General features: G+C 38.5%; 68 protein-coding genes, 2 long non-coding RNA genes, 2 other non-coding genes and 3 pseudogenes across 95 annotated transcripts; 38 read left to right on the top strand and 37 right to left on the bottom strand.

Moving 5' to 3' along the window:
* The first annotated feature begins 5,035 nt into the window (after positions 1–5,035).
* LOC145898026 (sodium/mannose cotransporter SLC5A10-like) lies at positions 5,036–8,539 on the top strand. The gene is made up of 12 exons (XM_082986474.1): positions 5,036–5,212; positions 5,329–5,493; positions 5,556–5,742; positions 6,205–6,410; positions 6,625–6,760; positions 6,820–6,936; positions 7,137–7,278; positions 7,336–7,504; positions 7,609–7,824; positions 7,885–7,959; positions 8,086–8,478; positions 8,528–8,539. Exons 1-12 carry the CDS (start codon positions 5,039–5,041, stop codon positions 8,537–8,539), a joined length of 1,992 nt encoding a protein of 663 aa, XP_082842600.1. The 5' UTR covers positions 5,036–5,038.
* Positions 8,540–9,089: 550 nt separating this feature from the next.
* On the top strand, positions 9,090–16,342 carry LOC145898025 (disheveled-associated activator of morphogenesis 2-like; annotated as a pseudogene). The gene is made up of 18 exons (XR_014402420.1): positions 9,090–9,307; positions 9,522–9,657; positions 9,717–9,833; positions 10,034–10,175; positions 10,233–10,401; positions 10,506–10,721; positions 10,782–10,856; positions 10,983–11,375; positions 11,617–11,679; positions 12,431–12,457; positions 12,810–12,959; positions 13,330–13,469; positions 13,775–13,863; positions 13,936–14,104; positions 14,474–14,581; positions 14,639–14,843; positions 15,272–15,442; positions 15,512–16,342. The product of XR_014402420.1 is annotated as a disheveled-associated activator of morphogenesis 2-like (transcript).
* A 1,720-nt stretch (positions 16,343–18,062) lies between these two features.
* Positions 18,063–34,744, top strand: LOC145899472 (RNA binding protein fox-1 homolog 3-like). Of its 5 annotated transcripts, none has more exons than XM_082988264.1 (13): positions 18,063–18,237; positions 18,573–18,638; positions 26,926–27,276; positions 27,374–27,571; positions 27,845–27,979; positions 28,043–28,096; positions 28,273–28,365; positions 30,126–30,183; positions 30,805–30,852; positions 31,332–31,497; positions 31,827–31,941; positions 32,297–32,515; positions 33,939–34,744. In XM_082988264.1, exons 3-13 carry the CDS (start codon positions 27,040–27,042, stop codon positions 33,981–33,983), a joined length of 1,368 nt encoding a protein of 455 aa, XP_082844390.1. In that variant the 5' UTR covers positions 18,063–18,237; positions 18,573–18,638; positions 26,926–27,039; the 3' UTR covers positions 33,984–34,744. The 5 variants fall into 5 exon arrangements, with proteins under 5 accessions (XP_082844390.1, XP_082844389.1, XP_082844386.1 ...); XM_082988260.1 differs by lacking the exons at positions 18,063–18,237; positions 18,573–18,638 and adding exons at positions 18,659–26,693; positions 32,920–32,981; XM_082988263.1 differs by lacking the exon at positions 18,573–18,638.
* A 10,982-nt stretch (positions 34,745–45,726) lies between these two features.
* Positions 45,727–50,866, bottom strand: LOC145898024 (uncharacterized). The gene is made up of 3 exons (XM_082986473.1): positions 49,114–50,866; positions 46,070–48,934; positions 45,727–46,004 (listed from the first exon to the last, which is right to left on the bottom strand). Exons 1-3 carry the CDS (start codon positions 50,864–50,866, stop codon positions 45,727–45,729), a joined length of 4,896 nt encoding a protein of 1,631 aa, XP_082842599.1.
* A 10,438-nt stretch (positions 50,867–61,304) lies between these two features.
* On the top strand, positions 61,305–62,020 carry LOC145898023 (uncharacterized; annotated as a pseudogene).
* A 263-nt stretch (positions 62,021–62,283) lies between these two features.
* On the bottom strand, positions 62,284–77,890 carry LOC145897701 (protogenin-like). The gene is made up of 26 exons (XM_082986099.1): positions 77,699–77,890; positions 75,259–75,663; positions 72,943–73,093; positions 72,255–72,385; positions 71,800–71,928; positions 71,577–71,729; positions 70,897–71,019; positions 70,573–70,749; positions 70,105–70,227; positions 69,447–69,635; positions 69,089–69,204; positions 68,498–68,747; positions 68,062–68,253; positions 67,907–67,996; positions 67,486–67,651; positions 66,990–67,129; positions 66,328–66,495; positions 65,998–66,141; positions 65,623–65,740; positions 65,273–65,365; positions 64,944–65,049; positions 64,546–64,604; positions 64,370–64,475; positions 64,129–64,198; positions 63,916–63,996; positions 62,284–63,839 (listed from the first exon to the last, which is right to left on the bottom strand). The coding sequence occupies exons 1-26, from the start codon at positions 77,763–77,765 to the stop codon at positions 63,766–63,768; spliced, it is 3,621 nt and encodes a 1,206-aa protein (XP_082842225.1). The 5' UTR covers positions 77,766–77,890; the 3' UTR covers positions 62,284–63,765.
* Positions 77,891–81,010: 3,120 nt separating this feature from the next.
* Positions 81,011–82,321, bottom strand: LOC145898022 (uncharacterized). The gene has a single exon (XM_082986472.1). The coding sequence runs from the start codon at positions 82,319–82,321 to the stop codon at positions 81,011–81,013; it is 1,311 nt and encodes a 436-aa protein (XP_082842598.1).
* A 73-nt stretch (positions 82,322–82,394) lies between these two features.
* LOC145898021 (uncharacterized) lies at positions 82,395–84,126 on the bottom strand. Its single transcript, XM_082986471.1, has 3 exons — positions 83,752–84,126; positions 82,601–83,431; positions 82,395–82,541 (listed from the first exon to the last, which is right to left on the bottom strand). Exons 1-3 carry the CDS (start codon positions 84,124–84,126, stop codon positions 82,395–82,397), a joined length of 1,353 nt encoding a protein of 450 aa, XP_082842597.1.
* Positions 84,127–84,647: 521 nt separating this feature from the next.
* On the bottom strand, positions 84,648–86,650 carry LOC145898020 (uncharacterized; annotated as a pseudogene).
* A 1,705-nt stretch (positions 86,651–88,355) lies between these two features.
* LOC145899765 (protein obstructor-E-like) lies at positions 88,356–89,927 on the top strand. Its single transcript, XM_082988669.1, has 8 exons — positions 88,356–88,415; positions 88,563–88,598; positions 88,671–88,768; positions 88,929–89,003; positions 89,348–89,396; positions 89,465–89,562; positions 89,772–89,846; positions 89,904–89,927. Exons 1-8 carry the CDS (start codon positions 88,364–88,366, stop codon positions 89,907–89,909), a joined length of 489 nt encoding a protein of 162 aa, XP_082844795.1. The 5' UTR covers positions 88,356–88,363; the 3' UTR covers positions 89,910–89,927.
* A 13-nt stretch (positions 89,928–89,940) lies between these two features.
* LOC145899764 (AP-3 complex subunit sigma-1-like) lies at positions 89,941–92,473 on the bottom strand. Its single transcript, XM_082988668.1, has 6 exons — positions 92,297–92,473; positions 92,069–92,160; positions 91,842–91,953; positions 91,664–91,735; positions 91,446–91,553; positions 89,941–91,194 (listed from the first exon to the last, which is right to left on the bottom strand). Exons 1-6 carry the CDS (start codon positions 92,363–92,365, stop codon positions 91,078–91,080), a joined length of 570 nt encoding a protein of 189 aa, XP_082844794.1. The 5' UTR covers positions 92,366–92,473; the 3' UTR covers positions 89,941–91,077.
* A 1,471-nt stretch (positions 92,474–93,944) lies between these two features.
* On the top strand, positions 93,945–98,615 carry LOC145899394 (dolichyl-diphosphooligosaccharide--protein glycosyltransferase subunit STT3A-like). The gene is made up of 17 exons (XM_082988151.1): positions 93,945–94,014; positions 94,224–94,345; positions 94,442–94,624; positions 94,850–95,068; positions 95,139–95,263; positions 95,371–95,535; positions 95,599–95,779; positions 95,936–96,091; positions 96,320–96,411; positions 96,469–96,627; positions 96,851–97,039; positions 97,276–97,392; positions 97,452–97,554; positions 97,659–97,780; positions 97,845–97,911; positions 98,059–98,174; positions 98,302–98,615. Exons 2-17 carry the CDS (start codon positions 94,258–94,260, stop codon positions 98,338–98,340), a joined length of 2,121 nt encoding a protein of 706 aa, XP_082844277.1. The 5' UTR covers positions 93,945–94,014; positions 94,224–94,257; the 3' UTR covers positions 98,341–98,615.
* Positions 98,616–98,783: 168 nt separating this feature from the next.
* Positions 98,784–100,885, bottom strand: LOC145899342 (uncharacterized). Its single transcript, XM_082988083.1, has 5 exons — positions 100,759–100,885; positions 100,534–100,701; positions 99,763–99,957; positions 99,233–99,391; positions 98,784–99,068 (listed from the first exon to the last, which is right to left on the bottom strand). The coding sequence occupies exons 1-5, from the start codon at positions 100,820–100,822 to the stop codon at positions 99,058–99,060; spliced, it is 597 nt and encodes a 198-aa protein (XP_082844209.1). The 5' UTR covers positions 100,823–100,885; the 3' UTR covers positions 98,784–99,057.
* Positions 100,886–101,801: 916 nt separating this feature from the next.
* On the top strand, positions 101,802–102,823 carry LOC145898447 (BLOC-1-related complex subunit 7-like). Its single transcript, XM_082986899.1, has 2 exons — positions 101,802–101,975; positions 102,462–102,823. Exons 1-2 carry the CDS (start codon positions 101,856–101,858, stop codon positions 102,669–102,671), a joined length of 330 nt encoding a protein of 109 aa, XP_082843025.1. The 5' UTR covers positions 101,802–101,855; the 3' UTR covers positions 102,672–102,823.
* On the top strand, positions 102,774–104,750 carry LOC145898446 (uncharacterized). Its single transcript, XM_082986898.1, has 6 exons — positions 102,774–102,916; positions 103,028–103,204; positions 103,351–103,686; positions 103,754–103,903; positions 104,074–104,262; positions 104,325–104,750. Exons 2-6 carry the CDS (start codon positions 103,028–103,030, stop codon positions 104,559–104,561), a joined length of 1,089 nt encoding a protein of 362 aa, XP_082843024.1. The 5' UTR covers positions 102,774–102,916; the 3' UTR covers positions 104,562–104,750.
* A 398-nt stretch (positions 104,751–105,148) lies between these two features.
* On the top strand, positions 105,149–123,932 carry LOC145898822 (AP-3 complex subunit beta-2-like). Its single transcript, XM_082987452.1, has 24 exons — positions 105,149–105,328; positions 105,406–105,481; positions 106,518–106,688; positions 106,896–107,056; positions 107,120–107,186; positions 107,737–107,919; positions 108,265–108,429; positions 108,833–108,985; positions 116,954–117,088; positions 117,516–117,648; positions 117,716–117,825; positions 118,810–118,986; positions 119,339–119,531; positions 120,127–120,245; positions 120,464–120,596; positions 120,840–120,995; positions 121,060–121,191; positions 121,534–121,732; positions 122,006–122,111; positions 122,703–122,745; positions 122,812–122,896; positions 123,079–123,176; positions 123,465–123,597; positions 123,658–123,932. Exons 1-24 carry the CDS (start codon positions 105,225–105,227, stop codon positions 123,806–123,808), a joined length of 3,183 nt encoding a protein of 1,060 aa, XP_082843578.1. The 5' UTR covers positions 105,149–105,224; the 3' UTR covers positions 123,809–123,932.
* Positions 109,351–111,704, bottom strand: LOC145898823 (uncharacterized). Its single transcript, XM_082987453.1, has 4 exons — positions 111,405–111,704; positions 110,914–111,026; positions 110,309–110,469; positions 109,351–109,693 (listed from the first exon to the last, which is right to left on the bottom strand). Exons 1-4 carry the CDS (start codon positions 111,633–111,635, stop codon positions 109,506–109,508), a joined length of 693 nt encoding a protein of 230 aa, XP_082843579.1. The 5' UTR covers positions 111,636–111,704; the 3' UTR covers positions 109,351–109,505.
* LOC145899766 (uncharacterized) lies at positions 112,857–113,684 on the bottom strand. Its single transcript, XM_082988670.1, has 4 exons — positions 113,670–113,684; positions 113,495–113,596; positions 113,104–113,353; positions 112,857–113,026 (listed from the first exon to the last, which is right to left on the bottom strand). Exons 1-4 carry the CDS (start codon positions 113,682–113,684, stop codon positions 112,857–112,859), a joined length of 537 nt encoding a protein of 178 aa, XP_082844796.1.
* Positions 114,262–115,554, bottom strand: LOC145899761 (uncharacterized). Its single transcript, XM_082988664.1, has 4 exons — positions 115,543–115,554; positions 115,337–115,477; positions 114,722–114,992; positions 114,262–114,431 (listed from the first exon to the last, which is right to left on the bottom strand). The coding sequence occupies exons 1-4, from the start codon at positions 115,552–115,554 to the stop codon at positions 114,262–114,264; spliced, it is 594 nt and encodes a 197-aa protein (XP_082844790.1).
* A 15,729-nt stretch (positions 123,933–139,661) lies between the features above and the next one.
* Positions 139,662–144,698, bottom strand: LOC145898017 (uncharacterized). The gene is made up of 13 exons (XM_082986469.1): positions 144,611–144,698; positions 143,686–143,852; positions 143,294–143,447; positions 142,204–142,391; positions 141,767–141,950; positions 141,672–141,708; positions 141,366–141,534; positions 141,102–141,262; positions 140,697–140,877; positions 140,559–140,629; positions 140,306–140,498; positions 140,012–140,153; positions 139,662–139,729 (listed from the first exon to the last, which is right to left on the bottom strand). Exons 1-13 carry the CDS (start codon positions 144,696–144,698, stop codon positions 139,662–139,664), a joined length of 1,803 nt encoding a protein of 600 aa, XP_082842595.1.
* A 1,339-nt stretch (positions 144,699–146,037) lies between these two features.
* Positions 146,038–146,572, top strand: LOC145898824 (uncharacterized). Its single transcript, XR_014402445.1, has 3 exons — positions 146,038–146,181; positions 146,249–146,333; positions 146,516–146,572. It is a non-coding gene; the product is annotated as an uncharacterized LOC145898824 (long non-coding RNA).
* A 13,889-nt stretch (positions 146,573–160,461) lies between these two features.
* On the top strand, positions 160,462–162,968 carry LOC145898016 (AP-3 complex subunit beta-1-like). The gene is made up of 6 exons (XM_082986468.1): positions 160,462–160,773; positions 161,809–161,851; positions 161,918–162,002; positions 162,177–162,274; positions 162,535–162,667; positions 162,728–162,968. The coding sequence occupies exons 1-6, from the start codon at positions 160,462–160,464 to the stop codon at positions 162,876–162,878; spliced, it is 822 nt and encodes a 273-aa protein (XP_082842594.1). The 3' UTR covers positions 162,879–162,968.
* A 592-nt stretch (positions 162,969–163,560) lies between these two features.
* Positions 163,561–168,051, bottom strand: LOC145898015 (CUB and zona pellucida-like domain-containing protein 1). The gene is made up of 12 exons (XM_082986467.1): positions 167,964–168,051; positions 167,037–167,203; positions 166,777–166,930; positions 165,853–166,040; positions 165,406–165,589; positions 165,311–165,347; positions 165,005–165,173; positions 164,741–164,901; positions 164,337–164,517; positions 164,197–164,267; positions 163,944–164,136; positions 163,561–163,791 (listed from the first exon to the last, which is right to left on the bottom strand). Exons 1-12 carry the CDS (start codon positions 168,049–168,051, stop codon positions 163,561–163,563), a joined length of 1,824 nt encoding a protein of 607 aa, XP_082842593.1.
* A 9,275-nt stretch (positions 168,052–177,326) lies between these two features.
* Positions 177,327–178,531, top strand: LOC145898013 (AP-3 complex subunit beta-1-like). Its single transcript, XM_082986466.1, has 5 exons — positions 177,327–177,414; positions 177,456–177,540; positions 177,715–177,812; positions 178,098–178,230; positions 178,291–178,531. The coding sequence occupies exons 1-5, from the start codon at positions 177,327–177,329 to the stop codon at positions 178,439–178,441; spliced, it is 555 nt and encodes a 184-aa protein (XP_082842592.1). The 3' UTR covers positions 178,442–178,531.
* Positions 178,532–184,065: 5,534 nt separating this feature from the next.
* On the top strand, positions 184,066–187,193 carry LOC145898012 (CUB and zona pellucida-like domain-containing protein 1). The gene is made up of 11 exons (XM_082986465.1): positions 184,066–184,206; positions 184,358–184,511; positions 184,870–185,057; positions 185,199–185,382; positions 185,455–185,491; positions 185,610–185,778; positions 185,882–186,042; positions 186,260–186,440; positions 186,510–186,580; positions 186,641–186,833; positions 186,966–187,193. The coding sequence occupies exons 1-11, from the start codon at positions 184,066–184,068 to the stop codon at positions 187,191–187,193; spliced, it is 1,707 nt and encodes a 568-aa protein (XP_082842591.1).
* Positions 187,194–187,987: 794 nt separating this feature from the next.
* LOC145898760 (fibulin-7-like) lies at positions 187,988–195,377 on the bottom strand. 2 transcript variants are annotated; one of them, XM_082987352.1, is made up of 10 exons: positions 195,206–195,377; positions 192,607–192,775; positions 191,226–191,417; positions 190,937–191,059; positions 189,973–190,089; positions 189,859–189,918; positions 189,651–189,794; positions 189,316–189,418; positions 189,059–189,190; positions 187,988–188,449 (listed from the first exon to the last, which is right to left on the bottom strand). In XM_082987352.1, exons 1-10 carry the CDS (start codon positions 195,293–195,295, stop codon positions 188,215–188,217), a joined length of 1,365 nt encoding a protein of 454 aa, XP_082843478.1. In that variant the 5' UTR covers positions 195,296–195,377; the 3' UTR covers positions 187,988–188,214. The 2 variants fall into 2 exon arrangements, with proteins under 2 accessions (XP_082843478.1, XP_082843479.1); XM_082987353.1 differs by having other exon boundaries at positions 190,937–191,056; positions 195,206–195,360.
* Positions 195,378–195,787: 410 nt separating this feature from the next.
* LOC145899068 (myo-inositol 2-dehydrogenase-like) lies at positions 195,788–198,874 on the bottom strand. The gene is made up of 9 exons (XM_082987780.1): positions 198,732–198,874; positions 198,531–198,654; positions 198,401–198,471; positions 198,080–198,191; positions 197,816–197,937; positions 197,380–197,466; positions 197,167–197,303; positions 196,364–196,529; positions 195,788–196,111 (listed from the first exon to the last, which is right to left on the bottom strand). The coding sequence occupies exons 1-9, from the start codon at positions 198,817–198,819 to the stop codon at positions 195,966–195,968; spliced, it is 1,053 nt and encodes a 350-aa protein (XP_082843906.1). The 5' UTR covers positions 198,820–198,874; the 3' UTR covers positions 195,788–195,965.
* Positions 198,875–200,423: 1,549 nt separating this feature from the next.
* Positions 200,424–206,675, top strand: LOC145899620 (cystathionine beta-synthase-like). The gene is made up of 17 exons (XM_082988483.1): positions 200,424–200,551; positions 200,792–200,892; positions 200,985–201,094; positions 201,154–201,288; positions 201,824–201,903; positions 202,352–202,486; positions 202,792–202,861; positions 203,147–203,238; positions 203,314–203,435; positions 203,560–203,648; positions 203,776–203,881; positions 203,941–204,012; positions 204,834–204,968; positions 205,026–205,134; positions 205,254–205,338; positions 205,741–205,794; positions 205,877–206,675. The coding sequence occupies exons 1-17, from the start codon at positions 200,531–200,533 to the stop codon at positions 205,951–205,953; spliced, it is 1,593 nt and encodes a 530-aa protein (XP_082844609.1). The 5' UTR covers positions 200,424–200,530; the 3' UTR covers positions 205,954–206,675.
* A 5,748-nt stretch (positions 206,676–212,423) lies between these two features.
* Positions 212,424–223,030, top strand: LOC145897439 (CD166 antigen-like). 3 transcript variants are annotated; one of them, XM_082985733.1, is made up of 19 exons: positions 212,424–212,520; positions 216,103–216,192; positions 216,451–216,602; positions 216,672–216,780; positions 216,965–217,093; positions 218,107–218,204; positions 218,490–218,558; positions 218,808–218,871; positions 219,182–219,290; positions 219,372–219,496; positions 219,705–219,842; positions 220,071–220,181; positions 220,360–220,479; positions 220,555–220,722; positions 221,128–221,154; positions 221,740–221,850; positions 221,927–222,013; positions 222,111–222,163; positions 222,226–223,030. In XM_082985733.1, the coding sequence occupies exons 1-19, from the start codon at positions 212,478–212,480 to the stop codon at positions 222,226–222,228; spliced, it is 1,806 nt and encodes a 601-aa protein (XP_082841859.1). In that variant the 5' UTR covers positions 212,424–212,477; the 3' UTR covers positions 222,229–223,030. The 3 variants fall into 3 exon arrangements, with proteins under 3 accessions (XP_082841859.1, XP_082841860.1, XP_082841861.1); XM_082985734.1 differs by lacking the exon at positions 221,128–221,154; XM_082985735.1 differs by lacking the exons at positions 221,740–221,850; positions 221,927–222,013; positions 222,111–222,163; positions 222,226–223,030 and adding an exon at positions 221,223–221,323.
* A 2,711-nt stretch (positions 223,031–225,741) lies between these two features.
* On the top strand, positions 225,742–236,441 carry LOC145897334 (protein ECT2-like). Of its 2 annotated transcripts, XM_082985579.1 has the most exons (11): positions 225,742–225,900; positions 225,975–226,109; positions 226,716–226,911; positions 228,947–229,049; positions 229,280–229,486; positions 229,973–230,162; positions 230,281–230,426; positions 230,839–231,024; positions 231,356–231,479; positions 231,684–231,841; positions 232,330–236,441. In XM_082985579.1, exons 1-11 carry the CDS (start codon positions 225,747–225,749, stop codon positions 232,390–232,392), a joined length of 1,662 nt encoding a protein of 553 aa, XP_082841705.1. In that variant the 5' UTR covers positions 225,742–225,746; the 3' UTR covers positions 232,393–236,441. The 2 variants fall into 2 exon arrangements, with proteins under 2 accessions (XP_082841705.1, XP_082841706.1); XM_082985580.1 differs by lacking the exons at positions 225,742–225,900; positions 225,975–226,109; positions 226,716–226,911 and adding exons at positions 227,430–228,272; positions 228,337–228,455.
* Positions 236,442–236,882: 441 nt separating this feature from the next.
* Positions 236,883–243,070, top strand: LOC145899737 (uncharacterized). The gene is made up of 17 exons (XM_082988641.1): positions 236,883–237,076; positions 237,208–237,333; positions 237,651–237,818; positions 238,018–238,131; positions 238,325–238,448; positions 238,705–238,852; positions 238,920–239,074; positions 239,137–239,249; positions 239,344–239,491; positions 239,728–239,892; positions 239,988–240,110; positions 240,395–240,568; positions 241,033–241,129; positions 241,897–241,952; positions 242,041–242,151; positions 242,214–242,312; positions 242,399–243,070. Exons 1-17 carry the CDS (start codon positions 236,927–236,929, stop codon positions 242,794–242,796), a joined length of 2,469 nt encoding a protein of 822 aa, XP_082844767.1. The 5' UTR covers positions 236,883–236,926; the 3' UTR covers positions 242,797–243,070.
* Positions 243,071–243,108: 38 nt separating this feature from the next.
* LOC145899740 (zinc finger matrin-type protein 5-like) lies at positions 243,109–245,061 on the bottom strand. Its single transcript, XM_082988643.1, has 3 exons — positions 244,916–245,061; positions 244,736–244,855; positions 243,109–243,445 (listed from the first exon to the last, which is right to left on the bottom strand). Exons 1-3 carry the CDS (start codon positions 245,040–245,042, stop codon positions 243,228–243,230), a joined length of 465 nt encoding a protein of 154 aa, XP_082844769.1. The 5' UTR covers positions 245,043–245,061; the 3' UTR covers positions 243,109–243,227.
* On the bottom strand, positions 243,305–244,707 carry LOC145899739 (tRNA-queuosine alpha-mannosyltransferase-like). Its single transcript, XM_082988642.1, has one exon. It carries the CDS (start codon positions 244,645–244,647, stop codon positions 243,553–243,555), a length of 1,095 nt encoding a protein of 364 aa, XP_082844768.1. The 5' UTR covers positions 244,648–244,707; the 3' UTR covers positions 243,305–243,552.
* A 529-nt stretch (positions 245,062–245,590) lies between the features above and the next one.
* Positions 245,591–249,191, top strand: LOC145898011 (toll-like receptor 7). The gene is made up of 3 exons (XM_082986464.1): positions 245,591–245,672; positions 245,838–248,757; positions 248,975–249,191. Exons 1-3 carry the CDS (start codon positions 245,591–245,593, stop codon positions 249,189–249,191), a joined length of 3,219 nt encoding a protein of 1,072 aa, XP_082842590.1.
* A 2,717-nt stretch (positions 249,192–251,908) lies between these two features.
* Positions 251,909–255,871, top strand: LOC145898010 (toll-like receptor 8). The gene is made up of 2 exons (XM_082986463.1): positions 251,909–254,865; positions 254,983–255,871. Exons 1-2 carry the CDS (start codon positions 251,909–251,911, stop codon positions 255,197–255,199), a joined length of 3,174 nt encoding a protein of 1,057 aa, XP_082842589.1. The 3' UTR covers positions 255,200–255,871.
* Positions 255,872–257,553: 1,682 nt separating this feature from the next.
* Positions 257,554–259,182, bottom strand: LOC145899076 (large ribosomal subunit protein mL54-like). Its single transcript, XM_082987786.1, has 3 exons — positions 259,125–259,182; positions 258,299–258,434; positions 257,554–257,927 (listed from the first exon to the last, which is right to left on the bottom strand). The coding sequence occupies exons 2-3, from the start codon at positions 258,415–258,417 to the stop codon at positions 257,717–257,719; spliced, it is 330 nt and encodes a 109-aa protein (XP_082843912.1). The 5' UTR covers positions 258,418–258,434; positions 259,125–259,182; the 3' UTR covers positions 257,554–257,716.
* Positions 259,183–259,542: 360 nt separating this feature from the next.
* Positions 259,543–263,101, top strand: LOC145898009 (toll-like receptor 8). The gene is made up of 2 exons (XM_082986462.1): positions 259,543–262,499; positions 262,618–263,101. The coding sequence occupies exons 1-2, from the start codon at positions 259,543–259,545 to the stop codon at positions 262,832–262,834; spliced, it is 3,174 nt and encodes a 1,057-aa protein (XP_082842588.1). The 3' UTR covers positions 262,835–263,101.
* A 2,218-nt stretch (positions 263,102–265,319) lies between these two features.
* On the bottom strand, positions 265,320–274,083 carry LOC145899136 (large ribosomal subunit protein mL54-like). Of its 2 annotated transcripts, none has more exons than XM_082987856.1 (3): positions 273,946–274,083; positions 265,951–266,086; positions 265,320–265,579 (listed from the first exon to the last, which is right to left on the bottom strand). In XM_082987856.1, exons 1-3 carry the CDS (start codon positions 274,019–274,021, stop codon positions 265,369–265,371), a joined length of 423 nt encoding a protein of 140 aa, XP_082843982.1. In that variant the 5' UTR covers positions 274,022–274,083; the 3' UTR covers positions 265,320–265,368. The 2 variants fall into 2 exon arrangements, with proteins under 2 accessions (XP_082843982.1, XP_082843981.1); XM_082987855.1 differs by lacking the exons at positions 265,320–265,579; positions 265,951–266,086 and adding exons at positions 272,348–272,754; positions 273,126–273,261.
* On the top strand, positions 267,194–270,485 carry LOC145899757 (toll-like receptor 8). Its single transcript, XM_082988662.1, has 2 exons — positions 267,194–270,150; positions 270,269–270,485. The coding sequence occupies exons 1-2, from the start codon at positions 267,194–267,196 to the stop codon at positions 270,483–270,485; spliced, it is 3,174 nt and encodes a 1,057-aa protein (XP_082844788.1).
* Positions 274,084–274,656: 573 nt separating the features above from the next.
* LOC145897833 (uncharacterized) lies at positions 274,657–292,181 on the bottom strand. Its single transcript, XM_082986282.1, has 42 exons — positions 292,074–292,181; positions 291,924–291,998; positions 291,768–291,857; positions 291,316–291,501; positions 291,070–291,195; positions 290,749–290,877; positions 290,462–290,599; positions 289,738–289,875; positions 289,506–289,643; positions 289,281–289,418; positions 289,022–289,159; positions 288,728–288,865; positions 288,282–288,419; positions 287,793–287,930; positions 287,215–287,352; positions 287,038–287,142; positions 286,644–286,853; positions 286,015–286,137; positions 285,445–285,588; positions 284,996–285,196; positions 284,774–284,902; positions 284,488–284,597; positions 283,940–284,108; positions 283,274–283,519; positions 282,335–282,454; positions 282,029–282,170; positions 281,393–281,558; positions 280,880–281,031; positions 280,567–280,674; positions 280,147–280,332; positions 279,804–279,970; positions 279,406–279,486; positions 278,874–279,062; positions 278,374–278,535; positions 278,168–278,276; positions 277,974–278,096; positions 277,757–277,837; positions 277,450–277,573; positions 276,327–276,449; positions 275,863–276,027; positions 275,713–275,800; positions 274,657–275,521 (listed from the first exon to the last, which is right to left on the bottom strand). Exons 1-42 carry the CDS (start codon positions 292,116–292,118, stop codon positions 275,351–275,353), a joined length of 5,787 nt encoding a protein of 1,928 aa, XP_082842408.1. The 5' UTR covers positions 292,119–292,181; the 3' UTR covers positions 274,657–275,350.
* Positions 276,611–276,684, top strand: Trnaa-ggc (transfer RNA alanine (anticodon GGC)). The gene has a single exon. It is a non-coding gene; the product is annotated as a tRNA-Ala (tRNA).
* An 819-nt stretch (positions 292,182–293,000) lies between the features above and the next one.
* On the top strand, positions 293,001–301,005 carry LOC145899724 (TBC1 domain family member 22B-like). The gene is made up of 11 exons (XM_082988626.1): positions 293,001–293,169; positions 293,256–293,427; positions 296,243–296,603; positions 296,742–296,873; positions 296,943–297,013; positions 297,308–297,436; positions 297,696–297,761; positions 297,824–297,938; positions 299,010–299,198; positions 299,561–299,784; positions 300,126–301,005. The coding sequence occupies exons 1-11, from the start codon at positions 293,099–293,101 to the stop codon at positions 300,258–300,260; spliced, it is 1,665 nt and encodes a 554-aa protein (XP_082844752.1). The 5' UTR covers positions 293,001–293,098; the 3' UTR covers positions 300,261–301,005.
* Positions 301,006–301,982: 977 nt separating this feature from the next.
* LOC145897322 (5'-AMP-activated protein kinase subunit beta-1-like) lies at positions 301,983–305,046 on the top strand. The gene is made up of 6 exons (XM_082985562.1): positions 301,983–302,254; positions 302,857–302,940; positions 303,194–303,343; positions 303,526–303,640; positions 303,750–303,883; positions 304,765–305,046. The coding sequence occupies exons 1-6, from the start codon at positions 302,117–302,119 to the stop codon at positions 304,909–304,911; spliced, it is 768 nt and encodes a 255-aa protein (XP_082841688.1). The 5' UTR covers positions 301,983–302,116; the 3' UTR covers positions 304,912–305,046.
* Positions 305,047–305,611: 565 nt separating this feature from the next.
* Positions 305,612–307,566, bottom strand: LOC145897323 (E3 ubiquitin ligase TRAF3IP2-like). Its single transcript, XM_082985563.1, has 5 exons — positions 307,413–307,566; positions 307,192–307,245; positions 306,897–307,057; positions 306,522–306,713; positions 305,612–306,440 (listed from the first exon to the last, which is right to left on the bottom strand). Exons 2-5 carry the CDS (start codon positions 307,202–307,204, stop codon positions 306,237–306,239), a joined length of 570 nt encoding a protein of 189 aa, XP_082841689.1. The 5' UTR covers positions 307,205–307,245; positions 307,413–307,566; the 3' UTR covers positions 305,612–306,236.
* A 1,351-nt stretch (positions 307,567–308,917) lies between these two features.
* Positions 308,918–320,231, bottom strand: LOC145897547 (uncharacterized). 2 transcript variants are annotated; one of them, XM_082985883.1, is made up of 11 exons: positions 320,194–320,231; positions 318,718–318,816; positions 318,458–318,570; positions 317,387–317,587; positions 316,963–317,157; positions 316,624–316,755; positions 315,783–315,903; positions 314,758–314,911; positions 313,551–313,717; positions 312,455–312,634; positions 308,918–310,737 (listed from the first exon to the last, which is right to left on the bottom strand). In XM_082985883.1, the coding sequence occupies exons 1-11, from the start codon at positions 320,194–320,196 to the stop codon at positions 310,537–310,539; spliced, it is 1,566 nt and encodes a 521-aa protein (XP_082842009.1). In that variant the 5' UTR covers positions 320,197–320,231; the 3' UTR covers positions 308,918–310,536. The 2 variants fall into 2 exon arrangements, with proteins under 2 accessions (XP_082842009.1, XP_082842007.1); XM_082985881.1 differs by lacking the exon at positions 320,194–320,231 and having other exon boundaries at positions 316,963–317,145; positions 317,384–317,585; positions 318,465–318,570; positions 318,718–318,983.
* Positions 320,232–321,042: 811 nt separating this feature from the next.
* LOC145899273 (PAX3- and PAX7-binding protein 1-like) lies at positions 321,043–323,768 on the top strand. The gene has a single exon (XM_082988007.1). The coding sequence runs from the start codon at positions 321,136–321,138 to the stop codon at positions 323,542–323,544; it is 2,409 nt and encodes an 802-aa protein (XP_082844133.1). The 5' UTR covers positions 321,043–321,135; the 3' UTR covers positions 323,545–323,768.
* LOC145899272 (DNA helicase MCM8-like) lies at positions 323,765–330,009 on the top strand. Of its 2 annotated transcripts, XM_082988006.1 has the most exons (17): positions 323,765–323,892; positions 323,957–324,116; positions 324,252–324,429; positions 324,547–324,640; positions 324,869–324,965; positions 325,220–325,420; positions 325,523–325,637; positions 325,938–326,054; positions 326,359–326,501; positions 326,661–326,878; positions 327,097–327,276; positions 327,499–327,648; positions 327,890–327,986; positions 328,124–328,261; positions 328,764–328,888; positions 329,241–329,409; positions 329,756–330,009. In XM_082988006.1, exons 1-17 carry the CDS (start codon positions 323,807–323,809, stop codon positions 329,924–329,926), a joined length of 2,439 nt encoding a protein of 812 aa, XP_082844132.1. In that variant the 5' UTR covers positions 323,765–323,806; the 3' UTR covers positions 329,927–330,009. The 2 variants fall into 2 exon arrangements, with proteins under 2 accessions (XP_082844132.1, XP_082844131.1); XM_082988005.1 differs by lacking the exon at positions 323,957–324,116 and having other exon boundaries at positions 323,768–323,892.
* Positions 330,010–331,755: 1,746 nt separating this feature from the next.
* On the bottom strand, positions 331,756–333,246 carry LOC145899112 (three-prime repair exonuclease 1-like). The gene has a single exon (XM_082987830.1). The coding sequence runs from the start codon at positions 333,202–333,204 to the stop codon at positions 332,089–332,091; it is 1,116 nt and encodes a 371-aa protein (XP_082843956.1). The 5' UTR covers positions 333,205–333,246; the 3' UTR covers positions 331,756–332,088.
* Positions 333,247–335,343: 2,097 nt separating this feature from the next.
* LOC145897336 (microfibril-associated glycoprotein 4-like) lies at positions 335,344–337,430 on the bottom strand. Of its 2 annotated transcripts, XR_014402378.1 has the most exons (8): positions 337,234–337,430; positions 336,746–336,868; positions 336,547–336,692; positions 336,228–336,324; positions 336,068–336,164; positions 335,927–335,991; positions 335,524–335,832; positions 335,344–335,469 (listed from the first exon to the last, which is right to left on the bottom strand). XR_014402378.1 is itself a non-coding variant. In XM_082985581.1 (7 exons), exons 1-7 carry the CDS (start codon positions 337,403–337,405, stop codon positions 335,588–335,590), a joined length of 945 nt encoding a protein of 314 aa, XP_082841707.1. In that variant the 5' UTR covers positions 337,406–337,430; the 3' UTR covers positions 335,344–335,587. The 2 variants fall into 2 exon arrangements, 1 of the variants encoding a protein (XP_082841707.1); XM_082985581.1 differs by having other exon boundaries at positions 335,344–335,832.
* Positions 337,431–342,698: 5,268 nt separating this feature from the next.
* Positions 342,699–345,907, top strand: LOC145898678 (queuosine 5'-phosphate N-glycosylase/hydrolase-like). 2 transcript variants are annotated; one of them, XM_082987225.1, is made up of 7 exons: positions 342,699–343,232; positions 343,559–343,648; positions 343,767–343,919; positions 343,985–344,082; positions 344,280–344,428; positions 344,576–344,729; positions 345,593–345,907. In XM_082987225.1, exons 1-7 carry the CDS (start codon positions 343,053–343,055, stop codon positions 345,810–345,812), a joined length of 1,044 nt encoding a protein of 347 aa, XP_082843351.1. In that variant the 5' UTR covers positions 342,699–343,052; the 3' UTR covers positions 345,813–345,907. The 2 variants fall into 2 exon arrangements, with proteins under 2 accessions (XP_082843351.1, XP_082843352.1); XM_082987226.1 differs by having other exon boundaries at positions 343,099–343,232; positions 343,559–343,652.
* An 828-nt stretch (positions 345,908–346,735) lies between these two features.
* On the top strand, positions 346,736–352,334 carry LOC145898861 (uncharacterized). Of its 6 annotated transcripts, XM_082987498.1 has the most exons (17): positions 346,736–346,905; positions 347,184–347,253; positions 347,534–347,634; positions 348,464–348,508; positions 348,795–348,839; positions 348,955–348,999; positions 349,126–349,170; positions 349,297–349,341; positions 349,439–349,489; positions 349,942–349,995; positions 350,052–350,093; positions 350,236–350,289; positions 350,347–350,388; positions 350,652–350,705; positions 350,969–351,010; positions 351,459–351,605; positions 352,002–352,334. In XM_082987498.1, exons 1-17 carry the CDS (start codon positions 346,810–346,812, stop codon positions 352,221–352,223), a joined length of 1,200 nt encoding a protein of 399 aa, XP_082843624.1. In that variant the 5' UTR covers positions 346,736–346,809; the 3' UTR covers positions 352,224–352,334. The 6 variants fall into 6 exon arrangements, with proteins under 6 accessions (XP_082843624.1, XP_082843625.1, XP_082843627.1 ...); XM_082987499.1 differs by lacking the exon at positions 348,464–348,508; XM_082987501.1 differs by lacking the exon at positions 348,955–348,999.
* Positions 352,335–352,699: 365 nt separating this feature from the next.
* LOC145898457 (brefeldin A-inhibited guanine nucleotide-exchange protein 3-like) lies at positions 352,700–374,194 on the bottom strand. Of its 3 annotated transcripts, none has more exons than XM_082986910.1 (45): positions 373,959–374,194; positions 373,756–373,837; positions 373,377–373,460; positions 372,945–373,076; positions 372,348–372,437; positions 371,711–371,834; positions 370,565–370,730; positions 370,162–370,280; positions 369,813–369,991; positions 369,358–369,452; positions 369,064–369,211; positions 368,618–368,815; positions 368,220–368,376; positions 367,980–368,059; positions 367,747–367,819; positions 367,028–367,177; positions 366,652–366,797; positions 366,211–366,370; positions 365,829–365,936; positions 365,204–365,428; positions 364,758–364,850; positions 363,555–363,687; positions 363,041–363,152; positions 362,722–362,859; positions 362,409–362,514; positions 362,139–362,272; positions 361,527–361,745; positions 361,151–361,264; positions 360,967–361,090; positions 360,763–360,829; positions 360,560–360,663; positions 360,224–360,358; positions 359,862–360,044; positions 359,221–359,389; positions 358,776–358,949; positions 358,284–358,488; positions 357,819–357,907; positions 357,375–357,535; positions 357,025–357,155; positions 356,787–356,912; positions 356,071–356,557; positions 355,786–355,829; positions 355,468–355,605; positions 354,569–354,676; positions 352,700–354,200 (listed from the first exon to the last, which is right to left on the bottom strand). In XM_082986910.1, the coding sequence occupies exons 1-45, from the start codon at positions 374,108–374,110 to the stop codon at positions 353,985–353,987; spliced, it is 6,378 nt and encodes a 2,125-aa protein (XP_082843036.1). In that variant the 5' UTR covers positions 374,111–374,194; the 3' UTR covers positions 352,700–353,984. The 3 variants fall into 3 exon arrangements, with proteins under 3 accessions (XP_082843036.1, XP_082843038.1, XP_082843039.1); XM_082986912.1 differs by having other exon boundaries at positions 354,569–354,673; XM_082986913.1 differs by lacking the exon at positions 372,348–372,437.
* Positions 374,195–375,470: 1,276 nt separating this feature from the next.
* LOC145897234 (geranylgeranyl transferase type-1 subunit beta-like) lies at positions 375,471–378,955 on the top strand. The gene is made up of 9 exons (XM_082985426.1): positions 375,471–375,616; positions 375,707–375,834; positions 376,149–376,219; positions 376,338–376,489; positions 376,759–376,891; positions 376,962–377,086; positions 377,384–377,486; positions 377,551–377,659; positions 378,267–378,955. Exons 1-9 carry the CDS (start codon positions 375,516–375,518, stop codon positions 378,563–378,565), a joined length of 1,221 nt encoding a protein of 406 aa, XP_082841552.1. The 5' UTR covers positions 375,471–375,515; the 3' UTR covers positions 378,566–378,955.
* A 95-nt stretch (positions 378,956–379,050) lies between these two features.
* On the bottom strand, positions 379,051–405,307 carry LOC145897232 (A disintegrin and metalloproteinase with thrombospondin motifs 12-like). Its single transcript, XM_082985425.1, has 27 exons — positions 404,733–405,307; positions 404,198–404,628; positions 400,211–400,367; positions 398,967–399,065; positions 398,327–398,550; positions 397,236–397,319; positions 395,921–396,045; positions 394,788–394,937; positions 392,146–392,289; positions 390,594–390,744; positions 390,309–390,401; positions 388,019–388,228; positions 387,458–387,569; positions 387,002–387,135; positions 386,788–386,908; positions 386,339–386,475; positions 385,958–386,068; positions 385,615–385,756; positions 385,111–385,237; positions 384,608–384,827; positions 383,904–384,253; positions 382,983–383,400; positions 382,382–382,531; positions 382,119–382,292; positions 381,748–381,894; positions 380,259–380,409; positions 379,051–380,074 (listed from the first exon to the last, which is right to left on the bottom strand). Exons 1-27 carry the CDS (start codon positions 404,905–404,907, stop codon positions 379,923–379,925), a joined length of 4,689 nt encoding a protein of 1,562 aa, XP_082841551.1. The 5' UTR covers positions 404,908–405,307; the 3' UTR covers positions 379,051–379,922.
* A 1,649-nt stretch (positions 405,308–406,956) lies between these two features.
* LOC145897539 (kinesin-like protein KIF1A) lies at positions 406,957–433,970 on the bottom strand. The gene is made up of 43 exons (XM_082985868.1): positions 433,750–433,970; positions 433,612–433,688; positions 432,991–433,173; positions 432,547–432,815; positions 432,239–432,350; positions 431,923–432,066; positions 431,629–431,649; positions 430,865–431,022; positions 430,407–430,600; positions 430,096–430,184; positions 429,948–430,027; positions 429,523–429,678; positions 428,912–429,018; positions 428,279–428,419; positions 427,912–428,041; positions 427,569–427,641; positions 422,188–422,278; positions 421,356–421,522; positions 420,993–421,162; positions 420,704–420,829; positions 419,575–419,805; positions 419,154–419,272; positions 418,845–418,951; positions 418,195–418,381; positions 417,093–417,231; positions 416,444–416,534; positions 416,036–416,154; positions 415,893–415,948; positions 415,411–415,528; positions 414,904–415,058; positions 414,405–414,513; positions 414,276–414,299; positions 413,989–414,103; positions 413,477–413,607; positions 412,740–412,950; positions 412,141–412,319; positions 411,794–411,938; positions 411,579–411,638; positions 411,190–411,317; positions 410,714–410,866; positions 409,900–410,086; positions 409,379–409,497; positions 406,957–408,921 (listed from the first exon to the last, which is right to left on the bottom strand). The coding sequence occupies exons 1-43, from the start codon at positions 433,847–433,849 to the stop codon at positions 408,879–408,881; spliced, it is 5,514 nt and encodes a 1,837-aa protein (XP_082841994.1). The 5' UTR covers positions 433,850–433,970; the 3' UTR covers positions 406,957–408,878.
* Positions 433,971–436,277: 2,307 nt separating this feature from the next.
* On the bottom strand, positions 436,278–438,575 carry LOC145898470 (SPRY domain-containing protein 7-like). The gene is made up of 5 exons (XM_082986932.1): positions 438,378–438,575; positions 438,080–438,165; positions 437,733–437,924; positions 437,338–437,440; positions 436,278–437,138 (listed from the first exon to the last, which is right to left on the bottom strand). The coding sequence occupies exons 1-5, from the start codon at positions 438,490–438,492 to the stop codon at positions 437,041–437,043; spliced, it is 594 nt and encodes a 197-aa protein (XP_082843058.1). The 5' UTR covers positions 438,493–438,575; the 3' UTR covers positions 436,278–437,040.
* A 1,957-nt stretch (positions 438,576–440,532) lies between these two features.
* Positions 440,533–442,441, bottom strand: LOC145898917 (uncharacterized). Its single transcript, XM_082987587.1, has 4 exons — positions 442,039–442,441; positions 441,541–441,685; positions 441,333–441,439; positions 440,533–440,998 (listed from the first exon to the last, which is right to left on the bottom strand). The coding sequence occupies exons 1-4, from the start codon at positions 442,288–442,290 to the stop codon at positions 440,750–440,752; spliced, it is 753 nt and encodes a 250-aa protein (XP_082843713.1). The 5' UTR covers positions 442,291–442,441; the 3' UTR covers positions 440,533–440,749.
* Positions 442,442–443,539: 1,098 nt separating this feature from the next.
* LOC145899234 (uncharacterized) lies at positions 443,540–445,034 on the top strand. Its single transcript, XR_014402474.1, has 5 exons — positions 443,540–443,612; positions 443,714–443,816; positions 443,884–444,531; positions 444,615–444,791; positions 444,916–445,034. It is a non-coding gene; the product is annotated as an uncharacterized LOC145899234 (long non-coding RNA).
* Positions 445,035–448,812: 3,778 nt separating this feature from the next.
* On the top strand, positions 448,813–452,328 carry LOC145897455 (uncharacterized). The gene is made up of 7 exons (XM_082985758.1): positions 448,813–448,874; positions 449,100–449,213; positions 449,441–450,291; positions 450,495–450,637; positions 451,025–451,154; positions 451,339–451,506; positions 451,773–452,328. Exons 2-7 carry the CDS (start codon positions 449,130–449,132, stop codon positions 451,873–451,875), a joined length of 1,479 nt encoding a protein of 492 aa, XP_082841884.1. The 5' UTR covers positions 448,813–448,874; positions 449,100–449,129; the 3' UTR covers positions 451,876–452,328.
* A 190-nt stretch (positions 452,329–452,518) lies between these two features.
* Positions 452,519–455,328, bottom strand: LOC145897454 (transforming growth factor-beta receptor-associated protein 1-like). Its single transcript, XM_082985756.1, has one exon. It carries the CDS (start codon positions 455,288–455,290, stop codon positions 452,567–452,569), a length of 2,724 nt encoding a protein of 907 aa, XP_082841882.1. The 5' UTR covers positions 455,291–455,328; the 3' UTR covers positions 452,519–452,566.
* A 743-nt stretch (positions 455,329–456,071) lies between these two features.
* On the top strand, positions 456,072–462,226 carry LOC145898579 (progesterone-induced-blocking factor 1-like). The gene is made up of 14 exons (XM_082987087.1): positions 456,072–456,284; positions 456,476–456,654; positions 456,833–456,933; positions 457,060–457,218; positions 457,607–457,733; positions 457,855–457,988; positions 458,155–458,290; positions 458,623–458,822; positions 459,085–459,199; positions 459,298–459,441; positions 459,843–460,034; positions 460,499–460,659; positions 460,942–461,182; positions 461,636–462,226. The coding sequence occupies exons 1-14, from the start codon at positions 456,110–456,112 to the stop codon at positions 461,957–461,959; spliced, it is 2,388 nt and encodes a 795-aa protein (XP_082843213.1). The 5' UTR covers positions 456,072–456,109; the 3' UTR covers positions 461,960–462,226.
* Positions 462,227–462,521: 295 nt separating this feature from the next.
* Positions 462,522–465,378, bottom strand: LOC145899805 (N-acetylglucosaminyl-phosphatidylinositol de-N-acetylase-like). 2 transcript variants are annotated; one of them, XM_082988718.1, is made up of 6 exons: positions 465,238–465,378; positions 465,014–465,131; positions 464,604–464,856; positions 464,373–464,457; positions 464,148–464,305; positions 463,808–463,979 (listed from the first exon to the last, which is right to left on the bottom strand). In XM_082988718.1, the coding sequence occupies exons 1-6, from the start codon at positions 465,346–465,348 to the stop codon at positions 463,943–463,945; spliced, it is 762 nt and encodes a 253-aa protein (XP_082844844.1). In that variant the 5' UTR covers positions 465,349–465,378; the 3' UTR covers positions 463,808–463,942. The 2 variants fall into 2 exon arrangements, with proteins under 2 accessions (XP_082844843.1, XP_082844844.1); XM_082988717.1 differs by lacking the exons at positions 464,373–464,457; positions 464,604–464,856; positions 465,014–465,131; positions 465,238–465,378 and having other exon boundaries at positions 462,522–463,979; positions 464,148–464,283.
* Positions 465,379–465,382: 4 nt separating this feature from the next.
* LOC145899806 (methylthioribulose-1-phosphate dehydratase-like) lies at positions 465,383–467,644 on the bottom strand. Its single transcript, XM_082988719.1, has 6 exons — positions 467,513–467,644; positions 467,304–467,440; positions 466,637–466,800; positions 466,369–466,498; positions 466,086–466,253; positions 465,383–465,866 (listed from the first exon to the last, which is right to left on the bottom strand). The coding sequence occupies exons 1-6, from the start codon at positions 467,588–467,590 to the stop codon at positions 465,758–465,760; spliced, it is 786 nt and encodes a 261-aa protein (XP_082844845.1). The 5' UTR covers positions 467,591–467,644; the 3' UTR covers positions 465,383–465,757.
* A 7,053-nt stretch (positions 467,645–474,697) lies between these two features.
* On the top strand, positions 474,698–476,252 carry LOC145899541 (mitochondrial ubiquitin ligase activator of nfkb 1-like). The gene has a single exon (XM_082988383.1). The coding sequence runs from the start codon at positions 474,954–474,956 to the stop codon at positions 476,049–476,051; it is 1,098 nt and encodes a 365-aa protein (XP_082844509.1). The 5' UTR covers positions 474,698–474,953; the 3' UTR covers positions 476,052–476,252.
* A 607-nt stretch (positions 476,253–476,859) lies between these two features.
* Positions 476,860–484,484, top strand: LOC145899540 (tripartite motif-containing protein 2-like). The gene is made up of 10 exons (XM_082988382.1): positions 476,860–476,999; positions 478,352–478,503; positions 478,796–479,156; positions 479,631–480,593; positions 481,253–481,482; positions 481,868–482,085; positions 482,385–482,543; positions 483,061–483,263; positions 483,583–483,723; positions 484,260–484,484. Exons 1-10 carry the CDS (start codon positions 476,907–476,909, stop codon positions 484,410–484,412), a joined length of 2,673 nt encoding a protein of 890 aa, XP_082844508.1. The 5' UTR covers positions 476,860–476,906; the 3' UTR covers positions 484,413–484,484.
* Positions 483,920–483,993, top strand: Trnat-ggu (transfer RNA threonine (anticodon GGU)). Its single transcript has one exon. It is a non-coding gene; the product is annotated as a tRNA-Thr (tRNA).
* A 769-nt stretch (positions 484,485–485,253) lies between the features above and the next one.
* LOC145898008 (uncharacterized) lies at positions 485,254–486,408 on the bottom strand. Its single transcript, XM_082986461.1, has 3 exons — positions 486,312–486,408; positions 485,825–485,963; positions 485,254–485,696 (listed from the first exon to the last, which is right to left on the bottom strand). Exons 1-3 carry the CDS (start codon positions 486,399–486,401, stop codon positions 485,254–485,256), a joined length of 672 nt encoding a protein of 223 aa, XP_082842587.1. The 5' UTR covers positions 486,402–486,408.
* A 990-nt stretch (positions 486,409–487,398) lies between these two features.
* Positions 487,399–488,941, bottom strand: LOC145899283 (uncharacterized). Its single transcript, XM_082988016.1, has 4 exons — positions 488,807–488,941; positions 488,573–488,728; positions 488,260–488,398; positions 487,399–487,955 (listed from the first exon to the last, which is right to left on the bottom strand). Exons 1-4 carry the CDS (start codon positions 488,894–488,896, stop codon positions 487,804–487,806), a joined length of 537 nt encoding a protein of 178 aa, XP_082844142.1. The 5' UTR covers positions 488,897–488,941; the 3' UTR covers positions 487,399–487,803.
* A 1,398-nt stretch (positions 488,942–490,339) lies between these two features.
* LOC145898007 (uncharacterized) lies at positions 490,340–491,836 on the bottom strand. The gene is made up of 5 exons (XM_082986460.1): positions 491,803–491,836; positions 491,277–491,359; positions 491,061–491,216; positions 490,545–490,683; positions 490,340–490,488 (listed from the first exon to the last, which is right to left on the bottom strand). The coding sequence occupies exons 1-5, from the start codon at positions 491,834–491,836 to the stop codon at positions 490,340–490,342; spliced, it is 561 nt and encodes a 186-aa protein (XP_082842586.1).
* A 969-nt stretch (positions 491,837–492,805) lies between these two features.
* Positions 492,806–494,806, bottom strand: LOC145899489 (uncharacterized). The gene is made up of 6 exons (XM_082988284.1): positions 494,751–494,806; positions 494,602–494,682; positions 494,131–494,195; positions 493,553–493,708; positions 493,297–493,435; positions 492,806–492,957 (listed from the first exon to the last, which is right to left on the bottom strand). Exons 1-6 carry the CDS (start codon positions 494,767–494,769, stop codon positions 492,806–492,808), a joined length of 612 nt encoding a protein of 203 aa, XP_082844410.1. The 5' UTR covers positions 494,770–494,806.
* Positions 494,807–499,262: 4,456 nt separating this feature from the next.
* On the bottom strand, positions 499,263–502,328 carry LOC145899410 (uncharacterized). Its single transcript, XM_082988173.1, has 8 exons — positions 502,272–502,328; positions 502,159–502,206; positions 501,705–501,752; positions 501,342–501,389; positions 500,998–501,062; positions 500,397–500,552; positions 500,145–500,283; positions 499,263–499,414 (listed from the first exon to the last, which is right to left on the bottom strand). The coding sequence occupies exons 1-8, from the start codon at positions 502,288–502,290 to the stop codon at positions 499,263–499,265; spliced, it is 675 nt and encodes a 224-aa protein (XP_082844299.1). The 5' UTR covers positions 502,291–502,328.
* Positions 502,329–504,986: 2,658 nt separating this feature from the next.
* On the bottom strand, positions 504,987–507,444 carry LOC145899378 (uncharacterized). Its single transcript, XM_082988130.1, has 6 exons — positions 507,399–507,444; positions 507,283–507,330; positions 507,014–507,078; positions 505,995–506,150; positions 505,651–505,789; positions 504,987–505,138 (listed from the first exon to the last, which is right to left on the bottom strand). The coding sequence occupies exons 1-6, from the start codon at positions 507,415–507,417 to the stop codon at positions 504,987–504,989; spliced, it is 579 nt and encodes a 192-aa protein (XP_082844256.1). The 5' UTR covers positions 507,418–507,444.
* A 1,330-nt stretch (positions 507,445–508,774) lies between these two features.
* LOC145899652 (centrosomal protein of 290 kDa-like) lies at positions 508,775–540,819 on the top strand. Its single transcript, XM_082988541.1, has 53 exons — positions 508,775–509,032; positions 509,133–509,237; positions 509,500–509,697; positions 509,816–509,971; positions 510,037–510,219; positions 510,570–510,782; positions 511,016–511,177; positions 511,581–511,749; positions 511,809–511,894; positions 512,074–512,253; positions 512,576–512,706; positions 512,968–513,100; positions 513,414–513,551; positions 513,916–514,071; positions 514,367–514,510; positions 514,866–514,980; positions 515,420–515,532; positions 515,942–516,059; positions 516,164–516,298; positions 516,782–516,933; positions 517,221–517,373; positions 526,597–526,731; positions 527,171–527,308; positions 527,596–527,749; positions 528,184–528,309; positions 528,624–528,771; positions 528,911–529,043; positions 529,413–529,496; positions 529,561–529,662; positions 529,921–530,027; positions 530,098–530,221; positions 530,331–530,471; positions 530,533–530,624; positions 530,754–530,892; positions 531,198–531,397; positions 531,567–531,651; positions 531,826–531,954; positions 532,283–532,420; positions 532,495–532,634; positions 532,896–533,117; positions 533,474–533,648; positions 534,782–534,895; positions 535,215–535,375; positions 535,876–536,021; positions 536,206–536,354; positions 536,646–536,750; positions 536,894–537,061; positions 537,391–537,561; positions 537,926–538,050; positions 538,785–538,926; positions 539,178–539,254; positions 539,688–539,790; positions 540,004–540,819. The coding sequence occupies exons 1-53, from the start codon at positions 508,853–508,855 to the stop codon at positions 540,277–540,279; spliced, it is 7,569 nt and encodes a 2,522-aa protein (XP_082844667.1). The 5' UTR covers positions 508,775–508,852; the 3' UTR covers positions 540,280–540,819.
* LOC145899255 (uncharacterized) lies at positions 517,951–520,316 on the top strand. 2 transcript variants are annotated; one of them, XM_082987988.1, is made up of 5 exons: positions 517,951–518,044; positions 518,104–518,234; positions 518,465–518,605; positions 519,035–519,173; positions 519,945–520,316. In XM_082987988.1, the coding sequence occupies exons 2-5, from the start codon at positions 518,190–518,192 to the stop codon at positions 520,058–520,060; spliced, it is 441 nt and encodes a 146-aa protein (XP_082844114.1). In that variant the 5' UTR covers positions 517,951–518,044; positions 518,104–518,189; the 3' UTR covers positions 520,061–520,316. The 2 variants fall into 2 exon arrangements, with proteins under 2 accessions (XP_082844114.1, XP_082844113.1); XM_082987987.1 differs by having other exon boundaries at positions 518,459–518,605.
* On the top strand, positions 521,367–524,485 carry LOC145899337 (uncharacterized). The gene is made up of 6 exons (XM_082988081.1): positions 521,367–521,435; positions 521,517–521,567; positions 522,115–522,254; positions 523,677–523,832; positions 524,033–524,171; positions 524,287–524,485. The coding sequence occupies exons 1-6, from the start codon at positions 521,417–521,419 to the stop codon at positions 524,436–524,438; spliced, it is 657 nt and encodes a 218-aa protein (XP_082844207.1). The 5' UTR covers positions 521,367–521,416; the 3' UTR covers positions 524,439–524,485.
* Positions 540,820–554,293: the final 13,474 nt, after the last annotated feature.

Genomic DNA, 554,293 nt, shown 5'->3' with positions numbered 1-554,293 from the left:
ACATACCGGACATTTACACACAAATAATACCGTACACATTTTAGGCACCTACGATCACATTACTTTTTAATGCTATATCTATTGTCGTTAGAAAGAATGTTAGGCCTACTAATAAAACATCCTCAATCCTGAAACTGCTATTCTGCGCGTTTACTTGTAACAGTAAAAGAATACTACATCAAATATTTCAGATCGCATTTGCCTATGGAATACAGTTTTGCCTTTAAAAATGCCCTTCTCACCCAACGTCACAATAATCATCATATAATGTTCAGGTAATTGTTGTGGAGCAAACTTACATCCAAATTAATTGATTTTTTAATTTTAACAAGAACCGCCAATGTCATCTCCAATGATTCGTACAAAATTCATGGCAGAAAAATTGTTAACACGGGGTTTCAATTCCTTTTTTTAACCAAGAAAAGTAAAATGGAGTACGCCACAGACAAATGTCTCGGCGGCAAAAAAATATGAAGATTGTCATCAATACCAAGACGGTATCGCCTCTGTGGGAGTGTGACGTGTTCTCGCTCCGTGCTACAATCAGTCGCTTGTTTGATGCACCGACATCTGCTTCAATATCTCATGTGCATTCCTTTTGAGTACGTATACACAATCAACAAACATCAGTCATTCAGATGTTCCCAGAAATATGTTGGTTAGCCCTAACCTCGCACTTCATTTTCCGTATGGTTGCGAGGAATTTCCTATTGATCCAATCTAAAACTTTTGTTATTTTTTTTTTATAAATTTATGAAGTTTTTGCTTTTTTAAAATGAAACTGATTTTTGTTATAATCTAATCTTTTCAATTTCCATCTTATCGTTTTTATGGAAAAATGTGGGGAAGCAATTAAACTTTCTCCTAAATTTACTGATGTGTTGTAAATTTAGAAACCTAAATCTCTGTGGATGAAATTTAGCCTGCAAGTGTCCGAGGAATGAAGAGGTAATTATTTCAAGAGAAACAAGATAACTTCTTGTAAAAGCTGTGCAGCTCATGCTGTGATCTTTTAATAACACTAGAAATGTTCGCGTGCGCCTGGAACGATGAACGGCCATCATTGGCCGCGTGGAATTAATTGTCACCGACAAAGTTGTTGCATTTCAAGAGTTATCTTTTAATTTTGAATCCATTTGCATTTTTGGATTTTTAGACAAATGTTACGTCAAGTCGCGCCTAAAATGTGAGTTGACATCTTATTTCCCCCCAAACAGAAGAAGTTGAAAATAAATTGTCTTCTATGTGTTGTAACAAACTGTTGTGCAACAAGTCATATCGCATTTGTCCATGTTGCCACAACCGCAAATGGAAGTTTCATTGAAGGAATACCACCAACGTTTCTATCGCCAATTCATGACATTGCAATGTAGGCGAACACGTGACAAATATTTTGCTTGAAATGGAATCTCTCGGCAGGAGGATGAAAATTGAGAAAAGATGTCAAACAACTCGCACGACGATCTGTTCCAAAAACAAATTGGGTAGTCAGAATAACGTCATCATGTTTTATGTCCAACTAAAAACGTCAAGGTCAATAATATTGCCATAAACAGTTTTTGAAAATGTAAAGTCATGTAGTGACGCTTTTTAGGAAAAATGAGGGGCATACCACGCGTCAAAACATCGGAAGCGTACTTGCGTCATACTCGCGACTGAAAGTCGTCCCATGTTATTATGTTATCACTTAGGGTTGACGGAAGTTTATGTAAGTGAATTTGGCAGATTAGTCATCAGAAATCACGTACGTAACAACAACCCGAAATGACCAACGCGAGGTTTCCTGGCACGTGAACTGATAGCAACTGTATGTAGTTGAAATGTTGTTCTTAGCACAAAAGTCACTACACGTTTTTTCCACTTCAATACAATAACAAGTATTGCCAACATGTTCAGCTGCGTAAAAACGACTACAAAATTAAACGTTTGGACATTTACGTAAAAAATTGGTCGCATTATGTAATTAGTTTCCAAGCAAAGATATTTTTTCCAAACTTCTGTGATGGCGTAGAAAGATATTTGGTTGCTCCCATTTCGTACCCTTGTGGAAACTGTTTAAAACGTCGGGGAATTCAACTTATGTTGCTCCGACGCGACACCCCTGGTTCGAAAAATAAAGTCACAGTTGACCACTGTATCTCCACCACATGTACTTCGAAGGATCTCAATCGACTTTGCTTACGCAGAAAAAAATGCGACTCGTCCGCCTTCTTTCAATTGCCGAACCTAAAGTCATATCTGCCAAAACTGAGTTAATTGATGAGCGGTTTTGGACAAAAAATGGTCGTGTGCACCTTCTTGCGAAATTTTAATACCTTACCCCTGTAAATTGTGCAAATATTTAAAGAGCGCACTGCAAGTAAGTGATTTGTTGGTACCCACGTCAACTTACGAAATTTGGACAAGTTTAGGCTGGTGCGTTGTGCCATGAAGTGTTTAAATAAATCTCAAAATATATTTATAGCTTTATAGCGAATAGCTTTGGTCTGTATGCAAGTTGTGTCCATAATATTTCATGGTTCATGATTTATTGGGGTGGTGGTCCACGTCCCGATACATTACTACAAAGAAAACACAACATAAGTTTTAATAAGCAATGTGGAGCCAATAATATGAATTTATGAAAAGCTGCCCTGTGCTATTCCAGACGCTGCGCCACTTCCAGCCAAGCCAACAAAGTGTCCACTTCCAATATTACTGCTGAAAAGCGATGCTCCAACGGGAAACCAAGTTATGTCGCGACCAGCAAGAAAAAATCCACTGACGTTTGATCGGTTCGTCTTGCACATTGCCTTAAAAATTTACGTACGTAATACATGGTCCAAAACTAGGGTCGTTTACCGTAATAAATGTAAAATTTACCCATATTCCAACTAGTAAGATGCAAACAAAGTAAGCTGCTATTACTCCATAATCCGCAGCATCCAACCCAGCATCTGGTAATGGTGGTTCTGTTCCCTCAATTCCAGGACAATCCATTATTACGTATATAGTGATATGACAATAAAACCAGCTCGCTGATGCGTAATAGTAAAAGAAATGAAATATTGTAGCAAAAGAAAACCATTACCAAACAACAAGAAAAATATCAAAGCTTTTAAAAGTCCAACTCCGTTTGTGTTGGTTGAATTTTTCCTGCACGTGCCTTGATTGCAACATATATTTTTATACATTTCCTCATATTTAACATTTTCTTGACTCATAAAAACCCCAAAAGCAACCTTATATGTCAAGGGCAGTTTCTATGAAAATAGCTCCGGCAAACAAATCAGCCTAAAACAAAAGCGTTATTTTACATTGTCTAACAGCCCAACTACACTCGGAAAAAATCTTACCGAAATTTAGGTAAAAAAGCAACCTTTTGTGCAGTCAATTGCACGAAAGACCTCGCTATACTTTATACCCCAACCACCGCTTCTTACCAACAATATTTTGAACCGCACGGAGTTATTTTAAATCCGACAATCTTTGCACCAGCTCTTGCTACCCGTAAAAACCCCGTCTTTACACCGCTAGCTTGACAGTGCAAATGTCGGATCCGCCCGGTCATACAATCAATTTTAGGAGCAATGCACCAAGGTCAATGATTGACTTGGTTATGGTGTTTGTTCTGCGTAGAATGTCTCAAGGTACGTGATGCACCACGGAGATGAAAGGTCGGTTGTCAGACCAGTTTTGGCCAAACATTAAAACTTATTTGTGTATAAGCTGCAGACAGATGGCCACTGTTTCGACCTAAAAGGTCTCATCAGTGCAGCTGGTGTGACTATCAGACGACTTTGCTGACCAAACGGCCAAGCAAAGACTTCCACTTTGTGGTGACTATACAGTCACCGTCATCCGTTGGGCACCAAACTAGGCGCAACCTTACGGAGCAAACAAGGTGGAAACACTACGGCCAAGCAAGCTCAACCAATAGTGCCGTCAGGCCCCGTGTCACAACATTGCTTATTATTGGCTCCACATTGCTTATCATATGATTATTGTGACACGGGGCCTGACGGCACTATTGGTTGAGCTTGCTTGGCCGTAGTGTTTCCACCTTGTTTGCTCCGTAAGGTTGCGCCTAGTTTGGTGCCCAACGGATGACGGTGACTGTATAGTCACCACAAAGTGGAAGTCTTTGCTTGGCCGTTTGGTCAGCAAAGTCGTCTGATAGTCACACCAGCTGCACTGATGAGACCTTTTAGGTCGAAACAGTGGCCATCTGTCTGCAGCTTATACACAAATAAGTTTTAATGTTTGGCCAAAACTGGTCTGACAACCGACCTTTCATCTCCGTGGTGCATCACGTACATTTGCACTGTCAAGCTAGCGGTGTAAAGACGGGGTTTTTACGGGTAGCAAGAGCTGGTGCAAAGATTGTCGGATTTAAAATAACTCCGTGCGGTTCAAAATATTGTTGGTAAGAAGCGGTGGTTGGGGTATAAAGTATAGCGAGGTCTTTCGTGCAATTGACTGCACAAAAGGTTGCTTTTTTACCTAAATTTCGGTAAGATTTTTTCCGAGTGTAGTTGGGCTGTTAGACAATGTAAAATAACGCTTTTGTTTTAGGCTGATTTGTTTGCCGGAGCTATTTTCATAGAAACTGCCCTTGACATATAAGGTTGCTTTTGGGGTTTTTATGAGTCAAGAAAATGTTAAATATGAGGAAATGTATAAAAATATATGTTGCAATCAAGGCACGTGCAGGAAAAATTCAACCAACACAAACGGAGTTGGACTTTTAAAAGTTTTGATATTTTTCTTGTTGTTTGGTAATGGTTTTCTTTTGCTACAATATTTCATTTCTTTTACTATTACGCATCAGCGAGCTGGTTTTATTGTCATATCACTATATACGTAATAATGGATTGTCCTGGAATTGAGGGAACAGAACCACCATTACCAGATGCTGGGTTGGATGCTGCGGATTATGGAGTAATAGCAGCTTACTTTGTTTGCATCTTACTAGTTGGAATATGGGTAAATTTTACATTTATTACGGTAAACGACCCTAGTTTTGGACCATGTATTACGTACGTAAATTTTTAAGGCAATGTGCAAGACGAACCGATCAAACGTCAGTGGATTTTTTCTTGCTGGTCGCGACATAACTTGGTTTCCCGTTGGAGCATCGCTTTTCAGCAGTAATATTGGAAGTGGACACTTTGTTGGCTTGGCTGGAAGTGGCGCAGCGTCTGGAATAGCACAGGGAACGTTTGAATGGAACGTAAGTGTCATAAAAGCAATAAATATTTTACCTTTTTTTAAAGCATTAATTTAACTTGGCATACTTTAAATATTTCTTGATGATAAAATTCTTGCGTGTTATACATTTCTTGACAGGCTGTCCTGACCCTTCTTCTGTTGGGTTGGATATTTGCTCCCATATATATTGCATCCGGAGTAGTTACAATGCCAGAATATCTAAGAGAACGATTTGGAGGACAAAGAATTCGAACTTTTCTTTCTGTTCTTTCTCTAATCCTCTACGTTTTTACCAAAATTCCGGTAAGATTTTCTCCGAGTGTAGTTGGGCTGTTAGACAATGTAAAATAACGCTTTTGTTTCAGGCTGATTTGTTTGCCGGAGCTATTTTCATAGAAACTGCCCTTGGCCTAAACATATATTTAGCTATTGTGATTTTGCTTTCAATCACGGCATTGTATACTGTGACGGGTGGATTGGCTGCAGTCATCTACACAGACACCGTTCAAACCGTTGTCATGCTCATTGGGGGACTGGTGATGATGGGACTCGGTAAAACCATATTTCATGTTATAGAGCAGTGATTCCCAACCTTTTTGCGGTTGCGTACCATTTGGAGGTAAAACAATATCGACGCGTACCACCTAGTTGAGCATTATGCCTAGGGTATGAAGTAACAAACATTTTGAGATCACTTACGATTTTTAAATTCGCACTATATCCGCAAATTACAGAAAGGTGCTCGCGTACCACATGGAATGCCGTCGCGTACCACCGGTTGGGAAACACTGTTATATAGTGATAAAATATCAACAACATAACAACAAAAACATTTATGTATAACAACTTTATATGTTACAAAAATTTTATGGCGACGAAATTATAAAACCAAATACCAGGTACTAATATCCTCTCAAAAGTTTTTGAAATTTGAAAATTATTATTTTTTAATAAAATTGTTAACAGATTGAACAGTTTATCTTTACAGTGGGAATAACAATAATGTTGTTTTAGCCTTTAACCAAATTGGAGGTTATGATCAACTGGAATGTAAGTACATGAACGCGATTCCCGATGAGCGACCTCCAAATACGACATGTGGTTTGCCAAGACCGGATTCTTTCCATGTGTTTCGAGATCCTATTGATAGCGACATGCCATGGCCAGGAATGCTCTTCGGTATCAGTATAATTGCCACCTGGTATTGGTGCACTGATCAGGTAGATAATGTATGAAAGCACTGAACTTACATGGACGTTGCTCCTATATAGGAAGTCAACACTATAACATATTATTTTAAAAGTCAAAACCAAATGTTTTGTGTGACTAAACAAAGTTACTTCGAGATCCTATTGTAAGTTTATTTGGTGTAGTTTGAAAATTCAGAAACAAGAATGTAGCGTAGATTTGGAGAACTTTTATTGACATCTTTAGGTAATCGTTCAAAGAACTCTGGCTGCAAAAAACCTTTCTCATGCCAAAGGTGGATGCGTTATGGCTGGATTGCTTAAAGTTTTGCCTATGTACATGATGGTTATGGTTGGAATGATCAGTCGCATTGTTTTTCCCAGTAAGCTTCCTCACAGTCGATTTAATTCAATGTTGTTAACACTCCATACGTTTCTGCAGACAGTATCGGTTGCGCAACTCCTGAAGTTTGCAAGGCAGCTTGCGGAGTTTCTGTGGGATGTACAAACTACGCGTACGCCAAACTTGTTTTGCAAATCATGCCAACTGGTCTTAAAGGTAAGAACAAGGCAAAATTTGTTTTTAAAAAACTTCCTAAATATGAATCATGCCATACTGTACTGCTTTGGAATTAGTGTTTTTGCTTTTCACCAATAGACGTATTGTAGACCTTTTTTCACCTCATATGTGTTGCAATGTTTACGTCGATCCTAACTGTACCAAACTTTATTGTTGCAAAAACGTATTATTGTTTTTAGGTCTTTTGCTGGCAGTAATGATCGCAGCCCTAATGTCCTCGCTCACATCAGTTTTCAACAGCGCAAGTACTTTGTTTACATGCGATATTTGGGCCAAACTGCGGCCTAAAGCCGGCAATAAAGAACTGATGATAGTTGGCCGGTAAATAAATTTGGATCCGTTTTATACAATATGCAAAATTATGATGTTTTACAACAGAGTTTTCATTCTTGTCATGGTTGGAGTAAGTGTGGCTTGGGTTCCAATTATTCAGGCATTTGCTGATGGAAAGTTGTTTGACTACATTCAGTCAATTACAAGTTTCTTGGCACCTCCAATTACTGCAGTGTTTGTAATGTCTGTATTTTGGGACAGACTAAATGAACCGGTGGGTAAAAATAGGCTACTTTAGTTTTAGACAAAAATACTTTCGCCTGTTTGATGCTGCTTTACCGCGTTAAAGGTGTATGACGTTACACTATTCTTAAACAGGGAACCTTCTGGGGACTTGTTCTTGGCTTAATTATCGGTCTGGTTCGAATGATTTTCGAGTTTGCAGCAGGGGCCCCAGCCTGTGGAAAACCAGAGTTCAGACCAACCATCCTTTTCAAAGTTCACTATCTTTACTTTGCCATGATCCTTTTTGCATTAACCATCGTTATATCAGTGTCGGTTTCACTGGTCACTCCACCAATTGACAAAAGATGTGTAAGATGTTAATGGTTCATAGGTTTATTGCGGATTAAATAACTTTTTTTATTTAACCAGCTTGTACGACTTACTTGGTGGACGCGTTACTGCAAACGAAAGAGGTTAAATGTGTATGATCTTATCCGAGAAAAGGTTTGACAATTGTCAAGAATATTTTTTTTAGCCATTCCAACCTGTGGAATGTGAATATCGCCGCTTTACTGATGTGCTGTGGTGGCGTTTTCCTGTTTGGTTTCTACGCTTAACTTTATCTTGCAGATTGCCAACGAGCAAGAAGAAAAAGCCAAGTTGCAGCAAATTATCCAGAGTGGAAACATTTCAGATGACGTGAAAAAGTCGATTGCTTCAGCACCTGTTCCCCCACCTCCACCCCCAAGCAACATCCCTCCACCCCCTCCACCAGGAGGAGCAATTCCACCCCCACCTCCTCCCATGGGTGGAATACCCCCACCACCTCCACCAGGTGGGGTGCCACCCCCTCCAAAGGGTGGGGTTCCAAGGCCTCCGGGTGGTGGTGCTGGTGGCCCATCACTAAACCTTCCCAAAAAACAAATACCTAAAGCGCCAAACCCCCTTAAATCATTCAACTGGTCGAAGTTGCCCGAAAGTAAGCTTCCGGGGACAATCTGGATGGATCTTGACGATTCGAAGGTATCGGTTTGTTTGTTGCCCACACCAAATGTACAAAATTACTTTTCAGGCTTGCGGATAAAATATTATCTCGATTTGGTTGGTTTTAAACAAATTATTGCCAAAAACGCACAAAATGCTTTGCATAATATTACTTTCTGGTTAAAACAAGCAAGTTCCTCAAGTAGTATCTAGCGCTTTTATTGCACATAGCATATTTTATGTATTTCCTGTAAGTCCATTCTTTTTGTAAAACAATATCGACGCGTACCACCTAGTTGAGCATTATGCCTAGGGTATGAAGTAACAAACATTTTGAGATCACTTACGATTTTTAAATTCGCACTATATCCGCAAATTACAGAAAGGTGCTCGCGTACCACATGGAATGCCGTCGCGTACCACCGGTTGGGAAACACTGTTATATAGTGATAAAATATCAACAACATAACAACAAAAACATTTATGTATAACAACTTTATATGTTACAAAAATTTTATGGCGACGAAATTATAAAACCAAATACCAGGTACTAATATCCTCTCAAAAGTTTTTGAAATTTGAAAATTATTATTTTTTAATAAAATTGTTAACAGATTGAACAGTTTATCTTTACAGTGGGAATAACAATAATGTTGTTTTAGCCTTTAACCAAATTGGAGGTTATGATCAACTGGAATGTAAGTACATGAACGCGATTCCCGATGAGCGACCTCCAAATACGACATGTGGTTTGCCAAGACCGGATTCTTTCCATGTGTTTCGAGATCCTATTGATAGCGACATGCCATGGCCAGGAATGCTCTTCGGTATCAGTATAATTGCCACCTGGTATTGGTGCACTGATCAGGTAGATAATGTATGAAAGCACTGAACTTACATGGACGTTGCTCCTATATAGGAAGTCAACACTATAACATATTATTTTAAAAGTCAAAACCAAATGTTTTGTGTGACTAAACAAAGTTACTTCGAGATCCTATTGTAAGTTTATTTGGTGTAGTTTGAAAATTCAGAAACAAGAATGTAGCGTAGATTTGGAGAACTTTTATTGACATCTTTAGGTAATCGTTCAAAGAACTCTGGCTGCAAAAAACCTTTCTCATGCCAAAGGTGGATGCGTTATGGCTGGATTGCTTAAAGTTTTGCCTATGTACATGATGGTTATGGTTGGAATGATCAGTCGCATTGTTTTTCCCAGTAAGCTTCCTCACAGTCGATTTAATTCAATGTTGTTAACACTCCATAAGTTTCTGCAGACAGTATCGGTTGCGCAACTCCTGAAGTTTGCAAGGCAGCTTGCGGAGTTTCTGTGGGATGTACAAACTACGCGTACGCCAAACTTGTTTTGCAAATCATGCCAACTGGTCTTAAAGGTAAGAACAAGGCAAAATTTGTTTTTAAAAAACTTCCTAAATATGAATCATGCCATACTGTACTGCTTTGGAATTAGTGTTTTTGCTTTTCACCAATAGACGTATTGTAGACCTTTTTTCACCTCATATGTGTTGCAATGTTTACGTCGATCCTAACTGTACCAAACTTTATTGTTGCAAAAACGTATTATTGTTTTTAGGTCTTTTGCTGGCAGTAATGATCGCAGCCCTAATGTCCTCGCTCACATCAGTTTTCAACAGCGCAAGTACTTTGTTTACATGCGATATTTGGGCCAAACTGCGGCCTAAAGCCGGCAATAAAGAACTGATGATAGTTGGCCGGTAAATAAATTTGGATCCGTTTTATACAATATGCAAAATTATGATGTTTTACAACAGAGTTTTCATTCTTGTCATGGTTGGAGTAAGTGTGGCTTGGGTTCCAATTATTCAGGCATTTGCTGATGGAAAGTTGTTTGACTACATTCAGTCAATTACAAGTTTCTTGGCACCTCCAATTACTGCAGTGTTTGTAATGTCTGTATTTTGGGACAGACTAAATGAACCGGTGGGTAAAAATAGGCTACTTTAGTTTTAGACAAAAATACTTTCGCCTGTTTGATGCTGCTTTACCGCGTTAAAGGTGTATGACGTTACACTATTCTTAAACAGGGAACCTTCTGGGGACTTGTTCTTGGCTTAATTATCGGTCTGGTTCGAATGATTTTCGAGTTTGCAGCAGGGGCCCCAGCCTGTGGAAAACCAGAGTTCAGACCAACCATCCTTTTCAAAGTTCACTATCTTTACTTTGCCATGATCCTTTTTGCATTAACCATCGTTATATCAGTGTCGGTTTCACTGGTCACTCCACCAATTGACAAAAGATGTGTAAGATGTTAATGGTTCATAGGTTTATTGCGGATTAAATAACTTTTTTTATTTAACCAGCTTGTACGACTTACTTGGTGGACGCGTTACTGCAAACGAAAGAGGTTAAATGTGTATGATCTTATCCGAGAAAAGGTTTGACAATTGTCAAGAATATTTTTTTTAGCCATTCCAACCTGTGGAATGTGAATATCGCCGCTTTACTGATGTGCTGTGGTGGCGTTTTCCTGTTTGGTTTCTACGCTTAACTTTATCTTGCAGATTGCCAACGAGCAAGAAGAAAAAGCCAAGTTGCAGCAAATTATCCAGAGTGGAAACATTTCAGATGACGTGAAAAAGTCGATTGCTTCAGCACCTGTTCCCCCACCTCCACCCCCAAGCAACATCCCTCCACCCCCTCCACCAGGAGGAGCAATTCCACCCCCACCTCCTCCCATGGGTGGAATACCCCCACCACCTCCACCAGGTGGGGTGCCACCCCCTCCAAAGGGTGGGGTTCCAAGGCCTCCGGGTGGTGGTGCTGGTGGCCCATCACTAAACCTTCCCAAAAAACAAATACCTAAAGCGCCAAACCCCCTTAAATCATTCAACTGGTCGAAGTTGCCCGAAAGTAAGCTTCCGGGGACAATCTGGATGGATCTTGACGATTCGAAGGTATCGGTTTGTTTGTTGCCCACACCAAATGTACAAAATTACTTTTCAGGCTTGCGGATAAAATATTATCTCGATTTGGTTGGTTTTAAACAAATTATTGCCAAAAACGCACAAAATGCTTTGCATAATATTACTTTCTGGTTAAAACAAGCAAGTTCCTCAAGTAGTATCTAGCGCTTTTATTGCACATAGCATATTTTATGTATTTCCTGTTATAATTACGCTGTCCCGTGTGGTTTAGGCATTGAAGTTGATCGATTTACCCAACTTAGACAACACATTTTCTGCCTACCAACGACAGCAGGTAAATAGCCACGCCAGAAACAATGTAATTGCGCATTTGGCTTGCATGAATATTGCATGGTTGCCGAGGGCCCGGCGTTACGAAATCAAATAAATATTGGGAATTGAAACTTAAACAGACAACGATGGATTTTGGTTGCATTTTAAAAGATAAGAAAAAATTAAAGCGTATTTAAAGAAATCAAATAGTACTGTTTGTTTGGCATGGCAATGAATAATTTTCACGAAGCTATTTAGAAAATTGGTGCCTTTTACAAATGTATCACATGTAATTGATATTCATTTTTAATTGTGAGAGTTTCAAAAGAAACAGCTTTCTTGCCCTTGTCATGCACACGCTACTATTTACTTGAGGGCTGTTTGTGTATGTCAACATATCTGGTTATTCCATACAAGGTATACTTTTCATATTGTCACAAGTTATTGTACTTGTAATTTTGTAGTTAAACAGCGGTTTTACTGTTTAAAATCACATGAAGTAAGGCCGTGTTTGCGACCAACATACAGATGCTGCTAACAATATATCCTGGGTGGCCTGTGGTGCTTCTTACATACTGCGCTATCCTCACGCATGTAACTCATAACACTGTATGTTGCCCCCATTCATGTCCAGTGTCATGTTGCAATCAGCAACAGTTGCAAAACGTTTCACATCCCCGTGCATTTGCGGTGCCTGCCCGATTTTGTTTAACCTGTTCATAACCACGTGTTTTTGCTGCACTAACTTAATTGCTCTTTGCATGTCTACGAAGGAGACGCCAATAAACATTCCATTAAAGGTGAGCACCTCATACTGCATGAAGCAATACTTCTATCTATGCTTTGCTCTGGGAATTGATAACACTTGAAATAATTCGAAACATATTGAATGGCTTTCAAAAAATGCCAAATTTGACCGTGATTGTGGTGTTAACCGTATTGAACCAATTAGTTTTGCAAAATACGTTAATTTTTGTGAGGAAAATGTCGATCATTATATATATATGTTTTATTGCAGAATATCTTCGCTTATGTGTTGCAAGCTATAAACAATATACGATGTTTAAAACGTTTGATAAAATACCTATGAGTGCCATACCCACAAGTGTTGTACCACTGTTTACTGAACGAATCCCATCTAAACCCGTGCAGAAGTACGGATCGCAGGAAGATCTTGCGGTAAAGAAAGTCAAGGAGTTGTCAGTGATCGACGGACGTCGTGCACAAAACTGCACCATCCTACTTTCCAAACTCAAATTGTCGGACGAAGACATTAAGAGGGCTGTACTTAGTTGTGATAAGGTAATATTCGATCACCTCATTGCCCTTTCTTTCTTGCGACAACGTAACGCTTCCATCGAAAATGTATTTTTGTTTCGAAATTGATTTCTTGTCAGTTTAATTGGCGGCGTATCTTGCTCCCTGGACACGTAGCGTCTGTTCGCGTTCCCACTAAAGCTGCTTCGACATTCGATAAACTTTCATTTCAACAGCAATTTTTTTGTATACGTGTGCTTACGATCATCATATAAAAAGTCATATTCACGAGAAAAACAAACATTTTCAGTAAAAGGCGAATCACGGAACCAACTCTAATTTCCTACCAATGCACAATTTATGGCTGTTGTAAATCGAATTAATCTCAACGTTATTGTGTAAAATTTTGTGACAGAGCGAGGACTTGCAAAAAGACATGTTGGAGCAGCTGATCAAGTTCATACCCTCTAAAGAGGAGATCGACATGTTAAACGAACACAAAAACGATATTTCGAAGATGGCCAAAGCTGACCGATTTCTTTTCGAAATGAGCCAGTGAGTACTAGGGATTCATTAATTTATTCCGGTTCAAATGTGGCAAAATATGTTGTGTTTCACGAAACGTGATGGAAAAAACTTTCGTTTGTGGAAGTCTTTGCTTGGCCGTTTGGTCAGCAAAGTCGTCTGATAGTCACACCAGCTGCACTGATGAGACCTTTTAGGTCGAAACAGTGGCCATCTGTCTGCAGCTTATACACAATTTCGTTTGTTTTAATTTTAATGTTTTTCAATAAGCCGTATGCCCATATCTGCGCAAAATTGTATATGACTTCGTAATAAAATATTCATGTCTTCCTCAGAATCCACCACTACGAGCAAAAACTAAAAGCCCTATTTTACAAGAAGAAATTCCACGAACGGATATCCGAACTTCAGCCGAAAGTCGAAGGTGTGATGACGTTCTTCTTAACATTTAATACTCGCGCATATTCCCTCACGTGATTTGTGACGTCATATTTAGCTATTCTAAAAGCGGTGAAGGAGGTTGAAGGTAGCAAGAAGCTGCGCAGGGTTCTGGAGATGGTTTTGGCGTTTGGCAACTACATGAACAAAGGGCAGAGGGGAAACGCGTACGGATTTAAACTACAAAGCTTGAACAAGATTGCTGATACAAAGTCTAGCGCCAACAGGTAGAGCAAAACTCAACGAGCTAATGTTAAACAAATTCATATTAAAATGTGCTAAGGCGTGAACTGAACGTAAAAAAAAATGCACGAAGGAAAAAAATTACGTTTTTTAACTTTCGTCAATTTGTGCACTGATAAGACCTTTTAGGTCGAAACAGTGGCCATCTGTCTTCAGCTTACACAATTCATATTATTGACTCCACTTTGCTTTTGTCTATTTGTCAGAAAAAGCTGAAAAAGTTCAGCGATTTTGAACATTCCTCTCCCCTATCATTTCAGAAGCTAAATAGCTTTTATGTATATGTTTCTTTTTATTGGTTCCATGTGATAAAAGTTTTTTATTCTAATCACCAACTCCTTACCACTATGTAGAAACGTCACCCTCATGCACTTCCTTGTCGGAATGCTGGAGAAAAACTCACCCGAACTTCTCGACCTGCCTGAAGATCTGAGCCACGTGGATGTAGCGGCCGGTGTCAGGTGACGTAACCGGGATGTCAAAGCCAAATTGTGACGTAACAGTCTGTGTTATTGCAGCCTTGGAGAGGTGGACAAAGAATTAGCGCAGCTCCGTGCAGGATTCAAAAGCTTGACAACGGAACTTGACTTGCAAAAAGCGCGGGTTTTGGCGGGTCAGAACGATCCACAGGACCAGTTTGTCCCGGTCATGACTGACTTCGTTACCGTGGCAACGTTCGGATTTACCGAACTTGAGGAGTTGCAAGTTGATGCAAAGAAAGGAGTAAGTAGAATGTTTAAAGATAATTTAATTTGTTTTACTGTAGCTTTGCAACCTTGCGTTTTATGGTTAATTTACCCTATGTGTGTGTGAGAGCTCTGGTCATCAGGGTGCGTATGATTGAGTCGCTGCACTTTTATGGACTTCGTCGGTTTAGGACGGTGTTTCCCCAAACTGGGGGTCACGACCTTGTGGGTAAATTTATATTTCTTGATATGTCGAAAAATTGATTACTGCCGAACAGAAAAGGTTACAAAAAGTTTGGTCAATTGGAAATGGTCCCGACCAATAAGTTTCGGAAGCCCTGGTGTTTGAAATCTGTTTCCTGTTGTTTACCAACAATGGGATAATTATTTAACTGAACATGGATCACATACAGAGTCCGTGCGCATCCTTCGCATGTACAACTTCTCACCTCTGATACTTTTTAGTATGGAAAAGTGTGCGGGCTTTTTGCCGAAGATCCGAACAAACTTCAGCCCGATCAATTCTTCGGTCTCTTCACCGCGTTTATGGATACGTTCAACAATGCGAAGAAGGACAACGCGGCGATGCGCAAGAAGAAAGAAGACGAGGAACGAAGGAAGAAAACCGAAATCGAGGTTTGCCCCCGTTTCCTCTTCAACTTCAAGCTTTCATAATTCATAATTTCACTCTTTAATCCGTTTCAGAGAGAAAAGGAAAAACAGAAACGTAAAACGGCGAAAGGTGGAGGGAAAAAGGATGAGAGAGGTGAATTCGACGACCTTGTTTCCGCTCTCAGGTCCGGGGAAGTCTTCGAAAAGGAAGTCAGTAAATTCCAGAAAAGAAACCGAAACCGGAGGGTTCCATCCGGAATGGACTCGGATCGCGAGAGAGTCGTCACGAAGATTACCACGCACATTTGACCAATCGCAGCGCAGCAAATGTGGGCGTGGTTCGTGACCCGCCCACAGGTGTGCGGCAAGGTGTCTGCAACAGCGCCCTCACGTGGAGGACTGGCGCTGGCGTCGTACTAACGTGGCGATTTTCAATTGGCTGTCACTGTACCCCGCGACAGCTTCGCCTTTTATGCTTTATCACGTCATAGGCAACGTGCCTTTCAACATCACAACTGCCCTTTTGTTAGGCAATAAATACATTTCATTATTACGTCATAATCGTCACTGAACTTCTTTTTTTTATTTTACCTATTTTTTGTTCAACTAACTCCCGGCGGTGAAATGAACGCGTGAATGTCCCGCGTCATATCACCATCTGACGTCACATTTCTTGAAATAACATTTGAAAATATTTCCCCTACGTAACGAAGCCGAATTATTAGCCGCTTTTTATTCGGTATGTCCCGAATCATATTATTATTGTTCCACGCGCATTGATTGGCTGTTCCAAGTCACCAATAACGAAAGAGGTACTTCCCCTCACTTAAGCTGGTACGTTGTAACTTCACGTAACGCATCACGCTACTTAATTTGCTGTTGCCATGACTACGTTCGCCGTTTCGAGAAATAAAGCGAGTTCGTTGTAGCGCAAAGAGGACAACTGATGATTGCTTTGTTGGGTTTCAAAAAGGCAACCGTGCAAGGACTACAATGGTCTAATATTTTTATCCCCCCTCTGGGAGTATAGAAAAACCTATCTTACAGAAAGTGGACAGAACGTGATATGGTGGCTGGAGAACAATCATCAACTCATGTTTTTGTTGAGAGTTTGTCAAAGAGGATTTATACCAGGTGGGAAAATCACCGTTATGAACTTGGTACTGGGATTGGATATTTTCTAAACCCAACCTTTGTAGTTTATTGCACAGTGTTACATATTTTCGTGACCCACAATTTTACACGGTTGGTTTTGAAGCAGGTACGCTTGGTTAGACTTATCGAGTTCAGTGTGACTAAGTAACCAATGGACAACGGTTGCATTAAGGCATGATGATGAAAGTCTTCAATGCATTATACGGCCGTCTGGAGTGATGTTAATAATTTTGTTTCTGATCATTTGGAAAAAAATACTATTGACTTCATACAATTTGCCCAAACATACCGGACATTTAAACACAAGTAATACCGTAGGTACACATTTTAGGCACCTACGATCACATTACTTTTTAATGCTATATCTATTGTCGTTGGAAAGAATGTTAGGGCTACTAATAAAACATCCTCAATCCTGAATCTGCTATTCTGTGCGTTTACTTGTAACAGTAAAAGAATACTACATCAAATATTTCAGATCGCATTTGCCTATGGAATACAGTTTTGCCTTTAAAAAATGCCCTTCTCACCCAACGTCACAATAATCATCATATAATGTTCAGGTAATTGTTGTGGAGCAAACTTGAGCAGCATAGTTCGGGCCATTGTAATCAGTGGTACCAAGTAAGCCGAAACGGTCCTGGACAGGAAAATAATTCTTGTCGGTAGTTCGTGAAGGTAAGAATCGAGCGGCTGGTTTGTTTTAAATAGTCAAAGTTACTCACCTTTTTGAGGAATCTCGAAAAACTAGTGGTTTTGTTTTTCGTGTCCACTTGATCGTTCCGAAAAAAATTCTACTTTCACCACTGGTTTTAATGTGACGTTCTAAGTCAGAAACACACTGGTGCTGAGTTAAAAATTTAATTAAAAAAAACAGCAAAAGCAACTTGGGCGGTTTTACAGTAAAATGAATCCTTAACCCCTTATTTTCCTCTACTGGCAGTTGAGTCTTTGTGTAAGAATAAATTTAGACCGGCTATTTCCCTATGTTATGTCCGTTATTGTTCATTGACTAGTTGCTGGATGGTTGTTTTTTGGCAAACGATCATATGCAGTCATCAAGTACATTGATATATTTTAAATTTGGGGTTAATAAATTTTTTTGGGGATTTCAAAGAAGATGTGGCTTAGCATAAACCTGGATTAAAATTATGGGTTTACCAATTAATAAGTAACAATAATAACGTTTGGTTCGACTATAGAATACTTTAGTGACAAAAAAACATTCGCAGACAAAACAAAGTCTATGTATCAAATAAAAGGGACACAGCTGAGTATTTTGTTTTATAAAGTTATGCTGGAGAAATTATAGCACTTATTAGGGAAGACTGTAAAAATAGCAATACGCAAATCATTGGTCAAGCTCCCCCAATAAATTGCTAGAAATATTCGCCAAAGCTTGAAACGTCCACTAGAGGCGTGTGTGAGTTTCCAAGAGCCATTTCCCGAAAGTTATATTTTATGCCTCGCTTTTAGTTTTTAACGTTTGTAAAGAATCGTAAACTTCTTGCAGTTGAAGTTTGTGTTGTGCTGACAGAAATTGTGTGCAAAACCTTTAGCGCGTCGTTGTTTTTTGTGTGTTATTTTGCAAGCGACTGAAGACCAATAAAGTTATTTCCTTGAATGATCACATTTAAGACTGTTGAATGACCAACATAAAAGAGGTAATAACGTTTGCTTTTAATAATTACTGCTTAATTGTCAAAATGTGTGAATTTTTTAATTTTAGGTAAAGAATTTCCATCTCTTTAATCCTTAATTGTTCTTTACTGTATAGATAAAATAGTTACCATTAACAAAACCAAAATCCTTTTTAAGAAACACAACAACTGATAGAAATGTAAAAGGTTTGATTGGAAAAATATTTTAGTAACTTCAGTTATTCCGTGTAATTTTAACAACTAGTTTTTAACATATAGATATACATGTACAATAAAAAAATTTGGCACTCAGTCTTCTGTTACTGAAATTGCCACTTAACATGTTGATATGTCAACAGCTACTTGCAGAGTTGTCTTAGTACTTTTGTCTTCTTGATGACAGCAGTTGCACACGACAAAATGAGGTAATGTTTTGACACAGACACACAAGCAAGCAAACTATGCCTGGAAATCCTTTTGTCTGTGTCACTACCATCTTTCTTATTGATCATACGCGGAATGCAATTTGACCTCATTTATTACATTTGCTTCATTTGTGGTAGTTTAAGAGCAATTTCTGTCAAAATATGCTGGCTTTCCTTTTGAATGGACTTCGCCAATATAACCTACCTTCATGTGTTTGTATTTTACTAACTTGTTTAATTTATTTTGTGGTTGGCTTTTGGTCTGTGTTTTTTCTGGTTTGGGCTGCATCCCTTGTGTGTGTCACGTTAGATCACCTACTTATCTGCCTTGCGTAATGATGCAACAGCGCAGGAATTGCACGCTGGGGAGATGTCCTTATTTTTTGCATCACTACGCTTGACCCTGAATGAATTGTGTTAATTCACTAATTAACCATTTGATTTGGAACGAACCACAGCTGACTGTTACAAGCTGCCACTACAGTGGTACAGGTGCTGGGGGAAACATGCTTCTGATTTTTCAATCACATAGTAGTAGAAGGCCATATGCTTCTGCAATACTGATAGCAATTTCATTTGATTCCATCCAGCATGTGCAAAACACACTTAAGATAAAGATATATTTGTTAGCTCAATATGAAATGTATTATTTTTTTCCCAAACCTAGAGGAAACTTAACATCCATGCAAGAAGAAAATGTTCTTCTTTTCATTTCAACCACACAAAAGTGAGATTAATTGTAGCCAACTTCTTGATTTATTGAAATCCTGGGGTCAGAGTTGTTATTTTACGACAGCCACTCTTACATTGCATGAACAACCGGAGTGAAAAGTGTGATGCAACTCTTTTGATGTTGTCATAGATACTTGCACCTTATATGCATGCACTTGGCCTGAGTATAACGCTAATTGTTGCATCAGTGTTGAGAGCATAGATCCTGATGCATGTTGTTTGTGGATTAGTCGATATCAATGCACCAAGTATTTTTCTACTGAAGTTAGCTTGTGTCGGCCAATGGTGCTTGTGTAAAGCCCGGTGCAAACATAACAACTGTGGTGAAGCACTTGTTTGAGAGTTGTTTATTTTCAAAACTAAGTAGAACGTGAATGGCTTTAACAATTTTGGTTGCAATTTTGTGCTAGATGTTTCCACAAAACTGTAGTCATCCAGTTTTGTGCACTCTTTGAATTGCAAAACAAGTTTTCATGACATGTACTTTTTCTGTTATATAATTATGTTTATTTGTGTGTAAATATGTGGGTAACTAAATGTTATTTACATTGTTGTATTTAATAATCATGTTTAAAAACTTGTTGTAAAATGTTTTAACTGTATGCCTATATATATATGTATGTATGTTAAAATTTGTAGAAAATTTACAAACACAACACACAATGAACCACAAAATGTCCAAATTACAAACAAATCATGCATCAAAACATTTCATTTTCACTTTAAAACCATTTAACTTCTTCTCCATTCCCATTCAAACTTAATAACCAATGTTAAAAAACTATCCACATGCATCTGTTACTTACACAATTAAATTTGTTTATATCACAGTTGAACACAACAGCATTTTGTCAGCCAAAATGTTAATAACAACAGTTTTATGTGGAAACTTCTACAAACCATATTATAAAGGAGCAGTTAGGTTTTAAACAATACAAAGGAAACCAGATTTAATGTTAACTGGTTCAGCCCCTCTCTTGTTATGATAAGCTTTGCTCACATTCTGTGTGGCTGTTTACTTTACAGATTGTTGAACAGTTGAAGGCACATGCCCATTATTTGCATAGCATATTGTAACAGCACCATATCCCATCACTTGAAAATGGTACACCTGCTATTCCTCGGTCCAGAAAATGACAAGAATGTTGCTGTGTGAATTTTAAACATGGCAATATTTTATTAATTGTCTTTGGGTAGCATTGCGATGGCGTTTGTGTTACGCAAAATTCAACATGCTGTGTTTAAACATAATTACATCACTCAAAGTTGTCCATCTGAAATGTGCCTTACTATTATTTTCATTTACTGCCTTTGTGTTGATTATGAGTTAAAGTTTGTTAAATCTTGAGTAAAAATATTTTAGGTTGGTTTATACTGCTCATTCCATCTCTGTGCATTATAGTTGAGTTCAGTTTGTCTATGAAATGCTGAACTGTAAGTTTGATTCAAAAGTTTATGCTTGTATGGAGGTTTACACATTAACCTGACGTCTCGGACACGATAAGTTTTATTTGCTTTGTGTCATGACTGCCTGGTTGACCAGGACCGCCTTTGGCAAACATGCCATAGATAAGATCATTGCTCCACAACTTCAGTATGTAAGTTTAAAAAAGTATGAAGTGGGCATTTATATGTTTTGTTCTTTGGCATTTTTCTGGTCCACCTATTTGTAAAACATAAAATGTTTAGTTTGTTGCCCATGCTAAAACAGATTATATATTGTTGTTGTTGTTTGCAAGTACTTACTCCACGGCTAATTTGTGCTGGATGGCAATTAAAAATAATTTTCCGTTATTGTATGGTTTTATAGGTATGTAAATAAGGAAAATGTAACAATATTTTGCGCACCTGTATATTTTTGAATTCTTAGATTCATAAAAGGGTTTTGGGGAAAATCGTTAACAAAGAACAAGGTTTTGTGATTTCTAGCAGATATTATGAATACTTGGTTGTTTGTCACAGTGACTATGGTCACCCTATGTTGTGTTTTGTCATGTCAGCTTCTTCCTGTCGTGGTTATTTATAATTTTTTGTGGTGAACACGGGCACGTTTGTTTCTCCCGCTATACTCACAATTGAAAACAAGCTTAATTTTCAGATCACGGTCTTGTTGAGTTGTTTTTTTTTCTCTAGTTAAACATGTACTGATGAGTTTGCTGGGTATAGTTTCAAAGAGTAGTACACCCTATATTTTTCAGACAAAAAGATCTTCTAAATACAAAACTAATATCATACCTTTGTAGAGCATAAATAAACATGTAATATCGAATCATTTTACAATTTTATTCAACAACATGCCCACAAATTTATTAAATCTAATTTATTCCTTGACACAATCGGAATGGTTTTGTCCCTTATTAGTTAGTAGGTAAAGGCTCAATTCAAGCTCTTACGGACATGAATAGGGTGGCATATTTGCCCAGCCTTACAGTGCCACTTGATAGCTTCCTTGCACCATTAGGTTGCCCTGCTTCCTGTCTTAAAACCCAGGCATTAAATTTCAATAGATGTCGTTGAACATTCAGATTTTTTTTGATCTTGCCAGCCCTTGCTGGGGAGTGTATGACCTCACAAACCGGCGATATTCAATACGTGATATATTAAACGCTGTGCCTCAGCAGACATTAATTGGCCATTGTGTGGCTATTTTTACACATGGCATGGTAAAACATGAAAAGTTTATATTATATCGGTATATGGTGGTTTTGTGTGACTAATATGTATGTAGTTTCCAATGCTAAGTGCAGGCTGTTGTTATTACCGAGACTCAAGGTTCAAAATTCTGCCATTTTAGGTCTGCTCGTGAAAAGATCGCCGCAGGCAAAGCTTTATGGCTTACAGGGTAGGCATGCCACGCTCTATCGCACAAGGTAAAGAGCAGGAATTTTGTGCTTCTTTTCTTCTCAATTGTGGATCAGTCAGTGGTTTTGCTGACGCCATCTGAGCCAAACCCCAAGGAAAATACGTCTTAATGCGATGTTGTTGTGGGCTTTTATGCTTTACAGTTATTCGCGGTTGTTTTCTGGCGCTCCAGTCTATCGTAACTGCTGTGCGATGTTTGTGTCACGCATATCTGCTCCATGAATCACACAGCAAGCTTTTGTTATGACATAATGATCAGCAACACTCGTCACGCCGTCCTTATAATTATTTTTGTCCACTTTAAAAAATAGAATAAACTTTTTGTGGTCGTTATTTTAGCACGCCTGAGTACATATTTAAAACGGATTACTTTTTGCGACTTGCCACGACCACTCGGTTTAGATTGCTACAGGAAATGTCAACCAACGTGCTTAAAAGGACCAACCTGGTGTGTTTGATGTGGCGACGCACTTTAAGCACGTATAACGCCGTTCAATACATGTAACAGCGTGGTTTTACATTTAGTTACTATAGTTAGCATTAGCCGAGACCGAAATTTTAAGTTTGCTTCAGGGCTAGTGCCTTCGTCGAAATTTTGAAAAGGTTATGGTTGCTCTTAGACTGCAGTAAACAACTTTTGCTTTCAGTATTCGGAGTCAGTTGGGGTTTTTGTCGTGTTTGTTCCACCTAGTGTCGTTACATTTCCAATGTTTTCCTCCGCATGAGGGCGGCAATCGTCGTTAGTTTTGAAACTAGCGTCTGGTGTTAAATATTGGTTAAGTGGAAAAACTTCGTGTATTCGTAGCAACGACGCTTAAAAGAAAGTATCAGAGTTCTCGTTATTGTATAAAACACACGTAATAAATGTGCTGAAGTGTTTTAAAAAAGGAAGAAAAAACATTTGGCCATTCAACAGTCCCATGAGACTGGAAGGGCAACTGTGATGCAACAAATCAACTTGCCGTCACAAGGCGTATCCCTACCCGGGGATAAAATGCTTTCCATTATTTATGTCATATGACGCAACACGATAATCTGTAACGGCTCTGTCGCGACGCTAATGCACACCCAGTCACGCGTTTTCCTAAGACGGGCAACGGCCTGCATTAATGCACGCAAGATTGTGACATCATGGAGACAGAAACCATTGAGGCGTGTCGGCATAAAATTTATTGCCGAGCAGTGGTCGAGCACCGGGATTATGTTGAACTCTCGTGGGGCCTTCGGCGTTTCTTCAATAAATGGATTTCCTCGGGCGCCATTTGCAAGTCCCCTGGGAAAGGCGAGAGATAGATTCGACGGCGTGTTGCGTTCAACCTGTTGTTCGTCGCACTGACAGCTCGAGTGGTGAATATTATCTGCGAGATAGCGTGGCGCTATTCAAAGCTTTTGCATGGTGTCACGTCGGAGAGTCGTGTCCTTTGCAAAACCCAATGAAAAGGTTTCACTTTGCCAGGTTTTCACAGCGAGTGAATATTTTGCAGAAGTAGATCTCGATTGTTATTTGAGCTGCGTCTTTGGTTGAAACCGCTTTTGACCGGTTTGCCACAAGTTATTTTTTTTGTAAATTAAGTCATTGAGGTAACCGCGGTATTTTTTAGGCCGCATAGCGAAGTTGCCATAAATAAGGTTTTAACGTTTTGCGATGTAAGAGCACTTGGTTTAACGAAGAAAAGCCACTTTTTCGGGCCCGAAGGTCCCAAGTGAGCTTATGCTAGCGTTTTATGGACAAGACACTCTCGTATTTGCGTTGTGTAAGGCCTCGTGAATAATTTAACAGCACTTCGAGTAAAAGCAAGTCGCCCGCTGCCGTAATTTATTTTTGTTAAGGCTTGACGGCATGGTTCGCTCTACCCGTCAGGTTTGCTTACTCACCTTACTTTGAAGTATTACAGGCAGGTAACCCGATTACTGGATCGATGGATTGTTGCGTTTTGATGTAATGTTACGAAAAATGTATTCGTCTAGACTGTCTTATTCATGAACGGATTCTTAAAAAAATACTCAAAACTCAACCCATTTTTTCCTCGGTAGGCCAGTTTCATGTTTTACATCTTAGGAAAGTTAGGAGTTTAGTTGTTTTGCGTTGCTCCCGGCATTTTGGCAAACGAGTAATTTTTTTAACTGACGTTGTAAAAGTATTCGTTTGTGTTTTCGTTTTACAGTCCCTTTTCGAGGAACCTGGTTGGCTAGCGCTGCTCGTCATTTTATGCGTTGTCGTGTCGTAAACTTACCGTGATGGTTTTCAGTTACCACAGGGGCTTGTAAATAACAGGTTGGGACAGTTTCATGTTTTACAGGCAATAAATTTCGGCCAAAATACTTCCAAACCGAAACTTTTTTCTGAGAGCAGTGTTGTTGTTGATATCCATTGTTGTCAATTCTAATCTATAACATCGCTGCGGTGTTACGTGATAAAGCTATGTTGTGACGCCTGTTAAATAAATAGCGCATCATTTCCGACGCCCTGCTGTTAATCACCGCCCGCATTGCAGCTCACTTAAGCGACAGTTTAAACTTTATTTACGTTTGTTGTATCGCGTACTCATAATCAGCCAGATTTGGTGGGATAACCTCAAAAAAGTCCTTGGGCTATTGTGGATCTTCGTGTTGCGATTAAACTGCCCGGTGACGTCATGATGTGATTTCTAAGTAGAGAAAAGCTCGGTTTGAGTTGTTTTGCGCAAAACAACAAGTGTCAGTTGTTTTTTGTTTTCGGTGCGTACAATTGCATAGCTACAGGTCATTTCAACATTGTTTGTTACATTACTATCAGCTATGTTGATAGCTTTGGAACATTGTTTGTAGTACCGTCGTTTGTAAGAATTATTTTTTCGGTGTTTAAAACAATAGATAATAAATGAGAACTGTTGAAGTGTTAGTGAGATGGCTGTCGAAAAGTAAAATGTTTTCGTTGCGTGTTTCGTGAATCGTCTGAGTAATCGCAGAAAATCTCTTTGTACCATTTTGGCTGCTAGGTTTTGGCTTGGATGCCAATTCACGTGTTTTTTAAATTTTTAATCAATTTGTCCAAGTTGGTCTGTTGGGCAATTACATAAACACATAAAGACTAAAGCAGTAAATATTTATCTACTTTCAAATTATGCAAGTATTAGATCCGCCAAAATTCGCGTTGGATATTTACACAGGGAACTTGACTGATGTCGCCCTCCTTGTTACATCCTTATAGGGCGAAACAAAGAAAAAGAACGGAGCGGCGAAAGTTTTCGCTTGCGTGTGAGATTTGCCTCCCCCAGTGGGATTAAAAGAGCCAACAGTTGTCAGGCGTGCAGCAGCTGTCTTCTACACCGATGCATAATTAAGTTAGCCGCGTTTCTTTGTCTGAAGGGACCACTCGAACACATCGTGGCCCCTACTGGCTTTCTGCGTACAAACACGTCTCCATTCAATCGATGTCTCTTTTTGTTTGTCATAATCATTACCAGGTCGTATAATTAAAATTGTGTCAAATATTGTTTTGCCTTAAAAACAAACATGCGACTGTTGTTTTACTACGGTTGTATAGCGCATTGTAAATTCCTAATCAAATAATTTGCCGATAGTGGTAGTGCTGTATTTACATTATTTAATAAACCTCATCCGCAAATAGCAAACCATTGGGTTGTATGCAAAATGACCTGAATAATCTCAACAGTTTTGAGTGTAGCAAAACCCGTATAATCATCGTCTAGCGTTATATTTCCAGCTAACGGGCCGGTCGTTGTTGTTTAGAACAGTTCATATCCTGTGTCATAGGTATATTGAAGTTACTCATCAACAAAGTTTTGCCTACGCCGTCCCAGCCCAGCGTGCGATAATTGGTGATATACACTTTTTTCTTATTGTCGCCCCTGCGCGCTGTGTGCTTTGGACAGGGCGCGGAAATTCACAGTTTGAGGATAGCTTTATATTGCAGTTGATCCGCAGACAACTCCAGAGCGTTTGTGTTGTCTGTCTGCAGCGTCACCATCTTTCTCTGGTCAGGACCGGGCAGACCTCATTTCAGCTTTAACAGCGTTGTGAAACGAGTCCTAAAAGTAATAAAACTTTTGAGAGGTTCGGAAGCCGGTTTGTGCAGTTAGTCAGGTTGTTGACTTTTTTTTCACAAATGCCTTCGAAAGGTCGCGAGTATCTGTACTTATCTGTAACCTCTCTCTTGCTACAGATTGTTATCTGATAGGACATCAAAAACTTCAACGCAAGTCGCTGTTTGTTGTCAATAAATCTTCGTCAAAGCAACGTTGCCGCAGGCGTCTTTGCTGCTTATTACGGTAGCACTGCCCAGCAAACCGCCTAAATCTTTACAAGAGGATAGTTTGTGTCATTATGATAGCGTCGCAAGGTTCTTATGAGTGGCAAGTTGCAACGAATTTGAGACTCGATCCCGGACAAGGTCATCTGCCTACTGTAGCCATGCCTTACCAACTTCAACCAGGCCAGGCAATGCCTACACCCAACATGGTAATCTTGGATGGCTATGTTCACTTTCTCGGCACATTTCAAAAATGTTTTGTGAAGATTATAAAAGTTTCTGAATGCAAAATGGGAAAGAAGACAAGACTTTGAGTTATCCACAAAAAACCTAAAATACCTTTATCACATAACAACACTTTGCTACACAACACCTTACAAATATTTTAACTTGTTCGGAATATGTATATTTCTTTAACTAAGTTGTACCTTTGTTTGTCAGGAACCAAGTAACAGCGCCTCGACTGGTGGCTCTGTTCCCCCATCGAGTGGCAGTACTACAACCACCTTCATAAACGACCAGAGCATCACCAGTAGTGGAACAGCAGCGGAATACATGCAGAACCAAGCAACTGTTTCGACTGAGGCTGGCCCCACATCCATGCCATATATTCAACAGGCTGCTGGTAAAAATGATGCAACACCTGTAGCAGCAGTGGCGGCCGCTGCTGCAGCTGCACCTATGCCATTTGTGTCTCCAATTAAAGATATGAGCATGTTGTCCCAACATGCTGGTATGTTTCCACAAGCGTATGTGCTCCCAAATGCGGATCTAGTTCAAGCACAAGCACAGGTAATTAACTAGTTTGTTTTTAAACTTTAACCAATCCAGTTTAGTGATGAACATCTTCAGTGAAAATATGCGTTCATAAACTCTTCTATAATTTTAGGCAAGCTCTGTTGGAGAGGCAAATATCGCAGCATCTGTCCCTTACACAGTTCCCACACAGCAAATCTTTATGGTTGACCCAAGCCAAGTTGCATCTAATGGCATGGTGGGAACAACCACTGTGCCAACCTTGCCCAATGGTGTGCAGACCATGGCACTGCAGTCGGCCATTTCCTCCACCAACCCTGGAGTAACTTCTGTAAGTTAGTGACAGGTGTTAATACTTCATGTAAAATGACCTTTTTTGAACATTTACAGCTGGTCATTATTTCAAAAGTCTTTTTGCGAAAGTCACAAATAATTTTTTCCCCCAATTGCTCTAAACCATTTTTAATTTTTGGTGTGTATATAAAGTCATTGCTGTAATCAATGATTCATAAATTATCCATGAGCAGTTGAACTTGCGAAATAATTTAATTAAAATGCCCGATATTATGCTGATCTATCGACTGAGGGCTGCTATTGTGTTTAGACCGATCCAACCTCGTCGGTTGCACATGCGGCTGAATCTGCAGCTGATGCCAACAAAGCAGCGACACAAAAACGTCTCCATGTTTCTAACATTCCCTTTCGTTTCCGAGACCCTGATCTAAGGCAGATGTTTGGGGTGAGTTATCAACAACTATATCTTTCTGTGTACTTTACTAATGTGTATGTGGCAATGTTTCAGAAATACGGAAACATAGCAGATGTTGAAATAATCTTCAACGAACGTGGTTCCAAGGTTAGTTAACTATGGCAAAATTGCAAGACTTAATAATTATTGTATATAATCTCATGAAAGAAAGCAAAATTTGTGTGTATATATGTGGCCATATTTTATTCTAAGATTTAGCCCCAAACTTGCATACAGTTTTTGATTCTATTTTGCTAAATAGATTTTGACTTTGTTATAAACAGGGATTTGGTTTTATCACATTTGACACAAAAGAAGAAGCAGAGAAGGCTAAAAAAGGGTTACATGGCACCATCGTTGAGGGTCGGAAAATCGAGGTAATGGCACATGTGGTGGTGGCTTATACGCGAGAGTAACAGAACACCTATAACTGCAACGAGTGTCTTTTCAATAGCAAAGTAAAACATGTTATGTGCTAGATGGGAGCAAGTTTGCTTTCTCGAGTGTAAAGCGGTAAGTGTCGTGAATGCACACCAAAAATAGGCATGGCGCTAATGGAGAACACACCTGCACCTGCCACCCCATCGTGTGGCGGCAGTGATGTGTCCGATTTGTCTTGTCAATCATTCACGTCATTTTCAAGTGACGTTTACTTGGCTGCTTTTCACTGGGTTCTGTGCCTGAGCAGGATAGCGTGATTCTACGTGCCTGGTTTTTGTTTGATAAAATTCTAATTACCTCTTCACCACTCTCCCAACTTTACACTAGTCTTTTACTCTGTCTATGTTTTTCTGCTTTATAAAATTACTTCCCTGTATTACCTCATAGAGTTTTATCATTCAAAAATGTAATACTAATCTAAAATTGCTGGTCAAACGTAGCCAAGCTTTTTGGATTTTTGTAGATTACTTAAGGCAGACCACATAATAAACTTATTGTATTCATTTTTTGCCTGTGAATTTTTGCATAAATTTCACTTTTTTGTAACTTGCTAATTAGTCCTACTCCCCTACATTTTGGTACAATTGACAAAAACAAAAACCCCATTCTACAAAGCAAGCCTTTTTCTACTTACTATCTTTTGTATTTTTCATGACTTTACTATGCTTTTCCACTCTGGTATACCATACGAAGCATGGGTTTTTATTAATGTAACTTGATTGGTTCATTTGCATACATGTTATACTCTTGGTGGTGGCCCTTGTCCTAATATATCAGCACAAACCACCTACTCTAGCTCTGGCATGTCGAGACAAAATTAAATAATGGATTTGTTAAATAAAACAAATCGCTGGAGCAGGTCGTAATTGTGGGGTGGTAATTTGCACGCAGACATGAATATATTTTCACTGGCAAGGTAATATTGTGTAGCAGCCGAGCATGAAATGCTGTGCGTGTGTGTGTTGGGGCAATGTTGTTTGTTGTGAGACACAAACCAACGATATGTTGCACTATGATTTTTTTAGAGCAACTTATTTTTCACTAATATAATATAACTTTATATATAGACAACTTTTTGACATAATGCTAAATGCATAGTTTTTGAAATTATACGAGCGTGTAACATAACATGCTTTTCCACAAAAACTGGGTTTGATGAATTAAGATAAATATATTGTATGTGGAATATTTAATTTTTTAGTTTTATTACTTTTAATTTACATAAATATTGACTTTCAGTTGTATCAATGCCTGTTGCTGTTTTGTTATACCTTGTAGTGTCATCCTTAGCAAAATTCAGAATACTTTCCAAAGTTTTACTTAAAAATAGTTTTGCGTTTTCCATCAAATTAGTGTTGGAATGTGTACACATAATTTTCCACTGGTAGTCAATGTGTCTCGACCCGTGTCAAACATAAAACTGCCTGCAACTTGCTGCGTTTGCCCTAGGTGCTTATTAATGCAACCGCATGTGACATCGCTTAATCAAAACCTCTCTGAACCGATGATTGGAAGTGTCATAATTTGATATTGAACCTAGCATAGGAAGCACAAAGTTATTAGAGCCGGAACATGTCTGGCATGAACTGCTCTAGCCCCACACTTTTTTCAGTTTTAACCTTTTGTTTTTGAAATCATCAGTGGCGCGTCAATTTTGCATGTTAGTAATTGTTTGCTTGTTGCTATGGTTACACAGGTAAATGATGCAACAGCAAGAGTGCAGACAAAGAAGCCGGCAGCACCAATTCTTAACGGTAGGTGTTGAGCTGTTCACTGCATGTATTTAATTGTGAATTCACATGTGGATGTTAATCATAAGTATTATTGCTCTTTGTTTTGTCCCAAACCGTTTTTTATTGCATGATTGTGGTTTTGTGTTTGCAATGAATTGACAACACGTAAATGCATTAATTGTGCAACAGTACGAGTGCAGTTTAAGGTGGATTTGTATGACTTTGGCATAGTAGCAATGGAAGTAGTTAAACAATTTTACACAACTTCAACAACTGTTTGCACTGATATACATAAGACTAAGAAACTGTCATAACATACTAAATCATGGACACCTTTTTTGTTTTAGTATTTTACCATGGTCCTTTAATTTACTGTAACTAACATTTCTGGTGCAAATCATACTATCTGGCATTCTTAACTGTTTCAACCAAGGATTATCATTGTAAATATAAAAAATGTCAATCCAATACTCTGAACTTTTGCTAATACTTTGCTACACCATACCACTAACTTACATGATATTTGTGTTTGCCATTTTGTGCTGATTTTCTTTTGCTGATGGTTTTGTAAGACAAGTACCTGTTTATCAAACCACTGCAGCGGGGGTGCAAAAACCAATGTGTGTTTTCTTGCATATTTAGGAGTGAAATTGCCCCATTTGGTGACAGCTAATCTGTATGATCCTGTTGGTATGTGAAAGCATGCCGTACACTTTTTGTGTGTCAAACTGGGTGGTTCTTAACCTGGGTTGATATAGAGTTCTGACTGATGTTGCTCACAAATCATGTTTCAATTTGTTTGTATGGGGAAAGTTTAAATTAAAAATCAAATATAATTCAATTATAAGGCCTTGCAAATGCCATATAAAAGGTTAAGAGCCACTTCTATGCATGGTGTGCTTTGATCTGTGCATGAAATGCCAATAAGGAATATATTAAGTCGATTATTTGATGATATGTTCAAACAGAAAACTTGCCGAAACTCTTGAGTAAACAGGTTTTGAATAATATGAAAAAAAAACAATTGCATGTAAACTCCCTACCTCCAAGGCACTTAACTATGCATGTCTTCTTTGCATGGAGTCCAAATCATCATCACCGTGGCAACCTGCTTTATTGCATTTTGGTAGTAGTTGTTGTCTAATCATTAACCTTCTAAACTTCTACAGCTGCAGCAGCAGGATTGCAACTGAACCCATTAGCAGCTGCCGCCAATAGACAGCTTGCTCTGGCGAGGGGTCGGGGTAGGAGCATTGTTCTCCGTCAACCCACTCTTGCGACAGCAGCAGCTGCGGCCCCACAGATGGCGATCCAGACCAACAATGGCCTTATACCGTAAGCTGAATCTCACAAACTTTTTCCCTTTTTTTTTAAACTTTGCTTAACAGGTGTGAAGTTTACACATTTTGTCAATCACCCCGAAGCCTGATCTTAAATAAGAACCCTAATCGAATAATAATCAAAAAGGAATTGTCATAATTTTTAACCGAACAACGAAAGTTGTATGGTTCTGAATGTAAATTGTTTTCCAAACACCCAGGTTTTTGGAAATATTTTACTTACTGGTGAGAAACAAAAAAAACACAACATTTTTTAGACTTTTTTTAAACAAATTGAAGCGACTTGTCACAAAAGCCTTCTCTAAAACAAAATTTATTTTCAAGGGTTTTGTATGATGCGAATGCGGGTATGTACCAGCAAACTGCATACACTGCTCAGCCTGTTGGGTACGACCTCAGTTCCCTCGCATCCTCCATGCAGGGGCAGCAAGTAGTTTGGGTAAGTTACACGCACGTCACCAGGGGCATGGCGTGGTCAGTGTTTTGTCAAAATTTTGCTGACCGGTGTTGTTAAAGCCTTAATGTTTAAACAACATTCGCAAAACATCAAAACTGACTTGGACGTATTAAACCTTGCATTATATTCCACTGTAAGTCACAACTCGTTCGATATTTTCGAGCATGAACGCGGGAAAGCATCTTATGTGCTTTCCTACCCCCATGAGGGCATCAAATTATTATAGATTCCTTACAGTTGGCCTCAACCAAGCAGGGCTACGTCATCCTCCGCACTCGCTCCCAATCTGCCGCGCGCTCTTATGCATTTTTCATAACGACTCATTGCTTATTTACAGCCGAGTGGCGCCATCGCAGCGCCAGGTGGTGCGACAGCCTACGCTATCCCCCGGGTCATCCAGTCCACACAGGCTGCCACCGCCGCCCAACTGCAAGGCGGGGGAATCACCTATACCGCGGCGGGGGCTGTCGCCGCCCCACAGCAGATTGCTTACGCGGCGGGGACGCCCCTGCTTGACCCATACCAGCAGGCTGCGCTTACACCCAGCGCTTACGGGGTAAGTCCGGCATGGCTCGTTCATTTCTATATATTATCACCAAAATGTGTAAGCATGAGTTCCGATGGAAAATTGTCTTACGCGAGCCGTATGGAATATTTTAATGTTCTGTAATTCTGAAAGGAGAATTACTTCTAAGTATAAGGCGCAGTAAAAGAACAAGACGGACACAAACAAGAGGACAATTTACTTCATCCGATCTTGTGGTAATTCGGTATTTCCCAACGGGCCTCTCTAAACACTAAACGTCGTAAACTTGATTTTGATGGAATATTTGATGTAGAGATGGACGTTTTGTTTAGTTAACCTCCATCTAACTACACATAGCACTGACAATGACATTCTTACCCAAAAAAAACTTCGTCTTTCGTGCGTTCCCTTATATACGATGTTTGTGTGTGTAGTCAGCAGTGCCTCTCGCCCCAGTTGTGTAAGGATGCGCATATTCCCCTACAGTCCCCAGTCGGTAAGTTCACATGGTCGCATGCTGGCATGCGGATATCGGTACTTTAAATCGTACCGCGCCTGGCTGCATATTTCAGTCGATTCAACAAACGCAAGTCTCTCGATGTTTCGCTTCACAACCAAAATTATTGCTATTATGATGCATGTGACGTGATGTAATGTGAATGGTCGGGGTAGCCTCCTTTTGCGGGGCAGCAAATAAAGTCATTTCGGTTAAACATCACCAAATGTCGGTGGTTGCATCATCACGATTTGGTAAAGCCGCAATTGACTGCCAAAAAGGGTATTTTGGTTTCGCGCCCAAGCAATTATATTCTAAAATCATTGAAATATGTCAAAGAATATTTTTTTGTAATCGCGATGCATGAATATGATGTCATGGCGCCTACCGTCGCCTTCAAAGTAACTGTTGTTGCTTGGACTAACAACCGAGAAAAAAAAACAACAAACAAACAAACAAACCACGTCATCAGCTGTTAGTGTGCAACGTGTGCGTGTGTGTGTGTGACGTCACTCTCCGATGACATCACGGCCTCTGATGATGTTGTGTTGAGAGGCATGCAGAGGTGTAGGTGCCAATATGGCCCCCGATTGGGGCCCTTCCCGTTGTTAGCCCCAAATCAGCCACGCGCCTGCATGCCAGCATGAAGGCCACTATTTGACGTCACAGGCAGTGTTATGACGTCAGAAGCAGTGTTGGTGTAGACAGCTTTAGGTATTTTGCTTCGGGACCCATTGGGGGTTGCGTGCATGCCGCGACATCTGTGTAATTGCACCCGATTTGTTTTCATCCGATCTGAATATCGCAACCCAGCGATATGTTGCTGTTTAAATTCCCGCCTGTATTTAAAAAAAACTCAAAAAATTTAATATACCAGTCAGGTATCCGCGCTGTTCCAAGGACACAAATCGGGTGACGTTTATTAATTTTTGATCTGACCCCTTTGTTCTGTTGCAGACCACCCTGGCCCACGCGAGGGGTTACCGCTTCACGCCTTACTGATCGAATGGCCGAGACATACTCCACTCGGGACCGATCTCAGCCGCTTTTTTCAGCTCTTGACAGACAGCAGTTGTAGGTTTTACTTCCGTCCACACACACTTACCCCTGTTTGAGGGGGAATTTCGTTCCAACCAGAATAACTCAGATAGAGATAGAATGAGCGTCGAGCGCCCACGTGCGGCAGTTAAATGCAGTACAATTTTACTTCGCTGACCGCAGCAGTCAAGCGCCGTGTATCTACGCCCCCCCGTGTTTTATTTACCATTTTTCTCTTGTGTCTTTTACATGTTTTGCAGTATACATATCTCTTACGCCCGCCGCATTTCTTGATGAAATACTTTTTTTTGTGCGACGCCGCAGCAATAATTATTACTACGTCGTTTTAACTGCGGCGCGTTATTGTGACGTGCCTTCGACGTCACTTCCGTCGTAAACGGACCTCAGGTCGCTGGCTGCTTAAGGTTTTTGTGTTCGTACAAAATCTCACTGCCAATGGTCGCTCACCGGTACGAGGACCTCAGACCTGCAGTTTTTTTATCTACATAGCCGTCCCCGACATAAAGCGCGCGTCATCGCCGATTGTGATGCAATAATTAAACGCGCGAACCCGCCTACCCCCTGACAAAGTGCCCCCTTTTCCTTGTGGTCGTCTTTGTCCACGTTCACACACAAAAGCGTCTTTACTTTTTCTCGTGTTTCATGATATTATGAATATTGCGCCCCTTTCTCCCCTTCTTAACAATACACGAACCACACGTTGACATCGTTTGTGTTCAGAATCAAACATTTTTTATGTCAGCTGCTCGGGTTAAAACGCAATGCAGGTCCTTGACTTAACATAAGTCGCACATGTTGGTAAAGGCCGTATCTCACAATTAAATCTTGCAAATTGAGCTTTAGAAGTCATTCGCCTTCATGCACCTGGTGACAGTTTCTCCTGTTTGCCAAAAACAATTTCCGGGTCTGATGACTCACGGGGGACTACTATCAATTAACAGAAAAAAATGATTGCAGCTGCATTAAGACAGCACATGGGGAGTTTTTGCAAAGACTTACCGCCAAACTGCCAGTCCTAGGGGAGTACAAACATAAACAGTCAGGAGACATCTAATTCTAAATGCATTGTGCAGAGGAGGGTTAGTGACTTAACTTTGTTGAAAATGGAGGGTACTTTCTGTGATTCATTTTTTTCGCAAAACAACCCTACACTTTTTTTTGCTTTTTTAGCTAAAATAATGTCCAACAGGGGGACAAAATGCCCCTGGGAGAGCGGTTAAAGTAGTTATTTCGAGTATAATTTTGACCAGAATTCCTAGACAAGGGTCGGGACTAACAGAAAATCACAAATTGAGCATACTTTCTGTGATTCATTTTTCCACAAAATCCACCTCAATATGTTGGTAGTTTTTTAGCTACATTTTCAACAGCACCCTCTACCAATTTACTGCCTGATAACCCGGGAAACCATAGTAACACTGCCCCAAACTCGTTGAAAATCGCTCTGGCAACAGCCTGTTCATTTGCGCCCATTCATCCAAAACACTGGCAACCATGCATGCCCCATTGCATTGTTACACACAATTAACTGTGTTACGCAGGACAGAGTTCGAGAAGGGCATTTCCCAACCAAGAAACTCTTTTCTATGGAAATACAGAGATACGGCCTAAAGAGTTTGTGTTCTGTGCAAGCTGAATGAAGCTTCCATAAACCTAAAATATCTACCTCCAAGAATACCGCCAGTTGTGATTGACAGTATGTATATTTTGGAAAAAAGTTATAATATATATATCATCAATGTCCACACACAGGCCCCAGCAAATTGTTTTGGCAAACAAGCGAAACTGCCGTGTATTAATGAGGATCACCTCCAAACCTCCATTTTTCGGATTTAATTGAGAGATACACCCTAAAGCCCTGCAACCAATTTCGACTTGAACGCATAGACGTGAGACAGACCTAATACACAATCACAAAGTAGTTTGTAGTGTTTTTAATGATCAAAATCTGTCTGAATTGTTAACTTCACTAAGCACCATTTGACACACTGACAAAAATGCTGTCAAACAAAAACAATCGCCAATTCGCACCACCAGCAACTGTCCATGCATTTGCTTATCAACCGTAAAACTAACGCTGATCGCTTTGTGACGTGTCCTGAAACTTCATGACATATAACAAAGTACGCGAAGGACATATGCCACCACTATGATAATAACCGATGAAAATGTTTTGGGAAGTTTTGTGTAAAATTTAAATTATGAGACAATACCACTGCAAATACCGGCCTTTTTCTCCATAACACTGATATAGGGTTTCCCAAACTGTGTGCAGTGCATTCGGTGTTCCGCAAAATTTTCACCAATTATCAATAATTTTTGAATAAGTTCCGTCATATGTTGTCTAAAATTGCAAAACATGAATTGCAAGCGCTTCTAAGTTATACCACTGCTGTAATAAAACAATAATCGGAAAAATAACTTTCGAAACTTAAAGCTGTGGGAGAAAAACTGGGAGTGTGTTGATCAGGCATCCAACCCCGAAACAAAACAATTTGTTCACTAAACCAAGACCTTACTTCAGCCTGATTCAAACTTAACAGACTGAAAGGTTGGTGTGTCCGCAAATGAATTTAAGAGGATACAAGTAGCCTACGCTTCGACCCTTAAAAGTTTGAAAACCCCCATGCACAAATTAAGAACAACAACGTTCAGAAATTGAAGCTGTGCATGCGAGGTGCTGAGGGCGTATGGATAAATATTTCTGCACTTTTAGATGTATTTTTAACACCACACAGCACCAATTACCTGCACCAAGCTATAAAAACATAAAAGGCACTAAAATGCCGAAATCCACACCACCAATGGTAAACGCAACTGCGTTCATTCAACCATCCATTTATCTGCCATGTATCACTATGGTGTGCCCTGGAAAACAAACGTTCGCTATAATGTTATTTTCACTTGGGTCAACATTTTAGCAGATTGGCCTAAAATACCTACTTGAAGACCTCACACGCAACAAACTTTATTCGTAGCCTTGGAAAATTTGTTACAAAACTGCAAAATATATTTTAAAAGTCTTGGTTTTGTTATGTGTAATATTCCCGTGGTGTTTTTACGGTGTCGTTACGTGCAAGTGATTTTGCTACTTGTGTGAGAAAAGATTACATTCCGGGAGTCACATGAGCAAAAGTCTTCATAAAAAAAGAAATTTGTATAAATAAATAGGAAGACGCGTGAACAGTTGACCCTTGCCGACAAATCCCAGTAGAGGAAAAAATTACCTCACAATAATCAAGTCACGGCCTATCCAGCATCAAGACTTTACCTGACTGCTGAACGAAATTTGAATATTTTATGATTTACAAAAAATTTTCACGTGAGATAATTAATTTCAAAACTAATTTTCCCACCATTGTCTTCACGCAGGAAAGTCCATACTTGACTACAGGCAACGTTCGCGACGATCACGACATTCGAAACCGGGACTGACTAACTCGCGTGTCGTGTTTACGCGCGTGCTTGTTGACGTTGTTAAGTCCGAAGGCGTTTTACCAAATCCGCCTCTGCAGGCTTAAGATTTTATCGCAATTTGAGGTAATATGTGCGTAGCATCTGTCGAGTTATAATTATACTGATTGCATTTTGTATCGAGTCTGTTTCTATATTAAAACTATATGCGATAATACACCGTTAGGTCGGGATAATCTCACGATAAATTCACACTCAAACTGCGATAAAATTTTGAACATGGGCTAACACAGCGATAATCAGTGTTTAGTTAATTAAAATTCCCACATAGATAAACAATGAGTTGAAATATGACCTTAACAAAAAATCACCTGCGGGTATAATTACATAAAATGCTGACTAATCCGCAATTAAAATTTTTTTGTGCTGGCATGCTATTTGCATATATCGCTACTGGCATAATTGGGATATTTACCGACTGAAAAGCGTGTTTGAATGTTCGGGCAATTCCACCACTACGCTTTTACATAAATGGCATCTTAATCATTGCAACTTGAAGTGGCCATCACAGAACAGGTCAAAATCTAGTTTGCAGGTTAGCGAAGAGGCTGAGACATTATCAGGAGAAGTATTTCTGCTGTAGACGATACACAGCAGATATAGCTTGACACAATTAAATGTATGTTAATTTCTTAACAAAGTGTTTTGTAATCTTAATTTTTATGGTCGCAATTCCCGGATTTCTATGTTGTATTGACATTGCTCAGAAACCAATGGTTGTTTTTAGTGAGAGACGATATGCTCAAAAGTGCGTTATTTCTATGTCTGTTTTTTTTGTCGGTGATTGGAAGGTCATGGAGTCAAGGTAAGTCGACAAACGTCCGTTTTGGCAACATTCAAACTTATCTCCACAAGAACACAAAAAAGTAATCTGTACATTTACGTCAGGTTGCGCCGACAAACTTCATAGTGTTTACTGTCAACTTTACAAATCCGAGCAAAGGTGCAAAGATCGGATATGGGTTCCGTACTTGACCGAAAACTGTAGAAGGACCTGTGACTTTTGCAAAGGTAAGCTCGTAAAAAGTAAAATTTTGAAATTCTTTGCGAAATTTCTAATTTTTTAATTTCTTTTACAGCGACAGTGATGTCTAAACGTTGTGTTAATTTTCAGCATTGTACAATACAACATTACAGTATGTTTGTAGCATAGATTTGAACACCTGAAATGATATTTTAAGTGTAAAATATTGCAATAGTGTTCGTTAAAACGTTTAAAAAATTTAAATTTGAAGGTTGGGCCGATTGGGGGCCTTGGTCATCTTGCAGGGCTACTTGTGGCCGCTCAACTTCTGTGAGAAGAAGATCTTGCTTTCCAGGATCAATTTGTGGACACGGTGAGTCGACGGAGGCACGTCCATGTGCCACCCTGGGGCCCTGTCCACCCAGACTGCCCCAATGGGCCCCTTGGGGCTCATGGTCGGTTTGTTCCAAATCGTGTGGAATTGGAATGAAAACAAGGGGAAGATTTTGTGTTTTCGGTCGATGCGTTGGATCCACTATCGGTTTCTCCATCTGTTACCAAGGTGTTTGCTCTTCCGCTCCTTCAACAAGTGAGTAAAATATGTTACTACAATCCTGGGCTGTGGTTTTTGGTCGTAAATGCTATAAAATTCCGCATGATCCTAAACGAATCCGAATATTCAGATTCGATCGAGTAGAATATTTCATATGCGACAGAATCCGAATGTTGACCGAAAGTCCAACATTCAATGTGTTTTTCTCAAATTGAAACAACGATGCTTAAAATCGCGCATGTTGGTTGGGAAAGTTACCAGTAGATTGCACAAAGCAAACATAAGTAAATTGAGCGCAGGAATATCGACATTAAAATTGGAGTATGTCGCTTCATGCAAAGATATCAAACGTAAGTGCGATTTTGCGACCATGTGTAAAGTTATGACGTCATAAATTTATAGATATTTGGATTCGTTTGGGATAGGGCCGAACTATAAATGTTTTTTTATTGCCATCATCCTCGAATATAAATCCAAATGACAGTTTTAACTGCTCAAATTGTGATTTAATCGAACAATTAATTGTTTTTCTTGCGTATTTCTTCTTTCCCATAGCAACTGTAGGTTGGTCGTCGTGGTCCAACTGGGCTTGCAGCGTTTCTTGTGGGTCTGGCTCACAAATTCGAACAAGAAGTTGCTCTGAGTCAAATTGCAATGGTCAAAGTACGCAAACTCTTCCTTGCTCACGATCACCGTGTGACAGTAAGTTTAAACTGAAGTTGCTTTTGTACAAATAATCGCACTTATTTATTGCCAGCCTTCGATAACCCATGCCCGAGGATGCCTGTTGGTCCACACGTATTTCACATCCTGCCAAAGGATGTCTACGAGCATGGTGAAATGGTGACATTCGCTTGTCCCCCCACATATACTATAACTGGGCCATTGACGAGTGTGTGTCAAAACGGATTATGGACATCTGGCCCAGCACAGTGCACTAAAGGTACACAAGCTTTCTGTGACGAATAATGCAACCGGTTAAAAATCACAAACAAAATGCGAAGGGGTTTGTCTAAGTGTTAGAATAAGGCACTCCACAATAAATTTTATGAAGTCATTTGGGCCTATACCACTCTTGTTTACAGAGATGACACTTTTTATTTAAAAATATATTAAACCTTGAGCAGAGATTAAATCTTTAAATTTATTTTATAATGAATTTGAAATATTATTTTACTTGCCAGACAACAAAAATGAAAACCTTTTTGTGTTGTTAGGATGTGGTATTCCATCACATGTCCATAATGTTTTGTTTCGTCCTTCATCCCAGTCCTTCGAAAATGGCGATGTGGTCACTTTTTATTGTACGAATGGGGGCACAATTACAAATGGTCCTTTGACATCAACGTGTGCAAACGGTGATTGGATTCCAGATGACGGACTTTTGATCGAATGTTCTAATGGTCCCGGACAAGGCAACTCGACCAACGGTAGTGAACATTTAATTATTGAAATGTTTCTTTTACTATGTGGGTGGATATCTTTTTTTCCCAACAGTAAGGCTTAGCAGAGATATGTCGAAATGCATAATATGCAATGATTCTGAGTATAAATAGACTGGCCCATATTGTTATTAACACTGTCATGTTAAAGACGTTTCGACAAAAACTTTTGTCATCATCAGTTTGACTGACGCGATTGGTAGAGCTCCATCAATATAAGGAGCTGACCTGACCGACGTCACAGATAAGGCTCGCGCGGGTGGTGACGTCATTTTGCTATCGGCCACACACCACTGAGAGGCGGAAAATGCGCAGAAAGCGACGCAAAACGCAAAATACACAATAAACGGCATAGCAAAATGACGTCACCACCCGCGCGAGCCTTATCTGTGACGTCGGTCAGGTCAGCTCCTTATATTGATGGAGCTCTACCAATCGCGTCAGTCAAACTGATGATGACAAAAGTTTTTGTCGAAACGTCTTTAACATGACAGTGTTAATAACAATATGGGCCAATCTATTTATACTCAGAATTATGAGAAAACCCGTGAGTTGTGTTCCTATGCAATGATTGTTTTTTGTAAACTCCTTGCAATTTTACCAAAAGCTTCATGGACAGCCTGGGGTCAGTGGTCTCAATGTTCGAAAACTTGTGATTACGGTCTAAAGATTCGGAACCGACAATGCCCCGGTCAGTGCGTTGGAAGTTCGATCGATACGATGAACTGCAAGATTGAAGATTGTGGCGGTTCGTCTCTGTGGTTATTTTTACGAATAGTTTGCCAGAAAGTCCACCCTGCTCAACAATTGTAATTATAAAGTTTATTGATTTGGTTTTGTGGAAAATATTCGTCATATTTGTTTTTTGAATGAATTGGAAAAGTTTAAAACCCTAAGAAACACACAGTGACATTTCGAATCGCTCGACAGGGAACAGAACATAGAGTGGTTTTAATGTTTTATACCATCTTACAACTATTGTTTACCTTTGCTGCGACGAACCATATTCACAGGCACTTGGTCGTCTTGGACAAGTTGGGTTTGTGGTGTTTCCTGTGGATCTGGCACACAGACTAGATCAAGAACTTGTTTGTCATCAAACTGTGATGGGGAGAGTACTCATACTTTGTCTTGTACACGTCCACCGTGTGAAGGTATTTTTACATTTGACCTTTAAGCTAAACGATATTACAAGTGTACAAAACATTTTTTTGCGTTAGGCAAGACAAGCGGTACTTTTTGGTAAAACAACCTTTTCCACGCCATTTTCTTGTGCTGAACTGTTTACCTTTACTAAAAGGTTGGTCGCAATGGGGTTCTTGGTCACCTTGCCAGGCAACATGTGGCTCGTCGGAATCAATTCGAACCCGACACTGCCTATCAAGTTGTAACGAAGGCGAATCGTATGAATCAAGGTCATGCCCTGACCAAGGAGTCTGCCCCACTCCATTACATCAGTGGTCTTCGTGGGGAAATTGGACCGAATGCTCGATGACGTGTGGGTTTGGTGCAAGGTCAAGATCAAGGTCATGCGTTGCCGGTTCATGTTCGGGATCTGGAACTGAATTTACCTCTTGTTATCTCGGTGAATGTTCCGTAACTCCTTCCACTGGTGAGTAAATTGTCTAAAGAAACTTTGCAAACTTGTATAGGGAATGTGTTAGAAATGAACGGAGTAGTTTTGCGAAGGAAACTCTGTTGTTTTCTTATTCACAGAGTTCGGGATCTGGTCGACGTGGACAAGTTGGGTGTGCGGAGTTTCGTGCGGGGCAGGGTCACAATCCCGAACTAGAAGTTGTTCGACATCAAATTGCTTCGGAGAGAGTGTTGAAAACCTACCTTGCACCTTACCACCTTGTGATGGTATTACCACCGTGTATTCACCAAATGATTGGTTCTTGTGCAGAAAATTTTTTTATACATTTTCATTTGTTAAAATATATTTTACCAACAGGAGGCGAACCTGGTAGCTGGTCACCTTGGAGCCATTGGTTCTGCGGGGTTTCCTGTGGCACCGGAACACAAATAAGAACTAGAAGTTGTTCGACGTCAAATTGCGTTGGTGAAAGCAGTGAAACCGGTCCATGCACCCAACCACCTTGTAGAGGTATCGCGTTATCAAGGATTTTTTTCCAAATTAAACGGTTTGAAATCTTGGATTGAATCAATATTTGCACTGCCCAAAAATATTCGATTGATAAAAACGGACATGTAGTCGCTTTGCATCTCCAAGCATTTAAAATTACAATAGAAACAATCACTTTCGAGTTGACCTAAACTTTTCGTGTGTGTGGGTATCGTGTCCAGAACAGGAGAAAATGAAGACAAACCTCGTATTATGTTGGAAATATTTAATTTTCTTTTGTGCTTGTTTTTTTGCAGCTCCCCTATAATACTTGTTCATTAGATTTTCCGAAAAAGGATTGATATTTAGTAACTCTGTCGTTTCATGGATGATTTTTAAACCTCAATATCTCATAGACTTACAAAAAAAACTTGTCTAACCCCATTTTTGTTTTCATTTATTTGGTTTAATTCGTACAGCGATACATAATTGTTACGAGGAGTTCTTTCTGTGTTTTGTTACATTCTGAACGTATTGTTAATGACGAAAATGTTAAGCACGGACTTCCAACGTTCCCTCTAATTATTTCTATCTACATTGTTAGAAAACAGTACGTTTCCTCTTTCAAAAACCATGCTATTAGTCACAGAATTCGGGATCTGGTCGACGTGGACAAGTTGGGTGTGCGGAGTTTCGTGCGGGGCAGGATCACAATCCCGAACTAGAAGTTGTTCGACTTCGAATTGCGTCGGAGAGAGTGTTGAAAACCTACCTTGCACCTTACCACCTTGTGACGGTATTACTACTGATTCCTCAATTTATTGGTTCTTGTGCAAAACCATGTTTCATTGTTTATTAAAATATATTTTATCAACAGGAGGTGAACCTGGTAGCTGGTCACCTTGGAGCCAATGGTTCTGCGGGGTTTCCTGTGGCACCGGAACACAAATACGAACTAGAAGTTGTTCGACGTCAAATTGCGTTGGTGAAAGCAGTGAAACCGGTCCATGCACCCAACCACCTTGTAGAGGTATCGCTTTATGATTTGTTTTCCAAATTAATTTTTCTATTGTGCTTGTGAATTGCAGCTCCTCCTAATACTTATTCCTTAGATTTTACAAAAAAGAGATAAGATTAAGGTTTAATATTTGTACTGGGTTAGTAATTGTACTTTCTGATGTACTGGGTTCCATCGTTCCTTAGTCATTTCTATCTATAATGTTGGACAACAGAACGTTTTTCCGTTGAAATCACTTTTTGTTTTTAGTCACAGAAATCGGGGTCTGGTCGACGTGGACAAGTTGGGTGTGCGGAGTTTCATGCGGGTCAGGGTCACAATCCCGAACTAGAAGTTGTTCGACATCATATTGCGTTGGTGAAAATAGTGAAACCGGTTCATGCACCCAACCACCTTGTAGAGGTATTGACTTTTGCAGAATGGTTTGGAAATGCCTAAATTTGCCCTGCATGATAAATATAAATAAAACATAAACAATCACTTTCCATTGACTTAAAATTGTCCCCTTAATTGTCCATCTTTATACCAAGCCGTTTATGAAGTGGGTTCAGCGAAGAGCTTGTTGCTCCTCTTAATAATTGGAACATCACAGAAACGTGACCATGATTTTTTGGTATTGAGATCTGTTGAATATTTAGTTTCGTAAAATAATTGCAAATTGCAGTCCCAGGAACATGGACAGAGTGGGTTACATGGTCAGATTGTTCGGAAACATGTGGAGCTGGAACGACGATTAGATTTCGGGAATGTCCGCAGCCACCCTGCAGAGGAGATGGGGCAGAAATTTCAAGCTGCAATGATAGAGATTGTCCAATTTGGTCAGATTGGACAAGTTGGATTTGTGGGGTTTCGTGTGGATCTGGATCACAAATTCGAACGAGGGAGTGTCTTGGCTTAAATTGTCTCGGCGAAAATATCGAAACTTTACCTTGCCTCTTGCCACCATGTGGAGGTATTTCATGTGATATTTTCAAAGAGCACTGTAAACAGGTTTTTGTATATAGTCAGGAAATGTTTATTTATTGGATTGTATATCTTCATTTGTTAAAAACATCCGTGCAAGTAATGTTGCCTACGGTTTACCATCCTGAACCTCACTACTATTTGCTATGGTACATGACTACTTGGGGTTAACACCCACAGACCATTAGAATGAAGTCTTCGAAAACAATTATACGTGATTAATTTAATTCGTCCTAAAATATAAAACATTAAAAAGTCAACATTTTTTCATTTACGGGTTTTATTTAACCCGAAAAATGCTAACTTCCAGATTGCACAGCGCCTCAGCTTTCCGTTGGAGTGACCACGCTTGGTCCAAACCAACTCAAATACCCTCCAGGCTACGAAGTCAAGTTTAGATGCAACGACACAATCGCAACACTTCAAGGTCCTGAAACAGCCGTGTGTGTTAACGGGGCTTGGAATATGTCGGTCGTCCCTGAGTGTGAAACACCTTCGGGTTGCTCCGAACTCCCTCTTGTTCCTGAAACCTGTTTCAATTTGACAATATATCCTCCCGGTCAATCGGCCCCGTACAGTTACGACTCAAGCTTAACCTACGTTTGCTCAGTGGATGGGCAGGAGGAGGAAAGAGTGTTTCTTTGTTCTGCATCCAACGAGTCCTTTGTACCAGCTAGAGGTAAAATAAATTGATCCATTCAATATAAATAATTTGAGTTTTAACCCCCCACTCCTTAGTCGTGCTTTAAGAAAGCAATTGTTTTGCTACAACACGAAAACAATAACATATAGTGTAGAATTCGAGCACTCTCTCAATTCCACCTTACAGTTCTCCAACTGGTAGTTGCTTATAAGGTTGGTCCAGTTTAATATGCACGTTTATTTCGACAGTTTCAAAACCAATTCCTAAATTGTGATTTTAAACGATTTTCTGACCATACCTATTCAAAAAGGATATTATAAGCACATACAGACTCATTACACCAGCTTCAACATTACACTGGCCGAAAAGTGAAGAATGTAAGATAGTACATGCTTATTACGTCACAAGACGTCGACAACAAAAATCACTTTGGTGGCGGGAAAGAATTATTTCGTGCTGGGGAGAGTATTGTCCGTAACATACCGGCCCCAAATAACGAACGTGGGAACGAAGTTATTTCACACAACAATGGACAATAACGAAACACAGGTATATACACAATCATCAAGCGGCCTCGAGTAGGCACAGCTTGCGCACATCACGCGTGTAAACAGCTCTTGCAGTGCGTACGCGAACACGTCTAACAGCCCCTTCTCCGTCAGGGTACACCTCCTCAATAAGGCCTTTCGGCCAAGCGCCCCGGGGGTTCATTTCGTCCACGACCAAAACCAGGTCGCCAACTCCAAAGTTTGCGGATTGTCGGACCCATTTGTGGCGCAGTTGCAACGTTGGAAGGTAGTCCCGTACCCATCTCTTCCAAAACATGTCGGCCAACAACTGGACTGTACGCCATGATTTCCGATAGCCGTCGCAAATTCGTCTGGGGGGAGCGAACAGTCCATCTTACCAAGTAACAACATGTTGGGAGTGAGAGCTCGTAGGTCCCGAACATCGTCCCCAACGGCGGCGATTGGTCGGTTATTCAGTATTCGTTCAACTTCTGCAAGAAATGTACACAAAGACTCGTCGGACAACGAAGCATTGCCCGCGACCGCTTGAAGAACGCGGCGTATGGAACGAATGACACGCTCCCATACTCCACCCTGGTGACTTGCAAGCGGGGGGTTGAAATGCCAGTTGGTTCTTTGCTGGCTCAGATGATTGTGTATGTGAGTTTGATTCCAATTGGTAATGCCATTACCAAGCTCACGTTCCGCCCCGACAAAGTTAGTGCCGTTGTCACTGAACACGTCAGAAGGCGAACCTCTTCGACATGAAAACCTTCGAAAAGCGTTGATGAACGAGGAAGTGTCAAGCGAGTGAGCGACCTCTATATGCACAGCCCTCGTGCACATACAAGTGAAAACACAACCATAACGTTTTACTTGGCTCCTTCCCACCTTTACCAGAAAAGGCCCCATGTAGTCAACCCCCACGCTGGTGAATGGCGGGTTTCCAGGGGTAATCCGTTCTTTTGGTAAGGCACCCATGATTTGCGACCCTGCCTTGGCGTGCCGCAGCTTGCAGCTTGTACACTGACGCACGACGCGCCGTACAGCTGAATGTCCCTTAACTACCCAATACTTCTCGCGCACTGACGCGAGCACATGTAGAGTTCCGCTATGTCCTTCGGAGCGGTGATAATAGTCTATGATTAAATCCGTCACATGGTGGCGATGGGGCAGAATTACCTGATGTTTCTGTTGTAAATCCAAGTCTGATTTTCGTAACCTTCCTCCAACATGAATTATTCCGTTGACGACACAAGGGTAGAGCTTGCACAGCGACGACGCATAGCTCGTTGCACGATGGTGTTTAATTCTTTCTTCAAAACTTGTACAGTTTACCAGATTCGCTAGATCAGCAGGAAAAGCTTCTCGTTGCACCAATTGCAGGATATTTCTCGTGGCCAGATCCAACTCTTGAACTGTTAGACCAACCGAACAAAATTTCGGGGTTTCAGTGAAAGCTGCAGCTCCTCTTCGTCCGTATTTCCACAGCAGACAATTTCTGAAACGGGTTAACCAGGCAACTGATTTTTGTAAGGTAACCCACGAGGAGAAATGTTGCAACAGTCTCTGCAAAGGCATTTGGTTAACGGTCACATTAACAGTACAAACAGTGTGTGCTTTTAATTCGAGATCTGCATCCAGCACGGGAAGGACATGCGGTTGATCTGGCCAAAATTTCCGACCTTTCCACAGGAATTCTGGGCCCCTAAACCACGTTCTGGCCTTTTCAAATTCGCTGGGCATCAACCCACGCGAAGCAATGTCGGCGGGATTATCCTTACTCCCCACATGTCGCCACTGCGACGGTATCGAGTGCTCGTGAATTACAGCGAGTCGATTCGCAACAAAGGTCTGAAAATGGCGTGAAGAATTGTGAATGTAGTGCAACACCGTGGTGGAATCAGACCAAAACCACACATTGTCTACGTCATAGTCCAATTCCTGAATAATCATTGTCCCCAATTTGACAGCAGTTACTGCGGCCACTAATTCCAGCCGAGGTATCGTGACCGGCTTCAGAGGGGTCACTCGTGATTTTCCTACCACCAATGAGCAGTGTATATTCCCGCTTGAGTCCTCAAAACGTAGATAACAAACGGCGCCATACCCGGCCTCGCAGGCGTCACCAAAGCAGTGAAGTTCAGTCAATACGATAACAGTGTCAGGCGGTTTGAAGCAACGCGGAATTGTCGCGTTTTTTAACAGAGGCACATGGTCCAACCAGACATTCCAATGCTCGACCACACTTTGGGGAAGTGGGTCGTCCCAACCAAATTGTTGGTTGCACAGATTCTGCATCAGTCTTTTCATGGGAAGGACAAATGGTTGAATAAACCCCAGCGGGTCGTAGACCTGACTGATCATTGACAACATACCGCGGCGAGTATGTGGTTTTTCGTTTATATTCACACGAATTCCAAAACAGTCGTTGGCCATGTCCCACTGAACACCCAACGCTCTTTCCATCGGCAAGTACGATAAATCCAAGTTCAACAGCGCTTCTGAGCGGTCGTCCTTATCTACAGATTCGAGCACAACAGATGAGTTGCTGAGAAATTTTGTCAGATGAAATCCTCCCTCACGCAAAATGGCACTTACATCCTTGATAAGCTCAGTGGCCAGGTCAACTGTTGGCACTGACTTAAGACAGTCGTCTACATAAAAATTCTTTAAAACAGTCTCAACAACAGGTGTCGAAAATAAGTCCTTCTTATCCAACGCTGCTTTCCTCAGCGCAAAACTTGCACAACTTGGCGAAGACGTGGCACCAAACAAATGCACAAGCATTTGGTAGTCCACAGGGGGACGTTTTAAATCGCTATCAGGCCACCATAGAAATCGTAGCGAATCACAGTCCTTTGGAACAACCTTCACCTCATGAAACATGCCCTTGATGTCGGCCGCAAAGGCAACAACCTCCTGGCGAAAACGTAGCAGCACTCCCACAAGACTATTGGTAAGGTCTGGCCCTTGCAACAGCTTGTCGTTCAAAGAGGATCCCTTGTGGGAAGCAGCGCAGTCGAAGACAATTCGAAATTTGCTACCCGTAGCATGGTATGGTATGTACCATGTTTGCTCTGTACATGGCAAACAGTCCGTGGGTATTCTCCGCGCAAACCCTTGTTTTAAGTAGTCCTCTATTTTTTCTTTGTATCTCTCAAAAAGCTTGGTATCTTTCTCAAAACGGCGCTTTAAATGTAGCAAGCGTCGCTCTGCCAAAATTCTATTGTATGGCAGCTTCGTTCGTTCTCCTTTAAACCCTGTACTGATAACGAAACTTTACTACTGCGCAATGTCTGCGTTCCATTTACGGTGGTTATCGTTAAGTTGTCCTCCACACCACGCAATCCCAGCCTTTTTGCCAAGACCTCAGAACATAGTGAAGTATCCGATCCGTCATCTAAAAATGCATGGGTAAAGCAAGGCTCCGAATTCGTACCAAAGACAGTCACTGGCACCACTTTCAGACGCACAGAGCTAGCTCGAAGCGTGGCAGCAGACGTTCCTGACACGCCGGTCCCGTGAACTTCCACGGGTAAACTTGTCCGTTGACCCGATGGACCAGTAGGATGTGTCCAATGTAGTAGTGTATGGTGCCTTTTACCACAATCCTCTACCCGACACACCTGATTCAATGTGCACTCGGACGCGAAATGGTCGGGACGAAAGCAATTGTAACACAACTTGTTACGACGTACCAATGCGTGGCGTTCTTCGAGCGACCGTTTCTTGAAGACCTCGCATTTCCACAAAAAATGAAAGGCTTCGCAATCGGGGCAGGTGACACCGTTGGTTACCGTTGAGTAGGTAGCTGCAACTCGCTCGGGCGGCTTTCCTTTCATGCTCGCTTGACCCTTTGACCTACGTTCATCTACGGAAACAAACCTCATCATAGGCGAAAGACTATCCTCTGCCAACAGTTCAAGAAGATCCAACAAGGTTTGAAAAGTCACTGGCCGATTTCGCAAACGGAGTTCGGATGACTTCGTGATAAATCGTCTGATCGCGTTTTGTGGCAAACGTTGTACAACGGCCTCAATGTTTTGTGGCAAATCAAGTGTGTACTGACAGTTCCACTGACTAAACAGTTTATAACTCTCAGAAGCCTGTGCTCGAAAAGAACGCAAACCTCTGAAGTCGTTGTCTTTAAGTGGCGGCCGACAGGTCAGTCTGTCCATGTGTGCTCTAACAACAAGGTATAATCTCCCATGTCTCCTGTGGAGTATATCCAATGCCTCCCTGTATCCTAATTCGGGAGGCATGCTTTTGCATTCTAAAATGTTAGTCAGGGCGTCTTCAACGCAAAATTCACAGAGGTATCCCAACTTCTCGGCGTCAGATAGATAAGCCTTGTTTATCTGTCGATCAAAATCGTTCATGAACTTGTGATAATTAAGAGAATCCCCGTCATATTTCTCTAACGTCAGTTTGGGTAAGTTAAAACCTTGCTTCACGGTTTCAGCAAATACGTACAAATCTGAGGTAGTCGCCTGTGGACGTATTTTATGAGGTCCCAACGCCCGGTTGAGAGGACTCGTCTCAAATGTGCCGGCCCCAGTGGCATCTGCGCTGGTGACAACAGCTGGACCAAATCCTTCTGTCTTCGCTGGGAGGACACTGGAAGGCTCGACTGGAACCTGTAACTTGCCTGTCGCAAGTGGCTTGTCTGTCGAGTTCACATTCATCATTTTATTACTGTCCACAAATGACGGCCTATCAGATGGTGTCAAATCATGTTCATGTACTCTGGAGTTTGGTTGACCCAAAAGGTCGCTTTCCTTCGTGGATGTTTCGCCCAGTTTGTGTAGTTCAGTAGTTTTGGCGTGCTCCAACAGAGGTATGGGCTTCCGCTTTGTAACTGGGGTGAGGTCCCATCCTTGCGTAGATTCGCATGAGTCAAATTCACTTACTGTGTCCGCAGCGAATTCAGCCAATTCCACATCGTCCTGGGCTTTAGAGAGCTCGAGCTCAAGATCCAACATTCTTGATTTTAAAGCACATCGTCGCTTAAGTTGTTGGAGTCTTAAAGCTGCGGCCTCAGCATTTCGGCGAGCACGTGCACTTGCTGTGCTTTTGAAAGTCCGTACCGAGCCATTAGAAGACGGTGCACCGGGCTGTACAGGTTTCACAGCATCAATTACATCAAACAGCTCTTGTGATGTAGGCGGGACTTCTCCTGTGTCTTTAGACATAGATCTTCAAATTTGTGATGGTGACTGAGATATCACCGAGGCAAATAAAATGCGTTTAAAATAATGTAGAATTCGAGCACTCTCTCAATTCCACCTTTCAGTTCTTCAACTGGTAGTTGCTTATAAGGTTGGTCCAGTTTAATATGCACGTTTATTTCGACAGTTTCAAAATCAATTCCTAAATTGTGATTTTAAACGATTTTCTGACCATACCTATTCAAAAAGGATATTATAAGCACATACAGACTCATTACACCAGCTTCAACATTACACTGGCCGAAAAGTGAAGAATGAAAGATAGTACATGCTTATTACGTCACAAGACGTCGACAACAAAAATCACTTTGGTGGCGGGAAAGAATTATTTCGTGCTGGGGAGAGTATTGTCCGTAACATATAGTGTATCAATATATTTTGTTATATTGGACCATGGTGGGTTTTAAGTGGTATTCTTTTAGAATGGCAAAATGTGTGTACATTAATCGTCGGCTGTTTTATCCTCATGCATAATTTGTCCGATTGCAATAACATCAGGAGAGTTTCTCCAACGGAATACATTTTTGTATATTTTCCGATCAAGTAAGCCACTTCATAGGATGCTGAAATTCTTCATTATTTTCGTTCTTGCTGACATCCTTTTTGTCGCCGAAAAAGGGTTATTGGTTATGGTGCCTAGCATTATAATGACGTTCCAATTTCCCTGTCTTTAGGCCTTTATTGGCAAGAACTTCGGAGTATACAACACAGTGGGGACGCGGCACGTCATTAATGAATATATTGATAAATTCTTTGCGAATGCAGCTAATTCATAAAAATATATCAACATAAATAAAAAAAAACTCTGGTATTACCAGAACACATGGTAATCGAAGTACGACAAGCTACTCTTTCGCGCCAATCAGCATTATCGTTGAAGCAAATGCAACAGTCATCCCCCGCATTTTAAAAAACGCAATAGTCAGCCCCCCATTTATCTTTGACGTAAAGACAAAAACCTTAGCAAAATCTTGTGTGATAACAAAACAACACAATACAAGGGACCAGATAGAAAACCAAGAAGATTCTTCTAACGTACATTGTGTCTTGTGCAGTTAAGTATACCACAAAACGTGACATAAATGCGTCGTTTATGTACATATTTTGTGTTTGCGCGACCCGAAGTAGGCGGTATCGCGACCCATTTCATACGGCCTTGGTTTTCTAAAAGACTTCCATTGCAATTAGGCGGTATCTTTTAGGCAAAACTCCAAGGCAAACACAATGGACTTGTAATAGTTTACATAATGTTGGAAGACAGACCCAACCTCTATAAATGTGTCATCTACTCATAAAATAATCGTAAGCTTCGTGGCAAAGCAGGCATCTTACCAGAAAAACATTTTAGAAAATCAACACGCCAGAACAAAGCAAAGTGATGACGCTGTCGTAATATTTCCCATTACCCAAACCCCTGCTATAACATTCTTATAACTTTCCACTTTTTGATTGTTTTCACCTTTGGATTTTTAGTTTAATTTAAACGTTCAAAATTTTTCCAAACTGTTTTCGATAAAATTAATTCCGAGTTATTTGAGCTGCTGCTGTTTCACTCCGTAAACATATAATAAAAATAAAAAAATAAACAAGCTTAGGTATTATATCGACCTCAACAAGATGCATGGTAACAGTGAACTTTTGTGGCTTTTAAAACAGCTTTACGTGGAACATGGGGAAAGTGGGGCCAATGGTCGGAATGTGAACGAAATGATGGTCAAAACTGCGGCTATGGGCGTAAGACAAGAACGCGAAATTGTTTACAAGAACCATGCGAAGGAGTTCGTGTTGAACGAACTACTTGCTTTCTCGGCGACTGCGAAGGTAAAAAAATATACATGTATGTTGCAAACACGTGAAACCGCGACAAACTCACAAAATTTATTAACTTTATTTGGAATTGCAGATTATTATCATTAAAAACTTGGTATAAATGCCATATAACCGAAGTGAAATCTGATCAGGCCCTCGCAAGTAATTCAAACATCTCTACCCCAATTATTTTATTAACCTTTCATATTCGACTTTCTGTGATAAATTTTCATACACCAATAATGCAATTTATTTTAGCAAAAGGAAGTCAGTGGACTCCATGTTCAAGGACTTGTGGTTGGGGTTGGAAGTATCGACGTGTCACGAGAGATGGCAAATTGGGACTGGAATGTAAAGAATGCCATGAAAAAGAATGTCCAAAACGTGGGTAGTAAATCAAGTATAGTAACTTACATGTTGGATAGGTGTTATAATGTGGATGATGCACCCAGCTTTTAATCCAGAACCACGCAAGAATGCCAATGGCCCCGTTTTTTTCTTGATTCAAAAATGATCTCCGTAAGCATGTTGTTAATAAATAAATATAAAAAAGATTTTTTTCCCCAACTTAGCAATGGTTTACAAGCTAATCGTAGTATAGCAGGACCGTGGATGTACAAACTTGTTAATTAGAAACCACGAAAAATTGCTTAACTATTTTAAACTTTTCTTTACAAAATACTTAGTGCATTAAAGTTAGGGGGATATACTGAGAGACGAATGCTTTTAATACTCATTTAATATGTACAATAATAAAACGATTAATCAGTTGGTACAAGCACTGGTGACGAACATAGGTCGTGTTTAAAACGTCTGTTCACAATATGTCCGTCTGCCTAGAATATTAGCCTTTATGGTACTTTACCAGAAACGTGCAAAGCTCCGTTTCGACCGAGAGAAGTGCCACTGGAGCATGAATGTTGTAACGATGACACAACGGAAGGAAATTGTGGACTTAAGGCCATAACGAAACTTGACGCAGCCGGAAAAAACCTCATCCTATTTCCTTGGGTGGTAAGTGATGTTTCTTACACATATTCATGCACGTTTAGCAACATGCCCCCGTTTAGCGAGCATGAAATTGTTTCACGACCCACCCATTATACATCTTTGCGATCCTCGTCACCTTCACGACGAATAAGAAGCGCTACTCTATGGTTTGTTTACAGGAAAATTCGTTTTAATGTCACATCCAATATCGAAGTGGATGTATTAGAAAGTATATACTGTAGTTGATTATCACGTTAATTAAATGTTTTGTTCTATGGCTGCTCGATATGGTAGTAGTCATATTACGCAATATTTCATTATTATTACTAGGTTAAAGTGACCGTTAATTTGGGAAATAAAGTGGAAATATGTACAGGAGTCATAGTAGCAAAGACACTCATTATAACAGCGACCAGTTGTATAAGGTAAGTGTCAATTTGTTTTAATTATTTTGCTGCACATCTAACAGTAAAAACACAAAATTAATTTTAAACGCTATCTGCTATTTATTGTGTGAAAAGGTCTGCAACACCAAATCAGATCACTGTAAGTATTGGTCGTTACCGATCTGCCAACGGAGGAAAGCTGACGTTCGATACACCAAAGGCTGGTATTCGTGACATTCGCAAAGATAAGGGGAAAGTGCCTGTTGATAACAAAGTTGCGTTTATTAAGGTAAGTGGCACGATTTTAAGTTGGACTAACAACAGAGAAAAAATGGTCTTGATAGGGTCCAGATTAATGTGGTTTCGGTACATCCTGTCCACATGTACCGTTTGTATCGGTAGATTTTCTTTTCATTAATAACACAAGTGGTTCTCATTTTTTGAAAAAAAAAATGAAAAATCAATTGTTGCGCCCAACGACGAAACAACGCGCGTTCACATAAAATGCTGCAGTCAAAATGAAGAACAAATACTTGTACCTTAGTTGTACTGTACGTCAGTGGCGGAGATATGTTTAAATTATTAGGGGAAACAACCATGAAATTAGAAAAAAAAATTTTTGTTGTGTTTGATTGTCAACACACAGACATTAACGAATTTTTTGGCATATAAGTCTGGAGTGCAAGCATTGTGGCGCAAAAAAGGGTTTAATCGCCCTCTTTGCTTCCAATTCATCATTTTCTTTTCTTTTACTGTACGTTTTTTTGAAAAAATAAAATAAAAGGGCATTCCATCAACACACAAAAATTAAAAACTTCAATAAAACCTCCCGTTTTCCGAAACCAAATCACCGTCGCTCACTGGTGATCATTGAACCCATAAAAATATATGTTAAAACATCCAAAAGAAAGCAAGGTGTGCTTTACATTTTTTTTCAAATGTTTCTTAGAAATATTTGGAAAAATAAAAAAGCAGCATCCTATTCAAACTTTAAAACTAAAACAATATGAAACGCACATTTATTGCAACAAACTATGCACAAATGCGCTTACATCGATAATATTAAAAAGTAAATGCAGGAAAAAAATAATTTTGATTCCTAATTCCTAATTTTGAGCCTGATTTTTTGTTTAGATTAACCCCATAGACTTGAAGCGTAGTCGACGTGCTGACAAATTGTGCCCACCCGAAGGGGAAAGTCCCCACGAAGGCATAGGCTGTGTCATTGCCGGATGGAAAGATGGTATTGCTTTTCTACTGTTTCTACGAAAAAAAATGATTTCCGTGTAGTCTCAATCTAACTTGCATCGCATACCTGTCTTAGGATCCATTATTAGGGTCTGTTACCGTTAGTTATTTTTATTTAGCTTTACAAAATCGTGTTTGCGGCAGTTGCATTTGGAGATTTACAAAACACAAAATAAATCGGGCGAAAAAAGTTGCGGTTGGTAGAAATATTATCGTATCATAAAAAGACAACGACATGAAATACGTAGTGAAAAACTAAGCGTCATTAAAAGCCAATATCTTGCCGAATAGTACGGAATAATTGTGATCTTGGATAAACGACATTGGTCCATTTGTTCACGCAAATATTCCGGTTGCTGATTGAACGGTTTGAAGGACGTGATTTCAGGCCATAAAAAAGATCACTTTTGTTTAAGGGCTGAAACCGAAATGTTTTATCAGAGCAAACTTTCCCAGTAAATAGGGTTCACAACTGTGCCAGTATAAACACACGTATTATTTGGAACAGTATTATTGCGTCTGGAGGTTCTAATCCAATTCAATTTGTTTACTTGAATATTTGTCACTTTTTTCTCAGGGCCAGGAGGGGGAGAGTTACACTACGCTCCGGTCTTCATCCTTCCACGAGTGCTTTGCGCAGATAAACATACGAAAAGAGATCCCAAATCCGATGAATCCAAAAAATATAACGAGCAGTATTTGTGTGCTTGGTTGAAAACCACAAATCTTGCTGCAAGCAAAGTAGGCTTTACTCGTTAAAATGCGAACTTTTATTTATATTTTAAGCCTAAACATAGTATAGTCACAACTACCAAGTTTAGTAAAACACACCCATTTTGGTTTCCGTTCAAAGAATCGCTACAAAGGAGGGAAACCTAATCATATTCGCATACTGCACATTTAAAGACAGAAACAATCTCTACAGCCAATTAGGGGTATTTACAACATATATGACCCTTGACTTGTGGTGTAAAGCTATTTATTTGCTGATCTACACGGTTATAAATGCGCACCAAATTGCTTGCTTCTTGAAACCCCCGAAACTGACTATAGTTGTTAATGCGCAGCGAACCCTCGGATCTCCTCTTATGTGCCAAAAGCGCCTCAATTGCAATTGGTATCTCGCTGGAATTTTGGTTTCAAACACTGCTGAAGGTCTCCTCATACGTCGTATCAGAACTGGGAAAAGAGCGAAGAACAATCCCAACCCCGGGGAGAACAATCCCAACCCCGGGGAGAACAATCCCAACCCCGGGGAGAACAATCGCTACCCCGGCGGGAACAGATTCAACACCAGCTCGGTTCAAATTTGCCCCGGAGATGCTGGCCAGCAAGTGGAAAACCCGTTCCTTTGTGGAGCATCGAATCAGAGCGGTAACGAAAGTATTCCCATTGATTATGTTGTATAATATAGGAATATGGTGGTCCTAAACCATTATCCATTGAATTTTTGTATAGCTTCTATCAAAAGCAATTTCAACTTTTATAGCCTTCAGTAAACTATATGTGTATGGACTCGGCAAGAAGACCTTTAGTAAACTGAATGGTGCTTGTATAACCTAAGTCAAAGGCACACGTCACTTGTCATATTTCTTGCAAATGACTAAAATAACCCGCGATATTTATGTGTTTGAATTGTTGGATTTTTTAGGCGGATCTACAACAACAGATATTGTATTATGGTTGTTATAACGTCATTTGCTGTTGAAATAGTTATACGTGGAAGTTGGGGACAGTGGGGCAAATGGTCGAAATGCAAGGGAAAGATTGGTCAAAAGTGCGGCTACGGACATAAGACAAGAACACGAGAGTGCCTGTCAAAACCCTGTCATGGAGCTCGCGTTGATCGAACTACTTGTTTCCTCGGAAAATGCGAAGGTAGACTTTATACATATATATATCGCAAATACCTAAAACCATGTCAAAACTAACCACATTTCATTTTCCAATTATTTGAAAAACTTCAGTATTTTCAATTTTAAGACACTTTAATTTTTTAAGTATGTTTTGGCGCAATTTTGCCAAAGCCAAAATGAGTGGACTTTGTACATATAAAATGATTTTGCAAATATACCTTGGACACTTTGGTAGCCTTTCATATTCGACCAGTTTTTATTCACCAAAAACGTAATTTGTTTTAGTTAAGAAATTTCAGTGGGGCCCATGTTCAAGGACTTGCGGTTTGGGTTGGAAGTGTCAACACGTCTTTAAAGATGGAACAACGGAGTTTGAATTGGAATGTGAACGATGCAACGAGAGACCGTGTCCAATACGTGCGTAGTAGTAACTTACATATGGGATAGATGTTCAACTTTATAAATTCAGAACCATGCGACACAATCAACCGCGGCGGGTTTTTGCTATTCCATGGCATTTTGTCAACTCCTCAATGATAAAAGTTAGCCAAGTTAAATGCATTACATCTTGCCAACAATAATAGTGCGAATTTAATCGCTTTATAAAATGTACTGATTTTTTGCAAGCATACACTCCTAATTTCTAGAAATAATGCTAGAAAAACTATAGCTATCTGCTTAATTATGATAATCTCTAACGTGTTATTTTGCATTACCAGAAACGTGCCTATCTCCCTTTCGACGTAGAGATCGGCCCATGGAGCACGAATGTTGCAACGATGACCCGTATGAAGATTGTGGGCTTAATGCCTATGGTATAAACCGAGCCGCTTTTCCGTGGGTGGTAAGTGGTGTACCAGTTTGATATACATGATGTCAAATGCCTTACGTCATTGTTTAGTCATTTTGATTCGCAGCAGAAGAGAAAAATGCTGTTTAAATGTTCGTTCAAAGTTGATAAAAAACACAACCATGTTAACTTAAAACAGTATATTAAAAGTCAACATTCTTTGCAGACAGAAAATGTTTTTTAATATTTTCAGGCAAAAGTAACTGTAAATTTTCCCAGTAGAGTAGAAGAATGTGCAGGTGTCATAATATCCAGACAACATATTTTAACTGCGACTAGCTGTGTGAAGTAAGTGTTTACGTTTACTTTCTCGTTGCAATAATTTCTAATTGCAAGTACAGTATCGTAGGCTAGTTAAAAAAATGCAATCTTATTAATTTACCCAATATTCATATTACTACCGATAATAGCGAAATATGTTCACTGTGTTTGTTAGTGGTTATAGTAGTTACCAAATATGCGATAGGGCAAACTCTCGTAACTTTTGAAGCCCAGATTTTTATTTCATTTTTATATTGCTGTTACATGACGCAATATCTAAAATCCCGGATTTTTTCGAGTTACTGAATAATTTTGCTGCAAAAATTAAAACAGGCGTTACAGTGAATAAGTTTACTAACATCGTGAACAACATTTGACTATTTGTTGTATGGAAAGTCTTGTACCAACAAGTCGGATTTCTGTAAAACTTGGCCCCTACAAGGAAGGGGGAAATTCAATGTTTGAAATACCAAGTACAGTTATTGTTGACCACACCGTTAGCGATCCACGCACCGGTCAGGAGTCCCACATAATTGATAGCACTTCGGTTATTGGGGTTAGTGACAAGTGTTTCCTTTTCAACACACTCAACCTTTTCTCACTTTTTTTTGCTTAGGTCGGTCAAATAGACTTATTGCGGCTGCGGAATGTTGAAAAAATCTGCTTGCCCAAGGGAGAAAGTCCCCCAGAAGATATGAGTTGTGTAATAGCCGGTTGGAAAAAAGGTAGTGTATTGAGTTGTTTAATTGTTTGTAAATACGATTTTAATCACGCTATAATCCGTTTTGACACCGTCACCTCTAATAGTATTCTTCACTAAAGTATTCTTTTTTTGGTTTCTGTTAGCAATACAAGTTTACTTACTGACGACGCCTAATTGCAGGCACAATAATAAAAAATAGAACGACGAATGACCGATTTTGTTACATAAATACTTAAACAAAAAGTTCCATTTTTTACAGTAGGCTATAGTTCGTTTTGGGGTTTTGTGATTTGTTTTCAAGCTCACACTTGCGAAAAAATATTTTATTTTATTTCCCAGATGAGTTATATTACTTCACAGTCAGGATTCTACCAAGGACGCTTTGCGGGGACGAAGCTCAAAAACCTAACGATGATCTTTTATGTGCAGGCTTTGCTCCAAATGAAGTTCAGGCAATTAAAGTATGCTTCCGATTACATAATACACTAACTTGCCAAAAGAATTTCAAACCCGAATCTTTATATATATTCATGTTAGTTTTGAACTGCGTTGTGTACGTTTTTATTGACACTGGTGATGCCCACAAATGTGTCACTAAGATTACAATAAAAACGACCTTCCAAGATCATCGAAAAAATCTGTTACTAACTATTTGTCGGCCGCAAAGTTAACAGGAGTGTCCGCTAACGCAAACTATCTCATTGTTGTAATTATAATTAAACGACACATCGAGTTGGTTGAGATCAATTTTTAAATTCACTGCTGCAAATATGTGCCGGGTGACAAAAGATGATAACTGGATTCGCGTGACCATGCTAACTTCCCCAAACTTATCACAATATATCTGGTGGTTTAATAGAAAAAAAGTAATTATAGGAAAAGTTCCAAACCAAGCATTTAATTTATGTTGGGTTGTAGATACTAATTCCTGCAAAACTGCTGCGACCAACTTGCTTCTTTCTGATAGAACGCCGAAAGTGATAAAGTTTGTTTTCTGCAGGGAAACATCGGTTCTCCGCTCATGTGCCAACGATGCTCCAACTGCCACTGGTATCTCGCAGGAATTGTCGTTTCGAAATCTCTACGTTATCCGTTCCTTATTCGTCGCGTGGGATCTGGCAAAGACGCGAAAAAGTATCCGTCCTGGGCTTAAATTGATCCAGTTGTGACGAGATATATGTGGAAATACAATGTACATAACCGCATTGTGTGTACATAACCGCAACAGTGTGTTGTATTTTTAATTCGCGAGGAGGCGAAACGGTGTTATGCACCGATGATAAGCAATGTAAGCTATGAATTTCAGTTGAAAACATGCGAACACCATCCAGTCAAACTCATATGAGACGATAGCCTTCAATGATTCAACATCAGTGAGTTTCAATCGTGACTCCCAACTATATCATTTATACCTCGCGTGTCTCATCAAATTACTGTGAAAATCATCAATGCTTTTAGAGACAGTACCATCAAGAAATGCCATCAAAGTTTCATTATGTTATAGACGTATAAATTTGGAAATTTAAAACACTGGCGAACATTTTGACTGTTATTAAAAAGTCTATTATTACAATTTGATCTGAAGTGCAGCATTTTCTGACGATATTCCATAATTTCATCACCGCTAAACAGTTAGCTGACGTTGGTCTTCATAAGTCATTGAGGTATCATTTCAAGAGCTGATGGAAGCAAACTTTTTACAAAGCAAGCAATTTATTGTGATATTACTTGTTAAGCACTTAAATTCAACTTGGCTTTTTGTGATTAATTTAGTCGCAGTTTGGGTCGCGTCACACTTTCTCTATGTGTAACGTTCGGCGCTTAAACTTTTCCCAGGGCGTTACTTAACGATTTACTTACGTATGATTCAATTGATTGTGAAACACACTGTAAAAATGCTGTGAAACAAATGTATTTAAAAAAAATTCTATACGGATGTTATATAAAAACCCCATATGGCAAAAACATCAATGCAAACACCCTTTAACCTCTTTTCAGGTGACTTGAACGTAAATAACTTGAAATGCAGCAGCACCAATCTACCACAAGGAAAGTTCTAAAATAACTGACGTGTGCGATTAACCTTGAAAACGTTATTCGTGTCATTTTACCGACTATTGGCTATATTTAGTATTGGTCAATGCACTTCAGGCAAGCATTTTTTTTATCCGGTGACAGTGTTTTCACTTGGTTCAAAGTATATTGTTGTATTTTTAAGTTTTTTCTGGGTGTTATGTTTATTTTGGTTCTGCCAATATTTTGTCTTGTTGGTTCAGTGTCGCTACTCATGACTACTTGAATGGTTCTAGCACTTTTCAGGTGTGGATTACAAAACAAAAAAGTTACGAAGAATGACCGAAACAGCAATGTGCTGTATGTCGTGTCTTGCTGATCCGCAAATTTAACATTCTTTTTTTGGTGTGCAACTCCGCTGCTTACAACGTTGGATATACTTCATTTACCAGCGAAGCTTGCAATATTCTGTCCAAGGGAGACGTTCTTGTTTGAGGGGAAGCTTCGTCATTGGTGTACGTTATCCTGGGGCTAAAGCAGTTTTTTCTGCGTCAGTCGAACTTGCTACAAAGACTGGATTTAAACGACAATCTATCTCAGTATTGTACTCGCAGTTGTAGGACTCAACCTCACCAGTATTAACTTTAATATGTTGCTTCTAACTTGAATGGATGTCGAATTGTTGGAATTTGCAACAGCTGGCCATCGATAGCCACGTCCAGTATACACTTTTTTGGCGACGATATGATGCTGTTTTTGTTTTTTTACCCGTTTCAGTGCGCGACACAACAAGTGGACTCGCGTGCCACCTTGCGGCTGCTAAAGCGAACGACAGCCGTCTGCGTCGCCACTGACGCATTAGCCAGTTTGTGGAATGGCTTTGCTGTCCCAACAAGCAACCACATACAGCTTGAAGTGTACGGCGTCACTGTCACAGTCAAATTGCTGGCCGTGGTTCTTACGTTCGAGACTTGGGACAAAACACTGACTTCCCCGTTTTAATAACAAACGTATTTGTGTGTTTATGTCCCAGTACAACAATGGAATAATGAGAATATAACGGAATCCGTATCATGCAAGATATTGACCGTTTCTATCGTACACAATAATGGAAGCCTGATAAATTCGTAGGCCTATAGTAGAACTAGTGTTTTGTTACTTCTCACGTGAAAACTGTGATACGACGTTCCTGACAGACAAAAAAGAGCAACGCACTAAGTTGTGCACAAAAAATAGTTCGTGTTTTATTTCATTTTAAAAGGTACAACACGATAAGCGAACAGGTTTAAAACAAGTTTATAAAAAAGGTTGAGGTATAAAAGTGGTGGAGCGAAAATGACACGACCAGTTGGCGTGCCTTCGGCGGGGAAAAAACCAATGACGTCACAATCGACGTGTGTGGGACGTGATTCTAGCACCTGGCGGTCGAGTCTCAAAACTGTGTCGTCTTTTATACGTATACTTAACCCTTTGTAGGGGATTTTTGGTGGTATTCGGTGGGGTGAGGTCGAGCACTTCGCGTCTAATGCAGCCGCCCGTTTGCACATGGCGGGCGCGCGGAAATATAGGAGGTAGAGTTTCAAAAAGTGTCCGAAGAGCCATGTAGAGCCACGCGAATATGAAGATAGTTCGCGGTGAGGTATCCACCAATGACACACACATCTCATACACACGCACATACAAACACACACAAACATTCATACATACACATACATACACATACAAACAAACGTACACACACGCACACACACACCAGACGAGGGCAGTGGCCAACCGCTTTATATTATGACGTCATACTATTACCGTTGCTGACGCGATGCCGGCGGCGTTGACGTCAGCAATGCGTTTTTTATGTAATTTGCTGGAATTCCCTACGAATCCCTGAGAAAGGCGACGGAAAAAAAACACGAACACAACAAGCGAGCACACATGGACATAGAGATCGTAGCAGTGCTGTACATAGAAATCAAAGTCCACCAATAAAAGTCCGGTTCGTTATATACAAGTCGATCCGATGCACCCGTTCTTGTGTATGACGTAACTTCCATAACGCAGACGCAACAATGGCGTACCGAAAATTTGAGGTAGAAACTTTCCCCGAACCGGAAATGTAAGGAACACACAACGATCACCGGGGCATGACGTAATTTGGTCACGTGTTTTCTGTTAACTGTGGATCGCTGTGAGGTTTCGAAAATTGGAGTTTTGTCAGTTGTTTGGCAACGGGAAGAGCCATCGCGCGTGTTCGTCATATTAATTTGTGAGGTCATAGACACGTACAATTTACGCGGGAGGTGATCGAGCAAATATTAAACAACAACAGCGAGAACACGAATAACTAGAAGGGAAACTGAAAGCACTGTCTGTCACGCCGCGAAGGTAGTAATGAACATGATGTCGATAAAGGCGCAAAAACACAAATGTACGCTTGTGCCGAACTTTTTCAAAAACAAAACAACAAGAAAGCACTCATAACGATGATGCGGAACGAAATTCGCGGCGAAGGATAGAACTTGAGGTCATGGGAGCGTCGTCTTTTGGGCGTGATTACACTGTTCAAGCGAACGAGACAATACTGCTCTCCTGCCCCCGCCGCACAAAAGTACATGTACAAACTTACATGCGTCACTGACAATAGTGACGTAATAAAAGAATCCCCTTCCGTCACCGCAGCGGGGGTAGTTAAAGGCCGGACTACACAACGAAGGAGGTTATCGACACAAAAGTTTTGATGCGAGTCCGTGACGTCAGGCGCTTGTGACGTCATAATCGGTGTGCAGATTACTTGGTGTCAGGGTTGTTTTTTTGAATAACAGGCAATCTGCGCGAGGATGGGAGAGGGTTAGAGATATGTTGGTTTGTGGTGTTGGTGCCGGAGGTTTCACGACAATACGTACCTATTTCTGACAATAGGGATTCTTCCGCGTTTGGCACCATGTCCACCATCTCTTCGACATCCGGAACCTCATTAGACGTATCTGTTAAAAATACAGCATAAGTTAGCCAGTGTAGATAAGCGGTCACTGATGGAAATTCAGTTGCAGGAATTCCACTCTTGTAAAACAGCGTATTTTGGGGAAAAGCTTTTAGCTCGAAAACTCGACACGAACCTGCTATGCTTCCTTGTCGTAACAGTTTGCTGTGAGCTGGGATGGGCACTGAGGTCAGAAGGTAGCATTGCTGTAGAGAAGTAAAATATGTGGTTAACGCAAGACAAGCAGGGGTTTGAATCATGGCAAGAAGTCTGAACCACAAACTATATTTAGCAAGTTGGATGAGTCATCTCCACAATATATACCGCACTTCCTATTCTTGCCGCCGTTTCTTGGAAAATGAGTTTTCGAAACTTACTTGGTTATTTCTTGGAACAACTGCGCCGTTCTTTCGTAAATTTTTGTTGAATAACAAGGGAACAACGCTTGTCGATGGCCTCTTGTGATTAGTCATTCCGTTTAGACTGCAAGTATACACGAGGGTGGTTAAAAGCGTGTGTTCTTGAATACTTTTGCAAATGACGAGTAACTTACTGCTTTGCCTTGATCAGCTCCTTGGACACTTCGTTGTTTTGTTTGTGAAAGCCATTTTTCTGCGTCATAAAATATCCGTTTGAAATCAAACTTAAGAACTACAAATATTAAACTAGGCAAGCTGACTTCTAGTGTGTTTCTACGTAAAAACCACTATCTTATTACGATTATGCGTTTGCCGAAAGGTGGATTACACTTACAGGTCAAAGCAGGCGGAATGTCGCAAATTTCTACGTAACAATATAATTAGCAATGATTAATTTGTCTTAACGATGCAAGATAATTTCAGAATCAACAAATACGTTATCCAACTAATAAACGGGTCATAGACGCTTTTGTTTTGTTCCAAAATCAACAACTTATCACCAACTTGTTCCAGAATGAGAAACACAATTTACCCCCGAATGGCCAGGTCCGTGGCCATTGGCAATATGCCCGTTGCCGACCACATTGTTTTGCGAAGTACTGCTGTCCACCACCGTTGAGCATCGGTTGTCATGAGGCCTGCAAAACGCAATTTTTGATCAATTGACATATGTGGATTCAAAATTGTTTGTTTTGCGAAAGCGTTTCCCAATTGAGATTTATGACGCAAAAAACACATTTGTTGTTGTCTAGACGCGCAAACAGACTGACTTCGTTAAGTTACAGTTGTAAGGTGGCGGTTTCGTGCTCATACCCATTTTGGCAAATTACTTGCATCACGTACACTTTGCGCTGGTCATACCTGGCTGGGGTTGAACGCTTGGTGCTGCAGTGACGCAGATCCGTGGCTGATTTCTTGCACCAAAGGCATTTCGCACTTTCCATCATTTCACGTCTATCGTGTATATGAACAGACGGTTCACTTGTTATTTTTGCATGCAATGGCTCAAGCCACACAAAAATGCACTGGAGGCATAGTAATTAAACATCTCAAAGCGTGTGCTGGTGCCACTTATTTAAAATGAACTTTCTGTTGGTAGATTATTTGAAAGCTTTTACAGAACATTTTTTAAACTGTGGAAATGTAAAAATACACACTTTTGCCATCAAAATATTAGCAAGGTTCGAAATTGTAAACACAAAACCACTGACCTGCAGCAACACCACAAGATTAGTACAATCACAAGAATGAAACTAAGTGATATTAAGCATCCAATCAGTGCTGCTGTCGTACTATTATCACGAGGTGGAGCAGCAGTAGTTGGTGGCACTGAAAATATTCAGTAATTTCAGCAAACAACTTAGTAACAAGGAAAATCACCTTTTTACTCTACAGCATTAAAAATAAAAATTTTAGGAAATTTTTGCATTGGGAAAATCATCAGCTTGCTATCCATTTCCAGGTTACCACTACTTTTATAAAAAAAACAAAAAACAATTTTAAGGTAAACACATTTATTTGTGACTGAAACACTAGTGTTTATTGTGCCATAAAGAGGAAGTAAAGTATGAGATATTTTCACTTACCAGAAGGACCACATTTTTCACTTCTTTCCACAATTTCAACAGACTTGCTTCTAAATTTTCCTTCTTTATCATCTCCGTTAATCCTAGCAGCATGCAAGTGGCATTTTGTACCAACTGGAGCACAATCTATCTGCAGTGTCGTACCTTAACAAATTTACAGACATTACACTGGGCACTGATATCAATTATTCCCAAATTTTTTTTTGTTTCTTTCAATGATCAAAAAAGGCTAGTGGTTTCCTAAAACTTCAATGAAACCTTTTAAAAGATCTTCAAGCATGTAAAAACAAACAAGAATAAAGTCAAAGCAAAGAAGATTTTGTGACATACTTTTCAGTAACCTGTCTTTGGACATGACAGTGACATTATCCTTCACACAATTGTACTTCAACAAGTAACGGGGATGATCCGTGTTCAAGATATTATAATCTTCAACCTTTATATCCATATTTTGTTCAGTAACCACGACCACAAGTCGTGTGGGTGCCTGGTGTAAAGCTGGAAGCATAAGATGTGACGTTAACTGTTGTGTTTTCACAAAAAAAAAAACTTCTCAATAACTTGATCAAAAAACTAATCAACACTATACCAGGAATTATTACTTGAACCAAGCTACCCGGCTAATGATCAAATTTTCTGGTATGAAACATATATGGAGTCATCTGTTTGATCAATCTTATCAGCTTTACACAGAAATTTTCAAACTTTTTGAAAACTTCCCAATCTGTGTTGTTGTTTTTTTGACAGAGTAACACATGGATTTTGTCACAAAAGGGATACTTTCTGATAATAAGTTTCTTTTTACATTATATGACTTTAAGCGCCCATAATCTGTATTGTCAAAGCATCTCTTCCACTGGTTTTTCAAACTTTTCAATAAAGCCATGATTAGTCAATACATAACCAATTTCGTTGAACCGAAATAGGCAAAACACACCTATATTTGCTACATTTATAATGTGATACCCATACCAATTGCAAACTTTACTTACGCCACTTAGTAAAATCTGCACGAACTGCTGAAAATGGTGTTGCACCGCGCTCTGCAATGCTTTTAAGAAACACAGCTCTGACTGATATCTCATACAATGTTCCAGGCTTCAAACCAGATAATTTTGCTTCAGTGGTTGTACTAAAAATATGGCGTAGATGGTTGGAAAAAATGTTCAATGACCATTTAAAATTATTGTTAGATAATAATAACAGAAGTACATCATGATCCATTCACATAACACATCTCTCTTTTCTGACACACAATCTCAACAAAAAAAGTTAGGAAAAAACAAAATGTCTTTGAAGCCACTGGCACACACACACTATATCCAGCCCTTTCAATTTTCTATTGATCATTACTGTCTGGTAAAATGTTGGGCTTAAAAATCGTATCAAACTGATGATGGCATAAGTTTTTGCCGAAATGTCTTCTTTTAAACATGACAGTGTTAATAGCAATATGGGCCAGTATCTTTATACTCTAAACATATTTACCTGTTTACAAAATGGTCGTCATCATACTTTGACAAGCACTGAATCTCAAAGTAGTGAATCGGTTGGTCAGGATACCACTTGGGATTGAACTCCCAACGAACAAAAATCTCCGTTGTCGAGGATCGATTTAACGAAACAATTGTAGGTGTCGAAAAAGCAGGTTTGGCTAAACACAATTAGTCATTTCAGGAATGTCAACATGTGGGCCAACCTCAACCCCAAAAAATTTGTAATTGAGACAAATTTTACCACCAATATGTGAACAACACAACCTGAACGATCATGCAACAAAAATAAATACATCTTGAAAGTCAGTGTTACTAAAATATGCCAGCATTCATTAGAATTAGAATGTGGAAAACTACACAATTATGGCAAATATTATAATAATCGATCAGAAACATTGAAAGAACTTCCATACCACCAGGAAATACAGCAGTTGAAACGTTGAGGCAGGTTTTATTGAAGGTAGAATAAACTTGCAGTGTCACTTTGTAAAATTCCAAGCGATCTGCAAAAACATCTCCATTAACTAAATTTCTTGATGCAGTTGTTTCATTTGGTTACTAAACTCACCTAAGTCAGGAATTACGAAAGACCTTTCTGTTTGCGGAAGAAAATTTTGGTCGAAGATAAGATTGCCCACATAATCAAGCAGCGACAGACGGGATCTGGCAACTTGAACCGCCTTGTGGTATTGCCAGGTAACCAGCAAATCGTTTGATGAGTTGTGGATAAATTTGGCCTTCACTTGCAAGTCATTGTCACCTGCAGATTAAAGCATATCTGTGAAATTCTGTGCTAAAAAAGCATGTGTAATGTATTACCTTAAGAATATTTGAAAGGAAACATCAATAAACTCTCAAATATATAATGGTAAAAGAAATTTACAAAAATTTATCACTATTTGTAATTAAAAACTGAAAAATATTGAAAACTATATTGATTCTATTAAGCTTTCACACAGTACAACCAGGTTAAATATCTTTAATAAAACCTAAGAAAATCTCACTAGGACGACAGTTTTCTTCACTCGAGATTTTTGATGTTAATTTTTCTTCCATCAATCCCTCATCTCCACCAGATGCACCTTCGTAAGCACCAAGTCTGGTTGCTGGCATAACACTTATGTGGTATTCCTTGTCAGGTTGTAGGTTTGTCAGATGGACATAAAGTAACTTGGATTTACGCATTTCTTCGGTCACTCGAACATTTGTCCTCAAACGAGGTGGGTTTTGAACGTTCAGGGGACTGTACTCAACCTGAAAGTGAATAAATAAATATAGAAAATGTAGAGTAGTAAACCTCACAGGTATCGCTGGGGGTTTTACTTGATTTCTTCTCCCGTTATTTACTGCAGACAGTAAGAAGTAAAAAACAGAAAATCATGGCAATTCAGATTATCAACAAACTTATTATTCATTACATTTTATTCAAAATACCAGAATTTTTGTGATTTCCTTTATATCAAAATGAACACCTGGCAAGCACATAACAATTTTACGTAAAATAGCTCTTACATTTATTAACCTATTTTCAATACAATGTTTCCTACATTTTTAGTGCTTTACAAGTAATCGCAGAAATTTACAGGAAAACTTACCGTGTAATAAATTATTCTCCCACAACTTTCAGGCCCAGTAAGTGGAGCCCAGGACACAATCAGTTCATGTGGACCAAGGATTACAATCTTGTCCTTGGTGGCATATTTAGTGGGCACTGAAAATACAGTTATGTTAACAATTACCATTTATAACAAATAAGCAACACATATCAACACAGTAAGATTTTTTGATAAAAAACAAAGATTGTGGACAAGCACTAGTAATATGATTGTGCAAAATAATTGTCTATTTTTCAAAAAGTTTTTTGGCAAATTTGTATAACTTGATTGTTTCTCTGCCATTATTTCTATAACAGACGAAGCAAAACAATAGGGAGATATAACAAAATAAGCTTACCACATTCAGATGTTTGAAAGTAGATAGATTCTGTTTCTTCTGATGAAGATTGTAAAAAATACAGGCCAAACACAGAATAATTGGTGTAGGCTTTGAGCCCTTCAACATGTACCATGCAAGTTCCATTCACACAGTCTAAAGGATCTGCTTGTCCAGTCTCAATACCCGAGAATCTCCATACGCCTGATTCTACAAAACACGAGTGTTTTATTCGCCCATGTCACTGCACTTAAATCAAATGTTCATAAACTTTGCTGGTGAAAATAGCTAATGTGATACGGGATCTGATAGCACTAGTGGTTGGTCATTTGCTTGGCTATAATGTTTCTCGGTATGGTTGCACCTAGTTTGGTGCCCAGTGGATCACGATGATTGTGTAGTCACCACAAAGTCGGAGTCTTTGCCTGACCACATGGTTGGCAAAGTTGTCTAGAAGAGTCACACCAAGCTGCACTGATGAGACCTTGTAAGTCGAAACAGTGGCCATCTGTCTGCAGCTTACAGAGTTCATAAACTCATTGAGACAACATCGACAAAGTGTTGGAATAAATTACAGAAATACTTCAATGCTTATCAATACAATCACTAGTTCTGCATTGAGCCAGAAAAGATATTAGTTTGGATTAGAAAGTTGAATGTTAATCCTGTACGAACTCACGTTTTGTCACAGGCACACATCTAACCAATGTCGCATCCCCAGGAGGACGAGAAAACATGACCTCCACTGAATCCTTGGTGATTTCACTGATTTTGAAGTTGTTCAGAGCAGGAAGTACTCTATCTGCAAAAACATTAAAGCATATAGTTGAGTTGTTTAACTTGATAATTATGCATATCTTGCGGGAAATGAAATTTCAGGACAAAGATGTTTTATTAAATGTTTTCAGTTTTTTAAAAATATTATTGAAAATGTCAATAAACCAGTTTAAGTATTTCAATTCCAACTTATAAATACAGTTTTCATAAAAAGTCAAACGCATTGACATATTGAACATGAAAGCCTTGTTGTCACAACAACATTTAACATCCTATATGCACACACTTTAGATAACAACCAAATTTTTCTTTTTTTAGTGAGTAAACACATTATTTGCTCTATTGCAAAAAAATTTGAGGCTGCTCTTACGTGGTGTCACGGTGACATTAACAGTGTAGATGCTGTATCCATATTTGTTTTGGGCCACACATTGGTAAAGGCCCTCAAAATCATGTTTAATGGAAGCAAGCATCAGAACAACTTCATTTTCCATCTTTTTGATTGCATACACCCGCTCATTAAGTCCTTCTTCACCCGGGAAAGAAACTAAAAATGGGTTTGTTGATAAAACTCACAGTTAAAATAGGTAAACAAGGGACAGTTTGGATAGAACACCTTTTTTTCTGCTAAATAATGCTAGACAAAATTAAAAATTTAAAAAACAACCCAGATAACCAGATAAAATCTTCTTACCTTTATTTCCATTTCTCATCCACCAAACTTGTGCTGGAGGGTTGGCGTCCACTTTACATCTTATCCCTTTGTTTGTGCCGATGCCGACTAACAGCTTCGAATTCTCTTCGATTTTAGGTTTGCCTGTGAAAAACGTTCAACAAATTGAAACATACAACATCAACTTGAATAGCAAAATAAAACAAAGACAATTTTACTGCAACAAATATTTTTGGTTTAAGTTGATACTCCCCAGATCAGACATAGGCAAACTCCAGTACGTGGGCAAAATCCAGCCCATTGGTTCTTCCAATTTGGCCCACCAGGAGTTGTAATGAATTAGTAAGCGCATAGGAAATGTATTCATACTATAGTTTCATGTAATTTTAGTGTAGGTTTGTTCATCTTTTCAAAGGCAACTTTTAAACATTAACTATACTGAATAGGTTAATCCATAAAAAATATAGTCCGAACATACACAATCTTTGTTCCTTTTATAATTGCCATGACCCCATGGCCTGTCTTTTTGAACTGTTTATAATTTCTAGACCAAGTGTAATGAACAGAACATATTAAAACAAAAGAATATTTCACAATGAAAAAAAGTAATATGCCCAAAGAAACACATTTAATATGTGAAGAATGTGTTTATGTTATACTCTCTAGAAACATTATACAAAAGCACATTGCTTTGTTCTTACTGTAGACAATGACATCAGTTTTATTGTGGTACAATGTGTTGTTGCAGCTTGCGACGCATTCAAAAATCCCAGAATATTCTAATGATGTATGAGGTATGCGAAGATTTCCATTTGTCATGTTGCAGGGCTTATCTGATGTGCAAAATTCTGTACCTGCACACAAAAATGAGGTATTCACGCACATGAATTTGCGAATGCACGAACCGTAGCGAATGAAACAAACCTTTATGCATCCAGGTGTATGTTATCTTGTGGCCAGGACAAGAAGCTAAACACTCTAAAAGTAATTCGTTTCCCCTCTCAACTGTGGAATTACGAGTTACATGAACCCATTCAAAACCTTTTGCAACACCTGCAAACATTTTTTTGTAAATATTTACATTTTTGCAAAATAAAAACAATTATTAAAAATTAAAAAGCAGCTTTAGAATTAATGCGGAATTGACAAATTTTTACCACATTTATGTTTGTATTTGACCCATTTTCTTTCTAATCCCCCTCCTCCTCACAAAAAAATACTGTATATATATATTTATATGCATAAACGAACAGAGCAAAGTATAAAATATCACAATCAACAAATTTAGATGTGGATATGTCACCAACAGTCAGCAACACTAAACACCTGATACAGTACACAACAAAAATATTGATTGTCTTTAATGGCAACTAACTTACCTAGTTTGTCAACAGACAGTGAGGCATGGGCAATAGCAGTTTCTGCAGTATTATTGACATGACATGAATATTGGCCAGTATCGGAACTTGTAGCATTGAGGATTTGTAGGACTCCAGGTAAAACCACATACCTGAAATTAACACATTGTTAGAAACTCTGTACAGCAAAATATGTAGTTTCACCAGGAATTAATGTGTATTAATTCTTTTTTTTTTGACTGGACCACAAATAACACTTTATTGAAAAAATATACGTTTAGATCATAAGTTCCCTACCGGGGGTAATTTCACCCCCCCTGGTATAGTATATTTTGTAAGCAAGAAATTTGCACTTTTTACTGTAGGCTGTGTAGTTTTGAATGGATATGTTTTGGCAAAATCATTAGGTATTTTTTATTTCATTTCTTTGCTTCGCTGCAAGTTTGACATAATTTCATTCAGATATGACTTTCAAAACATCTATTTGCTTTTGAAACAATTTTGCAAAATTAGTGTGTTAAAAAATAGGGGAAAATTTGGTCTTCAAAGTCTGTCATTGGAAAAAAAAAGGTTGGAAACCTATGGTTTAGTTTAGACGATTTCTTTTGTTAAGTTTCCCTACCCTCCAAAACCCTTCCTCTGGGATGAATATTAAACATCATTGAATAAAGGGGTGGAATAAACCTTTTGTTAAGTTTTGTGCACAAACCTTTTGCTTAGAGGTAGATGCACATTGTCCCGAAGCCATAGATAACTGAGCGGCGGCAGAGGCGACGATGCAGCAGAGCGACAGTAAAAACGCAAGCATTCTCCTTCACCCTTGCTTTGTGAGGTAGGCGAAACACTGAATGAAGGGGAATCTGCAAATAAAATAGAGCAAATTGGTAACAAAACTTACCAATCATTGTACGTCATACTGTAGCCACTTAATAATGTGTTTTTGGGCTAACAGTGAACAACTTGTGCAGTTCTTCCTTTGAAATAAATGGCTATGCGCCAAATACACGCAACTGCGTAACTACCTAACGTCCCGAAACGATGTCAATGCAATGTGACGTACAGCGAAATGGGATGATTGGCGAAAACTTCGCACTCAACTAAGGACTTCAGTAACAACCAATTTCCACGCTTAGCTCCCACAATCGCACAGATATTCATATTCTGATTTCAGGTGTGTGGCAGATTAAGCTGGTTGCAGTCAACTAGTTCGTTTCTTTGCTTAGATAACTAACGGACTCGCTCCAGTGGGAAACAAAAGCTTGGGGAAGCAAAAGCAAGCAGTGGTGGTCAGTGCGCGCGCATAACGTGGTGTGCTTGCTCAACCGTAACGAAGTGGGTCGCGCTTTGGACAAAAACTGAAGAGCGCACACATTATTAGAAAATTTAGTGCGTGTACGTCAGACGCTTATTCTACAATTTTACAGTTCATTACGTTTGTTGTTTAGTTGAGCAAGTTGATTTTGAATACATTTGCAAAAGATAACAACATACACTCTTTTTTTAAGTGGTTCAAATTGGCGGTTGACTTATACAATCCTCGCGTTGATCAAAAAATTGCGCACGGGATTTAGTCGAGTATTTGTGCTTCCGTGTTTACGCGAACATCAAGAAAATACATGGCCTGTAGCGACAATCGCGGCAAGCAAAACCGCGTTCAGCCTTGAGAGTGGACAACCCGTTGTTTGAGGAGAGACTACTATATCCTTTTTGTCAGGCGAGCGAAGCGCATTCGATCAAGCGAGAGGCCTCGGTAAATAACGATAAAAGATAGAGAAGTGCTTGGAGCAAGGGGTAGAATAGAATTCGCCGTTTGGTTGGTCATTCTCACGTAGCGCACACAAGGCAACGCGCACCAATTTCGCGTTAGTTTGCATGCTTTAGGGACGCCATAGGAATTTAACAAGGGGCGCGCGCAGGCACACACAAGAAGCGCCAGTGTCCAGCGACCGGGATGCCAGTCTTTTTTTCGGCTCTCGAAATAGTTTCCGTTTTGCAGCTCACGACAAATCCTGACCGAACGGAAAAGTTTTAAGATTGCGCCACTGGCCATACTACACAGCGAGGCACTTTTTTTGAATTGGCGTGGTCGAAACACAACAGGGACACTTTGCTTATTGTCATTGACCAATCTGAAAGATCACTGAAAAAATTCGAATGTGCAACACCTAATTCGGTGCAAAACGAATCAGTGAGAAACGGACGATGGACAAACCATCAACAACACAATAACAGGAACTCTGCTAAACACGTATTTTCCAACAAAAGCCAGCTGACATGTGCTTCTGGTCGTTAACCACCAGCCCGGTTACTGAATGACCAGTAACGATTGGATTTGACAGTGAATAATTAACTGACATTCAATGAAAGCAGTCAAACAAACCTACTTCGCGGATGATGTATTACTTCCTTAACAACACAATTTTAAACTATAACAAACCATGGAAATGAGCTTCAAATTTTTAAATGTTTAAAGCCATAAAATGGAGTATAGTATGCAAATTAGTCATGGAATATAATATATAGTATAATAATATATATTATGTTCTTGTATTTAATAGAAATTTTAATGTTGTGTAACAGTTACTCTAGTCCTTAAATGCAGATACACTTTAAAACTTTAAAACAGCTAGTTAAACACATTTTTTAACTTGTTAAACATTTAAACGCATGGTGATAAAACATGCATCAAAGTAGCTGAATACAACTGGTATTGATCACAAATATAAACAACTTTTTCTCTAACAAAGTTTTTATGAAGTTAACTCGTAAGTTATTTTTAACTTGTAAACATTTTAACTTGTAAACAGATATAACTTCCAAATTGCAAACTTTGTCAAGCAGTAATTCTCACACAACAGACAACACACATTATTATTACATTGGTACACAACATTTCAATACTTTATTTCATTTGAAATTTTAATTGCAACCTTTTTTTTCGTAGTAGGAGCAAACTGCTTACTCAGAAAATTATACTTTGTTACTGATTAGTGATGGCAAATCGGAAAAAACAAATACCACTCACCATATAAAATAACATGGCACCTGGAACTGGCCAACTTCTGCTTGCTGGCAGAGATAAAACACTGGAAACTTTCCTGCCTGGTCACATGGCCTATTAGCAGTGAACCGTTGGAGAGCAACGAATAATTCCCGGATAAAAATCGTCTTCTTTTGTGAGGTATTAGCGTGATGTTGTTGAGGTCATGTGAAATTATTTTGTCATCATTCTTTGAGGGTGGGAGGAGCCCTGCTATGGGCGTTTGGTCCCTGTACCATTGCACTGACACTGTGGCTCCGTCGCCGCTTAATCCAGAGCATGGCAATACCAGTTTTTCGCCCCGTCGCACCCACACGGTGGCCGGAGGCTCCTCCACGAACTTGAACTCGGGTGGGGGATTTACCAATAAAGCCTTGGCCGTTTCGTCGCCTGCAGAGCAGATAAACATGTGAATCATCAAATAATATAAGGACTGAAGTTTAATTTAATTAATTTATCATGTTAGATCAAGACATTTGGAGAAACCGCAAGACATTAGGTGCCCGCTTCGTCTGTTTGCATTGGGATTAGTAATTAGGTAACAGAAGGTCAAGACAAGATTTTAGGTGAATTGTATACAACCACTTTTATCTTGCATTTATTAGTGAAATTCGATACTGGTGTCACGTGTACAGTGACGTTGACATATCGCAAAAAGTTATTAACTCTGATTTGCTTCGAGAGTTAAGTTGGAGAGAAAGCGTTTGTGACTGACATGTCAAAACTCCCACATCGCGTCAAATAACGACGCAAAATGTTGATCTAAATTTCTAAACCGCAGCGGACGCGATGTAGCACGTTGCTCTACGCATGAGTGCGGATGAGAAGTGACCGACATCGGACGAGCAAGCACACATATACACACACGCCACGCACACACATGTTCGCCAGTTAGGTGCCCGGGGCGAGATGCTGGCGACATTCTCTCCGCGTCTGTCTCTCTTTTTCTCCGATATGGCCCCAAAGGTTGCCGCGCGCTTTCAGCGAGCCAACAGGGCATTAATAATGGATGGGGTTGTGGAAGGCCTGCTGCCGCCTGGACAGATCCCGCTCTTTTCCCACAAACAACAAGTTTTAGCGCAAACAGAACGGTCGCCGCCGCGAAGGCAGCAAAAAGGCAAAAATTGGATGCTTCACACGGGGCCGCCTTACAAAAAATATGGGTTTTGGTTTACCATCAACCATCACTGGCACAAAAAGACTGCTTTACAGAGGAAACGACACGCGAAAAATCGTGGTTAACCACAACCGCACAGTAGTAAAGCCAGCCTGAGCAAACACAGCAACCATGGGGATAAAAATATAGGTCACATTTGAACAGTCTGGGTAAAATATTGAAATTTTACTACAACAAATACTTTTTTACCAAAACTTTTGTTTGAAACCACTTTATTACACAAAATCATTTATGTTTTTGTTACATAAATGGTGCAACAACAAAATTACATAATACACCATTATGTGTAAACGTGCATTTTGTATAAATAGTGTGCACATTGCCATATTAAAAATTGCCCCAGAAAAAAGTTTCCATGGTAAACACAAATTTTTTAAAAGAAAATAAATCTTCAGTCACTAACCAAGTATTAGTTTAAAAAGTAGTGCACAACAAACACAACAACTATGTTGAAAACATAGAATATAGCACACCTTTCTGGGTTAGTAGTATATAAAATAATTCTTTTCAATTACAGCTTGGCTAAATATATTTTCAAACCTACGCAATCTTTAGACACATTGAATTTTAAACCTTAACAGGCTTGCTAAAATTGATTTTACAATCAAAAGGTTTGCTTTTGTTATTAGGCACCAGGATTACTGCTACATACCAGAAAAAAACATAACATATCAGATTGGTTAAAATAGTCAGTCAGTATTGCATGTCGTCAGTTTTTTTTCAAGATGGTAATTAAGGTCCAAAAACCTAACATTTGTACGAGCATATAAATACTAATTTGCATCGTATTTTAGATTCTCTTGTTGTTATACATTTGATACTCCCTCCCAGTACAAAGGCATCAAAAAATAAAACTTTAGGATAGTAACTGTAGGCAAGGTTAACTGAATGCTACATTATCCTGAAATTTTTAGAATCCTTTCATAACTTTATTGATCATGGATGGCAAAAATACTTTAAAGCACAAACTAAAAACTCTAACTTGGTTAATACCACGTAAAAGCAAGATTGTCGTTATATTGAAAGCTGAATATGGAAGTTTAGGAAATTCAAGCAACATTCAAAAGTAAAAAAAAACAACAGTATACAACTAAAACCCCAGCAAAATTTATTTGGGAAATACCAAACAAAATCTTTGAAAAATACCTATGCACAGCTAAAAAAGATGTTTAGAGAACATTTTCCAATATTTTAGCAGGGGCCATGAGTAACAAACCAGCACAACATACATTAAAAAGTAGTACTCACCATAGCATAACAAAAACTGGTGTAAAAAGATGAAATACAGCACTTTGAGTCGAACTTTTGAGGTCATGAGAAATGTGTCTTCATTTGCGAAACGCGCAAGACGATTGAATGCCAAGTTGGATGCCAGCCATCAACTGCGGTTTCTTGATAACTAAGAAAACACTAACAAAGCATTGATTAGGTTCGCATCACACCAAAACCACGACGCCCGCATATCTCTGGTATTGAACGCGTTTCGGGACGTAAAAACATTTTTGTCCTTTGTCTCCACCTTGCCGCCCAAATAAAAGAATTTATTTTTTGACTAGGAAGTGTTATTTCAAATATTTTTAATTTTCTATTCTGTACAGAAAAAGTACAACAGCGTACAATTGAAACTCACCCATATCCACGATTTTTTGGATGACAATCTACCACTCATAGCTGGACTACATCCACGTCCGATGCGATCGGTTGCAACCACTGATCTCTATCAAACACATATAGAGATCAGTGGTTCCAACCCAGCACAAATAGTTGCAATTATGAGGCAGAACGTTATTCTCCTGACGTATGCTGCATTATCTGAAACGCAACATTGAACTGTTGGTAACCGAGGCAGTATCAGTGGTAAAAGTGAGCCGGAACGCCGGTTCGGTAAAAAATATTGCAAATGCTTGTGTAATGCTGCAAACGAGATGAATTATGCAATGCTTATGCAATGCTGCAAACAAAACATTACACAATGAAAGTACTGGTTTCTCTGGGTATGTTACAAATACTTCCCCCCAGATGTTCAGGTGATGAATATAACATCAACTGTATTGAAAAGTTGTTGATAAGATTAAGCGAATAAAATGCACATTAAAAGTAATAACGAAATTATGATGCGTTTGATGGTAATCAATATTGTTCAGTTTGATACAAGCATTTTAAAATTAAAGGCGAAAAATGCAACTGCCAACTTGTGAGACCATGCGAGAAATTTGCCAGTTAGAAGTTACATGCTTCATCGAACCGAAACAACAGTGAACTGTATTGCAAATAGTGCGGGACAATATTACAGAATAGAGAGTTGCGTTGCGGCTGACCTTGTTTGGCAGCAAAAGTAATAGACAGTGGAGAGTAGGGTTGCAGCTGACCTTGTTGGCGGCAAAAGAAAAACAAGAACAATCGATTGATAAATCATTTGGGTTACATAATGGGATCATGTTTTCACTTGGGTCGGAACGCCTGATACGGGCTTGCAAATGCTTGTGTAATGCTGCAAACGAGATGAATTATGCAATGCTTATGCAATGCTGCAAACAAAACATTACACAATATATTTGCTGGTTTCTCTGGGATCGTTACACATGCGAAAACACAGTGGATATATGTTTTTTCTTTTATCACTGGACAATAGCCTACAAGTTTTATTTATAAACTGTAACTAAACTATTGGCAGGTCAAAAAAAAATTTATCGTTACCAGTAATTGGCGCAGATGCAAAAGGGCCAAAATAATTTAGATAGAAGTTCGTAAGCATTTTTCGTTGAGCACAATCAGCTGTTTGTTTCAGCTTTTGACCGCAATCGGTGTAACACTACAAACAATGTTATGAAGTCCTTATTTGTAGGATCAACGTCTAATATTATTGTACCTTTTTTTTAAAAAAAATTCCCATTTCTGACTGTGGACTTAGTTTGAAACTGTATGCCCTGGCGTTCTTATTTTTAAGGATGTTGTTTTTTTATCCAAGAATGGTAAACGTACGCCTTTTCATTTATTTCCCAACATGTTTTGTGTCATCAATCAAGAAAAGATTCCACATTATCAATGTCCAAATATATAGACTACTGCAGCAGCATCATGAAAGAAAAATCACTTTCCAAGTCGTCCTTATATTAGGTCCAGATCAGTGGCAATGGCAAACCATAGTATAGCCAAATTATCCAGTGTCTAAACCAACACAGGAAAGCACCGTATCGTGAAAATGTCAGTCGACACAAGTGGTTGCAAAAGTGAGATCTTGTGTGTTTGTCATTTAACTTGACGAATCCACGGACGCCACAGAAACTGCACTCAACTGACTGGTGAATTGGACGCCATATTGTCCAACACAATAATGCCAAAATGCTGTTCGGTGAGGAACAACCAGGTAGAACTAAAGGATAGTTTTAACGTTTTGAACAATTTCTTTTTAGCGTGGCGCGAACTAAAGAGTTTCACTGTAACCGTAGGCCTGCAGTCCCGCGAGTTATAGTATTATGCTTCATTTGGTCATGACTGCAGCAGAAAAGTTAAAGGCTTTTGTAACGTCCGTTGAACGCGCCCCGGTTCTTGGCGCGGAACGTCACACGAGGCGGAATTCCCGCAGTTAAAACGCGTTCTTTAATGGGCCTCAAACTCGCTCACTCAGTTGATGTTATTCTTGTTATCGAATGTGCAGTGCGCACTCGTACGCAAGATAGAATGTATTCGAAGTGTAGACGATACAGACGTCGGGAGGAGACGGAAGGACACGTAGGACACGTGGACCCTTAGAACACGGTTTCTACACAGAAGGCAATGTGTCAAACAAATACACTTCGCGTAGTTAATTACAGCATAAGGCTCACCAACTATTTGGGAACCGGGAAACTCTGGACCACAAAGACGGTCCAAGCAGTTACTGTCGCACACCTAAACGAAACAGGAAACATAAACTACAATGCGCCACTATGACGTAACACACACAATGCTTACCGAAAACTTTGGGCGACAGAAGATTGAATACACCACGCTTCACGTGTAAAAAAAAGGGCAGCTATATACTGTTCAGCGAACTGACTTCTAAGTCATCGCAGTTAAATTTGCCAAAGTTACAAATTTACACATTTCGGTTATCAGTCGTTACACACATATGTACAAATAGACTCACCAGAAAATGCTCGCTCGCAACAAAAAAAAAACCTTTTGCAGAATAAATGACGTAGCACTGTGCTGCACGCAGTTGTCGGACACAAAAAGGCCAGAACCACGTTGCGTTATTACTCAAAAATTGGTCTCTTATTATTACGTCACAAACCGCATGAGATTGCGACACACATTAGTGTAGAGAAAAATGTGCATTCATAGAAATCGGCAATTACTGGCAAACAAGATGTAACATACCCCCCCACAATGTACGAATCCAAGGAGTACATTTCAACACAACACACAAACATCGGACAGTAATTGCGAACACAGTTCACCCGCAACTAATCACGCATCGCGGCACAATAAGCACAATTTTGCGATTGGGCGTCTTAACGCACCAGTGTGAGTCTTAACGATCACCTGACGTACAACTCCTTTCCGGTCAGGAAGCACCTAAATCACTCGACCCAGGAGCCACTTGCTCCGGGGCTGTTTGTCATCCGCCACAAGAACCACGTCATTGACCATAAAATTCGAATGTCCACTTGCCCAGTTCGATCTAGGCATGAGCGTAGGCAGGTACACGCGAGACCATCGCCTCCAAAACTTATCGGCCAGGTATTGCACCTGACGCCACCGGTTTCGATGGTAACAGTCCTTCCCCGTGAACAGTCCTGGGGGCATATTTGGCGCAGCACGTTGCAGCAGTAAATGATTGGGAGTAAGGGGCTCCTCATCCTTCGGATCGAACGTCACTGGGACCAAGGGACGGGGGTTTAGGATTGCCTCGACCTCTACCATCAGAGTGCACAATCGCTCATCAGACAACGTCTGCTCCGAGAGCAGGGCGTCGAGAATTTTGCGCACAGAGCGTATCATGCGCTCCCATACCCCACCCATGTGGCTGGCAGTGGGGGGATTAAATCTCCATGCAATTTCGCGTTGTTGCAGATATTGGTGAATCTGCTGTTGGTTCCACTTCTTCAGTTCTTCGCGCAGGATACGCTCGGCTCCGACGAAATTCGTGCCGTTGTCGCTGAAAATCTGGTTTGGACGTCCACGACGACCGATGAACCGTCGAAGGGCTCCAATAAAGGAGTCGGTCGACAATGAATGGGCTATCTCGATGTGTGCGGCCCTGGTGGAGAAACAAGTAAAGATACAACCGTACCTCTTTACCTCACTTCGCCCTTGCTTCACAAGGAAGGGTCCGAAATAGTCGACACACACCACTGAAAATGGTGGCTTGTTGGCCTGCAGCCTCGCAGCAGGAAGGTCTGCCATCATCTGCTTCCCCAAGGAACCGTTTCGTCGTCGGCAAGATAGACACTTGCCCAGTACCCGTCGAACCGCCACACCTCCTTTGACAATCCAGTAGCGTTGTCTGAGGGACGACCAGGTGTGTCCCATTCCAGCATGACCAACGTCATCATGCTGCTGCATTATCACCAGGTCTGTAATTCGATGGTCGTACGGAAGGATGATCGGATGCTTCACGTCGAAGTCGATCAATGCACGCTCCAACCTTCCGCCAACCCTTAGAATTCCATCAACAAGAATTGGGTTGAGCTTTCCCAAAGCTCTCTTCTTCTTTGACAAACAAACAGTTCCGTCCTTTGCCTTTGAAACTGCAGCAATGACGTCCGGGAAACTGCGCCCCTGCACGTACTTCACGATCGCAAGCTCAGCAGCTTTGAGTTCGACGACAGTCACTTGACCAGTCGGCACCCTGTACTTCGACGGAAACCTATTGGCTAGCAACATCGACTTGTATCGGGGCATCCATACGACAGCCTTTTTTAGCCGATGCCAGGTCGAGTACTTGGCGATAAGTCGATCAGTGGGAGACTCGTTGGCGACGAGACAAACAGTTTGAGCTTCCTTCTTTAATTGAAGAAACTTGATCGGCACGTTGGACAGGTCGGGGGAAGAGGGCCACGTATCTTCTCTTTCCCAAAGAAACTGGGGTCCACTGAGCCATCGGCTAGATCTTAGAAATTTGTTCACACCAAGTCCACGTGACGCTTCGTCAGCAGGGTTTACCTTTGTGCTTACATGCCTCCACTGATTTGGATGAGATGCCTCTTCAATTTTGGGAAAGCGGTTTGCTACGAACACCGGAAAGCGCTTGTTGCAGTTGCGAATGCTTTGAAGAACGGCAGTCGAGTCTGTCCAGAACGCTGATTGGCATCCGACCAGATCCAATTCCTTCCTCGCAAGTTGATCCAACTTGACTGAAACAACGGCGGCCGTCAACTCCAGGCGGGGAATCGAACACGTCTTCAGTGGGGCAACACGTGCTTTGCCCATCAGAAACAAATAGTGAATGCGTCCTCGCTCATCCACCAGCCTCAGGTATGTCACCGCACCATAAGTCGTAGACGACGCATCTGCGAAATGGTGCAATTCCGTTTTTCGCACCTTACCGAAACTGCTTGGCTTCACGCATCTAGGTAGAACGACATCCTTTAACCGCGGTAGTTGCTGCAACCATTTCCTCCACGTTTCGGAATCCTCATCGGAAAGCACGTCGTCCCAACCAAGCTGTTTCCTGCAGAGGTCTCTTAGCATCGTCTTTGCCACCACGATCACGGGCGCTGCAAAACCAAGAGGATCATACAACGAACTCACCACTGACAGGATGGCTCTTCTGGTAAAGGACTTCGGCTGCTTTTCGTCAACGGATAACCCGAACTCGTCTGAGCAAATGTTCCACCGAACTCCGAGAACTCTCTCGCACGACGATCCATCCAGACTCAGCTCTTTGACCGATTTTGCTCGTTCCTCTTCGTCAATGGACGCGAGAACTCGCTCACTGTTGCTAACCCACTTGGTCAAACGAAATCCCTTTCTCTTAAGAAGTGTGCAAATACTCTGAACAAGATTTATAGCGTGCTTCAGTTGATACAGACTTCAGACAGTCGTCGACGTAGAAATTCTTCTTTATGGTCTCGACGACCTCACTTGGAAACTCGTTTCGTAAATCTTCAGCAGCCTGCTTCAGGCAAAAACTCGCACATGAGGGGGAGGAAGCTGCCCCGAACAGGTGAACCAGCATCCGGTGTGCCGTGGGCTTCTTCGACTTATCGAAGTGCATCGCAATCATTCGGTTGTACACGAATCTGATGGAACATGGCTTCCACGTCGGCCACGAGAGCCACCTGTCCCATCCGGAATCTTGAAAGGACACCTACCAACGAGTTGGTCAGGTCCGGGCCCTGAAGTAGAGCTTCATTCAGCGACTGTCCGCGATACTTGGCGGCGCAGTCGAAAACCACCCGCACCTTTCCTGGCTTGTGCGGATTTGTGACAGGATGATGTGGCAGATACCACACAACGTCTTTGGTCTGTTTCTCATTAGGAATCTCCTCTGCATAGCTTTTAGCTATGTAACCCTGGACCGTCTTGGTGTAAGCGTCCCGCAGAAAGTCATCACGCATCAGGCGGCGTTCCAAACATCTCAGACGGTTTAGTGCCATGTCCCTGTCGTTGCGCAGCGGCTGCGCATTCGGACGCCACGGCAACGGCAACTCATAATGTCCTTGCTGGAATTTCACACTGTTCTTCATTTTATCTAAAACATACCGGTCTTCACGGGACATAGGCATTTTTGTGCAGTTGATATCCTGAAAGTCGGTCTTCCACATTCGCTCTAGCTTATCCTTTAGCGAATCATCGGCAACTTGGGTAAAGTTTGCTGCAAACCAATCGTTTGATTTCTTGCAGACAGGTCCTGCTAAGGTCCATCCAAGTGGAACCCTTAATTCAATAGGCTGCTTCGGTTTTCCCTTCAATAGGCTGCTTCGGTTTTTCTTGCACGATAAAGGCCTCTAACACATCCAAACCAATCAGCAGCAAGGCTTCACTGCAGTCAACACGCGGGAATGACAGATCCTTGATATGAGGCAGTCCGTTCAATTCTATTTTTGTCGGAAACTTGTTGGCGGAAATGGGCAAACAATCAACGGCAAACACTTCCGGGAGTTCCACAGTTGCAGCACCATCAAGCGAAGCAACGGTCAAGCCCACCCTCTTGCCCTCGCGCCTGCGACTGTCTCCGTTGACCGTTTTCAGCGTCACGTTGCTCGGTTCACCTTACAGTTAACTTCCTGTCACACAAAGTGACACCAGCACCAGTATCCAAAAGAGCGTACGTGTTTACGCACCTTCCGTTGGCACTGACCTTGACGGCGACCATCATCAGATTGACATTCTGGCGACCTGAAGAAGCATGACAGTCCCTTTCACTTGCCGACACAACCGAACAGACAGTCCGTTCCGGGGCGGTTCCCATAACAGGGGAGGATTCGTCTTCTCTCTTCTCCGGTGGATGCAACATTGTATGATGAGTTTCTATGCAGTCCTTCACTGTGCACGCCCTGGGGCTGTTGCACTTTGTAGCAAAATGCCCAAATCGAAAACAGTTGTCACATAGTCTGCGGCGTCGAGTAACGCGCAAACGATCACGGTACGACCGGAATTTAAATTCCTCGCACTTTACAAGGCCGTGCCTTCCTGAACAGTACGGACACAGAGGGACTGCTGGAACGTGGGAAGGTCCAGCGCGAGCCTTGGGCTTAGGCTCTTCTTCCTTTACAACAACATGACTAGAGGCCTTTACGTGACTAGCTTTACCTTTAGCTTTCTTGGCTTCGTTGCGATGCTCGTCCAACATACGACTAAAGAGCGAATTCGCAATCTGATTCTCAGATTCCACGAAGTCAACGAGATGCTCGAACAGAGGTTCACGGCCAGTCGTTTCCAAGCTTCCTGCATCTTGAACGGAAGACGATTTGCAACAGCAATTAGCGTTGGATAGTTATTCATCTCAGAATGCTCGTCAATGTCTGAAAGAGTAAGTAGACAATCGCGCAGCGACTGCGCCATTTCGCTTAAACCAACAGCGTCATTTGGCCGTAATTCTGAGCCGTTGACGACACACCTTACGCATGCATGGGCAATTATGTGTGACTTGCCATATTGATCGTACAACAACTGCCTCGCTTGGCCTTTCCTTCGCAATGCTGAACCAAGTACGATAGTTTGGCTCCCTCGTCATCGACCTTGTCGTCGATACGAGAATCGAAATTGCGAACAAACCTCCAACAGTCCATTGGATTGCCATCAAAAATAATCACTTCAGGTTTGGGTCTATTTATGTGTTTCACAAGCGATGCAATTTCAGTTTCATGCACGTTTGTTGGCTTGGCAGGTTCATTTTTAGGGGTCACACTCGGATTTATTGGATTCCTGTAATCTCGCCCGTCAAACGAGGATTTCTTATCAGGAACATATGGCGACGGAGACAAAGTGGGAGTTACATAATCAACCACAGACCGCTGGTCCGGAAGTCTTTGCTGCGACGTGACAGGCAGTGACGTGAACTGAATGCGACGATGTTCCTCAAGCGGCTGCTCCGGGGGTGGTGTAGACACCATCCTTCACCGTCACGTACTCCGTGTTTCCTAACATCTCGTCCCAAACCCTCTCTTCCACCACGGCTGCCTGTAGTTTATGCTGCAGCTGTAACATCTCCATGTCGTCCCTTTGGCGCCTTTCTTCTACGGCTCGTCGCCTGTCTTCTTCGGCTCGTCGTCTTTCTTCCTCGGCGTGTTGTCGCGCCAGCTTCTGTCTTTGAGCGGTCTGTTGAACAGCAAGACGCGCGAGCTGTGTTGTCACTTTAACCCGGGCTCTACTACTTGTCGAAGAACTAGAGTGCATATTTCGTCCGCAGGACGAGTTGTTGTCTTTCAGACTACCGTCACAGCTTCCACCTGGGCTGGTTACATGCCCAGGTAAATCACGACAAGATTGCGAGTTTGCCTCACAAACCCAGTGGGTAACTCGGTCGTCAAATTCAGTTTTGTTTTTCTTTACGCTTGCAAGATCATCGGCAAGCTCGGGATGCGCCTTGTAGGCGTCAACCGCATCAATAAAAAGCTGTTCTAAAGTAACCAAGACAGTCTCAAGCACATGCAAGTTGCGGTGATCCTTTATCAGACACTCAGCGATGCTGTATTGTCCATTGAGTCGTCGAAGACGATCAACGACAGCATCAGGAAGTGTCGGTGGAGAAACGCTTGGTTCTGCCATATTGAAAGGCGAACTTGGCAAGATTGCCTTTACTAAATAGTCAAACTTGCTTTCAACAAACAGTTGAAACTTGCTTTCAACAAACAGTTGAAACTTGCTTTCAACAAACAGTTGAAACTTCCATGTAAAGAGACACTGTGAGTATAAAGACAGCGTCAACACCGTGTGTAAACTTAATCACATAAAAAAGGGCAGCTATATACTGTTCAGCGAACTGACTTCTAAGTCATCGCAGTTAAATTTGCCAAAGTTACAATTTACACATTTCGGTTATCAGTCGTTACACACATATGTACAAATACACTGACCAGAAAATGCTCGCTCGCAACACAAAAAAAAACCTTTTGCAGAATAAATGACGTAGCACGTTGCCAGTGTTGCCAGATTTTTTTTACCAAAAGCGCCTAATTTTTTGTTTCAACACACCCAAAAGCGCTAATTTCTGCAAAAACAACACGCCCAAATGCGCCCAATGTTAATGAAGTTTACACATATCAGTTACGTACACCAATGGTCATTTTATGCTTATGGTTGAACACTTAAACCGTAAACTAACCGTGAGCAGGACGCGCAACACCAGTAACACTCATTATTTTAATCACAGTCGTCTTTGCAATATGATTATGACGTCATATTTCGTTGTGTGGTCAGTTTGCAGTATCTTAAATACGGCTAAAACAGCGTTTTGTTACCTAATTAATGAGTTAATTATCAAATTTTTAAATTTCTTAAACACGCCCAAATGCGCCCAAAGCGCAAGGTGCAATAAAAAAGCGCAAACACCCAAGACAACATGCCCAATTGGGCGTAAAAAGCGCCCAACTGGCAACACTGCACGTTGCGTTATTACTTAAAACTTGGTCTCTTATTATTACGTCACAGACCGCATGAGATTGCAACACACATTAGTGTGGAGAAAAATGTGCATTCATAGAAATCGGCAATTACTGGCAAACAAGATGTAACAGCTTTCTTTGCTTGATGATTTTAATCACACGCCACTAATTGATAGATAATGGAATGCAAATATGCTTTCAAAATTTAGTGCCTGGGAATACCGCCTCATTGATGTCATTGAACTAATAACATATGCTGTAAGTCCACGTCACCGATGAATAGTTCGTACATCAAATACTTGTATGTCGTTTCAATAACGATTACCTGCTTGGTTAAGCAAACTGACGCATGGAACATCAGGATGTGTTCCCATGACCTACTCCTTTTAATTCCGTGACCTCTATTTGAACTCTGGCAGCACAAGTAAAGACGACCGAACGCAGAGACAACGAAGTGCCTAATTTGCTACTTAAGGAGCGCAAGTTAGCTTAGTTCTACAAACCTTTTGTCAACTTTCAGATGCATTGTATAATGACATGCCCTGAGCTATAGTATCAAATAAAGTGACCAACACGTAAAAAGTGTTATTCAGTTGAAAGTGGTGTGTGTTTCAATAAATACGAAAATATGTTTTGCGTGTGTTTATCCAAAAAGTGGAAGACCTGTAGGTGACGCAATCAAGAGAAAATGAATAGTTTCAACTTTCGAACAAACATACCAGTGGCCCCAAAGCAGCACGTACCAGTCAACAGAAGAAAAAACGTGTTTGCTGTTGGTGGGAATCGAAGCAGAGGGCAGAGTGGAAAAAGAAGGTCGAGGGTTATATAAGGAGGGTACAGCGACTGCACACTCAAGGATTAGAAGCAAACAGGCAAAATGATCAAAATTACCGCACTCTTGTTGATGGCATCTTTGTGCTCGGCTAGGCGTAAGTTTGAATGTTTTGTGAGTGTGTAAATATCACAAGTCTGTTGTTTTTTAAAAAACATTAGAAATGTTTGACCTCGTGTCGCTACACAAAACCGATCATGCAATGCTTGGTTTACGACCTATAACCCGGTATTTTTATTTTTAGTCGTGAGAGATGGGCCAGCATGCACAGATGACGAACGTGGGTAACTTTGGGTCCACCAAACATTTTTTGCAGTTTTGTGATACAAATTATTTATATTTTCTCTCGCAGGTTACGACTGCAATGGACGTATTGGCAGATTTGTCGACCAAAATGACTGCCACATTTTCTATAACTGCGACTCCAACATTCAACAACCATGTCCATCAGTAAGTCACTATTTTATCCAAGATTTAGCTCTTGATATGTCCACCGTACATAATCGTATAACTTAGAAAAGGGCGCAAAATAAAGCGTTGGACCTTCTTCATGTGACTTGCTACGCGGCGCCAACGTGAACAATATTATTCTAATTGTTATATGTTGTAGTCGTGCCCGGCAGGCCTTGGGTTCGACGAAGCTATCCAAGTCTGTAACTGGGAGTCGCTAGTCCCGGCTTGCAACGTAAGTAAACATGTCAGACTGGCTTGTTATAAACTTTAAAATGTCATAAACGAATTAAAAATATCTAAGTGTGCCGTGACCTTAAAAGGCTTGAGATCCCCGGAACCAGTAGGAGTATTTAACTAAAGATCTGTGTAATTGGGATGTAACAGGTCGCCTCATGCACTGTGAGTTGAGTTGCACTTTTTGTATAAGCTTTAGTTTTCAAACCTGTTTTAATCATCGCAACTACGAACAAGTTTATGTTGGAATGTACGGCTTTTAAGATTGTTATTCATTAAGTTTTGAAAACATAAATTTTGTTTGCTTAATTTTAATTTCGTTACAATTTGTCCATATTACAGACCAGATCTGTCAAGGATGCTGAAGGGCCAGCTTGCACTACCGATGAACGTAAATAAATTTATAGACAATGTGTGATTTCGTGATTTTAACACAATTTACACTAACCACTCTCGCAGGTTACGACTGCAATGGACATATTGGCAGAGTTGTCGACCCAAATGACTGCCACATTTTCTATAACTGCGACTCCAACATTCAACAACCATGTCCATCAGTAAGTCAATTTTTGAGGACAACACCCAAGAAATAGCCTAATAACAAAACCAACCACTACTTTATCCCAGATTTAGCTCTTGATATGTCCACCGTACATAATCGTATAACTAAAAAAAGGGGCGCAAAACAAAGCGTTGGAACTTCTTCATGTGACTTGCAACGTGGCGCCAACGTGAACAATATTATTCTAATTGTTATATGTTGTAGTCGTGCCCGGAAGGCCTTGGGTTCGACGAAGCTCTCCAAGTCTGTAACTGGGAGTCCCTAGTCGCGGCTTGCGACGTAAGTAAACATGTCAGACTGGCTTGTTATAAACTTTAACAATATTTTGTTTTACAGCCGTAACCCAAGATTATTGCCGTTCAACAAATGGTTTGGAAACTACAAACCGAATAATACAATAAAAAACAAATCCTATTAGTCGTGTGGTTGTGATTGAGAATTAATTAAGCGCTGTTCTCAATCGAAGCATTAGGGTTGTCTTGCAAGTAGAGGAAGTCGAACGGAGAAGTCAAAACTTCACATAGAACAAATTGATGAAGAAGTTAACCGGAGAATAAAAATAGGCAACAATAAACCAAATCGAATGAGCGAAAAGCAAATCACTGAAAGGTTTTTCACCAAAATCAAAACGAGGAACTGTTTGCCAAATAAGATTCTTTTTTATGCTAGGTGCGAAAAATTTTTATTCACTGAATATTCAAAAATTGTCTTCAACAGTTTACATTCTTTCAGTATTAGCGGAGTAGATCTCCTGACAATATGTTTCCCGTAAAACAAAATTACATCTTGAAGTTTTGATGAAGTTAAATATTCAACAAAGACTTTTAATAAGTCTCATTTGTAAGCAGTCTGACTAATTGTCAAGCTGTTTTAAACAGTATATTCATCATGATATTACATGGCCAACCCCTATATAAAAACTTCGAACAAGTTATTACTGCTATAGTATTCAAAAAATTTTACAATTTGAGAAGTTGTTAATGGACGAAACAGATCAAAAATATATATAAAATGCATTTTTGTACAAACATAGTTCGTAGTTTCCGCAAAGTGTTGAAGCTCTGTTGAAAAAATGTTTTAAACAATAAAGGACAGCATCAGGTTTTCTGAACAATATATTTTTTGAGACCTAATGACATATAACCGTGAACAATTTGATGCAGCCGTAAATAAGAAACTGAACATAAACATTGCACAATAGTATCACAAAGGAAAGGAAACTCACAACGCATAGGTTCAAGTCAATAAACATAGTTAAGTTTAAAATGGAAATAATTTGTGCACAAAGGATACACAAAACATATTCATGGAGGTTTCAGGAGAATTACTATTGTTTGTCAAATTCATTGCGTTCAACGCCTCATTTTCGTTTTGTTCACACGACAGCATACATGGAATATACGACAAACAAGACTACCCAGCCAACAAACCAAGATTCAAACAACACTTTACCCGTCTATGGTACTTTCTGATAGCACTGTCAAATAAAGACAGTCTTTTGTGGTGATTTTCATCTAAAGGTTGGCAACTTGGGCAAGTCGGGAAGTTTGAGATCTTTGGGTAAACTTGGAAGATCAATGCTCTTAATTGCAGCTGCCGCTTTTGCTGGGGCTGCTGAAAATCCAGCCTGATGAAATAATACTGTGTTTTACATCGTACATATATCACATGGTATATGGTAATACAGTTTGTAAATTTTGCTTCATATCTGTAATTCAGTAATTGGGTAATGGAAAACATTATTATTTAGCTTATCTGCATATGGAAATTTTTGGGTGCATAGTTAATTGGATTTAAAACATTTTTGCAACAGTTGTAATAACCATGTTTAAATTCAATAAAAATGCTTTGAATGTTTGGAGACTTTTATAATCTTACCTCTGATTTCTCCAACTTGTCTTGCTCTAAAAACTTTGTGACAATTTCGTTCATGTTTGTTTCCAATACCATTCCACCCATAACAATCTCTGACAAGATGTAGTGGACCTGCACATGTTTACATTATAATTATGCTAAAGTGATGATATTAAGAGCCACCATTGGGATTTACTGTATTGTCTTTCATCTACATTCTCATTTTGGAACTAAAACTATACCTTGTCCACATGAAAAATAAGATCAAGTTCGCACACATTTTCAAAACATCGATCCAAACTCTCCACAAATACCTGGACAAAAACAGAAACACATGTGTACAAAAATATAGTTTGGTATATATGTAGAAAAATATGTTGGGTCAGGGTAAAGTTTAAGTAGAATGGTTAACATATGCACCTGAATTAAATCTAAAATTCCAAGTTCACTTTCAGATGAATCCACGCAAAACACAAAGTATAGTGTTGCATAATGTCGGTAAATCAATTTGTAATCTGATCCCCCTATCAATCTTTAAATGAAATGAAACACCATTAGTTTACAAATTTCAGGCAAATTACATTAATAACCAAACATGTTTCAAGACCTAACTTGTTTCAGTCAAATACTTCATAAAGTTTACTTACGTCCCTCCTTCCAAAAAGCTACAAACATTATCATCTCTCCTTGACACAAGGTGAAAAGTTTCGCGAATAATTTGTTGTTGTACTTCTTCACTCTGTAAAACAAATATTTGTTGATAATAATTCATGTATGAAGCAGGAAAACAAGTCAAAATTTAGAAGTAATACAAGTTAAGGTAGCCTACGTTATTTCTGATAGACTTTATCAGTTAGCCAACACAAAAAACGTACATAATGTTGGTAGAACTTCTGCAGTCTCGATTTGCCGTGATTGTTAAAAACCAAGATAGCTTTAATCATTTTCACGTACAAATAAGACCCTACCACAGCTCAATTGTAAAAATCGATCAAATGAACTCCTTTCAAGAAAACCTAATAGCGTTGCACCAGCTCAGGCCTGCCTCTATCGTCAGCTCAGAACAAACACTGGTAGCAGTAGACACGGACAACACTCTTACGTATATTGTGTAACTTGGACGCATTGCAATGGAATCAGAATGAAAGAGTCGCATGCGGCAACAGAGCCGTGAGTTGTCGGCCTCTGACTGAAAAAAGCGGAAATATTTTAAAAACGGTTTAGTTCTATACTTAGATGTAATGTCCGGAGTGCAAATTGTTGATTTTGACTCCAATTATCTTGTCATGATACTCTTATACTCCCCTTGGTAATAAATATAACTCCCCTTGGTAATAAATTAAAATCTGCCTCCAGCTGTGTACCTTTCCCGATTTCTCGTACCTCTTTTGCGTGCTATTATACTGTTTACGGATGTACGGCGTTAAATCAAAAACAAAAAAAGTATCCAAACTCGCAACAAAAGCAGATTTTGGGCAGCGCTTGCGTGACTAATAGCATCCTTAATTCCCATTATTGTGAATGATGTAAGCTATTAGCTACCACACGCCAAAAGTAAAATGACCTAAATCTGGATTACCTCATTTACCAAGTTATTTGTTTCTTGGTGTTCAAAAGAGTTTCCTGAATAGACCCACACAGGGAATCTGTGTAGGCCCATATAATACTTTTGAGTTCCGTGTCTCAAAAAGGTTTAAGAATCCCTGCTTTATCGAAAATTGTTGCTTGATATATTTTTTATGTCAAAAAACTGACGACGAAGGTAAACTTCGGAGGTGTACAAAAACCGTTAAAAGAAAAGAGGAGTTTGGAGTAGAGTCGAAAAATTCCTCAACAGCTGCACAGAGCCTGATATTAAAATATTTTCCTGGAAAAGTTGGAGTTTTTACCAGGAGTTGGAGTAGGAGTTGGAGTTTTCAATCTGGACACATCTGGCAAACCTCTTTGCTTGAGTGAAGCCAAGTGTGATGGAGTTGCGAGAACGCTGTGTATTCTAGTAGATGGATGTTTAACATTATTAGAGTTGTATATCTCATATATAAATACGAACTAAATTCGCCTGATTTGGCACTCTTTTAAGAAGACTGACTTTTGTATTAAAAAATGTGCTCTAGCTTTCGCGAGTACGTCTCGCTTCATCAGGTGTAAATAAACACAATGCGATATACAACAAACAAGCGCAAGACGGTCACATATAAATGTCACAATACACTTTCTGATAAATACAACTTACGGTTGCTGCTAGCAGCAACTTGCTACATATAAACGTGTGGTGATGATACATAAGTCCAAACAAGCACGCAGATACATAACTGTAATACTATATTAATTTGATATTATCGATGGCAATAAATGTTTTTTAACTGTAACAAAGGTTTACAATGTATCAAAAACCGACAAAATAAAATGTGGGCATTTGTCCAGGGTTCATTTCCCCGAATTGTGCGAAATATCTTCCAAAAATAATCATACGTGGCAAGCGGCTTCCGCTAGTGTCGCGACAGAGTCTTTTGTTATTCTATTATGACGTCGCACTGACACGTAGTGACGCATGTGAAGCAAATGCTGGTGGACGTGGAAGCATTTACTAAAGGTGGAAGTTTGTGTAAACTGGGTATTCTACAACTTCATTTAAACCTTTTGCTTCTCATTTTATAATTTTGCAACTAGAAGTTGCTAGTATTTGCATTTAGCCGCAAAACGCATGAATTTTGGCAAGCAATAGGCTACCTGCTTTATCAACTGTCGACAAAAATTTTTGAAATGGTTTTGTGCATTTTATAAAGACTTTGTTCTGTTTAGATTTTTTGGATAACTGGACTAAGGAAAAGGTAAAATGGCCCGTCTTGGAGTTTTTCGGATGTCGCTGGAAAAGCAGGATAACTTACTGAAAATGCTTGTGCTTGCTATCTGTTGCATCCTAGGTAAATAATTTGGAAACCGGTTATCGTTTATTTGACATGCATAAAAACAATGTGTTGCATTGTGCAAATTTGCAATTAACAGAATCTTTTTTTCAGCATTTTCAGTTCGTTTGTTCTCTGTGCTGAGGTTTGAGAGTGTCATTCACGAATTTGATCCCTACTTCAACTACAGGACAACAAGATATTTGTCAGAAAAAGGCTTCTATGACTTCCATAACTGGTTTGATGATACAGCGTGGTACCCTCTTGGCAGGATTATTGGTGGCACTATTTATCCAGGTAATACTTTGACATTTCTTGTGGCCTAATTTCTTCATACAATCTATGTGACTCATGGCAAAAATACTTTAAATATGATTGGCCAAAGAAAATTATAATGAGATAATATGTTCCTTGCTCAATTACAGTCCTAAAATAGGGTTAGTTGTGTTCAGCAAAATATTTTTTTAATGTTTTTAGTTTTTTCAAGTGTTTTTCTTACAATCAAGTCTTACAATCTTCCAGGATTAATGGTGACAGCTGCTGCATTCTACAATGTTTTGCATTTCCTGAACATAACAATTGACATCCGCAACATGTGTGTCTTTCTTGCTCCTCTCTTCTCATCCTTCACCTCCATCGTCACTTACCACCTGACCAAGGAGCTGTCCAACAGTGGTGCTGGCCTTCTGGCAGCTGCATTTATGTCAGTAGTTCCTGGGTACATTTCAAGATCTGTGGCAGGTAAAACTATGTTTCAAATGAGTTTATGTCTTTAATTCCATTAGCTTAAAATGTGTTTGGTATTTTCCAGGATCTTATGATAATGAAGGCATTGCTATCTTCTGCATGTTATTCACTTACTTTTTGTGGATCAAGTCGGTGAAAACGGGAAGTGTGTTCTGGGCAATTCTCTGTTCACTTGCTTACTTTTATATGGTATGCCTTATCTATTTGTATTTTGTTGGTATGTTGGTAATTTATAATTAAATTATTAAGTCTGTTTTTGCAAAAAAATACCTAAAAATTGCATCTATTTACAATAGGTTTCCTCATGGGGAGGTTATGTGTTTCTGATTAATCTTATTCCAATCCATGTTTTGGCGTGCATTGTCACTGGTAGATATTCACATAGAATATACACAGCATACACCACAGTGTACTGTGTTGGTACCATTTTATCCATGCAAATATCCTTTGTTGGCTTTCAGGTAAATTGCTTGTTGCCCAAAACCTTTTTCATTTCTGTTTACCACTTGTCTTTTCCATAACAGCCTGTTCAAACTTCTGAACACATGGGAGCCCTTGGTGTGTTTGGTTTGTGTCAGATTGTTTCATTTATAAATTATCTGAGAAGCAAGCTTTCCGCTTCACAATTTAACATCTTGTGGCAAACTATGTTGTACATTGTTGGAGCTATTTTGATTGGTGCTGTTGGATTTCTGACATTTTCAGGTAATTTTTTAAATAGTGTCCTGGTTTGGTATTTAAGTCAGTTAGTGTTTGTATATACCTAGTTTAAAACCTCAAATACAATCCTGTAAGTCTAATAACTTGTTATACAAACAAAATTTTTGGACAAACAGTAAATTTTTTTGATTTTTACACAAGGCAAAATTGCACCATGGACTGGTCGATTCTACTCGCTGTTGGATCCCAGTTATGCGAAGAACAACATTCCAATCATTGCCTCCGTCTCAGAACATCAACCGACAACCTGGTCCTCCTTCTACTTTGATTTGCAGATGCTGGTTTTCATGTTCCCTGGTAATTAGCTGTAGCCAACTAGTGTTCAAGGTTTTGTTTTTATATTACTAGGCCATGCAAAGTAAACACTATTTATACGTGTTTGCATTTTGCCCCAAACTGTGCAAATCAAAACAAGAGGATCCACTCTATCAAGTGTTTTATCATTGATTATCAGTAAAATAAAACTAATTTTGCCTCATTTAGCAATTGTGCTGAATATATTTCAAATGACACTTTTTTATGCAGTTGGTCTTTATGTTTGCTTCAACAAGCTTAATGACTACAATTTGTTTATCATCTTATATGGAGTTACCAGCATGTATTTTGCTGCTGTCATGGTAAGATTCATGTGAAAAATTGTGCTGATAAGAAATTCAACAGTATTTTACACAAAGGTGCGGTTGATGTTGGTTCTTGCTCCAGTTATGTGCATCCTTGCCAGCATAGGAGTAAACCATGTTCTTACCACGTATATGAAAAATCTTGATACTGTGGTGGTAAAGGATAAGAAAGGTCGTATCAAGGGCGACAACAGTTACCCAGCCAGAAATGAGGTAACCTGTAAACCCTTTGTTTTATTTAAAAAACGGCCTACAGTGTTTATGAAACGTATACATGTAACATGTTATACAAGGAATAATATTGGAACTTTTTAACTTTTAGTGAACTACTACAAGTGGTTCAGCTTTGCAAAATACAAACCCCTTCATGTGTTATGTTACTGCAACATCTTCAAGATTGCTACCACCATCAAATTACCAAACTGTTTTTCAATAGATTGCCACTGGTGTCATTGTGATGATGACTGTTTTCTTATCTCTGTTTGCAACTCATTCTGTGTGGGTAACATCAGAGGCTTATTCCAGTCCGTCCATCGTCCTCAGTGCCCGTGGTGGTGACGGTGGACGTATTATTTTCGACGACTTCAGGGAAGCTTACTACTGGCTAAGACACAACACTCCGGAGGTACGTGGACTTTGTAAATGAAGCACCACAAATGCAAGGAATCTTTTCTGTTTACATGATATGCGATTACGGTTTTGCTACTTTAAGGCCAGTGATGTTACAAATTCAGCGGACTGCAGTTACGATGGAGACACATATTTGCTACTACTGAGGCCTTCCTTGTGTATATAATGCGCTTTTGTTACCAACACGTTCAACCATAATTTCCAACCCGAACTCTAAAATATTATTTTAAGAATTCCAAAGTGATGTCGTGGTGGGATTACGGATACCAGATAACTGCTATGGCAAACAGAACCATTCTCGTAGACAACAACACTTGGAACAATACACATATATCCAGAGTGGGACAGGTTTGTACATAACACAGGTTCTCGTGTCTGTATACAAGCGTCTAATATTTCGTATTTAGGCTATGGCCTCCACTGAGGACAAGGCTTATGAAATCATGAGAGAGCTTGATGTTGATTATGTTTTGGTGATTTTTGGCGGTCTCACTGGTTATTCATCAGATGGTAAGTCCTATTAATGTTGTAAAGATGTAGCTAGTTTGAATTGTTAACTTCTGAACAGCTTTCTGCTTCTGTCTCGTCGATTGACAAAAATTATATTTTTCCAGATATCAACAAATTCTTGTGGATGGTTCGAATCGGTGGATCCACTGACAGAGGAGCTCATATTAAAGAAGCAGATTACTACACACCAACTGGCGAATTCAGAGTGGACGCCGACGGGTCGCAGGTAATTTAACTGAATATCTAACAAAGGCTAATAGATTGATGTGTTAATGCCTTTTTGTTTACAGGTCTTGCAAAACTGCCTGATGTACAAGATGTGTTACTACAGGTTCGGGCAAGTCTACACAGAGCAAAGTAAGTATTTCCAAAACACAGTAATATTTAACTGCGGCTTGGATATGTTCAAAATTGCATTAAACTTAAACAACGGTAACCTGGGCAATGAATGTTAGTCAGCAAAAATGTGTGGTTTTGGGCAAATTGTTGATTTTTTGTGTGTAGACAAGCCTACTGGTTACGACCGTGTTCGTAATGCCGAGATAGGCAACAAAGACTTTGAGTTAGACGTACTCGAGGAAGCTTACACCACTGAACACTGGATTGTTCGCATTTACAAGGTAAGGTATTTTTGCATAGTGCTGTTTTCAGTAAAATTTAATTCACCAAAATTGTCGCTTTTTAGCAAGCTTTGTTGCGCAAGCCCTACCCCCCATATGCCCATTGTTCAATAAATCTTCTTTTCAGGTCAAGGACTTGGACAATCGTGGCAACCCACGGACGTAGGGAATCCTTAACAAGTTCATTGACTCGCATTTGGCGAATGCGGCCTATTTTTCTGGTGTTTTGGGCCAAAACAACTTTTTGCAAACTAATTGTGTGAAGCAACGTAGCGAATTCGACCCTCGAAGCTGATGTTTATTCTGCGACAATCGACTTGTTCTCTTTCTATTGTGTTTCCGAAGCCCAGTTCAAACATGCTCTTTTGCGCCACCTGCTGTTGAAAGTGTTGGTGTAAATTTTCTACAATATAGGTCGAAATAAAAATATTCGTGTGAAGAGTTGCCCTGATTTCTAAAGAATTTTAAATTGCCGCGAAAAAGGTTTTGCAACATTTCCGGAATAATCACAACAATTATGCGTGGTAAAACCGACTTTTATTTCGTGAATTAAGTTTTTAATTTCGCGGTTCACAAACAGATAATTGAACTCTAGAAGCGATAGAGTCCACATGCAACAATTCAGTGTTTTAGAAACTTGTCCACGCAGACTTTCATTGAACGGAATTCACACAACACAAGTATTCCATGAGCCTGGTGGATACATTGAAACAGTAAAGCCAAGAAAAGATATTTTTCACTTGGACAAATTGAAAAGAACCCTTGTATATATTTGAAAAGGAAACAAATGTACAGAAGACTCTTCTTCGGTGACGAATTTATTCACATACGGTGTTTCCATACTGCACCAATGTACGACATCTTCAAATTCAAACCAGTGTCTTTATGCAAACACTAAATTGAAAATAAAAATTTCACGGTTAGTGGCAATATCCGGTTTGGTTCGCATTTAAACTTGAGCCTAATTTCACCGGTGTTTTTTTACAAAGCACCAATTTAGCGATGGCTATGTAAAACTTACAAGACGCCTGTTGCAAAAATTAAAGCAAAACACAAACCTGCGTTTTTGTCCTTAAATATACAAAACCACTTGAGCAGTGCGATCGTCATAATCATCGCCACAAGCCCGAAAACGATTCCCACAATTGCTCCGGTCGTTAGGCCGTATTCCATCTTTGTTTTAATCTTTTTTTGTGAGTTTGTGTGTGAACTTCTGTCTGAATTTATAAAATTAGAAATGAAATAATTTGGGACAAACAAAGCCTTTCAAAGCAGAAAGAGGACTTGGGAATGCATATCGCCAAATTATTTGATTTAAACTTTGGCCAAATCGGGGCCCGCCCCCAAAGTCGCGTCCAAAAGGGGCCCCGAGAAAAACCCCAGTTTGAAGAATATTATGATGATTTTTAGGTAAAGTACAAGCATAATGGACCCTTCCTTATAACGCAGGCCGTTTCACCTGGCGACATTCCAGCTTTAAAGCAGCAATACTATTGCAATTTCATCGATTTTGAAAGATATAAAAAGTACTCCACAAACGATTTATCGTACAAATATAACATACAACGCGAATCCACAATTGTCATACCTTCTGCCTCGCAAGGGAGTTTTGCCCCAAACCATGTTCCATTCTCTAGGCACGTTTTGCGCGAAATGGTTCTATTTGGGTTTCCAGTGCAACATCTTGTCGGCATTGAGCTTCCGATGGCCGCGTTCAATACTTTGTGGTCGCTGCCATCGGCGCGCACAAAACACACGTTTTGGGGCAGTTCAGGACAAACAACTTTACAAAAAATATGAATGCGTGAATGTGTAGTCAGTGCCAGATCACCAACCTATACGTTTATTTAAGAATTTCAATATTCTTCTATTGGTAATACGTATCTCTGGCAAGTTTCCTTTACAAAAACGTGTGTATTTGCATTGGTATTGTATTAAATTCCCACGATCTCGCCCATAAGTCTTTTTACACTAATTTGGGATTTCGATGTGGGCTGTTCAAAAGCTAATTCATGCACCACAGTGACGCAGTTGTACCATTTTGAATGCAAATTATTGAATGTGATTTACTTTCTAAGAAAATGCCTGTTCGCTAACACGTGAAATTACCATCAGAATACTGGACAGTCCTTCATGTCAAGCTAACCGCACACAACACGTGCTTTAACTCAGCGGTGGATTATGAATAACATCCTGAAAATTAACGTAGGCTAATCTTTTGGCAAAAAGTTTTACTGTTTATATTATAGCCCAATGAGATAGCTTTCATAGCCGTTCATCATTTTTGAAATTGTCTTGTACGAAATTGTCAAAATTGTTGCTTTGAACTTGCTCTTTTTTAGAAGTACATTTATTTTACCTCTGCATGTAATGTTGTAATTCCAACCACGATTTGTGCAGTATGCAAACCCCGTTCCCAACCAGCCCCGGTTGCATATCAAAACGACTTTTTCACCAATTCCTGTTGCATTGGTTGCAGCATTGGTGTGAAATTTTGTTGAAGAAATATACTTGTTCAGACACGTACCTAAAGGCAAGCTCAAGCATGAAAATTTGATAACTGAAATTCGTTGAAAATGCTTACCGTCACAAAGCAGTAGCAACGTCGGCAGCAGCATCACGTGTCGGAATGCGAGGTAACTGTACATGCCTTGAATATATTACAAAAATAAGAGAAAAACTATTTTGTCTAAATGAACGCAAGACAACCTGAATTTCATTAACTGTATAAAATGGTTAATTATCCAAAAGTAACTCTTTCGCTAACTAACCCCAACATCTATTTCAACACAGTGCAGCGACTACCTACGTATGCTGGCGCTGTTGATCAACAGGTTATTCTATTTTGTTTTGCGCAACCTTTCTTGGACGAGAAGAATTAGAATAAAGAAACGACGCAATGTCTTTTAGGTATTACGTAATGTCACGAAAGCACGCATGAGATCACGTGTGAGTGCGTGAAACCGTGTTTTGAGTCAAACCACTAACATTTAAGTTGTCTGTAAGGTCAATGGCTGAGTCGGCTTTTTCAAACAATTGAAAAGTTGTTAAGCTTATAAATATGAAAATTTATAATCGACTGCATGGTCTTCTGGCAGAAAATTAACATACTGTTCTTCGGACGTTTCGTCTGCCATACGGCCAGACTTCATTAGGGTTTGGTACCGCATTTCAGACGTAAACCACACAAAAACATTCAAAAGCGCAAAAAGAAAAAGGGACACGTTAACACCACTTATAAAATCACATGACGAAGGCAAAACAAGCTCAATGCGGGAGGCTCAACAATTACAACAAATTTTTGAAAATTGCGGGAAAATACACACACTCTTCTTTGTCATTGAACCATGCGCTGTTTTTTGTGGACATGGTCCAAGAACTCGGGCTTTATCGAAGGCCGCTTCGTGACCATGTGCCACCGAATGCTTGACCAACGCCGTCTTGTTGGCATCTTTCGATTCGACGTCACGGCGATGTAATTTTTGGTGCATCATAAAGCAATAGTAGCACAATATTAAATATTTGCAATATCGCCAAAAATGATTTAAAACACCCGAAGAAAAAGGATAAAATATTTCGTAAAAATAACATCAGCGCATGCGACAAAAAAAATATCCATGAGCAATACATTTCTCTTTCGAAAAACTAATTGTGAATTTTCCTTCCCATGGATTGTTTGCAATGAGTTCAAGCGTGTACGTAAAACTACCGAGTGCACAGGCAGATATCCGGTTTCAAATTGTTAATTGCACTCAGACGAACATCTCGGACACATCCGCCCTCATCAAACAAATATTGAAGGTGAAACTGGTTGCAAAGTTGTGTTACTACTCGTGTGCGTTTTGCCTTTAAACTATAGTACCGTAATTTTCAAACCAAAGTGATACTGATATGGTTGGTTTGTTGCTAAATGTATAATAATAACGAATATATAAATAGTAGTGCCTGTATGTTGTGGCGTTTGTCCATAATTGTGGATCTGCCTTTGAACAACAGCCCATCCCCTTTTTTTTAATTACATTGTTTTGTTCAGCTTCAAATAACTTCTGTGTCAGAGGAATGTTAATGTATTGATTATTTTCTCTGTGCTGAATATTGATATGCTCTGTCTGGACTAATCTGGCTGTCCAAAAATTGCACAATAATATGTATTATTGTCTTGGTTGTAAGATTTGTCAGTCATTTTTGCTCTCTAGTGTCACAACATGTTTGATACATATTACTCATTGTTTTAGTATAATGTAATTCTATCGTTAACTGCAGATAAAATTATCTCTTTTTTTGTAGGGAAGTAAAAGTTCAGACACTCTTGGTCAGGTGCAACGCACATTTGCTTCGGTCGATTCAACAATTGCCAACAGTGCTGACGTTTTTCTCAAGTTATCTGCTTTAACTACCCACATTGGTTACCAAGAAGAAGCAATTGAAAACAGCATCAAGCTGTCAGAAACCGTCAAAGAACAACTAAACTCAATTAAACTTATACGACCAAGATAAATTATTCTTGGTTGCAATTAATCTGGTCATGGTCCAGTGGTCTCGTCAGGCAGTTTTGAATCTTTATAAGGCATTGTTACGACGTGGGTATCAAGATTTGAGGTATACGAACAAGGACTTTTATCTGGACTTAGTTAGGACTGAGTTCCGACAAGCCAAAAGTTTGACTGATCCGGTTCAAAAGCAGAAGCAGTTAGACAAAGGGCTGTACTTTCTTGAAAATCAGCGTGCTAAAGTGTTGTAAGGTAATTATGTTTGTCTTGTTTGCAACTTCACACTATTTTTAAATAGTAAACAGAAAAAATTTTGAACAAACCTGGACGTATATTTGCTTTATTAAAAAGACCCCTTTGCAGATGTCAGCATACAGGCAAGCGATGTTGGCAGTAGCACCAGAAAGACTTGAACAATTCTCACTGGAAATGCAGCAAAACATTGATGAAAATGACAGAAAGAAAAAGAAAAGCACGTCAACAAGTTCAAAACCTCACAAGCGCCATAAAACTAAAAAAGAAAGTGAAAAAACAAAACAGGTAGGTGTGGATATACTTTCAATTTGTACTTGGCTATTGCTTCTTGACTCTCTAAATATCAGCCGTTTGCCATAAACTCCCTGTCACCAACAAAGATGGATATAATTGCGTTTCTATTTTTAATTATTTTGTTTGTTAAAATGTAGAAACCACACAGAGGAAGTAAAAAAGTTACCTCCAAGAAGAAAGCGGAAAGCAAAAAAAGAAGCAAAAGCAAAAGTGGAAAGACAATAAAAGAAAAAAGGAAACGGAGAAATTCTGATGAGCAAGGACGACTAACTGGCGATTCTGATGTTGAAGAAAATGGCCTAAATTTAGAAAAGGAACTTTTTTCCTTAAGCTATTATGTGAAAGATCGCAGACATTTGTTGGAGCAAGTTTTCCAGATTGTCAAGGGACCGAAACTTGGTGCAATGCTTCCTGATGTCTTGAAAAATATTCCTCTTGAAGATCTGAAGCAGAAATGTTTTGAACAATTAGATGTAGGATTTTGAAAACTTAGATTTTAAATTTAGGGCGTTTATTGACTTCAGGTTGAATTTTTTTAAGGTTATGTCTTCGAAGAGAATTCATCATGTTTTGGCTGGTAAAACTATGGACTCTTCTTCTGGCACAGACTCAAGTGATAATGAAAATAGGGAAGCCATTCCTAAGTTAAGTCATACAAAGACAACTTTCAAAGAGCAACCATCTGTTCAGGTAAGTGCACATGATTTTAGTAGAAAATTAACAAACAGTAATATTTATTTAAAAAAATTTTATACAGCTCTTTTTCATACATGTGGTGAAACTGTAACAGTCTAAAACATTATTAAACGCAACTTAACATTATTCATTTTTGAACTTTAAAGCACCTAAAATTGTTTCAGGCAAATTTTGTTGATTCCACAACAACATCTGGGTGTGAAGTTGTGCCTCTTGTGACCGCAAGTTCTAACGTCCACCGGGAAGAGCGGGTGGAAGAGGAATCTGCCTTCGTATCAGATAAGAGCGAGGATGGATCGGAAGAGGGAGAAGTCACAAGCGAGGAAGAAGAAATTACTCTTGTGGAAGAGGAGGTGATCCCATTATGATAAAAAAAAATTATGTAAAAGAAACACGACAACTGTGCAAATTGCAGGAAGTCGATTCGAGTGAGGTTGAAGAAATTGAAACAGTGGAAGTTGTTGAGGATGAGTATCAGGAGATGGTGGATGAGATTTTAGAGGAAACAATGCCCGCCACATCCGGAGAACATGTAGACGATGAACAATCCCAGAGAACTCAGCTTGAACTTCTGGAGCTTCAGATGCGAGAACGTGCAATTAAGTCATTGATGCGTGCAGCAGGAAAACTTGAAGATGACGAAAAACAATGAATGAAACGTGGAACATTCAACGTGACTTATCTTTGTTTTGCAACAACAACCTTTGTTGAAGCTTTTCACTGTCAGTTTTAACTTTTAACAATAAACGTGGATCAGGATGCACTCAGTTGTTTGCAAATTGGAGTTTTTCTCGCAAAATGTGCAAACCAATCGTCACCAATACAACAAACAGAAAGCTTTTTATTTAAGATGTTGTCGTATTAATACAACAGCATTGGTATAGCTTACGCAAAGTTTTCTGTGCATATTCTGCACTCATTGTAAGGTATATTATGTCAGCTGTTATGTTAATTCTTTGGTCGCTTTAAACTTCGTATTGGTGAGGAATGGTCGAGAAAAGAGGCATTTTTAATCAGTTTTAGGATAAGCTACAAAAGCGTCAGAAACTACGCGACAAGCGACCGATAAAAGCGACATTGTCACGAGTAAGATACGCTTGGGCTTCACTTTCTCTTCAGAAATGAAGAAGATTGCAGGAAGTTTGGAATGCTCAATATTTTGATGATTTTTACTCTGTTGTGCGTTTAAAATGTATGTGATTTAACAGAGAAATAACGTGCTCACTTATGTTCAGGCTACAGGCCCAGGTTTTTGGTCAGGTAAAAGGTTTTGACTGATTTTAATCGAGAGGAAAGGCTGTAGTTGTTGTTGTGGATGATCATGACTTCTTACAACGATGAGCGTGGAACTGGAAACACCGGAGATGACCGTGGGCAAGATCCATCTAGCGGGGCTTTGTTTAACGTGAATTATAGGAAGTATGTCTATTATAAACTGGTCAATCAATGAAGTCTTTTGTTGAACTGCAATAATGCATTTAAACGTTTGTTTGTAGACATGACGACTTAAAGCAAATGCTGGATCAGAACAAAGATGGGTTGAAATTGGAAGCTATGAAAAGGATTATAGGGGTAAGTATATTTACATGATACATTGTTGGCCAAGTATTAGTCATTTTATACCATCCATCTTACAATCAGTCTTTACAAAACCAGAGGGATGTTAGTTGACAAAAAAAATCACCAGTTAACAAAACTTTGAACGCAGGTTAATGGGGTCCAACGCAAAAATAATGTTGCGAAAACAACTGATAATAACATTCAGAAAAGAACTATAAAAACAAATGTTGCTAACACATTTTTGTAATATGAACATTTCGTAATGTTAGTTTTCATAGTAATTGTTGAATTTAGCATAGCATCTCAGAGTAAATTGATTCAAATTTGATTTCATTCGATAGTGGGATGCTATAAGGTTGTTTTTGCAAAAGAAAAGCTCGGGACTCGGTTTGTAGCAACATTTATTGGCGAAAGTACATGTTGTGCATACATATGGCTTAAAAGAGCGGCGGGCGACGGTCGGGTTGAAGAAATCGTGTTTACAATGGGGGGGGGTATAGGGTTGAAATGTACGTACAGTGGCAGCTCAATGGGTTTTTAGACATGTTTAATATTTTTGGAAAGCTTGATTTTCGTGCTTTCGCTTGGTTGTTATTTGAAACTTGGGCCATAATGATAAAAAAGTTATCAATGAAAAATCGATATTTTTTCATGTTTCAAAAACATAAATTCATTTTTCTAACATCCCTCTGATTATACAAACAGCACCAAAAAGTTTTAAGTGTAGTCGATGTACTATCATATAGTTAGAGCTGCCAGTGCAGTGTTTTGGAAAATGCAAATGCACTTATTTCGAGCGTAGCAATAAATTGTTTTTACTACATGAAATCTACCTAACCAGCAGCACTTCTTTCATGTGACATTATAAGTTAACCTTCAGTAACAAATAATTTTTTTTATTTTGAACATAGTATTTTTATCTCAACATGTCTATTTTTCTACAAGTCAGCGTGGCAAACAACTTAATAAATTGCCTGATATGAGAAATTAATGTCCAATGCTGCTATCTGTGTAGTTTTTTTTTAATTCGACAGTGTTTTTTTTTCAGATGATTGCAAAAGGGCGAAATGCCTCAAGTCTTTTCCCAGCCGTTGTTAAAAATGTTGCAAGCAAGAACATTGAAGTAAAGAAGTTGGTTTATGTCTATTTGGAGCGTTATGCTGAGGAACAACAAGACTTGGCTCTTCTTTCTATTTCTACATTCCAAAGAGGATTAAAAGTAAGATATTGCCACAAACATGTATGTATATTTCATATATGTGTAAGTGTAAGCCATCTTTACACTTTCTTAACCTATTTTTCAGCTTGTTCATGTGTAGCTTGCAGCTCGACTTACCTAAAAACTAAACAATAGAAGACCCAGCAAATAATATTTGGTGTTTACAAAATTAAGGAAGTATTAAGTCTTGGATTTGGTTTCTTATAGGACCCTAATCAGCTCATTAGAGCCAGCGCTCTACGAGTTTTGTCTAGTATCCGTGTCCCTATTATTGTTCCCATCATGATGTTGTCCATCAAAGATTGCTCAAATGACATGTCTCCTTTCGTGAGAAAGACTGCAGCCCATGCCATTCCTAAACTTTACAGGTAAATATTTTGTCAAATACCAGTTCAATAATGTGAACCTAAATTCCATGATTTACCCAACAGCCTTGATCCAGATCAAAAGGAGAACTTAATTGAAATCATAGAAAAGCTGCTGAATGACCGAACCACTGTAAGTCTCACTTATATACTTTTTTTGTTATATAAACTGCAAAATTGTGTTTAATTTTTTATTTTTCAATATCAAAATACCTTTTTAATTAATCAATAAATTACAATTTACATGGTTTTAAAAGTTTGAAACTAAGTGTTTCTGATTACTGTCAGTCGGTTAATTTATGAAATACGAAAAATCGATTTCGCCTACAAAGGCATCATCAGTTTCTGCAAATACAATGCAACAAAGCACTCGAAGCTACCTTTACACAAGATAGGCAAGCAAATAAAATAAAATAAAACTAAAATGGTGAACACTGTGGCCCCTACCACTACCTAAGTGTTTCTGATTACTGTCAGTCGGTTAATGGTTTTAATTTTTATTTTAAGATCAATATATACAAAAGAAACTTTTGGAAAAAAAAGAAACTTTTTTTTTGTATAAACATGATATGTTTACAGTTTGCTCACACATTAGTTGAGTTAAACTTCAACTTTTAAAATATAATTTATTTGTATAAAACAAGTATACTGTATAGTATATATACATATTTCCTTGTTTGCAGTTGGTCGCAGGAAGTGTGGTGATGGCTTTCCAAGAAGTCTGTCCTGAGCGGATTGACTTGGTTCACAAACATTACCGTAAGCTTTGTTCACTCTTGGTAGATGTGGATGAGTGGGGCCAGATTGCAATCCTATCGATGCTCACAAGATATGCAAGAACACAGTTTGTTGACCCCAACAAATATGTAAGTTTACCTCTGCTGTGAAGGTCCCGATCCAATATGGTTTAGGAAAAAGGTTTTTGGAAAAAAGTATTCGGAAAAATAAAGTTTCCTTTTTTCTTTAGTTTATCTGTTTGCTTGATAATATGTATTAATAATACATACAGTATTACAATGTTATGTAATTATATGTTGTTTTTTTTCATTTATTTGTGATAATAGGATCATTTGTATTGATTCTATTTCTGTTATATATATTTATGTGTGGAATATTATATCATTTAAATTCGCATAAGTTAAAGTGTTTGTTTATTGATACTGTACTTTTGCTCTTCAAGCCCAATAAGCCCAAAGCGAAATTTTATACAGGATGATGGTACTGACGAAAGAGATCGTCCATTCTATGAAGAAGATGAAGATAGCGATGAAGAGGTAGAAAAAGAAAAGCCAAAAAAACCTGCTTATGTCATGGATCATGATCTCCGGTTGCTTCTTAAAAGCTCAAAACCTTTACTTCAGAGCAGAAATGCAGCGGTAAGTTCAGTGACAAACAATAGCATACTATTGATTTTTGTACTTGTTAACAGAAAATAGTCCTGTGAAATTTCAAGCATAAACATTTTATAATCTTTACGATTTAATATTGTCTTCACTTGTCTAAATTCTAGCAATGCAGACATTTAATCCCATGTTTAGGCTCGTCAAAATTGACCCTTACATGTTCACTCCTAGTGTAACGACATGAAGTTTGTTGTGATATTTTCTGGGAGTGGTTTAATCCCCCCAGTGCCCACACCTTACATGTTATTTGTTTGATTTGATATCAGTATATCTAGAAATATGACGTTGTGTTGCCTGTGCACTGTTAATTAAGGTACCAACATAAGATTATCACACTGTAGAGAAGGGGAAGGACAAGTATTTTGCATTCTTATAGGTTGTGATGGCAGTCTCTCAAATGTACTTCCACCTTGCACCAAGAAATGAGGTTTCTATTGTCGCAAAAGCTCTGGTTCGATTGCTGCGAGGTAGAAGAGAAGTTCAAGCCATCGTTCTACAGAACATTGCATCGATGACACTCAAGGGCAAGGTATGAATTGTGAAAGTCCAAACAGGTGGTTGTTGACAACAATGTGTGTACAATAAGATTATATGTGGGCAAATGTGGTAATGCTCTCAAAAGAGGAGTCCTGTTCACTTTCAGAACTTTTAATCACTCAAAGATAGACGTTTCCTCTAATCCTTACTATACCTAATTAGTTTTTGGAAAAAATTATGGCTTCTCACAGATTAGTTGCCCTTGGTTCCACCAGTTAATAAAGGTGTTTTTGCATTTACAAATTCGAAAACTTCGATGCCATGGCACAAATATTTTGCCTTTTGGGGTGTGCAGTTTGTGCACCCTGGTTCACGCGCCAGGCAGAACATTTTCACACCATTTCATGCATGCTGCGCATTTATTTCAAAGCAAAAAAATAACAACAGAATGGTAAATGTACACTATTAGGCAACACACACAAAGCGTACACAAATAGTTTTATTAACCTTTGCCGAAGTTTCGTCGAAATCAATATCTGTCCTTGAGTGAGCTCGAAACGGCTGCAACTTGATTATGGAATAGTCGGCGTGAGGGCGCAGTAGGCGTCGGTCCATACATTAACTACTTCGATGTCGTGGCGGTTGATTTCAGACCACACGGCCGCTTTTACTTTTATCTTGTGTTTATGACATTCCATGTCGGGTATTTCGCCAACGACGTTACAATCCTCGACGAACAATGTCTGGTACAGGTGATTGGCTGTGAAAAAAAATCCGATGATTTGTGTTTGTAGATGCACGAATGCTTTACAAAACGGTGAAGCTACAGCTAATGTACAGAAAGTTGATGATATGGTCAAATTGTTTGTGTCTATTTGAAGGAAGGTTTGATCCATTGCCTTTTCCACATCCTAGCCTTGGACAGTGTGTAATGTTTTCTGTTGAGCTGCAGACAAATGGCCACTGTTTCGACCTATAAGGTCTGAGTGTGTATTGTGTTTGGATATACACTATTACCAATAACAAACTAACAGCACCAAACCCATCGATAATATAATTTCATCTTTGTTGTCCTGTTGTTTAAACACGGTCACACCTTCCTACACGGTATGCACTTGTCGTAATACGGGAGAGAGTCAGATTATTAAAAAAGTTACGTCCCACCATAAGTTATGGTATTTAACTACGAATTTAACTTGCATACCTAATGTGGATTGTGGAGCATATATGACCAATTGAGCCAACAGGCACTAAAACTGTACTGATAGACCTATGTATTAGGTCGAAAAAGTGGCATTAAGTGGATCTCCCTCTAAAAATAATAAGCGATACAAACCAACGATCCCAAAATAATTTCGTCCGTTTTAATTCTCACCAGGGTTGTTGACGACCTCTCGATCCACCCCTGTTAAATCCTCCTCCGCCCATATTATCGTGTGCTCCGTCGAACCCCCGTTACATTCGTTTATATTCCGCTTCCTTCTGTAGTGGTCCTGGGGTCGTGGCTTCCATTGGTCTCGGGAGTTGCACAAGTACCTGCATAAGAAAAGTTTCTTTTTTCAATATTTTTCGAAACTGTTTCCACCAATCCGAAAGTTATTTGAAGGGTGTTGGCCAGCGCATTAACGAGAAAAAACATGGTGTAAAGAACATTAGTTTACCATTCTGAAATCCCCCGAAGCTCGCCTAAAACTTTCGAGGAAAATTCTGTGTCGCCGTGTTTCAAAATCGGTGCCTCACGCAAGGGCAAACCAAATTTCCCTAAGTTTCCAAATTGTTTATAAAATAACGAGAGTTTTTTATTGCGTTTCAAGAGAAGAAAAAAATCAAGAAAAGGAAAAATTGACGTTTTGGTCATCTAATAAATTTTCCCAGGAATTGATTATCTCAGACCATCTTACTCCTTGAAAAATTCACCAGTAGCCCTTTTTTCGCCTTTTTGAGAATTCTTATAGCACTAAACTAGCATGTCGTACCCACCTATTCGCCGCCAATTGAAGTCTGTACGATCGCACTGGATTGAGCAACATCTGACACGCTCTCAACTGGCGGAAGTTTCTTTGTGCGCACTGCCTGAGCGTCAACGGCTTTGGCTGTAAAAAGAAGTTCTTAAATGATAAGAAAATGTATGGTTTGTTTTAAGACGTTTTTGTTGTCGAAAGTTAAGTTCACGGTTGTGCGAAACATGTGTGTTCAAAGAAAGTTGCTGTAATTCTATTAAGTGGGTTGGAAACACCATTGTTCCATGCCATAACGGCAAACAACGTACATTTGCAACTACTTGAACAGCTAATCAATGCCCTTGTACATTCTGCTTATCACAAGAGACACGAAGTTTAGTTTAAACATCAAATATGGATTTCTTATAATTCGCACGACCGGCAAAATGTTTTAAAAGCATGCCCTGTTTCGTAACGACCACTTCTGGCAACATTTCTGCCCAGGTGTTATGCAATTATATTACAACTTACTGTTTGGCTCGGAGCCTGTCGCAGACTCCATTTGTTTGGTTCATGCGTTGGCACTGATGTAGTTCCCCACAACAAAGTCCAGCGAAAGATATTAAATGGTGTCGCCGGTTGCTTCGTTGTGATTTGAACGTATCCCCGCCCCGGAGTTGGTCTTGTCGGAACTACGGTTTGAGTATCACCTCCCTTGCCCAGACCGAGAAGCACCAAACAAAACACTATCGTCGCCCACATCTTGTTCAGTTCTTCAGTTAAAAATTTGTCAAGTTTGTTGTAACCACAAGCCTTTGTGAATACTACGTGCGCATGACCCCTAAAATGCATCCGCTTTTTTATGGATATGTTTTTTTTATCTTCAACTAAATACAACTCAGGTCGAATAGAAATCCTTTAGATTACGCGACATCGCAGCAATGGTGGTCGTTTTTCGTTTAAAATTGCATCTTAACTATACCAAAAACATCTTAACTATGCGGCATGCACGATTGAATACAATTGCAACGCATTTGCAAACTTCAACAGCTACTCTTTTTTCTGTTGCAGCAGTTTCGCGCACACGGTAAAGTTACCTGTGAAACTGACCTTCGAAGGATAAGCGCATCGCGACCGTCTCTATATAAGATTGGTTAGTGCCTCAGGACACACAGTTTCTACTTCACGCTCATACTTTTTCTCGTGCTTATCGGTTTCAAATCTTTGCTCGATCTGAAATGCCAGACGCTATTTCGATAAACAGTATACGCTTGCAAAATGTTGACACGCCCATTAATGCAAGGCGCGCTTGTTTGGTAAAAAAACACAGCTCCTCATACTTTGCTGCTTAAACAGCCCTAGGCCGTTATAAATTCCCTAAATCATCAGATATTTTCCAAGTGGCCTAATTTCATTTCTAACGAAGATTGTTTCTGACGGCATATTTTTGCTTTTGGTCACGTGACATCGAAGTCGGCGGTTTCAGCTACGTTTGAAATTAAACAGCTATCGAATCAAGGTTGACATACAATATGTAGTTCGGATGACCGAAGTTACTTGTGACAAACCAAGATCTCGAATGAGATGCTCGTTACTGACACGTGCTGATACATTTTGTCACGTAAATTTGAAGCCCGGGAATGTTTAAGGTTTGATAAATTTATTCGCATTTCTAACGAAGCTCATCAAGATAGGTTAAAATTGCAGGAACAAAAATATTTTTTTGTATTTTTTAAGTTCGGTAAAATGCAAGCAAAAATATATTTTTTTTTATTTTTTTACGTTAGGTAAAATTGCAGGCAATAAAATATTTTTTTCGAAAACACTAAATGAACCGAACTCAACAGAATTAGACGTTTTCTTCTTTTTCCTTTTCCGTTTTTCCTGTGTTTTATATTGTTGTGGAGATCCAACTGAGAAATCTTGCAGAATTGCGAGATTTACTCTTATAATACCCATGGGGTGGACTCCGATCCACTCTTACTAGTCCAGGCCACACTGGGAGTCTTCGACAATGACCTGTCTCAATTGAACGGCGGTGGGCGTTACAATGACCAATGCGAAGTAATGGCGGTCTTGCATGCCGCAGAAATGCCCGCCAACGTTGTGTCGAGTGCAATAGTAATACATGAAGTTTTGTAAATAAGTCGCATCTGTTGAAACAAAAAAAAACGTCGTTACGTGACTTGTTGCATCGAAAGGTGACAGCAAACAACCTAAATTCTCCCACCTTGATACAAGCTAACGTGTAGCTGGGTCGCCACATCCTTCGCAACAGTAACCGTCATTTCAACTGGCGCAGCTTCAGCGCAGAGCCTCACATACCGCTTTTTACGTTCCAACATCCGCCCAAGCAGCTTTGCCTCTGTCTTGTTTCTTTCGTCGGCAAGCTGTTTGACCAAATCAGGGTTGTGTCTGGCGAACTCGCATGCCGGCAGGTTGGGCTTCTTCTCGCAGAAATGTCGAGCTTTCGACGGGCTCTGAAAAACAACACCAACATCTGCATTTTTGCTTCCAAGCTAACACCCACTGCCATATCGTACGTTGCGTAGAGAAAGAACAAAAAGTTTGTAGGAAACTGTTACTGTGCATTGTACGCTTATCATAAAAAATCTGTTTACCATTATGTTTTCCCCATTGGCCACCATACGTTGATAATCCTCATTCGACACAGTCATGAGTCCCTCAGCGAGATAAACGACCGCTGACAGACAAAGTACAATCTACAAAACGGAACGTGTCCATGTTACTTTGTAATGGAATGAACATTGGCTTGTTTTCTTGTGAACATTTTACCTGTGAAAGTTTCATTTTTCCAGCCAAGCAGAACATGTGCACACCTTATGCCTATTCCTATTACCCTACAACATGGAAGAAAAAATAAGTGTCAATTTACACGTAAATAACAAAAGACGAAAAACAAACAAGCACCCAGCAAACTATAGCACTATACAAAAAAAGCACGACTTTGGTGCAAGAACAAAATTGCAATCTCGGTCAGCAAAATTTTTACTGCATTTTGTCACAAGCTCGCGCTGTGTATTTTGTCGCGTAGAAAAAAAGCGCAATACAAGAACGCACGTCAACTCACAAACCGCCTCCCAGTATATTTTATACCAACAAACAAATTCGCCAATAAACTCAAAAGATATTTACTTGACTGGTAAAATAGTACAGTGTAATACAAGTGGTCGGCATGAGGTAAGATGCGATTGTGGCGAACGCAGAAATCACAAAACTTTCCTTTTGTCCAACAAAGACGCGTCATCTCGTTCCAACTAATGATTCAACAAATGTTTTGAGTTTGGAACGAGAGTGTTTTTGTGACAAATGTTCACGCACTAAAACGATGTTGAAAATGAAAAATTCGTCGGGTTCGGTGAGCTCTTCATATGGTTGAGATGTCGCAGTAGTTCGGTATTCTCACTTTAATACGTACCATGGAATAACCTTCCCACACAACTGCATACACCTCAGTCTCGTGCAACCGACAGTTGTATTCTTCAAAAGTGGAAATAACGCAATCGTTTGACAGAAACATTTGATACTCCTCGCTTCCTGCAAGATGATCGATATGGTTTGTGAGCAAACTGCCAGTTGTTGTTTCCAAATTTTGTCAGTTTGCGATCTGCTATATGTATATGTGATATATCAGGAAAGTAGTCACGGGACAACATGCCACCTCGAAAAAATTACTACGGATGCTGCCATGTTTTATTGCTGTTTCATTGCTCGTAGCGAATTGGGTCGGTGATCTTTTGTTAAGAGACGAATTTACAAAAACCATGTTGACTAATGTGAAAAACGCGCATAACGTTAGTAGTTCGGATGATCAAACAAATGCATACCTGGTACTGGAAACTGAACAAGCTCCCTCAAAAACCCTTGGAGATCAAGAGCATAATTGTAGATCATGGTGACAGGCTGAGGGCTGGCACACGGACTTTGATTATTTGATCTCCGTGTTCTGTTGGCAGTTACAGCTGGCCTGAACTTGGCGAAGTGTCTGCGGAACTGACTTATTTGTTTTGCAAAGGAATCTTTGAAATAATAAGCTCGTAAACAGTTATTGCTGGTGAATGTCCGCAAAAGGCAATGATCTTCCCACAGATATTTTGTCTGAAAGAAAATGTGGAATGTTGTTTTCAAACTTCTTGAAATTTTTTCGGAACCTTGTAGGAGGCGGGAAACGAAAGTTGAAACACGGACGCCCGACTATTTGTAAACTTTCGCGTGTTTGTGGCGTAACATGACAAATTGAATTATGCTTCGGGCTAACAAAATCCCGGCCAGTACCCAATACCCAAAAAATCCCGCCGGTTAGTTTTTACTATAAAAGCGTATATGAATGAAAATGTAGTGTCTTGACCACATTATGAGGTTTCGAATACCTTTGTACAGCTCCAGCAAACTACTGTAAGGTGTATGGTTATGAAACGATGTTTGCGAAAATACATGCTTACTGTTCTGTCTTTGCCGTCATGAACCAAACTCTGGTATAGCAGATTGCCCAGGTTCTGGTACGTGTGCAAACTCGATTCTGTCGTCATGGCCGAGCTCTGGTACAGTTGCATATACAAAAAAAGCACAACGCAACAAACCACCTACAAACGATATCACGATTCAAATTTTACTGATTAGTTTCTTTTAACGAAATCCTCATTCTTACCTTCATCGTCATGTTTCAGGTATCAGTTGTTTGCAAGAAGTCGAAAACAGGTTACGTGAGTAACTTTTCGAAATAAAGATTCTATCTTCTGAAATAGAAACGCATATACAATGTTTTAAGACAAACTATTTCCGATCCTATGGGCAACTACGTCCATCATGTTTTCAAACACTGTCTGTGTGTGCGGAGTATGGCACAATAACTGCAGGCATCTTGTGATGACAAAAAAGTCCATCAACGTTAAAGCACTGTCTATAGTAGCATCTACCGCTAGAGATATTATAAATGTCACAACTTTTCGACTACTTGCTTTAGTATAACCTTGCTCGGAATAAAGGACGCTTGCTGTCTGTCTTGTCTTGATCTCTAAACCTCACACAAACATGAAGACTCGTCGACGCTTTTATACATGTCCATCCTACTGATGCTACTACAATTTCATGCAGAATACACCTTTTTTTGCCCTCTCACAAACCTTATGCCGTTGCTGACCAACCCTGAAACTGACGTGCCGTTTAGCAAGGTCTTCCAGTTAAACTCGACGCAAACGATTAACTTGTATCCTTCCCGCATAATTACGATCAATTGCCAAAAACCAAAGCAAATTCGCCAACATAGACGCCTAATCGCAGGATAGGGAATTATTTAATAACCGACCCCACGCTGCCAATTTGCGCCCTTCAGGTCTCACTTATGGCGATTCCCGGTCGACTGTGACGCCAGCAAAGCGGCAATGGTTGCTATTCGGACCTCAGGACAGTGTGACCGTCACTATATCTGGTGTTTACCTAGAGCTAATAGTCAAGTTTTGACCAATGTGATGGTCATTTTAGCGACTGTTTTCCTATGTTCCAGTGAGTCGACATGATTTCTAGCGACAAACTGTCCGTGAGGCTGTCATAATTGCCAACTATTATTCCCGGAAAAATCCGTCTCGGTTTGTTGGTATACCTGGGCAGACTAAATGTATGCGAATTTCGGTTAATAGGGTAACAAACTATTCGGTTAATGGGGCTATTTTGTTGAAACTTTGTGGATCACGATGCAGCCATGGAATGTTTATACGAATGATTTGCGTCACGTTAGCGCATATTTTATAATCGCGGTGGGATTAATTTGCTAACCAACAGTTAAATGGCAGCAATCACATAATTATTGTTTGTATTGCAGCATTGAGGTCTTCTGCTGATTATCCACCGTTACAATTTTCCGTATTTACCCACAGTTAAATTAATTTTACCGCCCATTGGTAATTTAGCAAATTGCCACTTCGCCCGAGCAGTAATGAAACAACCACAGACGGACGAACCCTTTTTAGGCGCAGCTTCTATGGAACTTAATGCCACTACCATTAGATGACGTGTCAGGTTTTTCAATTACGACGCAATAAACCCTTTTCCCACGTTTGCAGGGAATTTTCGAGCCGTTTCTCAAGAGTTTCTACGTTCGGTCAACCGACCCCACGCACGTCCGAGTATTGAAACTTGAGGTTTTGACCAACCTGGCGTCGGAGACCAACATTGCCGTTATACTGCGAGAATTTCAGGTACTATCGTAAACTTAAACCCTTGATTTTATATGTATATCGCCTTCAACCCTTGATTTTTGATTAGTACTGTGTGTTTTGCCTTATCTTAATCACTGGCATCATATCTGAAACTAATCTTGCAAAACCTCCAAAAAGCTGTTGTTTTGCATTGTTTTTGGAAAATTCATTTCCACCATAAAACACATGTTAGAAAAATCATGGCACTTATCTAAACGTCAATTCCTAACGATTGATGTGTTTTTTGTCGTAAATACCAGTTTGTCAAACCAGAACGTGATTAGTAACAAAACTGAAAAATTCGATTTGCCTTTGACAGACGATACTTTGTTAAACATACACCTAACAAGTTCTCCAGTGTCACTAATGGTGAAAGTTGGACTCCAGGATAATGCGGGTTAAAATTATTTAACCCATACTGTTTTAGACTTACGTACGGAGTGCCGACAAGCAGTTTGTCGCCCACACAATACAAGCAATCGCTCGATGTGCGACCAACATTAAGGAAGTTACTGACACCTGTCTGTCGGGTTTGGTCAGTCTCTTGTCAAATCGCGACGGTAAACAAGTTTGTATGAAAAGTGTGCTGGTGATTCCAGTTCTAAATTCAAACGCTTATGTCATCAGAGGCGGTTGTGGCTGAGAGTGTTGTGGTTATAAAGAAGCTGCTACAGATGGATCCATCCCAACACAGTGACATCATCAAGCACATGGCAAAACTTGTGGATCACATTCAGGTTCGGTTCCGTCGTAAACAATGCGATCATGGCAATGTTTTCAAAACTTGTAGGATTTATGAGAATTGGGTGTCTTGAGCACTTGGCGCACTGGCGATGTGGTTTTAGTTCTGTTTTGCATTTCACCGAATATTGCATTATCAATTTAATTGTTACGGTTCAAATTTTTGTATTGCTACTAAGTCTCATATGGTTACAGTTGGAATAAGTTTGCGCACCGCCCTCGTTGTACAATATCAATCCCACAAATTGCTATTGCTAAGTCATACCCCGGTCTCCAAATACCCACCGCCCACACATAATACCCATCATCCATAAGTTAGCGGTAAAAGATGCGGGTGTGGAGTATACCGGGAAGTTGATCACCCTCCCCTGAAATGGTCAGGTAATTGTTTAATTGTCGTCCGGTAAATGGCGCCAATCGACGCCGAACTTGTCATTAAGTTCGTCCCGCACGCGTCCGCACCGCAAATCGTTACCTGACAATTTCGTGTGAAGAAAAAGTACCGTTTCTTGGTCACAAACTCAGCCGTCGTTAATTAATGTGTTTTTGCGTGCGCTATTGGGTAAGATTTTGCCAAAGATCTGGATCACGAGTTCAGAATGTCTCGTGATCAAAGTGGTTGATTGACGTGAGTATTTTTACATTTCCAGTTGCTGCTGGAAACTTAAACCAAGGTGTTATTGCATAAGTACGCCGAGCCAAACATAGAAAACCGCTCCATAAAAACGTTAATCGAGATAACTACCGATGTAAGTGCGCAATGGACGTCGAAAACCTAATCGTTGCCAATTTGACGAATATTTCATTCTGCACGCAGTTTGCCTTCTAATGTTACAAGCGTTCGTCACATGTAAACGCGTTGATATTTAAAGTTTTGATTTAAACCGTTCCCAACCGGAAAAAATAAAATTAATAAAAAACAGCCTGTCCGCACCCCCATACCAAATAACGTGTCACGTTACCTGGTTGTGCTTGTGTAGGTTCCAATGGCCAGGGCCAGTATTCTGTGGTTGATCGGGGAATACAGCGAATTCGTTCCGCGGATCGCCCCAGACGTTCTGAGGAAAGCGGCGAAAACCTTTGTGTCGCAGGAGGATATCGTTAAACTTCAGATTCTTAGTCTCGCTGCCAAGTTGTTCGTCACCAACCACAAACAAGTAAGTGGTTGTGTTAAGTGGCAACTCTTATTACGTTTCTTCAACAGTCAAAATTAGCTGCAGTATTTATGAAGTTAAAAGTTTTGCAGTAGGCATTTTTCCTCCTTGCTCGGTCTGTTGCAGATGTTTCCAATATACGTTGATCCAGAAAATTGATTATCTCCCATTTGTTAAAAATAATTTAGGCTGCAGGGTATCGGATATTGCGTCATTTGGTTCAATTTTGTTGAAACCCAAACACTTCGGAAATTTAGATGCCGCTGACCAAATCCACGCCTACGGCGATTCTATTGTAGACAGTAATACACACGTATTTTTCCTTATTTGATAAATTACAGTGCCTTATTCCCAGACCAAACTCCTGACGCAATATATTCTACAACTGGCGAAGTACGATCAGAACTACGATATTCGGGACAGAGCGCGTTTCATTCGTCACCTGATTATGCCGTCATCGGATGGTGCGTCAGGAACTATTCATAAACACGCCAAGAAAATTTTACTGGCACCCAAACCCGCCCCTGTCTTGGAATCCCCATTTAAAGGTAAACCGATATTTTTGCAATACTTCAGTTTGACGAAGTTTTGTGTTACATTCATTTATTGTTTTATTTGATGCAACCGAAAAGTAAGAATCGGTTTTTGAGGATTTTCTTATCGTTCACACGATTAAAACTTGTCCACAAATGCACACATCACTTAGTGTTTGAAAGTACACAACTTTTCGCATTTCTTTTAAAATCCACAAAACGCAGTTGGAAAAAAAAGCATGAACGTTTGAATTGTTAACAACGTTTTTTAAAAAATGCACTTTAGGCTTTTAAGCAGACATGAAATATACATTTTGTGTTTAAAAAAGCTTAGCATAACTCTGGTTGTGGCCGGTTCAAACCGGATAAGATGGTTACGTCCTGGAAGCAAATTGTCTTCAGACATGTCTGATAAAGTTAGGCGAAAAGGGAATACAACGCGAACATTTTAACGTTTCCGTCTCACGCGCCAATTTATGCATTGTCATCTAATGCTGTTTGCTCGGCTTAATGCAATTATACGATTTCAATCTACATACCTACCTTTCAACAACCTTCAATATCCGTCTATCTGCGGCCAAGACCAATTTTTTCTGGCATTTCTCTAAAGGTCGGGACGTGTACCAACTCGGTTCACTCTCTCACGCCATCAACGCCGAAGCAAATGGATACAAAAAACTCCCGGATTTCCCCGAGGAGCAGCCGGACTCAAACTGCAGAAACGTGGAGGTAAAAATATAATAGCGTTTCATGTTTTTTCGTTCAGATTTGTTGTTTGTTGGCCATTGGCTTTTTTCGAAAATCTACGACGGTTCAACGAAAACGATGTTCCACAAAAATCTTCACATTGTGACTTAGTATATTTACGTATATTCGTTGATTTGGCTCAAGTTAATTATTGGAAAAATCTTTGCTCCGTCAGCCGGTTTATGATATCATATAATAAGGTCTCAACTCCTGCGACTAAAGAAGGGAAAAAGACAACTCGCAAACCCCCCAAAAAGAAGTCGTTTTATTCGGACGAGGAATCGAGCGAAGAGGAGGAGGATGACGAAGAATCGTCGGGATCTGAAGATTCCGGTATGATGCTAAACGGTGGAACCCAAAATCGATTTTTTTCATTCCAAATCATCATAGCTGGGTCGATATGCTTGTTGGTGTTTATCCCAGTTGGGTTGTTGCCACATGAAATTGCATAAACACGCTCTGTATTTTACTTTCTTTCCGACTGCTCTAAATATCATAAATTGTTCCCGTGATCTATTCATGCGCAAATTGACACTGAGTCCATCCAAAAAAATCAATTATCACTTTTGTCATTAGAGTCTGACTCTGAAGAGTCATCTTCCGAAGAAGAAGAGGGGGAGGATGAGAGCTCCTCCGACACGGAGGGACCCGATTCCCGGGCCAGTGAGTCTGAAGCTGTTCCTGTACCCAAGAAGAAACTACCCACACAATCTCCCCCGACCTTAGAGAGTGGTGAGTCCCGACACTCCCTGAGAGATAATGCCGATTCAATAATCTTCATTTATTATGCATGAAGAGTCCTCTAGCGAGGAGGAAAGTTCTTCTGAGGAAGAAAGTTCGACCGAATCCGAGCCCGAACCTCCGAAACCTGCCAAGAAAACGCGAAAAGCTCCCAAACGTGAAGTGAATTTGCTCGATTTAGATGACTGTAAGTAAAAACTATAATGTAAAAATTTATTGGAAGTTTAAATTTACATAAATTCTTACGTGGCAAGATTTCCACAGACTTGGGATTGTGTATCGTGTTCGGTTACTTTTATTTTTAAAAAGTAAAAATATGTATGAGCATTAGAACCAAGAATGTGAACTGGAGTCAGGGTGTATTCTTTATTACAGTTTCTGCAACTTTCCCTTCAAGTAGAAATGTTGCTTAATTCGTAACAGACGCAAAAGCTAACCACCACCATTTATTTTCATTTTTTACTACAACGTTCCTTAAGATGATCGATCCGCGATCAGTCAAATTGTAAACACAACATGTTTTTAACAGTCGACCCACCTTCCGTTACGTCATCGACTGTGGCCAATCAGAACGCGGGAATCATGATGCCAGTCCTGGCCGCCGACCTGCAAGGTTTGTCGCTGTCAGAAGGCACGGGTGATTTCATGAACGCGAGCGCAACCCCCACGAAAGAAACGTTTGAACTTTTGCATCGAGTAACTGGAGATGGTCTGTCGGCTGTTTACAGGTTGGCGATTGTCACTAATTTTGTTCTAAACATAGAAATATCCTAATTGTAGTCTGGATGTCTGTAAATGTGTGTACGTCTTCTGTATCTATCAGCAGTCTATATCTATTGAATGCGTTCCGACAATGTAATTATGGAAATTTGATTTTTCTTTTGTAATCAGATTCGTCAAATTAAGGTGACGTGACTGTAGTTAGCAAAAGCGACATACGCATAAAACATCATGTCATAGAAAAGCCTAGCAATGTGCCATAACTTCTGTGTCCTACCTAGATACCCGCGTTCCCCCTGTATCTACGACGACAAAATGGTGACCGTGGCCATCGAATTCACAAACAACGGGGATTCCCCAATCGAGCAACTTAGGATGGGCGAAAAGGTTGGTGTGCTTTTGCGACCGTTGCGTTCGTATTTATCGGTCGAACTTGTTATATCTGTTCTGCAAAATTGGCTAAAAGCCGACGCGAAAGTAAATGAGCTAATTAAAACTGCTTTCTTGCTCCTTGTTGCGCCCGCGGAAGTATTTTGACGTAAGTATTTTGTCGCTTTTGCATGGGCAAGCGCGAGCGCCTCGGGCTGGAAGGACGATTGTGACGTGACATACGCTTTGTGACGTCATAATCGCAGCTTGGGAACGCTAAATGTGGTTCGCACCGCTTTGCTTGCACTTAGCGCCATGTTCTTTTTATGTATTTTTCTGCGCTATTAGCGGAATGCAAACCATTGCTGCATTTATTTCAGTAAAATGGGACTTATTTCGGGAATGCAGCTTATATCGGGAATGCATGTGCACTGTCTGCGCTATTATTGTTATGGCTTTCATAATCTATGTGTATATTTGCACACAATTGCAAGTCTTTAAACAGTATTCCAACGCGCTATTTCATTGCTTGCCCACAGTGATACGTACATGTGTAAGATCGGTAATTCAGATTCCTTAAACATCTTGTGTGTTATCACTTTTTAACAGAAACTCCAATCTGGATTGAGAGTCCATGATTTTACGCCGATTGGTGAGAATACAATACACCTTTACATTGGGAAAACGATGTAAGTTAATTAACAAACTCTTAATTCAGAACAACTGGATTCTGGCTGCACACAAAATGTAACCTTTGGCGTTGACTTCTGCGACACAACACAACCTTTGCACTTCCAACTATGGTGAGTAAAAAATATTTCACACCGAAATTGACTTAATTGATGCTTTGTGAGGTAGCAGAATCATTTCATATGAAAAAAGCCCTCATGATATAAAAGTGTTAGATCAGCTTTTCTGGCGTTTCTCAGAAAAATCGTTTATGTTTGGAAATGCCCACACCCTTTGACGAATCCTGTATTTTCAGTACATCCAAACGAGCCTTTAATGTTTCTGTAAAAGTACCCGTGGGAGAATTGATCAAACCGATTGTGACGTCACAAGATAATTTCATTAAACAGCAAGGTAAGCATTCTGTGTGAAAAAAACACATGATTTTGTTACAGTTATTTTCTTCCACAAGGATCGTAGGACATGTTTCAAGTAGGAGTAATGTTTATGCGCCATTGCAAAAAAATGTGAAAGTGGTAAAAAGCAAACCGTTTTTTTCACACACGACCTTTAGCTATGCAACGCACACATTCTTCGTCAATCACACCTAAAACTACCATAAAAATCATAAACTTCGACACTAGAGACGTAAAGGAGCTAACGATAAAAAATGTAAAAAAAAATGTAACAACTTTTTCCCAGGTAAGTTGGCTGGTATGAACGAAAACCGTGGCAAAGTGTCGGTCGGTGAAGATGACTTAAAACTCATTTGCTCAAGGGTCACTCAAGTGGTGAACGTAGCAAGAGTTCCCTCCACACAGGATAACGTTGTCAGGTAAGTTTGGCCACACGATGACGTCACCAGTTAATGCAGAAAGACTTTTTTTATTCGTAGACTTGCCGGCAAAACTGCCCACGGGGGTTCCTTCCTTCTCGTCACGGTTGAACTAACTTCCGGAGGCGAGGGAAAGCTCTGTGTAAATTGCGACAAAATGGTGATTTGCTCGATCGTTTTCAAGGAAATCAAACAGAAACTCACCCCTTGAGCGCCACCCGGCGATAGTTTGTGTCTGTCGTGAATGTCAATGTATTTGACGTGGTGCAATTGTAGTTGCTGAATCGTATATTCGTTTGTGCGGCAGTAAATATAGCAATAAATCATGCGAGTCAGTTGTAATTGTTTTTTTCACTTTTACACCTGAGCAGTTTTATTTTTATTACTCAATAGAAAATCATTGGACGCCATTGTTTGAGACCAACTGCCACCATAAATTTTACTAAAAAGGCGTGAGCATTTAAATACCGTAAAATAGTTTTAGACTATGGGTCCAATCATGTGGTTAAGTAATTTTAAAAACACTGCTTACAAAGCACAAGCGCGAGACTGTGTAAAAGTTGTGCATATGGCATAATTCACGTTTGTCCGGACTGAAGAAGACCCTTGGATTTTTGTCATCAAACCGAATGGTTTCAGCAAGTACATATTCTTATATATTGCGAAATACAGTTTCGCGATCTTGACATGTGATTGTATGAATAATTTCTGCACTCTTTCCTGCGAAAATACGACATTTTATATTCTGATTATAATTGCATGCCGAAATCTTCGTAAAGTGACGCAGATGAAAAATTTAAACACGTACAGTATAGAGATAAGGATGCTTTTTTGGGGGAAAGAAAATGATGGGATGTCATTCGAGTCGTGGCCGGTATACAGCGGGTATAGATACATATGTCAATCACTTACGCGTTTATTTAGTTTGTAAGCGAAAAAGTAGGCAAGCCATGAGGATAATCAATCCAAGCAATACAAAAGCCGCAACATCCGCCTCATCACCATCAACTTGTTCATCGCGTACTTTTTCTTCCTCCACTTTTATATCCTCCTGTTGTTGCGATACAAGAATAATTGGGCCTGCTGAAAAGGTTTGCTTCATCTCACTTCCAACCTCGCGTCGCTTTTTCTTCGAAACTCCACACCCCTGCAAAGTTATATTTCAGACGTATTACAAGTCGAAATACAGCAATATATGTAATAGATTGAACACAAATCCATGAGAACATGGCGGTAATTTTTGCATGTTTGAATTTTGTATGACTGTTTACTGTATATGAGTGTGATAACATAGCTCACTGGAAGAGTACAGTTGCTCTCAGAAACGTCACTGTTGCATACTGTGACAACACAATGCACGTATGTCATCTGCTCTGAGTCGGAAGTGTTTGTCCACACGAATGATTTGAATTTAACTTGTCCGTATCCAGGTTGGTAGTTCCTTAATATCTCAATGTTGTCTTGGGTTTCAAAGTTATTGCTTGCCTCACAGCTACATAGAAATCACAACCAAATTTTCGAGATAAATCAAACGTAAAATAAAAACCATTACCTGGACGATATTATCGGGTAGCTAGGAAGCGATTCCGGATCCGAATCTTTTGTCGCCCAACACTGCATCATCTGCATTTAACGAAGAAATAGTAAGATTTGTGTGGAAAATGACACAGGTTATATTCATGTAATAATTACCTGCATAACAAAGTTGTTTACAGTGGGAGGCAGAGAGCTGAGAGCAACTTGAACGAATACGTCATCAGGCACAGTCACACGTGACCCAGCTGTAAGTTCCACGGAGAACTGGTCGTTGGTAAAGAGGTTTAGGTCGATTTGAAACTCTCCCATTACTGGATCTACCGCTTCACTGATGCGCCTAAAGTGTTTTTGAAAAGAAAACTCGGTTTATTTGTTGCTTTGGGACAGGATCAGTTTGTTTTGATTCATAAACTACATTGTCATAGACATGAGCCAATGTCCCCTACATACGCTGGATTATGCTTTATTGGCATCGTCAGTTCTTTGAGACAAAACAACAATGAATAAAAGGATACCTTTAATCAAAACCAACTTTCAGTACTGTGGAATTATCTTCTTACCTTATTTCCGGAAAAACGACATCAGACGTGAGAGTGGCATTTGCCGGATACACGCAGGTGAAGTTTTTGCTGAAGATGAAGTAGCGTTGAATGGGTTGCGCCTCGTCCAAATACTTTACATTCCACATTGTGTAAATAAACGTGATATCCCCAGAGTCCGACTAAACAAAGTTTTGAGTGTTGTATAAACCTGTAGGTATGTTTGCAACGTACAGAAAATGATTTATATCATATAACAAAGTCAATTCGTGCTCGCATATTAACCTTAGTAACGTATCCACACTGAGACATAGGAAAAGTGAAAGTGGCGTCCAGCACATTGCTGGTTCTGCAAGAAGCGTCAACTTCATTTGGTTTCACATCCCAACTTGGGGCGATGTACAGAACGTCGCCATCAGTGACATTCAGTTGATTCAAATCTTCTTCTTGCAAACTGTAAACATGATTTTTTTTATCTATACTGTGTGAAACTTGCACTGAGAAAACAACTGATGATTGACGTGTCTAAAAATAATAAAAAGCTCTGAACTCATCCATGTTACGAAACTTTATGTTTTTCTTTAATACTTACTTAATGTTTGTAGTTTCCCGGCAATCCATGGCGCACACTGCAAAACATATTCAAGTGCGTAGACATTGATTGCACTGACAACTAAATTAACAAACCTGCAGTAACTTTGAAACTGGCTCCATCAGTGCCGGTTCCTACGTTATCGGTCACAAAATCAATTTCCAAGTTGGTTCCTCGAAAATCCCAAAACTCCCCACTGTCGGTGACGCCACTGTCGGCCAATCCAAATCTGTCCGCAAGAGCTGCGTCGCCAGGTACGGTACTGTTGCCGAATTTAAGCTGAATACAAAAACATTATAGACTGTTCACACAGCAGGCATTTGGATAAATTTGCTTGTGCCGAAATGGTTGAACGTCGAAGTACGTTTCAAATTAAAGTAAAAAATTGTAAAATATTCATTTTAATTCGGTATTTAATCTATCTTGTTCCAAGTGTGAAATAGAAGAAACGTGTTTGGGTTGGATTTGAGTTATGTTGTTTACGTCGCCAATTTGCGATTTGTGTGAGGTACGCGTTAGCAAATAGGTTTTATATACTTACAAAGATAAAGTCTCCTCTAACAAGGAAGGTGTCAAGGAGCTCTACGCGATAATCACATACAACAGGAGAGGAGAATCTCCACCGACAGAGAGCGCAGTGTGGATACGCTGTGGTACCGGGAAGGGTGGGACTGTAAAAAGTTCGTTCAATCGACCCAGTGAATTCACCTCCGCACTCATCAAACAACACTACAGACACATAATAATTGGGGTAAGATGATTCGTGAAACAAAATTGCTCTTACGAGTTATAACACACATTCGTAGTAATAATAAAAGGAATGTGTTAAGTATACGTAATTCTGAATGTGTGCATTTTGAACCCAATCGTGGTGTTTGCTGTTGTTTTATTTATATTTGTTGTTTTTAGATAGGCATCGTATCGTTCCTAGCAAACACCTTTTGGTAATAATAATATACGGTGGCTTGTCAAAAGGAACCTATTCAGGATCGTATATGAGGTGTATTGTTCTCCCAGTTACGATCACGTTGTGATTAAACAAGGTCGGAAGTCGGTATATCCGTGATAATGATATCAACACCCTGGTTGAATCGGTTCGTTTGTGAATATTTCCGGCTTTACAGAACAACAGGTCGTTGCGTTTGAAAACAAAGCAACATAACACAAACTGTGTAAGCTGCAGACATATGGCCACTGTTTCGACCTAAAAGGTCTCATCAGTGCAGCTGGTGTGACTTTCAGACGTCTTTGCTGGCCAAACGGCCAAGCAAAGACTTCCACTTTGTGGTGATTATACTTTCACCGTCATCCGTTGGGCACCAAACTAGGTGCAACCTTACGGGGAAACAAAGTGGAAACACTATGGCCAAGCAAAGCTCAACCAACAGTGCCGTCAGGCCCCGTGTCACAATAATCATAAGATAAGCAAAGTGGAGCCAATAATATGAATAACTCAAACTGACCGACTTGGTGCGAAATCACCACCTCGCCGTGGAATTCTGGCATCGAACAGTTATATTCGATGGTGTTCGATATGCCTTTAATGGCTCCAGTCGCGTAACCTTTTCTTTCTAGTGTTCCAATATTAACAGAACCACCGCCGGCAGTGTCAAAGAACTGAAAGTACAATAAATAGTAACAACCATGCTAGAGTCAGCAATTTCTAAGTTTTGGGTTTTATCCTTAACCCTTGAAGGGTTAGCAGTTACAACTGTTTGTTGGCCAGTAAGACTGCCAAAGAAGTGTTCATGCTGTCGATACATTTTCCATTAAATTATTTTTATGTGACTCACTATTTCGTACACCGTCCGCGAAACAAAGGTATATACAAATTCACAAAATAAAGAAAAAAAAAATAAGGTTGTACGTACCTCACAAATATTGCCTGCTTCCAAATCCCCACTTTTAATGTAAAGGTATGGCAAATTTCCATCTGTATTGTTCGTTGTGATTTGGCCACCAGCATAGGTGCAATTGGCATCGAGCGTTATTACTCCCTGGTTCAAATGTGTGTTTCCTCCGCCGCAAATGCATTTGCCTTCGGAAATATTGGCCGTTATTACAGGATTCTTTACACCAGGTACGTTCAGGCACTAAGCGATACAATGTCCTGATGGTCAATTATCGATTATCACATATTTTGCCAAAATAAGTAATCACATAAAAATGTTCATCAAAGTAACCTTCCTTTGGTTTAAATGCACTTAAGTTTTATAATTTTGCAAAAATCAAACAAAACTAACAAAGAGATCGAAACTTACCGGGTTGAAACACAGCAAAACAGCAGAGAAAAACTGAAAGTACGAATTTCATGTCTCAAAAACCGCGTTCCAGTCGATAAATGAAACTTTGCCCAACAAATATTCAAAGTTTGTTACGAAGAACGTTGATGATGAAAATAATACCTCCGTTTTGCATTAATGCCTGCAGTCATATAGCTACCAGTTCGTCCTGTACGTCGAAGCCACTGCTGTACAGGGGAAAAAAATCTATTGTGCTGTGTTTGCGTGACGTACATCCCTGTTTCGGCCATTTTGTTTGCTTGGGGTGGCTGTTGCTACGGGATCATAGCATCCTGCATTTTTTTAAACTTAAACGAGAAACTTTATTTGATTCGTCTATTCAAGTTTTTAGATGAGACAACTACAGAATGTATTGCTGAATACCGCCCTTCTGGCAAACTTTATTTTATTTACGTTTCTCAACGTTTTGGCTGTTATGCAACAGCCTTCATCAGGAGGTAAGAATGTAAGTTTAACACAGTAGATGTGGTCTCCTTGTTTACCAACGTACCGGTAAAGTTAGCGGTGGACGAAGCAGCGGAGAGATTACGCATGGACGAGACATTGGAACAACGTTGCTCGTGGCCGCTGTCGGACATTGTGCATTGCCTTAGGTAGTGCCTCGATCCAACCTACCTTGCCTTTAGAGGTAAATTTTTCAAACAAATTTTTGGTACTGCCATGGCGTCGCCACTTTCGGTTGTGGTCGCGAACATTGCCATGGAATCAGTTGAGAACTGGGCGTTGACAACGTTTGTTAACCCTCCTAGTTTTTGGAGACGTTATGTGGACGGCACATTCGTGGTCGTGCGACGGGATGACGTCCAATCACTGCTCACGCATCTTAACTCCATTGAACCGAGCATCGGTTTCACCATGGAGCGCGAGCGTGGGGGTGATTTGTCATTTTTAGATATTCTGGTTCGTAAAGAAGATCAGGGGACTCTCTCGACAAGAGTGTACCGCAAGCCCAACCATTCCAACAGGCATCTGGTACGTTCGTTACGTACTCGTGCCGAATCGTTGATAACTGATGACGCTGAACGAGAGCAAGAGGTGGGTTATTGATCACTGATGGCGCTTCTTGCTAACGGTTATCCCCGTTCCTTCCTCCGGCATAATCGAAGCTTAACGCGGAGAAGTGATGAGGGGCAACCTGCGGGTGTAGTTGTACTACCGTATATTTCTGAACTTTCGGAAACGTTAAAAAGCCTGCTTGGCGACTTCAATATTCAGGTTTTTGAACGTCCGGCCGTCACCCTGCGTTCCTTAATATCGCACCCAAAAGACCGCATGCACGATAAGCTCGACACGAGGGGTGTGTCTGTAGCATTCCCTGCGGTGGTTGCAGCGGCGTATACATTGGGGAAACTGGCCGTGCGCTAAACACAAGGTTAAAAGAGCACCAAAGAGACGTGAAAAACCATGAGGATAAAACGGCTCTTTCTCAACATGCGGCCGAATCAGGACATACGGTGGACTTCACAAAAACGATCTTTTTGGAACGCGAGTCCGATAGGTATAAGAGAATGTTTTTAGTGTCATTGAACATTAATACGCATGCGTCATCACTCAATGACAAAAGGCAATCTCTGCTTCCACCGGTGTATACCGACACTTGCTGGAGAATTATGCCGATAGACACCGCGCACTCCAAAAACCTTGAGAATTGATAAAAAAAAACTTGAGAACGCTAAATGTGGTTCGCACCGCTTTGCTTGCACTTTGCGCCATGTTCTTTTTATGTATTTTTCTGCGCTATCAGCGGAATGCAAACCATTGCTGCATTTATTTCAGTAAAATGGGACTTATTTCGGGAATGCAGCTTATATCGGGAATGCATGTGCACTGTCTGTGCTATTATTGTTATGGCTTCCATAATCTACGTGTATATTTGCAGACAATTGCAGGTCTTTAAACACTATTCTAACGCGCTATTCCATTGCTTGCACACAGAGATACGTACATGTGTAAGATCGGTAATTCAGATTCTTGGTGTTGCTTTTAAACATCTTGTGTGTTATCACTTTTTAACAGAAACTCCAATCTGGATTGAGAGTCCATGATTTTACGCCGATTGGTGAGAATACAATACACCTTTACATTGGGAAAACGATATAATTTATTTAACAAACTCTTAATTCAGAACAATTGGATTCTGGCTGCACACAAAACGTAACCTTTGGCGTTGACTTTTGCGACACAACACAACCTTTACACTTCCAACTATGGTGAGTAAACCATATTTCACACCGAAATTGACATAATTGATGCTTCGTGAGGTAGCAGAATCATTTCATATGAAAAAAGCCCTCATGATATAAAAGTGTTAGATCAGCTTTTCTGGCGTTTCTCAGGCAAATCGTTTATGTTTGGAAATGCCCACACCCTTTCACGAATCCTGTATTTTCAGTACATCCAAACGAGCCTTTAATGTTTCTGTAAAAGTACCCGTGGGAGAATTGATCAAACCGATTGTGACGTCACAAGATAATTTCATTAAACAGCAAGGTAAGCATTCTGTGTAAAAAAACACATGACATTGTTACAGTTATTTTCTTCCACAAGGATCGTAGGACATGTTTCAAGTAGGAGTAATGTTTATGCGCCATTGCAAAAAAATGTGAAAGTGGTAAAAAGTAAGCCGTTTTTTCACACACGACCTTTAGCTCTGCAACGCACACATTCTTCGTCAATCACACCTAAAACTACCATAAAAATCATAAACATCGACACTAGAGACGTAAAGGAGCTAACGATAAAAAATGTTAAAAAAAATTACAACTTTTTCCCAGGTAAGTTGGCTGGTATGAACGAAAACCGTGGCAAAGTGTCGGTCGGTGAAGCTGACTTAAAACTCATTTGCTCGAGGGTCACTCAAGTGGTGAACGTAGCAAGAGTTCCCTCCACACAGGATAACATTGTCAGGTAAGTTTGGCCACACGATGACGTCACCAGTTGATGCAGAAAGACTTTTTATTCGTAGACTTGCCGGCAAAACTGCCCACGGGGGTTCCTTCCTTCTCGTCACGGTCGAACTAACTTCCGGAGGCGAGGGAAAGCTCTGTGTAAATTGCGACAAAATGGTGATTTGCTCGATCGTTTTCAAGGAAATCAAACAGAAACTCACCCCTTGAGCGCCACCCGGCGATAGTTTGTGTCTGTCGTGAATGTCAATGTATTTGACGTGGTGCAATTGTGGTTGCTGAATCGTATATTCGTTTGTGCTGCAGTAAATATAGCAATAAATCATGCGAGTCAGTTGTAATTGTTTTTTTTTCACTTTTACACCTGAGCAGTTTTATTTTTATTACTCAATAGAAAATCATTAGACGCCTTTGTTTGAGACCAACTGCCACCATGAATTTTACTAAAAAGGCGTGAGCATTTAAATACCGTGAAATAGTTTTAGACTATGGGTTCAATCATGTGGTTAAGTAATTTTAAAAACACTGCTTACAAGGCACAAGCGCGAGAATGTGTAAAAGTTGTGCATATGGCATAAAAGTTAGATTTTTGTCATCAAACCGAATGGTTTCAGCAAGTACACATTCTTATATATTGCGAAATACAGTTTCGCGATCTTGACATGTGATTGTATGAATAATTTCTGCACTCTTTCCTGCGAAAATACGACATTTTATATTCTGATTATAATTGCATGCCGAAATCTTCGTAAAGTGACGCAGATGAAAAATTTAAACACGTACAGTATAGAGATAAGGATGCTTACTAGGGAAGAAAATGATGGGATGCCATTCGAGTCGTGGCCGGTATACAGCGGGTATAGGTTCACATGTCAATCACATACGCGTTCATTTAGTTTGTAAGCGAAAAAGTAGGCAAGCCATGAGGATAATCAATCCAAGCAATACAAAAGCCGCAACATCCGCCTCATCACCATCAACTTGTTCATCGCTTCTTTTTTCTTCCTCCACTTTTATGTACTCATGTTGTTGCGATACAAGAATAATTGGGCCTGCTGAAAAGGTTTGCTTCATCTCACTTCCAACCTCGCGTCGCTTTTTCTTCGAAACTCCACACCCCTGCAAAGTTATATTTCAGACGTATTACAAGTCGAAATACAGCAATATATGTAATAGATTGAACACAAATCCATGAGAACATAGCGGTAATTTTTGCATGTTTGAATTTTGTATGACTGTTTACTGTATATGAGTGTGATAACATAGCTCACTGGAAGAGTACAGTTGCTCTCAGAAACGTCACTGTTGCATACTGTGACAACACAATGCACGTATGTCATCTGCTCTGAGTCGGAAGTGTTTGTCCACACGAATGATTTGAATTTAACTTGTCCGTATCCAGGTTGGTAGTTCCTTAATATCTCAATGTTGTCTTGGGTTTCAAAGTTGTTGCTTGCCTCACAGCTACATAGAAATCACAACCAAATTTCCGAGATAAATCAAACGTAAAATAAAAACCATTACCTGGACGATATTATCGGGTAGCTAGGAAGCGATTCCGGATCCGAATCTTTTGTCGCCCAACACTGCATCATCTGCATTTAACGAAGAAATAGTAAGATTTGTGTGGGAAATAACACAGGTTATATTCATGTAATAATTACCTGCATAACAAAGTTGTTTACAGTGGGAGGCAGAGAGCTGAGAGCAACTTGAACGAATACGTCATCAGGCACAGTCACACGTGACCCAGCTGTAAGTTCCACGGAGAACTGGTCGTTGGTAAAGAGGTTTAGGTCGATTTGAAACTCTCCCATTACTGGATCTACCGCTTCACTGATGCGCCTAAAGTGTTTTTGAAAAGAAAACTCGGTTTATTTGTTGCTTTGGGACAGGATCAGTTTGTTTTGATTCATAAACTACATTGTCATAGACATGCGCCAATGTCCCCTACATAAGCTGGATTATGCTTTATTGGCATCTTCAGTTCTTTGAGACAAAACAACAATGAATAAAAGGATACCTTTAATCAAAACCAACTTTCAGCACTGTGGAATTATCTTCTTACCTTATTTCCGGAAAAACGACATCAGACGTGAGAGTGGCATTTGCCGGATACACGCAGGTGAAGTTTTTGCTGAAGATGAAGTAGCGTTGAATGGGTTGCGTCTCGTCCAAATACTTTACATTCCACATTGTGTAAATAAACGTGATATCCCCAGAGTCCGACTAAACAAAGTTTTGAGTGTTGTATAAACCTGTAGATATGTTTGCAACGTACAGAAAATGATTTATATCATATAACAAAGTCAATTCGTGCTCGCATATTAACCTTAGTAACGTATCCACACTGAGACATAGGAAAAGTGAAAGTGGCGTCCAGCACATTGCTGGTTCTGCAAGAAGCGTCAACTTCATTTGGTTTCACATCCCAACTTGGGGCGATGTACAAAACGTCGCCATCAGTGACATTCAGTTGATTCAAATCTTCTTCTTGCAAACTGTAAACATGATTTTTTTTATCTATACTGTGTGAAACTTGCACTGAGAAAACAACTGATGATTGACGTGTCTAAAAATAATAGAAAGCTCTGAACTCATCCATGTTACGAAACTTTATGTTTTTCGTTAATACTTACTTAATGTTTGTAGTTTCCCGGCAATCCATGGCGCACACTGCAAAACATATTCAAGTGCGTAGACATTGATTGCACTGACAACTAAATAAACAAACCTGCAGTAACTTTGAAACTGGCTCCATCAGTGCCGGTTCCTACGTTATCGGTCACAAAATCAATTTCCAAGTTGGTTCCTCGAAAATCCCAAAACTCCCCACTGTCGGTGACGCCACTGTCGGCCAATCCAAACCTGTCCGCAAGAGCTGCATCGCCAGGTACGGTACTGTTGCCGAATTTAAGCTGAATACAAAAACATTATGGACTGTTCACACAGCAGGCATTTGGATAAATTTGCTTGTGCCGAAATGGTTGAACGTCGAAGTACGTTTCAAATTAAAGTAAAATATTCATTTTAATTCGGTATTTAATCTATCTTGTTCCAAGTGTGAAATAGAAGAAACGTGTTTGGGTTGGATTTGAGTTATGTTGTTTACGTCGCCAATTTGCGATTTGTGTGAGGTACGCGTTAGCAAATAAACTTTTATATACTTACAAAGATAAAGTCTCCTCCAACAAGGAAGGTGTCAAGGAGCTCTACGCGATAATCACATACAACAGGAGAGGAGAATCTCCACCGACAGAGAGCGCAGTGTGGATACGCTGCGGTACCGGGAAGGGTGGGACTGTTAAAAGTTCGTTCAATCGACCCAGTGAATTCACCTCCGCACTCATCAAACAACACTACAGACACATAATAATTGGGGTAAGATGATTCGTGAAACAAAATTGCTCTGACGAGTTATAACACACATTCGTAGTAATAATAAAAGGAATGTGTTAAGTATACGTAATTCTGAATGTGTGCATTTTGATCCCAATCGTGGTGTTTGCTGTTGTTTTATTTATATTTGTTGTTTTTAGATAGGCATCGTATCGGTCCTAGCAAACACCTTTTGGTAATAATAATATACGGTGGCTTGTCAAAAGGAACCTATTCAGGATCGTACATGAGGTGTATTGTTCTCCCGGTTACGATCACATTGTGATTATACAAGGTCGGAAGTCGGTATATCCGCGATAACATGATATCAACACCCTGGTTGAATCGGTTCGTTTGTGAATATTTCCGGCTTTACAGAACAACAGGTCGTTGCGTTTGAAAACAAAGCAACATAACACAAACTGTGTAAGCTGCTGACATGTGGCCACTGTTTCGACCTAAAAGGTCTTATCAGTGCAGCTGGTGTGACTTTCAGACGTCTTTGCTGACCAAACGGCCAAGCAAAGACTTCCACTTTGTGGTGATTATACAATCACCGTCATCCGTTGGGCACCAAACTAGGTGCAGCCTTACGGGGAAACAAAGTGGAAACACTATGGCCAAGCAAAGCTCAACCAATAGTGCCGTCAGGCCCCGTGTCACAATAATCATAAGATAAGCAAAGTGGAGCCAATAATATGAATAACACAAACTGACCGACTTGGTGCGAAATCACCACCTCGCCGTGGAATTCTGGCATCGAACAGTTATATTCGATGGTGTTCGATATGCCTTTAATGGCTCCAGTCGCGTAACCTTTTCTTTCTAGTGTTCCAATATTAACAGAACCACCGCCGGCAGTGTCAAAGAACTGAAAGTACAATAAATATGTGACTCACTATTTCGTACACCGTCCGCGAAGCAACGGTATATACAAATTCACAAAATAAAGAGAAAAAAATAAGGTTGTACGTACCTCACAAATATTGCCTGCTTCCAAATCCCCACTTTTAATGTAAAGGTATGGCAAATTTCCATCTGTATTGTTCGTTGTGATTTGGCCACCAGCATAGGTGCAATTGGCATCGAGCGTTATTACTCCCTGGTTCAAATGTGTGTTTCCTCCGCCGCAAATGCATTTGCCTTCGGAAATATTGGCCGTTATTACAGGATTCTTTACACCAGGTACGTTCAGGCACTAAGCGATACAATGTCCTGATGGTCAATTATCGATTATCACATATTTTGCCAAAATAAGTAATCACATAAAAATGTTCATCAAAGTAACCTTCCTTTGGTTTAAATGCACTTAAGCTTTATAATTTTGCAAAAATCAAACAAAACTAACAAAGAGATCGAAACTTACCGGGTTGAAACACAGCAAAACAGCAGAGAAAAACTGAAAGTACGAATCTCATGTCTCAAAAACCGCGTTCCAGTCGATAAATGAAACTTTGCCCAACAAATATTCAAAGTTTGTTACGAAGAACGTTGATGATGAAAATGCAACCTCCGTTTTGCATTAATGCCTGCAGTCATATAGCTCACAGTTCGTCCTGTACGTCGAAGCCACTGCTGTACAGGGGAAAAAAATCTATTGTGCTGTGTTTGCGTGACGTACATCCCTGTTTCGGCCATTTTGTTTGCTTGGGGTGGCTGTTGTTACGGGATCATAGCATCCTGCATTTTTTGAACCTTAAATGAGAAACTTTATTTGATTCGTGTATAAGCATGCAGCTTATACACAAATTCATATTATTGGCTCCACATTGTTTATTTGATTCGTCTATCCAAGTTTTTAGATGAGCCAACTACAGAATGTATTGCTGAATACTGCCCTTCTGGCAAACTTTATTTTATTTACGTTTCTCAACGTTTTGGCTGTTATGCAACAGCCTTCATCAGGAGGTAAGAATGTAAGTTTAACACAGTAGATGTGGTCTCCTTGTTTACCAACGTACCGGTAAAGTTAGCGGTGAACGAAGCAGCGGAGAGATTACGCATGGACGAGACATTGGAACAACGTTGCTCGTGGCCGCTGTCGGACATTGTGCATTGCCTTAGGTAGTGCCTCGATCCAACCTACCTTGCCTTTAGAGGTAAATTTTTCAAACAAATTTTTGGTACTGCCATGGCGTCGCCACTTTCGGTTGTGGTCGCGAACATTGCCATGGAATCAGTTGAGAACTGGGCGTTGACAACGTTTGTTAACCCTCCTAGTTTTTGGAGACGTTATGTGGACGGCACATTCGTGGTCGTGCGACGGGATGACGTCCAATCACTGCTCACGCATCTCAACTCCATTGAACCGAGCATCGGTTTCACCATGGAGCGCGAGCGTGGGGGTGATTTGTCATTTTTAGATATTCTAGTTCGTAAAGAAGATCAGGGGACTCTCTCGACAAGAGTGTACCGCAAGCCCAACCATTCCAACAGGCATCTGGTACGTTCGTTACGTTTTCGTGCCGAATCGTTGATAACTGATGACGCTGAACGAGAGCAAGAGGTGGGTTATTCACTGGGGTGGGTTATTGATAACTGATGGCGCTTCTTGCTAACGGTTAGCCCCGTTCCTTCCTCCGGCATAATCGAAGCTTAACGCGGAGAAGTGATGAGGGGCAACCTGCGGGTGTAGTTGTACTACCGTATATTTCTGAACTTTCGGAAACGTTAAAAAGCCTGCTTGGCGACTTCAATATTCAGGTTTTTGAACGTCCGGCCGTCACCCTGCGTTCCTTAATATCGCACCCAAAAGACCGCATGCACGATAAGCTCGACACGAGGGGTGTGTCTATAGCATTCCCTGCGGTGGTTGCAGCGGCGTATACATTGGGGAAACTGGCTGTGCGCTAAAAACAAGGTTAAAAGAGCACCAAAAAGACGTGAAAAACCATGAGGATAAACGGCTCTTTCTCAACATGCGGCCGAATCAGGACATACGGTGGACTTCACAAAAACGATCATTTTGGAACGCGAGTCCGATAGGTATAAGAGAATGTTTTTAGAGTCATTGAACATTAATACGCATGCGTCATCACTCAATGACAAAAGGCAAACTCTGCTTCCACCGGTGTACCGACACTTGCTGGAGAATTATGCCGATAGACACCGCGCACTCCAAAAACCTAGAGAATTGATAAAAAAAAAACTTGAGAACGCTAAATGTGGTTCGCACCGCTTTGCTTTCACTTTGCGCCATGTTCTTTTTATGTATTTTTCTGCGCTATTAGCGGAATGCAAACCATTGCTGCATTTATTTCAGTAAAATGGGACTTATTTCGGGAATGCAGCTTATATCGGGAATGCATGTGCACTGTCTGCGCTATTATTGTTATGGCTTTCATAATCTACGTATATATTTGCACACAATTGCAGGTCTTTAAACAGTTTTCTAACGCGCTATTCTATTGTTTGCTTACAGTGATACGTACATGTGTAAGATCGGTAATTCAGATTCCTTAAACATCTTGTGTGTTATCACTTTTTAACAGAAACTCCAGTCTGGATTGAGAGTCCATGATTTTACGCCGATTGGTGAGAATACAATACACCTATACATTGGGAAAACGATGTAAGTTATTTAACAAACTCTTAATTCAGAACAACTGGATTCTGGCTGCACACAAAACGTAACCTTTGGCGTTGACTTTTGCGACACAACACAACCTTTGCACTTCCAACTATGGTGAGTAAAACATATTTCACACCGAAATGGACGTTGTTGATGAGGTAGACAAGATAATTTCATTAAACAGCAAGGTAAGCATTCTGTGTGAAAAAAACACATGATTTTGTTACAGTTATTTTCTTCCACAAGGATCGTAGGACATGTTTCAAGTAGGAGTAATGTTTATACGCCTTTGCAAAAAAATGTGAAAGTGGTAAAAAGTAAGCCGTTTTTTTCACACACGACCTTTAGCTATGCAACGCACACATTCTTCGTCAATCACAACTAAAACAACCATAAAAATCATAAACTTCGACACTAGAGACGTAAAGGAGCTAACGATAAAAAATGTAAAAAAAAATTACAACTTTTTCCCAGGTAAGTTGGCTGGTATGAACGAAAACCGTGGCAAAGTGTCGGTCGGTGAAGCTGACTTAAAACTCATTTGCTCGAGGGTCACTCAAGTGGTGAACGTAGCAAGAGTTCCCTCCACACAGGATAACGTTGTCAGGTAAGATTTGGCCGTACGATGACGTCACCAGTTAATGCAGAAAGACTTTTTTTATTCGCAGGCTTGCCGGCAAAACTGCCCACGGGGGTTCCTTCCTTCTCGTCACGGTTGAACTAACTTCCGGAGGCGAGGGAAAGCTCTGTGTAAATTGCGACAAAATGGTGATTTGCTCGATCGTTTTCAAGGAAATCAAACAGAAACTCACCCCTTGAGCGCCACCCGGCGATAGTTTGTGTCTGTCGTGAATGTCAATGTATTTGACGTGGTGCAATTGTAGTTGCTGAATCGTATATTCGTTTGTGCGGCAATAAATATAGCAATAAATCATGCGAGTCTGTTGTAATTGTCGAGTTTTTTTCACTTTTACACCTGAGCAGTTGTATTTTTATCACTCATTAGAAAATTATTGCACGTCTTTATTTGAGATGAACTACCACCATGAATTTTACTAAACAGGAGTGAGCATTTAAATATCGTAAAATAGTTTTAGACTATGGGTTCAACCATGTGGTGAAGTAATTTTAAAAACACTGCTTACAAAGCACAAGCGCGAGACTGTGTAAAAGTTGTGCATATGGCATAAAAGTTAGATTTTTGTCATCAAACCGAATGGTTTCAGCAAGTACATATTCTTATATTTTGCGAAATACAGTTTCGCGATCTTGACATGTGATTGTTTGAATAATTTCTGCACTCTTTCCTGCGAAAATACGACATTTTATATTCTGATTATAATTGCATGCCGAAATCTTCGTAAAGTGACGCAGATGAAAAATTCAAACACGTACAGTATAGAGATAAGGATGCTTTTTTTGGGGAAAGAAAATGATGGGATGTCATTCGAGTCGTGGCCGGTATACAGCGGGTATAGGTTCACATGTCAATCACTTACGCGTTTATTTAGTTTGTAAGCGAAAAAGTAAGCAAGCCATGAGTATAATCAATCCAAGCAATACAAAAGCCGCAACATCCGCCTCATCACCATCAACTTGTACATCGCGTACTTTTTCCTCCACTTTTATATCCTCCTGTTGTTGCGATACAAGAATAATTGGACCTGCTGAAAAAGTTTGCTTCATTTCACTTCCAACCTCGCGTCGCTTTCTCTTCGGAACTCCACACCCCTGCAAAGTTATATTTCAGACGTGTTACAAGTCGAAATACAGCAATATATGTAATAGATTGAACACAAATCCATGAGAACATGACGGTAATTTTTGCATGTTTGAATTTTGTATGACTGTTTACTGTATATGAGTGTGATAACATAGCTCACTGGAAGGGTGCAGTTGCTCTCAGAAACGTCACTGTTGCATACTGTGACATCACAATGCACGTATGTCATCTGCTCTGAGTCGGAAGTGTTTGTCCACACGAATGATTTGAATTTAACTTGTCCGTATCCAGGTTGGTAGTTCCTTAATATCTCAATGTTGTCTTGGGTTTCAAAGTTGTTGCTTGCCTCACAGCTACATAGAAAGCATAGCCAAATTTCGGAGATAAACCAAATATAAAATAACAACCACTACCTGGACGATATTATCGGGTAGCTGGGAAGCGATTCCGGATCCGAATCTTTTGTGGCCCAACATTGCATCATCTGTTTAACGAAGAAATAGTAAGATTTGTGTGGGAAATAACACAGGTTATATTCATTTATTAATTACCTGCATAACAAAGTTGTTTACAGTGGGAGGCAGAGAGCTGAGAGCAACTTGAACGAATACGTCATCAGGCACAGTAACAGGTGACCCAGCTGTAAGTTCCACGGAGAACTGGTCGTTGGTAAAGAGGTTTAGGTCGATTTGAAACTCTCCCATTACTGGATCTACCGCTTCACTGATGCGCCTAAAGTTTTTTTTGAAAAGAAAACTCGGTTTATTTGTTGCTTTGGGACAGGATCAGTTTGTTTTGATTCATAAACTACATTGTCATAGACATGAGCCAATGTCCCCTACATACGCTGGATTGTGCTTTATTGGCATCGTCAGTTCTTTGAGACAAAACAACAATGAATAAAAGGATACCTTTAATCAAAACCAACTTTCAGTACTGTGGAATTATCTTCTTACCTTATTTCCGGAAAAACGACATCAGACGTGAGAGTGGCATTTGCCGGATACACGCAGGTGAAGTTTTTGCTGAAGATGAAGTAGCGTTGAATGGGTTGCGCCTCGTCCAAATACTTTACATTCCACATTGTGTAAAAAAACGTGATATCGCCAGAGTTCGACTAAACAAAGTTTTGAGTGTTGTATAAACCTGTAGGTATGTTTGCAACGTACATAAAATGATTTATATCATATAACAAAGTCAATACGTGCTCGCATATTAACCTTAGTAACGTATCCACACTGAGACATAGGAAAAGTGAATGAGGCGTTCAGCACATTGCTGGTTCTGCAAGAAGCGTCAACTTCATCTGGTTTCACATCCCAGCTTGGGGCGATGTACAAAACGTCGCCTTCAGTGACATTCAGTTGATTCAAATCTTCTTCTTGCAAACTGTAAACATGATTTTTTACTTGTATACTGCGTGAAACTTGCACTGAGAAAACAACTGATGATTGACGTGTCTAAAAATAAAAAAAGCTCTGAACTCATCCATGTTACGAAACTTTATGTTTTTCTTTAATACTTACTTAATGTTTGTAGTTTCCCGGCAATCCATGGCGCACACTGCAAAACATATTCAAGTGCGTAGACATTGGTTGCACTGACAACTAAATAAACAAACCTGCAGTAACTTTGAAACTGGCTCCCTGAGTGCCGGTTCCTACGTTATCGGTCACAAAATCAATTTCCAAGTTGGTTCCTCGAAAATCCCAAAACTCCCCACTGTCGGTGACGCCACTGTCGGCCAATCCAAACCTGTCCGCAAGAGCTGCATCGCCAGGTACGGTACTGTTGCCGAATTTCAGCTGAATACAAAAACATTATAGACTGTTCACACAGCAGGCATTTGGATAAATTTGCTTGTGCCGAAATGGTTGAACGTCGAAGTACGTTTCAAATTAAAGTAAAATATTCATTTTAATTCGGTATTTAATCTATCTTGTTCCAAGTGTGAAATAGAAGAAACGTGTTTGGGTTGGATTTGAGTTATGTTATTTACGTCGCCAATTTGCGATTTGTGTGAGGTACGCGTTAGCAAATAAACTTTTATATACTTACAAAGATAAAGTCTCCTCTTAAAAGGTAGCTGTCAAGGAGCTCTACGCGATAATCACATACAACAGGAGAGGAGAATCTCCACCGACAGAGAGCGCAGTGTGGATACGTTGTGGTACCGGGAAGGGTGGGACTGTTAAAAGTTTGTTCAATCGACCCAGTGAAGTCACCTCCGCACTCATCAAACAACACTACAGACACATAATAATGGGGTAAGATGATTCGTGAAACAAAATTGCTCTGACGAGTTATAACACACATTCGTAGTAATAATAAAAGGAATGTGGCCTGGGTGTGACGTTATGTAAAATATTAACTCTGACGCATAGGCGTCAATTTTTTAACGTCATGTAAAATATTAAGGGTGACTTTTCCAGGTTTTAGAAACACGTAAAAAACATTTCGTCAATCGTATCGCCCTAAACATAACGCAAACGACGCAAGTTTCGTTTTGTGTCATTTTGTTGCATAACAATCCACGAGATTCTTGTGTTTGTCCTGATTGTGACGGTGATAACACAGGTTTTTTGAAACTAGCTTAACCAATAGTATGATGCATGTGGTTTTTCTGACAATCATTTATAATTTAAACAAAATTCAGGGGTGACAATGCATGCGTTGTCACCCCTGCTTGTTTGTGAGGGGTGACATGTCACCCCAGTCACCCCTAAATCGACGCCTATGAGTATACGTAATTCTGAATGTGTACATTTTGATCCCAATCGTAGTGTTTGCTCTTGTTTTTATTAATATTTGTTGTTTTTAGATAGGCACCGGATAAGCAAAATTTTTATATTCTGTAAACCAATATCTGGGATGATTGTGTAGTAATCTATGTCAGTCCTAGCAATCACTTTTTGGTAATAATAATATACGGTGGCTTGTCAAAAGGAACCTATAGTCAGGATCGTATATGAGGTGTATCGTTCTCCCGGTTATGAGCCTGTTGTGATTAAACAGGGTCGGAAGTCATTATAGCCGCGTTAACATGATATAAACACCCTGGTTGAATCAGTCCGTATGTGAATATTTCCGGCTTTACAAAAGACCAGGTCGTTGGGTTTGAAAACAAAGCAACATAACACAAACTGACCGACTTGGTGCGAAATCACCACCTCGCCGTGGAATTCTGGCATCGAACAGTTATATTCGATGGTGTTCGATATGCCTTTAATGGCTCCAGTCGCGTAACCTTTCCTTTCTAGTGTTCCAATATTCACAGAACCACCGCCGGCAGTGTCAAAGAACTGAAAGTACAATGAATAGTAACAACCATGCTAGTCAGCAATTTCTGAATTTCGGGATTTATCCTTAAAGCAATTACAACTGTTTGTTGGCTAGTAAGACTGCCAAAGAAGTGTTCATGCTGTCGATACACTTTCCATTAAATTATTTTTATGTGACTCACTATATCGTGCACCGTCCGCGAAGCAACGGTATATACAAATTCACAAAATAAAGAAAAAAAAAAAAGGTTGTGCGTACCTCACAAATATTGCCTGCTTCCAAATCCCCACTTTTAATGTAAAGGTATGGCAAATTTCCATCTGTATTGTTCGTTGTGATTTGGCCACCAGCATAGGTGCAATTGGCATCGAGCGTTATTACTCCCTGGTTCAAATGTGTGTTTCCTCCGCCGCAAATGCTTTTGCCTTCGGAAATATTGGCCGTTATTACAGGATTCTTTACACCAGGTACATTCGGACACTAAGCCATACAATGTTCTGATCAATTATCGATAAACGTTATCACATATTTCGCAAAAATAAGAAATCACATAAAAATGTACATTAAAGTAACCTTCCTTTGGTTTAAATGCACTAAAGCTTTATAATTTTGCAAAAATCAAACAAAACTAACAAAGAGATCGAAACTTACCGGGTTGAAACACAGCAAAACAGCAGAGAAAAACTGAAAGTACGAATCTCATGTCTCAAAAACCGCGTTCCAGTCGATAAATGAAACTTTGCCCAACAAATATTCAAAGTTTGTTACGAAGAACGTTGATGATGAAAATAATACCTCCGTTTTGCATTAATGCCTGCAGTCATATAGCTCACAGTTCGTCCTGTACGTCGAAGCCACTGCTGTACAGGGGAAAAAAATCTATTGTGCTGTGTTTGCGTGACGTACATCCCTGTTTCGGCCATTTTGTTTGCTTGGGGTGGCTGTTGCTACGGGATCATAGCATCCTGCATTTTTTTAAACTTAAACGAGAAACTTTATTTGATTCGTCCATTCAAGTTTTTAGATGAGCCAACTACAGAATGTATTGCTGAATGCTGCCCTTCTGGCAAACTTTATTTTATTTACGTTTCTCAACGTTTTGGCTGTTATGCAACAGCCTTCATCAGGAGGTAAGAATGTAAGTTTAACACAGTAGATGTGGTCTCCTTGTTTACCAACGTACCGGTAAAGTTAGCGGTGGACGAAGCAGCGGAGAGATTACGCATGGACGAGACATTGGAACAACGTTGCTCGTGGCCGCTGTCGGACATTGTGCATTGCCATAGGTAGTGCCTCGATCCAACCTACCTTGCCTTTAGAGGTAAATTTTTCGAACAAATTTTTGGTACTGCCATGGCGTCGCCACTTTCGGTTGTGGTCGCGAACATTGCCATGGAATCAGTTAAGAACTGGGCGTTGACAACGTTTGTTAACCCTCCTAGGTTTTTGGAGACGTTATGTGGACGGCACATTCGTGGTCGTGCGACGGGATGACGTCCAATCACTGCTCACGCATCTTAACTCCATTAAACCGAGCATCGGTTTCACCATGGAGCGCGAGCGTGGGGGTGATTTGTCATTTTTAGATATTCTGGTTCGTAAAGAAGATCAGGGGACTCTCTCGACAAGAGTGTACCGCAAGCCCAACCATTCCAACAGGCATCTGGTACGTTCGTTACGTACTCGTGCCGAATCGTTGATAACTGATGACGCTGAACGAGAGCAAGAGGTGGGTTATTCACTGGGGTGGGTTATTGATAACTGATGGCGCTTCTTGCTAACGGTTAGCCCCGTTCCTTCCTCCGGCATAATCGAAGCTTAACGCGGAGAAGTGATGAGGGGCAACCTGCGGGTGTAGTTGTACTACCGTATATTTCTGAACTTTCGGAAACGTTAAAAAGCCTGCTTGGCGACTTCAATATTCAGGTTTTTGAACGTCCGGCCGTCACCCTGCGTTCCTTAATATCGCACCCAAAAGACCGCATGCACGATAAGCTCGACACGAGGGGTGTGTCTATAGCATTCCCTGCGGTGGTTGCAGCGGCGTATACATTGGGGAAACTGGCCGTGCGCTAAAAACAAGGTTAAAAGAGCACCAAAGAGACGTGAAAAACCATGAGGATAAAACGGCTCTTTCTCAACATGCGGCCGAATCAGGACATACGGTGGACTTCACAAAAACGATCATTTTGGAACGCGAGTCCGATAGGTATAAGAGAATGTTTTTAGAGTCTTGAACATTATTACGCATGCGTCATCACTCAATGACAAAAGGCAAACTCTGCTTCCACCGGTGTACCGACACTTGCTGGAGAATTATGCCGATAGACACCGCGCACTCCAAAAACCTTGAGAATTGATAAAAAAAAAACTTGAGAACGCTAAATGTGGTTCGCACCGCTTTGCTTTCACTTTGCATGTTCTTTTTATGTATTTTTCTGCGCTATTAGCGGAATGCAAACCATTGCTGCATTTATTTCAGTAAAATGGGACTTATTTCGGGAATGCAGCTTATATCGGGAATGCATGTGCACTGTCTGCGCTATTATTGTTATGGCTTTCATAATCTACGTGTATATTTGCACACAATTGCAGGTCTTTAAACAGTATTCTAACGCGCTATTCTATTGTTTGCTTACAGTGATACGTACATGTGTAAGATCGGTAATTCAGATTCCTTAAACATCTTGTGTGTTATCACTTTTTAACAGAAACTCCAATCTGGATTGAGAGTCCATGATTTTACGCCGATTGGTGAGAATACAATACACCTTTACATTGGGAAAACGATGTAATTTATGTTAACAAACTCTTAATTCAGAACAATTGGATTCTGGCTGCACACAAAACGTAACCTTTGGCGTTGACTTTTGCGACACAACACAACCTTTGCACTTCCAACTATGGTGAGTAAAACATATTTCACACCGAAATTGACTTAATTGATGCTTCGTGAGGTATCAGAATCATTTCATATGAAAAAAGCCCTTATGATATAAAAATGTTAGATCAGCTTTTCTGGCGTTTCTCAGAAAAATCGTTTATGTTTGGAAATGCCCACACCCTTTCACGAATCCTGTATTTTCAGTACATCCAAACGAGCCTTTAATGTTTCTGAAAAAGTACCCGTGGGAGAATTGATCAAACCGATTGTGACGTCACAAGATAATTTCATTAAACAGCAAGGTAAGCATTCTGTGTGAAAAAAACACATGATTTTGTTACAGTTATTTTCTTCCACAAGGATCGTAGGACATGTTTCAAGTAGGAGTAATGTTTATACGCCTTTGCAAAAAAATGTGAAATTGGTAAAAAGTAAGCCGTTTTTTTCACACGCGACCTTTAGCTATGCAACGCACACATTCTTCGTCAATCACACCTAAAACTACCATAAAAATCATAAACTTCGACACTAGAGACGTAAAGGAGCTAACGATAAAAAATGTTAAAAAAAATTACAACTTTTTCCCAGGTAAGTTGGCTGGTATGAACGAAAACCGTGGCAAAGTGTCGGTCGGTGAAGCCGACTTAAAACTCATTTGCTCGAGGGTCACTCAAGTGGTGAACGTAGCAAGAGTCCCCTCCACACAGGATAACGTTGTCAGGTAAGTTTGGCCACACGATGACGTCACCAGTTAATGCAGAAAGACTTTTTTTATTCGTAGACTTGCCGGCAAAACTGCCCACGGGGGCTCCTTCCTTCTCGTCACGGTCGAACTAACTTCCGGAGGCGAGGGAAAGCTCTGTGTAAATTGCGACAAAATGGTGATTTGCTCGATCGTTTTCAAGGAAATCAAACAGAAACTCACCCCTTGAGCGCCACCCGGCGATAGTTTGTGTCTGTCGTGAATGTCAATGTATTTGACGTGGTGCAATTGTAGTTGCTGAATCGTATATTCGTTTGTGCGGCAGTAAATATAGCAAATAAATCATGCGAGTCAGATGTAATTGTTTTTTTCACTTTTACACCTGAGCAGTTTTATTTTTATTACTCAATAGAAAATCATTGGACGCCATTGTTTGAGACCAACTGCCACCATGAATTTTACTAAAAAGGCGTGAGCATTTAAATACCGTAAAATAGTTTTGGACTATGGGTTCAACCATGTGGTTAAGTAATTTTAAAAACACTGCTTACAAAGCACAAGCGCAGGGCTACGTAAAAGTTGTGCATATGGCATAATTCACGTTTGTCCGGACTGAAGAAGACCCTTGGATTTTTGTCATCAAACCGAATGGTTTCAGCAAGTACATATTGTTATATATTGCGAAATACAGTTTCGCGATCTTGACATGTGATTGTATGAATAATTTCTGCACTCTTTCCTGCGAAAATACGACATTTTATATTCTGATTATAATTGCATGCCGAAATCTTCGTAAAGTGACGAAGATGAAAATTTAAACACGTACATTATAGAGATAAGGATGCTTACTAGGGAAGAAAATAATAGGATGCCATTCGAGTCGTGGCCGGTATACAGCGGGTATAGATACATATGTCAATCACATACGCGTTCATTTAGTTTGTAAGCGAAAAAGTAGGCAAGCCATGAGGATAATCAATCCAAGCAATACAAAAGCCGCAACATCCGCCTCATCACCATCAACTTGTTCATCGCTTCTTTTTTCTTCCTCCACTTTTATGTACTCATGTTGTTGCGATACAAGAATAATTGGGCCTGCTGAAAAGGTTTGCTTCATCTCACTTCCAACCTCGCGTCGCTTTTTCTTCGAAACTCCACACCCCTGCAAAGTTATATTTCAGACGTATTACAAGTCGAAATACAGCAATATATGTAATAGATTGAACACAAATCCATGAGAACATAGCGGTAATTTTTGCATGTTTGAATTTTGTATGACTGTTTACTGTATATGAGTGTGATAACATAGCTCACTGGAAGAGTACAGTTGCTCTCAGAAACGTCACTGTTGCATACTGTGACAACACAATGCACGTATGTCATCTGCTCTGAGTCGGAAGTGTTTGTCCACACGAATGATTTGAATTTAACTTGTCCGTATCCAGGTTGGTAGTTCCTTAATATCTCAATGTTGTCTTGGGTTTCAAAGTTGTTGCTTGCCTCACAGCTACATAGAAATCACAACCAAATTTCCGAGATAAATCAAACGTAAAATAAAAACCATTACCTGGACGATATTATCGGGTAGCTAGGAAGCGATTCCGGATCCGAATCTTTTGTCGCCCAACACTGCATCATCTGCATTTAACGAAGAAATAGTAAGATTTGTGTGGGAAATAACACAGGTTATATTCATGTAATAATTACCTGCATAACAAAGTTGTTTACAGTGGGAGGCAGAGAGCTGAGAGCAACTTGAACGAATACGTCATCAGGCACAGTCACACGTGACCCAGCTGTAAGTTCCACGGAGAACTGGTCGTTGGTAAAGAGGTTTAGGTCGATTTGAAACTCTCCCATTACTGGATCTACCGCTTCACTGATGCGCCTAAAGTGTTTTTGAAAAGAAAACTCGGTTTATTTGTTGCTTTGGGACAGGATCAGTTTGTTTTGATTCATAAACTACATTGTCATAGACATGCGCCAATGTCCCCTACATACGCTGGATTATGCTTTATTGGCATCTTCAGTTCTTTGAGACAAAACAACAATGAATAAAAGGATACCTTTAATCAAAACCAACTTTCAGCACTGTGGAATTATCTTCTTACCTTATTTCCGGAAAAACGACATCAGACGTGAGAGTGGCATTTGCCGGATACACGCAGGTGAAGTTTTTGCTGAAGATGAAGTAGCGTTGAATGGGTTGCGTCTCGTCCAAATACTTTACATTCCATATTGTGTAAATAAACGTGATATCCCCAGAGTCCGACTAAACAAAGTTTTGAGTGTTGTATAAACCTGTAGGTATGTTTGCAACGTACAGAAAATGATTTATATCATATAACAAAGTCAATTCGTGCTCGCATATTAACCTTAGTAACGTATCCACACTGAGACATAGGAAAAGTGAAAGTGGCGTCCAGCACATTGCTGGTTCTGCAAGAAGCGTCAACTTCATTTGGTTTCACATCCCAACTTGGGGCGATGTACAAAACGTCGCCATCAGTGACATTCAGTTGATTCAAATCTTCTTCTTGCAAACTGTAAACATGATTTTTTTTATCTATACTGTGTGAAACTTGCACTGAGAAAACAACTGATGATTGACGTGTCTAAAAATAATAGAAAGCTCTGAACTCATCCATGTTACGAAACTTTATGTTTTTCGTTAATACTTACTTAATGTTTGTAGTTTCCCGGCAATCCATGGCGCACACTGCAAAACATATTCAAGTGCGTAGACATTGATTGCACTGACAACTAAATAAACAAACCTGCAGTAACTTTGAAACTGGCTCCATCAGTGCCGGTTCCTACGTTATCGGTCACAAAATCAATTTCCAAGTTGGTTCCTCGAAAATCCCAAAACTCCCCACTGTCGGTGACGCCACTGTCGGCCAATCCAAACCTGTCCGCAAGAGCTGCATCGCCAGGTACGGTACTGTTGCCGAATTTCAACTGAATACAAAAACATTATAGACTATTCACACAGCAGGCATTTGGATAAATTTGCTTGTGCCGAAATGGTTGAACGTCGAAGTACGTTTCAAATTAAAGTAAAAAATTGTAAAATATTCATTTTAATTCGGTATTTAATCTATCTTGTTCCAAGTGTGAAATAGAAGAAACGTGTTTGGGTTGGATTTGCGTTATGTTGTTTACGTCGCCAATTTGCGATTTGTGTGAGGTACGCGTTAGCAAATAAACTTTTAGATACTTACAAAGATAAAGTCTCCTCTAACAAGGAAGGTGTCAAGGAGCTCTACGCGATAATCACATACAACAGAAGATACGAATCTCCACCGACAGAGAGCGCAGTGTGGATACGCTGCGGTACCGGGAAGGGTGGGACTGTAAAAAGTTCGTTCAATCGACCCAGTGAATTCACCTCCGCACTCATCAAACAACACTGCAGACACATAATAATTGGGGTAAGATGATTCGTGAAACAAAATTGCTCTGACGAGTTATAACACACATTCGTAGTAATAATAAAAGGAATGTGTTAAGTATACGTAATTCTGAATGTGTGCATTTTGATCCCAATCGTGGTGTTTGCTGTTGTTTTATTTATATTTGTTGTTTTTAGATAGGCATCGTATCGGTCCTAGCAAACACCTTTTGGTAATAATAATATACGGTGGCTTGTCAAAAGGAACCTATTCAGGATCGTACATGAGGTGTATTGTTCTCCCGGTTACGATCACGTTGTGATTAAACAAGGTCGGAAGTCGGTATATCCGCGATAACATGATATCAACACCCTGGTTGAATCGGTTCGTTTGTGAATATTTCCGGCTTTACAGAACAACAGGTCGTTGCGTTTGAAAACAAAGCAACATAACACAAACTGTGTAAGCTGCAGACATGTGGCCACTGTTTCGACCTAAAAGGTCTTATCAGTGCAGCTGGTGTGACTTTCAGACGTCTTTGCTGGCCAAACGGCCAAGCAAAGACTTCCACTTTGTGGTGATTATACAATCACCGTCATCCGTTGGGCACCAAACTAGGTGCAACCTTACGGGGAAACAAAGTGGAAACACTATGGCCAAGCAAAGCTCAACCAATAGTGCCGTCAGGCCCCGTGTCACAATAATCATAAGATAAGCAAAGTGGAGCCAATAATATGAATAACACAAACTGACCGACTTGGTGCGAAATCACCACCTCGCCGTGGAATTCTGGCATCGAACAGTTATATTCGATGGTGTTCGATATGCCTTTAATGGCTCCAGTCGCGTAACCTTTTCTTTCTAGTGTTCCAATATTAACAGAACCACCGCCGGCAGTGTCAAAGAACTGAAAGTACAATAAATATGTGACTCACTATTTCGTACACCGTCCGCGAAGCAACGGTAAATACAAATTCACAAAATAAAGAAAAAAAAATAAGGTTGTACGTACCTCACAAATATTGCCTGCTTCCAAATCCCCACTTTTAATGTAAAGGTATGGCAAATTTCCATCTGTATTGTTCGTTGTGATTTGGCCACCAGCATAGGTGCAATTGGCATCGAGCGTTATTACTCCCTGGTTCAAATGTGTGTTTCCTCCGCCGCAAATGCATTTGCCTTCGGAAATATTGGCCGTTATTACAGACTTCTTTACACCAGGTACGTTCGGGCACTAAGCGATACAATGTCCTGATCAATTATCGATAAACGTTATCACATATTTCGCCAAAATAAGAAATCACATGAAAATGTACATCAAAGTAACCTTCCTTTGGTTTAAATGCACTAAAGCTTTATAATTTTGCAAAAATCAAACAAAACTAACAAAGAGATCGAAACTTACCGGGTTGAAACACAGCAAAACAGCAGAGAAAAACTGAAAGTACGAATCTCATGTCTCAAAAACCGCGTTCCAGTCGATAAATGAAACTTTGCCCAACAAATATTCAAAGTTTGTTGTACGAAGAACGACGATGTTGAAAATGCAACCTCCGTTTTGAAGTCATATAGCTCACAGTTTGTCCTGTACGTCGAAGCCACTGCTGTACAGGGGAAAAAAGATATATATTGTGCTGTGTTTGCGTGACGTACATCCCTGTTTCGGCCATTTTGTTTGCTTGGGGTGGCTGTTGCTACGGGATCATAGCATCCTGCATTTTTTTAAACTTAAACGAGAAACTTTATTTGATTCGTCTATCCAAGTTTTTAGATGAGCCAACTACAGAATGTATTGCTGAATACTGCCCTTCTGGCAAACTTTATTTTATTTACGTTTCTCAACGTTTTGGCTGTTATGCAACAGCCTTCATCAGGAGGTAAGAATGTAAGTTTAACACAGTAGATGTGGTCTCCTTGTTTACCAACGTACCGGTAAAGTTAGCGGTGGACGAAGCAGCGGAGAGATTACGCATGGACGAGACATTGGAACAACGTTGCTCGTGGCCGCTGTCGGACATTGTGCATTGCCTTAGGTAGTGCCTCGATCCAACCTACCTTGCCTTTAGAGGTAAATTTTTCAAACAAATTTTTGGTACTGCCATGGCGTCGCCACTTTCGGTTGTGGTCGCGAACATTGCCATGGAATCAGTTGAGTACTGGGCGTTGACAACGTTTGTTAACCCTCCTAGTTTTTGGAGACGTTATGTGGACGGCACATTCGTGGTCGTGCGACGGGATGACGTCCAATCACTGCTCACGCATCTTAACTCCATTGAACCGAGCATCGGTTTCACCATGGGGCGCGAGCGTGGGGGTGATTTGTCATTTTTAGATATTCTGGTTCGTAAAGAAGATCAGGGGACTCTCTCGACAAGAGTGTACCGAAAGCCCAACCATTCCAACAGGCATCTGGTACGTTCGTTACGTACTCGTGCCGAATCGTTGATAACTGATGACGCTGAACGAGAGCAAGAGGTGGGTTATTCACTGGGGTGGGTTATTGATAACTGATGGCGCTTCTTGCTAACGGTTATCCCCGTTCCTTCCTCCGGCATAATCGAAACTTAACGCGGAGAAGTGATGAGGGGCAACCTGCGGGTGTAGTTGTACTACCGTATATTTCTGAACTTTCGGAAACGTTAAAAAGCCTGCTTGGCGACTTCAATATTCAGGTTTTTGAACGTCCGGCCGTCACCCTGCGTTCCTTAATATCGCACCCAAAAGACCGCATGCACGATAAGCTCGACCCGAGGGGTGTGTCTATAGCATTCCCTGCGGTGGTTGCAGCGGCGTATACATTGGGGAAACTGGCCGTGCGCTAAAAACAAGGTTAAAAGAGCACCAAAGAGACGTGAAAAACCTTTCTCAACATGCGGCCGAATTAGGACATACGGTGGACTTCACAAAAACGATCATTTTGGAACGCGAGTCCGATAGGTATAAGAGAATGTTTTTAGAGTCATTGAACATTAATACGCATGCGTCATCACTCAATGACAAAAGGCAAACTCTGCTTCCACCGGTGTACCGACACTTGCTGGAGAATTATGCCGATAGACACCGCGCACTCCAAAAACCTTGAGAATTGATAAAAAAAACTTGAGAACGCTAAATGTGGTTCGCACCGCTTTGCTTTCACTTTGCGCCATGTTCTTTTTATGTATTTTTCTGCGCTATTAGCGGAATGCAAACCATTGCTGCATTTATTTCAGTAAAATGGGACTTATTTCGGGAATGCATGTGCACTGTCTGCACTATCATTGTTATATGGCTTTCATAATCTACGTGTATATTTGCACACAATTGCAGGTCTTTAAACAGTATTCTAACGCGCTATTCTATTGTTTGCTTACAGTGATACGTACATGTGTAAGATCGGTAATTCAGATTCCTTAAACATCTTGTGTGTTATCACTTTTTAACAGAAACTCCAATCTGGATTGAGAGTCCATGATTTTACGCCGATTGGTGAGAATACAATACACCTTTACATTGGGAAAACGATATAATTTATTTAACAAACTCTTAATTCAGAACAATTGGATTCTGGCTGCACACAAAATGTAACCTTTGGCGTTGACTTCTGCGACACAACACAACCTTTGCACTTCCAACTATGGTGAGTAAAACATATTTCACACCGAAATGGACGTTGTTGATGAGGTATCAGAATCATTTCATATGAAAAAATCCTCATGATATAAAAATGTTAGATCAGCTTTTCTGGCGTTTCTCAGAAAAATCGTTTACGTTTGGAAATACCCACTTTGAAAAATCCCTATTATTTTTCAGTACTTCCAAACGAGCCTTTAATGTTTCTGTAAAAGTACCCGTGGGAGAATTGATCAAACCGATTGTGACGTCACAAGATAATTTCATTAAACAGCAAGGTAAGCATTCTGTGTGAAAAAAACATAATTTTGTTTCAGTTATTTTCTTCCACAAGGATCGTAGGACATGTTTCAAGTAGGAGTAATGTTTATACGCCTTTGCAAAAAAATGTGAAAGTGGTAAAAAGTAACCCGTTTTTTTCACACACGACCTTTAGCTATGCAACGCACACATTCTTCGTCAATCACACCTAAAACTATCATAAAAATCATAAACTTCGACACTAGAGACGTAAAGGAGCTAACGATAAAAAAATGTTAAAAAAAATTACAACTTTTTCCAGGTAAGTTGGCTGGTATGAACGAAAACCGTGGCAAAGTGTCGGTCGGTGAAGCTGACTTAAAACTCATTTGCTCAAGGGTCACTCAAGTGGTGAACGTAGCAAGAGTTCCCTCCACACAGGATAACGTTGTCAGGTAAGTTTGGCCACACGATGACGTCACCAGTTGATGCAGAAAGACTTTTTTTATTCGTAGACTTGCCGGCAAAACTGCCCACGGGGGTTCCTTCCTTCTCGTCACGGTCGAACTAACTTCCGGAGGCGAGGGAAAGCTCTGTGTAAATTGCGACAAAATGGTGATTTGCTCGATCGTTTTCAAGGAAATCAAACAGAAACTCACCCCTTGAGCGCCACCCGGCGATAGTTTGTGAATGTCAATGTATTTGACGTGGTGCAATTGTAGTTGCTGAATCGTATATTCGTTTGTGCGGCAGTAAATATAGCAATAAATCATGCGAGTCAGTTGTAATTGTTTTTTTCACTTTTACACCTGAGCAGTTTTATTTTTATTACTCAATAGAAAATCATTGGACGCCATTGTTTGAGACCAACTGCCACCATAAATTTTACTAAAAAGGCGTGAGCGTTTACATACCGTAAAATAGTTTTAGACTATGGGTTCAACCATGTGGTTAAGTAATTTTAAAAACACTGCTTACAAAGCACAAGCGCAGGGCTACGTAAAAGTTGTGCATATGGCATCATTCACGTCTGTCCGGACTGAAGAAGACCCTTGGATTTTTGTCATCAAACCGAATGGTTTCAGCAAGTACATATTCTTATATATTGCGAAATACAGTTTCGCGATCTTGACATGTGATTGTATGAATAATTTCTGCACTCTTTCCTGCGAAAATACGACATTTTATATTCTGATTATAATTGCATGCCGAAATCTTCGTAAGTGACGCAGATGAAAAATTTAAACACGTACAGTATAGAGATAAGGATGCTTTTTTTGGGGAAAGAAAATGATGGGATGTCATTCGAGTCGTGGCCGGTATACAGCGGGTGATACATATGTCAATCACTTACGCGTTTATTTAGTTTGTAAGCGAAAAAAAAGGCAAGCCATGAGTATAATCAATCCAAGCAACACAAAAGCCGCAACATCCGTCTCATCACCATCAACTTGTACATCGCGTACTTCTTCTTCCTCCACTTTTATATCCTCCTGTTGTTGCGATACAAGAATAATTGGGCCTGCTGAAAAAGTTTGCTTCATCTCACTTCCAACCTCGCGTCGCTTTCTCTTCGAAACTCCACACCCCTGCAAAGTTATATTTCAGACGTATTACAAGTCGAAATACAGCAATGTATGTAATAGATTAAACACAAATCCATAAGAACATGGCGGTAATTTTTGCATGTTTGAATTTTGTATGACTGTTTACTGTATATGAGTGTGATAACATAGCTCACTGGATGGGTGCAGTTGCTCTCAGAAATGTCATTGTTGCATACTGTGACATCACAATGCACGTATGTCATCTGCTCTGAGTCGGAAGTGTTTGTCCACACGAATGATTTGAATTTAACTTGTCCGTATCCAGGTTGGTAGTTCCTTAATATTTCAATGCTGTCTTGGGTTTCAAAGTTGTTGCTTGCCTCACAGCTACATAGAAATCATAACCAAATTTCCGAGATAAACCAAATATAAAATAACAACCACTACCTGGACGATATTATCGGGTAGCTGGGAAGCGATTCCGGATCTGAATCTTTTGTTGCCCAACATTGCATCATCTGTATTAGGAAGAAATAGTGAGATTTGTGTGGGAAATAACACAGGTTATATTCATTTATTAATTACCTGCATAACAAAGTTGTTTAAAGTGGGAGGCAGAGAGCTGAGGGCAACTTGAACAAATACGTCATCAGGCACAGTGACACGTGACCCAGCTGTAAGTTCCACGGAGAACTGGTCGTTGGTAAAGAGGTTAAGGTCGATTTGAAACTCTCCCATTACTGGATCTACCGCTTCACTGATGCGCCTAAAGTTTTTTTTGAAAAGAAAACTCGGTTTATTTGTTGCTTTGGGACAGGATCAGTTTGTTTTGATTCATAAACTACATTGTCATAGACATGAGCCAATGTCCCCTACATACGCTGGATTATGCTTTATTGGCATCGTCAGTTCTTTGAGACAAAACAACAATGAATAAAAGGATACCTTTAATCAAAACCAACTTTCAGCACTGTGGAATTATCTTCTTACCTTATTTCCGGAAAAACGACATCAGACGTGAGAGTGGCATTTGCCGGATACACGCAGGTGAAGTTTTTGCTGAAGATGAAGTAGCGTTGAATGGGTTGCGCCTCGTCCAAATACTTTACATTCCACATTGTGTAAATAAACGTGATATCCCCAGAGTCCGACTAAACAAAGTTTTGAGTGTTGTATAAACCTGTAGGTATGTTTGCAACGTACATAAAATGATTTATATCATATAACAAAGTCAATACGTGCTCGCATATTAACCTTAGTAACGTATCCACACTGAGACATAGGAAAAGTGAATGAGGCGTTCAGCACATTGCTGGTTCTGCAAGAAGCGTCAACTTCATCTGGTTTCACATCCCAGCTTGGGGCGATGTACAAAACGTCGCCATCAGTGACATTCAGTTGATTCAAATCTTCTTCTTGCAAACTGTAAACATGATTTTTTACTTGTATACTGCGTGAAACTTGCACTGAGAAAACAACTGATGATTGACGTGTCTAAAAATAAAAAAAGTTCTGAACTCATCCATGTTACGAAACTTTATGTTTTTCTTTAATACTTACTTAATGTTTGTAGTTTCCCGGCAATCCATGGCGCACACTGCAAAACATATTCAAGTGCGTAGACATTGGTTGCACTGACAACTAAATAAACAAACCTGCAGTAACTTTGAAACTGGCTCCCTGAGTGTCGGTTCCTACGTTATCGGTCACAAAATCAATTTCCAAGTTGGTTCCTCGAAAATCCCAAAACTCCCCACTGTCGGTGGCGCCACTGTCGGCCAATCCAAACCTGTCCGCAAGAGCTGCATCGCCAGGTATGGTACTGTTGCCAAATTTTAGCTGAATACAAAACATTGAAGACTGTACTCACAGCAGGCACTTGGGTAAATTTGCTTGTGCCGAAATGGTTGTACGTTGAAGTATGTTTCAAACTAAAGTAAATTGTAAAATAATGATTGCAATTCGGTATTTAATCCATCTTGTTTCAAGTGTGAAATAGAAGAAACGTGTTTGGGTTGGATTTGAGTTATGTTGTTTACGTCGCCAATTTGCGATTTGTGTGAGGTACACGTTAGCAGATAAACTTTTGTATACTTACAAAGATAAAGTCTCCTCTTAAAAGGTAGCTGTCAAGGAGCTCTACGCGATAATCACATACAACAGGAGAGGAGAATCTCCACCGACAGAGAGCGCAGTGTGGATACGTTGTGGTACCGGGAAGGGTGGGACTGTTAAAAGTTTGTTCAATCGACCCAGTGAAGTCACCTCCGCACTCATCAAACAACACTACAGACACATAATAATGGGGTAAGATGATTCGTGAAACAAAATTGCTCTGACGAGTTATAACACACATTCGTAGTAATAATAAAAGGAATGTGGCCTGGGTGTGACGTTATGTAAAATATTAACTCTGACGCATAGGCGTCGATTTTTTAACGTCATGTAAAATATTAAGGGTGACTTTTCCAGGTTTTAGAAACACGTAAAAAACATTTCGTCAATCGTATCGCCCTAAACATAACGCAAACGACGCAAGTTTCGTTTTGTGTCATTTTGTTGCATAACAATCCACGAGATTCTTGTGTTTGTCCTGATTGTGACGGTGATAACACAGGTCTTTTGAAACTAGCTTGTGGTTTTTCTGACAATCATTTATAATTTAAATAAAATTCAGGGGTGACAATGCACCCCTGCTTGTTTGTGAGGGGTGACATGTCACCCCAGTCACCCCTAAATTGACGCCTATGAGTATACGTAATTCTGAATGTGTACATTTTGATCCCAATCGTAGTGTTTGCTCTTGTTTTTATTAATATTTGTTGTTTTTAGATAGGCACCGGATAAGCAAAATTTTTATATTCTGTAAACCAATATCTTGGATGATTGTGTAGTAATCTATGTCAGTCCTGGCAATCACTTTTTGGTAATAATAATATACGGTGGCTTGTCAAAAGGAACCTATAGTCAGGATCGTATATGAGGTGTATCGTTCTCCCGGTTATGAGCCCGTTGTGATTAAACAGGGTCGGAAGTCATTATAGCCGCGTTAACATGATATAAACACCCTGGTTGAATCAGTCCGTATGTGAATATTTCCGGCTTTACAAAAGACCAGGTCGTTGGGTTTGAAAACAAAGCAACATAACACAAACTGACCGATTTGGTGCGAAATCACCACCTCGCCGTGGAATTCTGGCATCGAACAGTTATATTCGATGGTGTTCGATATGCCTTTAATGGCTCCAGTCGCGTAACCTTTCCTTTCTAGTGTTCCAATATTCACAGAACCACCGCCGGCAGTGTCAAAGAACTGAAAGTACAATGAATAGTAACAACCATGCTAGTCAGTAATTTCTGAGTTTCGGGATTTATCCTTAAAGCAGTTACAACTGTTTGTCGGCTAGTAAGACTGCCAAAAAAGTGTTCATGTTGTCGATACACTTTCCATTAAATTATGTTTATGTGACTCACTATATCGTGCACCATCCGCGAAACAACGGTATGTATTACAAATTCACAAAATAAAGAAAAAAAATAAGGTAGTACGTACCTCACAAATATTGCCTGCTTCCAAATCCCCACTTTTAATGTAAAGGTATGGCAAATTTCCATCTGTATTGTTCGTTGTGATTTGGCCACCAGCATAGGTGCAATTGGCATCGAGCGTTATTACTCCCTGGTTCAAATGTGTGTTTCCTCCGCCGCAAATGCATTTGCCTTCGGAAATATTGGCCGTTATTACAGACTTCTTTACACCAGGTACGTTCGGGCACTAAGCGATACAATGTCCTGATCAATTATCGATAAACGTTATCACATATTTCGCCAAAATAAGAAATCACATGAAAATGTACATCAAAGTAACCTTCCTTTGGTTTAAATACACTAAAGCTTTGTAATTTTGCAAAAATCAAACAAAACTAACAAAGAGATCGAAACTTACCGGGTTGAAACACAGCAAAACAGCAGAGAAAAACTGAAAGTACGAATCTCATGTCTTAAAAACCGCGTTCCAGTCGATAAATGAAACTTTGCCCAACAAATATTCAAAGTTTGTTATACGAAGAACGATGATGAGGAAAATGCAACCTCTGTTTTGCATCAATGCCTGCAGTCATATAGCTACCAGTTCTTCCTGTACGTCGAAGCCACTGCTGTACAGGGGAAAAAAGATATATATTGTGCTGTGTTTGCGTGACGTACATCCCTGTTTCGGCCATTTTGTTTGCTTGGGGTAGCTGTTGTTACGGGATCATAGCATCCTGCATTTTTTTAAACTTAAACGAGAAACTTTATTTGATTCGTCTATCCAAGTTTTTAGATGAGCCAACTACAGAATGTATTGCTGAATACTGCCCTTCTGACAAACTTTATTTTATTTACGTTTCTCAACGTTTTGGCTGTTATGCAACAGCCTTCATCAGGAGGTAAGAATGTAAGTTTAACACAGTAGATGTGGTCTCCTTGTTTACCAACGTACCGGTAAAGTTAGCGGTGGACGAAGCAGCGGAGAGATTACGCATGGACGAGACATTAGAACAACGTTGCTCGTGGCCGCTGTCGGACATTGTGCATTGCCTTAGGTAGTACCTCGATCCAACCTACCTTGCCTTTAGAGGTAAATTTTTCAAACAAATTTTTGGTACTGCCATGGCGTCGCCACTTTCGGTTGTGGTCGCGAACATTGCCATGGAATCAGTTGAGAACTGGGCGTTGACAACGTTTGTTAACCCTCCTAGTTTTTGGAGACGTTATGTGGACGGCACATTCGTGGTCGTGCGACGGGATGACGTCCACTCACTGCTCACGCGTCTTAACTCCATTGAACCGAGCATCGGTTTCACCATGGAGCGCGAGCGTGGGGGTGATTTGTCATTTTTAGATATTCTGGTTCGTAAAGAAGATCAGGGGACTCTCTCGACAAGAGTGTACCGCAAGCCCAACCATTCCAACAGGCATCTGGTACGTTCGTTACGTATACTCGTGCCGAATCGTTGATAACTGATGACGCTGAACGAGAGCAAGAGGTGGGTTATTCACTGGGGTGGGTTATTGATAACTGATGGCGCTTCTTGCTAACGGTTATCCCCGTTCCTTCCTCCGGCATAATCGAAGCTTAACGCGGAGAAGTGATGAGGGGCAACCTGCGGGTGTAGTTGTACTACCGTATATTTCTGAACTTTCGGAAACGTTAAAAAGCCTGCTTGGCGACTTCAATATTCAGGTTTTTGGACGTCCGGCCGTCACCCTGCGTTCCTTAATATCGCACCCAAAAGACCGCATGCACGATAAGCTCGACACGAGGGGTGTGTCTATAGCATTCCCTGCGGTGGTTGCAGCGGCGTATACATTGGGGAAACTGGCCGTGCGCTAAAAACAAGGTTAAAAGAGCACCAAAGAGACGTGAAAACCCATGAGGATAAAACGGCTCTTTCTCAACATGCGGCCGAATCAGGACATACGGTGGACTTCACAAAAACGATCATTTTGGAACGCGAGTCCGATAGGTATAAGAGAATGTTTTTAGAGTCATTGAACATTAATACGCATGCGTCATCACTCAATGACAAAAGGCAAACTCTGCTTCCACCGGTGTACCGACACTTGCTGGAGAATTATGCCGATGGACACCGCGCACTCCAAAAACCTTGAGAATTGATAAAAAAAAAAAACTTGAGAACGCTAAATGTGGTTCGCACCGCTTTACTTGCACTTTGCGCCATGTTCTTTTTATGTATTTTTCTGCGCTATTAGCGGAATGCAAACCATTGCTGCATTTATTTCAGTAAAATGGGACTTATTTCGGGAATACATGTGCACTGTCTGCGCTATTATTGTTATGGCTTTCATAATCTACGTGTATATTTGCACACAATTGCAGGTCTTTAAACAGTATTCTAACGCGCTATTTTATTGTTTGCTTACAGTGATACGTACATGTGTAAGATCGGTAATTCAGATTCCTTAAACATCTTGTGTGTTATCACTTTTTAACAGAAACTCCAATCTGGATTGAGAGTACATGATTTTACGCCGATTGGTGAGAATACAATACACCTTTACATTGGGAAAACGATATAATTTATTTAACAAACTCTTAATTCAGAACAACTGGATTCTGGCTGCACACAAAACGTAACCTTTGGCGTTCACTTTTGCGACACAACACAACCTTTGCACTTCCAACTATGGTGAGTAAACCATATTTCACACCGAAATGGACGTTGTTGATGAGGTATCAGAATCATTTCATATGAAAAAAGCCTCATGATATAAAAATGTTAGATCAGCTTTTCTGGCGTTTCTCAGAAAAATCGTTTATGTTTGGAAATGCCCACACCCTTTGACGAATCCTGTATTTTCAGTACATCCAAACGAGCCTTTAATGTTTCTGTAAAAGTACCCGTGGGAGAATTGATCAAACCGATTGTGACGTCACAAGATAATTTCATTAAACAGCAAGGTAAGCATTCTGTGTGAAAAAAAACACATGATTTTGTTACAGTTATTTTCTTCCACAAGGATCGTAGGACATGTTTCAAGTAGGAGTAATGTTTATACGCCATTGCAAAAAAATGTGAAAGTGGTAAAAAAGTAAGCCGTTTTTTCACACACATTCTTCGTCAATCACACCTAAGACTATCATAAAAATAAACATCGACACTAGAGACGTAAAGGAGCTAACGATAAAAAATGTAAAAAAAAATTACAACTTTTTCCCAGGTAAGTTGGCTGGTATGAACGAAAACCGTGGCAAAGTGTCGGTCGGTGAAGCTGACTTAAAACTCATTTGCTCGAGGGTCACTCAAGTGGTGAACGTAGCAAGAGTTCCCTCCACACAGGATAACGTTGTCAGGTAAGTTTGGCCACACGATGACGTCACCAGTTAATGCAGAAAGACTTTTTTTATTTGTAGACTTGCCGGCAAAACTGCCCACGGGGGTTCCTTCCTTCTCGTCACGGTCGAACTAACTTCCGGAGGCGAGGGAAAGCTCTGTGTAAATTGCGACAAAATGGTGATTTGCTCGATCGTTTTCAAGGAAATCAAACAGAAACTCACCCCTTGAGCGCCACCCGGCGATAGTTTGTGTCTGTCGTGAATGTCAATGTATTTGACGTGGTGCAATTGTAGTTGCTGAATCGTATATTCGTTTGTGCGGCAGTAAATATAGCAATAAATCATGCGAGTCTGTTGTAATTGTCGAGTTTTTTTCACTTTTACACCTGAGCAGTTGTATTTTTATTACTCATTAGAAAATCATTGGACGCCTTTGTTTGAGACCAACTGCCACCATAAATTTTACTAAACAGGCGTGAGCATTTAAATACCGTGAAATAGTTTTAGACTATGGGTCCAACCATGTGGTTAAGTAATTTTAAAAACACTGCTTACAAAGCACAAAGCGCGGGACTGTGTAAAAGTTGTGCATATGACATAAAAGTTAGATTTTTGTCATCAAACCGAATGGTTTCAGCAAGTACATATTCTTATATATTGCGAAATACAGATTCGCGATCTTGACATGTGATTGTATGAATAATTTCTGCACTCTTTCCTGCGAAAATACGACATTTTATATTCTGATTATAATTGCATGCCGAAATCTTCGTAAAGTGACGCAGATGAAAAATTTAAACACGTACAGTATAGAGATAAGGATGCTTACTAGGGAAGAAAATGATGGGATGCCATTCGAGTCGTGGCCGGTATACAGCGGGTATAGATACATATGTCAATCACATACGCGTTCATTTAGTTTGTAAGCGAAAAAGAAGGCAAGCCATGAGGATAATCAATCCAAGCAATACAAAAGCCGCAACATCCGTCTCATCACCATCAACTTGTACATCGCGTACTTCTTCTTCCTCCACTTTTATATCCTCCTGTTGTTGCGATACAAGAATAATTGGGCCTGCTGAAAAAGTTTGCTTCATCTCACTTCCAACCTCGCGTCGCTTTTTCTTCGAAACTCCACACCCCTGCAAAGTTATATTTCAGACGTATGACAAGTCGAAATACAGCAATATATGTAATAGATTGAACACAAATCCATGAGAACATGGCGGTAATTTTTGCATGTTTGAATTTTGTATGACTGTTTACTGTATATGAGTGTGATAACATAGCTCACTGGATGGGTGCAGTTGCTCTCAGAAACGTCACTGTTGCATACTGTGACAACACAATGCACGTATGTCATCTGCTCTGTGTCGGAAGTGTTTGTCCACACGAATGATTTGAATTTAACTTGTCCGTATCCAGGTTGGTAGTTCCTTAATATCTCAATGTTGTCTTGGGTTTCAAAGTTGTTGCTTGCCTCACAGCTACATAGAAATCACAACCAAATTTCCGAGATAAATCAAACGTAAAATAAAAACCATTACCTGGACGATATTATCGGGTAGCTAGGAAGCGATTCCGGATCCGAATCTTTTGTCGCCCAACATTGCATCATCTGCATTTAACGAAGAAATAGTAAGATTTGTGTGGGAAATAACACAGGTTATATTCATGTAATAATTACCTGCATAACAAAGTTGTTTACAGTGGGAGGCAAAGAGCTGAAAGCAACTTGAACGAATACGTCATCAGGCACAGTGACACGTGACCTAGCTGTAAGTTCCACGGAGAACTGGTCGTTGGTAAAGAGGTTTAGGTCGATTTGAAACTCTCCCATTACTGGATCTACCGCTTCACTGATGCGCCTAAATGTTTTTGTGAAAAGAAAACTCGGATTATTTGTTGCTTTGGGACAGGATCAGTTTGTTTTGATTCATAAACTACATTGTCATAGACATGCGCCAATGTCCCCTACATACGCTGGATTATGCTTTATTGGCATCGTCAGTTCTTTGAGACAAAACAACAATGAATAAAAGGATACCTTTAATCAAACCAACTTTCATCACTGTGGAGTTATCTTCTTACCTTATTTCCGGAAAAACGACATCAGACGTGAGAGTGGCATTTGCCGGATACACGCAGGTGAAGTTTTTGCTGAAGATGAAGTAGCGTTGAATGGGTTGCGTCTCGTCCAAATACTTTACATTCCATATTGTGTAAATAAACGTGATATCGCCAGAGTCCAACTAAACAAAGTTTTGAGTGTTGTATAAACCTGTAGGTATGTTTGCAACGTACAAAAAATGATTTGTATCATATAACAAAGTCAATTCGCGCTCGCATATTAACCTTAGTAACGTATCCACATTGAGACATAGGAAAAGTGAATGAGGCGTTCAGCACATTGCTGGTTCTGCAAGAAGCGTCAACTTCATTTGGTTTCACATCCCAACTTGGGGAGATGTACAAAACGTCGCCATCAGTGACATTCAGTTGATTCAAATCTTCTTCTTGCAAACTGTAAACATGATTTTTTTTATCTATACTGCGTGAAACTTGCACTGAGAAAACAACTGATGATTGACGTGTCTAAAAATAAAAAAAGCTCTGAATTCATCCATGTTACGAAACTTTATGTTTTTCTTTAATACTTACTTAATGTTTGTAGTTTCCCGGCAATCCATGGCGCACACTGCAAAACATATTCAAGTGCGTAGACATTGATTGCACTAACAACTAAATAAACAAACCTGCAGTAACTTTGAAACTGGCTCCATCAGTGCCGGTTCCTACGTTATCGGTCACAAAATCAATTTCCAAGTTGGTTCCTCGAAAATCCCAAAACTCCCCACTGTCGGTGACGCCACTGTCGGCCAATCCAAACCTGTCCGCAAGAGCTGCATCGCCAGGTACGGTACTGTTGCCGAATTTCAGCTGAATACAAAAACATTATAGACTGTTCACACAGCAGGCATTTGGATAAATTTGCTTGTGCCGAAATGGTTGAACGTCGAAGTACGTTTCAAATTAAAGTAAAAAATTGTAAAATATTCATTTTAATTCGGTATTTAATCTATCTTGTTCCAAGTGTGAAATAGAAGAAACGTGTTTGGGTTGGATTTGAGTGATGTTGTTTACGTCGCCAATTTGCGATTTGTGTGAGGTACGCGTTAGCAAATAAACTTTTATATACTTACAAAGATAAAGTCTCCTCTAACAAGGAAGGTGTCAAGGAGCTCTACGCGATAATCACATACAACAGAAGATACGAATCTCCACCGACAGAGAGCGCAGTGTGGATACGCTGCGGTACCGGGAAGGGTGGGACTGTAAAAAGTTCGTTCAATCGACCCAGTGAATTCACCTCCGCACTCATCAAACAACACTACAGACACATAATAATTGGGGTAAGATGATTCGTGAAACAAAATTGCTCTGACGAGTTATAACACACATTCGTAGTAATAATAAAAGGAATGTGTTAAGTATACGTAATTCTGAATGTGTGCATTTTGATCCCAATCGTGGTGTTTGCTGTTGTTTTATTTATATTTGTTGTTTTTAGATAGGCATCGTATCGGTCCTAGCAAACACCTTTTGGTAATAATAATATACGGTGGCTTGTCAAAAGGAACCTATTCAGGATCGTACATGAGGTGTATTGTTCTCCCGGTTACGATCACGTTGTGATTAAACAAGGTCGGAAGTCGGTATATCCGCGATAACATGATATCAACACCCTGGTTGAATCGGTTCGTTTGTGAATATTTCCGGCTTTACAGAACAACAGGTCGTTGCGTTTGAAAACAAAGCAACATAACACAAACTGTGTAAGCTGCAGACATGTGGCCACTGTTTCGACCTAAAAGGTCTTATCAGTGCAGCTGGTGTGACTTTCAGACGTCTTTGCTGGCCAAACGGCCAAGCAAAGACTTCCACTTTGTGGTGATTATACAATCACCGTCATCCGTTGGGCACCAAACTAGGTGCAACCTTACGGGGAAACAAAGTGGAAACACTATGGCCAAGCAAAGCTCAACCAATAGTGCCGTCAGGCCCCGTGTCACAATAATCATAAGATAAGCAAAGTGGAGCCAATAATATGAATAACACAAACTGACCGACTTGGTGCGAAATCACCACCTCGCCGTGGAATTCTGGCATCGAACAGTTATATTCGATGGTGTTCGATATGCCTTTAATGGCTCCAGTCGCGTAACCTTTTCTTTCTAGTGTTCCAATATTAACAGAACCACCGCCGGCAGTGTCAAAGAACTGAAAGTACAATAAATATGTGACTCACTATTTCGTACACCGTCCGCGAAGCAACGGTATATACAAATTCACAAAATAAAGAAAAAAAAAATAAGGTTGTACGTACCTCACAAATATTGCCTGCTTCCAAATCCCCACTTTTAATGTAAAGGTATGGCAAATTTCCATCTGTATTGTTTGTTGTGATTTGGCCACCAGCATAGGTGCAATTGGCATCGAGCGTTATTACTCCCTGGTTCAAATGTGTGTTTCCTCCGCCGCAAATGCATTTGCCTTCGGAAATATTGGCCGTTATTACAGGATTCTTTACACCAGATACGTTCAGGCACTAAGCGATACAATGTCCTGATGGTCAATTATCGATTATCACATATTTTGCCAAAATAAGTAATCACATAAAAATGTTCATCAAAGTAACCTTCCTTTGGTTTAAATGCACTTAAGCTTTATAATTTTGCAAAAATCAAACAAAGCTAACAAAGAGATCGAAACTTACCGGGTTGAAACACAGCAAAACAGCAGAGAAAAACTGAAAGTACGAATTTCATGTCTCAAAAACCGCGTTCCAGTCGATAAATGAAACTTTGCCCAACAAATATTCAAAGTTTGTTATACGAAGAACGATGATGATGAAAATAATACCTCTGTTTTGCATCAATGCCTGCAGTCATATAGCTCACAGTTCGTCCTGTACGTCGAAGCCACTGCTGTACAGGGGGAAAAAGATATATATTGTGCTGTGTTTGCGTGACGTACATCCCTGTTTCGGCCATTTTGTTTGCTTGGGGTGGCTGATGCTACGGGATCATAGCATCCTGCATTTTTTTAAACTTAAACGAGAAACTTTATTTGATTCGTCTATCCAAGTTTTTAGATGAGCCAACTACAGAATGTATTGCTGAATACTGCCCTTCTGACAAACTTTATTTTATTTACGTTTCTCAACGTTTTGGCTGTTATGCAACAGCCTTCATCAGGAGGTAAGAATGTAAGTTTAACACAGTAGATGTGGTCTCCTTGTTTACCAACGTACCGGTAAAGTTAGCGGTGGACGAAGCAGCGGAGAGATTACGCATGGACGAGACATTGGAACAACGTTGCTCGTGGCCGCTGTCGGACATTGTGCATTGCCTTAGGTAGTACCTCGATCCAACCTACCTTGCCTTTAGAGGTAAATTTTTCAAACAAATTTTTGGTACTGCCATGGCGTCGCCACTTTCGGTTGTGGTCGCGAACATTGCCATGGAATCAGTTGAGAACTGGGCGTTGACAACGTTTGTTAACCCTCCTAGTTTTTGGAGACGTTATGTGGACGGCACATTCGTGGTCGTGCGACGGGATGACGTCCACTCACTGCTCACGCATCTTAACTCCATTGAACCGAGCATCGGTTTCACCATGGAGCGCGAGCGTGGGGGTGATTTGTCATTTTTAGATATTCTGGTTCGTAAAGAAGATCAGGGGACTCTCTCGACAAGAGTGTACCGCAAGCCCAACCATTCCAACAGGGATCTGGTACGTTCGTTACGTACTCGTGCCGAATCGTTGATAACTGATGACGCTGAACGAGAGCAAGAGGTGGGTTATTCACTGGGGTGGGTTATTGATAACTGATGGCGCTTCTTGCTAACGGTTATCCCCGTTCCTTCCTCCGGCATAATCGAAGCTTAAGGCGGAGAAGTGATGAGGGGCAACCTGCGGGTGTAGTTGTACTACCGTATATTTCTGAACTTTCGGAAACGTTAAAAAGCCTGCTTGGCGACTTCAATATTCAGGTTTTTGGACGTCCGGCCGTCACCCTGCGTTCCTTAATATCGCACCCAAAAGACCGCATGCACGATAAGCTCGACACGAGGGGTGTGTCTATAGCATTCCCTGCGGTGGTTGCAGCGGCGTATACATTGGGGAAACTGGCCGTGCGCTAAAAACAAGGTTAAAAGAGCACCAAAGAGACGTGAAAAACCATGAGGATAAAACGGCTCTTTCTCAACATGCGGCCGAATCAGGACATACGGTGGACTTCACAAAAACGATCATTTTGGAACGCGAGTCCGATAGGTATAAGAGAATGTTTTTTGAGTCATTGAACATTAATACGCATGCGTCATCACTCAATGACAAAAGGCAAACTCTGCTTCCACCGGTGTACCGACACTTGCTGGAGAATTATGCCTATAGACACCGCGCACTCCAAAAACCTTGAGAATTGATAAAAAAAAAACTTGAGAACGCTAAATGTGGTTCGCACCGCTTTGCTTGCACTTTGCGCCATGTTCTTTTTATGTATTTTTCTGCGCTATTAGCGGAATGCAAACCATTGCTGCATTTATTTCAGTAAAATGGGACTTATTGCGGGAATGCAGCTTATATCGGGAATGCATGTGCACTGTCTGCGCTATTATTGTTATGGCTTTCATAATCTACGTGTATATTTGCACACAATTGCAGGTCTTTAAACAGTATTCTAACGCGCTATTCTATTGCTTGCCCACAGCGATACGTACATGTGTAAGATCGGTAATTCAGATTCCTTAAACATCTTGTGTGTTATCACTTTTTAACAGAAACTCCAATCTGGATTGAGAGTCCATGATTTTACGCCGATTGGTGAGAATACAATACACCTTTCCATTGGGAAAACGATGTAAGTTATTTAACAAACTCTTCATTCAGAACAACTGGATTCTGGCTGCACACAAAACGTAACCTTTGGCGTTGACTTTTGCGACACAACACAACCTTTACACTTCCAATTATGGTGAGTAAAACATATTTCACACCGAAATGGACGTTGTTGATGAGGTATCAGAATCATTTCACATGTAAGAAACCCCCATGATATAAAGGGGCAGCTTTTCTCGCATTTCTCAGAAAAATCGTTTATGTTTGGAAATACCCACTTTGACAAATCCATATTTTTTTTTCAGTAATTCCAAACGAGCCTTCAATGTTTCTGTAAAAGTACCCGTGGGAGAATTGATCAAACCGATTGTGACGTCACAAGATAATTTCATCAAACAGCAAGGTAAGCATTCTGGAGAGTTTCGCAAACCTTTAATTTGTGTGATAAAACTGCATAATATTGTCACAGTTATTTTCTGCCACAAGGCTCGCAGACATGTTTCAAGAAGTAGTAATGTTTATGCGCCTTTGCAAAAAAAGTGTAAGTGGTACAAAGTAAGCCGTTTTTTCACACTCGCCCTTTAGCTCTGCAACGCACACATTTTCCTTCAATCACACAAGTACCATAAAAATCATAAACACTAACACTAGGGGCGTAAAGGAGCTTACGATAAAAAATGTAACAACTTTTCCCCAGGTAAGTTGGCTGGTATGAACGAAAACCGTGGTAAAGTGTCGGTCGGTGAAGCCGAGAATTTGCTCGAGGGTCACTCAAGTGGTGAACGTAGCAAGTCCCCTCCACACAGGATAATATTGTCAGGTAAGATTTGGCCATACGATGACGTCACCAGTTAATGCAGAAAGACTTTTTTTATTCGTAGACTTGCCGGCAAAACTGCCCACGGGGGTTCCTTCCTTCTCGTCACGGTGGAACTAACTTCAGGCGGCGAGGGAAAGCTCTGTGTAAATTGCGACAAAATGGTGATTTGCTCGATCGTTTTCAAGGAAATCAAACAGAAACTCACCCCTTGAGCGCCACCCGGCGATAGTTTGTGAATGTCAATGTATTTGACGTGGTGCAATTGTAGTTGCTGAATCGTATATTCGTTTGTGCGGCAGTAAATATAGCAATAAATCATGCGAGTCTGTTGTAATTGTCGAGTTTTTTTCACTTTTACACCTGAGCAGTTGTATTTTTATCACTCATTAGAAAATTATTGGACGTCTTTATTTGAGACCAACTGCCACCATGAATTTTACTAAAAAGGCGTGAGCGTTTAAATACCGTAAAATAGTTTTAGACTATGGGTTCAACCATGTGGTTAAGTAATTTTAAAAACACTGCTTACAAAGCACAAGCGCAGGGCTACGTAAAAGTTGTGCATATGGCATCATTCACGTTTGTCCGGACTGAAGAAGACCCTTGGATTTTTGTCATCAAACCGAATGGTTTCAGCAAGTACATATTCTTATATATTGCGAAATACAGTTTCGCGATCTTGACATGTGATTGTATGAATAATTTCTGCACTCTTTCCTGCGAAAATACGACATTTTATATTCTGATTATAATTGCATGCCGAAATCTTCGTAAAGTGACGCAGATGAAAAATTTAAACACGTACAGTATAGAGATAAGGATGCTTTTTTTGGGGAAAGAAAATGATGGGATGTCATTCGAGTCGTGGCCGGTATACAGCGGGTATAGGTTCACATCACTTACGCGTTTATTTAGTTTGTAAGCGAAAAAGTAGGCAAGCCATGAGGATAATCAATCCAAGCAATACAAAAGCCGCAACATCCGCCTCATCACCATCAACTTGTTCATCGCTTCTTTTTTCTTCCTCCACTTTTATGTACTCATGTTGTTGCGATACAAGAATAATTGGGCCTGCTGAAAAGGTTTGCTTCATCTCACTTGCAACCTCGCGTCGCTTTTTCTTCGAAACTCCACACCCCTGCAAAGTTATATTTCAGACGTATTACAAGTCGAAATACAGCAATATATGTAATAGATTGAACACAAATCCATGAGAACATAGCGGTAATTTTTGCATGTTTGAATTTTGTATGACTGTTTACTGTATATGAGTGTGATAACATAGCTCACTGGAAGAGTACAGTTGCTCTCAGAAACGTCACTGTTGCATACTGTGACAACACAATGCACGTATGTCATCTGCTCTGAGTAGGAAGTGTTTGTCCACACGAATGATTTGAATTTAACTTGTCCGTATCCAGGTTGGTAGTTCCTTAATATCTCAATGTTGTCTTGGGTTTCAAAGTTGTTGCTTGCCTCACAGCTACATAGAAATCACAACCAAATTTCCGAGATAAATCAAACGTAAAATAAAAACCATTACCTGGACGATATTATCGGGTAGCTAGGAAGCGATTCCGGATCCGAATCTTTTGTCGCCCAACACTGCATCATCTGCATTTAACGAAGAAATAGTAAGATTTGTGTGGGAAATAACACAGGTTATATTCATGTAATAATTACCTGCATAACAAAGTTGTTTACAGTGGGAGGCAGAGAGCTGAGAGCAACTTGAACGAATACGTCATCAGGCACAGTCACACGTGACCCAGCTGTAAGTTCCACGGAGAACTGGTCGTTGGTAAAGAGGTTTAGGTCGATTTGAAACTCTCCCATTACTGGATCTACCGCTTCACTGATGCGCCTAAAGTGTTTGTGAAAAGAAAACTCGGTTTATTTGTTGCTTTGGGACAGGATCAGTTTGTTTTGATTCATAAACTACATTGTCATAGACATGCGCCAATGTCCCCTACATACGCTGGATTATGCTTTATTGGCATCTTCAGTTCTTTGAGACAAAACAACAATGAATAAAAGGATACCTTTAATCAAAACCAACTTTCAGCACTGTGGAATTATCTTCTTACCTTATTTCCGGAAAAACGACATCAGACGTGAGAGTGGCATTTGCCGGATACACGCAGGTGAAGTTTTTGCTGAAGATGAAGTAGCGTTGAATGGGTTGCGTCTCGTCCAAATACTTTACATTCCATATTGTGTAAATAAACGTGATATCCCCAGAGTCCGACTAAACAAAGTTTTGAGTGTTGTATAAACCTGTAGGTATGTTTGCAACGTACAGAAAATGATTTATATCATATAACAAAGTCAATTCGTGCTCGCATATTAACCTTAGTAACGTATCCACACTGAGACATAGGAAAAGTGAAAGTGGCGTTCAGCACATTGCTGGTTCTGCAAGAAGCGTCAACTTCATTTGGTTTCACATCCCAACTTGGGGCGATGTACAAAACGTCGCCATCAGTGACATTCAGTTGATTCAAATCTTCTTCTTGCAAACTGTAAACATGATTTTTTACTTGTATACTGCGTGAAACTTGCACTGAGAAAACAACTGATGATTGACGTGTCTAAAAATAAAAAAAGCTCTGAACTCATCCATGTTACGAAACTTTATGTTTTTCTTTAATACTTACTTAATGTTTGTAGTTTCCCGGCAATCCATGGCGCACACTGCAAAACATATTCAAGTGCGTAGACATTGGTTGAACTGACAACTAAATAAACAAACCTGCAGTAACTTTGAAACTGGCTCCATCAGTGCCGGTTCCTACGTTATCGGTCACAAAATCAATTTCCAAGTTGGTTCCTCGAAAATCCCAAAACTCCCCACTGTCGGTGACGCCACTGTCGGCCAATCCAAACCTGTCCGCAAGAGCTGCATCGCCAGGTACGGTACTGTTGCCGAATTTCAGCTGAATACAAAAACATTATAGACTGTTCACACAGCAGGCATTTGGATAAATTTGCTTGTGCCGAAATGGTTGAACGTCGAAGTTCGTTTCAAATTAAAGTAAAAAATTGTAAAATATTCATTTTAATTCGGTATTTAATCTATCTTGTTCCAAGTGTGAAATAGAAGAAACGTGTTTGGGTTGGATTTGAGTTATGTTATTTACGTCGCCAATTTGCGATTTGTGTGAGGTACGCGTTAGCAAATAAACTTTTAGATACTTACAAAGATAAAGTCTCCTCTAACAAGGAAGGTGTCAAGGAGCTCTACGCGATAATCACATACAACAGGAGAGGAGAATCTCCACCGACAGAGAGCGCAGTGTGGATACGCTGCGGTACCGGGAAGGGTGGGACTGTAAAAAGTTCGTTCAATCGACCCAGTGAATTCACCTCCGCACTCATCAAACAACACTACAGACACATAATAATTGGGGTAAGATGATTCGTGAAACAAAATTGCTCTGACGAGTTATAACACACATTCGTAGTAATAATAAAAGGAATGTGTTAAGTATACGTAATTCTGAATGTGTGCATTTTGATCCCAATCGTGGTGTTTGCTGTTGTTTTATTTATATTTGTTGTTTTTAGATAGGCATCGTATCGGTCCCAGCAAACACGTTTTGGTAATAATAATATACGGTGGCTTGTCAAAAGGAACCTATTCAGGATCGTACATGAGGTGTATTGTTCTCCCGGTTACGATCACGTTGTGATTAAACAAGGTCGGAAGTCGGTATATCCGCGATAACATGATATCAACACCCTGGTTGAATCGGTTCGTTTGTGAATATTTCCGGCTTTACAGAACAACAGGTCGTTGCATTTGAAAACAAAGCAACATAACACAAACTGTGTAAGCTGCAGACATATATGGCCACTGTTTCGACCTAAAAGGTCTCATCAGTGCAGCTGGTGTGACTATCAGACGTCTTTGCTGGCCAAACGGCCAAGCAAAGACTTCCACTTTGTGGTGATTATACTATCACCGTCATCCGTTGGGCACCAAACTAGGTGCAGCCTTACGGGGAAACAAAGTGGAAACATTATGGCCAAGCAAAGCTCAACCAATAGTGCCGTCAGGCCCCGTGTCACTATAATCATAAGATAAGCAAAGTGGAGCCAATAATATGAATAACTCAAACTGACCGACTTGGTGCGAAATCACCACCTCGCCGTGGAATTCTGGCATCGAACAGTTATATTCGATGGTGTTCGATATGCCTTTGATGGCTCCAGTCGCGTAACCTTTTCTTTCTAGTGTTCCAATATTAACAGAACCACCGCCGGCAGTGTCAAAGAACTGAAAGTACAATAAATAGTAACAACCATGCTAGAGTCAGCAATTTCTAAGTTTTGGGATTTATCCTTAACCCTTAAAGGGTTAGCAGTTACAACTGTTTGTTGGCTAGTAAGACTGCCAAAGAAGTGTTCATGCTGTCGATAAATTTTCCATTAAATTATTTTTATGTGACTCACTATTTCGTACACCGTCCGCGAAGCAACGGTATATACAAATTCACAAAATAAAGAGAAAAAAATAAGGTTGTACGTACCTCACAAATATTGCCTGCTTCCAAATCCCCACTTTTAATGTAAAGGTATGGCAAATTTCCATCTGTATTGTTCGTTGTGATTTGGCCACCAGCATAGGTGCAATTGGCATCGAGCGTTATTACTCCCTGGTTCAAATGTGTGTTTCCTCCGCCGCAAATGCATTTGCCTTCGGAAATATTGGCCGTTATTACAGGATTCTTTACACCAGGTATGTTCAGGCACTAAGCGATACAATGTCCTGATGGTCAATTATCGATTATCACATATTTTGCCAAAATAAGTAATCACATAAAAATGTTCATCAAAGCAACCTTCCTTTGGTTTAAATACACTAAAGCTTTATAATTTTGCAAAAATCAAACAAAACTAACAAAGAGATCGAAACTTACCGGGTTGAAACACAGCAAAACAGCAGAGAAAAACTGAAAGTACGAATCTCATGTCTCAAAAACCGCGTTCCAGTCGATAAATGAAACTTTGCCCAACAAATATTCAAAGTTTGTTATACGAAGAACGATGATGATGAAAATAATACCTCCGTTTTGCATTAATGCCTGCAGTCATATAGCTCACAGTTCGTCCTGTACGTCGAAGCCACTGCTGTACAGGGGAAAAAAATCTATTGTGCTGTGTTTGCGTGACGTACATCCCTGTTTCGGCCATTTTGTTTGCTTGGGATGGTTGTTGCTACGGGATCATAGCATCCTGCATTTTTTTAAACTTAAACGAGAAACTTTATTTGATTCGTCTATCCAAGTTTTTAGATGAGCCAACTACAGAATGTATTGCTGAATACTGCCCTTCTGGCAAACTTTATTTTATTTACGTTTCTCAACGTTTTGGCTGTTATGCAACAGCCTTCATCAGGAGGTAAGAATGTAAGTTTAACACAGTAGATGTGGTCTCCTTGTTTACCAATGTAAAGGTGAATTGTATTCTCACCAATCGGCGTAAAATCATGGACTCTCAATCCAGATTGGAGTTTCTGTTAAAAAGTGATAACACACAAGATGTTTAAGGAATCTGAATTACCGATCTTACACACGTACATATCGCTGTAAGCAAACAATAGAATAGCGCGTTAGAATACTGTTTAAAGACCTGCAATTGTGTGCAAATATACACGTAGATTATGAAAGCCATAACAATAATAGCGCAGACAGTGCACATGCATTCCCGATATAAGCTGCATTCCCGAAATAAGTCCCATTTTACTGAAATAAATGCAGCAATGGTTTGCATTCCGCTAATAGCGCAGAAAAATACATAAAAAGAACATGGCGCAAAGTGCAAGCAAAGCGGTGCGAACCACATTTAGCGTTCTCAAGTTTTTTTTTTATCAATTCTCAAGGTTTTTGGAGTGCGCGGTGTCTATAGGCATAATTCTCCAGCAAGTGTCGGTACACCGGTGGAAGCAGAGTTTGCCTTTTGTCATTGAGTGATGACGCATGCGTATTAATGTTCAATGACTCTAAAAACATTCTCTTATACCTATCGGACTCGCGTTCCAAAATGATCGTTTTTGTGAAGTCCACCGTATGTCCTGATTCGGCCGCATGTTGAGAAAGAGCCGTTTTATCCTCATGGGTTTTCACGTCTCTTTGGTGCTCTTTTAACCTTGTTTTTAGCGCACGGCCAGTTTCCCCAATGTATACGCCGCTGCAACCACCGCAGGGAATGCTATAGACACACCCCTCGTGTCGAGCTTATCGTGCATGCGGTCTTTTGGGTGCGATATTAAGGAACGCAGGGTGACGGCCGGACGTTCAAAAACCTGAATATTGAAGTCGCCAAGCAGGCTTTTTAACGTTTCCGAAAGTTCAGAAATATACGGTAGTACAACTACACCCGCAGGTTGCCCCTCATCACTTCTCCGCGTTAAGCTTCGATTATGCCGGAGGAAGGAACGGGTATAACCGTTAGCAAGAAGCGCCATCAGTTATCAATAACCCACCTCAGTGAATAACCCACCTCTTGCTCTCGTCATCAGTTATCAACGATTCGGCACGAGTACGTAACGAACGTACCAGATGCCTGTTGGAATGGTTGGGCTTGCGGTACACTCTTGTCGAGAGAGTCCCCTGATCTTCTTTACGAACCAGAATATCTAAAAATGACAAATCACCCCCACGCTCGCGCTCCATGGTGAAACCGATGCTAGGTTTAATGGAGTTAAGATGCGTGAGCAGTGATTGGACGTCATCCCGTCGCACGACCACGAATGTGCCGTCCACATAACGTCTCCAAAAACCAGGAGGGTTAACAAACGTTGTCAACGCCCAGTTCTCAACTGATTCCATGGCAATGTTCGCGACCACAACCGAAAGTGGCGACGCCATGGCAGTACCAAAAATTTGTTTGAACAATTTACCTCTAAAGGCAAGGTAGGTTGGATCGAGGCACTACCTAAGGCAATGCACAATGTCCGACAGCGGCCACGAGCAACGTTGTTCCAATGTCTCGTCCATGCGTAATCTCTCCGCTGCTTCGTCCACCGCTAACTTTACCGGTACGTTGGGAAAACGATGTAAGTTATTTCCCTTAATTCAGAACAATTGGATTCTGGTTGCACACAAAATGTAACCTTTGGCGTTGACTTCTGCGACACAACACAACCTTTGCACTTCCAACTATGGTGAGTAAAACATATTTCACACCGAAATGGACGTTGTTGATGAGGTATCAGAATCATTTCATATGAAAAAAGCCTCATGATATAAAAATGTTAGATCAGCTTTTCTGGCGTTTCTCAGAAAAATCGTTTATGTTTGGAAATGCCCACACCCTTTGACGAATCCTGTATTTTCAGTACATCCAAACGAGCCTTTAATGTGTCTGTAAAAGTACCCGTGGGAGAATTGATCAAACCGATTGTGACGTCGCAAGATAATTTCATTAAACAGCAAGGTAAGCATTCTGTGTGAAAAAAACACATGATTTTGTTACAGTTATTTTCTTCCACAAGGCTCGCAGACCTGTTTCAAGTAGTGGTCATGTTTATGCGCCATTGCAAAAAAATGTGAAAGTGGTAAAAAGTAAGCCGTTTTTTTCACACACGACCTTTAGCTATGCAACGCACACATTCTTCGTCAATCACACCTAAAACTACCATAAAAATCATAAACATCGACACTAGAGACGTAAAGGAGCTAACGATAAAAAATGTAAAAAAAAATTACAACTTTTTCCCAGGTAAGTTGGCTGGTATGAACGAAAACCGTGGCAAAGTGTCGGTCGGTGAAGCTGACTTAAAACTCATTTGCTCGAGGGTCACTCAAGTGGTGAACGTAGCAAGAGTTCCCTCCACACAGGATAACGTTGTCAGGTAAGTTTGGCCACACGATGACGTCACCAGTTAATGCAGAAAGACTTTTTTTATTCGTAGACTTGCCGGCAAAACTGCCCACGGGGGTTCCTTCCTTCTCGTCACGGTCGAACTAACTTCCGGAGGCGAGGGAAAGCTCTGTGTAAATTGCGACAAAATGGTGATTTGCTCGATCGTTTTCAAGGAAATCAAACAGAAACTCACCCCTTGAGCGCCACCCGGCGATAGTTTGTGTCTGTCGTGAATGTCAATGTATTTGACGTGGTGCAATTGTAGTTGCTGAATCGTATATTCGTTTGTGCGGCAGTAAATATAGCAATAAATCATGCGAGTCTGTTTTAATTGTCGAGTTTTTTTCACTTTTACACCTGAACAGTTTTATTTTTATTACTCAATAGAAAATCATTGGACGCCATTGTTTGAGACCAACTGCCACCATAAATTTTACTAAAAAGGCGTGAGCATTTACATACCGTGAAATAGTTTTAGACTATGGGTTCAACCATGTAGTTAAGTAATTTTAAAAACACTGCTTACAAAGCACAAGCGCAGGGCTACGTAAAAGTTGTGCATATGGTATAATTCACGTTTGTCCGGACTGCACAAGTTAGATTTTAGTCATCAAACCGAATGGTTTCAGCAAGTACATATTCTTATATGTTTTGCGAAATATAGTTTCGCGATCTTGACATGTGATTGTATGAATAATTTCTGCACTGTTTCCTGCGAAAATACGACATTTTATATTCTGATTATAATTGCATGCCGAAATCTTCGTGAAGTGACGCAGATGAAAAATTTAAACACGTACAGTATAGAGATAAGGATGCATTTTTGGGGGAAAGAAAATGATGGGATGTCATTCGAGTCGTGGCCGGTATACAGCGGGTATAGATACATATGTCAATCACTTACGCGTTTATTTAGTTTGTAAGCGAAAAAGTAGGCAAGCCATGAGGATAATCAATCCAAGTAATACAAAAGCCGCAACATCCGCCTCATCACCATCAACTTGTACATCGCGTACTTCTTCCTCCACTTTTATATCCTCCTGTTGTTGCGATACAAGAATAATTGGGCCTGCTGAAAAGGTTTGCTTCATCTCACTTTCAACCTCGCGTCGCTTTCTCTTCGAAACTCCACACCCCTGCAAAGTTATATTTCAGACATATTACAAGACGAAATACAGCAATATATGCAACAGGATGAACACAAATCCATGGGAACATGGTAGTAGTAATTTTTGCATGTTTGAATTTTTTTACTGTATATGAGTGTGATAACATAGCTCACTGGAAGGGTGCAGTTGCTCTCAGAAACGTCACTGTTGCATACTGTGACATCACAATGCACGTATGTCATCTGCTCTGAGTCGGAAATGTTTGTCCACACAAATGATTTGAATTTAACTTGTCCGTATCCAGGTTGGTAGTTCCTTAATATCTCAATGTTGTCTTGGGTTTCAAAGTTGTTGCTTGCCTCACAGCTACATAGAAATCACAACCAAATTTCCGAGATAAATCAAACGTAAAATAAAAACCATTACCTGGACGATATTATCGGGTAGCTAGGAAGCGATTCCGGATCCGAATCTTTTGTCGCCCAACACTGCATCATCTGCATTTAACGACGAAATAGTGAGATTTGTGTTGGAAATAATACAGGTCATATTCATGTATTAAATACCTGCATAACAAAGTTGTTTACAGTAGGAGGCAGAGAGCTGAGAGCAACTTGAACGAATACGTCATCAGGCACAGTGACACGTGACCCAGCTGTAAGTTCCACGGAGAACTGGTCGTTGGTAAAGAGGTTTAGGTCGATTTGAAACTCTCCCATTACTGGATCTACCGCTTCACTGATGCGCCTAAATGTTTTTGTGAAAAGAAAACTTGGATTATTTGTTGCTTTGGAACAGGATCAGTTTGTTTTGATTCATAAACTACATTGTTCTAGACATGAGCCAACGTCCCCTACATACGCTGGATTGTGCTTTATTGGCATCGTCAGTTCTTTGAGACAAAACAACAATGAATAAAAGGATACCTTTAATCAAAACCAACTTTCAGTAGTGTGGAATTATCTTCTTACCTTATTTCCGGAAAAACAACATCAGACGTGAGAGTGGCATTTGCCGGATACACGCAGGTGAAGTTTTTGCTGAAGATGAAGTAGCGTTGAATGGGTTGCGTCTCGTCCAAATACTTTACATTCCACATTGTGTAAATAAACGTGATATCCCCAGGGTCCGACTAAACAAAGTTTTGAGTGTTGTATAAACCTGTAGGTATGTTTGCAACGTACATAAAATGATTTATATCATATAACAAAGTCAATTCGCGCTCGCATATCAACCTTGGTAACGTATCCACACTGAGACATAGGAAAAGTGAATGAGGCGTTCAGCACATTGCTGGTTCTGCAAGAAGCGTCAACTTCATCTGGTTTTACATCCCAGCTTGGGGCGATGTACAAAACGTCGCCATCAGTGACATTCAGTTGATTCAAATCTTCTTCTTGCAAACTGTAAACATGATTTTTTTATATCTATACTGCGTGAAACTTGCACTGAGAAAACAACTGATGATTGACGTGTCTAAAAATAAAAAAAGCTCTGAACTCATCCATGTTACGAAACTTTATGTTTTTCTTTAATACTTACTTAATGTTTGTAGTTTCCCGGCAATCCATGGCGCACACTGCAAAACATATTCAAGTGCGTAGACATTGTTTGCACTAACAACTAAATAAACAAACCTGCAGTAACTTTGAAACTGGCTCCCTGAGTGCTGGTCCCTACGTTGTCGGTCACAAAATCAATTTCCAAGTTGGTTCCTCGAAAATCCCAAAACTCCCCACTGTCGGTGGCGCCACTGTCGGCCAATCCAAATCTGTCCGCAAGAGCTGCATCGCCAGGTACGGTACTGTTGCCAAATTTCAGCTGAATACAAAACATTGAAGACTTGTCACACATCAGGGAATTGAATAAATTTGCTTATGCCGAAATGGTTGAACGTCGAAGTACGTTTCAAACTAAAGTAAATTGTAAAATAATGATTGCAATTCGGTATTTAATCCATCTTGTTCCAAGTGTGAAATAGAAGAAACGTGTTTGGGTTGGATTTGAGTTATGTTGTTTACGTCGCCAATTTGCGATTTGTGTGAGGTACGCGTTAGCAGATAAGCTTTTATATACTTACAAAGATAAAGTCTCCTCTTAAAAGGTAAGCGTTAAGGAGCTCTACGCGATAATCACATACAACAGGAGAGGAGAATCTCCACCGACAGAGAGCGCAGTGTGGATACGTTGCGGTACCGGGAAGGGTGGGACTGTTAAAAGTTCGTTCAATCGACCCAGTGAATTCACCTCCGCACTCATCAAACAACACTACAGAAACATAATAATTGGGGTAAGATGATTCGTGAAACAAAATTGCTCTGACGAGTTATAACACACATTCGTAGTAATAATAATAAAAAGAATGTAATCTGGGTGTTAAGTATACGTAATTCTGAATGTGTGCATTTTGCATCCGGATAGGCGAAATACATATATATTCTGTAAACCAATATCGTGGATGATTGTGTAGTAATCTATGTCAGTCCTAGCAATCACTTTTTGGTAATAATAATATACGGTGGCTTGTCAAAAGGAACGTATAGTCAGGATCGTATATGAGGTGTATCGTTCTCCCGGTTATGAGCCTGTTGTGATTAAACAGGGTCGGAAGTCATTATAGCCGCGTTAACATGATATAAACACCCTGGTTGAATCAGTCCGTATGTGAATATTTCCGGCTTTACAAAAGACCAGGTCGTTGGGTTTGAAAACAAAGCAACATAACACAAACTGACCGACTTGGTGCGAAATCACCACCTCGCCGTGGAATTCTGGCATCGAACAGTTATATTCGATGGTGTTCGATATGCCTTTAATGGCTCCAGTCGCGTAACCTTTCCTTTCTAGTGTTCCAATATTCACAGAACCACCGCCGGCAGTGTCAAAGAACTGAAAGTACAATGAATAGTAACAACCATGCTAGTCAGCAATTTCTGAGTTTCGGGATTTATCCTTAAAGCAATTACAACTGTTTGTTGGCTAGTAAGACTGCCAAAGAAGTGTTCATGCTGTCGATACACTTTCCATTAAATTATTTTTATGTGACTCACTATATCGTACACCGTCCGCGAAGCAACGGTATATACAAATTCACAAAATAAAGAAAAAAAATAAGGTAGTACGTACCTCACAAATATTGCCTGCTTCCAAATCCCCACTTTTAATGTAAAGGTATGGCAAATTTCCATCTGTATTGTTCGTTGTGATTTGGCCACCAGCATAGGTGCAATTGGCATCGAGCGTTATTACTCCCTGGTTCAAATGTGTGTTTCCTCCGCCGCAAATGCATTTGCCTTCGGAAATATTGGCCGTTATTACAGGATTCTTTACACCAGGTACGTTCGGGCACTAAGCGATACAATGTCCTGATCAATTATCGATAAACGTTATCACATATTTCGCCAAAATAAGAAATCACAAGAAAATGTACATCAAAGTAACCTTCCTTTGGTTTAAATGCACTAAAGCTTTATAATTTTGCAAAAATCAAACAAAACTAACAAAGAGATCGAAACTTACCGGGTTGAAACACAGCAAAACAGCAGAGAAAAACTGAAAGTACGAATCTCATGTCTCAAAAACCGCGTTCCAGTCGATAAATGAAACTTTGCCCAACAAATATTCAAAGTTTGTTATACGAAGAACGATGATGAGGAAAATGCAACCTCTGTTTTGTATCAATGCCTGCAGTCATATAGCTACCAGTTCTTCCTGTACGTCGAAGCCACTGCTGTACAGGGGAAAAAAGATATATATTGTGCTGTGTTTGCGTGACGTATATCCCTGTTTCGGCAAAAGATATTTTGTTTGCTTGGGGTGGCTGTTGCTACGGGATCACAGCATCCTGCATTTTTTTAAACTTAAATGAGAAACTTTATTTGATTCGTCTATTCAAGTTTTTAGATGAGCCAACTACAGAATGCATACCAATGTAAAGACGTTCAACTATAGAGGTCATTTTGTCGGCAATCTCAATAGAATTCTCATTTAAATACATCGGATCGAGGGTATAAGGTTAAATATCAACGTTAACAAATGCCAGAAAGTCAGATTTCTTCTTTAAATAAGGTTTACTGTGCAATAATTACATCAGTGTATAGATTTTACAGTGTAACAGATGTATTGGTGCATGATACGTTACTCCGATGTATTCTGTACCACTTGGGCCAACAAATACAGGGAAAAAATTTGATGGTGCGAAACCTGAAAGAATTCGATTTGTCAAGACTGCAGATCCGTAATAACTAACTTGGCAAATTTCCCCTCCTGATATGATCTTGTCATTAAGTTATCAGTTAATGTGTTTACATTTTGTGTAATAAATGGGACATAGTTTAGACCCTAACAATTAACAGTAGCCGAACAATCGGCGGCAGCTGTGACCTAATCAGTGCGCATACAACAAGAACCACCATTTCCGCACTGAATAACATAGAGTGTTTGATACGAATAGCGCAGTATATAGTATGCTTTAGCTGGATATAGGTAAGATAAAAGAAGACTCGAAATATGGAAATAGGAATATTGTTCAGGCTCTTTTGTCTATTTTCTTGGATGCAATTTGGTGAGTTCAAAAAATAATATAGTGTTACTGTTCTGTCAATATGCGTAATACGTATTATGGTTTTCAAGCATTTAAAAACAAAATGTTTCTGTAATGTATAACAACCAACAACATCCTTAATGCAGGTGATTGCGTATGCGGGCCGGGAAACATGCATTTAAACCAAGGAAAGATAATTATTGAAGCCAACTGCACGCTTGTAATGGGTGTGGTTACTACCAACAATACAGATGGCTTTTTGCCTTATGTGTATATGGAGAGCGGGAATCTCTCGCCTGGCAACTATTGCACGGTAAATCTTACGTTTCAAATACGCTAATGTTTTAATATATGCTGAAAATGCTACGTAAAGCAAACATATTATTGCCTGGCGAGTGACGATAAATCTTTATTTAAACAAAACAAACGCTTGGCAGTCACTAAATTTATGTATTGCGATATAGTTTTATAATGGTTCCGGCGAAAGCGGAGAAGTGCTTGGAACATTTGAAGGAAATGGATACGCAACTGGGGCGATCAAGGGAGCCTCCCAAACCATGTACTACAGTTGCCAATTGCAAGAAATCCACGATGTGATTGTTATTTCACATCAAGTAGGTAAGCATCTCTTCAACATATGTTTTAAACAACAAACTGCTAAAATAGCCGGAAACACGGCAACCTCGACCGGAATCAATTAACCTGGAGATGTCATTCTATATATGGCGTGACGTAATGAGAGCACCTAAACAGCACACAGAAGCGCGATTTGTCCTTTGCATATACTATTACATCAATACGTTGTTTTATTGCTTAATTCTTTCATTAAGCAACAATTTATGGTGTAATGTTTATTTATGTGGCATATACATAATGCTGTAACAAACGCCCTCCTCGCTTGTTACAAAACAGAAAGCACCACCTTGTGTGGGATCAAAAATTTATTTTATGTTAGTTGATCATGATGAAATTTTAGTTCTCTTCGACAATTGTGGAGGAGAATTTACAGGTTCGATAAATCAGACATACAACCATCCCAGCGAGCCTGGGGCAGATTCGTACCCAAACTGTGCCCTCTGTCGGTGGAATTTTTTGTCTGATGTTGCTTGCAATTACCATATCCAACTTCTTGATACAAATCTCGGCTCCGGTGATTTTTTGTTTGTAAGTTTGTGTTGTATTCCATTTTTTACGGCATTTACGGTAATTAATTTTAATATAAGTGCTAAAACCTTAACGTAAATTATCTACCTCTTCAACGTATGTGGACAAATTGCATCATGTTTTTACACTACGTGTTTTTAGCTCAACTTCGGCGGCGATACCTCCCCAGAAAATATCGGATTGCCGGATAGATTCGGTTCTGTCGATAGCTCAGTCGGCGACGCCGGAGAAACGTGGGACTTTTGGGGCAAAAATCTTCAGATTGAATTCGTGTCCAACGTGATCGGAAGCGTTTCACTGGAATTTAGTTTCAAAGTGACGAAAAGTAGGTTTTGTTTACTTACTCCCTTCTGCCGAAGAATAAATACTGTATCAACCAAAATACTTGTTTTTGTAGCTTGCATTCTAGAATGCGGAGAAACAACGAGAGTGAAGTAAGTACACCAAAATAACTGCTACAAATGTTTTGATAGCCCTTTTTCATTTATTACAGAAATAAAGCATTTGCTGAATAATTGTTGTCTGAACTTCTTTTTTAAAACAATTTTACAGTTTGCAAGAAGAAGATTTGAATCAACTGAATGTCACTGATGGCGACGTTTTGTACATCGCCCCAAGTTGGGATGTGAAACCAGATGAAGTTGACGCTTCTTGCAGAACCAGCAATGTGCTGAACGCCTCATTCACTTTTCCTATGTCTCAGTGTGGATACGTTACCAAGGTTAATATGCGAGCACGAAATGACTTTGATACATGATATGAATCATTTTATGTACATTGCAAACATACCTACAGGTTTATACAACACTTAAAACTTTGTTTAGTTGGACTCTGGCGATATCACGTTTATTTACACAATATGGAATGTAAAGTATTTGGACGAGACGCAACCCATTCAACGCTACTTCATCTTCAGCAAAAACTTCACCTGCGTGTATCCGGCAAATGCCACTCTCACGTCTGAAGTCGTTTTTCCGGAAATAATGTATGAGAAAGCTACCCGTGTTTTGTGTTGTTTACTATCCAGCAAAAATAAGAATTATGTTTGTTACGAAATTTTCATCAATTGCAACATGTGTTAAACATCCACATATAACTAACTTGTAGTTAAGGACTTTGCCTTCGATATCTAGCTTGTGAAGTGATTTTTGTTTGTCCCGGTTGCAGATTAAACTGATTGTCCTTTTTAAAAAACACTTTAGGCGCATCAGTGAGGCGGTAGATCCAGTAATGGGAGAGTTTCAAATCGACCTAAACCTCTTTACCAATGACCAGTTCTCGGTGGAACTTACAGCTGGGTCACGTGTCACTGTGCCTGATGACGTATTTGTTCAAGTTGCTCTCAGCTCTCTGCCACCCACTGTAAACAACTTTGTTATGCAGGTAATTAATACATGAGTATGACCTGTATTATTTCCAACACAAATCTCACTATTTCGTCGTTAAATGCAGATGATGCAGTGTTGGGCCACAAAAGATTCGGATCCGGAATCGCTTCCCAGCTACCCGATAATATCGTCCAGGTAATGGTTTTTATTTTACGTTTGGTTTATCTCGGAAATTTTGTTATGATTTCTATGTAGCTGTGAGGCGAGCAACAACTTTGAAACCCAAGACAACATTGAGATATTAAGGAACTACCAACCTGGATACGGACAAGTTAAATTCAAATCATTCGTGTGGACAAACATTTCCGACTCAGAGCAGATGACATACGTGCATTGTGATGTCACAGTATGCAACAGTGACGTTTCTGAGAGCAACTGTACTCTTCCAGTGAGCTATGTTATCACACTCATTTACAGTAAAAAAATTCAAACATGCAAAAACTAGCATGGATTTGTGTTCATCCTGTTCCATATATTGCTGTATTTCGACTTGTAATACGTCTGAAATATAACTTTGCAGGGGTGTGGAGTTTCGAAGAGAAAGCGACGCGAGGTTGGAAGTGAGATGAAGCAAACCTTTTCAGCAGGCCCAATTATTCTTGTATCGCAACAACATGAGTACATAAAAGTGGAGGAAGAAGTACGCGACGTACAAGTTGATGGTGATGAGGCGGATGTTGCGGCTTTTGTATTGCTTGGATTGATTATCCTCATGGCTTGCTTACTTTTTCGCTTACAAACTAAATGAACACATAAGTGATTGACATGTGAACCTGTACCCGTTGTACCGACCACGACTCGAATGCCATCCCATCATTTTTTCCCCAACAAGCATCCTTATCTCTATACTGTACGTGTTTGAATTTTTCCTCTGCGTTACATCACAAAACATTGTAACGTTTCAACGAAACCTTACGATACGTGGTTTGTGATATAGACGATTTATTTGTGGTGAAAATACAATCGGAACAGTAATGTTTTACCCTTTATTCTTAGTAACTGGTGCAAAAATATAAACAAAAGATAGTGAAATATGGCAATAACTTGTCAGAAGTAATCAGAGAATCGTTTCATGGTTTTAATACGTCGAAAAAAAACGGACAAAATCCCTGTGGATCCGTAATAAGGATGACTCTGAAAAGTAATAGGATTTACCTCTTAATGTTAGATCCAACGATGTTGAGCTAAAACAGCCTTTAAATGCCTAAAATAAGGACCCCCTGTCACAAATACGGGTAAATCTTGGAAATAAGGACAGTGTGACCTATAAAGTTACGCTGCTCATGGAAGTTCTATTTAACCAAATCATTTTAAGGCTTCTTACAACCAAACACTTTCAGGAGGGACCGACAATTTCAAGAGCAAGATTCGGGCAAATTTGTCCAGGGTGTGTTTTGTTGCCCTTCTAGTTTTTCTAATTTTATTCTACCCCCCAAATTTCATTATTCAACACAATCACTTCACATACCAATGCGTATCTTTTTGCGTCACATATCCGAAATCCCTCGAGTCACCGTAGGCCTTTCAATTCTGACAAATGTGTGCTTTTGTCACGCAAGCTTTTTCGATACAGAAGATAATGGCGCAAATAAAAAAAATGGAAGCGAATGAAATTGCCTTCAGAAACTCAAAAAAATCTGATTTGTACAAAACAACATAGAAATAACATCGCACACACATGCAATACAACGCGCGAATCGGCGTGACTGTAAAATACTGCTATATTCCACAGTGTTGTTCTTCCTTATTGTCAGTCAATGACGATATCTTTAGAAATCATACGGCGACACAAAAACTGTTAAACGAGTTACGTATTTCGAAATCAAACGTCGCGGCTTGGTCTTGGTCATTTCGCGCACTTCGACATCAACCGTAGTGTTATGCACGCCACCCAGCGGGCGACGTAGAACAAGAATGCCGGTCGTGGAATCGAGTCTGCGTGTGCCAAATAAAGTCCCACGATAGGGCCGGGATAGTTGAAAACGGTTGTAAATTGGTCGATCTCTGAAACACAGAATGTAATGCTGTTGTTGTCTTTGATTTGAGGCCAATAAAAAAAGTATTTGATAAATAAAAAACAGCACGCAAAAATAACTGAACAACCTTGTATATTTTTGACTTCAAATACTGAAAAATTGAGATCTAAACCATAGGCTGTAGATGTTGGCCTAGCGATCACTGTATACCCTCCGTAAATAGCAATTTGTTTATTTTTATCACTAAATTTCATGCAATTTGCCGTATATTAGAAGAAATCATCGGGAGCCGTCGGATGTCATTTGTTTTTAATTTTTGTTCGCTATTCGTTCGGTTTGTATTCCATCGGGAAAGAATGATTGCAATAAACGCAACCGAAACTTTGGTTCATCTCTTGTTTTTTCCCAGCCAGATTCGAGCCCAGGTTATCAGAATCCCGATAAGGGGCTCTACTTGGGGTATGTTTCGATTACATTAACTGAGTTTTTTTCCCCACACCGGGATTTAAACACAGGATACACAGGACACCCTGGCCACGAATCCCTATCAGGTTTTCTTCTAGGTATAGGTCGGGCGCTTGACCGATATTGCTAATCGCCCAACCGAGTTTTCATTATGTGTACGACTGACAAATACCTCGTGCGCGCCCTCATGCGGTAGATGTCAATCGGAGTTGGAAGTGAAGAGGGAAGATCAATGAAGTTAAAATTAATTGTCAGAGGATCTTTACGGCAGGTATCGTCATCACAGCGGCTTCGTTGGCAAATGCTTTATAAAATCATGCAATTTTAGGCACACGGCGTCAACACTTCAAAGCCAATATTTACAATACAAACATTTCAACGAAAATTAAAAAACTCCCTTTGCTGCAGCAATCTTAAAAAATCACGTACAAAGTTGACGTTTGGTTGTAATTGCGCGGACACGTCACTCGAACACATTCAAAACTTCCTCCGGTGTTAAAGCAATGCTGGTCATGTTGGCAATTGTGAGATCCTTAATGGGAAAATGAACACGATGTGTTAATTCAGATAGGGACATGAAAGCAAAGACAATCGTAGAAAAAACATGAACCAAAATGGTTGTTAAGTCCATTTCCAAAATCACACCTATTGACAACGTATACGCCACATATTCAGATTGGATCCATAAAACTTTCATATTTCCAGAGTTATCAGTTTCATTTCTTTGTCATTTAAAAAAAATGTTTTGTCCAATAATATTTTACCAACGGTGCATTCATTGGTGTCTTCACATTCTCGTCCAATAGTTTCGTACCCTCTGGGACAAATACACTGATACGCTCCTGGGGTATTCACGCATTTGTGACGACACAATCCATGACGCATAGCCGCTCTTTTTGCCAGCATACCTTTAAAGAAAACTTAACTTGATGATCCTTTAATGCCGGGCGTAGAAAGTATGGATAACAGTACCTACGTCGTCGGGTATGATTTCTGTGGTCGGCTGCTTTTGGTTTTCGCATTCATCGATATCTTTAAAAAAATCAGTCAGTTCATTGTTGTTGTTTTTTTTCGACAAATGCTCACCGAAACACAACTTCTTATTTGCGCCCATCTTGAACCCAGGGTCACAGCGGCACTGTTTGTTTTCACCACGACCGGTGCACACAGAATGACGAACGTTACCATCAAGTTGTCTTCTTCCTACAATTGTGAAGTAGCTTTTCAATGCTTTATGTCAAATTATAAGTAACATCAAGAAACCCATGGATTTACATATTATACACATCGTCTGTACATTTTTTTTACAGAAATACAATATAAAATAACCTTGTGTCAAAAACGGAAAACAAAAATAATAACAATAAAATGCTGAAACATAAATGCTAAAATTTTTTTTGCCATTTGTTTTCACACCACAGAGTTCCTTGAACAACCCCCTATGGAGCATTTGGACATTTGTGAAAACAAATGGCAAAAAATTTTAAACGCACAAATCAATATGCAAAACATGGTACTACCTGCGATCACGTGATATGCCAAACGTTTTTATTTACATGCGGCGCTACACCACGCAAGTAGGTCACCAGACATTGTTACCCAGACTGTCTTGGAGGTTATCACCAGTAGCCCACTTGTTCGGCCAGTTTTTAGCATTTATGTTTCAGCATTTTATTATTATTATTTTTGTTTTCCGTTTTGTTGTAGAACTGAAGATGCTTATTTTGAGCGAAACATGTATTCTTAACAATAAATGCGTTTGACACAAGGTTATTTTATATTGTATTTCTGCAAACGTGAAGTTTCCACCTGTGTCACGCACAACAAGTGGCGTTAGAAAAGGTCGATTTCGTAATGAAAATATTGAATGTTTATACATTTTTTTTGGTTATTTTACAACCTGTTACAGACGATATATCTAAAGAAAAATAATGAACTATTTATGTGTTGAGCTCTACTAGGTTGAACAGGTCGCTTATTGCAATTGGAACCTTTCACTTTGTAACTGAAGTTTGTTCCAAGGAATACATACAAAAACCCAATGTCACACCTGATTCACAATTTCTTCCGTAAAATCCCAATCCACAAACACACTTCACCTGTCCACTGGACAAACTAACGCAGGTGCCTCCGTTCCTACACCTCCCCTCCCCACATCTTACTTCCATGTCTGCTGACAACATGCAACAAAGTGCTTTTAACTGAATAGTAAGAGTTGGTTTGAATAAGTACAGTGTTTATGTGAATCCGAAATGATGCAGAGTTTCATCAGAAATAAAGACAAACATTCCCACAAAACTTTGACTAAGATTTCATGCACAATGAATTCACTCACTTACCCACGCAGGTGACGTCATCGCCGGTCCAATTTCCGCTCGGCAAACATTTTCTTGACTCCGAACCCAACAGATGAAAACCCTCGGCACAAACAAAATAAATCTCTGCCTGCTTCAGATGCGCAATCCCGCTAGCGTCATACTTGAGACCCAAAATATGACCGTTCGATGGCGTTCCAGGAATAGTACAGTTCACTAAAAATGTCTTTGTATTATTTGTTTTATTTTGTTGTTAACTCTTACGGATAAACCAAAACAATACATGCAGTTTTTAAGGGTATGCAGTTATTTAAGCGGCAAAAAAATCTTCAAGTGTAAAATTGCCCGAGAAACCACATATACACGAGACTGATGCAGACGGGAAGTAAAATCGTGAATAGGTGATTGAATAAAAAAAACTCGCTAAACCAAGCTTGTTTGCCCACCTGGCAAAATCGCGTTAAGGAAGCAGGGAAAGGTTATCGGAAAATCAAAACCAAAACGGATCGTTGACAGTACACGCCTTTCGCATCCTCAGTCGTGCGCAACTGACACCAAGGAATTTTAAGTATTACAATATTTGATCGGCGTTCCTTATTAAGTTTAGGCTTTGATCGATGGTGCATACAAGATGGGGATGGGGTTAGTCCTTGCACATAAGTTGTTTTGAAAAGCAACTGTTTAGAAAAGGTTCGTTGGGCAACTTAATTCTTCTCCAATTATTTTGAATGTCTCCAATAGATCATATCGAAACGACCGAAGAAGTTTTCAATAAAGAGATAAAGATTGATGAATGGCCAATTGCGATTAAAATCGGTCGGTTTATTTCTTGCCACGTTTAAACATACAAACACGTCTTGTGCTTATCTTGTGCATTGGTAGGATACTCAATCGCTCTACCAGGCAGTGGGGACCTAATTGTCAGTTTGTAAAGTATTCTCGTTTGCATTCACTAAGAAATCCAATACATCAAACGTTTACACGCCGAGCAGTCCAAAAACTGACGATGTCTTCGCTAGCGAAAGATTTTTTTTTCCGAAACGAAATAGACAACTACAAAGCTGTCTGTTCCGACTTCTGCTTGAACTATTTATAGAAATATACATAAGAAGGAAAAATGATAAATGGAATCGTTTGTTTAACTCGATAACATGTTTGGCGCATTGTAACTGGAAATAGCCCCTGGCTTGGAGGTTATTTGACAAACTACTATTTCAAACAGTCGAGTATGTGGTTACTTTAACCTTTTGTGGCTCATCGGGTGTGCTTAATGTAGCAAAGCCATGACAAGAGACCCTGTGTTACACACACAGACACAAACAACCGATTCAAGTATCTGCGGGATTTCGGGTTAGGAAATGTAAAGTCTAAGTGCAGAAAAGCTAGAATTCAGATGCTCGCTTACGGGAATAGTGGTCTGCGGTCATCTGCTTTTCGACCTTGTTCGCCATCCTATCCAAGGACGTCACTCGGCGTTGTAATTGTTTGAAACCTTCCGCCAAGCGGCGCTCTTGCTTTCCGAGCAGATTTTTCATTGTGACGACATTTCTCCTTAGTAAGGCCATTGTATCGAACTGAAGATAGAAAATATGTCATAAATACTAATATATTATATCAAAAGGTTATGTCCTCGTGAAACATGAACACGAGCATTAAAAGTCGCGTGACATTTACTGTTTGTTTTTGTAAAATGACCTACTGTTTTCAAGACGTATGGATTACGCTGGACAAAACTAAAAGAATGTTTTAAAAATAATTTACAATAGATCAATTCGGTTGCAAGTCGGAATTATTACATGAATATAAGTCTCGTCCTAAAGTGGGTCGAAGCGTATCCCCACATAACTTCAACACAATTACAACTTAAAATCCATCGTTCAAACACTTAAAAAAAAACGCGCTTCGTTCGTCGTGATCGCGTTGTAAATAGTCAGGAATCCGAACACCAATGCTCCAAAGTTTAAGAAAATTTTCTCCCGCGGTTAGCGTTCACCGCACGGTTAAAAGGCGGCGCGTTGAAACGCCTCAGTGGATCAGAAAAGGTTAAGTTGACTGAAATCCAATCCCCTCGCGGGGGTAACTGCCAGCGGACCAACAAAGTGTTTGAGGTGCACAGAGCCGCTCATCCACACTTTCATGCATCTCAATCTAAATATTGCAGCAAAGTGCAAATGCTATTGGACGACACGGTCACGTGACATGCAAGTGAAGGTCGGCCATCTGGAGTAATCCCGAAGCGAAATCCAGTGAACTTACCCCTTTCAGGAGGTTGTGGTCGACGTTTATGTCTGCTGCCTATATATGGAAAAAATCCACTGACCTGATAAATCGGTAAAGGAATCCTAAATCCAAACAACTTTAAAACGTTATTGACTGGGTTTAGAACGCTGAACAAGGGCGCATTTTGGTGAATACGAGTACCCGGCGATATTTTGTAATGATACGTTTCAGGGTTTCAAAATAAATAAACCAAAAACGACGCATGAGTGAAACAGGAGGAAAAGGATCAAGAAAGATCTTTCCTCGTAACACAAGGTGTGTTTGTTTGTGTTGCAACAACAACTGTTTGTGACGACACAATGCGGTTAAGGCGTGTCGAACTTTGTGGTCAATTTGTGGCTGGAGTTTTCCATTAGTAGGAGATAGAAAGCATTTCTCAGCCTGATTTAATCGTATTCGGTTAATTTGGCGGCTCGTGGTGATCAAATGCAATTAGTATTTCGGTTTCTACGTAATTGGGCAATTTATGGTCGAGTATGGGTAGGGCCACAATTATGCTTTTCTGCAAAGCCGGTATTACTAGACTTGTGCATTGTTTTCTGCAAAACTGCATTATTTGCTATAAAAGTCGCATTTTAAATCTAGTATTTAGCACTTGGTTCACAATTCATTTTCACCGGAATAGTTTATTCCTTGGTTTTGTTACTCCGGTTGCTTTAATTACCGAGGCCCCAGCATATTTTTTAATCGTTATCTGAAAACACACTGGTGCAAAGAATTTTGACGATATGCGAGCATAATGTCCATGTAATTACTATCGCCTTTATCTAATGATAATATAAGGAGAAAGTAGAATGTATTGGCAGGCGACCAAATAAGGCTTGACTGAATCACAACGAAAAAGTAAGTTTTTAATCTAAAAACTCTTGCCACCCATGGTGTCGCCTACATTTGCACTTAAGTCGTGCGCGACCGTTCAGCCATGACAGCCCCATTGTTGACTTCACACACGACAGAAAACATCAAACAAATTCGAAGATGAGCTTTGCAGAAGGTAGATTGTCGATGGCAGTCGAAATTGTAACACTGCAACTGCTGGTCTTTTATCAAACCGTGGCAATCTGGGAAACGTCAGTCAAATTTACAATCTTCTACATCTGATAGTAACTTCTTCCTTTTCACACGGTACTGAAGTAACCGCAACGGATCGGCGGATTCATAACGCTTCAGACTAGCAACATTTGTAAATGCCGGTAAACATATTTTTATAGCTGCCGTCAAAAATCATCATCATGGTGTTACTCTGTTTACAACTAAGTCAAGCACAGAAATGCATTACATTTTCGAGTGAATTTTTCAATCCGAAACAAGCGAAACAAAAAAGCACTGTTTTGTTTTTGGTTCTATTGGCAGCTGCATACAATGCGTCTCAGCGAAACTGTATTAAATGTCTTAAAGATCAGTGAAAAAACACACAGTTTTGTACGTAGGGATATTACTGCTAAGTCACATTTGATTTTGAGACGTTTTATCACCGAACTAAAATGTTGCTGTCAATTCTTCGACACGGCCGATATGTGAGCACGATTTTATAAACTGCACAGATAATTATATTTAATAATTATTAACTATAAACTACAGTATAAATGCACCTTTAAAGTGACTGCATCTATTCAATCACAAAACAGTCGTAATTAACATCGAAAACGACTGACTTCCCAAGAAAACAATCGCAGTAAGCAAGCGGTTATTTATCCAACTAAACGTTTGAAGCCAAGTCTTACCTTCCCATGTTCATCCTTTCCTCCAGGATGGCCGTCCGCCACAACACAACCAACCAAAAGTAACAAAACACAATTCATCATCAGAACCATGCCCTTGCACCTGCGGCAATACGACGATCAACTAGATTACGACGTTTCAAGGTGAAAACTTAGGTTGATGCTGCGACTGCCTTTTTCCCTGCGCGGCAACTTTTTCGACAAACCCTATTTTGGCTTAACCTTTTCCTGCCTTGCTTCGCGGTTAAAACACTTAAGGTAAGCTGATGAAAGAATGCAAACGAAGACTGCGACAGTCTATTGCAAAAGGTTTTTTGCTTGGCTGCGCTGTGATTTGGTATCGGGCTCTCTGAAGCTGATTGTGCCCAATAATTTACCGGACGTTTGTTTGTTGACAAAGTGCTCTGTTTGTAAAATCTGGTAAAATCATTTCCCTGGTTGAAGGCGAGCGATTCGGCGTCGTTGGCGAGGGTCGTGCGGTTCACGTAATGTTTCATCACAAAGGCCACTGTCTCGTTCACGCTTGGCTGCTCAAGCATGTACAGCATGGTACTTGAGAGTAAAAGCTTGCTGTTCCAGATAAATCCAAACCTCTGCAGTTCTTGGGTGGGTTATTCATTTGGGCAAAAAAATATTGTTGCAAATTGATGGTGTTACAAGTAATTAAGTTTGCTTAAATTAAATTCTTTTGGAGCTTTTTTGCCACTTCACTCGCAACGATTCATTGTGGTAGAAATTGCATAAAAACACTTTCAAAATACTATTAAAGTTCGAGCAGTTTGGGAAACACTTTTGCTGCAAAATCGCCCATGCGTATCGGTTGCCCGGTTGCTAGAGACTCCCGGGAAGCATCGCAAATTAACGTGGCCCACAGGGTGTCACGTGACTTAATTTCGTTGTCTTTCCTTCCTGCAACGACAAAAATATTTGCAATACATTCTTCTGACTTCAAAAATTTAAATATTGGGATCTAACCAAAACTGCAGATGCAGGCCTAGCGATCACTGTAACTTTCGTAATAACACTAAAATAAGCAGTAGCTCTTTACTACAGGATTGCAGTACATTATTTTTCATTTTTAAAGATGTTTACATAACAAACAGCAAAGAAATATTTTATTTAGCATGGACTCTAAACTAAAAACGTCTACGTGACACTCACCGGCTATGACGTCAACAAAATGCTTCATCTCTTCTCTGTACGAATCGGTAAACCTTTCAATAACGTTCTGATTGATTTCGGGACCAAAGTTGCCCTTTTCCGTAAACCGCAGCATCGACGATTCTTTGGCAATATCGCAAACTATCATTCCTTTATCCCCAAATATCTATAAACCAACTACAAAGTTGTACTGCCATCTTTGCTCAGCCCTTGTTGCGTCCATTTTCTGATCGAGAGACCACGAGATAAGTGAAATACATTGTGTGTTTTTCCTTTTAAATGCTACCGTCATATAAACACAAACGTTTTTTTTGTTTTCGTTACAAGGACAAAAGCTCGTCATTATTATTACCGTAAAAAACTTCTATGTCTATTGATCAGGTGTCAGTAAAAACTAATGTCGCTGATGAACTGTTATTACTGCAGTTGAATGCTTAAGTGATTGTTTTTCGGTTACTGCTTTTTAATTATATTTGTTGCAAATAAAACTAGTTTATCAATCTGTTTTTACAACATATTTAACAGAAGACTGTACCCACGTGGCTAATTCGACCATTTGTCAATTTTTACGAATTCCTGGCCTCTGATTAAATACCCGGCCCTGGTTTACCAAGTAACCAAATTAAACGTTTTCTACCACTACGACCAACTTTAGCCAGTGCTTTACACGATGCAGTGAACACGAGTGACTATCGGGTGCATGCAGTTGCCACATTTAAAATAATACAAATTTAGTAAATTCCGAATTCCATATTCTCAAAAAATCCAAATTAGCAACAACTGTACACGTGATTTAAAAATACCTCCATTCTATTGTCGTAGCCGTAGATGGCCTCCCTGTTAGCATCCACGTGAGCCATGCTTCCGTCGGGAAACGTCACTATAATATACAGTTGGTCTACGTCACCAATATCTCGAATATCATCGAAGAAGGCATGACCTGACCAAAATGTTCAGCACATTATTATTGTCGCAATCGGAAAAAACTTTTTTCTGGTTTTCTCCTAAATTTTTACCGACAGCGTAAACAGTAACCGGGTCTTGTTGAGCGAACCACCTGATCAAATCCACGTCGTGGATGCATTGATCGATGCTCATTCCTCCTATAACAAAAAATGCATTCTACTACTTAATCATAGATAAGTCGTTAAAAGATATAGTGAAAATATAAGGTCCTACAAAAGTATAAGTGATCTAGAGTCCTTTGATCTCTGTATGACGGAAAACCCATGGTATAAGTTTATGGGACAACTACATTTTATGCCTGATATCTATACAATATACTCTTGGAGTAAATATGATTACCATTTTCCAAACAATGTCGAAAATTCTAACTTTGCTCTCTCCATTAAACCATGATTTATTCAATTATATGTTGTCGCGAAAGTTTGATTTTTCAGTACAACAAATGAAACTCGAAAGAAAAAATCTTCACAGCAGAAACGAACTTGCCTGAAATCCTTAAATATTCGATTGTATTCCTCGGTAAATCGCGAGCAGTAATTTTGATCGACTTCAACTTTCCAGCAATTTTATCTCTGTTCAGCCAAGCGGAACGAAATGTAGGGTCGAACCTGAAGTGTTCAACTGCATTCATTATCTTTATTTAATAAAATTTAAGTCAAGTTGATGACGATTGTATTGAACCGAGAAAATTAACTATATCTACTATATAAGGCCAATAATCAAACGTTTTATAGCGCGGTGTTCGCTTACCTTCTATTAAACGCACAGTACAAATGCAAGCCTTTCTCATGTGCCAGATCATAGCAACGTGCTATTGACTTGAGACTGAAAGCCAGCGGCTTTTCGCACATCACGTGTTTTCCTGCGCCAATGTATTGTGCCGTAGTGTGATGGAACAGTAAACAACACAAATTTACTAAACGTTAACCATTTGCAACACCCGAAAATTGAACAGAGCGTTTAACTGTTTGTTTCATAGTATTAGCTGCTACATACATGTACGTATGCAAAACAAATCAATTCTTACCGAAGAGCTTATCTTGTGTGCATACTTATACTAACAAATTTTACCTGCTGTTAGGGCGTTGATGGTGTGCTCTTCGTGAGAATTCGTTGGTGTGCAAATAAGAGCAGTGTTTACCCTACAAAATACAATCTTTTAAAGTGCATTACGTCATACATGTAACTTGTAACAAAGTACTCGTCGTCTCCGTAAGCTTTAGTGATTTCATCTAGATGCAGGGGAATAGCGTCTTTCAAGCCAGATTCCCTAATGTACTGCGTCACGCCGTCGAAAAATATGTCCACGATGTACTTGACCTTTACTGCAATAAGAAGTTTCTCGAAATTTGTGGTCGATCCGAATTTGGTGTAGTTTCGAAAGCTTTAATGACCGGCTTACCTTTAGACATTCGCCTGAGGTTTTCCACGTGAATTTTGCCGATTCTTCCGATGCCAATAACCATAAAGACTGCATCTTTGTGATCCATTTTCTACTTTAATAATTTTACCTTGTTAGCAGTGGTACTAATTTCCAAAGTGAGCCTACAACACATTTAAAGGTCAGCAAAAAGTAAATTTTTCGTTTCACATTCATGCTTTTAACTGTTGCTGATGTAAGTTTTGAAAAAAAACCTTTTTGCCAGTTTCTGCCAGTTGCAATGCATCCAATAACCGCTGTGTACACAAACGGCATCACTGTGTTTGGGCTGAACGTGGTGTGCCACACACGCAAATATTGCTCTTTACTATCTCTCTTTTGTTTACTGTTCTTTAAATAAGTCGTGTGAACGAGTTCCGCAGGCACCTTTTGTTATCGATCACAGGCTATGTTAAATATTTGGTATGTTTTAATGAACAATTTTTCTACCCAAACGTTTGGTAGACCCTTTAGCAAAACTGTATAACATTATCTTTCGTTGGACAGGTAATCTAAGATATTCCCATGAGTAATATACGTCATATATTGCTATTTTGCAACTAATGCCCAATACGTAACGTTTAACCAGCCGCTTGGAACTCCTTGTGCCTCCAACCTAATTACGCTGTCTTTTTTTTGCCAGCGCCCTGCTGTTCTTCAGTTGTTTTCTTTTCTTTTCAGTGTGCAGTTTTTTTGTCTTTCTTTACATGTGTTATATAGTTTGTTAGCTGCGGTTCAACTCTCTTAAAACCTGGATTCTATGATAAAATCCCTTTGAGGGTTTTGACACCTTTCAAATTTGACGCATGGATGGTCAAGACTTACACTGCGGTAATTTTTTATTTTATTACACCAAGGTCTTTATCCACAGGTGAAACTAACAATATACAGCAGCAAATCAACTGCAACGATCAGCGCAATCGCGTTAATAAACCTCAAAATCACTCACGCATATTGTATCCATCAGACCATAACCAAGCAACTCCAAGCATGCTGGGCACGTGGGAGGAACAAATGGCATGTTGTATCGTAAAATACCAAATGGTATATTTTATGGTTGTAATGTACATACCATTTGTCTCCTTTTTTTATAATATCTGCTGTAGATTGGAAGTAGCCTACATAAAACATACTACTTTTACAATATTTTTATGACAATATAACACGCTGATATATGCTTTGCGACATCCTTGCCAGACAGTCATTGTTCTTAAATTCCTAGTTAAAAAGTTAGTTTCCCTTTGCACAATACCTTTTGATTTAAAGCTAAATATGCGAACCTTTTTCGCAGGAGAACACCGGAACGATTTCTGCTAACCATGAATTTTCATCAGTGCGTAGCATGGCCACACCCTTTACACAGCAAGCGACAACAAAGAATACAGAAGCAAAAACATCAAATTTGTGATAACATTTTTGTAAATAGGCAGCAGCACAAATGATTATGATAACTTTACAACGATATTGTTTTGGATTTTGATTTTTTTGATACTCCACAGAATTTCGTGTTAAAAGTCAATGGAAAACACTTTTGTGCAAAATGAACCCTTTGCGCTAATAATACACCGCAAAACGTTTTTTTGTAATAATTTACAAACAAATCCGCCCACAAAACCGGCCAATCAAGTGATAGCTGCTGTTCTACAGAAGGAGATCTTTCTCTTGTGATTGGCGAAGAAGGCAACCCAGCCAAAGCGTGACGATAAGCAAACTGGGAGTGGGAAACGTGGCTTCATTGCATCTTGCTTTCTCCGGTTTTACTGCTGTTCGAAGTTGCAAGGATGAGTTGTCCAATGAAAAATGTAAGTTATTATCCTCTATATCCAAGTTAAAATGAGTAAGGCCTATGATACAATTATTAACAATAAATTTTTAATTATCAAAAAAAAAGTTTATGATATTTCACAAATTTCTGGCACTATTGTGTTAATTTTTGAAATAATACTACAGCTATTAGATCTTACATGACATTTTATGTTTAATAAGTACGTTAGATTAATTTCCAAATCTTTAAAATATTTGCAATATATATTTAACAACAGGGTGCTGGTGATGCAGAGTCGTGGATTCGTCCAGACCTGCCTCCAGAATGTACTTGGGAACCAAATTCTTCAACCAAATCTCCCCACAGCCATTACCGGCCGTAAGTCGCAACATTAAACATGATCTTCACGGGTCAAAGGTCATTGCACATTGTTCATCATGTTGACCTTGGTTGTTATTTTATGTTTACAGTGATGGAAACCGGATGCGAATTATGTCATCTGTATTGGAAGCAATAGGAAACACTCCGCTAGTCCGACTTGCCAGACTTGAGAAGGCCTATGGCCTGAAGTGTCAGCTATGTATGTTTTTATTATAGGTGCTGTGAAAATATTTTCTAAACAAGTATTCTAAATTCTAGTGGGAAAATGTGAGTTTTTTAATTCTGGTGGATCAGTGAAAGATCGAATTGGTCTAAGAATGATTGAAGAAGCTGAAAAGGCCGGACGAATTAAACCGGGATACACCATTATTGAACCTACATCTGGAAATACTGGTAATTCCCTCTGGTCATATAGTTTTGTCAAGGATACATACATTTTTGAGAGAAAAATGTTATTTAGACAGCAGCATAGCATTTTTTTTTGGACACATACATTTTTGTATATAATTCCATCATTCTATTGTTTTTTTTTTTATTTTGACTACATTCAAAGAATAGGGTTTTTAAATTTTTCAAGAATTTATTCACTCACTTTGTAGAATATTCAGTTTCACCCGATTGAAAAATAGCTTTATTCAGTGTGTTAATCAAACTATTGTTCTTTAATTTAATATCTTTTTGATTAGCCACTGCCCTGATTAACTGAAAAATCTACCACATTTCACTTATTTGGTGCATGTGCAAATCTATGTAAAATGTAGTTAATTATTTGTAGTACAGCATTTACTACCCTTTTTGTGATAAGTTGTATAGATCCTGTTCTTTGCCGCCTTTAGATTTATTGTATTGTGCATTTTGATACATGTGTGAATTTGTGAACTGTTTATTAATACCATTTTGGTAAAAAATAGTTGGTTTTTATTTGTAGGTATTGGTCTTGCTTTGGCCTCGGCTGTAAAGGGGTATCGGTGTATTATCGTCATGCCTGAAAAAATGAGTATGGAAAAGGTATGAGATTGGCATAACTCTGTAAAATTTTTAGGTGACTAACTTTGGTCTCCTAGTACATTGCTCTTTTGCCCTCTTTATGCCCCTCCTGTTATATTTTTTGTATAACATTCCTCTAAAAAAAAGGACTTCGTGAACATAAAAAAAAGCTAAAACATGCAATCAATAAACATATAATATTTTGTTTCCATGCCCATTTCATGCAGTCCTAAAAAATGTTTTATTCACAGTAAGTTAAAATGTTCACGAAGTCTTAACTGTGTTGATATATTATTGTAAATAAAGTAATATTTTTAGTGTTGCATGAAACAAAACAAAATGGATAAAAACATGTTCTGTATTCTCCCCCCTCCCCCCCCCAAAAAAAAAAGGGTGACATTGCACTTAAAACCTGCAGGTGATCATGACATCCATGTTAATGCAATTTTATAGCCGTGTTTTCAAACAGGTTAATATGCTTAAAGCCCTTGGAGCTGAGATTATTCGTACACCGACATCTGCAAGATTTGATGCACCAGAATCGCACATCAGAGTTGCACAGAGATTAGAAAAAGAGATTCCCAATGCAGTGATTCTTGATCAGGTGCTGACAAAACTATTCACAGTCTGTGCCAAGAGTTGCCCTGGGCAATAACTTTCAGGCCAACATTATAGCTATCAGTAATCTGCAATTGCACCTTTGGCCTGAACCGATTTGACATATTTCCAAACTCAGGTTAATTTGTACCTATTTCACTTAAACTCATAATAATGAGGTACATGGTAGGCCTGTCTCTTAATCTGGTTATAATTAAACAATTTAAAACTACTATTTTAATTTTAAGCAAGCCTATTACTTATTTATTGGGATTTGTATGGCAATTTTAATGAACAGCAAGTATTATTTAGTACCGAAATCCTGGAAACCCTGTGGCGCATTATGACACAACAGCTGAAGAAATCCTTGAACAATGTGGAGGTAAATTTGAAGAAATGTTCACCAGTTGCATTACAAAAACTTTTCCTACCCGGCAAAAATGATGTGGACTGCATTTGTAATGGTTGTCATAAATTGTTCCATTCTAACAAGCTCCTGTTTCGCGATTATTGATAATAATAATAGGAGAAGTTGCAGAAGTTTAGAATACAATAAACATTATCACGCTTGCAGCCATTTTTTCCAATGTAATGCCCAGATCCTGTTTTTTGATGTTGCTACTGTTGGTTGTGTTTTTACTTGTGATCTAAACACATGTATTTTTAGGCAAGGTAGACATGGTCGTCTCAGGAGCAGGAACTGGCGGCACAGTTTGTGGCATTGGAAGAAAATTCAAAGAAAAGTGCCCATCGTGTAAAGTAAGTACATAGGGAGCAGCTACAAGAAACGTGATATCCCACGTACCTTAAACAATGCTACATTGCTACACGTAGGTTATTGGAGTTGACCCGGCTGGTTCTGATCTTGCCTTGCCAGTTGAACTCAACAAAACTGGCGTTACATACTATGAAGTTGAGGGAATTGGATATGACTTTATTCCAAGTGTGTTTGACAGGTAAACTTTGCTCTGTTTAGGAAATAATGTGAAGATTTACCCGTGTTAAAGTTTTTAACATTTTTTGTCAAAAAAAATGCAAAAATAAATTTCAATGTATTTCTGAAACAAAATTTTGTTTTAGATCTGTGGTCGACAAATGGTACAAGTCTTATGATAAGGAATCATTGGTTATGGCTCGGGAATTAATAAGAAAGGAAGGATTGCTTTGTGGTAAAGTATTTTCATTTTTAGTGTTTTTATTTTTTGTATTTAGAAGAAAGTGTCATGAATATTTAAACATAACTAGATCACATCTTGTGATGTTACATGGAATTATTTTCCTTTATTTTTGTTCAAGGTGGAAGCAGTGGAACAGCAGTTTACATTGCAATTCAGGCTGCAAAAGAGCTTAAAGAAGGACAAAAGTGCGTTGCCATTCTTCCAGATTCCATCAGGAACTACATGTAAATGTTTTGAATTTCTATTTTGGTCTGTTTAAGTTACGTTAAAACATATACAACAGGACAAAGCATTTGATGGAAGAATGGATGGTGGAGAGAGATTTCATTCCAAACAAAAATGCTGACAAGTTGTGGTAAGTGGTAGAAATAATTAGAAACATGTATTAATGAGTGAAAAAACTTGACTTTGACATACAGATTTAGCAATATTTTTTAAGAAAATTACAGCATTAAAGTTACAAAGATTTTGACTTGAGGTTTCATATGGTCATTTCCCTGGTTAAAAGGCCACAATTGATCTTTTGTTCCCTCTTCATTATTTAACACCAGGAAGTGATTAATTTTCCGAGAAGTTGTTACAATATTGACACAGCATCTGCTGTTCTTGTCGGTCTGTCAAGCATTTCCTTTTCCGACTTCTACAATTATACAATGCTGAATAATTATGTTTGGCTGTAATATTATACCAATTTTGCCTTGTACATTTGTTTTGTTTTGATCAACTTTTACAACTATGTGAATAATAAAACCAAACCTGCAACTCAAACAGTGGGAAATCACAGAATGCCTTCAAAAAGTTTTATAAATGAAATATCTGACTGTAAGACTATTTGGAAACTTCATTTTTATGTGAATTGTTAAATTTGCTTACCAGTTGAAAAACTGTCAATTAAGAGCAGTAAAATCATTATTCGTATAAAATCTTGCTCTAAAAGCTATAGTAGTGTTTGACAGTTGTACAAACGGTTTGTATGATTTGTCAGAAAAGTCTATCTTTACTTACATTTTCCCTCTAAAGGCCTACAAGGTTACCTACTTAAAACTGTTTGTTCCCCAATCTTTAACCTTGGAGATTTACATGATGTCAGTCACGAACACAAACTTTTTTGCCATCTGTAGAATGTTGATTGATGCATTATGACTGGAACTTAACACATTTTATGTGTGTTTGTAGGTGGGCTGACCTTGAAGTATCAAAACTCAACTTACAAACACCACTCTCTGTGCGCCCAACGGCCACCTGTCAAGAAGCAATCAAAATCATGAATGAAAAAGGCTTCGATCAACTCCCTGTGGTAGACGATTCTGGGTATATGCAATGTAAAAAATGTATGTAACAACATAACATAACTAAATACTGTTGCAGGAAAATTCTAGGAATGGTCACAATTGGAAGTTTGATGGCTAAATTCACTTCTGGAGAAACCAAAGCAAATGATGCGGTTTCAACATGTTTATACAAGAAATTTAAAACTGTATGGAATTGTTTAAACTACTTTCTACTATGACAAACCCATTTGTTAAAAAAAATATTTGTATTGGCAAATTATTATAAACGGGGTTAACATTTTTAATCACATAATTTTTTTTATAGATTTCAACTACTGATAAGCTGTTGGCTCTATCAAGACATTTTGACACTGAACATTTTGTGATTGTTCTAGGATCTAAAATAAACTGTAAGTAGAAGAAAAAAATTTAATAATTCCCAAGATTGACTGTAGGGATTTTTCATTCACCAAGCCCTACAAAAATTTAACAGACTTTGGTATACCAGTAAACTTAGATATGTCTGTTTAGTAAGCTAGATGGCAGTAGAGATGTATATGAAACCCCCAGTGTTGTAGAATGAGTAAAGTTGGACTGGTGTATGTATTGAAACTCACAAAAATACCACAAAATATTTTAATCAGCTTGTTTTCTTTGCAAAACTAATTGTGTTTTTAGTACAGTAGAGTTTGCCATATACTTGCGTAAATATTTGTACAAACAATATGTTTTGTGTGCATTTTTGACAGCGCTTCCAAAATGTAGTCATGTAAGTGGTAGGTATTTAAACCTTTTTTTGTGGTGAATTGCAGATGATTTAGCAAAAATCAGCCTCGATGACGTCAGCAAAACTCCGGTCCGTTCAGGTAAATACATGTTTTGAGCTTTGCCTATTTTAACAAACACTGTATGTCACAAATCTTCAAGCAATGTGTTTATGTACTTCAGATGGGGAAGCCCCGGACAATGTCACGGGCATCGTGACTTCCGTGGATTTTCTGCAGTTTATTGCGTCAAAGCAGTAACTGGAATAGACTGTATCAGTTGTATAAACGCATAGATAGTCTGAGTAGTTTGATAATGTTTATCACAGAAAAGACGTGTGGTATTGGTGTTGACTTACTTTTGTGGTGTATAGGAAAAAAGTTAACTGCAGCCCCTCAATTTGAAATTTCTATCGTCGGATCAGGCCATCTTTCTAATGCACATTTCATTGAAATTACTCTTGTAATACTGTATGTACATTTCTATAGTATAGCTCGTGAGTGGCGGTGCAAGTTGTTTAGAAAGGCTCTGTTGTGAAACGGCTGAATATCTTCCAGACGTTCCATTTTTTGGTTGTTTGGCAACCAAAAAATACACTCTCGCAAGTTGCACAGTTTACTGCAAACTTCGTGTGTGACTTGGTAAAGTTCACAAATATGCATGAGTTTTACAATCGTTGCTGTGTCTGAAATGCCAATACACTTGCTTAGAAAAGCTTGCTTATCGCTACGAAAAGTTTCTTTGCAAATAGCAAAAAGTGAAAGATTTTTCATGAAAGTATAAAACGACCGAAAAAATTCCCTCTAACTAATTCAAATCAATTTTGTTTCGCACGAAAAAATATCGTGTTTATGATGATTTTCTCACGAAGAATCACACTGTCGTCGGATCGCAGCGTATTTCGCAACGACTTGCGGGCAAGATTTTCTGATGTTGTTTACGACAATTTGCTGATAAAAATATATTGCAGTACTGTGATACTAATGCACCGCTTTTTAATGCAATATATTACATATCCGACTTTTCCGTATCAAAAAGCAGAGTGCTTATTTTTTAGTCCACAAACCTGACTATAATTTATACAAGTTGAGCCTACTTTTTAAGCAAATGCTTAACCATAACAAAATATTTAGTAAATAATTTTTGTACGTTAATGACAAAGACATACATTTTAAGTTGTATGCGAAATTAGGTCAGACAGGGCAATATCCTTGGTTCGACAGCATGAAACATTTCGGTGTTTCCAGTTCAACGTAGGCCTTTATTTCCATTTTTTTAATTTTATAAATCCCTGCACTAAATTATCATTTCCCAATGAAAAAGTAAATATTTGGATGATTTCATCACTTCCTACAGCAGAGTAGAGATGTTACGTTTAGAAAAAAGTGATGTCTTTACAAATGTTGATACGTTATTTTTTACTTTATTGCCAAGACCACACAACTAGCAATTTTCTGGTATAAATGCATATGATATGCCTACAAGCTTTACCAACAGGGTTTACCGGAAGATAATTCAATTTAGGGGAATAGCTAGTTAATAAACAGTTTAACGCTGATAACCAGGGATAGTCTCAGATAACAATATTGTCCTTTTTCTGTCATGTTTAGCTATTTTAGCGCCGGCGTACTTATTTTTAGGATGTTTTATCTCCAACAATGTTGAACGAAGGCCGTCTGGTCTTTTCTCAAAACAATTTGTTTTATATCATGCGATTATTCTCACCATAGCAGGTCATATTAAAGTAAAATCAGTTTTTTGGGCCATTTTAGTTAAGGTTCCTGGTCGGTGGAAATTATATTGAAAGGAAACGAAACCATTCTAAACACATAAAAATCCTTCGTCCAAACTTCCAAGCTCTATTTATATCTTATTGGCCCATCAATTCGTGTAACGTAATTGTACTTAATTAGAATAGCGTGAAAAGTGGATGAACTTGTAGTTGTTTCCAAACAAAATGCTTCTCTATTTTGTTTCGGCAATACGTGGCTAAAGATTGTTAAGTGAAAAATATAGGACGGTTTATTTTTCAGTTATTTGTTTGAAATTCTTAGCATCCTGTAAAAGTGCTGAAATAAAAAATCAACCATGGAGAAAATAATCAACTTTTCGATTTCAACATGCATTTTACAAACGCGTGGGATCACTTTTCGTTATTTGCGCGACGTTTCTTCTCGGAAGAGCGATAATCTGGCTCGCATGTATTCACAAATTCGATCGAGAACGCTTAAGAAATTTGCCCGAGGCCATGCGACTGATAAGCTTCGAACCGCAACATGAAGGTTTGTGTTCAATGATATGTGGGTCGAGAAGACTTCCTGAACTTTCCGTTTCAAAACAGCAAACGTGTTGTCCCACAGCCTAAAATCTTTTCACGGCGTCCCTTGGTAGCAAAAATGTGCTTGCTGGACAACTTTTGTTACAAAACTGCTAAATATTTTACAAAATTTGTGTTACTAATAATCGCGTCGGGTAAAAACGCAAGTATTTTCGTATATCTTTAACAATTCATATTTCAATACAACAAATATTGGATTTTATTAGCTAATTGCAACTGGTGTCTGTAATGTATTCACATGTTTCGATTGTCAAACATAAGGCTGCTGCGTGTTTAAAAACGCATGTGCATTATGCTAGATGACTGGGCAATGTTGCGGGTTAAATGACTTGAATCGCTGAACATTCCACCGGTGTTTCATGCTTATGATGTCATCAATCGGAATTTGAAAAATGCGGAAAAGACTCGAGGTCTGCACGAATTTTGTGCGCTCAACCGGTCACGGGTATACATTGACCGATGCCTCGACTGCATTGTAAAAACCATACCCGCCGCGTGAACCATTGTGAGCGCCACGCCTCAGAAGAAAGTAAAGCTTCAGCGCACAAGAAACAAGTTGGCTTACTGATGATGGAATTGGTGCGATTATTTCGTAATTACTGGGAAAACAGAACGAATTTTAGAAAGTTCGTTGTAAACCTCGGTGTCCGACGTTTGTTTTGTGAGTTATTTACCCGACAATTACCGCGCATTACATGATACACGTCAGACAATAGACATTTGTGACATCACCCTCGGGACAACTGCACGGCGACTCAAGTCTGCTCATTTCTAAAGTAATTAACGCAAATGAGGTTAATGACACCAAAACGCGCATTCGTCATCATTAATTATGATGCATCTTCAGCGTTTCCGTGTGGTGCTGTAAAATGTTTTATGAGATTCGACTCTGGCAATATACTATTGGGAAATAAAGGTACGCCTTGTGCGCGTGTGCCAGCAAATACGCAACACCACTCACTGTGAGTTCACATAAACTCTTTATTATGCCACAATGGTGCTTGTGATCTCACATGGCGATGGCAAACTGCTTTTCATTCACTCTATCGACCCAATTCAGCACAAACAAATTTGCGCTTTGTTGCTACATCAGCTACGTCACAATGCTTTCCAACCGGGATGCAGTAAACGCGCGGGAAAGTTTTCAAATTGGAAGTCACGTTACAAAAGGTTTACTTAGGAGCGAAAAGGTGTCAGATTCTTGTATGGGACAGCTGAAAGTCCGACCCGATAACGTCACAATGAAATCAGGAAACCTACGCCATTGTGACGACATACTGACTGACGACGACAATTGCTGGTAGGACTAACTTGGTGTTTATTGCGCCAAAAAGTAGGTGACGCTTTTTAACACAAAACAAATGCAAAAACTGATACTGGACAAGTGGTCCCATTTGCAAAATGTACGATTCAAATATTACAGATGTGAAAACGCTGCTGGTTGTCCAATTGCTTTCAGTGAGAATTTCATGCTAGCGGTAAATTACCAGGTTAACGTAAGAGGTTACAGATATATCATCAGCGCCCTAAGGCATCGTTGTTCATGGCCTTTTGTCACGTGCAGCACAGTCGCAGACACAATGCATACAAATTATTTTACTTTGGCTCACGGCGTGGAGACGAGAAAAACACAGTCACATTTCTGAGTGGTGTAGAGTAAACAATGGGACATTCGTTCTCTTTCTACTTCTGGGCCCGAATGAAACGGCGCCGAAGCGCCTCTCTGAGCTTTCGGCGCGTCCATAACTTGTCTGTGGCGAAACAAAACAAGCGTGTAATCCTCTTGCTCGACGTTAACCCGTGTAAAATCCAGTTTGGCTCTCGGTTTAATACTTCAAACTGCGCGTTGGGTTGGTTGTTGCAATCAGAATGTCGCAACAATAATTTAAAAACCATCCGGTCTGACTCAAACATAAAACATCCGAATAACGGAAGAAAGTCTCCATTTATTCATTCACGTGTGGGCTGTGTTATAAGATTGTGACTAATACTATTAGCATAAAACCCAAATGCGGTGAGTCACTTGTCGTCACGTCTCAATGAACACACCTTTAAAGGCGCATGTTCATTTCAGCGGAACCGCTCGGTTCGGCCTTGAAAACAAATGCTTTGCTTTAAACTTTTTCAGGGCTGTAGGTGTGTACAGCAAGCAGCAAACTTGCATGCAAGGTTAAAATGTTCACCATCACCTGATCACGAAACAGTATGTGGTTGTTCACGATCCTGAAATAATGTATTTTCGAACAAGAGCGGTTCTTTTTATTCGCAAGCCGAGAAAAAAATCGAAACTTTAATTTTGCCGACAACTATGGTGTGCGTATTCACATATCAAAATAAATTCACTCTTGGTGGTAAGTTTTCAAATGGCAATGCTCAATTTTCTTCAGGAAGCAAGAAAGAAGTGATTTTACTTTTTCGCCGAGGCGATGGAAAACGTGTGCGAAATGGAAGGCCCGAGGGCAGGCGTGGGCAGACACGCAGTGAAGCGAAACGTTTTTTTTTTCGCTTTACTGCACACGAGAAAAAGGGATAGGAAAGATGAAGATAAGGTTGATAGATGGCAAAGCACGAAAGATTGAGAGGTAGGAGAGGTGCTCGGACGAGGAGTTACTGAGGGCAGAACCGCGCCCACTCAGGTGCCTGCTCGGCATGAAAAATCTGAAGAATATTTTAGTTTATTGTGAAGTTTATTTGGTCTTATGCCAGGTTTGGTGAAGCAGTTGTGTTTGTCGTTTCTAATTTCTATAATCCCGAAAACAAGAATTTATGGTAAATATTACATTGTTACAATGCCAGTTTGTGCAATAAATTTGCCAATTTTCCTGTTTTTCATGCAAGTGTATTTGTGATGCCAGAATTTGACAAAATATCGCACATAATATGTATTAGATAAAATATATGGAAAAAAGCAGCAATTCAAAAAACATTCCAGTTTAAGTTTTAGATGAAGTGACCCACTTTGGCGTGTGGTTAGCGCGCGAGTGCCACAACAGCGATTAACTGAGATAAGAATGTTGACTTAGATGGAAAACTAACATTCCAGTCCAGAAGCGAATCAATATTTGATGTTGCAATTGTAGATGGCCAACTTTCCTCATAAAAACGTGATGACGTAAGATTCTTCTTGTAGGTTACACGACTTTTTGACCTAATAAACTTGGAAACTACAACAGCGAATTACGTAAGAGTTGTTGTTGATTGACGAACAAGCACAGATCCAGTCAAGATTTATTATATTGTGTGGTTTTCGCCTCCTCTATCGGGGTTGATTGTCAGATACTCCGAAGGGAGTTAGCTTAGCAGCTGGGTCTAACCTGCATTACAACCCGCATTTTTCAGTCAAAACCGTGGATGCGTGGGTGTCAAATATTTTAAAAACCGCCGCCGTATTTCCATGTTAAATTGATTTTTTCTGACGTCATACTACTTGTTATTTACGGCTTTTCCAAGCAATAGGACTCACTCATACACATAAGGTATTGAAAACCGCGGTAGATCTATTTGGGGTTGCTTAATTCATTAGTCTAAATGGTGCACCAGTAGGACGATTACGTGTAATTTGAGAGCGTGGGCTTTTTGTATTTTGCTTGTACCTTTACGAGGTTGTTTTTGTGGAACGTTCGACGCGCTTGTAAAGAGTCTGAAAACGACAATGTTTTAGTTACTCGTCGGCCGTAACTTAAACTCCATCACGTTCTTCTTGCTCCATCACGTTCGCTTCGTGGTAGCCTGTATTTCCGTGTAAATTTGGCATACCCTTAAATATATTCATGTACGTTACTAAAAACAATTATTTACCGAAAAAAACTTGTGAAAGTGGAACGGGTTGACACGCTGGCGGCAAAGTTGCAACTTCTTTTGTCGACTCGGCGAAACGGCGAATTGCTGCCCCAAATACCACACCGATAAAGTAGGCTAAGCACTTTCCTCTCCCACCTTCGGAATTCATTAATGAGATAAACAGGCCATCTGGTCGAAAGGTCGCATTTTTAAGACACCCCGAGTTTTGATTTGAAGATAGCTTGGTATGTGGAAGAACGATTATACATCAAAAGGAACCAAAATGGAATTCCAATGTGAATGTAGAACAGAAAACGTTACGACAAGTTTGGACACACATGGCAATATTTGCTATGCGGTTTTCGGAATTCCGTTATTTTATGAGCTTCGAACGTTTTCAGCTGCCGCAGTTTCAAGCGACTAGTGTTAACTTTTGCCTTCTGGAAATCAATAAATAAAACCGCTTCATGTCAGGGTTGTTTTTCAACGTTCGCGCCACTTATTACATGGACAGAACGCGTTATGCCGTCATATGATAGGAATGTCACGGCTGGCTTAACACACTCGTTATGGTTGTTTGAAGAGGTGATCCTAACAAAACTACTTTTAACTGTTTCCACAGAAAGTTTGTAACTGCTAGACTTGTATCAATTTGGAACTGTCACAATGCTGAGAAGAGCTATTGCCGTGATGCTCGTTTCCTTAATTGGTAAGTTCTTTGTGGTTGTTGAATAATAATTGTGTTTTTACTGATTATTGTTGACGAAAATGTGATTTACAAATTCTCAAAGTATTATTTCGCTGTTTGTACAGACAAGCATGTTAATTTTGAACATTTAGTCTACTGTTTACGTAGTAGTTTTGAAGCTTTTTGTAAAAAAACGTTTGCCAACCAAACACATGTCAGTAAATAACAATAGTTTTCAAACTCAAATACAGTGAACCATTCGCTACATCAGTTTTTCATATAAAAAATTTGAGTGCAACAATACAGACTATGAATATTGTGTAATTCATTGATACAAACGTCTGAGGGGCAAAAAAGGTTGAGTTTGAGCTTCCGAATGATGAATCTTTAAAAGTGTACATAAGCAATATCGTGTGGTTTGTTTCTGCTATACGTCAACGAAGTATTTTCGCAATCGCAAATCCAAATACCATGATGTTAACCATCCGAACTGCCTGTAGTGAATTCACGCATGAAAAGCTTCTCTTATCAGCCCGAAGGAGGAATGCAGCGGCTTGGCGTGTTTAACACATGGTTTTACGCCAAGCCTACTTACGACTGGCTGACAAAACTACCTACACACTCAAATGGCCTATTCCAAATGGTTTTTAATAGTTCCTATATTTTTTTCTTTCTTTCAGTTTTAATGCGAAAAACTGTAAAGGAAAATGCATTTTGCTACTTTTAGAGTTTGGCTGAAATTTTGTTTCCACTGGGAGCTGGCGTTTAATTCAGTGATTTAATTGACCAACAAGGAAGAATGTGCCGCATATTCAGCGCTCTAGGCGATTTAAATTTGGCCCTGGGCTATTACAGTTGCCATGCATTCAACCGTTAAAATCAATAAGGTTTTAGCGCACATTTAATGTTACTCCTAATGTGGCCTTTTATGCAAATCGGGCGTCTAATAACCAATACGTAACGATTGTGCCGAGACATGGTTCTGCTTTTGGCCATTCCTTTCTCACACAGTTCGAGGGAGTTCCTCTTTTGGGTTTACCAAATTCGTCGCTTCCCGCTGTGAACGTTTATAGGACGTTTTATTTGTAGCTTTAGCTTCCAATGCCTTTTGTGTGGAGATTTAGAACTTGGCTTCGCACTGCTGCATTCCATCTTATTGTTGCCGGAGCTAGAGGAAATAGGTTGTGACGTCACAAGTGTTGTTTGTTCTTTATTCGACAACAGTTTGGTGTCAATTTCACAAAAGCAAACTCACAAACACTCCCGATTGTTCTGTAAGCGATAATTAGACCAACGGCGAGGTGCGAAATCATGCAGGCAACTGCTATCTTTATTTGTGACGTCACAATGTCTGTGTTTATCTAGGAGTCCTCGGACATATGACGTCAGGTGACGCGGTTTATTTGACCATCTCTGATTACAATTTAAGAAATTGTTTTATCGCACAAGCTAGTCCAATATTACGTCACCGCCAAACGTTATCTAATAGCTGGCGTTCATGTGACTTCGTTTCCCGTCTGTAGCTACTGTGTGTAGGCGGTTTGATTGTTCCCGAATAGACGATGTTTTACTTGTTAAAAAGGGTTTCCTGTTTCACGAGCAAGATGTCGTTTTTCTTCAAATAGAGTAATAGAGTATAAAGAAAAACCCTATAAGGTCATGTTTTAGTTGCTATAAACATGCTTTGAAGTGTCGGTTTGCGTGGTGTGTTGATGGCCTCTGTCCACAACCTACAGATGTTCCGAATTTCATATCAGAACGAACTTGGTCTGGTTAATTGCAACATTTCGACAGTGCAATGTTGTAAGTTTTTCATTCGAATCCGGGTATGGGAAAACTTGTGGCTTAATGTTTGCGGAAGCTTATATATTACCAATGTGCCGGGTTTTGCTGTATGCGGGTATGATGTGCTGCTTGGCTGGCTTGGAAAGGGCTGCCTCAGGTGTTATGCGATTGAGTTTGTTGATATTAGGCGTTGTGGCGTGACTGCGCCACGTTGATTTATTTTATTCATCAACCCCGCCAATGAAGTTGTTGCACTCGATCCCTCCGTTATGAAATCCACCCAAAAAATCTCTGGCCTTTTGTATTTCAAAGAGTTCCTCAAAACCTTATGTTGACCCGGTATCAGAAGAAGTAACCGGTAAAATGCTTGTAACTGTGACATACCGTTAACCCTGTTCAAGCAAAAACATATCGTTTAAACAATTTGAGAATCGTACAGCACCAGCAACTATATCGTCCACCAATTGTGCCTATTATGTATGCAATCGTAAATATGCCTATTCCACCCTTAACAATGATCTTTTTTACAAAGAAAGTGTCACGCTCAGTTCGTAACAGATTATCACGGTTTAATCGCATCAACAATTACCCGGGGCAAATTTCCATGAACACAATTTTGTAGCCCATTTTTAACGCTTCCAGCGCCATATGGTGTCGCTGATCCATTACCAGTGTAGACATATCGTCTCCAATCTACAAGACAAAAGACTTCCTTCACAATCGATTGTCTTGTTAAAGGGCACACGAGCGTTTGTGACGTCACACACAACTGTTTCTGTAGCGCCAGATCACTCAGATGTCCGATTAAACATCTGCTTCACAATTGGCTTGGGAATTTCACGCATGGTGCACAAACTGCTAATCCATCAGTAAGCTGTAGTCCCGCTCAAAGACACATTTGGCGATTTTACCATGTCACAAATCACATTGTTATTATATAGACATTCAAAATTGAAACTTGAAATCATTACGTCTCTTGCAACCACAAAATCAAACACCTAGTAGGATAGTTCGTGATAGAAGACGTTTCGACTCTCTTTGCGTTTAGGATATCAGCATTCCCGTAAGTATACGTGCCACGCAATTACCTTGCCGGTGTATAGGACAAACTAAATGAAAGAAAAGTAAAACCAATATTTGTGCAGTAACGTGGAGTCAAATCTACAGTTAAAACGTTGTCTAAACCAAAACAGCGAAAGTTAGTATCACGGATAAATGCTGTAAATATGGTGAAAATATGACCTCAAAACTTGCACATGACAACGTCATATGCCCCACGCTGTATCGTCACAGGTATGTTAAATTATTTATGTGTACTGAGTACGTGAATTCGTTGTCCAAAACTGACGTAATACCAACCCATTTGTACCTACATGGGTGGAGAGAAATACCTTTAGCTAAATTACAAAAACATTAATTCTACTGTGGCGTATTTCGTTTTTGAAAACATGCGGTCGCGGAGACATTTCAACACGGCATAAAAAAGGCCCCAAATGCTTTACTGCAATGTAAATAATTGATAAACTACTAGTCGATATTTCCCCTTTTTCCTGGAAATATAAACCGTTTGTGTAAATCTATATATCAGTAAATCGATTTGGGCCCCAAAAGGATTTGAGATGCCGTTGCTTCGACCAATTTTCGTCTCACTCTCATAACCAAAGATATTTGTTGGACAAAACTACACAATTTGTTTGTCAATGGGTTTTCGAAAGGTCAACTCGTCTAAAAATATTTATCAATATTAGCTCAGTTTTCTGTGCATCGGTGATTGTATTATTGTTTCACATTATATCTCCTGTTTCTTCTTGTTTTTAGGTTGCCAAGCCCAAGTTAACGTGATTGTTAATGATGTATCCGTTCGTGATGGCGAAACTGCCACCATACCTTGCACATACGAAACGGAGGGTAAGTTGCCACAACTTGGGGCAGAAATTTATACCATATAAACTCCCAAAAGTGTACGTAAAAAAACATATGGGAAGAGATATGCGATCATTCTAGAATGCCTGCTACTGTTATAATCTCGTATAAAACAATAGTGCCAGCAGATTGATCACATTAATTATCGAATTGAGGTTTACAAATAACACGGTACAGAAACTTGCATCATTATCAACTCAACTGACACATATCCAAGTTCACGTCCACGTTTTATCTTTGCAGCAGCGTCAGTAGTTCCAACTATCCGGTGGTACAGAGAAGAAAATGGCAACCGACTGAGGCTTTACATTTTTAAACTGGGAGATGAAAGTGCAACAAACAAAGACTCCGGCGAACCACGTGCTTTGGATATTGGATCTGAGGGCCAATTAATAGTGGGTTAACCTGTTTTTGTATTGCGACGGTTGTGCATGGTTGTAACATTTAACGATGTTGTGTCGTAGATTCCCAACGCAACACTCGAAGATAACGTAGGTTTCAGCACATTGTGGTGTGAAGTTGATTTCAACGCGGCAGGAAGAAGCGAAGCGAAGTTGAAGTTTGTTGTTGCAAGTACGTCCTATTTGATCAAAATTTGCTTATGTTGCGTCCAACTAGGGCTAGCGTTTTACCTTGGATTTAAATAACAATGTTCTTTATTTAAAAATAATTAGGTTGGATTATGTCATACCAAACCATCGTCCGGCTGTTTTAGCGTTTGCTAATACTGAGTAAATCATTCTTTGCTTTGCCACAGAGTCGGCAATTGCAGACCCAACACCAACACTGGACATGACCGAATTTACAGCAAACGGCGAGTACCAACTCCTTGGATCTTGTCAGTCAGATTTCGCCTATCCTGAGCCCATCGTTGAGTTTTACCGAGGTATGTGCGTGGCGACCGCGTTGTTTAATTTGGTAGAAATCAGTAGTTTAGATTATTTTCTCAACTAACCTTTCGCTGTTTCGGTGTTAACAATACTAGTTTCAGGCAAATGCAAGTAAGTCTTTCCGCTTGCAGCCGCCTCGAATGTTCTAAATCTATCTAAACTTTAGTCGAATCATGTAATCATGTCTACACCTACATTTTACAACAGTAAATGTCCCGCTTATGTTGTGCATGTTGTCCCCATTGCACAATACTTTTTCGCATTAAATCATTCCTATCGTACTGTGACTCTCGCTCTTTCGTTAAACTGTATTCTTGTTTTCCTGGAGTACCCCTCCATTTCTGCATAGTTACTGCATAGTGCCGTGGTTCCCAACCCATTATGAAACTTGGGAAACACTGGCGTAGGATATAAGCTTCAGTCGTAACCTTTGTTGTCTTTTTGCACCTTTAACCTGGTGATTGCTTGCTCAAACTAATCCTATGTTTTTGCCTTCTTTTCTTGCTTGCTGGACCTGTTGCCTGTTTCTAACATAAATAGGAGACGAGCCCATCGTTTCAACGAAAAGGAACGGTAAGTCCACTGTTTTTCTGTGAAGCAAACACACATTTACTCTTTCACCTAAATTCGTCATGCCTCACTGCACACAAAACTGTGATTGGTCAAGTTGTGCGCTTTTGATTTGTAGGATTTTCTCTTCTTTTTTTTCATTGTAGTTTGGTAGCATTACGTAGAATATAGTAGCGGTGTGTAGCGAAAACCGTTTGCTGTGTCGTGTTCTAATTGCATTGTTTACCACAGCCAACCGTGCACCAGGCATGGAGTTCAAAAATAAAATGCACTACTCTATATTGCTAGTTGACACAATTCTGCAATACTAACATTTTTATTGACAACCGTAAAAGTTACCAGCTGTTTTATTTGGTCACCTGAACAACAATTTATTTGTGTAAAGCTCAAATTCCATGTAATACCAACCTGTCATCTATAAAGTATTTGGTGTGTTTAGGAAGCACCAAGGTACCAGCTCCAGAAAAGAACAATGTTTTAGACCTCGGCGTATTTACCGAAGGAAAAACCACAACGTCCAGCACTGACAAACTAACTGTAAGATCAACAAGAAAAGTTGTAAACAATAAAAGTTCTGACTTGACTGTCAGAAAAACCTAGCATATTATTTATGCATTAGTTATAAGACTAATAAACGATATCCTGCATGAGAAGTGTTGCTAATTATATTACTGTCAAAAATACTTTAAACCAATGATTTATGTAAAAAGTAGGCTATGTGGTGCGAGATAATTAAAATAGACTTAACTCTACATCTATAAATTTATTTGTAACGTTGATGATTGTTTTTTAATAGACAATGTGCAATTACAAACTTTATAGGTCCGAGTCACTGATGTTTTGGAAGTAAATCTATCTGGGAATGACGACAACGCCCAGTACTACTGCCTGGTAAGAAATTTTCCCTCGTCCTTGGTGCTCGCTTTTTTAGTTTACACATACCTCCAAATAAGCAAGCGAAACTGCGAGGATAAATCAAAGTAACTTGTGGTACAAAGTAAGCGCAATTAAATGCAAATGCCTTTTGGTTTATTTTGTCAAGGAAGAAAGCAAACGTTCTTCTTGACAACAGGTAGCAAGTAAACCTAAAAACCTGTTGTTCCTCTGGTACCAACTTAAATGACTAACCTGTGTTAACAGGTGAGAAGCGGACTCAACAACGAAAAAGTTCAAAATGTCAGCTTTCCGTTATTCAGAGTTCTATGTAAGTTTAAGTCGATATTACGTTCTCAACTCCTACAAGCAAAATGAGGAGTTTGTGCCTCCTCATTCACTGGTCGCAAGGAGATCTGTCAGAATACTACTTTGTAAAGTTTTTGTATGTGTTTTTTTCACACATCATCATAAATGTTAAGCACACGTTTAGTATAAAGAAAGGCTTTTTTTCCCCACGTAAGACACATGTTTTCAAGTCAATAATGGAAATACTAAGACGAACTGTTTCGAAATTGCATTCAAGGCGTCATCTTCAACATTTTTAACAGTTTACATAACTTTACATTTTAATCTTACAGACCCAACTGACAAAGTTGCTATTACCGCAAACAAGGACGTACTGCTTGTGGGAGACACTCTCATTCTCACCTGCAGCGCCAATGGCAATCCAGCAGCCCAAATTACCGAGTACGAAATGCGTGTATGCCTTGGTTGTTCTCACTGATGTGTTTCGGGCCGTTGTAAATTCTAGCTTTTGCGTTCGTTTAGTTTTGGTGGCCAGTCTTCACCGGAATACACAAGAACTGTGACTGCGGCTGACAATGGAATGGAAGTAACATGTGATGCTGGCAATGGAAATTCAGTCACCTCAACCTACACCATCAATGTTGCCTGTAAGTATATGAGCGAAACTGATTTTCGACGATGGAATTTGCAATTATTTTCGGCCATAAATTGTGTATGTTTTTTCTTTGTATATGTTGATATTTTAACATAAACTGCTCAGTGGTATGACGTCAGTAATATGTTTTGCACCCAAAACAAAGCATTCTCTTTCCGTTTCATTTTAAGGGAATTAATAGAAACTTTTTTTGTTTGTAGTCATGGATGCACCTATCGTCACAGGAGACCTCACCGTGAATCGACGTTCTTCACTAAGTCTCAACTGCGAAGCAAGATCAAACCGAGCTGTTACGTACATGTGGCTTAAGGATGGTGCCGATACCGGCATGATGGGTGGTATGTGTGGCAAAGTGCCGTGATAACTACAATATGTATGTGAATACACTCCACAATTTTATACTTCGACTTCGTAAAAGATCCCAAAAAAGTGAAAATTCTCTAATCGAAACGAGCGAACTTTAGGATGCATAGTAAACTGAGTGAAGTGTATGTAATTTGTATTCGTTGTTACTGGTGCATTCGTTCATTCGGTCCTTTTACCGATACAACATTTTAACGTCTCAGAAACCTATGATGTCGTCAACGCCGATTTTGACACCAGTGGGACGTACTCTTGCAAAACATCCTCTGCAGTTGGAATAGAGAAAGAAACCAGCGTAGAAGTCACCGTGAACGGTAGATGGTTAAAAACTTAAATCCAAAAATTGTCCTAAATCAAAATACAAAAGAACATTTCGTTGCAAAAGCAATGTTTATCATAAAAATATTAATAATAATAGGTTTTTTCACAAGTATTTCTGACATTCGAAATAGTGACTAAAAATCTTAATATAACAATCACTCTTATGCACAGGAATTGGACCTGTAACTACAAATGTGAAAAAATCAGGAGATAAGGCTATTCTCAGCTGCACGGCAAAATCAAACCCCGCACCTCAGTTCGATTGGGTTAGAGTTGGATCTGACAGCCCAGGTAATGTTTCCTCAAATGAGTGTTCCTAACCTTGGTGTATAAAACTAAATCAGTCCTTTTGTATTTTAATTTTAGTCAGTGGCACTAACGAAACCAAGGACACCGCGATGCAACTCTATACTAGCAATTTGGTGGTCGGTCCCCTCGACAGTTCCTTCAAAGAAGCCCAGTTTGAATGTAAAGTTACCAATGCTGCTGTACCAAGCGAAACTGTCTCCAAGACCCTGGACTTCACCCAAGTTGGTAAGTGGAATCTTTTCTGTTAAAGTAAAAAAAATCTTCCCTCAACGATTGAATTTACAAGAACCATCATGTTTTCGTAAACTTCGTAAGATTTCATGAATAAATAAATAAATTTACTGCCGCACCGGCAAGAATTATTTCACCGGAACGCCGTTTCGGGCCGTTCAGCTTAGTCTACTTTCACCACTACTTTTCTGAAGAAGAAAATTGCATTTGCTTTTTTTGTCCAATGCACTCTATTATGCAACACTACACTTTATTATGCAACTGTCATTCTTTTCCTCCTAATTGCACATATAATTCTATATGAACGGTTATTATTACACATGGTAGTTTTGTTTAACGTTGTCTGTTGCCACATTACGTGCACAGTATTAAAAAACTTCACTTTCTTTCGCAACCAAGAAAACCCAGGGGGAACGACCGATCAAGGTGAAGGTTGTCGCATGTTAATTGTGTTGCTGTGTTTCCTTTTTTGAACATTTGTTAATATGTTGTAGCTGTCACTAGTAGTGCGTTCCCGTTAGTCGCAACCGATCAGACGATGGCAGGTATAAAGTCAACGCACGCTTGTTCCATCGATTGAAACCCATCATTTCATACAGTCGCTTACATTCAAAATTAAAACCCCACGCAGCTTCAACGTCCTTGAAATATATTTTTTGCTTTAAATTCCCGCACCACGTAACGCATGATGCATGTAAACACGGTTCGTTGTCCATAAATTGCTGTCAACTGTAATTTGAGACGATTGGCGAATCTTGTACAATTAAATGTCAATTCTATAATTGTTAGAACAGAGACGACGTTAATCACTTTTTCAACCAAAAATTTTAATTATTTTTTTGGTTCTTTTAAATCGTACATGATTATATTCAGAAACTGATGATGCCCTTTTCAGGGCGAAATATATTTTTCTGAAAAAAATAAAAAAACATCTTTAAAAGAGCTGTCTGACAGATTGACTTAAAAGTTTTGCTCAGCTACTAATAATATTCTTGTTTATTTGTTCCACAGAAATCATTGAAACTTCTTCTCCACCGATTGCTGGAATTATTATCGGAATTCTGGTTGCCCTACTGGTCGTTGCCATAATTCTCGCAGTTCTTTACAACAAGGGAATTATCTGTAAGTTTTTTTGATTGGATGCAAAAAACACTCGGTTATTATGTTTTGCCAAACTAATCTTGAGCTTTATCGACAGGCAAGAGTGATGAAAAGGGAGACGAAAACGCGGAAGATATCGCGGTTGATATCAACAAGGACGAAGCACCAGGCGATGTTGAATCAGGTACAATACAGTCACAAATATATACTCAAATCGACATAACCAACGGAATGTTTTAACTTTCTGGTTACCCGCCACTACTAATGAATGAATTGTTTAGGTCGCAAACCCGAAGGTGGCGAAGAGGAAAAGCTGATGAACGGTAACGACCAGGTAAATTGAACTGTGGCACAAACCGGGCTTGTACTAAAATAATACAAACAAAATGTTTTCAGTGAACTGATGTAAAGATGAAATCACCTTCTCCATTGTTGAACACAAACCTTAATCCCGCCACGTGTTCGTCATTACCGCCTAAACCTATGCATTCATGGAAATCATAGGTTGTTTTTACTTCTCTCGAGGAATAAACACCCTGACCCGCTCGTTTGGCGGGAAATATTTTCGTGATAATTTGCTTTTGGCGATTGTGTTGGTATTAACGTTTAAAAAATTGCCAGTGAATTCAGTTGCCATCCTGATGTACATATTTTTTTGCTGCACCTCTTTTTATTTTGTTACTTGTGCGCCGAAAAACCATACCACACAATCTTTACCTACAGCGCGAGCAAAAAGTTTCAACAAGATGTTTGCAAGTTGTTTTGGGGATTTTAAACGGAACCTGCGTATCAAGTCTGTTTTAATATTTTCTATTGTGAACCATCATGTACACATGTAACAGCGTATATATAAATATATGTGTGACGTCACCGCACGTCGTTGACGCCACCATATTCCATTCTTTCTGGCACGGTTTTGGTGACCCCGACGAATGTCGTTTTGTAGATACTTTTTACCGACGTCCCTTGCTTTCTTGCACTGAATTTAAAGACGTCTCTGGAACAACGAAAAACATTAATCAAATAGAATGTCGCTCGTTGTTGCTACACTATTGTTACATAACGAAATCTCTCCTAATAATTACTCATGTATCAATACGCTCCTAGGTCATATTCGTAACTGTGCCGTATATTACTAACGATCGCATTTTGGTACGTTTTAACATACGCAAATTTACACCAAATAAAACACTTGAACCAACGTTAAGTAGTTGTTTGTGGCGAATGTACACTACAGAGTTGAATTAAACACCAAAATTTATAACCAAATCTACCGGCAGGTTGCGTCAATAACCATGTTTGAGGACATCTTCAACCATTTACACGAAGTTTTCCGATACCTTTTGTTTGATAAAATATTCCGATGAAAATCAAGTTTCGAAGGTTAACAGCATTAATACACATACTGAGTGATTTGCTTTTTTTGCACTAAACAATTTCTGTGGCTTGTGACCCATGAAGATCTACTAGTACTATTTAAAGGACCTAAATGGGTATTAAATTGGAAAAACCCTGTTTTCAAGACCCCTCTGCTATAATGCATCTGGCGACTGTTCCGCTTGTTTCCCACTGACCGTTGATGGGTCTTGTGACTTACACAGGGACCTAATATTCCTAAAAGTAAAAATTTTGCTCCTGGGTGAGACTGTACATAGCAAGGACTTGTTGAGCATCCTGGAAGATCTTATGGCCAACAGGGGGGTACAAACAGTGCTGGGAGGTTGCTTAGGCACTTTTCAGCAACTAACTTTGATGACATTGCATAGAGAAGAGATAGGACTTACACAAAAACGCGAATGAGTGTCAGTTAAGGCCGCATATCAGTATTAAATCCCCAAAATCTAGTTTTGAAGGCTATCACCATTAATACCCATACTGAGTGATTTGCTTTCTTGCCAACAACATTTCCTGTGGTCAGTGACCCATGAAGATCTACTGGTACTATTCATAGAGAAAAAAAATTGATTGCAGCTGCATCCGCCAAAACACAGCAAGGATCTGAGGAGCCTCCAGGAGGATCTTTTGTCCTATAGGATAGCAAAAACAGTCCCAGGGGGCAACCAAAGCAACTTTCCTGTGACAATTTTTTTTGCCATTGCGTAGAAAAGGGTTAGGGCCAACATTAAATTGCAAATTGGTTGAGGTTTTTTGTGATTCATTTTTTCGCAAAACCATCTTGCATTTTTTTGCAGCCCATTTAGCTAAAATAATGACTGATCGGGGGCCTAAATGACCCCTAGGTGGTGCTTTAAGCAACTATCTTGCAACTAATTTTCAACTTACTGCGTAGCCAAGAGGCGGGCCTAACATAAAATCACAAATTAAGGTATACTTCTGTGATTCAATTTTGAGCTACATCCCCTTGAACATTTTGGTGGTTTTTCAACTAAACTTTTCACAGCACCCTGCACCAAACGTCTGACTGACTGAGAAGAGCAAAAAATGCACTAAAACTGCACTAAACACGCTGAAAATCGCCCTGGCTACACCACGTGACTTCTTGCTCGTTCAACCAGAAAATTGACCCCAACGCATCACCGGTTGCCTTGTGACGAAACTGAGACTATCTATGACGCAGGAGTACAAGACGGGCATTCCCCGCGGGCAAAACTATTTTAATAGAATTACTGATATGCGGTCTTAAACGATACATTTTGCTGCAAAATCCAGTTCCATTTTTTATCAAAATATTGATTAAGAGAGACAAATGCCTCCAGGGGGTGGTTAAACCATTTTTCCAGAGACTAAGTTTGATCAAAATTTGCCCCAAACCCCATTAAAACTGCTCTAAACATCCTAAAATTCGCCGTGACAACAGCACACGCATGTGCGCTCATTCAACCGCACAATTGACCAAAAATCAACTTACATTTTTGCAACCTTTGTAGCTAAAATATTGTCCGACCAGGGTGCAAAATGCTAGGTGGGCGCTTTAAGCAACTATTCTGCAACTAATTTTGGCCTGAATGCGTACACAAGAGGCGGAACTAACATAAAATGACAAATGAAGATGTACTTCTTTGATTCTACTTTTAGCTGCTTCCCCTTCAACTAAATTTTGACAACACTCAGCACCAAATGACTTGTTGACTAAAAAACTCAAAAATGCAGTAATACTGCACCAAACAGGTTGAAAATCGCCCTGGAAACAACACATACGTCTCTGCCCATTCAAAGCTAAATTTGATCTTAATGCATTACCGGTTGCTTTGTTACGTGTCGGCTTTCTTTGTGACGAGGAGAACATGGCGGGCATTCCCCGCTAGCAAAACTTTTTTTAATAAAAATGTTGATATGCTGTCTTTTTAGCCCACTATCTACAGTTTATCAAAATATGGTAATTGCTTGCATATTTAACACCATAGCAAGAAATGGCGAGAATACAACACTTTTTGCTGTTATTTTTAGTTATATATTTGAATTGAAATTGGAATCAATATAGTACTAACCTTAACTTACTAATAGTTCAGCTCGAAACTCTACCCACGTTTCAAGTAATTTGAAAATTATTTGCAACTTTTTTTTATCTCTTCGTATGCAAAAAGTGCCCTCCTGGAAGTCATGCGTGGCGGAGACAATCTTGCGGAGCCACTTGGAGGAGCCGTAGCACAGATTTCTATGTCCTATAGGCTTATATGTGTATCATATCAAATTGGGCGAAAACTTCGTGACTCGGTGTAATAGTATTTTCCGTAATGACGAGGCATTGGGTTGGGTTGCTGCATTTTTCTTTGCGATTGATATATTTAATGTGCTTTTTTATTTACTATGTGAAAATCTTTCTTAAAAGGTTATTGATAAGGCAAATTATCCAATTTAAATCCTTTAAACAATTAAAGTACATCCACTTAGGCCTACAGTTAAAATAAGCATGATAAAATAATAGACATAATGTTATTGTGATTTAGAAAATAGGCATGGGTCTTACCCAGGCGCAGATTGCATTAGCTGTTTTGTCTGGAGTTAGCCTGTTTTTTCACCTATGTTCAGCTGGCAATTTTATTCCTGGGGCAACAACTTGGTTTATTGGGACAATATTCAAGCATATTCATTCGCTATGTAACATTGCAGGTATATATTGATTTCCTAATTTGTAGAATATTGTAGGGGAAGTTTATAGCTTCAATTGTACTTTTATGTTGCAGCTCGTCTTGGATTGTTGTCCACTGTTGTACTTATTCTCTGTGAACACCATATCCCTGACACTGTTCGAGCTTATGTTTCAAGATATGAAAGCCAAAATATCCCAGTGTACTTAACTAAATTTCTTACTGTTTCTTGTAAGTATATGGACCCAAGGTTAATATTCAGTTGAAATGCATTGGTTGTTCTTTTACATAGGATCGTATGTTTAGCCATGTGTGAGAGTATATAGAATCAAGGATATAAAAAGGACAAACTGGTTAATTTAAAGATTTCATTGAACCATGGTGGTACATGCAAGAGTTGACATAAGTACCCATACCGGATTGGAAAGTTTGTTTTGTGCATGGAGGATTTTGTTTCGGCGATCGTTAATTGCGCGGCAGACCGCAATGTTTTTTCGTATGTTAATGCATTAGCTAATTAATATTGCGCGGATTATTGGTAAATTTTCGCACGACATTTTTTCCAATCTGGTACCCATGTAGCATGTGGAAAATAACATGTAGATGGTATTTAAAGATATTCACAAAACTCAAATAAATGAGATAATGAGATAATAAAAAAAAATGTGTTAGCATTGTCAATGGCCTACAACCTTCAGCTATCAACTAAGTTTGACTAAAAGATATTTTTTCATAAAAATTATATCAAAAATGCAAATATATAAAGTAAAAAAATTGATTTCTATGCATCATGTACCAAAAAAAATTTTTATTTTCATTTAAATACAATATTTGCAGTATTTGCCACTGGTGTGCGATTTATTTTGCCTGGACCCGTTGAAAGTTTTTCACGAATTTATAAACTTGGACTGCTTCTAAATTTTGCTGCTGCTGTTATTGCTGCTATCGATGCAAATTCTAATTACACTGGAAGTAGAAGCTTACTAAGAAGAAAAGCACAACGGAACCACAGTTCAGAATCTTCAAGATCAAGGTTGGCAAACATAAATTGTATACAGTTTTGTTTTATACTTTGTAGTTACCAAACTGTTTGCCTACATTACTGAAACACCACTGAGACTTAACAAAAACTAAATTAATGTAAATAAAAAAGTAACTAGAAACATGAAATAGAATTTAATCTTTTACTGTAACAATACTTAATATGGCAGTAGTTTAATACTTTTGTCAACACAATTTATGTCCTGTTGGTCCATTTATAGGCTTTCCTTCTTTTTTGATTTTATGTTAAACTGAATTTAAAATAACAATAGGTTCACAGGCTTTCAAATAATAAATACCACCTGGCAGCTTGCAGTTTATTTATCGACAGACAGGATTTGTTGTTTCGAAACTTCTGCTGGTTGACTTAAGTTACTACTCTGTACGCGGAATAGGTCAAAAAATCAAAACAGAGTGGATTTATTTTTGGGTGTGATTAATCATGCTCTGCCGTTTCCCCTATAGTTTCCTGTCTTGCTGCAATGTTGTCTTTCTATGCAGGAACTGTTTTAGATTGCACTATGTTTCTTAACAGCAGTTTGCAGAATACTTCCTTTTTATTCTATTGAAGTGGCCATTTCTTCTAATGCCAAACTTGAAAGAACGGCTTGCATGGAAATTGCATGTGATTAGCATACATCATGTGACTTGTGCCTGCAGGAATTAGTCTATCTGCCAGTGTTCTGAGAAGTAAAGGATGAGATGTTGCAGTACAATGATGTGACTAGATTTCATTGTTAAGTTATTTAAAACCAATTGCCACTTAGACAGATACCAGTTTATTTGCTTATTCTTATTTTGTTGCAAATCGTCTCGAGTATTATGTGCAAGTTTCTCAAATGAAGGGATAAAGAGCGTTGCTGGTATAGAACAATGGTTCCTTTGGAAAGTCACATGCTTCCTGTGATGTCATAAACTTTCCAGTATTTCAGACCAACCATGTTGCAATTAGTTGGTTGTTTGCCAAGGTTTCAATGTAGCCTCTTAAGGAGTTCACCAAAAGAAAGTTTCAGTTGTTGCAATTGACTTAACATGAGTGCGTCAACTCTTTGAAAACACATAACATAACTTCTTGAACTGTGCAAGGTTGATTATTGATATATTTTTAATAATCAGCTGTTTTTGTTTATTATATTCTATATTTGTCAACCGGATGTAGTATCAGCGCAATCAGGAAGTTATACTCAACTGTGTACAAACAATTTTGTGTCAGATAGTTGCAAGAAAATAGCATTGTAACACACTAAAGAGTGTATGCTAGGAAAGCAATGATACTTAAACTTGGTTGAAACCTTCAGATTAATGGGAAACTGTTGTCAAACATTGTGCCCATGTCTACAAGGCAAAGATGAGGTAAACGGAAGCTCTCTAAAAAAGTAGCTGCAACAGGCAAAACTGGGACCGTTTTTTTTTTTAGGAAGAAGAGCCGTTGCTTGGGGCCCATTCAGTAATCGATAAACCATGTGTAAGCCAACCATCCATGGTGCAGTCCTGTGATGATTTGTTTAGTAACTATGACACCATCACTATTACAAGGTGGTAAAGGCTTTTAATTTTTAATGAAAAAGAGGGAATTTTGTTTGTTTGCCAGCTTTCTTGGTAAAAATGTTTTCGTTTGTGGTTCCAACTCTCGAACAAATTCTTTCAAAGATCTTTTATTTAGGAAGTGACAGCAAACTTACAGTCTTGTTTAGAATAAAATTTTAAAGCAAAATAGGAAAAACCTTTTTACACTCCTATTCCTGTTCAATTGAGTTTTATAGAGATAAGGGTTTTCTTTACTTTACATATATACATCGTTTCCAAAATCAAATGACACAAGCTTTGCTATAGCACACACAGTACCAACACAACACACATTGGAAATTGTAGAATAACGTAGCCACATGTTTTATTAATCACTCTGTCAGGTCCTTTGGGATTTCTAACAAACATTTATTTGGAAAATTCGGTTTATTATTCAAAAGTCACTACCAGATGTGCCTTTTTTGTAAACCTGTTAGCTGTAATTGTGTGAAATTTTTCAGCACTACATCTGATGATGAAATTCCATCAAAGCGTAGAAGAACTGCAATGGAGTTGCTCCAGACTGAAACCAGTTACTTGCGAAATCTAAACACAATAATTAAGGTAAAGTCAAACATTTTGTGGTAAGCCTTTTAAACTGTCATACTTGTATTTGGTGAATTTTTGGTAAAAGATTACTTTAATATAAAAATGCCTAAATCAAATGAAGTTAAATTTTTACAAGAAAGAAATATAATATGCAATGGTGACCTTGTTTTTTTTGTTAAAAGCTTGCATTTTTGTTTTGAAATGCACCCAATTAAACTTGGTGCTTTTCTTGCATTTTGATCTAGGTTTATAAGGAGCCTTTAGAAAAAATGGCATCAGAGGGGCGACCCTTATTGGCTCAAGAAGACATTCGGACAGCTTTTGGTGGAATTTCAGACATTGCATCACTTCACTCTGCCATACATCAGGATCTAAGTGACCTAATTGATGACTGGAACGAAGACTGCTGCATTGCCAACATTATCATCAAATATGAAGAGAAGCTCATGAAGGCAAGGCATAATTGTCACACTTGTTATGTGCAGTATGTGTATATAGTTCAATCTCAGGGCCAAAGGGTCATAAAGACCTATAAATTTTATAGCCTGTCACTGCTAGTAATAAATGTACCTGTTTAACAGAAGTCTCAGTTAACCATAAAATTCATTTTCTAGAAGATGTGCAGTGTGCATTATTTGCTTGTAACTTGAATATGTGTTGATTGGACAACTTTTTCCATTCCCTAATACCCCTCAAAACATCAAATTTGTTAGTTGTTTTAATTACCAAACATTATTGAAAAAATATGTTTAGATCTGCAATGCAACAATTGGAAACATTGTAGATAGTCATGACTCATGCATATTTACATGTAATTATTTGAAAACTCATATTTTAACTATGAAGTCATATAAGCAATTTATGTCTTTAAAATTGTTTATTTTGATGCTGCCCTTGACATCGCATGGCAAACAACCCATGATGTATTTTATTACCAGGTTTACCCTCCCTACGTTAACTACTTTGATTTGGGAAAGGAAACTCTTCTGAAACGTCAGAAATCAAGCGCTGATTTGGACAAGTTCTTAAAAGACTGTTTTAATGAACCTCAAAGCTTGAAGCAACCACTTGATGCATTACTTATCCGGCCTGTGCAACGATTACCGAGCATGTCACTGATCATAAATGGTAAGATATGGCGATGTGGTGACTTTCTAAACATATTTGTAGAATTTAGGATTGTACCTGATAGTGACACTGTTGCATTCTTTGTAATGTTGTATTAAATTTTTGACCTGTTTTGCAGATTTAAGAAGGAGAACCCCGGACACACTGAAAGATCATAAAAAGTTAAATGAAGCAGGTGATGTTCTTAAGAAAGTCCTATCACATATCAATGAAGACAAGAGAAAAACAGAAGGCAAAATGAAAATGGTGGACATTGTGTATGAGGTAATAATAATTTGTGTATCATTGAAGTTTTCATAAAATCCATAATTTTTTTATGAAATTCAGTACCCGTATCAGTGTCAACTTGATTCAACTCTCAAGCTATTACTACAGCCAGTTTATTTGAACAAAAAATATCAAGTTTCTCATTTCTGGTTTTTAAAATTAGCTGGTATTCTTGTTAGAACATTTTTTGCATTTTGTTACAGACTTTGGTTTATTTGCTTAAATATAAATATATCTTTTACCTATTGTTTGCCTCTGTTAAAAATATATTTAATTAAAAATGGCTAATGAGCCCAAACAAGACCAGAAACCTTCAGGCGGGTATCAAGTCATGTGACCAATACACACTTCCTCAGTAATATCATATGCATAATTGAAAATATTTATAGTATGTAAATATGTATGACAGGTAGATGGTTGTCCGGTTGAGGTGGTGTCTTCCAACCGAATGTTTATCACACGTATTGATGTCACCACACTCACTGACGGCTTCTACAGGGTTGGGGAACGCCTTGCTCTTTATTTGCTCACAGATGTACTGGAAATCGCTAAATGGAGAAACAGATCCCACGGAAAATCTGCACCATTGCTGAAGGTTTGTTCAAAGCTATTCAAATGCTGTTTTCTGTTGTGGCTGGTTGATACTTGTAGTTGTAGGTTTGGCTCGCTTTTAACGACCTTTATTCAAGCTTCAACTTTTGTTCATAGAAATTTAAAAAAATGCAGTAACTCGTATTTACAAGCTGCATATTTTAGACCAAATTGACTATATTTTATACATTGTCCTGTCAAAATGTCAATTTTGTGTTCTTCATTGTCCACAGCTACAAAGGTGTATTTTATATTACAAATTCTCTTTTCCATTTTGAAGTGCTTGCTCAAAATACATTTTTGACTGGAAAAAATAAAATACGTTTATTTTTCAGCACATACAGATTCTTCCTTTATCTAACGTGGTAAAAGTTTTTGATGTGTCAGATTGTGAAGAGAGCCGGAACATGTTTGCCATCAAATATATCAACCCTGGAAACTCCATTTATGAAGTGTCAGGTTGTATGATTTACAAGTAGAACTTTTAGTAGTGTCATATCAGTTAAAGTCTTACCAGCAACAAAAAGTCATTTAAATTGGAGCCCCTGGTATATAAATTATGGATGACATTGCATTTCTAATATGTTTGTGTATTGTGCACTTTGTATCAGTGCACTTTGTTTCGCATTAAACCCCTTCTAAGTATTATTCTAATAATTTTAGCCAATTCTGGAGAGGAAAAGTTTTGTGTGCTTCATATTCTTGATGACAAAACTTTTAAATCCAAATGGATTAAATCCTTGTCTCAGCAAGTTCTTCAAATAAGGAAGTTAAACAATATTGATGATGTCCTGACAAAAATGGAACCTCCAGACCTTGCGGTAAACTATAAATATGCTTTCCTGGAAGTAACTACATAATGTTGGATCAAACATTTGTATATTAGCACACTATACAGTGTACATAGCATGCTGTGTTTACTAGAGCAAATACATTGTTGTAACATTGCCACTTACCACAACCTAATTGATTCTGGGAACCATTCCCCATTCTGTTGCAATTGACCCTGACGATTTCCACCTTCGTAGAAATGTTAATTTCAGGCTAAAATCTGTCAGTCTTGATATGAAAGACAAATATTCAGTTGTGTGAAGGGCGTGTTGTGAGGAAGTGGTGGGCGTTTTCAATTTAACCCACTTCTTGTATTGTTTTATTGAAATTGAGGGTGCTTTTAACAAAGCGAAATATATTTGTCTTACAAAGGCTGACATATTTTAGCCTGAATTAACGTTTCTGTGATTGTAACATTACAACAAACTACTATCAAATTAACAATTTTAAGCAACTAAAATACAATTCACTTTTTTAGAACTTGGTAAGAAAAGGATCCAAGTTGTACAAAAAGCTCAAGGGAAAACATAAGGCTGACTAAACAACTTTGAAAAACCATTTATGACCTTCGAAACTTCACAGATTGCTTTTTACAGTTTTAATTCAACTTTTAATTTTTGGTTTCAAGTGAATGTTACTTTCTATGTTGTATCATAATGTATTGTGATATCTTTTATTGACACTTCTATATCTTGTAGTGAATCACAGTGATGCTTGATGTCTAGGTATACTTAACATTTACACAAAGACCCATGGAACTTCTCATGACAGTTTTAACAAAAGAGATTACAATCTATACCTCATCTTCTTTATTGCAAAAAATGGCTGTATTTGTGTACCTTGCACAATCATTAAAGCTTGGCCTTTAGCTGTTTTTTTGACAATGCAAACTCAGTTAATATAACACATTCTCCGTTTCAATTGATGGTCGATAGCTGCCAATTTTATGTGCCTGATATTTTGTGTGCAAATTTAAGTAATTTAATTCTTCAATTTTTTGTTGCATTATTTCTGAAGTATCGGGTATATCGTTTTCCACCTACTGCATGAATAACTTGTTTAATTTGGTACTTGTATATTTTCAAAAAAATGCTTGTTAATTTTCAGATGTAGTTGCATGCTTGCGGAAATTTGTAAACTATTATTGGCAGTCACCCTTTTCAGGCTAGCATGTTGCAAATAGGCAAGCTTTTTAAGTATTTTCTGTTTAAAATGCATGGAAATATTTACTGTTGTGGTGCATTTTGGTGACATTGTTTTTGTATGGCTGAATCACACAAGCCCTGACGAAGACGTCAAAACGTCTGCACAAAATACTAACACTACCGTATATCTGACTCCTGATAAAAAGGCTACTCTCTAACCCAAAGTCAATCTGTCGGTTTAATGCATAAATAACAGTCGCACGAATATTACAATAAAACGTTACAAACCACGCGTACTAAAGTTTATGTCTGTTTGTCTTGAAAATTATCGACTTAATGTCTTGACTTAAATGACTCTATGCGACTCTCCGTGACTCTATATTTCTCTACATGACTCCCTATGACTCCCCCTTTTACCCAAAGATGTGTGGCTTATATAGAAAACGCATACAGGGTCGTTTGGGTTCGGACTGATACGTGACTCATTTAAAAAGACAGCTGTGTTGATGGAAGGGTCACGTAATTTGAATAGCCGGATAATTAGCTGTCTTCCGTGCATACAATAAACATCGCGTTATCCGCCGTATGTTGAAATGGGTTCGTGGCGTATTACTCGACGTTAATAAAAATACAGATGCCACGTAAACACAACACAACATACGAGAAATGTGACGTCAGATACATAAAAACTCCCGTCCTCGTAAATGTTTTCCGAACAAGTGTTTATGGTTCCTCAACATTAATCTTGTCCTTTGATAGATTGAATATTTGTTCTTGTTGCGAATTGTCCATATCTTTTGATGTGATTTCCTTGTTCAACTCCTGGTTGTACTCGTATATAGATTGCAGTTGTTACTCCCGCACGAGTATAGACGGTGGTGATCGTTGAAAGTTGAAAGATTGCGTACGCCGTCGAAATATGCGCCAATCGAACTCCGGAAATCGTAAGAGATCGTTGTGTTGTCAAAATCGTACATTTTGAGATGTCCGTGCTGAACACTCGAACGTAATCATCAACGTATCTTCTCGTATCTGTCAAAAAAACTCGAACATCCTGCCGTTATATCTAGGCCTAATGTTAACACAAAACATAGCAGATAAAAGTTATAACACACAAACAAGGATATAATAATGTACATCAAGAGTCGCTGTTGTTTACTTTGACGCGCAGGGGACATGAATGAGTGACACTGAATAGCTCATGTTTACGAGTCATATAAGGGACTTTATTGTTGCCATGTGAGGTCACTATAGCGCTAATATCGTCACAGCGAAAAATTAATCAACACGATTATCATAACTTGTGAGTAACTATACTGTCCGTTAAGGTCGTGCATACCAATACAGATAGGTTCGACATGAGGCGTGTGTTCAAAAATCCCAATTAGTTAAACGAACAAGCTTTTGTACTGAGCAGAGTTGGCAAAGTTTGACGGTCAGTGTGGGCTAAAAAGGATTTGCAAATGTGAAATGTAACTTGCGCCTTGGCCGTATGCACAAATCTCCCACATTGCATTGTATAGACACGCAGTATTTAGAGAGTGATGAATGCCTTCTGCGGTCTGTAAAATAAGTCGCTTTTTTATTTTACCAGTGCATTTGGAACTTCGTAGGTTAATCACTGCGAATTATTTTTTACCTACGGCTCCCAAGCCTGGCTTCAGTGCTCAGTAATCAAGTTTGTAACGTCTGATCACTTGCGAAAAATGTGGCGTGTTAAGGTGCCTTGCGACTAGCAGTTATATGCTCTTCGAGTCTTTGCTCGGTGAATAAAAAATGATTCAGTCTGTGTCGAGGGGACACGGTCGCGAGATGTCGCGCTTGCCCAAATGCTTTTGCATAAAAACACCAATTTCGCGTCATGTTGTGCATTTCTCCTGCTATTTTCCTTCAGCAAGTTCAAAAATTAAATAAACATTAACGTTTTGGAAACACGTAGCCATGTCGAATCTAGAATAACTGTTATACAATTTCCTTTAACGATTCTGACAGTTACTTACAAGGGACACAAAGTAAAGTCAGGCGGTTCGTTGCAAATCGATATATCGTTACAGCTACCTCACATGAATGAAATGTTTGTGTTTACAGACGTAAACGGTGGTGATTTAGATTTGCATTAAGCTCATGTCAATTAATAAATGGGCCGAAAAATCATACATGAAAGCTGTTAATTAGTAATCTCTTGCTTCGAATAGCCATAACAACCCCTAAACTAGCACGAGGGTTTCTCCTAATGAGGGACAAAATAAAATGAGTAAAAAATGCATGCAGGCTGGGCGACCTCGTTTGCGCAATGTAAGAAATAACGTGTCAGGCCCCTTAGCTGACGTCATGCCTCCGTGAGGACTCTAAGCAGACAATGTTATGACCATTTTTCCACAATCAACCCTAAGTTGCCAGCAGTGACGTATGTTAAAGAAAATAATCTAACGTTTCGGACATGATTTAATTAAATCTAAAAAACACTTCTCAAAGTGTATTCGCGTGTGACGTAAACTTATTGAGATGCAAGCGTTATTACAACATTATAATATCAACGAATATGAGATTGACATAACCACTACGGTCAGGCTTATGCTTATAACTATAAAAACGGTTTGACATTTGACAAAACATACTTAACAGCAGTTTGGCATTTTCTTACACAATCAGGCGCATAAAATCAAGAGAAAAACAAACGTCATACCTCATTATTGTTCGAAATGTTTGTTTCGAACTTTGTCCTTGATGGAGAACATCGAGAAATGTCTGAAAAACTTGTTTGACATGGTTAAAAATCTATGGTTAGTACAAATGTTAATTTTTAGACACAAGGAATTACCCATATTTGCAGTTAGTTCTATAGTTTGCGCAGATTATTAATTAGAAGGTTTAAATGCCCGTTCAAATATCACGTCGTTGGGTGGCACCAAATTTATGTATGGCTGAATCACACAAGCCCTGACGAAGACGTCAAAACGTCTGCACAAAATACTAACACTACCGTATATCTGACTCCTGATAAAAAGGCTACTCTCTAACCCAAAGTCAATCTGTCGGTTTAATGCATAAATAACAGTCGCACGAATATTACAATAAAACGTTACAAACCACGCGTACTAAAGTTTATGTCTGTTTGTCTTGAAAATTATCGACTTAATGTCTTGACTTAAATGACTCTATGCGACTCTCCGTGACTCTATATTTCTCTACATGACTCCCTATGACTCCCCCTTTTACCCAAAGATGTGTGGCTTATATAGAAAACGCATACAGGGTCGTTTGGGTTCGGACTGATACGTGACTCATTTAAAAAGACAGCTGTGTTGATGGAAGGGTCACGTAATTTGAATAGCCGGATAATTAGCTGTCTTCCGTGCATACAATAAACATCGCGTTATCCGCCGTATGTTGAAATGGGTTCGTGGCGTATTACTCGACGTTAATAAAAATACAGATGCCACGTAAACACAACACAACATACGAGAAATGTGACGTCAGATACATTTTCAAATTGGCAAATTTGTATTACATACGAATATACTGTTTCACGTGTCTTGGCCATGTTTACCTGTGAGTTGTGAATAAGGAAAGGGGTTAATACAAAATACAAGGCAAGAAATGACTATTGAGCTGGGAAGAAACATGGAAATGACACACGTATTTCTTTCGCCTAAATACAAAAAAAAATTACAACTTGACAACGCAAATAAACTCTTTTGCAATTTGGTGCAGCACACTAGTAAGCTTTATAGTTTCATTTTAACAACACGTGCCTTCAGATCACTGCTTATTCTAATAGCGAATTTAAATCATTGAAATTTATGTGTGTGTGCAGAACCGCTCATCCGGTGGCAGGCACCAGAGACAAGGTAACATAGCCACCCTTGGTGTCTTAATTTTGGAGCCTAGCATGGTGTCAGGATTGCTGCAATTATCTTAAATGACGAAATGAATTCGGTTTTGTCTGAATACGAGGCCTCATTGGCGGAATTGACATTTAACAGTAAACCTCTGATAAATATGCTGACTGTTTTGGCTGAAGAAAATGTAAACTATGCGTCGAATATTGTCAAGATCATTGAATCTCGTCTTGTAAAGGTACGATTGTCTGTAATAGTTTTGAGACGTGCATCACATTATTGTGAATTCATCAAGTAATGGTTGTATTGTAAAATCAGTAAATGGTTCTATAATACACATGCATCCAACTTAAAAATCTTTATTTTCAGGTCCAGTTTAAAAAAAAGATGCCGGTTATGTACCTGATAGACTCAATTGTCAAAAACTTTGGTGATGTTTACATGAGTCTGTTCAGTCGAAATCTGGTTTCCAATTTCCTCAACATATTTGAGACGGTAACCAATGCTATATGATAGCCTATACCAGCCAGATTGGAAAGTTTGTTTTTTGCGCAGAGGATTTTGTTTTGGCGATCGTTAATTGCGTGGGCGATCACAATGTTTTTTTGTATGTTAATGCATTAGCTCATTAATATTGCGCAGATTATCGGTAAATTTATGCAAAGGTGCACGGAGGATAAATTGACATTTTTTTCCGCCTATTATACCAGTGTGTTGTTTTTACTGTTTAGCTCAGTTTTTCAACAAAATTTAACAATTTTAGTGTGCCACTTGAGCTTCACAAATGTTAAACCTATTCTGTATTTATTCAGGCTGATGGTAAGACAAGGGGAGACCTGTATAAACTAAGATCTACTTGGGACAATACTTTCTCAAACAAACTACTTTACAAACTGGATCATTCCATTCGAACAATAGATCATAACTGGCCCATGAGAAGGAAAAGGAAACTGTCAAAATCAAGAAATCCCCTTTCCCTGGTGAATTATCAAAATAGTGTTGAAATTTTATTTCTGGTTCATTTCTAGAATGTAGGTTATGAATGTGCATAAAAGTTATGGTAAGCCTACATGTGGCAAAAAAAACAATCTACTCACTTTACATAAATAGAAAGAAAATTGAAAAACAGTTGCTGGATATATCTTGACATTTTTGTATTGCAAGATGTTTCTCGTACAGGGTGAATCCCCACCATTGCAAAATATCTCTACGGATGAGGAGGTTAATCACATGGTGCCTTTAGCGACCAATGAAGAGGTGGAAGAACTTGTTGAAGAGGAAGAAATTGAATTGGTTTGTTTAATTTTTTTTTCTGTTTTAAGTGTTTCATTGGTAACTGAGTTGGAAGTAAGAATTTGGCATAACTTTATAAATGTTTAGCTGCAGACAATAGTGCACACAGTTTGGCCAAAAAGCTCTTGAAACAGAGTACACTACTCTCTGTAAGCTCTTTTGCTTGTATATTAATAAATGTTTTTCTGTTTAGGATGAAGATGCTCTAGCTGCACTGGAAGAAAAGCTGAAGAAACGACAAGCGGAGTTGAGCAGATTAGAGTACTTGGAGTCTACACAAGTAGATGATCCTTACCAACCAAAAAACAGCATAGAAGGTATTGTAGGATAGGCTTATGCTCAGCATTTTTTATTGTAGCCTACCTGCGCTAAACAAATTTATAGGTTGCACAAACAAAGGAAACAAAAAGGTTTACACATTAGATTATTTTAATCCTAGCAGCCACAGTGTATTTGTGTAATTATCTCTCCATCTTTTTGTGTTGGGCATGTTGTGTGAAATGTTTGTTCTGAAAATAAGCACATGAAATAGCATGACCAAACAGTTTGTTAACCAATACCACAACTTTGCAGAACCAGACACCATTGAAAAGGTTGAAAGTGAAAGAACAATTGAACCAGAAGAAAATAATTCCTTAAAAATTGATCTTGAAGAATACCCAGTAATTCCAATGGAAACAATACGACATGACATAAACCAAGAAGAACATAAACCTGATCGGTTAGAGTTACCCACAATGTTACTGCTTATAGTATCGTTGCTGACAATTTTTTGTCTTGTGATGAAGGATTGAAGAGGTGGATTCAGACCACTGGGCATCCCACGGTAGCAGTTTTGAGCCTCAGATGAAGAGAAGAAATAAAATGATATTTGAAGATCTGGACAAGAACCGTGTCATCAGTCACTTTGATGAACCAATAGTAGAAGAGCAACAAAATCCTTGTAGGATTAATATTTGTTAGTTAGTTGTTGTCTGGCAACATTTGATTGAATTCCATGTACAGCTGAAGTTCCATTACCAGAGACAACGGCAACTTCCAAATTTACTGAAACAGCATCACAGACTTTTAAGGTTGAAACATGTGACAATTTTGTACAAAACTCTACTGAAGTGAAGGTAAAACTTGTGGTATTTCATCATAATTTAGTTGGGTTACACATGTAAATGGTCCATTTTATGGCCAAACTGATTGTTTTAACCTCTTTTGAAGGATGAAAGCACACAATATCGATACAGGAAGAAGACTAAGAACTTCATGTCACAATATAAAGTTCCAACCAAAACCATTGGCACTTACTTTAAACATAAGATGAAGGATGCAGAGACACAGTACGAGGCACAATCAGTTGGAAGCCAAGGTTAGTTTACTTGGTGATTGGTGTTATGGATAATACATTTGAATATTTTATATACCGTATAGATATTATATATAAATGAAATTTATTCTGTATTACATGTGGAATCAAAACTGTTTCTTTTTAATTTTAAACAACATATAAAAGGTCAAGCAGGAATTTTAGTTATAATTTGCGTCATGAAAATTATTGATCTTATAATTTGTACAGCCCATATTTATTAGTTTCCGTTGTTGCAGACATCGCTGCTGACAGCACATGTTTACTTATGGATGAAGACATGACTTCAAGCATTCCTTCAACCAATAAAGAATCCCAGCATAACCACTCCCTCCATATCTTGCAATCGATGCAAAAGCAGCGTGACCTCGGAATACTTTGTGACATCACACTAGCTACCCAAGGTAAGCAGATAGCTTGGAGTATTAACGTTGCTAAAAATCCTTGGTTTTGTTTATTGCAATACTATTATGTTAACTATTTCTTTACCTGTTTTAAGGTGAAATGTTTAAAGCCCATAAAGCACTGCTTGCCGCCTGCAGCGATTTCTTCCAGACACTTTTTGCCTCTGAAGAAATTAAGCAAACTCCGCTGAGTTTTATTGAACTTCAAGGAATAACAGGTGAATAAATTCATATTAGTTTGCGATGGTAATAACAGTTACATTTTAATAAATTTATATGTTTGAATCCTTGTAAAACACTTAATTTTGTACCAAGTATGTCCGAATAAAAGCTACATTTGATCTTAGATGGTTTTTGTCAATTTTCGAATATAGTAAAAATGCAATTAAATACCGGCAAATATTGTTCCTGTCATACCTATTTTTCCCAGTGATATTTTCCTTGTATTCACATTCTCAAAAACGCTCGATTGTATTTTATTTCACGATTGTATTTTATTAAGCCTCCGCGTTGAGTTTGGTCCTCGACTACATCTACACCTCGCAAGTGGTGGTTAGCGGCAATATTAAAAGCGTTCACGAAATCATTACCGCCGCCAAGCGACTGAAGATCCACAGTCTGTTTCCCGTGTGCGAAGTTTTGGAAGAAGCACTGGCCGATGACCAAGACATAACAGGTGTGTGTGTTGAAATGGCGCAATTTCTTTACACAAAAGGAAAATTCCGGCCGCCTTAGACGTGCTGGGAGTATACTTTCTCGTATGTTACTGATGCATTTCTCAAAGGTTTGAGTTAGCATGTATTGCTTCACAAGCAAACGCTTGCAATGTATTGTCTCATTGTTTTGTCAGCAGTCTAAAATTGAGTAGCTGCATGTTAGACATACGGATGATCCGTATGCAACTTGCACGTTACCAGTGTTACCAGTGTTGAAAGTAATCCAGAACGATCGCACACCGTATCCATATAATTATACAGATCGCTTTGTGGAATTTAATAAAATTCATTTATCAACTTATTTAAGAAATCTCACCTACAGCAGTGGAACACAATGCTTTATTTTTTCGTAAAAATTCAATCGTTTCGGTGATTTTTTTTTACTTTTACAACTGATTATTACCGATTATTTTTGTTTTTAAAGGCTGGGTAATATCTAACACAGAGCTGATTGCCCCCAGCGAAAGTCCTTCTGAAGTGAAACACGTTCCTTTTACTGATGAAAGTTATTACACCTCGAGGTATGGTTCCACTACTTTCTATTTATTTTCATTTTCGCTACCGGTCAAGGAGGAAAAACACAGAATAAATAATAAAATCAGTACAGAAACCAGTTCAAATCTAATGTTGCATTGTACTAAGACATCCTATTTCTTATTCAAATAGAACAATATCATAGCGCGCTCAAATTACGAAAAAAAATTAATGCTGCGGTAAGCACAGATGCGAACAACAGGATTTAGATACAGAACCTTGTGATGCGTCTTCGAGCAAACTAAGTTTTCTATTTAGCCGATAGTCGGGGCTAAATTTGTAAAAGAGTTTTTGAGCTTTCGATTTATAATGTTCTGCGCGGGAAGCTGCTACGTAAATTTTGAAATGAATGAAAAATCTGTTTGTTTTCACTGCGTATTATGCTAATTAACTAACACCAGCAATTGCGAACACAAGTGGTGGCAAATTCCGTTGTCTCTGTGAATGGTTCGAAGCCTGAATCAATTGTTAACAATGAAGTGACAAATAACAACATATAACTTGAGTAGGGAGCACATAGCCAAGGGTTACAAAGTACTACCTGTTTAAGCCAGTGGTTTCCGACTTTCATTGCGGTGAAGCACGAATTCCTCATAAAGTGTTAGGACTGTTTTAAGACGATAAATATGTATAAATATGTCTTTCTGGGTGACGACAATTTCAATGAATGATCTTGATATGTTCTTGTGCCATTCGCTAGAGCATTTGGTTTTACTCGCGAACCCGGCTTGTTGTTAATATTCTCACTTTTTAGTTCACAGATTAAGCGCCCTTCAGCGGATGACGTGGAAGTTAAAGAAGTCAAACCAGGTAAACATGAGTCAAGACAGGTTGTTTTGAATGAGCTATGAAACGAACGTGCATTAAACAATTCATTCCACGCTGTTTTTACCCACAGGAAAAAAGCTAAAACGTTCCGCGTCGGAATCGGTGGAAAATCACAAATCCATTAAAAGGGAAAAAAGAACCAGCTCGTTTAACGAGAGTTCTGGTAAAAAGAATAAACAAGGTGATTAGCGCTATTCTTGAGCATTGAATTTTAGTAAATAAATCGCTGTTAAATTCGGACAGAGCCGGAGAAGACACATCACTGTCGATATTGTACGAAAAAATTTTGGAAGGAAAAAAATCTTCGTTTTCACATGAAAAAGTCTCATGAACTGGAATATGGTACGTCATTGACGCATTTTTAAAACAAATTTTTTTTATTTATTTATTTGTTGCCGCCATTTCAAGTTAATTGTATTCCCACGCAGCTGCTCCAGACACGAAAGAAGAAGGCTTCGAAAAAAACGATGCGAATAACAACAGCGATAAACACTCCACCAACGTTTGCGAGATATGTTCCCGTCCCTTCAAATCAACAATCCAGTTAAATCATCATGTGAAAAAGGCCCACAAGGTGGCGCAAAACAAAAACGAGGCAGTTGACAGGACAAATGATAGTCACGTGGTTGGTATAAAACCAGTCAACGACAATTTTCCAAACAACGTCACGCTACAAAAGACGACCGAAGCGACAGACGATGATTCGGCAAAACTCAAACTTAAAATCTACCAATGCGAACTTTGCGAGGAAATATTCAGTGTTCAGTGTTTTTATAAAGCCCACATGGCGAGCCACAGACAAAACGCTGATGTTGGTATTGTGTAGTTTGCGCTCATGATTCCTTCCACGTTGCAACTCGGGTAGATACCATCTCGAGATGAATGTAATGTTACAAAACCTACTTCTTTTCTAATGATTTTCACCGTTTTTGAATGTTGACGTTTTTTGTGCTTCTTTAATTGTGCCCCACTGAAGAAGGAAATTTACACCTTTTTAAACTGGTTTCCGTTTTTTTCTCTTTAAACCCAGAAGACTATACTTTTGTTAAAAACTAGTGAGATCTAGGATAATTTTGCACTAAAATACCTATTGCAATAAAAATGAAAACAGACCTAGAGGTCTCCTGGATCTGGCTCCCAAAAACTCAACAAACATAATTTTACAACACATAGGAAAGTTCATGTTTACAACATTCAACGGAAAATACCAATGATTCAAATTTGACAATAGAAAATGAAAAAGTAATTTGGTGTGGGTCAACCCCACTCCTCCATATCAGTACACTCCACAGGCCACCCACCAGGTGGTGGTGGTTGTAAGGATGGTGGCAAAGAAGTATCGACATCCACCAGTTGTTTTGTTTCACATGCTGATAGTTCATCAACTTCTGTGGCAAGCGTACTTACTTTTAGTCCGTTGAACCAAACTTTTAGGATGTTTTCAGTTGGTGACAAACTGGAGTTTTTACTCCTTACTGCAATAATACAAAGGTATGAAAGACGTATGAAAATTATTTCCATTTGGAATAACCCTACTCCCTGCAAGATAACAACCACACCTAAAGCTTTCTAAAACACCACGCTACTGGTAAAGGACATTTTTATATGTCCCTTCCAAGCTTTCCCATGAAAACTTTTCAAAGTCCCAACTGGTATTGCTGTATTGCTTGGCACATATTTCAATATTTCTTGAATAATTACGCAACCTCTTGAACAACTGTCTGTCAGTATTATACAAGCAAAAACTTGGAAACAGTTCTGGATAAGAAAGCCTGTTGGGACACAGTGGAATGCATCCACACATAGCAGCTTCCAGCATAGATACACCAAAGAATTCATGTTTTGCGGTGGATACAGCAATATGGCATTTAGAGAGTAGTTTGTAATACTCTGACTTGCTGGGTACATATCCCCAATGATGAATGTAATCCGGACCCAAACTTGATTTGGCCTTGGCAAAAATGTTGGGAATATCTGTAAATTGCTGGCCCATGACAGTGACTTGAAATTTTAGCCCTTCCTGTTTAAGTTGCAACAATATCTCAAAAAATGTCTCCGGATCTTTGTCATGTTCCCATCTATGTGCCCATACTATCTGCAGAACATTTGCATCAATTTGCTGTGGTGTAACTGAAGGCTTTTTTAATGGAAAGTAAAGAACTTGGCACTTGTGCAATAGGCGCTCAGCTACTTTATTTGGCCGATGATCAGGAATCAGCTTAAGAAACTTGGTAATGTTTTCCAAAAATGATTCCATGTTGAATTTTGAGTTAAACAATAAAACATCTGCTACCAATGCTGTCAGAATTTGATTGTAACCATATTGAAAATCACCATCACTCCTGTTGCGAACTGGGTAAACGAGTTGGTTTTCATGAAAATAAACAACTTTTTTGCTAGCCGCCAAATTTGGACACATGCCTATTAATTCACAAAGATTCAAGACAGAACTACAAAACACAGTTCGATATTTCTTTTTTGTATCAATATACTGTTCAAAATAAAGGGCAGAAGTTCTAGCTTTCCAATGCCACTTCTTTGCTGGTAATGTCAGAACTTCGATTGTTTTGCAATCTGAAGGTACTGTCAGTATATCCAGTAACTGTTTGTGTGAGCCACCATAAAATGGTTCCACAAACAGAACATCACAAGTGCCAATCAGTGTGTCACTGGCCATATACTTACAATTATTTTTTTAAATTTTAATGACATAAAAAATACTGCTGTTTAATTAACATACACAGTTAAATGTCAGCTAATTTTACCTTTAGCATTGTGCACGTCTTGCTCAGTAAGATGTAAATATTTGCAATTGCTACCAAAACGGCAACTTCCTGTTGCTAAAAATTTATGACATGGCCTGATGCTGACCATCCCACGGTATTCTATTGTTTAAAAAAATGTGTGTTACCAAAGAGTACGCGGTTACAGTGTCATTACGTTACCTCCAAAGTTTTGAAACCATGACTGTCGGTTTTTTATATGTTGAACACTTGTTAAATGTTTTTTTCGAGCATTTGCATTGTCCTGGAACGCCCGATTGCAGTACTCACAGTGATATCGTTTTCCCATCCTAAACAGATCTCCACAATTAAACAGTTTAGCCAAACTGTAAATTAACTTTAGCTGTAAATCATGGCGCCCTCTGGCGTAACGATATCCAATGAAGATTCTCATTTTAAGAAAAGCATATTTTCGCTGAATCGACGAGTAGCCTACATGAATTATTTTGCTCATTTTAAAATTAATCAACAGCGACCATTGGGGGGATGTAGCCACTTTCTTCAGCAACTTATCAAATAAAATGTCCCGAGCTCTAAATTATGGCAGGCCATCGGTTTTATACTCCGACAAAATGTAAGCACACCTTATTTAACATGTCTGTACTTTATTAACGTAAGCGCACGCTAATTAAAGGAATAAAAATTCTGGAAAGAGCGACAACTCGTGGATATCCTATGTATATATATTGAAGGTATATGTTGTATATCTACACAAAAATGTGGCTTGAGGAATCGATCGAAACCGAAACCCGCGCACCACAAAGAAGTGTGTTCTTAGGCGCAACACGGCCTCCCTATACCTTGTTCAACTTAACGAAGCTTACGTTTAATAAAAGAATGGGATTTTCGCAACGCATGGATATGCATTTCATTGTAGAACGGAACAACATCAGACACAGGAGAAGTGATGATCTTATAGGTTAGTAATTCCGTGAGATTGCTTTTTCAGAGCAAGAAGGTGTAACATGTAGAAGTGTGTATGTAACCAATCGATTTTTTATGAATTCTATTTGTTACAAATAACGCGAATTTTCTTCAAACAGACGGTTATGTTAAAACTGTAATTAAACTTTTGCAATGATAGCAAACATGATGGCAAAAACATGGTTGTGGATTTTGTTTGTCCTTTTATCGGTGAATAACACCCACGGAAACATGCATTTGAGTCCTTGTGATGAAATCCGCGAAGTACAGGGAGATATCTTACAGCAGTTTAAAGGACTTACAACATCAAAGTGGATTCAACGGAATTATAGATATATTAACTGTAGTAATAGAGGTTTAATGGATGTTCCTACCAACCTTAATGCTGATGTGGAAATACTGGATTTAGCAGGAAACATGTTAAGAAACATAAGCAAACAAGACTTCTCTGAATTAAAGAGCTTAGTTGCTCTTATTTTGAAGGAAAACTGCGTGTCAAGTTCTATGATGTCCCATGTCCGTAACATCAGACCAGTATGTGATAGTAGTTTAACCGCTGATTTTGACGAATCACAAAATATTAAAATGTTGGACTTAAGTTTCAACTTAATGACGACGTTACAAAACCTACCATGGTCTTTAGAAGCACTCGACATCAGTCTCACTGGCCTGGGAAAATTATCGTACGACTTTGCAACAAAATTGCCAAATCTTGTCATGTTAAATGCACATGACAATTGCGCAAAGGGGGATTTTTGTCCAACTGAATCTTTCTCCATCAGAAACCTTTCACCAAGTGTTGAACACTTGAATCTGGGCGGAAATGATTGGAAAGAAATTCCAAGAGAATTCTTTACGTCCAATTTGAAATATCTAAATTTGGGACATAGCCAAACTTGCAAATTAAAAGATAACGATTTCACAGAAGCTCCAGGCCTTAAAATATTGCTTCTCAGTAAAATTTGTCAAAGTCCAAAATTTATCATAGAAAATAGTGCATTTGCACCACTTACGAACTTAACAGAATTAGATTTGAGCAGCAATGGCCTGAATTTTCTTCCAGGAGACGTTTTTCAACACAACGCCGAATTAACCTTTTTGGACTTGAGTTGGAATTGCTTGCTTAACTACATCGAAAAGCCTACGTTTTTAAAGTATCTGTCGAACTTGAAGATAATTGACTTTTCCTATAGCTGGTCTTGTAGGAATTTTTGGAATTCACGAACCATTAAAAATCTTCGCCTGGGCTATGTTTATGAGAATTTAACTTCCTTAGAAATATTTATTCTTGGTCCAAGTAATCAAAACTACAAAAAAAAGTTTTCTAGATTTTTGAGTTATTTTACAAAGTTGGATTATGATACGTTTCGGCCATTCCGAACGCTATTGCATCTGCAAAAGATAGTACTTGGTTACAGCCAAGTAAAATACGTTCACTCAAGAACATTTGAGGGTTTAGATAGCTTACACTCCATTGTTATGCCAAAAAATAAAATAGTCTCCGCCTTCCATCATGGCATTGCGGACAGTGAATATGCATTTGGACAAATAGGGACCAATTCATATTTGCAAACGCCAAAGCGAAATAGAAGAGAAATTGCTTGGAACTCTGCTTCAACGGTCTGGAACGACTATTCCGATAATCGAATTGAACAAATTTCACAAGTATCCGGTTTGATTCTACCATGGGTAACTGTGCTGGATCTGTCCAATAATCAGATATCGTACATGACAAACAAAGACTTCGTCAACCGGTTCAATTTGGTTCAATTACAACTTGCAGGAAATCCCCTACATTCCATTGGAAATTTTGCATTTCGAGGGCTGAAAAGTTTACAAATGGTTAATTTATTTTACGCTTTAGCGGGAGCTCAGTTTAATTTGTCGTTTGCTTGCCACATTCAAAAGCAATTACCAATAACACTCACAATGCAAGGAAGAAGTGGATCAAATGCAATTGCAGCAATTTTTAGGATGGACCAAAACACGATTGGGCAAAAGGCAAAAATCGATACACTTATCTTATCGAAAAATGACATAAATGTTGGAAGAAGGAAACAAACAAGAAACCTGCAAATATTTACGGGGTTAAGAAGATTGGTTTTAAGATCATGCAAGATTTTTCAGTTCCCACTCAATTTCTTTAAAGGTGCGGAAAAAGTCGTTCATCTGGATGTAAGTATGAACCATCTCGGAGAGATTCCCACTCAAGAAGTTAAACACCTAACAGCGTTGATTGAACTTAAATTGGATAATAATTATATTTCTCGTCTGGATGATGATTTGTTGAAGATGCTTCCACGACTGGAAATTTTCACAGTATCGAAAAACACAATCAGTTATATTCGACCTGGTTATTTCGATGCCTCTTCTAGATTAAAGTATTTGGACTTGAGTCACAACCTTGTCGTGTCATTGAACAGTGACATTTTGACCGTTCAAATCCTATCTTCATTGCAATACTTGAACATTCGTTGGAATGTATTAGATTGCTCCTGTGGAATGTGGAGCAATTTCTACAACTGGTACATCTCCAAACGAGGGAAAAATGTAACTGTGCCTGGCATGTTTTCGAAGTGCACAAAAGTTATTAATGATTATTACGGAGGATGCGTATCTTGCCACTCTCCTGTTGCTTATTTAGGACAGTCATTGTTGGCAAAAACCTTCTTTCAATCTTGTGACATGCATGTTGCGAAAAGATTTTGCATCACCTTTACGGGGGTAATTTTTACGTTTCTTGTTGCAAGTTTGGTTTTTGGCAGCAAACGTTTCAGTCAAGCAGTGTTTCGTAAAGCCCACAGTTGGCTGAGCACCAACTGGTTCTCCCCTGAAAGTTCGACCAGCTACCAAGCGGATGTCTTCCTATTCTTTGATACTTCAAACGAACGAGTTGCAGATTGGGTGGACAACAATCTTCTCCCTGGCATGCAACAAAAAACTCCACGCTTCGATTTTATGTTAGTAGGAAGGGACATTTCGTGTGGCGCGGGCCAGGCAACTCAAATCGCTGAAAATATCCACAAATGTCGCAAAACAGTCCTTTTGCTTACAGACGATTTTAAAGCTGGCATCGGAAAGTAAGTTTATTTTACTGTTGTCATCTTTTGTTATTGTATGAATACACCAACCTGCGGCGTGGAAGGTCGTATACGTAATGTGTTAAATATTACAAAACTATTTTAACTAACGTGGTTGGTGAGGCTGGGACTAAAGCAATTCAGCTTTATACCGACAATCACATGGAAAACTTTTTATATATCGATGTTAAACTCTAACCTGAGATTTTGTTGGTAGGTTTACATTAGCCGCAACAGAAGAGGCTGAATATGCACAAAGCTGTAAGAAATTGATTGTTCTAAGCTTTCAGCTTGACAAGGATTCGACGGTTGCGCTTCCATTGTGTTTACAGTACAGGAAAGTCGCCGATTCAAAGCACTTTCTCACATATAATGCAGAAGAGGACAACGAAGAAGTGGTGTTTGAAACTCTGCACGCGGCACTCTTGCCCTGAAAACAACAAAAGCGTTTTAAATTTAAATCAGAAAACCTATAGGAAACCCCGTTATGATTGATACAAATTGCAACAGACTTAGCGTCGCTTCGTACCTGGATAACTAGGCCATGTCCTGCTCGGTTGAAACCTTTACCGTATAAACAAGATGGATATTTGTACCTAATGACTTAAAAAATACTTCACTTGGATATTAAATTGTTCATGATTTCGCGGGAACTGCCAGACTGTCAAAAAAGTAGTTATCTTTCGCGAGTTGATTACTAGGCTGACGAACATATCCTGTTCAATGCGAACACTTGGAATGCAACAAGTTTCTTCCAATGTTGGCTATTTGTCGCGTTACTACCCAACATCTTTATATTTTTTGTGTAAAGATTTGATCACTTTTCCGCATAGAAGTCTACATAAAATTAAACGAGAGGCAAATGGAATTAAAATTTTGCACAATTGAATAAGTTATAGTTTTCGAAAGATCCTTGTATGAAGAAATGTTGTCTACTTTTGTTTGATGTATATTTGGCTTTTGTTTGATGTATATTTATGTGAGTATATAAAACTTAAGTGAATCGAAATTTAATTTGGATCATTGTATATAAATACGAAGTTGTATAGAATAAGTTGTGACAGAATATGGTCTATAAAACGAAACAGGTTATGTAGCAACAGAATTTTGCGCGCCTGTTGACCCTCTCTGCGATCCCCTCGTCGACCGTGGGAATCTTCTTAGATTTTGCCGTTACAAGCGCTTCTTCGGCCACAAGAGCCGTGACTGGTGTGAAAGACTTTTTAGTTCAAAACTTTTTGAATTAGGCTTGACTAGAATAGCGACGACAGATTAAAAGTTGTCCGCCATTGGTTTCTTCAGCTTCATTTTAAGACACAACTCTAAATCATGCTTTAATGTGATTCATGGGCCTTCTACCGACGCTGGAAAATGTAACTTGTCAGCTATCCGTTTATTGAAACCAAATCTGCCACCTTCTTATTATGAAAGTTGTATCGGATCCCTGGCCGAGGTACGCGTACGTTTTGACCTCCGTTGGTCTGTGTTTTCGCAGATTAAAAGCACAATGACCGGCAATTACTTATCGTATTGCACCTGAACGTAGAACTGCTAATTTGATCCATTATATAGGTTACTGACGTAGTAAGTTGTAGCAATATTTAAGTTTTTGAATATATTCGTGTAGCAACTTGTGGTGCGCATATAAGGGTGCAACTCAGACAGTGCATGAACTAGCCCGGATGCATAACCTGACGTGTGTCGATGACAAAAACATTTAAAGTAAATCTCCCTTCCTTGAACACTCCACTTTTTACAAAACGATTCGCATCTTTCCAATAGGTGCTTCCGTTGACAGCATGGATAACCTATAACCGGGGCAGGCGACGAACTTTGTTTTGATGTCACAGATGCGCATGTAACATTTCTTCCACCTTCACGTTTCTTTTTCATCCACCTTTCGAGACTCACATAACCGACCAGGTCAAGTGTTTACAACGGCCGATTCCTCTTTCGGCGAAATCCCCTGCCAGTTTTTCTTGAAATCTACGCAACTTGGCGCGGCCAACCCTTTGGGATTCCTGTGGGAGCATCGTCAGGTTTTAAGTTTCGAACCAGTCCTGATTGGCACATGTTAATGTAACCTCCACCAACCATTTCCTAAATTTGGTGGAGATACTGGAAAATGTACACAGTACACCGGATGATATTTACCCAAAAAATACTTGCTTTGTCTCGCATCTCCAAATTATCCCGTCTTCACCAAACCAAAGTTTGCCAAAGAATAATGGCTTTAAATAACGCAGTTCTAAACTATTATGGCGTCACAGAACAACTGGCATTGTGTTGCAAATTTAATAAAAAAATTCAGAACATTTTTAGTCTTTCATATGTAGGCTACCTTACAGTGTAACATTGTGCATAGAATTCGGTAAAAGTTTGACATGATTCTGATGTTTGACCACGTGGTGGTGGAAAGTGTTCTGCCTGCAGGCCATATACGCTTGCACAATTGTGCGGAGAAAAAAATTACAAGGTTCGGAGAAACTGGAAAACCAATGGAAGCAGATAATTTTACCAAAAACATGATTGCGATCTTTCAGTGAATTGTATTCATCATGACAAGCAAAGCACAAAAGCAATATTTACAAAATATATTTTTAAGCATATGGGCAAATAAGGAATTACAGGAAATCACCGATTATAGTTACGTAGTTAATGGTAGCAGGACCTAAAAGCTGGGCATGAAATTCGAAAAATAAAATTCGTTCGACAAACACATTGTGTATATTACATGCTATGTTTCGGTTGTTTGTCTATCACGCATTGTAGGCTGGTCAGTGAAAATAATGCCGACCCCAAATTGGCCTGTAGTGCAAAGCAGTTGGGAATCCCTGCACCTATGTGCAAGTGCACCAACCATATCCGAAAAAATGGCCTTTTTCGCATCCCTTGAAAAAGGCCTATTCAGGCCAACACAAGAAACCGATCGTATGCGCGGTACATGATATCAGCACAAATACATAGTTAGCGAGTCCATATGATTATCCTTCCAACGCAGGAAGGTGTTACACGTAGAAGATTGTTTCAACCGAAATTTTATGAATTCTATTTAGTGCAAACAACGTGAATTTTCACCAAACTGTCTGTTAGGTTGATGCTGCAGCAAGTGATTAAAGTTTTACGAATGTATTATTTAATGATAGCAAACATGATGGCAAGAACATGGTTGTGGATTTTGTTTATTCTTTTATCGGTGAATAACACCCACGGAAGCATGCATTTGAGTCCTTGTGATGAAATCCGCGAAGTACAGGGAAATATCTTACAGCAGTTTAAAGGACTTACAACACCAAAGTGGATTCAACGGAATTATAGATATATAAACTGTAGTAATAGAGGTTTAATGGATGTACCTAGCCTCAATGCTGATGTGGAAATACTGGATTTAGGAGGAAACATGTTAAGAAACATAAGTAAACAAGACTTCTCAGAATTAAAGAGCTTAGTTGCTCTTATTTTAAAGGAAAACTGCGTGTCAAGTTCTATGATGTCCCACGTCCGTAACATCAGACCAGTATGTGAAGGTAGTTTAATCGCCGATTTTGACGAATCACAAAATATCAAAATGCTGGACCTTAGTTTCAACTTAATGACGACATTACAAAACCTACCATGGTCTTTAGAAGCACTCGACATTAGTCTCACTGGCCTGGGAAAATTATCGTACGACTTTGCAACAAAATTGCCAAATCTTGTCATGTTGAATGCGCATGCCAACTGCGCTAAAAACGAATTTTGTCCAACTGAATCTTTCTCCATCAAAAACCTTCCACAAAGTGTTGAACACTTGAATCTGGGAGGAAATGATTGGAAAAAAATTCCAAGGGAATTCTTTTCCTTCAACTTGAAATATCTAAATTTAGGACACAACTGTATTTTGCAACTAAACGATGATGATTTCGTTAAGGCCAGAAACATTGAAGAATTATATTTGAGTGGAAACTCCCAACCAAAACCGTTAAGCATAGAAAACAACGTTTTTGCACCACTTACTAAGTTAAGGAAATTAGACTTGAGCGGAAATACTCTCCAATATGTTAAAGAAGACTCATTTCGGAATAACACAAATTTATCATACTTGAATTTGAGTAGAAATTGCCTTCATAGTTCTATTGAAAGGCCAAACTTTTTGAGGTATCTGTCAAATTTAAAGGTACTTGACTTCTCCTACAGCGCAGCTTGTCCAGGCGACCGTCAAATTTTTGTGATTGAACAACTCCGTTTGGGGGCTGTTTACGAGAATTTAAAATCGTTGGAAATGCTTTTTCTTGGTCCAGATAAGCAAACCTATAATGGGGAAATTTTAGACACCTTTCTACTTCGATACACAAATTTGGACGAAGAGGCATTTTGGCCGCTACGGACACTTTCGCAATTGCAGGTATTGTGCATTGGCTACGGTTACGTGACAAAAGTTAATTTTGAAATGGACGGTTTGAATAGTTTAAATCAGATACTATTGCCCCAAAATAAAATAGGCATCGGTAATCAGCAAATCATTACAGACACTGCCATTGAATGGGGATATAGTCGTGAAGTGCATACTTATGCAAAGATTAAGACGCATCTGCAGGAGGAAATTAAGCGTACATCAGTTCAAAGAAACACCGTATTTGCAACAAGGGTATTAAGCGATTATTCTCACAACCATATCAAGTTCATTCAAAATGTCTGTCACTTGTTTTTGACAAATTCAACTGTACTTGATTTGTCCCACAACAAAATAACAGTTCTTGTAAGACAAGACTTCAGCAGCACGCCACATTTGGTCGAAATACGACTGGCAGGAAATGAAATAAGTGTAATGGATGGTTTGCCATTTTGTTATTTAAGACGTTTGCAATTTGTGGATCTGACAAACGCCCTCATCCTTTCAAAAAATGGGTTTGCTTTTGTTTTTTTCCTGCAAAGAGACTTGCCTATAACACTGAACTTGCAAAACGATGGTCAGGTCAGCGCATTCCAGGCATTTTTTTACATGGGTGAGCACATGGCTAAGCGAAGAGCAAAAATTAACACACTAATCTTATCAGGAAATGATATTAACATATGTGACAAGAAAGCAACAAGAAACCTGCAAATATTTACGGGGTTGAGAAGATTGGTTTTAAGATCATGCAAGATTTTTCAGTTCCCACTCAATTTCTTTAAAGGTGCGGAAAAAGTCGTTCATCTGGATGTAAGTATGAACCATCTCGGAGAGATTCCCACTCAAGAAGTTAAACACCTAACAGCGTTGATTGAACTTAAATTGGATAATAATTATATTTCTCGTCTGGATGATGATTTGTTGAAGATGCTTCCACGACTGGAAATTTTCACAGTATCGAAAAACACAATCAGTTATATTCGACCTGGTTATTTCGATGCCTCTTTCAGATTAAAGTATTTGGACTTGAGTCACAACCTTGTCGTGTCATTGAACAGTGACATTTTGACCGTTCAAATCCTATCTTCATTGCAATACTTGGACATTCGTTGGAATGTATTAGATTGCTCCTGCGGAATGTGGAGCAATTTCTACAACTGGTACATCTCCAAACGAGGGAAAAATGTAACTGTGCCTGGCATGTTTTCGAAGTGCACAAAAGTTATTGATGATTATTACGGAGGATGCGTATCTTGCCACTCTCCTGTTGCTTTTTTAGGACAGTCATTACTGGAAAATCGCTTAATTACGTCTTGTGACGGGCAGGTTGCGGGAATATTCAGCGTCACGTTTACGGGTGTAATTTTTACGTTTCTTGTGGCAAGTTTAGTTTTTGGAAGCAATCATTTCAAAGAGGCAATGTTTCGTCAAGCACATGAAAAGTTACGCGCAAATATGATATCCCTTCAGTGTCAAACAACGCAAGAACACGAACAGGATTGCCAGTCGGACGTTTTTTTGTTTTTTGACACTCTGAACAAACGAGTTGGAGACTGGGTTGACAATAAACTTCTTCCCGGCATGCAAAAGAAATCTCCACGCTTCGACTTTACCTTAGTGGGAAGAGACATTTCTTGTGGCATAGTCCAGTCAAGCCAGTTTGCTGAAAACATAAAAAATTGTCGCAAAACGGTCGTGTTGCTTTCCAATAACTTCGAGGTTCCCGGTACTTTAAGGTAAGGTTTAGTCGTTTTTTGTATTAGATGCCGAATGAGTGGTTATACACGGCGAGCTGGTAGAATATTCGGCCGAGGAAGATTCGAAAGTCTTCATGAAGCCTGTTTGTTGTTTAGGTTTGTATTGCCGGTCATAGAAGAGGCTGAATATGCGCAAGGTCGCAGAAAGATGGTTATTCTAAGCTTTCGGCATGACGATGAGCCATCTGTTCCGCTTCCATTGTGTGTAAAAAGAAGAAAAATTTCAAATCCTCTGCACGTCCTGTCCTACAATGCTGACGAAGACAATGAGGAAATGCTGTTTGAAGCTCTGCGCACGGCACTTGTGTGCTAAGAACAAAGTGAAAAAGCGTTTTAAGTTTCGAATTAGGTAACGTGAAAGTTGAGAATTCCTTCCCGTAATTGACGCAAAAGGCATTGTAATTTTTCGCCAGGCCTAGAGAAATTTTAAAAAGGAAAAAAAATCCGATTTCGTAATCACGTTGTTTTCTAAGTTGGCCTCACATAAAAGCAATTAGCCTAAAATATCCTCTGTTGTGTTTTAAAATATCTTTGCTATATTTCACGTTTACATCACGCTTCCATGAATATGTTTTCAGATACTGGCATGTACGGAACGTTATACAGTTCACAAAGCAAAGTAGTTTGTTTTATTTCATGTATTTCGTCAGATGAATTCGCAATTCGGAATTAATTAATGCAACATACGTCACAGAAATCAGCATTTGTGTTGCGTAATGTTTTGTTTGCAGCATTGCATAATTCATTTCGTGTGCAGCGTTGCACAAGCATTTGCAAGCCCGCGTTACCAGATGCATTGAATATTTCGCAACTTCCGACAATTGTGAACATAGCCCTATGTAAGCCAAATGATTTATTTATCGATTGTTCTCGAATAAAGTGATTTATCTTACATCCTGTTTACATATAACCTCGTTGCGCCAGGTTACAATATTATGCATGTATGTATGTTCTTGTATTATATTATTTCCATCGATTCATGATATCACGCCCACATTATCTGACCAATCAGCTCTGTAGGATTTATGTTATGTTTACTCAGTGATAACACAAAACCTAACTATAACTCCAAAAAGACTCCAACACTGTGCAATTAGTAATTACTGGGTTGTATTAAAATTAGTAAAACATTCGAGTACTCACAATAAAAGATGCCAATTCAATGATTCAGTTCAAGTAAATCCAATGATGGCGGTTAGACAGTACAAATGTTCAATATTACGTTTCAGAAACTGTCTGGCTTTTCAGCCCCAGCGGTCAATTATATCGACTAACTTTCAGGCGTGTTGACCAGGTAAAAATGTGATAAAACAAACGTAGATTACATAAAAATCATAAGGCTTTGGTCAGCGGAAAAGTCCGGTGTTACTAAGCTGACCAAGATGAATTTCTCTCACGTGCTAGAGTGGGCTTATCATATTTATAACGCACGAGTATCTTGGCTTGGCGAATTAAGGAGTGACGAGCGTTAATGAACGAAAGTGGGTTGAACAAACAAAAGCGATAACATACAATTTTCATTTTATCCTACAGCTCTCAGTAGGGAGAGCTTTAAAAGCCCAGTGTGTACCTGTAAATTCATTCTACTATTAACTGCAATTCTCTATGAACCGAGTAGAATCATCGTTCGTGTTGCAGAGTTTCGTAGTGTACCGTTTCGATTTCCAAGATCTGATTACTTTGAAGTACGAGGTGGAAAGAATATTGACAACCCAAGACTAATCCCGCGCTGGCGCTGTCGATACACTGTTAAATATCTCTGACAGGGGCGTATCCAGGAATTTTTAAAGGAGGGGTCCAAATTTTTTAGGGAATTTCCCGCTTTTCAGGTATAAACTGAGGTTAATTGTGGGCGAGAAGCTTTCTGGCTTGCGCAATTGTGTAACGCTATGGGACACACGATGCGAGGTTTTGCCGTATAGTGCTTGTGCCGTAGTTTTATTACTACTGCTTTCAAAGTTTAACAACCAAACTAATTGACTTTCACGCAAGTAAACAGCTTGTCATTGCAACGTGGCCACTGAAAAACGACGTTTCGTCCATAAACCGACGAAAAATGACCTTTGTTTCGTAACAATGCCAAGTGTTGAGTAACAATGCTCCCTATTTGGAAACAATGGCGAATGCAAGCACGATGCGGTTTTCAGGTCAACGTCAAAATTTCTGGTTTTCACGCGGATTTTGACAAAAAATACAGTGGCGTTTGTTTAGTTATCAAAAAAGACCAAAATATTTCACAAAAGGGGGGTCCGGACCCAACCTGGATACGCCCGTGATCTATGACACCATTCCGAGTTATTTGCATTAACATCCTTACAGTAACATTGCAACATTATCAAGACCTTTTTACAGTTGTATCATTATCTATCTAAAAAGTAAATTAACCTTGCAACGAGTTCTGGTGCCAATAGACAAAATTAATATTCCTGTTGAATAAATAAAGGATCATACACTGGTGCTGATCGTTTGTTACTCCCTTTCCAGTTTCCGAAATAAATTGTAAATAGACAGATCTGTCTCGTCTCGAGTTACCAGGCTCTCGGAAACATTTACACAGTAACATGGTCTTCATGGCACTTAACTGTTCATGGCAAAGCTGTGTTCGTTCAAAGCGTACATACATTAACAATTTTGGACAACCCAGTTGCCTTTGTAATAATGGCGTAGTTTTGCACTATTTAAGTCAACATAAATTCCTTGTAACTTCCGTATAACCCAATCCACACAACACAGGTAATTTTAAATACGTTTTTTTGTTTAGTTATGGACTTTTTTCAGCACATTGCAGTCTTGATAATGTCACCACAGCATACTGACATAAACAAATATGTCACTCTTTTTCATTGACCTGTGATAATTTTGGTGAGAGTCTACTTTGAAAACTTAATTGGTAACTCCTTGGCCTGTAGTTAAATTTTCTCCTCTTTTTAGGAAGATTTTGCATGAACAGTTTTTGCCTTTGAAGTGAAATCCAGTATTCCTTGGTTGTTGGATCCATTTGTTTGTAATGACGTTTCTTTCCTAACAGTATTCTCCACAACCTAAGAGATAGATTTAAAAAAATCTCAGTTTAAATTCCTAAAATCAAACTATTTCAAAATAATTCAAACAGTTATTTTGTTTTCATTGAGATGCTGACAGGGTCACTGTTTACGCCTAATAGGTCTCATTAGAGCAGTTTGGTGACTTATAAACCTATTTTGTTACTGAAGAATATGTTGAAATTAGCAACCTTTGTGTTCACTATTTCAAAAGGACAACAAACTGAACTAAGTGCTTTTGTTCATGTAAATCTTATTTTGTTTTTAACATAACAAACAAACAATATTTGAACCTGTTTTATAGCAGAGCTTATCTATCAATTTTTGTTTGTGCATCTGCACACAGCCACTAGCAACAAAAGGCCACATACCATTCGGGATACTCTGAGTCTGGTTTCAGTTCTGGGTCTTCCCCGCCTTTAAATTTGTTGAGGCCACAACACCTTGTTGTGAAAAGGTTTGCATCTGTAACTGGTAGAGGTGCTTTCATCTGAAGGACCTTGGGTCCTATATGTTAAAACAATGATTTCGCATAACTGTGTGACCAAACGTAAATTTACAAACAAGCTAAAATTAAATTTATCACCAATTTTTAGGTTGGAAAATCCTCAATTGAAGGGTGTTAAACCAGCGAGTGGTTTAAATACAAAACCTGTTGAGTGTTGTAAATATGTTCAATATATGTTATTTTCCATCATGTACTTTTGTGTTTATATATATTTTCTGTTTATATTTGTGTGGTTTAAAATGTATAGATAATAAGACCTCTCAGGTTATTTCAGCACTCCCTGCCAACACCCACACCTTTCCTATTTCTTCCACTTAGATACACGTTTTGATATTCATATAATTGGGCACAAAATTAACAACTGGATGAACTGTCAACTTTTTTAAAAGATGCCACTTCAAAATCACTTCTTCAAAAGCTTAAAAATTTTAATTTAGGATTTATTGGTTATCACTCAGTAGCCTACCTTTTGTCCTATAGGCTATAGGATACACTCTTACCGTTTTCATACATGACACAAATTACTGTTAACCGTCAAAAACACACAATATATTTTTAACCCCATGGGCAAATAAGGAATTACAGGAAATCACCGATTATAGTTTCGCAGTTAATGGTAGCAGGACCTAAAAGCTGGGCATGAAATTCGAAAAATAAAATTCGTTCGACAAACACATTGTGTATATTACATGCTATGTTTCGGTTGTTTGTCTATCACGCATTGAAGGTTGGTCAGTGAAAATAATGCCGACCCCAAATTGGCCTGTAGTGCAAAGCGGTTGGGAATCCCCTTCACATATGTGCAAGTGCACCAACCATATCCGAAAAAATGGCCTTTTTCGCATCCCTTGAAAAAGGCCTATTCAGGCCAACACAAGAAACCGATCGTATGCGCGGTACATGATATCAGCACAAATACATAGTTAGCGAGTCAATATGATTATCCTTCCAGCGCAAGAAGGTGTTACACGTAGAAGATTGTTTCAACCGAAATTTTATGAATTCTATTTAGTGCAAACAACGTGAATTTTCACCAAACTGTCTGTTAGGTTGATGCTGCAGCAAGTGATTAAACTTTTACGAATGTTTCATTTAATGATAGCAAACATGATGGCAAGAACATGGTTGTGGATTTTGTTTATTCTTTTATCGGTGAATAACACCCACGGAAGCATGCATTTGAGTCCTTGTGATGAAATCCGCGAAGTACAGGGAGATATCTTACAGCAGTTTAAAGGACTTACAACACCAAAGTGGATTCAACGGAATTATAGATATATAAACTGTAGTAATAGAGGTTTAATGGATGTACCTAGCCTCAATGCTGATGTGGAAATACTGGATTTAGGAGGAAACATGTTAAGAAACATAAGTAAACAAGACTTCTCAGAATTAAAGAGCTTAGTTGCTCTTATTTTGAAGGAAAACTGCGTGTCAAGTTCTATGATGTCATATGTCCGTAACATCAGACCAGTATGTGAAGGTAGTTTAACCGCCGATTTTGACGAATCACAAAATATTAAAATTTTGGACTTAAGTTTCAACTTAATGACGACGTTACAAGACCTACCACGGTCTTTAGAAGCACTCGACATTAGTCTCACTGGCCTGGGAAAATTATCGTACGACTTTGCAACAAAATTGCCAAATCTTGTTATGTTGAATGCGCATGCCAACTGCGCTAAAAACGAATTTTGTCCAACTGAATCTTTCTCCATCAAAAACCTTCCACAAAGTGTTGAACACTTGAATCTGGGAGGAAATGATTGGAAAAAAATTCCAAGGGAATTCTTTTCGCCCAACTTGAAATATCTAAATTTAGGACACAACTGTATTTTGCAACTAAACGATGATGATTTCGTTAAAGCCAGAAACATTGAAGAATTATCTTTGAGTGGAAACTCCCAAACAAAACCGTTAAGCATAGAAAACAACGTTTTTGCACCACTTACTCAGTTAAGGAAATTAGACTTGAGCGGAAATACTCTCCAATATGTTAAAGAAGACTTATTTCGAAATAACACGAATTTATCATACTTGAATTTGAGTAGAAATTGCCTTCATAGTTCTATTGAAAGGCCAAAATTTTTGAGGTATCTGTCAAATTTAAAGGTACTTGACTTCTCCTACAGCGCAGCTTGTCCAGGCGACCGTCAAATTTTTGTGATTGAACAACTCCGTTTGGGGGCTGTTTACGAGAATTTAAAATCGTTGGAAATGCTTTTTCTTGGTCCAGATAAGCAAACCTATAATGGGGAAATTTTACACACCTTTCTACTTCGTTACACAAAGTTGGACGAAAAGGCATTTTGGCCGCTACGGACACTTTCGCAATTGCAGGTATTGTGCATTGGCTACGGTTACGTGACAAAAGTTAATTTTGATATGGACGGTTTGAATAGTTTAAATCAGATACTATTGCCCCAAAATAAAATAGGCATCGGTAATCAGCAAATCATTACAGACACTGCCATTGAATGGGGATATAGTCGTGAAGTGCATACTTATGCAAAGATTAAGACGCATCTGCAGGAGGAAATTAAGCGTACATCAGTTCAAAGAAACACCGTATTTGCAACAAGGGTATTAAGCGATTATTCTCACAACCATATCAAGATCATTCAAAATGTCTGTCACTTGTTTTTGACAAATTCAACTGTACTTGATTTGTCCCACAACAAAATAACAGTTCTTGTAAGACAAGACTTCAGCAGCACGCCACATTTGGTCGAAATACGACTGGCAGGAAATGAAATAAGTGTATTGGATGGTTTGCCATTTAGTTTTTTAAGACGTTTGCAATTTGTGGATCTGACAAACGCCCTCATCCTTTCAAAAAATGGGTTTGCTTTTGTTTTTTTCCTGCAAAGAGACTTGCCTATAACACTGAACTTGCAAAACGATGGTCAGGTCAGCGCATTCCAGGCATTTTTTTACATGGGTGAGCACATGGCTAAGCGAAGAGCAAAAATCAACACACTAATCTTATCAGGAAATGATATTAACATATGTGACAAGAAAGCAACAAGAAACCTGCAAATATTTACGGGGTTGAGAAGATTGGTTTTAAGATCATGCAAGATTTTTCAGTTCCCACTCAATTTCTTTAAAGGTGCGGAAAAAGTCGTTCATCTGGATGTAAGTATGAACCATCTCGGAGAGATTCCCACTCAAGAAGTTAAACACCTAACAGCGTTGATTGAACTTAAATTGGATAATAATTATATTTCTCGTCTGGATGATGATTTGTTGAAGATGCTTCCACGACTGGAAATTTTCACAGTATCGAAAAACACAATCAGTTATATTCGACCTGGTTATTTCGATGCCTCTTTCAGATTAAAGTATTTGGACTTGAGTCACAACCTTGTCGTGTCATTGAACAGTGACATTTTGACCGTTCAAATCCTATCTTCATTGCAATACTTGGACATTCGTTGGAATGTATTAGATTGCTCCTGCGGAATGTGGAGCAATTTCTACAACTGGTACATCTCCAAACGAGGAAAAAATGTAACTGTGCCTGGCATGTTTTCGAAGTGCACAAAAGTTATTGATGATTATTACGGAGGATGCGTATCTTGCCACTCTCCTGTTGCTTTTTTAGGACAGTCATTACTGGAAAATCGCTTAATTACGTCTTGTGACTTGCAGGTTGCGGCAATATTCAGCATCACGTTTACGGGTGTAATTTTTACGTTTCTTGTGGCAAGTTTAGTTTTTGGAAGCAATCATTTCAAAGAGGCAATGTTTCGTCAAGCACATGAAAAGTTACGCGCAAATATGATATCCCTTCAGTGTCAAACAACGCAAGAACACGAACAGGATTGCCAGTCGGACGTTTTTTTGTTTTTTGACACTCTGAACAAACGAGTTGGAGACTGGGTTGACAATAAACTTCTTCCCGGCATGCAAAAGAAATCTCCACGCTTCGACTTTACCTTAGTGGGAAGAGACATTTCTTGTGGCATGGTCCAGTCAAGCCAGTTTGCTGAAAACATAAAAAATTGTCGCAAAACGGTCGTGTTGCTTTCCAATAACTTCGAGGTTCCCGGTACTTTGAGGTAAGGTTTAGTCGTTTTTTTGTATTAGATGCCGAATGATTGGTTACACACGGCGGGGTGGTAGAAAATTCGGCCGAGGAAGATTCGAAAGCCTTCATGAAGCCTGTTTGTTGTTTAGGTTTGTATTGCCGGTCATAGAAGAGGCTGAATATGCGCAAGGTCGCAGAAAGATGGTTGTTCTAAGCTTTCGGCATGACGATGAGCCATCTGTTCCGCTTCCATTGTGTGTAAAAAGAAGAAAAATTTCAAATCCTCTGCACGTCCTGTCCTACAATGCTGACGAAGACAATGAGGAAATGCTGTTTGAAGCTCTGCGCACGGCACTTGTGTGCTAAGAACGAAGTGAAAAAGCGTTTTAAGTTTCGAATTAGGTAACGTGAAAGTTGAGAATTCCTTCCCGTAATTGACGCAAAAGGCATTGTGATTTTTTGCCAGGCCTAGAGAAATTTTGAAAAGGAAAAAAAATCCGTTTTCGTAATCACGTTGTTTTCTAAGTTGGCCCCACATAAAAGCAAATAGCCTAAAATATCCTCTGTTGTGTTTTAAAATATCTTTGCTATATTGCACGTTTGCATCACGCTTCCATGAATATGTTTTCAGATACTGGCATGTACAGAACGTTATACATTTCACAAAGCAAAGTAGTTTGTTTTATTTCATGTATTTCGACAGATTAATTCGCAATTCGGAATTAATAAATGCAACATACGTCACAGAAATCAGAATTTGTGTTCCGTAATGTTTCGTTTGCAGCATTGCATAATTCATTTCGTTTGCAGCATTGCATAATTCATTTCGTTTGCAGCATTGCACAATTCATTTCGTTTGCAGCATTGCACAAGCATTTGCAAGCCCGCGTTGCCAGATGCATTGAATATTTCGCAACTTCCGACAAGTGTGAACATAGCCCTATGTACGCCAAATGATTTATCCACCGATTGTTCTCGGAATAAAGTGATTTATCTTACATCCTGTTTACATATAACCTCGTTGCGCCAGTTTACAATATTATGCATGTATGTATGTTCTTGTATTATATTATTTCCATCGATTCATGATATCACGCCCACATTATCTGACCAATCAGCTCTGTAGGATATATGTTATGTTTACTCAGTGATAACACAAAACCTAACTATGACTCCAAAAAGATTCCAACACTGTGCAATTAGTAATTACTGGGTCGTATTAAAATTAGTAAAACATTCGAGTACTCACAATAAAAGATGCCAATTCAATGATGTAGTTCAAGTAAATCCAATGATGGCGGTGAGACAGTACAAATGTTCAATATTACGTTTCAGAAACTGTCTGGCTTTTCAGCCCCAGCGGTCAATTATATCGACTAACTTTCAGGCGTGTTGACCGGGTAAAAATGTCATAAAACAAACGTAGATTACATAAAAATCATAAGGCTTTGGTCAGCGGAAAAGTCCGGTGTTACAAGGCTGACCAAGATGAATTTCTCTCACGTGCTAGAGCGGGCTTATCAGATTTATAACGCATGAGAATCTTGACAAGGCGAATTAAAGAGTGACTTGCGTTAATGAACGAATGTGGGTTAAACAAACAAAAGCGATAACATACAATTTTCATTATCTCCTACAGCTCTCAGTAGGGAGAGCTTCAAAAACGCCCAGTGTGTACCTGTAAATTCATTCTACTATTCTGCTATTAAGTGCAATTCTCTATGAACCGAGTACAATCATCGTTCGTATTGCAGAGTTTCGTAATGTACCGTTTCGATTTCCAAGATCTGATTACTTTGAAGTACGAGGTGGAAGGAATATTGACAACCCAAGACTAATCCCGCGCTGGCGCTATCGATACACTGTTAAATATCTCTGACAGGGGCGTATCCAGGAATTTATAAAGGGGGGGTCCAAATTTTTTAGGGAATTTCCCGCTTTTCAGGTATAAACTAAGGTTAATTGTGGGCGAGAATCGCAAAATACGAACGCCGGTGTTCGCGCCAATCGTCATATAAACGGTGGCTTTCTGGCTTGCGCAATTGTGTAACGCTATGGGACACACGATGCGAGGTTTTGCCGTACGTAAACAGCTTGTCATTGCAACGTGGCCACTGAAAAACGACGTTTCGTCCATAAACCGACGAAAAATGACCTTTGTTTCGTAACAATGCCAAGTGTTGAGTAACAATGCTCCCTATTTGGAAACAATGGCGAATGCAAGCACGATGCGGTTTTCAGGTCAACGTTAAAATTTCTGGTTTTCACGCGGATTTTCACAAAAAATACAGTGGCGTTTGTTTAGTTATCAAAAAAGACCAAAATATTTCACAAAAGGGGGGTCCGGACCCAACCTGGATACGCCCGTGATCTATGACACCATTCCGAGTTATTTGCACTAACATCCTTACAGTAACATTGCAACATTATCAAGACCTTTTTACAGTTGTATCATTATCTATCTAAAAAGTAAATTAACTTTGCAACGAGTTCTGATGCCAATAGACAAAATTAATATTCCTGTTGAATAAATAAAGGATCATACACTGGTGCTGATCGTTTGTTACCCCCTTTCCAGTTTCCGAAATAAATTGTAAATAGACAGATCTGTCTCGTCTCGAGTTACCAGGCTCTGGGAAACATTTACACAGTAACATGGTCTTCATGGCAAAGCTGTGTTCGTTCAAAGCGTACATACATTAACAATTTTGGACAACCCAGTTGCCTTTGTAATAATGGCGTAGTTTTGCACTATTTAAGTCAATATAAATTCCTTGTAACTTCCGTATAACCCAATCCACACAACACAGGTAATTTTAAATACGTTTTTTTGTTTAGTTATGGACTTTTTTCAGTACATTGCAGTCTGTCACCACAGCATACTGACATAAACAAATATGTCACTCTTTTTCATTGACCTGTGATAATTTTGGTGAGAGTCTACTTTGAAAACTTAATTGGTGACTCCTTGGCCTGTAGTTAAATTTTCTCCTCTTTTTAGGAAGATTTTGCATGAACAGTTTTTGCCTTTGAAGTGAAATCCAGTATTCCTTGGTTGTTGGATCCATTTGTTTGTAATGACGTTTCTTTCCTAACGGTATTCTCCACAACCTAAGAGATAGATTTATAAAAATCTCAGTTTAAATTCCTAAAATCAAACTATTTCAAAATAATTCAAACAGTTATTTTGTTTTCATTGAGATGCTGACAGGGTCACTGTTTACGCCTAATAGGTCTAATTAGAGCAGTTTGGTGACTTATAAACCTATTTTGTTACTGAAGAATATGTTGAAATTAGCAACCTTTGTGTTCACTATTTCAAAAGGACAACAAACTGAACTAAGTGCTTTTGTTCATGTAAATCTTATTTTATTTTTAACTTAACAAACAAACAATATTTGAACCTGTTTTATAGCAGAGCTTATCTATCAATTTTTGTTTGTGCATCTGCACACAGCCACTAGCAACAAAAGGCCACATACCATTCGGGATACTCGGAGTCTGGTTTCAGTTCTGGGTCTTCCCCGCCTTTAAATTTGTTGAGGCCACAACACCTTGTTGTCAAAAGGTTTGCATCTGTAACTGGTAGAGGTGCTTTCATCTGAAGGACCTTAGCTCCTATATGTTAAAACAATGATTTCGCATAACTGTGTGACCAAACGTAAATTTACAAACAAGCTAAAATTAAATTTATCACAAATTTTTAGGTTGGAAAATCCTCAATTGAAGGGTGTTAAACCAGCGAGTGGTTTAAATACAAAACCTGTTGAGTGTTGTAAATATGTTCAATATATGTTATTTTCCATCATGTACTTTTGTGTTTATATATATTTTCTGTTTATATTTGTGTGGTTTAAAATGTATAGATAATAAGACCTCTCAGGTTATTTCAGCGCTCCCTGCCAACACCCACACCTTTCCTATTTCTTCCACTTAGATACATGTTTTGATATTCATATAATTGGGCACAAAATTAACAACTGGATGAACTGTCAACTTTTTTAAAAGATGCCACTTCAAAATCACTTCTTCAAAAGCTTAAAAATTTTAATTTAGGATTTATTGGTTATCACTCAGTAGCCTACCTTTTTTCCTATAGGCTATAGGATACACTCTTACCGTTTTCATACATGACACAAATTACTGTTAACCGTCAAAAACACACAATATATTTTTAACCCCATGGGCAAATAAGGAATTACAGGAAATCACCGATTATAGTTTCGCAGTTAATGGTAGCAGGACCTAAAAGCTGGGCATGAAATTCGAAAAATAAAATTCGTTCGACAAACACATTGTGTATATTACATGCTATGTTTCGGTTGTTTGTCTATCACGCATTGAAGGTTGGTCAGTGAAAATAATGCCGACCCCAAATTGGCCTGTAGTGCAAAGCGGTTGGGAATCCCTGCACATATGTGCAAGTGCACCAACCATATCCGAAAAAATGGCCTTTTTCGCATCCCTTGAAAAAGGCCTATTCAGGCCAACACAAGAAACCGATCGTATGCGCGGTACATGATATCAGCACAAATACATAGTTAGCGAGTCAATATGATTATCCTTCCAGCGCAAGAAGGTGTTACACGTAGAAGATTGTTTCAACCGAAATTTTATGAATTCTATTTGGTGCAAACAACGTGAATTTTCACCAAACTGTCTGTTAGGTTGATGCTGCAGCAAGTGATTAAACTTTTACGAATGTTTCATTTAATGATAGCAAACATGATGGCAAGAACATGGTTGTGGATTTTGTTTATTCTTTTATCGGTGAATAACACCCACGGAAGCATGCATTTGAGTCCTTGTGATGAAATCCGCGAAGTACAGGGAGATATCTTACAGCAGTTTAAAGGACTTACAACACCAAAGTGGATTCAACGGAATTATAGATATATAAACTGTAGTAATAGAGGTTTAATGGATGTACCTAGCCTCAATGCTGATGTGGAAATACTGGATTTAGGAGGAAACATGTTAAGAAACATAAGTAAACAAGACTTCTCAGAATTAAAGAGCTTAGTTGCTCTTATTTTGAAGGAAAACTGCGTGTCAAGTTCTATGATGTCATATGTCCGTAACATCAGACCAGTATGTGAAGGTAGTTTAACCGCCGATTTTGACGAATCACAAAATATTAAAATGTTGGACTTAAGTTTCAACTTAATGACGACGTTACAAGACCTACCACGGTCTTTAGAAGCACTCGACATTAGTCTCACTGGCCTGGGAAAATTATCGTACGACTTTGCAACAAAATTGCCAAATCTTGTTATGTTGAATGCGCATGCCAACTGCGCTAAAAACGAATTTTGTCCAACTGAATCTTTCTCCATCAAAAACCTTCCACAAAGTGTTGAACACTTGAATCTGGGAGGAAATGATTGGAAAAAAATTCCAAGGGAATTCTTTTCCTTCAACTTGAAATATCTAAATTTAGGACACAACTGTATTTTGCAACTAAACGATGATGATTTCGTTAAAGCCAGAATCATTGAAGAATTATCTTTGAGTGGAAACTCCCAAACAAAACCGTTAAGCATAGAAAACAACGTTTTTGCACCACTTACTCAGTTAAGGAAATTAGACTTGAGCGGAAATACTCTCCAATATGTTAAAGAAGACTTATTTCGAAATAACACGAATTTATCATACTTGAATTTGAGTAGAAATTGCCTTCATAGTTCTATTGAAAGGCCAAAATTTTTGAGGTATCTGTCAAATTTAAAGGTACTTGACTTCTCCTACAGCGCAGCTTGTCCAGGCGACCGTCAAATTTTTGTGATTGAACAACTCCGTTTGGGGGCTGTTTACGAGAATTTAAAATCGTTGGAAATGCTTTTTCTTGGTCCAGATAAGCAAACCTATAATGGGGAAATTTTAGACACCTTTCTACTTCGATACACAAATTTGGACGAAGAGGCATTTTTACCCCTGCGGACACTTTCGCAATTGCAGGTATTGTGCATTGGCTACGGTTACGTGACAAATGTTTATTTTGAAATGGATGGTTTGAATAGTTTAAATCAGATATTATTGCCCCAAAATAAAATAGGCATCGGTAATCAGCAAATCATTACAGACACTGCCATTGAATGGGGATCTAGTCGTGAAGTGCATACTTATGCAAAGATTAAGACGCATCTGCAGGAGGAAATTAAGCGTACCTCAGTTCAAAGAAACACCGTATTTGCAACAAGGGTATTAAGCGATTATTCTCACAACCATATCAAGTTCATTCAAAATGTCTGTCACTTGTTTTTGACAAATTCAACTGTACTTGATTTGTCCCACAACAAAATAACAGTTCTTGTAAGACAAGACTTCAGCAGCACGCCACATTTGGTCGAAATACGACTGGCAGGAAATGAAATAAGTGTAATGGATGGTTTGCCATTTTGTTATTTAAGACGTTTGCAATTTGTGGATCTGAAAAACGCCCTCATCCTTTCAAAAAATGGGTTTGCTTTTGTTTTTTTCCTGCAAAGAGACTTGCCTATAACACTGAACTTGCAAAACGATGGTCAGGTCAGCGCATTCCAGGCATTTTTTTACATGGGTGAGCACATGGCTAAGCGAAGAGCAAAAATCAACACACTAATCTTATCAGGAAATGATATTAACATATGTGACAAGAAAGCAACAAGAAACCTGCAAATATTTACGGGGTTGAGAAGATTGGTTTTAAGATCATGCAAGATTTTTCAGTTCCCACTCAATTTCTTTAAAGGTGCGGAAAAAGTCGTTCATCTGGATGTAAGTATGAACCATCTCGGAGAGATTCCCACTCAAGAAGTTAAACACCTAACAGCGTTGATTGAACTTAAATTGGATAATAATTATATTTCTCGTCTGGATGATGATTTGTTGAAGATGCTTCCACGACTGGAAATTTTCACAGTATCGAAAAACACAATCAGTTATATTCGACCTGGTTATTTCGATGCCTCTTCTAGATTAAAGTATTTGGACTTGAGTCACAACCTTGTCGTGTCATTGAACAGTGACATTTTGACCGTTCAAATCCTATCTTCATTGCAATACTTGGACATTCGTTGGAATGTATTAGATTGCTCCTGTGGAATGTGGAGCAATTTCTACAACTGGTACATCTCCAAACGAGGAAAAAATGTAACTGTGCCTGGCATGTTTTCGAAGTGCACAAAAGTTATTGATGATTATTACGGAGGATGCGTATCTTGCCACTCTCCTGTTGCTTTTTTAGGACAGTCATTACTGGAAAATCGCTTAATTACGTCTTGTGACTTGCAGGTTGCGGCAATATTCAGCATCACGTTTACGGGTGTAATTTTTACGTTTCTTGTGGCAAGTTTAGTTTTTGGAAGCAATCATTTCAAAGAGGCAATGTTTCGTCAAGCACATGAAAAGTTACGCGCAAATATGATATCCCTTCAGTGTCAAACAACGCAAGAACACGAACAGGATTGCCAGTCGGACGTTTTTTTGTTTTTTGACACTCTGAACAAACGAGTTGGAGACTGGGTTGACAATAAACTTCTTCCCGGCATGCAAAAGAAATCTCCACGCTTCGACTTTACCTTAGTGGGAAGAGACATTTCTTGTGGCATGGTCCAGTCAAGCCAGTTTGCTGAAAACATAAAAAATTGTCGCAAAACGGTCGTGTTGCTTTCCAATAACTTCGAGGTTCCCGGTACTTTGAGGTAAGGTTTAGTCGTTCTTTTGTATTAGATGCCGAATGAGTGGTTATACACGGCGAGCTGGTAGAATATTCGGCCGAGGAAGATTCGAAAGTCTTCATGAAGCCTGTTTGTTGTTTAGGTTTGTATTGCCGGTCATAGAAGAGGCTGAATATGCGCAAGGTCGCAGAAAGATGGTTATTCTAAGCTTTCGGCATGACGATGAGCCATCTGTTCCGCTTCCATTGTGTGTAAAAAGAAGAAAAATTTCAAATCCTCTGCACGTCCTGTCCTACAATGCTGACGAAGACAATGAGGAAATGCTGTTTGAAGCTCTGCGCACGGCACTTGTGTGCTAAGAACGAAGTGAAAAAGCGTTTTAAGTTTCGAATTAGGTAACGTGAAAGTTGAGAATTCCTTCCCGTAATTGACGCAAAAGGCATTGTAATTTTTCGCCAGGCCTAGAGAAATTTTGAAAAGGAAAAAAAATCCGATTTCGTAATCACGTTGTTTTCTAAGTTGGCCTCACATAAAAGCAATTAGCCTAAAATATCCTCTGTTGTGTTTTAAAATATCTTTGCTATATTTCACGTTTACATCACGCTTCCATGAATATGTTTTCAGATACTGGCATGCACGGAACGTTATACATTTCACAAAGCAAAGTAGTTTGTTTTATTTCATGTATTTCGACAGATTAATTCGCAATTCGGAATTAATAAATGCAACATACGTCACAGAAATCAGCATTTGTGTTGCGTAATGTTTCGTTTGCGGCATTGCATAATTCATTTCGTGTGCAGCATTGCACAAGCATTTGCAAGCCCGCGTTGCCAGATGCATTGAATATTTCGCAACTTCCGACAATTGTGAACATAGCCCCATAATGTAAGCCAAATGATTTATTTATCGATTGTTCTCGAATAAAGTGATTTATCTTACATCCTGTTTACATATAACCTCGTTGCGCCAGTTTACAATATTATGTATGTATGTTCTTGTATTATATTATTTCCATCGATTTATGATATCACGCCCACATTATCTGACCAATCAGCTCTCAGTAGGGAGAGCTTTAAAAGCCCAGTGTGTACCTGTAAATTCATTCTACTATTCTGCTATTAACTGCAATTCTCTATGAACCGAGTAGAATCATCGTTCGTATTGCAGAGTTTCGTAATGTACCGTTTCGATTTCCAAGATCTGATTACTTTGAAGTACGAGGTGGAAGGAATATTGACAACCCAAGACTAATCCCGCGCTGGCGCTATCGATACACTGTTAAATATCTCTGACAGGGGCGTATCCAGGAATTTTTAAAGGGGGGTCCAAATTTTTTAGGGAATTCCCCGCTTTTCAGGTATAAACTAAGGTTAATTGTGGGCGAGAATCGCAAAATACGAACGCCGGTGTTCGCGCCAATCGTCATATAAACGGTGGCTTTCTGGCTTGCGCAATTGTGTAACGCTATGGGACACACGATGCGAGGTTTTGCCGTATAGTGCTTGTGCCGTAGTTTTATTACTACTGCTTTCAAAGTTTAACAACCAAACTAATTGACTTTCACGCAAGTAAACAGCTTGTCATTGCAACGTGGCCACTGAAAAACGACGTTTCGTCCATAAACCGACGAAAAATGACCTTTGTTTCGTAACAATGCCAAGTGTTGAGTAACAATGCTCCCTATTTGGAAACAATGGCGAATGCAAGCACGATGCGGTTTTCAGGTCAACGTCAAAATTTCTGGTTTTCACGCGGATTTTGACCAAAAATACAGTGGCGTTCGTTTAGTTATCAAAAAAGACCAAAATATTTCACAAAAGGGTGGGGGTCCGGACCCCCCCTGGATACGCCCATGATCTCTGATACCATTCCGAGTTATTTGCACTAACATCCTTACAGTAACATTGCAACATTATCAAGACCTTTTTACAGTTGTATCATTATCTATCTAAAAAGTAAATTAACCTTGCAACGAGTTCTGATGCCAATAGACAAAATTAATATTCCTGTTGAATAAATAAAGGATCATACACTGGTGCTGATCGTCTGTTACTCCCTTTCCAGTTTCCGAAATAAATTGTAAATAGACAGATCTGTCTCGTCTCGAGTTACCAGGCTCTCGGAAACATTTACACAGTAACATGGTCTTCATGGCACTTAACTGTTCATGGCAAAGCTGTGTTCGTTCAAAGCGTACATAGGAACATTAAAAATTTTGGACAACCCAGTTGCCTTTGTAATAATGGCGTAGTTTTGCACTATTTAAGTCAATATAAATTCCTTGTAACTTCCGTATAACCCAATCCACACAACACAGGTAATTTTAAATACGTTTTTTTGTTTAGTTATGGACTTTTTTCAGTACATTGCAGTCTTGATAATGTCACCACAGCATACTGACATAAACAAATATGTCACTCTTTTTCATTGACCTGTGATAATTTTGGTGAGAGTCTACTTTGAAAACTTAATTGGTGACTCCTTGGCCTGTAGTTAAATTTTCTCCTCTTTTTAGGAAGATTTTGCATGAACAGTTTTTGCCTTTGAAGTGAAATCCAGTATTCCTTGGTTCTTGGATCCATTTGTTTGTAATGACGTTTCTTTCCTAACGGTATTCTCCACAACCTAAGAGATAGATTTATAAAAATCTCAGTTTAAATTCCTAAAATCAAACTATTTCAAAATAATTCAAACAGTTATTTTGTTTTCATTGAGATGCTGACAGGGTCACTGTTTACGCCTAATAGGTCTAATTAGAGCAGTTTGGTGACTTATAAACCTATTTTGTTACTGAAGAATATGTTGAAATTAGCAACCTTTGTGTTCACTATTTCAAAAGGACAACAAACTGAACTAAGTGCTTTTGTTCATGTAAATCTTATTTTGTTTTTAACATAACAAACAAACAATATTTGAACCTGTTTTATAGCAGAGCTTATCTATCAATTTTTGTTTGTGCATCTGCACACAGCCACTAGCAACAAAAGGCCACATACCATTCGGGATACTCTGAGTCTGGTTTCAGTTCTGGGTCTTCCCCGCCTTTAAATTTGTTGAGGCCACAACACCTTGTTGTCAAAAGGTTTGCATCTGTAACTGGTAGAGGTGCTTTCATCTGAAGGACCTTGGCTCCTACATGTTAAAACAATGATTTCGCACAACTGTGTGACCAAACGTAAATTTACAAACAAGCTAAAATTAAATTTATCACCAATTTTTAGGTTGGAAAATCCTCAATTGAAGGGTGTTAAACCAGCGAGTGGTTTAAATACAAAACCTGTTGAGTGTTGAAAATATGTTCAATATATGTTATTTTCCATCATGTACTTTTGTGTTTATATATATTTTCTGTTTATATTTGTGTGGTTTAAAATGTATAGATAATAAGACCTCTCAGGTTACGTCAGCGCTCCCTGCCAACACCCACACCTTTCCTATTTCTTCCACTTAGATACATGTTTTGATATTCATATAATTGGGCAAAAAATTAACAACTGGATGAACTGTCGACTTTTTTAAAAGATGCCACTTCAAAATCACTTCTTCAAAAGCTTAAAAATTTTAATTTAGGATTTATTGGTTATCACTCAGTAGCCTACCTTTTGTCCTATAAGCTACACTCTTACCGTTTTCATACATGACACAAATTACTGTTAACCGTCAAAAACACAAGAAGTTACACTGGTCGTTTTAAATGGACAATTTGTATGCGGTTTGGTTTTACAATCAAACAAAAAACATACATTTAACAATTACGAAAAACAGGAGCTTGGTTAAGTATGTTCACAATAAAATGTACATAAAACCTTTACTCGCCTTTCGGTTTCGCCGCAGTAATAGCAGAAGTATGGATAGGTCTAGTCAGTCTTGCAAGCAATCGCTTACAAAACATTATTTTTTTGGGTTTGTAGCCACAAGTCGATAAACAAACTTGTTTTTTAACTGACCACCTTCGTACATGTCACGCAAGACTAATTACGAACTAACGCATGACTGACTTCCGTACGCAGTGTTTTCTGTTGTTTCACTTTTTGTAAGTCTGCTATTGCCAGATATCAGTGTTAAATTATATGCTGCATCAAAAATACAGAGGTTTTGTGCAAAAACATCATTTTTGCTTTTCCTAGGTTTCATTTCTGTCCATTCCAATTTACCTTTTGTAAACTGTTCATCATGAGCGGGATGTGGAACTTGAAGAGTTATTTGGGCCATAATTGTTGTTCACTATCTATCGCGTGCCAAACATCTGCATGACCCTTGTTTAGGGTTGTCGTAGAAAATCGTTGTTGGACACAAAACAACATACAAAAGTTGGATGTACAGTGTTAAATCAGTGGCGTTGTGTCGTACCCCCCTGATTTAAGTTAACAGCTCAATTTACGAATTTCATATCGTAAAAAATTCTATCTCCAATTGACACATACAACATTTAACAGCGACCCCACAAAGTTTACTGAAAATTAGCTGACGTAAGTACATAAAGTTTTGACATGCCTGTCCAAAAATGGTTAGCTGCTATCACAGACGACGACAAAAGTGTGCCATGCTCAAGAATTATATGAATACAGATACGCGCGAACAGTAATGCACAAAAAATAAAAGCAAATTCATGAAAATGTTTGGTACGATGCGTTGCTAATGATTGCCGTCGATCGCATGTAATAAATTCTGATGCACACAAATTTATGAGCAGTTGGTGTCACAAATGTATAAAGTCGAAAACAACTTTGTGTGTTTGTGCACACTAATTTCATGTGTACGTGTGCAAGCATGTACGTTGGCCAGTACGCAAAACCGCGCAGCAGTAATGAAGCAGTCACTGTGCGTAAAGCATAAAACGTATCACTATATAGTGACGACAGTAGCAAAGTTCAACACTGTACAGTACAAATTAAAATGGCGGAAACGTATGAGCAAAATGTGGCCATTAATTAACAAACCAGTTCATCGAACAACAATCACTCAGTTTAACTACCCGAAAGCAATTATTGCATCCAATTTCTGTAGCGATTAAAAGAGAAGCGACCCACAGACATTTTTGTCTTCATACACTTTATATCAACTTGGGTGTTCGATGTCCACATGGCCATGTATACGAAAACTGTGTCTAAACGAACGGGATAAGGTGCATGCGATGACACTAGTGGTTATACGTCCGAACCTTGGACTCACAGCTAAAACTAGTCCCGCCACGGCCCCAGAAAGTGTTTTTTCCAAACGCTTAAACCTCTGTGGATGGGACTTGACCGTAGATCGAGCCCGTAGTTTTCTGGTCTCTGCGACGTGCTGGTTTATGTGGCGGTGCTTTTCGAGTGGAAATATCGGCGGCGACCGGACGCCAACGCATGCGTGCGGTTGAGTCGTCGGTGTATGCGTCGTATGTGCTGCCCTCCTGCGGAAATAAAAATATGATGTGTGTTAAAATTCACGCACGTGCAAAACGGTGTAACGAATGTTAAATATAACTAAGATTTTCCCTGCATTGTTTAAACGCTAAAAATATTGCTATTGAAACGTACAAATTGTACACAGACTATAGGATACAAAGCGATTACAGTTTACAAAAGTGTAAAAAAATATTACCTCGCTGCTTGGTACAATCGTGTCGCTGTCAGTAGCTGTGTTAACAATTGTGTCGCTGTCAGTCATCGTGTCCACAGACAAAGCATCGCTACAATTTAAGATTTTGGATTTTTAATCGAGTTTCAAGCGTGTGGGTTTGTCACAACTTACTAGTCGCTTGTCCACCTGCTGGTGTCGATGGACTGACACGAGGCAGACATGCCACTTGTGAGGTTGGACATGTCACTCAGGGTCGACGACCTCTTCTTTACATCTGGAGATGCGAGAGAATCGACTGAAGCAGAGAGAGCGGCGTACCGACGTTTATTGGCCATTCTGCGTGAATAGACAACAAACAAAGGTTGAATGCATCGGGTAACTTGGTGGTTGATGACATACACGTAACATTAGCAAGTCACATGCGAGCTAAAGCCAAAACTGTCCATAAAAATTTTGTTGAAACAAAAGGATGTGGCTGTTACGGAATCTATTACAAAACACTGTTTATGGGTAGTTCAGCAATAACTTATTCACTTAAAATAAAAAGCACATTCCATTGAATAAATATGCTGATCAGACAAAAGTTTATTCTGAAAGTCAACATATGACATACAAGGTATTAAAAGAAATCTTACTTGACGGTTTCCTGACTTCCCCCCTTCATGTTTCCCTTGCAGCAGAAAACCGAAGTTCTAGAACCTTCTGTTGAACTAAGATACACTGCTCCGTCCGTGATGGCAGGACCCAAATATCTTCCACTGCAATAATGTAAATCAACTCTCTAACGTTCTCAATTTTTTTTTTACACGTTTATTCAATATATCAAAAGTTGTTAACCAGATATGTGAAGGTTGCCTGGCAAGTTGTGCGCTTGCGCACCAGTGTACCTTGGCCACAATATACCCCGTGAAACCACTGAGCTCCTGTAGCTCAGTTGGTAGAGCGTTGGGCCTGGCTAGCCCAGGGTCGTGAGTTCAAACCTCACCGGGAGCTTGATTTTTCAAATCTCGCTCCGACTTGTCAGGGAAAAGTGGCTGATCCAGCTAGGTTGCATTGCCTGGGCTGCCAAGCCCGAAAACCTAATGATCGCGATACGTTAGCTGTGATCGCCAAGCAAGGACCTGCGCAGTGGGGCGATCCTGCCAATCATGCCATTGTATGTAATATTACTGCGTTGTTAACAGGATTGTCGCTATATATGTGTTCGAAGCAAGTCATTTTTGCTAGAGATGTGCAAGCAATCCGAATACCTGCAACCAATATTCGACCGTATCCGAACATTAACGACGTCATAGAATTACAGTGACATAATTATATTCTAATCATCATGTGTTTGCTTTGTACAACCCACATTCTTGTTAACAAATTATAACGACAATGTGGGATTCCTGGCACCGTTGTTTAGCTTCGAGTTAAACACACAGAAAGTACGATTCGGATTCGGTTCCCATATTCGGATTCGTCTGAATATTAAAATATACCTGCAAATTGGTCGGGCACATCCCTAGGCTTTACATCACGGGACACAAATTGGTAATTAAATGACGACAAAACAGTCGCAATGAAGTTTAAAATCGCAGGCAAATTTCCACTACCAGAAGATAAATCACTGTACTTTACAATTCCTCATGGTAATGGTTACTTTACGGTAAAAATGGGAAAAAAACATACTATTCTTGTCCACCAACAAGGTACAAATAAATCTAACCCTCACACAAATGTTAAATACGATTTGAGTTATGTTAGTTTAAACATTACCTTGGAAAAGCGAGGAAGGAATTGTCAATAATCGCTTCCTCGGCCGCTTGGTCTTTACTCGAGTCGAGTTGGAGAATTTGAATGGAGTTGAATTGAACAATTATAAGGTAAGGTTCTCTGTATTCTGAAACCAAACATAAACTTTAACATTCTTGCTAGATGCGACTTTACTCAACTTGTCAGAGTCGGGTTTTCTTATTTAGTTTATAAAAACGCCTTCAATCACGTTAAAACGATTGGACGTTAAGTAAGTGGAAATTAATTTAACAAATATGTGAGGTGTTGTGTTAGTTTAAACTGTAAATACCGAAAGATAACGGCATCCTCGTCCAGGTAATTTGACCCGGTCTTGTCAATCGACCAAAACCATCCACGAACAAACCGAACTCTGAATGACACAAAAAACATTTGAATAAATCGAGTCATCGATGAGAGTCTGGGACACACAGCAGACGCAATTTTTAAGTGCAACGAAATGCAGGGGCACGCTGAGATACACAAATAATATATTGTTGATTGATCACCATGGAAACATAGCAGAAACTCCTGCCTTCCCTCCACGTCACTGATTTTCAACACGGCAACTGGAAAAATGCTGGAATCCTTTAAACGACGAGCGAGTGTTCGATCGGCGAGGTTCAAAAATTCTGCAATGAAGTATTTTTACACATGGAAGATGCACGTTGAGTCGTCTAGTATGAAGTGAACGACGACTTACCGTCTATCTTGTAGTCGGTGAGGTCGATTTCATAAAAAGTGTTGGTACCGATAATAACACTGCACGGTGTGAACAACATACAAGTGCAAGGCTCGCTCGTCGCTATTTCCTGAACAAAGTTAACATATATGTTTTAACATCCATTGATTCTTTGCTGTGAATATAAGTTTTACGGCGCACTAAATAACTTGTAACCTCTTTCGCACCTGCTGTTTACAAAACTTCTTTAGTCGCTCATTGTACTTAAGGACCACAACACTGGATGCGGAGCCAGCACACAAATAATGAACCCCCTCCGCCTGTCCGCACGAGATCACGTGACAGTTTTCCAACTCGGCTTCCTGTACCGCCACCTTGTGGCCTTCAATCTGTTCAAAATATTTTTTGTAGATTTGTTTTGTGTAGTTTTTGGTGCAACGCTTCAAATCGATTTATCGGAAAACTTTACCCACTGTAGATCGTTCTTCAAAAACCTATGCTAAACTACAACAACGGCTAGTTATTTTGAAGGCTTAAACAGAACTTTACCGGAAAAGGATATGGGAGATAAAAGTGTGCAAAAAAAGTATCAGGTAGACCGGTTTTGTGTAAAATCCCCACACACACTAGTTTTTTGTAAACAAGATCTTCGTTGTACTGATATATACATGTTTCGTACTCAAAGGACGCTTCTCGGAAACAAACATCTGTAGAACTTTTTTCTCACCGAAGAAATATCGAAAGTCACGAGACGTTGCTGGGTTCCTTCGATAGCAACAACCCGATTCTTGGAGAGCAAAATCATCCGGAAGATCTTCCCAACTCCCTTCACTTGTTTCAAGTGGGAACGAGTGGAGACGGAGGACTTGTTGGGAGCCAGGAGGAAAAGTCCCTCTTCACATCCAAAAAGAATGTGCTGGAAACCAAAATGTTATTAATACATGGTAATATATTACGTACAGTTTAATGCGTCTGGAGACGGTGTTCAAATTTTAATCAGAACAATTTAGCGCGATGTAAGTTTAAAAGTACAAACACACACAAAAGTAAAAACCCTTTGTGGAATTATTGATATTAAAAGTATAACTTAGCTCTAACTTCCAACCACATTAGGATCTGTCAAACAATTTTAAACTTGACATGTTATAGAAATATTAACAAACAATTGATGTCAACTATAATGCACAGAAATCAAAACACGGGTGGTTACATGTTTAGTTGTTTTCGGTCTAACAAATGTGGGTTAAGTAAACTATCACCTTTTCAGAAATAGGAAGCGAACAATTAAGTTCAAGTTTTTCGTCACTGAGCAAAGTCAAAATCTCGTTGCCAAGAATTTTCTGCAAACACAAGCAATGTTAACAACATATTTAATTCTAAACAGTTTTCTACAAGGGTACAATAGCGTCTATTGCAGTTGGATGCAGATTTTATGAATATTTTAAATACGATTTTTTGTGTGATACCACTATATGACCCATGTAAACAATAAACTACGTGTTGAAGATAACCACATGACTTGCTGCTATTTTACTATTTATTTAAATACGTTAAATTTAAAGACAGACTGTTTTTTTTTCATCGCATCAGACGATCATAATTCAATATTCAACTTGTAAACAATAACCAAGAAAGAGCAAAGTTGATTCGCCCTCACCGCATTCGAACTGATATTTTTCGTTCCGTTGTGCTTCGAAGTGACATTCTCGAGTTTTTCAACCCACTGATGCTTTTCGGCGAATCCAGCAGCTAAAAAGTATACGGAGCGTGCGGGCCAACACGAATTGCTTGAACCGGTGTGGATTTTAAACACGTACGGCAGATCTAGAAAAGTGAAGGATTGCAAAATGTCAATAAAGTTGGTTTCAGATTGCGAGAGGAATTTTGAATTGAATTCTGACTTTTGACGGTCACGGAAAATTGTTTAAGTTTAAGTTCCACAGGTGTGTTGCTTCAACAAGTTAACACCAAAGTCAACATCACTGGAAGTTTAGATTTACCTTGACCCGCAGTGCCGGGTAACTCAGCCTGGCTGACGTCAGTATGTACGTAAGCGGCCTTGCTAAGATCTATGACGTCATCTTTCTCTCCCTTGGATGGCGACTTGGCGTTGAGAGGAAGGATTCGAATCTGGCTCCCGGTTAATCGAATCGTACGTGGAGTCCAGGTGTCGTCGCCACACAACACTGCACAATCGATAAAACGTGTTTACGTGGATTGATGTGGACTTCATGAGATTTAACGTTTATTTCATGCTGAAGTAGATTTAGCTTTGCATACAAATGACGACATAATACAAAAGTTATGCAATAGAAAAAGTTTGCACAAATTGCGGTTACCAATTTTTTTTACTAAAAGGTATTTCTGTCAAGCTACGATGCATATTTTTCGAGCCGGTTACGCGACAAACGGCATATTACCCTTCAGACATCCGTGCATTTGATCCTGGCTTCCAGGTTTAAAGACACAGGTGATTGGTGACAAGTTGGACGGTTTCGCTCCTTCCCTGAATTGTTCGAACAAACCTCCTACAAAGCAAATATAAGATGTCCCACAACGAAACAAACAATCCACTTTAAACATCCATTCATTTTATTTTAGTCAATCCACTATTAAAAGATAATTTTTTTCTTCTTCAACAAAAATTCAGACTTTGTGCTTGTTCAAAAATTGTTTTAAATTAATTTGACAAAATAGGACGTTTATAGTACCAATAGCCCGGCTAATCGTTACCTGGCAATCCGCACGTGTTAGTGACGCTCTTTGAGCACTTGGTGTGACACGTGACTTGACATTCCGCGCAGCGCAACGAACCGTGACCGAAGTGGATGATAGCAAGGCACACCGAACATCGGGTGGCGCGCGTGCACAACCACGCTGAAAGTCTTAAAAAGGAAACAGAAATATTGGGCGGGTGATTGGCAGCATTAGTCATCGGGATATGATCGAGATTCGATCGTGCCCAGGATATCCTGGGATCAACAGTTCAATACAATAGCCAAGGGATCACCACGACCCAAGCGAGTTAAAAAAAAACGTGGATAAAGTTAAGATCGAATTAAACTTTTTGCCAAAAGTTGCACAAGCGTAATCGCCATGCAAATCGCTATACCAGGTGAAATACAAAGAATAACTTAACTCTAACGTTTGAAATAAACACTGTGCATTTTCTACTCCTAGGTTTCAAATTTAAACAGATTTTAGCGTAAAATAAACAGCCTTGTGACCTTTTCGCGAATGTTTCACCTGTGTGGAATATTGTGATGCATCCTCGGTTTCGAACGTAGTTTTCCTCCTTTAGATGAAGGTGATGGGTTGGACGGAGGGGCGGGAGATTTAACGAGAGATGAGATTGCTGCGATTGATCCCGGGCTCAGCGGAGTGGTCTCCATGCCATGTTTCATGCGTTTTACTGAAATGTAATTGTGTGCTGGTGGAAAAGTGTCCACTGTATTAATACAATCCGATTGCTACTTAATCATTCAACCAAGAAAGCAATATCTTGGTTGGATGATTTAGCAGCAATCTAGGCCAGCCATAGGAATCACTTTTTGCAAGAATTTCAGTGCTTTTATCCCAAAACCAACCCAAGTTTTCAGTGTGAGATGTATGGTTTCTATAAACATTTATATATTAATACAATCAGTGTTCGTATCACACCATTACTTTTCTAATATTCACATCGCAACGTTTTCTTCAATTCATAAACTGAATTATAGTTTAGTTCAGACGTAATCGGACGTAATAAAAAAAGTCGCACTGGAAAAAAAGTAGTATTGTATAACAGTATGCATTTGAAACGTTTTTACCGCTAAGCACTGTAGAATGCTCAACACAGACCAGAACCTTTGCGTTTACTTCTACACCACAACCGTATGCTACCTTTGGAATTGCTGTCCTGTAGTTCGGATCGTAGCATATTAACTTGCTGCTGTAATTTCACGTTCGATGATTTTTCTTCGTCAAGAAGATCCCTAAGTTCCCTGTACTGCAGTGGAGCTTGATACACAGTCGTTTTCTTTGTCTGCGGATTGACGGAAAATACAAGGCTCGTTGCTGACCTCGCACATATGGAGTTATAAACAAGCATATGTTTGTAATCGCCTACATTCCGGAGGTTTCTTATGGGGGAATATCTTTTTAAGATGTGGAGGAATACGAAAGTTATTGTGTTAATTACTGTTGTACCTTTTTTTTCTTCTTGTCCGAAGATTCGAGATCCTGCACTCGTGACTGTAGGAAGTCAATCAACTTAATCTGCTGCGAGCCGGTGCAGTTCAGTCTTACCAGCTCATGCGAATGCTCAAGCTGTGTAGAGAATATCAACAATTTTATGATTTTGTTTGGTAAAACTAAGTCGAAATTCTGTGCATGTTTGTTTGAAAGCAATTCCAACGCTACAGTCACCAGCTGCACTGGTGAGACCTTACTGGTGTGTAATGTCTGTAGGTTAATAATTGCTTGGTTGTATTTTATTTTTCAAATAGTGTTGTTGTTTGAACATAAGTTGGTTTGTGCAAAATAAATGACCTCTAACAAGATTAAAGCAACATGGGGACGTCGTCCGTTCCAGTTGATGCAGTGTTTCTCAAACTTTTTCCCATCACGTACCGCTCATTTGTTTTTTAATACACTACGTACCACCGTATTACTATACAATAACTGTTATGACATAACACCAATGAATAACAATTTAGCCAATATCACCAGTTGCTTGGTTTTCTTTATTGTGCATTAGTGACGTAATAGTATTAACGTGAAATTGTTGCACAGTTGAATACAAGATGTCAGAATTACTTCAACACTGCAACAATTTCACGTTGATACTATTGCGTCACAAATACAAAATAAAGAAAACCGACATCATGTATTTGCAGCGGTTTTGGCTTCTGTAAAGTGCGGCAAATTGTATAGAGCAGACTAAATCGCGTACCACTTGAAAAGCTCTCGCGTACCACTAGTGGTACGCGTACAACAGTTTGAGAACCACTGAGTTAATGCAACGACACGATTAAAAGCAATTGTAATACAATTGCAGGCAAAAACAATTTTCTCCCAAAACGCAACAAAACATGATTTTTTTAAGGTAAAACACAGAAAAATAAAACTTATAAGGATTATCCCCACCTTTTCCGTCTCCACTCTGTTCAGCAGTTGTGTCTTTTCCTTTTCAAGCTCGTCGCATCTCTCAATCTCAACATGAAGTTGTTGCTCGACTCTCGACACACTCTGTTGCATTACAGTTATGTCGGAGCGAGCTCTCTCCAAATCACTGCTGCACTTTTCTCTCCATTCCTTCTCGGCAGTGAGTTTGCGTTGTACACCGGTCGCGTTCAATTCCAGCATCTTGTAGCGTCGTTCCAAATCTCGGTGCTGAAAAAAGGTTTTATGTGGTGGGTTCGTATGAATATCAGTTCAGTCAACCACGTGATCTGACTGAGATTAACGTGAAAACGAACCGGAGTTTGAAAGTGAGTGAACGATTTTTTTAGTAAAAATAAACATTTTTGTTTGACGCAATTTGCTGGTATAATAACTGTTTGTTTCAAAAATCTACTGTCGAAGAGACAAATGATGATCATTTTCTTTAAGTTAGTCTAATAAATAAACTTGGGGCAACAGCGATTTTTACAAGGCAAATTCTGAAACAATCATGAAATAGATTGTCGGTGTTATACACGTAAACGGTTGTCAAGAACAGTGCTTCTCTTGGTTTAGTGCGAAGCCAAGTTCGAAACAATCGAAAAAACATTCCTCTTATTCGTTTGTTGCAGTCACTGCTTCTATACGAACCTCATCAGTTATTTCGTGAGCTTGATTGATTTCGTTGCGTAGTTGGATCTTGAGTTCAGTTATCTGATCACTGCTGTTCTGATCCATCTCCGTCATCTCGTTCCTCATCTGATGCTGCAAACTCTTCAGCTCGACCTCGAAGAAGGAACAATTCTTCAGAGCGTCATCCCTGGAAAAAATCGCAAGTCAACAAAAATCCACAGCTTGCCATCAATGCGGCACATATTTGTAAAACATTGTTGTTTTAAAATGTGTATTTTGATCTTTTAAATAGGACAGTGGTTCTCAAACAGGGATAGATCGTTGAAAAACCTAAGGGGCTCAGCGACAACCCCCGCATCATCATAAGGGGTTGAGAAAACAAAAGGCTGAGAAACACTGCTTTAATATATGAAAAACCCTACAAAGTAATTGCAGCAAATGCGTTACCTTGCTGGAAAATTAAAGGAATATTAGTGATTTACCAAAAGGCACTTTTTTGCATTGTTCGCACCACCACCATTCGTATTACAATCATGTTTTCTTGTGTATAATTTTTTGAGCCGAACCTTTCTTTGGTAATCACGTCTTGTTTTTCGATAAGTTCGTTGTTAAAAGATTCGAGCTCCTCAACTTGTTTTTCCAACATCAGACAAGATTCCTTCAACATGTCGGAAGTCTGGAGACACAAGAATGTCACATGAAACATTTTGATTGGGGCTCCGATTATTATTCATTTTTATGATATACGCTGTTGTTACATAAATTTATGTGATAATATGACACTAAATTGAAACAACAACGGTTTGTGCTAATAATTTCAAATGTTCTTTATTCAAGATGTCATTTCGAGACCTTTTCGAGTTCAACAGCTTTTCTGGATTGCGACATTTGTTCGTTTCCCAAACCTTCCAATTGTCTTTTCATTCCACGATTCTCCTTCAACAATTTCTCGAACTTTGACCCCTGTGACGAGTTCGCTTCCTAGAGAAGAAATTATTATAGAGGTAAAATTACAATTAAGCTATTGTTACGTCACCAACTGTAGGTGACGTCATGGACAAGTGTATCGCCAACCTGTAAATTCCGGCATTGCTTCTCGTATTCTTCAACTTGTCCTTTGAGGGGACGGAGTGATGATATTTCGACTTCCACGGTATGATATCGAATCTCTAATGCTTCAAGTTCCGCCTTTAATTTTCCAAGTTCGTTTTCATTTTCTCCCAATTTTTCGCGCAAATCATCGATGGTTGCTTCCTGTTGGTTTATGATGTGCTTCTAAATGACAAAAAACAAGGTTTGCCAATCATCATAGTGCGGTCATATACCAGAAATAGAAAAATAGATTCGCCTTAGAAAAGGCATCATCAGTTTCTGTGGAGTGTAAAAAATTGCAAAATCATTATTGATCAATGTTGATGCAAATCATTCTACTTGCTGCTGATTCAACAGATCGATAACAGACATATCACAAATCAAATTTTTAAATCAAGACAAGAACAACAATAAGCTGCCCCAAAACCCACCTGGTCGTTTTGTGTTTGATTGAGTTTTTTGGAGTTAGCTGAGGAGTTTTCCTTGAGGGACTTGGATTGTTTTTGTTCCTTTCTTAAATCTTCACTTAACCGAGAAACTTCGCGTTCTGATGTTTGTAGTTGACCTTTCAGCTTCTGTTAAAGCGAATAATACAAGGGGATTGACAAGCAGCATTCATTGTCTTTATTTTACAGAAAGTCTTCATGCTCGAATTAGCCTTTGGGGCAACTAAGTAAATAAAAATCCAGGTATTTTTAGATGTAAATATACACACTTTCGTGCTGTACAAACATGAACAAATATATATGTTGTAGTTGAATAAATATAATGTTTTTGTTGCTGTCAGGCATATTGTAATTTAATAGTCTGTTCTTCCGGCACATTAAAACGTAACCTTTATTCACCGACGTTTTGCCTGTTATCCAACAAGGCTTCCTCAGGGCAACAAAATTAACATTAAAATGGTTTCAATCGTCGCCAGAGTTTGACAGTGTTTTCAATCGCAACAACCCCAGCAGTTATGGTGAGGATTTCAAATACAAAACGTTTGGCAAACAAACCTTAATTTCGGACTTCACTTGGTCGTTGGTCATTTTCAGTGACAGAATCTCGTGCTGAAATTTCCCTTCAATATTTTCATTTTCACTCGATAAAAGTTTTACCTGGTTTTCAAATTCCTTCAACTGCAAAAGAAATGGAAGATCTTAATTAAACGACTTTACACCAAACAGAATAGAGGTTGAAGGGTTATAAAATATGTAGCGGACAAATATGCATGCCGCATGCGTTGTGTTTTGATAGCAACCTATTCTAAACAGCTAAACATCAACCACAAAAACAACTAACACCATAATTATCGGCCATGAAAAAAATCTTGCGGAACACCAAATTGTTGGAAGTATACTGCGGCATTGTACTTAACCAGCAACAGGCTCGCGAAATTATATTCTTATTTTGCAAAACGAGTCTTATTGTCACACAACATTGGAACATTGGTGATAGTGGATGATTACTTTCATAAAAAAGCGATTTTTGATCCGTGTTCCACGGAACATCAGTCAAACTAATAAATTTCTTGGGGAACACCGGATGATCTTTCAAGGAGCACTGGTGTTCCGCGGAACACCGGTTAAAAATCACTGCCCTATTCAAGAAACAATGCTAGCAACAGGAGGATATTTGATCAAACCTTTTCGATCTGTCGATCTCTATGCTTCAGGTTACAACGGACGTCACCTACGTCGCACTCAAGACTGGAAACCTTCCTTGTCGCCTCGTTCAGTTCGTTTTTCAATCGGGCGTTGGAAATTTCCAACTTCTTCTTTTCACGTTGCACTGATTGGATCTGGCTGATGTTTTCTGACGTTTTGCTCGAGAGTTCCGTTTCAACCGATCTCAGCTAAAAGAGATAATAGAAATAGAAATCTTAAATAGGAAGAAAATGGGACTTTCTAATAGCTGTTATCTCAGTCTAGCGTTTGAAAACAAGCCCTAGAGATACAGTTACAAAAAATGTAGGAAACAATTACAAATCTGAAGATTGTTTGGAGTTGTTTTAGTGATGCACACTGCACATTACTCACATCGTTTAATTCATCATCTTTTCTGCTAACTTCCATTTCCAATCGACGCAATTTCTCTTTCAGCTTGTGGAGTTGACTTTGGCTATCGGTGCAATCCGATTCAGCCTGTTTGTGATATACTTACATTAAAATGTCTAAAAAGAACCTAGTATTTCAGTTTTAGCCAATTGTACTTACCTTAATGAGCTGTTCCTCCTTGATTTGATTAGCTTCTTGCAACTTCTCAGTTTTTTCCTCCAGAGTTCGAATCCGGACTCTGTAATTTGAAGCGACCGAATCACCTTCCAGTTCGGCGTGTGCAAGTTTCGTTGAAACCTGAAATAAACGATGGAGGTAATGCTTAGTAAGCCCCAAATACAACTGGCGATCGAGTAATGTTGGTTCAGATTATACTAAAAAAAATCGGTCTCTCACGAATTCTTGGCAAATTACACTTCAGTGTCAACTACAGCATTTGTGTCTTCTAAAGGGAGATATTTAGTCTTTAAATTACAACATGAAATATTATTTTTACACAAAAAATCAAAAGGAACACAGTCTCAAACAAAAAAAATCCAACACCCATTGAGTTAAGTCATCTGTGTTAAATGAAATTAAGTAAATTAATTCAAGACAAATTAATCTGTGTATTACATGCTCAACAGAAACGAAAAGATGTTCACCAACCACAATACTTTTAGTACAGGGTAGTTAATTTAGAGCCCACATTAGCCCACAGACAACAACTGATTGTAGGATATTATCTTGCATAACACCTTGTATAGATGCTCCTCTTTTTTCTGGTTCTCCGCTTCCAATTTCCTCACTTTCTCTTCTAAACTTTTAACTTGAGCAATTTGTTGGGAAGAAGTTGACTTCACCTCCATCGAGTGACTGCTTAATTCTGTCGTCAACTGAATTCAGATTTTAAAATAAATTTTTACATAACATTTGATGTCATCATTAAACCATCCCACATGTAGGCTATCAAGAAATGTTATGTAGTCTACCCATAAATTTTTCTCATTGTGGCATAAATGTTGTTTTGACCACAAAGCTTTTAGTAGTCAACGGTTTCAAGTTGGGTTACTTTATTTATCCAATTCACCAATAATTTCAACATATTTTGCAAACAGTATGACAATACACAGGTATATACAGAAAAATACCAACGCCAAAGTGTGTTACAACAGTTTTGAATTAAATGGTGAACTTTAAAATAATTTTTGATAATATGTAATCATAGCCAAAATGTTAAATATTACCTCGAATATCTTTTCATCTTTTGATTTGATTTCACTTTCCAACTTCTTCAATTTGGTTTCCATGGCGCGGGCATGCAGAGTTTGTTTAAATGAGGTCGCTTGTGAGTTGTTTTCTAAACCTGACAGTTTGTGCGACATCTGAAAGAGTATAGAAACCATGTGTTACTGATAAAAATTCAAATACCACTTGTCTGAAATTAGTATTTGCACACCAGCAAAGTTACTAGTCATGGTTTCATCTGAATGCTAAATTCAAACTTTTGCAACATTTTTGTAACTAGAATATACTTGAAACCCTGATTTTCTGAAGCAAAAAAAACATTCTATAAAAGATTTGTCAATAGGTACCAACCATGTGGTGCCTTTTTTAGCAAACATATTGGCACAAGAGTTATATCCAAAAAAGTGTAACCATTTTATAAATACTACTTTGTTCCATTTTTTACCTTCTCTAATTCATCCTGTTTTTCATCCAAAGCAGCTTGAGTCTTCATGAGCTTGTCCTGAAGTATGTGATTATCATTTCTATGTTTACTGGAGAGGTTGTCGCAACGAGATTTCAACATTTTAATTTCTGCTGAAGCCTAAAATTAACAAAAGTATGAAATTATTATTGACAAAAACATGAGTGCACACACCAACAAAAAATGTTTTTGCTGACAAAATGTTTGTAAAAAAAAGCCAAAGAAAAATGCAGAAGTAAGCCAGTTTTATGCAATGTTAGACATAAAATCACAAACCTTTGCCAATTCATCATCTTTGGAATCATTTTCATGTTGTAGACAGTAGACCTTTTCCTCCAGCGACCTTAATTGTTCTTTCTGTCGAGAGGTAACTGCACTGGTTGATTTCTCAGAACATGTCAATTTTGAGCTCATCTGAATCAAAGTAATATAACAAAATTTGGATTTTATAGTCTGACCAAACAATATTTGATATTGCATGGAACAAATAAATGTTAGGCCACACTTAGAAAAAAAGCTATGTAACAAGACATACAAAGTGTATTTTTTCATCTTTATCTATACAATCTTTCTTCAATTTTTCCAGTCTGTCTTCGAGAGATTTGCTTCGCAATTTGTGTTTGTTTGATAACATTTCACACTCAGACTGCAGTGAGACTATCTTTTCCTCAGCCTTGAACAAAAAAGGGGCATTTTATGGTTTTTGCAAATATTGACATTTTTTTTAGTTTTGCTTCAACACAACAATTTTGGGATTTACCTTGGCTAGAGCATCATCATTGAAACTGCCTTCTTGCTGTAATTGCTGGACTCTTTCCTCCAAAGATCGCATCTGACTTTTTTGCTTTGATGTCATGAAACTGTTGGTCTTTTCAGCACTGGACAGCTTTTTGTTCAACTGTGTGATCAAGAACATAATCAAGGGAAAAACATTTCACTAAAAAACCTATAGATGACATTCCTTATCAAATAGACCAGCCAGTGTTTCTTACCACATGGAGTTGTTCCTCTTTCACTTCCAGTTCTTTCTTCAGTTTATTAAACTTCTCTTCTTTTGCTTTCACTTGAATGTGTTGCTTGGTTGCCAGGTTATTCACCTCAGCCTCCAATGACATTACCTTGTCTTGTGCCTGAGTCAAGAAAATTCCACAATTTTAAAGCAGAACAAAAAATTGAGCAAATTTATCTGTAGGAGTTCAAAATCTTGTTCTTGATGACATGCATTTGTTTTAATGCCGGGTTCGAATTAGCAGCTCGCAATTCGCAAATTGCGAACTGTTTTTGGGTTGTTGCGACCCGTTTTTGAGATTATTGCGATGCAACACGCAGCAGATTATAAGGCGCCGCATCCTTCTTTATCTATTCATTCGTACACGCAACAAGCGCTGATGCAAACAACGTTGTTAACGTTTTTTGGCAATGTCAACGGCTATTTTCTTTCAATCCTCGTATTTTGTCAAGCCTCTTTAGCGCAAGTCAACAAAACAATGGCGACGTATGACGAAACAAATATTAAGTCAACGAGTTTAAAACAGCAGGTTTTCAGCGTAATGCACAATCGCGTACGAAGCAAAATTTAAGTATTGGAATTTAGGTTGTAACGTTTTTGAGATACGTTTTTTTACCGCTAATTCGAACCCTGTAATGTTATCTACATGTTGTGAAAAGTGAAATGATTTGGTTTCCTGGGATTTATAACAACCTCAACCTGAATACCTCAATGAGAAGATCATGCTTTGTGTGGATCTCCTGTTGTGCTTGATTTAACTTGCGTTCAGTGTCAAGAAGTTTCTGTTTTTGATGAGAAGTGATGGCTTCTCTTTCAGTTGAAACAGCTGTTAGCTTGGATGAGACCTGAAAATACATACAAACATCAGTAGGTAACATATTTTATAACACACATTTTTAAAAAAAAAGGGAATGTACATCATGTTCTAAAGGGATAATCTTAAAGGGATTTAATATGCACTTCTTAATAAATCATAATAACAGAACAGACTTACTTTTGATAAATCTTTACTTTTGGAATCACATTCTGCTCGCATGGAGTTGATTTGTTCCTCTAGAACTCTTATCCGGACTCTAGTTTTAGACGCTGAGTTCTCCACTTCTTGTTCATGCTTATCTTGAATCTAAAGTAAGTTGACAAAACAAAATTTAATCAAACAATGTAAAGGCCAGGAAAATATAGGTTGACTAAAAAAAAACAGAAGACAAAGCTTGACAACAATTTTTTTCAAAGAAGTATAAAATAACATCAAAAAATAAAATATTGAATACATTACTAATATGTTGACGTAATCACCAGGTAATTGAATACAAACCTCAAGAAGTCTTTGATCTTTTTCTTGATTAAGCTTTTGGAGCTTCACTACTTTCTTTTTCAGCTCATCAAGTTGAAGTTGATCTTTTGACAATGTCACTTGTCTGCTTTTTTCCACTTGTTTTAACTTAAATTAAAAGGAATTATGAATTATATTTTAACATTTTGAGAAACTATAGAAACAATGTTGGTAACTAGTTTTTGTAGTGAATTTTTCATATATATATATTTGGTATATTTTACTTACTTTATCATTTTCTGCGTGTAACTTGGATGATTCAGCTTTAAGCTTTTCAACAACCTTGCTGTGTTTTGTAATGGTTATTTCTGCTTCTTTCAGTTTTCCTTCCACAGTTTTAATCTTGTTATCAAGCAACCTCGTGGATTTTTCCTTCCTTTGTAATTCAGAGATATACTCTTCCTCTTTTAACTCCTACAATAAAAAGCTTTTGCAAAATAACAGAATTTTGTACAAACGCCTGATTGGAAAGATGTACGAATTTACGCAATTATATCACCAGTTCGTGAAAAAACAAATAGCTGATGCATTAGCAAACACAAAATGTCATTATGTCTGCACGAACAATATTTGTCAAAAAATATCCGCTGTGCAAATTACAAATTTTCCAGTCAAAAGCAAGACTTTTGGTTTTAAGTTAAACAAGGCACATAACACTGTATATACAGTATATGACATACAATCAACTGTTTGTGGTGCTGCCTAATATCATTTAAAACTTGAACTGCTTGGGTGTCACTTGCTGTATGGGAATTTCTTAAAACTTCGACCTAAATAAAAAGAATTACTAATTAGAAAAATAAACTGCAAAACAAGCGGAACTTTAAGAACATTACCTGTTCTTTCAGGTGCTTGTTTTCTTGAAGATAAACAGTCACATCTCTTTCAAATGCATCCCTTTCTGCTTTGAGCTGAATAAAAAAAGTTAAAGCACACAATTGTTAATAGTTTTTATGTAGGTTTAAGTTTTATGTTTCAGAATATACCTCTTTTAACTTCCTTTCCAACTTACGGTGGTTAGAGCTATCCATTCTTTGGTAAAAAATGTTGTTACTGGGTTACTAGTCCTGCATTACTAAACATGTTAGTTAAACTAGAAAAAAGATTTGAATTAGTGCATCTAATGTGACATTCGCTTTAATCGATCAATTTACATCAGTTTACCAACGCACGTATATGCTGCAAACAGTTTTATACATCTACATACCGTTGACATACTAACAATCTAAGTTTTTAGCGTTACATTTAATATATAAAAATTACAAACTCAGCAGCACAACAAACACATTTTGAACCGACCGCCAAGTTTCTATTTTCTATTTACGTGCCCTGTGGCGCCCCAAATGGCAAAACTATGCCAATAAAAATTTAAACCTTTTAATTTTTTCCAAATATTGCGTTGCGTGTAACACGCTAAAAGATATACTAAAAATCAATAAAATATTCGCAGAAAAAGAAACCGATGGAAAAAGTAAAATAATTTCATAAGTTGGAACAACTTTAATCACTCTTCGTTAAAGCGCACGTACATTATGGTTAAATTTAACGTCATACGTTGTCTGTAAAATTTTATTAAAATCAAAAGCTCACCCGGAACAACGTTGAGAAAAATCATGCATGAAAAACACGTCCGACGGTGCGACAAACATCCTTTTTCCAAACTCCATGGCCAATTAAGCGTGGCACGTCACACATAGTATTGTTGTTGTTTTTTTCGTTGAATGAATGATTGTAAGGGTAAATGATGCAGAAGTATTGAAATCTTTCTTGGCAAACTAATAAATTAAACAAGTGCCAGAACATGACTTAAAGGCAGTGCAAACAAGGATGTCCCATTTACGCAAAACAGTAAATTTAACCAAAAAACAATGTTCATTAAATTTTTGACTATTTATTACTTTTTGTGCAGGTGTGTGGTAGATTCCTGTTGTTACAGGTAACTTACATATTAACTTCAATTGGTGTTTTCGGCAAGCTACATTTCGCATTGAAATTCTGTGAAAAGGCGATAATGGCACAAAATGGAGATGATGGAAAGAAAAAGGCTTTTTGGAAAAGATCTTCAAACAAATTTCCTGGAAGGTACAAACATCATTAGACTATATAGCAAACCAATGAATCGGTTATAGCTGTAACTAGCAACCTTTTAACTTTAACTATATTTACAGTTCAATGCAGTCATCTCCCAAGCCATCTCATGAATCTCCACAACATGCACCAAAACACAAGTTAAGTTTTAAGGAATTTGAAAATCATACAGAAGATGCTTGGGATGCTACAGACGATGATTTGCTCAGAGCTGCTTTGGCAAAGATTGAGATGGGATCAAGCCCTGAACAGGTATAAATCATCAACACTAGTTAAGTTTGCAATATCCTTAAAATACAGCATAATATATGCATGCCATGTGTATACTCATTGTTGATAATGGTGTAGATCAGGGTTGTCCAAACTTTATGGGACGCGGGACGCATTCGGCAAGGAAATTAGATCGCGGGCCGCAGTTGACATTTTTCCTCTTATACACTGTCTCACCGTACCAGATGTAAAGTAAAACACGTACATGTGTAAATGAATCTTTATATTTATCATAAAAACATATTGGGGAATAGATTAAAGAAGCTAAGATGTGAATACTACGAATAAGAGAGTTTTGGAAATTTTGAGCAACGTCAGTAGACCAGGAAACCTTAAAAATAACTGACAAGTATGAATAAGAATAAACCATAAATTTATTCGTAAAGAATATTTAAGGAAGTACGTAAAACGGTACAGTTTACTTAAAATTCAGTGAGATGGGTGTGCCTGTATTTTGAAAGCCAGCTCCTTTGTGTCAATGTCAACTGAGGTTAAGGCTAAACGAAGGCAGGCTTCGAGAGATGTTTGTTTGAGTAGATTCCTCTCTTTGGATTTAATCGACTTCATTGCGGAAAATGCTGCTTCACAAAGGTAGGTACTGCCAAACATTGACAGCAAGTGCAATCCAAAACGGCGTAAATTAGGATAATGCTCTTCAGAAAGAAGAGGCCAAAATTGAGTGATTGGCAGTGTAGCTTTGCTTAATAAAAACTGGTCACTTTGCAAGTCACACAATTCAAGCTGCAAATCGTCATCGGCTTCTGATATAGAAATAGTCAGCGGAGCATTGAATACATTGAAGTTTTTCTCAAGGTGCCGGAAATCTTGAAATCGCTTGTTGAAGTCTTCAATCAGGGTATCAAGAGTTTCAACAAAGCAGCAGAAGTTATTGTCCTCTATTTCTTTAGAAATAACGTCACAACTTGGAAAGTGAATCAGAATGTTACTTTGCAGATTACTTTTGAAGAGACATAATTTTTTGCGGAAGCCATCTATGAAACCATACAGAGAAGCAATTGTTTGATTCCTACCCTGTAAACTTAAATTGAGCTTATTCAGATGCTGAGTAATATCCGTGAAAAATGCTAGACCTTTCAGAAAGTTGACGTCTTGCAATAAACCTTTAAACCCATCAGTGTCTGCATTCAGTTCTTCTAAAAAGTTTAGAATCTCATTACGCAGACTGAAGAACTGCTGCAAACATTTCCCAGCACTAAGCCAACGAACAGTAGAATGGAGTGAAACGTCAGAAAATTCTGTATCCAAATCTTTCAAGAAATCAACAAATAGGCGATGTCTCAGCGCTTTATTACCGCCTCTAATGAAATTAATAATTTTCATTACATGCTGCATCACATCAGATAAACGTATACAGCGACTAGATAACGATTCTTGATGAATAATGCAATGAAGCATTGGGCAGTCGACTCCAGCATCTCTCAAGTACCCTATAACCCCTCTTTTAGCTCCAGTCATTGATTTGGCACCATCTGTAACGATGCAAGAGCATTTCTGAAATCCACCATACTTGCTCACTAAAGAATTCAGCGCTTCATAAATATCAGATCCTTTCGTAGTGGTAAAAAGTGGGAGTAAGCCGAGTAACTCCTCACTGACATTAAACTGTGAGTCAATACTTCTAATAAAGACAAGCAACTGGCTGACATCCCTTATATCTGTGCTTTCATCAAGAGCGAGAGAAAAATAAACACACTGCTGAATTTGATTCATGACCTTCTCCTGAACGAAATTGCTAAGCTCTTCAATACGTCTAGCAACAGTTTGATGCGAGAGTGGAATTTTTTCAAACCCACGAGCTGCATCGTTAAAGCCCATGGCCTTTCCCATAGCTATTGCACATCGCTTAATGAGATCACCGTCAGAGAATGCCTTTTTGGATTTAGCCATCAAAACTGATACATCATAAGAAGCAATGGTTGTAGAAGACGAAGGCTTCACTAATTGAAACATGTTTTCTTGACGCTTACGCAGGTTTGATTTGAGATCATTGAGTAGGGCTCGCCGCGCCTCACCAGTGTATTTATCATAACCAGTGACATGAAGAGTGCTGTAGTGTCGTTGTACATTGTACTCTTTCATAACAGATATCATTTCATTACAAATTAAACATAAAACTCGACCACTTTGTTCTTTCACCAGGAATCTCAATTCCCAACTATCCTTGAATTTACGTTTTTCATCAGAGATTTTTCTTTTCTGAGCCATCGTAAAAAATGTGGCACTAAGTCTGAAAAGAAAGAATAAAACAGAATGTAATGGAGGATTAAGTAAAACTGAAATTATAAAGAATATTCTCAGCATAAAGCACACAGCCAATATTGCAGAAAACATTTTATTTACAAATGCCTGACGTTTCGAGATAAACTTTTCTCATTTTCAAAGGCTACATTGTACCGGTTAGGGTTAGGCTAAACTGTTGAAAACTAGCATAAGACGTACGAGGCAGAAATTTAAGTTACGTAATAAACAATAACAATGCCTCTTTACCATTGTATTCATACTTGGTTGTTATGTCACTTATATGCGGATTTTTATAAATTTACCATTTTAAGGTTGTTTTTCTAGGGTCGGCTTATATGCGAGGATATACGGTAATTTTTAAAAGTTTTCCAGAAGAGGCGGCGGGCCGCATTGAAGGAGGTCGCGGGCCGCATGCGGCCCGCGGGCCAGGCTTTGGACAACCCTGGTGTAGATTATCACCTCAAACGCAAACAATATTTTAACACAACATTGTAAGGCTAAGCAGCGAGCACCATCATCAACGTTTTTGCACTAGGTCCATGCAGCAGCCCAAGCAGTCATTGAAAATCATTCAAAAACCAACTCCTTTGCCACCGGAACACGACAAGTTACCACTTTGTCAAGTGGGCATCAAAAGCTCGCCTCCCGATCAAGCAATGAAAGAAACAAATCACTCAAGTCGTCTGAACTTACAAGTAACAAAAAAGTCCCAGGCAGTGCAAGCAGGACTGTAAGCCAAATGGAACCAATTTCAATGCCAAAAAGGTTACCTGAAGCGCAGGACAAGCCCAAGTCAATGAACGGATTTGGTAACTTGAACAATTCCACTGAAACAAAGGCATCAAACTTACCTGAGCCTGTATCTCATGAACCAAAAATGGTGTTGTCCCCTCCAAGTAAGCAATGTTGCTGAATCTATAGTGGCTTTAAGTTATATATACAATGTTTTTGTCTCTAATTAAGGAAGCTACTCAAATGTAAAAACAGTTTTGTTTCATTCAAGCTAATTGTTGTGTTGTGTATTATTTTCTTAGGCGAATCTAGTGCAGGATCCGCTCCGAAATCTCAGTCAATTCGAATGACGAAAAGTGCAAGCAGTCTTGCTAAGGAAAACTCACGAGTTGAAAAGTTTTTTCAAATGTTACAATCTGATACTATAGATTTGGGTAAAACAACCGTTAACAAATATCTTTTGTTGGTGTCAAGTTTGTTAAAGAATATAAATTGCTTTCTAGATGACTTGAGAACTTTAAGCTGGCCTGGAATACCCTCCACAGTACGAGCAATGACATGGAAACTCCTGTCTGTAAGTTGTAAAAAGGCCTAGCATTTGGTGGTTGGCTTAAAAACCTCTACCTTGTTTGTCATTTTGTATATCAATTTTACATTTAGTATATTAGGGTGCAAAATAAGTGGAGTTGATAACTTTAAAAAGGAAAGCCAAAGCTAGGATGCTGTTCATTATATTCTAAGTAAATGTTTCGAACTCATATTGGGTTCATCATCAGTACGTACTTATTCAAATTACGTATATCAATTTTACATAATTACTTGACTATGTACATTATCAGTTATCTTTAAAAAATTCAATTTTACACAGGGGTATTTGCCAGCAAATAAAGATAGAAGAGAATCTGTACTAAATCGTAAGCGCAACGAATATTTCAAGTTTGTTGAGCAGTATTACGATTCCCGAGAGCAGCCCATGTACCACGAAACTTACCATCAGGTTTTTGCAACATGTTCTAAAATATGACTTCTTTTAATTTTTAAATATTTTTGTTATACTATACATATTACACTCTACCAGGTTATACTAAAATCACCCATTTATAACGACTGTTCATGAAATATTTTACCAGTGAATAGTGACCTTTTTTAGTGTGTTCCTTTAGTAAATTGAATTTCCCAGTGTGCATTTTTTATTATCTAATAAATGTGTGTTTGTTATCCACAATTACGTGCCTTACAGAAGGTTACTTTTTTAGATTCATATTGACATTCCACGAACCAACCCACTAATTCCACTGTTTCAACAACCGATAGTTCAAACTGTGAGTGTTTAGTTTACTGCAGGATATGCCTTGTTTTAAAGCTTAATCATGTTGTTCAACAGGTATTTGAGCGCCTCCTCTTTGTGTGGGCAGTGCGGCATCCAGCAAGTGGTTATGTACAAGGCATTAACGACCTAGTTACACCATTCTTTGTTGTATTCCTCTCCTCCGAAATAGGTAGCATGTTTTACACATAATGTGCTAGAGTTTATAATTTACGTTAGTAAGTTTTTTGCTTTGCATTATGTGGGATACCTATGCTATGATGTTCAATTTGCGAGGATACAAAAATTTTACCTATGTAATTTGCGATAAAGATGTGTGGATGTAATTAGTTCTATGATTAAAACTTAGTTCTATGATTATGTTTTATGATGCATTCCACCACTAAAATTCTGCTTTCTTGCAAGTTCCTTAGTGTGGTGTGCAAGAATTTGCTCATGTAGTGCTGGAGACCAATCAAAAAATCAATACTGCAAACAAACAGTAATTGCCAACATGACTGCCAGATGCCTGGGTCCTGTTAGACCAGGGGCGCACAGCCTTTTCATTAATGCCGGCCGCATCGCACAGACTTAATTCACCAGCGGCCGCCAGTGAGTCCAGTACTGATGATTTCGCATTTGCTTATGCCCACAACTGTCATGAAATGCTATATTTAACAATTTTTCTCACCTAAAAATACAATATTTCATTCTGTTTTATAACAAACACTGACCATTTCAGAAACCAAACATCCAGGCAAAACTTGTTGAGTTTTTTACAATACACGGCCATCAAAACAAATGCATTATAAAACATGTGTTCGGCCGCATGAATTAGCATACACGGCCACATGAGGCCGTACGGCCGCAGGTTGTGCACCCCTGTGTTAGACATATATACATATATTATAATTGTAGTTGAAAAAACATGTTTAGAGCTGTTTGCCTTTTTGATTTTTACAGTTTTACTCATTAATTTTTTATTGTAGTTTCAATAATTTTGAGCTGAAAAATTATTGAAACTAGGAATGTAAAAATAGACTTGCAAAAAAATCTAGGCAGACATAAATATTATTTCATCTTAAAAAACTGTCCAACAATATTGTGTTTTCCAATATATCACAGCATTGTCTAACACAGAGGATTTAACTGTTCTTTACGTTAAAGATGTGGGTGTTTTTGCATCTTTGTGTGCAGCAACCATATTTGCTGTCACTCCAAAGTTTTTTACCCTGCAAATTAAGATATGAAACATTTTGTTCAGGTGATGAAGTTGAAGTTGAGACATATGAGGTTGAAAAATTGCCTGAACGTACATTAAAAGACATGGAAGCAGACACATATTGGTGTCTCGGTAACTTATTGGATGGAATCCAAGACAACTACACCTTTGCTCAACCAGGCGTTCAAAGCAAAGTCAGCAAACTGAGGGAACTAACAAAGCGTGTTGATGGCAAGTCTTTTACGCTAACTGAACCTGAACATTGCATAATGTTTTTTTTGCGCCGTCCATAATTGATGGTTTTACAAAAAAGGTAAACATGACTACTAAAGATTGGAAACCACTGCTTTAAAGTATTAGGTTTTAGGAACAAAATAATGATGGTTTAATGCATGTCAAAATGAATGGTTGAGGATTTATTATACTGAATCATTTTCGGAAAAGAGGAAATCTTATAGAACTTACAGTTGATTTTATATATTATTTACTTGGTCATGACTGGTGGTACCAGAAAAGCATGTATACCGACAATTGTTTTTGTTGGGTGTTTACTTCCCTTCAACATAAACCTAAAAAGTTATGCTTCACATCAGCTGACCTTCATGCCCATCTGGAAAATCAGCAGATTGAATATCTGCAGTTTTCATTCCGGTGGATGAACAATCTTTTAATGCGCGAAATTCCCCTCCGATGCACGATTCGATTGTGGGACACTTACCTCGCCGAAACCGACGGCTTCTCTGATTTCCACCTTTACGTCTGTGCAGCTTTTCTCAAACAATGGAGAAAGCAGCTGTTGGCCGAAAAGGACTTTCAAGTGAGTTTGTTCTGTCCTTACCGACTGGTTGTGAATATTGGCAACCTTTGAACTAAAAATAAAGTCGGAATAGTCGTATTTGCAGTTCCTTTTATAATATTCCGCATATTGCCCAAGCACTTAAGTATGTGCTACTGTTAAAACTAATGCCTATTCGGATTTCAAAATGGCACAAAACGCAAACAGTTTACACTTATGCATACCTATCCATTTTATTTTATTAAATTGGGACCACACGTATATCATTTAGAGTAAAATCACCGAGACGGACACGAAAAACGCCGTATTGACAGCAATCGACTAATCAAATTTATAATTAAAAACGAACCGTTTCTTGCCAGGGCGTGATGCTGATGATCCAGAACGTTCCCACCCACCACTGGGGTGACGAAGAAGTGAAACTTCTCCTTGCTGAGGCTTTCAGGTTAAAATACACCTTTGCCGACGCACCGAGCCATCTCCCAAACAAAAGATAGCACAACTTAGACTTTTCATCTTTGTTAGTCTTTGTTAGTAGAATGTATCCAAATTAATGGTTATGATAACTCATTACAACTCGTATAGTTTCTGACCATTACTGCTTATGGTGGATTGTAACAATGCCACCAGTTAGCTTTGTATGGCATACAGTGAACCTTAAGCTTTCGCTGTAGCTTCCCGCCAACCCTGCAATGTAAACAATATGTCCTTTACCGTTAGGAATACACATAATGTTTACTTATAAAGGTGCGTGTATCAAATAGCGTTGCATTAACAAATGTCAGCTGTTTGAAACAAGTATTTTTTTGGAAGATTTGATTACTTACACTGTTATCTCTAACGTGAACGAAAAACATGCGGTGCGAAACCATAGAATAGATATAGAATAACACTATTTTTCGACGCAATTGATGTTATGTGTTTCATGACTATGAACGTAGATTGATATCCAGAACACTATTCGCCTTTCCCTTGTAGAACCATGTTTTGTAATTGATCACTTTTGCAACGGCACCTTTTTTCTTTTACGAAACAAAACGAAAACGATATATTATTATTTATCTTTTATTCGCGAACTCCAGATCTTCCGTCGTATATTGCATTGGTTCTTTGGACTGCTTTGCAACAGGCGAAGTTACTAACGTGCTTCATACAACCTATGATCGCCAGCTTAAACGTTGTCGTAGGACAAATGTATTTTTGCTGGTCGCTTTGTTCCTTTTATGGCTGGTATTTTCCATTGCGTGCAATAAAAGTATGAATAACGTTTTTGCCTTTTCGGTCATACCAGTTGTAGAACGAACTATATAGTCAACTTGCCTAACTAAAGCGATAATAACTTTTTCGTTTTGTTTATATTCGTTTAATGCAGAATTTTTTAACTTGAGGCAGAAATGGTCCAAGGTATCGCAAAAATTTTGTAAATTCGGTTTCACATAAAGCCAATGTTTCAAGTATTTGCATGGCAACTATAGACAGGCTCTGTAGGTATTTTAGCTGTACCCACCAACCAAATAAAAAAAAACGACCCACTTTGCAACACTGTAGCACTTACACTATCTGATTGTCATTTCAAAACTCGCACAGGAGCCCCGGCGCGAAAAGTTGAAGAATTACAGATGGAACAATTCTAAAACGTTAGTCGAATTCTTTTTAATTTTTCACAAATGATAAAAACCTCTAGCTATCGTGGTTTGTGATAACGGCTTTTCGAATGGTTGACACGATGTGGTGATGAGCAACAATCAGAGGGTACTGACGAACGATGTCGTCACCCGAGATTGGGATGATTTGGCACAAGGTAACCAATATGATGTATCTGCGTTATTTGCAAATTCTTATTTCAATAAAAAACAATTATTTGGAGATTAGAAGATGGATGATTGAAAATAAAATACATAGTGCTTCGCTATACACTTGAAGCCTGACGTCTCTTGTGGGTATAGTGTTTCTATGAAACGCTGTATTTGCACAACACACAGCACAGGCACAGGCATTTTTTGTTTGTTACCTCTCTCTGGTTTTACGTTTTGGCCTTCAGTGCAACGAGGACCAAACTTGCAGAATAATTGATGTTTAGTGCTTTAACTGAAAGGTCTCAAAGATATAGAAAACCACCAGTACCGCAGTAACGTTAATTCCCAAGGAAAACATGCTGCAAGTTAAAAGTCTATTTTAGTGTTAAAGCTGTAACTGAAAGTTCGTTGTATTGCAGGAGGTAGCCCATCGTTAACTGTCTGTTTAGTTAAGTCCATACACATAAACTGCATATAATATTTCTTCTGTTGCAAGATTTTGGATATTGTTTGTCTGTCACAATAAACAATCGGCCCGGTAGTAGTGGGGCCATAAAATGGGAAATACTCAAACACCCAAGAGACCTTCGGATGACTCCCAAGGTTCTGGCGATGGACATCCTGGTCATAACATTGATGGCTCTCCAATGGATGACTCTGGATTTGTTTTTCCGGATCATAATGATATGTTGGCGGTAAGTAAAGCAAATTTATTTAAAACACTGTCTGTTTTATATTTATGTTAACTGATACTGATAGCAAGTGGAATGATCTTGTACAAAGTGTACTGTCTCATTGAACACCAGATTGAAAAAATGTTGAATGTTTGCCAATAATTTTCCTAAAACTAATGCATTAAGATCTGGACAATCAGCGGTTGCTGAAAAAATTCTTCACGTTTATTACAAACTTTCTGTTTGGGGGTGTGGCACTAGTCAAGGCTCAGTTCTAATATCAATATGCATTGTTTTATATACTTTCCGATCAGTAGGTTTACAGGCTTCGTAGCCCAGGCCTTGCAAGCTAGCTGGATCAGCCAATTTTTCTTGATTAGTCTAAGTGAAATCTGAAAAATCAATCTCCCGGTGAGGTTTGAAATAATGACCCTGGGAGTTCAGCGGTCACATGGGGTACATTGCGGCCAAGATACACTGGGTTGCTTAACGTTTTTTAGGCAACCTTCACATATACGTAATGTGGCAATCCTGCAAATGATGCGATTGCATGAAACATAACTGCCCTGTCCTATGAGTGTTTTATACATTAATAAGCATTTGTTTTTGTGTTTATATTATAGTCAGAGCTGGAAGGGGGCAGTGTTCCTGGAAGCCAGATGAAGAAAGTTCCAGCTGTTATCAGGTGGAAAGGTGGCGGCAAAGAGGTAAAAATTCAGGTTTAAATATTTAAGTCTAAAAAATATACTTTGTGTTATTGTTATGCAAGTATAAATCGTTACATTAAAGTGTTTGTGAATTAAGCTTTGGTTTTTAACAACATTGTTTAAACCAGTAATGTTCAATCCAAATATACATGCTTACGATGACATCACAAATAAGTTGAATATTATGTCATAAACAATATTTTCAACAGATATGTTCATATTTAATATTTGGCACTTAATGTGTGTTTACCAGGTTTATATTTCTGGGTCATATGACAAGTGGCAGAACAAACTGCGTCTGAACAAAAGTCACGATGACTTTGTTGCTGTAGTGGAATTACCTGCTGGTGTTCATGAGTACAAATTTTGGGTTGATGGAAACTGGAAAGTTGACCCAGCAGAGGTATTACATAAAAAACACAAGTTTCAAATGTACGATAGTGTATTGCTGTAGAAAGGAATTGATCAGCTTGCTTTTGCAAGTTTCGCATTTCTAAAAAACATATTCTAATAAAAAGTTAACAAAAGTTAATGTTGTAACAGCTTTAAAAAGAATGTAAAATTACTCAACATTCTACTTTTTAGCCTACAAAGCAAAGCGAAGTCGGTACAGTGAACAATTATTTGGAAGTAAAGCCATCGGATTTTGAGGTCTTTGAAGCTTTGGCATATGACTCCACCGGAAATAATGTTGTGAAAGGTAACCACTGCCAGACATGTTGCTAAATTCTTTATTGCACATGTTTAACTGAAGGAGAAAGGGCCTGCTGTTTGGTGCAAGCTTCAAATTCTAAACCCTTCTTTTGCAGATATAATTTCAACAACTGGAGATTATAGCCAAGATGTTCCGAGAAGTTTGTTCGAAGACTCAAACTTGCATCCTCCGTCACTTCCACCTCACCTCTTAAATAAAGTACTCCTTAATCAAGATGTTGATTTGTCGGTTAGTAAACAACTAGCATTATATTTTGTTATGTAAGAACAGTGGTTCCTAATAGGGATGCACCGAAAGTTCGGTTTGCCGAATTTATTCGGCCGAAACTAAGATTTTCGCAATTATTCGGTTTCGGCCGAATATTTCTGCAAAATTCGGCCGAAACCGAAACTTTTTTACTGCATGTAACGCTGATACCCGAAGTTTAGAAAAGTTTAGAATCATTGTTCAAACTGCACGAATGTGTTCGTTTTATTTGTTTATTTTCACAGAAATGATTAAAATCAACTTTAAGCATTTGGCACAGAAGACCAAAAAAGGCTGTATGATAAGATTAGTTCCAACCCAGCACATATTTTGTTTAAATTTATTGTGTTTAAAGAGATGGATACCAAAATTAGTTTCGGTTTATTCGGCCGAAATAATTCGGCAACATTTGCCGAATATTCGGTTTCGGCCGAATATAAAAATAGCTGTTTCGGTGCATCACTAGTTCCTAACATTTATTGGCTCATGCTTCCCTTGTGAAATTCTAAAGATATTGTGGCACCCAATGAGCGACCACTACAAATGCTGTACTCAGCCTTTTTAGTGTGATTCTTGATGGGGGCTAATATCATTATAAAAAGTTGTGCCTTCAATGTAGCATTACATTACCTGTAAACCAATTCTGAGAAATTACCTGAGTGAATTTCAAAAAAAAGCTTGGGACACCCCTGAAGGTTACAATTGCTACCTGGTTGGGAACCACTTTGTGAGAAAGGTGGCCAAAGACTGGAAAGAATTTAGGCAACTGAAAACCTGCAACATATGACTTTTGCAAAATTTAAATATCACCCAATACAATTGCAGTGTTTACTATAACATCAATTTTGTTTTTTTTATTTCAGTACGAGCCATCATTATTACCAGAGCCTCAACATGTTATGCTTAACCATATGTATGCCCTGTCCATTAAAGATGGTGTCATGGCATTGAGCGCAACACACAGATACAAAAAAAAGTTTGTTACAACTCTTCTCTACAAACCAATATGAAAAGTGATTTTTCCTCTTTCATCATTACAACTTGTAACAGGACAAGCTGTTTGTGCATTTTTTAAATCATTGGTTTCTGTTGATTGTGCTCTGCTTGTTTTCATGTCTTGTCAATAAATTTTATATTTTACCGGCCTTTTTTGCTGTTTATTTTCGGATTTCAACATACAAGCAAAATGCATTAACTTTAAAAATGGGTAACTTCACTCCTGTTTTTGTAAAAATCATCACCAACATGTTTCATGATATTATGGTCAGCTTGAGGTATTATAAATTCCATAACATAAGGACGAAGCGACAACTTGATTTGGGCACCATAAAAGTTATTGTAATGTCCTAGATTTTAGACCAATGCAACTTACATAATTTATGAGCAGATATTGGTTAAGGTTTACATCATTCAGCATCTGAAAAATAATTTATTAAACAGCAAGGCACAATCTCTCAAACAGTTCTTCGTATAGAAAACTTTGCTTGTTCTTCATATAGAAAGCTTTTTTTTTCAAAATTGGTAGCCCCCCTAATTCATCAAATTGGTCCATCTCCGCTCTATAACCAATTATTGCTGAGTTAGTGATTTAATGAATTAAATAAATAATTTTATTTGTATTTCCTTGTCCATTGAAACCACTTTTGAAAGTAGCTATTAATGTCACTCACTAATCCAAATGCTACCTAGCCCAATTCTGCAATACAATGCTTTCCTATCAACATGAAATATATTTCCATCCTGATTTAAAGTACAAACAAATGTAAACTTTGGAAACACTACATTGAAAAACCAAACTGACACTTAATTCTTTCTGAAGATTTAGTGTTGTTTTTTCAGCTTTGGTTATAAACTATCACTTCAAAAAAAAACAAATTTCGATAACACCCAATGCACAATTCTGAAATATAAGTAGAAATGGGATGGATATTTTTTGTAAAACATGTTCGCATGAAACAACACTAGCGCATTTTTTGTAGCCTTTTGTGTGCTAATAAAAGTAAGTATAGAAATGATGTACAGTTTGAGGGCAAAATGAGACCTCAGCATTTCTGTATTGCTACACGTTTTGCTACTCATCACTTATCATGCACCAATGTTTTGATCAAACAATTGATAAAGATACACATAACGGCAGCACAGCAAAGGAACATCCAAACCTGGTATTCAACTATGGAACATCAATGAAAGTTTCATGAACAGTAAGCACTTATACAATAACTTACCAACAAAACAGTGGACCCATTAAGAAAAAAATTACAAAAAATAAATAAAATAATTACTGAGATGAAAATTAACAACAATTTGCATGAGATGTCATTAGGGATCAATCAACTCAAGAACTACATGATGCTTGGTCATTGAATCCACTCGAAAAGTCTTGTTCCATTGCAGCAGGGGAGTGGGGATGATGGACACATGTCAGTTTGCCGGTAAGTGGCCACATGTTATTTCTTTGATGAATCCTTGCCAATATTGCATGTTTATGGTAAGGCCATGTGTAAATCACAGTGTCCCGAAGCCATGAGGGAACATGTTTCTGTAACAAAAAAGGGAAACACACAAAGTGTGTCTGAGTGGATAAGTGGAAGTAAATAAAACAAAGTTTTAAAAAACTTACCATTTTACAACCTTCCATGACCACAGGCAAAATATTGTAGTTTTTAGAACAGTCTTCAATATATTTTGAGTGGATCTGTCTGTAAATGTAGGTGGTGTGCAAAAGATGCTGACAGTCTAATGTGTCTTCTACTTCATCCTTTCTCACTTGATCCCAATATTGTTCGTTGATAAAAACAATGACAAATTTGCTCTGTAGAAGGAATTAATTGCATATTTCTTTCATGAAATAACTATATTTATAAATTAAACTAATCGCAGTTGCAGTAGTGTGTGACATTTCCAAGTTTATTTCACTTTATCACACAAACAATTTGCAACATGTCCATGTTAAAATACTACTTGTGTTGGTTAAAATGTGTTGATCAGCATTTACCATTTTAAGCTTTTCATCTATCCATTCACTAATAGCAAGTCCACGGATTCTGTCTTCTGTGCTGTCCAGACAAACAGCTACTCCATTGCTTCTTAAAAATTGAACACATCCCAAAATTGCATTTCCTGTTCCACTGACTTCATTGTTGTATGTCAAAAAAACTGTCACAATTTAAATTTCGATATAATTATGATGTTTTTATGTGGATGCATTGAAAATATTTGCAAATTACAAAATAAATTTGTTGTATTATGTTTGCTGGCAATTTCTTTGGAATTGTGTGGGTATTTCTAACCTGTGCAATCCATATTTTGATTAGATACCAGGTTCTGTATTAAATCTGCATTCCCTAGCAAAACAAAGGATTTAAATGTTTTGATTTCATCTTCATTTTTGTAACACAATTTTATTAACATTACATCTTAAATATCAAGCAGCTTATAAGATCCCAAAACCTACTCCAATAAACAGTTAAATCTGTACTTACTCTTAATTTAATCAGAATTTTGTAATTACCTTATGTCTATCTCCAAAAGTTGTTCATAAATTAGACCATATGTAACAAATCAGATTGGATTAACAAAGAAGTTAACAAATGAACTAACTATAACAGGAAACAACATTTTCAAACAATTTTGAATTAACAAAAGCATTTACCAATGGCAAATCAGTCAATAAATTACATTACCATACCCTCCCAAAACAAAGAATTAAAATATTTTGATTTTGGTTCCTCTTTTCAACCACTCTTGCTTGCCACCTTATGGACAGCTTTTCTATGTATATTGGGGTTGTAAGAAAGCATTCAATATATAAATAATTTCATTAGAACAACTTCGAAATACAATTTAATTGGATGTAAATTTACACAAATATACATATGCGTGATCCTAAATCTTTGAAACCTTATTCTGGGCCCCATTCATACTTTTTCAAGCTTGCATTTCTGCAAGTTGCCAACAAGTATAATTTCAGTACTTTGTACAAGAGGAAACTAGCAATAATGTAATAATGATGAACAATCTTGAATTTTATCTCACAAAAACAACTTGCCACATTTATCTTTAACTAACTTTTCATTGTAGAAGTGGGTTTCAAACTGTGTACAAACAGTAATTAAAGTTGCATAGACTGTAATTGTTGCAAAAATACTTGTACAAAAACAATCTTGTGGCAAACACTGTTGAAAAAATGACTATGCATGTGGTTTTAATTCCAATTAGCTATGTGAAAAATATACACACAAAGCCAGTGTGGAAAAAGGATAAAAAGAGTTCGACTGCGATAACGGAACACTTACACCATATTACCTAGCAATGGTCAATCATTAACTTTGACACAACAACATTACAACTTATCAACATAGTGGCACAAGCCAAAACTACATAAAAAAACCAGATCTAGTAAAAAACAGATTGGGGTTGTTACACATACTGTCAGTTCCTACATATTTACCTATTAGTACTCAGTTCAGTAATGTTTTATGTACTTTCAATCTTTCTTTACCACAGGATCGTGAAAAACTTCTAATCTAAAGAAATTAAAATTTTTTAATCGGGGCCTGTCTGACTGACTCAGTAATAATACTAGAATATAGTTGCCACAGATTATTCATCAGGACCACCTACATTCCAAAACACAAGAACTTCAGAAAGGAAACCCTTTTTCCAATGTTATCAAATCCAAAATTACACTGCAACATTATCCTGTCCTGCCAAAACAAAGGATTAGAATATTTTCATTTTTCCAGTTTTTTTGCCTCTGACTTTTCTGTGTGAGAGAAAGGGTTATAAGAAAGGCATTCGTTAAACAAATATTTGCATTTCCAATGGCATAGCACTTCTCAATACAAGTCCATTCAATTGCAATCGTTATTAAACCAAATATATATGCCTAAAAAGATGTTTTTCAATTGCAATTTGTTCTTCAAAAAAATTTGAAGTTAATTACCTACTTCTGTTCTGAATTAAAGACAGGTGCTTTTATCTATTATCAAGCACTTTCAAAATCATTTTCTTTCAGTTTATTCAACGCTTAACAGACTGCTAAGTGTTTTAATGTATCGTTGTGTACAAAACTTTTGAAAGCTTTACAGGAGTGAGCACACCAAGTACAGCCCACTTAAGATGTAATACAAACAAGACATAAAAATAACACACACAAATCGAGTGACAATAAATTGGTGTACTTGGAACAAAGTTAACTTTCACATGGGAACAGTAGTTTAAAAAAACTTTAGTTCTACAGCCCATTTGCTTTCCAGATTTTTTTCGGGCAAACAAAGTATATGGGACCAAAATGAAGTCAAAAAAGGATTTTAATTCATGAGATTTTTGATTCAGTTACTTCTCCACTTTTTACAACCCACAGCTTGAGAATCACTAAAATACATTGATATCAAGCATATTTATGTAAGATCTACACTTAAGAGAAGCTCTTAAAAAGTGTTTTCATTCTCATCCAGCGAAATCTCAATTAAAGGATGCAAAAATTTAGTTTCAATATTTTGATCAACTAACGAAGAGATGAACATTTTCGATGCATATTATACAAAACACATATACCAACAAATCTTCTAAATTAAGCTCTTTTTAATGCATTTACAAGTATTTAGACCAGGGGTCAGAGTTGTGTGCCAACTCAAACATAGATATGTGGGCCATTTTTGTTGTGCATTATCCAGCACATGCCAAACATTTTTGCGACATTTTGACCTTTTTTAAAGGTCATCTCAAAACTTTTTTCTAACATTGTGTGTCATTTTTCAACCAATGACGAGCTACCTTTTACAAGTGTGCCTGTGTTCACCCCTGATATAAACACTATAGAGCTAACTTTATCCACCTAAAAATGCAAATTCCATAAAAAACATCACAAAGTGCATAAACTAACATCCCCAGTCACAATTATGGGTTAATGGGTACATGATTTAAACAGCTGTCCCATTTATCTGTGGCAAAAAAAACACTTGCTTTCATTTACTACATGTTTATGCAAAATTTCTGTGACTGTACAGCAATCAATTACCTGCCAAAGCAACAGCAAAAAAGTTAGATACAGGAAGTCATTTTTAAAAAGTAGTTTACATCTGACACAAGGCAGCCAAATGAACTTCTTGGAAATATGAGGGAACAAAAAACACCAAATACACCCTAATGTTTAAAAGAAACAGAAAAGCACAACTTTTGATTGTATGATGCATAATCTACATGATTTCTGGTACTGTAACAATGAAAATACCCATTAGTTCGCTTGTGTAGTGTACATTTTACCATTGTACACTTCTGTTGCAATGATAGGTCAGCTGATGTGGCAAACCAAGTTTTAAGTGTGAAAAACCAATACAGGTCACTCCAACGAGCTTTGTAAAGTTATGGTGACAATTGCTTTTGGCCATATTATATGTAAGAATGATGTAAAGCACAAATGGCACTACAATGCTAACAAACATAAGATGCACTTGCTTTGTGGTGTTTTCCTACACATAGTTCTCAGTCAATGTAACAATATAGCTTGTACATATTTGCAGACAAAGTTCAAAATATCCTTAATAACACTGATAAGTGATAGTCCACATATAAACAATACTTGCAAAACCCCACTGGGTCGCAAGTGGTTCAGACAACTTCCTCATGATCACTTAATTATGGAGGTTATTGTGTCTGTGACTTGGTCCAGGTTGTGAAGATATGCTGCTGTATTGTTCGATAGTGTGCCTTGGTCTTTCGCCCAAGGGTGGCTTGACATACTTTTCGATGCGGTAGAGGCGGAAAATAATGTCGGAGTAATCTTTGGGCCAGTTGTAGACTTTGGTATCGCAAAGCCAGTGAGGTATGTGCTCCTGAAAATATGGTTCATGTTATAAACGTTACAATGAACTCAAGAGATCAATTTGAATTTTAGTTTTTATACAACCAATAGGGTATGGAAACTTGTTGGAAGTTGAAATGTAGTGACCTGTTGAAGTTTTTTAAATGAATGCCAAGTCTAGGTACCTTTTTTAGGGTTCGTGCCAGTGGATGGCAATCTTCTTTAGTGTATGTCCGTAAAGTGTTTATAACAAACATGTTAAAAAAGGCCGACCCAAAAAGTGAGTTTCAGCTTTACCTTGTGATAAATTAAAAACCGACACACTTCAATTGTGACCATTGTAGCCTATATACTGGTCTTAAGGTGCATGTGACATGGTCATGGCAACTTGCATAAAAAAAAGGTACATCCAAAACAAACATATTCCCAAAATTTGTCAGGTGTATGCCAAATAAAAAAAGTAGAAAACAGCACTGAAAGTGGCAACGACTAAGAATCATAAACCTTTTCGCTGTGGCGAATTTGACTCATACAAGGCGTTCGCGTCAAAAGGAAATGCCCCTTATATTGTAGATATCCAAACAGAATAGTTCCAAACATAGGAAAACTCACAAAGTATGTTACCTCAAAGGTCGGGACAAACTGTAACCTCGCAAATTAAAGGCTTATTTGTCTCTGGTTATCGGCAAATTAATGGGTATAGCTGCAAGGACATTACTTTGTATCTTAATATGACGGGGAAGTTTCGTTTCTTCGCTCAGTTGACAGTATGACGTCATTTTGGGTGTGATATCATAACTTTAACCTCACCTTTGTAGTTATGTTAATCTGATATTCTGACATACAAGTTGCAGCGAAAGATGTATTAGTGGGTAATTGCAGCGTATTTGTTGTGATAATGAACTTGAACAATAACTAGTAAAGTACCTCGTTGCATCGTTGACCGCTACAGACTATTCGGCAGTTCATCCGAGGAAATTTTAATTACTTATCTGTAGCGGGGATTAGTCCAAACGACAATGCTTCAATAAGTACTAATTGACGCAAAATTAAACGAATAATGGTTTGTCTCAGTCGTGTTTTTAAAAAGTTTATGCTTGACGTTAACGATCATAAACGCCTCGACATTTAAAGACTGGAAAAATATTAAATCGTAAATGCTTTGACCGCAAAAGCACCAATAACAATTTTATTATTACGATACCAAATAAGACAAGACGTAATTGGTGGAAACAGCGCCAATCTGTCCGCAGCTGAAATTTTCAATTAAAATCCGTTTGTTTCAGTTCACTTGTTGTAATGTTTTCCATTCCTACGCAGAAGGCTGGCTGGCCACTGTCGCACGACTAAAGCGCCTTCTATGACGTCACGCAACAATAATCTTGCCTTCGCACGATTTCGTTCGCAACGGTTTAAACGTAACTTTGATCAGCTGTATCTCAGAAACCTGTGGCCATATCGAGCTACTTTTCGGAAAAAATTTGTACAAGTTATGACCATTTCATAGGCAAATTATTTAATATTTTTATTTTCCATGTCAAATTTAAGTTTCCCTTCAAACTCACATATGCTAATAACGATAACAATCCATCTAGCTACCTGTTAGCATTTAAATATTTAATTTGCATTTGTTTCGACTGTTGAAAATTTTCTTGCTGTTTTAGAAAACTATGGATCGATAAACCATAAACAACTTCACCTATTATACAAGGAACATACTGCAGCAAAAAACATGTTATGATTCTTACCCTTCGCCCATCACTTAGCAACACAGGAATGAAACGGTAGTTCTTCGATCCGTTCCTGATGTACTCGTTGTGGATGCGTCTGTAAATGTACTTGGTATTGAGGGTGTCGATGGATGAGCCTTCTTCCATATCAACAATTCTCTTGTATCCAGGACTAATGCATATGAGAACGAAGTCACTCTGTAACATTAACAATAAGAGTTATGTGCACTCTGGCAGACAACACTGGGTGTGGGTGTACATATAAAAAAAAAACATGTGGTTTTAAGTTCTATTCATCCAACATAGAAATGAATGAAAATAAATAAATAATGTTGCCATTCAAATGAACTTGCCCGGTAACACACATCAGCAATGCTTTGCTTATTTTTGAAAGTGCTATTTCTATGGCTCCTTAATTTGGTTAATTGCCTTTGTGAGTCACCAGTCAAAAAAAGGCCAAGTAAACATTCCAGGAGTGTTGTGTGTGTGCCACGAATTCCGCGGTCTCACCAACCCACATCCATTTACGCATGAACAACAACTACTTTCTTGGCTTAATTACGTGAAAACGCCAGGCAGCCAATTACCAGCGGTTTTGTAGAACATTTAACTGGAAAAGGTGATGAAAGTGTAATGCTGTGTTTTAGTTTATCCACGAACATTGACATTAAGCCCCGTATGTCTAATGTCTGGTACTGGTACATGCTGCACAGCTGTGAGGCAGATACATGACACGTGTACGTGTACAGGTCTACAGTCCCACCTTACATGTTCAATCATTTGTTGGAAAAATGCGGATGGTTGGACGAGGAAGTTTCCACGGCATATTATTATTCCTTTATTGTTATTACATCAGTCATAAATCATACACAGTAGCCTTTCAAGATGGGAAATGAGGAAAATAAAAACAGTCAATCGCATGCGGTTGTTAGGTTGGTTGTATCGATAAAAGTTGCAATATGTCACCAAAATTATTAGCTTTTTGCAGCTCACATGCAAAAACATTATTTACTCTATTGCTTAAACAAGAAGAAATGTTCTCCGCTTAAAACAACACCTGCACCAAAACAGCCCAAGACTAAACATAGGGAGGAGTTAGTTTAGTTTAACCCACTTTGGTTATCTTATCTTCAAGCCACTCGGAAATGCTCATCGATCTCATAGTTTCTTCCAGCATATCAACATTAATGTCAATACTGTTCTTCATCAGTGTCTGTGCGATTTGAACTACAGTTCTGATGTGGCTTGGGTTACTCTCCTCTTTGGCATAAGTGATAAATACTAAAAACATAAATGTAACCATCTTTAATGACACAGGCAGTGGTTAGTTGCACTTGGCACGGGTAGAAAGGTAAGAGTAACCAAACAGTTCAGTGAACATACCATCTGTGGTAGCATCACCTTGGTTTCAATTTAAATCAAAAATGTGTCCACTTATACCACCTGAAGTGCCCATAATGTAATGCAATGATATTGGATACAATTTTTCCTAATTAATTTTTTTAATTTGCTTTAACTTTCCAACGCAAACGCATTTCCCATACCACAGCACCACTATCAAGTAAACAATGGAATATTCAAAATAACATGATTGACTGCCCGAGGCAGCAATTGCCGCATTACCCCCTCAGCCACTATGCAAGTGAAAGACTTCCTGCTTAGTCATGCATGCAACAAACGACAATAGAAGTGACTGTAAAAACTAGTACACACTATAGGGTGGTGCATTTTAGACTAAGACAAACATCATGAACTTCTTGAGCAATTGCAAGCCATGATGGGTGTGCACATGTGCGATGGTATGTGATGTATCATGTTCAGCACTATAGTTTCTTGGAAAATTTACTTAGCAAGCATCCTGGGAGTTTCCTTGCCGACATGACGTGAAATATTTAGCAAGTGCATTGCAGCACGAGTGTTTTTACATGTTGTGACATGAACTACAAATTTTTTGTGATTGTTTACACAACACTTTTTGAGTATAAACTACAAATTGTTTAAAGAAGACATACAAGAGATAATTTTTTGTTGTGATCATGCTGTGTGTGTTTGACTAGCATATAAACTGTAAATTCTCCTTTTTTATTCAAAACAGAATGCTTTATCATGCCTTCAATGGTTTAAGTTTTCCCCTATGTTCATATTGGTGTTTTGCCGGATACCCTGCTCTTACTTGTTATAAAAGTAAAAGTGCAAAGAATGGACATTTTTTTTATTTGTGCAAACCTTATGAGCCGCGATAAAACAATTCAAATGCTGGAAAAGTTAATTAGGTGTTCTGCCTTCAGAATGTCTGCCGAAAAAAATTTATTCCAACATACCTGTTGCTTTTGGTGTTTTTTCGGAATTTGATCCTGATGAACCCCCGGTTAAGTGTCTTTCCCGTGGCTTTGAATCACCGGGTGGAGTGGGAGAGTAGGGTTGGGTTGAGACGGTCTGGTTGTTACTACCTCTACGTGGCGGCCTTATGTTTGCCTGTAATATAGCCATTAAAAACAAATTATGATCAAGCAAATGTTGCCAATTGGCCATCTAAAAGAGCATTTGTAATTTACATGCAATTTACTGTTTAGTTGAATCAGCATACATTAGGTTATACCATAGGCGTCGTTTGTTTAACGTTTTGTAAAATATTAAGGGTGACATGTCCAGGTTTTAGAAACACGCAAAAAACATTTAGTCGGTTGTATGGCCCTAAACATAGGCAAACGACGCAAATTCCGTTTCATGTCAGTTTGTTTTTACACCGAATCATGTTTTTGTAGCACTAAGTTTTAAACACTTTAATTAACGTTTGAAACTAGCTTAATGCATGTATAATATATGTGTTTTTTTGGCAATAATTTTTAATTTAAACGAAATCCAGGGGTGACAATGCATACGTTGTCACCCCTGTTTTGTTTGTGAAGGGTGACATGTCACCCCAGTCACCCCTAAATCGACGCCTATGGGTTATACACAATACAATAACCATGGTGATTGTTGATGAAGAAGTTGAGATAACATCGAGTCAGTTATTTAGCTTGATTTTTACTAATTATTGGCACATAATCATAACAATTGTTATTAAACATTGCACCCTTTTTTGCATTACAAAACAAGAAAAAGAAACTGTTTATTTTCCATATTTGTGTCGACTTTGGCCTTTAAAATTTTTTAACATTCTGTTTAGCAAGTACATGTTTATACTACAGTTTACCTTGTACATGTCTGTTTTCACACCCCTACGTTATAATCTTTCGTGAAAAACACTTATATATGCAATTTCTTTAAGCTGACACACAGTAGCCACTTCACATGTGCAAGTCATGTCTGTTTACACGAAAAACAGGATAAGGATACTTACTGAAATGCTATTAACCCCGTTTTCCTTGTGGGCCACATTAACAACATGCCTTCCATGGTTAGACTGAGTTGTGCTAAATTCTGAATCTTCATAGCTTGGATGAACTGTTCGAAAGCTGATGCTGTTGACACAAAAACAGGTAGTAACTAAGAGAGCGACAAGAGCCTCACAACCACAGACCTGCCCATTCTTGGTAAACACAGCCCTCACACGCCATGTGTATGCTAAAATACTATGTAGTTCTGACACTGCCCCAGGCAATAAAATGCAAACAGGATACCTGGCAATGTAACGATAAATCTAGCACGTTTTGGAGTTTTGGCCACTCATGTCAGCTAGTTAAACTACTTCGTTTCGGAGTTTTGGCCACTCATGGCAGCCAGTTAAAACCACTTATCAGTGTCTCTGCACTATTTTCCCCGCCAACTCAGTTGTCACTATCCAAATTTATGCACAACAATCGGGAAATAAGGGGTGTAAAGAAACAGGCATAAACAAAACCATAACAATTTTCACAACCAACTTCAAAGTGCGGATTACATACTGAAGGGAAATTGTGTTACACTTATGGCAATCTCTTCATTTTTAAAACATTGTACTTGTGTTCAGAGGTTAATATATCAGAGGTCAAAAGTGTCAAATGCCCACCAAAAGTTACCAAATGAACTAAACGATATTACTGTCAAAATATGTATTACTTAATAACCTTGAATTTCACCAAGATCCAAAGGGAGGACTGTGGAAATTACCCAAAGTTAAAAATATTGTTTTTTGTGGTTATTCAAAGTGGTAGCTTATAACAGTCAAAACACACCCACAAAAAATTTTACAACAAACTTACTCGTCGCTTGTATCAGATTCAGTTGAGTGCTGTTTGCTTATGGTGCTTGATTGCCTTGGCTCAATGGACTCAGGTTGGCTTATGTCTCTTAGGGAATGTTGCAGGCCTGTCATGTCATCTATACTGGAGTTGCTAAACAAAAACGGACAGTTGTAACATGTAAATTGTTGTGAAGTTTTTTTTATCATTTTTTATAGTTGGTTTCAATGGTTTTTTAGTTGGTTTCAAAGGGTTCAAATATTTATAAAAGATAAGAATTGTTGATTTACCCCCTGGCAAGATTGAATTTAGCAGTAGCGCTCTGCATTACTACATTGAAATTTAAAATTTAATGTTCACCTATATTCTGACCGTCCATGCTGTGACAGATTTGTGCTGCTACCATTGCTTTGTGAGGGAACAATGCTACTTCTGCTTTCACCAGAATGATGCATTTTTCTGCTTGGTGTGGTGTTTGATCGCTGGTTGCGAGTAAGCATATGGCCATTTTGGAGAGCTTGTTTTGTAGGGGTTGATATAGACCTGTGGTTTGGGATAGGCAATTTAGACATTATCATACAAATATTCGAGAATAATTAAATTGAATTCAAACTTGTGAATCCTATTTCATTGGTTTTTCCTGCATACATCGCCATTGCCTAGCTTTGTGAGTGCAAACAACCTGTTTTAATTGATACATGCTTTGGTTTTTAAGAACTTTCAAGACTGGCTGAGACTATACCTTGCTACTTTTTTTGTTTGTGCATAATGTTTTGCATACCTGTGGTAGACCCCATTTTGATTGGGTGGGTGCAACACCTGAGGGGAGCTTACACTGCTGCTGATCATTGATGGAATGTAAAATGATCCACTGTCTTGGTGATATTGGCAGTACTCCACAGATGGGTCCTGCTGTTGATTTATCATATTTTGGCAATTCATGTTAGGGGGAAGGTGCACCTGTTGTGGATATCTCTGCACACCTGTATGTGGAAGCAATGTGGAAGCATGTAGAATAAGAGCACTGTGACTTAAGGTATTGCATGGTAAACTGACAACCATTTGAAATATGCAATACTATGAAACCTAAAATTACAAAAGTGGGTTTCAAAAAAATATGAATGGTTTCGTGAGCTAACTAGTTTAATGCAACAACTGTATGTCTGCTTGTCTTTGGTTAATAGGTTAATGAGAACAAAGCCAAAAAACATTTTGGGCGAAAGTTTTTCACATGTATTTGCTTTGCTTAATGTTTCTAGGTTCTGGCATGCAAAAAAATGGAAACATCAACTAAAAAAAATGAAAAAGTCATTAACAATATATTTTTCCTGTATATTTGGGCTAACAAATAAGTAAAATGACATTAGAATGTAATAACTTTCTAAAACTTAGTTTTAAATTCATCTCATTTTAAATTAGGCAATACTTCGATGCAGCTCAAGTTATACAAACAGGAACAAAAGCCAACCCTGGTGGTAGTACAAGAGTCAGCCCAAAACACACACATAATATGCTTTAGAAGCAGAAATTGTCCAAATTCAGAATAACCTATACATTCAGCAAAGAATATTAAGGTCACATGTTGTCATGTGACAATTTCTCCAACAACATTCTCTGTGCACAGTCAACAATTGTCGATTTACCAGCATTTATTTCAAAATGACTTTTATTCGAACCAATTTTTGTGTAAGAGTCGTATGTTTGGGTTTCCTGGGTTATCGAGGAAAAATGCATAAGAAAGAAATCAATTTGTATACGTTTTATGTCACACATCGGGTCTGACTGTAATCCTAAAACACTTTTTCAATGTAGTTGCAAAAAACATCAATATTAATATGTAAATCATAAGTTTGACAACATACCAAGACTATGTTCGGGACTTCCATTTCCAGATGGATGTTGTACAGGTTGGCGTAATGCAATGTTTAGGAAGGCTAGTTCTGTCACTTGCTTAGCATACTCTGCATTCTGCACAAAACACATCACCATTGTGGCCAATTAAGTGCACTTTGTTTGTTACCATTTAGATGACTCCTATTTATATGGTAGATACACAATCATTTGCTGAAAGTTAATTTTCTTTAATATTAATTATAATTTTGTAATGTACCATACCGGTGAAATATGAGTTTCATCATCTGACTCAGCTTCCAGTTGCACAACTCCCCTGTACAATCCATTCATTGACTGCACAGACTGAGCCATACTTTCCCTCTGTGTTGGAAAAGCAAAATTGCTCAATGTTATCTGTTTTAACTTTGTTTGCTTTTCTGCCTGCTTTTCAGAACTGGTGAAATATGGTTCAAATAGGACACTTTAGGTCCTGGATTGAAGATGTTACATACGAAGATCAGCTTCTCACAAAAATACTATGTATTTAAAACTCTGAACAAACAAAAATATTGCAATATAAAATTACATGCAAAGCCAATCAGAATTATGGTGTTTTTAGCTACTACATGCCCCTATGTTTAATTGTTTGGATGGATTCCAATGATACAAACACACAAAGCTGGCCAAATAGCACACATATTTATGTCAAAACGCTTGATAAATTCTGTGTTTAAAGATCTATCTAGACTAAAGTTACTTCCTCAACAATTTAAAACAATGTTTATTATTGTTGCAGTATGTCTTGGTGTTACTTTCACTTCTAACCGTTTGTATAATACTGTGTTAACATAATTATTAGTGATGCACCGAAACAGCAATTTTTTCTGAATAAACCGAAACTAATTTTGGTGTCCATCTCTTTAAAATCGCAATAAATTCAAACAAAACATGTGCTGGAACGGATCTGATCCAATCATACAGCCTTTTATGGCACTTAAAGATTGCTGTACACACTTCTTAAAGTTGATTTCGATAACTATTAAAAAATAAAACACACTAGTACAGTTTGAACAATGATTCTAAACTTTGCATATCAGTGTTGCATGAAGTAAAAAAGTTTTTATAAAAACTTCGGTTTCGGCAAACCGAACTTCTGGTGCATCCCTAATAATTATTAGTTTAGGCATCTATAGCAATAATAGCATTCTGGAATAATGTTGATATTCAGAAAACAAAAACAGTACAAATTCATCATAATCACTGTAATACCAAAGATTTAGCAAATGCATTTAGGTTAGATTGTCCAAATTCAGTAAAATCGATTTAACCCAAGGCATACTGCAAAACAGTTTCTTACACTGTTACTAGTAACGTAGCCATTTAGCTGTTTTAATTTCAAGCTCTTAGAAACTGAGGCCCTGCTAGAATCACAAATCGGACACAGCTTGTGAAATAGCTGTCTGAATACAACACTCATTTGCATACAAAACAACAAGACATTACCACGAAGTCCCCTACATTATTTTCGACTTCGGATTCAGTCCACCTACATTATTTTGGACAAAAGTGTTTACAATTTACAACATAGGTCTAGACGTAAAATGTTTTTTTCACATCAAAATCGTTTGGCTCAAACATCAACGCATTTGTCACGAAATAAGGTTTAAAACTCAACGACACAAACAAACCAAAAGGTAAGTCGCGTTCAATTACGCTGTTTTGATAAAAAAACTGCTTTTTTATCCTTGAAGGACTCACCATTTTTCTTGACGCTGCAACATTGTGGACGCGTGAACTTACGTGACTTCTCCCCAAAGTAAAAAAAAAACAATCGCGGTGGCGTCATGAGACAAAGTAATATCACAAAACATTTTATCAGAAAGCCTGTTTGAAACTTAATTTTGAAGATCACGGACTGTCTTTTCAACGAAACTACAAATTTATTTTATGAAATAGAATTCTGGATACTGTAGCAATACGATATCACATTTGTCACGAAACGCGCAATTTTAATGGGGTAACTTTTTTCTGTAGCTACAGTATTTGTATTTAAACCAGAAGCGGCATCAATCTTCACGACAGATGCTCAGGATTCACATATAAGTCTTTGGAACATCTTGATCGTCACATGTATTTAGGGTCCAGGTGTCGTAAAATTGCACAATCTGCGGACAAAAAAATGTGTAGTAATGATATTTCATTTTTTATGTTAGTTCTACATGAGGCCATTGTTTTAGAACCTTATTTGCAACAAGTTAGCTTGGGTTTAAAAAAAAAACGCCATTTGAAAACTCGCCATGAAAAATTTAGCATAGAATGCTAAAAAAGAATGTCTATTCTATGGCTCCAGCTCCCCACCGTGTGAGTTTTGTTTATGGCGATTAGCCGCCACTCTTCACATGGATTTGTATTGCATTGTGTGGTGGAGAATCAGCATTGCCCAAAAAACAGATGTGCGTTAACAAAACACTTTAGTTTAGTTGGTCAAAATAAAAATTTGGTTTGTTTTGAACAAGAACTTTTGGATAAGGCTTTATGTAGGCTATGTTAGTATAACAATAAATTGTGTAACTGAACTGACTAACTTTGTATGTTCCACATAGAATATTCCATATATATCCAGGAAATGTGAATGGACAAAGCATAAATGTGCTCATGTAACATTAGAAAGCGTGACAAGACTTGTAGTAATCATTAACCATGTTCAAAAAATCAAGTAAGACCAATTTGCGAAGGCGAAGAGATACAGAGGATGATGAAAACAATGCAAACGAATCCAATGATGCAAATAACCACTTGTCCAATTCAAGTAATTCACTCACAAACTTTCAGTCTACAAAGATTGATGCACCAAAGAAGGACAAGCGAAAGTCAAAGAAAGACAAGAAAGCTGCTTCCTTGTCAGTATTAAGTTTTGGTGATGATGAAGTTGAAGAGGAATCATTCCAAATAAAAAAATCATCAAGAAGCAAAAGAATTGCCAAACAGATAAAAAAACGAACTCTGAAGGAAAAGGAAGTGGAGTCCAATGGACCTCAAGCTTTAAATGATACTAGCATCGTTCAAGAGGTGGTTCAAGATGTTCATATCTTTAGATCAAAGAAAATTAATGAGGAGCAAACTCCTGTCCCAGTTCAGCCAACCTTTCAGACACATTTTTCATCAATGCCATCAGGTGCTATACCAACACCATCTATGATACATGCTGCCAGGAAGCAGCGAGAAATGCTGCGCAAGTTTGGATCAGAGTACATTCCAGTAGATGATACACAGACTTACAAGGAACACAGCAAGTCAAGATTAGTGCGGGAGGATGACTTTGATGGCAGCAGTGAAGAAGAAATTGTTGAAATGAAAGGTATCCAAAAGTCAAAACCTCCACAAAAGCTTGTTCCTAACCAGTCTGATGATGAGAATGATGAAGATGATCAAGGACAAGATGAGGAGGTTGATCGCTGGGAAGAGGAGATGATTAAAAAGGGGATAAACACCCAGCAGCTGGGAGCAATGCCGGTCAACAATCAGCAAAATTCTGGGTATCAAAATTACACACAAAACTTTGGGCACAACAACAACATGTACTATGAACAACAAAACAATGTAATTCAGCAGACCCCGGCAAAGACTGATGTGTCATTTAGTTGTGTGAAGAAGCGTCTTGAAGACCATTTGTTATCGTCCCGTCAGGCACACAGCAACCACCAAAGTGAAATGGACAGGTTAATATATGACACCAGTGAGTGTAAACACATTTCAAAACACCTCAGCGACACAGCAACCCTGTCACAGGAATATCAGTTTTACCAAGAGATGAAACAGTATCTGCGTGACTTGGTTGGTTGCCTTCAGGAGAAGGTGCCTGAGATTAATAACCTGGAGGAAACAGCACATGACCTTTGGCACCAACGCTCAAAACATTTGGTCGAGCGAAGAAATCAAGATGTCAGAGATGAATCTTTACAATGTACCTTAGCTGGAAGTAAGGCAACTGACAAAAACTATCAAATGGATGAAGAGTTTTCTAACCGTGTAAGGGAACGACAAGCAAGAAGGACTAGACGTAAAGCTCAAAGACAGATTCAGAAGACACAAACGTCTCATAATGATGGTCAATCCTCTGATGATGAACCCACTTCAATGGAACTGGCAAAATTTAACACAGAAATGGAAAAAGTTCATTCAAGTCTTGGTCAGGTGTTCGAAGATGTCATAGAGGAATTTTGTGACATTCGGTGTATTTTAAACAGATTTGCAAGTTGGAGAAATGAACATGAAAATACATATTTGGATGCTTACATTGCTTTGTGTATTCCAAAACTGCTATCTCCTTTTGTCAGGCTTAAACTTATATCTTGGAACCCAATGATAACTGTAGATAAGTACTTTGAAGATACAGAGTGGTTTCAGTGTTTGTCAGAATTTGGTTTGGAGAAAACAGATGAAGAAGGAAAGTATGCTGACGACACTAAAGTGATATCTGGCGTTGTGGAAAAGGTGGTTGTGTATAAATTGACCAAACTTATACAGGATGTATGGGATCCCCTATCCACGCAGCAGAGTGCTCGACTAACTGTGCTTGTTAAACAGTTAAGTCATGATTATGGGTTCATGTCTGCAAAGAACCGACACTGTCAGAATCTCATTATGGCTATTTGTAAACGTGTACAGAAATGTCTTGAAAATGATGTGTACATTCCACTATTCCCGCCTAGCACCAAACAAGACATTTCAAGCGAGTTTCTTGAGAGACAAACCTGGAGTTGTATTAAACTTTTCAAAAATATTCTGTTGTTTGATGGCATTCTTTCACATAGCACTCTGTGTGAACTGGCATTTGATGCACTGCTTAATCGCTACATCGTGCTAGCCCTACAAACTGTTCCACTGAATGGAGCATGTCTGCAGAAGTGTCAAGATGTAATTCGATGTATACCAAGGACATGGTTTGAAAAATTCAGTGACATAAAGCAACACCTTGGGACATTGTCACGCTTACTTATTCATTTGGGTAAAGTTTCTACATCCAGTGGTGAAGCAATGTTTCGTAAAGAAGTCAAAGTAATGCTTTTCAAAATTGGCTTCAGGGATGCTTTGGCTGAGCTCAAATAAATGCTGTATGTACTTTAATTTTAAGCATTGCTACATCTTTTTCTTATGTCTGTGATGAGGTTATTGTGTTTTATAGATACATTGCTATCATTTTCTGTTATGAGAAAACCTTTTTGAATCCATAAAAATGGTGTTTATAATTTTTTAGACCTGGAAAAACTTCGGCTTGTAAAATGCCAAGCGATACAAAACCACTTAATAAAATATGTACTTTGTTCAAATAGCAGCATTCAAATAAAGAAATTGTAATAGTTACAATGTAATGGCTGACAGGAGGGCTGGGGAGTCTTCCAAAACTTCTAGTGCTGGAAAGCAAGCAAGGAAGAAAAGTACTTGGTTTAAAAAAAGGTGTGCCAACAGTGAATAATTATACACATCTATAAATATTCTCGGATTGTTTGGTTGTTTAAAGGGCTTTTGCACAAAGTAGTGCTCAAATTCTACCAACACAAAGGCCACAAATCAATGTTGGGCCCCAAGCAACCAATGTTTTCTGTCCATATAAGGCATGGAGACATTACTTTCCAACGGAAGAATTCGATCCAACTTCAGCTACAGTGAAAAAATCAAAAGTATAATCAATTTTCCATGATATAGGTTGATGAGGCATTGATGGTCTAAACATGCTATTTCAGTATAATGTCTGTAATACATACTGTGGCAGTTGTTATTGCAATATATATAACATAACTGTTAACTTTGTGTAGGCGTTGGAGCCTTATTACAAAGAGTATTTTACACAAAATGACATGAATGCAATCATCTCCCGTGGGAGTATTCCGATTGACTGCAAGGATTTAATTAATCATGAACGAATCAAAGCAAATCTCCCAGACCTTTTTGAGGACATACATGAAAATCCTGAACACACAATAGGGTGTCTCGGTAAGGAATTTTTTTTTGTGTTACAGAATTAAATTTTTGACATACCAAACAAAGCAGCAGTTGTCAGAAATTTTACATTGCATACGACATCTGTGATTTTATGTTTTTTTCGTGCAGGTTTGGCTGCACATCATCACATAACATGCAATCAAAAATTACAGGCCAGCACTTCATCTCAAAGGTCCACCCTTGCAGATATTCCAGTCATCAGGTTGAGTAAACAATTATATCACCCATTTTGAACATCTAAGCAAAATACCCATTAATCACTAGAAATATTTGCAAACGTACATATTTCCAAGAAAATTGGACAAAAGGTGCTAAACTTAGTAAATCTAACCTAAAGCCCAGTTTTTCATGCTTGTGGAGTATTACCAACTTGACATAGAAAAGTGTGCATAAATGATGTTGACTACTTGTATTTTGTCATATATTGTAGAGCAAGATTGTTCAACTTTGAACCGATAACTGCCCTTAAAAACCTTAAGGCGCGATCCATTGGAAAGTTTGTTTCCATAAGAGGGACACTTGTAAAGGTATCTTATCATTAAATGTTTGAAAGTTAGTAGTGGGTACTTAGGTAATAAATGATGTTTTTGCATAAAACTGTGCCCTTTTAAGTTAGTTGTACATATCACAGTATAAGATAGGATTTCAAGTTTGGTAAGTGTTTTGTAAAATAAAGGTTATTCAAAGAACCAAAAGTAATCTTATTGAACAACAGAAGAATGATTACATATAAATATAAAATTTGTAAAGTTTATCATTTAGGATAATTGTGTCCTTTTAGGTTGGAAATGTAAGGCCAGTTTGCACAACTATGGCTTTCAAATGTGTAACATGCGGGCAACTCCAAGCTTTATTGCTTGTGGATAACAGGTATTCAGTTCCTACAAGTTGTATTGCTGACAAATGTAGAAGCAGAAATTTTGAACCACTGAGGAGTCATCCTTTAACTGAAATAACGGACTATCAAGTTGTCAAACTGCAGGTAAATTTGCTTATTACTTAAAACAAACAAGCAAAGGAATAAATATTAACATTATTGGACATAAAAGTGATAACAGAATGTAAAAATGAAACGGTGATATAGGAAGCATTGTCAGATGAACAAAGGGAGGCGGGTAGGATGCCAAGGACTGCTGAAGTTGAACTTATGAGGGATTTGGCAGACACAGCATCTCCAGGAGATATTGTTACCATCACTGGTGAGTCATCAACTCTCACAGTGGTTTATCGCTTGTCTAAACTGGGCCACCAATCTTTTTTTGAAAGGGCCATATCTATTTAAAAGTGACGATTGGGGGTGCGGATAACCAGACAGTATAAGTTTATTTTTGTGAAGATGGTCTCCGTGTACAGGGGATTTAAAAGCAATAATTCTTAATGTCAGAGTTAATATCATGATCCATACAAGATAGTGAGTCGTAGTCTGTGGAACCCTCCTCTAAAATATGTATAAAAAATACATTGCTTTTTTGGAAACCAAACGCATCAATTTGTTGCAGGGATTGTCAAGGTAAAGAAATCAGAGGAAGGTGGTGTAAAAGTAAAAGACAAATCTATGTTCCTTCTTTACATTGAAGGGAATCATGTGAGCAACGCACGTTCAAACTCAATGCAAGGTGGGAGACATTTTGTATGCTGAGGAAAAATTTTTCTCCTGTTTCTTCTTAGTACTCTTTACATATGAGAAGACTTGTGGTCATTTTTGTTTCTTCTGTTTTGTATCAGGTTTTGAAACGATATATCTTTCTGACAAGATAATGTATTTAAAATTGTTTCAATGCAATGATTGTAATAACAGTCGTAACATTTGCCAATAAATATTACAGCAGCTATATGGGCTATAATGCTGGTCTTAAAAACTTACAAAACTATGAGTTATGTTTCTCGTTTCAAATGTATTGTAATTACTTTTATGTTCAGATTGCAGAATAGCGAGTGAGCAACTGCTCGACTTTTCAGAGCGAGATCTTGCTGGTTTCAAGGAGATTGAAAAGCAAGAAAACCTTTTTGCTCTTCTGTGCTGTTCAGTTTGTCCTACTATATATGGACAAGATATGGTTAAGGTATGAAGCGTCATGCAAGTTACAAGATCCCCATAAGTTAACAAGTTAAATTTAATTTACACTATTGTTTAGACCTTGTTGTCTAACAACTAATTTGTAAACCTGGTACCGTTAAATATTGTGTCAATCAGTCTATTGCAACACGGCTTGTCTCTTCAGGCCGGTTTGATTCTTGTGTTATTCGGTGGAAACCAACATCGCGATGAAAAGGACAACGCCATCTTGCGCATTCGTGGAAACTCGCATATTCTTCTCGTTGGTGACCCGGGTTTGGGTAAGAGTCAGTTGTTGCAGGCCGTCAGTCGATTAGCGCCACGTGGTGTTTATGTGTGTGGCAATACGTCTTCCAGCAGCGGTCTCACAGTGACTTTGACAAGGTGGGCGGCATTTTATTAACGTTAACTCGTGTTATTTTATCGAAATATACTCCTTTCCAAGCTCTTACCCCTCTTTACACGTTGCTTTCTTGTTTATTCATGTTTTGGTGTTTAATCTGCTTCCACCTTAGTATTTGCGTTACTCATATGTAGGCAGTGCTGTCGGTAACCAAGGTGTCTTATATGTAAGATAAGAAATGAAACTATGCACTGCGCAGAGACTCGGCTACGGGCGACACGGCATTGGAAGCTGGTGCGTTGGTCCTGGCAGATCAGGGAATTTGTTGCATTGACGAGTTCGACAAAATGAATCAGCAATATCAAGCCTTGTTGGAAGCAATGGAGCAGCAAAGCATTAGCATTGCAAAGGCTGGAATTGTATGCAGCATGCCCGCGAGGTAATCGATAATTTTACGAGGTATATACAGTAGTCCACTTCTCAGTTCAAAGTTTAGAGGCTGTAAAGTACCTCCTCATTTTATTGCCATTAGTGCAAATTAGTTAAGAATATGCTCAACTTAATAAACTTAAATTTGCAAAATATCACTGTAAGCGAAATGCCTTGATTTTTAAGTACTGGGTCTAAACCTATTAAATTTCCTATATAAATGTGTGTTAAGATGTTCAATTGTGGCTGCGGCAAACCCTGTGGCAGGACATTACAACAAAGCAAAGACGGTATCGGAAAACTTAAAGTTAGGCAGCGCAATGCTGTCTCGATTCGACCTGGTTTACATATTGTTGGATACGCCCAATGTGGAACGAGACAAGTACGTGCGGTTAAACATGGAACTTAACCGATATAGTAACCGATATATAGTATAAAATACGCCTGTGTTGCTACAATAGCCAACGAATTCCTCATTATGTTGCACGTAGTGTTATAAGATTAGGTTTTATTGATCTGCTACAAAAGCTTGTTGTAACAGGGGATACTCCAAAGTATTTTTAGAAAGAACAGATTTAAACAAATACGCTGGTGTCAAATGTTCAGGATGTGTTCGATTTCAGGATGTTATCGGATCACGTGATGTCAGTACACACCGGAAGAAAGTCGGCGAGTTTCAACAAAACCTCGTTTTCCACAGATGCAGAACACGTGGTTAAGGCGAGTTGACTTGTATAGTGTCCTTATATGTCAACACCTGTTCACACTGAATGATTATCAGCGTACGCTGCCATTGCCCCTATAGTGAACTATATAGTTACCGTATTCGTGCATAATATTCTGCATGGTGTGTGCAGGGCAGCTTGGCGGATCGTTTGAAGTCTTACGCCAATAAGGAAGATTGCGATCCTATTCCCCACTCCTTGTTGTGGAAGTACATCGCTTATGCACGTAAAAACGTGAGAGAGGTAACTCTCAGCGACGATGCGCGTCAGGTAATTTGAACTCTATATCTTGTAGATTTTCCTTGAAATCTTAAACAGGTTTGTAACTGTAAGTGTTGTATGTTGTTCCGGTGTCCTTGAAAATTGATAAAATTTATACGTTGCTAAAACACCGATGCCACACACTCATGGGTAGCCATATATATGTATATAATATTAAGAATAGCACATTCTATTTTTATTATATAGCCACACTAACTCAGCCTCTCAGTATTTATTAGTGAAGTATACACATAAACAAACAGTTTCATAATATATTCCAGTGACTCCAAAAGGAGTCTGTATGTATGATAAAAATCTCTATACACTGGCGCTAATCGTCCTTTACTCCTTTTAGAGTCTCGGGAAGATAATATATTGATTAGACAAATCTGCCGGTCACCGACCTGCACAGGCTGATTCCTGTAGTCATTTTTGTCATTTTCTCTAACAGCTTATATCACTTATACAATTTGATTTTTGACCTAAATTGGAAATCCAATTTATGTTTGAGGTGCTGAAAGATTTCTACCTGGAGCTTCGTAAAATGGGACAAGAATCTGACACCACTCCCATCACTACGAGGCAACTTGAATCCATGAGACGTTTGACTGAGGCTCGGTGTAAACTCGAACTGAGGTATACGATTGCCCTTTAAATATGTTTAGTGTTTGTATTATTTTTCCGCATTTAAGCATGGTTTTACGCCGTTTCATACCAAAAGTGTGGAAAAAAATTTGAAATGGATTAAGAGCACCTGAAACATAATTATATTTCTTAAAATTTAAATAATCTATTGTTGCATTCAAATTTTAGGTTTTATGTAGAGTTGGGGCCGTTATTGGAATAGATGTAACTTAGACGTACAATACAAGGTGTTTTAACATATAGGCCTATTGAAATTTGAGCAATAAACGAAGACTATCTAACTGCTTTTCGAAGCTTTCGCGAGATTCGTCTGGAACTAACTGTAGTTATTGCTTTTTTACAGGACCGAAGCGACCGCTAGCGACGCTAGAGAGATAGTGGAGATAATGCGTTATTGTTTGTACGAAACCTTTGCCGACGAAGTGGACACGCTTGTATTCGAAAGATCTTTTCACGGTACTGGAGTGAGCGGAAAAAGCAAAGCAAAAAAACTGATCGCAGCTCTTAACAAGGTACAGACGTAAACTGATATGTAAAATGACAGAAAAACCTATTGTTGTTAGTTGGGAGACGGATTCCATATTTACCGAGAAACCGGTGGAATGAACTGTGCGGGCAATAACTTCGTCCACTTACTATCTCTTGCTATACAAAATAATGCAAACAAATCAAAATTGTGCAAAACTATAAAGTTTACACACATGCACGCACTGTTTTGTGACTTTGAACCCGAAAACAGTATAGTTTTGCGGGTTTTTGTCAATTGATATAAACAAGATAAAATACCATAATAATCACCATATGTGGTTGGTCCGATACAATGTTTTAGATAAAACCCCATCTTTCGCCCTCTTTCAGGCAGCTCAGACTAATTCGAGAAACCACTTTCGAGTGACAGAAATTCGCGCTGTCGCCACACAAGTTGGCCTTGATCCTCGGTGTGTTGATGATCTGATCGAGTCGCTGAACAACCAAGGGTTTCTTCTTAAGACAGGAGCCTCCATGTACAAACTACAGACTGTCAATTAGCAATTTTTACCGGCGTTCGTTCGTTTTTTTTTACATTTTTCACTTCACTGCCTCGTTTTTATCTTTTCAAATAAAATTAAATCCCTACAGTTTTCTTACACTACGAAAAGTGAAAAATTGATCTTCCGTACAGTTTAGTTTGAATTTATTAGTTGGGAAGTTGGTACACGTTTACACTCACTTAACTGATATTAACCTTAAGCCTGCCCACAACCATAGATACTTCAAGTAAAGCATATCAGCACAATGATTACATGTCCAATACCCATGCACACCAATTACAAAAGCGGTTCCACTTTAAGAAAGTTTCTTTGGTGAGAAATGCACTTGTCGATCTTCTGAATAACAGAATAATTGGTAACAAGGCAATCGGTTAAGCATGGGTGCCAATGTTAATGTTGAATGAACACATATTCAGAGAATCCCTATTGCGAATTTGTCCCTATTTGCGGCACTTTAAAATAGTTATATAATTGTTTAAAATTTACTAGGAAGTGCTGAAAGTTTAACTAACCAAAAATTAGGGCGAATTTTGTAGAAAATGGAATTCACAGATTCTCTTTCGACTACGCATTCAGATCGAAAGTATTTGCGTCACAATTGCTTCAGATGCCCAATTGGACTCCCGGTTGGATAATATTTTTGTTGAAAAAGCACCAAACATGTAAGTTAGTTTTGTGGAAAAAGAAAGTGCATGCATATTAGTCATTTTATGTCGGAGCAACACCTCTCTGCACAATACCTTCCAAGTTAGTTGCCTTATTACTGCTTTAGTGGTTCCCCTTTTTTAACCTCTATAGGACATTACTTTTTGCAGCAGCTTCGAAAACATCGACCAGAGTACTGCCTTGATGCAACCATTGTGCTTGGCAAACAAACCAATTTAAGCAGATTACCTCCAAATACTTTTAGATTTTTTGGAAATTTTTTGTTCTCATATATACAACAGAACTTAAACGTTAAACCAGTATTGGATATACACAGAAAGGTCCACCATATGTAGGAAAACTAACTATGTTACTATACATAGTATTCACAGCGCATCCCTCGATTTTCCTAAAAGATTTACGAATTTTATTTCCGTTGAACTGTTGTCGTAATAAAAACAACGCATCGTTCAAAGAGTGAAAGCAAAATACCTGAGCGAATTCGTAGTAAATGTTTTTATGTACGTCTTCATTTTGTATTGGATGAATGCGTCACTTGTCAAGAAAGTTGGGAACCATTAATCTACATATTGCCAGCCTCAGATAGCTAGCAAAATTTTGTACATATTGCGGAACAGACGACCGAGCAAATTTCAACTGACCATAAGCCCTAATTGCCCACGACTTTTGACTTCTAATCCACCCATTAGTGTAACATTAAAACACCAATATCTTTTTCCGGAAACCCTCACTGCAAAAACTACCACTTTAGGCGCGATCATTGCAACAATTCATCATCACGTGACGCTGACTATTCGGTAGCAGTGGTTAAAATAACTCGACTAATACAATGAGAAAAGAATGACCACCTGCTTATTGCAAATTGCTCGAGGTGCTATTCAATCGACATTATAAAAACCTCATTCAATGCGTTTGGCCACTTGCATTCGCTTTTCATTCTCGAGGCAAACAAATTGTTGTTTTCTGTGTACGTAATGCCACATTATGAAAGCAAATGTTTTTTTTTCAAGGCCATATTTTCGATTTTTCAATCAAACTGATTCGTGGATGATCATTTAAATCAATGCAAAAGTGCCATACATTTTTACTCTTACACATGATTCCGAAAAACCGTCAGTTGTTTAGTTGCAGTTTTGGAAAAACAGGTTATAACAGCCACCGCTTATTTATGTAATCAAGAATTGGCTGTGAACTCTAGTAAACTGTTCACAATTCGCGGAAATACGTGACCTAATCGAACGGGATTCAACTTTCATGCTGGGGACATCCCCGTAATCAAAACTTAAGTTCTGCTATTCAGCAACAATAGCTATTGTGTTTTATAGTTTCAGTAGACTGACATTGTTCTGTGCTGGGCATTGGTAAATAGTTGTACTTATGTATGAAGTTTGTTTCAAAACGCAAATATATTAATTTCTGCGAATATAAAATCAATTTAAACATGAAACTACACACGTCGATAGCACAACTCACATAAAAAAGCATGATGGGAAGTCACTCTGGCTTATATATTGACAAAGGCCATTTTCCCGCGAGAGATAATATCTTTGGTTCAGCACAAACAGTTCTGAGCAAAAGTAGGGTATCCCGTTTCGCCGTTCCATCATCATCGGGTACGGATGTGTCGCAAAATTTCAAGTACATTGCCTCCAAAGTTCTCGGTTTCGGACACCTCAGTTTAATGTAACCCGTCAAAGCATCGGTGGTTTTTGTATTTTCGATTTGTTTGAAGAGTGATGGGTGGCTGTACATGTGAGCGCCAAAAACCTTGAAATCAAATTTTCTTCCGGCGTGGGCCACAAGGCAACAGTTTTGGTAACGGTGCAGATATTCCATGAAGAAAGAGGCTACTTCGGCATTGAACGGCATTTTCTCGCAATCTTTGATTAACTCTAGGGTCAAGTTGGATTTTTCAGACGCAATATATTCGATATCAATTTCTGGATCAATCACGAGGTTTATTACATCGCAGTCTGCTGGATTTAACTCCTTTCGGAGTCCCTGCTTGGGAACAGAAATCATTGAAACTTCTGTTATCTTTCTGGATTCAAAACCTGTTGCTTCCAAATGCATAAACACCAATGTGTCTGTCAGAGCTACATGTGACTGCTCACAAACGGATAAAATTGGTGAAACACCGTCTAAATCACAGAAAAGCTGCAATTGGTCATTATTCAGATACATTCGCATATTGTTCCTTAGCATTCTAATAGAAGCTTCATGCCCTGTCGGAAGTATCCCATTGAACGTACATGCTGGTTCTGAAATGCAATCTTGGTCTTCACGAGTAAACTCTGTAACCAAAGTTCCATTGGGGAAGCGAATCCCACCTTCGTCAAGATGAAATTTGAGAAACTTTAACCCTTGCATCGCGTTTTGGTCTTGGCAAACAAAACACACAGGTAAGGCTTGAAGGGAAACAAAGCGATGTATCAGCCCAAGTGCGTTATTATCGAACACACCTGGTTTGAACGAAAGTTTCAAGTGATCTAATACTCTCGGCTTTCCTTCATCCCTCAATTCATGTAAGTGAACGGAAAGCAAGTTTGTACCAGAAATTTTACCTTCCTTAAACTCAAAAATGGTAAAAATGAACGACCTTACATCCATAGCTGCACTGTTGCCCTTCGGTCTTGCTGGTTATGAATAATGTTGTTCTTTGTTACGCAACAAAAGTTGTCTTCGATAAAAGAATTGACGCAACATAAAGAGAACACACAGCACAACGCGCTGGATATTGCGCTTACCTCACAACGTTCGTCACGGTGACTCACTGTCACCCACACCTTCGGGCACAGCAGTATGCATACGCTGTATCATTTTTCTATATATAGTGCATATAGGTCCCCGACCTTTGCTCTCAAATTTACCCTTTGGCAGCATTTGAAGACAAAATTACCCCCATGTGTTAACATACCAAATTTGCAAAATTGTTGTAAAAGCAAAGAGATGTTTTAAAATACATTCCGGAACGAAATTGTTTCAAACACTGCAGCGAAGCAAAATTGCCGCAAAACGACATAACTTTATTTGATGTTTTTCAGAGTTAAAACCCAAGGAGAAGAGTTTGGCAAAGAAGAAGGCCGCTTTCTTAGACAGATAAGTTGTATTATAGTAAAAGTTTTATAATTACAGCTTGTTACATAATCAGGGGTCTCAAACCTCCAAGGATAAAATGTGAAAGTACTTCCGGGTGGCCGCGTTAGCTGAAAATAGTTGAAAACGCACACAATCGTTTACTGCAGTGCTTTTCCACTTTTTCTAAAACGTTTCGCACATTTTTCGAGCACGAAAGTTTCATCTGCTCAACTAAACAAACGAATAAAACGCTTGAGATTTTGATTTTTCAAAACTCTGGTAAACTTCCGTATCACGAATCTTATCACAGGCAAATAACAACAGAAAAGATATAATATTTTGGTCGCAAATAGAACGTTACCACATATACTATAATCTAAACCCATTTACCATCTGCTGCAATTTTATAAATGCAACTTTTTACTCGGCGAATGCCATAGTAAGGTCATTAATTTTGGAAAATGTTGTTCAAGTAAATTAAAAATCACAGCGGAAACATATGTGCAAAAATAGCCATAATAATATTGGCAAGCTGCAGACAGGGTGTGTATACACGCCTGTGAGATCTCATCAGTGCACTGTGCTAGCTTTTACACTAGCAGGCACACCAGATTCCACTTTGTGGTACCTGTCCGATCAACGTCGATCTGTTGGGTACCCTATACTGAGTACCAAACAACAGAGACGAACCGACAGCAGAAACAGTTTTTAAAATTTGTGCAGCCTTTCGGTTGCATGAAACAACACTGCAGGTAGTAATGATAAGTGATAAACAAACAGGGAATTCCTGAACTAAAACAACTATTTATCACGCAATTGTCATCTGCACCATATTTGGCATCCGCACAAAATATTTCCATATTCGCAACAGTGCGAACAGTGCGAATAATACTAACTGTTCGCTCAACGTATCTCCGGAAGTTGCGTTTCTCTGGACATTTTGCAACTTATTGTGTGTTTTATTCAGATACACAGTCCTGAAGATGTGGACAATATGGCATTGCTAAATACCCTCCTGGGAAGATTCACTAACAATTACTGGAAATGGCAAAAGCGAGCCAAAGTATTTAAGGGTGCAAACCTCACCGTCACAATTCTTCTCATTATTATTCAACTAGTCCAGGTCACAAATTTACACAAAATATCACAAATTTATAAAAAGCAAAAGGTCATACCTAAAGGTGTTAAATTACTTACACAACCTACATTACCAATTACCGTAATTGGGCCTACAACACAAATGCAAAACTTATGCGTAACTAATAGTTGATTTTGCAAATAGGTAGAAAAAGATAACTATGAATACTGAGGCTTACACGTACGTGATACAACGTTGTATTTTGTAACTTCACCACGTACTCGATAATCTGTACGAATAAATCGTTGCTGGTTTAAGTTACGTCACTCAATGAGACGTTTTGTGTGCTGTAAGACAGGTTAGTCGGCAAACTTATTCTCAGGAGATTAACCTGATTTGGAACAGAGTATATTTTGTTAAATGTAATGGAATCACTCTGAATCAGATAGCACATTAATAATATCAAGGCAACAAATCGAACTTCAAACTCGAGTACAACATGGCTCTTGCAAAACAATATTTGTTGTGACGTTGAAGTAGAACACAACCTCAGGCAAACATATCTTACAACAACAATGTAAAATATGGACACTGTTTCATGTTTTTATTTCAATTAGGCAACAAACACCCGCAAGCTTTGACATAATCAAATGCTTCCAACACTGCGACACAAAATATATATCTTGATTGACCACATTTATACAGTTACAATCTAAATACTATGGGAGTCGAAACAAGTCAAGGAAACAACAACCCGAAGAATAAATTTGTACAAAATTTCAAACAAATTATCAAAGTTTTATTTTTGTGAAATATTTCCTGCAGGAAAGTTAACTTTTACAACTTTCTGATTTTCATTTCTACATTTTTCAGTGAATAGTTGTAACCACGAAACGGTCTCCAATTTACTCCATCGGCAAAACTATCGTGTGGACCTCCGTAATAAAAACCATTCAGGTTTCCAGCATGACATTTTGTGAACCACCAACCGCCTTTGTAAATTTCGGCACAATTGCCAGAGGTTATATCCTGATCATAATCTTTTGTCGAAAACCTTGTCCCGGAAGCTTTCATGCCGTTACCTTTTGAATGCAAAGTCATGTTTCGTGGAGAATTGTCAAGCATTAACTTTTTGGTGCTTGACAATTTGGGCACAAACGCAATGGTCAATCTTACCTGCTGGCCCTGAATAACTATCCCAGATTATTTCGTAATTAGTTGCTCCTCCCACCGAAAAACTTCTGCAGAAAAATGGACAAAAAACATTTTTGTTTGTGAATCAAACTGAAGAATATTTAAAAATGTATTTAAGGTTACCCATATGCGGCGAAGGTTTTATTTCCTTCAAAATCCTCCATATCAATTCTCATCTCATATTCACCACTATTGGTTATCTGATGAAGCTTTTCAAGACCTTTGTATAAGGTGAATGTAGTTAAAATCATAAAGCATGCACCTGCGAAAAACAAAAACTTACCCAACCAGAATTCACCATCAAGATTTCCGAAACCATTCACGTAATCGTCCCAACCTCGGTTAAAGTTTTCTGATCCGTCCTCACGTTTTTGAAAAACCTTTTACGAACAAAACAAATTCAAACTTTGTTGTAACGAATTCGAATTCTATTGGTTTAAATTTGGGGTATTTCAATGAAAAAAGCTGACTAAGATGTTATATCCGAAATGTAAGCTTAAACTAAAAGAGATAAGAGACGAAACATTTACTTTGCGCCAAAGGGTTACCAGCAAAATTTTATTTTATCAATCTTGGTTTGGAGAAAACTTGGTAATGCTCACCAGCCATCCACCGCCATCTGTCACAAAATCGCAAAGAACTCGAACACCTCGACGCGTTTTAGAGAGAGGATATATTGTGTAAACCCCCCCTGTGTCGTTTTCATGTCTCGGCCAAACCTCGTCGCAAGTGGTCGGATTTAAAGCAACTGAAAAATGATGGGGATTTCGTTTTTGAAAACAACCTGCAGGATAATTTAACCTTTAGTGAGTCGTTGTTGAAGTTTTTGAAATGCGCTGCGAAGTTCAACGACTCCGTCAGCACATTCACATTGCTTGGCAGCCTCTCCTTTCATCCCCCTTGGGCCGGGAAATCCCCGTGGTCCTGAACACGCAATGTTATGTTGAAGTATTAGTATTTCTGTGACAGGCCATTATTACCGGAAAAATTATACAGTTACCATAAATTAGAGCTAACAATGCACCAAAATTATATCACAGATCTAAAAATTGCTTGAAAGTATTGTTTGTTGGTCGTCGCGCTTCGTCCAGCCTATACAACTTACGTACGACAGTGAGGGCGCAATCGCAAAGGTGTGATTTGTGCACTGTGAATATTATCTTTGTGTGGTATGCTGATTGCAATTAACTGGCCCTTAACTGCATGTGTGCGCTAGCGTACTGTACCGTTTTATCGTTTGGCCAACAGAAAAACACAAAAAATTCGTAATTCAGCAAGGTGTTTTGTACCTCTCTTGCCAGGTGGACCTCGAATTTGTTGCGAAGTGTTTGGTCTTCCCGTGGACTGAAATAAACCGTTTGCATTTCCACATTGAAGACTTACTGTGCACGATTCCAAGTTGATCTGGCTTCTTACGCTTACGCTCAACAAGAACAGTAAAAATATTTGTTGCAAGGCCATGCTGTGAAGTAAGTTACCTCAATCTCGTAATTCTCAAACTTCGCATCAGCTATTTTCAGCATGCCCTTTTAAAGAAACTTGTGCAATCCCTAATGGCCTCGGTTACCGCCCGAAGTTGTTTTTCAGTCACTTGGTAATTCCATTTAAGGCCTTAACATTTGAGTTAACGTTTTGACATGGTATGACACATTAAAGTGCACGTGACACGGCCATGGCAACTTTGCGCAAAACTCACATGCAGCTCCAGAGCTGGCTTATCAAGTGCTTTAATTGCAGTTTGCAACGAAACATGTGCTTGCAGTAGGCTATGTCTTGCGCAAATCTAGTGTTTTGGTATTTCTCTTTGACTTTGGTCTTTGGAAATTTGAATTTTTTTCTTATCCTGTACAAAGGACATTGCTACATTTTCACGTTCACTGCACGGAAAGCCTTTTTTGTAGTTGGTGCAATGCTCACTCAGTTGAATCGATTTAGTTTTTGCAACGTGACAGTGAGGTGCAAATTGTGACTGGATTTGTCTCAGATATTTAAACGATCGACGTTGTTTTTGAATCGTTGTGAACGCAATCGAGCGACAAAACATGTGTGACGTAGTTCAAGACGCTGTAAGCGCAGTAACTGGCGACTGCCAGCAATCGTATTGCTGTATATGCTTGAGCGACAAGGGATAGAGTGTAGTCATGCACCGTTTTTAAGATTTGGAACAATTTTGGACCAAGACGAGGACGAAATGGAAATGCATGGGGATTGTGCATAACAAAGCACATAGAAAACACAAGTTGTCCAACCCATTGTTTCGCGATAGAAGCTCATGGCCGCCACTTTGTGTCCAAAAGAATACTGCAAACATAGGCCAAAATGTAAAAAATCGTTTATTTGCAGAAAGTGTAGAGCTTTAAAATAAATTTCTTTTCGCCGATGTTATTTAAAGCAGTCCTCTAGCTCCACGACACAGAGTTTACTTCAAAAAGTTCTCTAACTACACTACACGGATGTTATAACTCCATAACGCACATGTTATTTATACTTGACATTGCATTTGGTTATAAACACTTAGATTCAAAATACATTTTGACGATGGTATGGCACATTACGAACAAAATACATAAAAAAAACTTTGGAGTCTCATAATCTTAAGGTCATGAGTTCGATCCCCATTCGGGGCCCCAATTTAATGTTGCGCCTAAGCAATTTTAACTATCAATTGATAAGAAAATCCTTTTGATAAGTACATTTGACATAAGGACACACGCGAGATCTTTTATTGGTTCCCTAACCTGACTTTAATTGAAAACCTACGTTAAAAGAATAACGCCATTTTTTATTGGTATAAAGTCCAAGAATTAGACAAACGTGGTAATTACTGCTCATTTGATATACGAGTATAGAGAGCAAAAACGTAAAATAAGTTACACGTGAAAGCCATACACTTCATATAAACTGGAGAGAGGCTGTTTAGGGTTCTGAAAAGAAAAAAAATTTAACAATGGACGGCCAACTGCCAGAAACAGCGATGGTCTTTTCAGGCAGCAAACCAGGGCCAAATCAAACAGTTTTAACAGACTGCTGGTCTGAGACCAGTAACAAGATCGCTCGAGAAGCAAAGATCGGTTGACCTAGAAACACAAGTGACCGCACCCACACATGTTGGGATGAAACGCGTTGGGTAAGAGCATGTAACATACGTTACTGAAATCAGTGCTTGTATTTCGTAATGTTTTGTGTGCAGCATTGCACAAGTATTGCATAATTCATTTTGTGTGCACCATTGCACAAGTTTTGCATAATCCCATAATGCGACCCACATGATAAACCCATCGAATGTTCTCGAGCAAAGCGAGTCATTCAATATCCTGTTTACCACATAAAATGTTCTCACAGGATATAAACTCTTATATTACACTAATCATTTCAATGCGTCCCAGATAATACAAAAAGGACCAACTCCTTCCGTTAGTGAGCACCAGAACTTCAACCGTTTGGTGATATCACGTGACATTAATGACCAATCAGCTGTTATAATGGAAAGCGTTAAAGAGCCCAGTTTTTGTAAATTTAGTCTAATCTTTGCTCTTTGCTATTCTATTCGCTGGAATTCTATCAACGTTCTATTGAAAGTTTGTAATGTACCGTCGTAATGAAGCAGATAACAGAAATGAATACAATTATTCGGAAAGATATCCTAGTTCTGGGTGCTTTATAGGACGGGGCAGAAGCAAGTTTAATAATCGAAGAGACTCAATTCGCGCTCAGGCCATCGAGACACTGTTAAATATCTCTGATGCCCTTAGAGTTATTTACAATAGTACATCGTTATAACATTCATAACATAACCAATTTTGCATATTATATAATTTTTTCCGCATCCCACCATTCGCATTTTATTCGTTCAATCGCATTAACCGTCTTTTTTAATCCATCGAGACACTGTTAAATATCTCTGAGACCCTTAGAGTTATTTACAAGCACAACACAACTAAGCGCCATAATCTGACTATTTCTGTGACCAATGCACTTCTTATCTTTGATGCCATGTTGTAACGTAATTTTACGGTACATAACAACGTTTGCATTTATGGATTTAGGTTGCATGGCCAGTTTGTCATTGTTCGGTATCTCTCTCCATTGGGTTAGGGGTAAAGGCATTCTTAGGGCCGTCTTGTCAAGTGTGTTTCAATTCAAAGTGTAGCGATAGCAACGGTTGTACATTCACGTGATTTGTGTCTTTTTTATCCGTGTGATATGGTTTCCCAGCTGTTTTGGCGTCCTATTAATTTCAAGTGATTTAGTAGCTAGTTTGAAAGTGTTTGGCTTGGTCGCTTAGAGTCTTTAAGTTTTCCCATGTGACGGTCCTTTATCGTCGTTCAGTAACCGACCTTTCTTTGATATCCGTTGACTGTTAGTTTGCTTTGTTCTCCGCTTTATATAATAGGGAGCTTGCTGTGCATGAGTAGTGATAATAGTAGTTCTTTTGGTTCTGTTCAACTCTGTCTGAGCGCTTGGGCGTAAATTCACTCAGTTTGGCGTTGGTATCATTGCATGTGTTAATTTCGTATCCAAAATTGTTCATGGTAAATAAATATAGGTGTAGTGTTTGCATCAAGTTTTTAATTTAAGTTAGGTTACGAAAATACAACAATTAGAACTCACGTGCGATCATATGTCAAATGCGTTAATTAAGTAGGATTTCCCATCGATCATAAATAATATTGTCAAGACCCGACTCGAGGCTCAAATTTGGCATATAAATCGCAACAGTTGCACGGTCAGTTTTGTCAGTGTTCGGAATTTCACTTTATTGGGTTATTGGGTTAGGAAACGTCCTGTCCAGTATCTCATTTCAAAATGTATAGCAACGGTTGCTTTCTTGTGTCGCCTTTGAGACGTTAGGTTTCTTGTGTGAAAAGTCCTCTATTGTCTTTGAGTTCCTGTCTGCCTTTTGTTAACTGTTCGCTGACCATTGGTACTTCTTTTCAGAACTCTTCGATCGCTTTGTTTCCCTTCAATTTTAAAGAACACAACTATCATCGTTATTTTTTTTTCTTTTGAAAGTGACTAATTGTCAATAAAAATAGAGCAAGCACAAATTAAGAAACTATTTTTCCTCTCAGCATTGCGCCGCGAAAAAAGCAAGACAAGAATTAAATACGAAATATACTTAAAACTTGTGCGATGGACGCATACAAAGTTGCTCTTCGACTTATATATTCGGTATGAATCTCTACATGCGTGATATACGTTCCTTTCCCGTTAAAGTCTATGTCACAAATTTTGCAATTAAACGGTTTCTCTCCGGTTAGACTTATTATTGAGGTATGGCGCAACTAAATCATTGAAATTCCTGCTTTAATTCTGGATGTGCGTTTCCATCTTCGCGACTGGGCAACTAGGCTCTTACGAACATCTCAGGCTCCTTTCCGATGTGAGTTCGAAAGTGACTGGCAAGGCTTCTTCTCTGCCCGAACTTTTTTCCACAAACATGACAAATGAATGGTCTCTCACCAGTGTGTCTGCGCATGTGAATTTGTAATGTATTTCCGTGTCTGAATTTCAGTTCACAAATTTCACATTTATACTGTTTTGTTCCTTGGTGGATTAACATGTGCCTAGTCAACCCGTGTGGCAAGGTAAATCTTCTCTCACATAGGTCACATTTGTACGGTTTCTCCCCGTTATGAATTCTGGAGTGCTTAGTTAAAGTGCCTGATAGAGTAAAGGTCTTTTCGCAAACATCACATCTATACGGTTTCTCTCCAGTGTGAGTTCGCTTATGTACGGCGAGAGCGGAAGGTAATCGAAATGTTTTTTCACAAACATCGCATTGGTGCGGTTTCTCTCCAGTGTGAATTTTCTGGTGCAAGACTAAGCGATAAGGATAGGAAAAAGTTTTTTCACAAACATTACACCGAACTGCTGGCTTTACTTTCACACGTCGTTTTGAAGTTTTCTTGGGTTGTTTTTTGACCACTTTGGCACTGCACGCATTTGCAGAAAATTTCGTGTCGTTCGTAGCACCTTGAGATTGCATTGTTGTGTCCGCATTCATGACAGCATTTTTCCTAATATTAATCACTTTGACAAATTTTGTAAAAGTACCCCTAAAATGCAAAATCCTAGCAATCTAACAACAAAAACAAAGTTTTGCACTGATGGCACTGCTGATGACTTTCAGGGGCTTTAATACACTTTATGGCCTTATATAAAAAATAAAACGAAGAGTTTGCAAGTATGACGGTTATTTTGTCTTACTTTAGAACGAGCAATCTAAACGAAACGCCACGCCACGCCTCACTTCTTCAATGTAGAAGTAAACTTTCTAAATGTGATGCTCGCAAATGCAGCAATGATCAAACTACATGCATTTCAGTCCGAGAAGTACTTAATGCCTCACCATAACCATATAACAGTTTGAAATGTCAGCCTCTGTTGAATGGAGTCTGTCTGAACAAATGATTCTGATGCCTATTTGTAATTTCTTTATGTGTCCAGCCAAAAAAAGGAAACACTAATACGCTTGACTGCACACTTAACTCACTCCCGTGGGGCAAAGACAGGCTAAAATGCTCGCATAAATTAACTACAAAATAAAAATTTATATCGTATCCAAAGATAATTTTATGAATTTGGAGCATAAACAAAATAACAATTTATACGTCAAACGGTAATAAATTGCACGGGTTTTTCTTGAATACATTAATTAGCACAAGTGCCACATGTTAGTCAAAAGGACAACGGTAGGGGAAAACCCTAGTGCTCGGCTTCAAAACTTTTTGCTCCGTGCCTCTTCCCTTCTAATTGCATTTTATTTTCTGTGAAACAATTGAAAACCTTTCTGGGCATTCATGAATAGCACTGTACTTTGTGTACAACAAATAAATATTTTGCATTTTGTGTGACCCATAAAATACGTTGTGCGGCACCAAGTTTGTGAAACCCAGCCCACTCGGTCCCAGTGGAACCAAAGTGCACAATTGTTAAAATTTTAATACTAGTGGTTGTATTACAATGCTACAAAATTGGCAATAAAGGTCAAAAGTACTTTCCGTGTGGGCAAATGTGAAAACTGTTGGTAATAAAGAATAAATATGCATTTTAGAAACATTGCATTACAGTTGGATCACATGCTGTATTGGGTAAAATCATTGACATGATTTGGTGCAATAACATTGTACCCCCGTGGATATCGGGAAATCAAATTTCGGAAAAGAGTATGCATGTAAAAATCAACTCAAAAAAGGTTAAAGAAGTTGCAGTAAAAACAGCAGAGTGTTTCTTTAGACATGAACATTCCTTAAAATGTTGGAAACACCACAAACTTCATCCACAGGTTTGAGCAAATTTTGTTTCATTCAATGGTATGTGAAGTAATTTACACTTTGAGTTTTACGTTCAGTATTGCTGTGTTAATTTGATGCATCTCAATGTTTTTTCAATAAAAGTTTGTCAACTTTATTTTGCACATAAAGAACTTAAGTGTGATTATGAACAATAAATATGCAAAAAATGGCAAGGGCATTAATATTGAGTCAGATGCAAGGTTATCTGAATTGCCATCTGCCATAGGATTGCAGCAAGTCACACTGGGGAGTAAAAGAAGTGCCCGAACTGTTTGTTTTTATGAAATTTTGGCTGTCATTGGTACATGTTTTTCAGGTTGCAGATGAACAATCTGTGGATTTCATATTTACAATTGACACATTGAACTTTTCATTTTGGACCGATGATCCGGAAACGAAATACAAAGCTAGTACACAACACTTTAAACTAATTTTTACTGAAAATTTTAATACTATGTTGATAGACTAATCATATGGCACTTTTGTAATTTTAAAGTCCACAAAAAAGGGTTATGTATTTCTAGGTGACGTATAAAGGAGAGGAGTATGCCGGTTATTGGTCACTTGTTGCTGCATTGAACAGAGCTCTTGATGAAGGTAAACCTGTTTTTAATGCAAACTTCATGGCCAATGTTACGTTGGAGGATTTTAGTCATATATTCAGATCTGACTCAAAGGTATGTTTATTTTGCTTTTGAGGTTGTACAGACAATTCATCATAACAACAACACATTAATGATAGATGGAAGTGCCCATGATTGAAGAACGGTATGAAGCTTATAAGGAAGCAGGAAAAGTGCTTTTGGACAAATATGGAGGTTCATTTGTTAACTGTGTAAGGTTAGTGTTTATAAGTATACAGATTAATGGGATTGTGGGAACAAGTCAATGAAGATGTCATAAAATATATACTACTGGGTAAAATAAAAAAAGATAGTTATGGTAGCTATTATGATTGCGGCATTTATGCAATGTTTATATTTCACAAGTTAAATGCAGTGAAAATGCATCCATACAACGTTTAACTAATTTCACAGAGAAAGCAATGGCGATGCACTTTTTCTTCTACATTTAATTGTCAAGCATTTCCATTCATATCAAGATGTGGTGGAATTTGAAGGAAAACTTGTTGCTTTTTACAAACGAGCCCAGATTTTGGTATCTGATATCTGGTGTTGCTTTGAAGGTTCGTACTTTTTTTTCATTTCTTATTGTCATGTTTCGCTGCTTTTTATTTGCCAGAAAACAAATGTATTTGGAAAAAAAACAGTGTAGGTATAGTTTACTGTATTATAATGATTTTCTATCTCAGAAGTGTTTGGTTGTTCCACAGGAAAGGGTTTGGGACACTTCCACAACATTGATTCCCTCACCATGTTTGCTGACTACAGAGTACCACAAACACTGGAGTATTTTGGAATATTGGAATACTCTAAGGAACTGACTGACACTTTGAACAGCCACACATTGTTAAAAAGTGGTTGCAGGTATGAAACTTATGTTATTTATACTAAAAGTTTTGTAGGAGGAATTCATCTTTTAATAAATACTTAATAGCATTCCATGTATTTTTTCGCATAATAATTAAACAGATTTTGTGTTGCTATAAATAATAAATTAACTGAATCATTTTAAACTCATTGATAAATGCACACATTTTTATTGCAAAAATTTCAAGTAAAGTAAACTTTATGTGCAAAGTAAGACTTATTTACAGGATTTGTTTATATTATGCAAAAGAAAATTAAATCCATTTAGCAATGTGTGCAACACTGCACCCCATGTTGTTACCTTATTGCACTACTGCACATACTAAAAAAAACTGTTAACATTATGAAATTTGTTTGGTACATCAACAAACCATGCTTGGTATCAGTTTGTTTTTGTTATTAAAAGTGTTAGGCTTCCAATAAGTTCTGATCATGCATTTAAAAAATTCGTAAATTAAAACAAATTTTACATTGAAAAAAACATCTCTTGCTATGCCTAACTGCATTATTGCCGTTGCCATGTAAGACGAAGGTCAGAAGTTGCACAGAAAGTTGTTTGCGCAAGAAACGTCATTTTGATTGGGTGTTGTCGAATTCCAACTTTTATTCCTCTTTCTTCTTTGTTTGGGATAAACTAGTGGACTTTTAGCCTCCCAGAAAGTAAATACTACATTTACTGCGAACGTGCCAAGACGTGAAACTATCGCAGCCATTGCCACCTGTTCTTTGCATAAAACGTGTCTGAACCAAACCCTTTGACGTCATATCGCAAACAATTTCGCGAAGGACGACTTGAAACACATCTTTAATTCAACCTTAACGATTATCCAGCAAAAAATAAACGCATTACAATCTTGCAGGTACGAAATAGAAATACGAGGTTGTTCCATCGCTGCAGTCCAGCAATTGGTGGAAGAGACAAGGGAAATTATTGCTCAGAGCGACTCGCCCAACAAAACCGCACTCGTGAAAGAAGTGAATTCTATAACAGTGGACATGTATTTGTGGGATTTCGCGCGTGCTAATTTGTCCGAAGTTGAACGCCTGCCTTTTCACCGAGTGCGGACAATTTACTACTGAAAAGTTTTTATTTGCTTTTTCGTTTGTATGTTGTAATTCTTTTATTGTCAAGTTTCAAGATCATAAAAATGTGGCCGTCTTTGGTCATATACCTTCTACCATTAAATCAATCTGAAAAAAATGTAAACTGTGTTCATGAGTGTAATATCCGACGATGTTCCCTGACATACAGTAAAGCAGTGTTCCCCAACCTTTTCCAGCTCGCGTACGCCTGGTTGGGGTCAACAGCACCAAAGATAGACAACTAACAAACAATTACGCATCACACGTATTTTTTTAAACTTACGAATATCTGCCTAAAAATCTGGACGGGATTTTTCCGTTTCTTCCGAGTATATTCTTAATTATAAGCTTAACCACTCTTCTGCACATTGACCCAGTATAAATGGTTTAGTGGGAAAAAGGTAAATTGTTTTGAAAGGGAACTTTAATTTGAAGTTGTGTTGTTGCAGTTTTCACAGATGTACAAAAAGTAACAAAAAAGCTTTACTTAAATAAAGTTGACGTTTCAGCGAAATGTAATACGTACAATCAAAACGTAACGCAAACTATTTAATAAATTGTGTGTTGGCAGAAAAATGGGATAGGCTCTTTTCTCTAAACTTTGCACAAGCCCAAGAGTAAATTTAATTCCTATCGACAATACTAGAAGTAGCCTGAAATTCTTTGTCTTCAGTTTCTTACGTTTTCGGCAATCGGCTACGCCTTCTATTGTTAAGGAATCATTATGGTCTTTTAAACCACACGTTATCGTGAAAGCTCAATGCGTCAGAGCGCCGTTTCGGGTTCTCGCCTGATGCCTTGCCGGTGATGTTTGCTTTCCGGGCGTACACTTAAGGGGCAGTAAATGGTGAGATTTCTCCTCAAACTTATTGTTCTTCGTGGAATTTCCACTCTTTCAACATTAGCTTTCGCTTAAAATTCTTGCAATGGCATAGCAGGAGTTTCATTTTCAGCGTGTAGTTGAGTCGCGAGGAGGTTTTTGCAGATCTGGAATATGAAATTGGCAATAGTATTGACGTTGATCGTCGCCCTTGTCGGCGTTAACGCCAAATCGGGGATCGATGAAGAAACATACAAGGAGTTTGCTGGGGTAAGCAGGATAAACTTAAATTTGTCGACTTTGTTTGTCAGCATTTTTCTATTGTTATTTTGTAATTTTTCCAAAATAACTTAATATAAGTACGCCTAGAAATGTTTTGCATGGGGTTGCCGACCACTTCTGCGTTGCATATCAAAGTACACAGTACGCGGTTAAACGTCCGTTGTTTTTATTTCGTTCAAATATCGATGCGAACCCTCCTCAAAATTAATTTACATCCACTTAAAACTGCTTAAAGGAGGTTCATTTTCACTCACGTTTTTGAACAGGTCGTAAAAAAATGGGCTGACTTCTTTGAAGAAAAAACTAAGGAAGAGCAGACAGAAGTCGCTAAAAGAGGTCAGTTATTACTATTAGCATTCTCTATATATTCGTTCATTGGACGACGTAGTTATTTTAGTTGGCAAGTGGGCTGCATGCGTTTGGAACTATACAGGGACCGAATCCGAAAATGGGCATCGAAAATTGACCGCTAATCCCAAATAAAACGCGTTTAACTTCAGTTTAAACAATGTTGCTTGGAATCGCGCACTATATCGTATCCGAATCTTTTCTGTGCTCGCACATTCCTAATGTAAACAAATTGACAGAAAGTTAAGACCCACTCTTTCTTTTCCAGGTTACAGCATGTCACAATCGCAACAGCAAAGTTCACACAACACGTTTCACATCAACGTGAAGCTCCACCAGTTGCACCAAATGACCCAACATCAACACCAGGTATCGACCATATAGTTCAATGGGCACCATTTAGAAATCCAAGCTATAGGGTACTGGCCGCCGAAGAATTTTTAATGACTTGAAACATGGTTTATTATATTTATTGCTAAAGAATGAATCCCTATGCGGGATCCAGGAATTCGGAGTGTGTACATTTCAAAAAAAAAACTTTCGTCAGCATCTTTGCAAAAAGTGCGTTAATATTTGAATATTGCGAAATATTTCGACCGAAACGTAATCACATTTTATGTGGCGCCTACTTGGCAAGATGTTGGCTTTAATGTTTTGCTCATGTCCAAAGTTAATAACGAACATGTCACCATTTCGCCCACACTGGATTTTAAAGCAGCAAGGTGTAGGGACGTTTAGCGTGTAACATTTTTTAGTCTGGATGAAAAGTTTTGTGTAAGGGTCTAGTTGTCCTCGGGATGCACATGCTTTTAAAACGAATACTTTATTTTCATTTGCTTTTGCATGGCTTTTGCAGCAACAACATTCGAATGGTTTTTCTAGCAATCAGCCGCAACATCAGATATAATTTATTGCTCGGACAACGAATTTAAATAGCTGATAATAAATTTCACATTAAAAAACCTCGGCAACTTAAAACCGGTGCTTACAAGACAGTGCAACATATGCTTTTGCATGGCTTTTGCAGCAACAACATTCGAACGGTTTTTCTAGCAGTCAGCCGCAACATCAGATATAATTTATTGCTTGGACAACGAATTTAAATAGCTGATAATAAATTTCACATTAAAAAACCTCGGCAACTTAAAACCGGTGCTTACAAGACAGTGCAACATATGCTTTTGCATGGCTTTTGCAGCAACAACATTCGAACGGTTTTTCTAGCAGTCAATCGCAATATCAGGTATGCTTTATTGCTTGGACAACGAATTTGAATAGCTGATAATAAATTTCATATTAAAAAACCTCGGCAACTTAAAAACGGTGCTTACAAGACAGTGCAACATATGCTTTTGCATGGCTTTTGCAGCAACAACATTCGAACGGTTTTTCTAGCAGTCAATCGCAATATCAGGTATGCTTTATTGCTTGGACAACGAATTTGAATAGCTGATTATAAATTTTATATTAAAAAAACTCGACAACTTAAAAACGGTGCCTACAAGACAGTGCAACATATGCTTTTGCAGCAACAACATTCAAACGGCGCTTCTAGCAGTCAATCGCAATATCAGGTATGCTTTATTGCTTGGACAACGAATTTGAATAGCTGATTATAAATTTTATATTAAAAAAACTCGACAACTTAAAAACGGTGCCTACAAGACAGTGCAACATATGCTTTTGCAGCAACAACATTCGAACGGCGCTTCTAGCAGTCAGTCGCAATATCAGGTATGCTTTATTGCTTGGACAACGAATTTGAATAGCTGATAATAAATTTCATATTAAAAAACCTCGGCAACTTAAAAACGGTGCTTACAAGACAGTGCAGCATATGCTTTTGCATGACTTTTGCAGCAACAACATTCAAACGGCGCTTCTAGCAGTCAATCGCAATATCAGGTATGCTATACTGCTTGGATAACGAATTTGAATAGCTGATAATAAATTTCATGTTAAAAAACCTCGGCAACTTAAAAACGGTGCTAACAAGACAGTGCAACATATGCTTTTGCATTGCTTTTGCAGCAACAACATTCAAACGGCGCTTCTGGCAGTCAATCGCAATATCAGGTATGCTTTACTACGCCTCGACAACAAGCTTAAATGGTATCATAAGTTTTTTTTATTTTCGCTTGTTTTTGTGTTATTTATAACTATTTTTTTACAGCAACAAGCCAGTCACGGCGGATATGCGTCACAAGGACAGGGTCAAAAACAGGTGACGCAGGCACACTTTATAATCGAAACTAACTTCATTTCAGTAATTCTAACTAACAATTACATTTTGAAGACGTTTCACGGACTTTAAAAATAGAAGATAAGATAGCCTACTTCATATTATAATACTTTTCGATCACAGTTCTCACCAGATACATGCAAGAAAAACAAAACAACACTAATAAATATTGGTGAAAGATGTTGGCCAAGGCGCTTAATTAAATCATATACACAAGGGGAAAACCTGATGATTTACTCACAAGATATTCTGGCACAAAAAATATATTTCTACACAAGTAAACAATAAACAAGGGCTATGGTTGGCAAAAGAAAAAAAAATGAACCTAATTTGCAACCTCGCAGAAAAGGTGTTTGTAAAGGATTGTGTATTTCGAAATTGGAAAAAATATATTGCAAAATCCTGAATTTTAACCATTTTTTACGGTTTAACAGGTCATTCACAGCAATGGAATTCATGCAGTCCAACAACAGAACCAACATCAAGCTGTAAGCTTTTGTCATAGATGGTTTAGAATATTTTTATTTTTTAACTTCTTTTGTAGATTGGTGTTGGAGGCATGGTCCAAGGTCAAAGTCAAGGACAGGTGAAGTTTTGTTTTCTCAATTATTTTACAACAGTCATGCGCTTTTTTTAGCTCGCGATGTCCTTGATAATAATTCCAACGTGTTAAAGAGATTCCATCAACATATATAAAATAAATAAATGAAACAACAATTTCTTAACAGGCCATTCACAGCAATGGAATTCATCAAGTCCAACAACAGAACCAACATCAAGTTGTAAGTGTGTGACGTAGTTAGTTTATTAAGTGATTTTATTTTTTATTTCTTTTATAGAGCAATGGAGGAGGCATGGTCCAAGGTCAAAGTCAAGGACAGGTGAAGTTTTTTTTTACCTCAATTACGTCACAACTATGACGCGCTTTTACTTGATCACAATCATGGGCGCAGGGTTTTGAATTTTAACGTGTTAAAAATGCAGTTAAAAAAATTCTACAAAAACATTGAAAACAAAATGCGGATGTCCCATGAAGCACGAATTAAACGAACGAGCGACTAAGTTATACAAAATCTACAAATAAATTTATAATAAAGTCTTAACTAAGAATTCGGGTTTAATCGCATTCTTCATGTTTCAACAGACCGTTCACGGCAATGGGATTCATGCAGTCCAACAACAGAACCAACATCAAATTGTAAGCATTTGTGCTGCTGTTTGGATCAAATAAATTGGATAATTATTTTTGTTGATAATTGGCGAGGGCATTTCACGTGTCCACGATCAAATTTGAAAGCAGGCAAAAATTTCTTTAGACGCAAAAATAAACGCAATAAAGAATACCCCTGTGTTTGGCTAGCAATTGTATTCTGCAACAAAGCAACAAAGTCACGTTTTGGTTAAAAATTTGTATCTTTAAAAATCCCTGGTGATTAAAACAACGTTTCTAATTTCTTTCAGAGTAACGGTGGAAGCCAGAGTCAAAGTCAGGGCCAGAGCCAGGTATGCGGTTTCAATATTTGAAGTTCAATATTCATTTAACTGCTCGACAAAGAGTATTAAAAAAAAATTTAGTGCCTTAATATAATATGTGCGACCGAATGAGGGCACAAGCTCTTTGGCATACAATGATGCTACATTGGTAGAAAATCAGATGACGGATCGTTTGGTATAAGTTTTTGTTTTTGCTTTCGTGATCTTCCCTCTAAAACCATGCTCTAAAACCGTCGCTTATCATTCCCTCAAATAAACGCACCATCCTTAAAAACACAATGAATTTCCGTAACTTTTTTGCTGTTTGTTTTTCACCCGTTCTAAAAATTGGCACGGCGACGGTAGTAAAAAATGCGCGAAAGTTTGACGGGGCCGAGGAATGCCAACAATTTTAAAAGGAAACGTTTGGCTTATATTGCTATAGCTGGCTGTCGTGTGACTGTATGCATTGGATTAGGTAATAATTGGTGGCGGCGGAAACGGAGGTTGCAGAGGAAAAAACTGTGGCGGAAATGGAGGATGCAAAGGTAAAAAATGTGGAGGAAATGGAGGATGCAGAGGTAAAAAATGCGGATGCAGAGGCAAGAAGTGCGGCGGTAACAAGGTAAGATATACGGAACAGTTTTACCATTGACTTTTATTGAGAGTGGTTGTGCATGGTGAATGTGGTGTAAGCAATGTCATACTTCATTCTATATGTGGCATTAGGAATACCAAAATGCCCTCCTTTTGAAAAGAGCCGACAAACATAAGAGTGCAGAGTATCCGTTGAACTTCTATATTACATTGCACGAAAACCGTTGAGTTAGCCATAGCTTTGAAACTGAAGCAAAACATGAGCATCGGTTATCGTGGCCCCTTTAAACTTCTTGTTTAAAGGCACAAACAATTTGCATCTATTAACATCCAGTGGTTTGACTGAATTCATGTTATCGTTTTTTTTTGAAATATTGCGAGCGACATGGCTTGAAAACCTAAACCTGAATTATTTTAAATACAGCCACCGGCTAAGCCAAATTCACCGAAGCCTCATCCACCCAGGCCTTCTCATAGCAGTCATAGCCACAGCCACAAATCCAGCAAGTCATCCAAGAAATCCAAGTCATCCAAGAAATCCAAATCATCCAAGAAATCTAAATCTTCCAAAAAATCCAGATCTTCCAAGTCGTCCAGGTCAGGAAAGAAATGGAGGAAGGGGAGAAAGGGATCCAGCAAAAAATAAATAGACTACCCTGTTTTTTTGTCGGACAGGAGTCGAAAATATTGCATTCAATCCATGAAACTGTAATAAATCAACGCTAATCGTTTGTCTATTTTTAATTCGCTCTTTAATTTGTGCTTATATACACATATCTGGAACACTTACAACAATAAACTTCAATTCTTGAGTTTGTTTGACAAGCGGTTAATACCGGATTGCTCCCTTTCAAGGCTAAAACAGTCCTAAACGTGTTTAAGCATTATGTGTAAAGTATATCAAAAGTGGAGCGTTTGTTTAAGATACGATAATGAAATCAAAGACATTTTGTCTAAATTATGTATGACGAAAAAGGTGGACCTGCAATTACCCGCAGTTTTTGGACCAACTTACAATAGTTTCAACAAAACATCGAGACAAGGCCCATGTTTAACAATGTCATAGTTTTCGCTCGAATAATTGAATCATCCCACAAGCACAGAAGCACCAGTGACTCCGTTCACAGACCTTGTATTACAAATTCACGAAGGAGGAAAATCCCAAGACACAAAACGTTCAGGTGCAAATGTTTGTTACAAAAAACACCAATACCTCGCAACTGTTGTTGTAGGGGACTAAATTTCGCACATTATTTAATAGGAGCCAAATTATTGCACTCAAATATTTAAAATTTTTAGTAGGATTGCGTCGAAGGAATTATTTTCTTGTCGCACTGAAAAAATGTCGCACTGCATTTCTAAGGCGAATAACGCTACAGATTTCTTCTACTGCTACTACTGCAGTCACAAATATAATTAGGATTTTCAAAATAAAATGTTTTGACAAACGTCGGCTTCAGAATTCAAATATGAAAAACACATGTTTGCGATAAAGTGTTCAGGTTGGCACCAAATAAATACGAATCCTTGTGACCAAATTTCACCGAGCGGAGAAAAGCTTTTATACAATTGCACCAACATCTGAATGAGCAAGAAGCGAAAACGCGACAACACCTTCCTATGTCACATGTACTAACCATTGCACCGCATAAAAAACGATTCATCACATTGCACTAAACTTATACGATCCGTGACAAGAACATGGGGTTTGAAGATGTTGATTGCGAGTTTAAAACACAACAACGTGACTTATAGGACTTGAAGAAAAACATTCTCATAACGGAAAAAATTGCAACATTATTAATCGTGTCACGTGATCGACGTCAGTGACGTACCGATGTTTGCAGGTTAAAAAAAGCTCAGTATCGCGGGGCATGTTTAATAGTTTTTGTGCAAATATCTTGGATTCGTGGGAGTGGGAGGCTATTAAATGCATAAAAGCACATGTGCAGGATTAACGAATTGATTTTAGCCGTGCAAAAAAACTTAATCGTATCCAAGTATTCAAGTAATGTTAAATTGAAAATTTTTAAAACAAGCGTGCTGTGCATTTGGAAGTTCAAAAGCAGTAAATACACGAGGGCAGTAGAGGGCGTAATGTGCAAAAACGTTCACAAGACTTGATGAAAAAATAAAGACAACGTGTTTATACAGGAACGTACATACACTGAACTGCTAATCAATAGAACGACAACTAAAAACAACTTTTTTTGCAACTCAATCTCGAAACAGTAAACTGCATTAGGACAACACTTGCTACACTTGTTACGCATTCGGACGGATGTTTTTTTTGGAGAAACAATACATGGGCATTTTAAGCTTATACTTAGTTTCTATTCAGCCAGAAATAGAACAACAACTTTCAACATCAACATTTATGTCTATATGACTACATGGTAATAATCATCTAATCATGTTCGACAAGTTGACACAAGGCGCCAACTCTCAACAACCATTGGTGGAAAGCCGAACCTACGTCACAGCCTTCCTGCGTCACGGCCGCATTCTGCTGCTTTGCGAGCGCAGTCAGAGGTTCGTAAACGACAGGTAGCAACTTGGTGAGCACGTGATCGGGCGCTGACGTCAGCAAACGGAGTGTGGCGGCGACTACGTTGCACCAAGCCTGGGGTAAGAAGCAAAAGATGAAAAGTAAAGTCCAAGTTTCATTTTTGTTTTAAAGACAAATATATTTCGCTAACAAGTAAATTCGTAACTCTTGTACTGTTGTAAATGCCAACAACCATGGTTTTATCGAAATGAAAAACTTGTTTTTTTTTTAACGAAATGGTGAATAAAATGGCATTAAGGCTCGACGCTTTCCTAAATATAACGTTAACATAGGGCGAAAATCATCGCAACCTTTAGCCGGTTTATCAGGCGCTGATATCCAGAATAACTCGACTTAACCCGTAAACGCATATTTATAAAAGGAAAAAACGACAACGCCAGATGACATGGGATACGAAAATACCAAATCAGAAATCTCAATACCTCGCGCTCTACCTCCCGCTCATCGGATCCAACCACAGAGCTGCTGCTTTCCGAAATGGACCGGGCGCGTGTCACGTGACCAACTGTGTCGGTTCCGGGGATTCCCTTCTGTGGCATAACACGCATTGGTTTCAACAACTCCCAGGTAAAAGAAGTCTTTTGTCATTTATAAGTTTTTTTACTGTCTTGTACTGATCCATTATGGGAAAATATTAAAATCTATTGGCTTTCGTTTGAGACAAATACATTTCGCTATGAAGCATCATCAATGTACTGATCCATGGGCTTTATTGCTATCACTTAAAAACAACGCCTTTCCCCAAAAAACTCTTGCGCAATTGTGGCATTACACGTTAAAGGTTTATAAAAAAGAACCAAATAAGCATCATATTTTCATGATTAAAACTCAGCCACATCGTTTTCAATCAACTGATGTTTTCCAAAGGAATTTTTGAGCTTGTAGCTACGGACAAAATAGTTTGTTCTGAAAGAAAATGTCTAAACATAATTATTAGGGATGCACCGAAAGTTCGGTTTGCCGAATTTATTCGGCCGAAACTAGGGTTCGCAATTATTCATTGTTTAAACTGTACGAATATGTTCGTTTCATTTGTTCACTTTCACAGAAATGATAAAAATCAACTTTAAGCAGTTGGTACAGAAGACGAGGTTATATTCTTCAAGCGCCAAAAAAGGCTGTGTGATAGGATAAGATCTAATCCAGTATATGTTTTGTTTAAATTTTTTGCGTTTAAAGAGATGGATACCAAAATTAGTTTCGGTTTATTCGGCCGAATTAATTCGGCAACTTTTGCCGAATATTCGGTTTCGGCCGAATATAAAAATAGCTATTTCGGTGCATCACTAATAATTATCCACATAACTACGCGAGTAACAACCTGCTTGTCGGTGACTGCAGTGGTTGCAGCTTGTTGTTGCTTGTGCTTCTTATAAGCGTTAATCAAACGTCCAATGGTTTTCTCTCCCGCCACGGCATACATTCTCTTACCCACAGACGGTTTCATAGGGGTTGGAGACTAAAAGGGGAAACCAAAAATTGCACTCCATAAACCACTGACATGAAAAGTAGGTCAATGTACTTTGGTTACGAATGCATTTTCGATACACTTTAAAAGGGAAGTCTGGACACCGAAATGGTTTTAATTTTTTTAAATTTTTGAGGTTCGGAAAATACGGGACAGAGAATCGTTTGTTACCTGAAGCGATTGACGCTGTTCTGAGTTGGACAATATTTCGTTCTCTGTAAATATACGAAACGCGATGTTAGAGTCGCTGCAAAACATGTGGCTACAAATTAAAAGGCGATTTGTCAGCCAAACGTCGACCGGAGTATATTCATAAGCGCAAAGGCAAAACAGTAGTTTTTACAGAAAGAATGTTGCCCGAAACTTTAAAAAACAATATATATGAAAAATCATCAAAATGTACAGATTATGGCCGAAGGTCTTAACTTTAAATCAAATTTTGTCTCTGTGTCTTACCATTGCCATGTTCAAAGTTGGATTTCTTCACATATGCCATGTAATCGAGATCTATCGACATGTGATCACCATCTCCAACATCCGAATTAACACTCCTCATTGAATCTTCATCACTCCTCTTCATAGAATCCGAGCTCGCCTCCTGCTTCTCCCACAAACTCTCTTGCATCATCAGAACCGGCTCCTGTGACGGCGACGTGGTTGTGACGTCACCCCAAGGGCCGCTGATAACGTCAAGGGTTTGATTGAGGGCCCGGAAAGCCCAAGAAAGATTATCTCCTTGGGTTCCTACGGATTTGAGATGACCGCCATCTTGGATGCAAGTGATCTCAGGGAGCAAGTCCGCCAGGAGCAAACCGGAAGTGGTGGGTGTGGTGGAAGAGTGAGATTTTGAACGTTGGAGGTTGGGTGAGTGATGTTGGGATGTGGAGTGGGAGGTTAGGGAGAGGATAATGCGTAGGTAGGTATCGAATGTGAGGGAAGCAAACTGAAAAAATATAAAACCGTGACTCGAGTTCAACCGAAATGTTCAAAGTTGATTTGGATTTTTTTTTAATCATTGTTTAAACACAGGTTATACTTTGGGCTTCCAACTTAAAAGCCGGATATTAATTCAGAAGATAACAAGCAAAAAAAAACGAACAAGAGTGTTTTTTTCAGTGATTTCAAACTTGCTTTTCTTAATTATTTACTTTGAAAGTATCCTAACAACATACCTGGAAGAGATTAGCGGAGGAATAGAACTTGCCAAGTTTCTGTACGAGACGTTGTAAGTTTTTGTGTCGATCAAAGTTGCGAGCGACTACGTAACATTTCGCAACGCATGAACACAAACTGTGGATCTGAAAACAACAAAAAGTTTGTTGCAAAAACCTCATCTGCATGTTCACTCAATACAGAAATGAAGAAAGGTTTTCGAGAGTTTTGGTCAAAAGCGGTTATTAATGACGTCACCTCGCTAGCGTGCATATAATCGAGAAGAACAGGGAGCGGACGGTCACGCAGCTGGTTGCCTTGGCGACCAGTGACATCATCGGGAGAATGATGAGCGTTGTTGGTTGTTGAGTGAAGGAGTGAGGTCGAATCTTGGAAAAAGAAACAGAATTTGATTAACGGAATTCCTATCAGACTCAAACTGTTAGATAATGACCAGGTTGTAACAAAGAAACACAAATTATCTTACATGAGACCTGTTCATTTTTCCCTTTCTAACCACCCAAAGATTTTTAACCAATAAGGTATATGTTACATCAGTAGCAGCTAAATGCTACTTTATCACACATTTCAACGTGCACTGAACTTACCGTCGCCTCGTTCAGCGTTGTTGTTATGTTGTCGGTTATGATGAGCATACGGGATGCTGCGTTGCCATGGCGACCGCGTTTCGCCGAGAGTGACGTGTTCGATGCATTTGACCAGCAGATGGAGGGAGGAGAGGTCACACGCCATCTCACACAGCGACACCCTGTGGACGAAACGGGTCACGAATAAAGGGAAATATATTGCTTCCAGACCTTGTGACGTCATATACACAAAGTAGCAGAGAAATTACTAATTTTTCAACAGTTAATGGGCAGTTGTATCACATATGTTTTAGTAAAGTCTTGCTGGTTTGGTAATAACCAATTTCCTCAAGTTTAGTTTAGATATTAATTCATTCATTGTTTTATTTTTGATACAAACAACAAATTCTATGCGTTTGCTTGTCGCAACATAAAGTTATGTCAAGTCAAGAATTGGGGAATCACCTGCACAGAGAGTCGTTACATGTGACGTAACACTCCTGGTGGGATTCGAACCCAGGAGATTTGGGGTGGTAGACATTCGACTGGAAAACCTGTGATAGCAAACCACGCAGTTAGTTAACCAGCACTCTTTAAACCGGGGTACATGCCAGAGAGGACTAATTGTTGTTCAATGCTTCAATTGACTTTCGTAGACACTTTGACGAGTATACCGTCCTATAAAGCAGTTCTAATATTGCAATAAAATGTTTTTGAGCCACTTTTAGCTTTAAAAATGTCCCTCAGGCCCCACAGGAATAAATTATTTATTACTTAAATGTTTAGTTTTCGCAGTCAATAACAAGTGAAATTTTGCAACAGTGATAAGCAAGTCAAAAAATCCACTACGCCTTAAACTTCTACGACCCATTTTGCCAAGCTGGCTTAAAGGGAAATTAATTAGAAGGTTGAGGATGAAAAAACCCTTACTCTTGACAGACATGAAGGGTCACAGATCGATGAACTGACAGGTTCTTGCATTTCAACCAATAATTCGTCGGCCCTGTTCTCATCGTACAAACCCACTAAAGCGTTGATTGTGAGCAAACAGTCGTCGACCACGAAACTGAGACATCGACACGCATCGCTGATCATGTTGGCGGTCATGTGATTCCCGATTGAAGCCAATATATGCCTGAAATGACATCCAGGGGCGTAAATTCTTTCGCCTTAAAATTTTGTTAGACGTATCGTTAATTGCTTTCGGGGCTTATGTTTTATGTACAAAATAAACGACGGGAAATTAAACAACGCACAATGGCGTTCTTAACGAAAACCTTTAAATTTTGGTTGAAAACCTCACAAACATAACTTAACAATTATCCAAGGGAAGATTTGCATCACACAGCGGGACAAATATATCTGAATATTTGCTTGCTAAATTTATTATAACATTAACCACAATGCAATACATGGCAGTACCTCAAGCAAGCGCATCCAAGTTTTGCCAGATGTTCCTTCCTGGTCTGAATACTTTCCACACACAGATTAACGTATGCAGTCCATAGATTGTTCACCATATCATGAACCATCACATCTACACTGGTCTTATCGGTCTGGTGGTTCGATATCCGCGTCGCTTCTTCTAACACTTGCCTGAAAGAATGGAATTTACCATTTTGGCGTTTATTGCTAATATCATACAGATAGTTTAGTGCATTTTTTATGTGAAAATAAACTAAATAGCTTTTATCTTGACTATTTGATTAGGCACAGAAGCTAATGATGCCATTTTGACGAAATTATTATTTCTGTGAGATTATAAACAAAGATGTCACACTGTCGTTAATCGTGAATCACTATTTGTGATTAGTTTGAATAGTTTCTACTTCCAATGGAAAAACATTTGAAATGTAAGTATGTCCACCTCTGAATGATGTCAGCAACCAGTTCCATCACAGTGCCGTACATGTGCTTATAACTGGCTAGGCGTGACGTCACCGAGACGTCATCGTGTTCATTAAGAAGGCGAGCGATCCAGGAGTGGAGAGTTGGGAAGCAGGAGTGAAGGAGGATATGAAGACAGTAGGATTTACCTGCGAGGAATGTTTAAAGGGGATACTTTATACCTGTGTTCGAATTAAAGGATAACGGGATAATATGTGTGAGGTGTATTTCGAACTAATTCTTAAGAGCGTATTTCTACCTATAAGGAAAAACTATTGATTGAAGAACAATTTCATTGATTTAAATGTCAAATTTAACAGAATGGAAAATCCAAAAGTATACTAACTGTATTCAAAAGTTGTGAAACCCACGGTATTGGGTTTAATAAAGGTTAAAAGTATAATCTGTAAACAATAATTATAAAGCTGCAGACAGGGTGTGTACACGCACTGTTTCGACCTGTAAGGTCTCATCAGTGCAGCTGTTGAGTGTCACTGTGCTAGCTTTTACACTGCGTGTACACACCCAGTCTGCAGCTTTGCAATAACATGGCTTTTTTTTGCACATATAATAATTATAAACTTATAAACAGTAATCTTTTATATAGCTTCAACAACCAACCAGGTGCATCCCAGCATTTTTCCAGTAGTTTGCAGAGAAGGTCGAGAACTATTGGTTGCGTGTGGTGCGAACTTGTTAAAACACTGGTCACCAAACCATCCATAAGAGAAAACCATGTTGCCAGGAGACCGGTGTTGTCATGGACGCAGTGTTTTTGTGCCGCTGATTGGTCGAATATTGGTTCTAAAAGTAAAATTATTATAGCACTGACGATGACCAAAAATATTTTGGAAGTGTTAACAGAGCCTGATAGTGGCATTGCAGACATTCAATATATGTTAAAATATAAAGCCAAGCCTAAATGTTTCATCACTTAGGATAAAAATATTGGTCGTAATTTTACATTCAACATAAAACAATACCTTGGCCATCGTCTTGCGAGGTTTTGAACGACTTTCTAGCAGCTTGTTCCAATTCATCGACTGCATCTTCCACCAGTCTGTCATCCCCACAACACCATACTGGTGTTGTTAACTTCTTCCACACTGCACCGTCACCTGCACATCCAAAAATATTAGTTCGAGATTCATAACTGTTCTAACAACACTTCATTCGGTTTACAAGCCTTCAAGAATCAGTAAATCTGTTTATTGGGGAACAAATTTTCAAAACAATAGTCCTATTTTGAATTCATGATAAAACCGAAGCGAGGATATAAACGGAAAAATAAAAGTTATGAACAAATAAAGTGTGTATACCGGCACAGGCGGGCGTCACATCGACATGCGCAGATTCATTGAAATTTTCACGGGTCCCGTCTTGATGCATTTTGGTCAGGATATCGAATATATCTTCAAGATATCTAGGAAGACAAATCAAATTGAAAAAAAATTACAAGGTCTCTATAAAAGCCGTGAGTGAAACTACTAGTGATGTTGGTACACAATAGGAGAATGAAGACCTGCAGAGCAATGCACTGGTCGATCGTTGGTGTTTGTCATCACTTATTCCGTCGTCGCTAACTTCGTCTACATAGAAATTTTAACAAAAAGTCAATAAAAGAGCAACAACTTCGTTGGGTTAATGCATGACATGGTATTTTTAAAAGTTGGGTTGCTATTTTATTCATTATTGTTACAAAGCAATTCAACAAGAAACTACCAACCCTCAATCGACGTGAGCATCTTCAACAAACATCGTATGCAATCGTGGGCGGCATTAGCGAACACGGAGGGCGCTCGAGAGGCGTTAAAGAAGCTATTGAGAACTTCCAACACAGGGGACTTGCTCTGAGAAGCATGATGCGTTATTTGCTGTTTTTTGAGTATTTTTCACAAAAGGAAACTTACCAATGGTTGGTGGTTTGAGAAAGGAATATTCCTCAAAGCACTAAAAAGTGGTCTCCAACCAGAAGCAATCCGGTTTGAACTGGCTTCTACCAGTTCTGCGATAGAGCAAGCGATCTAAGAAGACATTCGACCGTTAATAGGAATAATACAGAAGAAGCAAATATTTCAAATACAAATAAAACAACAGACTATATTACCAAACAAGATTTTTTCATACTTTTTCGATTTTTTGCTTTTATATGCATTCTCTCGTTTTGTGTCGAAGCGCTTAATGGTCGTGTAATTACGCACATAATAAACGACTTTGACATGCACTAAAATTACAATGTATAAATATTCTGTGTGTTCTATACCCAAGCAACAATCCGAAACTTACCTGATCTTGAACACCTTGATCGCAAGACTCGAGCTGCATGGCTCGCTCGAACGGTTGCAGAAGTGCTTCATTCAGGTGAAAATACATCGGCTCTTTGTCGCCCCAAAGCGACATGCTGGTGTTCCCACGCTGGTCGGCAGGGGTCAGTATGCAGCTGACAGTGTCATGAATGTAGGTGATCGCTTGTTTGGCAATTTGGTGGTTGCTGTGACCTACAGCCTGTTTGGAGGAGGTTTTATTTTTTAATTTTTATTTATTTACAATTGGATTGTTTTTCTGATGGAATATTACCCTATTAAGGAACTCAAAGTGTTGTTAGGCTAATACATGTCAAACTTTGCCTTCATGTTTTTAGTTTTGCTGTTTATCTTTATAATGTAAGAAGACTAGATTCACATTTTCGCAAGAAGATTCACTTAATTATTAAATTACACCGTTCGAATTGTTGTGAATGAGGATCGAATCATAAGTGCCAGAGAGTTCACAAATTTATTTTACTCAAAAGTTTTTTAGGCAAGGAATCATACAACCAAATTTTGACATTGTTAGTTTGCAAGTATTGTAATTACCCCTATTAAATATGCGCCTTTATCAAGAAAAATCGAAAGTTACCTTAGCAAAGTGAGGTGCCGACAAGTTCCACACACTCCCTATGTGCAGCAGTGGTCGATCACGTGACTTTGCACAACGCAACATGTTCTCACCCAAGCGGAACAACAGCGGAGTCCCCAGAGTACTTGTAAAACCTGAGGAAAAAAACACAGTAAATTCTGCATTAAAAAAAATTAAGAAAAGAAGGTAGTACATTGTATGGCGTTTAGAAAACTAACTGGTTCATTGAAGCACTCGGGTTCATTATCAATAATTCAAATTGCGTCATACCTGCTTCCGTTGCGTTGCTAGGTGATGAATGGAGTTGTTCGTGGGACGCCGAGGCCAGTTGCCTGGTGAAGTTCACGATGTTGAAGAGATTCAATTCCTCGGAAGCCTGCAGAACAATTCAAGTTGATGCTTTGTTCATAACATCAGGTAATTTTTATTTACACAGCCCAACACAAAAATGTTGTAAAATGTTCTATACATGTAAAGGATATATACTTATATCAGTTATATGTCATGCTATGATATTATTGCCGAAAACTAAAAGTGAAACATGGACATTGTCTGCAGGTCGCTTTACAATAGTTTTGTTTACTTGTTCAAACATGCCGTCGATTTTGTTGGAGAGGATGTGGATGGCTTGAACGCTTCTCTCCTGCGTGAGAAAACCCAAACTTGTCAACTGTGCTGCTCCGGATGAAAGACTTCCCCACTTTATATCACCCGAGTTTTCCTGGCAGTGAAAGAAGAAAGTTAAAGTATTGGCAAAAAAATTCGAATGTTTTCCAGTGCAGGAATCAAAAATATCTACCCATTTCAATTCAATTGAATACCTGGAAAATTATCACAAAATTCAATATCAGTGAAACGAGATAATCTATTGCTGTGACAAAATAAAGACGGTTTTGAATTACCTTCACAAGGTCGGCAATATTGACGTTGGTTTGAGAAGTGAATTTGTGCATGTCAGATATGGAGACATCTTTACACGCGATTGATTCCAGGTAAGATACGTAAGAAACAAGTCTGCAATTAAATAACGTTAAGTTCACCTTCAAGTACAAGGTAATTGTTTGGTTTGGTCATACTGGTATCATTTTGCATTTTAAGCAACATACATTTGCCTCAGACCTTGGGCTAAATAATAAAATTCTGAACCCTTACTCTTACCCACTGTGCAAGTAAGTTAAGAGTATATTTTCAGGCATTCAGTTAACAAAATAATACGTAGACGATAAATAATTAACCACTTTCATGCCCAGTAATATATGTGTACACAAAGGCATGGAAACCAAACCTGTTTAAAGGCCAATATATCCACGTTATCTCATCAAAGGCACTTAAATAATACCTAAAACCAATAACAATGTCTGCCATTTCACACACGGCTAAGTACACAAAATTTACATTTTCAAACAATATACCGACCTGAATATAGATTTCCATCTATTAGGTGAGTGACATCCAGCTTCAGGGGCGACATCGATAACTGCATCCATACATAACACGTGACACATGTGGAGACGATGGTAGGACACGTGTTTCTCCGTGTCGTCCTCGCCTGTAGAAGATTATGTTTAAAAACGATTTGGAAAACATCAAACAAATTTGCGATGTGTTATTTTACAAGACTATCGTTAGCAAAGGTTTGTTTTGTATTAAGTTGAAGTTGCTGAAGATAAAAGCGGTGTGTCGTGTTATCTGGCAACAGAATTTACTTCAATTAGAAAAATTACGTTTTGATATAAAAGACCCTGCTCTCACAATGTGTTCCGTATAGCAAGAGTTAACATCGGCGTGGATCACATAATAAGTACGCTGCTCTTTAATGCCAAAAGCTCGTTTAGATGACAAAACTATGTGCACACGCAATATTATTCACAGGACCTTGTGTTCTTTTAGCAACATCGCCCGCTGAAACTACAGTAAAGCAATTAATTGGCTACACTAAAATTATTTCTTTGTTGTTTCGCCGAATAAAGTAAATACTGAAATACTAAACACAAATCTTACAAACAAGCATGGTATGGCAACTCTGCATATAACCACAATTGGCGTAACCATAGGCGCCTGGTCCGGCGCCCCCCCCCAGGTTTTTCAAAAACAAAACGAGTGGCTATTACGCGCGTCTCTCCGCACCATGTAACTCGTCGCATTCGTAACGTTTGAAGAAAAAATACCTAAAAACAATGTGTTTCTTACACGACGCACACAAAATATGTTGACCTAGTTTCGCTTGCGTAACTAACATCGGTTGTTGTAACGTCAGTCTCGCAGTATAATACGCCAATCGGTACATATTGGTTGTGTCGTAGATCGATCTCGTGTGTTTATCGTTAACGCCGCCCTTTTGGCTAATACGCCTCATGCATTGAAATTCAAACACAGTTTTTTCGATACTTGATGACGTCATAGTAACAAATTATGACGTCGCAATATATCCGCCCTCCCCCCCTGGAATATTGAAAACTAGGCGCCCATGCGCGTAACAATTTTGTGGATATCGTTGCAGGGCACCACAAAGTTCAGTCCAAACATATCGATTGCCTTTGAGAATGCTCCATAAATTCCAATGGGAACATGTATCAGTTACTACCCAGTTTTGTTCCTAAAAACTACCTCACAACTCACCGAGTAAAGGGTTTTTGCCGCGAAGGGAATATTCCTCTGGGACACAAGCTTCCACCATTTGTCCGAGCACTGCACCAGCATAAGAATGGATACCTGCATAAAATAATTGTACGTTTTTTGGCTTTGTAACGTATTGAGTTTGCTTTCCGAGAGTGTCAGCGAAGAAAATATTAACTGAAGAATGTTTTTCAGCTGTTAGCCAAACACATGATAAACGTTATTGGCGTGAAATCACTCTCCAATCACAATACTATTATGAGAATTGTTCTTCTGGCACATAAGTTACAAGAGTATTTGTACTTAAGTGCCAGAAGAACAGTTCTTATTAATTTACCATGCCTGATAGCAAGAATAGCACAATACATTGATGTGCTATGTTACGTACATAGGAGCTAATAAAATACATTCAGTAATGCCCGTCAAAGTTGTATGAGAAATGCACCAACCTAATGAGCACGTGAGTTCGACTGCACACCGCAACCCATCTAAACTCGATATAATGACGTCATGTTCTCTCGACGTCCGCATCCTCAGTGATGAGGGGGAAAAGACGAGGTAAAGGGAGTTGGAAATCCCCCCGTTCGATCCCTGGACGTAAGCGAAGGAGCTTTGCAAGATGTCGAGGATGAGATTCCAAGTTGAGACTGCAACCTGACGCGCGAACTCGCTGCCTGTAAATAATGACGGGAAGAGGTTGATTCGGAAATCAATACGATGTATTGATTGACAAGTGTATGGGCCGCCGACACTTCCTCCTGATGAAGGCTGTTGCATAATAGCCGAAACGTCGAGAAACGTAAATACAATAAAGTTTGCCAGAAGAGCAGTATTAAGCAATAAAATATGCCTGGCAGCATCAGTAACAATTTATTTAAAGCCGACGAAAGCATGTAAAATGACGAATTCGGTCTAAAAAACAGCATGGAATTGATTACTTTTCATTATTCAAGAACTAAACGAACATAATATGTTTAGGTTATCAACATTGCGATACAGTTAAGAAAAAAAACAGAGCGCTTATCCTTTTTTAAACATATTCCAACCTTCAATGCACGTAAAAAATGAAATTACCGGTTTTGGATGCTTGCTTGTGGTGTTGGTGCGAAGGAGTGGAAGTGAAAGTGGGCGAGGTATTATTTTGCTGACCGAAGTCTGCGCTTTTCACACTGCCATCGATTTCTGCAGAAACAAAATGACATTTAAATCAAACCTAAATCCAGTCCATGAGTTGCAAATGACAACAACCAATTGATTTTGTCTGCGAAAATGTGCGGATGAAAGAGCAACCCTCGCTGCAACAACGGAACAATTACTTGAATGCTGTTTTAATTACTTAGAAGCGCGTTTTCCCGACAAGCTTAATTCGATATGAACAGTTTCAAAGCCACTGCCATGCATTTTTTATGCATAACTGTACAAATCGACCAGTTCTATTGCAATGATAATTATGCACCTATCAAAGATGCAACCAAAGGCACAATAGGGTTCTTTTCGCTGATATCGTATCCGGATTCGCCGAACAAGTCGTTACTAATGATTTCCTTGAATGTTTCCGACAACCAAGCTCTGCTTAAATATATTCCACTTGTTTGTTGGAAGTTCACCCACTGACTCTGTAAGAGATGAGAAAGATATACTTTCATATATTACTTATATCAATAAATGCTTAATCTCAAACCTATTGCTTCCTTAATGGGCCAAGTTGTGATTTAATACCTACTAGGTTATTGTCTAAACATTGACAACTATTGTGGGTACGTGAAAAATGGATCAACATATGCAAGTTAGTAAATTGTTTTTTTTCCATAGAATCAAGATGTTGTTACACCTCACGATAGAATTTTTAACAGCTTTTTATTGTAAACGGCAACATACAATAATTACTGGTAATTACCTTTACGCATGGAAGCTGAACACCCGATCCCCTGTAATGACCATTTAGGTGTAAGCGTAGAGCCAAGAGCAATGTTGCATAACATAATATGTACAAGCTGTCTGCCTGGACTGAGAGACACTCAACTTTCCATGTTGCATAGATTTCTGCCAAAATTGTAATTAAAGTCATGATAATTGTGCCAGAAGGACAGACTATTAAAATATAATATGCCTGGCAAAACAGCAACATTATTAAAATATAATATGCAGCAACAGCAACATTACATTTATATTTTAATATTCGTACACAAAAAAATATTAAAATTTCAATATTTGAAAATAATTTAAAATTACAAGGATAGTAAAACACTACCAAAGGTTTGAAAAAATCTTACCATGACAAAACAGTGAAGCGGCTTGTTGTAATTCCTGGTCGACAGTAGCAACATCAGGGGATTTTAGCAGTTGCGGAAGAATCTCTCTTAGGTAGTCTATGTGGCGTCTTGATATAATTCTATCCCGCTCCTCTTCTGCACCATGCGTCACTATCAAGTAAGTAGCAGGGCCATTATATTTTGACCCGTAAAAATAAGGTCAAAATAATTCTATAAAGTCAAAATTAGTCAACATAAATGGTCAAAAAGAGGTTAATTTTTGCTGAATGAAAATCACTTGATCAGTAAACCTGCTGTAATGTACAGCTGTCACATATTTATTTTAGCATTACTTTGAAAAGGCACATACATAGAGACTATAGAGACTGAAAAACGTCCGAATGAAGTAATTTGTAAGTGACATGATGATCATGTGATGGGAGCAGAATTGAAATATGTGTCTTGTGGTGTTTTGTGTCAAATACAAATGTTTGGTTTGAATTTAAAACGTTTTCTCTATACAAGAGTTTCTAAAAAAATTTTAATTTCACAATTATATTTTGTTCTGATGTAAATCAAAAAGTTAAGTTTTCATTTTTTGGGTCAAAAAATAATGTCCGCAGTAATCAGCCCTAGTAAATTTTGAACAATCTTACATTTGCGTAATGTGTCACAAATCAGCATCATTAACGCCCTTAAAGAGTGGGTAATAACAGGATTTAACCAAAAAGTTAACTTACAAGTATCAGTGCCTCCAGGACTTCTTGTCGATATCGCCTCCTCCATATATTTGTCTATATCTCCATCTGATTCCTGAAAAATTTTTTTTTGTAAATTACCAAAAGTTTCACTGGGAAACTACTCATAGTTTTAGCAATCAAATCACAACAGCTGTAACAAAACAGAAGTAATCCAGTAAATTATAAAAAAACGTTAATTTAAACATAAAAATGTGTAATTCAATTGAAAGTACCTTGTTAACTGTGCCAGCATCTGATTCATCATCAGTCGCTGTGTTTGTTGAGGACGATAAGACATCATCGTTTGATAATGCTACAAAAGTGTTTCATAACAAAGTTAGTTTTTTGGTTTATTGCCATTGATTTTGGCGCTATTTGAAAATGCTACTTTTTAGTTTCAATATCATGAAACATGTTTTTTACATTATGGAGTGACTGTCTTTTTAATTCAAAGTGCCGACACTTAAACTTACTGTTAATGTTTTCCATTGACTCATCTCCTTCTGCAGCTGATTGGTAACACGGTGAAGCGATTGATCGTAAATCTTCTGATGACAACCATACATCATCATCCTCTGACAAATAACTTCTGTGTATTTCGCTGATGGATTTGATGACAGGATTTCCCTGCTGTGAAATTGGAAAATATGTTTTGAGCCAACACAAGTCAAGGTTTTTGAATGCAGCCGCAGAAATTCATGCTCCAATTTCAAAACCAATTTCACAAAACACCCATTTCCAAAAACTTTTACAGAATGCCTTATTTTTTAAAATGAATTCATGTTTTAAACATTTTTACTGAGTGATAAAACCAATATCAACACATGATCACATTTTTGGACTTACATTTTTCTGTATGTTGAAAACTTACTTTGTCAAGTGGACGCATATTTCTTTTATCGTCCTCTATTCTGGTTTCCTCACAGTCAGCCACACTGGGATTTTGATCCAAACTCATCTCGTCAAATTGTTCTTCTGCAGCTGAAACAAGGTTGTCGGATGAACTACAGCACGATAGTTCATCATCCGAGAGGGTTTGTGCATACTGAGGTTGAGTGAAATGCATAACCTGATACAAACAACAAACAAAGTGTTTTTTGTGGCACACAGTTGTAACATTATAAATTTGTGTTAAGTTTTTAGTGGTTTGTAATGCAAAATTTGATATTTTGGATGACAATAAAAATCGATTGAGAAAAATTCAACAAGACCACATTAAGAAACAGTGGAACATACACCAAAAAATTGCATATATTTTTGCAAGAAGATGTTGGCTGGTCGTAAATATTAAATCGAAAATTTTATGTGAATAAAAACCTGTTCGTCCCGAAAACTTTTTCCATTCCTTGCTTCCTCCAGAGTTTCAAGAAGTTTGTTAACGGCCGATACAGACGACTGTATGTTTATAACTTGTTGGTTGTTCTCAGCAGAAGCAGTACATGACTGTGACATGGCATGAATGATTCTGTACCAATAAAATTAAAATAAAAGTAAAATGTCAAGCTCTGTCATTTTAACCTGTAAATTTTAACCAAAGTGACAACAAAAACTTCATAGAAACACTGTGTACATGATGTTATTATCAAAAAAAAGTTTTTATTGTTTTCTTACAATTGCAGTATTCCTGCAGTGTTTTGCTTTTCCTCTACATCTTGTACGATAAACGGTCCAGCCAAGTCAAACAATATGTCTGGTTTTTGCCATAACTAAACAAAACATTAAATTAGAATTAGTTAAGTTAAGGATTTCAACTCATCCAAATAATTGAGGGAGCATTTACAAGCTACCAATGGGTAGCAATATTTTAAAAACTGGTAGCCATATTTCAAAAACCAAGAAATGAAACTTTTAAACTGGCAAAAAACCCAACACATACCCAATAACTATTAAGATGAAATTACCAACTCGTATGTATATATTTATAGATTATTGTTTTCCAAAATATGGACTTCTAAATTTTAATATCTAAGATAGTATTCTACAATCTAACTTGTTATCAACACAGTGTTGAACAAACAAATTTTTGAACATACAAATTGTAACTACTTCAGAACATTCTCTTCTACCTGCTTCATGATCAAATATGGCACCCCATGTTGGGAAATGGCAGCGCTGGACAGCAAGTGGGTAAAAATTACTGCCACATGAGGGCGCAGTGAGGCAACGCAGCCGACCAGTCGTACAAGTTCAACAGATAACAATGCAACTTTACGATGCAACATCAATGAACGTGTAACTATCATTTCTAAAAAAAACATCAATTTAATTGGAAAAGTTTCACAAAAAAGATCATGCCCACAAACCTAATTTTAAAATGTTTGTAACTTAACAACAAAAAAAAGTAACAAAGACCAACAGAAACACCAACTTCGAAGACTGCATATGGTTGCACAAACAATGCACTTATAAATTTACTTTTGGAATTGTTTATTTTCTGCTTTCTCATGAGGAATTTCTTAGATGTCATTAGCCGGGTTTTGCTTCCAACTTGTGATAAACATATTACTGATGCCAACGTTGGACAGAGGTCTTGCCTAAAATAGCAATGATAAGCAAACAGCATACTGTAGTACTAGTATTGCTCATTTGCAACAAAAATATCAAATTAATTAAATTTTTGAAGTTCATTGAAAACCACGGCAAAAACAACATAAAATAAGGAAAAATTAGACAACGTTTAAATAAAAAACTTATATTGCTGCATTGTAGATGTTTTATACCGTACAATAGCTTAACTTAATAACGTACAAAAGCTTAAAAAACTCAAGTTTAAATTAAAATAGACATCCTGAACAAATGTTTAATTTTTTTGTATTACCGAATTAAGTTTCCAAACATTTCATGTTTTCTGACAAAAGATGATTTGAGGGTTTTAAGAACAGAAAGAAGACATTCTAGGTAGAGCGCCCTCTGGCTGTCAGACTGTGCTCTGTTAATTTGTTGCACGAAAAACTTTGCCAAACCAATCACATCCACCAGTTTGTCTAAAATAATATTAAAGTTAATGTAGTCACCATTTTAAATTTAAATCCACCAAAAAATAAAGGTTGGTTTAATGCCAATACCAAGAGCAATAAAGTTAGTTACTGACTGACCAAAGCACATGTATACATTTTTAGCCACAATCTGAAAAGATACTTTTCTGACAAAACACAGGCATTGAGGCATGAATTTGGTTTGTTGCACAAAAAAACACAAATAGCAGTCGACACATGGTTCACATTTCTTTGCTAATCCTATTAGTAACAAAATGACCTTTTGTTGAAGCTGGTAATGGATATGACATATAGAATGTGTCAGCACAAATACCAAACAAAAAGAGCACGACAAAATCCATCGCAAACATAAATCCACAAATGCAAACAAGTTACAAAAACAGTCCTGTCTTAAAACATAATTTCACCTTGAACATTGGACTTCAACATTAAACAATGGAATTGCTCAACTAGAAAAACAATAACTTTATATATCAAAAGAGCAGTTGCATATGATTCGTGAAAGGGGTCTCCACTAACAAGTTCTAAGTCATTGTATATTTCTACCTATTTTAGAAACCATTTAAGAAACAAGTTTTATTTTATTTGATCTAAATGGAAAGAACTACTTACTTTTGTAATGCTTAACATCTTAAGGTTTGCCAAGTATGCCAACATATATGTATACATTAAAAACAAAGCATATTCTAAAATGCATAAAAAAGGGATATTCTAAACTGCAGTATATAGTTCAAATGTGTTTGAGCATATACATTTTTTAGAACTTTAGTGTTTTTGTCCTAGCTGATTGCTTAAAATGAAAATGTCTGAAAAATGTTTCCCAGCAGACTGTGGTTTTACAAATACAAAAATGTCAGAAGGTCCCCTACTGCAGTAGTTTCCAAAGTGGGACCATAACCCACAGTGGTGGGCCGGGCCACAAGGACATACAACAAACACATGATCAGCAACAAACTATAATTATGCACCTGTTTGTTCACCTCCCTTCATGTCAGCCTGTGCAAGTTTATCAACTGCCTGACTCGCGAGGCTCTCGGCAGCACCAAGAACATCAGAATCAACATTTTGTTTGTTGCAGCTTGCAGCACAAAACTGAGACAAGAATGTCAAGTCAGTTTACTGCTAAAGAAAGTGTTGTGGACAATTAACCAGGTATGTGCTGCATACATTTGCACATTTTTTTAGATTTTGATGTTAGTGATTTAAACAAAAAGAAAGGATTTGCAGTGAGCAGTTCAAATAGGAAATCACAGCAACCAAAATTAAGTTCAGTCATTAAACTTAATTAAATCCAGCATTAGAAATCAAACTTTGGGTAAAACTTTTTGTGTCACACAAAATATTTCACCACAATATGTTTGTGCAAGATTACTTATAACGCGTACTAGAAATATGTTGAAAAAATCTTAAGTAAGTGTTGGTATGTTTTTTACTGTCACAAATAAGGATGAAATTATGCTATTTCAGAAACAAACTATTATCTCAAAAAAAGCATACCATCCCATTTCACTGTGATAATGGTAACTAAAAGTCATCTATGATGATTTTACAACAAAATAACATGCTAAATGCTGCAACCCATCGAGTTAAGTAACATTTTCGAACCTTCTGCGTGTACAAGGTGTATGCAGCACATAGCTGTAGCAGGGATGAGTGTATGTTATCGTTGTCCTTGTGCCAGCATGCAAGACACATCTGAAAATGGGGCACAAACAACACAACAGCAAGAAATCAATGAAAGGCTGCAGAATTTATTGCAACAGTAAAATGCACAGATGTTTTTTTTATTGCTCACCACACACATTAAACCTGTTATCAATGCCAATTAAAAAAATTGCTAGGCCTGCCAATATTTTTACTAGTATGACTAAAGCAAGGCACATTGGTAAGGACAATAATACTAAAAACACAATTAAATAGCTTTGCATCAATAATTAAAATCTCTGTTCAAAGAAAGTGACACTGACAGGCGTCAATAGCCATGGTTTTTATTGATGGGTTACGCTAAAATGTTCTTATCTAACATATGACATGTTCCTCAGGCAAAATGTATTAGTTAAACTGATTGTAACAAAATTGAGATTCACTTTATCCTAAGCCAGTCCAAAAAATTTTTCAAAAAAGCAAATGAAACACACTAAAAAATGATTAAAAACAAATGAAATGCTGTCATGCAAATAAAATATTTAAGCAACCAGTTACCTGCACTATTTTGATGATCAGCTCACCATCGAAACTTGGCACAAAATCACAACAGAGACCAAGAAGAATTTTAAGGCCATGAACTTGGTATTCAGGCTCCAGGTAGGGCAAACAATTAAGTGCATCCAGAACCTGAGAAAGAAAAAACTTCTTACTTTCGCAAAAGTAAAGGAAAATTTTTTGTTGTATCTTTGGTAATTAACACAACAAGCCTAATTTATATATTTTTTTTATAAGTGACCCATATTGTTTTGTCAACACTTGCGTTAAAACTCTGAATTTATAGCCAGAGTTAAGGGGAAGTTTACAAGCACTTTAAATATGAGCGACAGAGCACGATCTTTACTTTGCGTCCCCAAGTGTAAATAGCCACGCCACCACATGTCATGGTCAACTGAGCAGGCACAGGGTGGTTTAGTTACCAGCTCCTACCTGAAGAACAAATATCCTGGCATCCATAGCATCCCAATCATCTTCACCAGTAACGCCGTCCAAATCAGGGTGAAAAACTGCATACTGAAAATTTCAGATTTATATATTTTGTCTATGTTTTTGCTTGCAAAACTGTTTTAAGCTTTAATTAAATTAGTTATATACATTCAAAAAAGGAAGTGGATTTCAACTGGCTACAAATCATTGGGCTAAAAAAGACAATTAAGTCATTCTAGATATCACTGAGAAAAGAGTAAAAAACAAACAGATTACATAATTTTAAGATATTGTCAGTCTCAATGGGTTACCAACAATGAGGTTGGGGTAATTCCACATATAAAAAATTTAAACATAGTAAACATAAACAAAGCGAGGGAACCTCAATAGCATGCAGTCCAATGGATATCAATGATGGGTTATTGCTTTCAAGGGCTTCTTTCAGAACTGATACACATTTCTCCCTGAAAAACAAATATGAATTTTGTTTAATCACAAGATGAGCAACATTCAATATTTCTCAATGGCAAAATTAAAACATTGGTATGATTGGTGCTTGAAAGTCTAAACTTTTTGTTGTAATACCTGATTTGCCATGCCTTGAAAGCAAATGACACTTTCTGTGTTTCCAGGGTATCCAAAGCAAGTTGCACATGCTCGTGAATTTGGCGATATCTAATGGCAGTTGTATTTTGCAACAATTTCTTCAGGTGTTCATCCATTGACTGCCCATCCATTGTTGCTTGACTGTATAGGTCAGAGGTCACAAACGCCTAATCTCCGGAGGCATTTTTCTTCAAAAACAACACTTACTGCAAACAAACGACTAAACAATGCAACAAATATTATTAATTGATTTGTAAGCACCAATTTTATGTTTCACGTTCAACATATCAGCACTTTTACAAAGCACTTGTCTATCTATTCACATTTATATAAATAATTAACTGCACCAGAGAAGTTGTTGATTACTATTTTGTAGGCTACAACAATAACATTAGGTGGTGTGCCGCTTGCTGTCCGCTCTGTCTACATTGCAATGTCCAACATACAGATACAGGCCTGGCCTGGGTATGCAGTGTCTGGTGTATAGCTTTTAGCCCGACGTCCACGGCTAATATCTCAAATATCTCGCACAAAGCGACTCAGAGCCCGGCTCCAGACACCTTTTGTAATGTCATGACCTCTTCGTTCAAAATTTCCCAAGACCCGGACCCGGAGCATACGGATATGCAAAAATAACAAAACACAGACATATACTACGAGGTACAACATCCACAAAATAAAGCTATTTTCAGTTTTCAGTATACTTTGTGCCACTTCGTGCGACGCGCAACGATTTCTGCTGGGACTCAACCAAACACGCCCACCTCAACCGCTCTTAACCAAGCAAAATGAACTAAACTAGGGGTGCACAACAAAGTAGATGCATGCCCAAACATTTCATGCTATCAGACACACCCCATGACATATAATTCCAAAATAAAAAAAAACATCCTTATTTAGACGAATATAGACTTTAAAAGGGTCGCAAAAAACAACGGACTTAGTAGTCTCTGGTTACATTAAAAATGTACATAAACCCTCCATTAAGTAATGTGTGGCCCAAACGTGCGTAAAAATACATTAATTTCATTCATTTTCGATGTTTGGCTTTGGAGAGAAAAATGTGCTGGCGCGAGACCAATTTTTGGAGATATTTTGCCTTGCAAGTGAAGCGGAAAGTCTCTTTTAGTTTCATAGCAAACAAACTTATTCATTTGCCCTCTTTAGATGTTCATGTACCCCCTGCATTGTGTGGGCCCTGCATGGTGGGCAAAATTACCTTTTACTATCGTTTCCGCGATATTTTCGTTCTTATTAAACATAGAGATCAGTGATCTTACATAATGAAGCGGGTGCCTTGATAACTTGTTGTTGTTTTATCTATACTACTTTTTTTTATGTTTCTCAAACATTTCTGTGGTTGATCTTGCAAAATTTATATTTTTAGAGTTTTTTTTTTATATGTAGAGAACTTGTGTTTGTTAGTTGTTGTGCCTATTTTACTGAAAAAAAATTTTTGGCCAATCATTAAAGGCTGTAGCATTCACACGGGAAAAATCAGAAAAGGTGTGCATTGAGGTTGGCTGCGAAACTGCAATGAATACATCAACTGCCTTTGAAAGAAGAAAACACATTCGTTTTTTTACGAGAATATTGCAAATTTTGCCGCATCGCTACTCCACCTTAGATACCAGCAGGTAATCTTTTTTGGGTAATAAAATTGTGCGTACATGCTGGTCGCGGTCCTTATATTGTCTGAAAAGATAACAATGGAAATATTTTTGCAGACTTACCATTACTTTTTTTGCTTTGTCCGGCCTTGATGTTTTGAATGGCCTTGATAACCTTTCGGAGAAAAATAAACAAGAGATTATTGAGTGGATTTATTCACTCCAAGTAATTCCAAACTATTTAGGTAAGTATAAAAATGTTTTGCTCAAGCAGTTATAGATAAGTAGTAAATAATTTTGTAGTATGACAAAATATGTTTTATTTTACAAGATTAGCATATTTTTTTGATGAAACATCTAAAACTTGAAAATGTTTGTGTGCAAAACAAATGAAGTAAACAGTGTGCAAAAAAGTATATTCAAGAAATTAAGACAGTGCTTTTGGTTTGCAGCCATGTTTTTCTGTGCTTTTAAATATCAGTATCACTGAAACTAAATTCAAATTGCCATATTTAAGTTCTTATTCATATGTATTTCATTAATTATTTTTTTGTATCAGAATCAAACTTATGCAAATGTGGATTTCGCGGTTCTACATCCAATGGTGTCACGACACCGAAATATGCAAAGGTAAGGATTTTGCATTAATTCGCTTCATTACCAGAAGTAGATTATGTACAGCAAGAATGCTAATTAGCAGCCATAAAATAAAAGTCACCAACAATAAAATTATTCATTGCTGTTGTAGTCACATGAATCTACAAACCTGTATGATTGTGGTCACATCGCAATGACGTACACTGGACTTGCATCTTTGTTGATTTTGTCTGACGACTTGAGAAGAGTCAACAAAAAGGCTTGTTTGGAAGGGGTTAGGGCTTTGCAACTGGAAGATGGCAGGTATTTGCAAATGTATTGACTTCTTTATTTGGTTATAATCTTTAGTTTACTGATTACCCAAATAAAATTTAAGAAAAATGTTTGCTCACGGCCCACAACTTTTAATTCGAACATATTTTTCTTGATAACAATGTGAATATATGTATATATATATTATATTAGTTACTGTAGCTTCAAGCAAAATCATAATTTAAATTGGTTATAAAATGCATTACAATTGCATTGTTAGGCATTCAGTATTAATCCAGAAGTAACACTGATGTTTTTAGTTTTCGATCAACATACGATGGAAGTGAAAATGACATGCGTTTTATATATTGTGCTTGTTGTGTTTGTGCAATGCTAAATGATTTCTCAGCAATCAATGTAAAACAGGCCACTGCTTTCATCCACAAAAGCCTGGTATGTATTATAGGACATTTCCAATTGAATACCCAATTAACAGGGTAGTTTATTTGCTTCTTTGTTTCAGTGTTATGATGGGGCATTTGGCCAGGGGCCAGGTTTGGAAAGTCATGGTGGCTCCACATTTTGTGCTCTTGCTTCACTGAATCTGATGAATATGACGCACAGCTTGTCAAAGAAACAACTAAAACGGTATATACTGAAAATTTACTGAAATTAGGATAATTTTCTTTGAACAGCAGTCAGTAGTGCACACACTGCTTTAACCTATAAATTCTCTCAGTGTGGCTTGTGACTATTGCACTGGAGTGCCTGGTAAAGCTAGGAACAGATTCCTCCACCTTGTGGTAGCATGTTCCATTGAATACGCTGTCCAAAGTAAAATAATATGGCCATTTTTATGAAATTAAAGATAGGATTCAGATCCAGAAAAGTTGGATGCTATAAATTTCATTCATCTAAATAGCAACCACATACAATTTTTCACAGTCTAGAATATTGGTGCATCAGTCGACAAAAAATGGGTTTCCATGGACGACCTCACAAAGATGACGATACCTGTTATTCATTTTGGGTTGGGGCAACACTTAAAGTAGGTGGAGTCAGTTGGTGTGTACATTCATATCAAGTTTTAGTCAAATTGAATCTGTTTTAAGCTACTTGGTGCTTTTGACTTGGTCGACTTCGCAGAAAATGAAACTTTTGTTTTGTCAACACAAGATAGTGTTGTTGGAGGATTTGCTAAATGGCCCCAAATACATCCAGGTCAGTTTGATAGTGTTGCTATAGAAATAGAAATTACATTCAAATGCCTGGAAAAGTGTGTATCTTATGCATAGACGTATCCTGGACTTTTTAAAGGGGGGGTCCAAAGTTTTTTGGAAACTTCCTGGCTTGTGCAATTGTGTAACACTCAATGCGAGTTTTTATTACTACTACTTTGAAAGAAAGACTTGAATATATTTGTTACCAAAGGGATCAAACATGGGCTTACGTTGTCAAGAAAACATACAAACAAAAACTAGTTTCTAAGCAGTAGCCTTATATTTCCTCTTTGCACCTATGCGAGCACAGTTGTTTTTAACATGCGTAATATTGGTGACGTGTTTGACAACTAAACTTGTTAACTTTCACGCAAGTAAAACCGCTTGCCATTACAACAACGTGACCACTACAAACGACGTGTCCAGACCCCCCCCCTCTGGATACGCCCATGATCTTATGGATCTAAATAAAAAAATTATGTTCATTTAAGTAAAGGTAAACATTTTGCACAAAAGTCAGGTGTGTGACAATGTAATTGATTATTACACTGCTACTGCCAAAAATACTATGGTAGAAAGTCAAGCCAACTTTATTGTGACTTTTTTAGATGCACTTCACAGCTACATGGGAATGTGTGGCCTCTCCTTAATGGGTCTTCATGACCTTCAACCAATAGACCCAGCCCTGAATATTACACAGCGTGTTCGCTCTCACATGGATGAGATACATTTAAGGTGGAAAGCAGAAGCGGAAAGAAAGGCCTTAACCTCGTCCATGGGCCGCCCAAGGACCAAAAGTGGATCCACCATAGATAGAACTCACGTGGGCACAGTTGTTCTGGCGTTTGTAGTTGGTTTAGGTGCAGTTGTGGTTCCATGGATTTATAAAGTTTATTTTCGCCACTAGTTACAAATATGGCAGTTGTGTCGCCACCTTCATGCAATTAGCACTTGCTTGTGTGTTTTTGTTCTTGATATACAATAGTGATTTATGGAGCTTTAAATACGTGTGTTGATGATAAGCCCACAAAAGAAAGTAAAAATACTCCCGACACACTGTGAAGAAGTTTAAATGAAAGTTTTAAGTACCTTAAGTTAATTCTGTACAATAGTAATCTGGAAAGTTATAGTTTGATGACACTAATCTGATTTTGCCTGTTGTGTGCATTCGCAATATTTATGCTATCCATGTTGTGATCTTCCAAAAATTTACGATACTTCTTCAGCTGTTACCAGAGTCTATGGTGTAACGATCAATATGTGAAAAAGGTTTTGAATCGTTGTGTCGATAACCTGGTAACATTTCCGACGTTTTTCTGCGATAAAATCGCTTGTCATAAGTCGATCGAAGTACAAGCAATAACAACGCTCTGGTGCGAACGTAAGGGTGGCTCTTTTGTGATAAAACTTTATTAAAGCTTCAACAGCACATGAAATGAAACAGAAAGCAAATACAGAACGCATGAAAAGCTTGTATGACGTGTCTCGAGAAAACACGTGATTAAAATTAACACGGCGTTGGCTGTTGACAAAATTCGCTAAATATGCTGACGATAGTTGGTGTATGTTGCATGAAAAGATACAGTACGACGATGCGCGTATAGTACAGCCATGAAAACAATAATAACACACACAAAAAACATTTTAATACTTCATAGTCTTACTGTTATATGCTGACGACTTGGTCAAGAAGCTGGAAGAATAAAAATTTTGAAGTATTTCGGGTACAAAAGAAAACTAGAAATCGAGTTTTGTGCACACTGAAACTTTTCGGAATGTCATGATTGTTGCGAGATAATCCCTATTCTGGCGTAACAATGTGCAACCTTACTGGTTTTAGTATCGCGACAAAATAAAAATCATAACTTTTTAGTTTAATATTTTGCAGCGTCACGGAAGTAGCCTTTTTGATACTATGTACATTTTAACAATAAAAACAACTACAGTCGATGGTGATTGTTTCCAGAAATTTAGAAGCGGAGTGATGACAAAGGCCTGGTTTTAAACTTGTCAGGCATGTAACAAAACAGTTTGCAAAAATACAGATCCGAACCAACATTTTTACGCAAATGAACCTGAAAGTTTGTATGTCATTATGAGTGCGGTGTGTACGTCTTTATAGACTGCGCACTACAGTTTTAAATTTATATGCAGCGATTTGGGACCGTAAAACTGTAAAACCAACCAGCTGTTACAACATACAAACTAGTAAAAATTGGCCCAATATCTCATTATTTAGTTTGTAGTCATCCACTAATTCATGTTTATTCAATTTTGTTGTTTCTTCGCACACTTGTAAAGGTTTTACATGTTGTGCAACACTGTATGGCGAGAGAAGGTTGGACGCACTTTCCCCAACTCTTCAAAACACGACAAAAACCTGTTTTCAAACGATCCCCAACGCAAGAACTGAAATCTACAAAAAATCGGAAATAACGAAAACAATGTAACCCAATACGTCAAATACATTGATCTAGCTAGCATTTTCTGATGTAGGCTACCCCAATTTGTAAGTAAAAGAAGTCAATATGACTGAATGGTAAAGACATCTTATTACGAATGCATTTAATTGAAATGCAATACGCGTAAATGGAACTTACCGAACTCGGTAACACGACATATTCCTTGGTTGCATTTTTTGGAAGTATTCGGCCTTAGTGATTCGCTGCACTGACTGCTCGTCTTTCCCGTATCTCTTTCAACACATTCCGCTGTTCGATGCTGCAAGCCACTTCCACAGTTGACAGAGCACTGAAATAACGGGTTAGTTTTGCAAAATGTCAATTCAAGGGGAAAATGAGTATTTTCTCAGGGAAAAACAAGTTGTGTTGCGTATGCATCCTTTAACAAATAGCAATTCTCATTGACAGGTTTGTGATGTTTATCAAAACATTTTTTCAATTTGTTTTTGCCGACAATTTGGGTAGGATCTTGCAACACATAAACACTACAGCAACTTCTTAAATTTCAAACAAAATTTTGCAAAGAATAATTTTCAAATATTGAATATGATTTCAGTATTCATTCCATCAGCAATTTGTAATTAATAAATATAAAACCAATACATTCTCACTGCCTACTTTCTAAGAAGCGTGGCAGTAAGTCGATACAGCAACCATGCAAATTTGTGAGCAAATTGTGAGCTGATTCATAAGCCTTCGACGCTAACAACACGACATATGCAATTAGTGGCAGTTTTATTCAGTTACCCTGTGAATGTGACACGTGTCACTGTCATGCAAAGCTACCTGCCACAACTAGATAGTGACGCAACGTACGACAGCAAGCAAAGAAATTTGCACAAAACAGCAATATGGAAACGTGGGTTTAGCAGGCAAAATTAGTGTTTCAGAGCACAACAACACATATGTAATCGACATGAAAAGGCAAGCGCTTCAATTGTAAAAGCTGTATATTGGAACTGCAAGCAAAAGCCTCATAAATTCTTCAATGTCAATTAAACGAAATTTTGTGAGTTTTCGTGGCTTTTAGAATAATACTTAATCGACAGAACAAATGTTAACACAAAATAACGATTCGGCCAGAACAAAAACGGTAAGTTATTTGCCTACTTTTATATCGCAAGCAGCATAATGCATCAAAATTTGATGTTAGTAATGTGCGCCTAGTTTAATAGAACAGCTCTTTACATATGTTTCCTTGGCACTCCAGCTCGAATATAGGTTGTTTGTATGTATTTCTCCTGTTGTATAGGCCAATGATATTGGTTTAAGTGGCAAGGCAGGTTGAAAACAGTTAACGACAGAAACCATGCAGGTTTTGAAATCAGCTGCAGGCAAGGACTAATTGTGCAACACTGAAAAACGTGGCAAAAGCAATGTGTTGACCCGAAGTATCCGTTTACTGGCCAAGTAAAACGTATTTGGTTGTTTTAGCCACATTGACACGGAAAGGCAAGCTGTGAGGTACAAAAACGCAATGGCTCTAAAACAAAGAAAAACCTACAGTTTGGCTCTGACAGCTTTATGCGTACGTGAGCATAACACAAGCTGCAGGTAAATTCGACATTTGCAGGCAGTGAATCATTCGTACAAGCTGGTGGTGGCGCCGACACACAAAGCGTTATACCCGTCCCCAGGTCGACGTCCTCCATTCCACGCACTTCTTTGGCATACACGGCCTCATTATCGGTGGTCTGTGCATTGGATTGCACATTCCCTCTCTGGAGCATGCGATGCGACGACGTTGAGTGCCAGACCCGCACGTGACATTGCACTTGAAAGCACACGTAGTTATTTTCGTTCACGCCGTTATAAAACCTGTTATCACTGTACGGAAATGGGTATCTAACAAGAACGTGCACTTATGCAATGCTTTTGAAAGAAACGTGCTACAAAAAGTAAAAAAAGAAAAGAAAAATTATGCGAAATTATGTCAACGCGAAGTGATTTACGTTTAAGTGTATATAACCAATATTAAGTTCCAACAAATCCACTTACTCTATTCCAACGAGATGTCTTCCATGGTAAGCACCTCTTCATGTCGCATGTCGCGTTAATTTGCCGAGGACGCGGAACGGTCTTGCAATGGTACGGACGTAAAAGTTGCTTTGTGCGCGCATTCTGGCACTGAACCTTTCTGTACTTTAATCCTTGTCCGCACAACCTTGAACACTAGAATGTGAACAAACACAACCAAACTAATGTCTAATATACCGCATATGTAAATAAAACTGAACCACATATACTCTACAAGTCTATACCTTGGTCCATCCGCCGTGTATCCAAACAGCGCATGGTTTAAGATTGCACCTTTGCACTGGTGGAGGTTTAGTGCTGTTGTTACATCCACCATCATCAGCACTGCAAACCACGTGCCGAATCCGCGCCCCGACTCCACAGCTTGTTGAACACTGTGATGAAGATGTTGTGATTTCAATGTAAGGCCAGCGTGACTTAGTGTGTAGACCTTCGCTTGGTTCTTAGTTATTTTAGGTTGCTTTTGTTTTTACTCTTCGCAGAAATTGATGATGCCCTTTTCAGGCAAAATATTTTTTTCTGCTAACAATAAAAACGTCTTTAAAAGAGCTGTCTGAAAGATTGACTTAAAAGTTTTACTCAGCTACTACAGATGCGGTTATTGATTGTCAGCCTACCAGGGTGGCTTGGTTCACCGATCCAGTGTAATTCATTGTTTTTTTATTATTTTCAATTGTCTTTGAAAGATATTTTTGATGACGCTGTGAGTTTGTGGTGCAAATGTTTGTAAATACCAGATCACTTTTACAAAGATTTCTATAAATTTGTAAAGATTTATGTTTTGCATGTGACACAGGGTAAGTCACAAAAAAAATCATGACTCACGTGACCCCAATATCCAGTCAACCATATCGGCTTCGGAGTTGGAATAGGAGGATCAGTGGCAGCAGTCGTAGTGGTAGCTGTGGTTGTGGACGTCATTTCAACAGAAGAAGTGTTTAGGGATACGTTTCCAGGAATCTGATGAACCCCATTCGGTGCCTCCTCATAGTCACCACTACCAGGGATTCTGTTCGGTATGTTTTCTTCATCCACAACATCCAAGAGGTCATTGGAGCCATTTCGACGACGTGATGAGTTGTTAAGTAATAAGTTTTGTGGTAACTCGGCCCCAGAGTCTGGGATGTCGTGGCCGTCAATGTTTTCCAGTCTACGATGGGGGATAGCGTTGCTTTTTATCTGAAGCAAAGGGTCTCGTGCTTGAAAGACATCCAGTAGAGGCACGGGTGAAGTTGCAGGTGAACTGAAAAGTGATTTGATATCAATATTTTAAGACAACGATTTTAGGATCTGAAAGAATTAAAACAAAATTAGAAGCAGAATAATAGCAATGACAAAATAAGGAATGGTTAATAATTGACGAAACCACAAAAAAAACAAGGTTGTTTCCAATTGATTTAAAAATACAGTTTAAAAACAAGCGATTTTCCATCTGTCCTGGAAAAACAGGTCAGCAGGTATTCATAAAAAAAACTAACAATTTTAAAGAAAAAAAACAAAACTATCTTTTTGCAACCCCAAAATATCCCTTTCGTTAGCATTTGTAACACTATGTCCAGAATCATATATTTAAGTGAGTAAAAACTTAGCAACGTATTTTGTTTAAAGTTACGGGACATAAATTTTGAATTAAAATTTTTATCAAAATAACTCATTTTGTAGTTCAAAATTATTTGTTTTCATTTGGCATTTAAAACCACCACCTTTCTCTATATACCCTTTCATTTGCCTTATTTCGAGTGCTACCTTGTAGTACAAATCCTCCTTGAGCATCTTTTCACAGCCAGTGGCTTCTCCTCGCCATCGCACCTCTCATCCCGCACTATTTGGAAATCTAAATTCTCCAAAAAGCTCTTTTTCCTTGTCTTTTTTCTCCTTCTCTTTGTCACAGTGATCTTGTTCACAATCAGCCGCGCGGTGTCGCCCGCGATAAGCACATCACGTGATCCGGGTGGGTCGTCACTGTCAAGCTCGTCCAGTACTTCGTCGTCCATCAACGCCACGTCACTGCCCTGGAGCACGATGACGTCACGGTAAAAGTAAGTCACACATTGCACTGTGCGGTTGCGTTGTCCAGCACCACACTGGTTTGAACACTGAAATAAAAGATTGCAAACTTCAGTTGTGCTTCAAAAACTTTTGCGTTAGTACGAGTGAAATTATGCTTTTTTAAACACTGGATTGTAATTTTAGATTGTGTCCCTGAATGTTTTAGTGTGGTTTACGTTGAAATTGAGGTATCAATACCTGATGAAGTCTCGCTGAATGGCAGACGAAACCACGCGTAACAGTACAGCACGTTAATTTTATGCCTAAAGAGCAGTATATTTTAAATTGTAATTTTAGTTGTTAATCAGACATAAGATATAAATCTTGACCACAACGTTCAGAATTTCAAAAGGTGTTTTTTTCGTCACTTGTCACCCAAACAATGTTTTCTTTGAACTTACATCACTCCACGAACCAGACCTCCACATAGGACAAGGAACGTTTGTTGCAGCTGGGCACGGACGTACGTGGACAGGTTTCTCAAGTTTAACACACGATCTGCCCTTGAGGAAGATCTGCTCCGTAGCATCAAGACTCCGGATGCAATTGATGATTCTTCTCTGACGACCAATTCCACCTCCGCAGGTGATGGAGCACGGTTGCCAAGGACCAGCTAACCATCTGCGATTCATCGTTGTAAATTAACTGAACGTTTTATAGGATTATCCGAGGTTTATGGAAAAACAACAACACAAACTTGAATTTATATAGGCTCCTAACATTTTTAGGCACGTGACATTTCACCAACAAATTATTTGTTTAAGTTTGTCAAACATCAGCCGCGTTTTAAAACGCCCAAAAAGGATAAACTGCTTTCAAAACACAAATTCAAGTTATAAAATTTAGGATTACCCCTAGTCATATTGTGTTTACTTTTGAATTAATAATAGTGATAAAAGCTTACTCAGCAGGACAAGGTTGATGATGACAACTCCTCCTTTTGTCATCCGGCCTCTTCTCCGGATCGCAGAAATCTTCCTCCACAATCCCAGCTTTCTTTTCGACGCATATCGCCAAGGACAATTGAACACCTGAGTCACACATAATGTTTGCATATAACGACATAACGACATATCAAACACAGTCGAAAACATGCTGGCTTTATTTGTACACGGGCGTGAATCATGTGCCCAACACTATTTGTTCAATACCTTTCAAAACAGAAGATCAAATGAGTTTCACAGTTAAGTAAAAAGGTTCTTTCATTGCTCGTTCAAAAAGTTTCATCACTTTTTCGACGTACATTGTCTCATAGTGAATACTAGAAACCGAACAAAGAGAGCACTGTTTTGGAACACTTGATTATGACAATCTTGTATCGCCCAAATTCGCAACAATTAATCACCCACAGTTATAATGATAAGTTGACTTGCTTGGAATCATCAAAATATAATAAAGCGTTACCCACCTTTACCACAAGATCGTGAACAGGAACCCCACTTCTGCATCATCCACTCGAACTCCGGTTCTTCCACATGGAAGACTGCACTCACATTATGCGGCATCCGATATTCGATTTCAATCCCTGGGTTGTCGTCCACAAAAAGAACCTTAAAGGCGCAATATTGTTTGCAATCTATCAGTTGAGACCATTACACAACCTCTAACGATAAAATCTACTTTAAAGTACATTGATACAACTACTATTCTTGAGGCCCTGTTTGTGTTGATTTGATTTTAGGCAATTTTACCTTGTCAGATTAAAGTGCACAAAATCTTCATAGTAGGCACAGATAAAGGTATGCGCTCACCATAACTTCAATGTCCTTCGTGATCGGACCGACAGCTGTAATGTTGTCTTGTGTCAAATTCGTTCGTTCGTAGGTGAAATAGGTTCCAGCAAGCTTGAACTTGGAGTCCCACTAAAGAAAAACGACACTGGTTAGTTTGTCACCGCACATTTAACTTTTGGTTCGAATTTCATATTAGTTCGGAGCTGTGTCTTTTTTCTGATCACTATGTCACACTTTAGGTCCAACAATTTACAGAGCATCCAATTTAGTTTACTTCGAAGAACACAACATTATGCACAACACAAGAAACCCTTCTTGGCAGTAAACTTAAAGACTTCATAGGCATAAGCCCAAGAAGAATTGTTGTAAAATTTTGTAAATTTAAGTAGTTTGACAAACCAAAATCTTGAGATTCCCATTCAGGTAATACTGGTCGTTGGCAGGATTTTTTAGCGCAAGGAAATTACCGGTTGCTTTTTTCTCCCAGATATGAATATCTCTCGCTCCTTTTGGCAAAATTCCAACACTGACATACTCTACAATGAAGTCCAACTTGTTACACAAGTACAAATAAGCCACGTGGGGTTTTAGCAAAAGTTAATCAAGATTCCTCGTTGTGTGTACATTTTTGTTGCGAAAACTTAAACATTGGCATATAATTGATAAAACACGTCATGTTCAAAACACAAATCACAAAATTCTGAAAGTCATGTTTCAAGTTTACGCGTTGAACAGAAGAATATTTATAAAGCAAGACTATTCTTCCATGGTAAATGTCCGGCTACATTATATCGCTTTGCATCAAATTAACTGGAAATATATTTTATAATATTCACACCGTCTCGTACCTACACCTCTTGTGAGGTTAAACGTTTTCTTGACGTCACTGCACGATGACCCGTCGCCATGGCAAACTCCGCATCTGTCCTCACGTGACATCGAGTCGATTTTCAGGTCGCAACCGAGACGCTTATGTTAAAAACAAAGATGGCTTAGAAGTTAAAAAACTATTAAAAGAACCGTTGAAGGATTTCTTAGTAAACTTTGTTTTTATTGACTTACTTTGCAAACTCCATCAACGCAAATGTCCCGTTCGTTACTGTAGCAGGGTGTACCGTCAACCACTTTGTCCCTCAGCCGATCAGCAAACGGTTTATTCCCAGACCTCGTGTAGCAATGAAGCTCGCACGGATAAACTGAAACGACAAGTTGGATATTGATTTTCAAACAATAACATTATGATAAAGGGTCTTTTGGCAAAAAAATAGGTTATTTTGCATTGACGATTTGTTACATTTAATTACGCCTGAATATCGGTTGGTATTACGCGAACCACTCAAGCGTGACTAATTTGCTCTGTGTGTATTCACCTCTTTTAACCTGACATTTTTCTTAAAACCCGCACACACAGAGAACTCCCCAAATCAACATTTTTGTGGTGAACGGTATTTGCACAGTTGCTTGAAAAAGTGCAGCATGTGTCTCAGTTCTTAGTTAGCGGCGTTATAATCATCCCACCTGTACTTTCGACAGGAAACCACGTGTAGGTTTTATTTCTGAAGGGAACGTGGTTGAATTCCGAGCACTGCTCCTCTCGGAAGGTTTTGGTGTCGTTTTTCATCGGACAGTGCTGCAATGCCTCGTATTAGTTTTTTCGGCCGTAGGATTCAGGGAATAAAATGTAAGATGGGGTAATGATATGTTGAAACGATATGTTTATTGCGTATAATGATAAACCGAGAATCAACTTGAAAGAATCATCTCTTTATCAGCAAATATTACTTCTTTCAATATTTACTTCTTCAAACTACATCAACAAAACTTGCCCACAAAAATACCAAATTATGAACCCAACAAATCGCTCCAAACCAAATTTCTCAAACGCCAACGTGTCCACACGCGTACGTCACAAGAACCCAAAGACTAGTAAACAATAAATAGCCTGGCCGTTAGGTCGGCAAAGTCGTCTAAGAGTAAAACCAAGCTGCACTGATGAGACCTTATTGGTCGAAACAGTGGCCATCTGTATGTAGCTCACACAAATAAATAGTCTATTGAAATTCGATCAAAGCATCTCACCCACACATTACAGGTTCTGTATCTTCGTCTCTGACCAAGACAGTAACTTCCCCCATGTTTTGGATCCGGGTTGTCGCAATATCTTGCTGTGTACGAGACACCGATTCCACAAGTTCTCGAACACCGACTCCAGCTGCTCCAACCACTCCACCCACCATCCACTGATGATGGTCTTCTATTAACTGGTATGCACGCACCACCGAAACACCACTGCAACACATTAGAAAATTCGTATACGTGTCAGAATCGCAATTGAGCGCTAGAGCTTTAAAGTTGCTAACTAACATTATGCAGACGCTATTTTGAACATGTCCGACGATTGGCGCAGCCTGTTCAGCCATAGTGTGAGATGGACATAGTTGTGTTTGAACGTCGGCATAAAGCAATTGAGTCATTTCTCGCAATACAAAGGTCCCAATACATTCGATTCGCACGAAAGTGTTTGCTTTTATATTGCTAAGATTATTTGAAACGTTGAACTTTTAGGGGTATGTAGAAAGGTTACAATGTTCCTAAGAAACGGACAAATCATATAGGCACTTGCAAGTTATAATTTAAGTGTCCATTGAAAAAAAAAAACATTTAGTTCCGGACTGACCAATAAATCATAAATTGATTACTCATACGTGCCATGAGTGCTACGCCACACAAGTACGTATGAGTGGTTACGGTAGCCGAACTTGGGCGAGAAAAAAAACTGTTAAATTATCGCTCCTCGTGCTTGGAAAAAAATCCGTGGAATGCGTGTGTTTGGTTTAGCCGTGCTCATCTATCAGTGAGATTTGAATCCTGGACGATGCGAGGCCAAAACCGAGAACCGGGGCTCGTATTTCACCAGTCGGTGAACGTAATCTACACTCATGCATCACGGCGAATCCTGTTGAAATTTTGATAGACGAGCGGTTTGCCTCAGCAAATATATCCAACACCGCTCCGTCCATCGGCACTCAGTGTTAGTCTATATATTGTATCTAAAGCAGATGCTCGGGGAACTTTTGCTTTATTTTTTTGCCGGGACAAAATAGAAGTCAAGGCAGGGAGGTAGCTGCGGCTGAGTACGATTTGTTGATAAAACATAACGCAGCAAAGTTGATCCGCTATGTATATTTTTTCGTACTTCGGGGTTTTTTAACGTTTTGGAGGGAGTTTCTCTCCTTTTCCTCAAATTGCTCAACCGAATGTTCCTCTATAAGGTCACGCAGATTACTGAGAAGGATTTTTCACAAACACAGACCAGCACCGATGCTTATTTGGTTGGAAGTGCAATTTCTATATCATTTGTGTCTCGATTTTTATTTGTTCGCGCATTATTACCAACGTGTAAATGAGGAAATAAACAAAGAACGCCCAGAAAACCTGTGGAAGTTTTTTGTACATGTAAAGGTTATCCGTGACTAAAAATATAAACAAGGTTATTTTCCATCAAAGGTCGTTCCGAGTGCCGAAGCACAACTGCGGCAAATCGTCCCCATACAATTATACGTCCGTCAACTTTCTGATGGCTGAAAAAGCTCAACTTACGATGACATCGTCATGGCAACCACCAACGCTTGGCCCACGCACACACAAGATTTAAACCTCAACACGATGAGAGAAAATCATATTCGGGGTTCATTTGTTGGTGTTTTATCAAAATAGCATGCCTCAGTTAACCACAAGTAAGCGACGAGTGAGTCAGAGTTGCTGCTCCAAAAGGCGGACCTTTGGATTGTGTTGTGGTGTACGAACAATGCGCATTCAACCATGATATATTGATTGTTTGGTTTTCCTGTATCGCGAGGGTAGGGCGGGGCTTTATCAGTTTAGTGTTGTGGGTCGTTATGCTTTGTGGGTAAAACTAAGATTTTAATTGGCTTGGTAAAAACAGTATGATAGGAATTTGGCATTTTTAAATCGCAAAAGCTCTGTTTCTACAGTTACATTTTACGAAAAATGTCATGCACTTACAGAGGTATAAATCAGAAAACTGCGATAAAAGGTTGGTTCCACAAATACTTCATTTATCTTCAAGTAAATATTTTTTATCTTCTATTCATCCAAAAAACGTTTTTTATCTCCAAAATATTATTTTTTGTACAATGTCTAGAACTTGTTTATTCTTTAACACCTGTAGATTTGGGGCAAATAAGTTGAATTATTTAACATATGGGGAGACGAACATTCTGTTACTAATGTACAGTAATTGACAAATGACTTTTTTGGACAATTTTTCGCCACAGTGTCAACAAGAAACAATCGTATAATCTGCTTCTTTCCTTTTTTCACCGATCAGTAAATAGATAAGACCTACCCTGCCTCTGCCGCACTTTGTTCCTGGGGCAGCCGCATGCAACCTGGATCTGCAAGTCCCCTGATGGACACACCACAGTCGGTTGCAAATATTCTGAAAACATCATAAAGGATTATTAATTTGTGAATAGTAAGGTTTGGGGCCCGAACACTTTCGGTATTTAACATCATACCCTAGGAATGCTCTCTTTTTGGGTAAAAATTCCGAATAAATGTCAATTAACCAAAAATCCCAAAAATTGAACCAACGCAGACTTTCGGTCTATTCGACTTCGTTGCAACTCACGTCGATGCCTCGGCAATGCCTGGATGTGGGTCCGAACATTAATCTACACTGGTGATTGGCGTTATAAACTGTACCAGGAAGATCAACAGGCAAATCGAAGTTATCGTGGTCTGGTGATGGAGTGTCCATTAGACAGAATCCCCAGTTGCGACTGCATTAATAAAAGGAAGATTTGATTGCGGAGTAAAAAGAGCAAAACAACAATTCAGTGATAAAATGACAGACATATATAAGTTGCAAAAGCTTACGTGGAATATAGTCCTTTTTTGAAAAACAGCAAACTTTTTCTAGTTCACAATCAAATTGCAACGATTTCGATTTAGGGCCAAACTAAATTGGGTAAAATTTATAAATAAAAACTACCCAAACTTTAAAACCGAACACCCATCATTCTTTATGTCAAATAGTTTACCAAAAATAAAGCGACATGGTTTAAAAAAGATATGTGACAAGACCCTAATCCGGCACCAAAAACTCGCCCTACGCCACCTCGTCAATCATCAACCAAGCGTGTATACGAACCACGTGCCTATGCCGTATATGAAAGGAGTTGACAGAGATCTACCATATCCACTGACACTAATTTAATCCAAGTTCATTTGCTTACAGTAATCGTCGCCGAAGTTGAAAGCCCAATCCGGTGCCAATAGCAACACATTTTTAAACGGATTAGAATTGAAAGCGAGCACAGATAAGGATCGGTTACACACAGGCCGACGCCAAGACCAAAAATGAGACTGGAAGGTCAAGTAGTCGGCCCACGCTCGTTAGTCAGGCGACAAAAACGTCAGCCCGGAATTACGGGGTTGGCAGCAAGTTACAATGGAGCACGACGGTCCTGTATACACAGCACACTGTAGGTTAGTTTTTGCTTTGACATTCGAAGGTGTTATTTTAGAAACTTGTTTTTCGGAATAGAAGGTCACGTGCCACGGTTATGAGGCCAAAGAACTGATCTTTAAAGATTGCCGTAAAACCTTACATACAGTTTGGTAGGTTCTAGGTAGTACTTATAATGATAAAACAGTGGCCTTGTGCGTTTGCTATACCAAAAGCGTTTACCCTGATACATTAATTTCATTTACAACCAGTCTGTATATGAACCAATACAGCAAATGAAAATAGAACCGCATCAGGAGAATAGACATAATGTCTTGCATGTGGGATCTGGCTTCGCTTGTGTAGATAGCGTGGCATGCAGTGCAGCTGACTCACAATCATCGAGTCAATCATGCACCCCATGCTGCAACATTTTGTAACAATTTGCGGTTGGTTTCGACTGATAAAGTTTGCTTGAATGTCAAAGCGCCCAACTACCTGTTAGACTTCAGTTTGAGGACAAATATTGTAGCTGTGCCAACTATTTAAATTTTAACCTGTACTCTGTTAAAAGTATGTTATATGATATTCCATGTAACAAAAATAAACTAACATGGTCGCTGAGACATGCCGGATTGAGTAACGGCGCAATACGTGATCACTGAATTTTTCCAATTATTACAGAATGTTGTTTCTAGTCGAGTTACTTTTCGTGTACTTCACAGCCACTTACTCAAGAAACCGGGTTACATATCTTCTGCTACAGGGACTCCACCTCATGGGAAGATTGTTGGAGGTAAGATGAGGAGCCATCACCCTGGGATGCCTTTCATCGGGAAAACACTTGTTAAACTTGCCGTCGTGATGCATTGCAAAACTGCCAAGAAAAACATTATGGTAAGAAGGTTTAAAAAATAGGTGGTAAACTTTTTCAAACTGTGTTGGTAAATCCAAAAAAAAACGCTCAACATATAACACACAATACATCCGCAGTAATAAGTGTTTGCTTGTAACCAATGCTCAGGGTCAACAAAAGTTTTTGGACTTTTTAAATTTGCCAAACAGTTGCTCCCACGGGAAAATTCTTGTGCGGTTTTAAAACTATTCCGTTCACTGGCTTGTGTTTACCATAGACGTAAATCTTCGATCTTTATTGCCATTCGGTGCACCGACACTCCTTTAAGTAGATCATAGGTTCTACATTTGAAAGAACCAAGAATACAAACAAACTTTCCGGGAAACGACATACTTTATAGACACACGACCATAAAAACGTGATGGAAATATTGCCGCAATGGCGCAGTAAACTTTTAAACTAGTTTTTCAAGAAAGTCTGTATCATGGGGAGGGTGATCGTAGCATTATCATTGTGTAGTACAGAACCGTGTAATGTACAACCAATTCTGTCAGTAACTCTGCAAGCGGTTAGGATGACCAAAGTACAAATATTCGTATCGTTTGCGACCGAAATAACTTCGCAAGCTTTTGACTTTTGCATCTTTTTTTGCTGGATGTTATAATGGGGTCATAAAAATGTATTTTATAGCATAAAATTAGTGGGCGGAAAAAGTTCAAAGCTTATAATTAAAATAGAACAGATAAAACGAGCATGCTATAACGCCTCGGAAATATCTCCCACCAGGAAGAGGTGAGCCGCAAAAATTTCACACTCGACTTGGTATGGGTTAAACCCGCACGGGGTTATACAGGGCTGCCAACTTACTCAAGGTGGTCCAGCTTTGCAATTATACCATCACTAAAACATCCAATGCTAAGTATGATGTCAAAGTGGCCACACCGCCTGGCCAGACAAGCGGAACGACTAATGAGGAGAAAAAATACAACAACTAGTTCGGGTTTGACGAACGAATAAGGTTTATTCACATAGAACTTTTGTCAGTCAACATCTTGCGTTTGTTGTGACAAAATGGGTAAAGGAGAAGACTGGAGTTTTACGAATGTATGTATGTGCAACATTAAGTTGTCCTTCAATAACAACAATTGCTTTCGAATGTTTTGAAAAACCATGCAAAATGTATAATTTAATCTCTTTCTGTGTTCAAAAATGTATGCGTTATAAGACAAAAGTCAGTCTTCTCAAAGAGTGCCAAAACTGGACAATTCTGTTGTGTTCAAAAAGTCAATGTCAAGAAAGTAGTACCACGTTTAAAGTTAATGGATAACCTGTTTACGAACAAAACCTACCAAAAGCTTTGATTAAACAGCGACCTCGAGACTTCGTACTTCTGTAGTCACGTACTGTCGAATCTTTATAACAGCCGGCAGACAATTCTGTTTAATAATGCAACAGCTTTTCGACAAGAGCGTTTATTGCATCATTGTGTTGCTGAATTTTTCAGTGCGGGGCATGTGTGGCATGAAATCAATTGCAAACAGTTGACACAACAACTCCATCAAGCATCAGTCTTGACTGTAGATGTTAAAAAAAGGCTTTGTAATTTTGAGACAATGCATTTGGATCTTTTTCGTGAAACAATTGCAGGAATTTATCTTGTGCCACTGAATTCACACTGGTTCAACATTAAGGTCGAGTTTCAATGTTTAGTTAAAAGGGGCGTGACAAATTTCGTAAATATTAGTTAAAACCGCCGCTGTCGGCATTTTTGTGGTTAACTGGCTGCCATCGACACTTGAAGCATGTTTAGGAAATGAATTCCGTTTCTGAGACAGAGTTGTTTAGTCTCAGCAATATTTTACATTTGTATGTTTCACAAAAATGCAACTTTGGACAATTTAAAAGTTTTGACTTACACACATGAAAGTAAAGGTGCAAAATTCATAATGGGCTTGTATACAAAACAGGTTAAGCCTACAGTGTAAAGCAAATGCCAACGACAAACACTGCAGTGCGATAAAGAGTGACTTTCCTGGATCGAAAAAACAGAACAAGCAAACAGTGTAACGATGACAGAGCAGATTAAAATTGCCTGCCTTTGACAACGGCGCCGCATTTATCATCATTATATTCACATCCGAGCTGCTTCAAAAGCCCATAGATTGGACGGGAGCCAATAAAACGTATCCAAGTTCCAACAACCCTTCCTCCAAAGATATATTTGCATGCTAGAAGCAGTTCAACCACCTTGGTGGTCTACCACCCGGTTTGCACGTTTCACATGCTGGTGCGTGGTACCTAAATTTTTGTAGGTCAGTGCTCCACAATTCGTGTGGCGCGAGACGATGCTGCGTCGACCATGGTGCAAATGCAACCATATTCGATAAACTTCTTCATTAATTTGACGTTAAAGTAGTTGGATAATTTGCAAACTAGGTAGACTGCAGTCATATGACTATCTATAATATTATGGAAAGTTGACGTGAGTGAAAACCTGGCAATACTTTTCATTTGCTTACTTGTGCCCAAGTTCGTGTGCCACCGTAAATGCAACCGACAATCCCGTGTCTTGATTCACGTTGCAACTTCTGTGAGATTGACACATGCCGGCTACATGAGCGAGTCCAAGCGTTTCACATGATGTATTCGATTTGCTGCAGATATTCCTCCTGGAAACGAATGATAAATTGTTTACAGCCTACCAAAGGCGAACAACAAACAATAATTGACAGGATTTAACCGAGCATGAATTGGCATAGACCACTAATACCGATGTGTGTTTTCTGTGCATTAAACAACATTCCAGAGTACAAGTGTTGAACTCTAGCTTGGGTAAATTAAATGAATGAAAAAACTTAGGTTCTTTTACATGTCTGTTGTCGGTTGAAGTTGCTTATTGTTTTCTAAAGTTGAAAAAATATCTTTTCTCGAATAAAAATCGTATTTTCGGTGGAGATTTATTTTATGTACTTTTATTTCTTGAAACATGCACAAAACATATTCTAACAAAAAAAGTACCACACCAGCTGTGACTGCAAGGAAGATACTATTACACCGGGTCACAGGGTTTTCTCAAAACTTAATCCACATATAAGCCCATATGACATATAAATCTGTGCGAATACTAACGCTATAATTTAGTGTAGTATTTCAATTGAAATGCATAACCAAATATAACAGGTGGTTGTCCTGTTCACACCTAACCATTAAAACTCACACAGATTTTTATTTTGCACAGACGTAAGTGGATCAATTTAGCGAAAAGTTAGTGACCCATTGTGTACTAGTATTTTTCTGACTGCAAATTCAACATCTTGAAGCACGTCATGCAAGGAGACCAGGATCATAAACCTGCAGGTAAACTGAACCGGAAAAAATTCAAAGGAAGCATAATGTGTGATGGACAGCAGTATAATGATTGCCGCATGTGCGCTTTGTGATGATAAATTCATTTCCTATATAGCGTGATTTTTCAGGAGAAAAACAACATTTTTTTACCACAACGGAATTCTCCCACAAAACTTTGGTTTATATTTTGTATTTTTAACCGCACCGGGATTCGAACTCTTGTTATTCTGGGCAAGCGTTTTCCACATACTCGGGTCGAGCATCTTGACGGATGTTGCCCATCACAAGATGTCAGTTAACTCACCGGGTAAGCAACACTGCCACGTCATGGTGGTTGGCATGGCGATCACTTCTCGGGTTCATTCGTTTCGCCCACCTGCAGAAGCTGTCCAAAGTCTTCCCTGCATGCTGGCTTACTTTAAGCGCTTTCTGCAAGGCAAAGGTTATTTTTACAACAGGCAAAAATACCAATTCAGCACGTCAGAGATCAGGCGCATGGTTACAAAGGGCAGGCGCAAATGCTAAATGCACCTAATGACTTACAACTGTGGCGTTACTGTACTCAAATTACCCCAATGTAAACAAACGTAAGTCTGAATACAACATTTGTTTTAAGTCTACCATAAAAATAATCAAAGCCCAAGAAATTGTTGGTCGTGTTCTAACTCGCGCAATCAATTCTAAAGCTCCCCCCTTCCACAAGGCAGCATTGGAGATGCAATAGCGTGTACTCTGGTCTTAACACTGGCGAAATAAGCTTGCCACACACGTTGCACTTTATGGGAGTGAAGTTAATACGCATGTAGTAAGCTTACTTTTATGCCTTGCAACATCAATCACTACAAGCCTTAACAGAGTGATTGCGTTTTTGTGGTATCTATAAACTTTTTCATGCGTTTTATCTCACCGGCAAATTTCTACAGCTTAAACAAACAGTAAAGGAAAATGACGTTTCTTAACCATTGAGAAGCTTACACAGGCGAAACGTGAAGTAATAATAAAGCCAATATTTATTGATGTGGCGAGGTTTACCGAGACGTTCTCAAATAACAAAGTTGACTTCAAACAAACGTGTGGAAAGACATCAATATACGGGTAATTTAATACTTGTATTATGAATACGTAGTGTTCGCAACATGTTCTCACCGAAATAGATGGCAAAAAGCGACGAATAACGTAAGAAGCTTCGATCAATTCCCACAAGCGTCAATGCACAAGCGGACTCTGCCAAGAGTCTCTCGCATGTCAACGCCATTAATTAAGACGCAATACCCATATAACCTATACGACGGCATCAATGCAAATCCAACACTCTGAGTCAGACGGCACTTTTGAAATGCGAGTTGATTGATCTGGAACGAGGTTTAAACGGTGGCATCCTTACCTCAATCAGCTGTGACTTCGTGCCAGTCCGCTGCCGCCTAAGCGACGCTAATTGCATTATCTCACGTCCCCGGCGCACGCCGACCTACTTAGCAACAAGACACCGGGCTCGTCCCGGGAGATTGACGGGAAACGAGAGGGATTTCTTAGGCGAATGCGATTAGAGCCCCGCGGTCAAGGGTGTCGACCTGCAAAACGGGGTTACGCATGGCTGAGCACCAATCACGCGCACTCACCTCGTCACCCTCGAGTATGATGAGACGAATCAGGGTCACGTGGAGAGAGTTACCAATGCTGGCGTCGTGAAAAAGCTCAGACACCTGAAACAACAGGCAAGGTGATAAAGGTCAACGAAAACCCATCGAAAACTCAGCGACGTCGAACAGAGCTGATAGTTTAATGTCTTGCGGCTGCTTGGGGGAGCTTTTTGTGAAGATGAATAGACCAAGACCTTTTTAGGACCACTCGAAGAACAGTTTAGCGACTTTTAAGTAGTTTGAGGTGACATGCAGCCCAAATTAGTGAAAAAGCGGGTGTTGTAGTCAAGACATGGACTTGAATGTGAAGTTGGTCCCCACGGTACAAAGCAGATAGCTGACCATATTGTATTTCGTGGATACATGTGGCTTTCTACTTAAAAATACTCCACTCAAAAATATTTTATTTAAAAATAGAGATTTACAAACACATTTAAGTCGAATTCAAAACATACTTGGATGGTTATTATATATATTGACCATGCAATTGTCCACAAGACAAAAGTAGAATGCAGCCTTTTAATCATAATGCGGTTAAACACCAATACTACACATGTGTCCCATCACCAAGACCACCATCGGAGTGGCAAACATTACGCGAAATACGATTCAATTGTGGACAAGACAAATCCAGATATCACACTCCCGTGCGATGATCATAGAGAAATCACCGGCTAAAATAAGTACCGCCTTTTCACGCATTCAATAAACAGGTTAAAGGGAAAAATGTCTGGAATTTTAAACCCTTCTATATTTGGTAAGTCGAGTATACCTGACGAACTTCAACCAGGCATTTGGATGTACGAGAAATTAATTTTGCTTTAGGCGTACCAGTCGTTTTGCAGGTGTTTTGGTTTACTACGAAGTTGAGACAGCATTTTTACGAGCCACGTTTACAATTTTTTGATCCACTGTGATGCCATTTTGAAGTCGAAGTTTAAATCAAAAATTTTTTTTACACACAAAAGTACAAGAATTTCCGTAAATGTTGCAATTGCAATCATCCTGTGCAGATAGCCCACCACAATAATGTACATTTTTAAAATTTAATAAAATCCTTCTTTACATACCATGTTAACAATGGTCAGCGCATATTTCTCCACCTCCCCTTCGTGGAAAGCTTCGTAATACTCGACCATCTTCTTGTCCACAACCAACATCATCTCGATCCACTGTTCGAGGCTCAGAGAACGTTTGCGGCGACTCGAGGATCCAACAACCTTGACAGCACTTTTGCGCTTTGCCTCCCAGTTGGCACGAGATCTCATGGCGGACTGATACCGACTTTTCGTATCTTAGAAAGTTGGGGCTTTAGAATGTTTAGAAGTAAAATAGGCAGAATAGAACTTACTGAAATTTTTTAAACAAGCTAGATGTAACGCATCAAATTTATGAAAAGCTTTGCCCCATATCTGCGGTAGGTATTTGTACAACTTGAAGAGTTCACTTGAAGCATTTTACCTGTACTATTTCTATTTCACGACATCAACCTTATTGGAAATTTGGTCAACAAAAGCCCTGCCCCTAAAATCAACAAACTAGACAAAAACCGCGAACGGGTTTTAAATGTTTAAACCCATTTGTGTAAATTTTACATCAGGCGCAAAACATTTGTGAAAGGAAACAACTGATGCGTTCGAATACCACATACTACTTTGTGACGTCATAACACTTAAGTACAAGGCAGTTCGGAAACTTCTTGCGTTTTACCTGTCACACCGCAAAATGGTTTTCCGGCATTCGACGAATCGTTGTGTTTTGATTGACTCAATTTGTTGCTCACTGCTTGAAGGAAATGATCATCAGATTCTGTGCAAATGCATGACTTGTTGTTAAACCTATGCTTTGAACATATTGTCGATTTCGGGTCAATTCCATCACTAGTATAGTACATTGTAGTTCTATTATAGCAACCAATGCTGTGTTTCTTAGGGTATTTCTTATTTTACACAAATCCTCTCCTAGCGACGTGTTGAGAATGGAAAATGCTGTTTGCCCTGGGGTATGGCCTTTGTTTATTTTGCATACAAACATGCACTGGGAAAAGGACAATAATGGAAATCTTTTCAAACCTCAAGAAATTTACCAAACAAACACGCTACATGGAATCGGGTTTCTTGTTAGCAATTTACGTTGAACTGCCACAATAGTAGCTTTCCTGCAAAATACAAATCTTGTGTTGGAGAAACCAGATGTGCTTTGAGCACAAGAAAATAAAAAGTACTTGCTTAAAATGCAGTATAGTCACAACAAAAGATGCCAGTTTTTAAAACCACAAATGCTTCGACAGCAAGTCCATTATTTTCTCATCATAATTTTCCCCGCCCACATTGGCAGATCATTGGCATGAACTAAAATGTGGGACGCGATACAAACTGAAAAAAAACCTGTCTTCGCAAAAAAAGCGAGAATGATCTTGAACAATGTAGTACGCTATCATAATGTGTACTCAAATAGTTTGAACCCTTGGGCGATTTTCGGCATATTTAATTGTTTATTTTGATTGTGGATTGACCCTGTGACGATAAGTCTAGTAACGTTGCCAGGTCTTGACACATACAACGTATTGCTAAGGCCGCACTGTCAAGACCTGAATGCTTTGAAGAGACAGACGCTTATGCTTATGCTTTAATCTGTCTGTATTTATATGTTAAGCCGCATTTAGGCGATACACTGCAAGACGCATTGAGGCGAAGTCTCTCAGTGCTCAGTGTATGATGACAAGGAAATGCGAGTGTAGCAACACAAAATAACCAAATATTAAAAATAAATTTAGAAAATAACTGATCCAAACGGCACTGACGATAACCCACCACTAACTTTTACCACAACATGGCATATATTTTGCCAAATTCTCTCACAAAATATACAACGTTTGAATGATGAGTTTCCACTGTAACATTACGAAAACATGCGAACCTTCACCGCATCAAACACACAAGTGAAACACAAACCTTTTCTTTCAACTCTAGTTGGTTGATCACTGGTAGAACGTTTTGTCCTGCCCTTGTGTTGATAGACCTTGTGTGGATGCGGGGCTGTGACGTCATCAGATGATTGCGTCATCGGTTCAATAAAATAGTCGCCATCTTGTAGACGTATTAATCCAGTCTATTAAAACATATAATTATGTCAATGTTACTACGTGTAGGCAGCAATAAATTGTTTTTACTACATGAAATCTACCTAACCAGCAGCGCTTCTTTCACGTGACACAAGTAAACTTTCAATTCAATTTTAAATGTTACTAGAACAACTTTGTGTCCACGCTTTTAGTACGTGTAGGTATTGATACACTTCCAATCCACTGAAAAACTCGACGTATCCGAAAAAAAGCAAGTAATGTGATGGTAGAATGACACACATGTCAACAGCCCAAGCGAACACCGTTCTGAAAACCCGTCGTCCCAAGGGGACTCAAACGACGAAATTATGGCACAAAACCTTGAAACCCTTGATGATTTGGTCGAAATTGAATAATCGCAACAGTGTTGAATTATGTTTTTATCACAGTGAAACTTACGTAATGTGTTTTTGTTACATTTCGTCAAAAGGTGTACTTGATGTTCAATTAAACAAAAGTGCGTGGATTGCTTTAAACTTGAAGTAAAAAGCAATCTGTATTAAAAGTAAATTGCAGAGATAACGGATTCGTGGATTACTCACAGTTCACAAACCGTCATGTGAAACATTCCGTGGCATTTAGTTGGCAAACAATTTGAACAAGACTTTAACATTCACGGTTCCGCGTGGAAAAGTGTAAAAAGATAAAAGGTCTGTATATCTGCTTGGGGTGGTGTAACAGAAAAGGTTTGATTATGTAAATTTGATAAAGGCTGAAAATGTCTGCTATAGCATCATTTCCCGATGGAGCGTCATTCAAAATCTCATAGCAACCAAACATATATCACCAAGTGTTACATACAAAGAAGGCAAAGTTAATACCGTGAGTTAAGCTCAGAACCATTCAAAATGCATTGAGCCATCACCTTGCGATGGAGTACTTCAGCTCTGTACAACTTGTGAGCGGCAAATCTCCCAAAATTCCCCTGGAACTTGGGAACTCAAACTTTTTTCACATGACGCATTTTTCTGACGTGATCAGAAAGTTTTAAATAGCGAAAAAAATGTAATAACACAATAAAATTAAAAAGTCAAAACACGTTGATATGTTGAGTCATCATTTGGCCTGTATAAAATTGAGTATAGGTAAGATGCCATGTTGTTTGAATCATATCTTTGTGACGAGTTATACGTCAGTAAATTGACTGGTTTGTCATGAGGTGATTTTAAGTACACAAGACTTTTCATAAGCCCCCACGAGGACCCCACAACTCGCCCGCGAACTCCCAAACGGCACGTTTATGAATCCCAACCCCAGAGCCTATTATGTATATGTCTTTACAAAAAAAAGCGAAAAAAAAGCGAAAAAAAAGCGTAGCTGTCTTACAAAAAAAGCGAAAATATATCTCAAAGAACAAAGGCATATCAACAACCTCTCATTGGCAGGGACGTTCTTTGATTTAGAAACCGCCCATTTTCCATATGGCAACCCTTTGGTAATATCCGTTTGCGGGCGAATAACTGTGTCAACACCAAAGCGCCGCCCAGCGTCCCAGGGCGTTTTTCTCCATTGGTGTACAACAGGGGTATTCTTGTTGGGGGCCGCGGACAAAATGCGACACATAGGCGACAATTTTGCCGCTTCAGGGGGATATCAACGTCGCTGTCAATTTCACAGAGATTGCTTTCGTACAAAGGAGTATAAGGTTGAGGCTTGGAATGCGAATGTGTGAGGCGTGACCTTGTTCAAGCAGCCACTATACAGGTTATTTTCGGAAAATGACGCGTTCGTAACTGTGTTGCAAATGACTCCTCCTGCAATGCATCATATCGGATATTTGTATGTCGTAACTCGTGTGGAAAAATACAAAACGGACGGTTTTTAGGCAAAGATCAACCATATGGAATTGTTGTCAGATTTACAATCCCGAAAAAAAATTTTTTTTTTATGCGACACACGGACCCTTCACAAACTCGACGCTTCCAATTGGTTAGTTGACATGGCAACAGACAAGCTAAAGGAGGTCCAAGCTTGACAGGATCCAGCTCTGAAGATCATTGTGTATTGGATACGCATGTGACGTATCAGACGTGAAATTGAAATGTGAAACATGCCCACAGTAATAAACCCTAACCGGACAAGTTGCGTGGCATGGGGTCATTACATCTAGACATGACTCATGCAAAGGGTTTCCTTTTGCGCGAAAATTGGACTGAACATTGCTTGGCATGTTTGTTCATCTGCCCCAAGATGATGCTTCAATATTTGCCGACCAGGCAGATTTGGGTCGAGTAAAGAATTTGGGTATTGGAGGCGATACCTTTTAACGGGATATTTACTTATGATCTCTGCTTAACAAACGGTGGGTCTTGCTATATCACTGGAGGTGCAATGCTCCCATCAAATAATGCACGTCGTACAAAGTCTATTAGTTCCCCAATCTAACAACACACTTCCCGTAAACGAAATGTTTTGTTTGTTTTTCTGGGGACATTAACTTCCTTCTTGTTCACAGAAAACAAAAGCGTTTTGTTATCGACTCGAGTGCGTAACCGTTGGTCGTTTAATCGTAAAAACGAACTACCTGAATCAACATTTGTCTAGACATAAATGGGTCTTTCAGTCCTTCCGAAAAACATTACGAGGTATGTAACGGGAAGAAACTGAATATTTTCATTGTTTGCCAAGGGACAGTCAAATGCAGCAAATGGAGATGTTACCAAACTGGCCCACGCGAGCAATTCAGCTGACTTCGCAGAAATCTTCAAATAATTTCAGATGTAATTGTGATGATTATGTGGCTTGCCTCGTAAACCGGCCATTACCGCATTACTCAATCTCGACGTAACACAACAACATAGTTTTGATGTCAATCAGGCATTCCGCACTTGGTTTAAAGCGTAGGCCGATCAAGGCAGTGTCATTAAACAAAACAGAAAATCAATTAGCGCTTGATATTTGGTTTGTTTAGCGCTTTGGGTTTCAGGCCTATGTGTTTTTAGTTGCTTTTAACCAATAAGCATGTTTATCTTGGTTTTTGACGATTAATATAATTATGAAGCTCAACGTAAAGGAAAAGCAAGCTACAATTATTATTTAAGTAAATTAAAAATTTTAAAACTATTCGCGGGCATCTATAACACTGCATTTCATGCTCTCTATGTAGTAGTAATTGGTATGGTTGATCGAATCGAAGATAGTGCCGACATCTGTATTGGTGCGAAGGTACAGGTTGCCTATATACGCTGAGTCCCTAAATAAACCATCGATAGAAAAGCTTCCTAAGTTTATTCGAGTCAATAAACATTTACGGATTCCTCGCATATTTTCGAGACCTAAACTTCGTGAACGCAGTCGGGCACAGAGATCAATGTTTTACCACAAATCCCCACGGCTATTGGTTTGGCAACGACATACACTGACTGCACGGCATCGCAGAAAATTGTGTCGCACCAAAGGGAGCTTTATTGAGAACAAATAAATAACTTTAACCAAAACCCAACCGTGGGAATTTCACAGTCAAAAATCGCTGACACTCTTCAGTCAATGCCGACGCTCACGACCGGTTCGACATGCGGTTTCAATTTTCCGTGGAAGGTAAATCTTCGTAGGAATGCATAGGTTGTAATTAAAATCCAAAGAACGCAATGGCGTCTGCGAAAACGCGAAACGGTCAAATTTTCCAACCATATTTGGCCATCAGTCACCGAAACGCCCTGGTATCGAATCCACGAAATCAATTACCAGCATAGCCTCCAAATTCGTTGAGTATCACGTGACAAAACCCTACACCCACAACTAAAATAGACTGTTGAAACCCACGGCCTGCGCACTCTCGAATGCGCAAGTGGTGTAAAAACCTGAGAAACACACTTACCAGTCCATTGCATGTGGATACGGCGGTCGCTGATTGGTCATAGCCAATCACATGACCGCGGTAATGGCAGGGCCAGGTGGTTCCCCGTCGAATGGATGAGCGCAGGTGGGGAGGAAGTTTGGCGTCTGGGGCCGATTCCAAGTCGCGTAGACGCTCCACGACGAAATTGGAGTGTAGCAATTTCCTATTGGCACTGACGTTAAGAGTCACTTCGCGAGAGCCGACCCGCAACCTCAGGTACAGAGGTTCTTCATTAGCGGCAATTTCACCGTCAATTTCCCGTCGGCGTCGCGAACCGCGCTCAATGTTTGCAAAGTCAACCTTGTGTGACAGGAACTCCCCAGTGTGGCTTACCCTGACTGGATGCGTTACGTCGTAATCCCTGTTGGTGTCTTCGTGGCCATTGCTCTTTCCGAAAGAAGCAAATAATGCTGCACACACAAAAAAAACAATTTAAAATTAAGCGGATACACTGTCGGCTCAGGGTATTACCTTCCCTCAGCTGAGATTAGCGACAAGCAAAACAAAATCTTACCGCTTATATCCATCTCCTGTATCCCTGACAATCCGCTTTCTGAATCAAACCGGATTTGCTCGTGTGAGGTGGCGGCATTTACAAAGGCGACTTGGTTGAGAAATCCGCTCACAAGTAAAACCGTTACCGCATGTAGCAGCAAAGTTCCTTTGTGTGAGGTTACGTAAAAACGCATCTTTCCAGTTTGGAACTTCAGTGCGACGGTACTCCACAATAGGCTATTGGCAGTTGCAGCATGACAATCACCCAAAGCTGATTTCAATGCGTCAATCTGGCTTAGAGATATAGACAAGAGTAATTGGATTTGAACCGTCAGACGCTGTTAATTTTCCAATGCTTTGAAGTCCTCTTTTAACTGCAAACTATGTTAACGGAGGTAAACGTCAGACGGCCCGTCTGCTGTGTTTGGTGATGCCAAATTCGTCGTGACCTTGTAAAGACTGCTTGTTCACATGCAATACACTTCCGACTGCGCGGCTGTATCTGAAAAGCAGCGTCGTCCACATATGGAAAGCTTCATAAGCTAGGTTGTATGGCAGTACCCGTGACTGCGTGCCAAGATATTGCCTAAAACGAAGCGCCTTAAAAAATGTATACACAATTAGCGTTAGCGTACGTTTAAATTTAACCTCTCGCAATTATCGAACTCTGCAAACAAGCCAGCAAGCACAACGACTCATAACCTAGCATTCCAATACTTCTTACGGTTAATCAAGCAACTCCAAGGCCACGCAAGACACAATTAGTGCCTCCTGAGGGCCAGACAGCTCTTAGTTTGGCACTTTCGGGCAACCGACCGCATAGCGCGTGCCTTTCTTTCCACGAGCTGTCTCGACCTTAATACGCAGCTTCAGGGCGCAAGCAGTCGCCGGTGAGAAAAACTCCGGGGCACTTCGTACGAGCTGTTCGGCCACAGCGACGCTTTTCATCTTTCACAAGCGTCTGATAAGGCTGCGGTTATTACGGCTATGTGAGCGTTAAGTCCTTTTCACACACACATATACACACACGTAGGTGCCTGCCGCTTTCGACCTTTTTTGTTTGCCACCTTATCGCAAGCTCCAGGATGATAAACCTGTGCTAATACTCAACTATAAAGCTCAAGGCATCAGAACCGGGCTGGGGAATTAGCAGTGCACCTGGTCTCGGAATACACCGTTACCTTAATCTGCATTTTCTGACAATTCTTCCAGCGTTCATGAAAAATAAATTTAACTGCTCTCTTGTTTTGTCATAAATTGTTTCACAAAACAGCAACTGTATCTGGCTAAAAGCTCGCCCAATTTAACGAAGACTTAACAACACAACATATAAAATTATAACTTTCAAACAATTGTAAAACAGACGTGAATGCCAAGAGGCAAAGACCCAATTCGCCGTCGCATTTGTTTATTCCACAACAAGAAAATGACGCCTGTGAATAGACTGATGCATTTACCAGTCCTGGCGTAAACCGAAAGTTTAAACTTTTGCCCTTGGTAAATATCGCTTAGCTCTGATATTTGCTGCCCACAGCATGCTGGGATGTGCTTCCAGACGAAATCGACCCGACGTAGTGTTTACCAACCCACGTGCCGCCCAAAGCAAACCGTTACGCTTCGTTGACTCTCAACACTCCCGAATATAAGATGACAATTGCTCTTTTTGACGCAGGCTTATGGCTTCCGGTTGTAATCAACAAGCGTTACGAAAAGACCTCCAATTTGTAACAAAGCACTGCTTGACACGAGTGGTGGATATTCAGAGCAATATGCACTCGGTAATGCTGAACAATAAAGTTTTGCGTTTCACGTGATATTGATTCAGTGTAAACTCGCACGCAACCGAGCTCTTTCATCATCGACCAAGGGGGAAAGTGTGTTTGGAGACTGGCAGGGGTCAATTTTACGAATATCGCGACACGAAGAAAATTGTTGGATTTGTGACGAACATGGAAGGGATTCGTATACCTGGACGCAGTCGTACGTGGAATCGGCTGGATTCGAATACCGGGAAGTATTCGGATCTGAAATCACCACTAATTCAGCCTCGAGAGTTTTCATATCCATTCGTTCGACCAAAAGTGTTTATTCGGTTTGTTAGATCTTTTAAAACCGTAAGCGTTATTGCAACCTCGCATATTCATACAACATTTATTGCTAGGCATGACCTTAATAACTGCCTTCGAAATCAGGTGAAAGCAACTGCATTGGATTAAAAAAGGTCGCCAGTCGTCATACACACCAATAAATAGAAGTTTATTATCACAACGGTTGGAGAGAAATTACCACATCGATCGACAGTTTGCAGGCAGGAACGAACGAATCTCGGTGATAGGTAAATTGCTTCGACGGTAATTGAAATGACAGAGTTGGTTTTATCAGCACGGTATTGTGTGAAAGGATGTGTTAACATTTTCGTTTGTGCAGGTGTTTGTAACTTCGAAAACGTACATATCTCTATAACAGAAAATAAAAAATTGGGAGCAAAATAAAGAACAACACATAAACATGTTCCCGAATTGGATTATACAGGGTTGGACATGTAATAACACATGATATTTCATATTTGATATTCTTTGAATGTAGTAATGTGCAAAAAAGTGTTGCCACACACACTGACATTAACACACGTCTAATAGCACCTAAGTGAGCAATCTTGGACAGGGGAAAAAAGAAAGACTTGTTTACAGCAGAGGTTGACAGGTCGGTAGATAAAACACAGTTGTGGCGAAGAAAGAAACGTTCGAAAGCCGTAGAAAAAATAAATTATCCCGATCTCCGTCAGATTAAAAATAAATAATCTCTTTGTTGGGCGGCAGTTGGCAGTGAGCGAGTAATCGACAGTGGTCAGGTCGAAATGGACATTAGCAACAATAGCGATATATGTAGCACTGTATATTGCACTCGGGTTTATGATTGCAAAATTTTTTTAGCATTGCAAAATTCGTAAGTTGCGACAATATAGTTAAAGTATAGCTCACTGTACATTGGTGTGGACGGATAGTTAATATACTGCGACATGCGAATAATCTCATTTCAATATAGTTACTGTGAAACTGCAACGAAAGCGGATATTCGGGGATGGTGTAACAAAGTAAATCTCGACAGTGGAACAAATATACATAGTAGTTTGGTTTCCGAAAACATAAACATGGGTTTGAGGAGTGTTGGGAATAAATTAAAAAAAATTGAGAGGCGAAACAAAGTTATTCTTTTTCCAAAGTGCTATTTTTGTGATGCCTTTTCTTTAGCATCAGATCAAGCACGGAAATCGCGACAACACTTTGCATGCGTTGCAAAAAAGTCCGTGTTTTCAAATTTTATCTTGTGACTAAACACTTTAACAGCCAGCAAAGCGTTACGGATGTTGGCAAAGAGGAGATACGTTTCGAAGTTAACACTGCAAGCATGGAAATACAGATATCTTGATTAGCGTTCACAGTCGGACGAAAAAAACACGAAGCGTTACTGCTATGGCCGATGACGTTACACCAAGAGATTGTAAGTCCCTACCGCCACCAAGCGTTGAACGACGAACTGAAGCTTGCTGAAACTATTGGCGAAATTGACAATATATTCAAATACAGGGATCAAGCTGATGCAAGAACTGCGACAAAGGTTTTGTGGAACTTGGGATTATATGAAAGAGGGCGGGTTATGAGAAGAAAGCTTGCAACAGGAACGCATTGTTTTCACTTTTACCGTTGTTTGGTAAATGAGCTTGACAACAAATGCAACCTTGTTGGGAGTATTGTGTGTAAACACACAATGAAACGTTTTTTATGTTAATTTTGTCTCAACATTTAAGGTGGCGTTAAATACGACGGAAATTGAGGCCTTGTTCACTTAAAAGCGGGATGTTTTGATTGGATGAAAAAATCAACAAGCAAATATAATTGAAAACATAATCTTCGATTTATCTGTATCTGTGACGTCATGAAGGCGGGACATGTACTGATGTCAAAACACAGCGGTCTGTACAAAGAAAACGACTCGCAGATCCAAAAAACAGTTGATCGCACGACACCTATGTACAAGCATCCAACATGTAGCACACGTGATGACATCATCACGTTGCGTCACAGTAAAACTGAACTCTCGGTGCATATGTCGTCACAACATCGGTGGGTAGGCAAAGCCGGTTTCGGGGTGACAAGGTCAGAGGTCAAGTGTCAACGTGGTGGTTTTTGCGAGCCAGCTTCGATCTGCTGAAGAATTATGAAAGTTGAGTTGTGAAGTGAAAAAAAAATGTTTTAACTAAACTGTGTGCAGAGCCACTTTTCCGACCTATTAGATCTCATTAGCTTTGTGGTGACTACATCACGATTTTGCCGCACAAACGGCTAAACGAAGACCACATATTATTTGTTTCATCGCTTATTCCAGAAAAAAATTGTTTCGAAATTTCCCAGAAATATTACCATGCTTTCGCATAGCAAGGCAGGAGTTAAAAGGCTTCGCAGCCAAGCTTGGCCAAAAATTCCATTTTGATAGAAACTATTATACAAGTAGGAGTAATTTAATTGCGACTAGAGCGTTTTTATCCGACAACGCCATTAAAAAACCACATACTGGTATATTGCTGTGAAATTATACAGCATACAACTGCAACTACTGAGCCATGCTGACTATCTGTGCGTATTTACTCACAGCGACAAATCATACCTGATAGAACCCGCGAGAAGAGGGTTGAAAGCGTATAACCATCCATGCATATCGGCTTCGTTGCCTGCTTGTAATACGAAACCTCGGTGTTGAGTACACACAGCGAAGGTGCAATTGCTCTGGAGACGTAACGGGTGAGTTTAGACCATGTATTCTTGGATTCGGTGTCGCACGACGAATGTTATGGTTCGCAACAATGTCGCTCACAATACACGTATATTGTGTTTCACAAACTACGCACCCAAACACTCATACTCGGCCGCTACATAGTGCAGTATAAAGCTCTACTTTAAGGATGTAATTTTTAATAGCTTAGTCAGATTATTAGGATAAAATATCGCATGCTTGAAGTGACGTAAATACAGAAACGGTTGAGCAAACAAAAAAATTCTGTAAGAAAAAAACAAACAAATAATGCATTTTAGCGGAATATATTCGTCTTTAAAAACAGTCAACTGATCCTAATCTCGAAAACAAACGTTTTCCTAAACCCACAAATTTACACGTGGTTGATATCTTACCGGGGATGGCTGCTCTTGGGAGCATTCCACAACAGTGCTGGCCAAATTGAACATTCCGCGCTCCACTGGGTCCTTGTGGTGATTGTAAAGGAAAACGTAAGGACGTCTGACCACCACCCACCGTTTCATCCAACAAGTTGAACCCGGTTCAAGCAGGTTAAGATATCCGCGACGCGAAACCACCGGGCTGGAAACAAGTGGACTTTTATAATAAAAATGGGTTCAAACCATTTATTTTTTTCATTTATACACGATGGGTTGGTTTGGAGATTAATGGAAAGTCAGAACTTAACACTGTGTATTCGTTGTTTTTTATATGAATAAATAGCTGAAGTTGGCGTTTGCGTTTCGATGGGTTTTGTTTTGGTCAACACGGCCCGGTGGCCACCTTTCCGTCACATGCAACTTGTCGCAACCCATCACCTCCCAGTGCGACTGGCTGCGATCCTACGACAGACGGTGATTCTCAGTGAGAAAATCACCTTTACATGAGCGCCTGACTCGATAACCTTTATGGTTTTATCGGTGCCCATGCCATTTAATTTCCTTGTATATTATTCTTTGCGTAGTTTTTTTTCGCAAAATTAACATGATTTGATTTGAAGTTCCAAGTAGGGAAAACCGATTCGTCAAACTTGTGGCATCAAAATTACACTGCCACTAACATATACGTTTACCCGATAACTGATCACCAAACGTTTCAAACACTGCTGTGTTCACCGTCACCGGGTCTGTGTGACTGGATGTTTGCTTATGCGCAAGTTAACTATATCTAAATTCCTTGCCACATCACGAGGAATCATTACGCGTGTACCTGACTCTAATCTCCAGCACAGTGGGAACATATCTCGACGTTTTCCAGGACATGTCCGAAAAATCCGGAGTTGTCATTCCACTCCCGGTCGGTGTAGAATCCGATGAGAGGAGCGACTGAAGATCCAACTTTCCCACAGATGGGCGCCCACTGCTGCTGACGGAAAACACATTGGGAGTTTTATTAACCATAATTAGAAACATTGGGAGTGTGTAACATGTTTTGTGTGCAATACATGTTTTACAAGTTGTTACGTTTTATCAACACAATGGCTCCTGATTTGGTGTTTGCTTGAGTTTTGTTCCACCTTTTCAAATATTTGTTTTCTCAAAAACCTTTTTGTATTAATCGTTTCAATATAACAGACCCGGTAAATCATAACCCTTTAACACTTGCCACACATGTTATGACTCGTACTTTACAATTAAAAGTACTGGTTGGAATCGGCGGCAAATTTGTTTCGTGACAACACTTGCCTCACAGAATCTTGCATGTCGTCAGGAAAGATAATACTGTTGCTTTGCACGATGTTCTGTCTCGTGTTGGAGGGGGTGAGGTTGAAGTCGTCAGCAACAATTCCACTTTCTTCGTGCGCTTCCAACAACTGAACAAAACGATTTGGAAAATTCGGAAATCCGCTACGTTATTAAGACCAAAAACATATGTGTACCTATTTTTTTAAAATACAATATAAGGGACCTCGTGTCTAATGCATAAAAATGAAACTGCGTTTTGACACGATGTCGTTTTATGTTGTAGTTTTAAATGTGAAATTTCCACCCGTGTCACACACAACAATTGGCATCGGAATGAGGTTGGTTTGAGGAAAAAAACCTTATTCATTTTATATAAAGCGTTTTTGTACCTGCACTGGGTCTTGAAAGTCGAAAATGCTCGGAATCCGATATTGCATGAGCTGCACGCACTAAAAAACACAATACAGCCTCATCGTTACTTTTGATTTTGGCGTCAGCCTTTTTGAATATAACCGGGATATTATATTATAGCTTGAATACGGCTCCAGGCCCAAATTATCGCAGGCCCAACAACCTTGCAATTTTTTTACACAGAAAAATTTACCTTCCGAGTTAAATTCAATTCCTCGCCAGTTAATTTCACTTCAGGTAGCGCGTCACGTGACAGGCACGACATGGTGGCGCTCTTGCGCACTGGTGTCATCATGGCAATGCTGTCCAGGTTGGAGAAAGTGTTCATCGAGGACATTCTGAAAAGTTACGTCAAGTAAACTATAATTTTACCTACTTTAGAACGGGAAATATGAATTATCTAGTCAATGGCTGCTTTGCTGTAGACTTTAAAAATGACATTCACAAGTCATTACATAGCAGATAAAAATATATTTTGATTAATCATACGTGAAAAAATGTTGAACAACATAAAAGTTACTTCTATGCCACATGGCTTACTTGAAGGTGCTTTTCGGTTGAAAATCATTCTTCTCTTCTTTCTCTTCATCTGATGGTGATAAATCAACCGCACCATCGTCTATTCCCTCGGGTTCATACGATCTTCCGGATGTTGAGCTGTTCCTCTCCTCAGTTCGGATTGTGTCTTGGAGGAGGAGAATATGGCGAGTTTTCTCAACCTGGGAAGCAAACAAGGATATTTAACTTTACAACAACTGTCCTGCTGGCATTAAAGTTACGTAGATTTTATTGCAAATTTACAATGCCTGGCAGCAACAGTAGCTCTAAGGATATTTAACGTTGAGGTCTAATATGTGGATGTTATTTGTTAGTAGAACTTGTTCTAAATATCTGTTTTGACGATTTGCGCACCACGGTTGGTGTAAAAGCTGGAATAATCAATTTGTTTGGAAGCTCAATGACATTTTTGAAGTTTGAAGACCTTCAAACACTGTATAATAATGGTAGCCAGGTGCTTTTGAAGTGACCTCATCTTTTGTTACAGGTATAACTTCTTTTCTTTAAACGAAACACCTTATTTTTTAATCCAACAGATAATAATATTACGAAATAGATTCTCGAATAAGATTCTTACAAACCTCCAAAACTTTATTAAAGCGATCAAGTTGCCACTGGTGCTCAAGTATTAAACTGTCCCCTCTCGGACGCCACCCAGCAAGATTCTCTTCGCCTCTGACGTATGTTGATGACGTATCGATGACGCGTCGGCGGCGACGTCTTGAACCTGGGCTTCCGGCTCCCGTGTCGTTGTAACGAAGTGAAAGTTCATAAACTCCAGTGACTCGGTTGCTGAAAATGTGGTAAACTTTGTAACCTTGGTAACCACTGATATTTTTATAGGAAATTGTTATTCTTGTAATGCAGTTTTAATTTTGTGAGTCTTCAATCTTGGTGTGCGAACCTATAGTGGATATTGTACAGTATAGAAATACTTTCAAATGACAAATAACCATATTAAATATCAAATAATGAATCAAACAAGAATGAATATATTGGAACGTCCCTTTCTTCTAAGTTTAAACAATTATTAGAAAGCATGTTTTTTTAACTGTGCTGGTGATCTATATATTCACCCTTCTATATAAGGAAGGTGCAATTGACGAAACACATACCGCTCTTTAAATAATTGATGACGTGAGTCGTACACGTGCTTAGGGCAAGTCAAGCGTCATGTTGACGTATTACGTGCGTCATTATTACACCGGAGGTCCCACCATGACGTTTGTTTCAAGTATTGGTGGAAAATTTTGAATATTTGTTTGAATAAAATGTAGCCCCAATAAATACTTGGTTTTATTGAATTCACTTTTCCAACCTGTCAGAAGATCTGTATGATCCACCGAACAAACTTCTGAAAGTTCTCGGTGATCGGAGTTTGGCATCCCTGTTACAAACCATCAGACACAAATCCTTGGATATCACAACTGGTGTTGCACAGTTGTCAAGCTGCGGCAAAAACAACAAACGTTGATAATGCGAAATAATAAATGGTTTAAACCTGTGTTGCTTAAACAGCGGCCCATATTCAACTACTATGCCATAGAACAGTTTAGAGGTTAGCAACAGAGCTGGATATAAAATTGTTAGAACACCAATAACAGAGAATGTAGCCAGGCTGACGAGTAAGTGGGTTTTGCAACTTTTGTGGGTATTAAAAGAAACGGTTGAGAAATTCTGGTTTGAGCGAATTATCCGCAGAACCAAAATGACCTAAATATTTTTGGTGCAACAATTGACGCATCCAGTAGAGCAAGAATAAAACTGCTAATGGACTGCCAATAAAAACATGAAACATATAGCACAGCGGCAATACTATACGCTCAATACCTCCATGTAGATAGTGAGAGTGACGTAGACCTTCTCGCCAGAGGGTGTGACACGGTTAAGGAGTGTGGAGTTGTGAAGTGAGCTGTCCCAGGACGACTCGAAACGGTAGAAGGTTCTGGAACGTAACAAAAATATTTTGGGGTGATTTTTCGCCGCATTTCTTCAACCAAACTTTCCTGTCTTCTGCTATAAAATGGTTTGCTACAGCTTTTGAATAAACAAAAAATGGCTATTTAAACGCCAATGCTTTTGTCTTCAAAGTTGCACTATTTACTTTATACGCATACCTCGTGTCTCTTCCATAGGAAATCCTGCAAAACCAAACAAACGCATCATAAATAACAAACAAATGACCAATAGTAAATTTTAACACATTTCACGGTGACACAAAATAATTGCAGTATTTGGTAGCTAACCTGTCGTCGATGGGTGGATATACGTAATGTCCAGGCAATAAACTCAGTGACAAGATGTTGTCAGTTGAGTGCGGACATTCGTCAGCATTCAGTTTATTCCGAATTCGACCTTGGTTGAGAAATTAGGTTTAGTGGTAATCAATATATGACATCAGAGTGGAATTACGAAACATAACAGATCTCCTTTAACCAAGATGGTTGTCCACATTTTGTAAAAACAAAACGATACAACAAAGAATATTTATAAACATTTTTAAAAATAAATCAGATTAGTAATGGAAAAAGCATTGTGACAGAATAATTTGGGCACAAAAAAACAGATTTCAAGGAGAGATGCCACAGGTAACATTGCCAAACACAAACAGACAGAAAACAGCTTAATTTAAAATGAGCTTTACTCCTAAACCAGGGATCAACTTTAAAGATTACCAATTTTGTTACCCCCGCCAATACTTTTTACGTCAAGCAAAATTTGGAAAAACAAAAGCGACCCACTCACCAACCACAACCTCTTTCACATCTCTCCATATCAACTCAGACGCGTGTTCGTGTACGATGGTGACCGCTATGCGGCGCTGTATGCCCTGGTGCAGAAGAAACACACCGCTGTTGTTGGCAACGTCACCACGGTGGTCCACGGTCACCGCTGTGTAACTGAAGGAAATAAGTTCGAAGAAAGTCGTGAGAAGTTTGTGAAAGCAATCGGTCGATAAGCTGCCTTAATAACGCAACACTTTTGTTTCAGGAAACTAGAAATTAACAAAGCCGGAAGGCGAAATAACTGGGACAGATATATACACGTGCAAACACTTGTGTTTCGATTGAAGACAAATAAGGTATTGTTGTTTCGGTGTAAGTGGTAAGCAATAATGAAAAGAAGCTGGAATCTAACTTAACTTAGGAATAATTTCACCAAACCGTATCTACGAATAAAATTAATTCTATATTTTAAATAAAGAATAAAATTAAAAATAATAATAAATTTTTTAAAATTTTTGTTACTTACTCTCCCTGAGGTTCCAACTCGCAAATCTCAAACCACGCCATCATATCGTACGTACACTGATTACTACTCGGTACTCGACCCGGTAGAATCGAGTTGTCGGGCAAACTCGTGGCCGGCACTGCAATGTGAACATAATTAGGAAGTTGCATTTTTAGGAATGGTTTATAATGGTTGAAAACGCAGTCTGAATATTATTGAGTGAAAAATATGAACTTGGGATGAAAGTGGAGATACAACTTGAGGGGTGGCAAGAAATATTTCCAAAACCTTCGATTTTACGTCGACTTCTATTTCAGCCATTAATAAAAAAAGTAGTAACATTTTTACACAAAGGGATTCCTGGGACTGACCAAGATTGCCGCTAAATTATCGAACCAAGATATTGCTTTCAGTGCTTTTATCCCAAAATCAACCAAAGTTGTCAGTGGGAGATGTATGGTTTCCATAAACATTTGTATATTTTTACATAAATAATCGCTTACCGGGTTTGGACAGAGGTGCGAGAGTCACCATTGCAGGTCGTCGGCTCAACAATAAACTGAAAGCAAGCAATTTGAATGAAGATGCGTCGTAAGAATACGCGTTCGAATTATTGAAACTGTAGCATCAGGGTCGCAAATCTCACCTCTCGATGTCTTTGCTGTCGTCATGTAAGGGGTGGTGGGAAAAATGGCCGAATATCTCAAACACGATTGGTTGCGAACGGATGTACTCGACGAAGCGTGACGTCACTTTTACACAGAACTGAAAATAAATTAATTGCTGATACATTTGGGTGACAATGTAGCGATTTATTGCAGAAGAAAGCGTTTAATTGTATTAAATCATGCATACCATGTGGCATTTCAAAATATGTTTAGTTCTTTCGTTGTCGGCTGTATTTTTTGGGCATTTTTTACGAAGTTGACTGTTTAACTTGATCTAAAATCCCTTTGAAAGGGTTTTGGCGAGTTTACAGCATAATATCATCAAAATAATGTACCGCTTCTGATGGTCACAATCTAATAAAATATGCTCACAGAAAGCATCTTACGTTTTGTACGTGATAGAAGCCAAGCGGAGCTCCCTTCCCTGTGTTTTTAAGCGGTTCGGTGGAGAAGGCCTCGTCGTGTCGATGAAGGAAGCTGAAAACACATTGTGACGTCACAAGGTTGTCTGGCACGTGACCCGTGGCGGCTCCTCCCTCCGGCCGCGCATGAATTATTCAAAGCGGAAGGATCGAAGTTCGCGACAGAGAAAATACCCTTGACTGACTTTTTTGTCGTTCAGACTGTTTACCCGCATGGCCATATATCGCATTATGATATCGACAGTAAAATTCGATTTAAATTAATCCAGGCAGACCCACTGTCTGATATTTTTTGAATGTAAGAAAATATACATGGCAATTTTCAAATATTCTACTGTTTCATCGAGTGTTTTAAATGGTGGGGTTCACAGAACTACCGTTCTTTCAATGTTTTAGTTAGGCAAGGCAGTACACAGTACGGGGTTTGTCTTTAATTTCCAATAGTTTGCTTCTTAAAATATACATCTAAAACTAAAATTAGGAAAATCTTTTGAAACATCAAATAAAACAAGGAAAAACATTAATTTGTAAACACCTTGCTATAAGGCCTTAATTTGAAAAAGCATGTAATAACAATAACAATAGTTCAATGTGATTAACAAGCCATAGGTACTTGAATTGGCAAAATATGTCGGCGTATTTCGTGGAAATTCCAACTGCATCAAGGATTGTAATTCTGAACTGAAATTCGGAACCAATTTCGAGATGATTTTCAATATCTCCGAAGTTGGATTGTTCCATACAACTTTGAGCTGCAACAAGCAATGAGTTTAAGCAGAGGTATTTTCCACTTTCCTCGATACCAAATGTTAATGCTTAGGTTTAGAAGGGAGTTCAACGATCGGTTAAACACGTAAACCTAAAAATAATGTTTTTTTCTGCCCACGTTACACTGTTAAAAATTTTCGTAATATTTACTTGAAACTTAACAGTTTTGTATTTACTCATGGGAACGTAAACAAGATTTACGGAAAATTTCCGTATAATTATGTTGGTTTACGGAAAACATGCCGTAAATGTGCCGTAAGCTGCTTTACACAACTGATAGAATAATGCAACTATACGTATGGAATGTATATGGCTTGTTAAAAGGTGATATTTCATGCCAAATGATAGGTTACGTGAATTATCACATTCAGCTTGTGACAAACTACGCAATATTATATATTGTTTGTTAAGTTACTTAGCCGTCTGATATAATAAACTTCTGCTCCCTTTTTCGCTTTAACGAGTTAGTCGAAATCGGCAACTACGCATGCGCAAGTTACCTCGTGGCGAAACCGAGGGTTGAAGAATTCACGTGCAACATGTTTTTAGTTGCTATAGGGTACGTTTTGTAGTGATGGAGCAAGTAGCAAGTAATTACACAAAAAAATGACCGAAAGGTACCACAAAGTGGAGACTAGTGTGCCCGCTAGTGTAAAAGCTAGCACAGTGCCACTGTCAACAGTTGCACTGATGAGACCTTACAGGTCGAAACACCCTGTCTGCAGCTTTCCAATATCATGGCTTTTTTTGCACATATATTACAAAAAAATGTTTTTATACTTACCCGAAAAAAATATATTACAACTTTTTATCTTTGTGGGGGTCATTTTTTTCAAAAACATTAACGCAAAACAGGTGGATTTATCCAGTTATCAAACGACAGTTAGTTGAACATGATAAACAGATTTTCAACCCAATGATACAAACAAAAAACACTACAAGTTTACTTTCACAATCGTTTTCGAAGGTTCCTGAATCGTTGTTGACGTCACCGATTTTCGCCAAGTTTTCTTTGCTTAAAGTTTCGACAATCGAGTTTTCGGCCGAGCTGTCACCTCTCCCCTCCACCACTCTCACATTGATATCATCGTTGAAAACGGAGCCGGTATCGTCCGGAGCGCCAAGATCTTCCTCCTGCGGATACAAAGTATGTCTTGTTTATTAATTGTGCAGTAATGACTATATTTTCTGATTTTTTTCACTTTGAGACAGACTGTTCATTAATGACATTACTATTGCGCGAAACTGATATTAATTTTAACATAAAACGGACATATCGGATAGTAACTAATGCGAAAACGTGTGATGCTGGGCTGTTAAACTACAACCCTCAACAAAAATGGTCGCATGCTTTAAATGGCTATCACTAATTCGTGACCAATCACCGATGCAACTATGGTGCTCAATAAACAGAATCGAAATTGTATGTTAAAAATCATATACCATATCGGCCATAACCTTCATCTTAGCCTTACTTCATACCGAAGTCCAAAAAATAAAACCCGTTCGGAAAGCTTGAATAAAGCGCTTAAGTTCGGGGTACTTGAATAATGCAAGACATTTGTCGTGTTGCTCGGCATGTCAACGAAATACTCACGTCAAGGTTAACGTGTTCGAACTTGATATGGGCGGTCGCTGATTGTCTCCTGCTGGTGTATTGAATTGCTGTGTTGTTAAACTCGTCGTTTCGAAATCCTTTCGTGTCTGTCGTTTCAAAAACAGGTGTTGAAAACACATGGCAATAAAATATTAAGGATAAAAGAATCAAAAACAAAAGAAAAACCACTCTTTAAATTATTGCATTGTGTTTTCCTTGACCAAAGCGTTAAATGAAGTTCAAAAATTCTAAAAAGGGATTGGTAGTAATTGCAGATAGTTTTAGTAGTTTTGGTTTCATGGGTCTTACCGAGTATAGGTTGAACTGCCACCCTGAGATAACCTCGTATCTCACCACTCTCGCTCACCACCGCCATCTTGTGGACTAGTGGGACGGGAACCAGCAAGTTACTGAGATAGACGAATCCCCTGGTATAGAGAGATATATAAAGTTAGTCACGGTTATGACACTATATATATGGCGTAATATCATAAAATGTAAATATATTCCATCTAAAAGTATTCATTTTTTGCCCACATTAAACATTACTTCAGGTAATCAATCTTGAATTCTGACGAAAACATTTGCGATAATAACTTCATCACGTTTAAAATAAAATAGCAAGCTCAAACAAAACAAAATTCCACACAAAAGAAGCACAAAAGTTGTAGGAAACAAGTTACATTGGCGCTCGGTGGTACAATCACAACGTCTTTGAGCCCATACAAACCTGCCCACAATGCTGAACCACGGAGTACGATCGTAAAACGGGTCTTGCTGACTCAGCAAGGCATAAATCGCTGACTCATAATCAAGGTCGGACATGGAACAAGATTTGTGGACCGTGACGGGTGAGGAGGGCCCGCTGTGGGTCGAAAGTGCCCCCAAAGTGGGGCTGCGGGTCCCGAGAAAGTTGCTCTCTGACGATGAAACTGGGAGATGGGTGAGGGAGCCCGCAAGTCTGGAATCGGGAACAGGGGAGTTTAAGGGGGTGTTTCCGGCATTAGGGGTTGCATCGTTAGCATTGTGGTGGATACAGGAGAGGTGAAAGTGTGGTGCATGGAAATGCCTGCATCCCGTTATAGGGGTTGGAGACGTTTTGGGAATTCAACAGTGTAAGGTTATGTGTTATGTTGTTGAAACAAATTCATATTTGGGATATTAAAATGGTTTCATGTTAGTGTGTTGATTTTGTTTCATTGGTGATTATTTTAACAGTCACCGGGGCAAGTACGGCAGTTTACGATCAAACAAATATTTCAAAAGTGAAACAAAATTGTTAACAGATTTAACAATTTTTATGCAAACAAATATCCCATGGTTTTCATCATTGGCCAAACATGGTTAAGTAAAAAGAAAATTATTAGATTTACAACAATTAGGGGTTGAGCAAAGCAGTGAAATGATAAATAAAATCAGGAATTTGCGCAAATCAAATGATGCATGGTGGGGTTTGCATGACAGCCAAGTCAACGTGCATATGTCATGCATACAATGAGCATTACCATCCGGGAGGATTTGGAGGCAAGTAAAATAAACAAAACCAAATGCAGTTTTTATGTAAACTTTAAGATCTCACCCTAAAACAATCGTATAAATCTGGTGATAATAAATTTATTTAAAAAACTCTACATTTGAATAATGGTAATCTAATGTATTAGGCACAAACATTACAATATTTATCAGCTTTTGTCAAAAAATCTTTGAATTTTTTTTTGAAAACATCACAATTTTATCCAATATACAACTAATCAACTTGAGAACTTGAGTAAATTTAGGTCCAAGTAATGTTGTTTTTGAATGAGAATTTGTTTGAACTAACCAAACAAAATACTAAAACATCAAATAAGAATGTCTACCTTCCCAGCATCTTAATCCATGCAAGGCGATCTCGGAATGGATCTTGATTGTTGACCGGTGTTCCAGGCTCACGCGTAAAGTCACAAACTTGGTCGTACATTTTTCTCATTAATTCCAATCTTTGCCTGGTGACAAGGCAAAGAAATATAACTGTTACCAGAGGGCAATTTTTCAAAGTAGTGGCTGTATTATTTTGCTGAAAGGTTGCTTCGGAAAGACTTTTGGAAACCTAATGAAGTCTTTTATTTCACAATGCATTTTCCTGACAGGTTTACACAACTGATTTACCTCAGTTTTTGCAACGACCACAAATGTGTTGCTCCGTTTTTGTTGTCACAAACTTTCACTGCAACCACAGTGCGATTATGACCAAGCTTGCTAGAGCCGTCTGATGGCAAAAGGTCAGCAGGCAAAGGTGAATAAAGTGTGTCGGTCACCAGCACAAACTGAAATATAACCTGCAACAAAAATCATAAAATTATATGTTTTCACTGAAGCTCGTTCCACAGAATATCTTTACATTTCTAAGTGTATATGTCCAAAGACAAAAATTAAAAATTTATATCACAACACCTAAAACAGAATCTAACGTGAACTTTACATTACAAGTTAAGAATGTGCACAACTAAAAAATTTTACAAACACTATTACCTGTTTTTTGAGCTCTACACTAATGGCATTAGCTTCCTTGAGGAAGATTGCATTTCCCCACAAGTCATCTCTCAGTGAAGTAAATTGATAGTTGGCCCACTTATCCCACACCCACCGTGCTAGGTATCTTTCTCTTTCACCCCAATCAATATCTTCATACATTTCATCTGTATTTACAATAAATTGAAGTGTGTAAAACGTTTTTATGGCAAGTGCATTTAAAACTATTCCTTCCCAAGATTAGTTCTTTTCTGAATAGGTTAAATTAAAATTAGTTTTTTTAACAAGTTTTAAGGTCAAACAACACAATATGTGATATGAAGTTCAAAGTAACTTAATATCTGGTATATAAAACATATATAAAACAAGTCTCTGGTAAAGATTCATAGCTAGTGAAGTTTACAACAAACAAAAAATTCAAAAATGATAATTTGCATTGTTGTCCAATAACATGGCAATAAATTAAACTTGTTACGGCCATACGTCAAATAATCATGGAATCCCTAAAAACAGCTTCTTGAGGAAAATTAAATGTCTTTATGACAAATATTTACAGGCAGGTGATCTGTATTCTTGCATGCATAATTTATACACCACCCTAACAGCTGCTTTCCAGAGTCATGCGTCATGTATACACTCGTAAGTATAAAACACCATAATGAAAAAAAACGGTGAACTTCTATAACAAATCGATCGTTTCTAGATTCAATTAATTTTGTGTATAATATTGCATGCAGCATAAAAACACGCATGTTTTAAAATGACCAATGTGTTCATCAATTTCTTCATAATAAACACAGAACAAATTTACGTTAATATTAAAACAATTTACCTTCTTCATGCTGGTTTCCATGGTTTTCAGATGGGATGCATGCTTGTGTTTCAACTTGTTGTTGCAAAACTTCAAGTCTGTGCTCATAATCCTGCAAGCCAGCATTAAAAATGCCCATTTTAAAGTGCAGTATTTTTGTTATAATAGCTTTATTTTACATTATACGACAGCAGAAATATATGAGAACTTACCACCTTTATTAATGACCCATTACCCCACACAAATTTGACAGAGGCTAAAATTTCAGGAGATATTTTGCACTCTTGTGACCAAAAAATGTTACTGCCCATTTGTCAGGTGTAGTGATGAAAATATTTTCTTGTCTTATTTTATTTGTGTTGTGGATGTGCTCAACATTAATTTCTCAGCCAGAAAAAGCATTTTGAATACAGGAGCCTTTTGCATTTTCTGGCCAGTTAAAAAATAATAGCTTCTTTGATGTAGTTGAATATTTGCAACTAATAAGGGCTTTGAATAATAAGTGACCTTTTCATATATATACACATTTTTCATAACTTATTTAGTTTTGTCCCAAACGAGCATGAGGCCCACACTTCAGGTAAACCAAGCTGAAACCTATGATATATAAAAAATCAATGCCAATTTATACTTTACAGAGGCTAACCATTTCTAAACATGCATTATTAATGTTGCAAATGTGCATTCAGATACCTCAATGAACTATTATATTTGTGTTGTTTCAAAATGAAAAGCTACCCAGAAAAACATTTCTTTCAGAAAATAATATTCTATAAACAAGACTACGTTTAGAATCTCACTGTATACATCACAAAAGATAATCTTTGTTTTCCATAAAAAAACGATTTTTCCTTATTGTCTGTATAATCGATACTGGAGACAAAATGAACCTCACCAAAGGCATTGAACAGGAAAAATAAGTGAATATGGAAAATGTACATGGCAATTAGGTCCCTTTTGTTTGTTCAAAACAACAGCTATTATGGTTCCATGTCAGCTAAGTTCAGTACCACTCACTAGATTTAAACATGTCTACTCCACTAGAATATGATCTGTCATGACAATAATTCCACAACGGCAGAAAAAACTAAAAATATTATCAAGTTGACTGGCAGAGAGACAATGTGCATAAAAAATATCACTTCTTTAAACATAGTGAATTGTAGTAATAAAAATGTATTTCGACCAAGTTGTATTTACAACAAGCTTGAGCTTAATGTCTGTTAAACACTGCAAAATCCGCAGTCAATAAAACTCAACCTAATTATGTATTTTGAATAAATCACAGTCAAAAGTGTGAGTGACTAAATTTATAAGAAGTCTTAAAAGTACCAAACACATAGCATGAGACAAATGAGCTAAAAAATTGGGTGTGACTGACGTGCATGCAACAAAAATTCAGTACCGCTGTAAATTTGTATGTTTTTACTGCTGGTGACATAAGTGTGTTGAATTATTTTTATATATTGGGCAAAACACATTAGGTTTGAAATCTTTCATTGAAGTAATCAATAATAGATGGCGTTTGCTCAAACAAGACAACGTCTCTGCACTGGAAAATCCCAAATCAGTGTCAAGAGCTGGTCACAAAATTAGACAGTAAAAAGGGTTCAAAAATATTATGTGGAAAGTGTAATATCCATTTTTCAAAAACTCTACTTCAAAAAAATGGTGGGATTTATTGGAGTTTTCGTCAAAGTTCAAAATACAGTGACATCATCAATAAGTTACAATATGTTGACTTTTTGTGGTTTACACAGTGACACATGTGTAAGTTGCACTTGTTATGCTTATCATAAGGCCAAAAGAATTTTCTATTTCAAAAGATAACACTGCATTATAATAAGCCTAGAATAAAAAACCCTAACCAAGGCACATATTGAAGACAACAAGTGTTAAGAAAGCTACAAAACACACACACATATGGACTGGCAAAACACATATGCACTCTCAGCTCAATCGTGAACTTTCTATCATACAAGTGATGGGCAAAGCATGCTGATTATCTATCATGAAGCTACTTCTGCTCTTGACTAAAACCTTGGCGACGAAATGGAGGCTGGTAAATCCCTTGAAATGGAACTTTGCGTCTTGCATCAGCCATTGCCTTCTGGTTTATCGAGTTAACATCTGGTATTTTGGAGCTTTCAAAGCTTGGAGATGATCCAGTGGAAGTAGACAAATAGGGCGGGGATTCAGAAGCTCTATGTGTCAAGAGAGGTCCATTTAAAGGATTGTGGCAAATTTGCGGTGGCATTTTTTCGAACACTGGTTGCTTCTTAGTTGTGTCTCCAATATAAAACTGAACATTATTTTGATCTTGGCTCAAGCTGTCAACCATAATATTTGGTTGCTGATACAAAGGAGTTAAAAACTGTCGCTGAAAGTTGCTTGGTGTTCTGCTAATCACCATAGGGGGAGTTTCAAAGTATTGCTGTGACATACCATCAGTGCTGGTTGGAAGACCTACCATATTTCTTGTAGCTGCTTGGTTTCTTGTGTGCTGCAGTGGGTATGCGCTGTTATGGAGCCAGTTTTGTACAGGGATTTGATTAACTGGAGACGAATTGCTATAAAAGGGCTTGGCAGATACATTGAACATGTGTTGAGTGCCTGGAACATTTCCTCCTCCGAACTGTGTGAGAGGTTCCTGGTTATTGGGATAAAACTGGCAGAAGTTGCCCCAAGTCTTTCTTCTGTGTTGGAAATAGTTCCTCTTGTCTCGATTCCCTCTGGTGTCAGCAACATTCCAGGGTCTGATTGGAACAGCGTGCTTTACCTCTGCTTCTGCATCTTTTTCAGGTACTGGTTCTTCTTTGATTTTGTCAGGGCCATTGCTTTCCTGCTTATTGTTGGTTTTGTCGTCAACTTTCTTGTCACTGTTTTCTTCCTGAAGAGCAGAGCATGTTTTTCGTCTTGGACCCTCAAAATACTTCTTTGGCGATCTTTGCTTTGCCGGTCCACTTCCCTGTTTATTGAAACCTTTGAATGCAAAACGAGGTGTTTGCTGTCTCACATTTGACCCAGACCTCTCCTCTCTTTCCTGGCGACGGCGTTCCTTGTTGATTTCCTGTGAACGGAGGTTTTCTTGGTGCCTCTTCTGTTGTGCCTCCCAGCGTAAACGACCTCTACGAAAAGCCACATCATTCTCCATCAACCATGAAATCTGCTCCTCTTTTGTTTTGATCGAATCAGGCACAACCACACCTGGAGAAGGTTTGCTGAAATCATTGGATTGGATGTAGCGTGGTGAGTAATAACTGTCTGATTTGGAGGTGTCGCCCTTTGACAAACCAGAGCTGCTTGTATGCGACGATTTTCCACTTACTATACTTCCACTTTTTGAAGTTGAAGTTGTATTTTTGGTTTCTGTCACATTGCGATTTGCAGCAACATCTTTTACAAAGTTTGTCATGAGTAGGGATTTGCCGTACTCTGCATTGTCGGCAAGAGCTTTTTCCATCTCCTCCATCTTACTCTTCATCATCCTCATCTCCTCCTGCTTCGTTTCGTTATCCTGTTTTACACCATGAAGCATACCCACTAAATGCGACAAATCATCTTTCAGCTGCTTCACCTCGTTAGTTGATGTGGTCGTGGAGTTGCCAATCGTTTGTTTTAAATCACTGTCAACTTTCATTACTACAGATTCCACTAAATTTTTTACCACATCCTTGACAATTTCCCTGCGCTCAAATGCCTTCAAAAGGTCATCACCAACGACCAGGTCGTTTTCCTTTGCAAAATCCTTCTTTGAAGAATTACGGTCACCACAAAAACCAATTGTATCCATAACGTCTCTGGCAACCGACCTCCACGTTTCTGCAGGGTTTGGGTCCCTCTTGCCATATTGCTGGCACAAATCTTGCAAACGCAGAAGACAAACAGCTTCAATTTCATTTTCCATCATTGTAAACCCACTTAAAGCCACTTGGTAACAAACTTCCTTGACTGCCTGTACTTTAATATCAGCCATAGTCAGCCAGCCGGTTTTTCTATTGCTACTTGCTTGCCAAGCTGTTGGTGATAAGGTTTTATCAGTCGACTGTTTATGTTTACTGGTGGAAGGCAATCCAAAGCGTTTGACAATTGAGCGTAACTTTTCTGGGGTGACATCTTTTCGGAGTCGTGAGATGAGCTTCCAGCTTTCTTCGAATGGAAGTTGATTGGAGTCTTTTTGCTCCTGTTTCAAGACAGATTTGTGCAACATTTTGTTCACAATGTTTTTATGTGGTATAGCAGGTTTTAGGGTTTGCAGAGAGAATGAAGGAGTTGAAAGAAAGAGAAAACATAGGGAGAAGAAGGAACATGAAAAAAAAATTCATTATTACAAATTATATATTTTGGGGTTTGGTTACCACAAGAAGATACCATATGTTTTGCGTAAATTGATTTTAACTGAATTATACTGTGCAGATTTTAAACCTTAAACACAGAATTTAGTTCACATGTTACAATTAAAATACATTTTTTTTAAATAACTTTTTCTCTTATTAGGGTCATGCAATGCTTTTAAATAAGATTATTTCCAGAAACAAGTTACAGGCAATAGCAATTTGTAGAATGGTTTCATATAAACAGGAAAGAGAGAGTTTTAAACGACATATGAGAAAATAAAGTAAAGATTGAAAATTGCCACCAATCCACTGCCGATGTAAGCAGTTCCAATGCAGTTGTGTTGCATATTGAACTTCCAAGCAGTATGTTATACATGCAACATGCTTCAGCCCTCAAAATCCTCACCCATATCAATGCTGGTACTGTATGAAGCCACGCTCTCATAATTTTCTGTCATGTTCAGTTAGTCCTTTCATGCTCATTATTTCTGCTTTATAAACGGCAATGACTCTTTCAACGAACTATGGTGTTCGCATGACATTACAAAAGTCAAAATTTTGTTTGTTGATGTCCAAAAGTTCTGTGTTGGCTCCCAAATATTTGCCTATCTTTTTGTAATTTCAGATTTATATACTAACAACGTGTTAATATTTACCCAACTTGTAAAACCATAATAATTTTTATTGAAGAAAAGTTATTCTTATAAAGCTGTATAGCAGTTTTCAACAGGCCACTAACAATGTGTTGTTTTGCTTGTATGTTGTTATTATAAATTGGTAATGTGTAAAACTTTGACCAGCCCATCTAGGTTAAAAAACACAATGCAAATATTTCTCGGGCAAGGCAAATAATGGAATATGCAGGACTGTTGATGTTTTTTGGGTGCCAGTGAACAAAACTCACAAATGTTATGGAAAAATGCTTTCAATGCAAGTGCTTCATTGAACTGCAGTATTAAATAGTAGCAGCTTGTAAACAGCAGCACCCGCCATGCATTCAAACTTACTAGAAATTTACACCGTAATCCAAACTATAAGGTAAACCTAGGGTACTGTGTGACATACCAGACGCTGCTGTTCAAGCAAGAAGTCTGCCTCCTCCTTTTCCCTCTTGTACTGTTGTTCCATCTCCTGGAGCCTTTGTGAATAATTTATGTGATTAATTTCGAAGCAACAGCAACCAGGTCGGACAGTGAATGCTTATATCTTTTAGGCTTGAGATGTGATTTAGCACAAAGTAACACTACTAAAAGGATAATAAACTCCAGACACCATCTTATAGCCTAAAATTAGACCTAAATGGGTAGTGATATGATACATATTATTAAAGGAAAAATCAAACTGAATTGGACTGAATTTGGTTCTATGTATTTAGAGATACAACTTTAACTCTTGCATTAGGACATACTTTCTTTCCATTTCCTGTTTCATGTCAATGCCTTGCTTTTCAAGCAGCTCTCGTTGAGCAAATGACCAATCAACAGGCTCGGTGGGAGACTCAATGCACAAAACTTCAGATGGGCCTCTTTGCATGCGAGCTACAATAGAATGAATAAATGTATACAAGGAGTGATCTTATTATCGTATATATAGTAATGTGGACTGCAATTGTTTTATTTAAATTTTTTTAAACATTTATGTGTTTATTGGGGTAGTAAGAGGCTAAATGCAAAAATGCAATAATTATTTGGCCAATTAATTTTGAAAAGCTTGTTCATTTTATCAAGACAACTAAAAGTATAAGGCACATTTGGCAACTTTCCACATCTAAATACCTTGATCCGGATTCATGAACCTAAAGACATGATTTTTTCCCATTATTATGCGGTTGCCTGAGCGTAGTTGAGTCGGTTCATGGACTTCTCGTCCGTTCACAAACGTCTGAGCCTCCTCAAATGGGATAATACTGACAACACCTAAATAAATAAAGTTGCCACTAATAAGTTGAAATGAAAAACACTTGCCTTAGTGGTTGGAGTGAACCAAGGTATTAATATTGCTTTACACTATGTTTCAAGCATTTAACTTATCAGTTCAAAACATACAAAATAATGTCTGGAAATATTTCAGAAAATAGTTTTTCATAACCATTCTATCAATTGTTAAAATTAAACACAAAGAGAACAGGGTCAGTGTATGTTGGAAACAATGTAATACTTTTCATCTTATTTTTAATCTAGATGCTTACAATCCATATAGCCACACATCCAAGCATTAAAATCTTAGCTAATGACATCAGTGGCACAAAGATTGAAATTCCCAATCAATGAAGCCATGTACATGACTGCAGTAAGAAATCAATACATTTTATAGCTGGTTATATTCTGGGATGCAGCAGAAGGGTAGAGAGGTCAACGGTAATGTGATCAAGAAACAAGCTATAAAGTCAATTAACTGCCATGACATACTTTCATTGGTGGTCAGTTTTTTGCATTGTAGTATGCAGTGCTCATCTTTGATGTGCTGCCCGCTGAGAACAATATCCTGGGGTACGTTGGCTGATGACAACCCCACTCTGAAAAAGAGATTTAGGGGTTTGGTGGCAAAATATGTCTAAATCATATATCAGGAATGTGGATTAGGAACGATGACATTTGTACTGTTACTAAAAAATGTTTCCAGTTAAATAACAAAATTATTCAACTGAGTTGCATTTAAACCAAGTAAAAACTGGTGGTAATAAAAGTAAAAACTTTTTAACGGCTCAATGACTTGAAAAAATCTAAACCAAAATGTAATAACAGATCAAATTAATAAAAATAAACTTATATTTAACAAGGCGCATTCACTTTAAACCAGAAAAATCCATTAAGGTAGGAAAAAATATGAATAAGTAAAGCATTAAAAAAATTAAGCAGGCTGGCTTTTGACAAATGCTGAACTAAACACCTTAAAAAGACGAACCCTTATATTTAAGCCAAAAAAACATATCCGTTAATTTGGGCACATTACAACTAAAAGTCATTCATTGTAATCAAAGAAACAAAGCTGTTTTGCCACAAACTGTCAAGCAACAAACCTTGTGATTCCATCTTTAATATAGTAAAGTAGGCATTCTGACATCAGTGGATCCTCATTAAGGTTGACTATATGAGGAGTTCGTTTGGGAGAAAATACACCAAGAGTTTCCCCATCTTCTCGCAAAGAAACTCCCAGCTCCATCAAAGCATTCTCTCTTTAAATGAGGTGTTTGGTTGCCAACACATTCTTTTTTTTTGTCCAAGGTTTGGATCCAAAAAAGGTATTTATGGTAAAAACACTTAAAAATTAGTTTTGGCTTGTTAAGTAGGTAAAATACATATTATGAAACAAACATGCCAAAATTGTTTGGTCGTTAGCAAAATTGCCTGGTATATACAGTAACATAATTACGACAACACTAGAATTGGGACAGGTTTAAAAATTTTGTCTTATGAGGTTGAGCCGTAAAACAGGTGAAAATACCTCTGTTGACGAATACATTCTGTTTTCCTCAGTTTTTCCTCCCATGTTTCATTCAGTTCAGCAATAATCTTTTCTGATTCCTGTTATAAGTTTGTCATGTTAAAGATGGAAGTACTGGTATAAAGGTGGATGCCACACGATAACCAACCTTGATTCTTTCAAGGGCATTTTTCTCCTGTGCCTTGAAGTTTTCTATTGTTGGTTCATTTAAAGTTGTCGTCTTGCAAGCATTGATCCCTAAAATAGTTTCACAAAAAAAAGGCAAAAGTTTTTTAATTTTTTTATTACAAAAATTACACACATATTAAATTTACGTTTACATAATTCTGTGAAGCCATAAATTTTTTGCACAAATCTACATAGAGGAGTTATATATGCCTAAATTCAAATTTGTTCAGTTCGAAAATTTTACAGTTGTAGGAATATTAAGGAATAATTTAACCAAGGGAACAGAAATACCTTTGTCCAGTGTGTTCAACTGCTTGTTCTTGTTTTGGAGTCGAGTTTGTTCATTAATAAGACTAGCAAGACCTTCAGCATGCAAAACTCTCCGCAATCTTTCGACTTCTTCTTTGAGCTCTCGAATCAAACGGTCATTTGGATCCTCATTAACCACTGCATTACACTTGATCTGCTTGGCACGGTCTGCATACCTTGAAAGGAAAACAATAGTGCAAATTTGAATACTACAGAGCAAATAATGCATGTACTAAGTTTATGCTGTACATGGTATATAACACACTGTTACTTTCCATTGGTTAATATGTTGAAAAGCAAACTATTCAATTGAAAATCATAAACATAAATTTGCGACATGAAACAAAGCAATTTCTTTATTTGAGTTTTCATCTAACTAAACATAAGTTTGTATGGAAACCAATTGAATGGTTGATTTTTTGATTCAGACAAAAATTTACCGAAGAGTGCTCAGACTTTCATCGAAGTTAATATCAGCGGGACTGATGGCAGCTATCATAGCTGTCTTTGAATTTCCCCCTAAATTTTCCTTTAGCAGCCATGTCAACACAGAATCTCTGTAAGGAATATACTCCCCACGCTTCTTCTTGGACTTAGTCTAAACATAACAACTATCACTTAATTTGGTGCTTTTCTGTTATTTAATTGACACCCACATGCAGTGCTCAATGATTTAATTATTAGTAATACCACGAACTTGAGTTGGATTTTATGTCCAAAAAGGTTTTATTTCCAGCTCTAATTAAAAACCACCTAGAGTTATTGATTTCATCAATTATGGATAAATCCTTCAAACCTGAAAAATGCAATTTACTGGACAATAGCTCGTGATATTACAAAGCTTAAGCGAGCATGTGAACAAACAACATAAGCTCTAATAAGGTACACCATAAACTCCATTATTACAGGGGTGCATTTCATGGCTAACGTCAGCAATCAGAACCTAGCAAGCCCCTGGAGACGGGACTTAAATCAATAAGTACTCTCCCAACTGTTGCCCTGGGAAAGAGGGTAATGCGGTGACGCACTGGTGACTTTATCTTAAAGGTCTAACTTTACAGACGGGTAATTACCGCTCAGTGTCAATGTCACCTATAACTGGGAGTGCACACATCCTGTGGCTGCTACGATACTGACGTTCACGGAGACAACACCTCATGCACAGAACACAAACAACATATATTTACACTCGACGTACACTTACTAAGGGAACTCCAGTGCAATCCTTTCGGCAAAAAAAAGAAAAAAAAGATGCATTACTGATTAATGGATAACAAGCAAAAAACTATAAAATTGTTTGTTTGGAAAACCTGTGCAAACCTTTCTTATTTATCAATCAATCAATCAATCGGTTAAAAAGGCAAAACATTCTGTGAAACTCTTTTGTTCAAAATCAAAGTGTTCAGAAAATAGGAGTTAAATACAAACCAATCTCAATACTCCGTTGTAAAACAAAACACACAAGACAACAAACCTATGAAAAGAAACAATGGACTACCTGCTCTGCAAGTGCAGAAATAACCTTTCCAAGTGTTGTAAGTGATTTGTTAATGTTTGCTCCTTCCTTCAGCCTTTTGCCTTTAGCACCAGTTGATTCCGCCCTTTCACTTCCCGCTAAATCCACCAAACTAATTTTGCTGACCTGAAAAATGGAAATCCAACTTTATTAAATATTACAAAATAATGTTTAATCTATTTTTCCGGATATAACATTTTATTCAGCAAAATACAGTCATTTAAAATTTATACAAGGTAATAAAAAACAGTATCTTTTTTCACATATTACGAAACAGTAAATAGTTAGTGAAAACTACTTTTTCAGTTTCAAGGTTTGTGTCAGTGTCTTTTCTTTTCTGTGTAAAGACAATGTTGAAAACTCCATGAGAGCGACTACTTGTTGCATTCATGTTTGTAGCAGCCACAGTTCTAAAAAAAACATTTCTTGATAAAAAGAAGGCTTGTGCAAATATGAAAAGTGTGAAGACTACAGACTAAAGTAAACAAATTTATATTTAACTGAAACCAGCTCTGGAATTTAAAAAAAATATGTCTCAACGTAGCATGATGAGACGATGGTCAAAAGAGTAGACACAGTACAACAAAAAATGCAAAAAAAAACAACCTTGCTTTATTTCCTTCATCCATGAGATTGTTGATATCGCAAAACGACTGCACAGCAAGTTTTGAGAGGTCTTCAACATATGGTCCCAACAAGGGATGTTCTCTCACTCTCAAGTTCTTGTTATTTTTTGGGTTCAAAAGGTCACGAACTTGTTCACAATATATTTCCATGTAACTGACTTCCACCGAGTATGTGATCGTCCCCTCGCCATCATTTAAATTATTGTTTGTTGTTGATTCTGCTATTCTTGTAAAGAGCTCTTCACACATCTATATTTCAGCAAATACATACCTTAGTATTTTTAGTGTTCACCAATTGTGTTTTAATTTAAATCTGAAGATTTTGATAACATGTGTTTTTATTTTAATAATGTTTATTGCTTGTAACACAAATTCAAAATTTAAATTGACATAATATATAATAGAATCCCTAAATAAATAAAACCTGTGGAATTATTCCAGCTTGATCTTTCGAGTCATGCTTGCCCATCATAGTATACGATTTTCCAGCACCTGTTTGTCCGTAAGCAAATATGCAAACATTATAACCATCAAATGCATGCTGCAGCATCTCAACACCCAAGTCATTGTACACTTGCTGCTGGCTTGCAAAATTATCATCTGTAGGCTAAAGAAACAAAAATAACAATGTTGAGTAAATAGTTGATTGGTCAACATTATTAAAAATTGTGTATAAGCTGCAGACAGATGGCCACTGTTTCGACCTATAAGGTCTCATCAGTGCAATTCATATTATTGGCTCCACATTGCTTATCATATTATTAAAAATGTTTAGTTATGATTTAATCAATCTTCCAATAATGGCTTAGAGGGGGTGGTTCTTGACTACTTTTCCTATTTTGCACCCATTTGATTTCACAACCCAGGTTTCACACATTCATCTAAAATAGCATTTTTTAGTAAGATTAAGCTTACCCGTACCCCTAGAAATGGAACTTGCACCCGCAGGGGGTCGGGGAGCCCCTGGTTTTAGGCAACCTGATTGCATTTAATTTGCCCTAAGCTGCACAGAGCAAAGTTTTTGCAACAAAAAATAATCACTTACATTCGTGTGGGACCAATATGAATAATCAAAGTTGAAGCTTTTGGGATTCTCCCTTGGTTGCTTTGGATTGGATATAACTGGAAACAAAAACAAAAACGCATTGTGGACAGTATGGGATTGAAGTTTGAGTAAATATACCTGTTGTTTTGCCATTCATTTGAACTATACATTGTGATTTCTTTTCCTTCTCACGACTATTGAAAGGGCGGACACGGACAGCAACTTTAACTGATGACATGATTATATCGGATTATTCTATTTCCAAGTGAGATTTTTAATCCATTGTCAGACTTGCATGATGGACAAAAAAAATACTAGTTTGGCAAAAAATTTTCTAAATTACAATAACAAATAATACTGCTCCTGAAATTCAATGAATTAATTGTAACGAAGAAAACAGTGTTATTATTAGCAAAAGACTGCACAATTGCAGCAAAATTCATTGCGGTCTGGCAAAAGGCAAATAATGGTGTATTGTAAACTAAACTGAAACTGTTGTTAAGCATAACAGTTGTAATTAAACATTTCTTTGTTTGTTTTGCATAGTTTTGTTTACATGTAAATTACATCACATGCAAATACGTAGCCTACAGTGTAAACAATCGTAAAGGTAAGGTATTTTATGCAAATAAACGCTACACACTTATGTAAACATAGACGATAGCAATGTCATGTGTATCATACCAATTTATAGGCAACAAACCACTAACGTTTTCAAAAAACAAAAACATTCGCAACTTTAAACCCATCTACTTAACGGATAAACAGATGGCGAAATAAAGTTAAATAAACGACTTCACCAACGAGTAACACAAATTACAAACTAAGCCGTCCCTTATCCGTCTACATCAGTCAGATCTACAATTCTTGACAGGCCTGCAGAACGCATATCCAGACTGGCGTCGCAACCAGGCCAACAGTACACAATGCACGTCTGCTAAATGCATTTATGACGCTACAATGCATAGCCCGATGCTCTTTCCTCCCCCTCATCGATTATCTTCGGCGTTTCTCAGTCACAACGCCTGTGACGTCATACGAAGACGGCGCGCCGCTCCTCAGCTCGCCAACACTGAGGGGGAAATGGAAATTCATTTGCTGTTCACCACCTGACTTAGCCCACAATTTGCGAACGACAGTACTTAAAAGATATATGCTGCCCATGTGTCACACATGACTTCGAGATAAAGTTGTCCTGCACCGATAATAAGTGACATTAGCTGCGCATACGATTCTGTACAGGGCTATATATAGTAGGTATACTACAATACCTTACAAAACCTTTATTTCCAACTTGCTGTTCTGACTACAGCACACGAGACGCAGGAGATCACATAAAACTTGCCACTTACTCCAGAAGGCACAACGCTGTTACGCCGTGTGTCCTGAAATATTAATGGCCCTTAGAGCAGATCGCTATATCGATTTTAAGACAACGACGGTCTTGAAGAACGCCTCGATGTTTGGCTAAATTGGTTTGCTTAGGAATACGACAAGAACAGAAAATAAATCGAAAAACCGTTCCGATCGCGCTATATTTGTCCTTTGGATATTCCAAAAGCACAGATTACCTGTGCCGTGTAGGTTCTACGCCCCCTGTTTTTAATCTTAGAGCATGTGAATACACTATTCGTTGCATGCAGCGACAATAAGTAAGTGATGCCGAGAATTTTTTATTGTGAACTTTAACTTGCTTGGTAAAATTTCCTCAAGATCGGTCATGTGGTGTGTCGAACGAACATAGCCTACATATAAATTTTCATATCGCCTGATGTTAGATCTAAAAAAACACACAAGAAAAGTAAAAAGTTTGATTTTCGAAACACATAGAATATATTTATGCTAGGATTCGAAACTCAAAAAGTACGTGGTTTGGCGGCCAAATTTTATTTAATTGTGTATCAGTATTATAGACAAATTGCGCCACCTGACGTCACCTTTAGGATTCTAGCAGATTGGATATAAATTAAAAAAGCAAAATTATCAACGCGGCCTTCTTAGTATGCACAAAGTCCGTTGTTTGGTTGCACCCGTCACATGCTTATCGACTGTTATATAGAAGTTAATAAGGTTCAGCAATAATGCTTTTTTTCCCCCTTTCAATATAAGTGGAGCAACCAAGAAGAGTTGTAGGCCTACTAGTTTGACATGTGCGGGATTTTCTTCATTTTTTATGTAAGGAATGAACGCGGGATTTGAGTCACATCCATACAATAAACACACCGTAATATGGCAGATTTACCTTTCGTTGGAAATTACTTGTTCAAAGGAAATCCCCGGCCCCATGCTTCAATGAATGGAATGTAAACACGAGAAAAAACGGGAACTACCTCTTACGTCTGGAGGTTTTCACAAAAGTGATCAACACGTTTTGCACGCATATTTCGTGTTGTGAATCCGTTAACCTCAACATATTCCATTCAAATTAGGTCTATCGAGATTGAACGTTGTTTACGTGGATTTGCAGCCGGTTTCAGTTGTGAACAAAAAATAAAAACACCGCTTCGTCTCAAGTCCCTAAGCATTTGCTGTGCGGAGAAAAAAAAACACTTGTAAGCCGGAATTTAGTTACGCTGAACATTTGAACCGCTCTGGCGATTATCGTTGCGGATGGTCGAAATTCACTGAACAAAAAGTAAAAAATACCACTCTCATTAACTGAAGATTGATTTTTTTACTCAGCTCTGATGGCACAACACGAAAAGACAAGTTAAGGCCACACGCGAATAAACGTAGAGAACTCTCAGGTTTGACACTTGTTCATAAAAGTTTACAAAGCGAAGATTCAAAACACAAGTTTTTGCCAGAGTTTTCCCAAGTAAAGATAATACTTGCAGGCAACCAACGTAGGTATTTTGTAAACGTTGTAATTCGGCATGGAAATAAGTGTAAATAAGGAAAAAAAAAAAACATTACTAAATAAAACAAAAAAACACAAAAATAAAAACAATAGCAGCAGTGGGTTGCAGCTTTTAAACAGCAAACATAATATTTTAAAACATTAGAATCAACCAGCATTAAACACTGCAAGATTTTTTTGTTGCAAACATACATTAAAAACAATCTGTGAGTAAATTTTATGCAGGACTGCATGTAAAAGCACTGTGTGACAATTAAAACGTGTCAAAGGCTGCAAAAAAGTTGCATATATATTTAACGTCAATTCTATCGAACTAGTCATAACTAAAACATCATATCCTATAAAACTGCATACATTGTCGGTAAACAAGACTTTACTCTGTGAGGATGAAAAGAATTTAAAAACCTTGTTCTCAAAAAAATCATATGTGTTCCTGCAACAAACTGCCTTTAACTTGAAAAAATTGAAATGTTATATGAAATGAACAGCTGCATGAAATTGCAAACTTGGTGTAACACATCTTATATATCTTACTGTGCTTGTGATAATTTGGTATTACACATATAAAGTTAAAAAATTTGTTGTTCGAGCATTATTTCACTGAAGCCGGAGGGTGGCGTGTGTGAGAATTCAGTAAACATGGCATCAAGGATCGCACTTCCGTCGACTGAAAAAAAATATTTGTTAATTTTTTGGTGTATAAAGCAAGTCAAACTTTGTGGTTCAAAACAAGCTTCATCACAGTATGAAAAAACTCTATGCAGACTCATCTTACAAACAAATTTGCTTGAAATACTTTTTTGACAAAACACCCCAAAATATTTTTTTACCACAACTATAAAATTCTCAAGAAAACACACACTCACCATACACAACAGGAAAGACAGAACCCCTTATGCCGGAAACAGGGCAATTAATTGACTTCCCATTTATGTAAAAGTTCAACTCAATGTGGTCATAGGAAACACCCTGGAAAGCAGTGGACAATGCAAAATGAGACCATTTAATCTCAAATAAAGCCTACTTTTAGCTATTTACTAAAAACACATTTTTCTGAGTAAAAGTACTTTTTCGCCAAGTTTACGGTTTATGGCATTCTGCTGCAAGCCTAAATCGTAAAGTTTGCTTGTCCATCACATGCAAGCTTTTGACTGAGGGATTTGGTTTAATATTACCAATTAAATCTAGCTCTTGGTGCATATACAAACAAGCAATACTTAAACACGACCACTGAGCATAATTAGAGAAATGCAATACTTACAATAATGTCGCTCTCTTCAACTTTCACTTTGGATACATGTAGCACCTTCTTATTGTGCACAATGTTTCCATCATGTCGCATCACCCAACTGTTGGCATCTTCACCCAAAGGAACACGGTCTAACTCTGTGTTGGCAAGTGCTAGTCCAACTCCCCATATACCAGAACTTTGAACTTTTACTTCAAAGTACGCCTAAAATGTAAACACCACCCAGTAGTTTTGTTGTTAGTCCAATACAAAAGACAAACTACAAGTAAAAATGCCCAACACAACATTAAACGAATCAAGACGATAAGGGTTCACACATAGTGCTACTGTTGATTAAGAAAGTAAAAGTCCACTGATACCTTGTCTTGAACTATGGATGCATTTCCTAAGCTCGCTCCAGTGCCACATATTCTTCTTCCATTTTTCACAATGACCGCATCCGTACCTGCAAATATATTTACATTTCAGTCAGGAAACAAGTAAATGTGTACATTTTTTCACTAACAAATTTTCACAAGTCAGACAAGCACTACAGGTGTACAAAAAAGGCCATTTTAATTTTTTAATAGAAATTTGCTTGTTAAAAAATATGCATTTGCGTCAGAAAGTTAGTTTGCACCCTAAATGCAACAATTTTAACCAAAGAATAATTCTTACCCATTTGTGATGTATCAAGAGAAATTCTTGGGTGCTCCACTAATGATGCAGGATCAAGTGCACTGTTGACACCCGACCAACCAAAACATCGATTAAAACATCGCCAATATTCCATATTACAAAATAGAGTTCCAAAACTATGTTAATTTTAAATGCAACCTTATCTTACATCACATAGTCATGCAATTATGATGCCAATTTCCTGCAATAAAATTTGCAATGAAAATACAACTACTTAAAAAACATTGAAATATTACTTTTAGGATTTAGTTAGCAGAACAAATTCAATTTCTTTACACGGACATTAAATAGTCATACAATTGTAAATCAGACCCAAAACAAAGGCATTTACTACACACCCGGCAACCACAAATGTACGAAAACAGCTGAAAAATTGACGGATTCAGAATTGGATCCGCTTCACTGATTTGGGGACTTTAACCTGACAACGTGTTTGGTTTCGGTTCCTTTACCAAAAAATGCCTGACGGTGACTATGTGCTGTAGTACGGTAGTCATTGAAAAATCTCAGTCCTATACAGCAAGTTGATGTGTTCTGTCGTTTAAACGTAGCAACTGAATTTTTATAACACGTTTAACATTTATTGCTCCGTCTTCACCATAAACTCGAACAAACTTTTTTGTGTGTATTTCTGCAAGTAATATGTTCAAGAAACAGAGAATCGAACACACCAAGACGCAGAAACCCGCTCCACTGTGCTCAGCTTAAAATTGCAATGCAGAAACTTCGCTTAACCATAGATTTAATACTATATGGCTTAATTAAGCTTATGGCGGGAAACGCAGATTGTATTTGTAATTAGGCATCAGTTTACTGCAGCGTGGTCTAATGGTTGTGGTTGTGTTGGTCATTCCATTGGAGTTATTTGTTGACGGAATGAAAAAATAAGGTAATCTTCTCTCCATTATAGAAAATGACGGATGGGGACAAAAATACCAAAAAAGAAGCATACCAGCTTGTTGCTAAAAAACACAACGCCTTCTGCACACATTCGCATGCTAGGCCAGCTGAGTCATTAGATGATCTATCGAACAGTCTCAAGTATATATCCTGGCACAAATTTATCATCGCAAGTTGCAAAAATATTTTTACCTTCTTGCATTTTTAGCTATGATATCCAGGCAGGTACACTCGCTTTCGGACCTGTTCGACATGGATGTGGAAGCCTGGTCAAGTTGGTAAGGTTTTATGTATTGGGTAGGCTATAAAATCCATAGGCGTATCCAGGGGGGATCCAAGGGATTCGGACTCACTCCCCTCTGTAAAATAGTTTTGCCCGTTTTGATAGCTAAATAAACGACACTGCAGTTTTTGGCAAAATCCTTTTAAACACTAAAAACTCTTTACCGTTCGCCTAAAATCCGCATCGCGTTTAAACTGGCCAATGTTTCCGAACACGAAGAATATAAACGAAATTATTGCATTGTTGCGAAACAAGTGCCATTTTCGGTTATATAGACGAAATGTTTTTTTCAGTTGTTACTACGTTGCAACGACACGTGGTTTCCCCGTGTGTAAAGGCAATTGGTTTGGTTGTTGAACACGTTGCCAAATTTTGGAATGTTGAAACAAATTGTTAGCGCTCTGGGGGCCCAAAGGTGGAAAGAGGAATATAAGGCCACCGCATGCAAAATATTTTTTATTGGTATGTTTTCTTGATAACGTATAGGCCCACATTTGATCCCTTTTGGTTACAAATTTAAACTACGGCGCAAGTTCGCAATTGCACAAGCCAGTAAGCCACCGTTTCTGTGACGATTCGTGCCAACACTGGCGTTCGTATGCTCGACCACAATTAACCTTAGTTTTTTATCGAAAAATCAAGAAATTCCCCCCAAAATTCGATCTTCCCCTCTTTAAAAAATTCTGGATACCGCAAGTACTCACACAAAAATCGCATTCGAATGTTCTGTGGCGTTTTGCAAGCCAGGAAGCCCCCGTTTATGTGTCGATTTGCGCCAACCCCGCCGTACGTATATTGCAATGACCGACCACAATTACCCTTAAAGAGCCCCAGTTACCTGGCGTTACACACAATATAAAGTAGCCTATATACAATGCTTCATATCAATTTAAATAAATATCGTGTTGTCCCGTGACGTGCATCTGATGTATTAGTATTTTTATTGCTTCTTCGAAAAATACAACATACAGTTTCAGGTTTAGGTGTGACTTAGAACTTACTAATAAAAGCGTTGATCTAATAATTTCACAAAAACTGCAGTTTTTTTAATTAGGAAACTAAAATGGCCCTATAGATAGTCTCATACTATGTTTTATTTTTCCGCAATGCCTTTAAGCAAATTGTCGCTGATATAGCTCTTTGAATCTTTGCGTTAGACATCAGTTTGTTAGGGCATAATTTGAACAATTATCCATATTCCAAGTGCAAGTAATACAACCAAGCACAACAACGAAATTTTCAACTCTGTTTCAATCCGTTGCATTACAGGATTCTCCTTCCTAAACTGATCCAACACCTTGCCGCCTATATTTTTGTGTGGAAATGGTGCATCGGGTACAGGAATCCCAAGAAAATTACAAAGTGGTTTCCAACCTTCTTTTACCTCAAAAACCAGCAGTTGTTCCCTCGGAACAATCTGTACATAACAATGTCGAGTCAATTATGCAATCGTAGCGAAACAAAACCCCACAGAAACATATTTTTTACGACGGTGTTGCCTAGTTTAAAACTTGCATCTAGGTTGGATTTTATATAAGTATATACAAAGATATAGTTTTTGCATCAGCGCATCAATTTGTTGCAAAAGTGGAATGCTAAAAAAAAAGCGTTTGCTTTTGAAGTTAACCAGTCTTATGCAACACTTAAGTGCCACCCAGCTGCAATTTCTAGTTTTGCCAGAAATCACATGAAGAAATCCACACCAATACTACAAATTCTTCTTTGTAGTTTGGTAACATGTAATTTAGTACCTGCTTAACATTCCGTTCGTGTCGTCTTTTGCAGTGTTTTAATGCCTCGTCATTCAGTGAAGTGATGCTGGATAAGGGCCAAGTCTTGTGTCTGGCATAGTGATGCGCTTGACACCCCAAAACAAATACATGCTATGAAGTTCATCAATTTTTGAAAGAAAATCCTTTGCAGGAAATAATTGTTTTCACTGGTTTGTACTTTTCTTACCAGTTATAGCCATTTGATATTGTGCTTTTGCACCAGTGTAAGTAATCGTTCTTGCGAGACGAAACATGATGTCATTGTTGAGTTCGATATTTTGATTTTTTATGCTTTTGATCCAACTTTCATCTGAGCGTGTTGTTAAAATTACCTGAAGAAAAAAAGCAATCGTACCATGGAATCCATCAACATTCTTATTCTTCCTTTTGATAATGAGGAAACTAAGAAAAGAAAGCATATGCCTTTAGGGTCGGCCAAAAATCCAGTGGCTACCTGAATAACTTTATGACGTAAGTTAAGATTTAAAGAGTTCAAACTGTCAACAACACTGTGGGACTTTTCTTTACATAGAAATTTTAATTCATTCACAAACTTAGTTCTAATTTGTCGTATTTTTGTGGTGGCAACGACAATAGGTCCGTATATTTAGGCCTCTTGTTAAAATTATCCTTGGGACCTGCAGTAATAAAATTGTTAGGGGTCTAGAAAGACCTATGTTTCAACCTTAACGTCTGGAAATGCGTCGAAAATTTCTTCCCAGTACGCGTCGCAAGGACCATCCATCACAGCATCAATATTTTCATACATTCGTCTCATGTCTTCCGATTTAAAACCCTCTCGAACTTGTCTCTGCCAGTCATCACCGAGATAGTAGAAGTTTTCCATCCAGTCATAGACATTATACCCGAGTAGTTTTAACGCTTCTGCCATGGTTTTAGTTCCAGTTTTTGCTAACCCCGCTACCAGAACTTTCATTGTAATTTTAAGCGAGGTTTGAGTTCAACTATGCTGTGGCGTGTTTTTATGTCCAATATCTCAGAAACTTTAGTTTCAGCGGTTTCAGGCTGAAATCTGTAAATCTTGTTAAGTTAGACAAATGTATTTCGCTTTGTTAAAAGCATCATCAGTGTCTATAAAAACACAAAGCAAGGATAAGGTTAAGATTAAACGGCTCTCCACGACCTCACAACACACACAACTAAAAACCTGCCACTTGCAACGGGTGGAAGCGTTGAGAAAAACGAGACCACCATCTCTGTAAGAGCTTCTGCTACGCCCAAGGCAAATTGCCATTGGCAAATATACACATATACACTCTGAATCATATCTCTACGAGCATTGAGCCCTATGTGACAACCACGGTCGGTACAGAACCAGCATGGTTAAACCCTTCACACTCTTTTTTTCTACGTGTCTTTAACTTTTCCGTGTTTTCTCAACGCTTCCACCCTCTACAGAGGGAATACCAATGCGAACCTTTTCTGCGTTGACTCGTTCCTATTGCTAACATGTCGGAAGTTACTGCTGTAGGTAAGTTTGGAGCAATGCTGGTTGTTAAACGAATTCTGCCTCTCCCTTAGAAGTTTAAGAATGTGGCCAAACACATGAAGGTAACCTTTTTCTGTCGGGTTGCATGCTTCACCTGTTCGTGAGTTGATGACATTTCCTCGCTTTGTAAAAGTGGAGTCAGACAAAAACCCAACCGAAATACCTGATCTGATGACCCGAAAAGAGTGCACATCGCTTGTAGAATTCCATCCAGTGAGCTGTTTTGCTCGGTTGGTTTTTGTCTGGCTCCACTTTTACAAAGCGAGGAAATGTCATCAACAATGTTTTGCCCCAACAGGTGAAACATGCAACCCGACAAAAATTGGAAGTTCAAATGTTATTTTTGCAGTTGTAGACTAGATGGTTCATGCCAAAGTAGTTTTGCGTATCATCTAGTCTACAACGGTTCGTGTTCAGCGGTTTGTGGGAGCAAGGGTAGGCGACTGCGTTTAGCGAAACGTTTGACAACATTAGTTTACAGAACAAAAGTTGGCGTTTTTTGTCTCCAGTAATGTTACGCTGCAGAATGATATATTTAGAGTCTGCTGAAATTTGTAGCATCCTCTAAAAAACAGTTTATTAGTGACTAAAATGTACCAAATAATTGTCATTATTTATTTTATTTTATTGCACTTTAATGCATCCGACTTCTACATTTTGTTTTATATTTTCTCGTAGCAAGCTGTAGCAAATGTATCGTTTGTTGTTGCTAATCTTGGCAGTATGTGCAGTGCTTCAGAGTTCATTTGGTAAGAATATACTTTACCTTTTTATATTTCAAACTTCCAAAAATAAAGTGAAAGTAATTTCTTTTGAGACAGACAATGCTAAACATGAATTTTTGTGATAGCTTGCTGCATATAGGCACGGAATTCAGTCCCAACGTCACTGGCCGGACGGAAACGTGTTTATTTGCTTTTATTGATCAAGACTTTCACTACGGTTCATATCAGGTTTGTGGTCATTGAATAATTTTTCACATTACAACACAAGCACAATTCTTTATTGCTTTTTACACAGAGCGTATAAAATTTGCTCTATACTTACCAAGGATTGCATGCTCAGTATTGCAATATTTCTCGCATGCTTATGGACAATGGCTTTCCATCCCATTTCATCTCCACCTGCATTAGCATTCTCCCGATCAAACACACGCAGCATTCTCCCGATCAAATTGCGTATGATCCACGATACCACTTCCCTCTCCAAGCGCTTCAAGGACAAGCAACAACTCCACCACCGCTGTAATGTTGTGTACCAACTCACCTGCTCCTATGGGGCCACTTACATTGGTGAAACCACGCGCAACCTTACCGTTCGCATGAAGGAGCATCATCTCTCAACGAAAGCCGAAAGTGAGGTCAGCAACCACCTGTGGGAAAAATCGGATCATCACTTTAATACAAATCGCCCAAAGTTGTACACAATTGTAACATCAAATCCAAATTGCTAATTCTGGAAACACTATACATCCAGCACCATAAACCATCACTGAACATAGATGACAGCTCCAAAACATTCAAGTGAATACAAGCAATGTTCATGTTAAAATTTGTGGTTTAAGACCAAACACAGAGTATCGCATATCGGCAAAATCACTGACCTTTCTGGGTTCAGATCAGCCAACAATAAACTCCACTTTCTCTCTTGAAACAACCGTTCTCACAAGTAATCTATACGTTTGTATGTCAACTAAAATTGTGATTGAGCATAATTTTGTTGTGACTATGTTTCGCTATTTAATATTTTAGAAAGCTTGTCTGTGTCTTTGACCATGCAATTTCCTGATAAAATTTATACAGAGGAACATTCGGATCTATCCAGTAACACTTCAATTGCTCTTATTGACAAATATCCTTCTCGATTTATTCAGAAATAAATGGCGTATCTTCATATATTTTCACATGATTTAGAGTCACTTCCTTCAGGTGGGTTTCGTTCATTCAAAAAACATTGAAAGACCATTTTCTTTAGCTTAAATAGTTCAACTTTTAATTTTAAATATATTTCTGCAATATTGTTGCACCATTTACGAGTGTGACACTCATTCAGATATAACAATGGATCTGTTCAAATAAACTGAGAAGCAACATGTAACAGCACATCAAAAGACATCAACATTGGCAGAGCAGCATTTAACCTTTTGCCAGAGTTTCGGAATGTTGGCGTCGGTAGGTATCGTTGCGTTTTTAGAATGATTCTGTCACTTGTATTAGAGGAGAGAAAAATTTGTTGGACCAAATCGAATCCAACATTTTGCAATTTTTATATGTTGCGACATGAAACATATGTAGGGAACAATATGTGGGACAAACGAATAACATGTTTGCCACTCGTTGCTCGGGAACGATGTTATGATGTCACAATCGTTGAACAACCGCGCACCGCAAATTTGGACGTGGCTGAAGATAAATGGTCAAATGAAATAAACGCAAAAATTATTTTCCAAAACATGATTTTACTGCGGAGCAAATGATGGGTTTGTTTGTCCACATTGCTTTAAAGTGCATGTGACACGGAAAAATCAAACATGTTAATAATTAAACTAAGAGATGTTCATAACTTTAAAACATTTTTAAGTAGCTTGATACGGCGACTGGTTTCTTGAGATACAGCTTATTAAAGTCGCATTTTTACCGCTGCGAACGAAATCGTGATGCGAAACCGAGATTATTGTTGCGTGACGTCATAGGCGCTTCGGTCGTGCGCGAGTGCTGGCAGCATGCCTTATGCGTAGGAATGGAAAACACTGTAAAACTGGTTTAGTATAATATTGCATTAAATAGGGGACAACAAGTGAACAAGTGCAACAAACGGATTTTAATGTTAATTTGAGCTGCAGACAGATGTCCGCTGTTTCGACCCATTATGTCTTATTTAGTTGTGTAATAATAAAACAGTTACTGGGACAGGGTGTTCTTGTTGTTATAGCGTTTATGATCGCTAAACATGATACATGGAACTTTTGAAAACACGACGGAGACAAAAAGTCTGTTTAGCATGGTCGTTTTGTCCACTCACTGCAAAAGATAGAAGTAGGTTAATTGAATTTTGACCGCCGAGAAAGGCAGACCAAATTAGCTGATTATGCAACACAGTTATTCTGTCATAGTACCACTTTTTGTCCGACAGTAGCGTTGTCTACGAGTGCTCGTCTTAAATGATTTATTTAATTCGCCACAATCAACCACTAATGTATTTTTCGCAATATAGTACAAATGTTGGAATCATCAAATTAAAATTAACACATAGGTGAGGTTAAAGTTATGACATCACACCCAAAATGACGTCATATAATGTCACTGAGCAAAGAAACGCACCATTCCCGTCTTATCGAAGTACAGAGTAATGTCGTTTCTGCTATACCCAATGGTCTTATGATAATTAGAGACAAATAATTCTTTGGTTTGTGACGTGACATGTTTTTGTGTGATGTAAAACCCTGTCCTGACCTTTGAGGTGACGTAATCTGTGGATTCACCTATGTATGAAACTATTCGATATCTGCAATATAAGGCGCCTTCTCCTATCTAAACAATGCATTTTTTCGACGCGAGCGCCTTGTGTGATGTCATTTTCGCCACAGCGCAAATGGTTTACGAATTTTGGTCGCCGCTACTTTTCGTGCTGTTTTCTACATTTTTTAGTTGACACAGAACAATACTTTGGATGTATGTTTGTTGTAGATGTACCTTCAGTTTTACGCAAAGTTGTCATACCCGTGGCATATGCTCTTTAACACATATACTGTTTTTTTTTATTCCCGTGTCTTTATCTTTTCTGTGTTTTCTCAAAGCTTCCACCCGTTGCATGTGTCAGGTTGCGTGAAGGGAGTGTTGTGAGACAGAGGAGATCCTTTTTATATTCACCTAATTCTTGCCATGTATTTTCATAGACATTGATGATGCTTTTAACATGATTTATTGCGAGAGTCGCGCAGAGTCAAAAGTGTGGTCAAAACAGGCAAAATGCGATAGATTGTGAAACTATCGACTTTTTCCTGTTTTAACTACCTTGCTGACTTGGCGATCTAATTGTAGATTTCGCCCACAACCGAAATCAATACAGGAAAAAGGCGATGCGTTAAGGATATAATTCACATTAGGTTAGGTTCCAAGTCAACGTCTCGAATTGGATATCTATACGTCTTGTGAACACTACCTCGCAAAAATAGCATTCCCCACGACAGTCCAGCGCCTGTCAGGCGACCAAAAACAGTTCATTGTCCCTGTGAAGTGTGTTACGCAAGTTGTTACACAAAAATGCCCTCTGGCAGTGGATATCTTGGTGCTTCAACCACAAATACCTCCTTGCCATGCAGACACTCCAGAATACTCAAAGTCATACATAGCATACTGAAGTGGCCGACATAAAATTGATATTCAAGATTTACTGTTTTAAATACAAATTATTAGGACGATCATTTGTGACGGCCAAACGCCTACAAAGCGAAAAGTGTAAAAATGGCCGCTTTTTCTGATTATATTAAGTTCCGTAATATTCGATATTCGATGCCTAAACTTCTTTTTAAGATGTTGATATGAATTTTGAGCAGTGGCGAAAGGAAGTGGGAACCGGCAAAAAATATTTATTCCGTTAAAATAATTCTTGTCGGCACTAGGGTACATCATACTGGTAAGAATTCAACGGCTGGTATGTCTCACTGATTCTATTAAATAGAGATTAATGGTGTGTCCCAAACATTAAATTTATATAGGTATACAGGTAATCTCACGTATAGTATATACGACCACACAATGGTTTATTTTTTTGTATAAATTGAATCGTTCCAAGCAGTATGAATTTGTTTTTACTTTCACCAATGATATTAGCGATCCTCGCAAACTCCAATCCACATAAAGTCAATTTAACATAAAAATTCCAGCTCGTGCAAATGGAGTTGTTTAGTAGGAGACTTCTTATCAAAACAGTGCACCAGCAAGTATAATGTAGTTATCAAAGTTAAAGCGATCCCTTACTGTATAATTTAGTACTGTACTTTATTTCGAATTTATAACCAAACAAACAGGTGGTTGCTTTGTATCTTGTGACACGTGACACTTTGTTATTTGCAGACACGTCAGTTAAGGAGGGATAAGAAGGCACTCTATGTTGAAAAAAAATTCTTCAAAAGTATTTTCTCTTTAATTGTTAAAAAATAGGTTGCAAGTCCCTTACAAATGTTTGTTGGGGCAATCTGCTACGATCAATAATTTTTGTATAGGTAACGACAGGTGGTATATGAGTTGAATTGTTGCGAGAACATCTGTCCACATCGCAGCAGTTGAGATGCGATAAACCGATACACATGTCTGGGTGGGCACTAGAAGGATGTAGATACGTACCTCGATCCGTAGATATGGTAGGTTGAGGTAGAGATTTCATTTCATATTGTAATTTTGCATGCGGTATGCTACCCCCCCGCATTCTCGTCGTATCGAACGCATCTTATTCTTCGCGGTACGGGAAGACGGGGATGCTGGGTTGCACTTGAGCACATCTTTTGGCGATAAACCACGATAGCGGTAGAAAAAGGTGGAGGGTGCCGGCTACCGGCTTTATACATGGTTATACGGTTATATGGTTCTGGCCCTTTTGCGTGAATACGGGCGGATTATTAGGTGTTTTTAATTGGGTCCTATCAGAAAAGAAAATGTCAGTTGAATCTAAAATTAAGTATCCTCTAATTTAATTGCCGTTAATTCCAGACGTTTTTCTTTGCCTGTACGTCTTTCTTTACCTAACGTAAATTTTGGTATCTTGTAAAAAGGTATCATTTTACATTATTGTGAATGTTTGTATTGTTGGGGATATCTGAGATATTAGGTGTGGAGTTCACCAGAGAAACATGTTTAGTATAGCCTACTATGGTTGCGTCATTGCGCTCTCCAGTGTTTATTGAGGCCACTTTGCTTTTTTTCTGCTTGGTTGAATATGGCGCCCCCGCCCCCCGAAGCAACAGTGCTAACCTACCATGCGTACATTACTTTCTACACAAGTTGGGGAAAATGGTACATGAAATTGTTTTGTTATTCCTATTGGCTTGGTCTACGTTTGCGATAGCGAATATCCGAACAATTGAGGCAAATCGTTTTTCCTATATGGCCAACTAACGACTCGACCAACTTGGTCTAACACCATTCGGGCTTGAAAAAAACATATCATTTTTTACTTGGGCCATTTTTATGTGTGAAGTTTACTTTGCTTGCAATTCTTCTAAACTGAATTTAGTTTAGATAGCAACGTAACACGTTAGTGATTGAAATATGGACGTTAACTCATTTTCCTATGATGATGAACTTGATACTGAACAACAAGATGTCAAAAACAATAATTTGTTTGGTGCAGAGGTATACCGTGTTTTACAATTTTTTTTTTTTTTTTGTATTACTTTTTTAAATGAATGTTGCCCAGATAAAAAAATAGAAAAGTTTTAGTAAAACATTATGTATACATGCAAACATTGCCTAATTTATGCAGTTTTGCAATGAAAAATTACACTTGCAACTTTCCAATCCGGAATGTTGCAAACATATTTTTGCTAAAGCAATGTTAACAAACAAAAATTCATTTTCAGATGGATGAGTTCTTTGGCTTTCCACAGGATAATGAGAATATTGAAAAACCCACTGCTATTGATGTAAAAGTGAACATTGCTCCAGCCATAGAAGAGGCCAGCAAAAAGCCTAGTACAGGCAAAAAACGTGGTAGACCAAGGAAAATTAAAAGGATTGGCAACCAGGGCAGTATACAAGCTAAACTAAAAACTGACGTAACATCCAGTCTGTTTGAAATGCCCCCCAAAAAGAAGCGTGGACGCCCCAAAAAAAACATTTCTGTTGCCAATAATTCTGTTCCGGATAGTTTTGTTCCCAAAGAAGTAACACCAACAAGTTTGTTGTCTGTTTTGGAAATTAAATCGCCAAGAAGCTGCAAAAGAAGTGTTCCATGGGAAGAGGATCACAGTGAAACAAAGAATTACAATGATATTTCCACTACAGAAAACCCAATGTTTCCGAAGAAAAAGCGTGGTAGGCCAAGAAAAAATCAATATTCCCAAATTCAGAATGCTACCAACACTCCCAAGCGTATGCAAAAAGTCCCCAATAAATATTCTGATTCTTCAATGATGTTTAAAAGAAAATACAGAAAGATGAACCAGATAGCAGGGAGGCCAAAAAAACATGTAATTATAAATCGACCTTCTGCACCAGTCATTGGACGCAAAAGAGGCAGACCAAGGAAAGAAGCTCTCTTAATGAAGCCTGAAGTACATTTTAACGGCTTTAAGGAAAATGCACAAGACACAGCAAGTCCCGACCAACACCAAAATAATGCACTTGCTGAGCTATTTGAAGCAAGTCAACAAATACATGCTTTTGGCTGGTCACCAGGAAACAGTGGTGGTGTGTCTATATTAAACCATAAGTAAGTATAAATGGTATATATATATCAAGTCACTGTTTTTTTTTGTTTTACATATGTGCGTGGTTTTGTTAGAATTTAATAATTTGTGGTCATTAAACAAATTTAATATAAATTTAAAGCCACATAAAAACAGTGTTTGTTATTTCCTTTTTTTACATCGTGCATCTTTTTTAAAATATGAAATAATTTTGTTCATATTTCAGCAAAATCTACACTGCCTTGAACCAACAAGAAAATTACAAGTCTAAAGAATTTTCATGCTATGACCTTCAGTCTATCAATACCACACAAGCAGTCAAAGACTTGGATATAGTTTTTGTAAAAATTCATGAGCACACAAAAGCAGGTAAAGTATGTTATAGGAGAAGGAACTTATTTTTTAGTTTTTTTTATGCTTTCCTCAAATGCGATAGCTTGGACTATATATAATGCACTACAGCACTGGTTTGTTCACCTTCTTGCAGTTTCTGACCAGTAAAGTTTAAAACAACATTTATGACCCAGTGACTTCAAAAAATAAAAGGTAAAATGTAATAAAAAAAAAACATTGACATGAAAGAAAAATAAATAATGCTACAGTATGTACTTTGCACCCGCATAAAAATCTGTTGGAGAACCAGTAAACAAATTAATGCTGGCTGCCGGTTGAGAAACACTGCTCAACAGGTTTACATTTTCGTGTAGTAAAATTTGGTCAAGAATAGTGTTAATTGTTGTTGCTGCATGTATACAGGTGCAGTTGTGCATAGCCGAAGTGATGATGCTGTTTTGGCGTCTCTGCTTTTCAAAGGAAGTGAATTCCGTATAACTCACCAGGAGATGATTTGTGAGATACACAACTCCAATTATGGACGTGTTTACAAGTAAATTATTTTTTTTTTGTTTAGTTTTGCTTTTCACAATTTTGGTAATTACTTTGAGGCAAACTTTTGGTTTAAATTGTCCTGGCAAAAGGTATATACTACGTTATCGCTGTCTATCTTTAGTGGCCTGGAGCATCAACTTTATTTGAGTATTTCTTTTTAATTTCAAACAAATGCAATTAAGGTTTGATGACATCCTTGTGATTCCTATTCTTCAAAATACTGTGTCGAATGAGGAATTGTCAAAGCACGTGGTTGCTATTATCGGATCCTATCCTGACATAAATGCTGTTTTGATAAGGCGCCGTGGCATTTATGTGTGGAGCAACAGCATTCACAATGCAATAGCACAGTAGGTCTTCGTTTTAACATTTTAATCATTTACCCGCAGATAGTGCATACTGCTAATGAAAATGTTCTGGTTGGCTATTAACTGAAAGTAATTACAAATGTCTGGTTTTATGACAAATGAGATCAAATTAATATGTGCAAGAATTGCAGCTCGCTTTTTTGCGTTAAAAATTCTAAAACATTTGTCAACAAATGCTGTCACCAATATGTACTTTGTTTACTGATTGGTTTTCCATAGTTACTTACCTTGTTTGGGTTTATTTTCAGGACAGAGTGCTATCACAACCTTTTCCGCATTGCTATAAAAATGCGACAGATTGGTATTGAACCAGACCAATACCCAAGGGATGAATATGGTCTATCGTGTTAACAAGCAGCACCGAAGGCTGTCTTAATTGATGCCCTACCGTTGCCTCCACTAAATTTATATTCCAGAGAAAAATTTTGAAACCTTGTACTGTGAACTTGCTGTATTCTGGTGACAACAATGTCTGGTTGCTTCTTAATTTACGTTGTTGTGTTGATGTTTTTTTTTACAAAGATTGCTTGTTTTTTAAGCTTGGGTTTTTACAGTGATATGGAAGTTGTAGTGTACAATCCCAAAATGATTGTGTATATTATGTGCTTAACTGTGCAAGCGACAATTGTTTTACATTTTGAGTACATCCTCTATTTGAACCATTAAGTTTTTATATATATAAACTGGACCACACTTTTCTGCTCTGGGAATTGTATAAAATACCATTGCATAAATATCAATGTTTATTTGAGTAATGCGTTGGTGAACATAACATGACATTGACTTAAGGGAACAATAAAATTAGAATTGCACAGATGTGACAGTGATTTAAACAATAAATGGGGAATCACAATAAAACAAATTTGAAAGGAAATTAAAATTTTCAAGGCTATCAAAATAAGCAATAGAAAGCACCCACTGTGATGCACTATTTAATAATATTATTTGTTTTATCAGCACCTTTGTTATTTTCGGTAACAAAGCTGTAACCATTCTATCAGGGTACAAGAAACTAGCAGACACTTACATCCAAACACAAAAACTATGTAGCTGCTATGTTTAACTTATGATCTGGGCATTTTAACACCTTAAATATTTTCCCAGTTACTGGGCATATGTACTTGTTCTTAGCACACTGGGTGTGAACTACTAGCCCGTTTGGGTATCTTGCAAATGGACCGTCACTTATGACTCTACTGCATACTGGACAGTTTTTCCCCTCGCGCATTACAACTGGTGCTGCATATAGGATGTTTTGCTGCTTATGCAATTGCAGAAGCTGAGACTTTAGAAGCTTGTGCTCCACCAGTTTGCTACGACATTCATGGAGAGGTGAGCGCAAGCTGTTGTGAAGAAACTCCACCAAGAGTGCCAGCGACCATTGAGATGGCAGCAAGTGGAGAATTTTCTCAGGGTCAAAGTCGTCTGCATGTCCATTTAAAAGATCCACCACTGCAACCATTGACCCTGTGTTACCTCTTGTGGCTGTGATGTCTTGGAGGTAAACTGTTAAGAGGGATTGAAACATTTGTTGCAGAAAGGCTTTGTCCCCCTTTCCTTGCTCTATACAATATTCCTTCGCAGCAAATGAATTTCTAACTTTGTGGACCAAAATTTCCAAAGCTTTTTCATGTTCTCCCAGCTTGCTATGCAGTATGACTTGCTCTTCATAAAGCTCTGCATCTTGAACTTTTCCTATAATAATGTGAATCCTATACAGATCTGACTCCTTTAAAATACGCTGGAGTTTTTTGCGCGCAGAAAGTAATGCAGTCCCATCTTGAGAGGTTGCAGACTTAAGATTAAGTACGGATTCCAAATAAAGTGCAACCAGATGTGTGTGGTACTTTTCTTTTTGGGAACGCTTTACAATCACCATGTGGTTTAAGTAATCCATAAGAGCATTTGGAAACTGATGTAGAAAATTGATGACATCATCTGGCTCAAGATGGTTCTGGGGACTGGGAACAGAAGGGAGGGCATCATGATTTGTGAAAATCCTTACACCAGCTGCCTGATCGACCTGCAGGACCCATTCAGCATTTAACCAGAGCATGTCCAAATCCCTGCAGTTTTCAGCTAGTTTGTCTGCCACATAGTTTAAACCAGGAAACGAGTCGTCTGTGACTTCTCCCATCTCAATGGACCTCCAAGTGGTCATAGCACTATGCATGTCCCCATTTTTTAATTGGAACATAGCAGCAGTATGGTGACATCCATTGCATTTAAGGCTTTCAATAAGTGACAAACAGTTTTCTGATGAAATGGTGTCAAGCAAACTGTTTTGCAATGATTTTTGTTGGAGCAAGTGCTGTAGTTCTTTATTTTGGCCCAGTTGAGCAAACACAATCATTGTTGAAAACAAAATTTCTCCAGTGAACACAGTTACTTCCTCCGGGCTCAAGGATTCCACAACTTTTGGAGGGGTATGGGAATTGCATCCTGAAAGCTCATCCATTATCAGCTCCAAATACAAACCCAAAAATTCTCTACATTTTAAAATTTGTGCTTTGTCCCCTTCACACATTTTGGTGATATTGGCTATATGATGGTATGGTGGAACAGCTCTTTTAAAGTTGGAAGTTTTCGGAAGCAAGTCAGGAAAGAGGGAAACTAACTCCCTTGGATCCATTCTTCCATCAGTGAAAAGCTGCAATGCCTCATCAAACTCAAACTCCTGAAATTGGACAAAACCTGACATACATTGAACTCTTTTCAGCATGTTGTTGTACCTTTCCCGCTTTAGTTTTCGCTTTGATGCGTTGATCAGAGACAAAGCTTCATCCACTTGTTTATTTGCTATCAGCATATTTAGTTGCTTTTGTAGTGGTATTTGCACAAGGACAAAAATATCTTTTGGTGTACAAACAATTACAGAACCACCCTCACAATGTTGTGCACACATTCCCCCTTGAAATGGCAAGGATTGCTTTTGTTGCTGGTCAAGCATACTGTGAACAGTGATGAACTCATCATCCAATGCCACTATAAATGGCTGTACCACGCCCACTGCAAACACACCCATTGACCACTGTATCGGTGGTCTATTGGAGGTACCGTCTGGTGAAACAAACACAGCTAATGACTCTGCCGCAGTGACAAGAAATTCAGATGGTCCAACCCTTGTTACAAGCCTAAATGTTCCATCTTCTGGTGGAAAGGAGAAGAGTTCTTGCCTTGCACCTGTTTCATAATTAACCATCGTGTACAAGGTATCGGTGCTAACACAAATACTACGGTCATCAATGTCCATATTCCGTGGGCTTTCGCCAAAATTCACTTCTTGCATAGGTATAACCTGATCCTCCTGGATTTGGTAAATCTGAAGTGACTTCTTCTTTTGGAAACTTACACAAATTTTTACTGAAAAGGGGTTTTGCCTGGATGGTCTTGTATCCATGCAAAATTTCTTCATGTTTTTTATTTTGCCAGACAATGAAGTTTGAAGGGTGAGGTCAAACATGCTTAACAACAATAGAGTGTGATCACAGTTCACTAGAAGTTGATTTAAAGGTAATGCAGTCTTGATTTGAACCACAGGTTTTCTCATACCCAGATGCTTTTTGTTTTGTCGCTCTGCAACAATTTGAATTTTTTCAACAGCATCATTTCCATGCATTAAGTAATGGTGAATAAAACAATCATTTGTGCCGACATACAAGTTGTTGCCAAAAGTCTCCACACTTTCAATGCATATCTTTGGCTTGTCTCCCATGATGTTTTCTCTCCCAACAAGCAATTGAAGATCAAACACCTGCATCCCCATTATGGAGGATGACTTCTAAACGTGCAATTACTAAAAGATTTTTTCCTGGCAAGTAAGATATTCTGATAAATAGAGAAAATGTCAAAAGTGACAACAGGAATTAGCCTCGATCTGTCTTTGCGGATCAATGAAGTTCCAGGAAATATGATATATATTGTGATAAATGTATTATTTCATATAGGCTGGAAGAATGACATTTCACATTTGAAATTTTATCGGCAATTCGCGCAAACTATAAACTCACAACCGGTGCTTTGTTTGTCCAAAAAACGTTAGCAGGAAAAAAATTTTCAGCGCAAACGAACTCCTGCAAAATTCCGTTTTTACAATGGGGTTGTTGTCTATTTGTTGTGCAAACAAGAAAGTCAGCCTGATAGAGCAAAAGCAACAACCCACTTAACATGTTTCACAACAACTGCATTAGATTTTGATAATGCTAAAACACCGGGTCGTGGCTCGTGGGCTGGGCGAATGGGTCAGAGTCTGTTATTGAGCTATCTATCCGTGCATGACTGAAAGCGTCGTGCTCGGTATGGCAATAGTAACAGATTGTTGGCGTCACACAAAAACTTAGTACATTATGTCAAGCGTAAATATATTACGTTCATGTATCTTTAGCAATGCATTAACAAATTTCTTTTGGCTTTAATTCATTTGAAACCAACGGGCTACGTCATTACAATGCACACATGAATAAATTTACGCTTGAATGCTCAGTTTGTCATGCTCTGTTGCCGACGTTGGAAGAGCGAAAAGTTCAAAACATTCCGTTGAGCAAATAGTGAAAGAGTTGCACGTTTGTACTGGAAAAATATTACAATGTCGGATAAAGACAGCAACCCGTCCATGCGTTCAACTTCACGACATGGTGGCACGGACACGTCAATGTCTCTCAGTGCTTTAGGCGATACTGGTGATTTAGCAGGTTTGAGTGGGGCAGAAGAGTTGACGGATTTGTCCCAAAGCGACTTTCACGGCCGTAAAGATTTAAAAGGTTTGATACTTATTTAGTTGTTAGTCACAGTGTTGTCTGTGTTTTTCCCAAGATGTGAATATTTTTATTCACAAAGTGTGTTTTTTACATACATCTTTTGTAATTAAAACAATAGGAACATAACCCATGTGATTGAATAGTGGGTATATTGTTGATTGGAGATGTTTACACAATGAATGAAAATTTTTAAGGTGTCAGGAAAAGAGGACTGAAGAACGAATATGAAAGAAAGCAGTTATTGCATGACTTACAACTGATGAAGATTGAGCTGTCTCAGAAATCCCTTGTCATTGACAACCTAAAAGCCCAACACATGAGCAAAACTGAGGAACTTGAGGAAAAATTGCACGATGCTTTGCACAAAAAACAGGTGATACATTTTTAACCACTACTCGCTTTAATTAGTCAATACTAGCACAGATAAAAGTTTGCATTTGGACATGATTACACATTTTATTTTATTTACAAAAGCTGTAATTTGTTGTCCAAAGGCAATTCTGTCACATCTTCATATGGGTAAAGTAAGTATTGTTTTTTTTTGCATTAAGATCTTGCAAGCAAGACTTGAAAATGCCTTAGCAATTCAACAAGACGATTCAAGAAAACGCCATGATGAAACCCAAAAGGAATTGAAAATTATCCTGGACAGGTAACATTTTGTACAAATTGTGTTTTCTCAATTAGATGAATATCATAGTTTGCTTATGACAAAGGAAATTGCCATTAGTGGTGTTCAGAATTATCATTTATTCATAAAATTTATTTGTCCTTGCAGACAAAGGGAGCTGGAACAGACAAACAGAAAACTTCAAGCGAAGGCCACTAATATCAAGGGACAGCTTCAAAGAGACAACACCATTAGTGAAGAAGAATACATTGAGCTGAAATCCCAACCATCCGACAACTTGACTGTTGCTGAATATTTCTCACTACGGTGATTTTCTTTGCTTTTTTATAATAATTCGGATACAAATAATGTTGGCATGCGTGTCTTGCATGTTTAACAATATATGGTGCTAATATTGGCACTAATGAGTTTTACCAAATAAGGAACAAAATTTCCAAAAACATACTAGTATTGGCCTGTAATACGAAACTTGTAGTTTGTGAGTGATTTAAATTTGTAAAAAGAAACAAAGTCATAGCATTAAATAGTTTCATTATGGAACAATATTACAAAAACACCTTTCTTTTGTACACATATGCATTGCACATGCACAACAATTGATTCACAACAATGTGTCACTATTTGGAATGAATGTTTTTGCTTTACAAGCCAAACTTGTCTGAATGAAAGATTTAACTAACTAAACTCTTTATAGACTGTTTGAGGGTTTACAGCCCATGAAGATTGAAAGTGACAACTTGCGAGTGCAACGGGACAAACTGTCAACTGATGTTGCTCAGCTGTCACACACTGTGCACAGCCACGAGCAAACTATTATGCAGGTAATATGTCAAAGTTGGCTGTTTTATAGATACACACTATCTTTTAGGTTTTAAACTTGAGGAAGGCCAACATGTTCAAAGTTCTAACAGCCATTTAACTAAGAAGTTATAACTTTTGTAGGAACGACGAGGAAGAGCGCACGCCGAATTGCAAGTCCAAACTTTAACTGCTGACTTGGAAAACGCTCGTAAAGCCCTGGATGAGCGAAGTGGCAAAGCCCAAAGATTCGACAGCGTCCTTACCGAAAGAGACAGGTGCGACCATGAGCATTCTGCACCAAAATCGACAAATATTTAATTTGTTCCATGTTATTATGACACCTGACACAACGCATACTGGTGTTATTAGTGTCAAAGAAGTTTCTTTTCGAAAGAATTTACTTCCAGCAAACAAACACAGAATTATACTGTTTTGTTTTAGACTGGACAAGGAGCATGCCGAACTGATGAAAAAACATTCATATTTGGAGGCAGAACATCTTGCAACCTGCAAAGAGATGTCGGATATGAAACGAGAAACTGATTCCATGCACCAAACAATGCAAATTCTCCGACAGGTAAAATACTTCCACATATGATTTCGACGCTGTATTTCACTAAAGTCAGAATGCTATTTAAGACATTAGCAGTTTAGTACAAATTACATATGCTTCAGAACGCAAAGGACATCGGTTTTTTGAAATTGCATTGTATATAGTTCCAGTCAGTCGCATCGCGTTCACATAACAATAAACATTATTAATTTTTCGCGTCTTTAATTATTTTTATATTGGAGAGCGTGCGTAAGAAACAAGAATTTACAACAATGCCATGGCGAAACTTGTCACGTTGTCTTGTTAACTCTCCACCTAAACACATTATGCGGTCAAACACACTTCTAAATTCTCAGGACAAGGAATATCTCACCAAGAATCTCTCAGAGTGCAGCGCCAAGTTGGAAAGCTCGGAAGACCGACTGAGACAGACGCAGGAGCAACTGGAACGCGTGAAAACCGCACGAGAGGAACTCTACGAGAAATATGCGGCGTCAAGAGACGAGGCGAGATTGGTGTACGAGAGGCGACTTCAGACAGAGCTCGACCGCATCAGGTAAATACGCAGGAGCTCGAGGCGGTTGTAGGGGGAATGTGCAAGCGAACTTTTTGCCCTGTACAAAAATTTATAGTGTATATATTTATAAAAAAATTATAAAAAGTTTCTCAAAAACTAAATGTCCACCTCCTTACAGTGAGTAATTGCGAGAAATAGATGTTGAAAATGAAATGCCGTGATCCAGGCTCATTGAGACAGCTAAACATTTTGCACTTCTACGAATTGCGAAATATAAAAATTTGTGCTTTACTACCAACAGAATGCAAACCGATTCGGAACTGGAACGACTGCGTTCTGATTCGCGAGAATCCTACGAAAGAGAGAACCGAAATTTGCGGGAGGCTCGTGACGTGGCGCTCCAAGACCGCGATCAAGTACGTGTTTGTTACGTCACAAGAAACTGCTGAACCTCCAGGCGATAAAACGTAAAGGGAACCAGATTCACTATTCATGTTTTTTTTTCGCAATCCAGATGGCAAAACTTCGGGACGAAACGGAGAAGCGATGTGATTTGTACTCGAGCGAGTTAAAGATGTTGGAATCGAGTATCGACTCGCGTCTTTCCGAATATCAGAATCAAGCCAGAATTAAAACGTTCGAACTCGACCGACTGCAGGTTGGAAAATGTTTTAAAATTGTAGATTTTTTTTAACCAAGCCCCTTTTTGATTTAATATCTCTGACATCTGACCTCCTTTCACGGTTTTCCCGTTTCGATACAAACTTTAAATTATTAATGTTCGGTCGCCTTACCCAGCATCAATAGAGATTGATTTGGTTTCCAAGTCGGTTCCTTGTTGAATGTTGACTTGTAAGTTTGTAAAAATATTATAATTTTCTCGTTGTAGCTGTTTAAAAAACAATCACGTCCATATCCAAATTCATTCGGATATTTCTTCCCAAACTATTAAAACGCAAAGTAAAAATGTAAAACTAAATACTGTGTATACTGACATCGCATTACCTGGATCCGGAACTTGAACGACGAAACCTGAAACTCAACGTACTTTTAATTCAGTTGGTTCATGAAGAGACTTGCAAGAACTTGGACAAAGCTCAGGAGGAAGGAGAGAGGTTGAGTCGTAAGTTAGAGGTGGTCACAGCTGACTATGGCGACCTCCAGCGACAGACGGCAGCCACCGACGCCGAATTGCGCGTCACGGTTCGAGACCTCAAGTCCCGTCTTGGCACATACGAAAAAATTGAGAAGGTGAACCTTTTAATAAACAGAGATGTTTATATATATAGCATAGTTACCCCACAGACAACTTTGATTTGTCTTGGGATCGTGACACTAAAATTCTTGCAAAAAGTGATTACTAAAACTAACCCAAATTTTTGCACAAACTTTCAAGATACTGGTGTACAGAATATATATTTTCGCCCATACTGCATCATCAGTATTCTTATTCAAATATACTTCTATTTGCAATAATTAAGGTCAGCCTTTGTGATAACCTTTTACTAAAGAAACCCGGCACCTTCTGACGAAACGACATATTCATCTTTAATGATACATGCAAAGATTGAGTTAATTACACGAAATCCTTTTGCGTTTCTGTATTCCATATCATTACAGAGGTTGAAAGGCATATGCGGCTCCGGAGTGATGGGTTGCCGACCTCTGCCATTTTATAAATTCATATGAATTTTTATTTTATGCGCTCCATGCAGGATATGGACGACATTGTGATGCAAGCAGCCGAGGTGGAGGTTACTGGAGGTCAGGACAAAGTTAACGAAGCGGAAAAAGTTCTTTTTTCGTACGGATACGGAGCTAACATTCCGACAACAGCAAAACAACGGATGAAGCAGAGCCTACACCTTGCCAGAAGGTAATAAAAAGACACTTTAATGTGGATGACATGTCGTGTTATGTTTAAAATTACTAACATTGACTTCCATATTACTTTAGTATTTGGAAAAAAATATGTGTTAAAAATGTGAGTCTTTGTTGACCATAAAGACAACAGGAGATTCAAAGTATATAAACTTTCATTTAAAAATGTATGAGTTGTAATATCGTCACTCATCTCTAGACACAATTCAACTAGAAAAACATCTCAAATTAAATGAAAACTTAGTTGGCAGAAATTAAATCGTGTTACGTATATCAGAGTCCTCCAGCTTGAGAAGATCAACACGAGCCTCCAGTCCGACCTACAGGGAAGAGGGGAGGACATCTCACAACTCCAGAAGAAGTTGAGTGATGCGGAACGGATGCTGGAGGAGACTCGCCAACCTTACAGCTACCTGATCGAGAGCATGAGGAAGAGAGATGAGGAACTGGAGAAGAAGAGGATGTTGCTGGTGGATTTGGAGGAGGAAGTTAACAAACTGAAGACGGATAACGAAAATGTGAGGATATTGTAAAAGAAGTGCAGAGTATTACTATGTATTACTTGGGCCAAAGTGTGGTTATAAGTGAGCACCTACCTATAAAACACGGTATTTCCACCAGGGGTTTGCAAACTTTTTGACTCAAGGGTCAGAAATTATCAAAATTTCACAGAGGAGCTAGTAGTCCATGCGAGTAAACTGCAGTTTTATGAACTAATTTATATTATATGCAACAAAAAGTTCAAACCGAAAAGCAAAAAACGTGGCACTGAAATTATATTAAACTTCAGTATAAACAGCGTTTGCAAGCAACACTAATTCATACCAGTGTTTGGCGGGCGCATATTAAATGACCCAACGGGCCTTTTGTTGCCAGTGGGCGGTGTTTACTTATGTTTGCATTGAACTGTTTTTATTTATTACCAAAACCAGACCAATATTTCGATCAATTCTCAATTCAATATTTCGCAGCTGCGCGAAACCAAGCGCGTTATGTCTAGCGACCTCGAGCGGTTACTCAATCACCGACAGGAGATGGCGGTCCTGAAACGGACCCTGGCCAATATGACGCCGGTTGCATCCGGGCCCCACCGAGATGACCGGAATCTTTTAGCATCGCTAGAGAGCAAGTGGAAATCAACACCGGCGCGTGACAACCTGACAACACGTGACAGGACGTCCCATGAGCGTGATCCTCGTTTTCCGGAGCCAGTTGTTTTTACGAAACAAGACAAAGTGCGTATAAATCCGGAGCGCTACAGGAAGCTGAAAAAGGCTATGGAAAGCTCAAAATAATTTATTTCTAGTGGTTGCTGCGACTCAACAAATTAAGAGTAGTTCACTGGCATTTTGATTTTGTAGAACGGGCTTACATAGCATCTGCCTTTTGTATTATCGCACGCCCAATTTCGCTCAATTAACATGGGTAATTGCGGATTTTACAAGTTATACACAACAAAACCTGTTTGATGGAAGAGGCTCCAAGTTAATGTTAAGGCTGTAATGTGCAATTTCAATGTGGTTAATGTTTGGTCCAAGTACATAGTCGTCCATTGTTTTCATTCATTTTGTCGTGTCATGTTGCTTGTTTTTAATCAAATAAAAGTATATTTTTCGACTAAACGTTCTAGTGTGCTACATATATTGAGATAGGGCTCATTAGATTTGGCATTTTTTGTCCGTTGAACCCCAGATATTTAGTGAGAAAATATTGGATTTCTGACTAATCTAGCAGTCGTCACTTTAATCATAGCTCGTTACTACAATCAACCGGAAAAATAAGTTGCTATTTTAAGTTTTGACGCCACCGGTGTTTATTCAAGTGAAATTGACCAGACAAGCGGCACTAAAACCCAGGTGATTGTTGCCACGCACGTGTTTTATTCTTGAAATTGACTTAAAAACAGTAGCAGAAAAATATCGACATGATTTCACAGTAAGGAAGATCTTTCGTAAAATGTGCGAGGTATTCATGATAAATGCCCGACAAATCTGTGACAATAACGTTTGTCGGAATAACTTCCTGTTTTCAAATAGTAAATTTAGGCGGGATTTTACAAGTGCGATTGGTTTTCGGGTATTTTTTAGTCATGTAGCGCACAAACTCGGTGTACACGTCGGCGTCTAGCGCCATCTGGTGGGCGTCTCCCTGCAAAGATGGCTGGAAGTCAGCGTCCAACATAAAAGTGTCGCTCAACACACGGAATGTCCATCCCGTAACGTGAAGTTCACAAGCTTGACTAAGTCTGTCGTTTCCAATGCGGAGAAATCGTTCATCAAATCTCGGCAAAGCAATTTTCATGGCCACGAAGTAGGGTTCGTACGGATGAGACCACTGTACTGGATACGGCGACTCGGACGCTTCAAGATCTTCCCAGCGCTTGTAATCCGTGTTTTTGTGGCATTCGGGACATACTTCGTTCACACAAGGGCGCGCATAGCCTTTATAAACAAGGTTCAATAAGTGTAATTTGGATAGAGAGTCAGAATTGAAGTCGATTTGCTTTGTCAGCTCATATGTTGGCAGGACAAACGCCGTTTTCGACGGACCATCTAAAACGCTGTAGCGACTATACCGTGCCTCTAGGAATCGATTAATTTGGGTGCAAGCCCCCTTACTTGGCAACAGCGTGACGTCAGAATTCAGCACAAATCGACGGCCAGCGTCGTCAATAGCAACATTACGTAACAGGTTCACGGGATACAGACTTGTCCTGTGCATTTTCACTGCGTTTTTGAACTGAGCGCAAATATCGTCACTGTGGTAAGGGGCAGCAGCCAGTCTTTTCGCTACCTCGGAAAGCGCCCCGTGCTTGAGGTCAGCATCCGCCAGAGGGCGCACAACGTGCAAAGTGACGTGCTTCAAGATGTTCACATGACAAGCCAGAAAAACTTTCAGGATCGTCCCATATTCGATCTCATCTGCATAAACAGCAGCCGACAAGGGACAGCCCCACACTGCAGCCAAACGCGAAAGTACATCCAGTTGTTCAAGGCCTAAAGACACGCACAGCGTAACCTCGTTGACCGTTAAGTTTTTAGTTGCATGGCCAGGGATATGGTGTATGAAGTGGAGTCCTTTTGTGTCCACATATTGGTAATCAAATTGTACAAAGCGGCTGATAGACTTGAACCGTTTTGCAAATTGAACATTGCTGACAATGGCAGCTTGGATGCGAAGTCCAGAGGATCGAATCCAGAACAGAATGCATGCGAGGACAATCGCGATGAGGGACCAGCGATGTTTCCACAGTTTACGACGGCAAAGAAAACTTTGCATCATGTAATCTTTTTCAGTGTGTTCATAAACATGTACCTGTGACAAGTAAAACAGCTCCATTTTTCCTATTGTGGTGTCTGTTAAAATTACTAGAATGTGAAAAACAGGCAGTTGGCATGCCAACACATCCCAGTTGTATGCTACATGTTATATGGAAACACTATACATCACAAATCACATTACCCTATTAATTAGCAAACATACCTTGAAAATATAACGAAGAGTTTTCGAAACCAGGCCAACTGGGATTTGTGTTGCAACATTGATTTGTAAGCTTGATGGTAATCAGCAGGGGAGGAAACCACCAAAGTTACGTCACCGTACAACCGACTGCACAGCAGGGAAGTAAATATATCAACAACCTTGTAAAACAAACAACATTTGTAGCTGATCGATAAATTATGTGTAGACAAGTAGACTTGTGCAAACCTGTATATATTTTCTTGGAAGTAGCACTGATTCAAGACAAAAAGCATGAATTTTCAACTTTCCCGATTCGCTTTTAACCAGATGTCTGTTGGCAAAAAATACCAGTATTAACTTTTGGCATGCATCTACTAAATAATCATCATTTTAAGTTTTAATTGGCAATAATATGTGTTCATTGAAAGCTGAGCTAGTTCTGCAACAAAAAGGTAAAAAAATCCAAGGATGACCTACCTTACTCCTTTGTAGGCAGACACATGGTTTATGTGTCCGCTAACACCACCATCATCAAAACTGATAACTGTGCTTGCTTCAGTTTTCACCAGATGTTCACTAATGTGTTCTGCCACTGCAGAACTCTCCCAGACAAGCTTGGGATTGTCTTTGAAAGTGTTTGAGCAAAACACACGATCATGTGGCACACCCAGTTGATCACAACTGTTTAATAATTCGCGCACACGCTTCTTGCCATCACCGTAATAATCACCTAAAGAAGATATTTTTGGTTTTGATTTTTAAAAACAAAATAAATCATGTTATTATTTTTCTATCACAACTTCCCAAATAATTAACTCTTATTTTTACAAAAAAAATTTTGTTGTTGTTGTCGTAAAATACACTTGTGATTGCACTTTACACAATACCTGAAGATAGACAAAGAACAAAAACCTTGATTCCCCTTTGTGTCAAATATAGAATTGTTGGAGAGAAAAACATACATTCATCATCTGGATGGCTTACAACCAACAGCACACTGTAATTCTGAAATTGAAGTAAATATGCATAAAGACTGTGCTTTTCACAGTGTGTTACAAAATGTAACACAACATCACATTGTTTTTTTCAAGTATTCTACATTTTTCTTCACCTTTTTAAGTCCAAACTTCAGTTGACTTGTTTTTTGGAGTGAGTGGATTTTGATCAGTGCAAGATAAGAAATAATTAAAATTAACAAAACTACCAACATAACATCACACATGCATTCAGCTAAACCTTACTGCAACACCACAATATCTTTAAATATTTTAAGAAAAGATAATTATTGATTGCATAAAGGCAGTGGAACGAAAACATGATCAACAAGTGACACAATCAAGAAAAGTTACACTTGTCCCTGTATAAAACTAATTATCAATAGTTTGAAAGTTGTAACATCTATCCTATATTATGTCAAGCAAAAACAGCTTCAGTGTCCAGTCCAGTACATGAGCAATAGTCTCTTCAATTTACACAACAGGTTTTGCTATGCAGCAATTCTTTCCTTGTGGATCGTCAATATCAGCATATTTGCTTGACAAGTAGTTGAAATAAACAGCTGAACCACATCAAATTTATCGTGCAATATGCGGTTGGTTTGTGTCTTGCGAAGTGTTGTATTTTAACTAGTGTCAGTCTTCATCAGTTATGCCACCTTCATCTTCAACTTTTTGTTCCGGATTTAAACCAAGCTTTTTCATTTCAATGGCAAGTTCAAACAGGTAATGGTAACATTCAGCTCTAGAACAAAAATAAACATTTTACTTTTTTTGTAGCGGTTAAAAAAAAAGTATTTGAAATTGTTGAAATATGCAACAGTTTATTTTTTACATGACACCCAACAAAGCTTAACTGACAAATGCTAATGCAATACTGAAATATTTACCAAAAAAATGGTTTATAGCAGATTTAAATAATCCGATCACAATAATGAAGACATCTAAAAGTCAATTAACTTACTGGGTTTTTGCTGATTGCCATGTATTGCCCCAAATATAAACACCATGACGACGAACAATGACTGCATTCGATTCAGGATACAACTCCATTGCCCTCCTCATTCTTCTTGTTAATTCACGCTCATGGCAGACATTTTCAACGATCGGTACCACCAACATGTCATTATACCTAACATGCAACTTGATTGATGGATAAAATCATGTACATAATCTTTCACAAAAAAACATGCATTTTATCTGACTTAGTCATAAAACAAATAGCTTTAATTGGGAAAACAACAAACTTAAAAGGTGTAGAGCTTGATCCTTTTTTGATTCCCTTCATCATTTCCTGGCAGGTTATCCTAAACTCTTTACCTTTGTAGATTAAAGAAACGAGGCTGGCAAACTTGCTGTGACTGTGAAGAACGGCACCTAATAAAAGGATAACTTTTGCACTTTCAAAAAGCAAGTGAAACATTTTCTGTTGTATGCCGTTTGCATCCAAACACAAAACCCCTCACAAACGTTTTTTTTTTAAATTTACCTACACATAAAAACATCATGAAATACCTGCTCCTCTCATTGTGAAAGCATTCATAAACAAAGGAGCACACTCTGTAAGTTTGAACTTCCTTGTAGGACTTTGTACCACTTCTCCAACCTTATTGCATAGAAACACATCTTCAGGCAGGATCATTTCTTTTTGTACACCGGATGGCGCCATGTAAATATCACTAGTAAAGCAGTTATATATAACATGAAACAATAGTTTAAACTGTTTTTTTTTATTGGTGAATGCTTATACTGTGGCGTGACTTTGCTAAGTGTAACTTGAATATGTTTATCCATTTAAAACTGTGTAAGCTCCTAAAGCTCGTTCAGTAGAGCATGTGTCAAAATGGAATACTTAAACCACAGTTTGAGAAAGTTCAATAAACACGGTCTCATGATTTAGATGTATTTAGTCCATATAAAGCAGAGATAGTGGTAAAAAATTGGGCACGCAATTGGTCTAAAAATGGCATGTGGGATGACTTTGACCCACAATGTAATTTTAGGTGAGGTATTTAACTAAATTGTACATAAAAAGGTCAGGGGATGGAAACAACATATATGGCAAGAATAGCATTTAACTTGTTGACCCCGGATATAAAAAAAACTTTTGAAAAGCAATTCTGACAAATAAAAAGCAAATTAATACAAGTGATTGATTCAATTCAGGTTATGGAAGTCTTACTCTCCGTCTCGAACAGATATTCCACCTCCTGTTCCGGTGGCCCAGCCAAGCCTATACATTAACCTGCACAATTTGGGTACCAGGGTTGTTGGATGTTCATCATTTGATATATTTCCATCATTCTTTTGCTTTTTATTCTAAAATTTATTTAATTAAGCACACCTTCTGTTTGCCAATACATAAAAAAACATCCAAATGACTTTTTTTACCAAGGGTGCATCACCATTTGAGTCATTTTGAGGTCTTTTCTCAGAAGTTGCGACCACTTCACAACTGACCGATTCCATTATTAGCTAACTTAAAAACTTATTCTCTCAGGTGATTTTTTAGACCGTTTCACCATAGTGTACTCTACTACTGTCATTCTGGCAGAATCCAAAATTATTGTTTCGCAAAATGCGTTCCGCATCAATGAGCAGCATTGCACAAGAAGGTTTAACTTGTACAAAAGAGTTTATTGTTGGTATATATCATACCAGTAAGCATTATTTTGCAAAATATTTCACTTCTTAATCATTTCGTACCAATACCTCTGTAGAAGTCCCAAGTTTATATTCAAAATAACCTGAAATACGGATCTTTTTGCTCATTTTTGCATTGCCGGTGACGTCACTTTCAATCAAATGCCGAACCACTTTCCGCTTCATAAAATTTTATTTAAATCTCAGTATCTGTCAAGGATAGAGTCCAGAATAGCGTGAAAGTAATAAAAATCGGTAGAGATCCCACGTATTCCATCAGAATGACCTGAAACACCAGTGTTTTTGCGCTTTTTTGCCTTACCGGTGACGTCACTTTCAATCAAGTGCCAAACCACTTTCCGCTCCATAGGATTTTTTTAAAATCTCAGTATCTGTCAAAGATAGAGTGCAGAATAGCGTGAAAGTAATAAAAATCGGTAGAGATCACACGTATTCCATCAGAATTACCTGAAACACGGGTGATTTTTTTTCGCTTTTTTGCATTGCCGGTGACGTCACTTTCAATCAAGTGCCAAACCACTTTCCGCTTCATAGGATTTTATTAAAATCTCAGTATCTGTCAAGGATGGAGTGCAGAATAGCGTGAAAGTAATAAAAATCGGTAGAGATCCCACGTATTCCATCAGAATGACCTCAAACACGTGTGTTTTTGCGCTTTTTGCATTGCCGGTGACGTCACTTTCAATCAAATGCCAAACCACTTTCCGCTTCATTGGATTTTATTTAAATCTCCGTATCTGTCAAGGATGGAGTGCGAAATAGCGTGAAAGTAATAAAAATCGGTAGAGATCCCACGTATTCCATCAGAATGACCTGAAACACCAGTGTTTTTGCGCTTTTTTGCATTGCCGGTGACGTCACTTTCAATCAAGTGCCAAACCACTTTCCGCTTCATAGGATTTTATTTAAATCTCAGTATCTGTCAAGAATAGAGTGAAGAATAGCGTGAAAGTAATAAAAATCGGTAGAGATCCCACGTATTCCATCAGAATTACCTGAAACACGGGTGATTTTTTTTCGCTTTTTTGCATTGCCGGTGACGTCACTTTCAATCAAATGCCAAACCACTTTCCGCTTCATAGGATTTTTTTAAAATCTCAGTATCTGTCAAGGATGGAGTGCGGAATAGCGTGAAAGTAATAAAAATAGGTAGAGATCCCACGTATTCCATCAGAATGACCTGAAACACCATTGTTTTTGCGCTTTTTTGCATTGCCGGTGACGTCACATTCAATCAAGTGCCAAACCACTTTCCGCTTCATAGGATTTTATTTAAATCTCAGTATCTGTCAAGGATGGAGTGCGGAATAGCGTGAAAGTAATAAAAATAGGTAGAGATCCCACGTATTCCATCAGAATGACCTGAAACACCATTGTTTTTGCGCTTTTTTGCATTGCCGGTGACGTATCATTCAATCAAGTGCCAAACCACTTTCCGCTTCATAGGATTTTATTTAAATCTCAGTATCTGTCAAGGATAGAGTGAAGAATAGCGTGAAAGTAATAAAAATCGGTAGAGATCTTACGTATTCCATCAGAATGACCTGAAACACCAGTGTTTTTGCGCTTTTTTGCCTTTCCGGTGACGTCACTTTCAATCAAGTGCCAAACCACTTTCCGCTTCATAGGATTTTTTTAAAATCTCAGTATCTGTCAAAGATAGAGTGCAGAATAGCGTGAAAGTAATAAAAATCGGTAGAGATCCCACGTATTCCATCAGAATGACCTAAAACACGTGTGTTTTTGCGCTTTTTGCATTGCCGGTGACGTCACTTTCAATCAAGTGCCAAACCACTTTCCGCTTCATAGGATTTTATTTAAATCTCAGTATCTGTCAAGGATGGAGTGCGGAATAGCGTGAAAGTAATAAAAATCGGTAGAGATCCCACGTATTCCATCAGAATGACCTGAAACACCATTGTTTTTGCGCTTTTTTGCATTGCCGGTGACGTCACTTTCAATCAAGTGCCAAACCACTTTCCGCTTCATAGGATTTTATTTAAATCTCAGTATCTGTCAAGAATGGAGTGCAGAATAGCGTGAAAGTAATAAAAATCGGTAGAGATCCCACGTATTCCATCAGAATGACCTAAAACACCAGTGTTTTTGCGCTTTTTGCATTGCCGGTGACGTCACTTTCAATCAAGTGCCAAACCACTTTCCGCTTCATAGGATTTTATTTAAATCTCAGTATCTGTCAAGGATGGAGTGCGGAATAGCGTGAAAGTAATAAAAATCGGTAGAGATCCCACGTATTCCATCAGAATGACCTGAAACACCATTGTTTTTGCGCTTTTTTGCATTGCCGGTGACGTATCATTCAATCAAGTGCCAAACCACTTTCCGCTTCATAGGATTTTTTTAAATCTCTATATTTGTCCAGAATTTATGTCGTCGCAAAATCTAATGGAGTGGCACACTCGTTTTTTCACACAATCTCATACATTTTCCCTTCTAATCACAATGTGTCACACTTATGAACTTGCAAAGAACGTTTTATTGTGCAATATGCGTCCAATTCTTTTTCCTTCTTTTTGTAGTGAATATAAATGACCGTAAAGGTAATGCTTGTTAAAATAAATATTTTGATTTAACATTTTCAAATGAAATGATATTTACTCTTAAAAAATGGTAAATTTGTGCATGATGTTGATGTATCACAGGTGAAAGTGATCTTTGCTTGTTACACAAACATATAAGAAACACAATTTTCATGGTGGCCACTAAATCTAAGAAACAAATTGGGTAAACAGGCACAATTAAAGAAAAAACATTGCGCACGTTTATTCGGACAGTTTTAGATTATCAGGAGTTTTAATAACTGCCACATCTTTGACAATTGAGTTCATGAACATTTCTGCATCATCTGTGGTTAGTACCAACTGGTAACAGGATCAAAGATTGCTGAAATTTTCATGAGTCGGAAACGTTCGCTATTACTGTACATGCACCTTAACAGGATACATTTCATGGCCAACCGTGTAAGTCAAACTCATGTACGCGTACTTAATTAACGAACATGCAACTTATTAACGTAACTAATTAACGTGCGCGCATGTTAAGTTGGCCGATAGTGTCATAATCCTATGTAAAATTACATGTACTGTCATCAGCTTATGGGCGTCGATATGCTCTTGTTTTCTGCTTTCACCTTTGCAAATATCACTCATGTATCCATCTAGTGGCAGGTAGCGTCAGATCTATGTCAAATCCTCAAATGTTATCGCAACTGCTTAAAAGTCTAAGTGTTTCATCACAGGCCCAAATATACCATGGCCCCGCACAAATTTGTAAGTACCGGAAATATTTTTCAAATATTTATCCTTTGTCAAATTTGTCCTCTTTTTCCAGAATTAAACATTTGAACAGCGAAATTGCGCTGTATTCTCAGCTAACCTTGTACTTTTACGTACGCATATGCCTTTACAAATTATTTTGATTTTAAGTTATAGTAAACATGTACATACTTTGTTTTAATGCGCATGGGCTGCTAATATTCAAAAGAATTTTACAGCGCTTGCAATGCCACACAATAATTTTACAAAGTTTGCATCTTTACGTCGCAATTTAATCGTGTTAAGCTTGCCAAAAAGCAGAGTTGATTGCAGTAAAACCTCACGTTTTAGGTTCTCTTTGGGGTTGCGAGACATCAAAGTAAACGGTGCGAACCACAGATATCCACAAGATGGATACATGAGTGATATTTGCAAAGTAAATGCAGAAAACAAGGGCATATCGACTCCCATAAGCTTTGACTTAAAGCTAACTATTTGTTGTTTGAAATGAAAATATACGACGATAGTACAAGTAATTTTACCTAAGATTATGACACTGTCGGCCAACTTAACATGTTACTAAGTTACAAGCACCTTAATAAGTTGCATGTTCGTTAACTAGGTACGCGTACATCAGTTTGACTTATGACGCGGTTGGCCATGAAATATATCCTGTTAAGGTACATGTACACTAATATCGAACGTGTTGCTTACTAACGCGCGCGTGCCTTATTATTCCACATGATGTCGCTCTTATTCGGAATTTGACACTGTTGGCCAGGCTTTAGATATCGCGCACGTTCATTATTACGACACACGCACGTTATCTAAGGTACGCGTACAATATGGCGAATTATGACACCGATGTCCCAAACAACATAACGAACGTGCTCGTTATTTAAAGCCTGACCAACAGTATGTCCAAAACAACATAATATACGTTTAGGGTTTGAATGTGAAGTTGCAACTTGTCACGATGATAATGGTGGCTAATTGCCTTTGAATTGTCGTTTACCAGTGCACTTGGCTAAGATGCAGGCAGTTGGGTATAATTGTTTATTGATGAAATGTAACTAAATAGCATAAAATAAAATGGAATATATTTAGAATCAAATAGAACGGTCAGAAAGGGCGAAAAGCGTTACCGTATAAACATGTAGTATCGTGATATGCGATATTGTGAGAGAAAGACAGTGCTGGGCTCGTAAATAAAATTTGGGTAAGAAAGCCCCAGCCCATTACGTAGGGTGAAGTATCCCTGTCACAAACAAACTCCCCTAACGATGGAATGCGATGACAAATTTTTTATCAATGCAGCTTCCAGTTCTGACATTGTCCCACATGCGGCTTGGTGAGTGTCAATGCAAATTCTTATCAACGCGATTGCGGGTACATTTTCACCCATATGTCAAAGGCGGTTTGCATCACACGATCGCAATTTAAATCGAATGACGCTACAAAGTACTTAACCCTGATATTGGGATGTACTTCAATATGTAAAAAAAAATGTTTGAAAAATATTGTATGTTCACAGTACGTTTTACACGCAAAATTGACGATAAAGGTGTGCGCAATGCTAATAATAGGCCTAATGGCGACCATGCACATTCGCAATACAAAAAGGAAAATAAACGAGAGAAAAAATCATTTGTTCAAACCTTACTGGATGATGGAACCAAGCTACCCTGGCAGGCTGTCGATCGATTACCGTATCTATAGTGCTGAGTAAAAGGTTTGATACTTGCTGGACCTATGTTTCAAATGTTTATCACATTGCTTATATGTGTTTTGCATTCCACGGAAACTGATGACGCCCTTTACAAGGCGAAACATAAATCTAAGCAACCTTCGGATTAAAAGGAAGTCAACATAAATGGTTACATGTACATATTCGCAAGGGTTAGGCGTGTTTATGAAAAGACTAACAAACGCGTTTGGTATGTGTATCAACATACTTTATAAAGCGACGTAAACCGAAATTAAACATGCACAATATCGAATCAAGTCAACCAGCATGGGCAATTGGTATATTTAATCAAGAAGTGTTGCAAAGGATGTTAATGTCGGTATGGAAATAAGGTTAGAATCCGACGATTTCGCCACTACCATTCGTCAATACAAACTCCCAATCGGATAATATTAAGCACCTCAAAGGCTATCGCATAACGAGACAGGATCGTCACAATGAGAAAACCCTCATTTGGCAGCTATGGTATTTATAGCATGCAATGTAAACATTTCTGTGTTGTTTGATTACAATGGTGGATATCGTAAATGCAAATTTTGTCAGGCAATTTGTGCACGAAAACTGCATAGGCCAAAATCTAACTTCTCTAATCGTTGCGATCATGTACAACTCATCTGGTGGAGCGTTGGGCCTCATAAAAAATTGCAAAAAAGTGAAAAAGCCCTGGTTTGAAGTCATTCTGATGGAAAACGTGGGATCTCTCCCGATTTTTATTACTTTCACGCTATTCTGTACTTTATCCTTGACAGATACTGAGATTTAAAAAAAATCCTATGAAGCGGAAAGTGGTTTGGCACTTGATTGAAAGTGACGTAACCGGCAATGCAAAAAAGCGAAAAAAAATCACCCGTGTTTCAGGTCATTCTGATGGAATACGTGGGATCTCTACCGATTTTTATTACTTTCACGCTATTCTTCACTCCATCCTTGACAGATACTGAGATTTAAATAAAATCCTATGAAGCGGAAAGTGGTTTGTGACGTCACCAGCAATGCAAAAAAGCGCAAAAACACACGTGTTTTAGGTCATTCTGATGGAATACGTGGGATCTCTACCGATTTTTATTACTTTCACGCTATTCTTCACTCTTTCCTTGACAGATACTGAGATTTAAAAAAAATCCTATGAAGCGGAAAGTGGTTTGGCACTTGATTGAAAGTGACGTCACCGGCAATGCAAAAAAGCGCAAAAACACTGGTGTTTCAGGTCATTCTGATGGAATACGTGGGATCTCTACCGATTTTTATTACTTTCACGCTATTCTGCACTCCATCCTTGACAGATACTGAGATTCAAATAAAATCCTATGAAGCGGAAAGTGGTTCGGCACTTGATTGAAAGTGACGTCACCGGCAATGCAAAAAAGCGCAAAAACACTGGTGTTTCAGGTCATTCTGATGGAATACGTGGGATCTCTACCGATTATTATTACTTTCACGCTATTCTGCACTCCATCCTTGACAGATACTGAGATTTAAATAAAATCCTATGAAGCGGAAAGTGGTTCGGCACTTGATTGAAAGTGACGTCACCGGCAATGCAAAAATGAGCAAAAAGATCCGTATTTCAGGTTATTTCGAATATAAATTTGGGACTTCTACAGAGGTATTGGTACGAAATGATTAAGAAGTGAAATATTTTGCAAAATAATGCTTACTGGTATGATATATACCAACAATAAACTCCTTTGTACAAGTTAAACCTTCTTGTGCAGTGCTGATCATTGATGCGGAACGCATTTTGCGAAACAATAATTTTGGATTCTGCCAGAATGACAATAGTCTACTGCGCACATAAAAAAAAATGAAAACGGCGGTGACACCAATAAAACCCTAAGGTTGCAGTACTAATAACATAAAAACTGCACTAGTTTTTAGTTCGGGTTGGGGTAATATATAAAGATGTCCTAAATTCTTTTTGCACAAGCGTTGTACTGTTTATTCATTGATTATTGTAAAGACGTAGGATAGTAAAAGGCCACATATAAGTCTGCTGGTAAGCATGGACCAGGCAAACATTTCAAACACTGTACTGCTCTAGCTTTGGTTTTTCTATTATATGCTAAAGAATCAATTTGCACTCAATGACTATTAATACACATAAAAAAGGGAATTTCTTTCTAGTTGATATAATGCATTGGAAACTATGAACTTGTTACAAACACTTTTTGGTTTGTTGGATGAAAAGGCTTTGTTGGAAGCTTCAGCCTTTGCTGTAGGAACTTCTCTTTCTGCAATTCTCTACTATGTACACAGAAAATATGATTCCAAGGCTAAAACAGTTGAAGATGCACCTTTATTTGATGTTAACTCTGACTTAGTTACCATCGTAAAAGAAGCGCCCTATTCATCATTGCCCTATGTTGCAGTTAATGGCCATGTATCGACTACTGCAGAACCACTGCATGGTCAAGCTAATCCAAATGCTTTAGGTGTGTATTGGAAAAGAACAACAACTGAACATAAAGAAGTTTGGGGGAAATACACACATGTTTGGCAGAATGAGGACAATGAGTTAACTGCAATATCAAACAACATTCCATTTGATATCCAAAGTATTTCAATAAACAGTCCATGTGTGCGCATTGTCGATCCATTGCAGTCTGCTTGGTTTGAAGAGTGTGCTGAAGTTGTACATGAAGAATTTACTCCTTCGCAGGCTTCAACTATGGAAAGCTTCTTTGGGTTTGTCAAAGGAGATCGTCTGAAGGGTTACACAAACACAGAGAGAATGCTTAGACTGGGGACAAAGATTTGTGCCATTGGTGAAGTTGTTTACGAGGATGGCATACTGAAAATTCAACCTCCTAAATCAAAGTATGGAGAATACATAATAAGTAAACTTACCAAAGGTGAAATTGTGTCGAAAATGCGGTCCAAGGCAACCATCTGGAAGTTGCTTGCTGTCCTCATGGGCGCAGCATCTTTTACCGCTTTGTACTTCCTTGCTAGAACGTTATATAAAAGATATTCAGCCATAATGGAGGAAAAGAGACATGCTGAAGAGTTGGAAATGGTTAGAAATCAACGAACTGTGTTGTCCGGTCATTTGAATCGCGAAAATTCACCTTCTGAGAGTCAAGGTCCGTGCGTCGTTTGCCTGACCAACCCAAGAGAATGTGTCATACTGGACTGTGGACATATTTGTATTTGCGTGGATTGTCTTGAAGCTTTACCAGTTCCTAAAGAGTGTCCTTTATGTAGGTCCAGAGTTATAAGAACTGTCCCTTTGTTTCATGCATAATATTGTTGTGTTCTGATCTGAATCTGTGTGAAAAATTTCACAACAATCACATTCTGTGTGATTTCGGAAGCAACTTGTATGATTTATTAACTAATTTTGTGCAAACCGACATCGCTTTGTAATAACAACATTTTTTTCTTGTAACATACATAGTTCAGGACACTATGCATAGACTTTTTATGATCCTGACTAGTGACAATAAATAAGCTAACCCAATATGTTTCAATTTAAGCACAAGAGCAGTACAACATACATTAGACATGAGAGTGGTAAAACAACATACTGGGTATGCCTTTCTCCCTAATGATAACCACAAATCCAAGAGCAATAGCCTAAAATCAACGGAGCAGAAATGCAGTATGTCAAATTTAGTGCACATTCAACATAAATTGGAACACTGTAACAGACAGGTTATCAAAATTTTCGACTGAGAATGTAAAACGTAGCACCAATTCAAAGACAGGTTTTTAAAAGCGTCATATTTTTGGTAGGAAATTTCATTTTCGACATGTTTGTAGAGCTGTGGAGGCAACCAGTTTAAATTGCCTCAAAATGGGCCAGTCTTGCTTCGAACATTTGTGTATTTGGCGGCTGGTCGATATAACTCATAAATTATTTGTATTGATCAACGTGAAACGGTCCTCTCTGTTTCGTTTTTTTTGCGTTTGGTCGTGTAGTTGCAGAGAGTCGGTATTGAGACAGCGCGCAACCGTTCATACCGACTCAACCATGTTCAGCAGCAGTGATGCAACAAAGTAAACGTCATATTGGTGAATAATTGACTTTGGGATAGGCTGGCGTGTAATATACAGCACTTATTTGAAAGGCACGAACTGTGCTTGAACTTGCCCTAAAATGGATCGTGCTGAAAAGTTGGAAAACTTGGAAATGGCAGCGTCGATTCTACTCTCATGCTACGTTTGTGGAAAAATTTATTCAAATCCGAAGGTTAGTTCTTTCGATGTGTATCACCATTTCTAAAGGACTGCAGTCATGTTTTCTGTTCAAATCATTATAACATACAATTACATTCTTACGAAAGTCGCCTAAGCGCATGCGAACCATCAAAGAATAGTCTTTTTTCATTTTAAAAACTATATTTATTATTGACAGGACCTAAATTTAAGTAGGAGAGGGACGCACAATCGTTTACGGAACAAATTGGCTTCACACTATTATAAATTTAGTCAATTAGTCAACGTTTTCGCTGCAGCGTGTTTGTCATCTAAGGTTTAGAACACGTAACCACGTTTCTGTGTGATAGGAAACACTTAAGTTTTAATGAAAAAATTGCCAAATGGTAAAAATCGATCATGCGTAACATGAGGAAGACCTTGTAAACATACTCATATGCTTTTAGGCGGCTTTATAACCAACAATAACGTCTATTAAAGCTCTTGCAATGTGAAATTAAATTTAAAACTGACATTTTATTAAGAAGAAAAGCATGTCAATGCTATAATATTGATAAAATAGCAGGAAGCATTTACAAGGCATTAGACCTTTGAAATCGTGCCATGATTTGTTACAGCTGTTAATACAGCCCTTCATCCATAACAATAAACCAATTTATGCACTCGCAACCGCATCACTGGTTGCCTACTATCCCGCAGCGATGTGGTCTTATATACCGACTTGCATGCGTATCAGTTCGTGAGGGGTTATCATCGTGAGAAAAACGCTAAATGAGTCTCTCAGTGCATTAACGTATTTGCATGCCGTTCTTAAGCAGGCGTAGTTACGTGGGCTAGACTTTGCAGCGACATATTGTATAAAAGACTAGAGTTTTGCCCTGCATTGTGTCGGATGAAGGCTGTAATCAGATCAGGTGCAACTTTATGTAATCAGAAACGATACGCGGTTGTTGACTTCCATCAACAGCGGGACAAATGTCCTGTGGGGCCCATATATAGAAATATTTGACAAAATCTATATAAGGTTGCGCATGCCTGTGTTATTACCATTGAAAACCAGATAAAGTAATTATAGATTTAACGTGCCACTTTCAAGCTGCAGTTTTGACGTATTTTATTTGTTTGTGGGGAATGTACGACGGCAAATACCGTTGCGCAGTTGTTTAAAACCACCTTTTAACTAGTTTGCATTTTAGCGATTTGTGCGGTACTAATCTTTTGATATAGTGCTGACCATTGAGTATATAGCTTATGTCCGGCGCTGTACAAACAACGTGTAAATACTGCACTATGCAGTACCAGGACGTTGCTCGGGTTGCCTTTTAACAATCGCGACGTGTTCCGCCTGAATCAACGATAGTAATCACCGGTCTTTTGCAATTACAGTTGCTCTCTTGTTGTCATACGTTTTGCGAACACTGTCTGTTGGAAAATGTTCCTCCGCAAAGTCTGACCTTGACCTGTCCTTGTTGCGGTGCCAATTCAATCCTACCAGAAGACGGAATTGCCTCAATAACAGGCAATCAACTTTTCTTGAAGTAAGTTACTTTGGTTAGTAATTATGTAATTGACAAAAATTTAATTTAGGACAATGTGAGTTTATAACTTGTCTGTACGACAAATAAATTTTTGATGCTTAAAACGGTAGTGCAAATTTATGTATGGGGTTATGTACTTTTTAAAAAACTCCAGCAGAATAGTGGAAATTCTAAGCCATATTATATACAATCAAACGGTTTGCAACAGGGGTTTCCCTTGTAACAAAGGACAGCAAGCAGTTTGTTTTGCCAATTAGTAACCATTGTTTGTGTATTATGTTAATTACAACAGCCTCATGGAGTTGCTACCCGTCGAACAACCACAAGTATCAAAAGAAGGAGAACGTCCTACCCATGTCCCGAATACAGATTATCAGCAAAGTGCAGTCAATTCAAACACTCTCTCGACAACTTTGTCTGACAGCAGCCATGCGGAAGGCTGTGCTGACTTCCATCATTCGTACCGTATTGCGCCTTGCACGCAGCTGAAAAACTGTCAGTGCGAGGGCGGGGAGAGTGTGACGACCCTATGCAAACTATGCGGACGGTTAATATGCGATAAGTGTGCCACAAACGAACACACCGACCATGAGTCATCCCTGACCCCGATAGGAAGGGTGGCCACCGATTGCAGGGATGATCTGTTGCGACAAGTGAGTGGTAACAGAATAGTGTTTGTGTGCTGGATAATACATATGTTTATGACCTTACGCTGCCATCGTAACAATACAGGACTGTTTTGACCTGTTTTTTTGACCATTTTATATCGTATTCTACTTGAACAAAACTGTACCTATCCAATCACTGAAAAACCTCATCTTGCTTACAATCTGTAAACGTTGTATAAATAGACTAATGTACAAAGTTTTCAATATGTTTGAATATCACAGTTCAGCCTTCATGACATTTTATTTGTTTATCTCTTATATATCGGTCTTAGTGTTGCTAGTGTTGCTAAATGCTTATTTATTAAAGGGTAAGTTATCACTATTTAAAGGCCACATTTCCAATAATAGCATTGAGATATATAGAGGTTTGCGCCAAACACTACACCAACTTGAAGTCCATTACTCAATATTCAAGTGAATGAAATCGCAACAATAATAACCAAAACCATGTCTGTCCAGGTAGAAGAAATTCGCGAGCGTGTCGCCGGGTTGGATTATTGTCTTTCATCGATCAACTCAACTTGCGACGAACTCGCTGTAAATCGCGACTTCGCCGAAGTTTCCGTGAAAGATACGTTCAAGTTCCTGGAGCAAGAGCTACAGATGCGTAAGGAGGAAACTCTTCGCATGCTAGACGCAGAATTCACTACGAAGCGATTGACTCTGGATCGCCAACGCGGCGACCTCTCAGCAGCCTTGAGGAATATGACCTCGGCCATCCAGTTAATCCAACTGAGCCTGGACAAAACCAACAATAATTACAACGAGAGTAACACTGCATGCGACGACAGTGGCGTGGTACCGGACCAAACTACCACCCCTCAAATCATACCCCCCCAGGACGAATGTTATAACCCCGTCGATTACGACATGAAAACGTATCTGTTGCACCGCCACATGAGCCACAGGCTCACAAATTTACGCGACTATGGGCGTGTCCGCGTTTCCGACGAAATGCTTCGTAACGCTGCAACTCCAACTGTTTCCAGTCAGGCACGCATCGACCACTCTCATACCACCTTGGGCAGTTATCTGTGCGATTCCTTTGGGACGCCCAATGACAATTCTTACTTCGAATGGCGAGCGTCGAGGGAACTGTCTAGCTTAGCTAAAACGATTCAGAACGTCGAATGCGGCTCAGTTCTCACCGACCACGCGGTTGCGGATAAATGCGTCCTCAGTGGTTCGTGTTTACAGGAGTTGCGAAACTGTGCAGTGGGGCGCGAAGAGCAGATGTTGGTCACAGCTAAGGACTACTTGGGCAATTTGGAACCCAGTCGACACGTCATAGTGAACGTCGAGTTGGCATATGCAGAGGAAGAGGGGCCGAAAGGAGCGGAGTCATCGGATTCAGGGATTTGCGATCATCCTCCCGTATGCAGCACACCGCGCAAAGCAGATTCTATCGATTCAAGTTGGAGGGTATGTCTTACGAAACGATATTCGTAATTTGGTTATAGCACCCATGCATCCTGTCGTTCCCATAAGTTATTATAGTTTACACTTGTATTCGAAACAGACTGTCGCATAATTATACTACTATTTATTTATTTTTCGCTGCCAGGCATAATAATTAATGGGAATTGCTCTTCTGGTTTCGAAAATGTTTATTGAAACCGACGTTTTCGACCATCCGGCGAGAATTCCTTAGGCTAATGTGTCGCATAGTTATTCTCATGTATATCACTGAAAAAAACTGCCCTGCACTAACCGAGAGTGTGGAAATTCCAAGTCGTATTTTTAAATATCGATTCGGATCAAAATCCCACGCCGTCGGTCTGTTGTTATTTATAAAAGTATTTCCCTGAATAGAGTTTCCATTACTTGCGCACGCCCAGCTTACTTTGATTTAGAGAAACAAATATTTTCGTTGACATTAGAATGTTTTCGTTTTGCCAGAATTAATGTTAATGGATGAAACCATGAAAATGTTGCTATACTTAATTTGCTATCCTTCGCATTTTGGTTTTGGTTTCCCGCCAAACCACCATGGATTTCGTTACAAGACCTTTTCCAGCTGATGTTGTACACTAAACATGAGTAACTTAAACAGGCATCATTTTCCACCTTCAATTTTGCAGGTCGATGTCCAACCTAACCAACCCGGCTCTCACGAGATCCGTTTTACACCAAGTAAGCCTGGAAAATTCCGACTGAACGTTCGGATCCACGGAAAACACGTTCAAAACAGTCCTTGTCAGCTGACTGCCGAACTGGCCCAAAGTAAAGTCGCACCACCGAATGGGAAATCCCCACAGGTTGTCATGCGACCCGGAAGCGTTCGCCAAAAAGCAATGAAGAGACCCCAAAGGTTGTGTGTTGAGTGTTTTCACAACGAGCTTATTTTTCTGTTAAATTGTCGTTCTTTGGCCTGGATACTGCCGAGTCTAATATAACTTTATGGTTGGCATTTTATATGTAAACTGAATTTTAGTAATATCATTTACGGATTTACTCATAATTCTGAGAACAAAGAGACTGGCCCACACTTTTGAAAACATTGACATGTTTTTTTTTATTTAAAACGTTTTGGCAAGAGCTTAAGTCATCATTAGTTGAAAATGTCGCGGTTGGTCTATCTCCAGGATAATATGGAGCTGACCTGACATGTCAACGTTGTAAACAGTATGGCGAGTCTCTTTATTCTCAGAACTGAATTTTACTGTTTAAGACTGCAATATTTCATGTATCTCTAGTGTTGGACCGATTCGGAGCATCATCGGAGACGACCTGATGTTGCGGTTTGGTTCTCGAGGTCGATCAAAAGGCGAGTTCGCCAATCCGCAGGGTGTCGCTGCGGACGGTTCGGGTCGATTTTACGTCACCGACAGCAACAACCAATGCGTGCAAGTGTTTCAACTCAAAGACGGCTTTGAGGTCTCAGTGAAATTTGTCGATCGCTTGGGAAGTCGAGGCAAGTCTTGCTGCACAATGCGAGTTAAATTCACGTATATTATAACATACATGTCAATTTACTTATATTCCAAAAATATGTAGTCTTTCCAATGTTCAGAAAACTTTTGCTTTAAAGTTGCACACTTTGAAACGGTGTTGAATTGGGAACGTTATGTCTTGTCTTCGTTGATATCATGCGTTATTACTCCATCCTTTTGGAGACAATAAATCCGAGACAATACCATTTCCCATAAAAGTTGTCAATCAGATACAATTTTGCTCTGTCCACGTAATAATTTTTTGTCGACCATTGTGCAGGTCGTGGTGTTGGACTTTTGCAAAGACCCAGCGGTGTCGCAGTGCTACCGAGTGGCGAACTCGCTGTAGCGGATTACGAAAACAAGGTTGTGAATTTGTTCACGCGCGACGGAAAATACAAAAGTAAAATAGGACACGGGAAGCTGATGGGACCGAGAGGTGATTTACATATTTTTCTACTTGGGACTATTGCATTTTTGGGGTCTAAACCTCAACCTGTTGACCTAAAAGATAGAAAAATACTGAAAAACATCTGCTACAAACTTATACCAATTCAATTCAATTCACGAAAGCTATAGTCGACATTATATTCGTGCATTTGATATGAACCTTCGGTATCAAATCTCGTTAAACTTAATTGTGTATTAAAGTTTTTGTGTCTATATGTGTTTTTAGCAACAAATTTAGTCAACATGCCCGGAGTTATAGAGTTTTCGAAAAGCAAGTAGAAATTAATTTGAAAATTATTTTTGTTGTTGATTTTCAATGTAATTTTTTTTTAACATATGCCAACTCATGTAGAATAACCATATACCAAAACGGAGGAAAAATATTTTATAGCATTCGAAACAAATTTCCATTTCACGCAAACCTTCTATTCAGGGGCTCCACAGAACTGAATACCGTTCAGCGAAGTTTCCAATCGTCCACTAATTGTCTACGTTTTTATCACCAGGAATCTGCATAAACCGCAACGGACACTTGGTGGTGGCAGACAACAAGTCGTGTCAGATATTTATCTTTCAACTCAACGGACGTCTTGTTATAAAGTTTGGGAACAGAGGAACAGGTCCGAGTCAACTGGCCGGTCCTCACTACATTGCCGTCAACCAAAGAAACGAAATTTACGTCACAGATTTTTACAATCACTGCATAAAGGTTCATATAATTTTTTTGTTGATTTATTTTGAACCAAAACGCATCCTTTTGGTTGAGATCGGGCCTGAATCTGACTGATGTAAAATTCCGGCAATTTTCGTGTGCAAATACGTTACATTTGTTGTTTGTTAGAACGTTGACAAGCAAATAAATGAAAACTTAGCACAAGCTCATTCAATTTTAAAACGTTTGTAAAACTAAAGACTAAATACTAATCCATAAAAACCAATAAAAAACGAGACTATTTTTTTGCCTCATGCAATTATGACACACGCAAATAGATTACGGGAAATATGACGTGATCCAAAACTTTATTCAGGTTTTTTCGTGCTCTGGGACGTTTATTAGTAGCATTGGTAGCAAGGGAGAGGGTTGTGGGCAATTCAACGCACCGACAGGTATCGCCATTGACTCCAAATCTCATCTTATCGTGGCCGACTGGGGCAACAGTCGCATCCAGGTGTGTTATTCTGCCTTATTATTACCAAATTAAAATACTTTTCTTTGTTTCGGTTTCTTGGTGTATGGTAAACACCTAAACGCTATAAATCTATACGGTGGTTGAGATCCCCTACGTATATATGAAGGTTGCCTGGCAAGTTGTGCGCTTGCGCATCAGTGTACCTTGGCCACAATATACCCCGTGAAACCACTCAGCTCCTGTAGCTCAGTTGGTAGAGCGTTGGGCCTGGTTAGCCCAGGGTCGTGAGTTCAAACCTCACCGGGAGCTTGATTTTTTAAGTCTTGCTCCGACTTGTCAGGAAAAAGTGGCTGATCCAGCTAGGCTGCAATGCCTGGGCTGTCAAGCCTGCAAACCTGATGATCGCTATAAATCTATTTACAAGTTAAAAATTACAGATTTATTTTTCTGTGCGCGAAAGCCGCTAAATAGAACGTAAACGAAATGTTGACCTAAACTATAAAGTTCAAAGTATCTCACAACAGAGTCAATCCATTATATTCCAACCCAAGATTACACACAACCGTTTTGCGCAGGTATTTGACGAGAAAGGGTCATTTCTCTCATACATAAACACCGATTCGGAGCCTCTTTACGGTCCACAGGGCGTCACTGCCACGGAAAATGGTTACGTGGCGGTTGCTGACACGGGAAACCAATGCGTAAAAGTTTATCGAATTTTGCAGTGAATTTTTTTTACCTCAAAAGATTCCCTACACGTTATGTTGTATTATCCAAGCTTGGTGCGCAACGTTATTAACAGCAGACATTTGACGATGACATCGTCTAACAGAATTCCGTGTCTTTGCTTCAGTAATACTCAGATAAACACCAAACGTTTTGTCGATATTACTGTATAACTACCGAACACTCCCCAAAACAATACAGATTCAGTCGATGCACAAAAGTAACAATTTTAATTTTTAACCATAAGATTATTGAAATACAATGCGCTCCTAAGCATGGGTAACCATTGCAGTTTTCGAGCAGCTAAAGCAGATTTTGAACAGCAATAATCGAAAAATTTACTCCTGCCAACATGCGCAAAACGCAGAACTCACTGTCGCTCGTTATATAGCGCGATAGTTACTAAAATATTTACTAAAAGGAGTTTGTTCAAGCATCTGCACTTACGAAATATAGAACATTGTTTAATCTGCCTTTCAACTTTCATTGCAAACTAAATGCATCGGAAAGTACGAGTCGGAAAAATGCAGAATCACTCATTGGTTCGTTGTTTCAGGTGTCTAAATTTAGAAAAACACATGCACAGCAGGTCTGATGTGGACAATGTAGTCGACCAAAAACACTAAACCACCAACGCCAAGGTGTTAATACCGCTGTTCTGTAAAGCAACCGCCGCGACAAGTAATGATCCTCGGTGTTGACAGATAATTTCAGGCATGCAAGACAAAGTTATTGTCAATAATCGGAACGGTTTTTGTAAGGACTTTTGCTTAATACGCTACCACAAAGGTTTCTAGCCAATCTACTTCTACACACATGCAACTTTATCAATGTGAATCTGTATCAGTTTGGTGCCACTGGGACTGTAGTATTTGGTTCCACTGGGACTGTAGTATTTGGTGCCACTGGGACTGTAGTATTTGGTGCCACTGGGGTTGTAGTATTTGGTTCCACTGGGACTGTAGTATTTGGTGCCACTGGGGTTGTAGTATTTGGTTCCACTGGGACTGTAGTATTTGGTGCCACTGGGACTGTAGTATTTGGTGCCACTGGGACTGTAGTATTTGGTTTCACTGGGTCTGTAGCCTCTGGTCCCACTTTTGCATTGCGATGGCAGCAGAGCAAACAGTTTGGTAACCCCTGCGTTTCAATGATAGGTATTTCGGTAACTTCGGCGATTAGAGCCGTGTTCAACATTTTTTCTGTATCTGCGACCCTTCCGCCGGCTTTTATTATGTTCAGTCTGTACTCTGCATGGTCGACCAATCTCTTGTACAGTTTGGCGGCTGTGAACAAAAACAAATGTTTCTTGGAGCTGTTTCATTAGTTTGCATATTACGTACATAAATTCCATTTAGATCTGTGAATTTGCAGAGCGTATTTTACTCTGCTATTTCATTGATGAGCGCCTCACCTTTCTTGCATTTTGCTGATTTTTCAGCCCATGAGAGTTTGAGCTGAATGGTTAGAACTGCTCCAGTTATGGCAGGAAAAACTGTCGCCATGCTGTTTGCGGTATCGCTCGAAATTCCTGGGATTTGCAAAATTATGACCTAACAGAATTACAAGTTAAATGATGACCTAATAGAAATCACCTATAATAACGTAACTTAAATGATGTAAAAACTGTATTAACAATAGTTTAAGACATTTTTGACCAATGAAGCCAGGTTCTACCTGTGTCATCTGAAGGGCCACGATGGCAAGGGTGATAGCAAAGTTTTTGCATTTAAATATTTTTGACTGTTACTTCCACACTTTAAATTTCGATGCATATTTTTTATGCATACTACGTAGTATCTTCAGGGAAGAAATATTCCCCGGATTTTCAATCTGCATAATGTGTCATGTTGTTTAGAACTGCACATGCTGCCAAAGGCAATTAATCCTCTCAAGCTTACCTCAATTCCCAGTTCGAAGAAACGAGGTTGTCTCCTTTCATTTGTTCGTACCGCGTTGGCACCGACGTTGTTTGTATTCGTTGCTGCCATTGTGGTTTGCCGGTGTGAAACGTCAACCACAACAAACGCCTATAGGAATTTCAAGTAAACACCGAAAAAATGTTGATCTAAAACTTAGAAAATGATACTCATAAACGCCAAATCGCATCAATTAAAGGATTTCTGCTGATCTTGGTCGCTTGTTTTGCGAAACAAGCATTTTCCACCAGAAACTCTCCGGTATTTTACTTGTAAGAAACAAGTGGTAATATCCCGCTAAATGTTCGTCCCAAACTCAACTCTATTTCCTCCTCTGCACAAACTTATACTAGGCCTATAGCTTTAGACTAAACCGTTCTCATTTCTTTTAACCCCAATCTATGTAAATGTAACGTAAAACCGAGCCTTCAGGAACGCGCATTCAACAATTAACCAACGACTCGACAGTTAAATCGTTGCTTCGTTCTTTTGTTTTATGTTATTTGAATGAAAACATACTGGGGCAAGCCATAATAAAGAAGATTCGGATTTGGCCGAATCCGAATACCTGCACCAAATATTCGGCCGAATCCGGACCAAATCCGAATATTTAATGACGTCATAAATTTAGATATTGGTAGTAAAAAAACGCACGCCACGTATATATATTTTCGGTAAAGCAACATAATTTTATTCTGTCGTCGTCATTTACACGTTAAATTTGCCAGTGTTTGCCTCGTATAGGCTACTCTTGATGGAACCGAGGTGACCCCAAGCGAAGAGGTAAAGTGACAGGTTTTACCACTATCACATTCTCCTGAGGCAAACCATGCTTGTTTGGCCCATTGAAGGTTCAACGCCCAATCTTTGTGTTGGCAAAAATGTTGATATGAAAAACCTCTGGCTTGAGCCGACAACTGGTTCTTGTGAACTAAAAGAATGCCATCACTGGAATGACGAAATATTTTTGTGATTTTGTAATCACTGACAGGTAGTTGAGGATATCTGGCACTATACTGGGACGATATTTAAGCAATCCGGATTAAACATTTTACATCGTACAGAATCGTAACTGCAACACATTTTTTACTTACAAATAACAGATGCAGTCTGTACAAGAGCGAAACACGGTGATTTATCAATGGTGAGGTTATTGGAATAATGAGTTCACCTTTAACACAATTTAGCATTTTGCAGGAACATAGTCGACTATTGTTCTGTTGATACCTTAGAATTACACCGATGTTTTATCTTCTGTTTGCGTAACAAACGTTTGTCGCAAGTAACGAAATACAATATTTACACATCATAGTAAACAGTCTGCCAACCAGAGGGCTACATTCTGAAAAAACTAAGGAAACAGTCATAGTAAACAAAGGATATAAAAAATCCAAAACAAGCAATAATACTTAATGCTGGCAGGTAAAAACAAATACAGATACAGTCAAATTGAAAGGGAACAAAGACGTGGCAATCAATACGCTACAAGAAACGGAGGTATTTCGGTAGCCTCGGCGATTAGAGCTGTGTTCCACATTTTTACTGTGTCCGTCACGCTTCCACCGGCATCCATTATGTTCAGTCTGTACTCTGCATGGTTGCTCAATTTTTTGTATAGTCTGGCGGCTGTGAACAATATATGGTTTCTTCAAAAGGTCAATGCATATCGCCATTGCCAAATTTTTTGCTAGGTCAACGACATATTTTTTGCCAGTATTAAATCTAATTTATTGGTATGCCTGTCAAGCACATTATGTGCATGAACGTCAGACAGAAGTGTCTTACAGGTACGTTATATATTGCTAACTCAACTGATCAATTCTTACACCGCAAAAATACACATCTTGCTGTACCTTTATTCTGTAACTATCATAAATGGTTGCAATTTGCAAAACGTATACTTTTATATTACTACTTCATTGAGGCCCACCTTTCTTGCATTTCACTGACTTTTCGGCCCATGCAAGTTTAAGTTGAATGGCCAAAACTGCTCCAGTTACTGCTGGCAAAATTGTCGCAATGCCGTTCTTGCTAGCGCTTGGAATCCCGGGAATTTGAAAAATAACAACCTAAAAGACAAAAAAACATGCTATTATTCTTTTTTCAACAATCTTAACCTAGCATAAACTTGTATAAAATTAGTCTTCTTGTAGCAAACGGAAAAAAAACTAATGTATGATGTACAATTTGTTTTAGCACCAAAACCCATAAAATCGTTGCTACAACAAAAAGCGAAAAGATACCTGCAGAACCTGCACGGCCACTATAATAAGAGTGACCAAAAGGTTTGTGCATTTGAATATTTTTGCCTGTCGCTTCCATTTCTTAAAGTTCGTCAAATAATTTGCGTGCATAGTTGAAAGCAACACCTTTGGGTCGACTTGTGACGCATTTCCAATCTGCGAAATTGTAAAGTTGAATGTTTGTTTGTGTCTGCTGCCAATGGCAACACATTGCCACTAAGTTTCTAATCTTGCCTTAATCTCCCGCTCCCAGAAAGGAGGCTGTTTCTTTTTGTTCGTTTGTCCTCCGTTGCCACCAGTGTTTTCTGTATCCTCTCCTCCCATTGCGTTTAGGTAAACAAACAAATGCTGTTGCTTAAATTTGCGGGAGAACTGATCTTGGAAAGAAAGTAAAAAAATGGATGGCTTCAAAATTTACTGCAAAGCAAACCTGAACCCTGTTTGCAACCACACTTTTATCGCTGTCGTAAAGTCACTTGTTTTTGAGGCAACGAACTTTTCGACCTGCTGCAATCGTGATTAACATTTGTGTCAAAAATACTCTCCGCGCTTCGTGATTTCCTGCTAAGTAGTTGGACCAAACTGCACCCTGTTTTTTTCTCCCTGCTTTCGCAAACTTTGACAAGCTTCAACCCAAACCGTGGTGCAACGGTCCGTGACGGTCTGGTGAATCCGCCGCATACTTTCAAGCCCTAATCGATGCAAAGCCTCAAGCTGATGTAAACTGAGCCCAGAGGATGGCGGTCCAAGCATTCATTCGTCCCGTGGTACTTGGTTTTGCTTTGACATTGTTAAGTACGATGATAGAACAATATGCCCATAAAAATACGGACAGATGTAGTATTGACAAATTTTTCATTAAAACTGAAATTAGTTTTTTGGGCATTGAAAACGAAAAATTCCTGTTTCACACAATATACGGTTTCCCAGTTGGACAGAAAAACACATTATAATTGTTTATTTTACAATGCTTTACACGAGCCGCGTATGACAAAGCCGTAATCGGTCCGTCGAAAAACACCACTAAGCCGTAACATTCAGCGTTTAGAATGGCACGATTTTTTTAACGGAAACACGAAGTCATTAATTTAATTTTTTTGTGATCAATGTGACCTATACCTTAGGTTTACTGATGAGATCATCAATGATATTGTCTGCAAGCGAAAGCGCTTGTCACTAAACACATATAAAAACAAGATCACAACTTTCTTTCCATAATAATGATAAAAATATCGTTATTTTTAATTTGTCCCAATGCCAGTGCATTTCAACTGTAATCTTATTCTGTCTGCGTGACTGTACATCTCTTCCAAGTCGTTAAAAACTTTTACACTCACTACAAGATAAACGCAATTTCGTGAAATTAGCTCGGCGGCAATTTCCCAACTTAATCAAAGTTGAATTCAAATTTTGATTGATAGCAATCGTTTTCGAAATTTAGAAAACAAAGCTCACATCTGTGCCACAGCTAAATAGCCACTTAATTGAAATGTCATTAGCATTTTGAACGGCACGTTAGTCTTTTAATATCTTTCCTGTTAGGAAATTGGTCGGACCGAACTGTATGGTGCAATGCGTTGTCAACCTATACACTATACACTAAAGTCTCTGATAAAGCGTTAACTTCAAATTTTTGTTTTGTTGTTTTTTATCATTACAAGCAGTTCGTTAAAGCTCACAGCACATCAATAAAGTGACTTTACCAGTTACAATTTTACATGTTTCGGTTTTTAGGCCAAAAAAGTCATTGACTTGCAGCCTTTGGATTTAGTATGGTATCACAAAGGCAGGAACGCTTGTCTCCATCTTCAGGGAGTTGTTCCAAACATTAACGGTGTCTTCGAGCTTTCCTCCAGCCTCAATCATTTCCAGTCTATACATCACTTGGTTGATCAATCCGCAGTATGCGTGGGCACCTTAATATACAAGAAACTTAAGATATAAATCTGAAAAGTTCTCAGATAGCACATACTTTTCTTGCACTTGGCCGCCTTTTCATTCCAACCAAGTTTTAATTGCAGACCGAGCAATGAGCTTGTGATTGCTGGAAGGATCGTGGCAACTGCCCTTCTCTCCGTCGCTGGTATGACAGGGATTTGAAAAACAACCACCTGGTAGAAGTCGTAAAATATATGCTTAGCACATTTAGAGGGTGGCAACATTTGTCTTTTACTCGTAATTTGAAATTTAGTGGCAATCACTAATCTTAGTCGGTTCGCAGTTTTGACTGTAGGTACAAGTATGCATGATAAGAATGTCCAGGATGGATAATCCGGACTTATTTACCTGACCTGATTTTCAACAGATGTGTAACTTTTCTAGCACGTCTTTTCTGGCACCCCCAAGACTATCAATCAAAATGTTTACCCAAGACTACCCCAAAGAGAAAAACAATCGTAATTTAGAAAAACTCGAGCTGTGAATGGTTGACAATTCTTAAGGTTTGAAATACATAGCTGCGGTGTTTTAGTATAACAGAGTCGCTTACTTGTGCAACCTGTATTAGAACCACTATCACAGTCACAAACATGTTGGCGAGACGAAAGAGTTTCGCTTTTCCCAGCCATCTTTTGCGTTCCGAAACAAAACGTTTTTTCAAACCTTCGTAAAGTAGTTTGTCCTTCACGTTTTCCGGATTGGTGACCTATAAAAAAACGTGCATATACCTCGCTTTCTTGTTAGTAATACGCCATTTCTACAATACCTCGATGTTTCTCTGCAGAAATGTACCCTCTGAATTCGTTTTGTGGTGATGATGTTCAGCATGACCTTCCTCTGCTAAGTGATCTGATTTGGTGAATGAAAATGCATTTGACAAAGTACATCAAATGCCAATGTTTAGACGTGCAAAATAAAGGTAGTATACAACGGCAAAGGGCAGCAGTCGGCGCAAACTCATGCGTACAAACTGACGATATGATCAAAAAAGATTTTGCGCCAATATATGTGTGAAATTATATTTATTTTGACATTTATTTTGTTTTTGCTGCGACCTAAAGTCCTCCCGTGCAACCCAAACCTTACGGTCATTTTCAAATCATTTGTTGCAGCAACGAAGCAGTCGCACACAACTGCACATCATCAGGTAAAAGTATAAAATGAAACTGATTTCTGTTAGCCATTTTGAAAATTCAAAAAATAAAAAAAATTAATCTTCGACACGTGTCTTATTAAAACTGACAGTACTTGTTTAACTTATTGGTGACGTTTCAATATACAGTTTTTCTTACCTGCACTTTTTGAAGGTATGACTGGGGAGGACATTGTTTTGTGCAATAACGGTTCTGAAAAAACGGTAGGTTATTACAGTGACGTTTTCTGCAATACTTATGCTGTATAAGGCTTCACATATAAAACTTACTGGTTTCACTTGCTTCTGTCATTGCACCAGTTAATGGTATTCCTTCTAGTTAGTTAAAAGTCTAGAACGCTTTTACCAAGCGATCAAGGCCTCTGCAAGTCCAGTTCTCTAACATGGAAATCCAAACAAAACAAAAGTAGAAGAACATATGTTACATTGGGCATTTCGAGGTTTATGTTTTTCTGTGTGGTGAAGTTGTAGCGGAAGGGTTTCGTCGCTCGATTCCCAAACCCGTGAATGGCGTGAAACCTAATCGAAATGCGTTTTTTAACACAGGGGAACAAATACGGAAAACAACAGAAACTATTTTCCCATTACGCGATTGTTTCGCAATGCAAATTTACTTGAAGTTAGTGTGTAAATTCCACATTAAGCATAGTAACACATGATCATGTGCAAATTTCACACTTGTATTGCATGAAACCACACTGAATTCTTACTACTGTATATAAATCGTGCTTTAACAAACAATGCGTCAATTAAAAATATTTCAAATCTTATAGTTTGCGGTATAAATACAGACATAATAAGAAAGGCGTATACGCAGAGGTTACTAAATGTGGCGTCGCAACGCACTACTGCGTTATTTTGATGTTGCTTGGGCGTCGAAAGCTTAACGGAGGCTTTATTGAAATTTTTGATTCATCGTTATGGAACATTTTATTAGTGATTGGTGCCTCACCGTTTTCTGAAAATTGGAAACCACTGGAGAAGTGCTATCATAATATATTATAGTCGTAATGGTACACATTGTGCATTGCGTTTGGAAAGACCAAATAAAATACGTGTATTGAGTCAACCAAAAGGGGCAAGCAGAGGAATAGCGAGAACGAGCGTTTCAAAAGGAAATATATCAAATAAACTCTCTTTCACTAATACGCCATTAGAAATGCGGGAAGTTCGGTTGTTTCCATTCTCATCGAAACATTCCATAACTTAACAGAGTCGTCCAATCGACCACCAGCCTCCATGACGTCCAACCTGTATTGAGCTTGACTTCGAAATTTCTTACAAAGCGTTGCACCTAAAAGCAAAACATCAAAAACGATACGCCGACATGTTTATATAAAACGTTCCAAAATAAATTAAACATAAAGTTTATTACAACTATTTGGTATTCATAAGCACTTGGTTTCCTACCAGAACTCCGTACCAGCAACATTTTTTGTACCAAAACGGCGTTCTGAAATGGGAGTTGGTTGCCGTTCGCCAAAACCACAAAAATAATTCGCGCTGCATTTGGGATAAAGCTGTGGGCTTTTCAATGGTGCTTTTGAAACCGTTATGGATATTGGAAATCATAATTTTAGGCAAATTTGATTTTTACATTAAGTTGTATCGAGTTTAGGTTAATAACACGCACTTTTCTTGGCTTTGTCTGCCTTCTCAGACCACTTTAACTTCTGCTGCAGCGCAAGGACCGCACCAGTCACTGCTGGTAAAATTGTGGCAATAGTGTCCTTGGTGTTGGCATCCAAGGTGGTCACTTGGAAGATAGAAACCTATAAATATAAAAAAAATAAACCCATCACCAACCTGCCGCAGGAGTTTTGCATTTTGGTAGTGTGTATAATGTAAGTAATTTAAGATCTTTGTAATTATGTGCTGAAGTTCATTACCTGAACTACTTGAATAACGATGAGAAGAATGGTGACGGAGAGGTTTGCGCACTTGAATACTTTGGCTCGCTTTCGCCATTTCCAGTAACTGTTAGTGAATCTTCCCAGGAGGGTATTTAGCAATGCCATATTGTCCACATCTTCAGGATTGTGTATCTGAATAAAACACGCAATAAGTTGCAAAATGTCCGGCAAAACGCAACCTTACGTTAAGCAAACAGTTAGTTTAATGCATAAAACTATTCGCACTGTTGCCGATATGAGAATATATTGTGCGGATGGCAATTGCGTGGTAAATAGTTGTTTTAGTTCAGGAACTTCCTGTTTGTGTCTTGCTTATCATAACTACCTGCAGCGTTGTTTCATGCGACCGAAAGGCTGCTTACAACCGTTTTTATTCAAGCGACCTTCGTAGGCGTACGGTATGAGTTTTAGACTACTTGAACAACATTTACCAAAATTAATGACCTTACCATGGCATTCGCCGATTTAAAAAAAATCATAATCTGATAGTTTAATTTTGGAGTTTCGAGACCCCTGATTATGTAACAAACTGTAATTATAAACTTCTACTATACCACAACTTCTCTGTCTAAAAAAGCGGCCTTCTTCTTTGCCAAACTCTTCTCCTTGGGTTTTAACTCTGAAAAACATTAAATAGAGTTATGTAATATATCTGTCGTTTTGCGGCAATGCTAAACATTATGTTGACAATTGTGTAAGCTGCAGACATATGGCCACTGTTTCGACCTTAAAGGTCTCATCCCCACAAAGTGGAAGTCTTTGCTTGGCCGTTTGGTCAGCAAAGTTGTCTGAAAGTCACACTAGCTGCACTGATGAGATCTTTTAGGTCGAAACAGTGACCATCTGTTTGCAGCTTATACTATTCATATTATTGGCTCCACTTTGCTTATATTATAATAACAGCAGAAACGTTTTTGCTAAACTTTCCTTCACGTAAAAATGACTTTTCATTATAATTTTTTGCTTGATGAAGTTATGTGAGTTACAAAGATAGGTTACACTATGTACAATGTTATGTTTTTTACCATTTTTCCCTGGCGCATATTTGAACAAAGAACCTGAACTGGATTGTTCTTCACCAGGTATTACTTCTTTGACAAGCAGTTCTAAAATACAATAAAAAACTTTTAAAAGTAGGCCAATAACGAAACCGTAGAAAAACTAGCATCTATACCTTTGTCTGAAGATTGCATTCTTCTAAATTTATCGCGTAATGCACTTTATTCACAGGTGCTTTCGATATACACTCTAAACGTTCTGCACTCGCCTATACTCTGTGACGGGAAGTTATTTTTTATTTTTTTTGTGTATTTTCGGTGACGAACCACACATGATGATAGTTTACCTTTCATGACGTCGCAAAAGCATATAGGTCACATGGTGACTAACTGTTTATAAATGCACTGGACCACCATGTTTGAATAGATTTCGTCGTTACATAAATATCAACAACTTTGTAGGGCTTTTAGTTAGAGAACAACATCGAAAAACGTACAAACTACGTAGCCTACCTGTTAAACCCGCTTTATTTAATGTATAAATTCCAAAAATAAAATGGTAAGTAGTTAAATACAGAACGGCAAAGATATGTAGTGAACTGTAATGTACTTTGTCGCTTTTAATTGTTTTAACCTCAATCATTAACGGAAATCACTCATGATTCGCCTCGTCACGATACTCGTGCGATATTATTGTGACAAGTCAGCTCTCGCACGAGATAAAAATTAATCTCGGTCAGCTTCGCAAGACTGAAATTTTACGCTTGCCTGAGTTATAAGATTCTTTGCTATCCACGTTATAGCTTTATGGAATCCTTACCTGGCCAACACGCCTTTAAAAATGAGTCTATGTAAATATATATTGAAATGTCTCAATACGCATCATCGGATTTACTTCCTTTAAATTGACATATGTTTATTGCATGTTTCACTAATTTTAATACTACCCAGTAATTACTATAATTAAACAGTGTGGGAGTCATTTGTGAGTCATGGTTAGGTTTTGTGTTATAACACAGTTAACATAACATAAATTCTACAGATACAACCATTAAAAGAAAGTTTGTAAACTTTGAATCCTTTGTTTTCTTTATGGCCAACAAAGAAGCAGTAACATGTTTTACAACAATTCCTGCAAGTGAACCTAAGTCATTTGTTTGAATTTGTCAATATATATATATTTTGCCTGTATTTACAGGCATCATCGGTATTACCAAAAACACAAACAAAGCAGTTTAAAAACCAACATACAACAATAATTATAAATGTAAAATGGCTCACAAACTGACAATCAGATGCAAAGATTGTGAAACTAACTATTGGTTTCAACCAGTTGCAAAATAGGAGACACTCGCCAAAAGCTGGTGTAATCGTGGAAGCCAACATGTAAAAGGGATAAACAGCATAGCACTTGAAGGAATAGTGAGAGATTGCAGGCGTTGACCTTGACACTACGTCACTGATAAAGATTATCGCTGTGGCAACGCAGTTATTGAAACCTACGGCGACAAACGGCAAAAGTACAACATCTCTAACCATTCCTGCACAAAGACTGCACAAAAACTTTAAGAAGAAATTGTTTTTTCACGGCAAACATTTGAAGACAAGATCTGAAGTAACATCTCCTCGGTGTCGACCACTTTACCTCCAGAGATGGTTGCCATGTGCGTGTATTCCATTTTATGTTTGACTTCCCAAAGCGGTGGCACGTCTGCGAAAGTAAATTATGTATTCACATTTTTCGTGTCAGTCCTAGAGCCCATGGAAAGACCCAAGACATGTCAAGCGTGTTATTATGAATACCGTGCATTGTAAAAACTGAGCGATTGCGGAATTTTGCAGTACTTGTAACACTTATAAAGTATATAGACTTTTTGAACTTAAGCATCAAAAAACTGGCATGCTAACCCAAGCCTTCTCAAACTGTTGGTTTAGGGGTCGTCAAAAAACGTAAGTTGGCCGAAACCAAAAATCACCTATGACTTAAAAGACATGCAGGCTATTCTTTTCATATTATTAGCGTGAATAAATGGTCGCATCAGTGGATCGAATAAAAATTGCTTTTACAAAAATGGCGCTGAGCAACATTTTTTGCAACTGCATACCTTTCTTCGCAGCAATGTACTGTTTTCTAAATGGCCATAGTTCTTCCAATAGTTTAAATCCAATTGTGATGATGCTAAACCCTGTAAATAACCATTTTGATTCTTCTTCGGGAATGGTTGCAGTTTGAATCAGGATCATCTGCATTAATTTTACATGATATATTACTACAAAGAAGATTAGTACAGCAGTACATAAGGTACCAAATTACGTATAAAAAGTCCTAAATTTACCTCAACAAATTTGTACACACTATTAGAAGCAATAAATTCAAATGTACCTGCAGTAACTGCAAAACAATAAGGCTAAGAGGTATTGACACAAACTTCCACTTGGTGACCTTTACCACATGAATCGCTTTGTTGAGTTGTTCGTTCACAGTTGTTACAGCTAAGGATAGTGACTCTTTTGGTGGTGTGGAAGTATTCTAAGACAAACTGTTGTTTTTTTGTGGATAAAAAATTAGATAAGAAATTAGCACGAAATATCTCCACTATACGTAGGAGCAAAATGTATGACAATCTGACATTCTGCGACGAGACATTTATATCAAGATTAGTTTTCGAGAAAGTCACTTGTTATATAAAGAAATAATACCGAAGATTTCCTACCTTCTCAGAGCTGCAAATTACAGTCAGTTCAGTTTCCTCTTCCATCCGTCCGCACTTCCAGTCTGCTGGAAATGGGTGACAACTAAAATTACCAAACTGTGCAATATCCCATTATATTTCTGTGCAATATGTTTCGGACACTTGCCCAACATTCGACCCGTTTCAGTAAAACTGCTTGGCGCGTGCAAAAAAATCGTGCAACGGATATGTGTTATTAATTACAGACATACCGTCAAACGTTTCAACAAATACCAGTTTTTGTTTTTAGATGCCTGGAGAAAAAACATCTGCGTTGTTGGGGATTTAAATGTAAGTAATCAAATTGACCAAAAACTTCGCTGGTAAATTGCAAAATCTTGTTGCAGTCTGTTTAAAGTTTTTTTTTTGTTTATACTTTGTGGTCTCCGCTCGTATTCGGCAAATATTAGGAAAGATGAATGAAAACGTGCTTAATCTGTAATCAATAAACCGTAACAAACCAATAATGATTTTCAATTTTTGTATTTGACTTGAAATGACCACTACATAGCAAAATGTACGCGGAATATAAAGAAAACCCACTTCACCCAGTTTTCTGAGGCATTCGTTTTGTAACTTTTCTCCATATTTTTGTATGATGATTTAGGTAGACAAAAACATTATAATAAATAAATAAGGATGATAAACTACTTGTTAAACACTACTCTGCACTGGATTAGTACATTCCAAACAAGCTTTGAAAGGGACGCGGTTGTCTTGAAAACGGTTTTGCTTTGCACAAGAGTACGCCAGATTTTCCTGCAAAATTAGCAAACAATTGCTGATTTACCTTTCAACATTGAGAGTACACTCAATAGTTACCATCCTCGGATGTTTCCAAAAATACTGAAATTGCAAAGGGTAACAACAGTAACATAATTAATGATCTAGTTAGGCAATACATCAAACCGTTTTTACTTTTTTAGATATTCTGGACGCTTCCAACAACAACTACTTCTGCTGAACGATCATTTTCTAATCTTCACTGATTAAAGACATATCTGCGAAGTACAACGGGGCAGGAACGTTGGCCTTGCACTTCTTATATACACAAAGAAATCGATATTTCCGCAGTCGAAGATAAATATATGCGAACAATCAACAAATATTAAAATAGTTGTTGAAAGCTATTTTTCACATGTAATTTGTGTTGATTTCTATGCATTGTGACAATAAAAAACACAACTTTTGTAGTTGTTGTGTTGAAATTGCTGCAGAAATAATTATTTCGAAAACGGTGAATGCGGGGCCCAAGTGTTCGACCACAGTCTTACATTCCTCAAAACAATATACCAAACTGCCGAGGGGAGTGTTTTGACACCTAAACCCCACTAGATCCGCCATTCCAGTCATCTAAATATTTCTTAATGGATCGTTGTGGTACATTTTGCTAGGGATTAGTACCTCACCGGTTTCTGAAACTTGGGAACCATTGGAGAAATGCTGATGTAACAATGTTTTCCGACCGGTGGTACGCGTAGCTCCGTAATTTGCAGAAATAGTTCGAATTTAAAAAATCGTAAGTGATCTCAAAATGTTTGTTACTTCATCCCCTAGGTTACTTTGTAACACTCAACTAGGTGGTACAAGTCTAAATTGTTTTACCCCCAAGTGGTCGCAACCACAAAAAAAGTTGGGAATCACTGTAATAAGCTATATTATAGTCGTAATGATACACATTGTGCAATGCGTTTGGAAAGACCAAACAAAACACGTGTATACTGCTAGGACTGCTATTTAGATTATTACACAATCAGCTGAGATACAGAATATAAGTTATATATTTCGCTTATACGCCATCTAAAAGCAACAAAAATAAATAAAACAAGACATCCAGACTTATATATACTTAACATCCAGACTACAATGCTTTATATAAACATTTCTACGTATCACATAATATACTACAAGTTGTATGAGCATTTCTATAGCAAACATATCAAGTATTCTCTTTCACTAATACGCCATTAGAAATGCGGGTAGTTCGGTTGTTTCCATTCTCATCGAAACATTCCACAACTTAACAGAGTCGTCCAATCGACCACCAGCCTCCACGACGTCCAACCTGTATTGAGCTTGACTTCGAAATTTATTGCACAACGTTGCACCTAAAGCAAAACATTAAAAACAATATAATGTTCCTGTTGCTGCCAGGCATATTGTAACTTAATAATCTGCAATTCGTGTTGGCACGTTTTTTGGCGTTAGTTGTGTGCTGTACCTGTCTCATTACCCGGGAAGCCTTGTTGGATAACAGGCGAAACGTCGGAATAAAGTTACGTTTTTTTATATGTGCCAGAAGAACAGATTAAATTAAAAACAATACGCCGACATGCAAAACGTTTAGCAGGAAGTTGTTGTTAATTTAGAAAATAGAAAATTTTTCACCGGATCGATAAAATTTAAGTTACATGAAAAGATCAGTTGTTGATCTTTTGATATTTACAAAAAAAACAAAATAAAAAGTTTATTGGAAATATTTGATATTCATCAGCACTTCGTTTCATACCAAATTTTTCATACCAAAATGACGTCCTGAACTGGATTACTTTTACAATATTTGTAACATACTTCACAGAAACCAGTGCTTATATTGCGTAATGCTTTGTGTGCTGCGTCCTAAACTTTTTTTAATACCAAGAGTTGCTCCATAAAGAAGTTGGTTGCCGCTCATCAAAACCATGAAAATAATTCGCGCTGCATTTTGTATGCAACTTTGTACTTTTCTATGGTGCTTTCGACACCGTTGTAGATAGGGAAGATTCGAATTTTAGGCAAACATGATTTTTGCATCATGTTTGCCCGAAGTTGTATCGAGTTTAGGTTAACAACACGCACTTTTCTTGGCTTTGTCCGCCTTCTCAGACCACTTCAACTTCTGCTGTACCGCAAGGACTGCACCAGTAACTGCTGGTAAAATTGTGGCAATAGTGCTCTTGGTGTTGGCATCCAAAGTGGTCACTTGGAAGATAGAAACCTATAAATACACAAAATTTACCACGGAACGCGTGAGTTTTGCATTTGTGTTGCCTAATTAAGATAATTGGTAATGCTTTTTTATTTGTAAAATTTTTGATGAAGGGTTATTACCTGGACTAGTTGAATAACGATAAGAAGAATTGTGACGGAGAGGTTTGCACCCTTAAATAGTTTGGCCCTCTTTTGCCATTTCCAGTAATTGTTAGTGAACCTTTCCAGGAGTGTGTTTAGCAATGCCATATTGTCCACATCTTCAGGATTGTGTATCTGAACAAAACACATAATGAGTGGTAAAATGTCCAGCAAAAAGCAACTTTACGTTGAGCGGACAGTAGTTTTATGCATAAAATTGCATTTTGTGCGCGATTACGATGTCGCAGATTTAACAGTTACGCAGCAGTTTTACGAAATGATATCTAATTTGATGTTACTCTAACTCAATTCCGCCCGCGTGTTTTTTTAATCAGCGCTCAAATCAATCACAGTGAACCAGTGTTTTACAACCTGTGGGACTATTCTCACTGTTGCAAATATGGAAACATTTTGTGCGGATGCCAAACATGGTGCGGATGACAAGCGTGATAAAAAATTGTTTTATATTCAGGAATTCCTTGTTTGTATATCACTAATCATTACTACCTGCAGCGTTGTTTCATGCAACCAAAAAGCTGCATAAACCTTATAAAACGTAATTATAAAATTTTTACTATACCACAACTTCTCTGTCCAAAAAAGCGGCCTTCTTCTTTGCCGAACTTTTTTCCTTGGGTTTTAACTCTGAAAAACAATAATTATAGTTACATATCACACCTGTCGTTTTGCGGCAATACTAAACATTAAACATGACAGAAGAAATGCTTTTGCTAAACTTTTCTTGACGTAAAAATGACTGTTTAAAGTACTGAATTTGGCAGGAATTTTTTTTTAACTTTACAAGAAAATGACGAGTGCTCGATGAAGTTATGTGAGTTACAAAGATAGGTTACACAATGTACAATGTGGTGTTTACATTCCCTAATATTTCTCCCTGGCGAAGACTTGAACTCTATAACGAACCTGAACTGGATTGTCCTTTACCGGGAATTTTTTCTTTCACGAGCGTTTCTAAAATACAATAGAAAAACTTTCAAAAGTGCACCAATAATAAAAGCGTAGAAAAGCTGGTGTCCACCTTTGTCTGAAGATTGCATTCTTAAACATTATTCATAACAGCAGAAACGTTTATGGTAATATTTCCTTCACGCAAAGTGACTTTTCAATGTATTGAATTATGCGGAACATTTTTTTGATCGTTTCAAAAAGATGACGTGGGCGTGATGACAAGTTATGTTACAAAAGATAGGTCTCACAATGTACAATGTGGTTATTTGAATACTTTTTGCTATTTCTTCCTAACGCAGATTTAAACTCTATACGAACCTGAACTGGATTGTCCTTCATCGGGTATTTTTTCTTTGAGGAGCGGATCTAAAATACAAAAAAAAACTTTTAAAAGTGGGCCAATAATAAAAGGGTAGAAAGACTGCTATGGCATCTATACCTTTGTCTGAAGATTGCATTTTTCCAAATTTACCGCGTAATGCACTCTATACGCAAAGTGCTTTCGTTACGAAATTAATTACACAACGTTGCACCCAAAGGCAAAACATAAAAAACCGTACGCCGACATACAAAACGTGTATGTTTCAGCATGAAGTTGTTGTTACTTCAAAAAGGAGAAAATTCATTACCGGAATTATAAAATTTATATGAAAAAATCAAATGATAAATTCTAGGTGGTATTTACAACATAAACAAATGTAATGTACAATGTGGTGTTTAAATTCCTTGATATTTAAATACTTTTTCCCTGACGCAGATTTGAACGACGAACCTAAACTGGATTGTTCTTCACTGGGTGTTGTCTCTTTGTAGAGCATTCCTAAAAATAGAAAAACGTTCAAAAATAGGCTTATAATAAAAGCGTAGAAAAACTGGCATCTCTACCTATGTCTGAAGATTGCATGCTTCTAAATTTATTGCGTAATGCACTTTATTCGCAGGTGCTTTCGATATTTACTCTAAACTCTTTGCACTCGCCTATACTGCGTGACGGGAAGTTTTTTATTAATTTTTTTCTGTGTTTGCGGGGACGAATGACGCATGACAGTTTACCTTTCGAAACGTCGCGAAAACAAATAGATCACATGGTGTCTAACTGTTGATAAATGCACTGGAGCACTATGTTGGAATAACTTTGGTCGTCACATGAATATCAACAATGTTCCAGGGTTTTATGTACGTCTGGTGCCATCAGCCAGAGAACAATATCGCAAAACGTTCAAAATACGTAGCCTACCTGTTGCAGCCGCTTAATTTAATGTACAAATTCCAAAAATAAAATACTAAGTAGTAATAGATGAATACCGAAAGACAAAGATATGTAGTGAATTGTTATGTATTTTATCTCTTTGAATTGTTTTATCCTACATTCATTCATTAACGCACATCACTCATAATTCACCTCGTTATACGATACCCGTGCGATATTATTGTGATAAGTCAGCTCTTGCACTGTATGGAAATTAACCTTGGTCAGCTTCGCAAGACTGACATTTTCTCCAATCTGGTTGTGAACTACGTCTTTTTTGCTTTGTAAGAAAACTCCCCTTTTTTACTTGATCACCTAAAATTAGTAGCCTTTGTGGTATGTTTTTTGTTTAATTGTGCCTCATTCTATTTCTTGCTGTTCATTTATTTTATTCGTCTGCTTATCTAATGATCCATATGCCTAGTTTTTAAATTAAATAATTAGAACTGAAAATTTGGAAAGCATATTTGCATGATAGGTTCCGTCCTTTAAGGGAGGACCAAAAACCAAAGATGAAGAATACATGGGGAGGTGGCAAAAATGACCCGGAAAAACTTCTTTTGCTGGTGCAATCTACAAAAAAGATATTGAATGTAAGCAGAGGCGTCGATTTAGGGGTGGCTGGGGTACATGTCACCCCATCATAAACAAACAGGGTTGACAACGTATGCATTGTCACCTCTGGATTTCGTTTAAATCAAAAATTATTGTCAGAAAAACCACATACATTATACTATGCGTTAAGCTAATTTCAAAAGACCTTTATTATCACAATCGCAATCATGACAAACACAAGTGTCTCGAGGATTATCACTAAGCACATAAATTGTTGTTACAAATCCGGTAAGAATTAGTATAGTTGCGTAATAGATTTGCTTGTTATTTCATAATTACTAAATTTGCAATCGACCGAGTGAAACAAAAATGTCCCGCTTTCGGTAAGAAGGTTCACAATCTAAGTGTTTTAAATTTAGTGCAAAAACAACACAGTTCAGTATAAAAAGAAACTGACACGTAAACAGAATTTGCGTCGTTTGCCTACGTTTAGGGCGATACGACTGACGGAATGTTTTTTGCGTGTTTTTAAAACCTGGAAAAGTCACCCTTAATAATTTACAAGACGTTGAAATATCGACGCCTATGGGTGTAAGTGTATAACTTTGCCATTGGGTGTAACGTGGTGAACTTAATATAATGAGGATTTGTCACTTCTGCAAACTTTAAACTGAACTGAATTCGCTGTATTTATAGTAACGAAAAACTAGCATTGAAGACATTGTTCAAGAGCAAGCTGATCATCCAGAGGAAAGAGATGCAGAAATTCGTCAACTACAAAAGGAGCTAGAAGCTAAAAAGGTCAGGTTTATTATCTGTGCACTGTGCTACACATGTGACATATGTAGTACTGTTATAATTTACACTACACTTAATTCCCAATTTCCTCAAAAACTGCAAAAAATACAGTTCAATGTAATAGTTTTAACCGTGCACACAAAGTACATGAAAAAATGTTCGGTAAGTATATTCATATTGTAACCCAAAATTGCTGCACAGCAGAGGACTTTGTATAACTGACAGTTTCAACTTCAACTAAATGTGCTATAATTGGCCTGCGCAGTGGGGCGATCCTGCCTTGCTATGCGAAAGCATGGTATTACTTCTCGTTTGGCAATGCACTAAACCGATTTTCCTTTTTTAGACTAGTGGACAATTCCTAATAACAAATGCGTCTGCTGAAAGGTCGTTTTCTGACCTTCGCTGATTACAGACATATCTGCGAAGTACGATGGGGCAGGAACGTTTGAGTGGCCTTGCACTTATTAATATACACAAAAAGATCGATATTTCCGCGGTGGTGGATAAATATATGCGAAAAAATCGACGAAAATTAAAATAGCTGTTTAAAGCAATTTTTTCGTGTAAATTTATGTTGGTTTCTTTGGGTTGTAACAATAGACAACTTAACTTTTGTAGTTGTTGTATTGAAATTGTTGCAGGAATAATTTCGAAAACGGCCCGGCAAATAATTCTATCGAAAGCGGTCATCACCGGGCCCAAGCGTTCGTTCTTGTGTTGCGTAATACTAACCGCAGTTTTACTACCCCCAAAACAATATGCCAAAATGCTGAGGAGTGCCTCACCGCCGGTTTCTGAAAATTGGAAACCACTGGAGTAGTGCTATATAATATATTATATTCGTAATGATACACATTGTGCATTGCGTCTGTAAAATACGTGTATAGTGAGTCAACCGAAAAAGGGCATGCAGATTATATCGAGAATATATCAATAATATATTATAGGTTGTACGATCATTTAAGTAACAAACATAACAAATATATTCTTGATCACTAATACGCCATTAGAAATGCGGGTAGTTCGGTTGTTTCCATTCTCATCATAACATTCCACAACTTAACAGGGTCGTCCAGTTGACCACCAGCCTCCATGACCTCCAACCTGTATTGAGCTTGGTTCCGAAATTTATTGCAAAGCGTTGCACCTAAAAGCAAAACATTAAAAACTATACGCCGACATGTTTATGTAAACGTTTATGTTTAAGCATGAACTTGTTGTTAATTCAAAAAATTGAATTTTTTTTTACCGGAACGTTAAAATTTACATGAAAAATCAATTGTTGAATTCTATGTGATATTTACAAAATAGAAAGTTTATTGCAACTATTTGATATTCATCAGCACTTGGTTTCCTACCAGAACTCCGTACCAGCAACAATTTTTTATACCAAAATGACGTCCTAAAATGGCTTACTTTTACAATTTGGCAAAATTGTGTGCGAGCCCCAAACTGTTTTCAACACCAAGTAAATGGCCATAAATTTCTCCATGAAGGATTTTGGTTGCCGCTCATCAAAACCATAAAATAATTCGCGCTGAATATGGTGTACCTATACAGCTGTGGGCTTTTGACACCGTTGTGGATAGGAGAGATTAGAGTTTTAGGCAAATTTGATTTTGCATCAAGTTGTATCGAGTTTAGGTTAACAATACACACTTTTCTTGGCTTTGTCCGCCTTCTCAGACCACTTCAACTTCTGCTGCAGCGCAAGAACTGCACCAGTCACTGCTGGTAAAATTGTGGCAATAGTGTCCTTGGTGGTGGCATCCAAAATGGTCACTTGGAAGATAGAAACCTATCAATGCACAAAATATAAACCCTATGGGTTGGGAACCATTGCTCAAAATGGAATCAGTCACCAACGTACCGCATGAGTTTTGCATTTGTTTTGCAGGCCCAATTACGGTAATTGGTAATGTAGGTTGTGTAAGTAATTTAACATGTATATAGTTATGACCTTTGTCATTTTATTTGTTCAATTCGTGATGAAGGGTATTTACCTGGACCAGTTGAATAACGATGAGAAGAATTGTGACGGTGAGGTTTGCACCCTTAAATAGTTTGGCCCTCTTTTGCCATTTCCAGTAATTGTTAGTAAACCTTTTCAGGAGGGAATTTAGCAATGCCATATTGTCCACATCTTCAGGATTATGTATCTGAACAAAACACATAATGAGTGGCAAAATGTCCAGCAAAACTCAACTTTACGTTAAGCGGACAGTAGTTATATGCATTAAATTGTCTTTTGTGCGATTACGTTGTCGCAGAGATAAACGACTTAAAATAACAGCTACGCATCAGCAGTTTTACGAAAACATCTAATTTGTTGTTACCTTATCTCAATTCCGCCCGCGTGTTTTTTTTTAATCAGCGCTCAAATCAATCACAGTGAACCAGTGCTTTTCAACCTGTGGGACTATTCTCACTGTTTCGAATATGGAAATATTTTGTGCGGAAGCCAAACATGGTGCGGATGGCAATTGCGTTATAAAAAATTGTTTTAGTTCTGGAACTTCTTGTTTGTGTCTCACTTATCATTACTACCTGCAGCGTTGTTTCATGCAACCAAAAGGCTGCATATAACCCTTAAGAACTGTTTTTAGTGTACTGGAACGTGCGACCTTTGTAGGCCTCCGGTATGATTTTTAAGCTAATTGAACAACATTTACCAAAATTAATGACCTTACCAAGGCATTCGCCAAGTAAAAATTTCCCTTATAAAATTGCAGCAGATGGTAAATGGGTTAGCTATAGCCTGTTGAGATTCGTGATACGGGAGTTTACTTTTGTTTTCAAAAACCAACATCTAAACCGTTTTATTCGTTTGCTTGGTTTAGCGGATAAAATTTAAGTGTCAGAAAATGTGCGAACCGTTTTCGAAAACATTGAAAAGCACTGTAGAATGTGTGCGTTTTCACATTTTTTCAGCTAGCGCCAGGAAGTACTTTCAAGTTTTATCCTTGGGGATTTGAGACCCCTGATTATGTAACGAACTGTAATTTTAAAATTTTTACTATACCACAACTTCTCTGTCCAAAAAAGCGGCCTTCTTCTTTGCCGAAGTCTTCTCCTTGGGTTTTAACTCTGAAAAGCAATAAATAGAGTTATGTATCATACCTGTCGTTTTGCGGCATTTTTTTCTATGTATTGAACTATGCGGAAATTTTTTTAACATTTTCAAGTAAATGACGAGTGCTTTTTAAGTAAATGACAAGTTATGTTAGGTAAAAAGATAAGTTAGACAATGTACAATGTGGTGTTCAAATTCCCTGATATTGAACAACGAACCTGAACTGGATTGTTCTTCACCGGGTATTACTTCTTTGCCAAGCAGTCCTAAAATACAATAGAAAACGTTCAAAAGTAGGCCAATAACAAAAGCGTAGAAAAACTGGAATATATACCTTTGTCTGAAGATTGCATTCTTCTAGATTTATCGCGTAATGCACTTTATTCGCAGGTGCTTTCGATATACACTCTAAACGCTCTGCACTCGCCTATACTCTGTGACGGGAAGTTATTTATTAATTTTTTTTGTGTATTTTCGGTGACGAACGACTCATGATGATAGTTTATCTTTCGAAACGTCGCGAAAACAAATAAATAACATAATGACTAACTGTTTATGAATGCACTGGACCACCATGTGGGAAAAGCTTATTGGTCGTCACATAAATATCAACAATTTTGCCAGGGTTTTTGTTGTGCTTCTGGTGCCAGTCAGAGATTTTTTACCAAAACAATTTAAAACGTACAAAATACGTACCTGCTAAACCTGTTTTATTTGAAATAAAATTTCAAAAATAAGCTACCAAATAGTTTAAAGTGTTTGAATACCTAACGAAAAAGATGCAATGCTGATAATTTTGCTGAAAGAGATGCCATAAGGCGTGCAAAATTAACACCGTGTTAAGAAACATATTATGCAAGCTAACCCAGGCTTCTCAAACTATTAGTTAAGGGGTCGTCAAAAAAACGTAACAAAACAATTAATGTTTTCATTTTTTGTATTCGAAATGAAATGACCACTAAATGGCAAAATGTACGCGGAATATAAAGAAAACCCTGCGGAATATAAAGAAAACCCACTTCACCCAGTTTTCTGAGGCATTCGTTCAGTAACTTTTCTATATATATATTTTTTTTAATGATTTAGGTAGGACAAATACATTATAATAAATAAATAAGGATGATAAACTACTTATTTAACACTACCCTGCACTGGACTGGATTAGTACATTCCAAACAAGCTTTGAAAGGGACGCGGTTGTCTTGAAAACGGTTTTGCTTTGCACAAGAGTACGCCAGATTTTCCTGCAAAATTATTTCGTTTGTAGACTGACTTTATTTTTTAATATAATGTTGGAAAAGTATTGAAAAACACAGGATATTTTTCCTGTTATGGTTGGTGTTGAATTTGGTTTTAACGTATAAGCTAATGTTTATTATCACTGACAGAAAATAACGTTGGAAGGGAATTAAAAACTCCAGATTTGAAAAAATGTCATGCATTAAGAATATAGTGTGGCGACCGAACTGTAGTGTTTATGTTTTTTGTGTTGCTCGCCCCTTTCTAACTCTCGCAATAAAGCATCAACCGCTTTAATGGGAAGACAAAAAAATGTCATGCATTAACAATATATATTATATAATATATGATCACCTAAATTTATAGCCTTCGTAGGTAGTTGTTTAATTGTATATACCCCATTCTATTTCTTGTTGTTGTTTATTTATTTTGATTTATTGCTTATCTATTCATATATCTGTTTCTAGATTGTACAGTTTTGAAATTAAATGATTAGAAGTGAAAATTTGGAAAGCATATTTCCATTAATTTTTGTCACTGGACTTTAACATGGCACCAGATGTGAACTGGGACATGATCGGTTCCGTCCTTAAGGGAGGACCAAAAACTAAAGATGAAAAATACATGGAGGAGGTGTTAGACGAACTAAAGGGTGTCAATGAAACTGCATACAAAAATGACCCGGAAAAACTTCTATTGCTTGTGCAATCTGCAAAAAAGATATTGGATGTAAGTGTATAACTTGGCCATTGGCTGTGACATGGTGACATTAATATAATGAGGATTTGTCACTGCTGCAAACTTTAAACTGAATTCTTTGTATTTATAGTATCAAGAAACTAGCATTGATGAAATTCTACAAGAGCAAGCTGATCATCTAGATGACAGAGATGCAGAAATTCAACAACTGCAAAAAGAGCTAGAAGATGAAAAGGTCGAGTAGTAATATGAGTAGTACTGTTATAATCTTCACTTAATTCCCAATGATTTACTCAAAAATTTTACAAAAATATTTTAACTTTTACAAAGGGTTTAATGTTATAATTTTTTACAATGCACACAAAATTCATGAAATGATTTTTCTGGAAGACCTTTTACTTGTATAATTATATTGTAACCCAATAGTAGTTGCTGCACAGCAGAGGATTTTGTATAACTAACAGTTTCAACTTCAACTAACTGTGCTGCAATTGTAGAAATTTGGTGGTGGGAATGTACCCCAAGATGCTGAATATTATCGGGCAGAAAACCGTAGCTTGACGGCAAAAATGGAACAGTTCTACGATGAAATTAAATCACTGAAGCAGGAGGTCGAAGATGTCACATCTGAAAGGGACAAGTTTGAACTACAGATAGACAAAGATCAGAAACAAACCAGAGATCTCAGAAGAGAGGTACAACATAATTGTTACCATACATGAATGTGGTAATTGCCTAGAATACAGTTTGTTGTGCCATGAAATGCAGGTAATTGTGGGTAGACTGTAAAATTAACTTCTTTTTGTGATAAAGAACAAACAACTCAAACAAGCAATGCAAGACTATCAGGATGCATTGGAAAACCAACAACAAATGAAACACTCTGCTCATGGCCTGGAAGGTGCAGAAATGCGAGACAAGATCAATGAGAAGAATCGCCAGATTTCTGATCTCCTCACCCAAATCACTGTAAGAAAGAGTTCCTGAATTTCCATATTTACTGAACTTTGTTCAGCCAGTTGTCTGTTTTGTAGCAACTGGAAGAGCTAAATCGTGACTTGGAGGAAAGCAACAGAAACATTCGTCTTGAGATGGAGAATGGACAGGAGGACATGGATAAGATGGTCGATGAATATGAAAAAATGAAAAAAGTTGTTGGTGTGTCGGATCACTTCACTGACGACCTGCACAGACAGAATGCTCAACTAAAAATCCAGGTGCGTCAAATGTGATGAAGTTTTGTTGTTTGCACAACTACGGGCCTATGACTTATTCTTGAGAAGTATATAATATTATAAATGTTGTAAAATTTGAACATTTTTGATGCTAGAACTGGGTTTCTTAACTGGGAGTTCATGGACCTCTTAGGGTCCACAGTGACCTATTATGAAGGTCATTAGGACTTTCCCAAACAGTAATACTTTAGTTTAGTTTGTAAAGGAACATAAACAAAATAGGTTCTCAAAGTTTAATGGGGGCCCACAGATTCTAAACATTTGCTTCATAGACCCAAACCGGCTGAGATACTCTGTTTAGACAAAAAAATTCAGTGGTTTTCTTAACACAGGTCGATGACTTGCGGGATAGACTGACTGCAAAAGACAATGAAGAGGGATCGATAGAAAATGCTGTGAAGAAGAAGGTAGAGATGTGGTCGAACACGCTGCGGGAAACTGAAGAGGATAATAAGCAAAAAGATCAACAAATAAAATTGCTGAGGGAAAAGATAGCGGCTGCATCCTTGGACAGGGATAGAGTGAATGTTGAAAGACTTACCAAGGTATTTTAGCTAGATGACGTATCTGGTTTATTTTCCCAAATTGGTTGAAAGTATAAAATTTTGTGTTTTATGTAATTTCTGAACATTCATTAATGTTACATTTGTTTGTGGTTATAATATACCACTAGTATAAAAAAACGTGTTTATTTTATTTACACTGAAAGGAAAATTCTCCAAAATTATGAAATGCAACATCTCCATAGTCATACATACAATATGCTTTTGACTTGCAGAAAGTTGAGGAAAGAGATGATCAAATAAAGGTGCTTCAAGATGGATTGAATCAAGCAGTAAACGATTTGGAAGAACAGACAGCCATAGTGCAGGACCTGCGGAAAGACAAGGGAACAAATCGTGAAATTCTTGGCTACAAATCTCAAATCAAACAACTGCAGGTAATTCTGTGCACTTTTCTACCAATGACATTAACAATTATAGGTTGGAGTTGATTATAAGAAATGCAACCTGTAGGAGGCACATTGAAGTAGTGGGACACAGCATACAAGTGCTACTGGCGCATGCGAAAGTTGAAATGTATGTTATGAACCAACTTTGCAGTGAATTGTTAAAGTTCACTCAGCAGTCCCAATCTTATTTGTTTTGCATCTGCTTTAAATAAAACAATATGTTTTACACTGAAATTAGTAAACCTGTGTTCTTACCTCCCAAACAAACTTTTTAAACCAAAATGTATTTTTGGTCAAGAATGTCAATTGATGGTTGCTTGTTGTTTGTTATTGATGTTTATTATGTGAAAACTAACCACACCTGATCAATGGCTAAACCGAATCTTTACAGACCAAAGTGCGAGAGGGCGAAGTCGCCGTGCAAGAAGCGGAAAAACACAGAGCAACTGCAGAGGATGAGGCACAAACCAACGACACTAAGCTTACCGAAGCTCTCAAGAGGATTTCGCTCCTGGAGTCAGGGCAGTACGGTCTCACGGACGCTGTGAATGAAATAAAAGGTAGCTTGATATGAGTAAACGAAAACGCACGAGAAATGATCACTTTGCGTTGATTTTAGAGTGCAACGACCAGATACGACAGCGCGAACAGAAGATTCAGGATCTCACGAAGCACATTAACCAAGTGGAAGAAAAACTTAATGACGTGAGTATGGAACTCGGTTGAAAAACAATTTGCAATTACAGTGCGACCCAGTTAAAAGCTATCAAATGGCGTACATCCAAATCCGTTTTTTTGAAAATTTTTTGAAAACATTCAGGTTCCAAAGAATTGCGGTTTGAAGGTTTGAATTACTCCCAATTTTGTTGTTCTTTCCACTCCAGCTTCTGGAAGAGAACGAGGAATTTCGGGATCGACTGGGTGTCGCACCACGTGACATGGAAGATATTGCGCAACTGGGAAAGTCCCGGGCTCTTCGGCAGCAACAATACAGGGCAGAGAATCAAATTCTGCTCAGGGAGATTGAAAAATTAGAGGACGAAAGGCTCGAACTTAAACAACAGGTTTGGTATTGATTTGTCGGAAAATATGTACGCGTTAAAAAGTTGCAATTTTTGTTCATTGAAATGTAATTTTGTAATTATGTTGGTTTTAGGTTTGTGGTTGATAATGAAATGCGGGTTTGCAGGTTGAAGAAAAATTAGGTTAAAAATGACCTTGTCGATTGCAAATGTACATAATATTGCTGTGTATTCGTATGTGGCGCACAAGTAACATGTCCATGAAGACTTACCCAACTCACATCAGTTTTGTGAACACAATTGATTCGTAATAAACACTGAACTTGTGTGGGAGTAATTGCGAACTTAACTTTCCAATGTACAGGTTCGAATGCAAGCTCAGTCTCACACGCAAAAGGCGATGGGAGGAGGTTTACATCCGGACGATTTCGACGCGATCAACGATTTTATCGACGAGTTGAAACAAAAACGGAAACGCGGCATCAGCAGCGAGAGGTGACGGGTGTAGCACATTTTGCTCGGATATGTAAACTAGAAATACCTGCAAGTATAGATTCCGATTCCGATTCCGATTCCGATTCCGATTCCGATTCCGATTCCTTAATTTCGATTCCAAATACTTTCAATTTAATCTCTGCGGGCGCAACTCGGGCAATTTAAGGATAGCTTAAAAAGAAAAGTGCGAGATTCGAATTTAGCTCTCGATTTGGCACCCGTGTTATTACAATCTCAACAAGTGGCGTTGTGTATTTACAGGCAAAGGTCCCAGATCAAGCAGGCGAGTTTGTCTCAAGCTGACAGTAAGTTTGCTGACAATCTTAACCGTGAGGTTGAAGTGGTGGAAAGGAGATTGATCAGCGCCCAATCTGAAAACACTCGTCTTAAGGAGGTTTGGGATAATTTTTGCATCCTTTAGACCTAAGCTGATAAAATAACACTAAACTGTTGCACTTGTTAAATATAGTGCATATTTGAGAGATTTTAAACGCAAAATCCCCCATAATGCAGAACCGACTTAATTTCGGCATTACTGTTGGTGGCACGTTGAAGTATTTCAACCTGTTTTATAAATGTTTAAAATTGTTTGAAAGAGTTCACCATAATTTCGTGAAAAATGATTTTACCGTTTAAGCATCTGGTGACGTCAACGTTGGATCGTCAGATGCGAGAGACCATAATTTAATTGTGACAAACTTAAACAGGAAAGCAAGACGATTTCGAAGGAAAACGATCAACTTCGTCTGGCGATGAAGGATATTCTCGAAGAGTTGAAGAATACGCGGCACGCCCCACAACCTGTCGATGTCGTGAAGATTCCCTCGCTGCAGAGACTCTTGCACGTACGTGATAAGAATTTTTAATAATCTTCTGGCAAAAATTTTTTTTTTTTAATTTTTTTTAAAATTTTTTTACAGATTATTAAAATATAAAATACATGGCAGCAACAGTAACATAAGACGATTATTTACATCAACAAACGGCCAAAAAATATTGGACCCACGGACCGTGATTAAACAATTTAAAGAGAGCCGTTAAATCCCGCCTAAAAACGATCGGTTTTGACTGAAAACAAAATTTAAAAAAAAAAAAGACCAAACACTCGTGAAAAAGCGATAAATAACCTTGGTTTTCACGACATCGGTGTCCGACATGTGTTTTTTTATTGGTTAGGAAAAGCCTCTAGTGTCAGTTTGTGCGTTTCAGGCGATGGAGGCGAAACACAACGACGATAGTTCAGCTTACTTAAAAGGTCAAGTCGATCAGCTCACTGGACGCAACGATGAACTTCGCTCGGAACTGAAACACGTGCGTGGTGACAACACGGCCTACATTGCAAAAAGCGACCAGCAACAAAAAGAGGTACACTCCACTTCGATATTGTAGTTTCCAAAAACCGAAATAAATCTCCCTGGAACTTAATATAGAAGCATAGGAATTAAGAACACGTGTATTCCTATCTTTGCAAATTGATTGAATTTTTTTCCTTGAAATACGCCATCAAACAAACTGCTCATGGATCAATTATGTATATGCGATATATATTCCATAAAAGGCTAAAAGAGTGTAACGATATTCGACATTACAATTGTTTTTGTACAACCTGAAACTATAGTTCCACGTGGTACTGCTACAAATTCGACATGCCGTTGTTTAGATCGCTCATCTCCAAACGGAGCTGGAAGTGATGAAAAAAGTTGCCCAAGATGGAAGAGGTCCCGCCTCAATTGCTTCCATGCCAAAAAAAATTGACCCGACGTCGGAGGACATCATCAATGCATTGAACGAGCATCTCATTCAGGTTTTCATCGTCCCTATTATTCAATATTAAACCCCCGTAAATTGTTCGCAACCTGCGTGTTTGCAATCCACACAATAATCATGTCCTTTGCAGAAGCGATTATTTTACAAATTCAAAATTAAAATAATTCGTAGCTTTACAACAGTGATGGGATTTCGAGTCACGAGGCAAAAATGATCAAAAATTAAACGGATCTGGCCCGCGGATAGAAGTTTGGCCACGTCCTTGCCTACAATGATATTTTGAGATTCGATTCTGATTCTTTGAATTTCGATTTCGAAAACTTAACGATAAGATTTCTTTGTTACTTATCGTTCGCTGTATTTGCCACCCACGTAAAAACGCGCTTCCACAGACCTTGGAAGACGCATCGAAGAAAGATGGGAAAATAATCGAGTTAAAAGAAGCTTTGGAAAACACACGGCGACAACTCGACGTTCTTCGTCACCAAACACACCTCATTTACAAAGGTAAAAACTTAAATGTGAAGGGAGAGAAATTGTTTAGTAGACTTGACTAAGTTTCAAAATATAGCGTAAACATATGCTTAAAGTCGTAGCAGACGGTCAGCGTCAGTGCGATCTTTGTATTTTAATATTTAATTTACCCAATTTCATCGTCGGTTTATGTTCTTAATTAAACAGAACTTTACGAATATACAGTAGATCACCTAAATTATCCTGAACATTAGTGGGATCATCACAATTCATATTTCACTAATTGGAAACCGCATTTGTAAATGTATGTGGGGATTGGCAACATGTTTGTCTATTGAGATTCACAAAATTGTCGTTTCCGATATTAACAAGTTTTTTGTAGAGGGTCATTGCTTACACGTGCGCTGTCGTAACGCAACAAAACAAGCACACTTTCGCATCAAATCAGTTGTTTACGAACTGTGTTTTACAGAATATTCAACCGCGAAAGAAAGTTGGGCGACAGAGACGAAATCCAAAGATGAAGAAAAGCAGAAATTACATGGAAAGATCGACGATGACTCGGTGCGGATTGACGAATACGAGGTAACTTGTGAAATATTTTTTAAAAACTAAATGTGTTTGATATAGATTGTCCCATTATATCTTGTACATACTTGTGTTGTGACTCATAAACAATAATTGAGCTTGGAACGAAACAGAGTCACGTCTAACTGCATTCAACGTTCATTGTCTATGATTGATGATATGTTTACTGTGTGGGCGTGTTTCACTTGGCATTAAAGTTTACACGTGACAATACCTGGGACGAATACAAAGTTATCAGCACGAGGATTTTAAAGACTAAACAGTTTCAAATAATTTAATTGCAATCTCGATGCATTGCTGTTGCTGGCATTAGAACAATGCCTAAGCGGAGGCTGGAATTTGCCACAATAAAGGAACCAGTCGTCACATGTTGGATACGTTGAGAGTAACTGTTTTGATGTAACAGCGCCTGATGGACGCCCTGCAATCCGACCCCGACGACATGAAAAAGAAATTGGCCGAAACTTCACGCAAGGTGTCGCTGTTGCGCGTCAACGAGAGGACCCTGATAAGAAGGCACAGAGGTAAGGCTACAAAAAATATGAAGCATCTGTGTCCTGTATGCTATTGTTGTTTTACAATTGACAAAATTCGATGCCGTTTCTTCACTTTAAATATTTCGTTGCAGCCTTGGAATCAACGGAAGACTTGCTGACTCAGCAAAACACCCGCTTACGTAGTGAAATTTCGCAAATGGAGAAGGCTGTATCCGAGCGGATCGGTTACTTGGAGCGATACAAGGCCATGGCAACTTACAAAATAAGTAGGATTTAGCAACAGAAACTGCATTTGCACTTCTACCACAGTAGGGACAATCGATTTTCTACCAAAAAAGGATTTAAAAATAAGTGTTTGTAATGTTATGTTGTAAAAAATTGCGTCAACTTTATAAACCCATTGTGGCTATGGTGACCGAGTGGGGGCATTGTAGCCATTGTAAAATTATTTCATCGTAGATCAGATAACTGGTCCTAAACATATACTAACGAGTCCCACCTAAACCTATCCTCACGATGCCTACAACGGTGTTTTGAAGGAACCCTAGTTAAACTAGTTAGGTAGATTCGCACAAAATATTTTTTTCCAACCCTTCGCTCTCTGTCTTTTGTGTACAAGGGCTCCTTTACCGTTGATTTACACATCAAAATATAAACCGTGATATAAGGGTGTTGCGCATCGAAAAAGCTTATATGAGGCATAATAGTGTTTTAAAGAATATTTTCAACACCTTTACAATACTCCTTAGATGCACTTCAGAAAGCGATGGAAAACAGTGTGCCGGAAAACGAACTAACGATTGTAAATCGTCGTTTCGATGAACTGACATCCAAGTACAGGGATTTGCTGCAGAAGGAAAACCAGTTTGTGGCGCGGAACGTCAAGGCCGAAACTTTACAGGTAAAGAACGAGTATTGGGTTTTGGCGTTAATGCGACGCATTTTGATTAACATTCTCGTGAGTTATTGTTTTTTCCTCTTGTTGTTTTAAGGAAAAACTTGAATCAACGCTTTATTTGGTAAAAGAAGTAACGTGAAAATTTCAATACAACTTGCATGTGTTTGTTTTTTAGTAATTACTCTGTGTGAAGTTAATGTAGAAGAATACTAATCTGCACCAAGGAATCATGTGAAACAAAAAATTATGTTTTGGAAAAAGTCGTTTTTCATTACATACCACATCTGCAGGAGGAAATCAAGATCATCACTGAGGAGGCTCAGGTCCTCCGACAGGAACTCTCAATCGAGAAAGAGAAGAGACACACCCTGGAGGAGAACCTCCGTCGCTCAGGATCCCTCTCATCCGTTGCTAAGTCCGGACCCTCATCTGCCCTCCAACAAGTAAGTGAAGTGGAAAGAAGTTGTCGGATTGTATTGTGGTTGCATTATATTATAGAAGTTGCCTGTGTATGTGTTTGTGCGAATGGTATGTTTTGGGTGTCTATTTTCAATATGAAGTTGTTGCAATCACCTCTACTTGCAGTGATAAGTTGAACTTCGTATTACCAAAACCAGAAAAAGGTTTGGATAATTGTTGAAATATTACAATAAAACTAAAAATTAAGCGGTCTGCTTTAAAATAAGTTTTACTACATTTGATGCAAATCGATGCCATTTTTTAGTAGACGCGCAGTTGTCAAGTTTTCTGTCGTAACTTGTTGCATTCGACAACTTTCGTTTTGTAACAAAAGCAACCCAAAGATAGCATTTTTTTGTTCAAAACAGCTAATTACAAAATGGTGCGGCCAGACGGGTTTGCAAAACGGCCGCCACTAGAAGCACCAGAGACTTCGCCATTTTCGCTGTGGCTGACGTCACGCATATTATCGAAGCGGAAGAGCGTGACCGATGATAGAGCAGTTAGCGTTCGATCAGGCGGGCTGTGCTGTACCGCGTAAACTGTACTATCGCGTAAACTGTACTATCGCGTTTCAGTATTTGCTGTGTTTGGAGTTAAAGTTCGCTGTCTGTCTATGAGGAATTTAGCCAGCCAGGCGAAAAGATCATTTCAAGTACAGAGTTGTTTGAAGGTTGTTTAAATCAGGTTTCAAATAGTGTGGTCTTTACTCAGGTTTGTTTTGATATAATGTAAAACATTGACCTTTTCACCAATTTCCGACCAATACCGCTAAGCATCAGTTGACCTTGGCCGTGTCAATGGAAATGGAGAAAGAACAAACGACATCGGACAGCTCTGAGAAGGTGAATGAATAACATTGGTTGGTGTGATTTGCATAAAACATAAAACGTGATTGCAGTTTACATTAGTCAACTTGTCAACGTGCTTACAATGAACCGTGCCAATGCCCTTTGCGAAACAATTAAACATTTCAAGCTATTACAACTGCGTTCAAAGTGTTGTTGGTAGTTGCATTTGGTTATACCGACACTTTGCATTTGCACTTTGAACGTTATTTGTCACACAGGAAAAGCCGCTGTCGGCCGAGGAGTCGCTTGTTTTGGCGGCAAAACACGTCAACCAGCAACTTGACAAAGCCATCAGCGCAGTTAAAATCTCTAAATGGAAGTTCGTCTCCATGGCGCTTGGTTTAATCATCCTGCAAGTATTTCAGGTCAGTTGCTGTAACCAATACATAAATATCCTGCACCTCTTTGTATGCATTCGCGTGAAGTGTTCAACCACTAAAACACAAGTCCATATGGGAAGGGTGTGGCACATTTTTAACCTGGATGTGCATTTAATAATCGCATTACTTTTAAAGTTTTGCCCTTACCAGCGTTAGGCAATGGCAGCTTGCAGCTTTTAATGTGAACGGAACACAATGTAAAAAGTTGAAAAACTATGTATAATGCTGCTGATAGGTGCGATAAATAAATAATTATATTTTTTGAAGTTATTTTTCTGATACCGATTTGTTTTAATGTTTCTTCAACCCCCCAAAATGGAACCGACTTCAAAATCACCCTTTTTGCCCAATTTTGTTGCCACAGCTGGAAACAGTTTAATGTTCACTTGAATTCAATTGGAAAATCTGTTTCAGATAATTCTCGTTCAAACCGCGCACCTAACAAGTGAAGTTAGCAGATGGTTATTCACCGGTTTTAGCGCCATCACTATTGGTTTAAAGTTGTTGGAGGAATTCTCGCCATTGAGGAAACGTTACAACGAAGCAAAAGCTGGTAAAAACGTGTTATTTTTAACAAGGTGTTAAAATGAACCAAGATGTAGAATAGGAACATACTGATCTATGCGCGACTAATATGTGTTGAGGAATGCGTTAGAGAATTTTTTATACACTATACTGTATAAAACCTGAATGATCCCAACCACAAACACCCAGAAACCGCGCTCTATATTTCCACGCGTTGGCCTTATTACTTTTCGATATTCATCCGCCTACCCCACTAAACTAGCATTATCTGACGCAACAAAGTGTTCCGGATTAACGAGGTCATGATGTACTGTTTTTGCTATGTAATGAAACATCATGTTTGTAATCATTGTGGTATTTATTCTAAACAGGAAAGCCAAAGCTATTGTGCTGTTAAACATCCGTAGTGGACGTTTCGAACACTGCTGCGTTCATCATCAGTACATTTTAGAACTGAGCTACAACAACAAAACACTGGGCAGGCAACTGAACGAGCAGAAACACATAGTAACACGACAGGGTCACATCACATGACAGCAACTAAATGTACTAATGATGAACGCAGCAGTGGTCGAAACGTCTACTAAGGATGAATAACAGCATTCTAGCGTTGGCTTTCCTGTTTAGAAAAGTTCACGCAAATTTTTTGCACCCTGGAATTTTTAGTTTGGTGTTTAATACACAACAGGTTGTTCCTAATGGCGACGCGAAACGTCCTTATGTAAAAATTTGTTTGGCACCAATACGGCGTGAATATACTTTGATCCAAATTCCTTCTCTAACGATTTTTTTCGTCCAGACGTTGGCCCGCTTTGGGAGGGGAAGCACCGAATCGAATACTCGCATTTAATGACAGTGTCCGGGGGGAAAATATTGGGTATCGAAAGTTCGCTCACCGAAGTCCTGCCGCCCTAAGTACGTCCTTGGGTATCCGCCAAGCTGGTACAACAACTGACCGTACTCCTGCGATCTCGTCATATTGGACACTTCTTTCCGTTTGGCCAGAATAGACTGGTGATTTGATGCATCGCGTCCGACAGATCTTGGGTGCTGTATGCTCAGTGTTGGAAATGACGTAAGATGTGAAGTCGCGCTGTTCCAGAACTGATGCCAACTTCGTTGTTTGTTCATTTTCGTGTTGTCATTTTCTACGTTGAATAAAATTTCCATCGATCCATGAGTTGTGCTTGTCTTGAGCGAAAGGTTTTGACCCGTTTGCTCGAACCAACGAAAGTGTCAACACTATTTATTGTGAACCGTTATGAAAAGTCAATGTTGAAACTATGTTTATAAAGAACTTTATCATAAGCTTAAATTTAAGTTACATTATCTTCTAATCTGGAAACACTATCATATTAGTGTACCGTTCACAAATACTTTTCCAAATTTGCCGCAAGCAGTTTTTATTAATTTGTTTTTAGTTTAGTTCGGGCTTAATTATGTACGGCGCTGACAGAGAAACTGTTTGAGGTCCTGTTTTTATTATGCCTCCTTTTTATGCTTTGGATTATTTATATTCGCTAAAAATAGAGCTTTACTGTTTTCAACTACATTAATTGTATAAAAAATTTGCAGTAATTTGCGGTAGTTTTATCGCGACCATTTGCGTTTCGGTAACACTGTAGAAAATAACGGGAAAATGGATTGGAAAAATTATTTTGTTTGATTTAACGGATACTAATGGATATGACTGGGTGGTTGTTATAGTTTGTTGCTCAATCCATTCAAACATGTACATTAAACGAACATTGCTTTTTATGAAATATGTTGTTTTGACTCGAATATATTGGCGCAAGTAATGGTGGGATCGATTTTCTTATGTTTGTTCTAACATTAATTTATTGCTATGCATGTGGAACAAACGTGTACGTAAAACATGGTTGATCAACGGTTCTTGCAGAAAAATGTGGTTTACGAGACGTAAAAAAAGCATTTTTTATCCACAGTTGGCGACCGTTAGAAATAACCCGAAGCTTTCTTGTGGATATAAAATTAAAATAATTTATTTCAATTAGCAATGATTCTTATTATACGTGGTTTGTTGTATGCTGCGCACGATGAGCGTTCTTGGTAACAGGGTAACGCGCTCCTTTCGCAAGTTTTTCATATTGTTACGCATGAGCGACAGAAAGGTTTTACCCTGAAGCGAACGCCCCAGGGCATCCTTATAACTACGTAGTAATTTGACAAAGCAGAAGACTGCTCCATCGTTGCAGGGTTGGTCAGGTGGAGTTTTTCAAGGCACAGTCAAGGTTTTTCAAGTTAGGACGAATGGATTCCCAGGAAAAAGGTTTGGATTGTTTGTTATGAGATGTTAATGAGTTTTGTTGTTATTTGACGTTTTTAACTTATTGTTTTGTTGATGATTCAGTGCCGCTCATGCAGCAATCCTCCTTCATGTGCGATCCAAATTACACATCAGGTTAGTTTACAGTTGGCAATTATGGCACAAAAGCCGAAATATGTCGCTAATTTCAACGTAAAAACCTTATCGGAATCGACCATTACCTCTTTAGCCAACTTAAAGTTATTTCATTTGAGGAAAACTAACTGTACATCGCCGTTTATAGCGAGTTTAAATACTATTTCCGAAAGTCATTTCCATACCAGAAAACTTTGTATTTTAAGTCAATTGTGTCCTTATGTTCAGTATGAAAGCCCTCCGAAACGTTTGTAAGCTATGGCAACGCTAGGTAACAATATCCAGAAGTGCATTTTCTACACAGATATTTACGAAACGATTTTGTGCTTTCCGCCATTGTAAGTACGTTTGTTACGCTTGGCGCTGTTTGTAATATTTCGCTTTTCCATCGGATTGGTTACACGTCTGCATGCCCTCCTGTTTTTCGCCTATAATTATTCATCCTGTGGAATGTGCGAGACCAACAGACTTAACCTTTGCAAACCGTTAGCGGGTTAAACTCGCCTGGTGATTATTGTGCGAAAACAAATGTTTTTCTTCTATTCAGTGTCGATGAAAGAGGAATATCCACAACTTAACGATGGTGGCGGAGGGCACGAATTTAGTGCTTTTGACTCAGTAACCAAAAAGGATACGACCAAGAATCCTGCCAAGAAGAAATCCTCAATACTTACTAGAGACGTTATGGTCAGTACAAAATTTGTATGAGGAATTTTAAAAAGGGGATACACGCGGATTATTCACATATATTCACATTAAAATTTACGTTTGATGGTGAGATTATTTTTTGTTGTTAATGCAACAAAATCCACTTTTTATAGTGTTGACAATATAACAATGGGTCGGAACAATTTTTCCAGCAGGCTCGCCGTAAAACAAAGAAAAACGTATAGGCTACGCATTCTTGTTGGGTAAATCGGGCGTCATTTTTTATTGCGTGTAGAACATGGAGAGACAAATTATCGTGCGCGTCGAACAGCGCATCTGGCGTATTTTTTAATCAAAACATTGCATTTTTTGAATAAGTTTAGAAAACAAGCTAAAATAAAAACAAACCTTGCATGCAGTGGCCGGCGAAAATGGTACTAGTTTTGTAACAGGGTTCGGTAACAATGCTCCACTTTCGGAAACAATGGTCAGTTTAACATAACGCGTTTTTCGCTGAACTTTAAGGAAAGTGCTGGTTTTACGACAAAAAAACATTTTTTCGACAAAAAAGTAATTATGATTGCGTTTGTTTGGAACTATATCTAAACAAACGAAAATATTTCACAAAAGGGTGGATCCCTTGCACCCCCGGATACGCCTCAGATTTTCCTCGAAAAATAGTAGTTTTCCTGACTTTATTTTTTTAAAAACATAATGAAGTATTTCATTGCTTTACGGCGTAGCAAACGATAATAGCATAAGGCTTTTAATGCTACGTAACCGATCAGTTGAATGCTGTTGTTTGATAATGACTCAAAATGCAAATTTCTCCCCAAATAATTATTTGCGGTTTGCAATTCACACCAATGTCTTCGAACTACTTCTGCCACCAGCTTCTCCGGCAAAATATTGACAACTAATAGTCAATAGGAAATATCGTTGGCGCCCAATCTTCGAAAATAGAACAACTGAGAATATCTGTGTTAACGCTGCAGGATTTGCGTGAGGGATATGTTCGGTTTAATAAGTTCACAAAAAAAGTATTATTGTATAAAAGAACATATGGAAGTAGTTCAATTTTTGGGGTTGGTTAATAACAATAGAGTTGGTCTGTTCGCGTGCTGCCTATACCGGTAACTTGTCGAATACTTATAATGGCGAAAAAAGCACAAATCGACGCCCTGGTTGGTTTTGAGCAACACTTGAGTTAAGTTGCATCCGTTGGTAGCTGGTTTGGTCCTTAAAAATTTAGATAGTTTGTATTTCTTTGAAACTAAAATTTTCCCTAAATCAGTCAACATTCACCGAGTATTGAAATTGTAAAGAACTCCGTCATATGCTATGGTCACGTTAAGCTATTTCTACTGATCATGACAACGTTTTCCTGGTCATGAAAAACTACCGCTTTACCGTGGCTGTGTGTTCTGGTTATTCAACTTTATACCACTTGCTTTTCGATAGGTTAAAAACCCTGATGACGTCAACATCAAGGAACTCCTTTCCACTTTGGTTGAGCGATTCACCAAGAATTACTGGAAATGGAGAAGACGAGCGACCGTGTTTAAATTCGCCAACTTGACTGTGACCATTCTGCTTATCGCCATTCAGTTATCCCAGGTTAATTATTTGTGTTTCTTCACCGATTTGGTTTAACAATATTACCAGGATTAAGATAGACCATGTTAAAATTTTTAAAACCTGTTTTTGATTATTTGCGTGTCATATTTTATTCAAGTAGATTAGTTTGTTAGTTTGCGCTTACTGCCAAACTTTTACACTCATTGCGTTGTTAAGCACGACGTATTTTTAAACTTCAGTTGACCATCATGCAAATATCTGTAATTGATCTCGGAATTAAGATGGCGATCTCTACTATATTCCCCGCTGTCACTGCAGCAATTTTAGGGATACAGCAAAAATTGAAATGGGCAGAGAAGGCGGCGAAATCGAAAAAAAGTAAGGGTGTTTTGTCATAATGTGTATGCTATTCTTTAGTTCGTAAGTCTAGTTTCTCATCATAACATGTAAAAGTCAGGATAAATTTTCAATGTTGATTTAATCTTCTCCGCAGGTGCAGTATTGTGTAAAAAGCTGCGGGAACACGCGCAGTACAGGCTGGACCTGTTGGAAGCCGGGGCTGTTTTGGAGGACCCTATAAAATTATGGAACGCCTCAATGCACTTGGAATGCACCGAGTTACCCGCTTTCCTCATGGCTTATTGACTTCAATTCTTCAGCATTCGCCTTTTTTGCTACTGATATGCTTTTTTACCTAGAGCAATAATAAAATCTACCCATTGGTATTTATGGGATTTATTGTGTTGCGAATAAACATACCCATAAATGCTGTTGTAATTCGAAGTGGATTTCTGGTTGCATGTTTTGCTTTGTGTTCTTGACATAATGGAAAAAGCCGTGCCCGTGTAAAATGGTGGGAAAAATACCCGTCAATTTGCAAATATGTACGGTCTCATTCACACAGTAACGGGCGTTGGCAATCGAAAACAGAAAACCTTCCGGTGTCAACACAATTGCTGTCGAAGCAGATATCGTATACACTCGGTAAACTCTGGAAATCCAAACGCTTGATCGTTTTTGTTTTAGTTTTGAGTAGAAATGTTACATTATATGATTTGTTATGCATTTATGTATTTGTGGCTCTGTTTGGCAGAGACGTGTTTAAGTTAGATTTCTATACAAATATTTGGTTGATTTAAGGGCAATATCGTTTGTACAATCTGTGATCAAAAGTCCGGTAAGCCTCTAACTCAAAACAACTTGTGTTTTTTTGGCAGTTTAATAAATTCAGTTTACGGGGAAAAAATATAACGAACAACCAGGTTAAAAAAGTTGAACCGTTTTTCCGCCGAAAGCGTTTTTTTAGGTTTGTCAAGTTTTCAACTGCAATGCTCTTTAAAATTGAATCAATTCGGCGAAAATATTTCCACTTGTTGTAAAATCTTCGAGGTGAGTTTCTTCATAGTATTCTGTTACAAAGATTTGGTTAAAATATTTCATGTTCAGACAATCATCATGGACAAGATCAACCCTCAAATTCTGTTTGGATCATTGAAAACTCGTTTTGAAGCCAAACACCAGCAATGGAAAAGAATGGCGACAAACCTACGTCTCGCTAACACGAGTCTCACAATTTTTGTGATAGTGATTGAAGTGGGGGAGGCGAGTATTTGCTCTGCTCGGTGAAACTTTGTTCTTCAGGCAAACCTAACTTAATTTGGCAACATCTTTGCATGATATGACAATAAAGTAACTATGTGATTATGCACTCGTGATTCAGGAAAAATTCACTAATTTTGATTTTTTTGTTATTTTAAAGTTTACATGCAAAATACATGGGGTGTTTTTTCTTAAACAGAAATGCCAAAGCTAGGATTCTGCTCACAAGCATAGTTTTAATGCAAACGTTTTAAGGACTAGACTGCAATTATCATCAGTGCGGTTACTAACTGACTGTTAGACCTGCAGATACTTCACATTGCCAGTTAGTAGTTAACACACGTCTGCATTACTATTATAAGCTAATTGGCAGATTGCTAGCTCAAGTTATATTTACACGTATTACGACTTTTTACAGATGATCTACTTTTTTTTACCGGGCGGCACACTGACTGTACATACAGCAGTCGGCAACATTCTAGCTATTGTTACGAGTGTTATTCTGCTTCTGCAGTTGAAGTTGGATTGGCCCAAGAAAGCCTACAAATGCAAAACAAGTGAAATTACAATGTTTGCACTTAATATGTGAGTTCAAATTGACCGTTATTATTCGTGTTAAGATGCCAAAACTTTCTCCGATATGACAAATCACGTGACATACAGACTGGAGATGTTGAGAGATGGAGGTTTGGTTGATGACGTAGTTGATGTGTGGGAGGACGCGCTGAAGATAGAGAGTCGCCTTTCGTCTTTTGTGATTCCCTTCTGACAGAGCCCTGCTCGAAAATGGGAATGATTTTGCGTTTTACTTCAAATAAAATTGTTGAACTTGAAGCAAGTGTAGACATTGCACTTACTTTCCGGACTTTCTGAATACAATTGCTGTAGTTCCCAAAAACTTTCAGGCTGTACACTTGGTCAATTCATTTTAATTTTGCATTCGTGGCACAGCTTTTTTGCGCTGGTCGTGCAATATTAAAAATGGACGTTCAAACGATCTAAAAAAAAACAGTATAGGCTGAAATTGTAAACAGCAACATTGATTGTTGTTATGATGGCTTTACATACCTTATATACGTAACGAGGTGATTGCAAGAACTTAATTTTACGTTGGCTGTGTGTCTGTGCGTCGTGCCTGACTTGTGTGTTTGCTAAATTGATTATAAGTATTAGCACTAACCCGTTGTAACTCCCGACTGTCCAGGTGACAGTGCTTGAGATGAAAGAGCTGAACGAAAGACAAAGGGCCGAACACGCCACACGGATGTACAACAAACTTAAATCGTCGCTCGACGAACTCCAGGACCGAAACACTGAGCTTGAAAACAAGTTTGCACAGGTGGTAGCTTGACTAAATGTAAACATTACGTGAGCTTTTTTATTTTTTTTAACACTTCTGTGACCAAAAAACGGGTATTACTCGTGGAAACTTGGAATTTATTAGTGGTTTTTGTTCAAGTCGTTTTATCACGGACAATATCGTTGATCGAAGTGAATGTACTGCTGTTGCTTCCAAACATAATGCAATTCGGAAATAGCTGACCTGGCCAAGAAATTGCGTAGTGTTTTATCAACAAACGTTTCGTCATCAGCGTTTAACTGATTTAACCATTTTTTACCAGAAGAGAATCGATAATACGCCCGAAGTCTTCCTTTAATTCAAACTTCCTAGACTAGAGTATCCTAGATATCACCGTGTATCCGTTTTATTATTTTTTTCTCCGAACGAATTAAACTCAATTTGCCATTTTGCCCTGCAATAAGTTTGTCATTCACAGCTCACGAAACTTAACCTTGCGGCTCAACAAACCGAGCGTGACTTGAGAGATGAACTGGCAGAGGTTGTGCCTCGTTCTGTAAGCGACGCTGATCGAAAGAAATTACAGAAACTCGATGAAGAGCACGCAAAATCAAAGGTATACTTGCCCAAAAAATCCTACATTTGCCCATTTTTTTCTGCTGCAGTTGCACGTTTCTATAGAAATAAAACGTTTGCTATCTAGATAAGTTACTGGTTTTTAAACCCACACCATTAGAGGCTGTGATTTTGATGTTCATCGAAGCTGTTTTGTTGAAATTTAAATTGAATTTAAAAATATCTGTGGGCGAAATTTTTTCCTGTCTAAAACACTGAAGGTTGCACAATCACGAAAAAATTTCGTGAAAATAAAACTTTTTCTGTTTTCTCTTTTCTGTATGCCAGGTTAAGATATCCCAACTGCAGGACATGGGAGATATCGCCCACAATCAACTCCGCACCGTCCAATCACAACAACACGCGAGGGATCGTGAGATTAAATCTCTCCGTGAGCAAGTTCGAACCTTCCAAGTGCAGGGCGACGAAAAAGCCCTTATAGGTTGGTCCGCTGATATACTTGCATCCTAAACCAGTGGTTCTCAATGCTTTTGTCAGAGCGGGCCCTTTTTGATGACGTGTTTCCACACTCGTATTATAACATACAAAATTTCCATTTAATAAATAGCTGCTCGAGTCAATCGAGTATTCAGAGGTTACCGCGGACCCCTAGTTGGTAAACACTGCCCTATACTTTTTCCCACCAGAGGGATGTTAGTTGACAAAAAACAAAATCGCCAGTTGACAGAAGTTTGAACGCGGGTTACTCTGCCATCTTATAAGCCAGCGACTTACTTTTTTCACACAAAAATAGATCGCGGGCTGAACTTTCCCGCAGCTCAAAATATTCAAACCATTTCTTCTGTGGTCGCCTGCTGCTCTTGCGCGATAATGACGCTTGTCTTATTTTCTCTGTGACGTTTATTTTTCTATTAGGCGAACTCCATCATCAAATCCTGAACCTTCAAGCGAGCGAGGGAGACGCGCAGAGAAGGTTGGAGGTCGCGAGCAAGAACGTGATGAAACTCCAAGCCCACATTATTAAACTGGAAAAGCGATTAGGTTTGTGTAACTCACAGGTTTGGGGAAACCCCCACAATTTTAGCTGAACATATTACGGTTGAAATTAACGTTTTTTTGACAAAGATTTTGAACCCGTGTCGAGCCAGACAAATACCAGATCTGCGTTCACCTAAACTTTTACGCTGTTTTTAAGTGTAGTGTACAATTAATTTTGCGACAATTCGTTCGTTTTTTTCTTATGAAAACATAAACCTTACCGAGAAGCGGCATTGATCCAGCTCGGCGGTGATGATGTCTTGACTGCTATGCCATAATACCATATCTTATTTACTTGAATTAGCAACTTGATTTAGACGAAAAAGCGGACGCGGTTTATCTGGCGCGAACCGAAGCCAACAACAGAAGCCGACAGTTGAAGAAAACCATCCAGAGCTTACGTCAGCAATTTAGTGGAGCCTTGCCTCTCGCACAACAGGAAAAGTTTGCCAAGTCGATGATCAGGTATAACACGTAGATCCTGCGTATTATACACTGGTTCACGTTTGAGATTTTTTCAGCGTCAATTAGCACAATATTATTTGGAAATTCGCGCTTGTCCATTCAATGCAAAGTAACGTAATCACTACGCACTTTTACGTAGACTGCATGAGGACAAAGCGATGATACAAGATGAATTGAAGAGGACGAGGAAGGAACGCGAGAAGTTGGAAGACAAACTGGCAGAGATTGAGATCAAACAACAAGGATTGGAAGAGTTGAGAAAAGCAATTCAGGTACAACTGACAATAAGTTACGGACTCATTTTGCAAAAACTTGCAGTCCTCAGTTTTACATAACGCTGTTGTTTTCAACAAGGTTGTACTTCCCTCAATAACGACCTAAGAGTGGTCTTGGGCATAAAACAACACTACACTAAAAAGAATAGAAATAAAAAAAACATGCAGAAAGGCTGCTCTTTACGGGCCCTTGGGAACCACTCAACAGACCAACACAATGCTGGATTTTGTGGCAGCATGCTTTACTCAAAAATCGACATAGATGTTATCTTAAAACGCGTGTACTCGTAACACAAGAACCCCAGCATTCACAATCATTGTTCAACTGAACCCGATGTTTTACGTGATTTTCTCTGTTACATCTAGGATGGTCGGGGAGCCGACAAACTGACAGAATGGAGCCAGAGGATGGACTTGCTAAGGCTTCAGGATATGAAGCTTCAGCGACAGGTGAAATATTTTGAGCATTTTATAATAAGGACCTCTTTTGTCACATGGACATTTTATGTTGCAGGTGGTTCGACAGAACGAGCAGATCAGATACCTCGAAAACATGAACATGCAACACGAAAAAACAATATCTAGTCTTGAAGAAGATCTCGTGCAAATGCTAAAGGTACTTATTTGTACATTTGGTTTGTTTTCGACAAATCAGTTGATAACTACGCATAGAAAGTAAAAATACACGTTCTGTCTTACTGCGACTTTTTAATAAAACGCATCTGACAGCTGTCTGCCAGAATGATTTTGTGACAAAAACATATGTAATCAAACACAGCAACACTTTCTTGCGGAAAATAATGCTTTGGTGTTTATTGTGTGCGCATTTGTTTTTCAACCGCGTCAACGGCATTCTTTTTCGTCACGTGGTCAGGCTCAGGAATCGCATCAAGTCGAGTGGGAAATGAGGGAAACCGAACTTGAGAGATTGCTCGACGATTTCCAAACCCGCCAACACGAAGTCGTCCGAAAATCCAGGAGGTCTGACAACTTGTTGTCGTTATTTTTTTACTCTTTAACCACGTGGTCCGATGTTTTTTTTCAAACGTAGGATGGAGGACATTACGGAGACGTTGCCCGACCCTTCCCTGCCCACAGAACGTCAACTTACCAACGCCCTCGAGACTATTAAGAAACAGGGCAAGACAATCAGAGACCTGCAGGGCCAACTCAAAGTAAGAGATTCCTAAATACATGGCATGAATTTTTGGAAACTTTGGAAATTTGGAAAAAATTTTAATTGCCAAAATTAGCGACTTTCAATCGTATATTAATATTTCCAAGGGCATCCAACTTGAAAACGATCGCCTCAAGGACATACGTCACAATCTCCAGAATGACGTCACGACGCGTGATCGCGTAATTAACGATCTCCGCCTGCATATGCCCACCACAGCTGCTATGAGCGTTTCGTCAACCCACGTGGTCAGCGGATGTTTAAATTTGCTTTTGCCGCAAACAATAATTCGAAAATTTGTAATTTTAGGATTCGGAATCGAAGCAACAGCTTAAGGTGGCGATGGATAATATTGACACTTTGAAGAAAAGGTTGGCCGCAAAAGAGGAAAGTCTCAACAGGTCGTGAATGCTATTTGCCATATGTTAAACTCAGTTTAGCCAAATTGGTCTGCTCGTTTCGTCACAGGCACTTTGTTACGTAACAATTATAATTTGTCGCCCAGTTGCCAACTTTGAGTTTTTGTGCAGACACAAGCAGATGCTCGAGGAATCGCGCAAAGAGAACGAGACGACATCTGCTGCCCACGAGAGGGAGCTGTTGCTGATGCAGCGTAAAATCCAGGGACGAACGGATGAGGCGTTTACTCGCTTCAAGCGGGATGCCGTGGTGAGTTAATGAACATTAATGGCAAAATCGACCACGACGCCTAATTTTACGATTGTAGCAATAATGATATTTTCGACAAACTAGATGATTTGGACGACACTTACAGATTTGTCTTATAATTTACTTTTGAAACAACGATCCCAAGACCAAATACAGAGTGCGAGATTTATACCCTTATAAAGTGAAATATCCCTAATTGTAATAATTCTGTTCTTATTGTTATTATTTTTTCCTTTTCCTTCCGTTTGGTTTAATTGCATGATACTATTGCTGTTGTAAGTATATTGTTGTTGACGGTTCTACAGAGTGCGGTATCGCACGGTCAAGCAGGAGCGCCCTCTGGTGTCGATTTGCGGCATCTCAACGAGCTGGAAGACATGGTGAAGGAGCAGGACGCGGCCATGTCCGCTCTCATGGATCGCATCCGTGCTGCAAATGCTGACGTCACCAAACAGAAGAGGATCATCACTGAAGTGAGGAGAAATGCGGAGATGGAAAAGAAAAAGTAAGAATTGGGAAAGTGGGAGTAAATATGTGAGCAGTGATGAACACTATTTTTTCATTTTTATAGAAATGATAGCCTTTCGTGGTTTTAAAACATAGAATTATGGCGTGGCAAAATGTTTTTGTTAAAAATGTGCTACAAATTAATCTATATATCGGATATGCTGTAGATTAATAGAAGAACATGAGACATTGGTAAATGCACTGAGAATGAAACTTGCGAAAAAACTTCGGAAAGCCGAGGAATTGGAAAAGGTATTTATGAATATAGTTTCCCATGCTACAGTGTGGTGTGTCATACAATGGTTTGTATGTTGGTGTGCTTAGAACTGTAATGCGATCGACCTTACATGCACATTGCATAAAATAAAATGTATTTAGGTCACTTATTGTCCCTATTAAAAAGATCCCATATTGCTTGTCACATAGGAGCTCAAGGTAGTCAGTTCTGAGCTTGATCGTCAGAAAGAGGCAAATGCACGTGCCCCCGCTACCACGATGAAAAACCTGGTTGCAAGACTTAAACAACAGCTGGAAGAGAAAGAGAAACAACAGCAGGTATTCTTAAAACTGTTAAAATCCGCGCATTTAAACATTAATACGTATTTGTTAGGTTTGTGCTATTAAAATGCTTTGTTGATGATTGTGGGACCAAAGTAACACTATACATTGTGTTCCAATATTGTATTTTGCACAATTTCACGATTGTATTCCAATATTGTAAAATGTGTGCAAATTCTACGATTTGTAGCGTATTGTATTAAGAAGTGATGGAATAAAAAACTGTTTTTTTGTATTTATACACGAGCTCATCTTAAAATCGGGCGTATGGTTCAGTCACCGATCATGTAACGCCTACCCAAACTTCAAACGTAATTTTAATCAGAAACTGAGCCACGCATTGACCGAGCTTCGGGCCGATCTCGTCAACCAAGCACAGGAGAACATCAAGGCTGCATCAGGGGAAGAAGCAGACGCCTCCAACATTAAGCATCTGGTCGAGAGGAGAACTGCAAGCTACAAGGTATACTGCGGTGAAAAATCCCCGAATTGCGCGTTGTAATATTGAACTGGACCTAAAAATCCTTTGTTTACCAGCTTCAAATCGAGGAATTAAAGGATTCGGTGGCCGAGATGCAGCGAAGTGTGAAACAAGCGAAGCGCGGCGAGGAAACGTTGAAAACTCAGCTGAAGAAAGTTCTGGAAGAGTCAGAGAAGAAGGAGCAGGCTGTGCGACGGTAAGGTCGTATTTGAAGTTACGAAATTAAAACGGCGGCGCACAGAAATGTTCACATAGTTACAGTTCATTAAGACCGATTATATGGGGAAGCAAATAAGTTACGTCAGGTCTCATCGGTGCAGCTGGTAACTAAGGACGGTCTTGTCAGCTTACCAACCTGGAATGATATGTAAAAACAGTGCGCTAGTATTCGATAATGACAGACAACATGTGACAGCTTGTGTGCGTGTATAACCTTGAATTCTTTAATATTACCCAGCCTCAAAATCGACAAGCAAACTCTTGAAAGTGACGTCAAACAGCTTCGCGACAAAATCAAGCGCTTGAGCAGGTCACGTGGTACAGAATCTGTGATAAAGTTTGAGGAGGAGCGACCCACAAAGCTGAGAGCGGAGGACGACGCGAAGATCAAGAAGAAGAGCGAACCAGTAAAAGAAGACGATGTTGTTGCCGTAGACGTCACCTCGGAACGCGGGTCAAGGTGGTGATAGATTTCGTAATTCGGTGTGCGGATAAAATAAACAAACGTAGTTACTTGGAAACCATTCAATGCGAGGTTGCAATACGTGGGAATTTAATGGTCGATACAATACCGTGGTTTGTACAACTTTTCACCTTTCGTTGAGTCAAAACTCAATAAAAGTTACCAATGTTACTAATTGCATAAAATCCAGAAATTGTGCCCAAAAGTTAACTTACTACGAAACTTTTTGCGGATTTGCTTGAAATGCAAAAGGTTTAAATGTTGTCAAGTAGTCAATCGTTTTTTGATTTGTTTCTTCTCTTAAATCCCTGTACCCTTAAGGGCTATGGTTAATACGAACTTTATGTGTGCAGACATGCTTCTGAATCTTCATCTGAGCCCTCCCGTCTTCCGCGCTCCTCTTTCAGAAGTTCATCTGTCGCAGAACTCGAAAAACTGAACAAGATTCGAGCCGAAAACTCGGCGCTCAGGGATGAAGTGGAAAATCTAAAACACAAACTTAAACACAAAATTGACGAACCGACAAAAGTAAGTTGCTCAGTCTTTGCATATTTTTTTTCTTTTGCACAGCTTCTCCCACATTATGTTCAATACACCAATCTTTCAGTAACTGGCTGTGGTCAACTCATTACACTGGCACCATCCCTACACACTTGATTGAGTAGATTAACCAAGTGTATCAAGTCCGCATTTGGTCATTGCTTTTGTATTATTAGTGCACTTGCCTCTTCCATGAGGGCTTTGAAGCATTTGGTTAATCTTTTCAATACACAGCCAGTCGTTCATGATGAGTCGTATGTGTAATGTTTTCTGTTTCCATGATTGGTTACAATATCAACACTCACAACCTATCAGCAATATGACTAAGAGATTATCGATATTTGAATTTGTTTAATTTGAAACTGTATGTAGCAGCATATGGTATTTGCTGGTTTTTAAGATGGCAATGGCAAGGTTGTTTTGTTTTGGGCTTCGTCAAGGCGAAATGCAAATCTACAATTAAAATTAAAAACATAAATTTGACCAATATTAGTCACGCTAAAATCATATTTTTTGTTTACAATGTATGTGGATATGTCATTCTGGGAAAATTTATACAACCATTATTTCTCATTATGTTTTTAACAAAATTTCGTTGTGGTTTAATTAAAAAAAGCAAACGAATTAAACAAGTAAAAATTACGAACAATCTTCTGCGCGGAAACGTCTGTTAATTTCATAATCCATCCGATTCTCTCGTAGAGTCAAGTCTGTAGAAAAAAGTGAATCCATTGTTGCAACACAAACCTTCTTTGTCGATATTGCCCGTTCCGTGTCAAAGGCGCCATTGTGTAATCATTTGTCGCTGTTCTTGCTTTGTGTCAGAATAGTCATTGCTCAGGCTTCAGGAAACAGCTGATTGTCTGTGCCCGTGTAGAATTGATGCGACTGGGCAAGAGTGGCGTTTTTAAGCTCAATTTACCAACAGGTTATTTTGTTCACCGCTCCGAGTGTTTTAAACAGCATTGGTTTTGGTCTGAGTTGTCGTGGCTTTATTTAAAGTCTGCACAAAAAAAACCTGGACTGTAACCTATGTCTTGGTGTCTTTTACTGCAAACACAGTCTACTAGCACCGCAAACTCGTTTGTGCTATCCTTACTATTTGTGTGTAATTTCTTAAGAGTACCATCGAAGTTGCGAAGTGGGATGCCAAAAAACAGTGGCAAGGAAAGGTGGACGGTTTGAAACTTAAGGTCGAGGAGAAAAATAAACAAGTTCAAGTGCTCGACAAACAGGTGAGTGACCATGATATGTCGTGCATGTTTGCTTGCTGTGAGAAATGGATCTCGAAGTACTTAAAAATGGATCTCGAAGTGCTTAATGTTGATATGTTTATGACCTGTCCAATAAAACATTGGTAGTTTAACAACAATCACAAGTTGTTTAAAAATTTGATTTGGTATTAAATAACAATTAAATACGAAACAAGTAAACTAAATTAAAATCACATTTAATAGTTATTTTCTTGTAGTATTTGGCGGTGCAGAGTTTCGAAATGATGTAAAATCGGCTGTGGTTGCTGCAGAGCAACAAAAATAATTTGTACTTTTTAAGGTGACGCAACTTCGGGACACAGTATCCCGTCTTGAGCGGGAGAAGTCTCGTCGTCAAGCGATCGGTCCCCCCATCCACGCCCAGGGAACAGAAGAGGAAGCAACGCCACCTAGCGACCAGGTGGCTCGCAAGCGTCTGCATGAAATTGAAGATTTGAGTCAGTAAGTGAAAGCGATATCTAATATAAGAAAGGCAATTGTGATATTTTTTACTTTGAATTAGGAAATGGTACAGTGCTCAAGATATCCTTTTATATATATAAATTAACTAACAAACTTTATACATCACGCATTCCTACTTTTGAGCAATTTACTGTAACGCATAAAGACATTGTAATCTACGAAAGTCTTCATTTGCAAGCTGGGGACAATTGACGTTTTTACCTATCCAGTATATTTGGTGTTTCGAAACCACTGTGAAATTATATTTAAACATGTTGAGCAAATGAGCTAATCAAAATCTGTAAGCTGCACACAGTGTACATGGTTTCGACTCATCAGGTTCCGCCAGTGTAGATGGTCGACTTGGACTGCATAGTCACCAAAAAAGGAATAGTTTCTGGCTGGTTAGCCGAAAAAACCGTTCCCAGTCACCAGCTGCACTGATGAGATAATTTGTCAAAATACTTGTATCAACTTTCTAACTCTCAGTGTGGTTTCAGTCGTCTTTATCATCTCGGTGAAGAAAACAGTGGATTAAGAAGGATGAATGTCCTACCACGTGACAAGGTCGTTGCAGAGATGGAAGCGAAAAACAAGAGCTTGGAAGATAAGTTGGAAGCTCTGCAGAAGGAAATACTCACAGCCGGTTTGTTGCTTGATATTCAAACACCCTTTGGGCCGCAAAAAATGATTTGGTGCTTTTGTTTCGTTAAGCCGCATAAAATTAAAGCGTGTTCTTTCACATTTTGTGACGAGTGTCTTTGAATGACAACAAGGCATATTTCTATGGCATTTTTACATATTTGAGACTTGTCGTTTTATTTTGACAGGATTACGTCAGCAGCGAGACGAATCGATTGCCGAACAATGTCGCGATCGCGAAAATAACTTGCAAGGTCGTCTTCTGAAACTTGCTTCAGACAACACCGAGCTACATTTCGAGATTGAACAGATTAAAAGGGAAGTCCCCATGTTGAAGGTAATAATTTATTTTTGTTTGATAAGGATTGTTTGTTTTTGTTCTTGCAGTGCACAAAAATACATTCACGCTCACTGTGTTTTAAATAGAGACTCTGAATAACAAAATTGTGTACGTATATGTTTTGGCCGTCTAACAAAACTAGTTCTAAATTTAAAAACACAAACCGTGTTGGCGCTTCTTTAGCTGTTTACGACTGGTGGCATCTGTGCTGTGATGTATGGTTCGCAATTGTTGTGACGTGCAATTGCTAATAATCACTGATTTTAATAATTGTACACATATTTGTAGGAGCGTGTGGAGCACCAACAGCAATATATCGAACTGCTGAGATCTGAGAAACGTGAAGCAGAACTAAGGCTGGAAAAATTGAAATCGTCCCAACCGCAGCGCAAGGTAAAGCTTGTACAGCAACAGTTATGTTTGCCCTGCACCCACAAGACTGACTTTAACTAACTAAAGTGAGGTACAGGGCATTTCGACAGCAATTTTTTATAACAAATTGAGCGTTGATCCAAATAAACCAACGTGTTGTCCAGGCGGCTGGAACAAGCGGTAAAAGTGTGGTTGAACTGGAGAAAACTGTTGCTCTCATGAAGAAATTGGTCGAAAGAGTTCAACGTGAAAACGAACAACTGAAGAAAGCTCCTGGCGTGATTTCAAATGAGATCATGGAACAACTAAAGTCAGAAAATCAAATCCTGAAGGTTTGGATCTTGGTGTTATGTGCATGCTCTACATAGGTTTAGGGAAGTTATCCTGTGTGACTTTTGTGTAGTTGAACTTGTTTTGCATTCCACGTTTGTAATATTTTGTGGTCATTTACTAGATTTGTTTAACTTTTTATGCAAAAAAAACAAGCCGCAAAAGCTTTTTTTGAATTGCAAAAATATTATTTTGGGTGCAATGCAAAACTTTGCAGCACTTTTCTAGAATGTTGGAATTAATTTAGAAAGACTGATTTGTTAAACGTATGCAGCATAATATGTTCAGAAATCGTAGTTTTTTGAAAAGAGACTGACAATTAATTTTCCAGAATCGCATCAACGAGATGACGCAACAAATTGGAGGTCAGCTGAGCATGCGATATGAGAGCAAGACTCAGTCAGTGGAAAGGCTCGTGCGAGAAAACGAGAGATTGCGGAAAGAAGTCGACAAACACGCTGCCGCTCGGGACAAAGTCAAGGACTCCAAAATTGGCCTTCAGGTGAATTGTTAGTTTACATTTTTATCAAAACAATACTCGAATTTTGGTTCAAAAGTACTCAAAAAGAGTGGCAGACGATCAGCGTTTTGATTTAATTGACCCTCCTTGTATGTATCCCGGATATATTTGTGTCATAAAGCCACCACTTACCGACAAGAACACAGGGTTGATTTCTGTGGTTTTATGACATTTTTCCTTCCCTCGAACTTGAGTTTATCGTTTTTCAATAAAATGTGTTTGTTTTTTTGTCAAAGATTCTCAAATACGTGCGTGGACTAATTGAAAATACGAAATTAAACAGTCACCAAATTTTTTTGGTTCCACGAAAGCATTTCACCACAATTAAAACATTTCCTATTCGCAGACCGAGAGAGACAGTCTCATGAAAGAACTGACTGAGGTAAAGAAAAAACTTCTCGTCGCTGAAAGCAAAGCTCCAAAGTTAGCTGGAACTGGAAGCCGCGGATACAACTCAGCTGTAACAAGCAGGTGTGTTAATGCTTAGTTTTTTGCTCCTTTGTCTCTAATACATAAATCTATGTTTCAGCTACAAGCTATATTTGAATGTTTGGTTAATGATTGGTCTAAAGATGGAAGTTTTGTGTTTTGTTTAGAGTGACTGGACAATATTATAACTCTTTGGCTAAAAACATTTGGCAAAAAAATATTAAAAATATCTCAAAATTTTTCAAAATGAAGGTATCCTTTGAAACAACAGTTTGAAACTACAATCTATGACCAATCTACCAATGTAAAAATTTGAGCGAAAGGTCAAGTATAACGAAAGATATGCACAATTGAATTTGGTACCTCAGAAATGCATGTCTGGCTTATATTTAGGCCCAAGGCAACCATATTACAAAAGTAGAAGCAATATTGTTCGACTTGTACCTGTTTAACACTTGGTCTGCCAAATGAAACGGAAACAACCTATGGATGCGACAATGTGATCAAAAATTCCCACTTTCAGTTCACTTGGTCCCATATTTGGCCACTTGTACATTAAATTCGTGTGTGCAAAACTTCTCTGAAATCTTTTTGTTCGGCTGTTTGTGATAGTTCGAGTTACACTGTTCTGACAAGGGTATAAATTATGCACATTTTGCCTTTTCTCTCGCGCGCATCATGTGTCACGCCTAGTGCTTGTCATTCGATCCATCTCGAATGAAGAAAACCGCCCCACAGAACAACATTATTAATCGTGTGATGAAACTTGTGCGCAGAATGTTGGAAGCTCGATTAAAGAAAGCTGAAGATGAGATAACGAAGAAAAAACAAGAAATCTCCTTCCTCCAATCCGAGATCCAGGAGAAAGGAGCGATGGAGGACGAACTGAGAAAAGATAACGAAAGACTCCACGAACAAGTCGGTCTTCCTATTCCAACCCTGTTTTAAAATTGTTCAAAATCAATCAACGCCAATCAAATCAGTAGAAATTTGGCATTAAATGTGCATGATTTTTCATTTTTTTTTTCGACGTTTTGTGAAATTACGTTGGTCCTTCAAACAAATTAACATTAAAATTGCGGGATATTTAAGGTCATTCGGATGTTTTTAAAATTCTCTGCTTATGTTGGCGATTATATTTCTAATGTAAACGATATTTTTGAGTGCAGGTTGAAATCCTGGAGCGTTTTCCACCCGGAGCTGGAAATTCCGATGCAAATACTGTGAGAGAACTTCAGCTTTCCAGGTGCGCTAGTTTGTCAAGCAATATTTGGAGCGTGCGTTATGTGCAACTGCATACGAAACGCGTGTAGCATTTGGTTCATCTGGTTGGGAACGTAAACTTTGAGTACTGCGAATTTCTTTCTCGTATGGACTGGCGGCAGTGGGCGATAACGCTTCAACATTTGTTACTAACATATATAGTTTCGATTCTGTCTCTCTTTCTTTGAAAATATTGGATAACATTAGGTCGGGTCCACACAGCGCCTTGCGCCGGTGGAGTCTTTGTTTGTTGTTTCGGGATCAATACATAACAAACAAAGAATCGCGTGTGGACCCGTTAGCGCTGTCGATTATCCGCAAAGACTTTACACCTAAAGTCGCTTCGTTTGTAACAATGTCTAATAACATTGGCAAGACCACCATTTCATGTGCTTACAAGCTTTTTTCAAAAATAGACTCACTGTTGCCCGACTGGAAAACGAACAAAACGAATTACGTCACCAACTTGAACTGCTGAAGAAAAAGTCAGGGTCAGACGACAGCGGAAACGATCAGGCTGTAAGTATTTAATTTCGGTAATGGTGACGCGTTTCTTTGGTTTGCGAATGAATTAAGATTGGAATTTGACCTCATTCTGTTACTTGTGAGTTTGCTTAATTGTTTGTATTCAACTCCATCTGTCATAAGGAAATTTATAGTACCGAAATGGGACAATCAAGCAATGCTGACTATAACCTGACTCGAGAACTCTATTTTGTCGTCGAATCGCAGGAGCGGGAGACAAACCTTCAGGATCGATCTGAGAACGTTCGACTCGGCACTGAGATTAAGAAACTAGAATTCGAGAAGCGCGATCTTGAAACGGAGGTGGAACGACTCAATACTGAGCTCGGCAACTTTAACGACGAATTTTTCGACGAGATTGAGGACCTCAAGTACAATTACGCTGAGTCTGTGAAACGCAACGTGATGTACGAGGACAGGTTGCGTTCACTCTCACAGCAGTTTGGTGTTGCAGTCGATTTTCCCTCTTCTGATGAAACATAAGTGTTTGAAGTGTATTTCGAGTGCGCCTTAGCGAAAAAACGAGAGCGGGGTGACAAGGGTACTGAATTTTTTCCAAAGCGTTGGCGCCGAGACTGACCCAACAAAGCATTTGCATCAATGCCCTCGGCTTGGTACAAGTTGCTACAAAGGGTTTCTTTAAAATTTTTGCTTTTTATATTATCTCCATTAAGGTAACGAATACAACTTGGCCACAAGTATTTTTCTTAATTAAAGAATTTTACAATAAAGTATCTGTAGGTAAGGTTTGTGCGTTTTTAACAGACACTATATTCCCACGTGCTCATATAACTACAGTATTACTAAATAGCATATTTATGATAGCGATCGGGAATGTTGTCACCTGGCTGCTATTTTTTCGTTCGTGTCACAGGTGTGCTTTTAGCTTCATATGGTTCTATTTTGTTCTGTACGGATTCTTTTCCTGTGTTTACTGGTATGAAACGTCCTCTCTGTATTGCAGGTACGTCATTATGCTGTGCTGGTGCGTGTAGCGATAGACAATATATTTTTTTCATGACATAACGTGTGTTTGTTACGGAAATAGGTAATTGCACCATAACTCAAGGTTTATATAGAGAGAATTTTTTTTTTGCTAGACTCCTGTCCACGCATTTGAGTTAAAATTAGTAGCCAGACAAATGGTGTAGCTAACATTTGCACCCCCGGTTGGACGTTATTTTGACCAAAAAAAGCTGCAAAACATATTCGATTTAGCGTTAGCGTCCACTCTCCTCTGGATAATGGCATTAAAATTAGTTTGCCACACAATTGCATTAGCAACCACTTCAGGTCTGTTGACAACCCAATAGGACAATTTTCTAGTAAGCTCTAGGAAAACTTGGGTAGGACTGCCCAGTGCTGCCGATAACATTCTTTCCCTATAAATATAAGTGGCCCTTCCCAAGTAGTTTAGCAATTGTTTTTGACAATCAAGGTAGACAGCAGACATGTGTATTATAATACAGAGACTTAAAGTGGGATGTTGGGAGTTTACACTCACATAGGACCTTATAGCTGTGTGTTGCCTTATAGCAACCAATGTAAGGACCGAGTATTTTTGATAGTAGTAAGCGTCTACATTTGCGCTCACTGAAGAAAACACAGAGGGAATAGACTACGTTAGGACTCGGTACGCCATCATACAAAAATAAAATAATTTTGTAATGCGATTATTTTTTTTTATTTTACAAGAACCAACGTCGTTTATTACATTTGTCCTTTGATCTTCACATAACCCAAGGAAACACTCGTTTCCAACCGTCGACGAACGAAAATATGGTGGCCACGGTTGTAATTGTCATTTCCATCATTTCTAATTGGTCGGAGTAAACGCACTTCAGTACAACTTCCTCAAGTATAAATACAATGCTCATCACCAGGGATGAAATCACGCACATTGCTGTTGACAACCCAAGCCTTCTCGTCAGCGCTTTGATGTCTTTTTCACTGTTGTGTTGGGCCTTGCATAGGGGGAAGATGATGAGACCAAACAAACTGAGCTTAAATGCGAAGTTAAAGATAAACAAAGTAATCCAAATCGGTTTCAAGTAGCCGAGGGAAGTTTCGCGTTGCAAATTAATGCACATTTCCTCTGTTGCTATTGTGCAGTAACTGCCTAGGTAGGCAAATATTGTAGCTACTGAGCTCAGATATATTCCAACAATAACACCAGCGCTTACGCGTTTGAAAAAGTGGTTTGTTAATCCACGAAAAAGCTGGTCTTTGTGGAATGCTCGCTGTCTTTTCCATAGTAGTGTGTAGTTACACAAAACACTGACAGCATGCAATATAACAGTCAGTATTTCATTTGTCATGCAAATTCCAAAAGAGGCGTTGTAAAGTGCAACCGTAATAATCACAGAGCACAGCAAGTTCGCCACAGCCGAAACCACATACAGTCGACTGCTGACTGACCCGCCAACGGGTCTGTCTCGCTTTGCTTCAAATACCATAATAGCCAAAACGATATAGGCATTGGCAACCAGATAAACAGCTGCACTAGGTCGTAACCTTTTTGCACATTCAATATAGCTGGACTGGACCACACAAACTTCCGCAGTATTCCTGCCAGCTGTGCAGTTTCCTGATAAGTTACCAACCTCAGCAGCAAATAAAGGGCAAAGTGCCATATTTTCAAATTTCCGCTTGTGCGCAACTGTAAAGCCTCATAAACTGCATTTGTCTTCTTGAACAGTGCTGTTTATCCTAAGGCAATATACAGTGAAATGCAGGATGTATTAAACAGGAAAAACAAAAAAGCGGCGGGGAAGGATTGGTTTTAAACAGGGCGTGACTTTCGTGATGTTTAAAAATATACTGAGCGGGGCTTTATCGTTAGCCTGTCAAATTGACAAAATACCCGACCGTGCTACTAAACTCTGCAACCAAACTATTGACACAGGCAAGCGTATTGCATAGGGTTATTTGAAGTTGATTGAACAAAATTTGGGGCTTTTGACTGTAGGAAACGCGCAGTGATTAGAAGTAAAGTTAAATTATCCTTACTGTGGACAAACAACTTGTGACGAAGTTCGTTGTCACTATGCAGCTGTGCTTAACATAACAATAGAACACATTTCCATACTGGCGTCATATTGTGTATTGACTCAGTTGACTGTATATTTCCAGTCAGAGCCAAAATTTTATTATGACTTTTGTTGTACTAATGTATAGGTTCTGTGCTTACACGGTTAGTTAGGGCCTTCTTAAACTGAGGTATTCGTATGAAAAATAATATCAAAGAAGTAATATCTCTGGGAATTCAATGACGCACTTGCACAACCACTAATGCTTAGGTCGGGTTTATATGATTGTTTCTTTATTGCATTTATACTAAAATGTATTTGCATATAGAAATAAGGTGCAATAACAGTAGCATATGCACACACCTATCAAAAGGTGTGTGCATACCTTGTCAGCCTGTCGTTCGTGCAAAGAATTTCCGCACAGGTCTGTCGATTCTGCTCAAGATTGCAGAAATAGACAGGCAGCTGTCAAGAAATGAACGCTGTCTACATTATTAAAAGAATATTGTATTGCTTACAATACAGTTAGCCTATGGTGTTACTTGCTGGTTACACGGCGCACATTTGCAAAATGGTCCGAAGTTAAACAAATTATCACAATGCTGCAAGTTAGCCAATGTATGCCTGGATCCGTAAAAATAAAATATATAAATGCCTATGTTTTGCACTTCGTCCATCTCATGGGACAATGATGTCAACACGTCAGGGCATGAAGCATATTTATTTACGTCACTGAAGCAGGAAATTGTTGAAAGAATGTGAGCTGGCAACAAACTTACTGTTTGACATAGAACGTATTTTGGCGTAGAAAAAAGACGACTTAAAAAGTTTATACTCATGGCTTATGCACTGCAAAATACTGAATTTGCATAAACGCAAAACGTGTCAAGTGTAAAAAAACTGTGCAGATTTTATTTTAAAGTGGTGGTTGTTTTATTACTTACGCAAGGAAAAAGCTTTAAGGTTTGTTTTTGTCTTACAGTCAAGTCCTGCAAGTTTCGCGGTAAAATTCCACAGGAAGTTATGGTGGGTCATTGTCTTAACAGGGTGCTGTTTGGTCTGATCGTATACACTGTTGGTTACTCAGAACATGAGTGGACAATGGACAGTTAACATCCGACCGAAGGGTGTTGTTAAGTAGAAGGACCATCAATCAACTGTTTTTCTTGTAGTCCAAAAAATAGGATTCATGTTTTCGAACGTATCATGTCCTCCATTTTTGATAGTGCAAACTGCTGTTTTGAACGGTTCACTTGACACTGCAAGCGCTAGAAGATGTGGACAAAGAAACCGTTTGGGTCTAATTGTTTTGCTAGTTTGCTCCTGCTACTTGGTATTGGCCGTGACCGTCTACGAACTGCGAAATTGGAAGAAGAAAAGGTGCATTAGCAAACTGTACATAATGCCAGTTGTTACCACGCTAATGTTTTCCATTAGTTCCGTGGTTTCCCTTTACGGCGGATCGTACGCAATCTGCCTCGCGCACAAGTACATTTCTGCGTACATGCATACAGCCAGTCAGCTGGGCGTTTGCACGCTGCTGTGGTCGAGGCAGCGCGTGTTGTATAGCGGAAATTTGCTGGGAAGTTTGTCAACCACAACCATCAAGCGGTTTAGCAGCGGAATTATAGTTGGAATATACACGTGTTCATGTGCTGATTTGCTGCTGTTTTTGGGAACCCATTGCTTTGTTCCGTTGGAAAACATGTGCGTTCCTGTTCATGACCTGGCTATGCTGAATTCCTACCTTATACCTGTTGTAACACTGTTTCTCTGCAGCAGCATGGGGTTTAGAATAGCACTATTTGGGCTGATGGTGTATCCTTTGCGCAAAGCACGTAAGCAACCAGACATTAACAAAATGTTGACGCGTCTCTGTGTGTCGACCACTTTCTGCCTATTGTCATTCCTGGTATTCATGTTGGCAATTATTCTTCATGTAATGCGGGTAGTTTGCATGCACTGGGAGCTTCCTGGTAATCTCGAGTTGATGGTTTCCAACATAGCGCTCATATTCACATTTGCGGATGGATCAAAACGAATATTTTCATTTAATTGGTCAAAATTATAGCTTTACTAGTAATAAAACTACCGAACAGTAATTTTTGATCATTCTGAAAATTTATTTTATGTAACCAACCTATAGTGACAACTGTAGTAGAACAGCAAAATAGAATAGTAGTTGTTTCCAGACACCGAACTTTCAGAGGCTGCAATCAATTTGATACAGCCTTGTGTTGTTTAAGCTTCGCCGCTGGCTTAAGCTATACTCATTGTTCAGCTTTTTTTAAATCTTACTACAATTTATTGCACTGCTAGTATTGGTCTCAACCTTGACATCATTTTAATGTTAGGTTTTCAGTAAAAACTGTCTGAAGTGACGGAAAGAAAGACATTTTTCACGAAAGAAAGGCACAAATATTATAACGAACAATTAAAAAATTCGGTATTACTTGCACATTTCGGATTTACACCACAATAAAGGTGGGGAAAGTTGCTCCGCGGTGCTACCTTGTGAAAAGGGTAGTTATGTGTCAAATATTGCTTTGGTGTTTCAAAAATGTTCGCGTCAGAATCCAGATGCAAAAGTGATCCTTGGTATTAATTGTATTCGACAACATCTTGTTATGTTAAATCAACTGGTTATCTGGCAAGACCTAATAGACCAAAACAGTATTCACTTCTTTTTTTCAAATTGTTAGGATTGCTGGCTGACCTTCAATGCATTCCAAGGAAATACACGTTTAAATCCATCGGCGAACGCAAAGGTGGTAGCCACAGTGGTTGCAAGCATTTCCATGATTTCGAAGAACTCCCAGTAAACACATGTAAAAACTGTTTCCTGTAAAGCGACTCCAATCAAAAATAAAAACGAAGACGTCAAACACACGACCGTGGATACTTTGAGTCGCTTTAGAAGTTTCGTAATGTCCGAGTTACGTCTTTCTTTCGGATGGGCTTTCTCTAACGGGTACATGATAAGCCCGAACAATCCGAGTTTAAATAAGAAATTCCCACTCACACAAAGAACTAGAATAAAAACCAGCGTCAAATTTTTGATAGCCCCAATACTAGGGAAAATGCACACGGGGTACGCGGCAATTATGCAATAGCTTCCATAGTAAAACACCAAAACCAAAACCGAACAGAAGCATATTCCCACTATAATGCACGAGCTAAACCACCTTGTAAATCTTGTTGAAACACCTTTAAAGAGTGCACTTTTATGCAGGACCCTCTGCCTTGCCCACAAAAGAGTGTAGTTACATGACACGCTGGTGAGATACAAAGAGGAACCGGCGTATTTGAATACGAGGCAAATTTCAAACGAGCCTTCATATCGAGCCAGTACGACGATAATAGTGAACAGTAGATTAGCTACAGCTGACACAACGTAGATTCTGTTCACTAGGGCTGTGTCTTTCTTCCGCTTCATCTCATAAAACAAAAGTGCAAAGACAATGTAGGAGTTGACGAGAAGAAACAAAATTACCCCAGGTCGGTTCTTTACCGCGCATTCTACTTGTGTAGATTGAATGACACATCCTTCTTCACCGTTTGCACTTGTGCAGTTGGCAACTATTATTCCCGCAGAATGAAATGGAGGGCAAGAAATCATGGCTTTCGCAACCTTGCAATAGGTGGGTTTCCATACAATTTCTTTGCAGTATTAAAACACATCTACAATTTCTTCTGCCAATGTAAGAGAAACAGGTCACAAATAACCCTAGTGATTTGTGTACAGGTCTGCACGGTAGCGACAACCCTCCCACAAGCGGCTGACCGTCACACTAACCATTTTTCTCCGCTTCAGAGGAAGTTGTTTATAAGGCCTCGTGATTGACGTAAGGCTTATTTCTGGTGAACTAGCTGTCAACAGAAATTTAAAAATATATCGTTTAAAATGCGGTTCGTTAGTTTGTAAAGTGGTTGCACGTTTTTCGTATTAACTATAATGTTTTGTAAACTTTTTTTGGAAGGACATACTTAAATAAGGATGCATTTATACCACCCGATAGCATGTCACATCGTTTTGTTCAAGTTGCTGATATTTTAAAAAGACCCATTTGAAACTCACAACGAACGGGTGCTATCAGGTATATAAAGCCATTATGAAAAAAAAACTATTGTATATGCTAAACATGCATTGTATAGATTTACGCGTGTCTTTTTTCAACCAATAGCGTGTCAAAATTGGCAGACGTGTCCTGTGTCGTACACCCATGATTTGAGTGAACAAATCCTGTAAATGTGTAAACCAGGTACTAGTATTTGTTGGCCATAAAGTTAACAGGAGAGTTTGAAGATACCAACTTTCATTTCCAATATAGTTAACAAGAAATACGAGACGGTTCGTTGACATTAAAAGATTTCGGCAGTGCAGGAGTTGAGCCCCTCAGAGAGCATTTGCGCGAAGACTCTTTACCATTAAACACTAACCTTGAGTCTCAAATATGGACCTTTGCCCCCGCCCTGCCTTTCTAATTCAAAAAAGACCCTGGTCCCTGCTATAACGGTTCATTACTAAAACCAAAGTTTACTTCACACTGGTTACACTATATATGGGCGTTTAACTTTGATAAAATACAACAACAATAACAAGTCAAAAGCAAAAATAAGTTTCCCAGTTCACCAAGAATTGCTTCACAACATTTCACCGTGGAAACATCGTTGCATTGCGACGTCCATGACAATACTGTCCGTCTTCGTTACGAAGCTCCAGACGTGCTCTACAAACCTGTCAACTCATAGTACGTTCAATTCATTGCGTTGGCACACCTATTGGAGCATTAAATCGGTATCGCTGAAACACAAGCAAAGCAGTTTAAAAACCATCACTACTACAAGAATATACATGTAAAAAAGCTCACAAACTAAAAATCAGATGTAAGGATTGAAGGTGGCGAGACTAAATGTCGGCTTCGGCCATCCGTAGATTAGGAGACATTCGTAAAAAAATGATTTGAGGGATAAAACCAGAGAGGAAAAAGGGAAAAACAACACACTGGAATGAATAGTGAAAGACGGAACACTTAAAGCATAAATATATAATTCAGTTCAAATGAGACCTTACCGGTTGAAACAGTGCGTGTACACACCCTGTCTGCAGCTTTGCAATAATATGGCTTTTTTTGCACATATATCAATTCAAATTGGTTTAGTTTCGCCATCATATCCTCAAAACAAACTGTACGAATATTCTGATGAAAAAACAATGGACTACACTGGATCGGTGAACCAGGCCACCCTGGTAGGCTGTCGATCAATAACCGTATCTGTAGTTGCTGAGTAAAACTTTTGGGTCAATCTTTCAGACAGCTCTTGGAAAGATCTTTTTATTAATAACAGAAAAATTATTTCGCCCTATAAGAAGGTCAACATCAGTTTCTGCGAAGAGTAAAAACAAAAGCAACGTAAAATAACTAAGTACAAGGTCCGCCACACAAGGGAAAAAAACTTAAGAAAAATTAACAAAAATTAAAAAAAGAATATACATACTGAAATATGCGCCCCAAGTGACAGAAAGAAAAACGTTTGTTTCAAAATTCAGATAAAGGAAACATAAAACGTCAATACAACACCCGTTTATAACAGTTACTAATTGACAAACATCTTGCTTTCAATTTGTTAGGATTGCTGGTTAGTCTTCAATGCATTCCAAGGAAATACACGTTTGAATCCATCGGCGAACACAAAGGTGGTAGCCACAGTGGCAGTGAGCATTTCAATGCTATGGAAAAACTCCCAGTAAACACATGTAAATACTGTTTCCTGTAAAACCACTCCGATCAATAACCCGAATGAAGATATTACACACACGACCGTGGATATTTTGAGTCGCTTTAGAAGTTTCGTAATGTCCGGGATACGTCTTTCTTTAGGATGGGCTTTCTCTAGCGGGTACATGATAAGCCCGAACAATCCGAGTTTAAAAACAAAATTCCCACTCATACAAAGAACTACAAGAAAAACCATAGTCGTGTTGTTGATGGACCTCATACCGGGAGAGATGCACACGGGGTACGCGGCAATTACGCAATAGCTTCCACAGAAAAGCACAAACGTCACCACCGAACACAAGTGTATTCCCACTATAATGCACGAGCTCAACCACCTTGTAAATCTTGTTGAAACACCTTTGAAGAGTGCACTTTTATGCAGGACCCTTTGCCTCGCCCACAAAAGAGTATAGTCACATAATACGCTGGTGTGGCTCAAAGAGGCACCGGCGTATTTGAATACGAAGCAAATTTCAAACGAGCCTTCATACAGAGCCAGAACGACGATAATAGTGAACAGTAGATTAGCTACAGCTGACACAACGTAGATTCTGTTGACTAGGGCTGTGTCTTTCTTCCGCTTCATCTCATAAAACAAAAGTGCAAAGGCGATGTAGGAGTTGACGAGAAGAAACAATATTGCCCCAGGTCGGTTCTTCACCGCGCATTCTACTTCTGTAGATTGAATGACACATCCTTCTTCACCGTTTGCACTTGTGCAGTTGGCAACTATTATTCCAGCAGAATGAAATGGAGGGCAAGATATCATGATTTTTAAGCAGCGCAGATTTGGCAGGTTAGTTTCTACACTGTCTTCGTAGTAACAAAACCAATCTATAACCTTTTCCTTTCAACGTCAGCTAACAGCGGGTCATAGAAAACCATACGGTGATTGGTATACCAAAGATAACCACAAACCCACAGCACAAGCACCAGACCTTTGTCTAAATATATCTTCGTCAGTGTCATAGGAAGTGCGGTTATTTCTAGCTCTCGTGTATGACGCAAGACCTGTTCTTGATTAATTAGCTGTGACAAAAATTCCAAAATAATTTTACATATCGGTTTGCACAGTAAAGTCCTGGTTCTACAAATCACAACAGTGCAGATAGCGTACTTGAAAAGAACGTTCTTTTCTTTTATCTGTGCCTTCTTCTTTGATCACTCACCTATAGATCCTTTAATTCTGTTCTTGTGGTGATTTTTGATGAACAATTTTATGGTGCATTTTATACTGAACCTGTAGTTGATTTTTCGCGTTATACTTGAATACTTTCGCCAAATCAAATTCAATCATTTCTTATGCAATATTGCATACTGTGCTGCATGAACAAATACAAAATAAAAGAAAAATGGCATTTTTTGTAGATAATTACCCCTGTTAGAGATCGCAGCCGATTGCATTTGAGTTGATGTGTTGCATCGCACCGTTCTGGCTAAGTTAAAACTTATGAAAACGAAAACATAAAGTAATAGGCTACTACTTGGGACTGAGATATAATCGGACTTGCTTTTGTTCGATGATAGGATTTTTGTCTTGCAACGCAAAGCCGCAAGCCCTGCCATAAGGATAGAAACTTCCTACGAAAACACACACAGACCTTTCTAACCCGAGGACGGTTTGAGCGAGTGGAGATATTTTACCGGGAATGTCCTGTCAACATTCGCGCCTCTTCGAAGTTACATGATGAAATGTCATGATGAAAATATGACGATACTGTCCGTCTTCGTTACGAAGCTCCAGACGTGCATTACACACCTGTCAACTCATAATACGTTTAATTCATTGCGTTGGCACACCAATTTGAGCGATGAGGAAATTCGTAATAAACAGAAAACAACTCCTGTAAGTAATGATAAGTCGTTTGTTTGACGTTGTTCATGATACAATTTTTCGCCTGTATTTACAGATATCATCGGTATCGCTAAAAACACAAACAAAGCAGTTTAAAAACCAACACTAATACAAGAATATAAATGTAAAAAAGCTCACAAACTGAAAATCTACTGTAAGGATTGAAGGTGGCGAGACTAAATGCCGGCTTCGGCCATTCGTAAATTAGGAGACATTCGCAAAAAAATGATTTGATGGATAAAACCAGAGAGGAAAAAGGGAAATACAACACAGTGGAATGAATAGTGAAAGACGGAACACTTAAAGCATAAATATATAATTCAATTCAAATTGTTTTAGTTTGGCCATCATATCCTCAAAATAAACTGTACGAATATTCTGATGAAAAAACGATGCATTGGTGAACCAAGCCACCCTGGTGAGCTATCGATCGATACCGTATCTGTAGTTGCCGAGTAAAACGTTTAAGTCAATTTTTCAGACAGCTCTTGAAAAGAAAAATATCTCAAACTAAAAAGGTCAACATCCGTTACTGCGAAGAGCGCCCTAAGTAACAAAAAGAAAAAGTAATTTTGCACGTATTGGTACGAAGATTTCTAAAGAATTCGTTATTACCTGCACACACAACATTCAAGTTGTATTAAGAGGGAATAGTTGCCCCGTGATTTTACCCAGTGAAAGGGGCAGATATATGCGCATGTATTGCTTGGCATGCGAAATTATTTTTTGAAACGTTTGTTTCAAAATCCAAATAAAGGATCGTCAATACAACAACCGTTTATAACAGTTACTAATTGACAAACATCTTGCTTTCAAATTGTTAGGATTGCTGGCTGACCTTCAATGCATTCCAAGGAAATACACGTTTGAATCCATCGGCGAACACGAAGGTGGTGGCCACAGTGGCAGTGAGCATTTCAATGCTATGGAAGAACTCCCAGTAAACGCATGGAAAAACTGATTCCTGTAAAACGACTCCTATCAGTAACCCGAATGAAGAGATCACACACACGATCGTTGATACTCTAAGTCGCTTTAGAAGTTTCGTAATGTCCAGGTTACGTCTTTCTTTAGGATGGGCTTTCTCCAACGGGTACACGATAAGCCCGAACAATCCGAGTTTAAACAAGAAATTCCCACTCATACAAAGAACTACAAAAAAAACCAGCGTCGTGTTCTTGATGGAGCTTATACTGGGAGAGATGCATACGGAGTACGTTGCAATTATGCAATAGCTTCCACAGAAAAGCACAAACGACACCACCGAACACAAGTGTATTCCCACTATAATGCACGCGCTCAACCACCTTGTAAATCTTGTTGAAATACCTTTGAAGAGTGCACTTTTATGTAGGACCCTCTGTCTCGCCCACAAAAGAGTGTAGTTACATGACACGCTGGTGAGGTACAAAGAGGAACCGGCGTATTTGAATACGAGGCAAATTTCAAACGAGCCTTTATATTGAGCCAGTACGACGATAATAGTGAACAGTAGATTAGCTACAGCTGACACAACGTAGATTCTGTTGACTAGGGCTGTGTCTTTCTGCCTCTTCATCTCATAAAACAAAAGTGCAAAGACAATGTAGGAGTTGACGAGAAGAAACAAAATTACCCCAGGTCGGTTCTTCACCGCGCATTCTACTTCTGTAGATTGAATGACACATCCTTCTTCACCGTTTGCACTTGTGCAGTTGGCAACTATTATTCCAGCAGAATGAAATGGAGGGCAAGAAATCATGATTTTTAAGCAACACAGATTTCGCAGGTTAGTTTCTACACTGTCTTCGTAGTAACAAAACCAATCTATAACCTTTTCCTTTCAACGTCAGCTAACAGCGGGTCATAGAAAACCCTACGGTGATTTTTATACCAAGGATAACCTCAAACCCACAGCCCAAGCACCAGACCTAGGGCTAAATATATCTTCGTCAGTCTTATAGGAAGTGGTTATTTCCAGCTCCCGTGGTTGACGCAAGACCTGTTCTTGGTTAATTAGCTGTGACCAAAATTCCAAAATGATTTTACACATCGGTTTGCATAGTATAAAAGTTCTGGTTCTACAAATTACAGCAGTGCAGACATCATACTTTAAAAAAAACGTTCGTTTCTTTTATCTGTGCCTTCTTCTTGGATCACTCACCTATAGTTTCCTTAATTCTGTTCTTGTGGTGATTTTTGATAAACATTTTTATGGCGCATTTTATACTTAACTTTTAGTTAATTTTTCTCGTTATACTTGAATACTTTCGCCAAATCAAATTCAATTATTTCTTATGCAATATTGCATTTTTGTGGATAATTACCCCTGTTGGGATCGCAGCCGATTGCATTTGAGTTGATGTGTTGCATCGCACCGTTCTGGCTAAGTCAAAACTTATGAAAACGAAAACATAAAGTAATAGGCTACTACTTGGGACTGAGATATAATCGGACTTGCTTTTGTTCGATAATATGATTTTTGTCTTGCAACGCAGAGCCGCAAGCCCTGCCATGAGGATAGAAACTTCCTACGAAAACACACACAGACCTTTCTAACCCGAGTACGATTTGAGCGAGTGGAGATATTTTACCGGGAATGTCCTGTCAACATTCGCGCCTCTTCGAAGTTACATGATGAAATGTCATGATGAAAATATGACGTTACTGTCCGTCTTCGTTACGATGCTCCAGACGTGCATTACACACCTGTCAACTCACAGTACGTTTAATTCATTGCGTTGGCACACCTATTTGAGCGATGAGGAAATTCGTAATAAACAGAAAACAACTCCTGTAAGTAATGATAAGTCGTTTGTTTGACGTTGTTCATGATACAATTTTTCGCCTGTATTTACAGATATCATCGGTATCGCTAAAAACACAAACAAAGCAGTTTAAAAACCAACACTAATATAAGAATATACATGTAAAAAAGCTCACAAACTAAAAATCAGATGTAAGGATTGAAAGTGGCGAGACTAAATGTCGGCTTCGGCCATTCGTAAATTAGGAGACATTCGCAAAAAAATGATTTGATGGATAAAACCAGAGAGGAAAAAAGGAAAAACAACACACTGGAATGAATAGTGAAAGACGGAACACTTAAAGCATAAATATATAATTCAATTCAAATTGTTTAAGTTTCGCCATCATATCCTCAAAATAAACTGTACGAATATTCTGATGAAAAAACGATGCATTGGTGAACCAAGCCACCCTGGTGAGCTATCGATCGATACCGTATCTGTAGTTGCTGAGTAAAACGTTTAAGTCAATTTTTCAGACAGCTCTTGAAAAGAAAAGAAAAATATCTCAAACTAAAAAGGTCAACATCCGTTTCTGCGAAGAGCGCCCTAAGTAACAAAAAGAAAAAGTAATTTTGCACGTATTGGTACGAAGATTTCTAAGGAATTGGTTATTACCTGCACACACAACATTTAAGTTGTATTAAGAGGGAATAGTTGCCCCGCGATTTTACCCAGTGAAAGGGGCAGATATGCGCATGTATTGTTTGGCATGCGAAATTATTTTTTAAAACGTTTGTTTCAAAATCCAAATAAAGGAAATACAAAACGTGATCGTCAATACAACACCCGTTTATAACAGTTACTAATTGACAAACATCTAGCTTTCAAATTGTTAGGATTGCTGGCTGACCTTCAATGCATTCCAAGGAAATACACGTTTGAATCCATCGGCGAACACGAAGGTGGTGGCCACAGTGGCAGTGAGCATTTCAATGCTATGGAAAAACTCCCAGTAAACGCATGTAAAAACTGATTCCTGTAAAACCACTCCGATCAGTAACCCGAATGAAGAGATCACACACACGACCGTGGATACTCTAAGTC

This window comes from Ascidia mentula, chromosome 4 (genome assembly GCF_947561715.1).
Source record: "Ascidia mentula chromosome 4, kaAscMent1.1, whole genome shotgun sequence".
Classification (NCBI taxonomy): Eukaryota; Metazoa; Chordata; class Ascidiacea; order Phlebobranchia; family Ascidiidae; genus Ascidia; species Ascidia mentula.
This window is presented reverse-complemented; position numbering and strand designations above follow the sequence as displayed.

Bases quoted from the DNA above. Each gene is read 5' to 3' on its own strand.
- LOC145898026 (XM_082986474.1), top strand. From the start codon at position 5,039: ATGTGCAAGACGAACCGATCAAACGTCAGTGGATTTTTTCTTGCTGGT. The intron at 7,279-7,335 runs GTAAATAAATTT...GTTTTACAACAG, and splicing joins GAACTGATGATAGTTGGCCG to AGTTTTCATTCTTGTCATGG. The intron at 7,825-7,884 runs GTAAGATGTTAA...TTATTTAACCAG, and splicing joins CACCAATTGACAAAAGATGT to CTTGTACGACTTACTTGGTG.
- LOC145899472 (XM_082988259.1), top strand. From the start codon at position 26,559: ATGATAGCGTCGCAAGGTTCTTATGAGTGGCAAGTTGCAACGAATTTG. The intron at 28,366-30,125 runs GTAATGGCACAT...ATGGTTACACAG, and splicing joins TTGAGGGTCGGAAAATCGAG to GTAAATGATGCAACAGCAAG. The intron at 30,853-31,331 runs GTATGTGAAAGC...AAACTTCTACAG, and splicing joins TAATCTGTATGATCCTGTTG to CTGCAGCAGCAGGATTGCAA.
- LOC145898024 (XM_082986473.1), bottom strand. From the start codon at position 50,866: ATGTCTAAAGACACAGGAGAAGTCCCGCCTACATCACAAGAGCTGTTT. The intron at 48,935-49,113 runs GTACGAATTCGG...TTATCAGTACAG, and splicing joins GGTGCCAGTGACTGTCTTTG to GGTTTAAAGGAGAACGAACG. The intron at 46,005-46,069 runs GTAAGATGGACT...CATGGCGTACAG, and splicing joins TCCCAACATGTTGTTACTTG to TCCAGTTGTTGGCCGACATG.
- LOC145897701 (XM_082986099.1), bottom strand. From the start codon at position 77,765: ATGACCTCAAAAGTTCGACTCAAAGTGCTGTATTTCATCTTTTTACAC. The intron at 73,094-75,258 runs GTGAGTGGTATT...TTTTATTTGCAG, and splicing joins GTGCCATGTTATTTTATATG to ATTCCCCTTCATTCAGTGTT. The intron at 68,748-69,088 runs GTAAGTTTTCCT...ATTCACTTTCAG, and splicing joins GGAGAATAATTTATTACACG to GTTGAGTACAGTCCCCTGAA.
- LOC145898022 (XM_082986472.1), bottom strand. From the start codon at position 82,321: ATGTTGCTAGCCAATAGGTTTCCGTCGAAGTACAGGGTGCCGACTGGT.
- LOC145898021 (XM_082986471.1), bottom strand. From the start codon at position 84,126: ATGAAGAACAGTGTGAAATTCCAGCAAGGACATTATGAGTTGCCGTTG. The intron at 83,432-83,751 runs GTAGGTGTCCTT...AATCTTGTTCAG, and splicing joins CGGACCTGACCAACTCGTTG to AGTATTTGCACACTTCTTAA. The intron at 82,542-82,600 runs GTAAACCCTGCT...TCTAAGATCTAG, and splicing joins GGAGGCATGTAAGCACAAAG to CCGATGGCTCAGTGGACCCC.
- LOC145899765 (XM_082988669.1), top strand. From the start codon at position 88,364: ATGATCAAAATTACCGCACTCTTGTTGATGGCATCTTTGTGCTCGGCT. The intron at 89,004-89,347 runs GTAAGTAAACAT...TCCATATTACAG, and splicing joins CGCTAGTCCCGGCTTGCAAC to ACCAGATCTGTCAAGGATGC. The intron at 89,397-89,464 runs GTAAATAAATTT...CCACTCTCGCAG, and splicing joins AGCTTGCACTACCGATGAAC to GTTACGACTGCAATGGACAT.
- LOC145899764 (XM_082988668.1), bottom strand. From the start codon at position 92,365: ATGATTAAAGCTATCTTGGTTTTTAACAATCACGGCAAATCGAGACTG. The intron at 92,161-92,296 runs GTACGTTTTTTG...TTTGTTTTACAG, and splicing joins AGAAGTTCTACCAACATTAT to AGTGAAGAAGTACAACAACA. The intron at 91,736-91,841 runs GTGCATATGTTA...GTTTTTGTCCAG, and splicing joins GAATTTTAGATTTAATTCAG to GTATTTGTGGAGAGTTTGGA.
- LOC145899394 (XM_082988151.1), top strand. From the start codon at position 94,258: ATGGCCCGTCTTGGAGTTTTTCGGATGTCGCTGGAAAAGCAGGATAAC. The intron at 95,069-95,138 runs GTAAAACTATGT...GGTATTTTCCAG, and splicing joins CATTTCAAGATCTGTGGCAG to GATCTTATGATAATGAAGGC. The intron at 97,040-97,275 runs GTACGTGGACTT...TATTATTTTAAG, and splicing joins TAAGACACAACACTCCGGAG to AATTCCAAAGTGATGTCGTG.
- LOC145899342 (XM_082988083.1), bottom strand. From the start codon at position 100,822: ATGTACAGTTACCTCGCATTCCGACACGTGATGCTGCTGCCGACGTTG. The intron at 100,702-100,758 runs GTAAGCATTTTC...GCTTGCCTTTAG, and splicing joins GTTGCTACTGCTTTGTGACG to GTACGTGTCTGAACAAGTAT. The intron at 99,392-99,762 runs GTATGACAATTG...TTATAAATTCAG, and splicing joins ACTCCCTTGCGAGGCAGAAG to ACAGAAGTTCACACACAAAC.
- LOC145898447 (XM_082986899.1), top strand. From the start codon at position 101,856: ATGAGTTCAAGCGTGTACGTAAAACTACCGAGTGCACAGGCAGATATC. The intron at 101,976-102,461 runs GTGAAACTGGTT...CTTTTTTTGTAG, and splicing joins TCATCAAACAAATATTGAAG to GGAAGTAAAAGTTCAGACAC.
- LOC145898446 (XM_082986898.1), top strand. From the start codon at position 103,028: ATGTCAGCATACAGGCAAGCGATGTTGGCAGTAGCACCAGAAAGACTT. The intron at 103,205-103,350 runs GTAGGTGTGGAT...GTTAAAATGTAG, and splicing joins AAAGTGAAAAAACAAAACAG to AAACCACACAGAGGAAGTAA. The intron at 103,687-103,753 runs GTAGGATTTTGA...AATTTTTTTAAG, and splicing joins AATGTTTTGAACAATTAGAT to GTTATGTCTTCGAAGAGAAT.
- LOC145898822 (XM_082987452.1), top strand. From the start codon at position 105,225: ATGATCATGACTTCTTACAACGATGAGCGTGGAACTGGAAACACCGGA. The intron at 106,689-106,895 runs GTAAGATATTGC...GGTTTCTTATAG, and splicing joins CATTCCAAAGAGGATTAAAA to GACCCTAATCAGCTCATTAG. The intron at 123,598-123,657 runs GTAAGTTTGGCC...TTTTATTCGTAG, and splicing joins ACACAGGATAACGTTGTCAG to ACTTGCCGGCAAAACTGCCC.
- LOC145898823 (XM_082987453.1), bottom strand. From the start codon at position 111,635: ATGTGGGCGACGATAGTGTTTTGTTTGGTGCTTCTCGGTCTGGGCAAG. The intron at 110,470-110,913 runs GTGGGTACGACA...TTTCTTATGCAG, and splicing joins CTTCAATTGGCGGCGAATAG to GTACTTGTGCAACTCCCGAG. The intron at 109,694-110,308 runs GTGAGAATTAAA...TTTTTTTCACAG, and splicing joins AGAGGTCGTCAACAACCCTG to CCAATCACCTGTACCAGACA.
- LOC145899766 (XM_082988670.1), bottom strand. The intron at 113,354-113,494 runs GTAAACAGATTT...GTTGTTTTTCAG, and splicing joins CCAATGGGGAAAACATAATG to AGCCCGTCGAAAGCTCGACA. The intron at 113,027-113,103 runs GTGGGAGAATTT...TTGTTTCAACAG, and splicing joins ACACGTTAGCTTGTATCAAG to ATGCGACTTATTTACAAAAC.
- LOC145899761 (XM_082988664.1), bottom strand. The intron at 114,993-115,336 runs GTAAGCATGTAT...ATTTTCTTTCAG, and splicing joins ATGACGGCAAAGACAGAACA to ACAAAATATCTGTGGGAAGA. The intron at 114,432-114,721 runs GTATGCATTTGT...ATCATCTTGCAG, and splicing joins TGTTCAGTTTCCAGTACCAG to GAAGCGAGGAGTATCAAATG.
- LOC145898017 (XM_082986469.1), bottom strand. From the start codon at position 144,698: ATGTCCGACAGCGGCCACGAGCAACGTTGTTCCAATGTCTCGTCCATG. The intron at 143,853-144,610 runs GTACGTTGGTAA...ATATTTCCGAAG, and splicing joins GTCCACCGCTAACTTTACCG to GCAAAAGCATTTGCGGCGGA. The intron at 142,392-143,293 runs GTCAGTTTGTGT...ATGTGTCTGTAG, and splicing joins GGTGATTTCGCACCAAGTCG to TGTTGTTTGATGAGTGCGGA.
- LOC145898016 (XM_082986468.1), top strand. From the start codon at position 160,462: ATGGCGTCGCCACTTTCGGTTGTGGTCGCGAACATTGCCATGGAATCA. The intron at 162,003-162,176 runs GTGAGTAAACCA...CTGTATTTTCAG, and splicing joins CCTTTGCACTTCCAACTATG to TACATCCAAACGAGCCTTTA. The intron at 162,275-162,534 runs GTAAGCATTCTG...ACTTTTTCCCAG, and splicing joins TAATTTCATTAAACAGCAAG to GTAAGTTGGCTGGTATGAAC.
- LOC145898015 (XM_082986467.1), bottom strand. From the start codon at position 168,051: ATGTCCGACAGCGGCCACGAGCAACGTTGTTCCAATGTCTCGTCCATG. The intron at 165,348-165,405 runs GTTTGTTTATTT...TATGTTTTGCAG, and splicing joins CAGTTTCAAAGTTACTGCAG to TGTGCGCCATGGATTGCCGG. The intron at 163,792-163,943 runs GTGAGCTATGTT...ATAACTTTGCAG, and splicing joins AGAGCAACTGCACCCATCCA to GGGTGTGGAGTTTCGAAGAA.
- LOC145898013 (XM_082986466.1), top strand. From the start codon at position 177,327: ATGTCCGACAGCGGCCACGAGCAACGTTGTTCCAATGTCTCGTCCATG. The intron at 177,813-178,097 runs GTAAGCATTCTG...ACTTTTTCCCAG, and splicing joins TAATTTCATTAAACAGCAAG to GTAAGTTGGCTGGTATGAAC. The intron at 178,231-178,290 runs GTAAGTTTGGCC...TTTTATTCGTAG, and splicing joins ACACAGGATAACGTTGTCAG to ACTTGCCGGCAAAACTGCCC.
- LOC145898012 (XM_082986465.1), top strand. From the start codon at position 184,066: ATGCATTTAAACCAAGGAAAGATAATTATTGAAGCCAACTGCACGCTT. The intron at 186,043-186,259 runs GTATGAGAAAGC...AAAACACTTTAG, and splicing joins GTCGTTTTTCCGGAAATAAT to GCGCATCAGTGAGGCGGTAG. The intron at 186,834-186,965 runs GTGAGCTATGTT...ATAACTTTGCAG, and splicing joins AGAGCAACTGTACTCTTCCA to GGGTGTGGAGTTTCGAAGAG.
- LOC145898760 (XM_082987352.1), bottom strand. From the start codon at position 195,295: ATGGTTCTGATGATGAATTGTGTTTTGTTACTTTTGGTTGGTTGTGTT. The intron at 192,776-195,205 runs GTAAGACTTGGC...TTCTATCTTCAG, and splicing joins GAAAGGATGAACATGGGAAG to TTCGATACAATGGCCTTACT. The intron at 189,191-189,315 runs GTACGTGATTTT...GATTTTATAAAG, and splicing joins TACAACCAAACGTCAACTTT to CATTTGCCAACGAAGCCGCT.
- LOC145899068 (XM_082987780.1), bottom strand. From the start codon at position 198,819: ATGGATCACAAAGATGCAGTCTTTATGGTTATTGGCATCGGAAGAATC. The intron at 198,472-198,530 runs GTACTTTGTTAC...TGTATTTTGTAG, and splicing joins AAAGCTTACGGAGACGACGA to GGTAAACACTGCTCTTATTT. The intron at 198,192-198,400 runs GTAAAATTTGTT...ACATTGGCGCAG, and splicing joins CATCAACGCCCTAACAGCAG to GAAAACACGTGATGTGCGAA.
- LOC145899620 (XM_082988483.1), top strand. From the start codon at position 200,531: ATGAGTTGTCCAATGAAAAAT. The intron at 204,013-204,833 runs GTAAGTGGTAGA...GTGTGTTTGTAG, and splicing joins AAAAATGCTGACAAGTTGTG to GTGGGCTGACCTTGAAGTAT. The intron at 205,339-205,740 runs GTAAGTAGAAGA...GGTGAATTGCAG, and splicing joins TCTAGGATCTAAAATAAACT to ATGATTTAGCAAAAATCAGC.
- LOC145897439 (XM_082985733.1), top strand. From the start codon at position 212,478: ATGCTGAGAAGAGCTATTGCCGTGATGCTCGTTTCCTTAATTG. The intron at 216,781-216,964 runs GTACGTCCTATT...GCTTTGCCACAG, and splicing joins GTTGAAGTTTGTTGTTGCAA to AGTCGGCAATTGCAGACCCA. The intron at 221,155-221,739 runs GTGAAGGTTGTC...TTTGTTCCACAG, and splicing joins AGGGGGAACGACCGATCAAG to AAATCATTGAAACTTCTTCT.
- LOC145897334 (XM_082985579.1), top strand. From the start codon at position 225,747: ATGGGTCTTACCCAGGCGCAGATTGCATTAGCTGTTTTGTCTGGAGTT. The intron at 231,025-231,355 runs GTTTGTTCAAAG...TTTATTTTTCAG, and splicing joins AATCTGCACCATTGCTGAAG to CACATACAGATTCTTCCTTT. The intron at 231,480-231,683 runs GTTGTATGATTT...TAATAATTTTAG, and splicing joins CTCCATTTATGAAGTGTCAG to CCAATTCTGGAGAGGAAAAG.
- LOC145899737 (XM_082988641.1), top strand. From the start codon at position 236,927: ATGAATTCGGTTTTGTCTGAATACGAGGCCTCATTGGCGGAATTGACA. The intron at 238,132-238,324 runs GTTTGTTTAATT...TTTTCTGTTTAG, and splicing joins AAGAGGAAGAAATTGAATTG to GATGAAGATGCTCTAGCTGC. The intron at 239,492-239,727 runs GTTAGTTTACTT...CCGTTGTTGCAG, and splicing joins ACAATCAGTTGGAAGCCAAG to ACATCGCTGCTGACAGCACA.
- LOC145899739 (XM_082988642.1), bottom strand. From the start codon at position 244,647: ATGGCCAGTGACACACTGATTGGCACTTGTGATGTTCTGTTTGTGGAA.
- LOC145899740 (XM_082988643.1), bottom strand. From the start codon at position 245,042: ATGGGAAAACGATATCACTGTGAGTACTGCAATCGGGCGTTCCAGGAC. The intron at 244,856-244,915 runs GTAACGTAATGA...TTTAAACAATAG, and splicing joins ATGGTTTCAAAACTTTGGAG to AATACCGTGGGATGGTCAGC. The intron at 243,446-244,735 runs GTAAAATTAGCT...GTATTATTGCAG, and splicing joins AGACGTGCACAATGCTAAAG to TAAGGAGTAAAAACTCCAGT.
- LOC145898011 (XM_082986464.1), top strand. From the start codon at position 245,591: ATGGGATTTTCGCAACGCATGGATATGCATTTCATTGTAGAACGGAAC. The intron at 245,673-245,837 runs GTTAGTAATTCC...TTGCAATGATAG, and splicing joins GAGAAGTGATGATCTTATAG to CAAACATGATGGCAAAAACA. The intron at 248,758-248,974 runs GTAAGTTTATTT...TTTTGTTGGTAG, and splicing joins TTTAAAGCTGGCATCGGAAA to GTTTACATTAGCCGCAACAG.
- LOC145898010 (XM_082986463.1), top strand. From the start codon at position 251,909: ATGATGGCAAGAACATGGTTGTGGATTTTGTTTATTCTTTTATCGGTG. The intron at 254,866-254,982 runs GTAAGGTTTAGT...TTTGTTGTTTAG, and splicing joins GAGGTTCCCGGTACTTTAAG to GTTTGTATTGCCGGTCATAG.
- LOC145899076 (XM_082987786.1), bottom strand. From the start codon at position 258,417: ATGAAAGCACCTCTACCAGTTACAGATGCAAACCTTTTCACAACAAGG. The intron at 257,928-258,298 runs GTATGTGGCCTT...TCTATCTCTTAG, and splicing joins GACTCAGAGTATCCCGAATG to GTTGTGGAGAATACTGTTAG.
- LOC145898009 (XM_082986462.1), top strand. From the start codon at position 259,543: ATGATGGCAAGAACATGGTTGTGGATTTTGTTTATTCTTTTATCGGTG. The intron at 262,500-262,617 runs GTAAGGTTTAGT...TTTGTTGTTTAG, and splicing joins GAGGTTCCCGGTACTTTGAG to GTTTGTATTGCCGGTCATAG.
- LOC145899757 (XM_082988662.1), top strand. From the start codon at position 267,194: ATGATGGCAAGAACATGGTTGTGGATTTTGTTTATTCTTTTATCGGTG. The intron at 270,151-270,268 runs GTAAGGTTTAGT...TTTGTTGTTTAG, and splicing joins GAGGTTCCCGGTACTTTGAG to GTTTGTATTGCCGGTCATAG.
- LOC145899136 (XM_082987856.1), bottom strand. From the start codon at position 274,021: ATGTTTTGTAAGCGATTGCTTGCAAGACTGACTAGACCTATCCATACT. The intron at 266,087-273,945 runs GCGAGTAAAGGT...TTTAACATATAG, and splicing joins TACTGCGGCGAAACCGAAAG to GAGCTAAGGTCCTTCAGATG. The intron at 265,580-265,950 runs GTATGTGGCCTT...TCTATCTCTTAG, and splicing joins GACTCCGAGTATCCCGAATG to GTTGTGGAGAATACCGTTAG.
- LOC145897833 (XM_082986282.1), bottom strand. From the start codon at position 292,118: ATGGATAGCTCTAACCACCGTAAGTTGGAAAGGAAGTTAAAAGAG. The intron at 284,598-284,773 runs GTCTCGAAATGA...TTGTGTCTCCAG, and splicing joins AAGCTGTTGAACTCGAAAAG to ACTTCCGACATGTTGAAGGA. The intron at 280,675-280,879 runs GTAACGATTAGC...TTTGCTTTGTAG, and splicing joins TAACACGTGCGGATTGCCAG to GAGGTTTGTTCGAACAATTC.
- LOC145899724 (XM_082988626.1), top strand. From the start codon at position 293,099: ATGGCACAAAATGGAGATGATGGAAAGAAAAAGGCTTTTTGGAAAAGA. The intron at 293,170-293,255 runs GTACAAACATCA...CTATATTTACAG, and splicing joins TCAAACAAATTTCCTGGAAG to TTCAATGCAGTCATCTCCCA. The intron at 293,428-296,242 runs GTATAAATCATC...TTTTTGCACTAG, and splicing joins TGGGATCAAGCCCTGAACAG to GTCCATGCAGCAGCCCAAGC.
- LOC145897322 (XM_082985562.1), top strand. From the start codon at position 302,117: ATGGGAAATACTCAAACACCCAAGAGACCTTCGGATGACTCCCAAGGT. The intron at 302,255-302,856 runs GTAAGTAAAGCA...TTTATATTATAG, and splicing joins ATCATAATGATATGTTGGCG to TCAGAGCTGGAAGGGGGCAG. The intron at 302,941-303,193 runs GTAAAAATTCAG...TGTGTTTACCAG, and splicing joins GGAAAGGTGGCGGCAAAGAG to GTTTATATTTCTGGGTCATA.
- LOC145897323 (XM_082985563.1), bottom strand. The intron at 306,714-306,896 runs GTAAATGCTGAT...TTCCTTCTACAG, and splicing joins TAGATGAAAAGCTTAAAATG to AGCAAATTTGTCATTGTTTT. The intron at 306,441-306,521 runs GTAAGTTTTTTA...TTTTTGTTACAG, and splicing joins TCATGGAAGGTTGTAAAATG to AAACATGTTCCCTCATGGCT.
- LOC145897547 (XM_082985883.1), bottom strand. The intron at 314,912-315,782 runs GTAAGTATCCTT...GCTATATTACAG, and splicing joins ACGGGGTTAATAGCATTTCA to GCAAACATAAGGCCGCCACG. The intron at 312,635-313,550 runs GTGGGTTAAACT...TTAATGTTACAG, and splicing joins TTGAAGATAAGATAACCAAA to AGTGACTTCGTTCTCATATG.
- LOC145899273 (XM_082988007.1), top strand. From the start codon at position 321,136: ATGTTCAAAAAATCAAGTAAGACCAATTTGCGAAGGCGAAGAGATACA.
- LOC145899272 (XM_082988006.1), top strand. From the start codon at position 323,807: ATGGCTGACAGGAGGGCTGGGGAGTCTTCCAAAACTTCTAGTGCTGGA. The intron at 324,430-324,546 runs GTAAGGAATTTT...TTTTTCGTGCAG, and splicing joins ACACACAATAGGGTGTCTCG to GTTTGGCTGCACATCATCAC. The intron at 327,987-328,123 runs GCGAGTTGACTT...TGGTGTGTGCAG, and splicing joins ATGCAGAACACGTGGTTAAG to GGCAGCTTGGCGGATCGTTT.
- LOC145899112 (XM_082987830.1), bottom strand. From the start codon at position 333,204: ATGGATGTAAGGTCGTTCATTTTTACCATTTTTGAGTTTAAGGAAGGT.
- LOC145897336 (XM_082985581.1), bottom strand. From the start codon at position 337,405: ATGGCCTTGCAACAAATATTTTTACTGTTCTTGTTGAGCGTAAGCGTA. The intron at 336,693-336,745 runs GTTAAATTATCC...ATCATTTTTCAG, and splicing joins TCAACAACGACTCACTAAAG to TTGCTTTAAATCCGACCACT. The intron at 336,325-336,546 runs GTGAGCATTACC...TGTTCGTAAAAG, and splicing joins CAGATGGCGGTGGATGGCTG to GTTTTTCAAAAACGTGAGGA.
- LOC145898678 (XM_082987225.1), top strand. From the start codon at position 343,053: ATGATTTGGTGCAATAACATTGTACCCCCGTGGATATCGGGAAATCAA. The intron at 343,649-343,766 runs GCTAGTACACAA...ATGTATTTCTAG, and splicing joins ATCCGGAAACGAAATACAAA to GTGACGTATAAAGGAGAGGA. The intron at 343,920-343,984 runs GTATGTTTATTT...CATTAATGATAG, and splicing joins TATTCAGATCTGACTCAAAG to ATGGAAGTGCCCATGATTGA.
- LOC145898861 (XM_082987498.1), top strand. From the start codon at position 346,810: ATGAAATTGGCAATAGTATTGACGTTGATCGTCGCCCTTGTCGGCGTT. The intron at 349,342-349,438 runs GTATGCTTTACT...ATTTTTTTACAG, and splicing joins GCAGTCAATCGCAATATCAG to CAACAAGCCAGTCACGGCGG. The intron at 349,996-350,051 runs GTAAGCTTTTGT...CTTCTTTTGTAG, and splicing joins AACAGAACCAACATCAAGCT to ATTGGTGTTGGAGGCATGGT.
- LOC145898457 (XM_082986910.1), bottom strand. From the start codon at position 374,110: ATGGATGGGCAGTCAATGGATGAACACCTGAAGAAATTGTTGCAAAAT. The intron at 369,453-369,812 runs GTAGAAGAGAAT...TGTTTTGTTTAG, and splicing joins CATATTTGATCATGAAGCAG to TTATGGCAAAAACCAGACAT. The intron at 369,212-369,357 runs GTAAGAAAACAA...TTATTGGTACAG, and splicing joins ACTGCAGGAATACTGCAATT to AATCATTCATGCCATGTCAC.
- LOC145897234 (XM_082985426.1), top strand. From the start codon at position 375,516: ATGAATACATCAACTGCCTTTGAAAGAAGAAAACACATTCGTTTTTTT. The intron at 376,220-376,337 runs GTAAGGATTTTG...TTGCTGTTGTAG, and splicing joins CGACACCGAAATATGCAAAG to TCACATGAATCTACAAACCT. The intron at 377,487-377,550 runs GTAGGTGGAGTC...ATCTGTTTTAAG, and splicing joins GGGTTGGGGCAACACTTAAA to CTACTTGGTGCTTTTGACTT.
- LOC145897232 (XM_082985425.1), bottom strand. From the start codon at position 404,907: ATGCGTTTTTACGTAACCTCACACAAAGGAACTTTGCTGCTACATGCG. The intron at 404,629-404,732 runs GTAAGATTTTGT...TTGTGTGTGCAG, and splicing joins ACAGGAGATGGATATAAGCG to CATTATTTGCTTCTTTCGGA. The intron at 399,066-400,210 runs GTTTGTGTTTCA...GCATTTGCACAG, and splicing joins AACTAGAGTTGAAAGAAAAG to AATCTGATGATCATTTCCTT.
- LOC145897539 (XM_082985868.1), bottom strand. From the start codon at position 433,849: ATGTCATCAGTTAAAGTTGCTGTCCGTGTCCGCCCTTTCAATAGTCGT. The intron at 433,174-433,611 runs GTAAGTGATTAT...TTGTTTCTTTAG, and splicing joins CATATTGGTCCCACACGAAT to CCTACAGATGATAATTTTGC. The intron at 414,300-414,404 runs GTTAGCTACCAA...TTGGTTTTGCAG, and splicing joins TATCCACCCATCGACGACAG to GATTTCCTATGGAAGAGACA.
- LOC145898470 (XM_082986932.1), bottom strand. From the start codon at position 438,492: ATGGAATATTGGCGATGTTTTAATCGATGTTTTGGTTGGTCGGGTGTC. The intron at 437,925-438,079 runs GTATCAGTGGAC...TTTACATTTTAG, and splicing joins CATCCATAGTTCAAGACAAG to GCGTACTTTGAAGTAAAAGT. The intron at 437,139-437,337 runs GTGAGTGTGTGT...ATTTTTTTTCAG, and splicing joins TGTCTTTCCTGTTGTGTATG to TCGACGGAAGTGCGATCCTT.
- LOC145898917 (XM_082987587.1), bottom strand. From the start codon at position 442,290: ATGAAAGTTCTGGTAGCGGGGTTAGCAAAAACTGGAACTAAAACCATG. The intron at 441,686-442,038 runs GTTGAAACATAG...TTTTTTCTTCAG, and splicing joins ACGCATTTCCAGACGTTAAG to GTAATTTTAACAACACGCTC. The intron at 440,999-441,332 runs GTACTAAATTAC...TGTTATGTACAG, and splicing joins ACGAACGGAATGTTAAGCAG to ATTGTTCCGAGGGAACAACT.
- LOC145897455 (XM_082985758.1), top strand. From the start codon at position 449,130: ATGGACGTTAACTCATTTTCCTATGATGATGAACTTGATACTGAACAA. The intron at 451,155-451,338 runs GTAAATTATTTT...AATGCAATTAAG, and splicing joins AATTATGGACGTGTTTACAA to GTTTGATGACATCCTTGTGA. The intron at 451,507-451,772 runs GTAGGTCTTCGT...GTTTATTTTCAG, and splicing joins ATTCACAATGCAATAGCACA to GACAGAGTGCTATCACAACC.
- LOC145897454 (XM_082985756.1), bottom strand. From the start codon at position 455,290: ATGGGGATGCAGGTGTTTGATCTTCAATTGCTTGTTGGGAGAGAAAAC.
- LOC145898579 (XM_082987087.1), top strand. From the start codon at position 456,110: ATGTCGGATAAAGACAGCAACCCGTCCATGCGTTCAACTTCACGACAT. The intron at 456,934-457,059 runs GTAACATTTTGT...TTGTCCTTGCAG, and splicing joins TTGAAAATTATCCTGGACAG to ACAAAGGGAGCTGGAACAGA. The intron at 459,442-459,842 runs GTTGGAAAATGT...CTTTTAATTCAG, and splicing joins TCGAACTCGACCGACTGCAG to TTGGTTCATGAAGAGACTTG.
- LOC145899805 (XM_082988717.1), bottom strand. From the start codon at position 463,946: ATGATGCAAAGTTTTCTTTGCCGTCGTAAACTGTGGAAACATCGCTGG.
- LOC145899806 (XM_082988719.1), bottom strand. From the start codon at position 467,590: ATGGAATCGGTCAGTTGTGAAGTGGTCGCAACTTCTGAGAAAAGACCT. The intron at 467,441-467,512 runs GTAAAAAAAGTC...AATAAATTTTAG, and splicing joins CAAATGGTGATGCACCCTTG to AATAAAAAGCAAAAGAATGA. The intron at 466,254-466,368 runs GTTTGTTGTTTT...GTTGCATGTTAG, and splicing joins TCAAGCTCTACACCTTTTAA to GTATAATGACATGTTGGTGG.
- LOC145899541 (XM_082988383.1), top strand. From the start codon at position 474,954: ATGAACTTGTTACAAACACTTTTTGGTTTGTTGGATGAAAAGGCTTTG.
- LOC145899540 (XM_082988382.1), top strand. From the start codon at position 476,907: ATGGATCGTGCTGAAAAGTTGGAAAACTTGGAAATGGCAGCGTCGATT. The intron at 481,483-481,867 runs GTTGTGTGTTGA...ATGTATCTCTAG, and splicing joins GCAATGAAGAGACCCCAAAG to TGTTGGACCGATTCGGAGCA. The intron at 482,544-483,060 runs GTGATTTACATA...TTTTATCACCAG, and splicing joins GAAGCTGATGGGACCGAGAG to GAATCTGCATAAACCGCAAC.
- LOC145898008 (XM_082986461.1), bottom strand. From the start codon at position 486,401: ATGGCAGCAACGAATACAAACAACGTCGGTGCCAACGCGGTACGAACA. The intron at 485,964-486,311 runs GTAAGCTTGAGA...TAATTCTGTTAG, and splicing joins TCTTCGAACTGGGAATTGAG to GTCATAATTTTGCAAATCCC. The intron at 485,697-485,824 runs GTGAGGCGCTCA...TTTTGTTCACAG, and splicing joins ATCAGCAAAATGCAAGAAAG to CCGCCAAACTGTACAAGAGA.
- LOC145899283 (XM_082988016.1), bottom strand. From the start codon at position 488,896: ATGGGAGGAGAGGATACAGAAAACACTGGTGGCAACGGAGGACAAACG. The intron at 488,729-488,806 runs GCAAGATTAGAA...ACAATTTCGCAG, and splicing joins TCTGGGAGCGGGAGATTAAG to ATTGGAAATGCGTCACAAGT. The intron at 487,956-488,259 runs GTGGGCCTCAAT...TATTGTTCACAG, and splicing joins GTCAGTGAAATGCAAGAAAG to CCGCCAGACTATACAAAAAA.
- LOC145898007 (XM_082986460.1), bottom strand. From the start codon at position 491,836: ATGTCCTCCCCAGTCATACCTTCAAAAAGTGCAG. The intron at 491,360-491,802 runs GTAAGAAAAACT...TCACCAAATCAG, and splicing joins CATACCTTCAAAAAGTGCAG to ATCACTTAGCAGAGGAAGGT. The intron at 491,217-491,276 runs GTATTGTAGAAA...GTTTTTTTATAG, and splicing joins TTCTGCAGAGAAACATCGAG to GTCACCAATCCGGAAAACGT.
- LOC145899489 (XM_082988284.1), bottom strand. The intron at 494,196-494,601 runs GTAAAAAACATA...AATGTTTTTCAG, and splicing joins ATATGCGCCAGGGAAAAATG to AGTTAAAACCCAAGGAGAAG. The intron at 492,958-493,296 runs GTGCGTGTTATT...TTTTGCTTTTAG, and splicing joins GGCAGACAAAGCCAAGAAAA to GTGCAACGCTTTGTAAGAAA.
- LOC145899410 (XM_082988173.1), bottom strand. The intron at 501,753-502,158 runs GTTCGTCGTTCA...TTTGTATTTTAG, and splicing joins TGAAGAACAATCCAGTTTAG to ATCCGCTCCTCAAAGAAAAA. The intron at 499,415-500,144 runs GTGCGTGTTGTT...GTTTTGCTTTAG, and splicing joins GGCGGACAAAGCCAAGAAAA to GTGCAACGTTGTGCAATAAA.
- LOC145899378 (XM_082988130.1), bottom strand. The intron at 507,079-507,282 runs GTTCGTTGTTCA...ATTGCTTTTCAG, and splicing joins TGAAGAACAATCCAGTTCAG to AGTTAAAACCCAAGGAGAAG. The intron at 505,790-505,994 runs GTAAATACCCTT...GTGCATTGATAG, and splicing joins TCGTTATTCAACTGGTCCAG to GTTTCTATCTTCCAAGTGAC.
- LOC145899652 (XM_082988541.1), top strand. From the start codon at position 508,853: ATGGCACCAGATGTGAACTGGGACATGATCGGTTCCGTCCTTAAGGGA. The intron at 510,783-511,015 runs GTATTTTAGCTA...TTTGACTTGCAG, and splicing joins ATGTTGAAAGACTTACCAAG to AAAGTTGAGGAAAGAGATGA. The intron at 514,511-514,865 runs GTTTTCATCGTC...GCGCTTCCACAG, and splicing joins TGAACGAGCATCTCATTCAG to ACCTTGGAAGACGCATCGAA.
- LOC145899255 (XM_082987987.1), top strand. From the start codon at position 518,190: ATGGAAATGGAGAAAGAACAAACGACATCGGACAGCTCTGAGAAG. The intron at 518,235-518,458 runs GTGAATGAATAA...TTTGTCACACAG, and splicing joins CATCGGACAGCTCTGAGAAG to GAAAAGCCGCTGTCGGCCGA. The intron at 519,174-519,944 runs GTAAAAACGTGT...TTTTTCGTCCAG, and splicing joins TTACAACGAAGCAAAAGCTG to ACGTTGGCCCGCTTTGGGAG.
- LOC145899337 (XM_082988081.1), top strand. The intron at 521,568-522,114 runs GTTAGTTTACAG...TCTTCTATTCAG, and splicing joins CGATCCAAATTACACATCAG to TGTCGATGAAAGAGGAATAT. The intron at 524,172-524,286 runs GTAAGGGTGTTT...TCTTCTCCGCAG, and splicing joins GGCGGCGAAATCGAAAAAAA to GTGCAGTATTGTGTAAAAAG.